Below are 576716 nucleotides of genomic sequence, written 5' to 3'. Positions count from 1 at the left end.
CCGTTTAAATACGGTTAATCCACATGGACTGAACGAAAATTTCAATTTTGGTTGTTTTTTATGACGTTTCTCTATACTCTGTACAGTAACTTTTTGACCTGTCTCTGGCCTTGGGGTTGTAAGTTGTGCATTTCCAATGATTTTTTCGTGCTTTACAATGAATTGATTTATGTCTATTTGCCCTCTGAAAATATTGATGCATCTGGTTTTCTTTCCCAGATGTATCAGTTGAAATATAGAGAATCAAATATACTTATACCTCTATTCTCTACACTATCCCATCAATCTTCCTCACTTTGTATTTGAGGTGGGGGAATGAAGGATTTAGCTTTATTCATATTCACTGGGGAGTGAACTATCATAGATAATATGAGAAGAGAATTAGAGGTTTGCAATAAAGATCCCCCTTAAATGCAATTGATGTTCGATATGTACAAGATTTCTTCAATCTGATAGATCTATACATATAATAATACTTTATGGTATTATTATTCTAATGCGTAGCCTTTCAGGTATATTATCAGCCAACCTAATAGTATGGGATAAAACGGGAATTTAACCATTATCTTTACAATTTCTGGTATTTTTAAAATTTCATTTGGAATTATTTAATTACATGTTTCTGCCAATGCAGGTATGTGGACTCTCTGATTGGCTGATAGACCTGTCAATCTTGACAGGAGGTATAAGAATCCTGAGAAGGCGGCTGATCCCGCCCTTAGAAAAAGCCGGTAATCACGGCGAAACGCGCGTCAGGGACGTTCATTCTTATAATCTATATGTGGTGACACATCCCAGGATCCACACACCACTCTCTGTCACTTTAATTCTTACCCTGCCGGCTTAATACATAAAGCGGCAGTGACCGCGTGCAGGCTATCTGCACGCGATCTGAATGAGAACGCTGTCGGGGAGATAAGAGGCTCTGCTCTCCACGTGCTCTAGCCAGCAATACAAACTGGCAGCTAACTGCACGACTTCTATAATCAATCATTTCTATCCGGCCGGCTTACTATATGAAGCGGCAGTGATAGCGTGCAGATTATCTGCACGAGGTCTGAGTGAGAGCGCTGCGGGGGAGACAGTGTGTTCTGACCTCCACGTGAAGCAAATGATATACATTGACATCTCACTTTATCTTTAATCTCTGCAATATATAATAGTAATTGCTAGCAGATCACCCGCACACAGCAAGAATGTACACGCTGTGGGATTAAATGAGCACCCTTATATTTACGGGTATGACTTGATAGAACAGCGGTATTAACCGCATAGACCACCCATATTAGATTAGTGCTTGGCTCAGAGATACAAATCCAGCTATATAGCTGTTTTTTTCATGCCAGCTTTAATAGTGAGATTGCAAGGAAATAGCTCATCTTTAATATCGGCATTAATTTATTAATAATGCAGAGTATATAAGAAGTCATTTAGGCTCACTGGTGGAAAATTAACTATCATCTCACATATTTCCACGGCACTTTATATATGTTATTATTTACTTTATGACGGAGAATGTTGGGATACCTGGGACACATAACTTATAATACCCAGCCAATAATTATAGGGACATTGGCTGTGGATAATTTATTTTTGTGTCCTCACAATTGAAATAAGTGATTTGTGGGCTAGCACTGCATATAAATACACAGCAGTGGCCCTATATACATAATTTGATGTATGAATATTTATTCACCAATAATTCACAAAATAAGAGTTTTTTTAATTATATTAATAAAAGTTATATTTTATTCACACACCTTTTCCCTTCTATAAACCCTTCCTAATTTATACTTCATGGTAAAATAGTTGCTAGGAAACCACTGCTAAGGACAAGCAACAAGCAGAAGAGACAAGTTTGGGCTAAAGAACACAAGGAATGGACATTAGACCAGTGGAAATCTGTGCTTTGGTCTGATGAGTCCAAATTTGAGATCTTTGGTTCCAACCTCCGTGTCTTTGTGCGACGCAGAAAAGGTGAACGGATGGACTCTACATGCCTGGTTCCCACCGTGAAGCATGGAGGAGGAGGTGTGATGGTGTGGGGGTGCTTTGCTGGTGACACTGTTGGGGATTTATTCAAAATTGAAGGCATACTGAACCAGCATGGCTACCACAGCATTTCGCAGCGGCATGCTATTCCATCCAGTTTGCGTTTAGTTGGACCATCATTTATTTTTCAACAGGACAATGACCCCAAACACACCTCCAGGCTGTGTAAGGGCTATTTGACCAAGAAGGAGAGTGATGGGGTGCTACGCCAGATGACCTGGCCTCCACAGTCACCAGACCGGAACCCAATCGAGATGGTTTGGGGTGAGCTGGACAGCAGAGTGAAGGCAAAAGGGCCAACAAATGCTAAGCATCTCTGGGAACTCCTTCAAGATTGTTGGAAGACCATTTCTGGTGACTACCTCTTGAAGCTCATCAAGAGAATGCCAAGAGTGTGCAAAGCAGTCATCAAAGCAAAAGGTGACTACTTTGAAGAACCTAGAATATAAGACATATTTTCAGTTGTTTCACACTTTTTTGTTAAGTATATAATTCCATATGTGTTAATTCATAGTTTTGATGCCTTCAGTGTGAATGTACAATTTTCAAAGTCATGAAAATACAGAAAAATCTTTAAATGAAAAGGTGTGTCCAAACTTTTGGTCTGTACTGTATACTCATTACTTAGTTTATTTTTCAATTTTCTTCTTTCTTACTTACATTTTTCACATTTGCTTACCGCCCCCCCCCCCCCACACACACACACACACACACTGCTTATTCATAATAGGTCACTAACATTCATTCATTCACCTTTCACACTTCTGTTTTACGTTTCAGGACATGAGGCTCCTTGTATATTTATTGCGCTGAGCCCAGCCGGCTGTTATTTGACCCTTGTGTTCTAACGTGGAGCGTAGAAGTCGCCATCTTGTTTTGCGCTCCAACGCTGAACGCATACCGCCGTCACTTCTGCCCTATTGATGCGCTCAAGCGAGTCGAGTCACGCGGACCGGATGTGACGTTGACATGTCATGCCTGACGATCCCTCTCCCTGTTACCAGCTAATCGCGGCTTGCTATATCGCACTTTGCACCCTTTTTGGCCGACTCCGGCTTAAATACTAACTCTGCCTTTTTGTTCCTTGTGCCTAGTCAAAGCCCAGAAGGCGAAAAGTGCGTTGTGTGCAGCAGCATGTGTGTGTGGTTTCAGCTCATGCCGGTATGTTAATTTTTTCTGGCGATATGGCACCAGAGAGATCCCGCAGAATCCCACCACTGCCACCACATGTGAAGGATCCACACCTCGCCACCCGCCTGACATCACAGTTACGTCTGACGGATCACATGATATGGATCTGCCCTTTGCACCAACGTGACGTTCCGCACCCCCTTGAGGAAGCATAATGTCAGATTGGTACAGTTCTACACAGACACCCCCTGTCCACACAGGTACAGGAAGGTACCGGGCGTGAGAAGAGGTTGCCCACTCAGTGTCTGACGTGGCACCACACTCGCTCACACCCCTGACAGGCTGAGAGGCCCCTTCCACTAGCCCCAGTGAAACAGAACCTTGTCAGCCTGGTAGAGCTGCTACCAGTTTCTATTAGATATAAGCCCCCCGGTCCGTTAACGGGAATTATCGGGCCAGAAACCAGCCCCGGTATTGTGTTAGTTGGACCGCACAATGGACATGAGGATTCGTGGATCGAGATAAAAGATCAGCCCAAGGTTAAACTATATATTTAATCGCCATCACATCGCCTATATACATAAGGATTATAAATACATAATGGTCAGAGATGCAAACACAATAGTAGTGGTACAAAAGATAAAAACAGATATTAAGAGTGAGTTACCAGTCAGATGGAAAGCCTGGCTTGTGGGGGAGGGCTGCCACATGGGAGGCTTGTGGGTCCCTCTGTGGGGATGGCTTCCCTCACATGATGAGTCATCGCGACCTCCCAGAGAAAAAGCCCTAGGCTAGAACTGCAGGAGCTTTTAAACTCTCTGGGTCACTCCCCCTCCTGCCCCCTGGACTGGACCTAAATCTCCACCCATTGCCTCCCTCAGCTATAAACTCCAAAAACAAAAATGGGTTATACTTCCTTAATGGACGGTCCTAGGGAGCCGGTTCTGGTGTCATCACGATCCAGCCGGGCCTCTGCTACACGAGGAGACTAAAGACAGTGGCCCTACGGGTCTTCAAAAGGCTGTGTCTGGTATCTCCCCATCCCTACGCGCTAGACTGGGCTGGGAGTAAGGCTGACATTCCCCATTCTCTTGGGATCTTGAAAATCTATTTTATAAATAATTAGGACATATAGCATTTCCATAATTTGGTATTGAATTATAGTTGTCTGACACAAAGGGAACGGCATGGCTTGGATCTCCAGGGGGTCTTCCTATTGAAGCCCACCAGCTAGCTGGTCGGGGTGTAATTTCTTGGCTTGGAGCTGCTAAGTGAGATATTTGTCACTCACTCTATCGGGCCCCCTTCCTCCTTCTTGGCTGTAGAAGTGTCCAGTTACAACTGTATGCAGTAGATCTTTATAATCCCCTGCCAAATAGGATACAATGATTGACATGGGATTATATCTACAATATTCTTTACATATTTTGCATGTTTATTGCACCGTTTTATTCTGAGAGCTATAACTTATTTTTCAGCTGATGGAGCTGTATGGTGGTTTGATTCTTGCGGGACAAGATGACGTTTTCAGCGGTACCATTTTTATTTACATTTGTCTTTTTGATTGCGTTTTATTCCATTTTGTGTTCGGCGGTATGATGATAAAGCACTGTTTTTTGCATTTTTTTTTTACACCGTGTTCACTAAATGGGTTAACGAGTGGGACAGTTTTAGAGGTCAGGTCGTTCTGGACGTGGTGATACCAAATATGTTTACTTTTATCGTTTCGTTTTTTTCATAATAATATTTATTTATGGGTATAATATATTTTTATTCTTTAAGATTTTTTCATTTTGTTTTATATTTTTCCAATTTTTTTTTACTTTCTGACACTTTTTTACTTTGTACTACTATGGGACTTTCATTTTTTTGCAGGCTGATTGCTTGTATAGCATAGGGATGCAGCAGCATCTCTAAGCTATGCAGGCTGTAAGCTCTGCACTGACACAAGTTAGATAGATAGTGCTCTGCACATGATCTAACAAACTTGCTGGTGCCTGGTGACCCGGATGTAGTCATGAAGACATCGGGTCACCATGGCAACAAACAAGACCACCACACTGAGACAGCGAGGGGTCTCCGATCCAAGGTAGGAGGGGCTGTCTTACCTCTGCCTGCTCCCGAAATGCTGCGATCGACTTCAAATCGCAGCATTTTGGGGGTTAATGTGCCGGGCTGCTCCTGGCACAGAATACTGGGTGTCAGCTGTCAGAATCAGCTGACACTCGGAGCTGAACGCGCCAGCACAGCATGTGTGTGGGCGCGATCGCCGAGGTGTAATAATACGTACCTGGTCATTAAGGCCCAGGGCACAGGGATGTCTTATTACGCCTCATGCCAGAAAGGAGTTAAAGAAATTTTTGTATGACTGTGACGCTGGATTTCCTGCATTTCCATTGCTGGTGAGCTGGATTTTTCCTATAAAGTCTGTTAGTGCAGTTAATAGTTACCATCCGTTTTCCTCTAGTCAGATAGGTTGAGATCACTTGGACACTAAGTTTGTGTTAAAAAACTCAAAAGAGAATAAAAAAAGTTAGAGAAGACCTCCATGTGTTATACACGTATTTTCCCATCAATATTTTGCCACAAATCAATTTATTGTGGAAAACTCATCATGGCTGGCAAACTGAAATGTTACCAGATTCTGTCATCTGCTCCTCAATGTTTGCTGATCCCTCAGTGCACACGGTGTATAATGCAGTCACAGCACCCGGCACTTACTTCCAGCTGTTAGGAGGTGCTGGGAAGTTTCCTTCAGTTTAATGCTGACTGATATTATAGTGAATGATTCCCAGTGAATAGACCATGCTGGCGATGTGGAGCATTATTCTATTCAGGGGTCGCCCACCCGTCACCTCCAGTGACTCCGCTCAGTAAGCGCTGCAACTGCAAGAACTGGTAATAATCAGTGTGGGGCGTCACATTCCCCCCGCAGCGGCCATTTCATCCATCTGCCACATTCTTACACTGTCTTCTCCACATTTACACCATCTAGTTAGTTAGTTACTTATTTTCTGCCAGAAATGTGAGCTACAATTTTGGTGTAATTTCTGGAGCAGAATATTAGGCCCCTCCCCTCTCATATAAGCCACACCCCTTTTCAGCTAAGCCACGCCTCTTGTCAGACAAGGCACAGAAAGGGTTTAAAACATGTGAAGCAAATCATGAAATACAGATTTTGCTGCAAAGAACTACAGGATTCTGTCATTTAGCTGATAAATCTCTCCCAGTGACTTCTGATTAATATTTAGATTTGTATTGAACATAAACCGCAATCGTATGACCATTAATAGATAACCAGCCTTCTTTATACACGTTCAATTGTTACCATAAGTTATTTTCCCCCAAAATATCTCTGCAGATCCTCTAAATGAATCTATGTAAAATATGAAGAGCTATATATGGAGAGCTATATATGCCCCCACATTATCTGCACAGGGCCACATAATATACAGTATTTGGGGAACATTATAGTAAAATGTATTATAGCACTATAACAGCATCCTGTCCCTTTAAATCTTCAGATACTTCTGTCACCATGGTAACTGCATTTCTGAACAACCAATAGGATTGCTCAGTTTGAATTTGAAAAAAAAAAAAAAAAGAAGAAGTCAGTCTGTTATATCTCATCCGAGTGTGAAGACAGACACCTGCAGTCAGCGCGAGATTCCAGGTATAAGACGTCTATAAGATAACGGAGGAGCCACATCCCATCACACGCACTCACAGACCACAACCAAGACGTCCTGAGAAATCTGCTCAGCACCAACTTATTATTCCCCAACACACAATAGGATGAGATATCAGGGGGTGAGGCCGCACTCGTCACATCTCCCATCTGGATGGATCCGGCGACAAGATCCCGATATTTACCCCCCGCTCTGCTCCTCCATGGGGAACGGCCCCGGCGCACACAGGATGGCCGCAGTGTAGTATTGCTAGTACTCTGCACGATACCCCGTCCTCCATATATACCACATACTAAAGGGGAGCTCCCAACAAGTTATCACCTATCTGCGGGATAAGATCAGAGTCCGACCACTGGGAACCACCAATCGCCAGAACAGGGCCCTGTTATCCTGTTAGGAGGCAGCGGCAGTACCCTCGCCCAACCACCGAGGGTGCCAGAGAACGTTGAGTACAGCTCCTGCAGGCCCCAGAGAGGGTGAATGGAGCGGCGGTGGAGCATGTGCACCTCCTCTACCATCTAACGGGGATAAAAGTTCTGGTGACGGCTGGAGTTCCCAACGGACGGACCCCACTGATCTATAAGTCATCACCTATCCCAGGTATAAGTGATAACTTGTTCCAACTGAAAATCCCCCTGTAATGGAGCCGACATATGTAACAGTCAGTATCCTATACATTTCCCAATGTTGCCCTTCCCCTGCACCAGAATTTATAGTCAAAACCCCTGCTGACTATTCCTGATGTTTTATAGGATTTGGCTACATTGTCAGTGAAGATGTCAGCAGTCACCATGTGCCCCGGATACGTCCCCCCTGAGGAGATACTGAGAAGACTGGCGTATTGTACGAAGCTTCTCCCTTCTCCCCTCTACAAGAAGGAGCGCCTCATGCCAACCAACCCAGAAGCCCAAAGAAGGTATACTGTAAGGAGAGAAGAACGGCCCGCTCCACCCATAAGCATCCAAGCCAGGGAGAAAAGGAAACGGGAAGAAGAAGAACAAATGGCTCTAAGAGAAATGCTGGACTATCTGGATGAAGAGGAAGACAAGAAAGAAGAGCAGAAGGCGGCAAAGAAGATCAAACTGGACATTAAGCTCCCGAGAAGCAGCACAAGAAGAAGCAGGACCAGGCCGCACAACTTCCACCACCAAGTCAGCCAAGTCTTCCCTATGACAAGAAAGAAGAACATCCTGTGGACCGTCCTGCTGGGACCTCTCTGCCGATAACATCAGATGCGGCATTACCGGCCCATAAGTATAAAAACACCAGTAATAATAATAGCAGGAGAATAGTAATATAGTGGTAATAGATCAGTATTAGACTAACAAGAGTCATTATATTAGTGATAATAAGAAAGTCATAAAAGTAGTAATAAAATATCCGTAGTAATAGTACAGTAGTAGGTGGAATAGCAGTGTGATCCGGGGTCCTAGGACTGATCGCCTTTTCTCGGGGTCAAGAAGGAATTTTTCCCCTGTGACACAAATTGGCTGAATGTGTCCTGGGGTTTTTGCCTTCTTCTGGATCAACAGTGTAGGAATAGGGTAGTATTAATGATAATAGAAAAGTTAGAATAATAGTTATAAAATAGCAGTATTAATAATAGTAAGAATATAAAATAGTTATATCTATAAAAAGAACAAAACACTAAATTAAAATAATTATAGTAGTACCTCAATCAGTAGTGTAAAGTGAAATAGTCATAGAAAAGTTAGAATAGTACTATAAGATAGCAGGACGTAAGTAATAAATATAAAATCTATAAAAAGAACAAAACCTAATCTAAAAGTTAGAATAGTTCTGTAATAAAATAGCGGGATATTAATAATAGTATAATATCTATAAAAAGAACAAAACCCTATATATAAAATAATAATAACTATAGTAGTAGTATAATTAGCACTGCAATATTAATTAGATAACTAGTAATAACATAATTAGGTTTGATCCAGGGTCCTAGGACTGATCGCCTTTTCTCGGGGTCAAGAAGGAATTTTTCCCCAGTGACACAAATTGGCTGAATGTGTCCTGGGGTTTTTGCCTTCTTCTGGATCAAAAGCTTTAGACATAGGGATTTTAGTAATACCATTATTAGAGTCACAAGAGTAATAAAAAAAATGATAAAACTAATAAATAAAGTAAATAATAAAAGGTACATTTTTAATAAATCGTAAAAATGGTAGTAATAATAAGATATTTGTGAGGCCGAGTTCCAGTTAGTAAATAAATTAGTGTTAGGTTAGTGTAGGGACCCATCTGAAGAGGTCGCCTTGTCGTTGGCAGATGGGCTCGCACAATTTGCTCAAAATGTGCGCTAAGAACCTCATATTTACAGTACAGACCAAAAGTTTGGACACACCTTCTCATTTAAAGATTTTTCTGTATTTTCATGACTATGAAAATTGTACATTCACTCTGAAGGCATCAAAACTATGAATTAACACATGTGGAATTATATACTTAACAAAAAAGTGTGAAACAACTGAAAATATGTCTTGTATTCAAGGTTCTTCAAAATAGCCACCTTTTGCTTTGATGACTGCTTTGCACACTCTTGGCATTCTCTTGATGAGATTCAACTTTTGGTCTGTACTGTATATCTATAGTAAATCTAGCAGTAATACCATTCAGGAGATATAGATATACATGTATACACTCGTTTTGTGAATAACTTTTTGTGCAGCACCACAGCAGCAGGTATACAGGTATAGGGAGCTCACATCTAATGATAGTGTTACAGTGATATTATAGCTGGGCCTTAACGGGAATCTGTCAGCAGGTTTTTGCTATGTAATCTGACAGCAGCATGATGTAGGGACAGAGACCCTGATTCCAGCGATGTGCCACTTACTGGGTGCAGCAATTGTGATAGAATCACACTTTTCTCTGTAGCAGAGCTCAGATGTTGAGCCCTGTATAACCCCGAACACACCATTGATTGGCAGCTTTCTATGTACACTGTATATTGACAGAAAGCCGCTAACCAGTGATGGCGGTGTGGTTGGACTAGGAGACACGAGACACCTAGTCTAGTAGTGATAATGTCCTGCTGATAAAATACTGATTGTATTAAAACAGCAAAACACACCCAGTAATTGACACATCACTGGAATCAGACTCTCTACCCTTAACCTGCTGAAAGATTAAGAATAACTGGTTCCCGAGAAGCATCGAAAATATACTTCACAGTCAGGATCCAGCACCCGCTCAATAGTGCACATTTTGATCAGGCAGGTGTCGTCAGGGCACCTACGAGATCTGCAGCAGTCGTACAGCTGTATTACACAGTCCCGCTGCTGGAGGAGCTATTCCTGATCCTGGCAGTTTAATCCCTTATACCCTACCGTCAGTAGCAACCACAGCATCTAGATGGTTTGGACAGAAGGAGAGGGAGATACGATTACGGTGCTGATGAGTTTCTATAGAAGTTGGGGTCCTAACAGTGACCCCCATGACTGACATCTTACTGCTCCTATTAGACCTTGACTGAAGAAAGGTCTATTAGGACATCGGTCAAAGTAATGTCACCTGCTCTGCAGCTACTGGAAATACCTAGGTCTGATTACTTTCCCATTTGCAAAATGTGATTTTGCGCTGCACCTACAGCAGCACTGTTTTACCATCATCATCAGTGACAGGACCTCCAGCCTTTCCTGAGATTGATCAGTGGAGGAAGAAGCTTTCAGTTCCTTGTTCCACCATTCAGTTCACCTGTATGTCTCTGCTAGCAGCTGATTGGACTGGTTAGTGCAACCAGCTGTGACATGCCACTGCCGCCTTGCACTGTGTGCAGGCACAGGAGGCTGAAGGAGGAGGGTCCGGCAGAAACTGGGTGTGGTGTTAGTTGTGACTTCATGACTAGTCTCCGAACAGAACACGAAAAGACTAGTCAGGATGTGACCAGGTCCTCCAAAATCAGGAGTGAGGCTGGTCACATGCTGAAGTATAGTATGTAGGCAACGGTGCAGAATGCTGACAGTGAGTACATTACAAGGGGTCAGCATTCTGCAACTTAGACACACACATTGAAAAGTATAAAAGCTCGGACAACCCCTTTAAAGAGGTATTCCTATTTTGTTAACACACACCATACACTTTTTGCACATAATGGTCCTAAGCCCAGAAGTAGCAGAATTCTCTACACTTGTCTCCATTAGTAGCAATGATATCACTCGATACCTCGTAGTCCTCCAGCTGAGAAATTGTCATTTCTCATTACACAAAACTTCATTTATGGACATCTATGGTGATTTCTTTGCCTGTGTGGATTGGATGGGCTGTTACCGACATCTGGTGAGAATTTCATGGCAATAGCACCTTTAGAAATATATTTACTTAGAATAGTAGTGACGTGATGAATACTTATTCCACCGCTGTTTGTTCCGGGAAATAGTCATGGGATAGCCGCCATAAGAAAGCTTGTCCAGCCGTCACTATTCCTCCTGCCCCCGCTATACACATGCACACTCCACAGCCAAGAGGGCATTTATTCTCACCAGAGAGATAGCCGCTGTCAGACGCCTCTGGTGACAACTTCTCTCAGAAGAAAAGGATTGGGCATGCTGATATCCAATATGCCTGATCTTTCCTTCCCAGACATGAAGAAACACCATACATGTTAGGTGGTGAATATGAGCAGGCTTGGTCCACATCCACCCAGTGAGTGTGAGCATTGTTACCGGGAGTTCACACTAATAAATCCCTTGTGCATTTGCAATGTGATCTACGAGCAGAGATTCATGGCTGACCCTATGATTCCCGCTGCAGGTTTAGGCTCTGTGCACACAGCGCCTTTATCAGGCCGGTACGCTCCACAACCCGTCTGAAGAACAACCACCCAATAAATAGATAGAATGACCATATACCCTGCAATGTAATCCGCCTCGCTGTGCACATGGTCAGTCCTTTAACCGTTTCACGTTTATGAAGAGGCCACGCGGTTAGAAGTGACCGCTCCGTTCTCCAGGCGGTTTCTGCTCGGAGTTCTCCCTGTCTCGGTTTCTGCAGCTTCTTCCTGTAGTAAAGCTGAGCGGGTCGCCGGCATCTACAAGACGTGGTGTGCACAGACCCTTATACTTATATCCAGAACACGGAGGACCACGGGAGCATTTTTCTTGCACACGTGAAAATCACGGAGGTGTGAATGAGACCCCACTCGTATCCAAGGTGCGGAGCACCGAACAGTCATCGTTTCTGGGGCGTCACCGGCAGATCTCTTCTAGGAGATCACAGTGGATCCGAGATCTCCAGCATTTCTCCATCTTTATGTCTCACTATATTGTGGCTGATATCAGCGACTCCACCCTTATAAATGTACAGAGGCCACAGGTGCAACACACCAGACCCCCTGACCACAACATCCCGGACCCCCTGACAACCAGGGCACAACACCCCGGACCCCCTGACCACCAGGCGGTCACTATGGGGGCTAATAGACTATGTTACTGGAGGAGAAAAGGATTTCTATAGAATCAGTAGGAAACACCCTGAAGGTTTCTCTTTGCGGCTTTTCTCCAGGATTTTCCTCACTCGTCATTTATCGCTTCTCATTATTGCCAGAATCCCAGTGGGTGAGGACGATCCCGGACAGCGCCCCCAATAGTGAAGTGCACCGAGGAGTTCACAAGATTCCTTTATATGTTGCAGGGGATTAAACGTCCTGCAGATTGAGGGGTTGGGGTCCTCAGACCCCCAACAATCATGCAGCAGACTTTATAGAAACCCCTGAGCAGCAGAAGCAGTGAGCGGCTGCAGGAGCGTGCACACAGTGCGGTGTGAGGACCAGAGACTTTCTATGGAGTCCATACACAATGTGCTGAGCGCTCTGGCAGGGAAATAACCTCTCTATTGGTGGTGGATCATAGGACCGCTGCAGACAATCAGTAGCTATAGATCGGCTGCAGACATCACATTCTATATGTAGGTATGGGCTGAGTGTGGGATGGAAATACTGAACAGCCCCTGCTGATCCCTCCCTAGTCCTCCATGCTGCTGGTCGGGTCCCACCAGGCTCCTTGCCCAGTACTGTTGGCATGTGACTGCTGCAGCCAAGTCAGTGGCCATACCTGCTACCACCACTGCTTGGATGGGACAGGCACGAGCCAACAATGGAAGAAGAGAAGAAACAGGCGGGGACCCGGCCAGCAGGACGGAAGAATGGAGGGGGGGGGATATCAGCAGGAGGGAGGAATGGAGGGGGGGTAATATCAGCAGCACGGAGGAATGGAGGAGGGATATCAGCAGCACGGAGGAATGGAGTGGGGGGGTATCAGCAGCACAGAGGAATGGAGTGGGGGGGTGTATCAGCAGCACGGAGGAATGGAGTGGGAAGGATATCAGCAGCACGGAGGAATAGAGTGGGGGGGATATCAGCAGCACGGAGGAATAGAGTGGGGGGGATATCAGCAGCATGGAGGAATGGAGTGGGGGGGATATCAGCAGCACGGAGGAATGGAGGGGGGATATCAGCAGCATGGAGGAATGGAGGGGGGATATCAGCAGCACGGAGGAATGGAGGGGGGGGATATCAGCAGCACAGAGGAATGGAGGGGGGATATCAGCAGCATGGAGGAATGGAGGGGGGATATCAGCAGCACGGAGGAATGAAGGAGGGGGTATACCAGCAGCACGGAGGAATGGAGGGGGGGATATCAGCAGCACGGAGGAATGGAGGGGGGGATATCAGCAGGGCAGAGGACTGAGGGGAGGGAGATCAGCAGGAGAGAAGGTGCTGGGGTATATCTCATAGCACACTGGGACCGCACTAACATTAACGGCAGAAAATACAGTTGATAAAATATTCAGTTATCAGAAAATAATATAATAACATTTATACCCATCACTGGAGTGGACGTCCATATGTGCCACGGCCACCGGGCCAGGAGGAACAGCAGGAGGGTCCTTCACCTCCTCATGTGTATTACTCAGGGGCTACTCACATCTTATAGGGTCACATTGTAACCCGGAATGTAACGAACAGAATGGCACATAGCAACGCTGCAGCTAATCCCTGGTATATAACGATCACAATGGCACAGAGCGACGCTGCAGCTAATCCCTGGTATATAACGATCACAATGGCACATAGCGACGCTGCAGCTAATCACTAGGACTTGGTTACAATCCGCTTCTTACAGCCAATCCCAGCTGTAGAATACTGGCAGATCAGCAGGTGATCGAGTCTCCCCGGGCACAGTGAGCGGCACAAGTCTCCCGGGCACTGGCAGCGTTACCAGGGCAGGTGCGAGTCTCACCCCATCACCCCAGACACCACACGCTATGGGCATCTCCTCCTGCCAGCGTCCCTGGCACTGCTGCGCCCCCATCTGACCAGTATGTGCGCACATCACACAGGACCCATCACCTGCTGCCAGTCCCGGCTGCCATCGCCTCTGCCAGCAGCAATCAGCAGCCGGAGGCTTCTCAGCTCGGGACATGGGCTGCGGTCACGGGGCTGCTACTTACCTGTGCCCGCAGCAGCGGCCGGTGATGGATGGAGGCAGCGGTCAGGCTCTCCCCGGCGCCCTGATAGGAAGGGCGGCTCACTGACAGGATCTCTCCGCGGAGTGTGGAGGAGACAGGGCGGCTGTCATCTCTGCTGCCCACAATCCACTGCGTTATATCAGACTGGAGACTCAACATTCCAGCCTGGAAAAGTGTGCCGCCACCTAGTGGCCAGCGACTGCACTCAGCAATTGTAATGGAAGCAACAGCAGAGATGCCCCGCCACCTAGTGGCCAGCGACTTCACCTGCACGCTAGTATTGGCTGCAACAGCAGAGGTGCCCCGCCATCTAGCGGCCATGTGCGGTAATGTCGGCAGCGGAACATGGAGGGAAGGAGTGATGTGCTCTGCTGCTTGTCTGCTGGACCTTGTAGTTCTAATGGATGGGGAGGACATTGTCCCCAGGGTGTCCTGCACATTAGTAGATGGCTGCACCAGGTCCTGGGTCACATAGTCCTATTGCTTCCTCTTTGCTTTCCAACTTTCTTAGTTTTTTTATTTGCAGTGTTTGCTGTAGTTTTTATCCTTACTATTTTGGGGTCCATACTGTGAAGATCTGAGATGGTGCATTTCAATAATTACTTAGGCAGGTTAATAATAATAATGATTTTTATTTTTATAACGCCAACATATTCCGCAGCACTTTACAATTAAGCGGGGACATGTACATACAATAAGTTCAATACAAGGTAAGACAGTTTAAACTGTTACATGAGGAGTGAGGTCCCTGCTCCTAAGCTTACCATCTACAAGCAACACTATTTTATTCCTTACATCCATGGTAATACAGCAATTCCAGGTAAATGTCCAAAATACAATTGTCTCAGTCCACAAGATCCCCTCCCCGGGGAGGTAATTCCACTGCATTTGTGCCAAGCGATAATCACTATCCCCCAACTTTTGGTTGGCCCACATATTTCGTATCTCCAGCAAGTATAGTCTGTAGTCACAGTCCACGATTCTCCATATGACACATAAAACGATAGAAGCAAAGGTATCCAGTAGCAACAGTCCTTTAAGAAAATGTATCAAATCCAGACAATGGATCACGGATCCCACAACTGTAGCACATTTATTCAGCTCAGGTGATAACTGATCTCTACGCCATAAGCCATCGATTCATCCATGGTCCAGATCCTCAGACTAGATACTATCCCTTCAACGACATTCCACCAGCTCTAACCATGTGGCTTCTTTTCTCCTTCACTGGGATCAACCCTCTGAATGGACAGAACTGTTCCCACCCTCCCCCCAAAGCTAGTGGAGGTATTTTTCTCAGGTCAAACACATCACCTGGGTCTACATGTGAGACTCCCTGTGGTGACGGCTCCACTGGATATACTTTCAACATTCATACAATGGGCCTATTATAATGCCTCAATAATACTGCCATACAGTGGTCAAATTAATTCCACCAAACAATCCCTAAATACCCACCATATGAAACCTCTAAAGAATAGTAACACATTACTAAAAACGACGATACAATAACTAAATAATGGCACCATACAGTCTATAAGAAAATAATTCCATAAAGTGGTCAAATAATTCTGTCATAAAATAATACCGCACGTACGGTGTGCAAAATGTTACATAGACCAGTGGTCCCCAACCGCCGGTCCACGGACCAGGACCAGGCCGTTGGGGTTTTTCAGCCGGTCCGCGGGGAGAGGGGGCCCCTCCAGCCTCCAGCAGGGCCGCCATCAGGGCATGACTGCCCTGACTCCAGTATGGGGCCCGGCCGGTAGGAGCCCCCTCGGAGCCCCCCTCTTGTGCGTCTCTCTCCTCATGGGGCCCCCGGCCGCATGCTAAGCGCCGGGTCCGGGACATCTTAGCGCTGCGCTGCTGCGGCAGCACCTTCATGATTCCCCTGACTTCCGGTCATGTGACGGCGCCGTCACATGGCCGGAAGTCAGGAGAACCTGGTGTCAGCGATTTGGACGAGCGCCAGGATTCTGCAGGGATCGCATGGGGGTAAGTATAACAAGTTTTATTTTTTTTTAAATACAATTAACTAGGAGTGGGGGGAATGGGAGATGCACATGGGGGGAGGGGAGAGATGAGAGATGCACATGGGGGAGGGGAGAGATGAGAGATCCACATGGGGGGGAGGGGAGAGATGAGAGATGCACATGGGGGAGGGGAGAGATGAGAGATCCACATGGGGGGGAGGGGAGAGATGAGAGATGCACATGGGGGAGGGGAGAGATGTGAGATCCACATGGGGGGAGGGGAGAGATGAGAGATGCACATGGGGGGAGGGGAGAGATGAGAGATGCACATGGGGGGAGGGGAGAGATGAGATATGCACATGGGAGGGAGGGGAGAGATGAGAGATGCACGGGGGGGTGAGAGATGCACGGGGGGTGGATGAGAGATGCACGGGGGGGTGAGAGATGCACGGGGGGGATGAGAGATGCACGGGGGGTGGATGAGAGATGCACGGGGGGGTGAGAGATGCACGGGGGGGATGAGAGATGCACGGAGGGGATGAGAGATGCACGGGGGGGGGATGAGAGATGCACGGGGGGGATGAGAGATGCACGGGGGGTGGATGAGAGATGCACGGGGGGTGAGAGATGCACAGGGGGGATGAGAGATGCACGGAGGGGATGAGAGATGCACGGGGGGTGGATGAGAGATGCACGGAGGGGGATGAGAGATGCACGGAGGGGGATGAGAGATGCACGGGGGTGAGCTGCACATGGGGGGGTGAGAGATGCACATGGGGGGGTTATGTTTACATAACTTTGTTGCCTTATGAAGGGCGGGGGGGGCCCCCAAAAATTTCTTGCACAGGGGCCCACTACAGTCTGTGTCCGCCCCTGGGATGAAGTAAATGCAGCTGAACAGCAGCTGTCAGGACAGCTGCCCTGTCCTGCTGCAGGGCGTGATGGGGCCTCAGTGATGCGGCTCCTGGCACAGCACATTATGTGGGGCTCCTGGCATAGCTCCTGGCGGGGACCTGGTCTACACTATATGATAAGTATGCACTAAACTCCAAATCCCTCCATTACCCCGCCCCCATATGACCAAAGCCCCGCCCACCCCACCCCCTCCTTGCTGGGCCATGGAAAAATGATCTTGCTTCAAGCCGGTCCCTGGTGCAAAAAAGGTTGGGGACCACTGACATAGACTATAAAAATAGAAGCAATTACATTAGTATGAACAGAATTGTACAGTCCACAAAATGATGACACAAAGTTTCAGAATAATAGTATCCATAGTGCCAAAAACTACTACCATATGCTGGCCAAATAATATAGCCACACAGTTCTACGGAAAATAGTGCAATACAGTGCACAAAATAATTCTACCCCACAGTCCATAAATACACGTCAGAAAGTCCCCAAATAATAGTGCTGTACAATACTGAAATACACCGGCCAAATAACTGTGCCATAGTCCTGACATCACATCGTAATGTTTATTGTATTAAAGTTTTAAATATTAGTACAATACAAATCATTACCTAAAAATACTGTTATACCCTGGCCGAATAATTGATAGATTAATGTCCCAAATACTGCACAAACAGCATAAAACCTTCCATATCAGTGTCAGCTCCCATACTCCGGAGGGCCCAATTCCCAACAAAATAAGCAAAATGTTGTGGACCAGGGTCCTCTCTCTGTGGAAAAGCCGCAGCGTATTATAGCAGCAGGAAAGCGGATGGAAGTTTACAAAATGTAATCTGCACGCTGAAAATAAATGTCTCTGCTGATTTCATGCAGAAATTGTTTGCAATGTAGAATTAAAATCTGCATCATGTCAATGTATGTGACACATTTATGTGACGTCCCTTTAGCGTTTCCAAGCGTCTCCTGCCCATTAAACCCTAAAAGACAGACATCGATCAAATGACGTGGATAGCATCCGAGTGCTGCGCATTTTCCTTACAAACTTTCTCTCGAAGGGGCGAGTTTTATCTACAAATCCGATGGAAAATGGATATATCCATGTTTTATCTTTGTGAACATTGTGAACATGACCATAAATTACAGCCCCAATTCCCAAAAAGTTGGGGCCGTGTGTAAAAATGGAAAGAAAACAAGAATGCAATGATTGGGAAATCTCTTATAGCCACATTTTATTCACAACAGAACATAGATCACAGATCAGAGGGTGAACATCAGACATTTTCCATTTCATTTGAAAAACTTACCTAATGTAGAAATTGACGGCAGCAACACAACTCAAAATCAGGTCATGGTCATGTCTACCACTGTGTGGCATCTCCTCTTCTTTGTACAGCAGTCAGGAAACCTCCTGTGGAAAGCTTTAACAAGCCTAGGAGCAGAGACATCATCCGTCCTTACCCAGGAGTTGTCTTCGGGACCGAAACCCTTCCAGGAACCAAGATACTGTAATATCCCTCTATGCCATCTTGAATTCAAAATACGAGAAATTTCATATTCACCGTCCTCCACCACAGGAGGAACTGTGACAGTGGCGTCCCTATTAGAAACGTCAGCCTTTTTCAACAAGGAAACATGAAACACAGGATTAATCTTCCAGGAAGTAGGGACATCCAACCTGACAGCAGATGGGTTAACAACCTGAAGCACTTTAAATGGACCCACAAACTTAGGACCCAGTTTTTTAGAGGAAATCATCAACCGCAAGTTCTTTGAGGACAACCAAACCATGTCACCCACAGTAAACAAAACCTCTTTACGTTTCCTGTTAAAATACTTCTTGGACTTCTTGTTAGCCTCTTGCAGGTTACAACGTACATTAGTCCAAACTCTCTCCAAATCACCGGAAAAATTCTCCTCCTCCGGCACCGCCAACCCCAATTTGGAGAACGAACCAAAAGACGGATGTCTCCCAGTGCAACAAAAAAAAGGAGAACACCCAGCAGAGGAGGATGTATGATTGTTAAGAGCAAATTCTGCGAGAGGCAGAAACTCAGACCACACCTCTTGATTGTCCGCCACAAAACAACGCAAAAACTGTTCAACATCCTGGTTCTTTCTTTCAGTCTGTCCATTAGACTCAGGATGATAACCAGACGAAAATGACAAATGAACTCCCAACCAGTCACAAAAAGCACGCCAAAAGCGAGCCACAAACTGAGGTCCTCTATCAGAAACAATATACGTGGGAACGCCATGGAGCTTGACAATCTCCTTAACAAACGCCTTAGCGAGTGTCTTGGCGCAGGGCAACTTAATGAATGGAACCAAATGACACATCTTACTAAAACGGTCTACGACCACCCAGATGACAGTAAAACCCTCCGGCCCAGGAAGATCAGTAATAAAATCCATAGAGAGATGCGTCCAAGGCGCACTAGGAACCTCCAGAGGGCAAAGCAACCACGCAGCAGGAGTATGTGAAGCCTTTGACCTGGCACACACAGTACACTGACGCACCCACTTGATGACTTCCTTCTGCCATCCAGGCCACCAAAAACTGCCACTGATAAGTCTCTTGGTCTCCGAAACTCCTGGATGACCTGCCAACCGAGACTCATGACACTCCACAAACAAAGCTCTCCTAAAGGCTCTAGGCACAAACAACCTCCCATGGGGAGTGTTAGATGGAGCATCATCTTGAGCATTCAGAATCCCATTCTCCAAATCGGAGTCCAATGCCGCCACCACAACTCCTTTCTGCAAAATGCTCTCCTCCTCCTCGGCACCGACCGTAGGAGAGAAGTTGCGAGATAAAGCATCGGCTTTAACATTCTTAGTACCAGGGATATAGGTAACAGAAAAATGAAACCGAGAAAAAAAAAGTGCCCACCTAGCTTGACGGGCATTCAAGCGCTTGGCAGCATCCAGATAGATCAAATTCTTATGATCTGTGAAAACCTGAATAGGAAATCTAGCGCCTTTCAAAAAATGACGCCAGTGTTCAAACGCAAGTTTAATAGCCAGAAACTCCCGATTTCCAACATCATAATTCAGTTTGGTTTCTGAAATTTTTTTCTTAAAGAAGGCACAAGGATGTACTCCACCCTTGTTCTCCTAAGACAAAACTGCTCCGACCCCCACCGATGAAGCATCGACCTCGACCAAAAAAGGTTTGTTCTCATCAGGCTGTATAAGGATAGGGGCAGAACTGAACCTCTCTTTGAGATACTCAAACGCTTCAATGGCTTCAGTAGTCCACGGGACCGTATTCGCACCTTTCCTGGTGAGATCGGTTAGAGGTTTAACAATTACAGAAAAATTCTTAATGAATTTCCTGTAATAATTGGCAAAACCCAAAAACCTCTGTATAGATTTCAAACCAATAGGCCTAGGCCATTCCTGCACAGCCTGAACCTTCACAGGGTCCATCTCAAAGCCCTCGCTGGAGACAATGTAGCCCAAAAAACTAATTCTCTGCACAGCGAACTCACATGTCTCCAGCTTAGCAAAGAGTGAATTATCACTCAATAACTGCAAAACTTCACGTACACTCTGCCAATGGGACTCCAGACCTGGTGAATAAATCAAAATGTCTTCCAAATACACAACCACATTCTTGTGGAATGGAATTTTTGTGTAAGTAGTTGTATCAGACAAAAGCTCCAACATTTGGTTGTGATACATGTCTGGATCCATAACTACTACTAGTCCGCCTTTATCTGACATCTTAATAATGACATCCTCCATCCGTTTTAGTTCCTGTAATGCCTTCATTTGTTTTTTGTTCAAATTACTTTTTGAGCTGTTATTTTCCACCTGCATATGGAGACTTTTTAGTTCACGTTGAATAGTTTTCTGGAATTTATCCATTGCTCCCGTTCTCGATTGTATAGGATAAAAAAAAAGATTCCGCCCTGAAAAAAACTCTGCTGAATTGATGCTAGGTTGTGGAGAGCGATTTTCCGTTTCCAAATCTTGAAGGTGTAGTAATGCTGATTGTTCCTGAAAATTAAGAGTCTGAAATTCATTGGTTATTTTGTCATGATCTATATTGCTAGGTGCAGATAAAAAAATGTCTTTTTACCGTCAGGTTTCTTACAAATTTATTGACATCTTTCATCTTTTTATTACTTTGAGAAAAAAATCTATGCAAAAAACAAATGAAGGCATTACAGGAACTAAAACGGATGGAGGATGTCATTATTAAGATGTTAGATAAAGGCGGACTAGTAGTAGTTATGGATGCAGACATGTATCACAACCAAATGTTGGAGCTTTTGTCTGATACAACTACTTACACAAAAATTCCATCAAATCCCTCCACAGATTACAAAATAACAACCCATGCTATAATAAACGAAGGTTTTGTTTTAGGGGTTATTACAGCTAAACAAAAAGACTTTCTCATTGTTGAGCATCCCATGCTACCACTTTTATATGGTCTACCCAAGACACACAAGGGCATCAATCCCCCCACAATGAGACCAATCATTTCTAATATTAATTCTGTTACAGAGCATCTTGGTAATTGGATGGATACATTATTTCAACCGCTAGTGCAGAGATCTGCAGGTTTTCTTAAAGATTCAAGAGACGTTCTGGACCAATTAACAAATATCACATGGCCGGAGGGATATACATGGTTAGGGTGTGATGTAGTGTCTTTGTACACAAGTATACCATATGATGTCGCTCTGCAAGCATTGGATTTCCATCTTAATAAGTATAGTAATTATACCTTGGATTTAATTAATTATCTTTTGTCTTGTACACAATATCTTATGACTAATAATTTTTTTATGTACAATCAGGAATTTTATCTCCAATGTAGAGGAGCATCCATGGGATCTAGCTATTCCCCATCGTTGGCAAATATGGTAATGTCCCATTGGGAATATGTTGCATTGTACACCTTCGCCAATCCATGGGCTCGTGATGTTTTCTGGTATGGCAGATACATAGATGATTTGATCTTCATCTGGAGTGGGGATGCGTCTGCCATACCGGAATTCATTAAGTATTTAAATAACAATGAATTCAATCTTTCTTTCACTCACACCTTTGATTCTAAGTGTATATCATTTCTTGATCTAAAATTGGGGATTCTTCACGGCTCCATCACTACTTCCACATTTTCCAGACCCATATCTGGGAATACCATTCTACATGCCAAAAGCGGACATCCGCGCCATACTATAAAAGTTATACCTATGGGGGAACTGACAAGAATCAAACGTAACTGTAACAATGCAAATAAATTGGATGAAGAATTCATCAGGTGTAAAAGTAAATTGAAATCTAGGGGTTATCCGGATTGGTCTTTAACCCCTTAACAACATCTGACGTACTAATACGCGTCTGTGCCCTGGGACCTAAGAGCCAGACCCGTATTAGTACGCCATCGCGATCGCGCGCGCACACAGGCTGTGCGGGCGCGATCGCCGCAGCGTGTCAGCTGATTGTCACAGCTGACACCCGGTACTATGTGCAGGGAGCGGTCCTGCACCGCTCCCAGCACATTAACCCCTGCGATGCTGCGATCGAAGTCGATCGCGGCATTGCGGGGGCAAGGGGAGGTGATCGCCGATACTCACCTCCTCTTCCGGCTTCCAGCGCAGTCTGCAAAGGCTTCCCGGGTGTTGCCATGACGACCCGATGTCGTCATGACAACATCCGGGTCACCAGACAGCAGGAAGATTGTTTGGACATGCCCAGTGCATCTCCAAACAATCTTCACACTGTGCACCGCTGATAGCCTGCATGGCATAGGGATGGTGCTGCATTCCTGTGCCATGCAGGCGATCAGAGAAAAAAAAGTGAAAGTCCCAGAGTGGGACAAAGTAATAAAGTGTATAAACTGTGTGAAAGTGGAAAAAAAAAAAAAAATTGCAAAAATATAAAAAAAAAATAAAAAAAATAATCCACCAAAAATAAAAATATAATGTACCCATCAATAAATATTATTATAAAAAAAAACAAAAAAAAAACAATAAAAGTACACATATTTGGTATCGCCGCGTCCGGAACAACCTGACCTATAAAACTGTCCCACTAGTTAACCCCTTCAGTGAACACGGTAAAAAAACAACAACAAAAAACGAAGCAAAAAACAATGCTTTATCACCATACCGCCAAACAAAAAGTGGAATAACACGCGATCAAAAAGACGCATATAAATAAAAATGGTACCGCTGAAAACGTCATCTCGTCCCGCAAAAAACAAGCCACCATACAGCTCAATCAGCCGAAAAATAAAAAAGTTATAGCTCTCAGAATAAAGCGATGCTAAAAAATATTTTTTTCTATAAAATAGCTTTTATTGTGTATAAGCGCCAAACATAGAAAAATGATACAAATGTGGTACCGCTGTAAACGTACTGACCCGAAGAATAAAGCTACCTCATCAATTTTACCACACGCAGAACAGAATAAAAAAAAAAAACAATTCCTGAATTGTTGGTTTTTGTTTATTCTGCCTCCCAAAAATCGGAATAGAAAGCGATCAAAAAATGTCACGTGCCTGAAAATGGCACCAATAACAACGTCAAGTCATCCCGCAAAAAACAAACCGTCACATGACTGTCTGCCAAAATCTGGAAAAATTATAGCTCTCAAAATATGGCGATGCAAAAACTAGATTTTACAAAAAATGCGTCTTTTAGTGTGTGACAGCTGTCAGTCATAAAAACCCCATATGATTCTGGCATTGCTGTAATCACACCGACCTGAAGAATAAAGTCGTCTAATCACTTATACCGCACAAGGAACGGCGTCAAAAATAAACTCTTGGGTTAGGATTGGGCTAGGGTTAGGGCTGGGTTTGGGGCTAGGGTTGTGCTGGGGCTAGGGTTGTGCTGGGGCTAGGGTTGTGCTAGGGCTAGGGTTGTGCTATGGTTAGGGTTGTGCTAGGGTTAGGGCTGGGGTTGGGATTTTTTTCAAAAGTAAGAAAAAAGATGACGATATGGTGACTAGTGTTGAGCGCAAGTGCTCGCTACTTGAGTTTGCATCGGGTGCTCTGGTATGCATTGAGTATCGTGGGTATTTGAGTGACATGCTCGAGTCTCTGCCCCATATGCTTCGCAGCCAAAAAAACTTTACGGGGATTGCCTGCCATGCACGAGCGATCCCCGCATGTTTTTTTTTGGGTGTCTAATAACCGTGAAACATGCGGAGCAGGGACTCGAGCATGTCACTCGAGCACACGCTGTACATGGTGCATACCTGAGTACCCGATGCAAACTCAAGTAGCGAGCACTTGCGCTCAAGAATAATGACAACTTATTCAATATGATGACCTAATGTAAACAAATTCTGTGCCGTACCTCTGGGTTCAAAATGTTCACTATACACCTTAATAAAATCCTTGAGGGGTATAGTTTCCAAAATGGGGACACTTGTGGGGGAGCTCCACTGTTTAGGCACATCACGGGCTCTCCAAACGCGACATGGTGTCAGCTAACGAATTGAATGGAAAATCGGCTCAAATTGTTAGCGGACGCCATGTTGCGTTTGGAGAGCCCCTGTGTGCCCAAACATTGGAGCTCCCCCACAAGTGACCCCATTTTGGAAACTAGACCCCCCAAGGCACCTATCTAGATGCATAGTGAGCACTTGGAACCCCCAGGTGCTTCACAAATTGATTCGTAAAAATGAAAAAGTGAAAAAAAAACACTTTTTTATTTTTATGAATCAATTTGTGAAGCACCTGGGGTTCCAAGTGCTCACTATGAATCTAGATAGGTGCCTTGGGGGGTCTAGTTTCCAAAATGGGGTCACTTGTGGGGGAGCTCCAATGTTTGGGCACACAGGGACTCTCCAAATGCAACATGATATCCGCTAACAAATTGTCGGCTCAAATTGTTAGCGGACACCATGTTGCGTTTGGAGAGCCCCTGTGTGCCCAAACTTTGGAGCTCCCCCACAAGTGACCCCATTTTGGAAACTAGACCCCCCAAGGCACCTATCTAGATTCATAGTGAGCACTTGGAACCCCAGGTGCTTCACAAATTGATTCATAAAAATGAAAAAGTGTTTTTTTTTTTCACTTTTTCATTTTTACAAATCAATTTGTGAAGCACCTGGGGGTTCCAAGTGCTCACTATGCATCTAGAAAGGTGTCTTGGGGGGTCTAGTTTCCAAAATGGGGTCACTTGTGGGGGAGCTCCAAAGTTTGGGCACAGAGGGGCTCTCCAAACGCAACGTGGTGTCCGCTAACAATTTGAGCCGATTTTCCATTCAATTTGTTAGCGGATACCATGTTGCATTTGGAGAGTCCCTGTGTGCCCAAACATTGGAGCTCCCCCACAAGTGAACCCATTTTGGAAACTAGACCCCCCAAGGCACCTATCTAGATGCATAGTGAGCACTTGGAACCCCCAGGTGCTTCACAAATTGATTCGTAAAAATGAAAAAGTGTTTTTTTTTTCACTTTTTCATTTTTACGAATCAATTTGTGAAGCACCTGGGGGTTCCAAGTGCTCACTATGCATCTAGAAAGGTGCCTTGGGGGGTCTAGTTTCCAAAATGGGGTCACTTGTGGGGGAGCTCCAAAGTTTGGGCACACAGGGGCTCTCCAAACACAACATGGCGTCCGCTAATTATTCAAGCAAATTTTACAATCAAAAAGTCAAATGGCGCTCCTTCCCTTCCGAGCCCTGCCGTGCGCCCAAACAGTGTTTTTTCCCAAAATATTGGGTATCTGCGTGCCCAGGGGAAATTGCACAACAAATTTTGAGGTCCATTTTTTCTTGTTACCCCTGTGAAAATAAAAAAAATTGGGTCTAAAGTAACATTTTTGTGAAAAAAGTTAAATGTTCATTTTTTTCTTCCACATTCAAAAAAATCCTGTGAAGCACCTGAAGGGTTAATAAAGTTCTTGAATGTGGTTTTGAGCACCTTGAGGAGTGCAGTTTTTAGAATGGTGTCACTTTTGGGTATTTTCTGTCATAAAGACCTCTCAAAGTGACTTCAAATGTGATGTGGTCCCTAAAAAAATGGTTTTGTAAATTTTGTTGGAAAAATGAGAAATCACTGGTCAACTTTTAACCCTTATAGCTCCCTAACAAAAAAAAATTTTGGTTCCAAAATTGTGCTGATGTAAAGTAGACATGTGGGAAATGTTATTTATTAACTCTTTTGTGTGACATATCTCTCTGATTTCAGGACTTAAAAATTAAAATTTTGAAAATTGCAAAATTTTCAAAATTTTTGCCAAATTTCCGTTTTTTTCACAAATAAACGCAAGTGATATCGAAGAAATTTTTCCACAATCATGAAGTACAATATGTCACGAAAAAACAGTCTCAGAATCAGGGGGATCCATTGAAGCGTTCCAGAGTAATTACCTCATAAAGTGACAGTGGTCAGAATTGTAAAAATTGGCCTGGTCATTAATGTGCAAACCACCCTCGGGGCTTAAGGGGTTAAAGAGAGCAGAAAAAATTGTGGACAGTAAAAATAGACTGGATCTAATTGATCTGTCTAGGGCAAGGATTAATCGCAATGATATTACAGCATATAAAAATCGAAATGTTATTTCCTTTTGATATAGTTCACAATTTCAACTGATTAAAAATATAATACCGAAACATCTTCCCATTTTATATGAGGATACTGTATTATCTAAAATTCTTGATTCTGGAGTTCTGGTGGTGGCAAAAAAAGCGCAAACAATAGGGGGGCTATTAGCATCTAGTCGCCCAAATAATCTACAAAAACGGCATACCTGGCTTAATTGTAAAGGGTTTTACAAGTGTGGTTACACCAGATGCGGCATTGGTCGCTATGTAAATATCACTAAAAACTTCACTAATGCTGATTCTAGTGAAACCCACAATATAAAAAGCTATCTGAATTGCAGCAGTAATTATGTGGTTTACATCATAAGATGTGCCAGCTGCGATCTGTTATATGTGGGATGCACTATAAGAAAATGAAAACAGCGAGTGGCAGAACATCTTTCTGATATTTTTAATGTCACTAATCATAACATTTCTTGTGCCTCCTGACATTTTATTGAGCAGCATAATAGAGAGACATCCTCATTTCAGGTCTTTGGCATTGAAAAACTTACCTTTGATCCTCGGGGCGGGGATAATAGGAAACGCCCACTCGATCGAGAAGCATTTTGGATGTATCATCTGAACACTTGCCAACCAAATGGACTAAATTTACGGAGGGAACTACTGTTCCATTATAGCGAGTAACTTGTCTATGCATATGTGATTTCTTCTTTGTCATGTGATTGCTTTTACTATGCATATACTCTGCAAATTGGTTTTATATTTTTGTATGCAAATTTATGTATCATGTGACTTCCATTTTGTATGTGATTGGTGAACAATGGTTTATATACCATGGGTATGCCATTTGCAAGCCAGTCTTGACAAAGAACGCATCTTTAGGGTTCGAAACGCGTTGCCCTGGCTACACTATGTGACTATGAAATCTGTTTTTAAAGAGCTTTTTTCACAATAAAGAAACCTATTTTTTGAACTATTCATGAAGCTGGTAATCCTTTCTCCTTATCCTGCATATTTTTGTAGAGATAATTCATTACAGGTCTAGATCCCTCCAGTCCTTTGAGGACTTTTTATCCAAATTTTCCCAGTCCTTTGAGGACCTTTCATCTAAATTTTCCTTCCATGTTGAAGCAGATATCACTACTTTCAAATTCACCACTTTGGTTCCTCTTTACTTCAATATACCCGAGTTTCTATTTCAACTAGGTTTGAGAGAATATGCAGAGTGGGCTCCTCGACTAAGGGTCTAATCTCAGTCATCTACATACTTCATCCCTCACCAGAATACTTAGCTAGACCCCCATATATACATGTATTAATACTACTATTATTTCTTTACTTACTGCAGGGTATTTGCTCATTGTTTTATCCTAAGTTTTGTTTGGTAATGCTTTTATTCTGTGTACATACATTGCACAATACAACTTCTTCTGGCTCGTTGGCTGGGAGGCATTGGACTTGGGGAGCGTCAGTATTGGTGGGTTTATTATTTTCTATGTCTGCAATCCATTAGGCAAATAAAAATTAATTATTGACAAATTGTTTAAAGGGTTATTTTACGAAAACTCTGGAAGAGGTGATATCCATAAATAAAATTTATTCTGCGATACGGGCCTCCCCATCATGTAAATGCCCGGGCCCAGATGGCTTTACGCCGGCATTTTACAAACAGTTTAGAGAGCAACTCTCTCCAATAATGGCTAAAACATTTAATGCAATTGATGGAAATGCTGGATTTGTCCCCCAATCTATAGAGGCACATATTAATGTTCTCCCCAAGCCAGGAAAAGACCCCTCAATAATTGCTCATTTTAGACCAATGTCTTTATTAAATATAGATATTAAATTATTTTCAAAAATCTTGGGCCGATAGGTTAGCTCCTTTACTCCCCTCTTTAGTTAATAATGATCAAGTAGGCTTTGTCAAAGGACGAGAAGCTAGGGACAATACTATTAAGACACTACTCATTATTTCTATAGCAAGAACTGAGTCTACTCCACTAAGTCTTCTATCTATAGGCGCAGAGAAGGCTTTTGATGGAGTTCACTGGGGGTTCATGGAGGAAGCTTTAAGACAGATAGGTTTGGGCCCTTGCTACCTACAGAAAATTATGGCACTATATAAAAGCCCAACAGCAAGAGTGAGAGTAAATAATTATCTTTCTGCTCCATTTGCAATTAACAATGGAACTAGACAAGGGTGCCCCCTATCTCCATTGCTATATGTAGTGGTAATGGAGCATCTGGCCAATGCTCTCAGAAATAATCCCAATATTCATGGATACAAGGTGAGATCTAAGTCTTATAAAGCAGCTCTGTATGCAGATGATTTACTTCTCTATATATCCCAACCACAAATAACATTTCCAATGACTCTAAAAGAATTTGATAGGTTTGGATCAGTCAGTAATTTTAAAGTCTAGAGGCCTTGAACATATCTCTCCCACGGACTGAAGTCTCACAACTTATGACTAAATTTCCATTTAAATGGCAGAAAGAATCATTGAAATATTTAGGGGTCCATATTCCCTCAGATCCTAATAAATTATTTGCGCTTAACCATCAAGCTTTACTGAATAGAACATATAGAGATCTATTGAAATATGGTAAATTGAAGCTATCTTGATTTGGAAGAATGAACGCCATCAAAATTGACATTTTACCTCGTTTCTTGTACATTTTTCAAACAGTCCCGATCTCTCCTCCCCATAGTTTCTTTCGTAGACTAAGATTAGCTATGATTAAATTCATTTGGGGTAAGATTAAACCTCGCATAAACATACAGACACTCTCTCGTCATAAATCAATGGGTGGTGCAAGCCTTCCAAATTTCAAGAGATATTTTCAGGCCTCTGCCTTGCTGAGGATCCTAGATTGGCACTTTTATGCAGACACTAAACAATGGGTGGGGGTGGAACAGGAAGGCTTAGAAGTCCCTCTACCACATCTACCATGGTGTCAAGAAGACTCAGTGACCTTGGTCAAGTGCAAATTAACTAGGGAAACACTTAGAACATGACATTCACTGAGGAAAAAGTGTTTCCAGATAAAACTATTAGTCCACTCACATCAATATTTTATAACCTTTCCTTTCTTCCCGGATATCTACGGGGGTCCTTCCTCGGTCGGAGGGCAGTGGAGGACACCTGATTGTTTCAAATATTGGAAAATGGTATGATACCTTCTTTTGTATCTTTACAAACAAAGTCTCCAAATGTGAAAATCAAATGGTTTGAAAACTTGCAAATACAATCCCTTCTAGTAGCACATAACCCTAATGTAAATTCGCTCCCAAGCTACACCTGCTTTGAGAACATGTTCCTTCAGGAAAATGGACCGACTCACTCTATTTCTGTGATCTGTGAGGGATTGGGTAGAGAGGAGGGAATGGAGAAGCTGGCATATCAGCGAGCATGGGAGAGGGACTTGGGGATTAGTTTGTCCCCTCTTGAATGGGCAAAAGGGTTCCTCTTCACACACACGCTCACTAATGCTGGGAGTGCAAAAGAGAAGAACTATAAAATACTTACACAATGGTATCACTACCCATCTAAATGACATGCAATGTTCCCTACAGTTTCAGAAATGTGTTGGAGATGTGAATGTGAAGTGGGTTCCATGATTCCTATCTGGTGGGAGTGCTCTAGAATGAAACCATTTTGGGAGAAGGTATTCGATAATTACCAACGTATCACAGGTAACAGAGTAACAAGGTCTCCCCAAATAGCTCTCCTGTCAATTCTCCTTTCTTCAATAGGTACTTAAAAGAAAGACCTACTTCGATTTTGCTTTACAACGGCAAGGACGGTAATCCCGCGGTTTTGGAAACTTAAAAACCCACCTAGTATATTGGATTGGTACAATGAAATGGTGAATTTATGTAGAATGGAAGAACTTTCTGCAGAATGTAATGGAGCCAATGATAAATTCAGAAGGGTTTGGAGCGGTTGGATTCTGTTTCAGGATTCACATAATTTTCATACTATGTTTTAATAGTTTCAACAGATTTATGTCATTGTACTCATAATCAGCTACATGGGCATAAGGACCTCCTCCCCCTCCCATCCCTTGTCCCTATGTCTTTTCTCTCTCTTTTTCTTTCTTCTCTTTATATGATTTCTTCAGACATAATATAGAAGTTACCTCAACATAAGAACCTCTTATTGCTGATTATTACATAAACAATATGATGTTCAAGGTATTACAATGTGAATTGATATTGAAAGAGGTGATCTCATTGGAACTGTGGACATTTTCCATATTGTTATGTTTTCTTCAAATTCAATACATTTTTTGATTTGCAAAATGTTTAACAATCAATAATTAATGTTTAATTAATGTTTAATAAAACATATTGAACATAAAGGGTAATTTTAACTTTGGAAACAATTCTCTATCCGATGGGGTAGAAGATAACTGTCCAACTACTGGGACCCCCACTGATCCTGAAAGACAGGGCTCTGAAGTGCCCGGTGTGAATGGAGTCCTGGTCAGTCATGTGCACTGCCGCATCATTAACAGATGACTCCTCCAAGGGAGTGGTAAGGGGCATGAACAACTAAAGCAAAATTTGTTAAACCGTTCATTGCCCCTTGTTTGGGGTGGGGTTATAGTTTATGGGCTGGTAGGGTTTGAGTCACAGTCTGACCCTGATTCAGGGTGTGTGCAGAGCAGGATATCAGTCAAGCAGGAGGGAGTGATTACAGCGACCTCACTGTGTAGTGAGCACTGACTATTCATTACCCCAATGACTGGAAGCAGAAGCTGCAGGGAGAATATAACGTCATTTTCTCCCTGTAGCTGCACTTCCAATTAGACTGCAGCACATGTGTAAATTGTTATTTACCAGCAGGTTCAAATAATAGCAGCAGGTAAATACTATTTTATATAATCGTTTAACCTGTATCTCTGTGTTTTGAGAAGAAAATAAATAATGATTTTTATTATATTAATTATTCCATTTATAATGAAAAAATATAAATGAGCGTGCAAGTAAAGTTCTTTCAATAAAACACAAGTGCCTGAATATTAACTGTAGAGAAATCAAATCATATCTCTTCCCATGTGTACATTCACACCAGTGTATTGTCCGAGTGCTATGGCCTATGGCTGGGCAAAAGAATCGGTATCCCATACTGATCATCTGTTTTGCATCTAATTTATAGACACGTTGGTCTTGTAAACTTTTTTAACTGGTGATTTATAAAACAGATGCCATACAGATGTATAAAAGGACGTACAGATAATATACGGATAATATACAGATGACAATAACGATGAAAAATCATTCTTTTTTAATGGATGAAAATCGGAAGATTTTTTATACACTTGTGTGAACTTAGCCTATGATCCATCCAGCGATTCCAGAACAACATTCAGAAAACATTAATTATTTTCCTGGGACTTTGGGTGTTATCAAAATAACTCTGCTCTGGGAATCTGTATGTAATATAAAAAAACTTTTTCAGATAGTTAACATTAAAATTCTCCAATGTGCCCGGCCAGCAGAATCCTATGGCCCTTAATAATGATTAGGTACAGTGACGTACGGTCCTATATAATGGACACGGACTATTTCTTGAGCACTTTAGAAGACTTCACTTGGCAACCCGTTTTCTTTTGGCTTCCATTGATATTAAAAGTCTGTACACCAGGATTCCCCAGGACGGGGGTCTCCATGCGGTCCAAGACATTCTGATTAACCCAAACACAAATGAACAATTCATTGTATTTATGAGCGAAGCATTACATTTCATACCTACTGCTAATGCTATTAAATTCAATAATAAATGGCATCATCAGCAGTTCGGCACCGCGGTACGATTCTTCGTCACATGGATTTACACCAATATTTTATGACCGTTTTTGAAAATAATTATATTTTAATCTAAAGTCATCCGTTCATCAGATTTATTTGTATTTTTTGCTGTTTTGTGGACGACATTTTTCTGATATGTTCCGGTACAGACTCACAATTTAACCAGTTTATTAATGATTTAAATAATATTAAAAAAATGTATATGAAATTTACTAGCAAGTTTAGTGATATCAGAATAGAATTATTAGAGATTTCAGCCTCTATAATAAACAATGAAATCATTACTAAAAACTACAGAAAACTAGTCTTTCCGGCAATAAGAAAGTGCACATGCTCCACATGTAGAAAATCCAATCCATACAGTCACTTCTTGTGAATGTGATGTATATATAATATTATGGAGAATTTCATGGAACAGGACACATAATTAAAAGAAAGATTCACAAAAAGATGGTACCCAAAAAATGAATCCCAGAAGCTCTGAATGGAGTAAGCTCCAATTGCCTTTTATATTCTAAAGATGAAGAAAGAAGAATAGAAAATCACTTTTGCTTTTCTGTTAAACACCGTCCCTTACCTGCGTCTATAAAATCAGTTATTTATAAAACTATTGGCATATAATTGAAAATTATCCAGATTATAAAGTAGTGACCTGAAACGCAATTGCAATAAAAAAATACATTTTAGTGAGGAGCCGCTTTAGTGATAGGAAAACCACCTGGTTAGAAAAATCCGCACCAAACGGAAATTACAGATGGGGCAATTGCACAATATGTGATTATAATGCGAAAACGAACTACATCAGACTGTGAAACATAACGCATCAGGGTAATGAGTTTATTTCATGCCAATAAACATCATAGTCTATGTCCTGCTCTGTGAATGAGGAGCGTTTTATATAGGAAGAACAATACGTAACCTACAGGTCTAAACAAAAGGAACATTTTAAATCAATTAATACAGGAGCTTTTTCTTCTCATTTAATCGAACATATAAATAAAAACCAAGAAGGGAAAATTAATATATTACAGTTTGCAGGTTTAGAAAAGGTCCCACCACCACTCGGGGGTGGTGACAGACATAAGATCCTATTAAGAAAAGAAGCATAATGGATCCTCCATACTAACACATTAGGACCTCTGGGGTTAAATGCTAAATTTGACATGAGAGTGTTCTTCTAATTCATATTTTGTCCACTTGACCTTCCTCTATCGAATGCAGCAGAATAAGTTTCTACCATGACACTTTGTAGCAGGGCGTATATAAGGCATACACTGATGTCATGATAGACTCGGGCCAGATGAAGCGTTAGTCACAGTGCGAAACGGCCGATACCTTTTCATGTTGCCTGTGTGCACATCCCATCCACCGCTGCACAGAAATAAAGTATATGGGCATTTTACTTCCAGGGTGACTGACACGCTTTTATCTTTTCTTTGAAGATCCTGTATGTGGACTACACCTTTCAGAGTGTCCAGCACTGACCTTGTGATCGTATATCCTGGGAGATCCATTATATACATGACATGGCTGCTCTTCCAGTGCAGCCAAATGATCCATAGTGCTGGCCAATTTCTTTTTACTTTTTTCCTCGCAGTAATAATACCGTAACATTACATCCATAGAGAGATAAAGCCATGAAACTACGTCATCCTGTGGCTACTGCAGGGTATTACATCAATGTGGACAAAACACCACAGTATAAAACCCACTGGAGAATGTAGAGATTTATATACTCTTGTATGTGGATGAAATGTCAGTGTGGCCTCTACACAACACAGGGCTGTGGATAGCGGCAGTAGGAGGCAGAATGTGAAATATAAGGATTAGTTCCTATTTTCATTCATGTACATCACTGCAGATATACACCCATCAGCCATAACATGAACACCACCTGCCTAATATTTTGGGTACTTTGGAGACGTCAGTGATGTTTGCCGTGTAGCAGGGGGCATTCTCCTAATGAAAGGGACCTCTGCCAGTAGGGAACATGGCTGCCATGAAGGGAGATACTCAGTTTTAGATGAGTCCTGGGACGTAATATCAGGTTGGTAAATTCACCTTAGTTTAGTGAACAGGACGGTGAGAGGAGGACACAGAAACATTCACCTCGTGGGCAATATGGGCCTGAAAACACCGGGATTTACTTGTCTTGACCTGTGTTGTGGTGTCATATACTGGAGCACAGAACTATTTCTCTTATACTTATTTATTTGGGAAGTCACTGTTCCTCTTCCATCTGCAATCTTTACGTGTACCCTAATGTCACAATTGATTATTTCTGCTGCTATATTTAGGCGATTTGGTGTCCTCCTTACTATATTCTGTAACACTGCTGTGTTCCTCCATCTCCGGTTGTTATTTTAATATGTCTTTGTGCATATGTTGTTTTTAATCAGATCATGCCCAGCAATTTTGTATATCTAATAAAGATACATTTATTTATTAAACTTTATATTTGTTGGTGCATCGGTCCTTGTTTTTTTTCTAGGTGCTCATAGTTTTTTGGACAGTTAGATGCACAACATTTAGGACCCATCAGTAGAATCTTAAAAAAGGTATGTTACACTGCAAAACAAAACTTTTCTCATACTGGGTTATCTGATTATGTCAAACTTAGACCTTCAGCGGTTGATGACATCATCGCTTACGCTCTGACTGATGATGTCACAATGGCGATGATATCACAATACTATGGAATTGTAAAGTTAAGATTCCACTATCACTTTTCTTACTTTACCTTCAACTGTTGAAGAGTGAGGACGACTTTTGTATACTTAGCAAATTCTTTTTCATTGATATTAACTTATCATGGGAAGTAAAAGGAAGTGTGGTGAGGAGAATAAGAGGAGCGCTAAAAAGAGATGCATGGAAGAGAGTTTTTCTCAGAGAGGAGAAACTTCTCAGGACATTGTACAGGATGTACCTGTTGAGAAGACAGAAGATCCCTGTACAACATCTTTTGGGCATCCTCTACAGAAAAAGACCCTTAAGAAGGGGAAAAGAAGAGGGAACACATCTCCTGAGAAGGCAGATGAAGCCCCAAATAAGAGAGGGAGAATGGTGGAATCTGAGAGTGGAAAGGATGATACCTCTGAAATAAGGTTTAGCGGGTCAGCTAAAACCAGGAGCTCTCACAAACATCAAGAGAGTGGTGAAGATCTAAGTTGTAGAGAACAACTTAAGAGAAAGAGGACATCTGACACTCAGACCACTACAAAGAGAAGACGTGAGAATGACAAAGCCATCTACCAAGCTCCAGAAGGTAAATTCTATAGTCATTAAGTCACAGACCACATCCATGTTTTATATAGTGTTCATTTATTTTACAAAATGTAACCTAATGACATAATCGTATCCCGTACATCTTACCATGTACATCAGAGCTCTCCACCTTCTATACTTGGGGCTCTCCGGCCGGAACATGGTGGTATCCAGCTTTATCATGTTCAAAGTTCATGACTGGGTTAAAATAATTGTCAATTTATTGTAGCATTAAATGCGAGTGCGACAGTAAGATTAATTGTTAGTTCTAATGTTTTTCTTTCTAGGAGTAATTGGTGCACAGACCACAAGCATTTCAGACCCAGTGACTGCCCGTATTTCCCTGGAGAGTTTCACCTTTACCAGGAAGCTTGGAGAGGGCAGCTTTGGCAAGGTGATGCTGGCCACACATAAAACCAGCGGACATCAGCTGGCGATCAAGATGGTCAAGAAGAGGGAATTGGTGGAGAACGCTAGAGACGCCATCCGCTTAGAGAGAGAGGTCCTGGAAATCACTGGAGAGAGCAGATTCTTCACACACGCCTATGGCACCTTCCAGACAGTGGTAAGAGTCTCCTTTCCTTCTAGAAATCCCCCCTTTCCCCCCATCATGTTTAGTTGCTTCCATTAGAGTGCAAATCCAATCTTTGCCAGTGCAAATGAAAAGATCTGCTGTGTGCCCTTGCCGCCATTACTGATGACTATCGTTAGTGGATTTTGGCTGAATCTTGAACTCGTACGCCTCCAGAGTTTGCAGATCATGGGGACATTTTTTCCTGAACATACAGTATAGTTCCCTGAACCATGGTAAATGTTATCAGGATGTAAAAAAGCCACATTATTTACCATCATCTTCCCTCCTTTCACACAGGACTATGCATTTTATGCCATGGAATATCTGAGTGGTGGCGACTTGACTGCATTTATCAATTCCAGAGCCCCCCTGGATGTCTGCACGACCAGGTAAGAGAACAGCAGCTCTGTGACATCTGTGGCCGCTGTCTCCCATCATAGTTATTAGTGGTTCTATAGAAGTATTAATGCTGATAGGATTTTTTTTCTTCCTTCTCAGGTTCCTTGCAGCAGAAATCTTGAGTGGACTAGAGTTTCTCCACAGCCAGGGGATTATTCACCGGTAATAAGTCATTTCTTTTTTATACATAGGAGAAGGTAAAATAGTGAAATGTGCCAGAACTAAGTAATCCGAATAATAGGTGGTGTAACGTCAGACAAAAGTCACTAAAGATGCTCCAAATTTACTGTGATGAAATTTGGTGTGTTTTCAGACAGTCTGGTATACGTCTACACAAGACGGGATTAGTAACTCTGCCCCCCAGTGTTTAGTGAGTGGTCCTGTGCAGCCGCCTCCACAGCAACCCAAGCACTACAACTGATCCACGTCTGATTCACAGAACTATTTTTCTTTCTTTTTTCAGGGATTTAAAACCAGACAACATCCTTCTGGACAGCGATGGACACGCTAAGATCGCTGATTTCGGCCTTGCTGCAATGAATGTATTTGGCTCTCAGAAGATCAGTGACTTTGCCGGCACTCCCGGCTATATGGCTCCTGAGGTGACTATGTGACTACTGATATCTCTTATCTTATTATCCACCTACGATCTTCATTTACTGTGGAGCTTGTGCAATCACAGACCCATCACCACAGCGGCCCTCATTTACTAACGCTGTCTAATTGATGGACTGTGTAAGGGCCCCCATACATATAAGACGTAAGTCAGCCGAACCTGCCAATATCACAGGGTTCAGCCAATGGTCTAATGTGTTTGAGGACCTCTCAAGTCTTCACCCGGGAGGAGAAAAACACGGCACATCGGATTTCCAGTGACCGATCTTTTGTTCTTCGAAGGAGTCCAGCAGCTTCTTTCTCATAGAGAACAAAGGAGCTCTCGCCCGAGCTGTGCATTCCTGTTTATGGGGGAGGTAGCTAACAACGATCTTTTGGCCAACACCTATGTAATGTTTATGGGGGCTTAGGAGTGGAGGAACACTACCGGTAAACCTGGCCACGGTTGTTTTGTCTCCCAGAATGGAAAATATACTAACTTATCATTTTAATCTGATTTTTCCACAGATGCATCGTCAGCAGCCCTTTAATTACACGGTCGACCTGTTCTCTTTTGGGATCACAGTCTTCCAAATGGCCACAGGATCTTACCCGTTTTATACTGGTCGGAATCGACTAAGGATTAAGCGTTCAGTGCAGCATGATAAACCTCGCTATCCGAACACCATGGATTCTAACATCAGGGACATCATAGAGACAGTGAGTAATTAGACACTTATATCTGGAGACACAGAACAGATAGGACTGTCATGAGTTGTGATAACACGCTGAATATTTCATCACCGTTGTGTTGGGTATTTCAGCTTTATCCAATACAAGTGATTGGGACAACGCTGCAGCCCCCGGCACAGCCCCTCCTATATGTACAGCGTTCTTATGTACAGCCTTATTCATATTATAAAGAGGCCGCGGCGCTCACCAAAATCTCTTCAAACAGCTAATCATCATGATCATTGGGCATCGGCCCCCGTCTGATCTACTACAGACGGCCTATCCTGTCCTATCTTAACCTGTCCTATCGTATCCCATCCTGTCCTGTCTTATCCTGTCCTATCCTATACTGTCCTGTCTTGTCCAGTCTTATCCTGTCCTATCTTATCCTGTCCTGTCCTGCCCTATCCTATCCTGTCTTATCCTATAATGTACTTTCCTATCCTATGCTGTACTATCCTATCTTATCTTGTACTATTCTTTCCTATCCTGTACTATCATGTCCTATCCTGTACTGTACTATCCTGTCCTATACTACACTGTCCTATCCTATACTGTCCTGTCCTGCCCTATCCTATCCTGTACTGTCCTATCCTGTCCTATCCTGTACTATCCTGTCCTATCCTGTACTATCCTGTCCTATTTCTTTCTAGCAATGGTTGTTATAATAAATTCATCTTTCTATAAGAAAATGAGAATACATTTGTGACACTGATGTTTTTCTGCGATTATTTATATTATTACTTGTGATATAATAATGGTTCTTATATATTTGCAGCTCTTGTGTAAATCACCAGAGAAGAGACAGGTTGCTTGCAGCAATTTAAAAGGACATCCATTCTTCTCGCCCATAAACTGGGAGGAATTGGAGGCAGGAAGGTTACGTCCACCATTTACAATGACACCTGTAAGTACACAGCATTATTTTATTATAATGTCACCTCCTCGTCTGTGTAATGTGACAATATGTGTAAGAAATACTCAAATAATGAGTAATAATCATACATAGTGTAGGCCAGAATGTGTTTATCCTCCCCTGCTGGTAAACGTGTGGAATTACAGCATGGGGCAGGATGGGCAGGCCTTTACATATTTCTCAAAAGTGTATTTATTGTCCCCAATTCTCCAGAAGGCCACTTATTTAATAACTTGGATCCATTAGGCTGCTTTCACACTGTGCATTTTTTTGGTGAAAGCGCCATAATGCTCTTGCCATTTTTTTTGGAAAACCACAACAAAAGTGTGCATTTTTGTCGATACTGCGGCAAAAGAAACCAATGTGGTTGCAACGTGTGAGCGCAGCCTAGTGGTGCAGTTGTAGCCGATGTGCATACCGCAGATTGCCAGGCACCACCAGTAGTTGACTTGTTCTCAAGCTAAAAGTACCGGAGGATCGTGGTGATTAGGGGTAATCTGCACATGGTTACCACGGCTCATCCACAATCTGTACAGGTGCCCTATGGAGGGGACTGATATAATGAAATACCTAATGAATTAACCAGACTGATTTGTCTTTCTTCTATAGATCCCAGTGATGCAAACTAGCAAACAAATTGAATTGCAGCAAGTGATGTCCCGCACTGAAGCTCGGAAACCACCTATAACCCCGGAGGACCAGCGGCTGTTCTGTGGCTTCTCCTATATCAGCGACAGGTGGAAGAACATTCAAAGCCGCAGCAATAACAGCAATGGAAATGTAAAGCAGTTCCCTCCCCCCAATACCTGACTACTGGGTCAGGGAGGCGTGGACCTGGGTGTGGTCTGAAGAAACAGGCGGGGTCTGTTTGAATCCCACCCATGAGCTTTACCATTGGTCTCTTGTCCAGAGTTCTTCCATCTACTCTGTTACATATCAGAGACCATGACCTCCTGCATTCTCTGTTGCTGCCCCATACCTCATCTGGTGGCATGCTGCTTGGAGATGTAGGACCATCATACTACAGGACGGCACGGTGGCGCAGTGATTAGCGCTGTTGGCGAGCAGCACGGTGGTCCTAGGTGTAAATCTGGGACACCATCTGCAATGAGTTTGTATGTTCTCCCCGTGTCTGTGTGGGTTTCCTCCGGGTACTCCGGTTTCCTCCCACAACTCAAAACATACTGATAGGAGAAAAAAATAAAATTATTAATTATTGAACATCATCATCATGTACCTCGTGTGTTTCTGTATTTATTACCAGTAAGTGATATATAGAAAGGTGGTAACACTGGACATTCTGTCATGACTTTCATATCCTATTACTTATAATGTCTACAGTGACATAAAACATTAATTTCTCAATAAGTAAGTTTTGAGCCTCTAGTAGTCTGCACAGTTACAATGTAACACGTAAACTCACCGGCTCCTTCCTACAGCCTCCCTATACGTTGTTATTGCTTCCTCCTGAGAATGAGGTTGTGTTGTTACTAGAACTCCGGGTTTTCTGTTCCTACGTGTGTTATGGGAATCTTACTTAGCTGTATATGTACAGCGGGTGATGGTTGTGAGTGCATGGAGTGGGCTCAGGAGCTAAGACCGGGTCATATAAGGCGGGAGTGGGTTGGGTACACAGCTGACTCGTGCCTCTAACTGACTAAGGTTGTATTGTTACTAGAACTATGGGTTTATGGTTCTGAGTCAGGGGCGCATCTTCCTGCAGCCTCGAACTCTGAATTATCACTCACTTCCATCTCTCCATGAGGCCAAATAAAAATAATGATAAAAAGTGATCAAAAAGTCATATGTATTCCAAAATGACACCAACAAAAACAGCAGCTCATTTTACAAAAATACAAGCCCTCATACAGTTCTGTTTACAGAAAAATGAAAAAGCTAGGACTCTGACAATATGACGAGCCCCTAAAAAGCTAATAAAAAGTAATTAAAAAAATATATGTGGCGCCCCTGCGGGTTCAGTCACCACAGAGGTACTGCATCTCACCCACAGGTGTGGTATCTCATTCTCAGGTAAGGAGGGAGTACTGCTCGGGACCCAAACACCTGCATCCAACACTACACTACTCCAGACCAGCAGGAGGGGCAAGATGCGTCGCTCTCCTGCTGAGCCCTGTCCCTGGCTGGAGTGGGGGGAACCAAATTAGGGGGAACCATGTAGTGGGTGTGGGTGGAGGAAGCAGCTTAGGGGAGCACTTGAAAGGAGGATATAAAATGAGAAGCCATCTTGTGAAGTCAGGTCAGTCTGAAGGTTCAGTCAGAGGAGAAGAGAGTGTGGAGCAGGAGCTCAGCAGGAGCTCTGCTCAGGAGGAGAGCCTAGTGAGACAGGCCCAGGACAGACTGAAGAGAGGAGTAGAGTGAGAAGAAAGGCTCCAGTAAAGCAGAAAGGATCCCAGGGGCACAGGCAGTGCGGATGCCACCCGTGCACCCGAACCCACCAGGAGTGGAAGGATCAGGTCGCAGAGAGGGGACTGGCCCTTTAACTAGCAGAGTTCTTCAAGTCTCAACTAGACAACCGGAGGGTGCAGCATTTCAGGTGCTGCAGCCAAAAGCCACATCTAACTCATCAAAAAGGTGGCCATAGAGGACCCAGGGGACAGAGAAGACGTCGCCCGACAAGGTCCGCGGTCACTGGCTTGGGGCACTGGGTGTGAGGTGCAGGGAGATGGCCAGAGGGAACACAAAGAACGGGGTCCCGTTAAGTACTCTGGAATTGCCTGGGGGTTTGCTGAACCCCTCCCTGAGTAAACACAGGACAACGTGGGAAGTTACCCTGGCCCTGGTAACTTGAAGTCTAAAAATCGTGAGTAAAACCCTGAAGACTGCACCCCACTGTCTCTGTGAATTTTTACTGCGCCATCATCCCCTGCACCACCCTACACACCTACTTCATCTATAACATTCCTGCAACGCCCTGGAGCTAAGCTCTACCTGTGGAGAGCTAAACCAACTCTGCTGTGCTAACATCAGCTCCAGAGGACCTGCTCCGCAGCAGCGGCTCCCTTTTGCTGGCGTCACAAACTTTATATAAAAACTATGAATCCCCTGTAAATAACCCCTTTTGATTGACCGCCCTGGATCACGGACCGGGTCAATGCCACTGTGACATCCCCTGCATCGACCGGCCCGGCACCGAGTACCCCACGGCCCAGGGGGCACATCATATACACTGCGCAAAAAAAACCAAAAAAACACTTAAACAACAGAATATAACTCCAAGTAAATCAAACTTCTGTGAAATCAAACTGTCCATTTAGGAAGCAACACTGATTGACAATCAATTTCACATGCTGTTGTGCAAATGGAATAGACAATAGATGGAAATTATTGGCAATTATCAAGACACCCTCAATAAAGGAGTGGTTCTGCAGGTAGGGACCACAGACCACATCTCAGTACCAATGGTTTCTGGCTGATGTTTTGGTCACTTTTGAATGTTGGTTGTGCTTTCACACTCGTAGTAGCATGAGACGGACTCTACAACCCTCAGAAGATGCTCAGGTAGTGCAGCTCATCCAGGATGGCACATCAATGCGAGCTGTGGCAAGAAGGTTTGCTCTGTCTGTTAGCGTAGTGTCCAGAGGCTGGAGGCGCTACCAGGAGACAGGCCAGTACATCAGGAGACGAGGAGGGGGCCGTAGGAGGGCAACAACCCAGCACCAGGACCGCTACCCCCGCCTTTGTGCAAGGAGGAACAGGAGGAGCACGGCCAGAGCCCTGCAAAATGACCTCCAACAGGCCACATATGTGCATGTGTCTGCACAAACGGTTAGAAACCGACTCCATGAGGGTGGTATGAGGGCCCGACGTCCACAGATGGGGGTTATGCTGACAGCCCAACACCGTGCAGGACGCTTTGCATTTGCCACAGAACACCAGGATTGGCAAAGTCGCCACTGGCGCCCTGTGCTCTTCACAGATGAAAGCAGGTTCACACTGAGCATATGTGACAGACGTGACAGAGTCTGGAGGCACCATGAAGAGCGATCTACTGCCTGCAACATCCTTCAGCATGACTTTGTACAGAACAAAGTATTCAATGAGAATATTTCATTCATTCAGATCTAGGATGTGTTATTTGAGTGTTCACTTTATTTTTTTGAACAGTGTATATTTTTTTCATGTAAAAAAACTGTAAAAAATAATTAAATATATATATTTTTGTTATCACTATAATTTTATTGACCCAAAAAAAAGTTAACTTGTTGTAAGAGAATGAGAAGTCCTAACAATCTGAACAGCCATGTTAAACCTAGCAGCCATCTTTTGCAAAGTTTGAGTTTTGCAGCTAATGAGATGCATGTTCTGCGGCTCTAGCCACAATGGAGCCATAGAATGATGTCAGCGCCATTAGCAGGTATGGTTAGCATACACAAAGGTTAATTGGAGCAGCTGCAGGTCATTGTGAAAGTAAATAAGTGGCATTATAGGGTAGAAAATAGTGTCATTGTAGTAGTGGTAAAGAAATTAGGACAATACAGTTAGCAATATGTGAGGAATTATGAGGAAACCATCATTAGTTAAGAAGGACATGGGGATTCATGGATTGTAATGGAGTTTGGCAAAAATACTCATAAATATTGTCATGTTGCATTATTTGTTGTTCTAAGACGCATGTTTTCCCTGCAGTATGAGGTTATCATGTACAGCGGGTACGGAAAGTATTCAGACCCCTTTACATTTTTCACTCTTTGTTTCATTGCAGCCATTTGGTAAATTCTAAATAGTTGATTTTTTTCTCATTAAAGTACACTCTGCACCCCATCTTGACTGAAAAAAACATAAATGTAAAAATGTTTGCAAATGTATTTAAAAAGAAAAACTGAAATATCACATGGTCATAAGTATTTAGCCATGAGTCTTCTTGGGAATGATGCAACAAGTTTTTCACACCTGGATTTGGGAATCCTCTGCCATTCTTCCTTGCAGAGCCTCTCCAGTTCCATCAGGTTGGATGGTGAAAATTGGTGAACAGCCATTTTCAGGTCTCTCCAGAGATGCTCAATTGGGTTTAGGTCAGGGCTCTGGCTGGGCCAGTCAAGAATGGTCACAGAGTTGTTCTAAAGCCACTCCTTTGTTATTTTAGCTGTGTGCTTAGGGTCATTGTCTTGTTGGAAGGTGAGCCTTCTGCCAAGTCTGAGGCCCAGAGCACTCTGGAAGAGATTTTCATCCAGGATATCTCTGCACTTGGCCGTATTCATGTTTCCTTCAATTGCAACCAGTCGTCCTGTCCCTGCAGCTGAAAAACACCCCCATAGCATGATGCTGCCACCACCAGGTTTCACTGTAGGGATTGTACTGGGCAGGTGATGAGCAGTGCCTGGTTTTCTCCACACATACCGCTTAGAATTATCACCAAAAAGTTCTATCTTCGTCTCATCAGACCAGAGAATCTTATTTCTCATAGTCTGTGAGTGTCACGCTGTCTCCGTATACTGGAGGTAGGGGGCCTAAGCTGACCCTAAGCTGGGGCCCTGACTAATCCCTCAACCTGGAGGTACTGTTAAAGGTACAGAGGTCCAGGCCGCCAGCGTAACCCCTACCTCCTGAAGATCCCTGCACCACAGTAATCTAGTCCTGAGAAGGACCCCGATCACAACCAAAGGGAACAAGACATAATATGCCCAAACACAATACTTAGACGAACGAGACAGTACAAGGGACAAACCAAAACCACCTTGCATACAAACAACTACTCAACTACAACAGAGGGAAAACCAACGGGAAAGGAGATAAATGATAAAGCGAGGAAAGGGAAAAACACTTCCAAATACACTTATCTCAGCAACTCCAAACACCACGATCCGCTCTGTCAGTCTGAATGAAATGCTTTCACCGACACTTCCCAAACAGACCAGCAGGTATATGAAGGAGTCTCACTACAGAAGTATTGATTGCAGCTGGGCGAGGCTGGACCTCATCTAGCCCAGAGAGAGAGAGAATTAACTCCCTCACTGCCGAGAGACACAAAGCACCAACAAGTCAGCTGCGAGAAGTCAGGCTGTGTACTCGTGACGATCTTCGTGGCAACACACCCGTGACAGTACCCCCCCTTCTACGAGGGGCCTCCGGACCCTCAGGGGCAGGTTTATCCGGGTGAGTCGTGTGGAAGGCCCGAACTAATCGGTCTGCGTTAATATCCGACGCAGGAACCCACATCCTCTCCTCAGGACCATACCCCTTCCAATGAACCAGGTACTGAAGGGACCGGCGATTAAAGCGTGAATCAATGACCCTCGATACCTGGAACTCCAAGTTACCATTGACAACCACTGGAGGGGGAGGTAAAGGTGACGGTACCACCGGCGCCACATACCTCTTAAGCAATGATCTGTGAAACACGTTGTGAATTTTAAACGTAGGGGGAAGATCAAGACGGAATGCCACCGGATTAATAATAGAACTGATTCTGTACGGCCCGATGAACCTGGGACCCAATTTCCAGGAGGGAACCTTAAGTTTAATATTCCTGGTAGACAACCATACCCGATCGTTCACACTTAGGTCCGGACCAGACACTCTCCTCCTATCAGCCATACGTTTGTATCGGTTCCCCATAGTATTCAGATTCTTCAGCACCCCTCTCCATACTGAAGCGAGTGATGAGGAAAATCGTTCCTCCTCAGGAACCCCCGAAGAGCCCCCCCTACTGAAAGTACAAAACTGGGGGTGAAAACCATATGCCCCAAAAAACGGGGACTTACCAGTGGACTCGCTCCGCCTATTATTAAGAGCAAACTCTGCCAGAGGTAAGAAAGAAGCCCAGTCCTCCTGGTTCTCTGACACAAAACACCGGAGATATGTCTCCAAGCTCTGGTTCATACGTTCCGTCTGACCATTGGTCTGAGGATGAAAAGCCGAAGAGAATGACAACTGCATCCCCCGCCGTGCACAAAACGCCTTCCAGAACTTAGACACAAACTGAGACCCCCGATCAGACACCACCTCGGAGGGTACCCCGTGAAGCCTCACAATCTCCCCAATGAACACTTGCGCAAGAGTTTTAGCATTAGGGAGAGCCGGAAGAGCGATAAAATGTGCCATCTTGCTGAACCTGTCCACTACAACGAGTATGACCGTTTTACCCGAAGACGGAGGGAGGTCCGTAATAAAGTCCATAGACAGATGAGTCCAAGGACGCTCCGGGATCTTCAAAGGTAAGAGGGCCCCAGACGGACGGGTATGTGAGGTCTTAGAGCGCGCACAAACCCCACAGGACGCGACAAAAGTTACCACCTCCTTATGTAAGTTAGGCCACCAAAACCGACGCGAGAGGAGATCCACAGTTGCTTTACTCCCCGGGTGTCCTGCAAAAACAGAGTTATGGTGTGCCTCGATCACCTTTTGTCGCAACTGATCTGGAACAAACAGTCTCCCTGGAGGTCCAACAGGGGCGTCCCCCTGAGCCTCCAATACCTCCTCCTCCAGCTCAGAGCATACTGCCGAAACCACCACCCCCTCCTGAAGGATAGGAATCGGGTCGTCCGTATTCCCGGCCCCCGGGAAACTACGAGATAAGGCATCCGCCTTTACATTTTTTGACCCAGGACGATATGTAACGACAAAATTAAACCTGGTAAAAAACAATGACCACCTAGCTTGTCTGGGATTCAGACGTTTCGCGGACTCCAGATATAGCAGGTTCTTGTGATCGGTGATGACGGTGACCGGATGAACTGCCCCCTCCAAAAAATGGCGCCACTCCTCAAAAGCTAACTTAATGGCCAAGAGTTCCCTATTGCCGACATCGTAATTCCTCTCAGCGGACGACAATTTTTTAGAGAAAAAGGCGCACGGATGCCACTTACCAGGGGACGAACCCTGTGACAATACTGCTCCCACCCCTACCTCGGAAGCGTCTACCTCTACAATGAATGGCTGAGACGCATCAGGTTGAATGAGTATGGGCGCCGAGGCAAAACATTTTTTCAAAGAGGAGAATGCTTGACAAGCCTTGTCAGACCACCTAGAAAAATCCGTCCCCTTTTTAGTCATGTCTGTGAGAGGCTTAACCATGGACGAGAAATTATGAATGAACTTCCGGTAATAATTAGCAAACCCCAGGAAACGTTGTAGTGCCTTAAGGTTCTCTGGCCGATCCCACTCAAGAACTGCCCGCACTTTCCCAGGGTCCATACGAAAACCGGACGCTGAAACCAGGAAGCCTAAAAACTGGAGTTCCTGTACGGCGAACACACACTTTTCCCACTTGGCATACAGTTTATTATCCCGCAAGATCTGTAACACCTGCCTAACATGCTCCTGATGAGACACCAGATCCGGCGAGTAAATTAAGATATCATCCAGATATATGACAACAAACTGTCCCACCAGGCGGCGAAAGATGTCATTAACAAAGTGTTGAAACACCGCCGGGGCATTAGTCAGACCGAATGGCATGACAAGGTTCTCATAATGCTCCTCCGGAGTGTTAAACGCCGTCTTCCACTCATCCCCCTCTTTCATCCTAATCAGATTGTACGCCCCCCTGAGATCCAACTTAGAGAACCATTTGGCGCCCACGATCTGATTAAAGAGATCGGGAATAAGTGGGAGCGGATACGGATCTCGGACCGTAATCCGATTAAGTTCACGGAAATCCAGGCAAGGGCGTAGGCCTCCATCTTTCTTCTTAACAAAGAAGAACCCCGCAGCCACCGGTGAAGATGAAGGTCTAATATGCCCCTTAGCCAGACTTTCTGAGATATAATCCTTCATGGCCTGCCTCTCAGGACCAGAAAGGTTATACAACCTAGCTTTAGGTAACTTGGCCTCAGGGAGCAGTTTTACAGAACAGTCATACACGCGATGAGGAGGTAGTTCCTGACACCCTTTCTCCGAGAATACATCCTCAAAGTCCGCCAGAAATGGAGGTAAGACCCAAGGAGTAACCGCACCAATGACCGTGTTCATGCAGTTTTTATTACAGAATTTACTCCATTGGCTTATCTCCCTGGTTTGCCAATTAATAACCGGGTTATGCTTAGCTAACCAAGGAAGGCCCAACACAATAGGAGTGGGAAGTCCCTCCAACACGTAGCAAGACAACAGTTCTTTATGTATTGCCCCCACTTGAAGTTTTACGTCATGCACAGCTTGCAAAAAACTTCCCTGACCGAGAGGCCTGGCATCGATCGAGAATATGGGGATGGGTTTAGCCAACTCACTCAACCGCATACCTTGGACCCGGGCAAACCGAGCATCAACCAGATTAGCCCCGGCCCCACTATCCAGAAGAACAGATATCCTCTCAGTTCTCGTACCCACCACCACCTCCGCCGGTACGAGAAATTGAGACGAACCTAGGGACGAAATACCTACTCCCAGATTGCCGTCCACCACACAACCTGGGATTAACAGTTTTCCGACGACTCTTCACTCTGCAAGGGACGGGATGGACACCCCCCAATAAAATGTCCCTTTCTCCCGCAGAAGAAACACCTTCCTGCCTTATGGCGTACCACCGGTCCCCTCCCCCGAAATGATGTCCCTCCTAATTGCATAGGCTCCTCTGGACTGACCAGGGGAACCACCATATGAGGGGACCTTGTAGGAGGTGGAGTCATCACAGGGGGTAGAATTATCCCGCACCTCTCCCGAAGCCGTCTGTCCACGCGAATAGCAAGGGCCATAGCGGCTTCCAGTGACACGGGAGAGTCATACTGTGCCAACACATCCTGTAATTTGTCGGATAAACCATGACAAAACTGGCTCCTAAGAGCCGGGTCATTCCACTGGGTGTCCGTGGCCCACCTACGGAACTCCGAACAGAATTCCTCCGCCGGACGATCTCCCTGCTGGATCCTACGTAACTTAGACTCAGCAAGGGAGATCCGATCTGGGTCATCATATACGAGTCCCAGAGCAGCGAAAAACCTATCCACTGACTGGAGAGCCGGGGAACCCGGGGGAAGAGAGAACGCCCAGGATTGTGGGTCCCCTTGTAGGAGCGAGATGACAATTCCCACCCTTTGTTCTTCACTCCCCGATGACCGAGGCCGCAGCCGAAAGTACAATTTGCATGCCTCCCGGAAAACAAAAAACTTGTCCCGCCCCCCAGTGAACCTATCAGGGAGAGCTACTTTAGGTTCTGGTCCGGCTTGCTCCTGAGGATGCCAAACCTTGGACCTAACGTCCGCCAGCTCCATGGACAAACTCTGCAATTGCCGAGCTAGACCGGCTACTGGATCCATGGTAGCTGGAGAAAAACTAAGTTGGGTCGGTGAAAATGTCACGCTGTCTCCGTATACTGGAGGTAGGGGGCCTAAGCTGACCCTAAGCTGGGGCCCTGACTAATCCCTCAACCTGGAGGTACTGTTAAAGGTACAGAGGTCCAGGCCGCCAGCGTAACCCCTACCTCCTGAAGATCCCTGCACCACAGTAATCTAGTCCTGAGAAGGACCCCGATCACAACCAAAGGGAACAAGACATAATATGCCCAAACACAATACTTAGACGAATGAGACAGTACAAGGGACAAACCAAAACCACCTTGCATACAAACAACTACTCAACTACAACAGAGGGAAAACCAACGGGAAAGGAGATAAATGATAAAGCGAGGAAAGGGAAAAACACTTCCAAATACACTTATCTCAGCAACTCCAAACACCACGATCCGCTCTGTCAGTCTGAATGAAATGCTTTCACCGACACTTCCCAAACAGACCAGCAGGTATATGAAGGAGTCTCACTACAGAAGTATTGATTGCAGCTGGGCGAGGCTGGACCTCATCTAGCCCAGAGAGAGAGAGAATTAACTCCCTCACTGCCGAGAGACACAAAGCACCAACAAGTCAGCTGCGAGAAGTCAGGCTGTGTACTCGTGACGATCTTCGTGGCAACACACCCGTGACAGTGAGTCCTTCATGTGTTTTTGAGCAAACTCAATGCGGGCTTTCATATGTCTTGCACTGAGGAGAGGCTTTGTGGAACTTTCTCCCATGTCCCTACTGCATCTCTGGAGCTCAGCCACAGTAATCTTGTGGTTCTTCTTTAACTCTCTCGCCAAGGCTCTTCTCCCACGATTGCTCAGTTTGGCTGGATGGCCAGGTCTAGGAAGACTTCTGGTGGTCCCAAACTTCTTCCATTTAAGGATTATGGAGGCCACTGTGCTCTTAGGAACCTTGACTAATGCAGAAATTCTTTTGTATCCTTGGCCAGATCTGTGCCTTGCAACAATTCTGTCTCTGAGCTCCTTGGGCAGCTCCTTTGAGCTCATGATTCTCATTTGGTCTGACATGCACTGTGAGCTGTGAGGTCTTAAATAGACAGGTGTGTGCCTTTCCAAATCAAGTCCTATCAGTTTAATTAAACACAGCTGGACTCCAATGAAGGAGTAGAACCATATCAAGGAGGATCACAAGGAAATGGACAGCATGTGACTTAAATATGAGCAAAGGGTCTGAATACTTATGACCATATGATATTTCAGTTTATCTTTTTTAATAAATTTGCAAAAATTTCTACATTTCTGTTTTTTTTTCAGTCAAGATGGGATGCAGAGTGTACTTTAATGAGAAAAAAAATTAACATTTTAGAATTTACCAAACGGCTGCAATGAAACAAAGAGTGAAAAATTTAAAGGGGTCTGAATACTTTCCGTACCCACTGTATACGCCTTTTGCCGCAATATGTAGTTCCTTTGTTTAAGCCATGTATAAAAAGGCTCTGATATTGTTGTTCGGGGCCAGTCCATCGCCACAACACATCCACACCATGGTCAGACCACCACCAGATATTCCAATGCTGTGTTGCTGATCTGGACACCTGCGAGTGCCAGTGCATTTTCCCTGCCTGCATTCTGAACTGTTCTGCTGCGTACCTCTGAATAAACTTCATTCTCTGCTTTAAAGAAGAAATTGTCCACACTGTTTTCCCAGCTCTTCCAGCTCTTGGTAAGGACTTTCTTACACATGTCAGTTACTCTTTGTAAAGACTAAAATTTAAAACCAAACACAGATTTAATCTTTTTTGCTCCTGCCTGCTACCAAAATAATGATAAATGATGATAAAAAAAACCTTAAAAACCCCAAAATTGTCCCAGAAAAAACAAGTCCTCATGCAGCCCAATCTGTGGGGAAATAAAGGTTATGATTATCAGAATATGGTGACAAATAAGTATTTTTTTAATGCAAGTTCTTCTGCAAAAGCAGCAAAAAATAAGAAAAAAATCTACAGTATATAAATTTGATATTGTCGTGATCATATTGAATAAAGATTCCATGATCAAAATATAGAATTGATTCCATCCAAACTGTAAAGAAAAATATATCAAAAAGTCGCATGTACCACAAAATGACACTTATGTAAACTACAGCTAGTAGCACAAGCAATAAGCCCTCGTACAGTTCAGTTGTCCGAAAATTGCGAAATTATAGCTCTCAGAATTTGATGACCCAAAATCAGAAGATTTTTTTTTATCCATGAGCGTATTAATTGTACAACAGTAAACTATATAAATTTGTTATTGTCATATTTGATCTGTCCAAAACAAACTGTTTACATTCGCCCTGGGATAAAATGCTCTCACTTTTACTAAAGACATTATCACTCCTGGATCACACAAATAGAGGCCAAAACTGTCTGTGACACTATGGGGTTAAGGCTTGTGCGTTCTGCTATTTCGTCCTGTAAAGCAAAAGGGACGGTTCTGTGTCAGGACAGGAGGAGGTTGTGGAGAACATTGACGCTTCAGTCAGGACGTTGCTTATGACAAAATGAAGCCCTTAACGATGAATGATGGATATGGCACATCATGAGCGAGTATAAGACTAACCATGCAAACCATGAGATCGGCGAGAGGTGCTGAAACACCATCACTTCCCTGCACGATCAGCACCGGGAGCTCGGCTTATCTGACAGCTGAGCTCCTGTGGTAACAGCCATAGCCGGTGCTAGAACTGACCCTGGCTGATTAACCTTCCAGATGCCACGATCCATAGTGATCGCGGCATTTATAAGTTGTAACAGGGAGAGGGCTCCCCCTCTCACCACCATCAGCACCCCATCGACACAATCACCAGGAGTTGAAAGTTGTCATGGTACCCGGAGGTCAAACAATGACCTCCTGGTCTGCTAGGTACGGTGGCCTGTTAGACCCAGCCGTAGGCTGCCAGTTTAATATGATAGGTCTTATGCATTGCTATTGGTGTTGAGCGAGTATGTTCTGTTCCGAGTATGCTCGGGCCGAGCTCCGAGTATTTACAGCTGCTCGGTGATATGTTTGAATCGCTCCCGTGTGCATGATTTGCAACTGTTTGACAGCTTTATTACATGTGAGGAATGTGTAAGAAATAGACATTCCTCACATGTATTAAAACTGTCAAACAGTTGCAAATCATGCACACGGGAGCGATTCAAACATATCACCGAGCAGCTGTAAATACTCGGAGCTCGGCCAGAGCATACTCGGCGAAAGGGTTAACAGAACATACTCGCTCAACACTAATTGCTATACATGTGTGTTACAGTGCATGAGACCAGTGACCAGACAAATAAAAGTTAAAGTTCCATAGAGGGACTAAGAAAAAAAGGGAAAAAAAGTTAAGAAAAAAATCATAAAAATGATTTAAAAAAAAATAACCAAAGAACAAAAAATATTACACCAATAAATGTGCATATTTATTTAAAAACAAAAATAAAGAAAAAAAGTACAGATATTTGGAATCGTGGCGGACGGAACAATGTGATGTATGAAACTGTCACTCAATTTAACCCCTAAAGTGAGCACCGTAAAAAAAAAAAAAAAAAAGTGGCAAAAACTTTTGCATTTTGCTGCCAAACAAAAAGGGGAATAAAACGAGATAAAAAAATTGTATATGAAATCCTGAAAAGATTATCTTGTCTGCTAAAAAATATTATAAAATTCTATGAAACACATGTATGTTCAAGACGTTCATCACACTCGTCAATATATTCCTTGAGGGGTATAGACTCCAAATTCGGGTCACATGCAACATGGCGTCTGCAATCTATTGCAGACAAATTTACGCTCTAAAAATCATACAGCGCTACTTCCCTTCCAAGCCCTGCATGTGCCCAAACAGTAGTTTTCTCAAAATTCTTTTTATTTCCACCACATATATTGTATTGTTCTACTCAGGAGAAATTTCGCAACAAACTGTGGTGTCCATTTCCACCTTTTACATTTGCAAAAATTAAAAATGTGGGGCTTAAGAGACATTTTAGTAAAGAAAATGTAAATTTTCATTTTTTTTTTCCAGGTTTTTCCAAGTTGAATTTATTCCTGTGAAGCGCCTAAATAGTTATCAAACTTTCTGAATGCGGTTTTGAATACTTAGAGGGATACAGATTTTAAAATGTGGCATTTTTTGCCAGTTTTCTCACATCTAGACGACTTCAAAAGTGAAGCGGTTCTAAAAATAAAGGTTTTCTAAATTTCAATGAAACAATGAAAAATTGCTGATAAACTTTTAACCTTTTCAATAATTTAGCAAAAAAAAGTCATTTCAAGAATGATGTTGATGTAAAGTAGAAATGTGGTGAATATTATTTATGAATTATTTTGTGTGGTATGACTGTTTTAAAAGCAGAACAAAATTAAAAGTTCGAAAATTGCACATTTTCCACATTTTTGTCAAATTTTAGATATTGTCATACATAAGCACAAATCGTATCGACCTAGATTTACTACTATCCTGAAGTACAATGTGTCACGTAAAATGACCTCAGAATCACTGGAATATGTTGAAGTGTTCCAGAGTTATTACCACAAAAAGTGACGCATGTCAGATTAGAAAATTGAGATTCGATCATTAATATACAAAGTGGCTCGGTCCTTAAAGGGTTAAACAGTATGGGGCTGATTCATTAGGATGTATACGTAGTGGAATAATGGGCCCCAATGAAAATTTGGATCTGGACCAGAAAAGCATGTTGGCCTGATGTATAGGCTTCTGTAGAATTCTACATCCTATAAAGACATACCGTATTTTTTGGACCATAATACGCACTTTTTCCCTCCCAAAATTTGGAAGGAAAATGAGGGGTGCGTCTTATGGTCCGAATGTCTGGGGAGTTGCGGTGGTGGTGGAGTGGGATCGATGGCGGCACACACCATAAAAGCAGCGCACACTCCTCACTCTGCCTCATCGCCTACAGCCAGACACCGGCCCCGAGCATCTCACCTCTTCTGCCACCGCCAGGTTTCTGAGGGAGGGAACGGAGGCTTCTGCTTCTTACGATCCTGCTCCACCACCACCGCAACTCCCCGCTGCTGGAACACTCCGGGTTCACAGCATTCCTCCACTTCCGCCGGCTTCTTGAGGGACCCTACCTCCTGAGGGACCGCCCCCCAGGTAAGATACCTATATACCTATTCAGACTATAAGACGGACCACCATTTTATAAAAACATTTTTTTTCCTATTTTCCACCCCAAAATTTGGGGTGCGTCTTATGGTCCGGTGTGCCTTATAGTCCGAAAAATACGGTATGTGTTTATCTTACCTACATTAGAAAAAAGAAAATATGTAAACCTCATAGAAAACACAGCAGTAAGATCATTTTCTAGGTAAAACTTCTAAATAGTAATCAGAGAGTTACCAAATAACAATCATCACCATATTGCTACTGAACAAGTTCACTATACCAAAATTTATTAACCAGTCATAAACAATTTGAAGGGGAAAAATGGCACCACACAATGACCAGATATTATCACCACACAATGGCCATATATTATCACCACATAGTGTCTGAGTATGACCGCCATCTTGTTACTGAACAAAATCTTCTGCTCTGGGTGCAGAATTATAACGCAAGTGAGTATTTTGACCATATCATCATTTTTATGCAGAGCTTCAACCTCCAAGCTATATAAACTTGAATGCTTATTGGATGAAGCAGATTATGAAAGATTTTAAAAATCGCCTTCAAATATTGAAATTCTACTCTGTAAGCTCTGGCCAAGGTCATTAATAAATATGTTAAAAAGAAAAGAGCCCAATACAGATCAATGTTAACTGTGACCCAATCATAGCCAAGCTTACGCCAGAAATATACTCCAATCAAGGAGTAACATTTATGCTGGAAGTACACGGCACATGTAAGATACATCTAATACATCACGGACACGTGGACAAGTGCTTGTGGCCAGGGACGGTACATCTCCCTGACGGCACACTGGGTAAACATAGTGCAAGCCGGGTGCCCAGTCGGACCTTGGGACGGAACACATCCTCCCCACACCGAGGATTGCGGGCCCTATGTCAGTCAGAGTTGCCCCCACAGTGTACAGCTCCTAAGCATCATCCTCCTCCTCCTCATGTTCAGCCTCCATCTCACATATCAGCACATCAGTTACAAGCTGGAAGCACTGCAGTACTGCCTCAGCCAAGCGGCAACAGGTTGTGCTGAAACTCATAAGTTAGGTGATAAACCTCACACTGCTTGTGAGTTGTGGACAGCTGTGAAAGAGCAGGCAGATCTGTGGCTGACACAGCTGAACCTACATCCAGGCATTGTCGTGTGTGACAATGGCCGTAACCTGGTGGCGGCTCTGAGGCAAGGCGAGATCACACACGTACCATGCCTGGCTCATGTGCTTAACCTTGTGGTTCAGCGGTTTCTTAAATCGTACCCCGAGTTGCCAGATCTGCTCGTCAAAGTAATCCGCCTGTCAGCTCATTTTCGCAAGTCGGCTACAGCTTCCGCCGCCCTTGCTATGCTGCAGCAGCGTTTGCAGCTTCCGGCACACCGACTGGTGTGTGATGTCCCCACACGTTGGAACTCTACCCTCCACATGTTGCAAAGGATTTGTGAGCAGAAGAGAGCAGTTGTGGAGTACCAGCCGCAACAAGGCAGTCGATATTCAGGTCAGACTCCACACATAAGACCTCAGGAGTGGACCTGGACGTCTGACATATGTACCATCCTGACAAACTTTGAGGAGTCCACCAAGATGGTGAGTGGTGATGACGCCATCATTAGCGTCAGCATCCCACTTGTCTGTCTTTTGCAATGCTCTCTGCAGAGAATTAAAGAGGAGACATTGCAGCCAGAGTATGATGAGATGGATCAAGAAGCCGTAAAGGGCGATTACACACAGCCCAGCCTCATCTCATCCCAACGTGCATTGGGGGACAATGAGGGAGAGGAGGAGGAGGAGGAGGAAGAACAGGAGCTGGTAACATGCGCTGTAGACGGTAGCACCTGTACAACTGTCATACCATTGGTTCAGCGTGGGTGGCCTGAGGACAGGGGGGGAGGAGGAGGAGGAGGAGAGCATGGTCAGTCGTCATCTTGGTGAGGACACGGAAGTCTTGCCCGTTACCAGTCTGGCACGCATGGCTGACTTTATGTTACAAGGCCTTAACCGTGACCCTCGCGTTGTCAAAATGTTGGGTGACAGTCATTACTGGTTGGTGACACTTTTAGACCCCCGCTACAAGGAGAACTTTCACTCTCTTATTCCTGAGGTGGAGGGGTCTACAAAAATGTGGCAGTACCAGAAGGCCCTTGCTGCAGAACTGTTAAAAAAATTCCCATCTGAACACGCTAGCAGCAGAGGTCACAGTTCGTTGACCAACCAAGGCGTACAGGCGAGAGAGAAGCAACTGCAATCCAGCAGAGGCAGGGGAACACTGTCAACATTCTGGGACAGTTTTCTGAGACCCGCCCCACTTACAGGCCCTTGCCAACCTTACCAGCATCCTCCGTGAATCCTCTGTGCCTTTTAATTATTGGGTATCCAAGCTGGACACTTGGAATGAACTCGCTCTGTACGCCTTGGAGGTCCTGGCCTGCTCTGCCGCTAGCGTGTTAACGGAGCGTGTTTTTAGTGCCGCTGGGGGAATTATAACTGGTAAGCGCACTCGCCTGTCAACTGACAATGCTGACAAGCTGACCCTTATCAAAATGAACAAGGGCTGAATTGGGCCAGACTTCTCATCACCACCAAATGACAGCAGAGTAACATAAAGTCAAATCCACTGTGTCATTTCGGGAGGTGTATTCCCATGCACCGCTTCACATCCACACATGGGTATACGCTTCCTCATTTCGGCTGTATTTTGTTCTTCTCCTTATCCTCAGCCTCTACCACCACTATACCACCAGGGTGACCGTGGTCCGTGTTGAAGCACTGCAAGTTCCTCCGTCCTAATTTTTGGCAGCTTTTGCTTGGAAGGCATAGGCAAAGACTATGGGAGACCCACTCCCCAATAATGGGAATAATGTTTTGAATATGCTGTACTGCATGTCTCTTGTAAGGGGCATTAAAATAGTCTTGTTAAGCTACTGTGACCTCCACCACTCTTCCAAGATAAATTGATATTGTCTTTTCATTCCACTTTGACCTCCACGTCTCTTCCAAGGGTCTTTAAAACAGTCTTGTTAAGCTACTGTGACCTCCACCACTCTCCCAAGGGGCATTAAAAGCGTCTTGTTAAACCACTCTGACCTCCACGTCTCTTCCAAGGGGCATTAAAACCATCTTGTTAAGCTACCGTGACCTCCACGTCTCTTCCAAGGGGCATTAAAACCGTCTTGTTAAACCACTCTGACCTCCACGTCTCTTCCAAGGGGCATTAAAACCATCTTGTTAAGCTACTGTGACCTCCACGTCTCTTCCAAGGGGCATTAAAACCGTCTTGTTAAACCACTCTGAACTCCACGTCTCTTCCAAGGGGCATTAAAACCGTCTTGTTAAGCTACTGCGACCTCCACCACTTTTCCAAAGGGCATAAAAACCGTCTTTTTAAGCTACTGCGACCTCCACCACTCTTCCAAGGGGCATTGATATTGTCTTTTTATTCCACTGTGACCTCCACGTCTCTTCCAAGGGGCTTTAAAACCGTCTTGTTAAGCAACTGCGACCTCCACCACTCTTCCAAGGGGCATTGATATTGTGTTTTTATTCCATGTCACCTCCACGTCTCTTCCAAGGGGCTTTAAAACCATCTTGTTAAGCTACTGTGACCTCCACCTCTCTTCCAAGGGGCATTAAAAGCATCTTGTTAAACCACTCTGAACTCCACAGTTCTTCCAAGGGGCATTGAAATGTTGTTTTTAATTAACTCTAACCTCCACGACTCTTCCAACGGACATTGCAATTCCTCCTAATTTTAGTCAGCTTTTGCTTTTCAATGCATAGGCGAACACTAAGGGAGACCCACTCCCCAATAATGGGTAGGAGGTTTTTAGTACGCTGTAATCCACGTCTGTTTCAAGGTGCATTGCAGTTCCTCATAATTTTTGGAAAGCCTTCCATTCACTGCTTAGGCCAACAGTGTACAGGAGACCCAGTTGCTATAAATGGAAAAAATGGTTTAGTTAAGGCCCTCTACCTCCATGTCACTTCCAAGGGGCACTGGAGTGCCTCGAAATTTTTGGTAGGCATTGCACTCATTTTATGCCCTATAACTGTGTAGCCGAACCGTTCCTTTTGGTACAGAAACATATCCTACAAGACATGTGTGGTTGACTGGCCTGATATTGATGTGAATGGTCCCTGTTCCTCCTGCTCTTTCTCCTTTGCCACCACCTCATCCATCATTCATCACCTGAAGCTTTGTTTTAACGGGAGTCATAGAACTGGGATAGTAGCAGGAAAACATCCAGCAATCCTCAGAGGAGGTAGGATATGTGCCAAAACCCTGACCACCTCAGGCCTAGCCGCAACTACATACATGCGCTTGCATTCCAAGGAACAGAAAGCTAAGGAGATGGATGGCCTCATGATCATGAATAATTTACTCGTTGTGTAGGAGGCCCACCACTGCTGCTGTCTACCTTCTGAACTTTGTGTTGAAGCCTGATTGACCCAGGACCCGCAATCCTCTATGTCTGGAGGAAGTGTTGCATCCCAGTGTCCAACTGTGTCCCGGCTTCCACAATATTAACCCAGTGTGACGGCATCAGTCAGATGGACCATTCCTGGCCACATTCATATGTCCACGTGTTTGTGGTTAGGCTGTCCTTCAAATAGGGGCAGCTGGGGACCATTTATGGACACCCGGCCACCCCCAGGTGGCTGGGGACTGTGTGTGGGCACCCGGCCGCGGGGTGGCTGGGGATGCCATGACATGGTGGCCGGCGTCTGCCTCCACATGCCTAAAAGGCCCAATTTTAAGTGCAAGCAAGCTAGCAGTATGGTATTGCAGCCTGGGGGTGGTCGGGTGCAGGCTGCATACTTGCGCTTGCATTGCAAGGAATGGGGGAGGTACAATTGAACACTGCCCTGGGACAAGGACTTGCATGGGGATAGTTGCAAGTATGCATCTTCTGATGCGGCAAGGATCACTTCTGATGGGCACACTTTTAGGCAGTGACCTGGGTGTCAGAGATGCTTCCAGGTATCTTCCCCATGATGTTCCCATGTCTTTTCAGCACTGTATGCATGTGTCACACAGCACATGGCAAGATAAGATTGTAAAATGATAAAATGACATTTCCCGGTGAATGCATTTGTCACGGTTGAAAGCAATACAAAAGTGCAAAAACGCATAAAAAATGCTACTTGTGAACATAGCCGAAGGTGTGGAGGAATATTTTTGTTTTTGGTTATTTATTTTACCTTATACACAAGTCTTTACCCTGGAAAGGAAGTTCCTTAACATATTTCACAGGAAAACCGTTTCAGTTTCGTTTTTGAACGTTTTATTGTGTGCCCGTAAAAGTGGCTTAATACCTCTGACCACATTGTTGACAGCAGTGACCTGGGGGTCAGAAATGCTTCCTGGGGCGATGCAATAGGTACTCAAAAGAAAGACCTACTTCAATTTTGCTTAATCGCGCGCTCCGTCCTAAAAATTCCCCGGCCAATGGCCGGAGGACTTCCCCTATAAATGGCACGTCCTCCAATATGGAGGTGCCCGTGCAAGGTTGTTGCTTTGTGATTCTTACTTTGCTTCAGCCCCCAGGTCCTCTGCAAGTCAGTCCTGTCCGCCAGTCTGATCTTCAGTCCAGTCCGCCAGCCTAACTACTCTCCAGCCCGACAGTCTGTCTACAGTCCAGTCTGCCAGTCTGTCTATGGGCTCTGCCCGCCTGCTAACCTGGAAGCACCTGCCTGTTACCTGCTGTGCCTGCCAGCCCGCTTACCTGGAAGCACCTGCCTGTTACCTGCCGTGCCTGCCAGCCTGCTTACCTGGAAGCACCTGCCTGTTACCTGCCGTGCCTGCCAGCCCACTTACCTGGAAGCACCTGCCTGTTACCTGCCGTGCCTGCCTGCCCGCTTACCAGGAAGCACCAGTCAGCTACCTGTTGTGCCGCAAGTTTGCCTACCCGGAACACTCGCCTGACTATCTGCCTGCTTGTCTACCCAGACCACCAGTCAGCCTGCCAGCCGAAGCTCATCTGTTGTACCGGTCAGTTCCTGCCTCCTGACCCGTGGGATTCACCTGCTCTCATACAAGGTCAGTCCCAAAGTGGCACCTGGTCCCTCTGCTCGGTTCCTCCCTGGTTCACGGAGTCGACTGAGCCACCGTGCGACCTTGGTCGGACCGAGTTGATACGAGTTGATACTTGGCACGCCCCACTGGCCCCTCCTTGCACCGCAGCACAGAGGTTCCACCACCCGGATCCGTAACACCATCCAATGATTCCAGAACAACATTCAGAAAACATTAATTATTTTCCTGGGACTTTGGGTGTTATCAAAATAACTCTGCTCTGGGAATCTGTATGTAATATAAAAAAACTTTTTCAGAAAGTTAACACTAAAATTCTCCAATGTGCCTGGCCAGCAGAATCCTATGGCCCTTAATAATGATTAGGTACAGTGACGTACCGTCCTATATAATGGACAGGGACTATTTCTTGAGCACTTTGGAAGACTTCACTTGGCAACCCGTTTTCCTTTTGGCTTCCATTGATACTAAAAGTCTGTACACCAGGATTCCCCAGGACGGGGGTCTCCATGCGGTCCAAGACATTCTGATTAACCCAAATACAAATCAACAATTCATTGTATTTATGAGCGAAGCATTACATTTCATACTTACTGATAATGCTTTTAAATTCAATAATAAATGACATCATCAGCAGTTCGGCACCGCGGTAGGATTCTTCGTCACATGGATTTACACCAATATTTTATGACCGTTTTTGAAAATTATTATATTTTAATCTATAGTCATCCGTTCATCAGATTTATTTGTATTTTTTGCTGTTTTGTGGATGACATTTTTCTGATATGTTCCGGTACAGACTCACAATTTAACCAGTTTGTTAATGATTTAAATAATATTGAAAAAATGTATATGAAATTTACTAGCAAGTTTAGTGATATCAGAATAGAATTATTAGAGATTTCAGCCTCTATAATTACCAATGAAATCATTACTAAAAACTACAGAAACTAGTCTTTCCTGCAATAAGAAAGTGCACATGCTCCACATGTAGAAAATCCAAAATTGAAAATTATCCAGATTATAAAGTAGTGGCCTGAAATGCAATTGCAATAAAAAAATACATTTTAGTGAGGAGCCGCTTTAGTGATAGGAAAACCACCTGGTTAGAAAAATCCGCACCAAACGGAAATTACAGATGGGGCAATTGCACAATATGTGATTATAATGCGAAAACGAACTACATCAGACTGTGAAACATAACGCATCAGGGTAATGAGTTTATTTCATGCTAATAAACATCATAGTCTATGTCCTGCTCTGTGAATGAGGAGCGTTTTATATAGGAAGAACAATACGTAACCTACCGGTCTAAACAAAAGGAACATTTTAAATCAATTAATACAGGAGCTTTTTCTTCTCATTTAATCAAACATATAAATAAAAACCAAGAAGGGAAAATTAATATATTACAGTTTGCAGGTTTAGAAAAGGTCCCACCACCACTCGGGGGTGGTGACAGACATAAGATCCTATTAAGAAAAGAAGCATAATGGATCCTCCATACTAACACATTAGGACCTCTGGGGTTAAATGCTAAATTTGACATGAGAGTGTTCTTCTAATTCATATTTTGTCCACTTGACCTTCCTCTATCGAATGCAGCAGAATAAGTTTCTACAATGACACTTTGTAGCAGGGCGTATATAAGGCATACACTGATGTCATGATAGACTCGGGCCAGATGAAGCGTTAGTCACAGTGCGAAACGGCCGATATCTTTTCATGTTGCCTGTGTGCACATCCCATCCACCGCTGCACAGAAATAAAGTATATGGGCATTTTACTTCCAGGGTGACTGACACGCTTTTCTCTGAAGATCCTGTATGTGGACTACACCTTTCAGAGTGTCCAGCACTGACCTTGTGATCGTATATCCTGGGAGATCCATTATATACATGACATGGCTGCTCTTCCAGTGCAGCCAAGTGATCCATAGTGCTGGCCAATTTCTTTTTACTTGTTTCCTCGCAGTAATAATACCGTAACATTACATCCATAGAGAGATAAAGCCATGAAACTACGTCATCCTGTGGCTACTGCAGGGTATTACATCACTGTGGACAAAACACCACAGTATAAAACCCACTGGAGAATGTAGAGATTTATATACTCTTGTATGTAGATGAAATGTCAGTGTGGCCTCTACACAACACAGGGCTGTGGATAGCGGCAGTAGGAGGCAGAATGTGAAATATAAGGATTATTTCCTATTTTCATTCATGTACATCACTGCAGATATACACCCATCAGCCATAACATGAACACCACCTGCCTAATATTTTGGGTACTTTGAAGACCTCAGTGATGTTTGCCGTGTAGCAGGGGGCATTCTCCTAATGAAAGGGACCTCTGCCAGTAGGGAACATGGCTGCAATGAAGGGAGATACTTGGTTTTAAATGAGTCCTGGGACATAATATCAGGTTGGTAAATTCATCTTAGTTTAGTGAACAGGACGGTGAGGGGAGGACACAGAAACATTCACCTCGTGGGCAATATGGGCCTGAAAACACCGGGATTTACTTGTCTTGACCTGTGTTGTGGTGTCATATACTGGAGCACAGAACTATTTCTCTTATACTTATTTATTTGGAAAGTCACTGTTCCTCTTCCTTCTGCAATCTTTACGTGTACCCTAATGTCACAATTGATTATTTCTGCTGCTATATTTAGGCGATTTGGTGTCCTCCTTACTATATTCTGTAACACTGCTGTGTTCCTCCATCTCCGATTGTTATTTTAATATGTCTTTGTGCATATGTTGTTTTTAATCAGATCATGTCCAGCAATTTTGTATATCTAATAAAGATACATTTATTTATTAAACTTTATATTTGTTGGTGCATCGGTCCTTGTTTTTTTTCTAGGTGCTCATGGTTTTTTGGACAGTTAGATGCACAACATTTAGGACCCATCAGTAGAATCTTAAAAAAGGTATGTTACACTGCAAGACAAAACTTTTCTCATACTGGGTCATCTGATTATGTCAAACTTAGACCTTCAGCGGTTGATGACATCATCGCTTACGCTCTGACTGATGATGTCACAATGGCGATGATATCACAATACTATGGAATTGTAAAGTTAAGATTCCACTGTCACTTTTCTTACTTTACCTTCAACTGTTGAAGAGTGAGGACGACTTTTGCGTACTTAGCAAATTCTTTTTCATTGATATTAACTTATCATGGGAAGAAAAAGGAAGTATGGTGAGGAGAATAAGAGGAGCGCTAAAAAGAGATGCATGGAAGAGAGTTTTTCTCAGAGAGGAGAAACTTCTCAGGACATTATACAGGATGTACCTGTTGAGAAGACAGAAGATCCCTGTACAACATCTTTTGGGCATCCTCTACAGAAAAAGACCCTTAAGAAGGGGAAAAAAAGAGGGAACACATCTCCTGAGAAGGCAGATGAAACCCCAAATAAGAGAGGGAGAATGGTGGAATCTGAGAGTGGAAAGGATGATACCTCTGTAATAAGGTTTAACGGGTCAGCTAAAACAAGGAGTTCTCAAAAACATCATGAGAGTGGTGAAGATCTAAGTTGTAGAGAACAACTTAAGAGAAAGAGGACATCTGACACTGAGACCACTACAAAGAGAAGACGTGAGAATGACAAAGCCATCTACCAAGCTCCAGAAGGTAAAGTCTATAGTCATTAAGTCACAGACCACATCCATGCTTTATATAGTGTTAATTTATTTTACAAAATGTAATCTAATGACATAATCGTATCCCGTACATCTTACCATGTACATCAGAGCTCTCCACCTTCTATACTTGGGGCTCTCCGGCCGGAACATGGTGGTATCCAGCTTCATCATGTTCAAAGTTCATGACTGGGTTAAAATAATTGTCAATTTATTGTAGCATTATATGCGAGTGCGACAGTAAGATTAATTGTTAGTTCTTCTGTTTTTCTTTCTAGGAAAGCGTTTCAGACCCACCAGCGTTTCAGACCCAGTGACTACCCGTATTTCCCTGGAGAGTTTCACCTTTACCAGGAAGCTTGGAGAGGGCAGCTTTGGCAAGGTGATGCTGGCCACACATAAAACCAGCGGACATCAGCTGGCGATCAAGATGGTCAAGAAGAGGGAATTGGTGGAGAACGCTAGACACGCCATCCGCTTAGAGAGAGAGGTCCTGGAAATCACTGGAGAGAGCAGATTCTTCACACACGCCTATGGCACCTTCCAGACAGTGGTAAGAGACTCCTTTCCTTCTAGAAATTCCCCCTTTCCCCCCATCATGTTTAGTTGCTTCCATTAGAGTGCAAATCCAATCTTTGCCAGTGCAAATGAAAAGATCTGCTGTGTGACCTTGCCGCCATTACTGATGACTATCGTTAGTGGATTTTGACTGAATCTTGAACTCATACGCCTCCAGAGTTTGCAGATCATGGGGCCATTTTTTCCTGAACATACAGTATAGTTCCCAGAACCATGGTAAATGTTATCAGGATGGATAAAATCCACATTATTTACCATCATCTTCCCTCCTTTCACACAGGACTATGCATTTTATGCCATGGAATATCTGAGTGGTGGCGACTTGACTGCATTTATCAATTCCAGAGCCCCCCTGGATGTCTGCACGACCAGGTAAGAGAACAGCAGCTTTGTGATATCTGTGGCCGCTGTCTCCCATCATAGTTATTAGTGGTTCTATAGAAGTATTAATGCTTATAGGAATTTTTTTCTTCCTTCTTAGGTTCCTTGCAGCAGAAATCTTGAGTGGACTAGAGTTTCTCCACAGCCAGGGGATTATTCACCGGTAATAAGTCATTTCTTTTTTATACATAGGAGAAGGTTTACTTTGTAAAATAGTGAAATGTGCCAGAACTAAGTAATCCGATCAATAGGTGGTGTAACGTCAGACAAAAGTCACTAAAGATGCTCCAAATTTACTGTGATGAAATTTGCTGTGTTTTCAGACAGTCTGGTATACGTCTACACAAGACGGGATTAGTAACTCTGCCCCCCAGTGTTTAGTGAGTGGTCCTGTGCAGCCGCCTCCACAGCAACCCAAGCACTACAACTGATCCACGTCTGATTCACAGAACTATTTTTCTTTCTTTTTTCAGGGATTTAAAACCAGACAACATCCTTCTGGACAGCGATGGACACGCTAAGATCGCTGATTTCGGCCTTGCTGCAATGAATGTATTTGGCTCTCAGAAGATCAGTGACTTTGCCGGCACTCCCGGCTATATGGCTCCTGAGGTGACTATGTGACTACTGATATCTCTTATCTTATTATCCACCTACGATCTTCATTTACTATGGAGCTTGTGCAATCACAGACCCATCACCACAGCGGCCCTCATTTACTAACGCTGTCTAATTGATGGACTGTGTAAAGGCCCCCATACATATAAGACGTAAGTCAGCCGAACCTGCCAATATCAGAAGTTTCAGTAAACAGTCTAATATGTATGAGGACCTCTCAAGTCTTCACCCGGGAGGAGAAAACCACGGCACATCGGACTTCCAATGACCGATCTTTTGTTCTTCGGAGGAGTCTAGCAGCTTCTTTCTCATCGAGAACAAAGGAGCTCTCGCCCGAGCCGTGCATTCCTGTTTATGGGGGAGGTGGCTAACAACGATCTTTTGGCCAACATCTATCTAATGTATATGGGGGCTTAGGAGTGGAGGAACACTACTGGTAAATCTGGCCACGGTTGCTTTGTCTCCCAGGATGGAAAATGTACTAACTTATCCTTTTAATCTGATTTTTCCACAGATGCATCGTCAGCAGCCCTTTAATTACATGGTCGACCTGTTCTCTTTTGGGATCACAGTCTTCCAAATGGCCACAGGATCTTACCCGTTCTATACTGGTCGGAATCGACTAATGATTAAGCGTTCAGTGCAGCATGATAAACCTCGCTATCCGAACACCATGGATTCTAACATCAGGGACATCATAGAGACAGTGAGTAATTAGACCCTTATATCTGGAGACACAGAACAGATAGGACTGTCATGAGTTCTGATAACACGCTGAACATTTCATCACCATTGTGTTGGGTATTTCAGCTTTATCCAATACAAGTGATTGGGACAACGCTGCAGCCCCCGGCACAGCCCCTCCTATATGTACAGCGTTCTTATGTACAGCCTTATTCATATTATAAAGAGGCCGCGGCACTCACCAAAACCTCTTCAAACAGCTAATCATCATGATCATTGGGCATCGGCCCCCGTCTGATCTACTACAGACGGCCTATCCTATCCTATCTTAACCTGTCCTATCGTATCCCATCCTGTCATGTCTTATCCTGTCCTGTACTATCCTGTCCTGTCTTGTCCAGTCTTATCCTATACTGTCCTGTCCTATCCTATAATGTACTTTCCTATCCTATCCTGTACTATTCTTTCCTATCCTATACTGTACTATCTTGTCCTATCCTGTACTATCCTGTAATATCCTGTCCTATCCTACTTCTCTCTAGCAATAGTTGTTATAATAAATTCATCTTTCTATAAGAAAATGAGAATACATTTGTGACACTGATGTTTTTCTGGGATTATTCATATGACTACTTGTGATATAATAATGGTTCTTATATATTTGCAGCTGTTGTGTAAATCACCAGAGAAGAGACAGGTTGCTTGCAGCAATTTAAAAGGACATCCATTCTTCTTGCCCATAAACTGGGAGGAATTGGAGGCAGGAAGGTTACGTCCACCATTTACAATGACACCTGTAAGTACGCAGCATTATTTTATTATACTGTCACCTCCTCGTCTGTGTAATGTGACAATATGTGTAAGAAATACTCAAATAATGAGTAATAATCATACATAGTGTAGGCCAGAATGTGTTTATCCTCCCCTGCTGGTAAACGTGTGGAATTACAGCATGGGGCAGGATGGGCAGGCCTTTACATATTTCTCAAAAGTGTAATTATTGTCCCCAATTCTCCAGACGGCCACTTAGTTAAAAACTTGGATCCATTAGGCTGCGTTCACACTGTCCATTTTTTTGGTAAAAGCGCCATAATGCTCTTGCCATTTTTTTGGGAAAACCACAACAAAAGCATGCATTTTTGTCGATACTGTGGCAAAAGAAACCAATGTGGTTGTAACGTGTAATCGCAGCCTAGTGGTGCAGTTGTAGCCGATGTGCATACCGCAGATTGCCAGGCACCACCAGTAGTTGACTTGTTCTCAAGCTAAAAGTACCGGAGGATCGTGGTGATTAGGGGTAATCTGCACATGGTTACCACGGCTCATCCACAATCTGTACAGGTGCCCTAAGGAGGGGACTAATATAATGAAATACCTAATGAATTAACCAGACTGATTTGTCTTTCTTCTATAGATCCCAGTGATGGAAACTAGCAAACAAATTGAATTGCAGCAAGTGATGTCCCACACTGAAGCTCGGAAACCACCTATAACCCCGGAGGACCAGCGGCTGTTCTGTGGCTTCTCCTATATCAGCGACAGGTGGAAGAACATTCAAAGCCGCAGCAATAACAGCAATGGAAATGTAAAGCAGTTCCCTCCCCCCAATACCTGACTACTGGGTCAGGGAGGCGTGGACCTGGGTGTGGTCTGAAGAAACAGGCGGGGTCTGTTTGAATCCCACCCCTGAGCTTTACCATTGGTCTCTTGTCCAGAGTTCTTCCATCTACTCTGTTACATATCAGAGACCATGACCTCCTGCATTCTCTGTTGCTGCCCCATGCCTCATCTGGTGGCATGCTGCTTGGAGATGTAGGACCATCATACTACAGGACGGCACGGTGGCGCAGTGATTAGCGCTGTTGGCGAGCAGCACGGTGGTCCTGGGTGTAAATCTGGGACACCATCTGCAATGAGTTTGTATGTTCTCCCCGTGTCTGTGTGGGTTTCCTCCGGGTACTCCGGTTTCCTCCCACAACTCAAAACATACTGATAGGAGAAAAAAATAAAATTATTAATTATTGAACATCATCATCATGTACCTCGTGTATTTCTGTATTTATTACCAGTAAGTGATATATAGAAAGGTGGTAACACTGCACATTGTCATGACTTTCATAGCCTATTACTTATAATGTCTACAGTGACATAAAACATTAATTTCAAATAAGTAAGTTTTGAGCCTCTAGTAGTCTGCACAGTTACAATGTAACACGTAAACTCACCGGCTCCTTCCTACAGCCTCCCTATACGTTGTTATTGCTTCCTCCTGAGAATGAGGTTGTGTTGTTACTAGAACTCCGGGTTTTCTGTTCCTACGTGTGTTATGGGAATCTTACTTAGCTGTATATGTACAGCGGGTGATGGTTGTGAGTGCATGGAGTGGGCTCAGGAGCTGTGACCTGGTCATACAAGTCGGGAGTGGGTTGGGTACACAGCTGACTCGTGCCTCTAACTGACTAAGGTTGTATTGTTACTAGAACTATGGGTTTATGGTTCTGAGTCAGGGGCGCATCTTCCTGCAGCCTCGAACTCTGAATTATCACTCACTTCCATCTCTCCATGAGGCCAAATAAAAATAATGATAAAAAGTGATCAAAAAGTCATATGTATTCCAAATTGACACCAATAGAAACAGCAGCTCATTTTACAAAAATACAAGCCCTCATACAGTTCTGTTTACAGAAAAATGAAAAAGCTAGGACTCTGACAATATGACGAGCCCCTAAAAAGCTAATAAAAAGTAATAAAAAAAATATACACTGCGCAAAAAAACCCAAAACACTTAAACAACAGAATATAACTGCAAGTAAATCAAACTTCTGTGAAATCAAACTGTCCATTTAGGAAGCAACACTGATTGACAATCAATTTCACATGCTGTTGTGCAAATGGAATAGACAATAGATGGAAATTATTGGCAATTATCAAGACACCCTCAATAAAGGAGTGGTTCTGCAGGCGGGGACCACAGACCACATCTCAGTACCAATGCTTTCTGGCTGATGTTTTGGTCACTTTGGAATGCTGGTTGTGTTTTCACACTCGTAGTAGCATGAGACGGACTCTACAACCCACAGAAGAATTACCTTTGGAAGAATTACTTGCGTTATCAAATAAGAGAATCACAGTTATGGGAGCGGCCATCTTGGGTTTGGCGGCTCGGCGTCCTGTGCTCTGAGACACGCCCCCAGAGGCTGGTTGCTAGGCAGCGCCTCTGGTCAGCAGTGTAGTGACCCTAAGAGCTCATTTATCAAATGGTTGTAATAGAAAGGGGGACAATCTATATAAAGGGTCTCCTGTCTATATATACTGTGTGTAGAGCCAGAGAGAAGGCTACAGAGTGACCACAGCATGTATCACCCATATCTGCTAATAAAGATCCACATTTACATCTCGTGGCTAAAAATGGAGCAAGTTAAGAGTTGAAGCAGCGCTCCAGTGGAAATAAGTGAAAAAGGCCGACATTATCCATCCAGATCAGATGGGGGAATAAAGTGCGCATCACTTATTTTCAGTGAAGTGCTGCTTCCATTCTATTTTTTCCTAATTTGAAGGTTTTTGGCCGGTTGCTGATATTTTTTCCATATATCTCTCTATATCTATAGCAAAAAAATGGCAGCCAGCTCTCCAAAAAAAAATATAGACTTTATTAGCCCGGTGTGGCGACGTTTCAGTTGCAGACAACCTTCATCACTGCTTGATCACTGCACCGCAACCGAAACGTCGCCACGCCGGGCTAATAAAGTCCATATTTTTTCAAAGACCTTTTGGAGCGCTGCCTGCCGTTTTTTTGCTCTACTGTCTATACTTATGGATATGTTTGGGGGCCTTGCACCCGATATTTTGAAGATATGGTGATGTTCCAATTTTGACTCTCTCTATATCTATAGATTTATATATAGCGCAACTTTATGTAACTGCACATGATGTTGAGCCCCTCTGTCTATATAACAAACGAATGCTTATATACAGTATATATAGCACTGTCTCTTGCTATATATATAAATATGTATGTGTACACAAATATACCTGTGTAATATATAGTAGTATATATACAGTATAGACCAAAAGTTTGGACACACCTTCTCATTTAAAGATTGTTCTGTATTTTCATGAGTATGAAAATTGTACATTCACACTGAAGGCATCAAAACTATGAATTAACACATGTGGAATTATATACTTAACAAAAAAGTGTGAAAGAACTGAAAATATGTCTTATACTCTAGGTTCTTCAAAGTAGCCACCTTTTGCTTTGATGACTGCTTTGCACACTCTTGGCATTCTCTTGATGAGCTTCAAGAGGTAGTCACCGGAAATGGTGCTGGACTAGCCAAGCATGTGTCCAGACCGAAACCCTGTTGAACATTTGTGGGGCATCCTCAAACAGAAGGTGGAGGAGTGCAAAGTCTCTAACATCCACCAGCTCCGTGATGTCATCATGGAGGAGTGGAAGAGGATTCCAGTGGCAACCTGTGAAGCTCTAGTGACCTGCATGCCCAAGAGAGTTAAGGCACTGCTTGAAAATAATGGTGGCCACGAATCACCTATTTAATTCTCTTCCTCTTGTCGGAACTAATCCTCACCTTTAGCTCTACTCAACTGGCACTTCTGTTTGATTTCTAATTTTTGATCTTCCTGTAATATCTTATTTCCAGATGTTGTTCCACCATAGTTGTATCTCTGATTTGTCTTTACTTTTTTGATTCATGATAAATAAATAATTTAAATCAAAACGAAAATAATGGTGGCCACACAAAGTTTTGACACTATGAGCACAATTTGGCCATTTTCAAGTAGGGGTGTACTCACTTTTGTTGCCAGTGGCTTAGACATTAATGGCTGTGTGAGTTATTTAGAGGGCACACCAAATTTACAAGCTGTACACTGACTATTTTACATTGTATCAAAGTGTCATATCTTCAGTGTTGTCCCATGAAAATATATAATAAAATATTTACAAAAATGTGAGGGGTGTACTCACTTTTGTGATATACTGTATCCCCAAAGATCAACGGCTGTAAGCTATTCTAGTGCCTGATCTGCATTGTCTGGTGATGACTGCTATACATTGACTGGGACTACACACTGGAAATCTGGGAGATGACACATGGGAGCCAGAATGGGAGATGAGACATGGGGGCAGAATGGGAGATGAGACAAGAAGGTCAGAATGGGAGATGAGACATGGAAGCAGAATAGGAGATGACACATAGGGGCAGAGTGGGAGATGGCACATAGTAGGCAGAATGGGAGATGAGACATGGGGGCAGAATGGGAGATGGCACATAGTAGGCTGAATGGGAGATGAGACATGGGGGCAGAATGGGAGATGAGACATGGGGGCAGAATGGGAGATGAGACATGGGGGCAGAATGGGAGATGAGACATGGGGGCAGAATGGGAGATGAGACATGGGGCAAAATGGAGAGGAGACACATGGGAGCTGAATGGAGCAAAAAAATGGGGGCAGAATGTAGAGGAGACAAGGAGGCAGAATGGGAGCTGAGACATGAGGGCAGAATGAGAGCTGACACATGGGGGTCAGAATGGGAGCTAACACATGAGGGGGGGCAGATTGGAAGCTGAGACAGGGGGAAGAATGGGAGATGAGGCATGGAGGTGAGAATGGGAGATGAGACATTGGGGGCAGAATGGGAGCTGAGACATGGAAGCAGAATGGATGATGATACATGGGGGGCAGAATGGGAGATGATACATGGGGGGCAGAATGGGAGATGATACATGGGGGGCAGAATGGGAGATAACACATGGGGCAAAATGGAGAGGAGACACATGGGGGCTGGATGGAGCAAAAAAATGGGGGCAGAATGTAGAGGAGATGTGGAGGCAGAATGAGAGCTGAGACATGGGGGCAGAATGGTAGATAAGACATGGGGGGCAGAATGGTAGATGAGACATGGGGGGCAGAATGGTAGATGAGACATGGGGGGCAGAATGGTAGATGAGACATGGGGGGCAGAATGGTAGATGAGACATGGGGGGCAGAATGGTAGATGAGACATGGGGGGCAGAATGGTAGATGAGACATGGGGGGCAGAATGGTAGATGAGACATGGGGGGCAGAATGGGAGATGACACATGGGGGGCAGAATGGGAGATGACACATGGGGGGCAGAATGGGAGATGACACATGGGGGAAGAATGGGAGATGAGACATGGGAGCCAGAATGGGAGATGAGACATGGGAGGCAGAATGGGAGATGACACATGGGGCAAAATGGGAGATGACACATGGGAGCCAGAATGGGAGATGAGACATGGGGGCAGAATGGGAGATCACACATGGGGGGGGGGGGGGGGGGAATGGAAGCTTAGACAGGGGGGAAGAATGGGAGATGAGACATGAGGGTCACAATGGGAGATGAGACATGGAAGCAGAATGGGAAATGACACATGGGGGCAGAATGGGAGATGAGACATGGGGGGCAGAATGTGAGTCAATTTTGGGGGCAGAATGGGAGATGATACATGGGGCAGATTGGGAGCTGACACATAGGGCAAAATGGAGAAGAGACACATGGGGGTCAGAATGGGAGCTCAGACATGGGGGGGCAGAATGGAAGATTAGACAGGGGGGAAGAATGGGAGATGAGACATTAGGGTCAGAATGGGAGATGAGACATGGAAGCAGAATGGGAAATCACACATGGGGGCAGAATGGAAGATGAGACATGGGGGGCAGAATGGGAGATGATACATGGGGGGCAGAATGGGAGATGATACATGGGGGGCAGAATGGGAGATGACACATGGGAGCCAGAGTGGGAGATGAGACATGGGGGCAGAATGGGAGATGAGACATGAAGGTCAGAATAGGAGCTGACACATGGGGTTCAGAATGGGAGCTAACACATGGGGGGGGCAGAATGGAAGCTTAGACAGGGGGGAAGAATGGGAGCTGACACATGGGGTTCAGAATGGGAGCTCACACATGGGGGGCAGAACGGAAGCTTAGACGGGGGGAAGAATGGGAGATGAGACATGGGGGCAGAATGGGAGATGATACATGGGGGGCAGAATGGGAGATGAGACATGGGGGGTAGAATGGGAGATGATACATGGGGGGAAGAATGGGAGATGACACATGGTTGGCAGAATGGGAAATGAGACATGGGGGCAGAATGGGAGCTGACACATGGGGCAAAATGGAGAGTAGACACATGGGGGCTTGATGGAGCAAAAAACTGGGGGCAGAATGTAGAGGAGACGTGGAGGCAGAATGGGAGCTGAGACATCAGGGCAGAATGGGAGATTAAACATGGGGGGCAGAATGGGAGCTGAAACATTGGGGGCAGAATGGGAGCTGAAACATTGGGGGCAGAATGGGAGCTGAAACATTGGGGGCAGAATGGAAGCTGAGACATGGGGGCAGAATGGGAGCTGAGACATGGGGGCAGAATGGGAGCTGAGACATGGGGGCAGAATGGGAGCTGAGACATGGGGCAGAATGAGAGCTAACACATGGGGGGCAGAATGGAAGCTGAGACATGGGGGGCAGAATGGGAGATGACACATGGTTGCAGAATGGGAGCTGAGACGTGGGGGGGCAGAATGGAAGCTGAGCATTGGGGGCAGAATGGAAGCTGAGAATTGGGTTCAGAATGGGAGCTGAGACATGGGGGCAGAATGGGAGAAGACACATAGGGGGCAGAATGGGAGAAGACACATGGGGGGCAGAATGGGAGAAGACACATGGGGGGCAGAATGGGAGATGACACATGGGGGGCAGAATGGGAGATGACACATGGGGGGCAGAATGGGAGATGACACATGGGGGGCAGAATGGGAGATGACACATGGGGGGCAGAATGGGAGATGACACATGGGGGGCAGAATGGGAGATGACACATGGGGGGCAGAATGGGAGATGACACATGGGGGGCAGAATGGGAGATGACACATGGGGGGCAGAATGGGAGATGACACATGGGGGGCAGAATGGAATATGAGACATGGGGGCAGAATGGAATATGAGACAAGGGGGCAGAATGGAATATGAGACAAGGGGGCAGAATGAAAGCTAACACATGGGGGTAGACAGAATGAGAGCTAACACATGGGGGGCAGAATGAGAGCTAACACATGCACATGGGGGTCAGAATGGAAGCTGAGACATGGGAGGCAGAATAGGAGATGACACATGGTTGCAGAATGGGAGCTGAGACAAGGGGGGCAGAATAGAAGCTGAGAAATGGAGGCAGAATGGGAGAGACATGGGGGGCAGAATGGGAGTTGACACATTGGGGGGCAGAATGGGAGTTGACACATTGGGGGGCAGAATGGGAGTTGACACATTGGGGGGCAGAATGGGAGTTGACACATTGGGGGGCAGAATGGGAGATGAGACCTGGGGGGCAGAATGGAAGGTGAGAATTGGGTTCAGAATGGAAGCTGAGACATGGGGGGCAAAATGGGAGATGAGACATGGGGGGCAGAATGGGAACTGACACATGCGGGGCAGAATGCGAGCTAACACATGGGGGCCAGAATGGAGAAATATGCAGGGAGAATGAAGTCACATGGGGCCAGGATGGGAGAACATATCAGGGCAAGATGAAGACATATGGGGTCCAGAATGGAGTACATATGGAAGCAGGATGTGGGACATTATTACATTATTACTGTAGGGGCTAATAAAAGGATATTATTACAAGTGTGATGTATTTTATTTTTGAGAATGCTGTTTTCAGTGGGGAGGGGGCCCTGTTCCTGTGCAGGGTGGCACTATGTCGCTTTTTTTCTTCATTTGGTGTAGTGTAGAAGTTGGTGAAAAATTAGGGAATGTGCTCTGGAAACTGCTCTAGATAACTATGTGTTACTTTCTGCAGAGACGAGTCCTTGCTGGAAGAAGTGATGGCAGTCTGTGCTGGATGAAGAGGAAAAGCGAAGATGAAGGACTTCAACTAGAGACGTTACCGGTGAGTCAGTGTGTTACCTGTACATTTACACTATGCATTACATACTATACACAGAGCTCCTATATACTGTACTTAAAAAGAGTTTTAGGTAAAATAAGAAATGTTTAATAGGTTAGAGTAGAGTAGGGCCCGGCCAGAAGAATCTCCTTGTCGTGGTGGCAGCTTAAAAAAATCTTTTGGCCAAAACAAAAGCTGCTGGCTATGTAGGTGATCTGGTATTCGATGGAACTGTTAATATGTGATTGGTGAGGACGTGGTGCAGAAAGTGGAGTTTTTCCAAGAGTGAGCGGTGGCACTGTGGAAGGTTCGAGGGGTGGAGCTGGTGTGGAGCCTGGGGTGAAGTCTCAGGGGGGGCCAAAAACTTTGGCTGTATGGGGCCCTAAAATTCCTGGAGGCAGCCCTGCAATGTATTCAGGCAGGTCACATTCTCCTGGCATTCACCAAACCTAGAGCCATCCATCAGATGCAGGGCTGCCACCAGTAATTTGGGGGCCCCATACTGACAAAATTTTTGGGCCCCCTTGAAACTCCAGCCAGGCTCCATCCCAGCTCCACCTCCACCCCAGCTCTGTCTCCATCCCTCAAAAGTTCCACAGTCCCACCGCCCACTCCTGGAAAAACTGTACTTTCTGCACCACATCTTCACCAATCACACATTAACATTTCCCATTGAACAGCAGATCACATATATAGCCAGCAGCTTTTGTTTTTGCCAAAAGATATTTTAAGTCACCACCACGACAAGGAGACTCTTCTGGCCGGGCCATAATCTACGCTAACCTATTAAAAATTTCTTATAATATCCAATATTCTTTTTAGGTATATTTTTATTTATGGGAATGTGTTACATATATTTTTTAAAATGACCAATAATACCACGTATAAGGGACAAATACCATCACACCATGACCAGATCACATAATACCACCACATAGTGACCGAATAATACCACATACAAGGGACAAATACCACCACACTATGACCAGATCACATATTACCACCACATAGTGACCGAATACAATACTGATTATTAATAAAAAAAAGAAAACTAATATTACCATAAGTACCATTATACACAGGAGCTCAGTACAACGTACACAGTGTATAGTGTAAATGTACAGATAACACATTGACTCACCGATGACATTTCTAGTTGAAGTCCTTCATCTTTGCTTTTCCCCTTCATCCAGCGCAGACTGCCATCACTTCTTCCAGCCAGGACTCGTCTCTGCATAAGATAACACAGTTATCAAGAACAGTTTCCAGAGCACATAACCCAATTTTTCCCCAGCTTCTACACTGCACAAGATAAAGAAAATAAAGCAACCTAGTGTCGCCTTGCACAGTAACATGACCCCCCTCACAAGGTCTTCATCCTGTCCCCCATGTCTCCATTCCCCCCCCATGTCTCCATTTTGCCTCCATTCTGCCCCCCATGTCTCAAGCTTGCCCCCATCCTCTCCCCCATGTCTCCATCCCGCTCCCTATGTCTCCATTTTGCCTCCATTCTGCCCCCCATGTCTCTATCCTGGCCCCCATGTCTCCATCATGCCCCCATGTCTCCATTTTGCCTCCATTCTGCCCCCAATGTCTCCATCAAGCCCCGCCCCCTACACCCCCTGTACAGAGAACAGAGGGCCCCCCGGTTCGCTAATCATGTCGGCAGCACTGCCGATATGATTAGTGATGGGCCCTCTGGAGAGCGATCTCCCTGCTCTGCCTGCTGCCGCAGTGGCCTTCTGCCTCCTGTGCGCAGCGCGACACTGCCGGAGCGTGCGCAGGAGGTCAGTCTCAGGGTGATGACGTCATCGCCCTGAGACTGCTTCCTGTGCGCGCTGACGGACCCGGCGTCGCTCTAGGCAGCGGCTGCAGGCCTGCCGCTCATCTCGACGCGTGAGTATGAAAAGCAGGGGCCGGGACAGGGGCCGGGACGGGGGGAGGGATCGGTGGGAGTGACTGGGAGGACCCCTGGCCGAGGCTGGCAGTAAATACTACTGGGCAGTGGGCATGATTATCATCATGCCCATTGCCTAGCATGTCTTGCTTCCAGCCTCTGGTTACTGGTACTATGCCTAGCAGCATGTACTACCACCAGGGGCTGGCAGGACATGCTGGGTGGGCATGATAGTACCAAGGAGGCTGGTGGTGTGGTAGTCAGGGCTGGCGTCAGCTCCCGGGCAAGTGCCGGGGCCCTGAGCAGGCGGGAGGTCCACTTGCCGTCGGGCTCCCAGCCGGGCTATGGGCGGAGGCGAGCAGTGCCAGCGCCCGCCCTTCTCCCCCACTTGCTCAGGGCCCCGGCAGCCGGATACTTACCTCTCCTCGTGCCTCCGCAGATCCGCTGTCTTCCTGCTCTGCGCTCCCTGTGACGTCTCAGGTCAGAGGGTGCAGTGACGACTTTCCACCGCGTCCTCCCCTGAGCCATCACAGGCAGCGCAGAGCGGGAAGACGCCGGCAACGCAGGAGTATAGACCTGAGCAGCGGCAGTAGGTGAGGAGGAGGGAGGTGAATATTTGATTTTTTTTTTTTTTTTATGTATGGAGGCATGGGGCATTATATGGGCGGGGGCGACAGCCTGCATGGGGCATTATATTGGGGGCGGGTGACATCCTGCATGGGGCTTTATATGGGGGGGGTAACAGCATGCATGGGGCATAATATGGGAGGGTAACAGCCTGCATGGGGCATTATATGGGGGGATGACATCCTGCATGGGGCATTATATGGGGAGAGGACATCCTGCATGGGGCATTATATGGGGGGAGGACATCCTGCATGGGGCATTATATGGTGGGGTGACAGCCTGCATGGGGCATTATATGGGGGGGGGTGACAGCATGCATGGGGCATTATATGGGGGGTGACATCCTGCATGGGGCATTATATGGGGGGAAGGGACATCCTACATGAGGCATTATAAGGGGGGGTGACATCCTGCATGGGGCTTATATGGCGGGTTGACATCCTGCATGGGGCATTATATGGGGGGGAGAAGTGACATCCTGCATGGTGCATTATATGGGGGATGGCATTCTGCATGGGGCATTATATAGGGGGGGGAGTGATATCCTGCATGGGGCATTATATGTGGGGGAGTGACATTTTTCATGGTGCATTATATGATGAGTGACATTCTGCATGGGGCATTATATGGAGGGGAAGGGACATCCTACATGGGTCATTATATGGGGGGGGAGGGACATCCTGCATAGGGCATTATATGGGGGGGGGGAGTGACATCCTGCATGGGGCATTATATGGGGGGAAGTGGCATCCTGCAAGGGGCATTATATGGGGGGTGACATCCTGCATGGGACATTATATGGGGGGGGGACAGCCTGCATGGGGCATTATAAGGGGGGGGGAACAGCCTGCATGGGGCATTATAAGGGGGGGACGGGACAGCCTGCATGGAGCTTTATATGGGGGCCAGTATCCTGTATGGAGCCTTATATGGGGGCCAGTATCCTGTATGCAGCATTTTATGGGGGCTAGTATACTGTGTGGAGCGTTATATGGGGCCATTATCCTGAATGGAGCGTTATATGGGGGCCAGTATCCTGTATGGAGCATTTTTGGGGGGCCAGTATCCTGTATGGAGCGTTATATGGGGACCAGTATCCTGTATGGAGGATTTTTTTGGGGGCCAATATCCTGTATGGAGCATTTTTGGGGGGCCAGTACACTGTGTGGAGCGATTCGCCGGTTTCTGAGCTATTGTAGAATTTAAAATAGATATCAGTCATATAATATAAGAAGTGAAATCTTTGCATTGTACTATACTTTTATTTCTCTACAGTATCTGTGCATCATGAATCGTGGTATGTGTTAAAGGGGCCCACTGAGACTCTTTCGCCCGGGGCCCAGAAAAACCTGGATCCGGCCGTTTGTGGTACTATCATGCTAGTAGTACTACCACCAGTGGCTGGCTGGCAGGACATGCCGGGTGGGCATGATAGTACCACAGAGGCTTGCAGGACATACTAGGCATGAATCATGCTTAGTATGTCCTGCCAGCCTCTGTGCACTATCATGCCCAGCATGTCCTGTCCTGCCAGCCACTGGTGGTACCATCATGCATGCCCATTGCCCAGTCACTGGTGGTGTGGTACTATCATGCTAGTACTAACACCAGTGGCTGGCTGGCAGGACATGCCATGTGAGCTTGAATGCTAGTACCACAGAGGCTGGCAGTACATACTGGGCAATGGTCATGATAGTACCACCAGTAGACTGACTAGGCGGTCTCCAGGGCTCCATCTCCCCTTCTCGCTGCTGTTAGGATGGGTTAACATTGCGTTTATGCTGTGCGTTACAACGGATCCGTTGTAAATCAGCGCAGACGCAATGTACCGTAGACTTGCATTGCAAAAATAGGCATGCATTTGAAAGTATGCATTATTTGCAACGCGCAGGAAAACATGGTCGGCGGCTGGAGGCCAGCTGAGCACTTCTCTGACAACTGTGTTCTAGTGTCATTCTGTGCCTGCTCATCTCTGTCAGCAGGCATATTTGTCTGATGGCAAAGATGTAGCAGAGCTGGAGACAGAAGATCCGTGGATTACGTCAGGGCGAGGATTTTGTTATTTATTAACCGGTTCCCGACCGCCCACTGTACATAAACGTCCGCGCTGCCTGGGCTCTGTGCAGCGCGGATGTTTAAAAACGGTGGGTGGTCTCGCAGCGCTCAGGACCCCCAGGGTCCTGCAAGCGCTGCGATTCCGGTGCAAAGCGTTAGCTCTGACAGGGAACATCATCGGGACCTGATTGGATCTGGTCCCAGTGATGTTAACGCTTTGCTCTCTTCTATATGCTGCGATCTATAGTGATCGCGGCATATAGGAGACAGCAGGAGGAGAGGGGGTCGTCTTACTTACCTCCGAAGACCTCCGATTCCTTTCAGGACCTGGGGTTGCTATGGCAGCTGGAGGTCACATGACCGCCTCCAGCTCTGCCATATATGGTGTCCTGTCTGGCTCAGCCTGCAAGCTGAGCCAGACAGGAGACTCTGCCTGAAACAGGGAAGATCTCATGTAATGTAATATATGTCTATTACATTACATGAGATCAGTGATCAGAAAAATAAAAATTAATGTCCCATACAGGGACTAAGTAAAAATGTAAAAAAAAGTAAAAAAAAAAGTTTTTAAACTGTTAAAAAAAAAAATCACAAAATAAATAAAAATAAATAAACAAAATATTAAACCAATAAATCCGTATATTTTTACAAAACCAAAAAAACAACACATATTTGGTATCGCCGCGTCCAAAACAACCCGAGCTATAAAACTGTCACACTAATTAACTCCTTCTGTGCACACCGTAATAAAAATAAATAAAAAACGGAGCAAAAAAATATGCTTTTTCCTCATATCGCCAAACAAAAAGTGGAAAAAAATGCGATCAGAAAGCAAAATAGAAAAAAAAATGGTACCGCTGAAAACGTCATCTTGTTCCGCAAAAAACAAGCCGCCATACAGTTCCATCAGTCGAAAAATAAAAAAGAATAAAGCAATGCTAAAAAATATTTTTTTCTATAAATTTGTTTTATTGTGTAAAAGCGCCAAAACATAAAAAAATATACAGTAAGTGTAGTATCGCTGTAAATGTACTGACCCGAAGAATAACGCTGCCTGATCACTTTTACCACACGCAGAACGGCATAAAAAAAACCTCAAAGAACAATTCCTGAATTGATTTTTGTTAATTTTACCTCCCAAAAAACGGAATAGAAAGCGATCAAAAAATATCACGTACCCAAAAATGGTGCCAATAAAAATGTCAACTCGTCCCGCAAAAAACAAGCCATCACATGACTGTCGGCCGAAATATGGAAAAATTATAGCTCTCAAAATATGGTGATGCAAAAACTAGATTTTGCAAAAAAAAGCGTCTTTTAGTGTGTGACAGCTGTGAGTCATAAAAACCCGATATAAATCTGGTATCTCTGTAATCGCACCGACCCGAAGAATAAAGTAATCTCATCACTTATACCGCACGAGGAGTGGCGTAAAAAATAAATATAACCAATTCTTCACCTGCTACTGATTTGTTTATTATGTCTCCGAAAGATCGCAGTAAGGCTCTGCTCACATTTATCCTGCGCTCTGCGCTGAGCACTTACACCAGAGTTTCCGTGTAAATCTCTGAAATACGTGATTCAGCCAGAACCCATGACGGAAGATTCCCTGTAATGAGGCAGATATAGACCACTGTGGATGCCGTCTAGCCTGGGATCCCACGGTGTCATTTGTTTTAGGCGTGCATAAAAGTGCGGTTGGCCGTTTTGTGCACTTCTGAAAAAAAGGACACCGCTAAACAGAGGCCAGACGGAGTCCAGAGTAACTCTGCTGCCTCATTACAGTGAATGGATCCCGCAGGGGTTTCATCTGAATTATATCACTTGGAAATTTAGATGGAAACCCCGATGTAAGTGCTCAGCCTAGAGCGCCGGATAAATGTTACATAAAATGTTCCCAATAAAAGCTTCAACTCAGTCCTCAAAAAAAGCTAGTCCCCACTCAGGTCTGTCATCTGTTAAAAGTATAAGGGACTTCCAAGTTACTGGTAGCAGAAAGTCTCTGGAAAAGCGAAATGGCCCTTGCCCCCCAAAAGAAATTCAGAAAATTTTGTGCTCCCAAATCCAAATGCCTATTCTACAATAATTTGTTCTCCAATTGTCAAATAGCACTCCGTCCCCCCCCAGATCTCGCCGTATGGCTGAGCGGTACGATACAGCCACATATGGGGTATTGCCACTTTTAGAAGAAATTGTGTGACACATTTCGGCACCATGCCCTGTGTGAAAATGTAAAATCTGAGGGTAAAACATTTTTTTGTGGTAAAAATATAATTATGCTTTTTTCACTGCCCAATTGTATAAAATAAAAAATTAAAAAATACTCACTACTTCCCTAGATGAATTCCTTGAGAGGTGTAGTTTACAAAATGGGGTCACTTGTGGGGGTTTCTGCTGTTTCGGCATGTCAGCGACTCTTCAAATGTGACATGGTGTCAGCCACCTATCCCAGCCAACATAGCGCTCCTTTCTCTTCCGAACCCTGCCGTACACCAAAGCAGTGGTTTTCCCCAACATATGGGGTATCGGCGTACTCAGGAGAAATTGCACAACAAATTTCATGGTGCAATTTATTCTGTTACCCTTATGATAATGCAAAATTAAGGGATGAAAAACGGTTTTGTGGGAAAAATTAGAAAATTTTATTTTTACGGCTCAATATTATAATCTTCTGTGAAGCACCTTGGGGTTCAAGGTGCTCACCACACATCTAGATAAGTTCCCTATGGGGTCTAGTTTCCAAAATGGTGTCACTTGTGGGGGGTTTCCACTGTTTAGGCACATCAGGGGCTCCCCAAATGCAACATGGCGTCCGCTAATTATTCAAACAAATTTTACATTCAAAAAGTCAAATGGCGCTCCTTCCCTTTCAAACCCTGCCGTGCGCCCAAACAGTGGTTTGCCTCCACATATGGGGTATCAGCGTGTTCAGGAGAAATTGCACAACAAATTTCATGGTGCAATTTTTATTATTACCCTTATGATAATGCAAAATTAAGGGATGAAAAACTCTTTTGTGGGAAAAATGTGAAAATTTTATTTTTACAGCTCAATATTATAAATTTCTGTGAAGCACCTTGGGGTTCAAGGTGCTCACCACACATCTAGATAAGTTCCCTAAGGGGTCTAGTTTCCAAAATGGTGTCACTTGTGGGAGGTTTCCACTGTTTAGGCACTTCAGAAGCTCTCCAAACGCAACATGGCGTCCTCTAATTATTCAGACAAATTTTACATTCAAAAAGTCAAATGGCGCTCCTTCCCTTTCAAACCCTGCCGTGCGCCCAAACAGTGGTTTGCCTCCAAATATGGGGTATCAGCGAGTTCAGGAGAAATTGCACAACAAATTTCATAGTGCAATTTTTCCCATTACCCTTATGATAATGCAAAATTAAGGGATGAAAAACGTTTTTGTGGGAAAAATGTGAAAATTTTATTTTTACAGCTCAATATTATAAACTTCTGTGAAGCACCTTGGGGTTCAAGGTGCTCAACACACATCTAGATAAGTTCCCTAAGGGGTCTAGTTTCCAAAATGGTGTCACTTGTGGGGGGTTTCCACTGTTTAGGCACATCAGGAGCTCTCCAAACGCAACATGGCGTCTGCTAATTATTCAGACAAATTTTATATTCAAAAAGTCTAATGGCGCTCCTTCCCTTCCGAACCCTGCAGTGCGCCCAAACAGTGGTTTTCCCTCACATATGGGGTATCAGCACGCTCAAGAGAAATTGCACAAAAAAATTTGGGGTCCATTTTTTCCTGTTACCCCTGTGAAAATAGAAAAAATTGGGTCTAAAGTAACATTTTTGTGAAAAAAGTTAAATATTAATTTTTTTCTTCCACATTCCAAAAATTCCTGTGAAGCACCTGAAGGGTTAATAAAGTTCTTGAATGTGGTTTTGAGCACCTTGAGGGGTGCAGTTTTTAGAATGGTGTCACTTTTTGGTATTTTCTGTCATAAAGACCCCTCAAAGTGACTTCAAATATGATGTGGTCCCTAAAAAAATGTTTTTGTAAATTTTGTTCAAAAAATGAGAAATCGCTGGTCAACTTTTAACCCTTATAGCTCCCTAACAAAAAAAAATGTTGGTTCCAAAATTGTGCTTATGTAAAGTAGACATGTGGGAAATGTTATTTATTAACTATTTTGTGTGACACATCTCTCTGATTTAAGGGCATGAAAATTCAAAGTTGGAAAATTGGAAAATTTTCAACATTTTTGCCAAATTTCCGATTTTTTCACAAATAAACGTAAGTTATATCGAAGAAATTTTACCAGTATCATGAAGTACAATATGTCACGAAAAAATAATCTCAGAATCAGGGGAATACGTTGAAGCGTTCCAGAGTAATTACTTCATAAAGTGACCTTGGTCAGAATTGAAAAAATTGGCCCGGTCACGAAGGCAAAAACAGGCTCTGGTGCGAAGTGGTTAAAGATGGAGTCCCTACATGTGTTTTGTGTTTTATTTTTATTAAAAAAAAATTTCTGTGTTGTGGTTTTTTTTTCTGTTTACTAGAAATTCATGGTGGCCATGTCTAGTTTGGCGTGACGCCATGAATTTCAGGCTTAGTGCCAGCTGATAATACAAAGCTGGTACTGACCCCATTATTACCCAGCGTGCCACCCCCACCAGGGCCGTTGGAAGAGCCGGATAAAGTGCCTGGAAATGGCGCTACGATGAATGCACCAATTCCAGGGGTGGCTGCGGGCTGCCGTTTTCAGCGTGGGGGGCCCAGAATGCTTGGGCCTTACCATGCTGAGAATCCCAGACCCCAGCTGCCTGGTTTTTTACCAGGCTGGCGATCAAAATATGGCGGGAGCCCACGCATTTTTTTTTTTATTATTTTTTTAAATAATTAAAAAAAAACATTGGGCTTTCCTGACTTTTGATCGCCAGGCAGCTAGAAGTGGCAGCCTGTAGCTGTCTGCTTTATCTGCGCTGAGAATCAAAAATTCTGCGGAGCGCTATGTCATTTTTGTTTTATTATTTATTTATTTTCACACTTCTATATATGTGACAGGCCCAACAGCTAATCACAGACGCTGACACAGAAAATGGGCGTCTGTGATTGGCTGCTTGAGTAACCTGAAAGCAGCCCATACATAGTACCATACTAGAATGTATGGGCTGATTGTACATTACTCGAACAGCCAATCACAGACGCCCTTCCTCTTTGACAGCATCTGTGATTGGCTGTTGGGTCTGTGACATATAGAAGTGTGAAAAGAAATCATTTTTAAAAACATGATGTAGCACTCTGCAGAATTTTTGATTCTCACCGCAGGTAAAGCGGCAGCTACGGCCTGCCACCCCCAGCTGCCTGGCTTTACCTTGGCTGGCGATCAAAAGACAGAGAAGCCGAATATTTGTTTTAAACTTATTTCAAATATTTTTTTTTAGAAAAAGGTGTGTGCTCCTGCCATATGTTGATCACCAGCCAGATAAAACAAGGCAGCTGGGGGCTGGGATTCTCAGCATGGTAAGGCCCAAGTGTTCTTGGCCCCCCACGCTGAAAATCGCAGCCCACAGCCACCCTTGAAAATTTCCAGGCTCTTTAGCTGGCTCTTCTAGCGGCCCTGGTGGTGAGTACCCTGGGTAATAATAGGGTTAGTACCAGGCCAGCTTTGTATTATCAGCTGATACTAAGCCCGATATTCATGTTGTCACGCCAAATTAGATATGGCCACCATGAATTTCTAGTAAACAGAAAAAAAACACAGAAATTTTTTTATTATTAAAAATAAAACACAAAACACATTTAGGCTACTTTCATACGCGGCGCAAAAAATCGCTACTACATGCCGACGTTGCGCTTTTCTCAGCGCGCTTTTCCCAAAGCCATGTTAACATGTAGCCTATAGGGAAATCGTGCCGAAAAAATATGCCAAGAATTGGCATATCAATTCTTTTTGCACGGCCGCTTTTGCAGTGAAAGAGCCCGCGCAAAAATCCGTGGCAAAACGCGGCGTCTGAACGCTTTTCAGTAAAAGCCATAGCTTTTGCTGGAAGCCGTTTCCAGCTTTCTTTGGCACTGCTTTTACGCGAGCGCTCTAAAGCGCCGCATAAAAGCAGGAATATGCGGCTATTACTCCGCGTGGGAACGTAGCCTAAGGGACTCTATCTTTAATATAAAAAAAAATCCTCGCTCTGACGTAATCCATGGGTCTTCTGTCTTCAGCTCTGCCACATCTTTGCCATCAGACAAATATGTCTGCTGACAGATGAGCAGGCACAGAATGACACTGGAGCACTGTTACTGTGTAGTGCGGCACTATGTTGCTTTTTTGTCATTTCATGCAGTGTAGAAATCTTGGGAAAAGTGTGGATTGTGCTCTGGAAGTGATCAGTTATAGCTAACTATGTTATTTTCTGCATAGATAAGTCCTGCATAGAAGATGTGATATATCGGTCAGCAGATAAAGAACTTCACCTAGAGACATCACTGGTGAGTATGTGTATTACCTATACACACACACTGACACTATATACAGAGCTTCTGTGTATAATGTCACTGGTGATGACTGTATAACCTGTACACTATATACAGAGCTCCGGTGTATAATGTCACTGGTGATCACTGTATAACCTGTACACTGACCCAATATACTGAGTTTTTTACATTTTTATTATTTTAGCATTATTTGTCACTATGTGGTAGCATTATGTGCTTTGGTCATGACTAGTGTTGAGCGATACCTTCCGATATCGGGAAATATCGGATCGGATTGGATCGGACCGATACCGAAAAAGTATCGGATATCGCCGATTCCAATACCGGAAACCAATGCAAGTCAATGGGACATAAATATCGGAATTAAAATAAACCCTTTCTTTCCTTGTAGGTTAATTCTACATGAAGGAAAACAACTAAGAATAATGTAGAATGTATTGGGGGAGGTGGGGGAGACAATAAAGGCATAGAGGTTTAGCCCAGTCAAATGGAATAGCAGGAATTACTATTTTTTTAAGATGTTCTGAGTTACGGAAATATTAACTATGTTAAGTATTTTTATATTTTGTCAGATATTTATGTTTCACTACTTCCATGCTCTTCACCTTCTTTTTTACTTCTCCCACACTTTCTCCTTCATCATCCTCAGCATCTTTTTCATCCACTTCTTCTTCACCTTCTTCTTCTTCACCTTCTTCGTATTATTCTTTTTTTTACATTCTTCATATTCTACTTCTTCATCTTCTTCATATTCTTCTTCTTCATCATATTCTTATTTGTGACAGGCATTCCTGTAGTTGTTATCTATAAAAGGTTGGACATTACACCTTTCGTTCTGCCCGTCACAAAAGATTCACAACAGGATTTGTCCGCGTTCAGTTTGGCCTGCAGCAGCAGGTCTTTTCCAGGGGCACCACGAGGAGGAACGGACTCACCCCCATACACTGCTTAGTCATATTCTGCTTATAATTTAGATATTATCTTTTGCTCTGAATTTTAATCTTATGCTTAATGTTCTTCCGCTTTTTGTTCTGCAGCTTCTTGTATTTCTGCTTCTTGGTTTTCTGTCTCTTGTTCTTCTGTATCTTGGTACTTGTCTTCTCTTCTTTGTCCTCTTGGTCAACTTCTTCAGGGTCATCTTCTTGGTCTTCTTCAGGGTGGTCGTCTTCCGGGTCCTCGTCTTCGGGGTCCTCGTCTTCTTCGGGTTGGTCTTCGGGGTCCTCGTCTTCGGGGTCCTCGTCTTCTTCGGGGTGGTCTTCAGGGTCCTCGTCTTCTTCGGGGTGGTCTTCAGGGTCCTCGTCTTCTTCGGGGTGGTCTTCAGGGTCCTCGTCTTCAGGGTCCTCGTCTTCTTCGGGGTGGTCTTCAGGGTCCTCGTCTTCAGGGTCGTCGTCTTCGGGGTCCTCGTCTTCTTCGGGTTGGTCTTCAGGGTCCTCGTCTTCAGGGTCCTCGTCAGGGAGATCCAGAGTGATTACCAAGAACCATTTCAAAAAGCTTGAACTTGGAAATGTAGCAGAAAGTACAAGAAGGCTGAGGAACTACCGAGGACCAGCTGACGGTACTGGAACCCGGATGGGTAGCAGAAGGTACAAGAGCCAATGGAACTACCGAGGACCAGCTGATGTTACTGGAACTCGGTTACTAAGCAGGAGGTACCTGTGCCAGAAAGCACTACCAAGGACCAGCAGACGTTGGTGGAACTTGGATACCGAGAAGGAGGCACCTAATCCAAAGGCACTGCCGAGAACCAGCTGACAGTACTGGAACCCGGATGGGTAGCGGAAGGTACCCATGTAAAAAAAAGTTCAAGGCCGCGAGCTGGCCGCAGTTACCAAAACCCACAGTCCTACAGGGGGTGCTTGTACTATTGGCACTATGGAACCAGCCTTCATTGCCAGATCCCGCAGCCCACATAGGAGTCACCTAAACTGCAGGCACCATAGAGTCGGCTAACCCGACCGCAACACGACAGGACAACGCATTGGAGGCAAAGTGACGTTGACACTACCCGGAAACAGCTGGCGTGCTGGAACCAGGCTGGGCAGGAGGGAGTACCCGTGCCAAAGACACTGCCGAGAACCAGCTGACGGTACTGGAACCCGGATGGGTAGCAGAAGGTACAAGAGCCAATGGAACTACCGAGGACCAGCTGATGTTACTGGAACTCGGTTACTAAGCAGGAGGTACCTGTGCCAGAAAGCACTACCAAGGACCAGCAGACGTTGGTGGAACTTGGATACCGAGAAGGAGGCACCTAATCCAAAGGCACTGCCGAGAACCAGCTGACGGTACTGGAACCCGGATGGGTAGCGGAAGGTACCCATGTAAAAAAAAAAGTTCAAGGCCGCGAGCCGGCCGCAGTTACCAAAACCCACAGTCCTACAGGGGGTGCTTGTCCTATTGGCACTATGGAACCAGCCTTCATTGCCAGATCCCGCAGCCCACATAGGAGTCACCTAAACTGCAGGCACCATAGAGTCGGCTAACCCGACCGCAACACGACAGGACAACTCATTGGAGGCAAAGTGACGTTGACACTACCCGGAAACAGCTGGCGTGCTGGAACCAGGCTGGGCAGGAGGGAGTACCCGTGCCAAAGACACTGCCGAGAACCAGCTGACGGTACTGGAACCCGGATGGGTAGCAGAAGGTACAAGAGCCAATGGAACTACCGAGGACCAGCTGATGTTACTGGAACTCGGTTACTAAGCAGGAGGTACCTGTGCCAGAAAGCACTACCAAGGACCAGCAGACGTTGGTGGAACTTGGATACCGAGAAGGAGGCACCTAATCCAAAGGCACTGCCGAGAACCAGCTGACGGTACTGGAACCCGGATGGGTAGCGGAAGGTACCCATGTAAAAAAAAAGTTCAAGGCCGCGAGCCGGCCGCAGTTACCAAAACCCACAGTCCTACAGGGGGTGCTTGTCCTATTGGCACTATGGAACCAGCCTTCATTGCCAGATCCCGCAGCCCACATAGGAGTCACCTAAACTGCAGGCACCATAGAGTCGGCTAACCCGACCGCAACACGACAGGACAACTCATTGGAGGCAAAGTGACGTTGACACTACCCGGAAACAGCTGGCGTGCTGGAACCAGGCTGGGCAGGAGGGAGTACCCGTGCCAAAGACACTGCCGAGAACCAGCTGACGGTACTGGAACCCGGATGGGTAGCAGAAGGTACAAGAGCCAATGGAACTGCCGAGAACCAGCTGGCGGTGCTGGAGCCCAGGGTAAATACTAAAAACAGAGGAGCCAGAGGTGTATTTGGAGGAGGTTTTAAATCCGTAGTACAGTGGATGTGGACAAAGCAGGAGAATTTGCCGGACACACAGCTGGGGATCAGCTGACGTTACTGAACCCCAATAACACTGGAGCAAGCGTTGACTGTGCAGACGGCACTTCTGAGCAGCAACTAGCGGTATTGGAGCCCAGGGTAAATACTAAAAACGGGGGAGCCAGAGGTGTATTTGGAGGAGGTTTTAAATCCGTAGTACAGTGGATGTGGACAAAGCAGGAGAATTTGCCGGACACACAGCTGGGGATCAGCTGACGTTACTGAACCCCAATAACACTGGAGCAAGCGTTGACTGTGCAGACGGCACTTCTGAGCAGCAACTAGCGGTATTGGAGCCCAGGGTAAATACTAAAAACGGAGGAGCCAGAGGTGTATTTGGAGGAGGTTTTAAATCCGTAGTACAGTGGATGTGGACAAAGCAGGAGAATTTGCCGGACACACAGCTGGGGATCAGCTGACGTTACTGAACCCCAATAACACCGCAGCAAGTGTTGACTGTGCAGACGGCACTTCCGAGCGCCAACTGGCGGTGTTGGAGCACAGGGATAAGAATGAAAACAGAGAGGAGTCAGAGGTGTAATTGGAGCAAGTTTTAAATAAGTAGCACAGTGAATATGGACAGAGCAGGAGAAATTGCCGTGAACACAGCAGGGGAACAGCTGACGTTACTGAACCCCAATAACACCGCAGCAAGTGTTGACTGTGCAGACGGCACTTCTGAGCGCCAACTGGCGGTGTTGGAGCCCAGGGATAAGAATGAAAACAGAGGAGCCAGAGGTGTAATTGGAGCAACTTTAAAATGTGTAGTACAGTGGATGTGGACAAAGCAGGAGAAATTGCCGTCCGCACAGCAGGGGAACAGCTGACGTTACCGAACCCCAATAACACGGCAGCAAGTGTTGACTGTGCAGACAGCACTTCCGAGCGCCAACTGGCGGTGCTGGAGCCCAGGGATAAGAATGAAAACAGAGGAGCCAGAGGTGTAATTGGAGCAACTTTAAAATGTGTAGTACAGTGGATGTGGACAAAGCAGGAGAAATTGCCGTCCGCACAGCAGGGGAACAGCTGACGTTACCGAACCCCAATAACACGGCAGCAAGTGTTGACTGTGCAGACAGCACTTCCGAGCGCCAACTGGCGGTGTTGGAGCCCAGGGATAAGAATGAAAACAGAGAGGAGCCAGAGGTGTAATTGGAGCAAGTTTTAAATAAGTAGCACAGTGAATATGGACAGAGCAGGAGAAATTGCCGTGAACACAGCAGGGGAACAGCTGACGTTACTGAACCCCAATAACACCGCAGCAAGTGTTGACTGTGCAGACGGCACTTCCGAGCGCCAACTGGCGGTGTTGGAGCCCAGGGATAAGAATGAAAACAGAGAGGAGCCAGAGGTGTAATTGGAGCAAGTTTTAAATAAGTAGCACAGTGAATATGGACAGAGCAGGAGAAATTGCCGTGAACACAGCAGGGGAACAGCTGACGTTACTGAACCCCAATAACACCGCAGCAAGTGTTGACTGTGCAGACGGCACTTCCGAGCGCCAACTGGCGGTGTTGGAGCTCAGGGATTACAGTTCAGGTGGTAGAAACATGAACAGAACAGGAGACCTGGATACTGTTGCCAACCAATTATTTATTCTGGAAGAGGACTGGCAAATTCATGAGAGATCCAGGCCTTGTTTATTTTGAGAAAAGTAAGCCGGTCAACGTTATCGGAGGATAGTCGCATGCGACGGTCTGTTAGTACACCACCTGCGGCACTAAAGACGCGTTCCGATAATACACTAGCAGCAGGGCAAGCTAGCACCTCCAATGCATACTGACTAAGCTCTGGCCATGTATCCAGCTTACAGACCCAAAACTTGAAGGGAGAAGAGCCGTCTGGGAGTACACTAAGAGGGCAAGACATGTAGTCTGTCACCATCTGACGGAAACGTTGCCTCCTGCTGACTGGAGCCGTCTGTGATGGTGTAGACATTTGTGGTGGCAGGGACACAAAACTTTGCCACATTTCGGCCATAGTGGTCTTGCCTTGTGCTGAGGCGCTGCTTCTGCTCCCTCTTTGTGCAGAGCTTCCTCCACTGCCTCGACGCACTGAGCTGCTTTGTAAAGCACTAGCAGCACTGCTCTCGGTTGGAATGGAGAACATGATGGAATGCACCAGTGCGTCTTGGTACTCCCGCATTTTACGCTCCCGGTTCAACGGTGTTATGAGGCTTTGTAAGTTGTCCCGGTAGCGAGGATCTAGGAGGGTGGACACCCAATAATCAGCCGTGTTGAGAATGTGGGCGATGCGGCGGTCGTTTCTCAGGCACTGCAGCATGAAATCAACCATGTGCTGCAGACTGCCAACTGGCCAAGAAACGCTGTCCCCTGCTTGAGGCGTGATCTCTGCCTGCTCTGCATCACCCCACCCTCGCTCTAGATACTGACTACTAGAGCATTGTGTACCTCCCTCCTCTGGACAGATGTCTTCCTCATCCATTGACTCCTCCTCATCCTCCTCACAAAGTGTCCCCTGCCTAGGCCTTTGTGAGGAACCACGTTGCGCAGACTGTAGAGAAGCAGATGGCATTTGTGACTCCTCATCCTCCACCTCTTCCAAAACCTCGTCCCTTAGTGCTTGCAGTGTTTTTTCAAGCAGGCAGATAAGGGGGATAGTCATGCTGACTAGTGCATCATCTGCACTCGCCATCCGCGTGGAATAATCGAAGGCACGCAAAACGTGGCAAATGTCCTTCATAGAGGCCCACTCAGTGGTGGTGAAGTGTGAACGGCGCGCACTGCGACTTGTTTGCGCCTGCTGCAGCTGGTACTCCATTACTGCTGCCTGCTGCTCACACAACCTCTCCAACATATGTAACATTGAATTCCACCTGGTGGGTAGGTCACATATGATGCGATGTTCCGGAAGACGTAATCGGCGCTGCAGAGCTGCAATGCGTGATCTTGCATTGCTGGAACGCCGCAAGTGAGCGCACTCTATGCGGACCTTGTGAAGCAGTGCATCAAGATCCGGATAGTCCCTCAAAAAACTCTGCACGACCAAGTTGAGCACATGTGCCAGACATGGGATGTGAGTGAGGTTGCCTAGGCCCAGAGCTGCCACCAGATTTCGGCTATTGTCACACACTACCATGCCTGGCTGGAGATTCGCTGGCACAAACCACACGTCGCTCTGCTGCTTGATGGCATTCCAGAGCTCCTGCGCTGTGTGGCTTCGATTCCCCAAAGAAATTAATTTTAATACGGCCTGTTGACGTTTGGCCACGGCTGTGCTCATATCGGTCAGGTAACCGTTCACGGGTCGATGTGGAGGTAGACCGTGACGGCTCCTGCAGCGCTGATTCAGAGGAACTGGAGTATGAGGAGGAGTCAATGTGTACAGACTGGATTCCTGCAATCCTTGGAGTTGGCAGAACACGTACAGCGCCACTCTCAAGATCTGTACCCGGCTCCACAACATTTACCCAATGGGCAGTGAGGGAAAGGTATCGTCCCTGTCCATGCTTACTGGTCCACGCATCAGTGGTCAGGTGGACCTTGCTACTGACGGCGTTTTGTAGCGCATGTTTAATTTTTCCCTCCACATGATGTTGCAGGGCAGGGACGGCTTGCCTGCTGAAATAAAAGCGGCTGGGCACGTTGTATTGTGGGACTGCCAATGCCATAAAGTTACGGAATGTGTCAGTCTCCACCAGCCTGAATGATAGCATTTCAAGGGCCAGTAGTTTAGCAATGCCAGCATTCAGAGCCTGTGCTCGGGGGTGGTTTGCCGAGTATGGGCGCCTTTTCTCCCATGCCTGTGCTAACGATGGCTGTAGACTGGCCTGGGAGTGTGAGGATGACTGGGAAAGTGGTGCTGTGGGTGGAATTACACTGTGTCTCTGTACAACAGTGCCAGAGATTCTTCCATGGCGATCCTGTGAGGAAGCCGAACCAGCTGTGTGTGAGCTGGAGGAAGAGGCTACAACACGAGCTGAAGAGGTGGTAGGTGGCGCTGTAGGTTGGCCTAGGTCTTCAGTGTGTTTTTGTAACTCCACCACGTGCTTGGTCCGCACATGTTTCCACATATTTGTGGTATTGAGGTTGCTGACACTTTTCCCTCTTTTCACCTTCTGATTACACAGCTTGCATTTGACAAAGCAAATGTCATCTGCAACTGTGTCAAAAAAGGACCAGGCACTGCAAGTCTTGGGAGCGCCCGCTTTGGATTTTGGAAGAGCCATGCTCCTAATGGGTGCCGAAGTGGAGGCTACAGGCAACCAAGTCTGCCCCCTCCCTCTCCCTCCTTTTTGGGCCGTTCGGGGAATCTCTTCCTCAGAGCTGCTCCCACCACCTTCCTGTCCCTCACGCCATGATGGGTCAAGGACCTCATCATCTACACCACCCTCTTCAAACAACTGCTTCTCCTGGGTAGTCTCGACAGCACAGTACGCACCAGAAAGTGGCACCTGAGTCTCATCATCAGATGCGTACTGAGGTGTGCTGCTGACCATAGGCACTGGCCCACCCGCCTCTTCAGATTCAGAGAGACAAAACGGTTGCGCATCACTGCATACTACCTCTTCTTCAAATTCTAGAATTCTGCTTGGCTGGCCCCCTCTTTCCAAGCCAAGAGATTCAGAGAACAGAAGTAGAGATGGCTCCTGTCCAGGGCTCTCTGACTGCCTGGGCAATTTGGCAGGTGGTGAAGAGACAGATGGGTGCTCTTCAGTGCTCAGGACCTGAGAGGATCTGGAACTAATTGAAGTCGATGCGTTAGCTGCCATCCATCCGACAACGGCTTCAATTTGGTCCTCGCGCAGCAGTGGGGTACGGCTAGCTACTACAAAGCTGCGCATAAAGGACTGTTCCCTGGTAAAATTGGGGGATGCTGAGTCACTGGTGCCCGCAGCAGGCACAGAATCCCCACGTCCTCTCCCTGCAGGCACAGAATCCTCACGTCCTCTCCCTGCAGAAACTCCACGCCCACGACCACATGCCTTACTCCCTGCCTTCTTCATCTTGGTAGACTGATAAAGATAGGCAGAAAAGTACTAAGGGCTTAGTGTGCTTATTCCTGAACAGCTGCTAACAGGTATAAGAAACACTAATTTTATAAAGTGTGGACTAGACTTTAATATGAGCTAATGTGGCCTACACAACTGTAAAGTGGAGTGTTTGGTGAACTTTATTTAGGTTTTTTTTTGTCACAAAAAGACACTGGATGTGCCTAAAGATGTAATAACGATAGTATCACAAACTTTTTGTAGCTATTACAATGTAGGAAGGTAACCTACAATGCAATAGATGAGGCTGCAAAAAATAGGCTAATACTAATCTGGCTGGGGCTGCAGGGCCCAATGCTGCAGAAAGGCTCCTCTATCTACTCCTATATAGTGTGTTTGGAATCAATTTAGCTGAATACGGATGGAACCACCACACTAATAGGAGATATCAGGAAAAATTATAAATTGGCAATAAAGGACAATGTATGAGGCAGTGACACACACTGAGTGCACTACAACCAGACGGGGTTGAAGCACACACTACAGGGTGAGCTGCACTCACACACCAGACCTTGCAGACAGCGGTGAACAGTACAGATGCAGAGCACTGTGCACTAGCGCTGCAAGACCAAAAAAATTTCTCTATCTACTCCTATATAGTGTGTTTGGAACCAATTTAGCTGAATACGGATGGAACCACCACACTAATAGGAGATATCAGGAAAAATTATGAATTGGCAAAAAAGGACAATGTATGAGGCAGTGACACACACTGAGTGCACTACAACCAGACGTGGCTGAAGCACACACTACAGGGTGAGCTGCACTCACACACCAGACCTTGCAGACAGCGGTGAACAGTACAGATGCAGAGCACTGTGCACTAGTGCTGCAAGACGGAAAAAAATTTCTCTATCTACTCCTATATAGTGTGTTTGGAACCAATTTAGCTGAATACAGATGGAACCACCACACTAATAGGAGATATCAGGAAAAAATATGAATTGGCAAAAAAGGACAATGTATGAGGCAGTGACACACACTGAGTGCACTACAACCAGATGTGGCTGAAGCACACACTACAGGGTGAGCTGCACTCACACACACAGACCTTGCAGACAGCGGTGAACAGCACAGGGAACTGTGCACTAGCGCTGCAAGGCACAGTGATTTAGAAAGTAGCTTGGGTAAAGCAGTATAGAGCAAATAGGTAGCTAAAACTGTCCCTCAGAACAACAGCGTCCTATCCCTAACTGAATTCACAGCAGAGTGAGCTCAAAATGGCGGCGGCGGCTTTTATAGTGCATCATGACATCATTTCAGCAGCCAATCACAGCCATGCCATTAGTTAAGATGCCTACATGCCTAACAGGATGTGCCCACACTTCTTAGGATCCTCATTGGCTGAATAAAATGAAAATGGCTCATTGCATTATGGGAACTTCCGATTCCGGTATACGATATTGCAAAAGTATTGGAATTAAGTATCGGAATTCCGATACCGCGAATATCGGCCGATACCCGATATTTCAGTATCGGAATGCTCAACACTAGTCATGACATGACGATATTTGTCCCTTGTATGTGGCATTATTCAGTCACTATGTGGTGGTAATATATGGTCTCATGGTGTGTCAGTATTTATACCTTGTATCTGGTAGCATTTGATCACTATATAGTGGTATTATGTGCTTTGGTCATGGTGTGGCGGTATTTGTGCCTTGTATGTGGCATTATTTGGGCACTATGTGGTGGTAATATGTGATCTGGTCACGGTGTGATGGTATTTCTGCCTTCTATCTGGTAATATTGATCTTGGTAGAGTGGATTGTGGTTGGTCATTTGTTTTACCTGATATCAATAAGGGGAAACCTCTTTATTTCCAATAGATATTAAATACTTGGATGTTTAACTCCTCCCTGCCCTGTGACTATTACACAGCAGCAGAGATGCAGTTACAGAGGTTCACCAGAGAAAGCAAGTTGGCATTTGGTGAGATTTTCACCTCTGAAGTTGACGCGCCCCCTGGGCCGCGTGGGGAACCCAGAACTGGGCCTTTCGTGGGACGCTGGGGGTTGTAGTCACCGTGGCGGTGACCCGGTCCCGTGGCTCAGGGTGGTCAAACCAGTGGCAGTCTATTTGTAAGGTTTTAGGTTAATTGTCCGACTACGCCACCCGTGGATTGCGGTCAGGGTGTACCGCCGCTGTGAGGCAGACCGCTGAGGCTGGTGTTGTATGCACAGCAGAGAATGGGATGACTCCCCACGGGAGGAGTATAGCCTCAGGGCAATGAGTGTGGATGATGGGAGTGATGGTGCACGAGCGTAACAGGAACGACTCAGAGTCTTTGCAGTGCAGTTCAGGGTCTTTACTGATGATAATAAGGCAGACCCTCCCGGGAGTACTGGCTAGCATAAGAGGCCTGGTCAGTCTGTGAGCAAGCAGGAGCTCCCGTGGCCAGGTGGAGTTGTAGGCCTCCCCGTCTGTCTGCACTCTTCCTGGCTACCTTGCTATAAGCGGGTGATAGTAGCCCACGTCCCTGAGTGTACCGTTTAGTGCTCACCCGTATGGCTGGTGACTTGGGGCCTTCTGTTAGCCTCCGCTCCTCGATGGCGGTGCTGGTCCCTTGCTTGTGACTGAGCCTCCGGGCTTCTATGGCCAGAGGACCTGGAATCCCCTGTCAGCTGGGTTCTGCTGTTGGACTTAGAGATCCTTACAGCCTCGGACTCCGGTGTCCGGTACTTAGATTCTTCTGCCAGGGCGAGCTCTGCTCAGCTCCAGCCCCTGGTCTTCAGCTCCTGCTCCTACAGAGCTCCTTGCTGTTACTTTCTCTGTGTCTGCTTGTTCTCCCTAACCCCGCCCCAGACCCAGTTTATAAGGGCAGATTCCTCCCCTCCCAGGACTGGGCCGGAGGTGTTGCATGTTTAAGGGCTCCTGACCAGGAAACCTCCCACTTGCTCTCAGACGTAATATTTCTATTACTGTGGTAACCAGACCCCTGGGGTCCACATATTTATACGACAAAACCAGGAGTGGGTGAGAAATGCATAAAACATTACCTCTGATTGCTCCACTCCTGGTTTTGTCTTATAAATACAGAGGTAAAAATGTCACCAAATACTCAAAGTGCCACAATCTTCTGACAGTGCGGATTCCACCAATAAATAAGTGATCACCTTCCCAACCTGTGTATCGCTGATAACTTGTTTTCACCAATAATAACCCTTTAATGCAAACTACAGTAATTGTACATCGCAGTTCTTGTGAGCGCACAGTGATGTGCAGGAGCCGACAATATAATGGGTATAACGGCTAACAGGTATTTGCAAATAGCTGAAAGGTGGGTGGGCCCGCGTGGGCCCCTGGAGTCAATGTCCCTGGTGGGCCCCAGACACCCCAGTCCGGTGCTGTATGTACAGTAGTATTCAAAATAATAGCAGTCCAATATGACTAACCAGATTGATCACTGTTTTTGGTATAAATTATATTAAACATTAACAGCAAAATTCAAGGGGCGGCAATATGTGTGGGTTGCCCCTCCTGCCAAGTCCACAATTCGAAAATCATACAGTTACGTCCATATATATTTGGACAGAGACAATATTTTTCTAATTTTGGTTCTAGATATTACCACAATGAATTTTAAACAAAACAATTCAGATGCAGTTGAAGTTCAGACTTTCAGCTTTCATTTGAGGGTATCCACATTAAAATTGGATGAAGGGTTTAGGAGTTTCAGCTCCTTAACATGTGCCACCCTGTTTTTAAAGGGACCAAAAGTAATTGGACAGATTAAATAATTGTAAATAAAATGTTCATTTCTAGTACTTGGTTGAAAACCTTTTGTTGGCAATGACTGCCTGAAGTCTTGAACTCATGGACATCACCAGACGCTGTGTTTCCTCCTTTTTGATGCTCTGCCTGGCCTTCACTGCGGTGGTTTTCAGTTGCTGTTTGTTTGTGGGCCTTTCTGTCTGAAGTTTAGTCTTTAACAAGTGAAATGCATGCTTAATTGGGTTGAGATCAGGTGACTGACTTGGCCATTCAAGAATATTCCACTTCTTTGCTTTAATAAACTCCTGGGTTGCTTTGGCTTTATGTTTTGGGTCATTGTCCATCTGTAGTATGAAACGACGACCAATCAGTTTGGCTGCATTTGGGTGGATCTGAGCACACAGTATGGCTCTGAATACATCACAATTCATTCGTCTGCTTCTGTCCTGTGTCACATCATCAATAAACACTAGTGACCCAGTGCCACTGGCAGCCATGCATGCCCAAGCCATCACACTGCCTCCGCCGTGTTTTACAGATGATGTGGTATGCTTTGGATCATGAGCTGTACCACGCCTTCGCCATACTTTTCTCTTTCAATCATTCTGGTAGAGGTTGATCTTGGTTTCATCTGTCCAAAGAATGTTCTTCCAGAACTGTGCTGGCTTTTTTAGATGTTTTTTTTAGCAAAGTCCAGTCTAGCCTTTTTATTCTTGATTCTTATGAGTGGCTTGCACCGTGCAGTGAACCCTCTGTATTTACTTTCATGCAGTCTTCTCTTTATGCTAGATTTGAATATTGATACGCCTACCTCCTGGAGAGTGTTGTTCACTTGGTTGGCTGTTGTGAAGGGGGTTCTCTTCACCATGGAGACTATTCTGCGATCATCCACCACTGTTGTCTTCCGTGGGCGCCCAGGTCTTTTTGCATTGATGAGTTCACCAGTGCTTTCTTTCTTTCTCAGGATGTACCAAACTGTAGATTTTGCCACTCCTAATATTGTAGCAATTTCTCGGATGGGTTTTTTCTGTTTTTGTAGCTTAAGGATGGCTTGTTTCACCTGCATGGAGAGCTCTTTTGACCGCATGTTTACTTCACATCAAAACCTTCCAAATGCAAGCACCACAGCTCAAATCAACTCCAAGCCTTTTATCTGCTTAATTGAGAATGACATAACGAAGGGATTGCTCACACCTGTCCATGAAATAGCCTTGGAGTCAATTGTCCAATTACTTTTGGTCTCTTTAAAAACAGGGTGGCACATGTTAAGGAGCTGAAACTCCTAAACCCTTCATCCAATTTTAATGAGGATACCCTCAAATGAAAGCTGAAAGTCTGAACTTCAACTGCATCTGAATTTTTTTTTTAAATTCATTGTGGTAATGTCTAGAACCAAAATTAGAAAAATGTTGTCTCTGTCCAAATATATATGGACCTACAGTAACTGTATATACCAACTATAGGGATTTAAAACTTAACTTTTACTATCAAGAATAAAAGATTTGGCAATCCTCAATACATAATTGACAATACACATAACAAATATGTTAAAAAGTAGAAAATGTGCCCATGTCCCTGTATAGGATCATACTCTGACAATAGTCAAAAAAGTGGCAACAAGGCATCAGTGAATACCTATATAAATATATAACATGTTACAACAAAACCAGACAATAAAGTCCAGAAATTGTATACAGTAGGGCCAATGGATATAAGGAAAGATCTCACCAATTTCGCTGGTCTCCAAATTCCTCCAACAGGTCCTCATCCATAAAGGCCCAAATCATGGAGTCCAAGGGGTTGATTATCCCTTTCAGTCCCTATAAACTTGACTGACCCTCAAAAGTATTCTGCGCTCCAGTGCACCGGAAGTGACGTGCATACGTGTCGCTAATGGTGCACCCCATCTACTTGGCACGCAGGGTGCGTTCCAGCGTACTGGAAGTGACGTGCCGGCGTACCGGAAACGAAGTTTGCAGCTCCCCCGGAAATATAGTAGGGAAACTGTGGAGCGCATACAGCATAGTTTGCGGCTCCCCCGGAAATCCTGTGGAGCGCATACAGCGTTCCATAATAGCATAGTGGCGCATACATCCCGGAACCTACCGGCGGTCCACAAACATGAGATATAATATTAAATCTGGTTATAGGGGCGTGCCCTCTGTTTATTGCAGGGTCACAGATATGGGTGGTTTTGTAATCCTATTTGCCCAAATAAGGTGAGAATGTATTGGATAGGTCCACTTGATTAGTTTATTTTTGAATCTACCAATTACGACACATCTACATAACTAAGGGGTGGGGCACCACTCTCCAGGTGTCCACACTCCCTGATTTAGACATGCTATAAATTGCTGGCAGCCTCTATGGAATCTGCCATTGCCTAAAATTACAACCCAGATAGAGGGTTCCCAGCCCAGTTCCCAGCCCTATATTCTACAGTTTTTTGTCCCAATCCCCTGATGACTCAAGATTTTTGAAGAAACGCGTAGGGAGGCGCATAGGGTCAGTTCAGGGCTGTCCAGGTTTTCAGGGTCACCTCTTGACTGCCCTTGTAAGGGCGGGAGTCTTGGGGTTTGAGGGTCAGTCAAGATTATGGGGACTGACTGGGATAATCAACCCCTTGAACTCCATGATTTGGGCCTTTATGGATGAGGACCTGTTGGAGGAATTTGGAGACCAGCGAATTTGGTGAGATCTTTCCTTATATCCATTGGCCCTACTGTATACAATTTCTGGACTTTATTGTCTGGTTTTGTTGTAACATGTTATATATTTATATAGGTATTCACTGATGCCTTGTTGCCACCTTTTTGACTATTGTCAGAGTATGATCCTAAACAGGGACATGGACATATTTTCTAGTTTTTAACATATTTGTTATGTGTATTGTCAATTTTGTATTGAGGATTGCCAAATCTTTTATTCTTAATAGTAAAAGTTAAGTTTTAAATCCACTATAGTTGCTATATATGATTTATAAATTATATTACCACATGTCAAGCAATTTACCAGTTGGTGCAGTAGATTCTAAGAAAACCAACAGACTCGCATTCATGATCTGCATGTTTTTGAGTCTGTGTATTTGAATAATTAATTGTTAGGGGGTGTGTTCAAAATAATAGCAGTGTGGAGTTCAATAGTGAGGTCAATCATTCTGTGAAGACACAGGTATGAATCAGGTGGCCCTTATTTAAGGATGAAGCCAGCACATGTTGTACATGCATTTCTCCTTGTAAGCCTGAGAAATATGGGTCATTCGAGACATTGTTCAGAAGAACAGCGTACTTTGATTAAAAAGTTGTTTGGAAAGGGTAAAACTTATATAGAAGTGCAGACTATGATAGGCTGTTCAGCTAAAATGATCTCCAATGCTTTAAAATGGAAAGCAAAACCAGAGAGACATGGAAAAAAAACAGAAGACTACCATTCGAATGGATCGAAGAATATCCAGAATGGAAAAGGTTCAGCCAATGATCAGCTCCAGGATGATCAAAGACCGTCTCAAGTTACCTGTGAGTACTGTGACAGTTAGAAGATGCCTGTGTGAAGCTAATATCTTAGCAAGAAGTCCCCGCAAAGTCCCACTGTTAAAAAAAGACATGTACTGAAGCGGATACAATTTGTCAAAGAACACATCAACTAGCCTAAAGAGAAGTGGAGAAACATTTTGTGGACTGATGAAAGTAAAATTGTTCTTTTTGGGTCCAAGGGGCTCAGACAGTTCGTCAGACGACCCCTAAACTCTGCATTCAAGCCACATTACACTCTGAAGACAGTGAAGCATGGTGGAGCAAGCATCATGATATGGGCACGTTTCTCTTACTATGGTGCCGGACCTATTTACCGCATACCAGGGATTATGGACCAGTTTGCATATATTAAAATACTTGAAGAGGTCATGTTGCCTTACGCTGAAGAGGATATGCCCTTGAAATGGGTGTTTCAACAAGACAACGACCCTAAACACACCAGTAAACGATCAAAATCTTGGTTCCAGTCCAACAAAATAGAGGTTATGGAGTGACCAGCCCAATCCCCGGTGTTACTTATCCGGGTGGTGAAACCTCTGTGCTGCGGTGCAAGGGGGGACCAGAGAGGCGTAACTAGGTATCAACTCGGACCGACCAAGGTCGTACGGCGGTTCAATCGACTCCGTGACCAGGGAAGGACCGAGCAGAGGGACCAGGTGCTACTCTGGGTACCAACCTTGTATGAGAGCAGGTGACTCCCACGGGTCAGAAGGCAGGGACCGACCAGTACAGCAGATGAGCACGGCAGGCAGGCTGACGGGTGATCCGGGCAGACGGACAGGCAGGCGCGACAGGTAACAAGCAGGAGCCTCCAGGTAGGCTGACAGGTAGGCACGGCAGGTAACAAGCAGGAGCCTCCAGGTAGGCTGACAGGTGGGCACTGGCATGCACGGCTGGCATGCAGACAGGTAGGCACGGCAGGTAAAAGGCAGATGCTTCCAGGCAAGCAGGCGGGTTGAGCCCATAGACAAACTGGCGGACTGGACCGTAGGCAGACTGTTTGGCTGGAGAGTAGACAAGCTGGCGGACAGGACTGGTAGTCAGGCTGGCAGACAGCACTGGTAGTCAAGCTGGCGGACAGGACTGGTAGTCAGGCTGGCGGGCAGGCAGGACTTGTAGTCAGGCTAGCAGCGGGACCTGAGGGCTGAAGCAGAGTTTAACACACAAAGCTACAACCTTGCACGGGCACCTCCATATTGGAGGAGGTGCCTTTTATAGGGGAAGTCCTCCGGCCATTGGCCGGGGACTTTTTAGGACGGCGCGCGCGGCCCCTTTAAGAGGGAGGGAGCATGTGCGCGCCCTAAGTACAGAGCCGGGGAAGCTGCGTACACCAGCAGCAGCTGCAGGGAGGCCAGAAGACGCCGGAGCAGGACCGCGGCGGTAAGGGGGACGGAGTCTCTGCCGGGCAGGAGGCAGAGACGCCGATGCTACACCCCTATCTTAATCCGATAGAACACTTGTGGGGTGACATCAAAAATGCTGTTTCTGAGGCAAAGCCAATAGATGCCAAAAAATTGTGGGGTGTAGTCAAAGCATGAAACTACTTGCATTTTGCACTTAGTGCATAGCCTTTATGAGTCTAGAAGTACTACTATATGTCAAATGGACCAGAATGTGTATGAGACCCTCCTTTATTCTAATGTCAGTTCTTTCTTCCTTCATAAATTACACTGAAATTACCTATTTGTTAATAAAAAATAAAATTTTGGTTTAAGTCATTATACAGGAAAAAAATGATTCTTAAAGAAGTTGTCCAGTACTTTAGATTACCCCCCCCCCCATGTATCCCCACGGGGCCCCTAAGGATTTTTGTAATTAGCTTACGTTGCAGCCAAGGATAGCGCCGCTCACAGGCATCACGTGACCCCGCGCTGACGTCACGACAAGTGAGGCGTGACAGCTGGATTGTGGGCGCCATCACCCCCCGCATCACACCCAGCATTCACCGCGTGCGTTCCCAATGAATGGGGAGAGGGACAGCGCGAGGTGGATGCTGGGTGTGATGCAGGGGGTAACCCCACCTACAGCCTGGCATTCACCGTGGAATGTGGAAGAGAGAGACCCGCGGCTGCTGCCAGCACTTGTCGTGACATCAGCGGATATCAGAGCCGGCTGCAGCCGGGGGTCACGTGATGCCTGTGAGCGGCCAGTGATAGCGCCCCTCACAGGCATTATCTGCAACGTAAGGTAATTACAAAAATCCTTAGGGGCCCAGGGGGGATACATTGTGGGGGTAATCTAAAGTACTGGACAACCCCTTTAACATTTTTGTTCCTGTAAAATGCAATTTCTCATTGATTGGGAATGTTTTATTGTCAGTCCTTAAAGTGGAGAAAAAGTGTCACACCATTGTTCTCAGCAGCGATCTGGGAGTCAGAGATGCCTCCAGGGGTCTTCCCCATGCTGTTCTCCTTCCATTCAGCACTTTTTCCATCCATTTGAACATTTTCACTGCCGCCCAGACCTCCTTGTAGGGTCTTCCAGAAAAATGCTCGGATTTCTCATTGACTTCCATTATACTTGTTACTTGAAATGAGCACACGAGCATTAGGAATTGTTCAGTTCGAGTAACAAGCATCTGAGCAGTTTAGTGCTCACTCATCTATAGTCTTAATATGTGCTGTTATCTACCACTATATGGTCACCAAATAGTGGTAATATCGGTTAGTGACCCACTCTGATGTTTCGCCTCCCCTGTGCTTGAAGTCTTAGCTACGATCTTGGTGGATTGTGACTGCTGGGACCCCCAGGATGCACAGCACAGAATCCAACTTGTTCTTGTGCCTGAATCTGAAATAGAGCGCTACTAAGGTAAAAGTATCTGAGCTCTTGTAAAATCAGTGGATCAGGGCATGTTTCCCCCTAGCTTGGTTGCCACTTTTTGTGCACACAATGTCTATTTCAGGTGCTTTCCTCCTGGTTCCCTTATGAAAAGCACTCAATAAAAATTAAATTGAACATACACTGCAATGTAAAAACAACTTGCTGTGCAAACTGTATGTTTCAGTCTTGTCTAATCTTCTGTTTGGTGTCCAAACCATTGGACAGATATAACATGTATAGCATTGATATGCCATAAATGTCAGTAATATTCAATTAAATTCAAAAGGACATTAATCAATTTTAATTTTTTTTTTTAATTAAGAATTACATGGAAGGTTGAAAAGATGTTCTTGGGGGCCTTTGACTTTTGCAGATATTTCTTGCTGGTCAGACGGCCGCAGGTACAGTAGATGGTACAACTCTTTCCATGCAGGTACAGCATTGATGGTGGATGTGCTGTACTTTCTTCAGGGCACTAGATGTGAGGGTTTTCTGCCCTTGAGATGTTTCTGGTGCCCTGGTGACAGTGGGCAAAAATGCAGCTTTGTCTGATAGTGCGAGCAGCCCTGGATAATCCACGCCGGCAGGATGATATCATCCGGCGGAAGATAGAACCTATAAAAAAGATGTAAAACCGAAGTAAGTAATGGGACTCCATATTAGAGGACACTACTGTGGTGTCTCTGTGGGAGGCCGGTAGAGGAATCTTCTCCATACAGAGGTGCGGGATCATTGTCAGCCATCATACATGTGACAATCTCACCACTGACAGATGACATCTGCTCCACATGACTTATCTCACTGACATCATACAACATGGAGATTATCCTCACACTTACCTCGCCTACTACTTTCCCCCTCTTCCACTTTATCTGTTCTTTGCTGTTTTCTCTGATTTATTGCAGATTTCTTTCTCTCCTGAACTGGAGGTTCTAATAAAAAGTCAGAAAAAGATGTTGATTATAAACTCCTCAAAGATTAATTTTATATGTTTATAGAGTTACTCAAACTGGTTAATATGCACTTGTAGCTTTTCTGTGTGCGGCCGTGTGGTGTCTCCCTTATTAACATGACATTACTTGCAGCAAGCCAAAGTGTTTTTATATAATCCGTCAGATAACACTTAAGCGTAAGTTTAAGGGTATGTGCACACGATGCAGAAATGAAGCAGAAAATTTCTGCATCATTTCTGCATCTCCCTGGCAGAAAAAACGCATGCAGATTGTGCATGCGTTTTTCCTGCGGAATACATGCGGATCCACATGCAGATTCACATACGTTTCCGCATGCAGATTGTCAAGCGCTTTCCAGGCGATTTTAGCATCACCTGGAAAGTGCTTGACAACTAGGTCACACTATATAAATCCATGCAAACAGCATGGATTTATATAGTGTGACCCGAGAGAGTGTATATACTTACCTCCGATGGCCCGCGCTGTCCTGCTTTACAAAGTTCCCGGCTGCCGGCAACTTTGAATTGAAAGACCTGCCGACGTCAGCGTCACGTGACCCGTCACATGACTCTGACGTCAGCGCAGGTCCTACAACTCACTGCAAGTGCCGGGAACCAAGCGGGAGTGGTGCGCGGGCCGACAGAAGGTAAGAATACATTTATTTTTTATTTTTTTCTTTTTTTACAGCTTTTTTAATGGTACCTGGGTGTGGATGAGACTCTCCTCTCCTCCGCACCCGGGTACCATCCGCACATTAGAACGCGCCAATAGCGCAAGTACAAATGCAGTCTTGCGGAATTGGCGCGTTCTAATGCAAGTCAATGGCGGCGAAATCGCCGCGTTTCCGCAAGATTAATTGACATGCTGCGGATTTTTGACCGCAGCGTTCACGCTGCGGAAAAATCTGCATCATGGGCACAGCACATGCGGATTTCCTTTGGGTAACATTGCTGCCCTTCTACCATGCGTTTTTCATGCGTTTCCGCAACTGCAAAAACGCTGCGGAAACGCATGAAATACGCATCGTGTGAACTCAGCCTCAAGAAGACTCATCACCAGGTCTTAAGTGTCCAGAATTCACTCTTACTTTATTCCCCTGCTCCCCTGAGGACTCTGTTTTTGGTTTTTATTAAAATCCCCCTTAGGCTATGTGCCCACGATGCAGCAATGCTCCAGATTTTTTCCTGAGCGTTTCTGCATCTCCCTGGCACAAAAAACGCATGCGGATTGTACATGCGGATTGTACATGCGGATTGTACATGCATTTTTCCTGCCAGGGACATGCGGATATGAAGCGTTTTGATCATGCGATTTCGCATGCGGGTTGTCAAGCGCTTTCCAAGCGATTTTAGTATCACTTGGAAAGTGCTTGACAACCTGGTCACACTATATTAATCCATGCAACTGGCATGGATTTATATAGTGTGACCGAAAGAATGGTAAAAAATAAATATACTTGCCTTCTGATGGGCCCCGGAGTCCTTGTCTTGGCTTGCCAGCAGCTCGCGGTAGATTTAAGGACCTGCCAACATCATTGGTCGCATGACCCGTCACATGACTAAATGACGTCAGCGCAGGTCCTTTAGTCTACCGCGATCTGCCGGCAAGCCGAGACAAGGAACCGGAGGCCATCAGAAGGTAAGTATAATATTTATTTTTTATTTTATTCTTTTTTTTACAGGTTCTATGGTGGGGGGGATCTGGAGGAGAGTCTCCTCTTCTCCAGACCCGAGTACCATCCGCACATTGAAACACATGGATTCCGCATGTACAGATGCAGTGATGCGGATACCATGCATTCCAATGCAAGTCAATGGCGGTGAAAACGCAGCACTTCTGCAAAATAATTGGTAGTGCTGCGGATTTTTCCGCAATGATAATCCGCAGCGGAAATTTCCGCAGCATGTGCACAGCAGATGCGGATTATCATTGGGGAACATGGCAGACCTTCTACCAAGCGTTTTTTAAGCGTTTCTGCGGCGGAATTGCCGCTGCGGAAACGATTAAAAACGCATAGTGAGCACATCGCCTTACAGTTCCACAGACAGGGGCCTTTTTATTTAGTGGTCATTTTTATGGTCTTTACCACACTATAATACTGAAGAAGAGGCTGAAGACGCCCCCCCCCCCAGATAATCCTGTAAGCACCACCCCCTTGTAAAGAACATAAAAATTAGCACTACATAAAACTGCCAATAACTCTGGAACCGTATGGTGGATTTTACCAAAACAAAAAATTGAATACTGAGGGGCAGCGGGAATAAAGTAAGTCATTATCTGAGCCTTCATGTGCAGATTCACATTACACTTTTGTATCATAGTCTATAATGGGATGGTCTATAAATCTGTACATACCTGACAATGAGGGCGAGGATGACTCACACTTTTTAGCAGTGACACACTGATTGTTACCATCATCAGTTTTGGAAGGGGGAGATTCTTTCTGCCTGTTTGGTAGAAGAAAGTCAAGTAAATTACAAGTGAAAACAATACAAAAAGGAAGAACACCTGTCTGTAAGGCCATTTGGGACATCATGAAGGGGATACTCTGCTCAGGACCCCATTCTACCAGCAAGAATGGAGTCTAACTAGTAATATTGGCCTATAAAGAGCTGGGAATGAATGGCTGGTTGCAATGATCAACTGATATTGCTGTGTAATCACAAGCCAGATGAACAGCAATCAGTTATCATGGGGTGGTGGATGCTGGATTTAGATTTGTGTTACTCGTGTCTGAGCATATATCAGAGCTAAATCTCATAATAATAATAATAATCTACTCACCAGTCTGGGTGTTTTTTGCTGTTCTCAGGGGTACACTCTGGAGGTGACATAGGTTCTTCAATGGTCACCATCTTGGTACTGGTGGTATATAGCTAAAAAACACAAAGAAATATAAAATATAAATAGATATATTTTTAAACTTTTTTTCTAATTATAGGTTTTATTCATTTTATTGACCTACATGCTTTAGACATACTTACTTTGGAAAACCTTTGAGAAGATGATTCAAAGTTTTTGATTTCTGGACAGTCATTGTCCTCACTTGTGTCCCCATCATCTGAATTCCTAAATTTATAGCGCACAGAGCGATCTGAAAAGTAAAAGTGTTATGAGAAATTATTAGTATAAGAGCCGGTCAGACAGTCACCATGTTATTACTCATTATGATGGGAACTGATTGTCACACATAATGAAAGAAAAGGCACTCAGGAGTTTTCTGCTGATAACGTCTCATTTTACTTACTGCTAAAGTAGCGGGTGTCCTCATCTGATTTTAGATCAGGAACGAACAGAGGCTTCTGACTTAGAAGGTTGTTAAAGTTTAAGGCACACAGAAATGGATGAATTTTGATCTCGTGTGCCCCTCCTGGAAAAGGAAGACAAGAAAGAAATCGATACAGTTATTGTCAGAAAAACTACTCCGTATCTATACAGTTTATGTTAATCTGAACTGGAGATTTAAAAGAGCCAACATGAAGGAAATGTACTGAACATTAGAGCATGAAGAATGGGGAATGGACACGTTGGTAGAGACCTTCAGTGCTCATCCTCATGGACACCTTCATTTGTCCAGAGGTGTAATAAGTCATTATTAATACTATTATCATATTACCTGTCCCAAGTCTTTGTTCTGGATTTTTTCTGAGTAGCTGAGTGATGATGCCCCGAGCATTTGGTGGAGGAAAGTAATTACATCTCCAAACAATGTCATCTGTGATATAAAAAGAAAATATTACTGGAAATAAAACCTCTTCATTTATTTACATAAAAAAGCATTTTCCTTAAAAAAGCTAGAAGGTAAACCAAGGAACCAATCAAACCAAATAACAGCGACATGACAAGCAGTCAGATTATTTTACTTACCACTGAGGATACTACGTAATTTCTCCTTTTGGGAAGCCCTATAAAATGGTGTATATCCAAAGAGAAATTCATATAGGATGATGCCTACTGACCACCAGTCAACAGGTCTTCCATAGCCTTTCTGTAGGATAACTTCTGGGGCCATGTAACTAGACGTGCCAGCAGTCTGGAAAACAACAGAAGAATGAGATGATGATCAATACATACGACAAATAACATCAGTGGAAATGTGATGAGAAATGATCAGAGAAGGAGAAAGAGATGAGATATGTAAAGTAGAAGATCCTGTAAGTAAAGCCGACCTCTTTATCACAGAACTCTTTGGTGATGTCCTTAGTTGGAGCCTTATAGATGTTTGATGTTGGTCTCATGAGGCCAAGTTTTGAAACTCCAAAATCGGTCACTTTAATATGTCCTGTTGATGTTATCAGGATGCTGTAAAAGAAAAGATGGTGTCAGCCCCAAGTAATAACCCATAGACTGTATAACAAACTAACTTTCATCCCCTTTATTATACCTCAAGGGTCACTTACTTTACAGGCTTCAGGTCTCTGTGCACCACACCATAGCTGTGCAGATATTCCACAGCAAGGACTGTTTCTGCAATGTACAGACGGGCCAAGGTGATAGGTAAAGGACCCCTGTGCTGTAGAAGATTGCCACAGTCTCCTCCTACAGGAAAAAGCAAATATGACAGGTGAGGGTCTGTTACAGAGTAAATTACACATGATGAGTGTGAATGTGAAACAAGCGGAGATATTGGGACAGGATGGTATATATAGAGATACACTGTGTAATGTAGAGCGTATACTGCAGAGGAACCCTGTACATAGAGACAGAGCCAGGCCTCATCTACAAGCCTCTAATTTATTTCTCTGTGAAAGTTCTCATCTATAAAAACTGTTCAAATACAGAGAAATCTTCCTTTCCTCCATAGCAGATATTGCCGCCATGCTCAGTGAGGACACACAAGGCATCTTAGTAACATTATAGTAAATGCGGTGTGGACATGTAACCGTCCATGTGGACATGTTCAGGTTATATATAAGGTGCTAGGATTAGGCAGACGTGGGCTGGATATAAATACAATGGATGTGTCCTACCTGGTGCATACTCCATGACCATACACAGATGAAGTTTAGTAGGAAAGGAGCAGAACATGGAGGCCACAAAGGGACAATCAGCGAATGTAGAGATGTCCCTCTCCTGAAAGGCCCATTTAAGGGTCTTTGGCTTTTTCAGGTTCTGCTTGTCCATTTTCTTCATAGCACATATCTTGTTTGTGTCTGTATGGCGAACTAGGTGGACGGATCTGAGGAGGAAGAAAATCCATGATTTATTATGAATTCTTACTAACAGTCCATCCATAGACCTGATCAAGTGATCTCCTGTACTAATGGTTAATACTAGATGTGCGGCCATCACTAGAAATCCATAAAATAACACTCCATAAATGATCACCTATGGAAAGTCCTCATCCACGTCACATCGTAACTGACCTGAAGAGAGACAATTAGATGTGGACAGTGATGTGGAACCATAATTTCTCTATGGTAGCATTGCACAGGCAGGACGTAGAGACATAGGCATCGTCATAAGGAGCCCTGAGAAATAAATATTATACCAAAGTAAAGCTCACCCAAATCCTCCACAGCTGATCAGTTTGATAGGATTAAAGTCGTCCTTACAAGGATTTCTCCCCTGGTTCACTGATCTGATCAAGGCCTGAAAAGGAATAAGAAATGACATCAAGACAACGAAGCTGCAGGAGGATAAAAGCTCCAGATGCAGGAACATCTCCCGTCTATATTATATCCCCCCTGATTACACTGCAACCGAAGTAGAGGACGTGATAAAAGCCGGACCCCCCACAGACACTATTATATTATAAGGGGATATTCCCCATACTCATAAATCATTGTACTGCAGGGGAGGATAAGGGACATCACACGGAGGAGACAGAATAATAACACCACTGTCACACATAATAGGTCTGATCTACATAAGAGCAGAGATATCCCATTGTCATATGGGGTATAATATGGGATGTGTAATTCCCACCCGTCATCTGATGATATACAGACGTCCCATGATACTTACACTGGCAGATTCCTGGATGATTTCTGGTGGCTCAGATGTTCCACCATCAGTATTTGCCGGCACAGTTATTCCTATAATAATGATAAAATAATGAAGAGACGACATGTATTAGTCTATATCACCACTTATATAACACATCCATATAATAATGGAAATGATAAGACCCCTGTACATGGAATCTACTAGATATAAGGATGTTCTGCACACACTGTATATATTTATGGCATATCTATATATATATATACTGTACTATGAATGTGTCATTGCTCAGGATCTGACCGAATCCTCAACAATTACATGATTGGGGACCAATGAGCCTCTTTGTACATTTGTGACCCCCTCCATTATAGTCCATGGGGGCTCATGAGCCGCCAGCGGCCTCATACATTGGATGAAGAGTAAATCTCCATGTTCTCTGCCTTTCTCTATAACTTGATATTTGTATGTAGAATATTAGATGACCGGCTTACCTTCCATCAGATCAGGGTTCGGCCCCGGCTGACTGATATCAGGGTCAGCAATATTTCCGTTTTGCCCCTCTTTGGAGTCGCCTTCAGATGTTTCCTGATGGATATAATATATACAATTAATATAACATTTCACAAATACTACATTACCACATAAAATAGACAGGAAGGACTAAACATTGGATTTCCTGGATAATTTCAGTATTGGACGAACTGTACAACGCCGCTCCCCCCAGTAAATCCACATTAATATACAACCCCTGGCAAAAATTATGGAATCACCGGGCTCGGAGGATGTTCATTTAGTTGTTTAATGTTGAAAAAAAAGCAGATCACAGACATTGCACAAAACTAAAGTCATTTCCAATGGCAACTTTAGGGCTTTAAGAAACACTAAAAGAAATCAATATTAAAAATGTGGTACTCAGTAAGGGTAATTTTTTTAGACCATGCAGAGGGAAAAAAATTATGGAATCACTAAATTCTGAAGAAAAAATTATGGAATCACCCTGTAAATTTTCATTTCCAAAACTAACACCTGCATCAAATTAGATCTGCTAGTTAGTCTGCATCTAAAAAGGAGTGATCACACCTTGGAGAGCTGTTGCACCAAGTGGACTGACATGACTCATGGCTCCAACACGAGAGATGTCAATTGAAACAAATTAGAGGATTATCAAACTCTTAAAAGAAGGTAAATCATCACACAATGTTGCAAAAGATGTTGGTTTTTCACAGTCAGCTGTGTCTAAAATATGGACCAAATAGAAACAACATGGGAAGGTTGTTAAAGGCAAATATACTGGTAGACCAAGGAAGACATCAAAGCGTCAAGACCGGAAACTTAATCCAACATGTCTTCAAAACAGGAAATGCACAACAAAACAATTGAGGAATGAATTGGAGGAAACTGGAGTCAATGTCTGTGACCGAACTGTAAGAAACCGCCTGAAGGAAATGGGATTTACATGCAGAAAAGCTAAACATAAGCCATCATTAACACCTAAACACAAAAAGAAACAAGGTTACAATGGGCTAAGGAAAAGCAATTGTGGACTGTGGATGACTGGATGAAAGTCATATTCAGTGATGAATCGCGAATCTGCATTGGGCAAGGTGATGATGCTGGAACTTTTGTTTGGTGCCGTTCCAATGAGATTTATAAAGATGACTGCATGAAGAGAACATGCAAATTTCCACAGTCATTGATGATATGAGGCTGCATATCAGGTAAAGGCATTGGGGAGATGGCTGTCATTACATCTTCAATAAATGCCCAAGTTTACATTGATATTTTGGACAGTCTTCTTATCCCATCAATTGAAACGATGTTTGGGGATGATGACATCATTTTTCAAGATAATAATGCATCCTGCCATAGAGCAAAAACTGTGAAAACATTCCTTGAAAGAAGACACATAAGGTCAATGTCATGGCCTGCAAATAGTCTGGATCTGAATCCAATTGAAAATCTTTGGTGGAAGTTGAAGAAAATGGTGCATGACAAAGCTCCAACCTGCAAAGCTGATCTGGCAACAGCAATCAGAGAAAGTTGGAGCCAGATTGATGAAGAGTACTGTTTGTCACTCATTAAGTCCATGCCTCAGAGACTGCAAGCTGTTATTAAAGCCAGAGGTGGTGCAACAAAATACTAGTGATGTATTGGAGTGTTCTTTTGTGTGTTTGTTTTTCATGATTCCATAATTTTTCCTCAGAATTGAGTGATTCCATATTTGTTTCAATTGACATCTCTCGTGTTGGAGCCATGAGTCATGTCAGTCCACTTGGTGCAACAGCTCTCCAAGGTGTGATCACTCCTTTTTAGATGCAGACTAACTAGCAGATCTAATTTGATGCAGGTGTTAGTATTGGAAATGAAAATTTACAGGGTGATTCCATAATTTTTTTTTCAGAATTTAGTGATTCCATAATTTTTTTCCCTCTACTTGGTATGAAAAAAATTACCCTTACTGAGTACCACATTTTTAATCTTGATTTCTTTTAGTGTATCTTAAAGCCCTAAGTTGCCATTTGAAATGACTTTAGTTTTGTGCCATGTCTGTGATCTGCTTTTTTTTCAACAACATTAAACAACTGAATGAACATCAGACTGTCCTCACAGATGATGGAGCCGCAGAGACAGGCGGTCATAAAATGTCCTGTGTCTGCCTGGAGCGGACAGGGAGGCCTCTACCACCATAAATCTGAGCTTCCGCTATATGACGGTAATCTGGAGAAGATCAGACAACAAGGACATGAGATATAGAAGACGATGGCTCCTTACCAGGCGCTCCAGGGAGTAGGCCGGATACTCCAGTACAAGCAGGACATTCTGGGCCAGTTGTTTAATAAAGGCCAATTCTCCACTATGGGATTTTTCTTCAGCCTATAGAGATGGAAATAAACAAGAAAGGAAAATCATGAGAGAAAGTGCAGAATGGAGGACGCCATTTATATCGCCGTGTTACTCCTGATATCGCCACTACAAATGCTACATGACAGCTGACGAGGGATCCGGTCATTTGTAAACCTCTTAAGGGAACCTGTCATGTAAAGTAATGCTATTAACCTGCAGATATGGAGTTGATATACAGGTTATTAGCATTCTGACACTGTGCTGCCATATTAGCACCGGCTGTCAGTCAGTGCCGGGTGCGGTTACAGCCGCCGCTCACTATGCAGAGAACGGTGACTGAAAGCCTGCCGGCGCCACCGATATGACTGAAAGAGTGAGGCTGCCAGGGGTGATACAGTTTATTTCAGTGTGGCGGCTCCATGGTTTCAGAACGCTGTTAACCTGCAGATTAAGGTGCAGATTAATAGCATTATTTTAGGCGACAGGTTCCCTTTATATCTCCACGTCCACCCTCCACACCTAGGGCATGTAAGTAAGACACATGACTGCTTACGACTTGTGTAAATCGGCCTGTGACAATTAAAAATCACATCTCCCCAAACCATCTATTTATCCAGTACCGCCTTTTAAATCCTCCTTCCTCTCCTCCATTTCTTACAGCGTAAAAAAACAAGTCTTCACTGGGCCCCATCAACAGAAAAATAAGAAATGTTACGGGTCTCAGAATTTAGCGACACAAAGCAAAAAAATGTTTTCGCAATATTCTGAATTTTCTTTGCATATTCGGTATCGCCTTAATCGAACTGACGTGGAAAATCATTTTTCCAGGTCATTTTTACTGCATAACAAACACCGTAAAAACAAAACCCCCAAAAAACTACTGTATATTTTATGGTAAAAAGAATGGAGCCACTCAAAGCTACAACTCTTCTCACAAGCCCCAACAGAAAAATAAGAAAGTTATGGCTCTTAAAAGAAAGTGATGAAAAAATGACAGCAAAAAAATGTCAAATTTCCTGGTCCTTACAAGGTTAACCAATCCCATTCACCCCACGGTAACAACCTTCCTGTCCCTATTTCAATTAACCATTTAGATACCTCAATTTCCCTTGTCATGTAGCCTGTATGCCCTATTTTTGGTCCCCAGCTATTCTTATCTTAGTATTTGGAACAGGTTAAACTTAAACTTGTAATCCCTTATCATATTCTATTATTATTATTATTATTATAAGATTTGTGCAGATTGCCTGCTATTTACCTGCTGTACGAGTGTCCAGATGTTTTGCTGTAAATGCTCAAGATATTCTGAGCTAATACGACCTTTGTGGTATTTGGTCAGGCAGTCTCTCACAAGCTTCATAACCAGCCGGTAAGTGAAGCTGAGGACGCCATCGGGTAGTGGTAGCACAATGTCAGGGGCGTAGGTGGTAAGAATCCCCTGGAGCAGTGCTAACACCTGAAGTGTGTCTGAATGAATTTCAGACATTTCAAGTAAATCCAAAGTAAATCCAAGCGCAATCAGTATATGATTAGCTATGTAGCTTCTCACTGACAGCAATGACACCGGAATGTCAAAGTGACTATGTGGGTGTAAACACTTCTGTAAGTAGTGATGGTTAATTATGATGTCATGATGGAATCTAGTGTTCTCATCTTTTTTTTTTTTTAAACAAACTTTATTTAATGAGACAAAATAGATAAACAAATCAGGTTATAATCCTAGAATCTCCATGACATTTACCAACACAGACCACATCTTTATAAATAAGTGTGAAATTTATCCAATCATTTTTTTTTCACAATTTTAACAGATTGAATTTTTAGCTCCGCATGCAAAGCAACAAAAAAATACTTTTCCAAAATCCTTATATGAATAGATGTAAAAATAAGTGAATCCATTAGACTTTAAGTAATCCTGTTGTCCCCCTATGTTCCTCCGTATGATACCAGGATGTGTGTCAGAATACTTTCATCAGCTGTGACATATCAGATTGTGTATTGCTATATTCATTAAAAGATCTCAGTTTGTGAAAAAACGCTGTCGTCGACTTTTCTTTTTGTCTTTCTGACTCAAGTTTGTCATAAACTAATAAGGTTTTCAGAGTTTTGATTATTTCAGATAATTGAGGAGTCTCTTTCTTCAACCAATATCTAAGTGGACATTTTTTAACCACCAAAAGAACGACATGTATTATCTGTATAGACAGAACTCTGTCCCCATCCTCCCGATGTTCTGTTACAATATGATGAAATAAACATGCCCGAGGAGACTGTGGTACTTTAATTTTCCAAACATTATCTAAATAGAGAAGGGTCTCTTCCCACACCATTTGGGTGGAAGGGCATCGCCTGATGCTATCAAACAAATTGGTTTTAAGTTACATTTTGGGCATTTTCATAAATAATGTGATGAAGCATCTTTGTAGGAAAAATTGAAAGCATAAATGGCATTATGAATCAGTTTGTACTGCATTTCTCTCCATTGTTCATTGCTATTTTTACTTTATCCAAGCCCGTCAAAAGTTTACCATCTATCTAAGTGTCATTTAGCGCTAGACTCCAATGGATAAATGAATCAGGTACCGCAGTGTGCAGAATTTGTCTCCTAATCCTTTGGTATATTGTGGATAGGGAATTTACCCATGAGCTAGACCACATCAATATGTCAAAATCACCCCTCCTTTCCACCTTCCCGAAATTTCTCACCATAGAGCTGTAGAAAGTAACTGTTTGGTGGTACTGTAGACATTGATGATCTCCCATATCATACATCCCTGAGAATTCCTGCCAGGTGAGCAGCCTTCCTTCATTAACATTTAATAAATCCCTTTCTGGTTCCATTACTTACAAAGCTTGTTCTGTTTACCCTGAATAAATCTAGGATTTTCCCATAAGGGCACTAATTTAGATAGGTGAAAAGGTTGTGTGTATAATTTTCTTAAAACTTTCTACACACCCCCGGGCATGGGGAGCAGTGAATATTCCGCCAGCTGACATCGGCGTGTGGGGGGCCATAAACAGTGCCAGCAGGAGACCCTTCCCCATAACAATGCGGCATGACATTTTTTTCTTCACATTTTTTTCTATTTTCCTCCTCTAAAACCTTATGGTCTGTAAAATACGGTATATTAAAAACTGTGGATTAAGACATAGATTTCAAAAAACAAATCACATATATACATTGCTCATTTAACCCCTTTACTATCTTGGGATTTTTTGTTTTTGCATTTTCATTTTTTGATCCCCTTCTACCCAGAGCCATAACTTTTTTTTTTTTAGTCAATATGGCCGTGTGAGGGCTTGTTTCTCGCGGACGAGTTGTACTTTTGAACGACACCATTAATTTTACCATATTGTGTACTGGAAAACGGGAAAAAAATTCCAAGTGTGGTGAAATTGCAAAAAAAGTGCAATTCGACAATTGTTTTTTTTTAACATATTCACTAAATGCTAAAAGTGACCTGCTATTATGATTCTCCGTGTCATTACGAGTTTGTAGACACCAAACATGTATAGGTTTTTTTTTAGTTAAGTGGTGAAAAAAAATTCCAAAGTTTATAAAAAAGAAAATAAAGGAGCCATTTTCCAAGACCCATGGAATCTCCTTTTTTGGGATCTGGGGCAGGGTGAGGGCTTATTTCTTGCGCACTGAGCTGACGTATTTATTGATGCCATTTTGGGGTAGATACGATGTTTTTATCACCCGTTATTTCATTTTATTGCAATGTTGCAGCAACCAAAATTCTACATTTTTGTTTTTTTTCCTTATTACCGATCTGATTAATTCTTTTTATATTTTGACAGATCGGGTGATTCTGAACTCGCCGATTAGAGATGAGCGGTGTTCGACTCGAACTGTTCGCCAATCTCAAATTCGAGCTGTTTTGGGCGGTGTTCGAGCCGTTCGGCGAACACGAACGATTTGAAAAAAATTCGGCTGTTCGAGGTTATGTTCGATAACTGTTCGTGCACCAAAATCATAACTGGATTTTTTCTCAGTAATGATGAAAATTAATGTTAATACGCAGTTTGAGTGTACAGCGGGGCGGGGGGAGGGGCAGGGGATGGATCTCTGCAGGAATAATGAAGATCTCCATTTTTTTTTTGCTTTCCCGCATTTACAGTGGGGAGGTGCAATCTGTCAGCCTATCAGCAGCGCACACACGGAGCGAAGTGCTTTTTTTCACACAAGCAAGGGCATGTGTCATTGGCAGTGTATGTCACATGTCCTTGCCCTATAAGACCCAGCCATTTTCCCCGTCGCCACCATTTTCTCACTGCTGCAGCTGCGTGTTAGACGGCACCGCTGTTGCTGTGTGCGCTATACCTTTTTAATTTCAAGCCAATTTTCGCACAAATCTACAGATAGCTTGGGAGTAGGGAATAGTTGTGATTGCAGTCCTTTTAAGGACTAGGTTACAGCATTTCCTACGACTTTTATCAGGCAGGTCTGTGCTCTTAAATAGATAGGTTGGGAGTAAAGACTAATTGTAATTGCAGTCCTTTTAAGGACTAAGTTACATCAGTTCCTATCAGTTTTTGCCAGGCAGGTCTGTGCCAGTGCTGTGCAAGTTTTTTTCACAGCATTTGGCTAAATCTAGCAAAGCTAATCCTTTTTGGCCTATTGCAGAGTGTGTTAGTCAGTGGAGTAGCCTATCTGTGTTGCAAGCAACACCACCTGTGTATAGAATACGAATTTTTTTACTGCACCTAGTGAAGTAAAACCTTTTGGGCATAGCATCATTCTATTAGTCCATCTATACTGACCTCCATCAGGTTGCAAATTGAATATAATTTTTTTCTGCATCTAGCTCTGAAAAAATATTTGGGCTTCTAGCAGTGTGTGGGACTTGGTCTATTAGTCCATCTATACTGACCTCCATAAGGTTGCAAATTGAATATAATTTTTTTCTGCATCTAGCTCTGAAAAAATATTTGGGCTTCTAGCAGTGAGTGGGACTTGTTCTATTAGTCCATCTATACTGACCTCCATCAGGTTGCAAATTAAAAATATTTTTTTTCTGCATCTAGCTCTGAAAAAATATTTGGGCTTCTAGCAGTGTGTGGGACTTGGTCTATTAGTCCATCTATACTGACCTCCATCAGGTTGCAAATTGAATATAATTTTTTTCTGCATCTAGCTCTGAAAAAATATTTGGGCTTCTAGCAGTGTGTGGGACTTGTTCTATTAGTCCATCTATACTGACCTCCATCAGGTTGCAAATTAAAAATAATTTTTATCTGCATCTAGCTCTGAAAAAATATTTGGGCTTCTAGCAGTGTGTGGGACTTGGTCTATTAGTCCATCTATACTGACCTCCATCAGGTTGCAAATTAAAAATAATTTTTATCTGCATCTAGCTCTGAAAAAATATTTGGGCTTCTAGCAGTGTGTGGGACTTGGTCTATTAGTCCATCTATACTGACCTCCACCTGCTTGCAAATTGAATATAATTTTTTTCTGCATCTAGCTCTGAAAAAATATTTGGGCTTCTAGCAGTGTGTGGGACTTGTTCTATTAGTCCATCTATACTGACCTCCACCAAGTTGCAAATTGAATGTAATTTTTTTCTGCATCTAGCTCTGAAAAAATATTTGGGCTTCTAGCAGTGTGTGGGACTTGGTCTATTAGTCCATCTATACTGACCTCCATCAGGTTGCAAATTGAATATAATTTTTTTCTGCATCTAGCTCTGAAAAAATATTTGGGCTTCTAGCAGTGTGTGGGACTTAATCTATTAGCCCATCTATACTGACCTCCATCAGGTTGCAAATTGAATATAATTTTTTTCTGCATCTAACCCAGCCAATAGTTTTGGCCTAATACCACAGTTTGGCCACTCAGCTCTGCTCGGTTCCCATCCATTGTTTTTTTGTGCAAACAACTCCAGAGTTGTGAATTAGTTAACCACCAAAATGAGTGGAAAAAGGCCTGCTGCTGGTGGAAAGGGGAATAGGCGTGTTGGGAAGGGGAAAAAAGGTTGTGTCCCTGGGGTAGGTCTTAAAGCAACAGTAACATCTGCAGAAGAAAGACCATCTTCCAGCCAAACTAAAATGTCTACTTCTTTTAGCGGACAATGTGATAAGATCCCTTTCTTACGGCCACACCAATCGCTACAAATTCCAGATGAGGCACAAAAACAGCAGGTGCTTCAACAGATATCAAGTGCTCCTTTAAGTGGGCTCTCCTTCACATCAACTTCAACATCACAAATACTCCAGTCTTCAGAGGTGTCACCCCAATTGCACTTGCTTCCGCACAGCTCCCAAATCTCCAGCTGCCCGTCTGAGTATGAGGTAGGACAGATGGTTGAGTCTGCAGAGCTGTTTACTCATACTATAGCCTGGGAATCAGAGGTCGGCTCCAGCGCTTCTGTGAATCCAGACGAGGAAATGATCTGCACTGATGCCCAGAATCTTTATGAGTCGGATCCAGGACCAAACGCAGAAGGTTCTGACCATAATGTAGACCCTCATTCCCCAACTGTAACTCCTGTTGTTGGAGACAATGAGGAAGACGATGATAAGACTCAAATACCTGATTGGAGCGACAACTTTAGTATTTTGTCAGGGCAGGAACAGCTTGGCTCTTAGGACGACGGGTGTGATAACACACAGGGTGATGATGATGAGGTTGGAGATCCCACTTACTGTCAACCCACAGTCAGCCAAGAGATGAGGTCAGCAGAGGAGGTGGAGGAGAATGCTAGTGACGACGAGGTCAGGTTGCGCCTTCCTGGACAGAGACGTAGTACTGGAAGCACGTCAACAACTGCATCCTCAAAAACAACTCTGCCTCTCACCACAAGTCGTGGTGGCTCTTCAGGTCGCATGGGTGCTAAGCCTTGCATAGCCTGGGCATTTTTTCAGATCGATAAAGATGACCCAACTCGTGTTATCTGTAACATTTGTCAGCAAAAGCTAAGTAGAGGCCAAAAAATACATAGTTTGAGTACTTCATGCCTGAACCGGCACATGGACATGAAGCATAAGTTGCAGTGGGAAGCTCACTGCTACAATGCGGCCGAGCCGGCCGGGCCAACCACCGTCTGCCACATCTTGTGCATCCGCGGCCTCTTCATCCTCTGTGACTGGGGGAACAGCAGTCACACCTGTTTTGGGACGCAGACCTGCCACCTCTTTACCCGCAACAGCCAGCGTGATTAGCAGGTCATCATTTTCTTTGGAGGTGGTAACACCAGCTGGTGTTGAGCGCTGTCCGACATCGACACCTTTGGATCAAGGCAACCTAACATATCCACCTGCATTTTCATCACAGACCGGAAGTTTGCCGGGGACACCCTTATCAACCCCGTCTAAGCACAACAGCCAGCCCTCGGTCCCTCAGGTGTGGACAAGTAAAAGACCATTTCCTCCTAGCAATGAGAAAGCTAGGAGGTTGAATTTCACCATCTGCAAGCTCTTGGCTACAGAAATGCTGCCTTTCCGCCTGGTGGACACAGAGGATTTTCGAGACCTTATGTCCGTCGCAGTGCCCCAGTACCAGATGCCAAGTCGGCACTACTTCTCAAAGAAAGGTGTGCCTGCGCTCCACCAGCATGTCGCACACAACATCACCGCTTCTTTGAGAAACTCTGTGTGTGACAGGGTGCATTTCACCACAGACACTTGGACAAGTAGGCATGGACAGGGGCGTTACATGTCGCTGACTGGGCACTGGGTAACTATGGTGACAGCAGTACAAGGGGCTGCTGTCCATGTCTTGTCATCCATACGAGTTGTGCGTCAATCCTCTTTATGTCAAGGTTCCTCCACTGCTTCTGCCTCCTCAACCTCCTCTCGGTCCTCCACCTGCACCCAAAACCTGTCTGGTCATGCCACAAGCTTTCTAACTGCGCAGAAGGGATCCTTCACACCTCCTTACTATGCTGGCAGTAGGGCTCAACGTCATCAGGCGGTTTTTACTTTGAAATGTCTGGGAAATGTGAGTCACACAGCTGAGGAGTTGTGGTCAGCTCTGGAGAACCAATTTCATGAATGGTTGTCTCCACTGGACCTGAAACCAGGGAAGGCCGTGTGCGACAATGCTGCAAACCTGGGTGCGGCCCTTCGCCGGGGCAATGTCACACACGTGCCTTGTATGGCTCACGTGTTGAACCTGGTTGTCCAGCAATTTTTAGCCCACTATCCCGGATTAGATGGCCTTCTGCAGAGGGCATGGTCGCTGTGTGCTCACTTCAGCCGTTCGCATCCCGCAGCTCAGCGACTTACATCTCTACAGAAGTCGTTGGGCCTGCCACTTCACCGGCTAAAATGCGATGTGCCTACCCGGTGGAATTCAACTCTGCACATGTTGCAGCGACTGTGGCAGCACCGACAAGCCCTGGTGCAATACGTTCTGACGTATAGCCTGGGCCAACGAGATCCAGAGGTGGGGCAAATCACGCTGGAGGAGTGGTCTCAGATCAGGGACCTATGCACCCTTCTGCACAGTTTTGAAATGGCGACGAAGATGTTTAGTGCTGACGATGCCATTATCAGCATGACTATTCCGGTGATTTACATGCTGGAGCACATGTTAAACAGAATTCGGAGTCAGGTGGTGGCACAAGAGGAGGTGGAGGAAGTAGAGGAGGAGGAGTTGTATGCGGAAGGGCTAACATCTGCAAGGTCCAGACGGTCGGCAGCACCAAGGTGTCAGGCATGTGAGGGTGGGGGAGATGGTTTTACCAGGGCGCATGGTAGCAGCCAAGCTAGTGAGGAAGGTGCAGGAGCCCAGGAAGAAGTGGAGGACGAACTGATGGAAGACTCATCAGATGAGGGAGACCCTGATCACATTTCTGTTGTGCGAGGTTGGGGGGAGAGGACAGAGGAAGGAAGCATGATTGTTACCTCGTCACCAACACAACAGGGACTTGGTGCTCCTGGATGTGCAAGACACATGAGTGCCTTCTTGCTGCACTACCTGCAACATGACCCTCGAATTGTGAGAATTAGAAATAATCCTGACTACTGGGTTGCCACACTGTTAGATCCCTGGTACAAAAGTAAATTTGCAGAAATTATTCCTGCCATAGAAAGGGATGCACGCATGCAGGAGTATCAGCAGAGACTGTTGCAGAATCTTACATGTGCTTTTCCAAAAAACACCAGTGGTGCACGTAGTGAATCTCACAGTTCCAATTTGCCAACCGTGGGACCGTCGAGTGTTCAGCACGCAAACCGTAACAGAAACACAGTATCTGCTGGTAACATCAATTTTGCGGAATCATTTCACCACTTTTTTATCCCATCTTTTGCAAGGCCACAGTAGACAAGAAGTCTGACACATAGTCAATGCCTAGAGACGATGGTACAGGAGTATCTCCAAGTAACCATTGAAGCCATGAATGTGTCACTGGACCCTTGCTCTTTTTGGGCTTCCAATCTGGATAAATGGCCGGAGCTAGCCACTTACGCCTTGGAGATCTTGTCATGCCCAGCAGCCAGCGTTCTGTCTGAACGTGTGTTCAGCGCTGTTGGTGGTGTGCTGACAGATAAGCGCACACGGCTCTCCACTGATAATGTAGACAGACTCGCGTTCATAAAGATGAACAAATCATGGATCCGAAACGACTTTTCTACCCCTGTGTCATCCTGGGGAGAGTAAAAGCTTGATGATTGGTTAAAATCACCTCACCAACCGTTTTAAGCTTTCAAATTACTAATCATGTTTATCTGTATCTTGGCTGGAAAATAATTTGGGCTTTGTAGCAGTGTGCAGTACTGATTCTATTAGGCCATCTATACTAAGCTCCACCAGATTTAAAATTACTAATCATGTTTATCTGTATCTTGGCTGGAAAATAATTTGGGCTTTGTAGCAGTGTGCAGTACTGATTCTATTAGGCCATCTATACTAAGCTCCACCAGATTTAAAATTACTAATCATCTTTATCTGTATCTTGGTGGGAAAATAATTTGGGCTTTGTAGCAGTGTGCAGTACTGATTCTATTAGGCCATCTATACTAAGCTCCACCAGATTTAAAATTACTAATCATGTTTATCTGTATCTTGGCTGGAAAATAATTTGTGCTTTGTACAGTGTGCAGTACTGATTCTATTAGGCAATCTATACTAAGCTCCACCAGATTTAAAATTAATAATAATTTTTAGCTGCATGTAGCCCGGAAAATAATTTTGGGGCTCCGAGATGCGCAAGACACATAAGTGCCTTCTTGCTGCACTACCTGCAACATGACCCTCAGATTGTCAGAATTCGAAGTAATCCTGACTACTGGGTTGCCACACTCTTAGATCCCCCACACTCTTCGATCAACCTTTTCATTTTAATAAAGACCAAAAAAATGGTAATTTTTGAAATTATAAGCATTAGCAGGTTATTAGTGTAGCGCTGGCGTCCCTGCCCTCTGCTAGGCAGGGACGCTGCTCCCCTCACCGCTCTGCTCCGTGCCTGGCGTCCTCTCCCCGCTCTGCTGTCAGCGCGCGCTCCTTCCCGGCGTCCTCCTCCCGCTCTGCTCTCAGCGCGCGCTCCTTCCCGGCTCCTGTGCTTAGGGCGCGCGAGCGCGCGCTCCCCTCCTCTTAAAGGGGCCGCGCGCGCCGTCCTAAGGAGTCCCCGGCCAATGGCCGGAGGACTTCATCATATATAAGGCACCTCCTCCAAAATGGAGGTGCCCGAGCAATGTTGTTTGCACCTGTGTCTCACCTGTGCTTCAGCCCTCAGGTCCCGTTGCCAGTTTCCTGCCAGTTTCCTGCCAGTTTCCTGCCAGTTACCTGCCAGTTACCTGCCTGATCCCTGCCTGAATACTTGTTACCTGTCTGCTTGCCTGAGGTCCGACGGTCTGCCTTACTACTCCGGTCAGTCTGTCTATGGACCAGCTTGCCCGCTCACCTGGGAGCGCTTCTCCGTTATCTGCCTGCTTGCCAGCCCGGAGGCTCCGTTGTCACGTGCTGTGACCACCAGCTATCTCAGAGACTCTTGCCCGCTCACCTGGGAGCGCATCTCCGTTACCTGCCTGCTTGCCAGCCCGGAGGTTCCGCCGTCACGTGCCGTGACCACCTGCTATTCCAGAGACTCTCGCTTGCTCACCTGGGAGCACACATCTACCATCTGCCTGCTAGCCTACCCGGAGGCTCTGCCATCACAGGTCGTACCTACCCCTTACCCAGAGACTGCCCTGATCACTTGCCGTAACTCCCTGTCCGTTCACCCAGAGACTGCCACCCGCTCCCTTACAAGGGCCGCCCCCTTGTATAGTAGCTCAGAGGTTCCGCCTCCCGGACCCGTTACAGTTTGCTCGGGCCATGGAACCCGGTGGCACCCAAGCTCCCTCGCTCACGGACCTGTGTCATGAACTGTCCCGTCAAAGGTCCCAACAGGAGTCCATCCTGGGTCACCTGCGGAATGTCAATACTCGCCTGGACACTCTGACTGCACCACCTGCAGCCACTGCCAGTACCATGACTCGCAACCCGGCAGCTCCGCTACCCACTAATACCATGGTAACCTATCCCGGTCCCCGGCTGTCTGCACCTCCTCGCTTCGGAGGCGACTCCGTCCAGGCTCGGGGCTTCATAAATCAGTGCACCCTGCACTTTGAACTTTTGTCCCATCAGTTTAATTCCGACCGGGCCAAAATTGCCTTTATCATGTCCCATCTCACCGGGGAGGCCCTGGCCTGGCTGAATCCTCTATGGGAGAGAGGAGACCCCCTGGTGTCCAACTTGCCTGCTTTTCTCACGGCTTTCCGGAAAGTCTTCGACGAACCCGGACGGAAGACCTCATCTGCATCATCGTTGCTACGCCTCCGTCAGGGGAGTCTCACCGTGGGCCAATATGCCATACGGTTCCGTACCCTTGCCTCGGAGCTGGCCTGGGATAACGACGCTCTGGTTTCCGTCTTCTGGGAGGGTCTGTCCGGCCGTATTAAAGATGAACTTGCCGGTCGGGACATTCCTACCACTCTCGATGACTTAATAACTCTTGCCACCCGGATTGACCTACGGTTCCAGGAGCGTGCCAAAGAGGTCACCCGTGAGAGAAGGATTCCACGTTTAGCTCCTACTTTCCAGAAACCCGTCATTCCCTCCATCTCTCCCCAGGTACACTCTCCTGAGCCTATGCAGGTCGACCAGACCAAGATGGTCAAAACCCGTCAGGACTCACGCCGTGCCGAGGGGAGCTGCTTCTACTGTGGCTGTAAGGAGCACCGGATCCGTGCCTGCCCGGAGAGGTCGGGAAACGCCTGTGTCTAGGTTCGCTCAGAGAGGTCCACCTAGACAAGAATAAATCCTCTCCATCCCTGCTGTTGTCAGTTTCGATCATCTACGGGGAGAACCGTTATTTCGAACTAGCCCAACTTGACTCTGGAGCAGCCGGGAACCTTATTTCACAGTCCCTGGTTGAGAAATACCGCATCCCCACCAAACCTCTGGCTGTACCCTTGTCTGTCGCTGCCGTGGATGGGGGCCTCTTACCTCGCCCCATTCAACTCATCACCGAATCCATTACCCTGCAGGTGGGAATGCTGCATTCTGAAAGTATCTCCTTTCATGTTCTGCCTGGACTCTCTCACGCCCTCTTGCTAGGTCTGCCCTGGCTCCAGAGACATGCACCCGTGCTAGACTGGCAAACCGGAGAGGTCCTTCGCTGGGGACAAGACTGTCATAAAACCTGCCTGGTTCCCGTCCATCCCGTCCGTCCCTCTCCTACCCCAGCTAATCTACCTGGACTTCCGATTCCTTATTGGTCTTATGCAGATGTCTTTAATAAAAAGGAGGCAGAGACATTACCACCACATACACCATACGACTGTCCCATCGATCTGCTACCCGGTACTACTCCTCCCCGTGGGCGTATCTATCCTTTATCCGCTGCTGAGACCCGGTCAATGTCCGAATATATTGAGGAGAATCTGGCCAGAGGATTCATCCGGAAATCTACCTCCCCGGCGGGAGCAGGCTTCTTTTTCGTCAAAAAGAAGGACGGCTCTCTCCGTCCCTGTATAGACTATAGAGGCCTAAACCTGATCACGGTGAAGAATAAGTATCCCCTTCCGCTCATTCCAGAATTATTTGATCGTCTGAGGGGGGCTAGGATCTTCACCAAACTGGACCTTCGTGGGGCGTACAACCTGGTTCGTATTCGTCAGGGGGATGAATGGAAGACGGCATTCAACACCCGGGACGGCCACTATGAATACCTGGTAATGCCCTTTGGTCTCTGTAACGCTCCTGCCGTCTTTCAAGAGTTGGTCAATGACATCTTCCGGGACCTTCTCTACTCCTGCGTAGTGGTGTACCTGGACGACATCTTGGTCTTCTCTCCGGATCTCCAGACTCACCAGAGGGACGTTCGTCAGGTCCTGCTCAGGCTAAGGCAGAACCATCTCTACGCTAAATTTGAGAAGTGCCTCTTTGAGCAGACCTCGCTTCCGTTTCTGGGCTACATTATCTCTCAGACCGGCCTACAAATGGATCCTGAGAAACTGTCTGCCATCGAGAAATGGCCCCGACCGGAGGGGTTGAAGGCCATTCAGCGATTCCTGGGCTTCGCCAACTACTACCGCCTCTTCATACCACACTTCTCTTCCCGGACGGCCCCAATTTCTGCGCTCACCCGTAAAGGTACTAATCCCAAAGAGTGGCCACCCGAAGCAGAGGAGGCCTTTCTTTCCCTTAAACAGGCCTTCTCTTCCGCCCCGGTGCTGCATCGCCCAGATGGCAACAAGCAGTTCTTCCTGGAAGTTGACGCCTCCTCCTCTGGAGCCGGAGCGGTACTTACTCAAAAATCATCTTCCGGGAGGATGGTAACTTGTGGCTTCTTCTCTAAACTCTTCTCCTCCTCTGAGCGCAACTATTCCATAGGAGACCGAGAGTTATTGGCCATCAAACTGGCATTGGAGGAGTGGCGTTACCTGCTCGAGGGGGCTCTTCACCCGGTAATAATTTACACTGACCACAAGAACTTGGCTTACCTCCAGCATGCCCAGAGACTTAACCCGCGCCAAGCCCGGTGGTCCTTGTTTTTTGCTCGTTTTGATTTTGTCCTTCATTTTCGCCCGGCTGACAAAAACGTCAAGGCGGACGCCTTGTCTCGATCCTTTCTGGTGTCTGATCTCGAGGAGGATCCGAAACATATCATCGATCCCGCCAGAGTAATGCAGGTGGCTCCCGTGAGTCTAAATCGTCTTCCTCCTGGTAAGACGTTCGTACCAGTACCTGATCGGGAGAAGATCCTACACTGGGGTCATTCGTCTAAACTAGCTGGCCACGCCGGTCAGAAAAAGACCCTCCAGCTTATTACCCGGCACTACTGGTGGCCTAACCTGCACAAGGATGTAATAGACTTTGTTTCTGCCTGTGTGTCCTGCGCCCGCAACAAAGTTCCGAGACATCTGCCAGCCGGTCGCCTCCTTCCGCTCCCAGTACCTGCTGCCCCCTGGCAGCATATTGCAATGGACTTCATAACTGACCTCCCACTCTCTGCCGGTTGTACGGTCATTTGGGTGGTCGCTGACCGCTTCTCCAAGATGGCTCATTTCGTTCCCCTGCCAGGCCTCCCGTCTGCACCCGAGCTAGCTAGAGACTTTATTCGTCACATCTTCCGTCTTCATGGCCTGCCCCTCCACATCGTGTCGGATCGTGGGGTACAGTTCACCTCACGCTTCTGGAGAGCCACTTGTAAACTACTAGACGTCACCCTGGACTTCTCTTCCGCTTACCACCCACAGTCCAATGGTCAAGTGGAGCGGATCAATCAGAACCTGACCAGTTACCTCCGGCACTTCGTTAATGCCCACCATTCTGACTGGGTGGATCTCCTACCATGGGCCGAGTTCTCTTACAATAATCACGAGAGCGAATCCTCCTCCAAATCCCCGTTTTTTGTAGTCTTTGGTCAGCATCCTCGGATTCCTTTTCCTGTCTCCACCTCGGTGGACAACCCGGCTGCGGAATCTCTCGTTAGCAAATTTTCCTCCATTTGGGAGAGTACCCGATCCGCACTCCTTCAGTCGTCCGAACGGATGAAAAGACACGCTGACAAAAAACGCCTGGATCCTCCACAATTCCGTCCTGGGGATAAAGTCTGGCTCTCGTCCAAATATGTCCGGCTCAAGATCCCTTCCTATAAGTTAGGGCCTCGGTTCATCGGTCCACTGGAGGTCATCAGTCAGATCAACCCGGTGGCCTATAAATTGAAACTCCCGGTCAACTTACGGATCCCTAACTCCTTCCATGTATCTCTCCTCAAACCTGTGGTACTTAACTCTTTTTCCAAGTCTACAGGTACGCCTCCTGCTCCGGTTTCTGCTGAGGACGAGTTTGAGGTAGAGAACATTCTTGCCACCAAAAGGGTAAGAGGAAAGACCTTTTTTCTGGTAGATTGGAAGGGGTTTGGTCCTGAGGAGAGAACGTGGGAGCCCCGGGAGAACATCCATGCCCCTCTCATCCTAGCTAAATTTCTGTCTGGCCTAAAAAAGGGGGGGCCTAAAGGGGGGGGTACTGTAGCGCTGGCGTCCCTGCCCTCTGCTAGGCAGGGACGCTGCTCCCCTCCCCGCTCTGCTGTCAGCGCGCGCTCCTTCCCGGCGTCCTCCTCCCGCTCTGCTCTCAGCGCGCGCTCCTTCCCGGCTCCTGTGCTTAGGGCGCGCGCGCGCTCCCCTCCTCTTAAAGGGGCCGCGCGCGCCGTCCTAAGGAGTCCCCGGCCAATGGCCGGAGGACTTCATCATATATAAGGCACCTCCTCCAAAATGGAGGTGCCCGAGCAATGTTGTTTGCACCTGTGTCTCACCTGTGCTTCAGCCCTCAGGTCCCGTTGCCAGTTTCCTGCCAGTTTCCTGCCAGTTTCCTGCCAGTTACCTGCCAGTTACCTGCCTGATCCCTGCCTGAATACTTGTTACCTGTCTGCTTGCCTGAGGTCCGACGGTCTGCCTTACTACTCCGGTCAGTCTGTCTATGGACCAGCTTGCCCGCTCACCTGGGAGCGCTTCTCCGTTATCTGCCTGCTTGCCAGCCCGGAGGCTCCGTTGTCACGTGCTGTGACCACCAGCTATCTCAGAGACTCTTGCCCGCTCACCTGGGAGCGCATCTCCGTTACCTGCCTGCTTGCCAGCCCGGAGGTTCCGCCGTCACGTGCCGTGACCACCTGCTATTCCAGAGACTCTCGCTTGCTCACCTGGGAGCACACATCTACCATCTGCCTGCTAGCCTACCCGGAGGCTCTGCCATCACAGGTCGTACCTACCCCTTACCCAGAGACTGCCCTGATCACTTGCCGTAACTCCCTGTCCGTTCACCCAGAGACTGCCACCCGCTCCCTTACAAGGGCCGCCCCCTTGTATAGTAGCTCAGAGGTTCCGCCTCCCGGACCCGTTACAATTAGAAACTAAAATCAAACAGTTTTCAACTCAGAACTTTATTCTAGGTGATGTTACATTTGCACATAGGACCCCTTGTTCGAAAGGAGCTTCTGAACTCTCGTCCATTGAATTTGTCAGGTTTTGGATGGTTTCTGCTTCAATTGTTTTGCATGATGACAGAATACCCTCCCAGAGCTGTTGCTTAGATGTGAACTGCCTCCCGCCATCATAGACACTCCTTTTGATGATGCTCCAGAGGTTCTGAATGGGGTAGAGTTCAGGGGAGCATGGGGGTCACACCATAAGTTTGTCCCCTTTTATGCCCATATCAGCCAGAGATGCAGATGTGTTATGTGCAGCATGAGATGGTGCATTATCATGCATGAAAATGATCTTGCTGTGGAATACACGGTTCTTCTTCTTGAACCATGGCAGGAAGTGCTGTTTGAGAAACTCCACATACATTATGGAGTTCATCTTTACCCTTTCAGGGATCCTAAAGGGGCCAACAATCTCTCTCCCCATGATTCCAGCCCAAAACATTACTCCACCTCCTCCTTGTTGGCGCTGTAGCCGTGTTTGCGTGGGGTGTCCATCAACCAGCCATCCTCCACTCCATCCATCTGGACCATCGAGCGTTGCACGGCACTCATCCGTGAACAAAACAGTTTTGAAATCAGTCTTCATGTATTGTTTGGCCCACTGGAGCCGTTTCTGCTTGTGTGCAGTGGATAGAGGAGGTCGACAGGATGGCGTACGCACAGCTGCAAACCTCTGAAGGACCCTGCATCTTGTTGTTCGGGGGACGTTGGAGGCACCAGCAGCTTCAAAAACTTGTCTGCTGCTATGACAAGGCTTTTTTGCCGCTGCTCTTTTAACCTGACGTAATTGCCTGTAGGAAAGAGTCCTCAATTTGGCCTTATCAGCACGCACACGTGTGTACTGTGAATCAGCTACATACTTCTTGAATTGCCAAAACACTTCATCCTGATCATCGCACAATGTTGATTGTAGTCATGCCTTGACCTAAACGCTCCACAATTTGTTGCTTCTCAGCAGCTGACACATCCTTTTTCTTTCCCATTTTGGCAGAAAATGTAGGTTGCTTAATAATGTGGGACAGCCTTAAGTAGTCTTGCCTTTCATTGGACACACCTGCCAAACTGATTAGCACAGGTGTCTGCAATTGCTTACAGTGATATAAAGAGCCCTGACACACATCACCATCAATGAGTTTAACTGACAAACAAACAAATTCTTCCCTTATCACTCCTAAACACTTTTTGCATAATAATTTGGAACACAGTGTACATGTGCTTTTCCACAAAACACCAGTGGATCACGTAGTGAATCTTGCAGTTCTAACTTGCCAACCGTGGTCTGTATGGACTTGTTCAATAAAGGGCCCAAAATTAAGATAACATAGATGGGAGAGGTCTCTATGAATAGGAATTCCTAAGTATTTGATACCCTGTGAGGGCCAGGCAAAGGGAAAGTTGGACTGGATGGAATCCTGTATGGATTTGGGGAGGGAGACATCGAGGGCCTCAGACTTCGCTGCATTGATTTTAAAATTTAACCATGTAACAAAGTGATCTATTTCAGCTATAACAGCAGGGATGGATATATGTGATTGAGTGATATATACTAGGACATCATCAGCAAATAGAGAGCACTTGTACTCGGTGCCTCCCACCTCAATCCACCTAATATTGGGGTTATGGCGAATTGATGAAAGCAGGTGCTCCGTCACTAGGATGTATAAGAGAGGGGACAGAGGACATCCCTGCCTTGTCCCATTGGTGATTATGAAAGGTGATGAAAATGTTCTGACGCGCCCCCTGGGCCTTGGGACACCCAGAGCCGGACCCTTTTTGGTGGATGCTGGTGGTTGTAGTCTCCGTGGCGGCGACCCGGTTCCGTGGCTCAGGGCGGTCAAACCAGTGGCGGAACTATTTATGTGGTTTTGATGTTTAAATGTCCGACTACGCCACCCGTGGATTGCGGTCAGAGTGAACCGCTGCTGCAGGGCAGACCGCTGAGGCTGGTGTTGTGGGTGTAGCAGAGCGTAGCATAACTCCCCACGGGAGGAGTATAGCCTCAGGGCAGTGTAAGCGGAGGATTGGGGTGATGGTGCAGGGCAGCAGAAGTAACGACACGGAGTCAGTGATGCTGTTCAGGGCCCTTACTCACAGTTCTTATTATCCAGACCACTTCTGCAGGTAACGGTTGCCCACGTCGTACTGTGCTCACCAGGTGAGGGGCTCAGACAACTCCCAGATAACTTTGGAGCGCTTCACAGGACCCCCTTTGTGTGTCCTTTGTCTGGCCTTTCTTACCAACCCTTCTGTCCGGCTGCCTCGGGCCTCCTCTTGGTAAACTTGGCGCCAGTTACCCTGACCCTATGTGGTGCCTTCCTAGCGGGTGTAGCGAGGGGCTGCGCCACATAAAATGTCACAGCCTCCGGTTTCTAGCTGAGGGTCGTTTCCCGCCTCCACTAGTTTCGGGGACCGGTCTCCCCCTTTTGGCCTGACCCCTCCACGCAGGTGGATTCCGGGAGTGTGGTGGCGACTCGCCCGTCCGCACCCCTGGGATCCCTTCGTTCCTCTTTCCTGGAGCCTTCTCCGCTCCTCTTCCTTCCTTCTCCCTCTTCCAGGCCTGGGCCTCTGTTACTAGGCCCGCCTCCGGAGCAGAGCTCATGCAGAGCCCCTGCTCCCTGTCACTTCTGCTCAGACTTCTCTGCACTGAACTAAGATGGTGCCCACCTTTTATACTCCCTTCTCAATGCACCCAGGAACTGCTTCCTCCCTGCTCCTGCACTACAGGGTTTCCCTTCCACAGTGTTCCCTCCCCCCACTCCAGCCAGGGACAGGGACTGTCGTGCCCATCTCAGGGGCATATTGGTCACCCTGCCCCACGGCAATGTGGTGTAATGCATGCAGGTGTCGGGTCCTGATCCACACTCCACACTTACCTGAGAGTGAGATATCACTCCTCTGGGTGAGGTGCAATACCTCTGTAGCAACCGAGCTCTCAGGGTGCTACAGTTCCATTTATCTTCAGCCTAGGTGACGTATTGCGATACAGGGCCGTGATTTTGGCTATAAAAGGGTCCCCTAGACCCCTACCCCAAGCTTTTTAAGAGAATAATATATGGCGTGCCAGGAGACTCTATGGAATGCTTTCTCAGCATCCAACGAGAGTATCTAATTACAAATTTTTAACTGCATCTAGCCCAGGAAATACTTTGTGCCTAGTAGCAGTGTCTGCTAGTCAGCGGATTATCCCGGCTGTTAAGCAAGCTACACCACCTGTAGTTTGGACACTTAATTTTTTCAAAGGAAATGCTTCGGGACCACGGGATACTCAGTGAAGAGCATCAGGAGGCACCCCAAGGCATAGGGGCTGGGACTGGCAGTAGGATGCCTTGCGGTGGACAGCCGAGCTCGATCCTTATAAAAGCTTTTTAACTGCAGCAGCTTTAGTGGACGCTACTGGAGCTGGAATTACGCGGCTGCTGGCATGAGACTTGCCCTCCAATAGATCCTTGTAAAAGGATTTAAAGTGTATTCATTCAAATTAGAGAGACAATTTAAATTAAAAAGCTTAGAGCTGCCTCCACCACAGGGGGGCTCGCTCGACCCACCAGCGGACAGGCACCAGTATTGGGAGAGGGGGGCTGGCCGTCAGGGTTCACCGTGGCTCTGGCACAAACCCGGCGACACGGAGGTGGCACGGGCAGGAATGGACTGGCCGTGTCGGCTTCTCACTTTTTGGATTTTAGAAGGGCATGACATGCCTATATCTGCGTCTCCCCCTCCTTTTACTCCTCCACCTCTTTTCTTTTCGCATGACTATATGTACTTGTCACTTTTCCATGTGTTAGTTGTGTCTTCTGAGCAGTTTGTCAGCTTTTGGACACCTTTGAAGGTGTTTTCTATGTGTTTCTATGTGTTTTTGTTTGCCTGCCATTGGTTTTAACGGTGTTCGAAGGTGTTCGACGAACCGAACCGAACTCGAACACTACGGGGGTGGCTCAACACTAGTAATAACTCCTAAAACAAAACCTTCATTTATTATAGCATGGGTTGTTATTTTGTAATCTGTGGAGGGATTTGATGGATTTTTTGTGTAAGTGGTTGTATCATACAAAAGCTCCAACATTTGGTTGTGATACATGTCTGCATCCATAACTACTACTAGTCCGCCTTTATCAGACATCTTAATAATGACATCCTCCATCCGTTTTAGTTCCTGTAATGCCTTCATTTGTTTTTTGCATAGATTTTTTTCTCAAAGTAATAAAAAGATGAAAGATGTCAATAAATTTGTAAGAAACCTGACGGTAAAAAGACATTTTTTTATCTGCACCTAACAATATAGATCATGACAAAATAACCAATGAATTTCGGACTCTTAATTTTTAGGAACAATCAGCATTACTACACCTTCAAGATTTGGAAAAGTAAAAACCCCCTCCACAACCTAGCATCAATTCAGCAGAGTTTTTTTCAGGGCGGAATCCTTTTTTTTATCCTATACAATCGAGAACGGGAGCAATGGATAAATTCCAGGAAACTGTTCAGCGTGAACTAAAAAATCTCCATATGCAGGTGGAAAATAACAGCTCAAAAAGTAATTTGAACAAAAAACAAATGAAGGCATTACAGGAACTAAAACGGATGGAGGATGTCATTATTAAGATGTCAGATAAAGGCGGACTAGTAGGAGTTATGGATGCAGACATGTATCACAACCAAATGTTGGAGCTTTTGTCTGATACAACTACTTACACAAAAATTCCATTCCACAAGAATGTGATTGTGTATTTGGATGACATTTTGATTTATTCACCAGATCTGGAGTCCCATTGGCAGAGTGTACGTGAAGTTTTGCAGTTATTGAGTGATAATTCACTTTTTGCTAAGCTGGAGAAATGTGAGTTCGCTGTGCAGAAAATTAGGTTTTTGGGCTACATTGTCTCCAGCGAGGGCTTTGAGATGGACCCTGTGAAGGTTCAGGCTGTGCAGGAATGGCCTAGGCCTATTGGTTTGAAATCTATACAGAGGTTTTGGGGTTTTGCTAATTATTACAGGAAATTCATTAAGAATTTTTCTGTAATTGTTAAACCTCTAACCGATCTCATCAGGAAAGGTGCGAATACGACCCAGTGGACTACTGAAGCCATTGAAGCTGTGTATCTCAAGGAGAGGTTCAGTTCTGCCCCTATCCTTATACAGCCTGATGAGACCAAACCTTTTTTGGTCGAGGTCGATGCTTCATCAGTGGGGGTCGGAGCAGTTTTGTCTCAGGAGAACAAGGGTGGAGTACATCCTTGTGCCTTCTTTTAGAAAAAAATTTCGGAAACCGAACTGAATTATGATGTTGGAAATCGGGAGTTGCTGGCTATTAAACTTGCGTTTGAACACTGGCATCATTTTTTGGAAAGCGCTAGATTTCCTATTCAGGTTTTCACAGATCATAAGAATTTGATCTATCTGGATGCTGCCAAGCGCTTGAATGCCCGTCAAGCTAGGTGGGCACTTTTTTTTTCTCGGTTTCCTTTTTCTGTTACCTATATCCCTGGTACTAAGAATGTTAAAGCCGATGCTTTATCTCGCAACTTCTCTCCTACGGTCGGTGCCGAAGAGGAGGAGAGCATTTTGCAGAAAGGAGTTGTGGTGGCGGCATTGGACTCCGATTTGGAGAATGGGATTCTGAATGCTCAAGATGATGCTCCATCTAACACTCCACATGGGAGGTTGTTTGTGCCTAGAGCCTTTAGGAGAGCTTTGTTTGTGGAGTGTCATGAGTCTCGGTTGGCAGGTCATCCAGGAGTTTCGGAGACCAAGAGACTTATCAGTCGCAGTTTTTGGTGGCCTGGATGGCAGAAGGAAGTCATCAAGTGGGTGCGTCAGTGTACTGTGTGTGACAGGTCAAAGGCTTCACATACTCCTGCTGCGGGGTTGCTTTGCCCTCTGGAGGTTCCTAGTGCGCCTTGGACGCATCTCTCTATGGATTTTATTACTGATCTTCCTGTGTCTGAGGGTTTTACTGTCATCTGGGAGGTCGTGGACCGTTTTAGTAAGATGTGTCATTTGGTTCCATTCATTAAGTTGCCCTGCGCCAAGACACTCGCTAAGGCGTTTGTTAAGGAGATTGTCAAGCTCCATGGCGTTCCCACGGATATTGTTTCTGATAGAGGACCTCAGTTTGTGGCTCTCTTTTGGCATGCTTTTTGTGACTGGTTGGGAGTTCATTTGTCATTTTCGTCTGGTTATCATCCTGAGTCTAATGGACAGACTGAAAGAAAGAACCAGGATGTTGAACAGTTTTTGCGTTGTTTTGTGGCGGACAATCAAGAGGTGTGGTCTGAGTTTCTGCCTCTCGCAGAATTTGCTCTTAACAATCATACATCTTCCTCTGCTGGGTGTTCTCCTTTTTTTTGTTTCACTGGGAGACATCCGTCTTTTGGTTCGTTCTCCAAATTGGGGTCGGCGGTGCCGGAGGAGGAGAATTTTTCTGGTGATTTGAAGAGAGTTTGGACTAATGTACGTTGTAACCTGCAAGAGGCTAACAATAAGTCCAAGAAGTATTTTGACAGGAAACGTAAAGAGGTTTTGTTTACTGTGGGTGACATGGTTTGGTTGTCCTCAAAGAACTTGCGGTTGATGATTCCCTCTAAAAAACTGGGTCCTAAGTTTGTGGGTCCATTTAAAGTGCTTCAGGTTGTTAACCCATCTGCTGTCAGGTTGGATGTCCCTACTTCCTGGAAGATTAATCCTGTGTTTCATGTTTCCTTGTTGAAAAAGGCTGACCTTTCTAATAGGGACGCCATTGTCACAGTTCCTTCTGTGGTGGAGGACGGTGAATATGAAATTTCTCGTATTTTGAATTCAAGATGGCATAGAGGGATATTACAGTATCTTGTCTCCTGGAAGGGTTTCGGTCCCGAAGACAACTCCTGGGTAAGGACGGATGATGTCTCCTAGGCTTGTTAAAGCTTTCCACAGGAGGTTTCCTGACTGCTGTACAAAGACGAGGAGATGCCACACAGTGGTAGGCATGACCATGGCCTTATTTTGAGTTGTGTTGCTGCCGTCAATTTCTACATTAGGTTTTTCAAATGAAATGGAAAATGTCTGATGTTCACCCTCTGATCTGTGATCTATGTTCTGTTGTGAATAAAATGTGGCTATAAGAGATTTCCCAATCATTGCATTCTTGTTTTCTTTCCATTTTTACACACGGCCCCAACTTTTTGGGAATTGGGGCTGTAATTTATGGTCATGTTCACAATGTCCACAAAGATAAAACATGGATATATCCATTTTCCATCGGATTTGCAGATAAAACTCGCCCCTTCAAGTGAAAGTTTGTAAGGAAAATGCACAGCACTCGGATGCTATCCACGTCATTTGAGCAATGTCTGTCTTTTAGGGTTTAATGGGCAGGAGACGCTTGGAAACGCTAAAGGGACGTCACATAAATGTGTCACATACATTGACATGATGCAGCTTTTAATTCTACATTGCAAACAATTTCTGCATGAAATCAGCAGAGACATTTATTTTCAGCGTGCAGATTACATGTTGTAAACTTCCATCCGCTTTCCTGCTGCTATAATACGCTGCGGCTTTTCCACAGAGAGAGGACCCTGGTCCACAACATTTTGCTTATTTTGTTGGGAATTGGGCCCTCCGGAGTATGGGAGCTGACACTGATCTGGGGGGTTTTATGCTGTTTGTGCAGTATTTGGAACATTAATCTATCAATTATTCGGCCAGGGTATAACAGTATTTTTAGGTAATGATTTGTATTGTACTAATATTTCAAACTTTAATACAATAAACTTTACGATGTGATGTCAGGACTATGGCACAGTTATTTGGCCGGTGTATTTCAGTATTGTACAGCACTATTATTTGGGGACTTTCTGACGTGTATTTATGGACTGTGGGGTAGAATTATTTTGTGCACTGTATTGCACTATTTTCCATAGAACTGTGTAAGCTATATTATTTGGCCAGCATATGGTAGTAGTTTTTGGCACTATGGATACTATTATTCCTAAACTTTGTGTCATCATTTTGTGGACTGTACAATTCTGTTCATACTAATGTAATTACTTCTATTTTTATAGTCTATGTAACATTTTGAACACCGTACGTGCGGTATTATTTTATGACAGAATTATTTGACCACTTTATGGAATTATTTTCTTATGGACTGTATGGCGCCATTATTTAGTTATTGTATCGTCGTTTTTAGTAATTATGTGTTACTATTCTTTAGAGGTTTCATATGGTGGGTATTTAGGGATTGTTTGGTGGAATTAATTTGACCACTGTATGGCAGTATTATTGAGGCATTATATTAGGCCCATTGTGTGAATGTTGAAAGTATATCCAGCGGAGCCGTCACCACAGGGATTCTCACATGTAGACCCAGGTGATGTGTTTGACCTGAGAAAAATACCTCCACTAGCTTTGGGGGGGAGGGTGAGAGTAGTTCTGTCCATTCAGAGGGCTGATCCCAGTGAAGGAGAAAAGAAGCCACATGGTTAGAGCTGGTGGAATGTCATTGAAGGGATAGTATCTAGTCTGAGGATCTGGACCATGGATGAATCGATGGCTTATGGCGTAGAGATCAGCTACCACCTGAGCTGAATAAATGTGTTACAGTTGTGGGATCCGTGATCCATTGTCTGGATTTGATACATTTTCTTAAAGGACTGTTGCTACTGGATACCTTTGCTTCTATCGTTTTATGTGTCACATGGAGGATCGTGGACTGTGACTACAGACTATACTTGCTGGAGATACGAAATATGTGGGCCAACCAAAAGTTGGGGGATAGTGAGTATCGCTTGGCACAAATGCAGTGGAATTACCTCCCCGGGGAGGGGATCTTGTGGACTGAGACAATTGTATTTTGGACATTTACCTGGAATTGCTGTATTACCATGGATGTAAGGAATAAAATAGTGTTGCTTGCAGATGGTAAGCTTAGGAGCAGGGACCTCACTCCTCATGTAACAGTTTAAACTGTCTTACCTTGTATTGAACTTATTGTATGTACATGTCCCCGCTTAATTGTAAAGTGCTGCGGAATATGTTGGCGCTATATAAATAAAAATCATTATTATTATTAACCTGCCTAAGTAATTATTGAAATGCACCATCCCAGATCTTCACAGTATGGACCCAAAAATAGTAAGGATAAAAACTACAGCAAACACTGCAAATAAAAAAATAAGAAAGTTGGAAAGCAAAGAGGAAGCAATAGGACTATGTGACCCAGGACCTGGTGCAGCCATCTACTAATGTGCAGGACACCCTGGGGACAATGTCCTCCCCATCCATTAGAACTACAAGGTCCAGCAGACAAGCAACAGAGCACATCACTCCTTCCCTCCATGTCCCGCTGCCGACATTACCGCACATGGCCGCTAGATGGCAGGGCACCTCTGCTGTTGCAGCCAATACTAGCGTGAAGTCGCTGGCCACTAGGTGGCGGGGCATCTCTGCTGTTGCTTCCATTACAATTGCTGGGTGCAGTCGCTGGCCACTAGGTGGCGGGGCATCTCTGCTGTTGCTTCCATTACAATTGCTGGGTGCAGTCACTGGCCACTAGGTGGCGGCAGACTTTTCCAGGCTGGAATGTTGCTCTCCTCTGCTCTTGCTGTCATCACGGAGTCTCCAGTCTGATATAACTCTGTGGATTGTGGGCAACAGAGATCACAGCCGCCCTGTCTCCTCCACACTCCGCAGAGAGATCCTGTCAGTGAGCCACCCCTCCTGTCAGGGCGCCGGGGAGAGCCTGACCGCTGCCTCCATCCATCACCGGCCACTGCTGCGGGCACAGGTAAGTAGCAGCCCCGTGCCCGCAGCCCATGTCCCGGGCTGAGAAGCCTCCGGCTGCTGATTGCTGCTGGCAGAGGCGATGGCAGCCGGGACTGGCAGCAGGTGATGGGTCCTGTGTGAAGTGGGCACATACTGGTCAGATGGGGGCGCAGCAGTGCCAGGGATGCTGGCAGGAGGAGATGCCCATAGTGTGTTGTGTCTGGGGTGATGGGCTGAGACTGGCACCTGCCCTGGTAACGCTGCCAGTGCCGGGAGACTTGTGCTGCTCACTGTGCCCGGGGAGACTCGATCACCTGCTGATCTGCCAGTATTCTACAGCTGGGATTGGCTGTAAGAAGCGGATTGTAACCAAGTCCTAGTGATTAGCTGCAGCGTCGCTATGTGCCATTGTGATCGTTATATACCAGGGTTTAGCTGCAGCGTCGCTCTGTGCCATTGTGATCGTTATATACCAGGGATTAGCTGCAGCGTCGCTCTGTGCCATTATGATCGTTATATACCAGGGATTAGCTGCAGCGTCGCTCTGTGCCATTCTGATCGTTATATACCAGGGATTAGCTGCAGCGTCGCTCTGTGCCATTGTGATCGTTATATTCCGGGTTAAAATGTGACCCTATAAGATGTGAGTAGCCCCTGAGTAATAGACACGAGGAGGTGAAGGCCCCTCCTGCAGTTCCTCCTGGCCCGGTGGCCGTGGCACATATGGACGTCCACTCCAGTGATGGGTATAAATGTTATTATATTATTTTCTGATAACTGAATATTTTATCAGCGGTATTTTCTGCCGTTAATGTTAGTGCGGTTCCAGTGTGCTATGAGATATACCCCAGCACCTTCTCTCCTGCTGATATCCCTCCCCTCAGTCCTCCGCCCTGCTGATAAGCCCCCCCTCCATTCCTCCGTGCTGCTGATATCCCCCCCTCCATTCCTCCGTGCTGCTGATATCCCCCCCTCCATTCCTCCTTTCTGCTGGTATCCCCCCCTCCATTCCTCCGTGCTGCTGATATCCCCCCCTCCATTCCTCCGTGCTGCTGATATCCCCCCCCTCCATTCCTCCGTGCTGCTGATATCCCCCCCCTCCATTCCTCCGTGCTGCTTATATCCCCCCCTCCATTCCTCCGTGCTGCTGATATCCCCCCTCCATTCCTCCGTGCTGCTGATATCCCCCCCCTCCATTCCTCCGTGCTGCTGATATCCCCCCCTCCATTCCTCCGTGCTGCTGATATCCCCCACCTCCATTCCTCCGTGCTGCTGATATCCCCCCTCCATTCCTCCCTCCTGCTGATATCCCCCCCCTCCATTCCTCCGTCCTACTGGCCGGGTCCCCGCCGGTTTCTTCTCTTCTTTCATTGTTGGCTCGTGCCTGTCCCATCCAAGCAGTGGTGGTAGCAGGTATGGCCACTGACTTGGCTGCAGCAGTCACATGGCAACAGAACTGGGAAAGGAGCCTGGAGGGACTCGACCAGCAGCATGGAGGAGTAGGGGGGGATCAACAGGGGCTGTTCAGTATTTCCATCCCACACTCAGCCCATACCTACATATAGAATGTGATGTCTGCAGCCGATCTATAGCTACTGATTGTCTGCAGCGGTCCTATGATCCACCACCAATAGAGAGGTTATTTCCCTGCCAGAGCGCTCAGCACATTGTGTATGGACTCCATAGAAAGTCTCTGGTCCTCACACCGCACTGTGTGCACGCTCCTGCAGCCGCTCACTGCTTCTGCTGCTCAGGGGTTTCTATAAAGTCTGTTGCATGATTGTTGGGGGTCTGAGGACCCCAACCCCTCAATCTGCAGGACGTTTAATCCCCTACAACATATAAAGGAATCTTGTGAACTCCTCGGTGCACTTCACTATTGGGGGCGCTGTCCGGGATCGTCCTCACCCACTGGGATTCTGGCAATAATGAGAAGCGATAAATGACGGGTGAGGAAAATCCTGGAGAAAAGCCGCAAAGAGAAACCTTCAGGGTGTTTCCTACTGATTCTATAGAAATCCTTTTCTCCTCCAGTAACATAGTCCATTAGCCCCCATAATGACCGCCTGGTGGTCAGGGGGTCCGGGGTGTTGTGCCCTGGTGGTCAGGGGGTCCGGGGTGTTGTGGTCAGGGGGTCTGGTGTGTTGCACCTGTGGCCTCTGTACATTTATAAGGGTGGAGTCGCTGATATCAGCCACAATATAGTGAGACATAAAGATGGAGAAATGCTGGAGATCTCCGGATCCACTGTGATCTCCTAGAAGAGATCTGCCGGTGACGCCCCAGAAACGATGACTGTTCGGAGCTCCGCACCTTGGATACGAGTGGGGTCTCATTCACACCTCCGTGATCTTCACGTGTGCAAGAAAAATGCTCCCGTGGTCCTCAGTGTTCTGGATATAAGTATAAGGGTCTGTGTGCACCACGTCTTGTAGATGCCGGCGACCCGCTCAGCTTTACTACAGGAAGAAGCTGCAGAAACCGAGACAGGGAGAACTCCGAGCTGAAACCGCCTGGAGAAAGGAGCGGTCACTTCTAACCGTGTGGCCTCTTCATAAACGTGAAACGGTTAAAGGACTGACCATGTGCACAGCGAGGCGGATTACATTGCAGGGTATATGGTCATTCTATCTATTTATTGGGTGGTTGTTCTTCAGACGGGTTGTGGAGCGTACCGGCCTGATAAAGGCGCTGTGTGCACAGAGCCTAAACCTGCAGTGGGAATCATAGGGTCAGCCATAAATCTCTGCTCGTAGATCACATTGCAAATGCACAAGGGATTTATTAGTGTGAACTCCCGGTAACAATGCTCACACTCACTGGGTGGATGTGGACCAAGCCTGCTCATATTCACCACCTAACATGTATGGTGTTTCTTCATGTCTGGGAAGGAAAGATCAGGCATATTGGATATCAGCATGCCCAATCCTTTTCTTCTGAGAGAAGCTGTCACCAGAGGCGTCTGACAGCGGCTATCTCTCTGGTGAGAATAAATGCCCTCTTGGCTGTGGAGTGTGCATGTGTATAGCGGGGGCAGGAGGAATAGTGACGGCTGGACAAGCTTTCTTATGGCGGCTATCCCATGACTATTTCCCTGAACAAACAGCGGTGGAATAAGTATTCATCACGTCACTACTATTCTAAGTAAATATATTTCTAAAGGTGCTATTGCCATGAAATTCTCACCAGATGTCGGTAACAGCCCATCCAATCCACACAGGCAAAGAAATCACCATAGATGTCCATAAATGAAGTTTTGTGTAATGAGAAATGACAATTTCTCAGCTGGAGGACTACGAGGTATCGAGTGATATCATTGCTACTAATGGAGACAAGTGTAGAGAATTCTGCTACTTCTGGGCTTAGGACCATTATGTGCAAAAAGTGTATGGTGTGTGTTAACAAAATAGGAATACCTCTTTAAAGGGGTTGTCCGAGCTTTTATACTTTTCAATGTGTGTGTCTAAGTTGCAGAATGCTGACCCCTTGTAATATACTCACTGTCAGCATTCTGCACCGTTGCCTACATACTATACTTCAGCATGTGACCAGCCTCACTCCTGGTTTTGGAGGACCTGGTCACATCCTGACTAGTCTTTTCGTGTTCTGTTCGGAGACTAGTCATGAAGTCACAACTAACACCACACCCAGTTTCTGCCAGACCCTCCTCCTTCAGCCTCCTGTGCCTGCACACAGTGCAAGGCAGCAGTGGCATGTCACAGCTGGTTGCACTAACCAGTCCAATCAGCTGCTAGCAGAGACATACAGGTGAACTGAATGGTGGAACAAGGAACTGAAAGCTTCTTCCTCCACTGATCAATCTCAGGAAAGGCTGGAGGTCCTGTCACTGATGATGATGGTAAAACAGTGCTGCTGTAGGTGCAGCGCAAAATCACATTTTGCAAATGGGAAAGTAATCAGACCTAGGTATTTCTAATAGCTGCAGAGCAGGTGACATTACTTTGACCGATGTCCTAATAGACCTTTCTTCAGTCAAGGTCTAATAGGAGCAGTAAGATGTCAGTCATGGGGGTCACTGTTAGGACCCCAACTTCTATAGAAACTCATCAGCACCGTAATCGTATCTCCCTCTCCTTTTGTCCAAACCATCTAGATGCTGTGGTTGCTACTGACGGTGGGGTATAAGGGGTTAAACTGCCAGGATCAGGAATAGCTCCTCCAGCAGCGGGACTGTGTAATACAGCTGTACGACTGCTGCAGATCTCGTAGGTGCCCTGACGACACCTGCCTGATGAAAATGTGCACTATTGAGCGGGTGCTGGATCCTGACTGTGAAGTATATTTTCGATGCTTCTCGGGAACCAGTTATTCTTAATCTTTCAGCAGGTTAAGGGTAGAGAGTCTGATTCCAGTGATGTGTCAATTACTGGGTGTGTTTTGCTGTTTTAATACAATCAGTATTTTATCAGCAGTTATCACTACAAGACTAGGTGTCTCGTGTCTCCTAGTCCAACCACACCGCCATCACTGGTTAGCGGCTTTCTGTCAATATACAGTGTACGTAGAAAGCTGCCAATCAATGGTGTGTTCGGGGTTATACAGGGCTCAACATCTGAGCTCTGCTACAGAGAAAAGTGTGATTCTATCACAATTGCTGCACCCAGTAAGTGGTACATCCCTGGAATCAGGGTCTCTGTCCCTACATCATGCTGCTGTCAGATTACATAGCAAAAACCTGCTGACAGATTCCCGTTAAGGCCCAGCTATAATATCACTGTAACACTATCATTAGATGTGAGCTCCCTATACCTGTATACCTGCTGCTGTGGTGCTGCACAAAAAGTTATTCACAAAACGAGCGTATACATGTATATCTATATCCCCTGAATGGTATTACTGCTAGATTTACTATAGATATACAGTACAGACCAAAAGTTGAATCTCATATAGAGAATGCCAAGAGTGTGCAAAGCAGTCATCAAAGCAAAAGGTGGCTACTTTGAAGAACGTAGAATATAAGAAATATTTTCAGTTGTTTCATACTTTTTTGTTAAGTATATAATTCCACGTGTTAATTCATAGTTTTGATGCCTTCAGAGTGAATGTACAATTTTCATAGTCATGAAAATACAGAAAAATCTTTAAATGAGGTGTGTCCAAAGTTTTGGTCTGTACTGTAAATATGTGGTTCTTAGCGCACATTTTGAGCAAATTGTGCGAGCCCATCTGCCAACAACAAGGCGACCTCTTCAGATGGGTCCCTACACTAACCTAACACTAATTTATTTACTAACTGGAACTCGGCCTCACAAATATCTTATTATTACTACCATTTTTACGATTTATTAAAAATGTACCTTTCATTATTTACTTTATTTATTAGTTTTATAATTTTTTTATTACTCTTGTGACTCTAATAATGGTATTACTAAAATCCCTATGTCTAAAGCTGCTATTCCACCTACTACTGTACTATTACTACGAATATTTTATTACTACTTTTATGACTTTCTTATTATCACTAATATAATTACTCTTGTTAGTCTAATACTGATCTATTACCACTATATTACTATTCTCCTGCTATTGTTATTACTGGTGTTTTTATACTAACGGGCCGGTAATGCCGCATCTGATGTTATCGGCAGAGAGGTCCCAGCAGGACGGTCCACAGGATGTACTTCTTTCTTGTCATAGGGAAGACTTGGCTGACTTGGTGGTGGAAGTTGTGCGGCCTGGTCCTGCTTCTTCTTGTGCTGCTTCTCGGGAGCTTAATGTCCAGTTTGATCTTCTTTGCCGCCTTCTGCTCTTCTTTCTTGTCTTCCTCTTCATCCAGATAGTCCAGCATTTCTCTTAGAGCCATTTGTTCTTCTTCCCGTTTCCTTTTCTCCCTGGCTTGGATGCTTATGGGTGGAGCGGGCCGTTCTTCTCTCCTTACAGTATACCTTCTTTGGGCTTCTGGGTTGGTTGGCATGAGGCGCTCCTTCTTGTAGAGGGGAGAAGGGAGAAGCTTCGTACAATACGCCAGTCTTCTCAGTATCTCCTCAGGGGGGACGTATCCGGGGCACATGGTGACTGCTGACATCTTCACTGACAATGTATCCAAATCCTATAAAACATCAGGAATAGTCAGCAGGGGTTTTGACTATAAATTCTGGTGCAGGGGAAGGGCAACATTGGGAAATGTATAGGATACTGACTGTTACATATGTTGGCTTCATTACAGGGGGATTTTCAGTTGGAACAAGTTATCACTTATACCTGGGATAGGTGATGACTTATAGATCAGTGGGGTCCGTCCGCTGGGAACTCCAGCCGTCACCAGAACTTTTATCCCCGTTAGATGGTAGAGGAGGTGCACATGCTCCACCGCCGCTCCATTCACCCTCTCTGGGGCCTGCAGGAGCTGTACTCAACGTTCTCTGGCACCCTCGGTGGTTGGGCGAGGGTACTGCTGCTGCCTCCTAACAGGATAACAGGGCCCTGTTCTGGCGATTGGTGGTTCCCAGTGGTCGGACTCTGATCTTATCCCGCAGATAGGTGATAACTTGTTGGGAGCTCCCCTTTAGTATGTGGTATATATGGAGGACGGGGTATCGTGCAGAGTACTAGCAATACTACACTGCGGCCATCCTGTGTGCGCCGGGGCCGTTCCCCATGGAGGAGCAGAGCGGGGGGTAAATATCGGGATCTTGTCGCCGGATCCATCCAGATGGGAGATGTGACGAGTGCGGCCTCACCCCCTGATATCTCATCCTATTGTGTGTTGGGGAATAATAAGTTGGTGCTGAGCAGATTTCTCAGGACGTCTTGGTTGTGGTCTGTGAGTGCGTGTGATGGGATGTGGCTCCTCCGTTATCTTATAGACGTCTTATACCTGGAATCTCGCGCTGACTGCAGGTGTCTGTCTTCACACTCGGATGAGATATAACAGACTGACTTCTTTTTTTTTTTTTTTTTTCCAAATTCAAACTGAGCAATCCTATTGGTTGTTCAGAAATGCAGTTACCATGGTGACAGAAGTATCTGAAGATTTAAAGGGACAGGATGCTGTTATAGTGCTATAATACATTTTACTATAATGTTCCCCAAATACTGTATATTATGTGGCCCTGTGCAGATAATGTGGGGGCATATATAGCTCTCCATATATAGCTCTTCATATTTTACATAGATTCATTTAGAGGATCTGCAGAGATATTTTGGGGGAAAATAACTTATGGTAACAATTGAACGTGTATAAAGAAGGCTGGTTATCTATTAATGGTCATACGATTGCGGTTTATGTTCAATACAAATCTAAATATTAATCAGAAGTCACTGGGAGAGATTTATCAGCTAAATGACAGAATCCTGTAGTTCTGTGCAGCAAAATCTGTATTTCATGATTTGCTTCACATGTTTTAAACCCTTTCTGTGCCTTGTCTGACAAGAGGCGTGGCTTAGCTGAAAAGGGGTGTGGCTTATGTGAGAGGGGAGGGGCCTAACATTCTACTCCAGAAATTACACCAAAATTGTAGCTCACATTTCTGGCAGAAAATAAGTAACTAACTAACTAGATGGTGTAAATGTGGAGAAGACAGTGTAAGAATGTGGCAGATGGATGAAATGGCCGCTGCGGGAGGAATGTGACGCCCCACACTGATTATTACCAGTTCTTGCAGCTGCAGCGCTTACTGAGCGGAGTCACTGGAGGTGACGGGTGGGCGACCCCTGAATAGAATAATGCTCCACATCGCCAGCATGGTCTATTCACTGGGAATCATTCACTATAATATCAGTCAGCATTAAACTGAAGGAAACTTCCCAGCACCTCCTAACAGCTGGAAGTAAGTGCCGGGTGCTGTGACTGCATTATACACCGTGTGCACTGAGGGATCAGCAAACATTGAGGAGCAGATGACAGAATCTGGTAACATTTCAGTTTGCCAGCCATGATGAGTTTTCCACAATAAATTGATTTGTGGCAAAATATTGATGGGAAAATACGTGTATAACACATGGAGCTCTTCTCTAACTTTTTTTATTCTCTTTTGAGTTTTTTAACACAAACTTAGTGTCCAAGTGATCTCAACCTATCTGACTAGAGGAAAACGGATGGTAACTATTAACTGCACTAACAGACTTTATAGGTAAAATCCAGCTCACCAGCAATGGAAATGCTGGAAATCCAGCGTCACAGTCATACAAAAATTTCTTTAACCCCTTTCTGGCATGAGGCGTAATAAGACATCCCTGTGCCCTGGGCCTTAATGACCAGGTACGTATTATTACGCCTCGGCGATCGCGCCCGCACACATGCTGTGCTGGCGCGTTCATCTCCGAGTGTCAGCTGATTCTGACAGCTGACACCCAGTATTCTGTGCCAGTAGCAGCCCGGCACATTAACCCCCAAAATGCTGCGATTTGAAGTCGATTGCAGCATTTCGGGAGCAGGCAGAGGTAAGACAGCCCCTCCTACCTTGGATCGGAGACCCCTCGCTGTCTCAGTGTGGTGGTCTTGTTTGTTGCCATGGTGACCCGATGTCTTCATGACTACATCCGGGTCACCAGGCACCAGCAAGTTTGTTAGATCATGTGCAGAGCACTATCTGTCTAACTTGTGTCAGTGCAGAGCTTACAGCCTGCTTAGCTTAGAGATGCTGCTGCATCCCTATGCTATACAAGCAATCAGCCTGCAAAAAAATGAAAGTCCCATAGTAGTACAAAGTAAAAAAGTGTCAGAAAGTAAAAAAAAAATTGGAAAAATATAAAACAAAATGAAAAAATCTTAAAGAATAAAAATATATTATACGAAACGATAAAAGTAAACATATTTGGTATCACGATGTCCAGAACGACCTAACCTATAAAACTGTCCCACTCGTTAACCCATTTAGTGAAGACGGTGTAAAAAAAAATGCAAAAAACAGTGCTTTATCATCATACCGCCGAACACAAAATGGAATAAAACGCAATCAAAAAGACAAATGTAAATAAAAATGGTACCGCTGAAAACGTCATCTTGTCCCGCAAGAATCAAACCACCATACAGCTCCATCAGCTGAAAAATAAGTTATAGCTCTCAGAATAAAACGATGCAATAAAAATGCAAAATATGTAAAGAATATTGTAGATATAATCCCATGTCAATCATTGTATCCTATTTGGCAGGGGATTATAAAGATCTACTGCATACAGTTGTAACTGGACTCTTCTACAGCCAAGAAGGAGGAAGGGGGCCCGAGAGAGTGAGTTACAAATATCTCACTTAGCAGCTCCAAGCCAAGAAATTACACCCCCACCAGCTAGCTGGTGGGCTTCAACAGGAAGACCCCCTGGAGATCCAAGCCATGCCGTTCCCTTTGTGTCAGACAACTATAATTCAATACCAAATTATGGAAATGCTATATGTCCTAGTTATTTATAAAATAGATTTTCAAGATCCCAAGAGAATGGGGAATGTCAGCCTTACTCCCAGCCCAGTCTAGCGCGTAGGGATGGGGAGATACCAGACACAGCCTTTTGAAGACCCGTAGGGCCACTGTCTTTAGTCTCCTCGTGTAGCAGGGGCCTGGCTGGATCGTGATGACACCAGAACCGGCTCCCTAGGACCGTCCATTAAGGAAGTATAACCCATTTTTGTTTTTGGAGTTTATAGCTGAGGGAGGCCATGGGTGGAGATTTAGGTCCAGTCCAGGGGGCAGGAGGGGGAGTGACCCAGAGAGTTTAAAAGCTCCTGCAGTTCTAGCCTAGGGCTTTTTCTCTGGGAAGTCGCGATAACTCATCATGTGAGGGAAGTCATCCCCACAGAGGGACCCACAAGCCTCCCATGTGGCAGCCCTCCCCCACAAGCCAGGCTTTCCATCTGACTGGTAACTCACTCTTAATATCTGTTTTTATCTTTTGTACCACTACTATTGTGTTTGCATCTCTGACCATTATGTATTTATAATCCTTATGTATATAGGCGATGTGATGGCGATTAAATATATAGTTTAACCTTGGGCTGATCTTTTATCTCGATCCACGAATCCTCATGTCCATTGTACGGTCCAACTAACACGATACCGGGGCTGGTTTCTGGCCCGATAATTCCCGTTAACGGACCGGGGGGCTTATATGTAATAGAAACTGGTAGCAGCTCTACCAGGCTGACAAGGTTCTGTTTCACTGGGGCTAGTGGAAGGGGCCTCTCAGCCTGTCAGGGGTGTGAGCGAGTGTGGTGCCACGTCAGACACTGAGTGGGCAACCTCTTCTCATGCCCGGTACCTTCCTGTACCTGTGTGGACAGGGGGTGTCTGTGTAGAACTGAACCAATCTGACATTACGCGTCCTCGAGGGGGTGCGGAACGTCACGTTGGTGCAAAGGGCAGTTCCATATCATGTGATCCGTCAGACGTAACTGTGATGTCAGGCGGGTGGCGAGGTGTGGATCCTTCACATGTGGTGGCAGTGGTGGGATTCTGCGGGATCTCTCTGGTGCCATATCGCCAGAAAAAATTAACATACCGGCATGAGCTGAAACCACACACACATGCTACTGCACCCAACGCACTTTTCGCCATCTGGGCTTTGACTAGGGACAAGGAACAAAAAGGCAGAGTTGGTATTTAAGCCGGAGTCAGCCAAAAAGGGTGCAAAGTGCGATATAGCAAGCCGCGATTAGCTGGTAACAGAGAGAGGGATCGTCATGCATGACATGTCAACGTCACATCCGGTCCGCGTGACTCGACTCGCTTGAGCGCATCAATAGGGCAGAAGTGACGGCGGTATGCGTTCAGCGTTGGAGCGCAAAACAAGATGGCGACTTCTACGCTCCACGTTAGAACACAAGGGTCAAATAACAGCCGGCTGGGCTCAGCGCAATAAATATACAAGGAGCCTCATGTCCTGAAACGTAAAACATAAGTGTGAAAGGTGAATGAATGAATGTTAGTGACCTATTATGAATAAACAGTGGGGGGGGGGTAAGCAGATGTGAAAAATGTAAGTAAGAAAGAAGAAAATTGAAACATAAACTAAGTAATGAGTATACAGTACAGACCAAAAGTTTGGACACACCTTCTCATTTAAAGATTTTTCTGTATTTTCATGACTTTGAAAATTGTACATTCACACTGAAGGCATCAAAACTATGAATTAACACATGTGGAATTATATACTTAACAAAAAAGTGTGAAACAACTGAAAATATGTCTTATATTCTAGGTTCTTCAAAGTAGCCACCTTTTGCTTTGATGACTGCTTTGCACACTCTTGGCATTCTCTTGATGAGCTTCAAGAGGTAGTCACCGGAAATGGTCTTCCAACAATCTTGAAGGAGTTCCCAGAGATGCTTAGCACTTGGCCCTTTTGCCGTCACTCTGCGGTCCAGCTCACCCCAAACCATCTCGATTGGGTTCAGGTCTGGTGACTGTGGAGGCCAGGTTATCTGGCGTAGCACCCCATCACTCTCCATCTTGGTCAAATAGCCCTTACACAGCCTGGAGGTGTGTTTGGGGTCATTCTCCTGTTGAAAAATAAATGATGGTCCAACTAAACGAAACCGGATGGAATAGCATGCGCTTCAAGATGCTGTGGTAGCCATGCTGGTTCAAAATGCCTTCAATTTTGAATAAATCCCCAACAATTTGACCAGCAAAGCACCCCCACACCATCACACCTCCTCATCCATGCTTCACTGTGGGAACCAGGTATGTAGAGTCCATCCGTTCACCTTTTCTGCGTCGCACAAAGACACGGTGGTTGGAACCAAAGATCTCAAATTTGGACTCATCAGACCAAAGCACAGATTTCCACTGGTCTAATGTTCATTCCTTGTGTTCTTTAGCCCAAACTTGTCTCTTCTGCGTGTTGCCTGTCCTTAGCAGCGGTTTCCTAGCAGCTATTTTACCATGAAGGCCTACTGCACAAAGTCTCCACTTAACAGTTGTTGTAGAGATGTGTCTGCTGCTAGAACTCTGTGTGGCATTGACCTGGTCTCTAATCTGAGCTGCTGTTACCATGGTATTTCTGAGGCTGGTGACTCGGATAAACTTATCCTCAGAAGCAGAGGTGACTCTTGGTCTTCCTTTCTTGGGGCGGTCCTCATGTGAGCCAGTTTCTTTGTAGCGCTTGATGGTTTTTGCAACTGCACTTGGGGACACTTTCAGAGTTTGCCCAATTTTTCAGACTGACTGACCTTCATTTCTTAAATCAATGATGGCCACTCGTTTTTCTTTACTTAGCTGCTTTTTTCTTGCCATAATACAAATTCTAACAGTCTATTCAGTAGGACTATCAGCTGTGTATCCACCAGACTTCTGCACAACACAACTGATGGTCCCAACCCCATTTATAAGGCAAGAAATCCCACTTATTAAACCTGACAGGGCACACCTGTGAAGTGAAAACCATTTCCGGTGACTACCTCTTGAAGCTCATCAAGAGAATGCCAAGAGTGTGCAAAGCAGTCATCAAAGCAAAAGGTGGCTACTTTGAAGAACCTAGAATATAAGACATATTTTCAGTTGTTTCACACTTTTTTGTTAAGTATATAATTCCACATGTGTTAATTCATAGTTTTGATGCCTTCAGTGTGAATGTACAATTTTCATAGTCATGAAAATACAGAAAAATCTTTAAATGAGAAGGTGTGTCCAAACTTTTGGTCTGTACTTTATATGATTGTGAACTAAAAGTAAACGACACAAAGTGAATAACAATTGATCATACTTTCCATACACTAATGAAAGTGCTACAGTGCATATATGAACAATAAAAAATGTGTATGTAATTTATTTAGAACAATAATAAATATATAAGGATTGAGAGGAGCCACTAATTTTAAAAACCTCTATATCAAAAAAGCTATTGTATTAATATACAGCAGCCTGTCACTGGTATTTATTCAGATAAGTATGATGAACATAACTCCGGAATGTGAAGACCAATTCCTCGTTGGCGAAATATCATCAATTCAGATGCATTTTTATTGTGTAAAAGCACCAAAACATAAAAAACTATATAAATGTAGTATAGCAGTAAATATACTGACCCGAAGAATAAAGCGACCTTATCAATTTTACCACACGTGGAACAGCATAAAAAAAGTAAAAACAATTCCTGAATTGTTGGTTTTTGTTTGTTCTGCCTCCCAAAAATAGGAGTAGAAAGCGATCAAAAAATGTCACGTGCCTGAAAATGCTACCAATAAAACCGTCAACTTGTCCCGCAAAAAACAAGCCCTTACATGACTCTCTCGGCCGAAATATGGAAAAATTATAGCTATCAAAATATGGGGATGCAAAAACTAGTCTTTGCAAAAAAAAGCGTCTTTTATGAATATGAATATGAATCTGGTATCGTTGTAATCGCACCAACCCGAAGAATAAAGTCGTCTAATCACTTATACCACACGAGGAACAGCGTAAAAAATAAGCTCTAGCATTAGAGTTACGGTTAGACCACGGCCTCATTATCAGTATTCGGTCAGTATTTTTTCTCAGGAGTGGGAACCAAAACCAGGAGTGGGTGATAAATGCAGAGTTGGTGACTTGTTTCTATTATACCTTTTCTCTGATTGTTCTTCTCCTGGTTTTGTCTCCCACTCCTGAGAAAAAATACTGACCAGATACTGATAATGGGGCCCTGGCCTTAGGGTTGTTTTAGGGTTAGGGTTGTGTTGAGGTTGGGATTTTTTCAAAAGTAAAGAAAAAAAAATGATGACGATATGGTGACTAGTCTTGAGCGCAAGTGCTCGCTACTTGAGTATGCGTCGGGTGCCAGGTATGCACTGAGTATCGCAGGTGCTCAAGTGACATGCTCGAGTCTCTGCCCCATATGTTTCACGGCTGTTATACAGCCAAAAGAAAAAAACTCACGGGGATTGCCTGCTATGCATCGGCAATCCCTGCATGGTTTTTTTGTTGTTTTTTTGAGTGTCTAAAAACCGTGAAACATGCGAGGCGGGGACTCGAGCATGTCACTCGAGCCCCCGCGATACTTGTTTCATACCTGAGTACCTGATGCAAACTCAAGTAGCGAGCACTTGCGCTTAAGACTAATGACAACATATTCAATATGATGACATAATGTTATCAAACTCTGTGTTCTGTGTCGTACCTCTGGGTTCAAAATGTTCACTATATCCTGTGACAAAGTCACTGGCAAAGTACTGGAGGGAAGATGTGTAGCACTGAGATTAGGAGCTCCAGTAATTAAATATAGGAAAAAGGTTCCAGCACACAAAGGGGTTACTCAGCCATCTTTAGTTCTAAGGTGGTTAAACACCTGTAGAAAGGAAGGGGGTCAGAGGATAAAATCCCAGCCTTTTAGAGCATTTGTGTGTAGGGTGGGTTTGGAGGTGAAAGCTCTGAGCTGTTTTGTCATGTGAAGGAAAGACAAACCTTGAGTTGTTTGTTCCTGAAGCGGGCGGTTACTCGTAGCAACAAGGACTGTGCCATACTTTATGTTTTGTTTTTCCTGTTAGGCCAGGAAGGTCGTGTTTGTTTTTGCTATCTGTGCTGTGGTTTATGCAGCATTCTTAATAAACCCAGCAGAAGATTTAAAGAGACAATGTTCCTGTGTACCGCTATATGCAACCAAGTGAGCCGATCTACAACAACCCCTTGATAAAATCCTTGGGGGGGGTCTAGTTTCCAAAATGGGGTCACTTGTGGGGGATGTCCACTGTTTAGGTGCATCAGGGGCTCTCCAAATGCAACATGGCGTCCGCTCTCGATTCCTGCAAATTTTGCGTTCAAAAAGTCACACAGTGCTCCTTCCCTTCTGAACCCTGCCGTGCGCGCAAACAGTGGTTTTTCCCCACATATCAGGTATCGGCGTACTCAGGAGAAATTGCACAACAAGTTTTGGGGTCCATTTTCTCCTCTTACCCTTGTGAAAATAAAAAATTTGGGGCTAAAAGATCATTTTTGTGAAAAATGTTAAATGTTCATTTTTTTCTTCCACATTCCAAAAATTCCTGTGAAGCACCTGAAGGGTTAATAAACTTCTTGAATGCTGTTTTGAGCACCTTGAGGGGTGCAGTATTTAGAATGCTGTCACTGTTGGGTATTTCTGTCATATAGTCACTTCCACCTCCTATCCATGATCTGTCACAAACTCTCGCAACCCTTCTAACCTTATTCCCATCCGCCCAGCCCCCGCCTCCCCAGTCCCACTCACAGGAGCTCTATGCAATGCTCGCTCCGTGTGCAACAAACTTTCCTACATCCATGATCTTTTCATTACTAACAAACTCTCCTTCATCGGCATCACCGATACCTGGCTCACCACCTCTGACACGGTGTCCCCAGCTGCACTTTCGTACGGTGGATTCCATCTTTCTCACACACCCCGCTCCAATTTCAAGTATGGTGGACGAGTAGGTTTTCTCCTGTCAGGCAACTGCTCCTTCACCCATATCCCACTGCCACCCTCCATTACTCTCCCCTCCTTTGAAGTACACTGTGTGCTCATCTACTCCCCCCTCCAACTGGCCGTTGTTTACTTGCCCCCCAGGACTAGCCACCACCTTCTTTGACCACTTCAACACCTGGCTGCTTAATTTCCTTTCCGATGACATCCCCACTATCATCATGGGTGACTTCAACATCCCCATTGACACTTCTCACTCATCTGTCTCGAAGTTTCAGCCTTGCTCAATGGTCTTCAGCCCCCACTCACAAAGATGGCCACACACTGGACCTCATCTTCACCCTCCTCTGTTCCCTATCTAACCTCTCAAGCTCACCTCTCCCTCTTTCTGACCACAACTTACATTCTCTTACCTCTCCTCTCCAGGTACACAAGCCACACTCCACAAACTTGTACACCCTCACAGAAATCTCAAACACCTTGACCTACACTCAATCTCTGAATCCCTTCTCCCTCTCACAGGCATAAGTTCATTACACAATGCAAATGCTGCTGCCACTTTATATAACACCTCAATAGCTGCAGCTCTCAAATCGGTCGCCCCCTCACACGTATCACAGCTCGCCCATTCAACCGGCAACCCTGGCACACCAACCTGACTAAAGAACTGCGAAGGGCCTCCAGGGTTGCTGAGTGGAAATGGAAAAGGTCCCACTCCAACGAGCACTTCATTGCATTCTAACAGTCCCTCACTACCTTCAAGTCCACACTTACTGCAGCAAAACAAACATACTTCTCATCTCTCATATCATCCCTGTCTCACAACCCTAAACAGCTATTCAAAACTTTCAGTTCTCTCCTCCGTCCCCCAGCGCCTCCTTCATCTCCTCTGATCTCAGCCGAAGACTTTGCCACATTCTTCAAGCTGAAGGTTGACACTATCAGACAAATCTTTTGACTAAAGTTCCCACAGCCCCTCCTCACACCTACTCAACCATCCTCCTCCAAAACCAGCTTCTCCACCATTACAGACAATCAACTCTCCTCTTTACTCTCCAAATCACACCTCACCACCTGCAAACTTGACCCAGTCCCGTCCCACCTCATCCCTAACCTTAACAATATTCTCATCCCAACCCTAACCCACCTTTTCAACCTGTCACTAACAACTGGTGTCTTCCCCCTCATGCTTCAAACATGCCTCGATCACACCCATCCTCAAAAAGTCATCCCTTGACCCCATCCTCTCTGTCTAGCTATCGCCGCATATCACTTCTCCCCTATGGCTCAAAACTACTGGAACAACACGTCCATTCTGAACTGTCCTCCCACCTCTCCTCTTTGACCGCCTCCAATCTGGCTTCTGACCGCACCACTCCACTGAAACTTCCCTGACTACAGTCACCAACGACCTACTAACTGCCAAATCCAAGCAACACTACTCTGTCCTCCTCCTCCTGGACCTGTCATCTGCCTTTGACACAGTCGACCATTCCCTCTTACTACAGACTCTCATCTCTTGGCATCACGGACTTGGCCCTATCTTGGATCTCTTCATACCTAACTGACCGGACATTCAGTGTCTGCCACTCACACACCACCTCCTCATCTCGCCCCCTATCTGTCAGTGTCCCCCAAGGTTCAGTCCTAGGACCCCTGCTCTTCTCCATCTACACCTTCGGCCTGGGACAGCTCATAGGGTCCCATGGCTTTCAGTATCACCTCTATGCTGATGACACACAGATCTACCTCTCTGGATCCGATTTCTCCTCCCTACTAACCAAAATCCCACAATGTCTGTCCGCTATTTTATCCTTCTTCTCTGACAGGTTTCTAAAACTTAACATAGACAAAACTGAATTCATCATTTTTCCACCGTCTCACTCAAACCCCCCCAATTGACCTATCCATCAAAGTCAATGGCTGCCCAATCTCCCTAGTCCCGTAAGCCCGCTGCCTCAGGGTAACCCTGGACTCTAACCTCTCCTTTAAACCACATATCCAAGCCCTTTCCACTTCCTTCCGACTCCAACTCAAAAAATATCTCCCGGATCCGCACATTCCTCAACCACGAATCTGCAAAAACACTAGTGCACGCCCTCATCATCTCCTGCCTTGACTACTGCAACCTCTTGCTCTGTGGCCTCCCTTCTACCACTCGCACACCTCCAATCTATGCTAAACTCTGCTGCCCGACTAATCCACGTGTCCCCCGCCTCTCCTCTCTGTCAATCCCTTCACTGGCTCCCCATTGCCCAGAGACTCCAGTGTAGGGCCAGCAATGGCAGCCCTGGGAGCAGCAGTACAGTATATCACTATAACCATAGTGAGCATCCAGGAGATGTGTGGCTGGCATGGCCGTGCTGTTTCTGTGGCAGAAGCCACATGATATAAAGACAAAGTAGCACTCTGTAGTGCTAAAGCATGGAAACATGAAATACATGGAATTTGAATGTCATTACTGCTTTAGATAATAAGAAAAAATGGAGATGTTTAGCACATAATTTGGCCAATTCTTGCAAACCCAGCAGCCAACGACAAGGCACTTTCCGGTTTGCTGGGAACTGATCTAATGTGAATCCTCTGCTAGGCTAAAGCCTGCATTTATGGGTAGCTAGGATCCTGCTGCAAATAAATCCACCACAGGCTGGAGGGTGGAGCGCTCGGTCAGAGAGACAATATACAAATAGCAAAAAACTGTCACTTCCAAATCAGAAAACTGGTGTGTACAAGGCCACTCTGGAGCGGGGCTGCGCCCACTAGTCGGGTTCTGCCCGGGAGTATGTATAATGCATATATCATCGCCGTCCCCGGGTCAGAAACCAGCGACTCCGCACAGTGCACAGTCTCTGCGCTGGAGGATTTATAAGTCTGCAGTTACACACTGACCCCACAACCCCTTACAGCAAGCCAACCATTTGCTTTGTGTGTAATACCAGGGTGAATCCAAGGTTATGGAATGATTTGTACTCACAGAACTATAATAAAACAATATATTTGTCACTTAGTTGATTTTCTTATAGAATGATCAGACTCGCAGAATTGCAAGAAATCAGTTCTGCAGTTTTGTAGGAAAGACTTTGCCCATAAATCCAAAAGACTTTGCTAAAACATCTGAAAAGAATTCTGCCACCATCCCTTTCTTTTAGGAAGGATAATGGCCGTTCTCTTTCTTCCCTTTCAGAAGGCGTTTAATGTGTCCAGCGACTGCTCTGCACTTATACCGCTGGCAAACACCGCAATGAGGAGCGACGTCCAGGAAAGTCAGGCGCGCGGCTTACTACGTCTGGGGAGGCGCAAAGAAGCGCTGGAGAGCGCAGAACTGCTGGGAATGGAATTGGAGACATTATAGGAAAACATTATTTCTCCAACTTGAGAAGAAAAAGTTGCTTTATTATGTTTAAAAGTAAAAATGGATGAAGCTTACTATTATGCTCTAGTTAAAAAAAAAAGGTATGGAAAAGTTGTCATATTTGCATTGGTCCAGGATCTCCTTCTGCCAGTGACACCTATGTGGGAATGGAGCTGCCAACACCTGGGACCAGCGCTGATATAGTGTTGTGGGAAAACGCTGCAAAGTCAGAATGCTTTAAAAAATAAGTGTTGTGTAGGGGGGGCATGTCCGGCAGCCATTGGGTGCGTATGTGTCCAAGGGGGCTCCGAGCTACACAGAGGGCTCATCCCGGCATGGAGGGCCATCAGTGTGACTCCTCTTGGTTACAAGAAGCTTATGGGCCCATTTTCAGATGAGTTTGGCTGTGCTCCATTAGCATGGCCTACGCGATGCTCAGAGTTGCGGCCTCACTTGAGCTGAGGTGGGAGACCAGAGGACCTTGTCTGCCATTGTCCTGTTACGAATGGGCCCCAGACTGTGAGACCCGACTCAGAAACACATGGCCCCTTAGCAGCGCTTCACTAATTGGTACTGTCCGTTACCACAAGATGGCGTAGTTGGCCCAGACCAAGGGTGCAGTTGTAGGTAGACATTGTTCCCCCTGATACCATCACCTATTTACCAGCGCTCAGAGGGAGAGCGAGAGGAGACTGAGGAGCAGGGCACAGATACGCCCTCACAGACATTATCGGGCGCACTTACAGTCTGATGTCAGCCATACCAGTGCAAGTGGCAGTATCTTTCATTAGTCAGCACATGTAATATGCAGGTACTGTTATGTCTGACCTTATTCTGAGCATAGTACTCTGCTGCCCTCATGTGGTGAATGTGAAAACTGAAACATCTCTGCACATATAAATAAAAATGATTATTGTATCATAGCACCAACATATTCTGTAGCACTTTCCAATTAAGTAAGGACCTGTACAGACAATAAAAACAATACAATGTAACACATTTTATCCGTTACAGGAGGAGTGAGGGCCCTGCTCGCAAGCTTACAATTTATATACTGAACTCTCTCAGTATCTTAAGCTGTGCAAAGCCCCCCGCTCTCATTGTCTGATGCCGGTGAAATCTGCAGCATTAACTCTGGCTTTGTGGGGTCCGTCCTTTTCAGGCTCATTATAGCTCATTTGTTAATTCTACTTTGGCTACATGAATCCAGTTCTCTATGAATTTGTCTGTCGCCCCTCCCCCATCAGATCCTCTTGTTTGTGTTTCTGGAGTAGATCATTAGTGATCCAGTCTCCTTGGGAAACTGTGCGATCTCCTTTTGCGTTGGATTCTATCCTTCTCTTCCTGCCCCTCTTGGAGTTGTACACCCCCGGTAGCACACCGGACCCTTACCTTATTCTGTGACAGAGACCACCTACTACACGGCTCATTAGAAGGGGAGATGTAGTGTCCGTCCTTTGCTCGGCTTCACCTGCATCCGGCTATTGCTAACCCGGGCTGTGGAGTCAGTAAGCCAAACCTCCGACTCCTCCATTTCCAGGCCTCCGGCTCCCTCATACACGGCTCATGTGTAAGTGATAAATTTACTGTAGCACAGATTCATCTCAGCTAAAAGTCTAGACCCTTAGATCAGGAATAGGACAGACATTTATAGGACATTTCATAACTTTACCAAATTCTTGTGAAAAAAATATTCCCCACAAACTACTGTACCCAATTTATTATATATTTTAGGAGTCTGAGTTGATCCATTTTATACGGACTCCACCAAAATGGGCTTCATCTCACAACAGAACAGCAGATAAGCTGCAACTTGTTAGGGTGCTTTCACCTTGCATTCTGTGTCCCCATCGGGGCATACTTCCGAAGTTCCCCAAAAAACAGGGTCCAGGCGTATTCACTGACTGGACATAGTAGACTGGGTCTGGGTGTCTGTCTCCGGGAGGCGTATACTGGACGTTCGCTCAGTTTGCATCATTGCAGTCTATGGCCCCTTTGGCGCATACTCCTGGACCTTGTTTTGTGGGGGTATTTCAGACATATTTCCAAGTATCCACGGCTCTTTTTAGGGAATGTACTGATCTCCACCTATGGCCGGGATAGTTTCTCGGCTATGTACATTGCAGAGGGCATATCACATCCCTCCATCCCTTGCCCCTTGGGTCTGCACCTTACACCTTCATTGCAAAATTCTTCAACTGTAGGGACAGAGACTTTCTTCTTTACTTGTCTTGAAAAGACCATATGTAGTTTGAGAATACTCGCTCAGTTCTGTCAAATTCCTGAAGGAACTCAATCTTATATACTCCATGTTCTCTCTGTCTCGCCTGAAGGTCATTGCTGACAACCAGTCTGACTTCTTTGAAATCCCACTGGAGGCGTTTTCACGTTATCTGTCTTCAGGTGGGCTTACTATTCAGTCTTTTGCACATATGCCCGGGGAGTTTCTATCCTAGTCATGCGCACCCTAAATTGTACCCTTTACAACATTGACATTTATATAAAGAGGGTATGTGTGTATTCTTGTACTGTACGGAACTTGGGTGTCCTATTACCCATCTGGATATTTATATACCCCCTCCATTTATACCAGTCGTCATGCACAAAGCTGTTGCTTTCATGCTACTATATAGTTCCCCACTAGTAATCTGGCTCCAGTATTTGACTGTACTCGTGGTATAAATAGGGAGCGGTCCCGGCTGTTGAGCCCTGACACTGATGTGGACTCCTCTGTAATATTGCAGTGTATGGGGACTGTGTCTGGTGCTCTTCCATCTCCTCGTCTAGGACACACTCCTGTTATCCTTTCACTCATGACTGCCTCTCCCACATAGAATAAGAAAGCACAGCAGCACTCTATAAGGGCCAAGACATATGCAAACACTAAGAAAATAAGATCTAAACTGCACTATTGCTAAATAAAATGTACTTAGAAAAAATCAAGGTTCTTAGCTCCTAAATTGGCCAATTCATGTGTGCCCATCAACCACGGCAAGGTGACCTCTGCATGATGGGTAACTATTTTCCTAAACATGCCTCTCTTGGGCTATAAGCCTACAATTTTAAGTGGGCAGTTAGAAAGCAAAACTAATTAAAAGCACCCTTGGGTTGATGGGTGGAGTGCAGAGTCAGAAAAGGAGGCAGTCAAAACCTCCATGGTAAACTGCAATAGAACAAAAAACCTGACCTCCACCTCTTGGCCCTTACAGAGTGCTGCTGTTCTTTCTTATTTTATGTTATGCAGTCATTGCAGCGTGCACCTGTTCACACTATATGGAGGTTGTTAGGGAGCCGGGTGGTGGAACCTCTGTGCTGCGGTGCAAGGAGGGACCAGAGGGGGTGTAACTAGGTATCAACTCGGACTGACCAAGGTCGCACGGCGGCTCAATCGACTCCGTGAACCAGGGAAGGACCGAGCAGAGGGACCAGGTGCTACTCTGGGCCAGTCCTTGTATGAGAGCAGGTGACTCCCACGGGTCAGAAGTCAGGGACTGACCGGTACAGCAGATGAGCACGGCAGGCAGACTGACGGGTGATCCGGGTAGACGGACTGGCGGACACCACAGGTAGGCTGGATGGTAGGCACGGCAGGTAACTGGTACGTTCTCCGGGTAGGCAGGCAAGCCTGGCCCATAGACAGACTGGCGGGTTTGGACCGTAGGCAGACCGTCGGGCTGGAGAGTGTACTTGGCTGGCGGACTGGACAGGTAGTCAGGCTGGCGGACTGGACAGGTAGTCAGGCTGGCGGACTGGACTGGTAGTCAGGCTGGCGGACTGGACTGGTAGTTAGGCTGGCGGACTGGACTGGTAGTCAGGCTGGCAGCGGGACCTGAGGGCTGAAGCAGAGTTTAGAACACAGAGCTACAACCTTGCACGGGCACCTCCATTTTGGAGGAGGTGCCTTTTATATAAGAAGTCCTCTGGCCACTGGCCAGGGACTCTTTAGGACGGCGCGCGCGGCCCCTTTAAGAGGGAGGGAGCACGCGCCCTAAGCACAGTGCCCGGGATGCTGCGCGTGCCAGCAGCAGCAGGAGAGCTAGAAGACGCCGGGAGCACGGCGGTAAGAGGGATGGCATCTCTGCCTGTCAGGGGGCAGAGACGCCGATGCTACAGTACCCCCCCTTTATGCCCCCTCTTTTTTAAGCCTGAAAGAAATTTTTTAAGGAGAAGCGGGGCTTGGATGTTCTCCCTGGGTTCCCAAGTTCTCTCCTCTGGGCCAAACCCCTTCCAATCCACCAGAAAAAAGGTTTTTACTCTTACCCTCTTGGTGGCCAGAATGTTCTCTACCTCATAGACATCCTCAGCGAAGACCGGAGCTGGGGAGGTACCTGGATTGTCGGAAAAAGAATTAAGAACAACTGGTTTGAGGAGAGATACGTGGAAGGAGTTGGGAACCCGAAGGGGGCCGGGAGTTTTAACTTTGTAGGCCACTGGATTGATTTGCTTGAGGACTTCAAATGGACTGATGAACCGTGGACCCAACTTATAGGAGGGTATTTCGAGACGAACATGTTTGGAGGAGAGCCAAACCTTGTCTCCCGGGCGCAATTGAGGCGGATCCAGACGTTTCTTGTCGGCATGTCTCTTCATCCGCTTGTAGGATTGAAGAAGTGCGGATCTAGTGTCCTCCAAAATGGTGGAAAATTCGCTGACCAGAGAATCTGCGGCAGGGTTGTCCACTGAAGCGGAGACGGGAAACGGAATCCGGGAATGTTGACCGTAGACCACAAAGAAAGGGACTTGGAAGAAGATTCGCTGTCATGGTTGTTATAGGAGAACTCGGCCCATGGTAGGAGCTCTACCCAATCGGTATGGTGAGCGTTGACTAAGTGCCGGAGGAAGCTGGTAAGGATCTGGTTGATACGTTCCACTTGGCCATTGGACTGTGGATGATAAGCAGAGGAGAAATACAGGGAGACATCCAGCTGCTTACACGTAGCTCTCCAGAAGCGCAAAGTAAACTGGACCCCGCGATGAGACACGATGTGGAGGGGTAGGCCGTGGAGACGAAAGATGTGATGGATGAAGTCCTTAGCCAGCACAGATGCAGACGGGAGACCAGACAGAGGGATAAAGTGGGCCATTTTAGAAAAGCGGTCAGCGACCACCCAAATGAGAGTACAACCGGCAGAAACAGGGAGATCAGTAATAAAGTCCATAGCAATGTGTTGCCACGGGGCAGCAGGTACGGGAAGAGGCAGGAGACGGCCAGCTAGAAGACGTATGGGGACCTTTTTGCGGGCACAGGATGAACAGGCCGTGACGAAGTCTACAACATCCTTGCGCAGGGAAGGCCACCAGTAATGCCAGGTAATGAGCAGGAAGGTCTTCCTCTGGCCAGCATGGCCGGCTAGTTTAGATGAATGACCCCAGTGAAGAACCTTCTTACGATCCGGAACCGCTACAAATGTCTTACCGGGTGGGAGACGAGACTGGCTCCCTTGGACCTCATTCATCACTTTGGAGGGATCAATGATATGCATAGGCTCCTCCTCTTGATCGGAAGACAGGAAGGATCTCGACAAAGCGTCGGCTGTAACGTTCTTGTCCGCAGGGCGGTAATGTAGGGTAAAGTTAAAAAGAACAAAGACCACCGGGCCTGACGCGGATTGAGTCTTTGGGCATTTTATAGATATGCCAGGTTTTTGTGGTCAGTGTAGATGACCACCGGGTGCAGAGCCCCCTCTAGCAGGTAACACCACTCCTCCAGCGCCAATTTGATGGCTAGCAGTTCTCGATCTCCAATGGAATAGTTGCGCTCGGACGAGGAGAAGAGCTTGGAGAAGAAGCCGCAGGTTACCATTCTCCCGAACGGAGATTCCTGGGTGAGCACCGCTCCGGAAAAGGAAGCATCAACCTCCAGAAAGAACTGTTTGTTGCAATCCGGACGGTGCAGCATCGGGGCAGAGGAGAAGGCTTATTTTAAGGAGAGGAAGGCCTCCTCCGCTTCTGACGTCCATTCCTTAGGATTTGCTCCCTTACGGGTGAGCGCAGAGATGGGTGCTGTCCGGGAAGAGAAATGTGGGATGAAGAGGCTTTAATAGTTAGCGAAGCTCAGCAATCGCTGAATCGCCTTCAACCCCTCCGGTTGGGGCCACTTTAAGACGGCAGAGACCTTCTTGGGGTCCATCCGTAGACCAGTCTTAGAGATAATATAGCCCAGGAACGGAAGGGAGGTCTGCTTGAAGAGGCATTTCTCAACTTTTGCGTATAGGTGATTCTGCTTGAGCCTAAGCAGGACCTGACGAACATTCCTCCGATGTGTGGGAAGATCCGGAGAGAAAACCAAGATGTCGTCCAGGTACACCACCACGCATGAATATAAGAGGTCACGGAAGATGTCGTTAACTAGTTCTTGGAAGACGGCTGGAGCATTACAGAGGCCGAAAGGCATCACATGGCATTCATAGTGGCCGTCCCAGGTATTAAATGCTATCTTCCACTTGTCTCCTTGGGGGATCCGGACCAAGTTATACGCCCCACGAAGATCGAGCTTGGTGAAGATCTTCGCGCTTTAAGGCGGTCGGACAGCTCAGAGATCAGCGGCAGGGGGTATTTATTTTTTATAGTAATCTGGTTGAGTCCTCTATAATCGATACAGGGGCGTAGTGAACCGTCTTTCTTTTTTTACGAAGAAGAATCCAGCTCCAGCCGGGGAGGTATATTTCTGGATGAATCCCCTAGCCAGATTTTCTTCGATGTACTCCGACATGGCCCAGGTTTCGGCCAACGACAAGGGGTATATACGCCCACGGGGTGGAGTGGCACCGGGTACCAGGTCGATAGGGCAATCATATGGCCTATGAGGTGGCAGGGTCTCTGCCTCCTTCTTGTTGAAGACATCTGCATAGGACCAGTAAGGTGCCGGTAGACCAGGTAAATTAGCCGGAGTAGATGGAGGTCGAGCCGGGCGAATCGGAACCAGGCAGGTCTCATGGCAATCCTGCCCCCAACGGAGCACCTCACCGGATTGCCAATTCAGAACGGGTTCTTGTCTCTGTAGCCAGGGCAGACCTAGCAAAAGGGAGTGAGAGAGTCTGGATAGCACATGGAAGGAGATCCTCTCCGAGTGCAGCATTCCCACCTGAAGGGTTACAGGCTCTGTGACGAGCAAGATGGTCACCGGAAGGAGTCTTCCATCCACGGAAGTGACTGCCAATGGTTCAGCCAGAGGTTTGGTAGGAATCTGATACTTCTCTACAAGGGACTGAGAAATGAGATTCCCAGCGGCTCCGGAATCCAGGTGGGCGGTTTCAAAGAAGCGGTTCTCTCCATAGGAAATAGAAATGGATAAAGTCAAGAACGGAGAGGATTTACTTTTGCCTAGGACAACCTCTCCGAGCGGTCCTAGACACTGTAGTTTCCTGGCTTCACCTGACAGGAACGGATCAAATGCTCCTTACTACCACAGTAGAAACAGCTCCCCTCGGCTCGGCGTGTTTCTTGGCGAGACTTGACCATCTTGGTCTGGTCGATCTGCATGGGTTCAGGCGAGCGTGCCCGGGGAATTGCTGGTTGGGAATCAGGTTTCTGGAAAACAGGAGCAAGACGAGAAAATCTTCTCTCCCGGGTAGTCTCCTTAGCACGTTCCAGGATACGGATGTCAGTCCGGGTAGCTAGTGACACCAGGTCAACCAAGGTGGTAGGAATGTCCCGGCCGGCCAGCTCGTCCTTGATCCGTCCGGAAAGACCCTCCCAGAAGGTGGACACTAGGGCCTCGTTGTTCCAGGCAAGCTCAGAAGCGAGGGTACGGAACTGTATGGCATACTGGCCCACGGTGAGACTCCCTTGGCGGAGACGGAGCAATGAGGAGGCAGTAGAAGTTCTTCGTCCGGGCTCATCGAAGACCCTCCGGAAGGCAGTGAGGAAAGCCGGAAGATCGGACACCAGAGGATCCCCTCTCTCCCATATAGGGTTTAGCCATGCCAATGCTTCCCCGGTGAGGTGAGACATAATGAACGCCACCTTGGCCCGGTCGGAGGGAAACTGATGTGCACTGGTTCAGAAAACCCCGTCATAAGACGGGGTCACCCCCAAAACGAGGAGGCGCAGAGAGCCGGGGTCCAGAGCTGGATGCCATGGCACTGGTAGGCAGAGGCGCCACCGGAGCGGGTGTCGCTCGGCTCGAGGCGGACACAGGTGGGACGGACAGCGTGTCCAGGCGAGAGTTGACAGACCGCAGGTAGGTCAGGATGGTTTCCTGTTGGGATCTCTGACAAGAAACCTCCTGGTACAGGTCAGCAAGCGAAGGAGCCTGGGGGTCACTGGGTTCCATGGCCCGTGCAAACTGTTACGGATCCGGGTGGTGGAACCTCTGTGCTGTGGTGCAAGGAGGGACCAGAGGGGCGTAACTAGGTATCAACTCGGACTGACCAAGGTCGCACGGTTGCTCAATCGACTCCGTGAACCAGGGAAGGACCGAGCAGAGGGACCAGGTGCTACTCTGGGCCAGTCCTTGTATGAGAGCAGGTGACTCCCATGGGTCAGAAGGCAGGGACTGACCGGTACAGCAGATAAGCACGGCAGGCAGACTGACGGGTGATCCGGGTAGACGGACTGGAGGACACCACAGGTAACTGGCAGGAGCCTCTGGGTAGGCTGGCTGGTAGGCACAGCAGGTAACTGGTACGTTCTCCGGGTAGGCAGGCAAGCCTGGCCCATAGACAGACTGGCGGGTTTGGACCGTAGGCAGACCGTCGGGCTTTAGAGTTTACTTGGCTGGCGGACTGGACGTCAGGCTGGCGGACTGGACTGGTAGTCAGGCTGGCGGACTGAACTGGTAGTCAGGCTGGCGGACTGGACTGGTAGTCAGGCTGGCGGACTGGACTGGTAGTCAGGCTGACGGACTGGACTGGTAGTCAGGCTGGCGGACTGGACTGGTAGTCAGGCTAGCAGCGGGACCTGAGGGCTGAAGCAGAGTTTAGAACACAGAGCTACAACCTTGCACAGGCACCTCCATTTTGGAGGAGGTTCCTTTTATATGATAAGACCTCCAGCCATTGGCCGGGGACTCCTTAGGACAGCGCGTGCGGCCCCTTTAAGAGGGAGGGAGCACGCGCCCTAAGCACAGTGCCCGGGAAGCTGCACGCACCGGCAGCAGCAGCAGGAGAGCCGGAAGGTGCCGGGCCGGTAAGGGGGACGGCGTCTCTGCCTATCAGGGGGCAGAGACGCCGATGCTACAGAGGTTCTGGTCAGGTTTTTGTTTTCTTGCCTCTCCCACATAGATCTTGCCCTGGTGCCGGACTCTGCCTTGGCTGCAGTCATTTTCTATTATTACCTCTGTCACTCCATCCCAGATCTTACTCCTCTCCCTGTTCCCCTCTTGGGAGGGTCCATTTCCAAGGCCACTGTGACATATAAATCCATCTTGTGTCTCTCTCCTTCTCCTATTTTATTTTAAAATAACAATGAGGACCGTATAATACAACAGGTATGGGATACTTTTGAAGCATTTGCTCATGATATCCTGGCTCCTGCTGTGAGGGATGTGGAGATGACTGAGGTATCACACAGGAGCTCCAGTACCTGTGGAGCATAAGTCCCAGTGGCCGGCAGCCTTACTTGTTACACTCCCTCTGCTTAGAGATGATGAGTAACATGGTCCTTTTATGTATGACAGGAATACTAAATGGGGACAAATGTGGTAAACTACTTACCTATATGGCAAATCGTTACTGTGACCCCATGGTAATCAGGGCACTTAGGGGCGAGGAGAGGAGAACTAGAGGGGACCCTAAACATGTTCTGTCGGAGTTTGATAATTTTTACCAATCTTTATTCCTCATACAGGCCTGTTTATTACTTCAGTTTGATGTAAAAATTCTAGATAAAGTATTGGAAATTCCTCTGCGTTCATATATTCGGCAAATTATTCATTGTGACCAAACTGACATTGTGCCAGGAAAGTCGACAACACTCAACCTCCAGCGTTTTTATTTATTTTTCTCTAAGGAGGACACGTTATGGTCTCACTTGATGAGGTGAGGGGGTGGCTTTATCGGACCCTAGACTGTATTATTGGGCGTATTATTATCCTTTTGAGCATTATTGGTTTGTTCAGCTTTCCTGTATATGTAGGTGGAACAGGGATGACTTCCTGAGATCCCTTGTGGCCATTGTTTGACCCTATGACCCAGAGATTAAACACCTTTTGCACATACTTTTTTGCTCCTCCAAGAGCATACATGGAAAGCTCTGGCCCGCAGGGTGATTTATATTTGGCTTGCGGCACCAAAACCGCCACACCTATGTGGGGCCCATTACCCTGTATGGAGGACTATGTGGGGCACATTATACTGTATACTGATTGGCTCACGACTTTGTCCAAGTTTTTCATTTTGGCCCTCTGTGTGTTTGAGTTTGACATCGCTGTTCTAGAGGGCCCCTTCAATACATAACTGATTTTCATGCAGGCTATATCAATCTAGACCATAGTATGGAAACTTTTCTGTGCTCCTTTTTCTCACAATCATACCCCTCTCTGGCATAGCAGCACTCTTATTGAATTATTAGATTTGGAGTGAGGGCCTTTATGGGAAAGGGCAGGCTCGGTTTACCTGGGTCAGGTCTATGTGGCTGGTGACCCATTTCATGTTCTGAAGTGAAATCTTCTTTACCCTTCCATTTCCTACAGCTTAGACAAACTAATTCCTAGCTATTCCGAGAGAGCGGCTCAACTCTGTATCCTACATTGCACATATTACACCACAGCCAGGATGAGTAGGGTCCAGCCCCAGTTCCTGGATGTATGCCTCATGTGCCGCAAGGGCCGGGGGACGTTCCTCCACCTTCTGTGACACTGTCCAGAGATTTGGGCTTACTGGCCAAGTTGGTTAGATTCCTACATGACAGTATGGAGAAGCCTGTCGCAGAGGACCCTGTAACCTGCCTTTTGGTTCTTGACCTTGAGGAGTGCCCGGGTCACTCCTAACTGCCTGCACTCTTTTGGGGCTGGTGGAAGGGTGAGAGCGTCGATCCTCATATCTGGTGGCAGAGTTTGTGGTATGGTGGTGTGTTCATCATTTTTTTCCTTCTTACTGTTCCTGGGTCTCACCCCCGGCCCATTCTCTGTTTCCGGGCCCCCAATGGGAGCAGTTTATTTTTATTATTTTATTATTAAAATTGTTTGATCCCAGGCCTTCATAATGTACAATCTCATGGCAGTGCACTTGGTATACGTGATATTTTCTTTGCACATCGGTCCCTCCTAGTTGTACACTGCATGTTCGGTTGACTTGTTGTAACGGGTCTGGGAGGCGGAACCTCTGAGCTACTATACAAGGGGGCAGTCCTTGTAAGGGAGCGGGTGGCGACCAGGGAAGACGGGCAGGAGGTCACAGCAGGTGACCGGGACAGTCTCTGAGTGAACGGGCTGGAGGTCACGGCAAGTGACCGGGGCAGTCTCTGGATGAACGGGCTGATGGTCACGGCAAGTGACCGGGGCAGTCTCTGAATGAACGGGCAGATGGTCACGGCAAGTGACCGGGGCAGTCTCTGGATGAACGGGCAGATGGTCACGGCAAGTGACCGGGGCAGTCTCTAGGTAAAGGGTTGGTACGACCTGTGGCGGCTGATGATAGACGTGAGCTCCCAGGTGAGAGTCTCTGGATGAACGGGTGGTCACAGCACGTGACGGCGGAGCCTCCAGGAAGACCAACAGACAGGCGGCAGATGAGCGCTCCCAGGTGAGCGGGCAGAAGTCTCTGGACAGGCAGGTGGTCACAGCACGTGACGGCAGAGCCTCCAGGTAGGCTAGCAGACAGGCAGCAGATGAGCGCTCCCAGGTGAGCGAGCAGGAGTCACTGGACAGGCAGGTGGTCACAGCACGTGACGGCGGAGCCTCCAGGTAGACTAGCAGGCAGGTAGCAGGTGTATGCTCCCAGGTGAGCGGGCAAGCTGGTCCATAGACAGACTGACAGGAGTTGGAAGGCAGACCGTCGGACCTCGGGCAAGCAGGCAGGTGGCTGATGTGCGCTCCCAGGTGAGTGGGCAGACTGGTCCTTAGACAGACTGACAGGAGTAGTAAGGCAGACCGTCGGACCTCAGACTAGCAGGCAGGTAGCGGATAATCTGGCAGGTAACTGGCAACGGGACCTGAGGGCTGAAGCAGAGTAGTAAACAGTGCAACAACATTGCTCGGGCACCTCCATTTTGGAGGAGGTGCCTTATATATGGTGAAGTCCTCCGGCCATTGGCCGGGGACTCCTTAGGACGGCGCGCGCGGCCCCTTTAAGAGGGAGGGAGAGCGCGCGCGCCCTAAGCACAGTGGACGGGAAGGAGCGCGTGCTGCCAGCAGAGCGGGAGGAGGACGCCGGGCACGGAGCAGGGAGGTGAGGGGAACAGCGTCCCTGCCTAGCAGAGGGCAGGGACGCCGGCGCTACAGTACCCCCCCTTTAGGCCCCCCTTTTTTAGGCCAGACAGAAATTTAGCTAGGATAAGAGGGGCATGGATGTTCTCCCGGGGCTCCCACGTTCTCTCCTCAGGACCAAACCCCCTCCAATCTACTAGAAAAAAGGTCTTTCCTCTTACCCTTTTGGTGGCAAGAATGTTCTCTACCTCAAACTCGTCCTCAGCAGAAACCGGAGCAGGAGGCGTACCTGTAGACTTGGAAAAAGAGTTAAGTACCACAGGTTTGAGGAGAGATACATGGAAGGAGTTAGGGATCCGTAAGTTGGCCGGGAGTTTTAATTTATAGGCCACCGGGTTGATCTGACTGATGATCTCCAGAGGACCGATGAACCGAGGCCCTAACTTGTAAGAAGGTATCTTGAGTCGGACATATTTAGACGAGAGCCAGACTTTATCTCCAGGACGAAATTGTGGAGGATCCAGGCGTTTTTTGTCAGCGTGTCTTTTCATCCGTTCGGACGACTGGAGGAGTGCGGATCGGGTACTCTCCCAAATGGAGGAAAATTTGCTAACGAGAGATTCCGCAGCCGGGTTGTCCACAGAGGTGGAGACAGGAAAAGGAATCCGAGGATGCTGACCGAAGACTACAAAAAACGGGGATTTGGAGGAGGATTCGCTCTCGTGATTGTTATAGGAGAACTCGGCCCATGGTAGGAGATCCACCCAGTCAGAATGATGGGCATTAACGAAGTGCCGGAGGTAACTGGTCAGGTTCTGATTGATCCGCTCCACTTGACCATTGGACTGTGGGTGGTAAGCGGAAGAGAAGTCCAGGGTGACGTCTAGCAGTTTACAAGTGGCTCTCCAGAAACGTGAGGTGAACTGTACCCCACGATCCGACACGATGTGGAGGGGCAGGCCATGAAGACGGAAGATGTGGCGGATAAAGTCTTTAGCCAGCTCGGGTGCAGACGGAAGGCCAGGCAGGGGAATAAAGTGAGCCATCTTGGAAAAGCGGTCAGCGACCACCCAAATGACCGTACAACCGGAAGAGACGGGGAGATCAGTTATGAAGTCCATAGCAATATGCTGCCAGGGGGCAGCAGGCACAGGAAGCGGAAGAAGGCGTCCGGCTGGCAGGTGTCTCGGGACTTTGTTGCGGGCGCAGGACACACAGGCAGAAACAAAGTCTATTACGTCCTTGTGCAGGGTAGGCCACCAGTAGTGCCGGGCAATAAGCTGGAGGGTCTTTTTCTGACCGGCGTGGCCAGCTAGTTTAGACGAGTGACCCCAGTGTAGGATCTTCTCCCGATCAGGTACTGATACGAACTACTTACCGGGAGGGAGACGATTTAGGCTCACGGGAGCCACCTGCATTACTCTGGCGGGATCGATGATATGTTTAGGTTCTTCCTTGAGATCGGACACCAGAAAGGATCGGGACAAGGCATCTGCTTTGACGTTTTTGTCAGCCGGGCGAAAATGAAGAACAAAATCAAAGCGAGCAAAAAACAAGGACCACCGGGCTTGGCGCGGGTTAAGTCTCTGGGCATGCTGGAGGTAAGCCAAGTTCTTGTGGTCAGTGTAAATTATTACCGGGTGAAGAGCCCCCTCGAGTAGGTAACGCCACTCCTCCAATGCCAGTTTAATGGCCAATAACTCTCGGTCTCCTATGGAATAGTTGCGCTCAGAAGAGGAGAAGAGTTTGGAGAAGAAGCCACAAGTTACCATTCTCCCGGAAGATGATTTTTGAGTAAGTACCGCTCCGGCTCCAGAGGAGGAGGCGTCAACTTCCAGGAAGAACTGCTTGTTGCCGTCCGGGCGATGCAGCACCAGGGCGGAAGAGAAGGCCTGTTTTAGGGAAAGAAAGGCCTCCTCTGCTTCGGGCGGCCACTCTTTGGGATTAGTACCCTTACGGGTGAGTGCGGAAATTGGGGCAGTCCGGGAAGAGAAGTGTGGTATGAAGAGGCGGTAGTAGTTGGCGAAGCCCAGGAATCGCTGAATGGCCTTCAACCCTTCCGGTCGAGGCCATTTCTCGATGGCAGACAGTTTCTCTGGATCCATTCGTAGGCCGGTCTGAGAAATAATGTAGCCCAAAAACGGAAGCGAGGACTGCTCAAAGAGGCACTTCTCGTATTTAGCGAAGAGGTGATTCTGCCTGAGCCTGAGCAGGACCTGACGAACGTCCCTCCGGTGAGTCTGGAGATCCGGAGAGAAGACCAAGATGTCGTCCAGGTACACCACTACGCAGGAGTAGAGAAGGTCCCGGAAGATGTCATTGACCAACTCTTGAAAGACGGCAGGAGCGTTACAGAGACCAAAGGGCATTACCAGATATTCATAGTGGCCGTCCCGGGTGTTGAATGCCGTCTTCCATTCATCCCCCTGACGGATACGAACCAGGTTGTACGCCCCACGGAGGTCCAGTTTGGTGAAGATTCTAGCCCCCCTCAGACGATAACTCCGGAATGAGCGGAAGGGGGTACTTATTCTTCACCGTGATCTGGTTAAGGCCTCTATACTCTATACAGGGACGGAGAGAGCCGTCCTTCTTTTTGACGAAAAAGAAGCCTGCTCCCGCCGGGGAGGTAGATTTCCGGATGAATCCCCTGGCCAGATTCTCCTCAATATATTCGGACATCGACCGGGTTTCAGCAGCGGATAAAGGATAAATACGCCCACGGGGAGGAGTAGTACCAGGTAACAGGTCGATAGGGCAGTCGTATGGTCTATGAGGAGGTAGTGTCTCTGCTTCCTTTTTATTAAAGACATCAGCATAAGACCAATAAGGAATCGGAAGTCCAGGTAGATTAGCTGGGGTAGGAGAAGGACGGACGGGATGGACGGGAACCAGACAGGTCTTATGGCAGTCCTGTCCCCAGCGAAGGACTTCTCCGGTCTGCCAGTCAAGCACGGGTGCATGTCTCTGGAGCCAAGGTAGGCCTAGCAAGAGGGCGTGAGAGAGTCCAGGCAGAACATGAAAGGAGATACTCTCAGAATGCAGCATTCCCACCTGCAGAGTAATGGATTCGGTGATGAGTTGGATGGGGCGTGGTAAGAGGCCCCCATCCACGGCAGCAACAGACAAGGGTACAGCCAGAGGTTTGGTGGGGATGCGGTATTTCTCTACCAGGGACTGTGAAATAAGATTCCCGGCTGCTCCAGAGTCAAGTTGGGCTAGTTCGAAATAACGGTTCTCCCCGCAGACGATTGAGACTGACAGCAGCAGAGATGGAGAGGATTTATTCTTGTCTAGGTTGACCTCTCTGAGCGAACCTAGACACAGGCGTTTCCCGACCTCTCCGGGCAGGCACGGATCCGGTGCTCCTTACTGCCACAGTAGAAGCAGCTCCCCTCGGCACGGCGTAAGTCCTGACGGGTTTTGACCATCTTGGTCTGGTCGACCTGCATAGACTCAGGAGAGTGTACCTGGGTAGAGACGGAGGGAGTGACGGGTTTCTGAAAAGTAGGAGCTAGACATGGTAACCTCCTCTCACGGGTGACCTCTTTGGCACGCTCCTGGAACCGTAGGTCAATCCGGGTGGCAAGAGTTATTAGGTCATCGAGAGTGGTAGGAATGTCCCGACCGGCAAGTTCATCTTTAATACGGCCGGACAGACCCTCCCAGAAGACGGATACCAGAGCGTCGTTATCCCAGGCCAGCTCCGAGGCAAGGGTACGGAACCGTATGGCATATTGGCCCACGGTGAGACTTCCCTGACGGAGGCGAAGCAGTGATGATGCGGATGAGGTCTTCCGTCCGGGTTCGTCGAAGACTTTCCGGAAAGCCGTGAGAAAAGCAGGCAAGTTGGACACCAGGGGGTCTCCTCTCTCCCATAGAGGATTTAGCCAGGCCAGGGCCTCCCCGGTGAGATGGGACATGATGAATGCAATTTTGGCCCGGTCGGAGTTAAACTGGTGGGACAATAGTTCAAAGTGCAGGGTGCACTGATTTATGAAGCCCCGAGCCTGGGCGGAGTCGCCTCCGAAGCGAGGAGGTGCAGAAAGCCGGGGTCCGGGGTAGGATACCATGGTATTAGTGGGCAGCGGAGCTGCCGGATTACGAGACATGGCACTGGCGGAGGTTGCTGGTGGAGCAGTCAGAGTGTCCAGGCGAGTATTGACATTCCGCAGGTGACCCAGGATGGACTCCTGTTGGGACCTTTGACGGGACAGTTCATGACACAGGTCCGAGAGCGAGGGAGCTTGGGTGCCACCGGGTTCCATGGCCCGAGCAAACTGTAACGGGTCTGGGAGGCGGAACCTCTGAGCTACTATACAAGGGGGCAGTCCTTGTAAGGGAGCGGGTGGCGACCAGGGAAGACGGGCAGGAGGTCACAGCAGGTGACCGGGACAGTCTCTGAGTGAACGGGCTGGAGGTCACGGCAAGTGACCGGGGCAGTCTCTGGATGAACGGGCTGATGGTCACGGCAAGTGACCGGGGCAGTCTCTGAATGAACGGGCAGATGGTCACGGCAAGTGACCGGGGCAGTCTCTGGATGAACGGGCAGATGGTCACGGCAAGTGACCGGGGCAGTCTCTAGGTAAAGCGTTGGTACGACCTGTGGCGGCTGATGATAGACGTGAGCTCCCAGGTGAGCAGGCGAGAGTCTCTGGATGAACGGGTGGTCACAGCACGTGACGGCGGAGCCTCCAGGAAGACCAACAGACAGGCGGCAGATGAGCGCTCCCAGGTGAGCGGGCAGAAGTCTCTGGACAGGCGGGTGGTCACAGCACGTGACGGCAGAGCCTCCAGGTAGGCTAGCAGACAGGCAGCAGATGAGCGCTCCCAGGTGAGCGAGCAGGAGTCACTGGACAGGCAGGTGGTCACAGCACGTGACGGCGGAGCCTCCAGGTAGACTAGCAGGCAGGTAGCAGGTGTGTGCTCCCAGGTGAGCGGGCAAGCTGGTCCATAGACAGACTGACAGGAGTTGGAAGGCAGACCGTCGGACCTCGGGCAAGCAGGCAGGTGGCTGATGTGCGCTCCCAGGTGAGCGGGCAGACTGGTCCTTAGACAGACTGACAGGAGTAGTAGTTATTGAACCCATAATATTTATTTATTATGAAAAAAAAAAATAAACCAATAAAAGTACACATATTTGGCATCGCCGCGTGCGGAACAACCTGACCTATAAAACTGTCCCACTAGTTAACCCCTTTAGTGAACACAGTAAAAAAAAAAAAAAAAACGAAGCAAAAAACAATGCTTTATCATCATACCGCCAAACAAAAAATGGAATAACACGCGATCAAAAAGACGAATGTAAATAAAAATGGTACCGCTAAAAACGTCATCTTGTCCCGCAAAAAAACAAGCCACCACACAGCAACATTGTCTGAAAAAAAAAAAAGTTATAGCTCTCAGAATAAAGCGACACTAAAAAATATTTTTTATAGAAAATCGTTTTTATTGTGGAAAAGCGGCAAAACATAAAAAAAACTATATAAAAAATGCACTGACCCAAAGAATAACGCTGCATTATCAATTTTACCACACGCGGAATGGCATAAAAAAAACGCAAAAAAACAAGTCCTGAATTGTTGCTTTTTGTTTATTCTGCCTCCCAAAAATCAGAATAGAAAAAAAATGTCACGTGCCCGAAAATGGTACCAATAAAAAAACTCAACTTGTCCTGCAAAAAACAAGCCATCACATGACTCTGTCGGCCAAAATATGGAAAAATTATAGCTCTCAAAATATGGTGATGCAAACACTAGTCTGTGCAAAAAAAAGCGTCTTTTAGTGTGTGACCGCTGTCAGTCATAAAAACCCGATATGAATCTGGTATTGCTGTAATCGCACCAACCTGAAGAATAAAGTAGTCTAATCACTTATACCACGCGAGGAATGGTGTAAAAAAATAAACTCTAGGGTTACGGATGTGCTAGGGTTAGGGTTGGGGTTGTATTAGGGTTGGGGTTGTATTAGGGTTGGCTTTTTTTCAAAAGTAAAGAAAAAAAAAAAAGATAATATGGCGACCAGTGTTGAGCGCAAGTGCTCGCTACTTGAGTTTGCATCGGGTACTTGGGTATGCACTGAGTATCGCGGGTGCTCGAGTGACATGCTCGAGTCTCCGCCCCATATGCTTTGCGGCCAAAAAAAAACGTTGCTGGGATCGCCTGCCGTGCACGAGCGATCCCCGCATGTTTTTTTTGGGTGTCTAATAACCGTGAAACATGCGGGGCGGGAACTCGAGCATGTCATTCGAGCACCCGCGATACTTGGTGCATACCCGAGTACCCGATGCAAACTCAAGTAGCGAGCACTTGCGCTCGAGACTAATGACAACTTATTTAATATGTTGACCTAATCTTATCAAATTCTGTCGTACCCCTTGATAAAATTCTTGAGGGGTCTAGTTTCCAAAATGGGGTCACTTGTGGGTGGTTTCCACTATTTCGGCACATCAGGGGCTCCCGAAATGCGACATGGCGTCCGCTCTTGATTCCAGGCAATTTTGCGTTCAAAAAGTCACACAGTGCTCCTTCCCTTCTGAACCCTGACGTGCGCCCAAACAGTGTATTTTGTATTGGCGCACTCAGGAGAAATTACACAACAGTTTTTAGGTTCCATTTTCTCCTCTTACCCTTGTGGAACTAAAAATTATTGGGGCAAAAAGATAATTTTTGTGGAAAAAGTTAGATTTTTTTTATTTTCACGGCTTCATGTTCTAAACTTCTGTGAAGCACCTGGGGGTTAAGGGTGCTTACCACACATCTAGATCTAGTTCCCTCAGGGGTCTAGTTTCCAAAATGGTGTCACTTGTGGGGGTTTTCCACTGTTTAGGCACATCATGGGCACATCCGCTAATTATTCAAGCAAATTTTACATTCAAAAAGTCAAATGGCGCTCCTTCCCTTCCGAACCCTGCCGTGCGCCCAAACAGTGGTTTTCCCACACATATGGGGTATCGGCTTACTCAGGAGAGAATGCATAACAAGTTAGATGGTGCAATTTCTCCTGTTACCCTTATGAAAATGCAAAACTGGGGGCTGAAAAACATTTTCGTGGGAAAAATGTGAAAATGTTATTTTCATTGCTCCATGTTATAAACTTCTGTGAAGCACCTGGGGGTTCAAGATGCTCACCACACATCTAGATAAGTTCCCTGAGGGGTCTAGTTTCCAAAATGGTATCACCTATGGGGGGTTTCAACTGTTTAGGCACATCAGGGGCTCTCCAAATGCAACATGGCGTCCGCTAATTATTCAAGCAAATTTTACGTTCAAAAAGTCAAATGGCGCTCCTTCCCTTCTGAGCCCTGCTGTGCGCCCAGTGTTTTTTCCCAACGTATGGGGTATCGGCGTACTCAGGGGAAATTGCACAACAAATTTTGGGGTCCATTTTTTCCTGTTACCCCTAAAAAATTGGGGTCTAAAGTAACATTTTTGTGAAAAAAGTTAAATGTTCATTTTTTTCTTCCCCATTCCAAAAATTCCTGTGAAGCACGTGAAGGGTTAATAAACTTTTTGAATGTGGTTTTGAGCACCTTGAGGGGTGCAGTTTTTAGAATGGTGTCATTTTTGGGTATTTTCTGTCATAAAGGCCCCTCAAAATCACTTCAAATGTGATGTGGTCCCTAAAAAAAAAATGGTTTTGTAAATTTTGTTGGAAAACTGAGAAATCGCTAATCAACTTTTAACCCTTATAGCGCACTAATAAAAAAAAAAATTTGGTTCCAAAATTATGCTGACGTAAAGTAGACATGTGGGAAATGTTATTTATTAACTATTTTGTGTAACATCCCTCTGATTTAACGGAATAAAAATTCAAATTTTGAAAATTGTGAAATTTCCAAAATTTTCGCCCAATTTCCAATTTTTTCACAAATAAACGCAAGTGATATTGAAGAAATGTTACCACTATCATGAAGTACAATATGTCACGAAAAAACAGTCTCTCATAATCAGCGGGATCCGTTGAAGCGTTTCAGAGTAATTACCTCCTAAAGTGACAGTGGTCAGAATTGTAAACATTGGCCTGGTCATTAACGTGTAAACCACCCTGGGGGTAAAGGGGTTAATAATAGCCATTTCAAAACTGTGCAGAAGGGTGCAGAGGTCCTTAATCTGTTCCCACTCCGTAAACGTGATACGCCCCACGTCCGTACTGCGTTGGCACAGGCTATACGACATGACATACTGCGTCAGGGCTCGTTGCTGCTGCCACAGTCGCTGCAACATGTGCAGAGTGGAATTCCACCGCGTTGGCACATCACTATCAACCTGTTAACTGTCATGGAGAAAGACCTCTGTATCAATGCAAGTCGATGACATGAGGGGTGCGAACGGCGGAGGTGAGCACACAGCTTCCCGACTTTCTGAAGCAGCTCATCCAGGCCGGGATAGTGGCGGAGAAATTGCTGTACCACCAGGTTGAGGACGTGAGCCATCCAAAGCACGTGTGTGGGTTCGCCTTGGCGTAGAGCCGCAAACAGGTTCGCACCGTTATCGTCCATGGCCTTCCCTGGCTCCAGGTTCAGTGGAGACAGCTATTGCTGAAACTGAGCCTGGAGAGCTGTCCACAACTCTTCAGCTGTATGACTGCGATCTTCAAGGCATATTAATTTGAAGACTGCCTGGTTGCTGTGCTGCGCAGTATGGAGGTGGTGTGAATTTGCTCTGCACTGTTGGAACGCGTGTCTCGTTAAGGCAGAGGTTGATTGCCAAGTGAAGCACAGTGGATGGTCCATGCAATTTAGCAAATGGAGTTAGGGATTTAGTCAGGATTGATGGCTAATTATCTGCCTGTATTTTTCAGCATTAAGGACTCCATCATACAATTCCATCAGGGAGGCGTCTGATTGCCTCCAACATTATTCTGCAGCAGCAAAACGACCACAAATATACAGCCAATGTCATTAAGAACTGTAAATGGCATAAAGAAGAAAAAGGAGTCCTGGAAGTGATGATATGTCCCCACAGAGCCCTGATCTCAACATCAAGTTTGTCTGGGATTACATGAAGAGACAGAAGGTTTTGCGAAAGCCTACATAGGATCTGTGGTTAGATCTCCAAGATGTTCGGAACAATCTCCCTGTCGAGTTCCTTCAAAACTGTGTAAGTGCATCCAGAAGAATTGATGCTTTGATGATGTATTGTGTTCATTCACTTTGTATTTTGTTAATTGATAAAAATAGACACTTCTACATTTTAAACCATTTTCACTGTGCAGCATTTCTCCACACCTGCCTGTCTAGTGGATTGGAGGGGTTTCGGTCCTGAGGAAAGGTCTTGGGAGCCTGCCGACAACATCGTTCTCCCCCCTCTTCCCCCCTGTGATTTTTGAGCAGTTTCTCCGTCGGGTTGGCCTAAAGAACAGTGGGGCGTCAGGGGGGTGCTGTCACAGCAGTAACTCACGTGCCTCCTCAGCGTCGTCCTACTCTCCATCGTCAGCGTTCGGCGTCTCCTCCCATCAGGGCGGCTCGCTGAGGTTTGCCTCTTGCAGCTCTCCTCTGCACAGCTGCAACAGCATGGTGTTTTCCATTTGGCCTTAGGGGGCGTGGCCGGTCTCTGCAGGAATTTAACCCTGCTTTGTCCTGCAGAGATCAGGAGTGGTACCTGGCGACTACCTGCGGCCAAGACTATCCTCGCCACCAGAGGCTCTAGTGAAAACCAGTTAGTTGCTTAGTCACGCCACTCCAGGGTAAGCCCGGCCCCAGGAGCAGTGGGTCCACACCCAGCCGTGTTACAGGAAGTTTCATCAGTTTTTATTTTAAGTACATTAAGACAACTTTTTCTGTTGAACAACTTCCTTTGTGGAGAAGCTGTCACTTGACATAAATGTGTCATTTTTTCCGTTCTCATGAATCTGCGTCATTTTGTTTTTCTTTCCTGTGCCCCTTCGTTTCTAAAATATGGCACTGTACGCCTTGTGTAAAGTAGTCTTTTTAGCCAACTCGGAGTGGTCTTTAACCCCTTACTGGCCAGCGGCATTAGCCCCGCCCATCGGTGACCTGTCACGTGATCGTGGGTTACCGATGCGTGGGCATTGCAACCCGGGGTCTGCAGGAGACCCCTGTGGTTGTCATGTCTTGCTTGCTATGAGCGCCACCTAGTGGTTGGCGCTCATAGCACATGAGCATTTCTGCTACATAGAGGCAATTTGCTCATCGCCTTTCTGAAGCCGAGCCGATCAGGTAACTGCAGCTTCTGGTCTCCTGTGGAGACTATTGAAGAGGCAGAAAGTGGAAAAAATGTTTTTAAAAATATGAAAAAGGTAAAACAATATATAAAAGTTTAAATCGCCCCCTTTCGCCCCATTCAAAATAAAATAATAATAAAGAAAAAACACATATTTGGTATTGCTGCGTTCAGAATCGCCCATTCTATCAATATAAAAAAAAGAATTAATCCGATCGGTAAACGGCGTAACGAGAAAATTCTAAACGCCAGAATTATGTTTTTTGGTCGTCACAACATTGAAATAAAATGAAATAACGGACGATCAGCTCGACACGCAAAAAATAAGCCCTCAGAGTTGGGGCAAGATGGAAGTGTGGCACCACAGCTTGTCTAATTCATGGTGAACTGTGGCTTCCCTTACACCCGAAATCTTACTCCAGTCTGTGACTGGAGTAAGATTTGTGGCAAGGTGCACGCACCACTTGTCAGAAGCGCATAATTCATGCGCCACTTAATGAATCTGGACCGTCTGACTCCAGCACGCTCCCTCATCAAGAGCAGCTTGAATATGGCCAGTCTTAATGAATCCGTGTCCTAAGTGCTTTATTAGTTAAAGAATAACCGTTGTTTTAATTTTTGTTTTGTAAATTAATATTACACATGAAAATAAGTAATTTTATAATCTTATCAGAGAAGTCGTCTTTTTCCTGCTGGATTGATCTTTCAGTCTCAATTCGCGGTAACATCTGTAAAATCTGTATTCAGTGAAGACAAACTTTCCTATTAGTGAGATAGATGACAGTTAGTGCTATTAATACTCTTTAAAGAAGGAAGGGGAGGAGCTAGCGGAAGGGGGAGGAGCTAGCGGAAGGCACAGACCTTCTGCTGCAAGTTCTCCTGAAACCACAGTTACTTCTCCATGGAAGATTGCAGCTGGTGTTTATACATAGAATCCTAGAACATTAGAATTGGAGGAACCTCCAGGGTCCTAGTGTCCAACCCCTGCTCAATGCAGGATTCACTAAACCATCTCAGACAAATGTCTGTCCAGCCTCTGTTTGAAGACTTCCATTGAAGGAGAATTCACCACCTCTCGTGGCAGCCTGTTCCATTGAAAAACGCACCAAATCTGCAGCGTGTGCACACAGCCTTGTTGTTCTTTTGGTCACAGGCAGGTCTTTGCACAGTCCTGAATGATAAGTACAGCACATACACGCTAAGGCTATGTGCCCACGTAGCAGATTTGATGCAGAGCGTTTTTGCCTCTCTCTGGCGGAAGAAAACGCATGCAGATTTACATGCAGATTTACATGCATTTTTTCTGCCAGACAGAAGTGTTTTTTCAGCATTTTTTCAGCGTTTTCGCATGCGTTTTTTCAAGCACTTTTCCAAGTGATTTTAAGCATCACTTGGAAAAGTGCTTGACAAGTTGGTCACACAATATAAATCCATGCAACCGGCATGGATTTATATTGTGTGACCAACTTAGATGCTTTAAATGCTGCATCTATAGTAAAAAAAAAAAAGAATTAAAAAGTTAAAAATAAAAAACAAACCTGTATACTCACCTCTCCAGTCTCCTCCCGGCGGCGTTCTCTCTCTTCAGCGTCCCGCAGTATACTGGCAGGACCTGCGGTGACGTCATTTAGTCAGCTGATGGTCACGCGACCATCACCTGACCTCTGACGTCAGCAGTCGCGTGACCATCAGCTGACTAGATGACGTCACCGCAGGTCCTGCAAGTACACCGCTGGACGGCGAGGAGAGAGGATCGCCGCCGGGAGCAGACCGGAGAGGTGAGTATACAGGGTTTTTTATTTTTAACTTATTTATTTCTTTTTTTCACCGCTTGGTAGCCGGGATGAAGAGGAGTTGTAGTCTCTTCTTCATCCTGGGTACCACACGCACCCCGATTACGCTGCAAATTCTCGGCCATTGAATTTAATTGAAACGCAGCAAATCCACATATACCTGCGGAGTTGCTGCTTTTCAATGGCCGCGAATTTGCGGCGTAATCGCGGTAGAAATGGTCATGCTGCGTTTTGCAACGCAATGTGAATTTGGCTCTCTAATTAGCGCATCATGTGCACAGCACATCCCAATTCACATTGCTTTGCATGGCAGACGGTTTTACAAGCGTTTTCATGGGCACATAGCCTAAGAGCGGGGAGCGGCTCTAGTGTCACCTGCTGGGATGGCACAATCACTGTCACCAGGATACAGGGGACATTATCAGAAAGGAGGAGATGACGTCTCTTCCCTCTCGCCTATCAGAGAATAGATTACTGGATACGGGGGGCCTTATCCTCCTCTATTACACATCACTCAGTTCCTAAAGGGAATGATTTGACCATAATACAATATATTTGAGTGGGGCCAGTGCTCCAGTTTTATGTTCATAATGTTGAATGGAGATTGATCAGTTCCAGTGTGTCTGAACAGGGTCCGAGCCCACATCTCCTGAGCTCAGGCTTTACACTGAGCATCACTGTCATGGACGTCAGATTAGAAGGGCATGGAGCACGATGTGGATGGTTGCCTCCGTATCCGCCATTACCTGGACTGCTAGCTTTACCTGGACACTCTGGATCAGCTCCTCCGTCTTGTCGAGACCTCTAAGGGCCTGTTCACACAAGCAGATAAAATATCATTCAGAGTTTCATCCAGAAAAGTGGGAGAATTCTTTTCTCACTTGTCGTCCATGTGCAGTCCAGATCTAATCTGGCTTTTTAACCATTTACAGTTTCCAGGGCTACAGGATTGCAATGTATCTGTAAAAAGCAGATTTTTTTCTGTACCCATAGACTTGAATGGGTGAATCTTGTCTGACGGATGAAACGAGGACATGCTGCCATTTTCTTTCTTTAGTTTTTGCTCACACACAGATTCGATCAGTGACAAAAAAAAAAAAATGACTCCTCTGCACTTTCCCATTGAATAGCATTGGTCTGAGTGCCGTCCATTTGTTCCACAGACAACTTTCATACTGAAAATACATTCGTGTGAACGAGTCCTAAGAAAGACATTGTAATTGGTTATTAGATGTTGACTGAAGTCTGGCTCTGAAAATGCAGGGCTCTTAAAGACGTTCTCTAATACTTTAATGCAGATGATTTATGCATAAAATAGGTCGTCTATATCAGATCGTTGTAGGTCCGACTCTTGGCTCCCCACCAATAAGTTGTTTATAGCTCTGGCAACGGCCGGATGTAACTTGTGCACAGAGCGCACCCCAGTGGCCACTGCCTGGTGCTGCAGATCACCTCCGGTACTCCTCAATAGCTGGTCTGCACCCAGCAGCGGCCGCAGTGTACGGAGCGGTTTTGTTCCACTTTGAACATTGCCTGCATCTTGCCAGAGGTGATGACGGCTGATCATCGGGGGGCCGATGGTTGGACCCCCACCTATCTTATATTAATGACCTATCCAGTGGAGTATAAAAGTGTTTGATAACTCCTTTTAAAATCTTGTTTCCATACCATTGTCTTATACAGCGTGTATCTGTGTTCTTGCTGTAACCAGATCGGCCTGACCTCTGATGGTTCTTCTAGGCCTCTATTACAGCTCTTACAGCCCCAGCATGCATCATTTGTGCTGGAGAGGAATATGAAGACGCAGGAGCAAATAGAAGAACAATTAAGAAAGCTTGGATAATTAGAAGAGCAAAAAATGCTCATAGTGGAGGTGAGCCTATTATTATTATTATTTTATTTTTTTTAACTTTCATTTTTATATTTTTAGGACATTTGTTTCCTCTCTTCAGAAAATAACAGTAGATAAGATTGATTAAAGCTTCTGGAAAGGTGTTAAATAACGTCTGATCAGGTGGCTGGTTTGTAATGGTTGTCCCATCTTACCAATCCCTCTCTCCTGCGGTGAATGTGACATTGTGGGATGAATATATATATATGTATATGTGTATGTGTGAAAAGTTGTTTGCCCCTTCCTGATTTCTCATTCTTTTGCATGCTTGTCATACTTAAATATTTCAGATCTCAAAACAAATTTTAATATTAGACAAAGATAACACAAGTAAACACAAAATGCAGTTTTTAAATGAAGATCCTAATTATTAAGGGAAAAAGAAATCCAAACCTACAGGGCCCTGTGTGAAAAAGTGATTGCCCTCTAAACCTAATAACTGGTTGAAGCACCCTCGGCAACAACAACTACAATCAAGTGTTTGGGATAATTGGCAATGAGTCTTTTACAACACTCTGGAGGAATCTTTGCCCACTCATCTTTGCAAAATTGTTGTAATTTAGCCACATTGGAGGGTTTCTGAGCATGAACCGCTTTCTTAAGGTCAGGACTTTGACTAAGGCTGTGTGCCCACGATGCGTTTTTGGTGCGTATTTTGGTTCATATTTGCAGCGCGTAAACGCTCCAGAAACGCATTGCATACCTTATCCCACGACTTCCTATGACATTCTGCAAGTTCTGTGCACATGGTCCCTATTTTTTCTGCGCAGATTTTACTCGCAGAAAAAATACAGACATGACCAATTCTTGTGCGTTTCTGCATGCGTATTTGCCTATACAATGCATTGGAAAAACGCATGGCAAATACGCATGCAAATACTCAGGAAAATTTCTGCTTCATTTCTGCATCGTGGGTTACTAAGACTAAGTCACTGCAAAGTCTTAATTTTGTTTTCCTTAAGCCATTCAGAGGTGGACTTACTGCTGTGTTTTGGATCATTGTCCTGCTGCATAACCCAAGTGCACTTCAGCTTGAGGTCATGAACAGATGGCCGGACATTGTCTTTCAGGATTTTTTGTTTAACCAGCAGAATTTATGGTTCCATTTACCACAGCAAGTCTTCCAGGTCCTGAAGCAGCAAAACATTCCCAGACCATCACAATACCGCCACCATATTTTACTGTTGGTATGATGTTCCTTTTTTGAAATGCAGTGATACTTCTACGCCAGATGTAATGGGACATACACCTTCCAAAAAGTTCAACTTTTGTCTTGTCAATCCACAGAGTATTCTCCCCAAAGTCTTGGCAATCATCAAGATTTTTTCTGCCAAAACTGAGATGAGCCTTTATGTTCTTATTGCTCAGCAGTGGTTTTCGTCTTGGAACTCTGCTATGCGTGTCATTTTTGCCCAGTCTCTTTCTTATGGTGGAGTCATGAACACTGACCTTAACTGAGGCAAGTGAGACCTGCAGTTCTCTGGATGTTGTTGTGGGGTCTTTTGTGACCTCTTGGATGAGTCTTTGCTGCTCTCTTGGGGTAATTTTGATCAGCCGGCCACGCCTAGGAAAGTTCACCAAACCACAGTTAATTTATGTTTTAAGGAGGGTGGGGGATCACTTTTTCAATCAGGGCCCTGTAGGTTTGGATTTCCTTTTCCCTTAATAATAAAAACCTTCCTTTTAAAAACTCCATTTTGTGTTTCCTTGTGTTATCTTTGTCTAATATTTAAATTTGTTTTGTGATCTGAAACATTTAAGTGTGACAAATATGCAAGGAAAGGGGCAAACACTTTTTCACACCAGTGTATGTATGTGTATGTATGTGTGTGTGTGTGTGTGTGTGTGTGTGTGTATATGTACATACATGTCCAAAAGTAGGTGGACATAAGGTTATGAAGGTTATGGAACAGTCACAGGAGATAAGTGTCTCGAAATTCTTATGAATCAAGTTGTTCCCCAGCTACAGCAACAGCCTAATTCAAATGACCTTTATTTCCAACAAGATGGGGGACCCTCCACATTATTCAAGAGTGGTCCGCGAGTATCTTGATGAACCATTTCCTAATAAATGGATTGGCTGAAGAGGCCCATTTGATTGGCCGGCACTTTCACTAGACTTGACCCCAGTGGATTTTTTCTTTTGGGGAGTACTCATGGACAAAGTTTATAGTCGAAAACCAAAAAGTGTCAGTGATTTGAAAAATTACATGAGATGCATTTCAAGAAATTAATACCCAAAGAGACTTGTGCAAAAAAGTTTGTTGAAACTTAAGAGGCGACTTCAAAGCTGTGCAACTTGTAATGGAAAACAGTTTCCGCACCTGCGTTGATAAAATTTAAGGGCTTTTGTATTATTGTTCAGAATAAAATTTAATTGTCAATGTTATGCTTGTGTTAGTAAATATCATTTTATATATAAATCAAAATAAATGTTATTATTTTCTGGCCACCTACTTTTGGACCACCCTGTATATGTGTGTGTGTATATACATGCATACATACATACATACATACATACATGTTTAATAGCCCATATGGCAACGTTTCAGTCCAAAATTGTGGCCCTTTCTCAAGCATAGGTAAGGTGCAAGTGCAGAGTGTTTAAGGCGATCTAATTACAATAGTAATCAGCAGCAATTACATGAAAAGTGCATAATATACATAATCTTTCAGATAAATAATATTACAAGACATGATGGTGCATAATCAGTGTAAATGACTTAGTGCAAAACAACAATGTAAACAGGCTTATAGCCATAACACTCATATCTATACATAATTGATCATATGCAGCAGCTGTGTATACAAATAGGGAAACATGGCTCACCCCAATTTGCATTTGCATATAGCGCCAAAATCTCGGCGTTCCTGTAGCTCAGGGTTCCCCATCTCCAGTCCTCAAGGCCCACCAACAGGTCATGTTTTCAGGATTTCCTTAGTATTACACAGGTGATAATTGCATCACCTGCACAGACAATAATTCCATCACCTGTGTAATACTAAGGAAATCCTGAAAACATGACCTGTTGGTGGGCCTTGAGGACTGGAGTTGGGGAACCCTGCTGTAGCTAATACCACGCATGTCAGAACAGGAGGTAAGGACTTCCGCATCTGTGCACTAGAAGACCAGGTATACTGGCGCCATCTTGGAAAAGGGCATATTGCCCACAACATCTGTTGCTATTAAAAGCCAAGAGCAGTCCACTCCCTTGACATGCTCCTTCTTCTCGGACTGGCTGTTTCTTACAGCGGAGAGCTTCACACTGCTGTGATGTATTGTCCCAGAGGGGAGCAGCTGCTGTCACACTGAATTACAAGTGCTCTAATGATAACAGAAGTGCGCAGGGCATCTCATCTTTATAGAGGGCAGGGACAGTACAACTTATTTATTTTATTTATCTCCGGAGTACCCCTTTAAGTTACTTCAGTGGCGCTTGCCCTCGCCCCATCCAGCTGTTGGGGGGAAATGGCTGAAAAATGCCAAGAGGCATGACCTTTTGGTGCGATTTTTGAGCTGTGAAAAATCTTGCAACATTTTTATTGTAGCGTTTTGGTGCAAACTGTTATGAATCGGCCCCCTGGAGTTTTTTACTGGCTGCAGATTCCTTACACATAGGGTATGTGCAGAAGCATTTCTTTATAAGAGTTTCTTAATATAATAATTTTGTACTACCTATTGTGAATGTTGATGAATTGGGTCCCTAACCAGATCTAAATGGCATAACCCTTTCAACTTCTATTACACTAAGCCCACCTCCATATGTCATCTGAGTTTTAAATATTACAACATTTGATGTTGGTAGAAGATGCAGCTCGGGGGTCGGTACTGTTGCTCTGCCTCAGCCCACGCCTTGATTTGGGATATCCTTGCATTTCATCACACAAAACTGCTTCATTAGAGACCCACGTTCAGGTTCCAGGGCAAATATTCTGTGGAAAATCAATTTGAGAATTATTAAAGGGAGTCTTTCAGCAGGTGTTTGCTATGTTTTTGTAGTGCAGCATGATGTAGGAGCAGAGATCCTGATTCCAGTGATGTCACTTAGTGGTCTGCTTGGTGTAGTTTTGATAAAATCGTTATATTTTTTTCTTTGCTGCCGGTCTAGCAGTTGCCTGAATGCTGAGTCTATATGACTCCACCCACACCATTGATTGGCAGCTTTTGTGTACATTGTGCATAGGCAGAAAGCTGCCAACCAGTGGTTGGATTACACGGCGCAAATGAACCACGTGGCGTGAGACGCCTAGTCATCTAGTAATGATCTCCAGCTGATAAACCGTTGAATTTATTTTTTTTTTTACTATTGAAACAACCAGCATTAGCCAGTAAGTGACACATCACTGGAATTGGGATCTCTGCCTCTACATTATGCTGCTGTCAGATTAAATGGATGGCTAAAATCTACTGACACATTCCCTTAAGTTACATGAGGAACAATTGAAACTGATATTAATTGGATAGGTAATAATTGTACATTTTTCAGTAATAAGTCATTTTAGAAATAAATTGCAATTAAAGTTCACTGTTACATGTGGTGGTGGTTTTTCTTTTTCTTCACAGTGGCCCAAATTTACCATTTAGCCTCTCCTGCTTCTCCTCCTAATTACATGTATAATCCAATCAAGACGTTAAAAACCAACACAATAGGAACCCTGAACATGTTGGGTGAGTTGCTATATAGCATGCACATTTATGTAACTGCTGTCCAGAATGTTGGGGCGTTTTTTTCCATGTCTAAGTGAAATGCATCATTTTTATAAAGTTGTATGATCAACAGGCAGTATTGTATCAATAGGAGAAGAGCGGATTATGTGATTTTGTGGGTAATTATTCAGTATAACTCTTAATATATTGCTCTAAGCATAGAAAGAGCAGAGGTTTAGGAGTCCAGTGGGGACGGTCCTACTTACTGAATGACCACTATCTGTCTGCACCGCTCTAGGGCCGGCTCTAATTGAGCCTTTCACTGGACTTGTATGCATAGAAAGAACAGGGGTTCAGAGCAATATATTAAGTTATATAAAGTAAGGAAATATTTTTTTATATAGTATATATCAATTGGCTCCGCTACATTTCTATAAAAATCACCAGATCGGACGGCATTTTCTACTTGACGGGTTCCCTTTTGAAAAGGGAACTGTGCTTTCGAAATGCTTTGTCTATTCAATAAAAATGTCCTTGCAATGTGGAGAAATGCAAGTAGCTGAGTACAGGCACCAGTCAATTTTTGTGCCAATTTTTAGGTCTCACCCCTGGGTATAATTCCATTTTGGTGTGATTGTAACATACACAAAATTTCGTAACATTGTTAGTTTTGTGATGATTGAGTTACCAGTAAACAATGTTGCAATTATTTGTAATGTCTTGCAGCAAAGTAAATGTACAACTTTACAGTAGTTTCACTTTTTTTTTTTAACTAAACACCCTTTATTTGCTTCAGGATAGTCATGTCATGGTGATGCTTTTCCACACACTGGATAATAAACTATTTCTAGTCTTCTTGAGTGCTCAGTGATGAATTGAATGTGCTCATGAGTGCAATGGACAGTGGCGTACCGCCAATGGCGGCAGACCACGCGACTGCTATGGGGCCCGTGAGCCCAGGGGGCCCGTGAGCCTAGAGGGCCCCATAGCAGTCCAGGGGCGGACATACCGCCGCCGGTGCAGCTGTGCTGGGTCCCCACCATGGAGCTGCACTAAGGGGCCCGCAAGGTGCAGCTGCTCCCTGCACGCGGCGCGCAGGGAGCGATCCCTGCAGCTCCGCTGCTGTCAGGAGAAGAATAGCAGCGGAGTTGCAGGGATCGTCCTCTGCTTCCTTCCTGACCCAGGCGCGTGCAGCTTCATGACGTCATCATCCAGCGCGTGCCTGGGTCAGGAAGAAAGCTGCCGGCAGCCAGGAGAATGCTGCAGGGGAGCGAGCTGAGCTGCTGAGGTAAGTATTTTATTTTTTTTTTTTTTTACTGAAACACTGGGGAGGGGAGGTGGGGGGACAGAGCAATATGGAGGCGCTGGGACAGAGCAATATGGAGGCGCTGGGACAGAGCAATATGGAGGCGCTGGGACAGAGCAATATGGAGGCGCTGGGACAGAGCAATAGGGAGGCGCTGGGACAGAGCAATAGGGAGGCGCTGGGACAGAGCAATAGGGAGGCGCTGGGACAGAGCAATATGGAGGCGCTGGGACAGAGCAATATGGTGGCGCTGGGACAGAGCAATATGGAGGCGCTGGGACAGAGCAATAGGGTGGCGCTGGGACAGAGCAATATGGTGGCGCTGGAACGCGTGTGCCCCTAGTAACCCGATGTTTATCATGGTTACCAGCCTGATCGCTGCTCCCGCTGGTCACACACAGAAAAATGGTCCAGGACACTTTGCAGCGATCAGCGACCTCACAGCAGGGGCCTGATCACTGCAAAGTGTCACACATAGCGACATCGCTGGTGAGATCACTGTTGCGTCACCAAAACTGTGACACAGCGGCGATCTCGCTAGCGATCTCGCTATGTGAGATGGGGGCTTTAGGCTGCATTCTCACATTTGTGTGAAATGTCCTTGTGCTGCCAGATTTTTTTATCGGATGGTCCACTGACTCGTACAGTTTTATAGATCCATTCACACATCCATGAAAATCACGGATCTGAGAATGAGATCTGTGAGGGTCAGGGAATGTCCTGTTCTGATCCGATATTGAGGATTAGAATAGGACATGCTTAATGCGTCGGTAAAACAGGGCAGCACACCGACACTGCACACAGATACAGGAATGTAGCCTTATTATGTATAGCACAGTCCCTTAGTATATAGTGTACTCACTTATTATGTATAGCGCCATCCTTAGTTATATAGTTTCCTCTTTTATTATGTTTAACACCCTCCCTTATTATGTACCATCATCTTTAGCTGTAGGGGCTCACAGTTGGGGGATGATCATACTGTGTTAGGGTCAGCATACTTTTCCCTGGAAGTTGAGGTGGGGTACAGTAGGGTCATTATGCTGTGCATGTGGAGGAATTCACCATGGGGGTATCATACTGTGTTTGGGGGGCCCTTTTATTGGCATCACACTTTATGGGGCAATGAAAGAGATCTAGGACTCGAGCAGGAGGAAAATTACTATGTAAAGGATGGAAAGTTGTGAGATCTGATCTTTGGTGACCCCGACAATTATTTATTATTATTATTTTTTTTTTTTTGGGGTGGGGGGGTTCCAATCAGAGCTTCTGCTATGGGGCCCCATGATTCCTATGTACGCCCCTGGCAATGGAGCGTTCAGCGGCATCATTCATGATTTTCCATCCAGCGACTTGAGGATGCATCAATGTAACTTGCATTAGTGTGCCATAGACAAGGATCTTGATGAAGAAAATCTTGGTTTATTTTCAGTGCAACAAACAGGTTTTTTTGTGTTGGACGACATGAAGTGTTGAAGCTTCTTGTGTGACACAAGGTCTTCGGCAGGCTGCACGCGAGTTGAGCAGACATCGTTGCCTTCCTTCTGCAGAGCCAGAACCATCTCACTGAAATAGCTGTGTATCAATTAAAATTTAACTTTTAATCAAATACTTATAAAATAAGGTGCAAGTGCTCACAGACTAACATATACACAATAAAAGAGTGATCCACTCATACACTCCTTTTCTCCAGTTATCACACCCAACAACATCAGGTGTTCACATGACCTTTCACATGTATAACTGGTTACCCCACCTATACTCAAAGCAGGAAAATTTACCCAGAAAGGTCCTGCTCAGACACAATAATGGTCATGCAACGAACAGCATCTAATGGTACACTTCAGTGACCATCTTATTTTAATACTAACTAGATAAGGATCAATGTAAAAGATATGTTGAAAGATGCTTGTTGGATAGGAGAAAATATAAAGGTAACATATTTATTTAACCCATAAAGCAGCAATTTGTAGTGTTAGAGTCTTCCCAAAATAAATAACCCTCTTTCATGGTTATGATACTTAAATTGTACACATACACCAAGGGCCAGGGACAGGACTCGCTTAATTTCTAACCCTATACCACATATCCCCAGTTTAAATAGACCTGGGAAAGAGAAAGGGAATCTAAATGGAATGTGCTCCAAAGAGTGCTTGTCACACCCAGGTGTGCGGCAATGGGCCCAAACAAAAGCGCTCAGGTCCATAGCTCTAGAACAACCCCTATTGCCAGGGAGATAGGCAGTCCCTGCGGACATATGCATTCCCCCGTAACCTATGCGGGGCACCTTGTGGGACCCTTATGTAAACTCTATAAAGGAGCTCCACATGCCCTTTCTCAGCATGTACAGAGTCAAAAATTACATTAATCTTGTTTTTATGCTTGACCGAACTAGCAGAAGCAATACCTCTGATTAGACAATAAATCCATTAAATGAAGAGAGGTGATGGTCACTGGTATTTTAATGTCACCACAAGAACATGAGATGAAAGAGGAAGAAGGGGAAAATATATTAAACACATAACCCAATAATAATTGAGTAGCCAGTTCCTTTTGGTAGTGCGAGACATAAAGGACCTGAGCACATACAAACAGGAGGAAAGAAGGAAAAAGGACCAATGGGCAATATCCCTCTTTTTGTCCCTAACTAACTTAATCCCTACCTACGTGGAGGTTGGCACCCTACCATCCTACGCCAGTGGCGCCCCCAACTCATTAATAATCATAATTAAGCCCAATAGCTATACCGCCAGAACCATCTCAACCTTTTCTGCAGTTAGAACCTAACGGTTAGAAAAAGCCAGACCCACCATAATCTCAGTGAGGTACCACAGGTGTCTGTGGAAAGTTTTTATTGCTGCCTCAGCAACAGGTTGGTTGATTCCTTTGTATGCTACAAGTTCTTGGAGTAATGTCAAGTCATTTCACGGAGATGTGGCTGGGATCTGACAGCGGTACCAGCCTTCAAGTATAAGCAGGCAGTAAAAGTGCAAAATTGACGGAGACTTTTTAACTCTGTCAAAATTAAATGAAATTGGTGACGAATCATGAAGATATACGCTCTGAATATCACTTTGGCCATCCATCAAGCATGATGGTAGGCGCCTGGAGTGTTGATGTGTATGTCTGGGTTTGCCAGTGAACCAAGGAACAGGAGTGCCAGTGTTAACAATTCCTTGTAATCATCTCTTGGATGGCATTGTGCCAGCTGGTTGGTGTAAAATTCAACTAGACACTCCTTTTTAAGTGGTCCTAGCTCAGTTGAAACTCCATTCAAGCCGAAAACCTTTGTTTTATCCAGTTGATTCCAGGCAACTTTATAACTTTATATTTGGACCTGTTGGCACCAGACACAATTTAACAAACATGTGAAACACATTTTAAAGAAGGCACCACCTAGTACTCGGGATGAGCCTGCAGCATGTGATGAATTGCCAATTTACCAGAAACCAGAAAGAAACATGCTATGGATACAGGGATCACCAAAAATAGAAAATATTTTATTGAACCATTCAGCAAACAATTAAAAACACTTAGTCAAAAATTACATGAAAACTGTGTTAACCTAAAATAAGCCTAAATAGCCCATGCATCTCAAACCGCCAACCATGAAGAGTCTAAAAGATTGATAATAGTAGAACAGTACAGCACTGAGGACATTTTCATGTGTTGTCAACAATCTATGCCTAGAAATATATGAAAGACTCGATGGTCAAGGTGTAAACATTTAGAACATAGTATGATTAATTATAGACTATCCATACAAATTGTGGATAGTATATGTTGACAAAAGTACCAACAGAAATAAATTGGCCGCCTAAACTTGTCAAAGTAATAGATGAACTAAAATAATACCTACTCTGCCAATTAGTAAAGCGATGATAAAAATGACATGCACAGTAAGCATCAAATAAGTGCCATAAAAGAACTAACAGAACTGTTGGAGATAATTGCAAGACACATAATTGTGTCAAAAGGAAAATATCGCAAACCTTTGAATGCCATGATATAGCAAGATCCTCGATTAGAAAATGGTTGGAAGAGAGCTGCAGGGCAGAGATGCCCAACGCGTGTCGCCAAACAAACTGTGGCTTCCTCACGGGTCTGTATCAGCTGAATGAATTTGTTTAAATGAACAGACCATCAAAGAAAGATAAATGGCTGTTCGACTTTACCGAGAGCAACCATACAATTGCGCATGCTCCAGACCGCAACATATTCACATATCAAAAGGAAATGTGCTACCGCACATGTGCACATTGACCAATTTGCGTTCCAGTCACTTATTGACATTCACGCATGCGCGTGAGGTAAATGGCATCAATTTATATGGTGCATCTTGTTAGAGGCGCGTACCGCGCACGCAAAGTAGAGCGAACAGTCTGATCTTGTGCATCGCACCCAGAAGGGGAGCGTACGGATGCGCAACTTTAATCTAGTTATACACATCGCATTTTTTTGTACATTTTTGTATGAAAAGATGGCGTAATACCAGATTTACCCAAAAGACCATCAGATCTCAATATGTTACAAGATGCGTTATATTTCTATGCAAGTAACCAGAAAAAAAATTGTAAGCAATGGTTAGAATAAAAGTGTGCTTGCAAGAACACAAGGCAAAATATTTGAGTCCCTAAATGCATAAATATTACAGTAAAGGTAATTGAAGAAGGCAATTATAGATAATTGAAAAATATCACTATCTCAGGACAATGGTAATCGGTATCCCTATTAGATGAAGCATGCCAATCACAATAGAATTCTAAAACACACGAGCTGAGTGTTACCATCTCCAGAACCAATTCCAATTACACTCCCCAAATTAGCTAAGATAATATAGGTATCAAGGATCCAAACTGATGTATTATAAAGTTAGCAACCCATGCAAATATAATCTGGACCTAAATATAGGAAAATACTTATGCCAATATAATGTATAATCATTTTTATACCATATACCCTTAAAAGGATATCAGTCTAATGTTTATAAGTATATTGAATGATTTCCATCAGCGATGTCAAACTCAAACAGAGGGCCAAAATAAAAAATACTTGGAGAAAGTTGCAGGCCAGCCAGTATACAGTATAATGGGCCCCACACAATCATCCATACAGTATAATGGCCCCACAGGGGTGGTGGTTCTGGTGTCACGGGCCATGTATAGTCACCCTGCAAGCCAGATTTGGCCCACAGGCCAGAGTTTGACACGTATGATTTACATAAACACACAGAAGAATACAATTTGAGATCAAATAAATAAGAGGACGAAGTCCAAATAAGCCCAGTTGGGGTAGTGACGTGTGAGGACTTAAAGAGATTGCAGTAAAGGTGGTTGAAGTCCTTTCTTTTTCTTCACTCTGAATCATCTTTCGAGATTATCTGGATGAGGTTTCCGGGATCTTGTCCTCCGTCATGTTTTTGTCACACAACACGTCACTACCCCAACTGGGCTTATGTGGACTTCGTCCTCTTATTTATTTGATCTCAAATTGTATTCTTCTGTGTTTACGTAAATCATACGTGTCAAACTCTGGCCTGTGGGCCAAATCTGGCTTGCAGGGTGATTTTATATTTGTCCCGCTACACCAGAACCACCACCCCTATGTCATTATACCGTATGGAGGACTGTGGGCCCATTATACTGTACTGGTTGGCCGGCAACATTCTCCAAGTTTTTTTTATTTTGGCCCGGTGTTTGAGTTTGACATCACTGATGTAAATCCTTCAATATACTTATAAACATTTCCATGATATCCTTTTAAGGGTATATGGCATAAAAATGATTATACATTATCTATATTCGCAGAGTTTTTTTTCCCATATTTCAGGTCCGGATTATATTTGCATGTGTTGCCAACTTTATAATAGCTCAGTTTGGATCCTTAACACCTCTAGATTACCTTAGCTGATTTGTAGAGTGTAATGGTTCTGGAGACTAACACCTTGTGTGTTTTAGAATTCTATTATGATTATCATACTTCAACTAATAGTGATACCGATTACCTTTGTCCCGAGATGGCGGTATTTTTCAATTACCTTTTACTGTAATAGATTCATGCATATTTATGTTGTCGCCGTTGTCTCTGCAGTTGCTACTACTACAGCAAAGTTCAGCCGATGCTGTTGACTGCCGAACTTGCTCAGTTTCCATTTTTCTTCACTTCTCTGCCTATAATTCTCTCCTAAATCTTCTTTCCTCGACCTTGGCCAGCTTTTTGTCTAATGTTCCCATGCTTCCACGACTACCTTTTTCTCTTTGAGGAAGCAAGAAGTCACATTCTTCCTTAAGTTTCATGGCATCAGCGTGAGCGGCATCAAGTTTCTTAACAAATTCCTTCTCCTTGGGTTCTTGTGTTTTGGTTCTCTGTTTAGCATCCTTCTTGACTCTTCTATTGGCCAAAAAGACCCTTCACCTTACAGATCACGTGATATTTTTGCCTTGTTGAGATTTTTGCTTTTACCCAGAACCAAAGTACTTTGTTAGCTGTGACAGTAGCACTGGTACATGTTGGTTGCGATTGTGTACAGAGCAGGAAATAAAACCTGGCCAACACCTGCCGATTCGCATGCTTGCCCTCCGCTCCATTCACTTCAGGTGTTGGCTGGACAGCTATCTGTTACACAGGGATTCACTCATCCATAGTTTTAATCACCTTAATATCGTTCATCAACGCTTGCAAATTACTATTATAAATTATAGTAAGTGAATTTCAGGCAAATATATATTTAGACAGTAAGACACATGGGAGTGGTATAGGCTGCTGCGGGAATATTTAGGGATTAGAGTTACCTAAAACAGTGAATAACACTGAATGTTGTCTGTAATCTGGCAAGTTTACTTTGAATCCATCAATAGTTTGGTTACCAAGAATGCCACGTCACTGAAACAAATAGAGCTAAAAGAATAGCCTTCCAAATATCCTAATGCAGGAGGGTGGAAAGGACCATGTCACAGTAGGAATACCTTTATAAAATAGATATTTTATTGATAAGAATAAAAATAGGACAAAGATACATGAAAAACAGGTGTCTCTCATGTGAGGGAGTAGCCTGACCCAAAGTCCAATGATTAGAGCAAAAACATACAGATAAAAAGTATGTGTATGTAAAATATATATTATATAACATAATGTAGAATTAAAATAAATTAAATAAATGTATTTTATATATTGCAAAACTCTTGTTCATTGAGTAATGGCGCAAAAAATATTCACAAAATAGTAATCCTAGAGGGTTCATATCTGTGATCTAAATGGGGGTTGTGCGCTAACAATGTGATCGTTCTGTCCCCATATAGTGTGCACATGAACAATCGTTCTTCCTCACGCAGTTTAGATTGATGTTCTTGTTCTGTAAAAGGCTGATTTCCACAGGCCATTGAACTTGTTTTATCTATTCGTGCTCGATTTCAGCAGAATTCTCTCCGTCTAAATACGGCTTTAGCGCAGATTGTTTTCAGTGAATCAGAGGATGAGGCCAATCTATCTATATATACCGGTAATTTCATGGAGTTTATTCATGTCTTTTCAGGATTAGCGAAGCGTGTTGGAGCTCGGCTACTACTGGCATCTACTTCAGAGGTCTATGGAGGTAATTGTGACATTACATTTGTGTATTTTAGAATATTGCTAAAGAGGGTAAAGGCCCCGTCACACATAACGAGATCGCTAGCGAGATCGTTATTACGTCACGGTTTTGGGATCGCTGGAGAGTCGTTTCGTGATCGCTGGGGAGATGTCAAACATGCAGAACTTCCCAACGATTTCGGCCGCCCCAGCGATCTAACTAACGATGTCGGCGGTCGTTGGGACGCTTTCACACAGCAGCTATTTCAACGATCCACACCTTGATAGGGACTGTACTGTGTCACAAAGACGTGCATAAAATTACTTTTCGTAAAATTACGTACATTTTTGACCACTTTTTTGCGCACGCTTTTTAAAATGCTCCATGTGCCCCTGGGTCTGCCAGCAAAGTGAATGTGAAATTCACTTTGCCGTACAAACACTGCGTAAATATACGCTGCACTTTTATGGGAGAAAGCGCGGGCGTAAAAAGAATCAACATGTCAATTCTTTACACACCTGCGGCCGCACTTTCTCCCATAGGAACCCATTATCCCCACTGGAATTACGCATTAAACCACTTTATTTTTTTTATTTTAATGCTTACGGTTTTGGGGTTCCTCCACTTCAGGGGCGCGGAAAAGTCCAATTTATGCACGCCTACGTGTCTCAGTTCTGAATCGCTAACGAGGTCGTTGATAAGGTGTCAAATACAGCGATGCACACTGCCCAGCGGGAGCGCGACGACCCAGGGATGGTCCAGGAAGCTTTGTAACGATCAGCGATCTCACAGCAGGGGCCTGATCGTTGCTACCTGTCAGACATAACGAGATCGCTACCAAGATCGCTATTGTGTCACAAAAACCGTGATGTATCAACGATCTCGCTAGCGATCTCGTTATGTGTGACGGGGCCTTTACACTTGAAATCGCTTTCAACATTGTTCCTGCGTCTCATTATCTTTACCACCATTATCTCAGGTGTCAAGCTGCAGAGCAAAAGATAAAATGTCCAGACTGTGATAAATGATGTCATGTCGGCTCTTGTAATCTTTGGCCTTTTTATTGTTTGTTGTTTTGATATAATGGTTCCTTGTAAAGCCCATAGTCTGTATTCTACTTATTTTTTTATTACATTCACTTTATGCTTTTTCCTCAATCTCCTCCTATGTTAATCATCAGATCCAGAAGTACACCCTCAAAATGAAGACTACTGGGGACATGTGAATCCTATTGGCCCCGAGCTTGTTATGATGAGGGAAAGCGAGTAGCAGAGACCATGTGCTATTCTTATATGAAACAGGTTGGTCGTGTTACTAATATTCAGTGTAATCTGGAAGACGTCTTACAACCTACAATAACACCCCTCCCCCCCACCCCAAATTTTTGACCCATGTCATGAATCAAAATCGCTCATACAAGTCTGTGGGTCCGTGGAAATTATGGATAGCATTAGTCGGTTATACAGTAATGTCTAAAAAAAAAAAAATCGTTTGTCTCCCAAGCAAATATATAAAACTGGAGGATATCATGGTCCGAATAATGGGGTCTGACAAAAACTCTTAATAAGGCCTTGCAGACGCCCTTATTCTGACCTCTATATCTTTAAGCCCTATGTATTTCCTGTGCTCTAATTACATTAGGGAGACTTTATTTGCTGAGGGATTGGTTTTTTTTGCTGATGGTGTGATTTGCCCAAGTTTCAAAACTATTGCACGTTGTGTAATTTGCGCAGTTTTAAGTCCCTTGATAAGTAGCTAATCTTGTATGTGATGGAGTAATTGATTTTTCCACTACCCATGTAATAGAGTGCTTTTTTGTATTAAATCTACTATCTTTACAGCATGCTCCATCTGAAATGGGTCAATTTAGTCTTACAATATTAAAATGTCTGTGGCACACAAGCAATATAAATGTTCTGTACATTAAGAATGGTAGAAATGGTAAAAAAAACCAAAACCCCAAAATACACCGTTGGAGAATTAAATGAGGGTCCCATCTTGATAACGATCAGCTAAGCCGCTAGGGCCCTATGCAAGACCTGGCAAGACAGAGGGCAATAAAAGCTGCAATCCTTCATTTGGGTGCTACAGTTGAAATGAACATACATACTGCAATTACCCCCTCCCTCCCCTAAGTTTTAAAGCTGATTGCTCAAGGTTGCTTCACTCTGTAATTGCTTAAAAAAGTGGGAAATGTTTCAGTTACTATGTTATAGGTGTTCTATATAGACTGGGTCAACGTAGGGAACCACTCAGATAGCCTTCTAGTGGTGCTGTGACTTCTTAGCATCTACTACTCATCTGCTTTTTTTCCTACGAGGCTGTGACTTAACACTTTAAAAACCAAAAAGGTATTTGACATATTACTTTTCACTTCAAATTCTTTTGGAGCGCTTTGATAAAAGTATTTCAGATTTCTTGGAAATTCTGCTATCTTTTTGTGAAAACCACAAAGTTCAGTCTTTGAAGTTGGGTTTCTGCCATAACTTTAAATGACAATGAGTTCTGGGGTGGCCAGTCCACTCTTCTGCTGCCAGCCTCATCTTGATATAATAATGGCTTGATCTTCACAGCAGTGGGCTTGAAGTTGTTATATTATTGCTAATTATGTTTTATTTCCAACCAAAAATTTCAAAGGGTGTTTCATTATGTAAAATAGAATGTGTTTATACGAGTCACAAATTACAGAATCAATTAACCATGCCAGAGCAATTCACTATAGACCTGAGGTCTTCGACAAATGGTTTTGTGAATGTGTGTCCTTGCTATAGGAAATGCTGCATTGATAACATTATGTCATATAATACATGCTGTGCCCTCTCAAGGAAAGCTAATCACAACTTATTGGAAACATTTACATGGGTTTTCTTTTTATAAATGGGTACAATTTCAAACTGCACATAGAAGCAAGCAGCTCGTCAACATTCATAAGAACAGAGGGCTTCTTAATTCCATAGGCTACCGGCTACCTCTGCAAACTAACAAAGGGCAGTATTCTATCAGAGGTGGCTAGGTTCCTGGGCAAGTAGTGCAGCTCTTGTATGCTTTATGCTATAGAGCTTGCAAGCGCTGCTCTGAAGCTAGCCAGATGGCTGGATCCAGCCAGGCTCATTGTCCCTGCACTTACACAATGCTGCAGAGGCAAAGCTGGCTCTGCTGTCAACAGTGGACAGTTTGGGCCAACTGTGCGGCCATGTTGCTGGTCAGTTTCGTCGTTCATTCAGGAACGCCCCCTGGCAAGTAAGAAGCCAGTAGGCTGGTTAGTGGTACCTTCCAAAACTCGTAATGAAAACAACCTTGTAAAGCGATACAAGCTATGGTAGAAAAATACATGCTTATTTGTGTAGAATGTCTTTACAAACAAAAGTCTAATTTTTACTGGAAGAAAATGTGGTCTCTAAACTGCTTTTCTTGTTGGCAGGAAGGTGTGGAGGTCAGAGTGGCTTGGATATTTAATACATTTGGGCCACGTATGCACATGAATGATGGAAGAGTTGTCAGTAACTTTGTAGTACAAGCACTACAAGGAGAGCCTTTAACTGTAAGTACGAAATGGCAAACCGTTCTGGTCTAAATACCCTCTAATAGGTTTCTTCTAATTGAAGGATGGTATAAACATCCTGCCTGTTCCTCACCTCCGCGCATGCTGTTTTCTGCACCAAATCTTTTAGTTGGATTAAAAGGAAATTGGTCTCTATACCGTACATGATAGAATGAATGAAAAATGAATCAACTTTATGAAAGAACTTTTTAATAAGCTAAGTGAAGTTGCATCACTAACAAAAAAAATTGGCCAAGGTTTTCATGCCATGTTTTATGGAAGGAATCTGAAACTTTTAGGCATTACGATTTCTCTACTCATTGTTTTGTGTCCAGAAGCATGACATAGCGGTTTTCTAATGATATTTGCATCATGATTGTACACCTATTATGAGTCGTCCTCGTCAATCCTTAACCTCCTCCTCATCCATCCTAGTCCTCCTCGACATCGTTGTTGCCCTCCTAGTCCGCCCTTGAGGGAGTCCTTGTGTCCTCCAGGCCTCATCCTTTTCTGGCCCGCGGCCTCCGGGCCTCCTCCTTTTCTGGCCCGCAGCCTCGTCCTTTTCTGGCCCGCGGCCTTGTCCTCTCTGGCCCACGTTCTCGTCCTCTCTGGCCCTCATCCTCTCTGGCCCGCGTCCTCTATGGCCCGCGTCCTCGTCCTTTTTGACCCGCGTCCTTGTCCTCTCTTGCCTGCGTCCTCTCTGGCCCGCGTCCTCTCTGGCCCGCATCCTCTCTGGCCTGCATCCTCTCTGGCCTGCGTCCTCGTCCTCTCTGGCCCGCGTACTCGTCCTTTTTGGCCCGCGTCCTCGTCCTCTCTGGCGCGCGTCCTCTCTGGCGCGCGTCCTCTCTGGCCCGCGTCCTCGTCCTTTTTGGCCCGCGTCCTCGTCCTTTTTGGCCCACGTCCTCGTCCTTTTTGGCCCGCGTCCTCGTCCTCTCTGGCCCGCGTTCTCTTTGGCCCACGTCCTCTCTGGCGCGCTTCCTCTCTGGCCTCCGCGTCCTCGTCCTCTCTGGCCCGCGTCCTCTCTGGCCTGCTTCCTCGTCCTCTCTGGCCCGCGTCCTCGTCCTTTTTGGCTTGCGTCCTCGTCCTTTTTGGCTTGCGTCCTCGTCCTTTTTGGCCCGCGTCCTCGTCCTTTTTGGCCCGCGTCCTCGTCCTTTTTGGCCCGAGTCCTCGTCCTTTTTGGCCCGCTTCCTCGTCCTTTTTGGCCCGCGTCCTCGTCCTCTTTCGCCTGCGTCCTCCACACCTTGTCCTTTTGGCCCGCGTCCTCGTCCATTTTGGCCCGCGTCCTCGTCCTCTCTTGCCTGCGTCCTCTCTGGCCCGCGTCCTCTCTGGCCCGCATCCTCTCTGGCCCGTGTCCTCTCTGGCCTGCGTCCTCGTCCTCTCTGACCCGCGTCCTCGTCCTTTTTGGCCCGCATCCTCGTCCTTTTTGGCCCGCGTCCTCGTCCTTTTTGGCCCGCGTCCTCATCCTCTCTGGCCCGCGTCCTATTTGGCCCGCGTCCTCTCTGGCGCGCGTCCTCTCTGGCCCGCGTCCTTTCTGGCCTGCGTCCTCGTCCTCTCTGGCCCTCGCCCGCGTCCTTTTTGGCCCGCATCCTCTTGCTTTTTGGCCCGCGTCCTCGTCCTTTTTGGACCGCGTCCTCGTCCTCTCTGGCCCGCGTCCTCTCTGGCCCGCGTCCTCTCTGGCCTCCGTCCTCGTCCTCTCTGGCCCGCGTCCTCTCTGGCCTGCGTCCTCGTCCTCTCTGGCCCGCGTCTTCTCTGGCCCGCGTCCTCGTCCTTTTTGGCTTGCGTCCTCGTCCTTTTTGGCCCGCGTCCTCGTCCTTTTTGGCCCGCATCCTCGTCCTTTTTGGCCCGCGTCCTCGTCCTTTTTGGCCCTCGTCCTCATCCTTTTTGGCCCGCTTCTTCGTCCTTTTGGGCCCGCGCCCTCGTCCTCTTTGGCCCGTGCCCTCGTCCTTTTTGGCCCGCGTCCTCGTCCTTTTTGGCCCGCATCCTCGTCCTCTCTGGCCCGCGTCCTATTTGGCCCGCGTCCTCTCTGGCCCGCGTCCTCTCTGGCCTACGTCCTCTCTGGCCTGCGTCCTCGTCCTCTCTGGCCCTCGCCCGCGTCCTCGTCCTTTTTGGCCCGCATCCTCGTCCTTTTTGGCCCGCGTCCTCGTCCTTTTTGGACCGCGTCCTCGTCCTCTCTGGCCCGCGTCCTCTTTGGCCCACGTCCTCTCTGGCCCGCGTCCTCTCTGGCCTCCGTCCTCGTCCTCTCTGGCCCGCGTCCTCTATGGCCCGCGTCCTCGTCCTTTTTGGCTTGCGTCCTCGTCCTTTTTGGCCCGCGTCCTCGTCCTTTTTGGCCCGCGTCCTCGTCCTTTTTGGCCCGAGTCCTCGTCCTTTTTGGCCCGCTTCCTCGTCCTTTTTGGCCCGCGTCCTCGTCCTCTTTCGCCTGCGTCCTCCACACCTTGTCCTTTTGGCCCGCGTCCTCGTCCTTTTTGGCCCGCGTCCTCGTCCTCTCTTGCCTGCGTCCTCTCTGGCCCGCGTCCTCTCTGGCCCGCGTCCTCTCTGGCCCGCATCCTCTCTGGCCCGCGTCCTCTCTGACCCGCGTCCTCTCTGGCCCGCGTCCTCTCTGGCCTGCGTCCTCGTCCTCTCTGGCCCGTGTCCTCGTCCTTTTTGGCCCGCATCCTCGTCCTTTTTGGCCCGCGTCCTCGTCCTTTTTGGCCTGCGTCCTCATCCTCTCTGGCCCGCGTCCTATTTGGCCCGCGTCCTCTCTGGCGCGCGTCCTCTCTGGCCCACGTCCTCTCTGGCCTGCGTCCTCGTCCTCTCTGGCCCTCGCCCGCGTCCTCGTCCTTTTTGGCCCGCATCCTCTTCCTTTTTGGCCCGCGTCCTCGTCCTTTTTGGACCGCGTCCTCGTCCTCTCTGGCCCGCGTCCTCTTTGGCCCACGTCCTCTCTGGCCCGCGTCCTCTCTGGCCTCCGTCCTCGTCCTCTCTGGCCCGCGTCCTGTCTGGCCTGCGTCCTCGTCCTCTCTGGCCCGCGTCCTCTCTGGCCCGCGTCCTCGTCCTTTTTGGCTTTCGTCCTCGTCCTTTTTGGCCCGCGTCCTCGTCCTTTTTGGCCCGCATCCTCGTCCTTTTTGGCCCGCGTCCTCATCCTTTTTGGCCCGCTTCTTCGTCCTTTTTGGCCCGCGCCCTCGTCCTCTTTGGCCCGTGCCCTCGTCCTTTTTGGCCCGCATCCTCGTCCTCTCTGGCCCGCGTCCTATTTGGCCCGTGTCCTCTCTGGCCCGCGTCCTCTCTGGCCCTCGCCCGCGTCCTCGTCCTTTTTGGCCCGCATCCTCGTCCTTTTTGGCCCGCGTCCTCGTCCTTTTTGGACCGCGTCCTCGTCCTCTCTGGCCCGCGTCCTCTTTGGCCCACGTCCTCTCTGGCCCGCGTCCTCTCTGGCCTCCGTCCTCGTCCTCTCTGGCCCGCGTCCTCTATGGCCCGCGTCCTCGTCCTTTTTGGCTTGCGTCCTCGTCCTTTTTGGCCCGCGTCCTCGTCCTTTTTGGCCCGCGTCCTCGTCCTTTTTGGCCCGAGTCCTCGTCCTTTTTGGCCCGCTTCCTCGTCCTTTTTGGCCCGCGTCCTCGTCCTCTTTCGCCTGCGTCCTCCACACCTTGTCCTTTTGGCCCGCGTCCTCGTCCTTTTTGGCCCGTGTCCTCGTCCTCTCTTGCCTGCGTCCTCTCTGGCCCACGTCCTCTCTGGCCCGCATCCTCTCTGGCCCGCATCCTCTCTGGCCCGCATCCTCTCTGGCCTGCGTCCTCGTCCTCTCTGGCCCGCGTCCTCGTCCTTTTTGGCCCGCATCCTCGTCCTTTTTGGCCCGCGTCCTCATCCTTTTTGGCCCGCGTCCTCATCCTCTCTGGCCCGCGTCCTATTTGGCCCGCATCCTCTCTGGCGCGCGTCCTCTCTGGCCCGTGTCCTCTCTGGCCTGCTTCCTCGTCCTCTCTGGCCCTCGCCCGCGTCCTCGTCCTTTTTGGCCCGCATCCTCGTCCTTTTTGGCCCGCGTCCTCGTCCTTTTTGGCCCGCGTCCTCATCCTCTCTGGCCCGCGTCCTATTTGGCCCGCGTCCTCTCTGGCGCGCGTCCTCTCTGGCCCGCGTCCTCTCTGGCCTGCGTCCTCGTCCTCTCTGGCCCTCGCCCGCGTCCTCGTCCTTTTTGGCCCGCATCCTCTTCCTTTTTGGCCCGCGTCCTCGTCCTTTTTGGACCGCGTCCTCGTCCTCTCTGGCCCGCGTCCTCTTTGGCCCACGTCCTCTCTGGCCCGCGTCCTCTCTGGCCTCCGTCCTCATCCTCTCTGGCCCGCGTCCTCTCTGGCCTGCGTCCTCGTCCTCTCTGGCCCGCGTCCTCTCTGCCCCGCGTCCTCGTCCTTTTTGGCTTGCGTCCTCGTCCTTTTTGGCCCGCGCCCTCGTCCTTTTTGGCCCGCATCCTCGTCCTTTTTGGCCCGCGTCCTCGTCCTTTTTGGTCCGCGTCCTCATCCTTTTTGGCCCGCTTCTTCGTCCTTTTTGGCCCGCGCCCTCGTCCTCTTTGGCCCGTGCCCTCGTCCTTTTTGGCCCGCGTCCTCGTCCTTTTTGGCCCGCATCCTCGTCCTCTCTGGCCCGCGTCCTATTTGGCCCGCGTCCTCTCTGGCCCGCGTCCTCTCTGGCCCGCGTCCTCTCTGGCCTGCGTCCTCGTCCTCTCTGGCCCTCGCCCGCGTCCTCGTCCTTTTTGGCCCGCATCCTCGTCCTTTTTGGCCCGCGTCCTCGTCCTTTTTGGACCGCGTCCTCGTCCTCTCTGGCCCGCGTCCTCTTTGGCCCACGTCCTCTCTGGCCCGCGTCCTCTCTGGCCTCCGTCCTCGTCCTCTCTGGCCCGCGTCCTCTATGGCCCGCGTCCTCGTCCTTTTTGGCCCGCGTCCTCGTCCTTTTTGGCCCGCGTCCTCATCCTTTTTGGCCCGCGTCTTCGTCCTTTTTGGCCCGCGCCCTCGTCCTCTTTGGCCCGTGCCCTCGTCCTTTTTGGCCCGCGTCCTCGTCCTTATTGGCCTACGTCCTCGTCCTTTATGGCCCGCTTCCTCATCCTTTTTGGCCCGCGTCCTCGTCCTTTTTCACCTGCGTCCTCCATACCTTGTCCTTTTGGCCCGCGTCCTTGTCCTCTGGCCCGCGTCCTCCATACCTCGTCCTTTTGGACCGCGTCCTCCATACCTCGTCCCTTTTGGCCCGCGTCCTCCATACCTCGTCCTCTGGCCCACGTCCTCGTCCTCTGGCTGGCGTCCTCCTTACCTCGTTCTTTTGGCCCGCGTCCTCAATACCAGGTCCCCTGTCCCGGGTCCTTCATACCTCGTCCTTTTGGCCCGCGTCCTCCATTCCTCGTCCTCTGGCCCGCGTCCTCCATACCTGGTCCTCTTTGGCCCGCGTCCTCCATACCTGGTCCTTTTTGGCCCGCGTTCTTTTCTGGCCCGCGTACTTCATACCTCGTCCTTTTTGGTCCGCGTCCTCGTACTCTGGCCCGCATCCTCGTACTTTGGCCCGCGTCCTCCATACCTGGTCCTTTGGCCCGTGTCCTCCATACCTGGTTCTTTTGGCCCATGTCCCCCGTACCTGGTCTTTTTGGCCCGCGTCCTCCATACCTGGTCCTTTGGCCCGCATCCTCCATACCTGGTCCTTTTGGCCCGCGTCCTCCTCACCTTGTCCTTTTGGCCCGCGTCCTCCATACCTCGTCCCTTTTGGACCGCGTCCTTCATACCTCGTCCTCTGGCCCGCGTCCTCGTCCTCTGGCCCGTGTCCTCCTTACCTCGTTCTTTTGGCCCGCGTCCTCCATACCTGGTTCCCTGGCCCGCGTCCTTCTTACCTGATCCCCTAGCCGGCGTCCTTTTGGCCCCCATCCTCCATACCTCGTTCTCTGGCCCGCAACCTCGTCCTCTGCCCCGCGTCCTCCTTACCTCGTTCTTTTGGCCCGCGTCCTCCATACCTGGTCCCCTGTCCCGCGTCCTCCATACCTCGTCCTTTTACCCGCGTCCTCCATACCTCGTCCTTTGGCCCGTGTCCTCGTCCTCTGGCCCGCGTCCTCTGGCCCGCGTCCTCCATACCTGGTCCTTTTTGGCCCGCGTCCTTTTCTGGCCCGCGTCCTTTTCTGGCCCGCGTCCTCGTCCGCTTTTGCCCGCGTCCTCCATACCTCGTCTTCTGGCCCGCGTCCTCCATACCTCGTCCCTTTTGGTCCTCGTCCTCCGGGCCCGCGTCCTTTTCTGGCCAGCGCCCTTTACAGGCCCGCGTCCTTCATACCTTGTCCTTTTTGGCCCGCGTCCTCGTCCTCTGGCCCGCGTCCTCCATACCTGGTCCTCTGGCCCGCGTCCTCCATACCTCATCCCTTTTGGTCCTCGTCCTCCGGGCCCGCGTCCTTTTCTGGCCAGCGCCCTTTACAGGCCCGCGCCCTTCATACCTTGTCCTTTTTGGCCCGCGTCCTCGTCCTCTGGCCCGCGTCCTCCATACCTGGTCCTCTGGCCCGCGTCCTCCATACCTGGTCCTTTTGGCCCGCGTCCTCCATACCTGGTCCTTTTGGCTCGCGTCCTCCATACCTGGTCCTTTTGGCCCGCGTCCGCCATACCTGGTCCTCTGGCCCGCGTCCTCCATACCTGGTCCTTTTGGCACGCGTCCTCCACACCTCGTCCTTTTGGCCCGCGTCCTCCACACCTCGTCGCTTTTGGTCCTCGTCCTCTGGCCTGCGTCCTCCATACCTCGTACTCTGGCCCGCGTCCTCGTCCTTTTGGCCCGCGTCCTCCATACCTCATCCTCTGGCCCACGTCCTCGTCCTCTGGCCAGCGTCCTCCTTACCTCATTCTTTTGGCCCGCGTCCTCTATACCTGGTCTCCTGGCACGCGTCCTCCATACCTGGTCCCCAGGACAGCGTCCTTTTGGCCCGCGTCCTCCATACCTCGTTCTCTGGCCCGCATCCTCATCCTCTGGCCAGCATCCTCCTTACCTCGTTCTTTTGGCCCACGTCCTCCAAACCAGGTCCCATGTCCCGCGTCCTCCATTCCTCGTCCTCTGGCCCGTGTCCTCCATACCTGGTCCTCTTTGGACCACGTCCTCCATACCTGGTCCTTTTTGGCCCGCGTTCTTTTCTGGCTCGCGTCCTTCATACCTCGTCCTTTTTGGACCGCGTCCTCGTCCTCTGGCCCGCATCCTTGTACTTTGGCCCGCGTCCTCCATACCTGGTTCTTTGGCCCGTGTCCTCCATACCTGGTCCTTTTGGCCCGTGTCCCCCATACCTGATCCCTTTGGCCCGCGTCCTCCATACCTGGTCCTTTTGGTCCCCGCGTCCTCCCTACCTGGTCCTTTGGCCCGCGTCCTCCACACCTTGTCCTTTTGGCCCGCGTCCTCCACACCTTGTCCTTTTGACCCGCGTCCTCCATACCTCGTCTCTTTTGAACCGCGTCCTTCATACCTCATCCTCTGGCCCGCGTCCTCGTCCTCTGGACCGTGTCCTCCTTACCTCGTTCTTTTGGCCCGCGTCCTCCATACCTGGTCCCCTGGCCCGCGTCCTCCATACCTGGTCCCCTAGCCCGCGTCCTTTTGGCCCGCATCCTCCATACCTCGTCCTCTGGCCCGCGTCCTCCATACCTCGTCCTTTTTGCCCGCGTCCTCAATACCTGGTCCTTTTTGGCCCGCGTCCTCGTCCTCTGGCCCGCGTCCTCCATACCTGGTCCTTTTTGGCCCGCGTCCTCCATACCTGGTCCTTTTTGGCCCGCGTCCTTTCCTGGCCCGCGTCCTTCATACCTTGTCCTTTTGGGCCCGTGTCCTCGTTCCTTGGCCCGCGTCCTCCATACCTGGTTTTCTGGCCCGCGTCCTCCATGCCTGGTCCTTTTAGGCCCGCGTCCTCCATACCTGGTCCTTTTGGCCCGCGTCCTCCATACCTGGTCCTTTTGGCCCGCATCCTCCATACCTGGTCCTTTTGGCCCGCGTCCTCCATACCTGGTCCTCTGGCCCGCGTCCTCCATACCTGGTCCTTTTGGCCCGAGTCCTCCACACCTCATCCTTTTGGCCCATGTCCTCCACACCTCGTCCCTTTTGGCCCGCGTCCTCGTCGTGTGGCCCGCGTCCTCCATACCTCGTCCTCTGGCCCGCGTCCGCATAACCTCGTTCTTTTAGCCCGGGTCCTCCAGACCTGGCCCACGTCCTCCATACCTCTTCCTTTTGGCCCGCGTCCTCCATACCTTGTCCTCTGGCCCTCGTCCTCGTACTCTGACCCGCGTCCTCGTCCTCTGACCCGCGTCCTCCATACCTGGTCCTTTTTGGCCCGCGTCCTCCATACCTGGTCCTTTTTGGCCCGCGTCCTACATACCTGGTCCTTTTTGGCCCGCGTCCTACATACCTGGTCCTTTTTGGCCCGCGTCCTCCATACCTGGTCCTTTTTGGCCCGCGTCCTCAATACCTGGTCTTTTTTGGCCCGCGTCCTCCATAACTGGTCCTTTTTGGCCCGCATCCTCCATACCTGGTTCTTTTTGGCCCGCGTCCTCCATACCTGGTCCTTTTGGCCTGTGTCCTCCACACCTCGTCCCTTTTGGCCCGAGTCCTCGTCGTCTGGCCCGCGTCCTCCTTACCTCGTTCTTTTAGCCCGGGTCCTCCAGACCTGGTCCCCTGGCCCGCGTCCTCCATACCTCGTCTATTTTGAACCGCGTCCTTCATACCTCGTCCTCTGGCCCGCGTCCTCGTCCTCGGGACCGTGTCCTCCTTACCTCGTTCTTTTGGCCTGCGTTCTCCATACCTGGTCCCCTGGCCCGCGTCCTCCATACCTGGTCCCCTAGCCCGCGTCCTTTTGGCCCGCATCCTCCATACCTCGTTCTCTGTCCCGCAACCTCGTCCTCTGGCCCGCGTCCTCCTTACCTCGTTCTTTTGGCCTGCGTCCTTCATACCTGGTCCCCTGTCCCGCGTTCTCCATACCTCGTCCTTTTTGCCCGCGTCCTCCATACCTGGTCCTTTTTGGCCCGTGTCCTCGTCCTCTGGCCCGCGTCCTCCATACCTCGCCCTTTTTGGCCCGCGTCCTCCATACCTGGTCCTTTTTGGCCCGCGTTCTTTTCTGGCCCGCGTCCTTCATACCTTGTCCTTTTGGGCCCGCGTCCTCGTTCTTTGGCACGCGTCCTCCATACCTGGTTTTCTGGCCCGCGTCCTCCATACCTGGTCCTTTTAGGCCCGCGTCCTCCATACCTGGTCCTTTTGGCCCGCGTCCTCCATACCTTGTCCTTTTGGCCCGCGTCCTCCACACCTCATCCTTTTAGCCCGTGTCCTCCACACCTCGTCCCTTTTGGCCCGCGTCCTCGTCGTCTGGCCCGCGTCCTCCATACCTCGTCCTCTGGCCCGCGTCCTCATAACCTCGTTCTTTTATCCCGGGTCCTCCAGACCTGGTCCCCTGGCCCACGTCCTCCATACCTCTTCCTTTTGGCCCGCGTCCTCCATACCTTGTCCTCTGGCCCTCGTCCTCGTACTCTGACCCGCGTCCTCGTCCTCTGACCTGCGTCCTCCATACCTGGTCCTTTTTGGCCCGCGTCCTCCATACCTGGTCCTTTTTGGCCCGCGTCCTTTTCTGGCCCGCGTCCTCCATACCTTGTCCTTTTGGGCCCGCATCCTCGTTCTTTGGCCCGCGTCCTCCATACCTGGTTTTCTGGCCCGTGTCCTCCATACCTGGTCCTTTTGGCCCGCGTCCTCCATACCTGGTCCTTTTGGCCCGCGTCCTCCATACCTGGTCCTCTGGCCCGCGTCCTCCATACCTGGTCCTTTTGGCCCGCGTCCTCCACACCTCATCCTTTTGGCCCATGTCCTCCACACCTCGTCCCTTTTGGCCGCGTCCTCGTCGTCTGGCCCGCATCCTCCATACCTCGTCCTCTGGCCCGCGTCCTCATAACCTCGTTCTTTTAGCCCGGGTCCTCCAGACCTGGTCCCCTGGCCCACGTCCTCCATACCTTGTCCTCTGGCCCTCGTCCTCGTACTCTGACCCGCTTCCTCGTCCTCTGACCCACGTCCTCCACACCTGGTCCTTTTTGGCCGGCGTCCTCCATACATGGTCCTTTTTGGCCCGCGTCCTCCATACCTAGTCCTTTTTGGCCCGCGTCCTCCATACCTGGTCCTTTTTGGCCCGCGTCCTCCATACCTGGTCCTTTTTGGCCCGCGTCCTACATACCTGGTCCTTTTTGGCCCGCGTCCTCCATACCTGGTCTTTTTTGGCCCGCGTCCTCCATAACTGGTCCTTTTTGGCCCGCATCCTCCATACCTGGTTCTTTTTGGCCCGCGTCTTCCATACCTGGTCCTTTTGGCCTGTGTCCTCCACACCTCGTCCCTTTTGGCCCGAGTCCTCGTCGTCTGGCCCGCGTCCTCCATACCTCGTTCTTTTAGCCCGGGTCCTCCAGACCTGGTCCCCTGGCCCGCGTCCTCCATACCTCGTCTATTTTGAACCGCGTCCTTCATACCTCGTCCTCTGGCCCGTGTCCTCGTCCTCTGGACCGTGTCCTCCTTACCTCGTTCTTTTGGCCTGCGTCCTCCATACCTGGTCCCCTGGCCCGCGTCCTCCATACCTGGTCCCCTAGCCCGCGTCCTTTTGGCCCGCATCCTCCATACCTCGTTCTCTGTCCCGCAACCTCGTCCTCTGGCCCGCGTCCTCCTTACCTCGTTCTTTCAGCCCTCGTCCTTCATACCTGGTCCCCTGTCCCGCGACCTCCATACCTCGTCCTTTTTGCCCGCGTCCTCCATACCTGGTCCTTTTTGGCCCGCGTCCTCGTCCTCTGGCCCGCGTCCTCCATACCTGGCCCTTTTTGGCCCGCGTCCTCCATACCTGGTCCTTTTTGGCCCGCGTTCTTTTCTGGCCCGCGTCCTCCATACCTGGTCCTTTTTGGCCCGCATCCTCCATACCTGGTTCTTTTTGGCCCGCGTCCTCCATACCTGGTGGTTTTTTGCCCGCGTCCTACATACCTGGTCCTTTTTGGCCCGCGTCCTCCATACCTGGTCATTTTTGGCCCGCATCCTCCATACCTGGTCCTTTTTGGCCCGCGTTCTTTTCTGGCCCGCGTCCTTCATACCTTGTCCTTTTGGGCCCGCGTCCTCGTTCTTTGGCACGCGTCCTCCATACCTGGTTTTCTGGCCCGCGTCCTCCATACCTGGTCCTTTTAGGCCCGCGTCCTCCATACCTGGTCCTTTTGGCCCGCGCCCTCCATACCTGGTCCTTTTGGCCCGCGTCCTCCATACCTGGTCCTTTTGGCCCGCGTCCTCCATACCTGGTCCTCTGGCCCGCGTCCTCCATACCTGGTCCTTTTGGCCCGCGTCCTCCACACCTCATCCTTTTGACCCGTGTCCTCCACACTTCGTCCCTTTTGGCCCGCGTCCTCGTCGTCTGGCCCGCGTCCTCCATACCTCGTCCTCTGGCCCGCGTCCTCATAACCTCGTTCTTTTATCCCGGGTCCTCCAGACCTGGTCCCCTGGCCCACGTCCTCCATACCTCTTCCTTTTGGCCCGCGTCCTCCATACCTTGTCCTCTGGCCCGAGTCCTCGTACTCTGACCCGCGTACTCGTCCTCTGACCCGCGTCCTCCATACCTGGTCCTTTTTGGCCCGCGTCCTCCATACCTGGTCCTTTTTGGCCCGCGTCCTTTTCTGGCCCGCGTCCTTCATACCTTGTCCTTTTGGGCCCGCGTCCTCGTTCTTTGGCCCGCGTCCTCCATACCTGGTTTTCTGGCCCGTGTCCTCCATACCTGGTCCTTTTGGCCCGCGTCCTCCATACCTGGTCCTCTGGCCCGCGTCCTCCATACCTGGTCCTTTTGGCCCGCGTCCTCCACACCTCATCCTTTTGGCCCGTGTCCTCCACACCTCGTCCCTTTTGGCCGCGTCCTCGTCATCTGGCCCGCGTCCTCCATACCTCGTCCTCTGGTCCGCGTCCTCATAACCTCGTTCTTTTAGCCCGGGTCCTCCAGACCTGGTCCCCTGGCCCACGTCCTCCATACCTCTTCCTTTTGGCCCGCGTCCTCCATACCTTGTCCTCTGGCCCTCGTCCTCGTACTCTGACCCGCTTCCTCGTCCTCTGACCCGCGTCCTCCATACCTGGTCCTTTTTGGCCAGCGTCCTCCATACATGGTCCTTTTTGGCCCGCGTCCTCCATACCTAGTTCTTTTTGGCCCGCGTCCTCCATACCTGGTCCTTTTTGGCCCGCGTCCTCCATACCTGGTCCTTTTTGGCCCGCGTCCTACATACCTGGTCCTTTTTGGCCCGCGTCCTCCATACCTGGTCCTTTTTGGCCCGCGTCCTCCATACCTGGTCCTTTTTGGCCCGCATCCTCCATACCTGGTTCTTTTTGGCCCGCGTCCTCCATACCTGGTCCTTTTTGGCCCACGTCCTACATACCTGGTCCTTTTTGGCCCGCGTCCTCCATACCTGGTCATTTTTGGCCCGCATCCTCCATACCTGGTTCTTTTTGGCCCGCGTCCTCCATACCTGGTCCTTTTGGCCTGTGTCCTCCATACCTCGTCCCTTTTGGCCCGCGTCCTCGTCGTCTGGCCCGCGTCCTCCATACCTCGTCCTCTGGCCCGCGTCCTCCTTACCTTGTTCTTTTAGCCCGGGTCCTCCAGACCTGGTCCCCTGGCCCACGTCCTCCATACCTCGTCCTTTTTGCCCGCATCCTCCATACCTCGTCCTTTTTGGCCCGCGTCATTTTCTGGCCCGCGTCCTTCATACCTCGTCCTTTTTGGCCAGCGTCCTCATCCTCTGACCCTCGTCATCGTTCTTTGGCCCGCGTCCCCCATACCTGGTTTTCTGGCCCGCGTCCTCATACCTGGTCCTTTTGGCCCGCGTCTTCCATACCTGGTCCTTTTTTGGCCCGCGTCCTCCATAGCTGGTCCTTTTTGGCTCGTGTCCTCCATACCTGGTCCTTTTTGGCTCGCGTCCTCCATACCTTGTCCTTTTTGGCCCGCGTCATTTTCTGGCCCGCGTCCTTCATACCTCGTCCATTTTGGCCCGCGTCCTCATCCTCTGACCCGCGTCATCGTTCTTTGGCCCGCGTCCCCCATACCTGGTTTTCTGGCCCGCGTCCTCATACCTGGTCCTTTTGGCCCGCGTCCTCCATACCTGGTCCTTTTTTGGCCCGCGTCCTCCATACTTGGTCCTTTTTTGGCCCACGTCCTCCATACCTGGTCCTTTTTGGACCGCGTCCTCCATACCTGTTTTTTTTGGCCCGCGTCCTCCATACCTGGTCCTTTTTCGACCGCATCCTCCATACCTGGTCCTTTTTGGCCCGATTCCTCCATACCTGGTCCTTTTTGGCCCGCGTCCTCCATACCTGGTCCTTTTTGGCCCGAGTCCTCCATACCTCGTCCTTTTTGGCCTGCGTCCTCCATACCTCATCCTTTTTGGCCCGCGTCCTCCATACCTGGTCCTTTTTGGCCCGCGTCCTCCATACCAGGTCCTTTTTGGCCCGCGTCCTTTTCTGCCCCGCGTCCTTCATACCTCGTCTTTTGTGGCCCGCGTACTCGTCCTCTGTTCCGCGTCCTCGTACTTTGGGCAGCATCCTCCATACCTGGTCCCCTAGCCCGCGTCCTCCATACCTGGTCCCCTAGCCCGTGTCCTTTTGGCCCGCGTCCTCCATACCTCGTTCTCTGGCCGGCAACCTCGTCCTCTGGCCCGCGTCCTCCTTACCTCGTTCTTTTGGCCCGCGTACTCCATACCTCGTCCTCTGGCCCGCGTCATCGTCCTCTGGCCTATGTCCTCCTTACCTCATTCTTTTGGCCCGCGTCCTCCATACCTGGTCTCCTAGCCTGCGTCCTCCATACCTGGTCCCCTAGCCCGCGTCCTTTTAGCCCGCGTCCTCCATACCTCGTTCTCTGGCCCGCAACCTCGTCCTCTGGCCCGCGTCCTCCTTACCTCGTCCTTTGGCCCGCGTCCTCATCCTGTGGACCGCGTCCTCGTTCTTTGGCTCGAGTCCCCCATACCTGGTCCTTTTTTGGCCCACGTCCTCCATACCTGGTCCTTTTTGGACCGCGTCCTCCATACCTGTTTTTTTTTGGCCCGCGTCCTCCATACCTGGTCCTTTTTGGCCCGAGTCCTCCATACCTCGTCCTTTTTGGCCCGTGTCCTCCATACCTCGTCCTTTTAGGCCCGCGTCCTCCATACCTGGTTCTTTTTGGCCCGCGTCCTCCATACCTGGTCCTTTTTGGACTGCGTCCTCCTTACCTGGTCCTTTTCGGCCCATGTCCTCCATACCTCGTCCTTTGGCCCCCGTCCTCGTCCTCTGGCCCGCGTCCTCATCCTCTGGCCCGCGTCCTCCATACCTTGGCCTTTTTGGCCCGCGTCCTCCATACCTGGTCCTATATGGCCCGCATCCTTTTCTGGCCCGCGTCCATCATACCTCGTCCTTTTGGGCCCACATCCTCGTCCTCTAGTCCGCGTCCTCGTTCTTTGGCCCGTGTCCTCCATACCTGGTTTTCTAGCCCGCGTCCTCCATACCTGGTCCTTTAGGTCCGCGTCCTCCATACCTGGTCCTTTTGGCCCGCGTCCTCCATACCTGGTCCTTTTTGGCCCGTGTCCTTCATACCTGGTCCTTTTTGGTCCGCGTCCTCCATACCTGGTCCTTTTTGGCCCGCGTCCTCCATACCTGCTCCTTTTTGACCCGCATCCTCCATACCTGGTCCTTTTTTGGCCCGCGTCCTCCATAGCTGGTCCTTTTTGGCTCGCGTCCTCCATACCTTGTCCTTTTTGGCCCGCGTCATTTTCTGGCCCGCGTCCTTCATACCTCGTCCATTTTGGCCCGCGTCCTCATCCTCTGACCCGCGTCATCGTTCTTTGGCCCGCGTCCCCCATACCTGGTTTTCTGGCCCGCGTCCTCATACCTGGTCCTTTTGGCCCGCGTCCTCCATACCTGGTCCTTTTTTGGCCCGCGTCCTCCATACTTGGTCCTTTTTTGGCCCACGTCCTCCATACCTGGTCCTTTTTGGACCGCGTCCTCCATACCTGTTTTTTTTTGGCCCGCGTCCTCCATACCTGGTCCTTTTTCGACCGCATCCTCCATACCTGGTCCTTTTTGGCCCGCGTCCTCCATACCTGGTCCTTTTTGGCCCGAGTCCTCCATACCTCATCCTTTTTGGCCCGCGTCCTCCATACCTCATCCTTTTTGGCCCGCGTCCTCCATACCTGGTCCTTTTTGGCCCGCGTCCTCCATACCAGGTCCTTTTTGGCCCGCGTCATTTTCTGCCCCGCGTCCTTCATACCTCGTCTTTTGTGGCCCGCGTACTCGTCCTCTGGTCCGCGTCCTCGTACTTTGGGCCGCATCCTCCATACCTGGTCCCCTAGCCCGCGTCCTCCATACCTGCTCCCCTAGCCCGTGTCCTTTTAGCCCACGTCCTCCATACCTCGTTCTCTGGCCGGCAACCTCGTCCTCTGGCCCGCGTCCTCCTTTCCTCGTTCTTTTGGCCCGCGTACTCCATACCTCGTCCTCTGGCCTACGTCCTCGTCCTCTGGCCCGTGTCCTCCTTACCTCATTCTTTTGGCCCGCGTCCTCCATACCTGGTCTCCTAGCCTGCTTCCTCCATACCTGGTCCCCTAGCCCGCGTCCTTTTAGCCCGCGTCCTCCATACCTCGTTCTCTGGCCCGCAACCTCGTCCTCTGGCCCGCGTCCTCCTTACCTCGTCCTTTGGCCCGCGTCCTCATCCTGTGGACCACGTCCTCGTTCTTTGGCTCGAGTCCCCCATACCTGGTCCTTTTTTGGCCCACGTCCTCCATACCTGGTCCTTTTTGGACCGCGTCCTCCATACCTGTTTTTTTTTGGCCCGCGTCCTCCATACCTGGTCCTTTTTGGCCCGAGTCCTCCATACCTCGTCCTTTTTGGCCCGCGTCCTCCATACCTCGTCCTTTTAGGCCCGCGTCCTCCATACCTGGTTCTTTTTGGCCCGCGTCCTCCATACCTGGTCCTTTTTGGACTGCGTCCTCCTTACCTGGTCCTTTTCGGCCCATGTCCTCCATACCTCGTCCTTTGGACCCCGTCCTCGTCCTCTGGCCCGCGTCCTCATCCTCTGGCCCGCATCCTCCATACCTTGGCCTTTTTGGCCCGCGTCCTCCATACCTGGTCCTATATGGCCCGCGTCCTTTTCTGGCCCGCGTCCATCATACCTCGTCCTTTTGGGCCCACATCCTCGTCCTCTGGTCCGCGTCCTCGTTCTTTGGCCCGCGTCCTCCATACCTGGTTTTCTAGCCCGCGTCCTCCATACCTGGTCCTTTAGGTCCGCGTCCTCCATACCTGGTCCTTTTGGCCCGCGTCCTCCATACCTGGTCCTTTTTGGCCCGTGTCCTTCATACCTGGTCCTTTTTGGCCCGCGTCCTCCATACCTGGTCCTTTTTGGCCCGCGTCCTCCATACCTGCTCCTTTTTGGCCCGCGTCCTCCATACCTGGTCCTTTTTTGGCCCGCTTCCTCCATACCTGTTTTTTTTTTGGCCCGCGTCCTCCATACTTGTTTTTTTTTTGGCCCGCGTCCTCCATACCTGGTCCTTTTTGGCCCGCGTCCTCCATACCTGTTTTTTTTTTGGCTGCGTCCTCCATACCTGGTCCTTTTTGGCCCGCGTCCTCCATACCTGGTCCTTTTTTGGCCCACGTCCTCCATACCTGGTCCTTTTTGGACCGCGTCCTCCATACCTGGTCCTTTTTGGCCCGCGTCCTCCATACCTCCTCCATTTAGGCCCGCGTCCTCCATACCTCCTCCTTTTAGGCCCGCGTCCTCCATACCTGGTTCTTTTTGGCCCGCGTCCTCCATACCTGGTCGTTTTTGGACTGCGTCCTCCTTACCTGGTCCTTTTCGGCCCGTGTCCTCCATACCTTGTCATTTGGCCCGCGTCCTCGTCCTCTGGCCCGCGTCCTCATCCTCTGGCCCGCGTCCTCCATACCTGGTCCTTTTTGGCCCGCGTCCTCCATACCTGGTCCTTTTTGGCCCGCGTCCTCAATACCTGGTCTTTTTTGGCCCGCGTCCTCCATACCTGGTCCTTTTTGGCCCGCATCCTCCATACCTGGTTCTTTTTGGCCCGCGTCCTCCATACCTGGTCCTTTTGGCCTGTGTCCTCCACACCTCGTCCCTTTTGGCCCGCGTCCTCGTCGTCTGGCCCGCGTCCTCCATACCTCGTCCTCTGGCCGGCGTCCTCCTTACCTCGTTCTTTTAGCCCGGGTCCTCCAGACCTGATCCCCTGGCCCACGTCCTCCATACCTCTTCCTTTTGGCCCGCGTCCTCCATACCTTGTCCTCTGGCCCGAGTCCTCGTACTCTGACCCGCGTCCTCGTCCTCTGGCCCGCGTCCTCCATTCCTGGTCCTTTTTGGCCCGCATCCTCCATACCTGGTCCTTTTTGGCCCGTGTCCTCCATACCTGGTCCTTTTTGGCCCGCGTCCTCCTTACCTGGTCCTTTTCGGCCCGTGTCCTCCATACCTTGTCCTTTGGCCCGCGCTCTCGTCCTCTGGCCCGCGTCCTCATCCTCTGGCCCGCGTCCTCCATACCTGGTCCTTTTTGGCCCGCGTCCTCCATACCTGGTCCTTTTTGGCCCGCGTCCTCAATACCTGGTCCTTTTTGGCCCGCGTCCTCCATACCTGGTCCTTTTTGGCCCGCATCCTCCATACCTGGTTCTTTTTGGCCCGCGTCCTCCATACCTGGTCCTTTTGGCCTGTGTCCTCCACACCTCGTCCCTTTTGGCCCGCGTCCTCGTCATCTGGCCCGCGTCCTCCATACCTCGTCCTCTGGCCCGCGTCCTCCTTACCTCGTTCTTTTAGCCCGGGTCCTCCAGACCTGGTCCCCTGGCCCGCGTCCTCCATACCTTGTCCTTTTGGCCCGCGTCCTCCACACCTTGTCCTTTTGGCCCGCGTCCTCCACACCTCGTCCGTTTTGGTCCTCGTCCTCTGGCCCGCGTCTTCCATACCTCGTCCTCTGGCCTGCGTCCTCTTCCTTTTGGCTCGCGTCCTCTATACCTCGTCCCTTTCGGCCCGCGTCCTCCTTACCTCGTCCTCTGGCCCGTGTCCTCGTCCTCTGGCTCGCGTCCTCCTTACCTCGTTCTTTTGGCCCGCGTCCTCCATACCTTTTCCCTTTTGGCGCGCGTTCTCAATACCTCGTCCTCTGGCCCGCGTCCTCGTCCTCTGGCCCGCGTCCTCCTTTCCTCGTCCCTTTTGGCCCGCGTCCTCCATACCTCGTCCTCTGGCCCGCGTCCTCGTCCTCTGGCCCGCGTCCTCCTTACCTCATTCTTTGGGCCCGCGTCGTCCATACCTGGTCCCCTAGCCCGCGTCCTCCATGCCTGGTCCCCTAGCCCGCGTCGTTTTGGCCCGCGTCCTCCATACCTCGTTCTCTGGCCCGCAACGTCGTCCTCTAGCCCGCGTCCTCCTTACCTCGTTCTTTTGGCCTGCGTCCTCCATACCTGGTCCCCTGTCCTGCATCCTCCATACCTCGTCCTTTATGCACGCGTCCTCCATACCTCGTCCTTTGGCCCGTGTCCTCGTCCTCTGGCCCGCGTCCTCCATACCTCGTCCTTTTTGGCTCGCGTCCTCCATACCTTGTCCTTTTTGGCCCGCGTCATTTTCTGGCCCGCGTCCTTCATACCTCGTCCTTTTTGGCCCGCGTCCTCATCCTCTGACCCGCGTCATCGTTCTTTGGCCCGCGTCCCCCATACCTGGTTTTCTGGCCCGCGTCCTCATACCTGGTCCTTTTGGCCCGCGTCCTCCATACCTGGTCCTTTTTTGGCCCGCTTCCTCCATACTTGGTCCTTTTTTGGCCCACGTCCTCCATACCTGGTCCTTTTTGGACCGCGTCCTCCATACCTGTTTTTTTTTGGCCCGCGTCCTCCATACCTGGTCCTTTTTCGACAGCATCCTCCATATCTGGTCCTTTTTGGCCCGCGTCCTCCATACCTGGTCCTTTTTGGCCCGCGTCCTCCATACCTGGTCCTTTTTGGCCCGAGTCCTCCATACCTCGTCCTTTTTGGCCCGCGTCCTCCATACCTCATCATTTTTGGCCCGCGTCCTCCATACCTGGTCCTTTTTGGCCCGCGTCCTCCATACCTGGTCCTTTTTGGCTCGCGTCCTTTTCTGCCCCGCGTCCTTCATACCTCGTCTTTTGTGACCCGCGTACTCGTCCTCTGGTCCGCGTCCTCATACTTTGGCCCGCATCCTCCATACCTGGTCCCCTAGCCCGCGTCCTCCATACCTGGTCCCCTAGCCCGTGTCCTTTTGGCCCGCGTCCTCCATACCTCGTTCTCTGGCCGGCAACCTCGTCCTCTGGCCCGCATCCTCCTTACCTCGTTCTTTTGGCCCGCGTACTCCATACCTCGTCCTCAGGCCCGCGTCCTCGTCCTCTGGCCCGCGTCCTCCTTACCTCATTCTTTTGGCCCGCGTCCTCCATACCTGGTCTCCTAGCCCGCGTCCTCCATACCTGGTCCCCTAGCCCGCGTCCTTTTAGCCCGCGTCCTCCATACCTCGTTCTCTGGCCCGCAACCTCGTCCTCTGGCCTGCGTCCTCCTTACCTCGTCCTTTAGCCCGCGTCCTCATCCTGTGGACCGCGTCCTCGTTCTTTGGCTCGCGTCCCCCATACCTGGTCCTTTTTTGGCCCACGTCCTCCATACCTGGTCCTTTTTGGACCGCATCCTCCATACCTGTTTTTTTTTGGCCCGCGTCCTCCATACCTGGTCCTTTTTGCCCCGAGTCCTCCATACCTCGTCCTTTTAGGCCCGCGTCCTCCATACCTGGTTCTTTTTGGCCCGCGTCCTCCATACCTGGTCCTTTTTGGACTGCGTCCTCCTTACCTGGTCCTTTTCGGCCCGTGTCCTCCATACCTCGTCCTTTGGCCCGCGTCCTCTGGCCCGCGTCCTCATCCTCTGGCCCGCGTCCTCCATACCTGGTCCTTTTTGGCCCTTGTCCTCCATACCTGGTCCTATATGGCCCGCGTCCTTTTCTGGCCCGCGTCCATCATACCTCGTCCTTTTGGGCCCACATCCTCGTCCTCTGGTCCGCGTCCTCGTTCTTTCGCCCGCGTCCTCCATATCTGGTTTTCTAGCCCGCGTCCTCCATACCTGGTCCTTTAGGTCCGCGTCCTCCATACCTGGTCCTTTATGGCCCACGTCCTCCTAACCTGGTCCTTTTTGGCCTGCGTCCTCCATAACTCATCCTTTTTGGCCCGCATCCTACATACCTGGTCCTTTTTGGCCCGCGTCCTCCATACCTGATACTTTTTGGCCCGCGTCCTCCATACCTAGTCCCCTGTCCCGCGTCCTTCGTATCTCGTCCTTTTGGCCCGCGTCCATTCCTCGTCCTGTGGCCCGCGTCCTCCATACCTGTTCCTTTTAGGCCCGCGTCCTCCATACCTGGTCCTTTCTGGCCCGCATCCTTTTCTGGCCCGCGTCCTCGTACTTTGGCCCACGTCCTCCATACCTGGTCCTTTGGCCTGCGTCCTCCATACCTGGTCCTTTTGGCCCGCGTCCCCCATACCTGGTCCTTTTGGCCCGCGTCCTCCATACCTGGTCCTTTTGGCCCGCGTCCTCCATACCTGGTCCTTTGGCCCGCGTCCTCCATACCTTGTCCTTTTGGCCCGCTTCCTCCACACCTTGTCCTTTTGGCCCGCGTCCTCCACACCTCGTTCCTTTTGGTCCTCGTCCTCTGGCCCGCGTCCTCCATACCTCGTCCTCTGGCCTGCGTCCTCTTCCTTTTGGCTCGCGTCCTCTATACCTCGTCCCTTTCGGCCCGCGTCCTCCTTACCTCGTCCTCTGGCCCGTGTCCTCGTCCTCTGGCTCGCGTCGTCCTTACCTCGTTCTTTTGGCCCGCGTCCTCCATACCTTTTCCCTTTTGGCGCGCGTCCTCAATACCTCGTCCTCTGGCCCGCGTCCTCGTCCTCTGGCCCGCATCCTCCTTTCCTCGTCCCTTTTGGCCCACGTCCTCCATACCTCGTCCTCTGGCCCGCGTCCTCTGGCCCGCGTCCTCCTTACCTCATTCTTTGGGCCCGCGTCGTCCATACCTGGTCCCCTAGCCCGCGTCCTCCATGCCTGGTCCCCTAGCCTGCGTCGTTTTGGCCCGCGTCCTCCATACCTCGTTCTCTGGCCCGCAACGTCGTCCTCTAGCCCGCGTCCTCCTTACCTCGTTCTTTTGGCCCGCGTCCTCCATACCTGGTCCCCTGTCCTGCGTCCTCCATACCTCGTCCTTTGGCCCGTGTCCTCGTCCTCTGGCCCGCGTCCTCCATACCTCGTCCTTTTTGGCCCGCGTCCTCCATACCTGGTCCTTTTTGGCCCGAGTCCTCCATACCTCGTCCTTTTAGGCCCGCGTCCTCCATACCTGGTTCTTTTTGGCCCGCGTCCTCCATACCTGGTCCTTTTTGGACTGCGTCCTCCTTACCTGGTCCTTTTCGGCCCGTGTCCTCCATACCTCGTCCTTTGGCTCGCGTCCTCTGGCCCGCGTCCTCATCCTCTGGCCCGGGTCCTCCATACCTGGTCCTTTTTGGCCCGCGTCCTCCATACCTGGTCCTATATGGCCCGCGTCCTTTTCTGGCCCGCGTCCATCATACCTCGTCCTTTTGGGCCCACATCCTCGTCCTCTGGTCCGCGTCATCGTTCTTTGGCCCGCGTCCTCCATACCTGGTTTTCTAGCCCGCGTCCTCCATACCTGGTCCTTTAGGTCCGCGTCCTCCATACCTGGTCCTTTAGGTCCGCGTCCTCCGTACCTGGTCCTTTTTTGCCCGCGTCCTCCATACCTGGTCCTTTTTGGCCCGAGTCCTCCATACCTCGTCCTTTTTGGCCTGCGTCCTCCATACCTCATCCTTTTTGGCCCGCGTCCTCCATACCTGGTCCTTTTTGGCCTGCGTCCTCCATACCAGGTCCTTTTTGGCCCGCGTCATTCATACCTCGTCTTTTGTGGCCCGCGTACTCGTCCTCTGGTCCGCGTCCTCGTACTTTGGGCCGCATCCTCCATACCTGGTCCCCTAGCCCGCGTCCTCCATACCTGGTCTCCTAGCCCGTGTCCTTTTGGCCCGCGTCCTCCATACCTCGTTCTCTGGCCGGCAACCTCGTCCTCTGGCCCGCGTGCTCCTTACCTCGTTCTTTTGGCCCGCGTACTCCATACCTCGTCCTCTGGCCCGCGTCCTCGTCCTCTGGCCCGTGTCCTCCTTACCTCATTCTTTTGGCCCGCGTCCTCCATACCTGGTCTCCTAGCCTGCGTCCTCCATACCTGGTCCCCTAGCCCGCGTCCTTTTAGCCCGCGTCCTCCATACCTCGTTCTCTGGCCCGCAACCTCGTCCTCTGGCCCGCGTCCTCCTTACCTCGTCCTTTGGCCCGCGTCCTCATCCTGTGGACCGCGTCCTCGTTCTTTGGCTCGAGTCCCCCATACCTGGTCCTTTTTTGGCCCACGTCCTCCATACCTGGTCCTTTTTGGACCGCGTCCTCCATACCTGTTTTTTTTTGGCCCGCGTCCTCCATACCTGGTCCTTTTTGGCCCGAGTCCTCCATACCTCGTCCTTTTTGGCCCGCGTCCTCCATACCGCGTCCTTTTAGGCCCGCGTCCTCCATACCTGGTTCTTTTTGGCCCGCGTCCTCCATACCTGGTCCTTTTTGGACTGCGTCCTCCTTACCTGGTCCTTTTCGGCCCATGTCCTCCATACCTCGTCCTTTGGCCCCCGTCCTCGTCCTCTGGCCCGCGTCCTCATCCTCTGGCCCGCGTCCTCCATACCTTGGCCTTTTTTGCCCGCGTCCTCCATAAATGGTCCTATATGGCCCGCGTCCTTTTCTGGCCCGCGTCCATCATACCTCGTCCTTTTGGGCCCACATCCTCGTCCTCTGGTCCGCGTCCTCGTTCTTTGGCCCGCGTCCTCCATACCTGGTTTTCTAGCCCGCGTCCTCCATACCTGGTCCTTTAGGTCCGCGTTCTCCATACCTGGTCCTTCTGGCCCGCGTCCTCCATACCTGGTCCTTTTTGGCCCGTGTCCTTCATACCTGGTCCTTTTTGGCCCGCGTCCTCCATACCTGGTCCTTTTTGGCCCGCGTCCTCCATACCTGCTCCTTTTTGGCCCGCGTCCTCCATACCTGGTCCTTTTTTGGCTCGCGTCCTCCATACCTGTTTTTTTTTGGGCCCGCGTCCTCCATACCTGTTTTTTTTTTGGCCCGCGTCCTCCATACCTGGTCCTTTTTGGCCCGCGTCCTCCATACCTGTTTTTTTTTTGGCCGCGTCCTCCATACCTGGTCCTTTTTGGCCCACGTCCTCCATACCTGGTCCTTTTTTGGCCCACGTCCTCCATACCTGGTCCTTTTAGGACCGCGTCCTCCATACCTGGTCCTTTTTGGCCCGAGTCCTCCATACCTCGTCCTTTTTGGCCCACGTCCTCCATACCTCCTCCTTTTAGGCCCGCGTCCTCCATACCTGGTTCTTTTTGGCCCGCGTCCTCCATACCTGGTCCTTTTTGGACTGCGTCCTCCTTACCTGGTCCTTTTCGGCCCGTGTCCTCCATACCTTGTCCTTTGGCCCGCGTCCTCGTCCTCTGGCCCGCGTCCTCATCCTCTGGCCCGCGTCCTCCATACCTGGTCCTTTTTGGCCCGCGTCCTCAATACCTGGTCTTTTTTGGCCCGCGTCCTCCATACCTGGTCCTTTTTGGCCCGCGTCCTCCATACCTGGTTCTTTTTGGCCCGCGTCCTCTATACCTGGTCCTTTTGGCCTGTGTCCTCCACACCTCGTCCCTTTTGGCCCGCGTCCTCGTCGTCTGGCCCGCGTCCTCCATACCTCGTCCTCTGGCCCGCGTCCTCCTTACCTCGTTCTTTTAGCCCGGGTCCTCCAGACATGGTCCCCTGGCCCACGTCCTCCATACCTCTTCCTTTTGGCCCGCGTCCTCCATACCTTGTCCTCTCGCCCGAGTCCTCGTACTCTGACCCGCGTCCTCGTCCTCTGGCCCGCGTCCTCCATTCCTGGTCCTTTTTGGCCCGCGTCCTCCATACCTTTTCCTTTTTGGCCCGCATCCTCCATACCTGGTCCTTTTTGGCCCGTGTCCTCCATACCTGGTCCTTTTTGGCCCGCATCCTCCATACCTGGTCCTTTTTGGCCCGCGTCCTCCATACCTGGTCCTTTTTGGCCCGAGTCCTCCATACCTCGTCCTTTTTGGCCTGCGTCCTCCATAACTCATCCTTTTTGGCCCGCGTCCTCCATACCTGGTCCTTTTTAGCCCGCGTCCTCCTAACCTGGTCCTTTATGGCCCACGTCCTCCTAACCTGGTCCTTTTTGGCTCGCGTCCTCCATACCTGGTACTTTTTGGCCCGCGTCCTCCATACCTAGTCCCCTGTCCCGCGTCCTTCGTATCTCGTCCTTTTGGCCCGCGTCCTCCATTCCTCGTCCTGTGGCCCGCGTCCTCCATACCTGTTCCTTTTAGGCCCGCGTCCTCCATACCTGGTCCTTTCTGGCCCGCATCCTTTTCTGGCCCGCGTCCTCGTACTTTGGCCCACGTCCTCCATACCTGGTCCTTTGGCCTGCGTCCTCCATACCTGGTCCTTTTGGCCCGCGTCCCCCATACCTGGTCCTTTTGGCCCGCGTCCTCCATACTTGGTCCTTTTGGCCCGCGTCCTCCATACCTGGTCCTTTGGCCCGCGTCCTCCATACCTTGTCCTTTTGGCCCGCGTCCTCCACACCTTGTCCTTTTGGCCCGCGTCCTCCACACCTCGTCCCTTTCGGTCCTCGTCCTCTGGCCCGCGTCCTCCATACCTCGTCCTCTGGCCTGCGTCCTCTTCCTTTTGGCTCGCGTCCTCTATACCTCGTCCCTTTCGGCCCGCGTCCTCCTTACCTCGTCCTCTGGCCCGTATCCTCGTCCTCTGGCTCGCGTCCTCCTTACCTCGTTCTTTTGGCCCGCGTCCTCCATACCTTTTCCCTTTTGGCGCGCGTCCTCAATACCTCGTCCTCTGGCCCGCGTCCTCGTCCTCTGGCCCGCGTCCTCCTTTCCTCGTCCCTTTTGGCCCGCGTCCTCCATACCTCGTCCTCTGGCCCGCGTCCTCGTCCTCTGGCCCGCGTCCTCCTTACCTCATTCTTTGGGCCGGCGTCATCCATACCTGGCCCCTAGCCCGCGTACTCCATGCCTGGTCCCCTAGCCCGCGTCGTTTTGGCCCGCGTCCTCCATACCTCGTTCTCTGGCCCGCAACGTCGTCCTCTAGCCCGCGTCCTGCTTACCTAGTTCTTTTGGCCCGCGTCCTCCATACCTGGTCCCCTGTCCTGCGTCCTCCATACCTCGTCCTTTTTGCACGCGTCCTCCATACCTCGTCCTTTGGCCCGTGTCCTCGTCCTCTGGCCCGCGTCCTCCATACCTTGTCCTTTTTGGCTCGCGTCCTCCATACCTTGTCCTTTTTGGCCCGCGTCCTTCATACCTCGTCCTTTTTGGCCCGCGTCCTCATCCTCTGACCCGCGTCATCGTTCTTTGGCCCGCGTCCCCCATACCTGGTTTTCTGGCCCGCGTCCTCATACCTGGTCCTTTTGGCCCGCGTCCTCCATACCTGGTCCTTTTTTGGCCCGCGTCCCCCATACTTGGTCCTTTTTTGGCCCACGTCCTCCATACCTGGTCCTTTTTGGACCGCGTCCTCCATACCTCTTTTTTTTGGCCCGCGTCCTCCATACCTGGTCCTTTTTCGATAGCATCCTCCATATCTGGTCCTTTTTGGCCCGAGTCCTCCATACCTGGTCCTTTTTGGCCCGCGTCCTCCATACCTCGTCCTTTTTGGCCCGCGTCCTCCATACCTGGTCCTTTTTGGCCCGCGTCCTCCATACCTGGTCCTTTTTGGCCCGCGTCCTCCATACCTCGTCCTTTTTGGCCCGCGTCCTCCATACCTGGTCCTTTTTGGCCCGCGTCCTCCATACCTGGTCCTTTTTGGCCCGCGTCCTCCATACCTTTTCCTTTTTGGCCCGCATCCTCCATACCTGGTCCTTTTTGGCCCGTGTCCTCCATACCTGGTCCTTTTTGGCCCGCATCCTCCATACCTGGTCCTTTTTGGCCCGCGTCCTCCATACCTGGTCCTTTTTGGCCCGAGTCCTCCATACCTCGTCCTTTTTGGCCTGCGTCCTCCATAACTCATCCTTTTTGGCCCGCGTCCTCCATACCTGGTCCTTTTTAGCCCGCGTCCTCCTAACCTGGTCCTTTATGGCCCACGTCCTCCTAACCTGGTCCTTTTTGGCTCGCGTCCTCCATACCTGGTACTTTTTGGCCCGCGTCCTCCATACCTAGTCCCCTGTCCCGCGTCCTTCGTATCTCGTCCTTTTGGCCCGCGTCCTCCATTCCTCGTCCTGTGGCCCGCGTCCTCCATACCTGTTCCTTTTAGGCCCGCGTCCTCCATACCTGGTCCTTTCTGGCCCGCATCCTTTTCTGGCCCGCGTCCTCGTACTTTGGCCCACGTCCTCCATACCTGGTCCTTTGGCCTGCGTCCTCCATACCTGGTCCTTTTGGCCCGCGTCCCCCATACCTGGTCCTTTTGGCCCGCGTCCTCCATACTTGGTCCTTTTGGCCCGCGTCCTCCATACCTGGTCCTTTGGCCCGCGTCCTCCATACCTTGTCCTTTTGGCCCGCGTCCTCCACACCTTGTCCTTTTGGCCCGCGTCCTCCACACCTCGTCCCTTTCGGTCCTCGTCCTCTGGCCCGCGTCCTCCATACCTCGTCCTCTGGCCTGCGTCCTCTTCCTTTTGGCTCGCGTCCTCTATACCTCGTCCCTTTCGGCCCGCGTCCTCCTTACCTCGTCCTCTGGCCCGTATCCTCGTCCTCTGGCTCGCGTCCTCCTTACCTCGTTCTTTTGGCCCGCGTCCTCCATACCTTTTCCCTTTTGGCGCGCGTCCTCAATACCTCGTCCTCTGGCCCGCGTCCTCGTCCTCTGGCCCGCGTCCTCCTTTCCTCGTCCCTTTTGGCCCGCGTCCTCCATACCTCGTCCTCTGGCCCGCGTCCTCGTCCTCTGGCCCGCGTCCTCCTTACCTCATTCTTTGGGCCGGCGTCATCCATACCTGGTCCCCTAGCCCGCGTACTCCATGCCTGGTCCCCTAGCCCGCGTCGTTTTGGCCCGCGTCCTCCATACCTCGTTCTCTGGCCCGCAACGTCGTCCTCTAGCCCGCGTCCTGCTTACCTAGTTCTTTTGGCCCGCGTCCTCCATACCTGGTCCCCTGTCCTGCGTCCTCCATACCTCGTCCTTTTTGCACGCGTCCTCCATACCTCGTCCTTTGGCCCGTGTCCTCGTCCTCTGGCCCGCGTCCTCCATACCTTGTCCTTTTTGGCTCGCGTCCTCCATACCTTGTCCTTTTTGGCCCGCGTCCTTCATACCTCGTCCTTTTTGGCCCGCGTCCTCATCCTCTGACCCGCGTCATCGTTCTTTGGCCCGCGTCCCCCATACCTGGTTTTCTGGCCCGCGTCCTCATACCTGGTCCTTTTGGCCCGCGTCCTCCATACCTGGTCCTTTTTTGGCCCGCGTCCCCCATACTTGGTCCTTTTTTGGCCCACGTCCTCCATACCTGGTCCTTTTTGGACCGCGTCCTCCATACCTCTTTTTTTTGGCCCGCGTCCTCCATACCTGGTCCTTTTTCGATAGCATCCTCCATATCTGGTCCTTTTTGGCCCGAGTCCTCCATACCTGGTCCTTTTTGGCCCGCGTCCTCCATACCTCGTCCTTTTTGGCCCGCGTCCTCCATACCTGGTCCTTTTTGGCCCGCGTCCTCCATACCTGGTCCTTTTTGGCCCGAGTCCTCCATACCTCGTCCTTTTTGGCCTGCGTCCTCCATACCTCATCCTTTTTGGCCCGCGTCCTCCATACCTGGTCCTTTTTGGCCCGCGTCCTCCATACCTGGTCCTTTTTGGCCCGCGTCCTTTTCTGCCCCGCGTCCTTCATACCTCGTCTTTTGTGACCCGCGTACTCGTCCTCTGGTCCGCGTCCTCATACTTTGGCCCGCATCCTCCATACCTGGTCCCCTAGCCCGCGTCCTCCATACCTGGTCCCCTAGCCCGTGTCCTTTTGGCCCGCGTCCTCCATACCTCGTTCTCTGGCCGGCAACCTCGTCCTCTGGCCCGCGTCCTCCTTACCTCGTTCTTTTGGCCCACGTACTCCATACCTCGTCCTCAGGCCCGCGTCCTCGTCCTCTGGCCCGCGTCCTCCTTACCTCATTCTTTTGGCCCGCGTCCTCCATACCTGGTCTCCTAGCCTACGTCCTCCATACCTGGTCCTTTTTGGCCCGCGTCCTCCATACCTGTTTTTTTTTTGGCTGCGTCCTCCATACCTGGTCCTTTTTGGCCCGCGTCCTCCATACCTGGTCCTTTTTTGGCCACGTCCTCCATACCTAGTCCTTTTTGGACCGCGTCCTCCATACCTGTTTTTTTTGGCCCTCGTCCTCCATACCTGGCCCTTTTTGGCCCGAGTCCTCCAAACCTCGTCCTTTTTGGCCCGCGTCCTCCATACCTCGTCCTTTTAGGCCCGCGTCCTCCATACCTGGTCCTTTTCGGCCCGTGTCCTCCATACCTCGTCCTCTGGCCCGCGTCCTCCATACCTGGTCCTTTTTGGCCCGCGTCCTCCATACCTGGTCCTTTTGGGCCCGCGTCCTTTTCTGGCCCGCGTCCATCATACCTCGTCCTTTTGGGCCCGCATCCTCGTCCTCTGGTCCGCGTCCTCGTTCTTTCGCCCGCGTCCTCCATACCTGGTTTTCTAGCCCGCGTCCTCCATACCTGGTCCTTTAGGTCCGCGTCCTCCATACCTGGTCCTTTTGGCCCGCGTCCTCCATACCTGGTCCTTTTTGGCCCGCGTCCTTCATACCTGGTCCTTTTTGGCCCGCGTCCTCCATACATGGTCCTTTTTGGCCCGCGTCCTCCATACCTGCTCCTTTTTGGCCCGCGTCCTCCATACCTGGTCCTTTTTTGGCCCGCGTCCTCCATACCTGTTTTTTTTTTGGCCCGCGTCCTCCATACCTGGTCCTTTTTGGCCCGCGTCCTCCATACCTGTTTTTTTTTTGGCCGCGTCCTCCATACCTGGTCCTTTTTGGCCCGCGTCCTCCATACCTGGTCCTTTTTTGGCCCGAGTCCTCCATACCTGTTTTTTTTTTGGCCCGTGTCCTCCATACCTGTTTTTTTTTTGGCCCGCGTCCTCCATACCTGGTCCTTTTTGGCCCGCGTCCTCCATACCTGTTTTTTTTTGGGCCGTGTCCTCCATACCTGGTTCTTTTTGGCCCGCGTCCTCCATACCTGGTCCTTTTTTGGCCCACGTCCTCCATACCTGGTCCTTTTTGGACCGCGTCCGCCATACCTGTTTTTTTTGGCTCTCGTCCTCCATACCTGACCCTTTTTGGCCCGAGTCCTCCATACCTCGTCCTTTTTGGCCCGCGTCCTCCATACCTCGTCCTTTTAGGCCCGCGTCCTCCATACCTGGTCCTTTTCGGCCCGTGTCCTCCATACCTCGTCCTTTGGCCCGCGTCCTCGTCCTCTGGCCCGCGTCCTCCATACCTGGTCCTTTTTGGCCCGCGTCCTCCATACCTGGTCCTATATGGCCCGCGTCCTTTTCTGGCCCGCGTCCATCATACCTCGTCCTTTTGGGCCCGCATCCTCGTCCTCTGGTCCGCGTCCTCGTTCTTTGGCCCGCGTCCTCCATACCTGGTTTTCTAGCCCGCGTCCTCCATACCTGGCCCTTTAGGTCCGCTTCCTCCATACCTGGTCCTTTTGGCCCGCGTCCTCCATACCTGGTCCTTTTTGGCCCGTGTCCTTCATACCTGCTCCTTTTTGGCCCGCGTCCTCCATACCTGCTCCTTTTTGGCCCGCGTCCTCCATACCTGCTCCTTTTTTGGCCCGCGTCCTCTATACCTGTTTTTTTTTTTGGCCTGCGTCCTCCATACCTGGTCCTTTTTGGCCCGCGTCCTCCATTCCTGTTTTTTTTTGGGCCGCGTCCTCCATACCTGGTGCTTTTTGGCCCGCGTCCTCCATACCTGGTCCTTTTTGAAACGAGTCCTCCATACCTCGTCCTTTTTGACCCGCGTCCTCCATACCTTGTCCTCTGGCTTGCGTCCTCGTCCTTTTGGCCCGCGTCCTCCATACCTCGTCCCTTTTGGCCCGTGTCCTTCATACCTCGTCTTCTGGCCCGCCTCCTCCTTACCTCTTTCTTTTGGCCCGCGTCCTCCTTACCTGGTCCCCTGGCCCACGTCCTCCATACCTGGTCCCCTAGCCCGCGTCCTTTTGGCCCGTGTCCTCCATACCTCGTTCTCTGGCCCGCAACCTCGTCCTCTAGCCCGCGTCCTCCTTACCTCGTTCTTTTGGCCCGCGTCCTCCATACCTGGTCCCCTGTCTCGCGTCCTCCATACCTCGTCCTTTTTAGCCCTCGTCCTCCATACCTCGTCCTCTGGCCAGCGTCCTCGTCCTTTTGGCCCGCTTCCTCCATACCTCGTCCCTTTTGGCCCGTGTCCTCCATACCTCGACCTCTGGCCCGCGTCCTCGTCTTCTGGCCGGCGTCCTCCTTACCTCATTCTTTTGGCCCTCGTCCTCCATACCTGGTCCCCTGGCCCACGTCCTCCATACCTGGTCCCCTAGCCCGCATCCTTTAGGCCCGTGTCCTCCATACCTTGTTCTCTGGCCCGCAACCTCGTACTCTGGCCCGCGTCCTCCATACCTCGTTCTCTGGCCCGCAACCTCGTCCTCTGGCCCGCGTGCTCCTTACCTCGTTCTTTTGGCCCGCGTCCTCCATACCTGGTCCCCTGTCTCGCGTCCTCCATACCTCGTCCTTTTTGCCGGCGTCCTCCATACCTCGTCCTTTGGCCCGCGTCCTCGTCCTTTGGCCCACGTCCTCATCCTGTGGCCCGCGTCCTCCATACCTGGTCCTTTTTGGCCCAAGTCCTTTATACCTGGTCCTTTATGGCCCACGTCCTTTTCTGGCCCGCGTCCATCATACCTCGTCCTTTTAGGCCCGCCTCCTCGTCCTCTGGTCCGCGTCCTCGTTCTTTGGCCCGCGTCCTCCATAACTGGTCCTTTTTTGGCCCGCGTCCTCCATACCTGGTCCTTTTTGGCCCGCGTCCTCCATTCCTGTTTTTTTTAGGCCCGCGTCCTCCATACCTGGTCCTTTTTGGCCCGCGTCCTCCATACCTGGTCCTTTTTGGCCCGCGTCCTCCATACCTCGTCCTCTGGCCTGCGTCCTCGTCCTTTTGGCCCGCGTCCTCCATACCTCGTCCCTTTTGGCCCGCGTCCTCCATACCTCGACCTCTGGCCCACGTCCTCGTCCTCTGGCCCGCGTCCTCCTTACCTCGTTCTTTTGGCCCGCGTCCTCCATACCTGGTCCCCTGGCCCGCGTCCTCCATATCTGGTTATCTAGCCCGCGTCCTTTTGGCCCGTGTCCTCCATACCTCGTTCTCTGGCCCGCAACCTCGTACTCTGGCCCGCATCCTCCATACCTCGTTCTCTGGCCCGCAACCTCCTCCTCTGGCCCGCGTCCTCCTTACCTCGTTCTTTTGTCCCTCGTCCTCCATACCTGGTCCCCTGTCTCGCATACTCCATACCTCGTCCTTTTTGCCCGCGTCCTCCATACCTCGTCCTTTGGCCCGCGTCCTCGTCCTCTGGCCCGCGTCCTCATGCTCTGGCCCGTGTCCTCCATACCTGGTCCTTTTTGGCCCGCATCCTCCATACCTGGTCCTTTATGGCCCGCGTCCTCCATACCTCGCCCTCTGGCCTGCGTCCTCGTCCTTTTGGCCCGCGTCGTCCATACCTCGTCCCTTTTGGCCCGCATCCTCCATACCTCGACCTCTGGCCCGCGTTCTCGTCCTCTGGCCTGCTTCCTCCTTACCTAGTTCTTTTGGCCCGCGTCCTCCATACCTGGTCCCCTAGCCCGCGTCCTTTTGGCCAGTGTCCTCCATACCTCGTTCTCTGGCCCGCAAGCTCGTACTCTGGCCCCCGTCCTCCTTACCTCGTTCTTTTGGCCCGCGTCCTCCATACCTGGTCCCCTGTCCCGTGTCCTCCATACCTCGTCCTCTGGCCTGCGTCCTTGTCCTTTTGGCCCGCGTCGTCCATACCTCGTCCCTTTTGGCCCGCATCCTCCATACCTCGACCTCTGGCCCGCGTTCTCGTCCTCTGGCCTGCTTCCTCCTTACCTAGTTCTTTTGGCCCGCGTCCTCCATACCTGGTCCCCTAGCCCGCGTCCTTTTGGCCAGTGTCCTCCATACCTCGTTCTCTGACCCGCAAGCTCGTACTCTGGCCCGCTTCCTCCATACCTCGTTCTCTGGCCCGCAACCTCGTCCTCTGGCCCCCGTCCTCCTTACCTCGTTCTTTTGGCCCGCGTCCTCCATACCTGGTCCCCTGTCCCGCGTCCTCCATACCTCGTCCTCTGGCCTGCGTCCTTGTCCTCTTGGCCCGCGTCGTCCATACCTCGTCCCTTTTGGCCAGCGTCCTCGTCCTCTGGCCTGCTTCCTCCTTACCTAGTTCTTTTGGCCCGCGTCCTCCATACCTGGTCCCCTAGCCCGCGTCCTTTTGGCCCGTGTCCTCCATACCTCGTTCTCTGGCCCGCAAGCTCGAACTCTGGCCCGCGTCCTCCATACCTCGTTCTCTGGCCCGCAACCTCGTCCTCTGGCCCCCGTCCTCCTTACCTCGTTCTTTTGGCCCGCGTCCTCCATACCTGGTCCCCTGTCCCGCGTCCTCCATACCTCGTCCTTTTTGCCCGCGTCCTCCATACCTCGTCCTTTGGCCCGCGTCCTCGTCCTCTGGCCCGCTTCCTCATCCTCTGGCCCGCGTCGTCCATACCTGGTCCTTTTTGGCCCGCGTCCTCCATACCAGGTTCTTTATGGCCCGCGTCCTTTTCTGGCCCGCGTCCATCATACCTCATCCTTTTTGGCCCGCGTCCTTGTCCTCTGGTCCGCGTCCTCGTTCTTTGGCCCGCGTCCTCCATACCTGGTTTTCTAGCCCGCGTCCTTCATACCTGGTCATTTAGGTCCGCATCCTCCATACCTGGTCCTTTTGGCCCGCGTCCTCCATACCTGGTCCTTTTTGGCCCGCGTCCTACATACCTGGTCCTTTTTGGCCCGCGTCCTCCATACCTGCTCCTTTTTGGCCCGCGTCCTCAATACCTGGTCCTTTTTTGGCCCGCGTCCTCCATACCTGGTCCTTTTTGGCCCGCGTCCTCCATACCTGTTTTTTTTTTTGGCCCGCGTCCTCCATACCTAGTCCTTTTTGGCCCGCGTCCTCAATACCTGGTCCTTTTTGACCCGCGTCCTCCATACCTCGTCCTCTGGCCTGCGTCCTCGTCCTCTGGCCTACGTCCTCGTCCTCTGGCCCGCGTCCTCTTTACCTCGTTCTTTTGGCCCGCGTCCTCCATACCTGGTCCCCTGTCCCGCGTCCTCCATACCTCGTCCTTTTTGCGCGCGGCCTCCATACCTCGTCCTTTGGCCCGTGGCCTCGTCCTCTGGTCCGCGTTCTCCATATCTGGTCCTTTTTGGCCCGCGTCCTCCATACCTGGTCCTTTTTGGCCCGCGTCCTCCATACCTCGTCCTTTTTGGCCCGAGTCCTCCATACCTCGTCCTTTTTGGCCCGCGTCCTCCATACCTGGTCCTTTTTGGCCCTCGTCCTCCATACCTGGTCCTTTTTGGCCCGCGTCCTCCATACCTGGTCCTTTTTGGCCCTCGTCCTCCATACCTAGTCCCTTTTGGCCCGCGTACTCCATACCTCGACCTCTGGCCCACGTCCTCGTCCTCTGGCCTGCTTCCTCCTTACCTAGTTCTTTTGGCCCGCGTCCTCCATACCTGGTCCCCTAGCCCGCGTCCTTTTGGCCCGTGTCCTCCATACCTCGTTCTCTGGCCCGCAACCTCGTACTCTGGCCCGCAACCTCGTCCTCTGGCCCGCGTCCTCCTTACCTCGTTCTTTTGGCCCGCGTCCTCCATACCTGGTCCCCTGTCCCGCGTCCTCCATACCTCGTCCTTTTTGCCCGCGTCCTCCATACCTCGTCCTTTGGCCCGCGTCCTCGTCCTCTGGCCCGCTTCCTCATTCTCTGGCCAGCGTCGTCCATACCTTGTCCTTTTTGGCCCGCGTCCTTCATACCTGGTCCTTTTTGGCCCACGTCCTCCATACCTAGTTCTTTTTGGCCCGCGTCCTCCATACCTGCTCCTTTTTGGCCCGCGTCTTCCATACCTGGTCCTTTTTTGGCCCGCGTCCTCCATACCTGGTCCTTCTTGGCCCGTGTCCTCCATACCTGTTTTTTTTTTGGCCCGCGTCCTCCATACCTGGTCCTTTTTGGCCCGCGTCCTCCATACCTGGTCCGTTTTGTCCCACGTCCTCCATGCCTCGTCCCTTTTGGCCCGCGTCCTCCATACCTCGACCTCTGGCCCGCGTCCTCGTCCTCTGGCCAGCTTCTTCCTTACCTCGTTCTTTTGGCCCGCGTCCTCCATACCTGGTCCCCTGGCCCGGGTCCTCCATACCTGGTCCCCTAGCCCGAATCCTTTTGGCCCGTGTCCTCCATACCTCGTTCTCTGGCCCGCAACCTCGTACTCTGGCCCACGTCCTCCATACCTCGTTCTCTGGCCCGCAACCTCGTCCTCTGGCCCGCGTCCTCCTTACCTCGTTCTTTTGGCCCGCGTCCTCCATACCTGGTCCCCTGTCCCGCGTCCTCCATACCTCGTCCGTTTTGCCCGCGTCCTCCATACCTCGTCCTTTGGCCCGCGTCCTCGTCCTCTGGCCCGCGTCCTCATGCTCTGGCCTGTGTCCTCCATACCTGGTCCTTTTTGGCCCGCATCCTCCATACCTGGTCCTTTATGGCCCGCGTCCTCCATACCTCGTCCTCTGGCCTGCGTCCTCGTCCTTTTGGCCCGCGTCGTCCATACCTCGTCCCTTTTGGCCCGCGTCCTCCATACCTCGACCTCTGGCCCGCGTTCTCGTCCTCTGGCCTGCTTCCTCCTTACCTAATTCTTTTGGCCCGCGTCCTCCATACCTGGTCCCCTAGCCCGCGTCCTTTTGGCCCGTGTCCTCCATACCTCGTTCTCTGGCCCGCAAGCTCGTACTCTGGCCCGCTTCCTCCATACCTCGTTCTCTGGCCCGCAACCTCGTCCTCTGGCCCCCGTGCTCCTTACATCGTTCTTTTGGCCCGCGTCCTCCATACCTGGTCCCCTGTCCCGCGTCCTCCATACCTCGTCCTCTGGCCTGCGTCCTTGTCCTTTTGGCCCGCGTCGTCCATACCTCGTCCCTTTTGGCCCCCGTCCTCGTCCTCTGGCCTGCTTCCTCCTTACCTAGTTCTTTTGGCCTGCGTCCTCCATACCTGGTCCCCTAGCCCGCGTCCTTTTGGCCCGTGTCCTCCATACCTCGTTCTCTGGCCCGCAAGCTCGTACTCTGGCCCGCGTCCTCCATACCTCGTTCTCTGGCCCGCAACCTCGTCCTCTGGCCCCCGTCCTCCTTACCTCGTTCTTTTGGCCCGCGTCCTCCATACCTGGTCCCCTGTCCCGCGTCCTCCATACCTCGTCCTTTTTGCCCGCGTCCTCCATACCTCGTCCTTTGGCCCGCGTCCTCGTCCTCTGGCTCGCTTCCTCATCCTCTGGCCCGCGTCGTCCATACCTGGTCCTTTTTGGCCCGCGTCCTCCATACCGGGTTCTTTATGGCCCGCGTCCTTTTCTGGCCCGCGTCCATCATACCTCATCCTTTTTGGCCCGCGTCCTTGTCCTCTGGTCCGCGTCCTCGTTCTTTGGCCCGCGTCCTCCATACCTGGTTTTCTAGCCCGCGTCCTCCATACCTGGTCCTTTAGGTCCGCGTCCTCCATACCTGGTCCTTTTTGGCCCACGTCCTACATATCTGGTCCTTTTTGGCCCGCGTCCTAAATACCTGCTCCTTTTTGGCCCGCGTCCTCCATACCTGGTCCTTTTTTGGCCCGCGTCCTCCATACCTGGTCCTTTTTGGCCCGCGTCCTCCATACCTGGTCCTTTTTGACCCGCGTCCTCCATACCTCGTCCTCTGGCCTGCGTCCTCGTCCTCTGGCCTACGTCCTCGTCCTCTGGCCCGCGTCCTCTTTACCTCGTTCTTTTGGCCCGCGTCCTCCATACCTGGTCCCCTGTCCCGCGTCCTCCATACCTCGTCCTTTTTGTGCGCGGCCTCCATACCTCGTCCTTTGGCCCGTGGCCTCGTCTTCTGGTCTGCGTTCTCCATATCTGGTCCTTTTTGGCCCGCGTCCTCCATACCTGGTCCTTTTTGGCCCGCGTCCTCTATACCTCGTCCTTTTTGGCCCGAGTCCTCCATACCTCGTCCTTTTTGGCCCGCGTCCTCCACACCTGGTCCTTTTTGGCCCTCGTCCTCCATACCTTGTCCTTTTTGGCCCGCGTCCTCCATACCTGGTCCTTTTTGGCCCTCGTCCTCCATACCTCGTCCCTTTTGGCCCACGTCCTCCATACCTCGACCTCTGGCCCGCGTCCTCTGGCCTGCTTCCTCCTTACCTAGTTCTTTTGGCCCGCGTCCTCCATACCTGGTCCCCAAGCCCGCGTCCTTTTGGCCCGTGCCCTCCATACCTCGTTCTCTGGCCCGCAACCTCGTACTCTGGCCCGCGTCCTCCATACCTCGTTCTCTGGCCCGCAACCTCGTCCTCTGGCCCGCGTCCTCCTTACCTCGTTCTTTTGGCCCGCGTCCTCCATACCTGGTCCCCTGTCCCACGTCCTCCATACCTCGTCCTTTTTGCCCGCGTCCTCCATACCTCGTCCTTTGGCCCGCGTCCTCGTCCTCTGGCCCGCTTCCTCATCCTCTGGCCAGCGTCGTCCATACCTTGTCCTTTTAGGCCCGCGTCCTTCATACCTGGTCCTTTTTGGCCCACGTCCTCCATACCTGGTCCTTTTTGGCCTGCGTCCTCCATACCTGCTCCTTTTTGGCCCGCGTCTTCCATACCTGGTCCTTTTTTGGCCCACGTCCTCCATACCTAGTCCTTCTTGGCCCGTGTCCTCCATACCTGGTCCGTTTTGTCCCACGTCCTCCATACCTCGTCCCTTTTGGCCCGCGTCCTCTATACCTCGACCTCTGGCCCGCGTCCTCGTCCTCTGGCCAGCTTCCTCCTTACCTCGTTCTTTTGGCCCGCGTCCTCCATACCTGGTCCCCTGGCCCGGGTCCTCCATACCTGGTCCCCTAGCCCGAATCCTTTTGGCCCGTGTCCTCCATACCTCGTTCTCTGGCCCGCAACCTCGTCCTCTGGCCCGCGTCCTCCTTACCTCGTTCTTTTGGCCCGCGTCCTCCATACCTGGTCCCCTGTCCCGCGTCCTCCATACCTTGTCCGTTTTGCCCGCGTCCTCCATACCTCGTATTTTGGCCCGCCTCCTCATCCTCTGGCCCGCGTACTCATCCTCTGGCCCGCGTCCTCCATACCTTGTCCTTTTTGGCCCGCATCCTCCATACCTGGTCCTTTTTTGGCCCGCGTCCTCCATACCTGTTTTTTTTTTTGGCCCGCGTCCTCCATACCTGGTCCTTTTTGGCCCGCGTCCTCCATACCTGGTCCTTTTTGGCCCGCGTCCTCCATACCTCGTCCTCTGACCTACGTCCTCATCCTTTTGGCCCTCGTCCTCCATACCTCGTCCCTTTTGGCCCGCGTCCTCCATACCTCGACCTCTGGCCCGCGTCCTCGTCCTCTGGCCGGCGTCCTCCTTACCTCGTTCTTTTGGCCCGCGTCCTCCATAACTGGTCCCCTGGCCCGCATCCTCCATACCTGGTCCCCTAGCCCGCGTCCTTTTGGCCCGTGTCCTCCATATCTCGTTCTCTGGCCCCCAACCTCGTACTCTGGCCCGCGTCCTCCATACCTCGTTCTCTGGACCGCAACTTCGTCCTCTGGCCCGCGTCCTCCTTACCTCGTTCTTTTGGCCCGCGTCCTCCATACCTGGTCCCGCGTCCTCCATACCACGTCCTTTTTGCCCGCGTCCTCCATACCTCGTCCTTTGGCCCGCGTCCTCGTCCTCTGGCCCGCTTCCTCATCCTCTGGCCAGCGTCGTCCATACCTTGTCCTTTTTGGCCCGTGTCCTTCATACCTGGTCCTTTTTGGCCCATGTCCTCCATACCTGGTCCTTTTTGGCCCGCGTCCTCCATACCTGCTCCTTTTTGGCCCGCGTCTTCCATACCTGGTCCTTTTTTGGCCCGCGTCCTCCATACCTGGTCCTTCTTGGCCCGTGTCCTCCATACCTGTTTTTTTTTGGCCCGCGTCCTCCATACCTGGTCCTTTTTGGCCTGCGTCCTCCATACCTGGTCCGTTTTGTCCCACGTCCTCCATACCTCGTCCCTTTTGGCCCGCGTCCTCCATACCTCGACCTCTGGCCCGCGTCCTTGTCCTCTGGCCTGCGTCCTCCTTACCTCGTTCTTTTGGCCCGCGTCCTCCATACCTGGTCCCCTGGCCCGGGTCCTCCATACCTGGTCCCCTAGCCCGAATCCTTTTGGCCCACGTCCTCCATACCTTGTCCTTTTTGGCCCGCGTCCTCCATACCTGGTCCTTTTTTGGTCCGCGTCCTCCATACCTGGTCCTTTTTGGCCCGCGTCCTCCATACCTGTTTTTTTTTTGGCCCGCGTCCTCCATACCTGGTCCTTTTTGGCCCGCGTCCTCCATACCTGGTCCTTTTTGGCCCGCGTCCTCCATACCTCGTCCTCTGACCTACGTCCTCATCCTTTTGGCCCTCGTCCTCCATACCTCGTCCCTTTTGGCCCGCGTCCTCCATACCTCGACCTCTGGCCCGCGTCCTCGTCCTCTGGCCCGTGTCCTCCTTACCTCGTTCTTTTGGCCCGCGTCCTCCATAACTGTTCCCCTGGCCCGCGTCCTCCATACCTGGTCCCCTAGCCCACGTCCTTTTGGCCCGTGTCCTCCATATCTCGTTCTCTGGCCCCCAACCTCGTACTCTGGCCCGCGTCCTCCATACCTCGTTCTCTGGCCCGCAACCTCGTCCTCTGGCCCGCGTCCTCCTTACCTCATTCTTTTGGCCCACGTCCTGCATACCTGGTCCCCTGCCCCGCGTCCTCCATACCTCGTCCTTTTAGCCCGCATCCTCCATACCTCGTCCTCTGGCCCGCGTCCTCGTCCTCTGGCCCGCATCCTCATCCTCTGGCCCGCGTACTCCATACCTTGTCCTTTTTGGCCCGCATCCTCCATACCTGGTCCTTTATGGCCCGCGTCCTTTTCTGGCCCGCGTCCTCCATACCTCGTCCTTTTAGCCCGCATCCTCCATACCTCGTCCTCTGGCCCGCGTCCTTGTCCTCTGGCCCGCATCCTCATCCTCTGGCCCGCGTACTCCATACCTGGTCCTTTTTGGCCCGCGTCCTCCATACCTGGTCCCCTAGCCCGCGTCCTTTTGGCCCGTGTCCTCCATACCTCGTTCTCTGGCCCGCAACCTCGTATTCTGGCCCGCGTCCTCCTTACCTTGTTCTTTTGGCCCGTGTCCTCCATACCTGGTCCCCTGTCCCGCGTCCTCCATATCTCATCCTTTTTGCCCGCATCCTCCATACCTCGTCCTTTGGCCCGCGTCCTCGTCCTCTGGCCCGCGTCCTTGTCCTCTGGCCCGCATCCTCCATACCTGGTCCTTTTTGGCCCGCGTCCTCCATAACTGGTCCTTTTTGGCCAGCGTCCTATTCTGGCCTGCATCCTTTTCTGGCCCGCGTCCTTCATACCTCGTCCTTTTGGGCCTGCGTCCTCGTCCTCTGGACCGCGTCCTCGTGCTTTGGCCCGCGTCCCCCATACCTGGTTTTCTGGCCCGCGTCCTCCATACCTGGTCCTTTTGGCCCACGTCCTCCATACCTCTTTCTCTGGCTCGCAACCTCGTCCTCTGGCCCGCGTGCTCCTTACCTCATTCTTTTGCCCCGCGTCCTCCATACCTGGTCCCCTGTCCCATGTCCTCCATACCTCGTCCTTTGGCCCGCGTCCTCGTCCTCTTGCCAGCGTCCTCGTCCTCTGGCCCGCATCCTCCATACCTGGTCCTTTTTGGCCCGCGTCCTCCATACCTGGTCCTTTTTGGCCTGCGTCCTTTTCTGGCTCGCGTCCTTTTCTGGCCCACGTCCTTCATACCTCGTCCTTTTGGGCCCGAGTCCTCGTCCTCTGGCCCGAGTCCTCGTGCTTTGGCCCGCGTCCCCCATACCTGGTTTTCTGGCCCGCGTCCTCCATACCTGGTCCTTTTTTGGCCTACGTCCTCCATACCTGGTCCTTTTATGCCCGAGTCCTCCATACCTCGTCCTTTATGGCCCGCGTGCTCCATACCTCGTCCTTTTTGGCCCGCGTCCTCCATACCTTGTCCTTTTTGGCCCGCGTCCTCCATACCTAGTCCCCTGTCCCGCGTCCTTCATACCTCGTCCTTTTGGCCCGCGTCCTCCATTCCTCGTCCTCTGGCCCGCGTCCTCCATACCTGGTCCTTTTTGGCCCGCGTCCTCCATACCTGGTCCTTTTTGGCCCACGTCCTTTTCCGGCCCGCGCCATTCATACCTCGTCCTTTTGGGCCCGCGTCCTCGTTCTTTGGTCCGCATCCTCCATACCTGGTTTTCTGGCCCGCGTCCTCCATACCTGATCCTTTTGGCCCGCGTCCTCCATACCTAGTCCTTTTTGGCCCGCGTCATCCATACCTAGTCCTTTTTGGCCCGCGTCCTCCTTACCTGCTACTTTTTGGCCTGCGTCCTCCATACCTGGTCCTTATTGGCCTGCGTCCTCCATACATGGTCCTTATTGGCCTGCGTCCTCCATACCTGGTCCTTATTGGCCCGCGTCCTCCATACCTGGTCCTTTTTGGCCCGCGTCCTCCATAGCTCGTCCTCTTTGACCCGCGTCCTCCATACCTGGTCCTTTTTGGCCCGCGTTCTCCATACCTGGTCTCCTGGCCCGCGTCCTCCATACCTGGTCCCCTGGCCCGCGTGCTTTTGTCCCGCGTCCTCAATACCTCGTTCTCTGACCCGTGTCCTCGTCCTCTGGCCCGCGTCCTCCTTACCTCGTTCTTTTGGCCCGCGTCCTCCATACCTGGTCCCCTGACCCGCGTCCTACATACCTCGTGCTTTCGGCCCGCTTCCTCCATACCTCATCCTCTGGCCCGCGTCCTATGGCCTGCGTCCTCCATACCTGGTCCTTATTGGCCTGCGTCCTCCATACCTGGTCCTTTTTCGCCCACGTCCTTCATACCTGGTCCTTTTTGGCCCGCTTCCTCCATACGTGGTCCTTTTGGCCCGCATTCTCCATACCTGGTCCTTTCGCCCGCGTCCTCCATACCTGGTCCTTTTGGCCCGCGTCCTCCATACCTGGTCCTTAGGCCCGCGTCCTCCACACCTTGTCCTTTTGGCCCACGTCCTCCACACCTCGTCCCTTTTGGTCCTCGTCCTCTGGCCCGCGTCCTCCATACCTCGTCCTCTGGCCTGCGTCCTCGTCCTTTTGGCCCGAGCCCTCCATACCTCGTCCCTTTTCGCCCGCGTCCTCCATACCTCGTCCTCTGGCCCGCATCCTCGTCCTCTGGTCCGCGTCCTCCTTACCTCGTTATTTTGGCCCGCTTCCTCAATACCTGGTCCCCTGGCCCGCTTCCTCCATACCTGGTCCCCTAGCCCGCGTCCTTTTGGCCCGCATCCTCCATACCTCGTTCTCTGGCCCGCAACCTCGTCCTCTGGCCTGCGCCCTCTTTTCCTCGTTCTTTTGGCCCGCGTCCTCCATGCCTGGTCCTTTTTGGCCCGTGTCCTGCATACCTGGTCCTTTTTGGCCCGCGTCCTTTTCTGGCCCTCGTCCTTTTCTGGCCCGCGTCCTTCATACGTCGTCCTTTGTGGCCCGCGACCTCGTCCTCTGGCCCGCGTCCTCCATACCTGGTCCTTTGGTCCGTGTCCTCCATACCTGGTCCTTTTTCCCCACGTCCCCCATACCTGGTCCTTTTGGCCCGCGTCCTCCATACCTGGTCCTTTGGCCCGCGTCCTCTATACCTGGTCCTTTTGGCCCGCGTCCTCCACACCTTGTCCTTTTGGCCCGCGTCCTCCACACCTCGTCCCTTTTGGTCCTCGACCTCTGGCCCGCGTCCTCCATACCTCGTCCTCTGGCCTGCGTCCTCGTCCTTTTGACGCGCGCATCCTCCATACCTCTTCCTCTGACATGCGTCCTCGTCCTCTGGCCCGCATCCTCTTTACCTCGTTCTTTTGGCCCGCGTCCTCCATACCTGGTCCCCTGTCCCGCGGCCTCCATACCTCGTCCTTTTTGCGCACGTCCTCCATACCTCGTCCTTTGGCCCGCGGCCTCGTCATCTGGTCCGCGTTCTCCGTATCTGGTCCTTTTTGGCTCGCGTACTCCATACCTCGTCCTTTTTGGCCCGAGTCCTCCACACCTCGTCCTTTTGGGCCCGAGTCCTCCATACTTCATCCTTTTTGGCCCGCGTACTCCATACCTGGTCCTTTTTGGCCCTCGTCCTCCATACCTGGTCCTTTTTGGCCCGCGACCTCCATACCTGGTCCTTTTTGGCCCGCGTCCTCCATACCTGGTCCTTTTTGGCCCGCGTCCTCCATACCTGGTCCTTTTTGGCCCTCGTCCTCCTTACATGGTCCTTTTTGGCCCGCGTCCTCCATACCTGGTGCCTTTTGGCCCGCGTCCTCCATACTTGGTCCTTTTTGGCCCGCGTCCTCCATACCTGGTCCTTTTCGGTCCGCGTCCTCCATACCTGGTCCTTTTTGGCCCGAGTCTTCCTTACATGGTCCTTTTTGGCCCGCGTCCTCCACACCTGGTGCTTTTTGGCCCGCGTCCTCCATACCTGGTCCTTTTTGGCCCGCGTCCTCCATACCTGGTCCTTTTCGGTCCGCGTCCTCCATGCCTGGTCCTTTTTGGCCCGCGTACTCCATACCTCGTCCTTTTTGGCCCACGTCCTCCATACCTGGTCCTTTTTGGCCCGCGTCCTCCATACCTGGTCCTTTTTGGCCCGCGTCCTCCATACCTGGTACTTTTTGGCCCACGTCCTACATATCTGGTCCTTTTTGGCCCGAGTCCTCCTTACATGTTCCTTTTTGGCCCGCGTCCTCCATACCTGGTCCTTTTTGGCCCGCGTCCTCCATACCTGGTCCTTTTTGGCCCGCGTCCCCCATACCTGGTCCTTTTGGCCCGCGTCCTCCATACCTGGTCCTTTTTGGCCCTCGTCCTCCATACCTGGTCCTTTTTGGCTTGAGTCCTCCTTACATGGTCCTTTTTGGCCCGCGTCCTCCATACCTGGTGCTTTTTGGCCCGCGTCCTCCATGCCTGGTCCTTTTTGGCCCGCATCCTCCATACCTGGTCCTTTTCGATCCGCGTCCTCCATATCTGGTCCTTTTTGGCCCGAGTCTTCCTTACATGGTCCTTTTTGGCCCGCATCCTCCATACCTGGTGCTTTTTAGCCCGCGTCCTACATACCTGGTCCTTTTTGGCCCGCGTCCTCCATACCTGATCCTTTTCGGTCCGCGTCCTCCATACCTGGTCCTTTTCGGTCCGCGCCCTCCATACCTGGTCCTTTTTGGCCCGCGTACTCCATACCTCGTCCTTTTTGGCCCGCGTACTCCATACCTCGTCCTTTTTGGCCCACGTCCTCCATACCTGGTCCTTTTTGGCCCGCGTCCTCCATACCTGGTCCTTTTGGGCCCGCGTCCTCCATACCTGGTACTTTTTGGCCCACGTCCTACATATCTGGTTCTTTTTGGCCCGAGTCCTCCTTACATGTTCCTTTTTGGCCCGCGTCCTCCATACCTGGTCCTTTTTGGCCCGCGTCCTCCATACCTGGTCCTTTTGGCCCGCGTCCCCCATACCTGGTCCTTTTGGCCCGCGTCCTCCATACCTGGTCCTTTTGGCCCGCGTCCTCCATACCTGGTCATTTTGGCCCGCGTCCTCCACACCTCGTCCCTTTTGGTCCTCGTCCTCTGGCCCGCGTCCTCCATACCTCGTCCTCTGGCCTGCATCCTCGTCCTTTTGACCTGCGTCATCCATACCTCGTCCCTTTTGGCGCGCGTCCTCCATACCTCGTCCTCTGGCCCACGTCCTCGTCCTCTGGCCCGCGTCCTCTTTACCTCGTTCTTTTGGCCCGCGTCCTCGTCCTCTGGCCCGTGGCCTCGTCCTCTGGTCCGCGTTGTAGATATCTGGTCCTTTTTGGCCCGCGTCCTCCATACCTGGTCCTTTTTGGCCTGCGTTCTCCATACCTCGTCCTTTTTGGCCCGAATCCTCCATACCTCGTCCTTTTTGGCCCGCGTCCTCCATACCTCGTCCTTTTTGGCCCGCGTCCTCCATACCTGGTCCTTTTTGGCCCTCGTCCTCCATACCTGGTCCTTTTTCGCCCGCGTCCTCCATACCTGGTCCTTTTCGGTCCGCGTCCTCCATACCTGGTCCTTTTTGGCCCGCGTACTCCATACCTCGTCCTTTTTGGCCCACGTCCTCCATACCTGGTCCTTTTTGGCCCGCGTCCTCCATACCTGGTCCTTTTCGGCCCGCGTCCTCCATACCTGGTCCTTTTCGGTCCGCGTCCTCCATACCTGGTCCTTTTTGGCCCGCGTACTCCATACCTCGTCCTTTTTGGCCCACGTCCTCCATACCTGGTCCTTTTTGGCCCGCGTTCTCCATACCTGGTCCTTTTTGGCCCGCGTCCTCCATACCTGGTACTTTTGGGCCCACGTCCTCCATACCTGGTTCTTTTTGGCCCTAGTCCTCCATACCTGGTTCTTTTTGGCCCGCGTCCTCCATACCTGGTCCTTTTTGGCCCGCGTCCTCCATACCTGGTCCTTTTTGGCCCGCGTCCTCCATACCTGGTCCTTTTTGGCCCGCGTCCTCCATACCTGGTCCTTTTTGGCCCGCGTCCTCCATACCTGGTCCTTTCTGGCCCGCGTCCTCCATACCTGGTCCTTTTTGGCCCGAGTCCTCCTTACATGTTCCTTTTTGGCCCGAGTCCTCCACACCTGGTCCTGGCCCGCGTCCTCCATACTTGGTCCTTTTTGGCTCGCGTCCTCCATATCTGGTCCTTTTTGGCCCGAGTCTTCCTTACATGGTCCTTTTTGGCCCGCGTCCTCCATACCTGGTGCTTTTTAGCCCGCGTCCTACATACCTGGTCCTTTTTGGCCCGCGTCCTCCATACCTGGTCCTTTTCGGTCCGCGTCCTCCATACCTGGTCCTTTTCGGTCCGCGCCCTCCATACCTGGTCCTTTTTGGCCCGCGTACTCCATACCTCGTCCTTTTTGGCCCGCGTACTCCATACCTCGTCCTTTTTGGCCCACGTCCTCCATACCTGGTCCTTTTTGGCCCGCGTCCTCCATACCTGGTCCTTTTGGGCCCGCGTCCTCCATACCTGGTACTTTTTGGCCCACGTCCTACATATCTGGTCCTTTTTGGCCCGAGTCCTCCTTACATGTTCCTTTTTGGCCCGCGTCCTCCATACCTGGTCCTTTTTGGCCCGCGTCCTCTATACCTGGTCCTTTTGGCCCGCGTCCCCCATACCTGGTCCTTTTGGCCCGCGTCCTCCATACCTGGTCCTTTTGGCCCGCGTCCTCCATACCTGGTCATTTTGGCCCGCGTCCTCCACACCTCGTCCCTTTTGGTCCTCGTGCTCTGGCCCGCGTCCTCCATACCTCGTCCTCTGGCCTGCGTCCTCGTCCTTTTGACCTGCGTCATCCATACCTCGTCCCTTTTGGCGCGCGTCCTCCATACCTCGTCCTCTGGCCCACGTCCTCGTCCTCTGGCCCGCGTCCTCTTTACCTCGTTCTTTTGGCCCGCGTCCTCGTCCTCTGGCGCGTGGCCTCGTCCTCTGGTCCGCGTTGTAGATATCTGGTCCTTTTTGGCCCGCGTCCTCCATACCTGGTCCTTTTTGGCCTGCGTTCTCCATACCTCGTCCTTTTTGGCCCGAATCCTCCATACCTCGTCCTTTTTGGCCCGCGTCCTCCATACCTCGTCCTTTTTGGCCCGCGTCCTCCATACCTGGTCCTTTTTGGCCCTCGTCCTCCATACCTGGTCCTTTTTCGCCCGCGTCCTCCATACCTGATCCTTTTTGGCCCGCGTCCTCCATACCTGGTCCTTTTTGGCCCGAGTCCTCCTTACATGGTCCTTTTTGGCCCGCATCCTACATGCCTGGTCCTTTTTGGCCCGCGTCCTCCATACCTGGTCCTTTTCGGTCCGCGTCCTCCATACCTGGTACTTTTTGGCCCGCGTACTCCATACCTCGTCCTTTTTGGCCCACGTCCTCCATACCTGGTCCTTTTTGGCCCTCGTCCTCCTTACATGGTCCTTTTTGGCCCGCGTCCTCCATACCTGGTGCCTTTTGGCCCGCGTCCTCCATACTTGGTCCTTTTTGGCCCGCGTCCTCCATACCTGGTCCTTTTCGGTCCGCGTCCTCCATACCTGGTCCTTTTTGGCCCGCGTCCTCCATACCTGGTCCTTTTTGGCCCGCGTCCTCCATACCTGGTCCTTTTTGGCCCTCGTCCTCCTTACATGGTCCTTTTTGGCCCGCGTCCTCCATACCTGGTGCTTTTTAGCCCGCGTCCTACATACCTGGTCCTTTTTGGCCCGCGTCCTCCATACCTGGTCCTTTTCGGTCCGCGTCCTCCATACCTGGTCCTTTTTGGCCCGCGTACTCCATACCTCGTCCTTTTTGGCCCACGTCCTCCATACCTGGTCCTTTTTGGCCCGCGTCCTCCATACCTGGTCCTTTTGGGCCCGCGTCCTCCATACCTGGTACTTTTTGGCCCACGTCCTACATATCTAGTCCTTTTTGGCCCGAGTCCTCCTTACATGTTCCTTTTTGGCCCGCGTCCTCCATACCTGGTCCTTTTTGGCCCGCGTCCTCCATACCTGGTCCTTTTTGGCCCGCGTCCCCCATACCTGGTCCTTTTGGCCCGCGTCCTCCATACCTGGTCCTTTTGGCCCGCGTCCTCCATACCTGGTCCTTTTGGCCCGCGTCCTCCACACCTCGTCCCTTTTGGTCCTCGTCCTCTGGCCCGCGTCCTCCATACCTCGTCCTCTGGCCTGCGTCCTCGTCCTTTTGACCTGCGTCATCCATACCTCGTCCCTTTTGGCGCGCATCCTCCATACCTCGTCCTCTGGCCCGCGTCCTCGTCCTCTGGCCCGCGTCCTCTTTACCTCGTTCTTTTGGCCCGCGTCCTCGTCCTCTGGCCCGCGGCCTCGTCCTCTGGTCCGCGTTGTAGATATCTGGTCCTTTTTGGCCCGCGTCCTCCATACCTGGTCCTTTTTGGCCCGCGTTCTCCATACCTCGTCCTTTTTGGCCCGAATCCTCCATACCTCGCCCTTTTTGGCCCGCGTCCTCCATACCTGGTCCTTTTTGGCCCGCGTCCTCCATACCTGGGCCTTTTTGGCCCTCGTCCTCCATACCTGGTCCTTTTTCGCCCGCGTCCTCCATACCTGATCCTTTTTGGCCCGCGTCCTCCATACCTGGTCCTTTTTGGCCCGAGTCCTCCTTACATGGTCCTTTTTGGCCCGCGTCCTACATGCCTGGTCCTTTTTGGCCCGCGTCCTCCATACCTGGTCCTTTTCGGTCCGTGTCCTCCATACCTGGTCCTTTTTGGCCCGCGTACTCCATACCTCGTCCTTTTTGGCCCACGTCCTCCATACCTGGTCCTTTTTGGCCCGCGTCCTCCATACCTGGTCCTTTTCGGCCCGCGTCCTCCATACCTGGTCCTTTTCGGTCCGCGTCCTCCATACCTGGTCCTTTTTGGCCCACGTACTCCATACCTCGTCCTTTTTGGCCCACGTCCTCCATACCTGGTCCTTTTTGGCCCGCGTTCTCCATACCTGGTCCTTTTTGGCCCGCGTCCTCCATACCTGGTACTTTTGGGCCCACGTCCTCCATACCTGGTTCTTTTTGGCCCTAGTCCTCCATACCTGGTTCTTTTTGGCCCTAGTCCTCCATACCTGGTCCTTTTTGGCCCGCGTCCTCCATACCTGGTCCTTTTTGGCCCGCGTCCTCCATACCTGGTCCTTTTTGGCCCGCGTCCTCCATACCTGGTCCTTTTTGGCCCGCGTCCTCCATACCTGGTCCTTTCTGGCCCGCGTCCTCCATACCTGGTCCTTTTTGGCCCGAGTCCTCCTTACATGTTCCTTTTTGGCCCGAGTCCTCCACACCTGGTCCTGGCCCGCGTCCTCCATACTTGGTCCTTTTTGGCTCGCGTCCTCCATACCTGGTCCTTTTTGGCACGCGTCCTCCATACCTGGTCCTTTTGGGCCCGCGTCCTCCATACCTGGTCCTTTTGGGCCCGCGTCCTCCATACCTTGTCCTTTTGGGCCCGCGTCCTCCATACCTGGTCCTTTTTGGCCCGCGTCCTCCATACCTCGTCCTTTTTGGCCCGCGTCCTCCATACCTCGTCCTTTTTGGCCCGCGTCCTCCATACCTCGTTCTTTTTGGCCCGCGTCCTGCATACGTCGTCCCTTTGGGCCCGCGTCCTCCATACCTCGTCCTTTTGGTCCCGCGTTCTCCATACCTCGTCCTTTTGGGCCCGCATCCTCCATACCTCGTCCTTTTGGGTCCTTGTCCTTGTCCTCTGGCCCACGTCCTCCATACCTCGTCCTTTTGCGTCCGCGTCATCGTCCTCTGGCCCGTGTCCTCGTCCTCTGGCCCGCTTCCTCCTTACCTCGTTCTTTTGGTCCGCGTCCTCCATACCTGGTCCCCTGGCCCGCGTCCTCCATACCTTGTCCTTTTGGCCCACATCCTCCATACCTCATCCTCTGGCCCGCGTCCCCGTGCTCTGGCCCGCGTCCTCCATACCTGGTCCTTTTTGTTCCGCGTCCTCCATACCTAGTCCTTTTTGACCCATGTCCTCCATACCTTGTCCTTTTTGGCCCGAGTCCTCCTTACATGTTCCTTTTTGGCCCGCGTCCTCCATACCTGGTCCTGGCCCGCATCCTCCATACCTGGTCCTTTTTGGCTCGCGTCCTCCATACCTGGTCCTTTTTGGCCCGCGTCCTCCATACCTGGTCCTTTTGGGCCCGCATCCTTCATACCTGGTCCTTTTGGGCCCACGTCCTCCATACCTGGTCCTTTAGGGCCCGCGTACTCCATACCTGGTCCTTTTGGGCCCGCGTCCTCCATACCTGGTCCTTTTGGGCCCGCGTCCTCCATACCTGGTCCTTTTGGGCCCGCGTCCTCCATACCTCGTACTTTTTGGCCCGCGTCCTCCATACCTCGTCCCTTTTTGGCCCGCGTCCTCCATACCTCGTCCTTATTGGCCCGCGTCCTCCATACCTTGTCCTTTTTGGCCCGCGTCCTCCATACCTGGTCCTTTTGGGCCCGCGTCCTTTTCTGGCCCGCGTCCATCATACCTCGTCCTTTTGGGCCCGCATCCTCGTCCTCTGGTCCGCGTCCTCGTTCTTTCGCCCGCGTCCTCCATACCTGGTTTTCTAGCCCGCGTCCTCCATACCTGGTCCTTTAGGTCCGCGTCCTCCATACCTGGTCCTTTTGGCCCGCGTCCTCCATACCTGGTCCTTTTTGGCCCGCGTCCTTCATACCTGGTCCTTTTTGGCCCGCGTCCTCCATACATGGTCCTTTTTGGCCCGCGTCCTCCATTCCTGCTCCTTTTTGGCCCGCGTCCTCCATACCTGGTCCTTTTTTGGCCCGCGTCCTCCATACCTGGTCCTTTTTGGCCCGCGTCCTCCATACATGGTCCTTTTTGGCCCGCGTCCTCCATACCTGCTCCTTTTTGGCCCGCGTCCTCCATACCTGGTCCTTTTTTGGCCCACGTCCTCCATACCTGGTCCTTTTTGGACCGCGTCCGCCATACCTGTTTTTTTTGGCTCTCGTCCTCCATACCTGGCCCTTTTTGGCCCGAGTCCTCCATACCTCGTCCTTTTTGGCCCGAGTCCTCCATACCTCGTCCTTTTAGGCCCGCGTCCTCCATACCTGGTCCTTTTCGGCCCGTGTCCTCCATACCTCGTCCTTTGGCCTGCGTCCTCGTCCTCTGGCCCGCGTCCTCCATACCTGGTCCTTTTTGGCCCGCGTCCTCCATACCTGGTCCTATATGGCCCGCGTCCTTTTCTGGCCCGCGTCCATCATACCTCGTCCTTTTGGGCCCGCATCCTCGTCCTCTGGTCCGCGTCCTCGTTCTTTGGCCCGCGTCCTCCATACCTGGTTTTCTAGCCCGCGTCCTCCATACCTGGCCCTTTAGGTCCGTGTCCTCCATACCTGGTCCTTTTGGCCCGCGTCCTCCATACCTGGTCCTTTTTGGCCCGTGTCCTTCATACCTGCTCCTTTTTGGCCCGCGTCCTCCATACCTGGTCCTTTTTTGGCCCGCGTCCTCCATACCTGTTTTTTTTTTGGCCCGCGTCCTCCATACCTGGTCCTTTTTGGCCCGCGTCCTCCATACCTGTTTTTTTTTGGGCCGCGTCCTCCATACCTGGTGCTTTTTGGCCCGCGTCCTCCATACCTGGTCCTTTTTGAAACGAGTCCTCCATACCTCGTCCTTTTTGACCCGCGTCCTCCATACCTGGTCCTTTTTGGCCCTCGTCCTCCATACCTGGTCCTTTTTCGCCCGCGTCCTCCATACCTGATCCTTTTTGGCCCGCGTCCTCCATACCTGGTCCTTTTTGGCCCGAGTCCTCCTTACATGGTCCTTTTTGGCCCGCGTCCTACATGCCTGGTCCTTTTTGGCCCGCGTCCTCCATACCTGGTCCTTTTCGGTCCGCGTCCTCCATACCTGGTACTTTTTGGCCCGCGTACTCCATACCTCGTCCTTTTTGGCCCACGTCCTCCATACCTGGTCCTTTTTGGCCCTCGTCCTCCTTACATGGTCCTTTTTGGCCCGCGTCCTCCATACCTGGTGCCTTTTGGCCCGCGTCCTCCATACTTGGTCCTTTTTGGCCCGCGTCCTCCATACCTGGTCCTTTTCGGTCCGCGTCCTCCATACCTGGTCCTTTTTGGCCCGCGTCCTCCATACCTGGTCCTTTTTGGCCCGCGTCCTCCATACCTGGTCCTTTTTGGCCCTCGTCCTCCTTACATGGTCCTTTTTGGCCCGCGTCCTCCATACCTGGTGCTTTTTAGCCCGCGTCCTACATACCTGGTCCTTTTTGGCCCGCGTCCTCCATACCTGGTCCTTTTCGGTCCGCGTCCTCCATACCTGGTCCTTTTTGGCCCGCGTACTCCATACCTCGTCCTTTTTGGCCCACGTCCTCCATACCTGGTCCTTTTTGGCCCGCGTCCCCCATACCTGGTCCTTTTGGCCCGCGTCCTCCATACCTGGTCCTTTTGGCCCGCGTCCTCCATACCTGGTCCTTTTGGCCCGCGTCCTCCACACCTCGTCCCTTTTGGTCCTCGTCCTCTGGCCCGCGTCCTCCATACCTCGTCCTCTGGCCTGCGTCCTCGTCCTTTTGACCTGCGTCATCCATACCTCGTCCCTTTTGGCGCGCATCCTCCATACCTCGTCCTCTGGCCCGCGTCCTCGTCCTCTGGCCCGCGTCCTCTTTACCTCGTTCTTTTGGCCCGCGTCCTCGTCCTCTGGCCCGCGGCCTCGTCCTCTGGTCCGCGTTGTAGATATCTGGTCCTTTTTGGCCCGCGTCCTCCATACCTGGTCCTTTTTGGCCCGCGTTCTCCATACCTCGTCCTTTTTGGCCCGAATCCTCCATACCTCGCCCTTTTTGGCCCGCGTCCTCCATACCTGGTCCTTTTTGGCCCGCGTCCTCCATACCTGGGCCTTTTTGGCCCTCGTCCTCCATACCTGGTCCTTTTTCGCCCGCGTCCTCCATACCTGATCCTTTTTGGCCCGCGTCCTCCATACCTGGTCCTTTTTGGCCCGAGTCCTCCTTACATGGTCCTTTTTGGCCCGCGTCCTACATGCCTGGTCCTTTTTGGCCCGCGTCCTCCATACCTGGTCCTTTTCGGTCCGTGTCCTCCATACCTGGTCCTTTTTGGCCCGCGTACTCCATACCTCGTCCTTTTTGGCCCACGTCCTCCATACCTGGTCCTTTTTGGCCCGCGTCCTCCATACCTGGTCCTTTTCGGCCCGCGTCCTCCATACCTGGTCCTTTTCGGTCCGCGTCCTCCATACCTGGTCCTTTTTGGCCCACGTACTCCATACCTCGTCCTTTTTGGCCCACGTCCTCCATACCTGGTCCTTTTTGGCCCGCGTTCTCCATACCTGGTCCTTTTTGGCCCGCGTCCTCCATACCTGGTACTTTTGGGCCCACGTCCTCCATACCTGGTTCTTTTTGGCCCTAGTCCTCCATACCTGGTTCTTTTTGGCCCTAGTCCTCCATACCTGGTCCTTTTTGGCCCGCGTCCTCCATACCTGGTCCTTTTTGGCCCGCGTCCTCCATACCTGGTCCTTTTTGGCCCGCGTCCTCCATACCTGGTCCTTTTTGGCCCGCGTCCTCCATACCTGGTCCTTTCTGGCCCGCGTCCTCCATACCTGGTCCTTTTTGGCCCGAGTCCTCCTTACATGTTCCTTTTTGGCCCGAGTCCTCCACACCTGGTCCTGGCCCGCGTCCTCCATACTTGGTCCTTTTTGGCTCGCGTCCTCCATACCTGGTCCTTTTTGGCACGCGTCCTCCATACCTGGTCCTTTTGGGCCCGCGTCCTCCATACCTGGTCCTTTTGGGCCCGCGTCCTCCATACCTTGTCCTTTTGGGCCCGCGTCCTCCATACCTGGTCCTTTTTGGCCCGCGTCCTCCATACCTCGTCCTTTTTGGCCCGCGTCCTCCATACCTCGTCCTTTTTGGCCCGCGTCCTCCATACCTCGTTCTTTTTGGCCCGCGTCCTGCATACGTCGTCCCTTTGGGCCCGCGTCCTCCATACCTCGTCCTTTTGGTCCCGCGTTCTCCATACCTCGTCCTTTTGGGCCCGCATCCTCCATACCTCGTCCTTTTGGGTCCTTGTCCTTGTCCTCTGGCCCACGTCCTCCATACCTCGTCCTTTTGCGTCCGCGTCATCGTCCTCTGGCCCGTGTCCTCGTCCTCTGGCCCGCTTCCTCCTTACCTCGTTCTTTTGGTCCGCGTCCTCCATACCTGGTCCCCTGGCCCGCGTCCTCCATACCTTGTCCTTTTGGCCCACATCCTCCATACCTCATCCTCTGGCCCGCGTCCCCGTGCTCTGGCCCGCGTCCTCCATACCTGGTCCTTTTTGTTCCGCGTCCTCCATACCTAGTCCTTTTTGACCCATGTCCTCCATACCTTGTCCTTTTTGGCCCGAGTCCTCCTTACATGTTCCTTTTTGGCCCGCGTCCTCCATACCTGGTCCTGGCCCGCATCCTCCATACCTGGTCCTTTTTGGCTCGCGTCCTCCATACCTGGTCCTTTTTGGCCCGCGTCCTCCATACCTGGTCCTTTTGGGCCCGCATCCTTCATACCTGGTCCTTTTGGGCCCACGTCCTCCATACCTGGTCCTTTTGGGCCCGCGTACTCCATACCTGGTCCTTTTGGGCCCGCGTCCTCCATACCTGGTCCTTTTGGGCCCGCGTCCTCCATACCTGGTCCTTTTGGGCCCGCGTCCTCCATACCTCGTACTTTTTGGCCCGCGTCCTCCATACCTCGTCCCTTTTTGGCCCGCGTCCTCCATACCTCGTCCTTATTGGCCCGCGTCCTCCATACCTTGTCCTTTTTGGCCCGCGTCCTCCATACCTGGTCCTTTTGGGCCCGCGTCCTTTTCTGGCCCGCGTCCATCATACCTCGTCCTTTTGGGCCCGCATCCTCGTCCTCTGGTCCGCGTCCTCGTTCTTTCGCCCGCGTCCTCCATACCTGGTTTTCTAGCCCGCGTCCTCCATACCTGGTCCTTTAGGTCCGCGTCCTCCATACCTGGTCCTTTTGGCCCGCGTCCTCCATACCTGGTCCTTTTTGGCCCGCGTCCTTCATACCTGGTCCTTTTTGGCCCGCGTCCTCCATACATGGTCCTTTTTGGCCCGCGTCCTCCATACCTGCTCCTTTTTGGCCCGCGTCCTCCATACCTGGTCCTTTTTTGGCCCGCGTCCTCCATACCTGGTCCTTTTTGGCCCGCGTCCTCCATACATGGTCCTTTTTGGCCCGCGTCCTCCATACCTGCTCCTTTTTGGCCCGCGTCCTCCATACCTGGTCCTTTTTTGGCCCACGTCCTCCATACCTGGTCCTTTTTGGACCGCGTCCGCCATACCTGTTTTTTTTGGCTCTCGTCCTCCATACCTGGCCCTTTTTGGCCCGAGTCCTCCATACCTCGTCCTTTTTGGCCCGCGTCCTCCATACCTCGTCCTTTTAGGCCCGCGTCCTCCATACCTGGTCCTTTTCGGCCCGTGTCCTCCATACCTCGTCCTTTGGCCTGCGTCCTCGTCCTCTGGCCCGCGTCCTCCATACCTGGTCCTTTTTGGCCCGCGTCCTCCATACCTGGTCCTATATGGCCCGCGTCCTTTTCTGGCCCGCGTCCATCATACCTCGTCCTTTTGGGCCCGCATCCTCGTCCTCTGGTCCGCGTCCTCGTTCTTTGGCCCGCGTCCTCCATACCTGGTTTTCTAGCCCGCGTCCTCCATACCTGGCCCTTTAGGTCCGTGTCCTCCATACCTGGTCCTTTTGGCCCGCGTCCTCCATACCTGGTCCTTTTTGGCCCGTGTCCTTCATACCTGCTCCTTTTTGGCCCGCGTCCTCCATACCTGGTCCTTTTTTGGCCCGCGTCCTCCATACCTGTTTTTTTTTTGGCCCGCGTCCTCCATACCTGGTCCTTTTAGGCCCGCGTCCTCCATACCTGTTTTTTTTTGGGCCGCGTCCTCCATACCTGGTGCTTTTTGGCCCGCGTCCTCCATACCTGGTCCTTTTTGAAACGAGTCCTCCATACCTCGTCCTTTTTGACCCGCGTCCTCCATACCTTGTCCTCTGGCCTGCGTCCTCGTCCTTTTGGCCCGCGTCCTCCATACCTCGTCCCTTTTGGCCCGTGTCCTCCATACCTCGTCTTCTGGCCCGCCTCCTCCTTACCTCTTTCTTTTGGCCCGCGTCCTCCATACCTGGTCCCCTGGCCCACGTCCTCCATACCTGGTCCCCTAGCCCGCGTCCTTTTGGCCCGTGTCCTCCATACCTCGTTCTCTGGCACGCAACCTCGTACTCTGGCCCGCGTCTTCCATACCTCGTTCTCTGGCCCGCAACCTCGTCCTCTAGCCCGCGTCCTCCTTACCTCGTTCTTTTGGCCCGCGTCCTCCATACCTGGTCCCCTGTCTCGCGTCCTCCATACCTCGTCCTTTTTAGCCCGCGTCCTCCATACCTCGTCCTCTGGCCAGCGTCCTCGTCCTTTTGGCCCGCTTCCTCCATACCTCGTCCCTTTTGGCCCGCGTCCTCCATACCTCGACCTCTGGCCCGCGTCCTCGTCTTCTGGCCGGCGTCCTCCTTACCTCATTCTTTTGGCCCTCGTCCTCCATACCTGGTCCCCTGGCCCACGTCCTCCATACCTGGTCACCTAGCCCGCATCCTTTAGGCCCGTGTCCTCCATACCTCGTTCTCTGGCCCGCAACCTCGTACTCTGGCCCGCGTCCTCCATACCTCGTTCTCTGGCCCGCAACCTCGTCCTCTGGCCCGCGTGCTCCTTACCTCGTTCTTTTGGCCCGCGTCCTCCATACCTGGTCCCCTGTCTCGCGTCCTCCATACCTCGTCCTTTTTGCCGGCGTCCTCCATACCTCGTCCTTTGGCCCGCGTCCTCGTCCTTTGGCCCGCGTCCTCGTCCACTGGCCCGTGTCCTCCATACCTGGTCCTCTGGCCAGCGTCCTCCATACTTGGTCCTCTGGCCCGCGTCCTCCATACCTTGTCCTCTGGCCCGCGTCCTCCATACCTCGTCCTTTTGGCCCGCGTCCTCGTCCTCTGGCCCGCGTCCTCGTTCTTTTGGGCCGCGTCCTCCATACCTGGTCCTTTTTGGCCCACGTCCTCCATACCTGGTCCTTTTTGGCCCGCGTTCTCCATACCTGGTCCTCTGGCCCGCGTCCTCCATACCTGGTCCCCTAGCCCGCGTCCTTTGGCCCGCATCCTCCATTCCTGGTCATTTTTGGCCCGCGTCCTCCATACCTGGTCCTTTTTGGCCCGCGTCCTCCATACATGGTCCTTTTGGCCCGCGTCCTCCATACCTGGTCCTTTTGGCCCGCGTCCTCCATACTTGGTACTCTGGCCCGCGTCCTCCATACCTGGTCCTTTTGGCCTGCGTCCTCCACACCACGTCCCTTTTGGCCCACGTCCTCGTCCTCTGACCCGCGTCCTCCATACCTCGTCCTCTGGCCCGCGTCCTCTACCTCTGACCCGCGTCCTCCATACCTGGTCCTTTTTGGCCCGCGTCCTCCATACCTGGTCCTTTTTGGCCCGCGTCCTCCATACCTGGTCCTTTTTGGCCCGCGTCCTTCATACTTGTTCCTTTTTGGCCCGAGTCCTCCATACCTGGTCATTTTTGGCCCGCGTCCTCCATACCTGGTCCTTTTTGGCCCACGTCCTCCATACCTAGTCCTTTTTGGCCCACGTCCTCCATACCTGGTCCTTTTAGGCCCGCGTCCTCCATACCTGGTCCTTTTGGTCCGCATCCTCGTCCTCTGGCCCGCGTCCTCGACCTCTGGCCTGCGTCCTCGTCCTCTGGCCCGCGTCCTCGACCTCTGGCCTGCGTCCTCATCCTCTTGCCCGTGTCCTCCATACCTGGTCCTCTGGCAAGCGTCCTCCATACCTGGTCCTTTTTGGCCCGCGTCCTTCATACTTGTTCCTTTTTGGCCCGAGTCCTCCATACCTGGTCATTTTTGGCCCGCGTCCTCCATACCTGGTCCTTTTTGGCCCACGTCCTCCATACCTGGTCCTTTTTGGCCCACGTCCTCCATACCTGGTCCCCTGGCCCGCGTCCTCCATACCTCGTCCTTTTGGCCCGCATCCTCCATACCTCATCCTCTGGCCCGCGTCCTCGTCCTCTGGCCCGCGTCCTCCATACCTGGTCTTTTTTGGTCCGCGTCATCCATACCTAGTCCTTTTTGGCCCACGTCCTCCATACCTGGTCCTTTTAGGCCCGCGTCCTCCATACCTGGTCCTTTTGGTCCGCATCCTCGTCCTCTGGCCCGCGTCCTCGACCTCTGGCCTGCGTCCTCGTCCTCTGGCCCGTGTCCTCCATACCTGGTCCTCTGGCCAGCATCCTTCATACCTGGTCTTCTAGCCCGCGTCCTCCATACCTGGTCCTCTGGCCCGCGTCCTCCATAACTCGTCCTTTTGGCCTGCGTCCTCCATACCTGGTCCTTTGGCCCGCGACCTCTATACCTCGTCCTTTTGGCCTGCGTCCTCCATACCTCGTCCTCTGGCCCGCATCCTCCACCTCTGGCCCTCGTCCTCCATACCTGGTCATTTTTGGCCCGCGTCCTCCATACCTGGTCCTTTTTGGCCCACGTCCTCCATACCTGGTCCTTTTGGCGCGCGTCCTCCATACCTGGTCCTCTGGCCCGCGTCCTCCATACCTGGTCCTTTTGGCCTGTGTCCCCCACACCTCGTCCCTTTTGGCCAGCGTCCTCGTCCTCTGGCCCGCATCCTCCATACCTCGTCCTCTGGCCCGCGTCCTCGTCCTCTGGCCCGCGTCCTTGTACTCTGACACGCGTCCTCCATACCTGGTCCTTTTTGGCCCGCGTCCTCCATACCTGGTCCTTTTTGGCCCGCGTCCTCCATACTTGGTCCTTTTTAGCCCGAGTCCTCCATACCTGGTCATTTTTGGCCCGCGTCCTCCATACCTGGTCCTTTTTGGCCCGCGTCCTCCATACCTGGTCATTTTTGGCCCGCGTCCTCCATACCTGGTCCTTTTTGGCCCACGTCCTCCATCCCTGGTCCCCTGGCCCGCGTCCTCCATACCTCGTCCTTTTGGCCCGCATCCTCCATACCTCATCCTCTGGCCCGCGTCCTCGTCCTCTGGCCCGCGTTCTCCATACCTGGTCTTTTTTGGTCCGCGTCCTCCATACCTAGTCCTTTTTGGCCCACGTCCTCCATACCTGGTCCTTTTAGGCCCGCGTCCTCCATACCTGGTCCTTTTGGTCCGCATCCTCGTCCTCTGGCCCGCGTCCTCGACCTCTGGCCTGCGTCCTCGTCCTCTGGCCCGCGTCCTCGACCTCTGGCCTGCGTCCTCATCCTCTGGCCCGTGTCCTCCATACCTGGTCCTCTGGCAAGCATCCTCCATACCTGGTCTTCTGGCCCGCGTCCTCCATACCTGGTCCTCTGGCCCGCGTCCTCCATAACTCGTCCTTTTGGCCTGCGTCCTCCATACCTGGTCCTTTGGCCCGCGTCCTCCATACCTCGTCCTTTTGGCCTGCGTCCTCCATACCTCGTCCTCTGGCCCGCATCCTCAACCTCTGGCCCTCGTCCTCCATACCTGGTCATTTTTGGCCCGCGTCCTCCATACCTGGTCCTTTTTGGCCCACGTCCTCCATACCTGGTCCTTTTGGCCCGCGTCCTCCATACCTGGTCCTCTGGCCCGCGTCCTCCATACCTGGTCCTTTTGGCCTGCGTCCCCCACACCTCGTCCCTTTTGGCCAACGTCCTCGTCCTCTGGCCCGCATACTCCATACCTCGTCCTCTGGCCCGCGTCCTCGTCCTCTGGCCCGCGTCCTTGTACTCTGACACGCGTCCTCCATACCTGGTCCTTTTTGGCCCGCGTCCTCCATACCTGGTCCTTTTTGGCCCGCGTCCTCCATACCTGGTCCTTTTTCTCCCGCGTCCTCCATACTTGGTCCTTTTTAGCCCGAGTCCTCCATACCTGGTCATTTTTGGCCCGCGTCCTCCATACCTGGTCCTTTTTGGCCCACGTCCTCCATACCTGGTCCTTTGTTGGCCTGCGTCCTCCTTACCTGGTCCTTTTCGGCCCGCGTCCTCCATACCTGGTCCTTTTTGGCCCACGTCCTCCATCCCTGGTCCCCTGGCCCGCGTCCTCCATACCTCGTCCTTTTGGCCCGCATCCTCCATACCTCATCCTCTGGCCCGCGTCCTCGTCCTCTGGCCCGCGTCCTCCATACCTGGTCTTTTTTGGTCCGCGTCCTCCATACCTGGTCTTTTTTGGTCCGCGTCCTCCATACCTAGTCCTTTTTGGCCCACGTCCTCCATACCTGGTCCTTTTAGGCCCGCGTCCTCCATACCTGGTCCTTTTGGTCCGCATCCTCGTCCTCTGGCCCGTGTCCTCCATACCTGGTCCTCTGGCCAGCATCCTCCATACCTGGTCTTCTGGCCCGCATCCTCCATACCTGGTCCTCTGGCCCGCGTCCTCCATAACTCGTCCTTTTGGCCTGCGTCCTCCATACCTGGTCCTTTGGCCCGCGTCCTCCATACCTCGTCCTTTTGGCCTGCGTCCTCCATACCTCGTCCTCTGGCCCGCATCCTCAACCTCTGGCCCTCGTCCTCCATACCTGGTCATTTTTGGCCCGCGTCCTCCATACCTGGTCCTTTTTGGCCCACGTCCTCCATACCTGGTCCTTTTGGCCCGCGTCCTCCATACCTGGTCCTCTGGCCCGCGTCCTCCATACCTGGTCCTTTTGGCCTGCGTCCCCCACACCTCGTCCCTTTTGGCCAGCGTCCTCGTCTTCTGGCCCGCATACTCCATACCTCGTCCTCTGGCCCGCGTCCTTCATATCTGGTCCTTTGGCCCGCGTCCTCCATACCTGGTCCTTTTGGCCCGCGTCCCCCATACCTGGTCCTTTTGGCCCGCGTCCTCCATACCTGGTCCTTTTGGCCTGCGTCCTCCATACCTGATCCTTTTGGCCCGCGTCCTCCATACCTGGTCCTTTTGGCCCACGTCCTCCATACCTGGACCTTTTGGCCCGCGTCCTCCACACCTTGTCCTTTTGGCCCGCGTCCTCCACACCTCGTCCCTTTTGGTCCTCGTCCTCTGGCCCGCGTCCTCCATACCTCGTCCTCTGGACTGCGTCCTCGTCCTTTTGGCCCGCGTCCTCCATACCTCGTCCTCTGGCCTGCGTCCTCGTCCTTTTGGCCCGCGTCCTCCATACCTCTTTCTTTTGGCCCGCATCCTCCATACCTGGTCCTTTATGGCCCGCGTCCTCCATACTTAGTCCGCTATCCCGCGTCCTTCATACCTCGTCCTTTTGGCCCGCGTCCTCCATTGCTCGTCCTCTGGCCCGCGTCTCCCATACCTCGTCCTTTTTGGCCCGCATCCTCCATACCTGATCCTTTTTGGCCCGCGTCCTTTTTCTGGCCCTCGTCCTTTTCTGGCCCGAGTCCTTCATACCTCGTCCTTTGTGGCCCGTGACCTCGTCCTCTGGCCCGCGTCCTCATACTTTGGCCCGCGTCCTCCATACCTGGTCCTCTGGACTGCATCCTCGTCTTTTTGGCCCGCGTCCTCCATACCTCGTCCTCTGGCCTGCGTCCTCGTCCTTTTGGCCCGCGTCCTCCATACCTCGTTCTTTTGGCCCGCATCCTCCATACCTGGTCCTTTTTGGCCCGCGTCCTCCATACTTAGTCCGCTATCCCGCGTCCTTCATACCTCGTCCTCTTGGCCCGCGTCCTCCATTGCTCGTCCTCTGGCCCGCGTCTTCCATACCTTGTTCTTTTTGGCCCGCATCCTCCATACCTGATCCTTTTTGGTCCGCGTCCTTTTCTGGCCCGAGTCCTTCATACCTCGTCCTTTGTGGCCTGCGACCTCGTCCTCTGGCCCGCATCCTCATACTTTGGCCCGCGTCCTCCATACCTGGTCCTTTGGCCCGTGTCCTCCATACCTGGTCCTTTTAGCCCACGTCCCCCATACCTGGTCCTTTTGGCCCGCGTCCTCCATACCTGGTCCTTTTGGCCCTCGTCCTCCATACCTGGTCGTTTGGCCCACGTCCTCTATACCTGGACCTTTTGGCCCGTGTCCTCCACACCTTGTCCTTTTGACCCGCGTTCTCCACACCTCATCCCTTTTGGTCCTCGTCCTCTGGCCCGCGTCCTCCATACCTCGTCCTTTGGACTTCGACCTCGTCGCTTTTGGCCCGCGTCCTTCATACCTCGTCCTCTGGCCCGCGTCCTCGTCCTCTGGCCCGCGTCCTCCTTACCTCGTCCTTTTGGCCAACGTCCTCCATACCTGGCCCTCTGGCCCGCGTCCTCCATACCTCGTCCTTTTGGCCTGCGTCCTCCATACCTTGTTCTCTGGCCCGCGTCCTCATCCTCTGGCCCGCGTCCTCCATACCTGGTCATTTTTGGCCCGCGTCCTCCATACCTGGTCCTTTTTGGCTCACGTCCTCCATACCTGGTCCTTTTTGGCCCGCGTCCTCCATAACTGGTCCTTTTGGTCTGCATTCTCCATACCTGGTCCTTTTGGTCTGCATTCTCCATACCTGGTCCTTTTGGCCCGCGTCCTCCATACCTGGTCCTCTGGCCCGCGTCCTCGTTCTCTGGCCCGCGTCCTCGTCCACTGGCCCGCGTCCTCGTCCATTGGCCCGTGTCCTCCATACCTGGTCCTCTGGCCAGCGTCCTCCATTCCTGGTCCTCTGGCCCGCGTCCTCCATACCTCGTCCTTTTGGCCCGCGTCCTCGTCCTCTGGCCCGCGTCCTCGTTCTTTTGGGCCGCGTTCTCCATACCTGGTCCTTTTTGGCCCACGTCCTCCATACCTGGTCCTTTTTGGCCCGCGTTCTCCATACCTGGTCCCCTGGCCCGCGTCCTCCATACCTGGTCCCCTAGCCCGCGTCCTCTGGCCCGTGTCTTCCATACCTGTTCCTCTGGCCAGCATCCTCCATACCTGGACTTCTGGCCCGCGTCCTCCATACCTGGTCCTCTGGCCCGCGTCCTCCTTACCTCGTCCTTTTGGCCAACGTCCTCCATACCTGGTCCTCTGGCCCGCGTCCTCCATACCTCGTCCTTTTGGCCTGCGTCCTCCATACCTCGTCCTCTGGCCCGCATCCTCGTCCTCTGGCCCGCGTCCTCCATACCTGGTCATTTTTGGCCCGTGTCCTCCATACCTGGTCCTTTTTGGCTCACGTCCTCCATACCTGTTCCTTTTTGGCCCGCGTCCTCCATAACTGGTCCTTTTGGTCTGCATTCTCCATACCTGGTCCTTTTGGTCTGCATTCTCCATACCAGGTCCTTGTGGCCCGCGTCCTCCATACCTGGTCCTCTGGCCCGCGTCCTCGTCCTCTGGCCCGTGTCCTTCATACCTGGTCCTCTGGCCCGCGTCCTTCATACCTTGTCCTCTGGCCCGCGTCCTCCATACCTCGTCCTTTTGGCCCGCGTCCTCGTCCTCTGGCCCGCGTCCTCGTTCTTTTGGGCCACGTCCTCCATACCTGGTCCTTTTTGGCCCGCGTCCTCCATACCTGGTCCTTTTTGACCCGCGTTCTCCATACCTGGTCCCCTGGCCCACGTCCTCCATACCTGGTCCCCTAGCCCGTGTCCTTTGGCCCGCGTCCTCCATACCTCGTCCTCTGTCCCGCGTCCTCCATACCTGGTCCTTTTTGGCCCGCGTCCTCCATACCTGGTCCTTTTTGGCCCGCGTCCTCCATACCTGGTCCTTTTGGCCCGCGTCCTCCATACCTGGTCCTTTTGGCCCGCGTCATCCATACCTGGTCCTCTGGCCCGCGTCCTCCATACCTGGTCCTTTTGGCCTGCGTCCTCCACACCTCGTCCCTTTTGGCCCGCGTCCTCTGGCCCGCGTCCTCCATACCTCGTCCTCTGGCCCGCGTCCTCATCCTCTGACCCGCGTCCTCCATACCTGGTCCTTTTTGGCCCGCGTCCTCCATACCTGGTCCTTTTTGGCCCGCGTCCTCCATACTTGGTCCTTTTTGGCCCACGTCCTCCATACCTGGTCATTTTTGGCCCGCGTCCTCCATACCTGGTCCTTTTTGGCCCGCGTCCTCCATACTTGGTCCCCTGGCCCGCGTCCTCCATACCTCGTCATTTTGGCCCGCATCCTCCATACCTCATCCTCTGGCCCGCGTCCTCGTCCTCTGGCCCGCGTCCTCCATACCTGGTCTTTTTTGGTCCGCGTCCTCCATACCTAGTCCTTTTTGGCCCACGTCCTCCATACCTGGTCCTTTTTGGCCCGCGTCCTCCATACCTGGTCCCTTTGGTCCGCATCCTCGTCCTCTGGCCCGCGTCCTCGTCCTCTGGCCTGCGTCCTCGTCCTCTGGCCCGTGTCCTCCATACCTGGTCCTCTGGCCAGCATCCTCCATACCTGGTCTTCTGACCCGCGTCCTCCATACCTGGTCCTCTGGCCCGCGTCCTCCATACCTCGTCCTTTTGGCCCGCGTCCTCCATACCTGGTCCTTTGGCCCGCGTCCTCCATACCTCGTCCTTTTGGCCTGCGTCCTCCATACCTCGTCCTCTGGCCCGCATCCTCGACCTCTGGCCCTCGTCCTCCATACCTGGTCATTTTTGGCCCGCGTCCTCCATACCTGGTCCTTTTTGGCCCGCGTCCTCCATACCTGGTCCTTTTGGCCCGCGTCCTCCATACCTGGTCCTCTGGCCCGTGTCCTCCATACCTGGTCCTTTTTTGGCCTGGGTCCTCCATACCTGGTTCTTTTTGGCCCGCGTCCTCCATACCTATTTTTTTTTTGGCCCGCGTACTCCATACCTGGCCCGTTTTGCCCCGCGTCCTCCATACCTGGCCCTTTTTGCCCCGCGTCCTCGATACCTGGTCCTTTTTGGCTCGCGTCCTCCTTACCTGGTCCTTTTCGGCCCGCGTCCTCCATACCTGGTCCTTTTTGGCCCGCGTCCTCCATACCTATTCCCCTGTCCCGCGTCCTTCATACCTCTTCCTCTGACCTGCGTCCTCCATACCTGGTCCTTTTAGGCCCGCGTCCTCCATACCTGGTCCTTTTTGGCCCATGTCCTTTTCTGGCCCGCGTCCTTTTCTGGCCCGCGTCCTTCATACCTGGTCCTTTGGCCCGCGTCCTCCATACTTGGTCCTTTTGGCCCGCGTCCCCCATACCTGGTCCTTTTGGCCCGCGTCCTCCATACCTGGTCCTTTTGGCCCGCGTCCTCCATACCTGGTCGTTTGGCCCACGTCCTCCATACCTGGACCTTTTGGCCCGCGTCCTCCACACCTTGTCCTTTTGGCCCGCGTCCTCCACACCTCGTCCCTTTTGGTCCTCGTCCTCTGGCCCGCGTCCTCCGTACCTCGTCCTCTGGACTACGTCCTCGTCCTTTTGGCCCGCGTCCTCCATACCTCGTCCTCTGGCCTGCGTCCTCGTCCTTTTGGCCCGCGTCCTCCATACCTCGTTCTTTTGGCCCGCATCCTCCATACCTGGTCCTTTTTGGCCCGCGTCCTCTATACTTAGTCCCCTGTCCCGCGTCCTTCATACCTCGTCGCTTTTGGCCCGCGTCCTTCATACCTCGTCCTCTGGCCCGCGTCCTCGTCCTCTGGCCCGCGTCCTCCTTACCTCGTTCTTTTGGCCCGCGTCCTCCATACCTGGTCCTTTTTGGCCCGCGTCCTCCATACCTAGTCCCCTATCCCGCGTCCTTCATACCTCGTCCTTTTGGCCCGCATCCTCCATTGCTCGTCCTCTGGCCCGCGTCTTCCATACCTCGTCCTTTTTGGCCCGCATCCTCCATACCTGATCCTTTTTGGCGCGCGTCCTTTTCTAGCCCTCGTCCTTTTCTGGCCTTCGTCCTCCATACCTGGTCCTTTTTGACCCGCGTTCTCCATACCTGGTCCCCTGGCCCACGTCCTCCATACCTGGTCCCCTAGCCCGTGTCCTTTGGCCCGCGTCCTCCATACCTCGTCCTCTGTCCCGCGTCCTCCATACCTGGTCCTTTTTGGCCCGCGTCCTCCATACCTGGTCCTTTTTGGCCCGCGTCCTCCATACCTGGTCCTTTTGGCCCGCGTCCTCCATACCTGGTCCTTTTGGCCCGCGTCATCCATACCTGGTCCTCTGGCCCGCGTCCTCCATACCTGGTCCTTTTGGCCTGCGTCCTCCACACCTCGTCCCTTTTGGCCCGCGTCCTCTGGCCCGCGTCCTCCATACCTCGTCCTCTGGCCCGCGTCCTCATCCTCTGACCCGCGTCCTCCATACCTGGTCCTTTTTGGCCCGCGTCCTCCATACCTGGTCCTTTTTGGCCCGCGTCCTCCATACTTGGTCCTTTTTGGCCCACGTCCTCCATACCTGGTCATTTTTGGCCCGCGTCCTCCATACCTGGTCCTTTTTGGCCCGCGTCCTCCATACTTGGTCCCCTGGCCCGCGTCCTCCATACCTCGTCATTTTGGCCCGCATCCTCCATACCTCATCCTCTGGCCCGCGTCCTCGTCCTCTGGCCCGCGTCCTCCATACCTGGTCTTTTTTGGTCCGCGTCCTCCATACCTAGTCCTTTTTGGCCCACGTCCTCCATACCTGGTCCTTTTTGGCCCGCGTCCTCCATACCTGGTCCCTTTGGTCCGCATCCTCGTCCTCTGGCCCGCGTCCTCGTCCTCTGGCCTGCGTCCTCGTCCTCTGGCCCGTGTCCTCCATACCTGGTCCTCTGGCCAGCATCCTCCATACCTGGTCTTCTGACCCGCGTCCTCCATACCTGGTCCTCTGGCCCGCGTCCTCCATACCTCGTCCTTTTGGCCCGCGTCCTCCATACCTGGTCCTTTGGCCCGCGTCCTCCATACCTCGTCCTTTTGGCCTGCGTCCTCCATACCTCGTCCTCTGGCCCGCATCCTCGACCTCTGGCCCTCGTCCTCCATACCTGGTCATTTTTGGCCCGCGTCCTCCATACCTGGTCCTTTTTGGCCCGCGTCCTCCATACCTGGTCCTTTTGGCCCGCGTCCTCCATACCTGGTCCTCTGGCCCGTGTCCTCCATACCTGGTCCTTTTTTGGCCTGGGTCCTCCATACCTGGTTCTTTTTGGCCCGCGTCCTCCATACCTATTTTTTTTTTGGCCCGCGTACTCCATACCTGGCCCGTTTTGCCCCGCGTCCTCCATACCTGGCCCTTTTTGCCCCGCGTCCTCGATACCTGGTCCTTTTTGGCTCGCGTCCTCCTTACCTGGTCCTTTTCGGCCCGCGTCCTCCATACCTGGTCCTTTTTGGCCCGCGTCCTCCATACCTATTCCCCTGTCCCGCGTCCTTCATACCTCTTCCTCTGACCTGCGTCCTCCATACCTGGTCCTTTTAGGCCCGCGTCCTCCATACCTGGTCCTTTTTGGCCCATGTCCTTTTCTGGCCCGCGTCCTTTTCTGGCCCGCGTCCTTCATACCTGGTCCTTTGGCCCGCGTCCTCCATACTTGGTCCTTTTGGCCCGCGTCCCCCATACCTGGTCCTTTTGGCCCGCGTCCTCCATACCTGGTCCTTTTGGCCCGCGTCCTCCATACCTGGTCGTTTGGCCCACGTCCTCCATACCTGGACCTTTTGGCCCGCGTCCTCCACACCTTGTCCTTTTGGCCCGCGTCCTCCACACCTCGTCCCTTTTGGTCCTCGTCCTCTGGCCCGCGTCCTCCGTACCTCGTCCTCTGGACTACGTCCTCGTCCTTTTGGCCCGCGTCCTCCATACCTCGTCCTCTGGCCTGCGTCCTCGTCCTTTTGGCCCGCGTCCTCCATACCTCGTTCTTTTGGCCCGCATCCTCCATACCTGGTCCTTTTTGGCCCGCGTCCTCTATACTTAGTCCCCTGTCCCGCGTCCTTCATACCTCGTCGCTTTTGGCCCGCGTCCTTCATACCTCGTCCTCTGGCCCGCGTCCTCGTCCTCTGGCCCGCGTCCTCCTTACCTCGTTCTTTTGGCCCGCGTCCTCCATACCTGGTCCTTTTTGGCCCGCGTCCTCCATACCTAGTCCCCTATCCCGCGTCCTTCATACCTCGTCCTTTTGGCCCGCATCCTCCATTGCTCGTCCTCTGGCCCGCGTCTTCCATACCTCGTCCTTTTTGGCCCGCATCCTCCATACCTGATCCTTTTTGGCGCGCGTCCTTTTCTAGCCCTCGTCCTTTTCTGGCCTTCGTCCTTCATACCTTGTCCTTTGTGGCCCGCGACCTCGTCCTCTGGCCCGCGTCCTCATACTTTGGCCCGCGTCCTCCATGCCTGGTCCTTTGGCCCGTGTCCTCCATACCTGGTCCTTTTAGCCCACGTCCCCCATACCTGGTCCTTTTGGCCCGCGTCCTCCATACCTGGTCCTTTTGGCCCGCGTCCTCCATACCTGGTCCTTTTGGCCCGCGTCCTCCATACCTGGTCCTCTGGCCTGTGTCCTCCATACCTGGTCATTTTGGCCTGCGTCCTCCACACCTCGTCCTTTTGGCCCGTGTCCTCCACACCTCGTCCCTTTTGGCCCGCGTCCTCGTCCTCTGGCCCGCGTCCTCCATACCTCGTCCTCTGGCCCGTGTCCTTGTCCTCTGGCTCACGTCCTCCTTACCTCGTTCTTTTAGCCCGTGTCTTCCAGACCTGGTCCCCTGGCCCATGTCCTCCATACCTCTTCCTTTTGGCCCGAGTCCTCCGTACCTCGTCCTCTGGCCCGCGTCCTCGTACTCTGACCCGCATCCTTGTCCTCTGGCCCGCGTCCTCCATACCTTGTCCTTTTTGGCCCGCGTCCTCCATACCTGGTCCTTTTGGCCCGCGTCCCCCATACCTGGTCCTTTTGGCCCGCGTCCCCCATACCTGGTCCTTTTGGCCCGCGTCCTCCATACCTGGTCCTTTTGGCCCGCGTCCTCCATACCTGGTCGTTTGGCCCACGTCCTCCATACCTGGACCTTTTGGCCCGCGTCCTCCACACCTTGTCCTTTTGGCCCGCGTCCTCCACACCTCGTCCCTTTTGGTCCTCGTCCTCTGGCCCGCGTCCTCCATACCTCGTCCTCTGGACTGCGTCCTCGTCCTTTTGGCCCGCGTCCTCCATACCTCTTTCTTTTGGCCCGCATCCTCCATACCTGGTCCTTTATGGCTCGCGTCTTCCATACCTCGTCCTTTTTGGCCCGCATCCTCCATACCTGATCCTTTTTGGCCCGCGTCCTTTTTCTGGCCCTCGTCCTTTTCTGGTCCGAGTCCTTCATACCTCGTCCTTTGTGGCCCGCGACCTCGTCCTCTGGCCCGCGTCCTCATACTTTGGCCCACGTCCTCCATACCTGGTCCTCTGGACTGCGTCCTCGTCCTTTTGGCCCGTGTCCTCCATACCTCGTCCTCTGGCCTGCGTCCTCGTCCTTTTGGCCCGCGTCCTCCATACCTCGTTCTTTTGGCCCGCATCCTCCATACCTGGTCCTTTTTGGCCCGCGTCCTCCATACTTAGTCCGCTATCCCGCGTCCTTCATACCTTGTCCTTTTGGCCCGCGTCCTCCATTGCTCGTCCTCTGGCCCGCGTCTTCCATACCTAGTCCTTTTTGGCCCGCATCCTCCATACCTGATCCTTTTTGGCCCACGTCCTCCATACCTATTCCCCTGTCCCGCGTCCTTCATACCTCGTCCTCTGGCCTGCGTCCTCCATACCTGGTCCTTTTAGGCCCGCGTCCTCCATACCTGGTCCTTTTTGGCCCATGTCCTTTTCTGGCCCGCGTCCTTCATACCTGGTCCTTTGGCCCGCGTCCTCCATACCTGGTCCTTTTGGCCCACGTCCCCCATACCTGGTCCTTTTGGCCCGCGTCCTCCATACCTGGTCCTTTTGGCCCGCGTCCTCCATACCTGGTCGTTTGGCCCACGTCCTCCATACCTGGACCTTTTGGCCCGCGTCCTCCACACCTTGTCCTTTTGGCCCGCGTCCTCCATTGCTCGTCCTCTGGCCCGCGTCTTCCATACCTAGTCCTTTTTGGCCCGCATCCTCCATACCTGATCCTTTTTGGCCCACGTCCTCCATACCTATTCCCCTGTCCCGCGTCCTTCATACCTCGTCCTCTGGCCTGCGTCCTCCATACCTGGTCCTTTTAGGCCCGCGTCCTCCATACCTGGTCCTTTTTGGCCCATGTCCTTTTCTGGCCCGCGTCCTTCATACCTGGTCCTTTGGCCCGCGTCCTCCATACCTGGTCCTTTTGGCCCACGTCCCCCATACCTGGTCCTTTTGGCCCGCGTCCTCCATACCTGGTCCTTTTGGCCCGCGTCCTCCATACCTGGTCGTTTGGCCCACGTCCTCCATACCTGGACCTTTTGGCCCGCGTCCTCCACACCTTGTCCTTTTGGCCCGCGTCCTCCACACCTCGTCCCTTTTGGTCCTCGTCCTCTGGCCCGCGTCCTCCATACCTCGTCCTCTGGACTACGTCCTCGTCCTTTTGGCCCGCGTCCTCCATACCTCGTCCTCTGGCCTGCGTCCTCGTCCTTTTGGCCCGCGTCCTCCATACCTCGTTCTTTTGGCCCGCATCCTCCATACCTGGTCCTTTTTGGCCCGTGTCCTCTATACTTAGTCCCCTGTCCCGCGTCCTTCATACCTCGTCGCTTTTGGCCCGCGTCCTTCATACCTCGTCCTCTGGCCCGCGTCCTCATCCTCTGGCCCGCGTCCTCCTTACCTCGTTCTTTTGGCCCGCGTCCTCCATACCTGGTCCTTTTTGGCCCGCGTCCTCCATACCTAGTCCCCTATCCCGCGTCCTTCATACCTCGTTCTTTTGGCCCGCGTCCTCCATTTCTCATCCTCTGGCCCGCGTCTTCCATACCTCGTCCTTTTTGGCCCGCATCCTCCATACCTGATCCTTTTTGGCGCGCGTCCTTTTCTGGCCCGAGTCCTTCGTACCTCGTCCTTTGTGGCCCGCGACCTCGTCCTCTGGCCCGCGTCCTCATACTTTGGCCCGCGTCCTCCATACCTGGTCCTTTGGCCCGTGTCCTCCATACCTGGTCCTTTTAGCCCACGTCCCCCATACCTGGTCCTTTTGGCCCGCGTCCTCCATACCTGGTCCTTTTGGCCCGCGTCCTCCATACCTGGTCCTTTTGGCCCACGTCCTCCATACCTGGTCGTTTGGCCCACGTCCTCTATACCTGGACCTTTTGGCCCGCGTCCTCCACACCTTGTCCCTTTTGGTCCTCGTCCTCTGGCCCGCGTCCTCCATACCTCGTCCTCTGGACTGCGTCCTCGTCTTTTTGGCCCGCGTCCTCCATACTTTGTCCTCTGGCCTGCGTCCTCGTCCTTTTGGCCCCCGTCCTCCATATCTCGTCGCTTTTTGCCCGCGTCCTTCATACCTCGTCCTCTGGCCCGCGTCCTCGTCCTCTGGCCCGCGTCCTCCTTACCTCGTCCTTTTGGCCAACGTCCTCCATACCTGGTCCTCTGGCCCGCGTCCTCCATACCTGGTCCTTTTGGCCCGCGTCCTCCATACCTGGTCCTCTGGCCTGTGTCCTCCATACCTGGTCATTTTGGCCTGCGTCCTCCACACCTCGTCCTTTTGGCCCGTGTCCTCCACACCTCGTCCCTTTTGGCCCGCGTCCTCGTCCTCTGGCCCGCGTCCTCCATACCTCGTCCTCTGGCCCGTGTCCTTGTCCTCTGGCTCACGTCCTCCTTACCTCGTTCTTTTAGCCCGTGTCTTCCAGACCTGGTCCCCTGGCCCACGTCCTCCATACCTCTTCCTTTTGGCCCGAGTCCTCCGTACCTCGTCCTCTGGCCCGCGTCCTCGTACTCTGACCCGCATCCTTGTCCTCTGGCCCGCGTCCTCCATACCTTGTCCTTTTTGGCCCGCGTCCTCCATACCTGGTCCTTTTGGCCCGCGTCCCCCATACCTGGTCCTTTTGGCCCGCGTCCTCCATACCTGGTCCTTTTGGCCCGCGTCCTCCATACCTGGTCCTTTTGGCCCACGTCCTCCATACCTGGTCGTTTGGCCCACGTCCTCCATACCTGGACCTTTTGGCCCGCGTCCTCTACACCTTGTCCTTTTGGCCCGCATCCTCCACACCTCGTCCCTTTTGGTCCTCGTCCTCTGGCCCGCGTCCTCCATACCTCGTCCTCTGGACTGCGTCCTCGTCCTTTTGGCCCGCGTCCTCCATACCTCGTCCTCTGGCCTGCGTCCTCGTCCTTTTGGCCTGCGTCCTCCATACCTCTTTCTTTTGGCCCGCATCCTCCATACCTGGTCCTTTATGGCCCGCGTCCTCCATACTTAGTCCGCTATGCCGCGTCCTTCATACCTCGTCCTTTTGGCCCGCGTCCTCCATTGCTTGTCCTCTGGCCCGCGTCTTCCATACCTCGTCCTTTTTGGCCCGCATCCTCCATACCTGATCCTTTTTGGCCCGAGTCTTTTTTCTGGCCCTCGTCCTTTTCTGGCCCGAGTCCTTCATACCTCGTCCTTTGTGGCCCGCGACCTCGTCCTCTGGCCCGCGTCCTCATACTTTGGCCCGCGTCCTCCATACCTGGTCCTCTGGACTGCGTCCTCGTCCTTTTGGCCCGCGTCCTCCATACCTCGTCCTCTGGCCTGCGTCCTCGTCCTTTTGGCCCGCGTCCTCCATACCTCGTTCTTTTGGCCCGCATCCTCCATACCTGGTCCTTTTTGGCCCGCGTCCTCCATACTTAGTCCGCTATCCCGCGTCCTTCATACCTCGTCCTTTTGGCCCGCGTCCTCCAATGCTCGTCCTCTGGCCCGAGTCTTCCATACCTCGTCCTTTTTGGCCTGCATCCTCCATACCTGATCCTTTTTGGCCCGCGTCCTTTTCTGGCCCTCGTCCTTTTCTGGCCCTCGTCCTTCATACCTCGTCCTTTGCGCCCGCGACCTCGTCCTCTGGCCCGCGTCCTCATTCTTTGGCCCGCGTCCTCCAAAAGCTGGTCCTTTGGCCCGTGTCCTCTATACCTGGTCCTTTTAGCCCACGTCCCCCATACCTGGTCCTTTTGGCCCGCGTCCTCCATACCTGGTCCTTTTGGCCCGCGTCCTCCATACCTGGTCCTTTTGGCCCACGTCCTCCACACCTGGTCGTTTGGCCCACGTCCTCTATACCTGGACCTTTTGGCCCGCGTCCTCCACACCTTGTCCTTTTGGCCCGCATCCTCCACACCTCGTCCCTTTTGGTCCTCGTCCTTTTGGCCCGCATCCTCCACACCTCGTCCCTTTTGGTCCTCGTCCTCTGGCCCGCGTCCTACATACCTCGTCCTCTGGACTGCGTCCTCGTCTTTTTGGCCCACGTCCTCCATACCTTGTCCTCTGGCCTGCGTCCTCGTCCTTTTGGCCCGCGTCCTCCATACCTCGTCGCTTTTTGCCCGCGTCCTTCATACCTCGTCCTCTGGCCCGCGTCCTCGTCCTCTGGCCCGCGTCCTCGTCCTCTGGGCCGCGTCCTCCTTACCTCGTCCTTTTGGCCAACGTCCTCCATACCTGGTCCTCTGGCCCGCGTCCTCCATACCTCGTCCTTTTGGCCTGCGTCCTCCATACCTCGTCCTCTGGCCCGCGTCCTCGTCCTCTGGCCCGCGTCCTCCATACCTGGTCATTTTTGGCCCGCGTCCTCCATACCTGGTCCTTTTTGGCCCACGTCCTCCATACCTGGTCCTTTTTGGCCCGCGTCCTCCATAACTGGTCCTTTTGGTCTGCATTCTCCATACCTGGTCCTTTTGTCCCGCGTCCTCCATACCTGGTCCTCTGGCCCGCGTCCTCGTCCTCTGGCCCGCGTCCTCGTCCACTGGCCCGCGTCCTCGTCCACTGGCCCGTGTCCTCCATACCTGGTCCTCTGGCCAGCGTCCTCCATTCCTCGTCCTCTGGCCCGCGTCCTCGTTCTTTTGGGCCGCGTCCTCCATACCTGGTACTTTTTGGCCCACATCCTCCATACCTGGTCCTTTTTGGCCCACGTCCCCCATACCTGGTCCTTTTTGGCCCGCGTTCTCCATACCTGGTCCCCTGGCCCGCGTCCTCCATACCTGGTCCCCTAGCCCGCGTCCTCCATACCTGGTCCCCTGGCCCGCGTCCTCCATACCTGGTCCCCTAGCCCGCGTCCTCTGGCCCGTGTCTTCCATACCTGTTCCTCTGGCCAGCATCCTCCATACCTGGTCTTCTGGCCCGTGTCCTCCATACCTGGTCCTCTGGCCCGCGTCCTTCTTACCTCGTCCTTTTGGCCAACGTCCTCCATACCTGGTCCTCTGGCCCGCGTCCTCCATACCTCGTCCTTTTGGCCTGCGTCCTCCATACCTCGTCCTCTGGCCCGCGTCCTCGTCCTCTGGCCCGCGTCCTCCATACCTGGTCATTTTTGGCCCGCGTCCTCCATACCTGGTCCTTTTTGGCTCACGTCCTCCATACCTGGTCCTTTTTGGCCCGCGTCCTCCATACCTGGTCCTCTGGCCCGCGTCCTCGTCCTCTGGCCCGCGTCCTCGTCCACTGGTCCGTGTCCTTCATACCTGGTCCTCTGGCCCGCGTCCTCCATACCTTGTCCTCTGGCCCGCGTCCTCCATACCTCGTCCTTTTGGCCCGCGTCCTCGTCCTCTGGCCCGAGTCCTCGTTCTTTTGGGCCGCGTCCTCCATACCTGGTCCTTTTTGGCCCACGTCCTCCATACCTGGTCATTTTTGGCCCGCGTTCTCCATACCTGGTCCCCTGGCCCGCGTCCTCCATACCTCGTCCCCTAGCCCGTGTCCTTTGGCCCGCGTCCTCCATACCTCGTCCTCTGTCCCGCGTCCTCCATACCTGGTCCTTTTTGGCCCGCGTCCTCCATACCTGGTCCTTTTTGGCCCGCGTCCTCCATACCTGGTCCTTTTGGCCCGCGTCCTCCATACCTGGTCCTTTTGGCCCGCGTCCTCCATACCTGGTCCTCTGGCCCGCGTCCTCCATACCTGGTCCTTTTGGCCTGCGTCCTCCACACCTCGTCCCTTTTGGCCCGCGTCCTCGTCCTCTGGCACGCGTCCTCCATACCTCGTCCTCTGGCCCGCGTCCTCGTCCTCTGACCCGCGTCCTCGTCCTCTGGCCCGCGTCCTCCATACCTGGTCCTTTTTGGCCCGCGTCCTCCATACCTGGTCCTTTTTGGCCCACGTCCTCCTTACCTGGTCCTTTTTGGCCCGCGTCCTCCATACTTGGTCCTTTCTGGCCCGAGTCCTCCATACCTGGTCATTTTTGGCCCGCGTCCTCCATACCTGGTCCTTTTTGGCCCGCGTCCTCCATACCTGGTCCCCTGGCCCGCGTCCTCCATACCTCGTCCTTTTGGCCCGCATCCTCCATACCTCATCCTCTGGCCCGCGTCCTCGTCCTCTGGCCCGCGTCCTCCATACCTGGTCTTTTTTGGTCCGCGTCCTCCATACCTAGTCCTTTTTGGCCCACGTCCTCCATACCTGGTCCTTTTTGGCCCGCGTCCTCCATACCTGGTCCCCTGGCCCGCGTCCTCCATACCTCGTCCTTTTGGCCCGCATCCTCCATACCTCATCCTCTGGCCCGCGTCCTCGTCCTCTGGCCCGCGTCCTCCATACCTGGTCTTTTTTGGTCCGCGTCCTCCATACCTAGTCCTTTTTGGCCCGCGTCCTCCATACCTGGTCCTTTTGGTCCGCATCCTCGTCCTCTGGCCCGCGTCCTCGTCCTCGGGCCTGCGTCCTCGTCCTCTGGCCCGTGTCCTCCATACCTGGTCCTCTGGCCAGCATCCTCCATACCTGGTCTTCTGGCCCGCGTCCTCCATACCTGGTCCTCTGGCCCGCATCCTCCATACCTCGTCCTTTTGGCCCGCGTCCTCCATACCTGGTCCTTTGGCCCGCGTCCTCCATACCTCGTCCTTTTGGCCTGCGTCCTCCATACCTCGTCCTCTGGCCCGCATCCTCGACCTCTGGCCCTCGTCCTCCATACCTGGTCATTTTTGGCCCGCGTCCTCCATACCTGGTCCTTTTTGGCCCGCGTCCTCCATACCTGGTCCTTTTGGCCCGCGTCCTCCATACCTGCTCCTCTGGCCCGTGTCCTCCATACCTGGTCCTTTTATGGCCTGCGTCCTCCATACCTGGTTCTTTTTGGCCCGCGTCCTCCATACCTATTTTTTTTTTGGCCCGCGTCCTCCATACCTCGTCCGTTTTGCCCCGCGTCCTCCATACCTGGCCCTTTTTGCCCCGCGTCCTCGATACCTGGTCCTTTTTGGCCCGCGTCCTCCTTACCTGGTCCTTTTCGGCCCGCATCCTCCATACCTGGTCCTTTTTGGCCCGCGTCCTCCATACCTATTCCCCTGTCCCGCGTCCTTCATACCTCGTCCTCTGGCCTGCGTCTTCCATACCTGGTCCTTTTAGGCCCGCGTCCTCCATACCTGGTCCTTTTTGGCCCATGTCCTTTTCTGGCCCGCGTCCTTTTCTGGCCCGCGTCCTTCATACCTGGTCCTTTGGCCCGCGTCCTCCATACCTGGTCCTTTTGGCCCGCGTCCCCCATACCTGGTCCTTTTGGCCCACGTCCTCCATACCTGGTCCTTTTGGCCCGCGTCCTCCATACCTGGTCGTTTGGCCCACGTCCTCCATACCTGGACCTTTTGGCCCGCGTCCTCCACACCTCGTCCCTTTTGGTCCTCGTCCTCTGGCCCGCGTCCTCCATACCTCGTCCTCTGGACTGCGTCCTCGTCCTTTTGGCCCGCGTCCTCCATATCTCGTCCTCTGGCCTGCGTCCTCGTCCTTTTGGCCCGCGTCCTCCATACCTCGTTCTTTTGGCCCGCATCCTCCATACCTGGTCCTTTTTGGCCCACGTCCTCTATACTTACTCCCCTGTCCCACGTCCTTCATACCTCGTCGCTTTTGGCCCGCGTCCTTCATACCTCGTCCTCTGGCCCGCGTCCTCGTCCTCTGGCCCGCGTCCTTTTCTGGCCCGCGTCCTTCATACCTGGTCCTTTGGCCCGCGTCCTCCATACCTGGTCCTTTTGGCCCGCGTCCCCCATACCTGGTCCTTTTGGCCCACGTCCTCCATACCTGGTCCTTTTTGGCCCGCGTCCTCCTTACCTGGTCCTTTTCGGCCCGCATCCTCCATACCTGGTCCTTTTTGGCCCGCGTCCTCCATACCTATTCCCCTGTCCCGCGTCCTTCATACCTCGTCCTCTGGCCTGCGTCTTCCATACCTGGTCCTTTTAGGCCCGCGTCCTCCATACCTGGTCCTTTTTGGCCCATGTCCTTTTCTGGCCCGCGTCCTTTTCTGGCCCGCGTCCTTCATACCTGGTCCTTTGGCCCGCGTCCTCCATACCTGGTCCTTTTGGCCCGCGTCCCCCATACCTGGTCCTTTTGGCCCACGTCCTCCATACCTGGTCCTTTTGGCCCGCGTCCTCCATACCTGGTCGTTTGGCCCACGTCCTCCATACCTGGACCTTTTGGCCCGCGTCCTCCACACCTCGTCCCTTTTGGTCCTCGTCCTCTGGCCCGCGTCCTCCATACCTCGTCCTCTGGACTGCGTCCTCGTCCTTTTGGCCCGCGTCCTCCATATCTCGTCCTCTGGCCTGCGTCCTCGTCCTTTTGGCCCGCGTCCTCCATACCTCGTTCTTTTGGCCCGCATCCTCCATACCTGGTCCTTTTTGGCCCACGTCCTCTATACTTACTCCCCTGTCCCACGTCCTTCATACCTCGTCGCTTTTGGCCCGCGTCCTTCATACCTCGTCCTCTGGCCCGCGTCCTCGTCCTCTGGCCCGCGTCCTCTTTACCTCGTTCTTTTGGCCCGCGTCCTCCATACCTGGTCCTTTTTGGCCCGCATCCTCCATACCTAGTCCCCTATCCCGCGTCCTTCATACCTCGTCCTTTTGGCCCGCGTCCTCCATTGCTCGTCCTCTGGCCCGCGTCTTCCATACCTCGTCCTTTTTGGCCCGCATCCTCCATACCTGATCCTTTTTGGCGCGCGTCCTTTTCTGGCCCTCGTCCTTTTCTGGCCCTCGTCCTTCATACCTTGTCCTTTGTGGCCCGCGACCTCGTCCTCTGGCCCGCGTCCTCCATGCCTGGTCCTTTGGCCCGTGTCCTCCATACCTGGTCCTTTTAGCCCACGTCCCCCATACCTGGTCCTTTTGGCCCGCGTCCTCCATACCTGGTCCTTTTGGCCCGCGTCCTCCATACCTGGTCCTTTTGGCCCGCATCCTCCATACCTGGTCCTCTGGCCTGTGTCCTCCATACCTGGTCATTTTGGCCTGCGTCCTCCACACCTCGTCCTTTTGGCCCGTGTCCTCCACACCTCGTCCCTTTTGGCCCGCGTCCTCGTCCTCTGGCCCGCGTCCTCCATACCTCGTCCTCTGGCCCGTGTCCTTGTCCTCTGGCTCACGTCCTCCTTACCTCGTTCTTTTAGCCCGTGACTTCCAGACCTGGTCTCTTGGCCCGAGTCCTCCGTACCTCGTCCTCTGGCCCGCGTCCTCGTACTCTGACCCGCATCCTAGTCCTCTGGCCCGCATCCTCCATACCTGGTCCTTTTTGGCCCGCGTCCTCCATACCTGGTCCTTTTTGGCCCACTTCCTCCATACATGGTCCTTTTTGGCCCGCGTCCTCCATACCTGGTCCTTTGTGGCGCGAGTCCTCCATACCTGGTCATTTTTGGCCCGCGTCCTCCATACCTGGTCCTTTTTGGCTCACGTCCTCCATACCTGGTCCCTTTTGGCCCGAGTCCTCCATACCTGGTCATTTTTGGCCCGCGTCCTCCATACCTGGTCCTTTTTGGCCCGCGTCCTCCATACCTGGTCCTTTTTGGCCCGAGTCCTCCATACCTCGTCCTTTTTGGCCCACGTCCTCCATACCTCGTCCTTTTTGGCCCGCGTCCTCCATACCTCGTCCTTTTTGGCCCGCGTCCTCCATACCTGGTCCTTTTTGGCCCGCGTCCTCCTTACCTGGTCCTTTTCGGCCCGCATCCTCCATATCTGGTCCTTTTTTGGACCGCATCCTCCATACCAAGTCCCCTGTCCCGCGTCCTTCATCCCTCGTCCTTTTGGCCCGCGTCCTCCATTCCTCGTCCTCTGGCCCGCGTCCTCCATACCTGGTCATTTTGGCCCGCGTCCTCCATACCTGTTACTTTTTGGCCCTCGTCCTTTTCTGGCCCTCGTCCTTTTCTGGCCCGCGTCCTTTTCTGGCACGCGTCCTTTCTGGCCCGCGTCCTTCATACCTCGTCCTTTGTGGCCCTCCCATACTTTGGGAATGCTTTTCTGCAAAGGGGACAGGATGACTGCACCGTATTAAAGGGAGAATGGATGTGGAGTAATGTATCGCGAGATTTTGGCCAATAACCTCCTTCTGACAGTAAGAGCATTGAAGATGGGTCGTAGCTGGGTCTTCCAGCTTGGCAATGATCTGAAAGACACAGTCAGGGCAACTAATGTTAAGAAGCATTTCAAAGTCCTGGAGTGGCCTAGCCAGTCTCCAGATCTTAACCCAATAGAAAATCTTTGGAAAGAGCTGAAACTCAATGTTGCCCAACAACTGCCCCGAAACCTGAAAGATCTGGAGATCTGTATGGATTAGTGGGCTAAAATCCCTGCTGCAGTGTGTGCAAACCTGGTCAAGAACTTCAGGAAACGTTTGACCTCTGTAATTGTAAACAAAGGTTTCTGTACCAAATATTTAAGTTTTAAGTTGTATCAAATACTTAATTTGCATTTTTATTACATGAAATATATAAAAATCATACGATATGATTGTTTGCTTTTTTTTTTTTCTGAGATTCTGTGTCTGAGGTGTATCTACGATAACAATTACAAACCCCTCCATTCTTTGTAGGTGGTAAAACTTGAAAAATCGGCAGTGTTTCAAATACTTATTTTCCCCACTGTGTGTGTTTTTGTTTTATCAAACTCTGAATTTTTTTCGTTATGCAGTGTACTTTATTTGATAACGGAAATTGTCATTCAAAACTGCAATAAAACCATCATATAGCTATGTTACTGGAAAAATAATTAATAAAATTGTGGATCTTTAAAGGCAAGGAGGGAAAAATTTCTGCACCTTCAAGGTGTTAGCGAAATTCTTTCTGAAAGTATGTGTAATTTAATGAACTTCTGAATGTTTTTGTAGTTGTTCATTTTTACAGGCAAGAGTTGTTCAAACTGCATCACAAAGTTTTATCATCTATTAAGCCATTTTTCTTACATTTTACCGTAAATAAGGTTTTTGTTTTTCCTTCTGTAGGTATATGGATCAGGATCACAGACTAGGGCGTTTCAATATGTCAGGTTAGTGTGTAATAGTGTGTGTGTGTGTGTATATATATATAATCTGAGAGAGAGAGAGAATACATACATCTGTATTATACAAAATTTCATTTCTGCCACCATAGTTGGGTCATTTCACTTAGTAAAGAATTAGCAAAATTCTGCTGACAGGTTTTGCAGGCATTGTCATGTTGGCGCTGTTACAGATTAAAATGATACTTGCAGTGAAGAATTAAATTTTGTGGTTCTTGATTTTAAATATCGCGCCGGCGCATTCAATATAGTGGTCTTCAAAAATGAAACCAACAACATGCCGTCCACTGTGTACCGAGGACCAATGCGGGAGCGTGCACAAGAGGCAGTCATCACCACTGCACATAGGAGCGCAGCGCACACAGGATTGCTCCCAACATATTTGGTATTACTAGTATTAAAATAAATTCAACCCCACTGTGCCGCCAATGTATCAAAATATAATCTAAATATTAATTTTCTGTCTGCCTACCTAGTGGGATAGAGCATATATATACATAGTGATACAGAACTTATCAGACTGTAAACAGCATGGTAAAGGCAGTTGGTGAGGATATATAGCTAGGCATCTATTTTTTAAATAGCAAATCTTTCTAGAGGTTGATGATGATGAAAAGCTTGATAGGCGATACATTGGTTGATATATAGTTAGATATTCACTAGGTTGATCTATCCATCCAATAAATGTATGGCTCGAAAATGTATTGATCAATATACAGTGGGTACGGAAAGTATTCAGACCCCTTTAAATTTTTCACTCTTTCATTGCAGCCATTTGGTAAATTCTAAAGTTCATTTTCTTTTCTCATTAAGGTACATGCTGCACCCCATCTTGACTGAAAAAATCCAGTAATATAGAGATTTTTTAAAGAAAAACTGAAATATCAACTGGTCATAAGTATTCAGACCCTTTGCTCAGACACTCATATTTAAGTCACATGCTGTCCATTTCCTATTTCCTTGTGATCCTCCTTGGGATGGTTCTACTCCTTCATTGGAGTCCAGCTGTGTTTAATTAATAGGACTTGATTTGGAAAGGCACACACCTGTCTGTCAGACCAAATGAGAATCATGAGCTCAAAGGAACTGCCCAAGGAGCTCAGAGACAGAATTGTGGCAAGACACAGATCTGGCCAAGGTTACAAAAGAATTTCTACATTACACAAGGTTCCTAAGAGCACAGTGGCCTCCATAATCCTTAAATGGAACAAGTTTGGGACCACCAAAAGTCTTCCTAGACCTGGCCGTCCAGCCAAACTGAGCAATCGTGGGAGAAGAGCCTTGGTGAGAGAGGTAAAGAAGAACCCCAAGATCACTGTGGCGGACCTCCAGAGATGCAGTAGGGAGATGGGAGAAAGTTCCAAAAAGTCAACTATCACTGCAGCCCTCCACCAGTTGGGCCTTTATGGCAGAGTGTACCGACCGAAGCCTCTCCTCAATGCACCAGAGGAAGATAGTTTGCTATCGAAACGCTTTGTGGAAAGGGCTCATTAAATTTTATTTTTTAGCCCCAATCTGTCATCTCCAGTGTTAATCTTTTTAGCGCTCCATAGACCGCTTTTTATTCAATCCACTATATCGCCTTAATGCAAGACATATGAAAACCTGCATAGAATTTGCTCAAAAACACACTCCCAGACTATGAGAAATAAGATTCTCTGGTCTGATGAGACTAAGATAGAACTTTTTGGTGATAATTCTAAGCGGTATGTGTGGAGAAAACCAGACACTGCTCATCCTCTGCCCAATAGTGAAACCTGGTGGTGGCACCATCATGCTATGGGGGTGTTTTTCAGCTGCAGGGACAGGACGACTGGTTGCAATTGAAGGAAACATGAATGCGGCCAAGTACAGAGATATCCTGGATGAAAACCTCTTCCAGAGGGCTCTGGACCTCAGACTTGGGGAAAGGTTCACCTTCCAACAAGACAATGACCCTAAGCACACAGCTAAAATAACAAAGGAGTGGCTTCAGAGCAACTCTGTGACCATTCTTGACTGGCCCAGCCAGAGCCCTGACCTAAACCCAATTGAGCATCTCTGGAGAGACCGGAAAATGGCTGTTCACCAACGTTCACCATCCAACCTGACGGAACTGGGAAGGATCTGCAAGGAAGAATGGCAGAGGATTCCCAAATCCAGGTGTGAAAAACTTGGGTGCTGCTACTCAATACTGAGCAAAGGGTCTGAATACTTATGATCATGTGATATTTCAGTTTTTCTTTTTTAATTTGCAAAAATGTCTACATTTTGTTTTTTCAGCCAAGATGGGGTGCAGAGTGTACTTTAATGAGAAAAAAATGAACTTTTTAGAATTTACCAAATGGCTGCAATGAAACAGAGTCAAAAATTTTAAAGGGGTCTGAATACTTTACATACCCACTGTATCTACCAATGAATGTATCGCCTATCTACATCTTCACTAACTGCCTTTACCATGTTATTTACAGTCTGGTTCGTTCTAGATCCCCCCTCTTTAGCACATATGCGATTTGCACTTAGTCGCATGCTGACTAGCTGCTCTCCCCATTTCTCTCAAAGCTCAGTGAAAAACAGACTAGTTGTTGCATGACCGTAAGTATGAAAATCACATGAGTGAAGTGGCCATGAGATGACTGATGAAACCTGCCAGCGAGCAGAGCTGAATCCTGACGGTATATTAAATGCTATTTGGATTGGACTGGCATGCCACAGGGCTTCAGTTTATAATTAAAGGACTCGTCCGGTTTGTGATGAAAGTCTGCAGTCACTCTGTGACTTCAGGCTTCTGAAATATCACAGCGCATGCACTGCACACTTTTTTAAAATTCTCCCTTGCCGGTGGCAAGAGTGGACGGTCATGTAAGTGCAAGTATGTGATTTGTATACTTCTGGCCATATTCCGACTAGACGTGTCTGGCCTCGCTCAATTCATTTTCATCGAGTAAGGCCACACGTCTAGTCGGCATGTGACTGCATGTATGCAAATCGCTGGCATGAGAGAATCCTGACAGTGTGCAGTGCGCGTTGTGAGAATTCTGAAGTCTGCCGTCACATAGAATGACTGCAGACTCATTACAAACTTGGACAACCCCTTTAATGTTCCTAACATAAATAAAAATATGAGAATTAGTCAGTATTACAAAAAAACATTTATATCCAGGTACCGGAAAGATGATGTTGTCTCTGGGAGTCGTTCTCTTTATTTTCTTCATCTTGTCCAGACTCCACACAATGCCCTTAAAAATAGCAGTGTCATTATAATGCTCCTGAATAAAAAATATCTGCTCTAAGCTGAGCCCCTGAATAAATAATTGCCCCTTACTATATTCCCTGCACAAAATATATCTTTATACTGCCTCCGCACACATCCCCATACTGAGTCTGCATCCATGCCCCCTCAAATTTCTCCTGTTTCCCCCTCCCCATATTGTGTCCGCACCCATCCCTCGTTCCCCAAACTGTGTAATTTAATCCTATTACATCTTCCCCCATCCAAACTTTTGGGGGTCGGAGCAGATGTAAAAGGATTTAAGGACCCATTTTAGGGGTGGGGGCAGATGTAATATTTGGGCTGCAAACTGTCTTTAAATCCTGTTTCACTGCCCCCGTACAATTAAACACAGGGAGCCGGCGCTGCACCTTCAGTGAGCTGGCTGTCAGCTTGACAGCTGGCTCAGAGAAGAACAGACTCCCAATTCGGGGGAGAGTGGCAAAAATGCAACCGCCGAAGGAGACTCCTCGAACCGCCGCATTAGGAAGCCAGTCTGCGCCCCACTGCAGGCTGCAAAGCGCCATTGCCATTTTGTTTTGTTTTGTTTATTTTTTTAAAGACCACTATACTGACTGCGCAGGTGCGATATTTAAATTAGGAGGCAGGTGACCTGCCATTTAAGGACAGAATGTTTTATGCGCATGAAATTACCCTTGGGGAAGTAGTAAAACTGCTGTCATGTAGTCGTCCATATTCATGCTCTCTGTATATGCTCTCACCACCATCACTGATTGGCAGCTTTCTGCCTATGCACACTGGTGTGGGCGGGATTATGTAGAGCTCTGCATTCTGAGAATCTGTAGATCTGCAGCAGATAAAACAGGGATTCTATCAAAATGACGTCATTCTGCTTTCAGATGCAAAAACCTGGTGACAGATTCCATGTAAAGGAGGTTTTCAACTAATAAATGAGAAAATTGCTGAAAAGATATTTTGTAAAGTGGGAAATTAAAGTGGGAAATTAAAGTCATCTATAGATAATACATGCTGTTCAGTTTCACTCCGCGTGGCATTCCTTGGGAGTTGTGGCAGAGCGTAATGTTCAATCACTGCTGCCTTATAAATGATGTATCTATGGGTCCATTCATACTGGATGGCGTGAAGTGTGGGTATAAATATAGGTTTTATTGCCCTCTAGTGACCAATCTATGTATATATATACAATATCTTAGTAACTACAATTTGTCCATATTGTAATCGCGTAACAAAGCCTGAAGCCTCTTTTTTTTTTTTTTTCCCCCCAGAATTAATAGTCTTGCATTTAATAAGTACATACTGTCCCCTTTTGTACTGCAGCAGTAAGAATTAGGTACTTGGTTCCATCTTATCCTGTGAATAGATAACTTGCTAAGTGATCCGGCTCTCCTCTTTTGGGGTTCGACCGCTGGGAATACTACTTCTCCATTTATTGTTTTGGGACTCCTGGAGATGGCAGTGCTATAGACACTGTATAGGGCAGTGGTCCTCAACCTTTCTTATCTGGAGAGCCACATCCAGATGCACCTTGGGGTAGTGACATCTGCTCCTGCTCTCCCCCAAAGTAGCGTCACCCAAATCCCAAATTACTATTATAATGGCAGCCAAACTTTCCCATAGAAATTAAACGGAGGCCGTATGCTTGCATCCAGTGGTTGTCACCTTACCCCGATTCAGTATGCTCGCATCAAGCACTCCCACCACACTATCACATCCAGCTGAAAGAATCTCCTGTGACTGGCAGGATGTTCCTACCTCCAGATAAATTAAATATATTAATCTCTAAGACCACAAGGCTATATGTTATATATACATATATGGTATATGTGCCTACAGATTTGCGCTACGGTGCAGGGCTAGTCACAGGTCTGGAGACCTGCTCTTTATAGCTTTTTACTGGACCTGGTGCTAATGCATCAAGCTGGCAGACAACCACGATCCACACATCATGGGCCTGCGAGTCACAGGTTGGGGATCTCTGGTATAGGGCATTCTGTAGCTCTCTGGATTGGTTGGGAAAAAATTGATCCTCTAAATAGGTTGACCAGGCTTTTAAGAAAAAAAAAATTTGTTCCATTTTACCACATTTTTGCGTATTACTTGTTGCAGATTTGAGCAAAGAAACTTGACAATATATCATAGTACTGTGCTAGTGAGTGGGGTGTTATACATTCTGTAAAAAGCCCCATTCCTGTCTGAGAGTTCTTGTAAGGGCAGAGACAAACTGCCATATAACTGGTGCGATGGTCACATCACAGTGCCCGGCTGGCCTGGCGCCTCTCCTGACCTGAGCATGACAGCCTGATGGATTTCTGTGCAGTTGTCAAGCTCAGGTCAGGAGAGCAGACAACCAGTACAAGGTTTATGATGCAATCCTCGCACGAGTTATATGGCCGACTGTCTCTGCCCTTACTTTTTGGATGAAAAAAAAATAATAATAATTTATGACCTTTTAAAAAACTTTACTGCATTGTATTACTGTAGGGAGGGTCCCTTTTTTCCATGATGTCACCAGATTTCAGGAGACTAGTACATTCCGCTCTGATGACCTAAAATGGACCCCAGAGCTGTCTGTGCACCCAGAGTAAAACCTAAAGGGGTTGGGCACTACTGTACATGTTCCTCTCATGTGAGTGAACTGCCATAGATGAAACTTTACTAAATACATGGATTCTCAAATCCTTCTGTAGCCTGAGCTGCTCTACTGCTCACATGCTGCCTGGCTGAGAATCCTCTGACTTGTGATGTCACCTCTGACTCTCCCTGTCATCTTGTCTTTGGATTCTGGTGACATCACAATGGTGTGACTTCCATGCTCACTCACTGATCGTGTGTGTGTGTGACGCACCCCTGGGCCTGTGTCGCACAGCGTTGCGCATGCAGGAGCTTACCCGGATCCGGATCAGATGGGGGTAGTAGTCTCGTGGCGGTGACCCGGTCCGTGCCCAGGGAGTCAGACTAAGTGGCGTTGTATTAGCGGTAGATGTTGGACGACTACGCCACCCGTTGAATGCAGCGAAGGAGCTGCCGCTGCAGGGCAGACCGCTGAGGCCGGTGGTAGGATTGTGCAGCGTGGTAGTATCACCCCCAGCGGGAGGGGTATGGCCTCAGGGCAGCCGACGTGGATGATGGGGGTAGCAGGAATCACTCAGAGACGATGCGGTGTAGTTCAGGGTCTTTACTGGTGATAAAGATAGACCCTCCCGGAGTACTGGCTAGCGATCGGGGCCTGGTCAGTCCTTGAGCAGATGGGATCTCCCCTGGCCAGGCGGAGTTGTAGGCCTCCCAAACTGACTGTACTCTTCTGGCTACCTTGCTAGAGGCGGGTATAAGTAGCCCACGTCCCTGAGTGTACCGTGTGGTGCTCACCCGTATGGCCGGTGACTCGGGGCCTTCTAGTGGCGTCCGCTCCACGACGGCGGTGCTGGTCCCACGCGTGTGACCGTGCCTTCGGGTTTCTTGGCCAGAGGACCTGAAATCCCCTGCCGGGCGGTTTCTGCTGCTGGGTAAAGATTAGTCCCCACAGCCTCGGACTCCGGGTCCGGTGATAGCTGCTCAGTCAGGGCGAGCTCTGCAGCTGCCAGCCCCTGACTCCTTATAGCACTGCTCCCACAGAGCTCCTGATGTTCTTCTCCTATATCTGCTGCTCTTCTCTGTCTCTACTTCTTCTCTACTCACTAACCCTGCCTCAGCCCTAGGTTTATATAGGGGAAGTTCTTCCCCTCCCAGGACTGGGCAGGAGGTGTGGCATGCATAGGATCCCTGACCAAGAGACCTCCCACCTGCTCTCAGACATAACATCGCTGTTACTGTGGAAACCAGACCCCTGGGGTGCCACATTCCCCCCTAGTGAAATTTAGTACTCCGGGACTAAACATATTTTTAGAAAAACATAACAAGGTATAAACAATAATAATACAATAAGAAAAACACATAAAGATGGTTACGGCGTGTCCGCAACCGGGTGCAATTTTGAAGAAAAGCAAGGTGTCCATTTCACCAAAACAGGGAGACGTAACCAGGTAGGGGTCTGTCCTGCCCCGAGTCCTTAACAGTCTTTAGTCCATTCCTAGGTTACGCTCCAACCAATTGTACAAGGATTCCCGGTAAACCCACCAAGGACTCCTAAAAATAACTAGAAACACATAATTATTTACAAGTAACAGACAGGTGACCTCAATAAAACAATTTAAACACTTCAAATCCTCCAACGTGCGGGTAACTGGCCTCTAGTGGCCCTAGTGGACCTACGGAGCTGACTGTCTGGCCCTGAACTACAGGGTGTAGGAGCTGTCAAGGGTAAACTGGGCAGCTGTTTACGGGCTCTTTGGCTCACTAGGGGTACGGCAGGCTCACTATGAGCAGAGGGTTGATCCTCCTGTTCTGCTTGTGTGGAGTCTGCTGCCTCCTGGACCGGCTGCTCTTCCAGCTCTACCTGTTGCTCCGTAGGCACTTGGGATGCTGGTTGGAGGAACGTGAGGACGGGTACCACAACTGCACCATTGACTTGAGTCCAGGACCGAGGGAAGTCTCCGAGCACAGTACTAACCATATCTTCCCTTTCCTCTACGGGTCGAGGGTCTTCTTGCTCTCCTTCTGGGTTCCGTAGCTGTTCGGGACACTTCTTCAGGTGATCCCGGGATACAATGGCTGTGGTTTCCCCTCCGTCTTTACTGATGGTACAAACCTTTGGGTTGTCGTGGCTTGAGGGCAGTACGGTGTACGGGTCCTTCTCCCACTGGTCGTCCAACTTGTGGAGCCGTCTCTTCCTCTTCAAGACCTGCTCTCCGGGTACCAGGGGAACAGCGGGAGCATACTGGTTGTAAGTTTTCTCTTGTCTTTCCCTAGCGAGACAGAGACTTCGCTCCACGCTCTCCTGTACTTTCCGGTACTGCTGCTGCCTCTCTGTGTCCCAGTCTGCTTCCGATGAAGTGTCCTCGGGTGTCAGGACTCCCATCTCCAGGTCAACAGGTAGCTTACCAGGCCTTGCCCTCATTAGGTAAGCCGGGGTACAGTTGGTGGAACCTACAGGGATGTAGTTGTATAGGTCCACCAGGTCGGGCAGCTTCTCAGGCCACAGACTGCGTTCTTCCAGGGGCAACGTTTTCAGAAGATCCATTTCCACCTGGTTCATTTTCTCACAAAGTCCATTAGTTTGCGGATGATAGGGTGTCGTCCTTATCTTCCGGCAGCCATACAGATTGCAGAATTCCTGGAAGACCTCCGCTTCAAAGGCAGGTCCCTGGTCCGTCAGCACTTGGTCCGGGTACCCGTGTGGACGGCAGAAGTGCTGCTGGAAGGCTCTAGCTGCTGTTTGAGCTGTTAAGTCCTTAACGGGGACGACAACCAAGAACCGGGAGTAATGATCCACAATGGTTAACGCGTAGACGTAGCCACTTCTGCTTGGGGTCAGTTTTACATGATCCAAGGCTACCAGTTCCAACGGCTGCTTGGTGACGATGGACTGAAGGGGGGTCTTCTGGCTGGCACGGTCCTTCCTTCTTAGGTTGCACGGGCCACAGTCTCTGCACCACCTCTCGATGGTCCCCCTCATGCCTACCCAGTGGAACCGCCCGCGCAGCAGGAACTCCAGCTTCTTCCATCCGAAATGTCCAGCCCCGTCGTGGTATGCCTCCATCACCATGGCTGCGTCTCTTCGTGGCACCACTACTTGCCAGATTAGTTCATGCGTCCGGGAGTTAACCATTCTGCGGCACAACTTCCCCTTGTAAAGGAACAGTCGACTCTTCTCAGCCCACAGTTGTTTGGCTTCCTCCGGAGCGTCTGGGTCAAGGCGAGCCTCTGGCCGAGTCAGCATCTCCTTCACCAGTCGGACGGCAGGGTCACTGTCTTGCGTTTCCTCCCAGTTGTAGTGAGGCAAGGGGTTAAACGTAGCGGCTTGCTTACTCCTTACCCGATGGGAATACTGGATAGTCCCATGACGGTGGAACGCGGGGAGTTCGACTTCTTCCAGTCCCTCTGGATCTTCTCCTACGTCCGGTAGGTTTGGCATCCTGGACAGGGCGTCCGCGTTGGTATTGGAGCGTCCTGCCCGGTATTTGATTGTGAACTCGTAGTTGGACAGACGGGCCATCCATCTCTGCTCTAGGGCACCGAATCTTGCCGTGTCCAGGTGTGTCAACGCGTTGTTATCCGTGTACACGGTGAACCGGGAAGAAGCGAGGTAGTGCTTAAAGTGTTCGGTGACTGCCCACACCACTGCCAGGAACTCTAGCTTAAATGAGCTGTAATTCTCAGGGTTTCTTTCGGTGGGTCGCAGTTTTCGACTGGCGTAAGCGGTTACTCGTTCTTTCCCCTGCTGGATCTGGGACAGTACGGCTCCTAGCCCGATGTTACTTGCGTCGGTGTAGAGGATAAAGGTCTGGCTGTAATCAGGGTAAGCCAGGATTTCATCCCCCGTGAGGGCCATCTTCAGCTGGCGGAAGGACTCTTCTTCTAACTTCTCCCATTTGAAGGGCGGCTTCTGGTTCTTGGCCTTCCGGGACTGGCCTATCAGGAGGTCCTGCATAGGAGCTGCCTTTTTGGTGAAACCGGGGATGAATCTGCGGTAATAGCCTACCAACCCGAGGAACTGCCGCACTTCCTTTACACTGGAGGGACTTGGCCATTCCTTAATTGCGGTGATCTTATCAGGGTCGGGAGCCACTCCGTCAGCGCTCACCACGTGTCCCAGGTACTGCACCTTTGGTTTTAGGAGGTGACACTTGGAGGGTTTTACCTTTAGGCCGTAGTTTGCCAGAGCTTCGAACACTTCCGCCAGGTGTTTCAGGTGGTCCTCATAAGTCTTGGAATATACGATGACATCGTCCAGGTTCAACAGGACCGTCTCGAAGTTTCTGTGGCCCAGACAGCACTCCATTAATCGTTGAAAGGTTCCTGGTGCGTGTTAGAGTTCGAACGGCATGCAGGTAAACTCGCTAAGTCCCATCGGGGTGGTGAATGCGGTCTTCTCCCGGTCCGCCTCTGCTACAGGAACCTGCCAGTACCCGCTAGTGAGATCCAAGGTAGAGAAGAAGTTAGCAGATCTTAAAGCAGCCAAAGACTCCTCTATCCTTGGTAAGGGGTACGCATCCTTGTGTGTGATACGGTTGATTTTCCGGTAATCTACACACATCCTCATGGTGTTGTCTTTCTTTTTGACTAAGACTAGTGGAGCTGCCCAGGGGCTACAGCTATCCCTGATCACCCCAGCCTCCTTCATGTCCCTAAGCATCCCCTTGGCGTGTTGGTAGTGTGCAGGGGGTACGGGTCGATACCTCTCTTTTATGGGAAGATGGTCTCCCGTGGGGATGTGGTGTTCTACCCCCTTGACTCGCCCGAAGTCTAACGGGTGTTTACTAAACACTCTCTCGTACTCTTGAACCACCCGATAGACTCCCTGTCTCTGGTGTGAGGGAGTGGAGTCAGTACCCAAATGTAGTTGCTGACACCAGTCCTCCATTGTTTCCTTAGAGCCGTTACTTTCCTCCGGGGAAGATGGAGGCAAGGGTTCTACGGACTGTATGGAATTTTGATTGATGGTATACAATTTGGCTAGCGTGGCATACCGGGGCAGGTACACTTCCCTCTTCCCGATATTTATTATGCGAACGGGCACCCTCCCATGGCGTACATTGACCACCCCCCGTGCTGTCAAAATGGTGGGCCTACTGTCTGAGTAAACTGGTTCTACCACTGCCTGGTAATCTCTACCTCTCAGACCAATAGCTGCCCGGCACCAAATCATCATTTCACTTTTTGGGGGCATGGCAATAGGGAAAGGGTCACACATTCTTACGCTACCAATCTCACCACCGGAGAGTTCTATCTGTTGCCGTCGCATCAGTGCCCGGATCTCTTTCTGGAGCACTCGCTGCTGGCCGGAGCTGGCGTTCTTGGCAACCTGCTGTAAAAGGAAAATCACCTCTGCAAGACAATTTTCAATTACATTAGTTCCTAGAGTTATCTTTGGGTGACTCTCGTGCTTGTCAATGTCTACAATGATCAGTCCCTGTGCCGCCAGTTCAACTCTACCGATTTTAATGGTCACCTCTTTAAATCCAATCTGTGGCACGGGCTGACCATTGCTGGCGATGATACTCAAATCGTCGTCAGGGTAGCGGGTGATATCCGAGTCATTCCAGTACTGCTTGAAGAGCACGTACGGGATAGTGGTAACCTGTGACCCGGTGTCCAGTAGGGCACTCATAGGGATGCCATCCAGTACCACAGGCAAGACTGGACGTCCTCCCACATATTTGTCGCGCCAGTTCGATGGGCCTGATGATCTTTTTCCTGGGGTTTGGCCCTCTACCCCAGGTTGTGCCAGTTTAAAGGACAGTACCTTGCCATATGTCCGGGTTGATTGCAGCGGCGGCAGATGGGTTGTCCGTCCTCGTTGTATCGGTCGCTGGGTCTTCCTCTGGCCGGTGGGGTCCTCCTTGGTCGACGCCACGGGATGTCCTCCGGTCCGGATGCCAGCTGGATCTTCCCTGGAGTGGAAACCTGTAAAGACTGCACAGTTCGGGTTAGCGCGGCAACGCTTTTAGCTAGCTCTTGGACCTGATGGTGCAGGTCTGGAGCCGGGTCATTGTTCAAAGCCTGCGCATCCGCTCCCACAGGCCCTGCCGACAAGGGCGCCGCCTCCTGGTGGTAAGTGGTAGTGGGGCGTCTGTGGGTCACAACGCCACCTGGTGCCGGTTCTCGGAGCACCCGGATGGCTCTGTCCTTGAACTGTGCAAATCCCAGATGAGGGTCCTGTAAGGCCATTGCCCGCAACTGGGTTCGGTGGGCATTGCAATATAAACCCTCTATAAATTGTTCAGTCAACAGCCTGTCCTCGTCTCCCACGCCGTCAGGGTCGGTCTGCTTAATGGCTCTCAGGGCCTCTTGTAGGTTCAGGGCATAGTCCCTTATACTCTCGTGTGCTCGCTGCTTGCACCCGTAGAATCTAAGCTTGATCTCGGCTGAGGTGCGGGTATCAAAGGTGTCCCTCAGCCGGGTTAGTATCCCTGCAACAGTCCTTCCCCCAGGTGGCCAGGACTTTACCTCCCTTTGGGCTGCCCCGGTTAATTGGGCCACCAGGATGCTCACTTTTTGCTCTTCTGTGAGGGGATACACCTGGAAGAGGCTATCCAGCTTTTCTCTAAAGTCATGCAGGGTATGTGACTCCCCTGAGTACTGGGGTAGCCAGGCCGCTCCCGGGATATAGGGCATGGTGAAAGGCATGACTGCAGCAGCGGTGGCGCTGGCGGGGGTTGAGGCAGTGAAGCTCTCCTCCGTATCCGACATCTTCCTCCCCCCTAGTGGACCGTGGCCTACCTTGCGATGATCCTCTTCCGTAGGCCGCGGCTCCGCAGTGGATCGTCAGGGTTGAGGACCTTCCGTCGCGCTCCTGTGACGTCGGCGTCTGCTGGGCTCCTTCCAGGACCTTACGCAACGTCCGGACGTGAGGCGGGGCTTCAGTTCTCGCGCGCTTTCGGAGTCCACGCCCCTCTTCTTCCCGCGCGGCGTCTTCAAGATGGCGTCCAACGGCGGGAAAACTCCACGGATGGCGGGAAGAAGGCAGAAGATGGCGCCGGATGGCGGGAAACCTCCACGGATGGCGGGAATCTTCACCACTAGTAAGTTTGAACAGTCTTTTTCAGGCACGCAGTACCCGGTGGTTGCGGGCACGAAATCCTGCCGACTACGCCAAAAGTTGACGCACCCCTGGGCCTGTGTCGCACAGCGTTGCGCATGCAGGAGCTTACCCGGATCAGGATCAGATGGGGGTAGTAGTCTCGTGGCGGTGACCCGGTCCGTGCCCAGGGAGTCAGACTAAGTGGCGTTGTATTAGCGGTAGATATTGGACGACTACGCCACCCGTTGAATGCAGCGAAGGAGCTGCCGCTGCAGGGCAGACCGCTGAGGCCGGTGGTAGGATTGTGCAGCGTGGTAGTATCACCCCCAACGGGAGGGGTATGGCCTCAGGGCAGCCGACGTGGATGATGGGGGTAGCAGGAATCACTCAGAGACGATGCGGTGTAGTTCAGGGTCTTTACTGGTGATAAAGATAGACCCTCCCGGAGTACTGGCTAGCGATCAGGGCCTGGTCAGTCCTTGAGCAGATGGGATCTCCCCTGGCCAGGCGGAGTTGTAGGCCTCCCAAACTGACTGTACTCTTCTGGCTACCTTGCTAGAGGCGGGTATAAGTAGCCCACGTCCCTGAGTGTACCGTGTGGTGCTCACCCGTATGGCCGGTGACTCGGGGCCTTCTAGTGGCGTCCGCTCCACGACGGCGGTGCTGGTCCCACGCGTGTGACCTTGCCTTCGGGTTTCTTGGCCAGAGGACCTGAAATCCCCTGCCGGGCGGTTTCTGCTGCTGGGTAAAGATTAGTCCCCACAGCCTCGGACTCCGGTGATAGCTTCTCAGTCAGGGCGAGCTCTGCAGCTGCCAGCCCCTGACTCCTTATAGCACTGCTCCCACAGAGCTCCTGATGTTCTTCTCCTATATCTGCTGCTCTTCTCTGTCTCTACTTCTTCTCTACTCACTAACCCTGCCTCAGCCCTAGGTTTATATAGGGGAAGTTCTTCCCCTCCCAGGACTGGGCAGGAGGTGTGGCATGCATAGGATCCCTGACCAAGAGACCTCCCACCTGCTCTCAGACATAACATCGCTGTTACTGTGGAAACCAGACCCCTGGGGTGCCACATGTGTAGATAATATTTCCATATAGTGCCCTTTGAATAAGTATAAGTATGCCCCGTGAACTTTCCACATTTCTTCATATTACACACATGTGTTTAGTATATCACGTAAAATACAAAGTTTCAAGTATTTGTGATGTATAAAGGGAATGATGCATGGTTTTCTAATTATTTCATTCAAGTTTCACATTCTTACCTGATAAAGCACTACTCCAGCATTTTTTTTAATTTAATCTCTGGAGTGGTGCTTAACCCCTTCACGACATTTGCAGTATATACTCTTCATGGAAGGGAAAGACTTCCCGACCAATGGAGTATAGATTCGTCAAGGCGATCGCGCGCACACAGGAGCTGTGTGTGTGTGTGTGTGTGTGTGTGTGTGTGTGTGTGTGTGTGTGGTGTGTGTGTGTGTGTGTGTGTGTGCGCGATCGCCGCCGGGTGTTCAGCAAACATCATAGTTGACGCCCGACTCACTGCCAGAAATGGTGCCCTCACCACTCCCGGCAGTTTAACCCCCTAAATGCTTCAATTGATCGCAGCATTTAGAAGGTAGGGAGGGAGCTCCCTCTCCCCTACGATCGGTGCCCCCGCGATGTCATTATAAGAGCTCGATCTTTGCCATGGTGACCTGAGGTTGTCATGACTACATCTGGATCACCAGGTTAGAGTTTAAGGGGTGCACAGAGCATGGTGTAAGGGGCTTGTGTCAGTGCAGCACTAACAGTTGTAAAGCATTGTAGTGCTGGTAAATTTGATTGCTTTAGGCTGTGTGCCCACGTAGCGTTTTACAAGCGTTTTTGATGCGGAATTTCCGCAGCGGAAACGCTTGTAAAATGCTTGGTAACCCGCACCCCATGATCCCCAATGGGTTTCCGCAACTTCTATGCACATGCTGCGGATTTTTCCGCAGCGTTTATGCCGCGTTCAAAAATCCGCAGCATGTCATTTAATTTTGCGTTTCCGCAAGCGGAATTGCCTTTGTCCAATGCATAAAAAACGCAAGGCAATTCCGCATGTGGAAAACGCGTGATAAACGCGCGAAAAAAGCGCGATAAACGCGTGCGGAATTCCGCATGCGTTTTTCCGGGAGAGGACTTGCATTTATGCAGCAGAAATTTTCTGCTTCATAAATGCAACGTGGGCACATAGCCTTATACCAGCGATCAGACTACTGAAGGTGAACGTCCCATATAGGGACTAAGTAAATAAAAGTGTAATTACAATATATATTAACCATAAAGAAGTATTTGTTTAAAAAATCAACAATAAAAGTACACCCATTTGGTATTGTCGCATCCGGAATGACCTGACCTATAAAAATGTCAAACTAATTAACCCGTTCAGTGAACAGCTTTAAAAAATTAATACAAAAGGAGGCAAAAAACAATACTTTTTCATCGTACCACCAAACAAAAAGTGGACTAAAACGCGATCAGAAATATGAATGTAAATAAAAAATTGTATCACTGAAAACATCATCTTGCACCCCCCCCAAAAAAAAAACAAGCCACCATACAGCTCCATCAATGCCAAAATAATTTATAACTCTCAGAATACAGCGATCGCTGTAATCGCACCAACCTGAAGAATAGTCGTCTAATCACTTATACCGCACAAGGAACGGCGTAAAAAATAAATCTAAATCTTCACCAGCTGTTGATTTGTTCATTCTGTCACCCAAAGATCGCAGTAAGGCTCAGCGCACATTTATCCTGTACTCTACGCTGAGCGCTTACACCAGGGTTTCCATGTAAATCTCTGAAATACGTGACTCAGACGGAAACCTAGAGGGAAGATTCCCTATAGTGAGACAGATGGAGACACTGTGGACACCGTCTGGCCTATGATCCGGTGGTGTCCGTCTTTTTAGGCTTGCATGAAAGCACAGTCGACCACAGGTTTGTACACTTCTGAAAAGGACACTGCTGAACAGAGGCTAGACTGAGTTCAGAGTAACTCTGCTGCCCCATTATAGTGAGTGGACCAGTCGGCTGTGTCATCTGCATTACTTCATTCGAAATATGGGGGGCTTCCATGTTACTGGCAGTACAAAGGCTCTGGAAAAGTACTATGGCTCCTCGCCACCCCCCCCCAAAAAACAGAAACTCAGCGAATCTGAACTCCCAAATACAGATGATCCCCCTTCTGAGCCCCACAGTGTGCCTAAACCACATTTAACGTCCACATGTTTGGCATTTCTGTAGCGATGAGAGCCCATTTAATTTACGGGTACGTGTCTCCAGTAGAACGTGCCGGGCACTTCATTAGTAGATTTGCAAGTTTCACTCCAACATCCACTGCTGCTTGTTAATGTAAAACACCCATGGAGTCAAAATCGTCACTACACCTGCAGATAAATTCCCAGAGGGGTATAATTTCCAAAATGGGGTCACTTGAGGGGGTATTCTGCTCGTCTAGCACGTAGGGGCTCTGTATCTGGAGTCTACAAACTATTCTAGGAAAATCTGTGCTCCAGGAGGTAAATAGCGTTCCTTACCTCCCGAATCTCACCGTACACTAAGCAGTACTGTACAGCCACATATGGGATATTTTTACATTCAGCAGAAATTGTGACAAATTTTGGTGCCATTTTTACCCTTTTCCCTGTATAAAAATGTAAAATCTGGGGCAAAAGCAAAATATTTGTGGTAAACAAATGTAATTTATTTTTTTTCATCACTGCCCAATGGTGTAAAATTCTGACACACTTGTGGTGTCAATATGATCACCGCACCCCTAGATTAATTCATTGAGAGGTGTAATTTTGTAATATGGGGTCACTTGTGGGGGTTCTGCTGTTCTGGCACCTCAGTGGCTCTCCCAGTGGGTCATGGCACCTTCAAACCATAACAGTGAAATCTGCCCAAAAAACAAAGATCCATTTTTTTCCCTTTAGCCCTTAGACAAATTAAAAATTTGGAACTAAAACAACATTTTAGTGGCAAAAAAAGCGATTAATCTTCACCGCCCATTGGTATAAAATTCTTTGTGGCACATGTGGTGTCAACATCCTCACTGCACCCCTAGATGAATTCATTGAGGGATCTAGTTTTATAAAATGATGCTACTTATGGGAGGTTTCTGCTGTTCTGGCACCTCAGGGGCTCTGCCAATGTGACATGGCACCCTCAAACCATTCCAGCAAAATTTTAACTCCAGTATGGCGCTTCTTCCCTCCTGAGCATTGCACTGTGCCTCAAAAGTCATTTTCAACCACATATGGGGAATCTGTGTACTCAGGAGAAATTGCACAACAAATTTTGGTGCCATTTTCTCCAGGTATCCTTGTGAAAATGAGAAAATTTGAGGCTACAACACTTTTGTGGGAAAAAAGTATGTGTGTATTTAATTTCCAAAAAAATAACAGTGAAGAAGCCGGAGGGTGAATACATGACCGGAGGACTTGCGTTTAAAGCTCCACTACAGCGGTGAATAAAAACAAAAAATGCTGACACGTTCAGTATTTGGTCAGTATTTTATATCCGTATTTGTAAGCCAAAATCAGGAGTGGAACAATCAGAGGAAAAGTATAATAGAAACACGTCACCACTTCTGCATTTATCACACACTCCTGGTTTTGGCTTACAAACACTGAGGTAAAATATGAATTAAATACTGAACGTGACCTTTTAAAGAGGTTTTTGTCACCTACCCACAGTTTACTGGGGGTCTAACTGTTTGATCCCGGCATTGATCATCAGAACGGGGCACTTTTACCCTCCCTAGAATGGAGTACACATGTGACTGCTGTAGCGCCCCGAGGGTTCGGCCGCTACAGGGGTATTGCACCTCAACCAGAGGTGTGATATTCCACTCCCAGGTAAGGATGGAGTGTGGACCAGGGCTCAGTTAGCTGCATACACCACACACTCCCCATTTCCAGGGGACAGCTCGACGGTGCTCCCATTTTATTGCAGGCACAACTGACCATGTCCCTGGCTGGAGTGGGGAGGGGGGAGAGAACCCAGTGGTGTAGGAGCAGAAGGGGACGGTTTCTGGAGCATAGGAAGGAGCTCATTGGGTGCAGGTCACCTGAGCTCAGACACAGAGAAGTAGATAAAAGGTGGGAGCCATCTTAAGTGAGGAGTAGAAGTTGAGTAGTGGAGTGGAGAAAGAGAGAGGTAGTTCAGCCAGAGAGAGCTGGCAGGGAGCTGTGGCTCAGCTTGAGCTCAGCTCCACGAGGCAGGCCTAGAGAGAAGGCCGGGGCCAGAGAGGAGAAGAGGAGAAGGAGAAGGAAGGAAGGAGAAGAGACAGAGGAGTGGAAGGGCTCCAGAAACAAGAAGGCAGAAGGGACCCTAGGAGAGCAGAACGGACAGCAACCGGAGCACTAAGGGTCAGGCTGTGGAAGGGTACCGGATTCCCAAGTTGGTGGAGGTAAATCATCCCTCAGCCAAGAACCGGAGGTCATGATCATTTATTGGTGCGACCCCCCGCCAAACCTGCTAGGAAGGCACCATATAGGATAGCGGGAAGTGTAGGCCAACGCTTACCCGACACGGTCCGCTGTAGCTGGACAGAAGTGTGGTCACTGGTGGGGCACGAGAGGCCAGAGAAAGGACAGAAGGGGGTCCTGTGCCATACTCCTGAATTGCCTGGGGGTTGACCGAGCCCCTCACCTGGTGGACGCAGCACGGCTTGGGCAGTCGTTGCTGACAGAAGTGATTTGGATATCAACTGTGAGTAAAAGACCCTGGACTGCACCATTGGACTCTGTGTGATTTATGCTGCACCTGCACCATCACCCCCAGCATCCACCTACATTGCCCTTAGGCTACACTCTTCCCGTGGGGAGTTATCCTATCCCTGTGCTGCACACCAACACCAGCCTCAGCGGTCTGCCTTGCAGCGGCGGTTATCTCTGACCGCAATCCACGTGTGGCATAGTCAGACATTCAAAACATCTATAAATAGACTGCCACAGCATTGGTCTGACCACCCTGAGCCACAGGACCGGGTTGCCACTACTACCCCCATCAGCACCGTACACTAGAAGGCCCGGTTCCAGGTACCCCACGGCCCAGGGGGCGAGTCACTGCCACTCCATTCGTTCCCTAGAGGACTGTACTCTGCTTTCTCTGGCTGACTGGTGGGGAATGCATAAAGTGGCAGTTGAGCATGCCCACTAGTGCTGCATTCTAAGGCAAGGGTCACATGACAGTTTTTATCTCATCCGAGAAAATCTGTTCAATTATGCTATTCACACTCTGATCGCCCGCTGATCAAACTCTGATCAGAGTGTGATCCAATTTTCTCGAAGGTGAAGAAAAAACGTTTCTCCACCTCTTCCATTCAGTTGGTCTGTGAAAATCAGACTGCACTCTGATGGCATCTGAGTGCTGTCTGATGCTTTTCACAGACACAAACTCGTCCGAGTTATTTGGACTCCTATGAAGCTCTGTCTCCTTGAGAGACCATGATATTCTCTAATTTCTGCAATATCGCAGTATTTTGGTAATTAGTGAATTTCATGGTCTGCTATGGAGACTGAGCTACCACAGTATTGTAGTATATAATATAAGCAATCAAACGATCGTAGGTTCACATTCCCTTAAATGATTAAAAAAAATAAAGTTCGTCGGGTTTGTTTTTTGTTTTTGTACACCTCATGAATCTGAGCCTGGCTTTACAATTGCGATTAGATGACTGTGTGTGACTGGTCAAACACCTCCACCAGTCAACCTTTCCCAGCACAGCACCAGGTAATTGTCAGATCTTCTGCCCGGATATCTTTTTAGCCTTCTGATCGACTTGCATTGCAAGGTATTGATGCACCCCCGGGGCCGTGGGATACTCGGCAGCCGGGCCTCCGGTAGCTGGGGGATATCACGGTGGCTGGCCTGGTCCGTGACCCAGGGCGGTCAGTAAAAGGGGGAATATATAGGGGATTTGGAAAGTTCGTGGCGCCACCTGTGGATTGCGGCTAGAGGGAGCCGCCGCTGCGAAGCAGTCCTCTGAGGCAGATGGTAGAGCAGCTTGTGATGGAATGGCGCCCCACAGGTGGAGCGGGCCTCAGGGCAGCGTGGCGTGTAATGGATGTTGGTGCAAGGGAGAGACGGCAGGACGGTCCCGGAGGAAAGACAGACACTCACACGGGGGTAAGCTTCAGTACCTTTACTGGTGATGCTGCAGGCACGGTCCAGGGTACTCCAGGTGAAGGGCACACTTTTGGACTCTCCCCAGTGAGCGGGTATAGGGCCTCCTGATCCGTTGCTTTACTCTCTAAGCTTCCGACCTGCCTGGAGCTAGGCCTAGCTTGGTTACTGTCTCTCTCTGCACCTGCTGACCTGGTGGTAGGGCCTTCTCTTTGGAGATCACTCTCCCTGGACGCTGGGGCCTCCGTGTCTCCTAGCCCTGGTACTGTAGTCAGCATTCGGTGATCCTGGGACCTGTAGTCCTCCAGGGGTTCCGGTGGTTCCTACTGACTATAAATGTCCCTGTAGGCGCGGACCCGGTGTCCGGTATATATATTGGGGTGAGCCTGGTATGCTCCTCTGCCCCCTCACTACTTCTTCCTACTCCTCTCGCCTTCGGCCCACTCAAGGCCCTCACTAGGCTTTCACACGTGCTGTAGGCCTTGGCTCGCCTAAGCATAGCAGCCAGCGTGCTCCTGTCTGAGCGTCAGCACGCTCTCTGCTCAACTCTGAGCTGTGTTTCTCTCTGTCTCTGAACACTCACTGCACACTAACTGAGCTGCCTGGCTCCACCCTCCCTTTATATATCGCTAACGGCTCCCTCTGCTGGTCTGAGGTGGTAGGGTGGAGGTGTGTGAATGTGTGGGGGCCTCTTGTGGAGAAGTCCATCCATGCACCCTTCTGGGTTCTGTGGCACCAATGCGTAGCAGGGCGCCACAGTATGCAGCGTCTTTCTGGTGGAAAATGCCAGAAGAATGTACATATTACTACTTCTAATTGCTAGCGGTTTTTGAAAGATTGAGCATTTTTAAGAACCTCAAAAGCCTTAACATATAGAAATGAAATAAAAATTCTATTCTTTTGAGCATTTTTGAGAAACTAATGTAATGCCAAACTATCCTCTTTTCTAGTAATTGTAATCAAATTAATGGAGTAACACATGGAGATAAATATAATTGTTTGGCTGTGTGCCCACGATGCGTTTTCGGTGCGTATTTTGGTGCGTATTTGCAGCGCGTAAACGCTCCAGAAACGCATTGCATACCTTATCCCATGACTTCCTATGACATTCTGCAAGTTCTGTGCACATGGTCCGTATTTTTTCTGCGCAGATTTTACTCGCAGAAAAAATACGGACATGACCAATTCTTGTGCGTTTCTGCATGCAGATTTGCCTATACAATGCATTGGAAAAACGCATGTCAAATACGCATCAAATGCGCGTCAAAAATGCATGTAAAAAACGCATGCGTTTTTCTGCCAAGGAGATACAGAAATAGTCAGGAGAATTTCTGCTTCATTTCTGCATCGTGGGCACTAAGCCTTTAACCCCTTCACACCCCTCCCCTCCCCAGCCTGTTTTCACCTTCATGACCAGGCCAGTTTTTACAATTCTGACCAGTGGCACTTTATGTGGTAATAACTCTAAAACGCTTCAACGGGTCTCAGTTATTGTGAGATTGTTTTTTGTTTTGTTTTTTCGTGACCTTGTATTTCATGATGGTGGTAAAATTTGTTCGCTATTTGTGAAAATATCGGAAATTGCAAAATTTTCACACTTTTAATTTTTATGCCCTTAAACACACAATTGTTAATATGGAACATTTTTCACATGTCTACTTTACTTTAAATCAGCATGATTATTGAAACATTTGGGGGAGAGGGTTGTTTTGTTTTTTCAGGGACCACATCATATTTGAAGTGACTTTGGGAGGCATATATGATAGAAAATACACAAGTGACTCCATTTTAAAAACTGCACCCCTCAAGGTGTTCAATGCCTCATTCAAGAAGTTTATTAACCTTTAGGTGCTGCACAAGAATTAAAGAAATGTGGAAGGAAAAAAATTTACATTTTCCCACAAAAATGTTCATTTAGCCCCAAATTTTGTGGTGAAAACTGTTTTGGGAGCGGGGCTTGGTTAGGAAGGAGCGCCAATTTGACTTTTGGAACGCAAAATTGGCTGGAATAGATGGCGGACGCCATGTCGCATTTGCATAGCTGCTGATGTGTCTAAACAGTGGAAACCCCCCATAAGTGACCCCAAGTTGGTAACTATACCCCTCAAGGATTTTATCTAGATGTGTAGTGAGAACCTTAATCCCGTTGGTACTTCACCAAATTTTATAACGCTGAGCCATGAAATTTCTGCAAGGTTTCTGCATCTCGTGGCAGCAAAAACATTGCTTTTTTGTGTTTGTTGTTTTTTTAAGAGTTTTTGTACAGCAATGAATGCTTTTTGGAGCTAAATAGAGATATTTGAAAAAAGAAACGTGGGACATGGCTTTAACCCTTGGATTACCGTGGGGTGAGTATATTGGGTTAATTTAAATGATTAAAGAATGTGTCTGTTTTATTTCAAATAAACACACACTGAGAATAAAACACTTTAAGTCTTTACTTACAGGTTTAGTAATGAGGGTGTCTGGCTGACACCTCTTCCTTACTAAAGCGAGGGCTTGGTGTCAGCAACACCTAATCCTATTACCCCTTAATCCCATTACCCCTAATGCCACAGTTTTGTCAGTACATGCGGATCCACCACATGTAATGACATTTCAATCGGTCAAAATCTACAGCTACAGAAATTGACATGCTGCGGGTGAGTTTATGAAATAAAATGAATTAAATTAAAAAAATGCTGTGGGCTCCCGCGTCCTTTTTGTAACCAGCAGAGGGAAAGCCAACTACTGAGGGCTGATATTACTAGCCAGGGAAGGATCCATTAGCTGAAAATATTCCCTGGGTATTAACAACAGCCCACAGCTGTTTGATTAGCATTTACTGGCTAGATTACAGGAGTCCCCCTGAAAAGAATTGACACATATGGTCCCACTATAAAAACTAACCAGCAAAGGCTAAACAGACAGCTTTGAGATGATATTAATAGCCAGGGAAGCGGCCATGGATACTGGCCCCTCCAAAGCTAATAATATTGGCCCTTAGCTGTCCCAGAAATTGTGCATCCATAAGATGCACCAAATCTGTCTCTTAGCCTCGCTCTTCCCACTTGCCCTGGTGCGGTGGCAAGTGGGGTAATAGAGTTGGGGTTCATGTCAGCTTTGTATCGGCACCTGACATGAAGCCAAGGTTAGTAATGGAGAGGTGTCTAAAAGACACCCCCATTACTAACCCCATAGTAAAGATTTTTAAATAAACACACGGCCTGAAAAAAATCCTTTATTTGAAATAAAAGTCCACACTGTTTTAATCATTTATTTAAGAATAAAAAACACAGTATACTCGCCTAACGCCTAATCTGCTGAAGCCATTGTCATCTGTTTTTCATTATTTTTTTTTTACAATCATATCTCTCACCTGTCCGCTGTGATGACATAATCCAGAGTGTCCCATGAAGATCTGGGTCAGTTCTAGAGCAGTCACATCAGCAATCACTGATGCACATGTTCTAAAGGATAGCAGGCTATACACTGATACAGGAGTGGAATCACTCCTGTGTTCGTGTATAGCGCTGAGCTGCCGGGACAGAGGTCACATGAGTTCATCTGCTGATGAGCTCCGGTGATCTTACTTACTGCACCACTGCTGTGTGAGAAAATTCTGTGTCGTAAGTAAGGTCACTGGAGCTCATCAGCTGATGAACTAATGTGACCTCTGTCCTGGCAGATCAGCGCTAAACACTGCCGGGAGCGATTACGCTCCTGTCAGTGTATAGAGTGCTGCCGGGTGATCCGATCGCCATGGGACACTCGAGATTACGGCGAATAGGTGAGTATAATATTATTTTAATATCAATTTTATTTTAACTTTTTTTTTTTTTTACTTTGAGCACAGGCGTCTGCTGATGAGACCACTTCTCCCATCAGCGGCGCCTGCTCTCTTGTAGGCTGATGGGAGGAGTAGTCTCTCATCAGCTGACGCATGTGACTCGCGGTCAATTCTTTGTGTGCTTTAGCCATCTTTTTGACCCATTGACTTAAATGGAGTCAATCAAATACACAGCAAATCCGCAAATATTTTTATACCTGCGTTTTTGCTGCAGATTTGACTGACTGAATTCAACTCAATGGGTGAAAAAAGCGGCAAAAACCCACAAAGAATTGACATGCTGCAGATTTAAGTGCAATGCAAATCCTGCCAGGAAAATTCCTGATCATGTGCACAGCACTTCAGGATTGTCATTGCATTAGCGGCAGAAGAATTCACTAGCGTTTTGGCCCATTTCTGTGTGGGAAAAACACTGCAAAAATGCAGTGTGAACATAGCCTAAAGCCAGGGCAGCATGGAACCACATTGGTATGATAGGGAGGCAACACATTGAATTGAATGGCACGTGACTTGCTGAAGGGTAAAACTATTCTACAATATCATTATTTTGTACATGATTGTCCATTTCACCTGGAAAAGTAATTGGAGTTTAAAGAACCGTAAGCCAATCCTAAATTCATCTCCGCATTGAGGTTATTAATTACAATTTGCAATTAAAGCTGTAATCTGCTGTTGTCTTCTCCACAGGGAATCATAGAATCATAGAATGGTAGAGTTGGAAGGGACCTCCTGGGTCATCTGGTCCAACCCCCTGCTCAAAGCAGGATTCACTAGATCATCTCAGACAGATGTCTGTCCAGCCTCTGTTTGAAGACGTCCATTGAAGGGGAACTCACCACCTCTCGTGGCCGCCTGTTCCACTCATTGATCACCCTAACTGTCAAAAAGTTTTTTCTAATATCTAATCTGTGTCTCCTCCCATTTAATTTCATCCCATTGCTTCTAGTCTTTCCTTGTGCAAATGAGAATACAGATGATCCTTCTGACGCACCCCTGGGCCTGTGTCGCACAGCGTTGCGCATGCAGGAGCTTACCCGGAGCCGGATCTGTTGAGGGTTGTAGTCTCGTGGCGGTGACCCGGTCCGTGCCCAGGGAGTCAGACTAAGTGGCGTTGTATTAGCGGTAGATGTTGGACGACTACGCCACCCGTTGAATGCAGCGAAGGAGCTGCCGCTGCAGGGCAGACCGCTGAGGCCGGTGGTAGGATTGTGCAGCGTGGTAGTATCACCCCCAACGGGAGGGGTATGGCCTCAGGGCAGCCGACGTGGATGATGGGGGTATCAGGAATCACTCAGAGACGATGCGGTGTAGTTCAGGGTCTTTACTGGTGATAAAGATAGACCCTCCCGGAGTACTGGCTAGCGATCGGGGCCTGGTCAGTCCTTGAGCAGATGGGATCTCCCCTGGCCAGGCGGAGTTGTAGGCCTCCCAAACTGACTGTACTCTTCTGGCTACCTTGCTAGAGGCGGGTATAAGTAGCCCACGTCCCTGAGTGTACCGTGTGGTGCTCACCCGTATGGCCGGTGACTCGGGGCCTTCTAGTGGCGTCCGCTCCACGACGGCGGTGCTGGTCCCACGCGTGTGACCGTGCCTTCGGGTTTCTTGGCCAGAGGACCTGAAATCCCCTGCCGGGCGGTTTCTGCTGCTGGGTAAAGATTAGTCCCCACAGCCTCGGACTCCGGGTCCGGTGATAGCTTCTCAGTCAGGGCGAGCTCTGCAGCTGCCAGCCCCTGACTCCTTATAGCACTGCTCCCACAGAGCTCCTGATGTTCTTCTCCTATATCTGCTGCTCTTCTCTGTCTCTACTTCTTCTCTACTCACTAACCCTGCCTCAGCCCTAGGTTTATATAGGGGAAGTTCTTCCCCTCCCAGGACTGGGCAGGAGGTGTGGCATGCATAGGATCCCTGACCAAGAGACCTCCCACCTGCTCTCAGACGTAATATCTCTATCACTGTGGCAACCAGACCCCTGGGGTGTCACATTCCCCCCTAGTGAACTTTAGTACTCCGGGACTAAACATATTTTTAGAAAAAACATAACAAGGTATAAACAATAATAATACAATAAGAAAAACACATAAAGATGGTTACGGCGTGTCCGCAACCGGGTGCAGTTTTGAAGAAAACAAAGGTGTCCATTTCACCAAAACAGGGAGACGTAACCAGGTAGGGGTCTGTCCTGCCCCGAGTCCTTATCAGTCTTTTAGTCCATCCTGGGTTACGCTCCAACTAATTGTACAAGGATTCCCGGTAAATCCACCAAGGACTCCTAAAAATAACTAGAAACACATAATTATTTACAAGCAACAAGAAAAACAGGTAACCATAAATAAAACAACTTATACACTTCAAATCCTCCATCGTGCGGGTAACTGGCCTCTAGTGGCCCTAGTGGACCTACGGAGCTGACTGTCTAGCCCCGAACTACAGGGTGTAGGAACTGTCAAGGGTAAACTGGGCAGCTGTCCACGGGCCCTTTGGCTCACTAGAGGCATGGCAGGTTCACTATAAGCAGAGGGTTGATTCTCCTGGTCTGCTGGTGTGGGGTCTTCTGCCTCCTGGACCGGCTGTTCTTCCAGCTCTAGCTGTTGCTCCGTAGGTGCTTGGGATGCTGGTTGGAGGAAGGTGAGTACGGGTACCACAACTGCGCCATTGACTTGAGTCCAAGACCGAGGGAAGTCTCCGAGCACAGTACTAACCATATCTTCCCTTTCCTCTACGGGTCGAGGGTCTTCTTGTTCCTCTTCAGGGTTCCGTAGCTGTTCGGGACACTTCTTCAGGTGATCCCGGGATACAATGGTTGTGGTTTCCCCTCCGTCTTTACTGATGGTACAGACCTTTGGGTTGTCGTGGCTTGAGGGCAGTACGATGTACGGGTCCTTCTCCCACTGGTCGTCCAACTTGTGGAGCCGCCTTTTCCTCTTCAAGACCTGCTCTCCGGGTACCAGGGGAACAGCGGGAGCACACTGGTTGTAAGTTTTCTCTTGTCTTTCCCTAGCTTGACAGAGACTTCGCTCCACGCTCTCCTGTGCTTTCCGGTACTGCTGCTGCCTCTCTGTGTCCCAGTCTGCTTCTGGTAAAGTGTCCTCGGGTGTCAGGACTCCCATCTCCAGGTCAACAGGTAGCTTCCCAGGTCTTGCCCTCATCAGGTAAGCCGGGGTACAGTTGGTGGAACCTACCGGGATGTGGTTATATAGGTCCACTAGGTCGGGCAGCCTCTCAGGCCACAGACTGCGTTCTTCCAGGGGCAATGTTTTCAGAAGATCTATCACCACCTGGTTCATTTTCTCACAAAGTCCATTAGTTTGCGGATGATAGGGTGTCGTCCTTATCTTCCGGCAGCCATACAGAGTGCAGAATTCTTGGAAGACCTCCGCTTCAAAGGCAGGTCCCTGGTCTGTCAACACTTGGTCCGGGTACCCGTGTGGACGGCAGAAATGCTGCTGGAAGGCTCTAGCTGCTGTTCGAGCTGTTAAGTCCTTGACGGGGACGACAACCAAGAACCGGGAGTAGTGATCCACGATGGTTAGTGCGTAGACGTAGCCACTTCTGCTTGGGGTCAGTTTTACATGATCCAAGGCTACCAGTTCCAACGGCTGCCGGGTGACGATGGACTGCAGGGGAGTCTTCTGGCTGGCACGGTCCTTCCTCCTCAGGTTGCACGGGCCACAGTCTCTGCACCACCTCTCGATGGTTCCCCTCATGCCTACCCAATGGAACCGCCCGCGCAGCAGGAACTCCAGCTTCTTCCATCCGAAGTGTCCAGCCCCGTCGTGGTATGCCTCCATCACCACGGCTGCGTCTCTCCGTGGCACCACTACTTGCCAGATTAGTTCATGCGTCCGGGAGTTAACCATTCGGCGGCACAACTTCCCCTTATAAAGGAACAGTCGACTCTTCTCAGCCCACAGTTGCTTGGCTTCCTCCGGAGCGTCTGGGTCAAGGTGAGCCTCTGGCCGAGTCAGCATCTCCTTCACCAGTCGGACGGCAGGGTCACTGTCTTGCGTTTCCGCCCAGTTGTAGTGAGGCAAGGGATTAAACGTAGCAGCTTGCTTACTCCTTACCCGGTGGGAATACTGGATAGTCCCATGACGGTGGAACGCGGGGAGTTCGACTTCTTCCAGTCCCTCTGGATCTTCTCCTACGTCCGGTAGGTTTGGCATCCTGGACAGGGCGTCCGCGTTGGTATTGGAGCGTCCTGCCCAGTATTTGATTGTGAACTCGTAGTTGGACAGACGGGCCATCCATCTCTGCTCTAGGGCACCGAGTCTTGCTGTGTCCAGGTGTGTCAACGGGTTGTTATCCGTGTACACGACGAACCGGGAAGAAGCGAGGTAGTGCTTAAAGCGTTCGGTGACTGCCCACACCACTGCCAGGAACTCTAGCTTAAATGAGCTGTAATTCTCAGGGTTTCTTTCGGTGGGTCGCAGTTTTCGGCTGGCGTAAGCGATTACTCGCTCTTTCCCCTGCTGGATCTGGGACAGCACGGCTCCTAGCCCGATGTTACTTGCGTCGGTGTAGAGGATAAAGGGCTGGCTGTAATCCGGGTACGTCAGGATTTCATCCCCCGTGAGGGCCATCTTCAGCTGGCGGAAGGACTCTTCTTCCAACTTCTCCCATCTGAAGGGCGGCTTCTGGTTCTTGGCCTTCCGGGACTGGCCTATCAGGAGGTCCTGCATAGGAGCTGCCTTTTTGGTGAAACCGGGGATGAACCTGCGGTAGTAGCCTACCAACCCGAGGAACTGCCGCACTTCCTTTACACTGGAGGGACTTGGCCATTCCTTAATTGCGGTGATCTTATCAGGGTCGGGAGCCACTCCGTCAGCGCTCACCACGTGTCCCAGGTACTGCACCTTTGGTTTCAGGAGATGACACTTGGAGGGTTTCACCTTTAGGCCGTAGCTTGCCAGAGCTTCGAACACTTCCGCCAGGTGTTTCAGGTGGTCCTCATAAGTCTTAGAATATACGATGACATCGTCCAGGTACAACAGGACCGTCTCGAAGTTTCTGTGGCCCAGACAGCACTCCATTAATCGTTGGAAGGTTCCTGGTGCGTTGCAGAGTCCGAACGGCATACAGGTAAACTCGCTAAGTCCCATCGGGGTGGTGAATGCGGTCTTCTCCCGGTCCGCCTCTGCTACAGGAACCTGCCAGTACCCACTAGTGAGATCCAAGGTAGAGAAGAAGTTAGCAGATCTTAAAGCAGCCAAAGACTCCTCTATCCTTGGTAAGGGGTACGCATCCTTGTGTGTGATACGGTTGATTTTCCGGTAATCTACACACATCCTCATGGTGTTGTCTTTCTTTTTGACTAAGACTAGTGGAGCTGCCCAGGGGCTACAGCTATCCCTGATCACCCCAGCCTCCTTCATGTCTCTAAGCATCCCCTTGGCGTGTTGGTAGTGTGCAGGGGGTACGGGTCGATACCTCTCTTTTATGGGAGGATGGTCTCCCGTGGGGATGTGGTGTTCTACCCCCTTGACTCGCCCGAAGTCTAACGGGTGTTTACTAAACACTCTCTCGTACTCTTGAACCACCCGATAGACTCCCTGTTTCTGGTGTGAGGGAGTGGAGTCAGTACCCAAATGTAGTTGCTGACACCAGTCCTCCATTGTTTTCTTAGAGCCGTTACCTTCCTCCGGGTGAGATGGAGGCAAGGGTTCCACAGATTGTATAGCATTTTGGTTAATGGTATATAATTTGGCTAGCGTGGCATACCGGGGCAGGTACACTTCCCTCTTCCCGATATTTATTATGCGAACGGGCACCCTCCCATGGCGTACATTGACCACCCCCCGTGCTGTCAAAATGGTGGGCCTACTGTCTGAGTAAACTGGTTCTACCATTGCCTGGTAATCTCTACCTCTCAGACCAATAGCTGCCCGGCACCAAATCATCATTTCACTTTTTGGGGGCATGGCAATAGGGAAAGGGTCACACATTCGCACGCTACCAATCTCACCACCGGAGAGTTCTAGCTGTTGCCGTCGCATCAGTGCCCGGATCTCTTTCTGGAGCACTCGCTGCTGGCCGGAGCTGGCGTTCTTGGCAACCTGCTGTAAAAGGAAAATCACCTCTGCAAGACAATTTTCAATTACATTAGTTCCTAGAGTTATCTTTGGGTGACTCTCGTGTTTGTCAATGTCTACAATGATCAGTCCCTGTGCTGCCAGTTCGACTCTACCGATTTTAATGGTCACCTCTTTAAATCCAATCTGTGGCACGGGCTGACCATTGCTGGCGATGATACTCAAGTCGTCGTCAGGGTAGCGGGTGATATCCGAGTCATTCCAGTACTGCTTGAAGAGCACGTACGGGATGGTGGTGACCTGTGACCCGGTGTCCAGTAGGGCACTCATAGGAATGCCATCCAGTACCACGGGTAAGACTGGACGTCCTCCCACATATTTGTCGCGCCAGTTCGATGGGCCTGGTGATCTTTTTCCTGGGGGTTGGCCCTCTACCCCAGGTTGTGCCAGTTTAAAGGACAGTACCTTGCCATATGTCCGGGTTGATTGCAGCGGCGGCAGATGGGTCGTCCGTCCTCGTTGTATCGGTCGCTGGGTCTCCCTCTGGCCGGTGGGGTCCTCCTTGGTCGACGCCACGGGATGTCCTCCGGTCCGGATGCCAGCTGGATCTTCCCTGGAGTGGAAACCTGTAAAGACTGCACAGTTCGGGTTAGCGCAGCAACGCTTTTAGCTAGCTCTTGGACCTGATGGTGCAGGTCTGGAGCCGGGTCATTGTTCAAAGCCTGCGCATCAGCTCCCACAGGCCCTGCCGACAAGGGTGCCGCCTCCTGGTGGTAAGTGGTAGTGGGGCGTCGGTGGGTCACAACGCCACCTGGTGCCGGTTCTCGGAGCACCCGGATGGCTCTGTCCTTGAACTGTGCAAATCCCAGATGAGGGTCCTGTAAGGCCATTGCCCGCAACTGGGTTCGGTGGGCATTGCAATATAAACCCTCTATAAATTGTTCAGTCAACAGCCTGTCCTCGTCTCCCACGCCGTCAGGGTCGGTCTGCTTAATGGCTCTCAGGGCCTCTTGTAGGTTCAGGGCATAGTCCCTTATACTCTCGTGTGCTCGCTGCTTGCACCCGTAGAATCTAAGCTTGATCTCGGCTGAGGTGCGGGTATCAAAGGTGTCCCTCAGCCGGGTTAGTATCCCTGCGACAGTCCTCCCCCCAGGTGGCCAGGACTTTACCTCCCTTCGGGCTGCCCCAGTTAATTGGGCCACCAGGATGCTCACTTTTTGCTCTTCTGTGAGGGGGTACACCTGGAAGAGGCTATCCAGCTTTTCTCTAAAGTCATGCAGGGTATGTGACTCCCCTGAGTACTGGGGTAGCCAGGCCGCTCCCGGGATATAGGGCATGGTGAAAGGCATGACTGCAGCAGCGGTGGCGCTGGCGGGGGTTGAGGCAGTGAAGCTCTCCTCCGTATCCGACATCCTCCTCCCCCCTAGTGGACCGTGGCCTACCTTGCGATGATCCTCTTCCGTAGGCCGCGGCTCCGCAGTAGATCGTCAGGGTTGAGGACCTTCCGTCGCGCTCCTGTGACGTCGGCGTCTGCTGGGCTCCTTCCAGGACCTTACGCGACGTCCGGACGTGAGGCGGGGCTTCAGTTCTCGCGCGCTTTCGGAGTCCACGCCCCTCTTCTTCCCGCGCGACGTCTTCAAGATGGCGTCCAACGGCGGGAAAACTCCACGGAAGGCGGGAAGAAAGCTGAAAATGGCGCCGGATGGCGGGAATCTTCACCGATGGCGGGAAGAAGGCTGAAGATGGCGCCGGATGGCGGGAATCTTCACCACAGGTAAGTTTGAACAGTCTTTTTCAGGCACGCAGTACCCGGTGGTTGCGGGCACGGAATCCTGCCGACTACGCCAAAAGTTGACGCACCTGTGTTGACGCACCTGGGCCTGTGTCGCACAGCGTTGCGCATGCAGGAGCTTACCCGGAGCCGGATCTGTTGAGGGTTGTAGTCTCGTGGCGGTGACCCGTTCCGTGCCCAGGGAGTCAGACTAAGTGGCGTTGTATTAGCGGTAGATGTTGGACGACTACGCCACCCGTTGAATGCAGCGAAGGAGCTGCCGCTGCAGGGCAGACCGCTGAGGCCGGTGGTAGGATTGTGCAGCGTGGTAGTATCACCCCCAACGGGAGGGGTATGGCCTCAGGGCAGCCGACGTGGATGATGGGGGTATCAGGAATCACTCAGAGACGATGCGGTGTAGTTCAGGGTCTTTACTGGTGATAAAGATAGACCCTCCCGGAGTACTGGCTAGCGATCGGGGCCTGGTCAGTCCTTGAGCAGATGGGATCTCCCCTGGCCAGGCGGAGTTGTAGGCCTCCCAAACTGACTGTACTCTTCTGGCTACCTTGCTAGAGGCGGGTATAAGTAGCCCACGTCCCTGAGTGTACCGTGTGGTACTCACCCGTATGGCCGGTGACTCGGGGCCTTCTAGTGGCGTCCGCTCCACGACGGCGGTGCTGGTCCCACGCGTGTGACCGTGCCTTCGGGTTTCTTGGCCAGAGGACCTGAAATCCCCTGCCGGGCGGTTTCTGCTGCTGGGTAAAGATTAGTCCCCACAGCCTCGGACTCCGGGTCCGGTGATAGCTTCTCAGTCAGGGCGAGCTCTGCAGCTGCCAGCCCCTGACTCCTTATAGCACTGCTCCCACAGAGCTCCTGATGTTCTTCTCCTATATCTGCTGCTCTTCTCTGTCTCTACTTCTTCTCTACTCACTAACCCTGCCTCAGCCCTAGGTTTATATAGGGGAAGTTCTTCCCCTCCCAGGACTGGGCAGGAGGTGTGGCATGCATAGGATCCCTGACCAAGAGACCTCCCACCTGCTCTCAGACGTAATATCTCTATCACTGTGGCAACCAGACCCCTGGGGTGTCACATTTCTACAATGTGACAGCCCTTGACATATTTGTAGACAGCTATTAAGTCTCCTCTCAGTCTTCTTTTTTGCAAGCTAAACATTCCCAAATCCTGCAACCGTTCCTCATAGGACATGGTTTGCAGACCAGTCACCATTCTGGTCGCTCTTCTCTGAACTTGCTCCAGTTTGTCTATGTCTTTTTTAAAATGTGGTGCCCAAAACTGTACACAGTATTCCAGATGAGGTCTGACCAAAGAGGAGTAAAGACCGATAATGACTTCACGTGATCTAGACTGTATGCTTCTGGAAACCCAGAAGAGCACACCATCCTGGAATTTGCCAGATTAATTAAGCAACTTGTTGGTGAGTTCTCGCTCCCCTGAGAAATCCTGCCAATAGTTTATTAGATGTGTAATCACAAGGTGGATAATTGTGTACTGTGCGTGAATTGCTGATAAAGGTCTGTGATTAGTATTGATACCAAATTTTTTTTCTTACAAGTGTTTTATTGATTTTATATCTTCACCCAATGGCAATGCACTCTTGTTGGCTTGTAAAATTGCCTTATCCCAGTCTATAAATGTCTACTGACATAACATGTAAATGGTATTTTTTTAGGCATGTTCTGCTACATCACTGTCTAAATGAAAATGTATTCTTCCAATTGTCACTATTTGTCCTTGCAGCTCGTATCTTCCTATTGAAAGGGAACCTGTCCCCATGAAAATGCTCTGAAATCTATTGGCATTGTGTTATGGTCAAGGAGCATCTGAGCAGATTGCTGTATACTGGACATTTGATACAGTATAAAGTAAATCCATTGGGGTTTTCCCTCGAACAAAAGTTCATTTTAATCAAGAGTTTTTGGAATAATAATTTCCACAATTGGATGTATTTAAATAAAATGTTCCTGTGTGGAGATGATCTTATAAATGTGCCCCTGCTGTGTACTGTGTAATGGCTCCTGGGCAGGGGAGGAAGCACAAGATTATACAGACATTACAGCACGGGATCACAGATGATTCTTTCTCTGAGGTAAAACATTTCACTGCCTGTTTTTAAACAATGTTTTACTTCAGAGAATCATTTGCAATCTCGTGTTGTAATGTCCACATACTTTTTTTTTCCCCAGCCAGGTGCTGCGGTATGATCAGACCATGCTCCTGCAAGGTCAGACACAGCAAGGGACAATTTATAAGATTATCTCCGCGCAGGAACATTTTATTTTAATACATTGAATTGTTATTATTCCAAGATGATTAAAATGAACACTTGCTCTTGAGAAAAACCCTTTAAATTCTTGCTTGTTCTTGGATTAGAGGGACGGGGGCTGGTCTGATCCGTGATTGACGGCCTTCATGGTCAAATTATATAAGACATACTGGCAATGAATGATTTACTCCACCCACTGGACCACTGTATTTTCTTTTCTCTTTTTATCACACAATTTTGATAATGAACAGAGTATTTTTTTTTACAAAAATATTTTGGTTATGCTGCAACTCCGAACTTTTACAGCAAAAATAGTCTCTCCAGTAAAAAATAAATAAGTAAAAAAAAGTAGTCTCCATTCTTGATATTTAAATGGAAACTGCTCTTCCATATCCATTTGGCGTCTGGAAAATAGAGCAGGTGCCCTCACTGTGACCACGCTGCTGCTGGACCTCATTTGTGACTTGTCCTTCTCATGCATTATACTTACATGTGTTATTGCTCATTCAGACGATGATTTTTCTCATACCCAAAAAAACTGAACAATTTTTCATCTGTGTTCTGGTCCGTGTCCGTTTTACCATCAGCTTCATCAGTTTTTTGTTTTCTCATATGCAAAAGCAAAATAAAAACTTGGTGTCTCGGGCTTCTATAAGCAAACGGACAGCACATGTGATATGTTTTCTTTTTTCTTTAATGGACCCATAGACTTGGCGAGTTTGACCTGTGAACTTGATCAAAATCGGACAAGACTTTGGGTAATTTTGCAGTGGTCTGCCCCAAAATACAAACATGTGAACTGCGCCGTAGACTATAAAATATGTACAAGTTCTATCAGTGTTTTTCGTGTTTAAATTGGCGTCTTAATGAGGCTTTGGTAGGAGAACATCATAGGCCAGGCATATTTTTATTTTTTACCCATGGCAAACATTGGACACTACGATACTGCACTTAACATTCTATGACTTATAAAGATGAGCAAAAAGATTTTCACTACCTTGTTCCAAGGTACTTTTTGTACTTTGCGGCTGCCATCCCAAGGAAGAGGAAACTTCCTGGGCCATCACTTGAATGCCAACATAATGGGCACTTCTTGCGATTACATAGACCCTGCCATATAATGGTAAAATGCTCTTCATGACATTGCTGGGGTCCACTAATCGCAAGATGCCGGCATTCGAGTGTCAACCGAGGAAGATCGTGCTGCGCTGGTTAAGATGCCATGGAGCGCCAAAGTCAATAATCTTTTTTTTTTTTTTTAATGGTTCAAAGAAGGAAAAAAAAACACAAACCACTATTAAGTATATGTTCTTCCATTATAGTGGTGGAGAAATACAGTTTCTTTCAGAAGCTCAAGATGATCCACAAAGGCGAAAACCAGATATCAGGAAAGCCAAGCTTCTACTTGGATGGGAACCTGTGGTATGTATACTGGAGTTTAATCATAGCATCACTGCCTCAGTAGAGGTAAAAAAATATATATCTGTATGTGTGTTATATATAGTGTTGAGCGATACCTTCCGATATCAGGAAATATCGTATCGGATTGGATCGGACCGATACCCAAAAAATATCGGATATCGCCGATTCCGATACCGGAAACCAATGCAAGTCAATGGGACACAAATATCGGAATGAAAATAAACCCTTTCTTTCCTTGTAGGTTAATTCTACATGAAGTAAAACAACTAAGAATAATGTAGAATGTATTACGCGAAAAGCCGGCAATTCATCAGCAGCATACACCGGTACCCGACAATTTACAACAGAAAGAATAGAGCTTCACACATAGGTTAGATAGATAGAAACATGTCAGTCACATATATATGAAGTACAGTGACAGTGTTGCTTACTGTACTTGTCATTTAGTGTAAAGGATTTATTTAAAAATATAATAGTGTTTTCATGCACCGTCTCTTTAAAAAAGCCGGCCGGCAATTCAGCATCTGTACCCGACAATTTAGAATATAAGGAATAGAGAATCATACATAGATTAGATAGATAGAAACATGTCAGTCACATATATAAGAAGTACAGTGACAGTGTTGATTACTGTACTTGTCATTTAGTGTTAAAATAAAGGATTTATTTTAAAAAAAATTGGCGTGGGGTTCCCCTTAATTTTAGTCTCTAGCGGAGGTTAAGCAGACGGCTGGGGCAGATGTTTGAAGCCTGGGAAGGGGGTAATACCCACGGAGCTTCCCAGGCTACTAATATCAGCCCCCAGCTGAATACCTAGCCTTTACTAGCTATTAAAATGGGGGACCCCCTCAAAAAAATGACGTGGGGTCCCCCCTAATTTAATAGCTAGCAAAGGCTAGGCAGACAGCTGGGGGCTGATATTAATAGCCCAGGAAGGGTGCCATGAATATTGGCCCCCTCCCAGGCTAGAAACACCAGCCGTCAGCCGCCCCAGAAATGGCGCATCCATAGGATGCGCCAACTCTGGCACTTAGCCTCGCTCTTCCCACTGCCTTGTAGCGGTGGCAGTGGGGTAATAGGGTTGGGGTTGATGTCAGCTTATAATGCCAGCTGACATCAAGCCCAGGTTAGTAATGGAGAGGCGTCTATAAGACACCCCCATTACTAACCCCATAGTCAAAGTTAAAAAAAAAACACAAACACCCAGAATAAAGTCCTTTAATTGAAATAAACACACAATTCTTTATTGTTCTAAATTAAACCATACTTACCATCACGCCCATTCCAGCTGAAGCCAACGATCTCCTGCAATAAAAGAAAAATAATAAAGCAACCTCATCCTTACCTTTCCATGGTTCCCAGGACAGCTCCAGCTCAGCTACATCGAGATGACAGGCTGGACCGCAGCAGAACGCTGCCACCCAGCCTGTCATCCCGCAGACACTGAGAAGCGCAGGCATGCTTGCGCTCCTTAGTGTCTCTCTGTGACGGCATCCAGATGAGCCGAGTTCATGTCCAATGAACTCAGCTCACCTCATGCACGTCACTGACAGCGTGGGAAAATTCTCACGCTGAAGCGCTGAGTGCAGGAGAATTTTCCCACGCTGTCAGTGACGTGCATGAGGTGAGCCGAGTTCATTGGACATGACCTCGGCTCATCTTTATGCCGTCACAGAGAGACACTGAGGAGCGCAAGCATGCCTGCGCTTCTCAGTGTCCGCGGGATGACAGGCTGGATGGCAGCGTTCTGCTGCGGTCCAGCCTGTCATCTCGATGTAGCAGAGCTGAAGCTGTCGTGGGAACCATGGAAAGGTAAGGATGATGTTGCTTTATTATTTTTCTTTTATTGCAGGAGATCGTTGGCTTCAGCTGGAATGGGCGTGATGGTAAGTATGGTTTAATTTAGAACAATAAAGAATTGTGTGTTTATTTCAATTAAAGGACTTTATTCTGGGTGTTGTGTTTTTTTTAAATACTTTACTAGAAATTCATGGTGGTCATGTCTAATATTGGCGTGACCCCATGAATTTCGGGCTTAGGGCCAGCTGATAATGCCAAGCTGGCCTTAACCCCTTTATTACCCAGTGAGCCACCGCACCAGGGCCCTGGATGAGTTGGGTACAGCGCCAGAAGATGGCACTTCTATGAACGCGCCATTTTCCGGGGCGGCTGCGGACTGCAATTTGCAGCGGGTGGGGCCCAGAAAGCTTGGGCCTCCCTGCGCTGCAGATTCCAGCCCCCAGCTGCCTAGTTGTACCTGGCTGGACACAAAAATAGGGCGAAGCCCCACGTATTTTTTTTTTAAATTATTTCATGAATTTCCTGAAATAATTAAAAAAAAATTGACGTGGGGCTTCGCACTATATTTGTGTCCAGCCAGGTACAGCAGGCAGGAACGGGCTGCGCCCAACCACCAGCTGCCTATTTGTACCCGGCCGGACACAACAATATAGGGAAGACCTTTCTTTCTTTATTATTTCATGAATTTCATGAAATAATTTTAAAAAAAAATACGTGGGGCTTCTCCCTATTTTTGTGTCCAGCCAGGTACAACTAGGCAGCTGGGGGCTGGAATCTGCAGTGCAGGGAGGCCCAAGCTTTCTGCCCCCCCCCCCCCCCCGGTGCAAATTGCAGTCCGCAGCCACCCCGGAAAATGGCGCATTCATAGAAGCTGGATGCTGTACCTGGCTGGCATACAAAAATATGGCAAAGCCCACGTCAAAATTTTTGGGAAAAATCAATTAAAAAATAAATAATAATTTAGGGACTGCATCTTTATTAACTCCTCAAATGTCATTTAGTGTTAAAATAAAGGATTTATTTAAAAAAAATTGGCGTGGGGCTCCCCATAATTTTAGGCTCTAGCGGAGGTTAAGCAGACGGCTGGGGCAGATGTTTGAAGCCTGGGAAGTGGGTAATACCCACGGAGCTTCCCAGACTACTAATATCAGCCCCCAGCTGAATACCTAGCCTTTACTAGCTATTAAAATGGGGGACCCCCCCCAAAAAAATGACGTGGGGTCCCCCCTATTTAATAGCTAGCAAAGGCTAGGCAGACAGCTGGGGGCTGATATTAATAGCCCAGGAAGGGTGCCATGAATATTGGCCCCCTCCCAGGCTAGAAACACCAGCCGTCAGCCGCCCCAGAAATGGCGCATCCATAGGATGCGCCAACTCTGGCACTTAGCCTCGCTCTTCCACGCTGCCCTGGTGCGGTGGCAGTGGGGTAATAGGGTTGGGGTTCATGTCAGCGCCAGCTGCCATGAAGCCCAGGTTAGTAATGATGGGCGTCTATAAGACACCCCCATTACTAACCTACAAAGTGTTAAAAAGAAAAAACACACTACACCCAGAAAAAAATTATTTATTTGAAATAAAACACACAATTTTATTTAATTCTTAGTTTACTAAAAAAAAAATAGTTACCTGTCCACGTTCCTGCGCTGATCTCCCATGCACAGCTGTCACATCTGGAGATGGTGACAGCTGTGCATGGCTGCTGTAAGCTCACACTGCGGGAGCCACTGACTGAGGTCACCGGAGTGCATTCAGGCAGCGCAGCTCCGGAGACCTCCTTTACCGCACTGCTGTACCGTGGGAATTTCTCACGATACAGCAGGGCCATAAAGGAGCTAACCGGAGCAGCGCTGCCTGAACTCCGGCGAACCCGCTTATGCAATGACGGGGCTGCTTTACGGCCCCATCATTCTAGCGGCGGCAGCGGTTCAGAGCGGTCACATTCTATGTGGCTGCTCTAAACTGGAGATCTTCGTGGGACACTCGTGGACTACTACGGAGGGGTAAGGATAAGGTTGTGGTTTATTATTTTATATTTTATTACAGGAGATCGATGGCTTCGGGGAATTAGGTGTCTAGGTGAGTATAGGTGTAGTTTTTTATTTTTTACTTTATTTTAGGTGGCGATCGGCGGGGACAGGTAATGTATGAACTAATTTATTGTAGGTAACTACTGGCCACCAATGAAATGTATTTAAAATTTATTGGGGACACAGTAGGGAAATTTATATAGCAGGATCAGGCTGATGGGAACTACTGCTCCCATCGAGCTGATCCTGCTGGCACGAGTGGACAGGGGACAGACATAGGCCGATGGGAGTAGTAGTGTCACATTGGCCTATGTCTGCCTGCATGCACACACCCGCAGACATCGCACAGACACCGCACACACTCGCAGACATCTCACAGACACCGCAGACACTCACAGACATCGCACAGACACCGCACACACTCGCAGACATCTCACAGACACCGCACACACTCGCAGACATCTCACAGACACCGCACACACTCGCAGACATCGCACAGACACCGCACACACTCGCAGACATCGCACAGACACCGCACACACTCGCAGACATCGCACAGACACCGCAGACATCGCACAGACACCGCGCACACCCGCACACATCGCACAGACACCGCACACACCCGCAGACATCGCACAGACACCCCGCACACACTCGCAGACACACGCACAGACACCCACACACACCAATCATGACGGGCTGATCGTCTGGGAGGTGAGGCTGACCTGTGCGGCCGTGGGAAAGTTCATGTGAGTTCATGCAATGCAGTCAAGCATGAACTCACGTGAACCCTCTGAGGGCACCGCTGCTATTTCAAATGAACAGCTGATCAGCATCACCTGATACCTCAGCTGTTCATTTGAAATAACCGGCGGGAAAGCGCAGCACAGAACGGGAAAGCCGACGGTGAAGTCTTTTCACTGCCGGCTTCCCCGCCCGGGTCCTTCGCTCCCCGCTCCTTGGTGCTGCGGGGTGGGAGGCTGCGGGGAAGCAGTATGGGGCTGTGTGATTGTTTAAAAGCCGGCGGCTTTTTACCGCCCGCCGGCTATTAAACAATCAGGAGAATTCTCCCACGCTGGGATGGCATTCTGATGACAGGCTGGATCTCAGCTGAGCGCTGCCATCCAGCTTGTCATACTTCAGAGACACTGCAGAGCGCAGGCATTATGGGAACTTCCGATTCCGGTATTCGATATTGTAAAAGTATCGGAATTAAGTATCGGAATTCCGATACCGCGAATATCGGCCGATACTCGATATTTCAGTATCGGAATGCTCAACACTAGTTATATATTATATCATTTCATATATATACTATTAATCTATTTTTTTTTTTAGATTGTTCTTGTTGACTTTGGTGTAAGTTCAGAAAGCTACGGTAACATGGTTTTTCTTGCTATTCTCTCTTCTCAGGTTCCACTAGAGGAAGGCTTGAATAAAACAATTCACTACTTTAGTAAAGAACTTGAATACCAAGCAAATAACCAATATATACCCAAGCCAAAACCGGAGAGAATAAATAAAGGTAGAATGCGACATAACTGAACACTCCGTGAAGAAGAGGGGCTATCTTGATGGTTTACAGGATGTAATTTTTGTTCTCCCTTTCCCCTTGTTTCTTTTACAAGAAAATAGAGACTTCTGAGGGGCTATCATGAAGAATAAAACTGGAATTTCCCTATGAAGCTTGCTTTAAAGGAATGGATGTGCCTAATAACATTTGAGAACTGCAAACATTGCCTTGCACTTTTTAAAGATGTCTTTCTATGTACAGTAGAGTAGGAAATACATGGAAATCTCCACATTTTATATATCTTGCCGTGACTGTTTTTGACAACTGTCTGAGGACAGGTCAGCCCTATTGCTGGTGGTGGGGCCAGCTAAGAATCACCATTTAGTCCTTTCAGACTCTGCCGAATACAACGGGTTTAAATTACTAGTTTCTTTTTGAAGCTGAAGCAGACATGGAAATAAAAATGCCAATTTATTTATATATGTTTAAAGAATATGGTAGGTCCATTAATATGGTATGTACTCTATGCATTACATTGGGGCAGTCTTGTATGGGTCCACTCTTTCATACTGCCAATTTAGATATACTCCTGAAGAGTGGGAAAACATGTGGGAAAGCTTTGTCTTTTTTTGTTACTTAAACCTTATCTTTGTTCTCCTCAATGTTCACAAAGCTGTACATTTCAATTTGAAAGCAGCTCTGATAAATAAGAATATTTTGAGTCACTATTGTGTTGTTAAGTGTATTCTTGGATAAAGAAAATAAAGTATTATCAGTTTATGGTGGTTGAATATGCTATTTTAATAAAATAAGAACAATAGTCAACTGGTGCTTTTCTTGTCTATATAAATTGACATTGCTCTTTGAGTAACTGAAAACTATTTTCTTAAAGGAACTGTCTGGTAACTTTATATTGATGACATATCCAATAGCTCCAATATCCAATAGGTAAGTCATCAATATAAAATAGGTAGGGGCTTGACACCCCACCAATTAACTGTTTACATCTTGTCCCCACAGGTGATAATTGTGTGGAGTGAAACATTGCATTTCATACACAGTGGGATGCTGCCAACCTACTTCTATTTATTTGAATAGCAGCGGATGTGAAGTATCCGGTCGCAGTCAATCACTATTTGGTTGGCGGAGCTCTGCTGTTCTGCTTCGAAACTACTCCCTTCCACCCACCGACACACAAAACTGATCGATAGCTGTCAGGTCAATCTGATATTGATGACCTATCCGAAGGATAGATCACTAATAATAAAGTACTGGACAACCCCTTTAAGCCCTTTACACCTAATGATGGACATAGCACGTCATGAGCGGGTGTCACTTCTGGCACCATGACATGCTATGTCCGTCATGACTTTAAACAGTCACTGCATGTAAAAACGCAGTGACAGTTCAGTGCCGACAGCTGTCACTGATGGCTGGGTGGCACGGGAAGAGGTGCGGGGACCTATGCCATCAGCCCCCGGACTCAGGGTGCTGTGATCAGTCAGTCAATCTGACTGACTGATCACAGCATAAGCGCGCATCGGTTTTGGAAAAACAAGTTGGGCTTTAATGATTTTTCTTTCTAAGAAAACGATTCCATCTTGCCACCCTTTCCCACAGGCCAGACATATGAAGAATACTGGAGATTGTTGTCATAATTCAGTAGACAACCAGTATTTTCCAAAATTTCTTGCAGCTCCTTTAATGTTGCAGTTCTCCTCTTGACAGCGTTCCAGACCAATTTTCTTCTAGTATTTTTATTAATATTTGAGGCACGTTCAGTTCTAGGTAATGTAACTGTTGTGACAATTTAAGCCACATCTTGATTACTGTCTTCATCAAGGTTCTAATATCTTGGAATTTATTTATTTTTATACCCACCTTCTGACTGGTAACTTTCAACAATGAGATCCCTTTGCTGTCTTGCAAGCGGTTTACAGACCATGGCCTTTTCTGTTAAATGCAAGTAAGAAAATGTCAGGAAAATCCTACTAGATTATATGCGGTTAATCAGAATGACTAAACATAGTCAGCCGTGTACGGACTACTATTTAACATGAGTTTAAATGTGATTTGCTAATTTTTAACACAATCACATCCCCAGTTGTAAGAGGGTGTTCACACTTATACAACCACATTAATTTAGTTTTATTTCGCCCTCAATATTATTTCAGTTTGTTTCTGAATGAATTTGTGCAGATTATGGGCAACATTAAAGTTGGAAAAAGTTCTGAAATTAATTATTTCTTCTTGGTATAATTTTTTTTTCATGACAAAGCCCAGGCATTTTAACAGGGGTATGTAGACTTATTTCTTCTGTAACTAATACTCTACAAGATGCCATATTTTTTGTGCAATTTTGGCTGATGGGACAACAGATTTGAAATGGTTAAAGTGGCGAAAATGTTATGTAGTTTTCTAAAACAGTAAGTTTGTGATGAAGGTTTATAACGGTGCCGGATAAATAAAGGGGAAAAACTATTGAGTCCACTAGATTAACCCCTTAAGGACCGAGCCACTTTGTAGGTTAATGACCTGGCCTCATTTTTTAAATGTGATCAGTGTCACGTTATGAGGTATTGCAGTGGGAAAAAAATTCCAAGTGCGTTGAAATTGCAAAAAAAGTGCAATTCCACAATTGTTTTGGAGTTTATTACCATATTAATTTTACAGTAAAAGTGACCTGGCAATTTGGAATGAGTGAACCCGAAAGGTAAAGTTCGGGGTCCGTACCGAGCCCCAAACACTGACATTTTACTATACGTTCAGTTTCCTGTTCGGGTTCGCCAGTCTAATAAAGCTTGTTGAAAGTATTAGCATGGCTGTGATTGGCCAGCGCAGCACGTGACCCGGCCTGTATAATGGCCTCATTACGAGTGTCGCAATTATGCCCTCATTAGTGTAGGGATAGGATGCAGCTGGAGTGATGGACAGATTCTGACTGTGCACTCTGCAAACTAGCCACTGTGTGTACTGTGCCTTTAAGCCGCCATGTATACTCTCCCCTCCCCCACACCCCTGTCTGTGAGAGTACTGTGCCTTTTTAAGTCTCTGTGTTTTCTAGCAGTCTTGGAAATAAACAATTGGCATCAGCTGTCTTGTTGCCATTTCTAGGCCCAAGAAATAATTTCTCAGGACCGCTCTGTGTTTTCTAGTAGTCTTGGAAATAAATAATTGGCATCAGCCATCTCATCATTCAAAGGCCAAATAAATAATTTTTTGAAGTCTGTGTGTGTGTGTTTTCTAGTTGTCTGGGAAATACATAATTGGCATTAGCCAGCTCGTTGCCATTTATAGGCCATAGAAATAATTTTTCAGGACCACTGTGTGCTTTCTCGTAGTGTTGCAAATAAATCTATTCTTCTGCCATCTCTTTACGAGTAGTGTTTAGAAAAACCAGTTCCAAAAAATGAGAGCATCAAATGGGGGACGTGGCCGTGGTGTCACAAAAAGCTTTTACATCCAGGTACTTAATAGATGACGTCTCTGGAGTCATCCTCTTCCTTTTCTTCTTAATTTTGTCGAGACGCCATGATGACTTTTCTCATCCACAGCTCGTCTCGGCAGCCTTCCATCTTCTCAGGTCTTCTGCAGCACATACACAATGCCCTTATTATATAGCTCCTGAATAAAAATATCTGTCCTATGCTGAGCCCCTGAATAAATAATTGCCCCTCACTATATTCTCTGCACAAAATATGGCCCACACACTGTGCCTCTTATGGTACATGCTCCCCACACTGCCCTCTCCTTTCCATACTGGGCCCCCTCTTCACACTGTCCTCTCCTTTCCATACTGGGCCCCCTCTTCACACTGTCCTCTCACTGTCCCCTGTATAGGACAGTCTCTATACTGTGCCCACTCATCACACTCCCTCTCCTTGGTATACTGTCCCCTCCTGGCTGTGCCCTTACAATGTCCCCCCATGCTACCCCTCCACATACACACTATTCAGTCTTTATTCAGTGCCCACTCACATTTTTCTCCCCCCATACTGTCTCCTCGCACTATTCCCTCACACATCTCCCCTTCCCATCTCATACATTTACCCTCTCTTTTTCCATACGGCCTCCCCACACATCTCCCCCACTCACCATACTGTGTTTGCACCGATCCCCCCCTCCCCCATACATGCCCCCCATTTCACCCCTTGATCCTCATATTGTGTCTTCAAATGTCTCCCGCCACTCATATTATGTCTGCAGCGGTCCCATCCTTGCTCCCCAAACTTGTGTCCTCAAATCATCCCCACCCCTGTTACACTAAATGTCCTACACACAGTAAATCTCCCCTAGCCTCGTTACACTAAATTTCCCCCTTCACACAGTAAATCTTACCCAGCTCCATTACACTAAATCATTCCCAAACAGTATATACCCCCTGACATGCAGTAAATATCCCCAACACAGATAGTATACCCCCCGACATGCAGTAAATATCCCCAACACACATAGTATACCCCCCTCCCACACAGTAAATATCCCCCAGCCCCTCATTACATTTAATCTTCGGTGTCTTCAGCTCAACTGCTGTGGAGCATTTTCCACCAATGTTCTTCACATTTCTCAGCACCGGTGAATGACGCTAGCAGCATGATCACATGGTCTGATCGCGCTGCTGGCATCGGTCTGACCCAGTGGTGAGAACTTCAATTGTTCACTGGGAGCCAGCGGGTTGCATGTTCTGTGCGGCCACCGGGGAAGATTAGACCACCGCATTAGGCTGCCCGACTGCGCCCCCTTGCCAGCTGCGCTTGGGGCACATGCCCTGGCTACCTTCCCCTAGATATGCCTCTGGTTTGGGGGACAACTACCATAACGCACAGGAGCTGTGGACTGAGATCAAACAGCAGCTAGATAATATAATATTGTCACTCAAATTGAATAATTTTTTTTTTGTTCATTGAAATCATATTTGTCAAATTGTGTTTGCAGATAACAGGAGGTGCTGGTTTTGTTGGGTCTCATCTCACAGACAAGCTTATGATGGATGGCCATGAGGCTACAGTAGTAGACAACTTTTTTACTGGTAGGAAAAGAAATGTGGAGCACTGGATTGGCCATGAGAACTTTGAGCTCATTAATCACGATGTTGTGGAACCACTTTACATTGAAGGTAAACACTTCATTCTTTTCTGGGGGATTCCAGCTTCTTCAGTCTCTTTATTGATCATGTAGACTTTTTTTATTTTTTCCATCCATCTGAAGGACCAGCCTAAAAAATTAAGTGCTACAGTCAAAAGTATTTTGTAATAGGTTTACTGAAGGTAGACCCTATACGGCCAAAAGTAGATGACCAATATTCCTAATTTTTCTAGTTAGTATTTCGACTACATCTATTGCAAACAGATGCGAAAAGTCAAGCACACAGCCATGCCATTTTCAAATATAAGTAGTAATAGAAAGTTCTTACGTTTTAAAGAATTGTGAATATGAAGCTTGAAATTGGTCTCCATGGTCAAACAGCTTCTTTAAGCCTAAGATCACAATGCCAAGCATCGGCAGTAGGGGTGTAAAACACATCCACCACTGAGCTGTGGAGCAGTGGAAATATTCTCTGCAGTTATAGGGAATCTGTCACCAGCTTATGCCACCGCAACATGATGTAGAGGCAGGGACCTTGTTTCCAGCAATGTTTAACTTGCTGGGGTGTTTGCTGTAGTTTTGATAAAATTGTGGTTTTAGCTGCTGCAGATCTACCAATATTTTTTTTTTTTTTTTTTTTTAAATGCTGAGCTCTGTATAACACGGTCCATGCCACTGACAGCTTTCTGTACTGCTGCCAATCAGTGCTGTGAGCGGAGTTATACAGAGCTAATCAATATGGAGGACTACCTGGAAGAAGGCTTGCTAGTTCTTAACTGACTTGCTGTTTAAAACAGGGTGTGTGTGTGTGTGTGTGTGTGTGTGTGTGTGGTGTGTGTGTGCGGTGTGTGTGTGTGTGGTGTGTGTGTGTGGTGTGTGTGTACAGTACAGACCAAAAGTTTGGACACACCTTCTCATTTAAAGATTTTTCTGTATTTTCATGACTATGAAAATTGTACATTCACACTGAAAGCATCAAAACTATGAATTAACACATGTGGAATTATATACTTAACAAAAAAGTGTGAAACAACTGAAAATATGTCTTATATTCTAGGTTCTTCAAAGTAGCCACCTTTTGCTTTGATGACTGCTTTGCACACTCTTGGCATTCTCTTGATGAGCTTCAAGAGGTAGTCACCGGAAATGGTCTTCCAACAATCTTGAAGGAGTTCCCAGAGATGCTTAGCACTTGTTGGCCCTTTTGCCTTCACTCTGTGGTCCAGCTCACCCTAAACCATCTCAATTGGGTTCAGGTCTGGTGACTGTGGAGGCCAGGTCATCTGGCGTAGCACCCCATCACTCTCCTTCTTGGTCAAATAGCCCTTACACAGCCTGGAGGTGTGTTTGGGGTCATTGTCCTGTTGAAAAATAAATGAAGGTCCAACTAAACGAAAAATGGATGGAATAGCATGCCGCTGCAAGATGCTGTGGTAGCCATGCTTGCTCAGTATGCCTTCAATTTTGAATAAATCCCCAACAGTGTCACCAGCAAAGCACCATCACACCTCCTCCTCCATGCTTCACGGTGGGAACCAGGCATGTAGAGTCCATCCGTTCACCTTTTCTGCGTCGCACAAAGACATGGTGGTTGGAACCAAAGATCTCAAATTTGGACTCATCAGACCAAAGCACAGATTTCCACTGGTCTAATGTCCATTCCTTGTGTTCTTTAGGCCAAACAAGTCTCTTCTGCTTGTTGCCCGTCCTTAGCAGTGGTTTCCTAGCAGCTATTTTACCATGAAGGCCTGCTGCACAAAGTCTCCTCTTAACAGTTGTTGTAGAGATGTGTCTGCTGCTAGAACTCTGTGTGGCATTGACCTGGTCTCTAATCTGAGATGCTGTTAACCTGCAATTTCTGAGGCTGGTGACTCGGATAAACTTATCCTCAGAAGCAGAGGTGACTCTTGGTCTTCCTTTCCTGGGGCGGTCCTCAAGTGAGACAGTTTCTTTGTAGCGTTTGATGGTTTTTCCAACTGCACTTGGGGACACTTTCAAAGTTTGCCCAATTTTTCAGACTGACTGACCTTCATTTCTTAAAATAATGATGGCCACTCGTTTTTCTTTACTTTGAATTTGTATTATGGCAAGAAAAAAGCAGCTAACAGTCTATTCAGAAGGACTATCACCTGACTAATGCACAACACAACTGATGGTCCCAACCCCATTTATAAGGCAAGAAATCCCACTTATTAAACCTGACAGGGCACATCTGTGAAGTTTAAACCATTTCCAGTGACTACCTCTTGAAGCTCATCAAGAGAATGCCAAGAGTGTGCAAAGCAGTCATCAAAGCAAAAGGTGGCTACTTTGAAGAACCTAGAATATAAGACATATTTTCAGTTGTTTCACACTTTTTTGTTAAGTATATAATTCCACATGTGTTAATTCATAGTTTTGATGACTTCAGTGTGAATGTACAATTTTCAAAGTCATGAAAATACAGAAAAATCTTTAAATGAGAAGGTGTGTCCAAACTTTTGGTCTGTACTGTGTGTGTATATATATATATATATATGAATATATATATATATATATATACACAGTGCCTACAAGTAGTATTCAACCCCCTGCAGATTTAGCTGGTTGACACATGCGGAATTAACTTGGCATTGTGACATTTGTACTGTAGATCAGCCTGGAAGTGGGAAATGCACTGCAGCAAATTTTTTTTTTTTTTAAAACGTTAAAAGTTAATTCAGAGTGTCATTTATTATTCAACCCCTCAAACCACAAGAATTCTGTTTGGTCCCCCTAAAGTATTAAGAAGTAGTTCAGGCACCAAGAATAATGAGCTTCACATGTGTGGATTAAAGATCTCTTTTGCCAGCCTTTTCTGACTATTTAAGACCCTCCCCAAACTTGTGAACAGCACTCAGACTTGGTCAACATGGGAAAGACAAAGGAGCATTCCAAGGCCATCAGAGACAAGATCGTGGAGGGTCACAAGGCTGGCAAGGGGTACAAAACCCTTTCCAAGGAGTTGGGCCTACCTGTCTCCACTGTTGGGAGCATCATCCGTAAGTGGAAGGCTTATGGAACTACTGTTAGCCTTCCACGGCCTGGACAGCCTTTGAAAGTGTCCTCCCGTGCCGAGGCCAGGCTTGTCCGAAGAGTCAAGGCTAACCCAAGGACAACAAGGAAGGAGCTCCGGGAAGATCTCATGGTAGTGGGGACATTGGTTTCAGTCAATACCATAAGTAACGTACTCCACCGCAATGGTCTCCGTTCCAGACGAGCCCGTAAGGTACCTTTACTTTCAAAGCGTCATGTCAAGGCTCGTCTACAGTTTGCTCATGATCACTTGGAGGACTCTGAGACAGACTGGTTCAAGGTTCTATGGTCTGATGAGACCAAGATCGAGATCTTTGGTGCCAACCACACACGTGATGTTTGGAGACTGGATGGCACTGCATACGACCCCAAGAATACCATCCCTACAGTCAAGCATGGTGGTGGCAGCATCATGCTGTGGGGCTGTTTCTCTGCCAAGGGGCCTGGCCATCTGGTCCGCATCCATGGGAAGATGGATAGCACGGCCTACCTGGAGATTTTGGCCAAGAACCTCCGCTCCTCCATCAAGGATCTTAAGATGGGTCGTAATTTCATCTTCCAACAAGACAACGACCCAAAGCACACAGCCAAGAAAACCAAGGCCTGGTTCAAGAGGGAAAAAGTCAAGGTGTTGGAGTGGCCTAGTCAGTCTCCTGACCTTAACCCAATTGAAAACTTGTGGAAGGAGCTCAAGAATAAAGTCCACATGAGACACCCAAAGAACCTAGATAACTTGGAGAAGATCTGCATGGAGGAGTGGGCCAAGATAACTCCACAGACCTGTGCCGGCCTGATCAGGTCTTATAAAAGACGATTATTAGCTGTAATTGCAAACAAGGGTTATTCCACAAAATAATAAACATAGGGGTTGAATAATAATTGACCCACACTTTTATGCTTAAAAATTAATAAAATTCAACTGAGCAACATAACTTTTTGGTTTGTAAGATTTATGCTTCTGTTCATAAAACCTACTCTCGTTTGCAGTTTGAAGGCTCTAACTTATTTGCATCTTATCAAACCAGCTAAATCTGCAGGGGGTTGAATACTACTTGTAGGCACTGTATATACACACTAGATGGTGGCCCGATTCAAACTCATCGGGTTTTCTAGAATATGTATGCGGTACACCGGGCGCAATCAGCACAGCGGTGTTTAAATTTGGCGCCAATATCGCTGACTGGTCGTGGCCGGGGGGCGCGACCAATCAGCACAGCGGTGTTTAAATTTGGCGCCAATATCGCTGATTGGCGAACCGTATTACTGAGGACCGGACCAATCAGCGACGCGGGATTTCCTGGACAGACAGACGGGATAAGACGATTATATATATTAGATATACACATATACATACACACACACACACATATACGTACACTGGTGTGAAAAAGTGTTTGCCCCTTTCCTTGCATATTTGTCACACTTAAATGTTTCATATCACAAAACAAATTTAAATATTAGACAAAGATAACACAAGGAAACACAGAATGCAGTTTTTAAAAGGAAGGTTTTTATTATTAAGGGAAAAGGAAATCCAAACCTACAGGGCCCTGATTGAAAAAGTGATCCCCCTCCCTCCTTAAAACATAAATTAACTGTGGTTTGGTGAACTTTCCTAGGCGTGGCCGGCTGATCAAAATTACCCCAAGAGCGCAGCAAAGACTCATCCAAGAGGTCACAAAAGACCCCACAACAACATCCAGAGAACTGCAGGTCTCACTTGCCTCAGTTAAGGTCAGTGTTCATGACTCCACCATAAGAAAGAGACTGGGCAAAAATGACACGCATAGCAGAGTTCCAAGACGAAAACCACTGCTGAGCAATAAGAACATAAAGGCTCATCTCAGTTTTGGCACAAAAAATCTTGATGATCGCCAAGACTTTGGGGAGAATACTCTGTGGATTGACAAGACAAAAGTTGAACTTTTTGGAAGGTGTATGTCTCATTACATCTGGCGTAGAACTATCACTGCATTTCAAAAAAGGAACATCATACCAACAGTAAAATATGGTGGCGGTATTGTGATGGTCTGGGACTGTTTTGCTGCTTCAGGACCTGGAAGACTTACTGTGGTAAATGGAACCATGAATTCTGCTGGTTAAACAAAAAATCCTGAAAGAGAATGTCCGGCCATCTGTTCATGACCTCAAGCTGAAGTGCACTTGGGTTATGCAGCAGGACAATGATCCAAAACACAGCAGTAAGTCCACCTCTGAATGGCTTAAGGAAAACAAAATTAAGACTTTGCAGTGGCTTAGGCTTAGTGCCCACGATGCAGAAATGAAGCAGAAATTGTATTTTCATGCGTATTTGCCATGCGTTTTTCCAATGCATTGTATAGGCAAATACGTATGCAGAAATGCACAAAAATTGGTCATGTCCGTATTTTTTCTGCGAGTAAAATCTGCGCAGAAAAAATACGGACCATGTGCACAGAACTTGCAGAATGTCATAGGAAGTCATGGGATAAGGTATGCAATGCGTTTCTGGAGCGTTTACGCGCTGCAAATATGCACCAAAATATGCACCAAAAACGCATCGTGGGCACACAGCCTTAGTCAAAGTCCTGACCTTAAGAAAGCGGTTCATGCTCAGAAACCCTCCAATGTGGCTGAATTACAACAATTTTGCAAAGATGAGTGGGCAAAAATTCCTCCAGAGTGTTGTAACAGACTCATTGTCAATTATCCCAAACACTTGTAGTTGTTGTTGTTGCTGAGGGTGCTTCAACCAGTTATTAGGTTTAGAGGGCAATCACTTTTTCACACAGGGCCCTGTAGGTTTGGATTTCTTTTTCCCTTAATAATTAGGATCTTCATTTAAAAACTGCATTTTGTGTTTCCTTGTGTTATCTTTGTCTAATATTAAAATTTGTTTTGAGATCTGAAATATTTAAGTATGACAAGCATGCAAAAGAATGAGAAATCAGGAAGGGGCAAACAACTTTTCACACATACACATATACATATATATATATTCATCCCACAATGTCACATTCACCGCAGGAGAGAGGGATTGGTAAGATGGAACAACCATTACAAACCAGCCACCTGATCAGACGTTATTGAACACCTTTCCAGAAGCTTTAATCAATCTTATCTACTGTTATTTTCTGAAGAGAGGAAACAAATGTCCTAAAAATAAAAAAATATAAAAATGAAAGTTAAAAATAATAATAATAGGCTCACCTCCACTATGAGCATTTTTTGCTCTACTAATAATCCAAGCTTTCCTAATTGTTCTTCTATTTGCTCCTGCGTCTTCATATTCCTCTCCAGCACAAATGATGCATGCTGGGGCTGTAAGAGCTGTAATAGAGGCCTAGAAGAACCATCAGAGGTCAGGCCGATCTGGTTACAGCAAGAACACAGATACACGCTGTATAAGACAATGGGATGGAAACAAGATTTTAAAAGGAGTTATCAAACACTTTTATACTCCACTGGATAGGTCATTAATATAAGATAGGTGGGGGTCCAACCATCGGCCCCCCGATGATCAGCTGTCACCACCTCTGGCAAGATGCAGGCAATGTTCAAAGTGGAACAAAACCGCTCCGTACACTGCGGCCGCTGCCGGGTGCAGACCAGCTATTGAGGAGTACCGGAGGTGATCTGCAGCACCAGGCAGTGGCCACTGGGGTGCGCTCTGTGCACAAGTTACATCCGGCCGTTGCCAGAGCTATAAACAACTTATTGGTGGGGAGCCAAGAGTCGGACCTACAACGATCTGATATAGACCACCTATTTTATGCATAAATCATCTGCATTAAAGTATTAGAGAATGTCTTTAAGAGCCCTGCATTTTCAGAGCCAAACTTCAGTCAACATCTAATAACAAATTACAATGTCTTTCTTAGGACTCGTTCACACGAATGTATTTTCAGTAGGAAAGTTGTCTGTGGAACAAATGGACAGCACTCAGACCAATGCTATTCAATGGGAAAGTGCAGATGAGTCTTTTTTTTTTTTGTCACTGATCGAATCTGTGTGTGAGCAAAAAATAAAGAAAGAAAATGGCAGCATGTCCTCGTTTCATCCGTCAGACAAGATTCACCCATTCAAGTCTATGGGTACAGAAAAAAATCTGCTTTATACAGATACATTGCAATCCTGTAGCCCTGGAAACTGTAAATGGTTAAAAAGCCAGATTAGATCTGGACTGCACATGGACGACAAGTGAGAAAAGAATTCTCCCACTTTTCTGGATGAAACTCTGAATGATATTTTATCTGCTTGTGTGAACAGGCCCTTAGAGGTCTCGACAAGACGGAGGAGCTGATCCAGAGTGTCCAGGTAAAGCTAGCAGTCCAGGTAATGGCGGATACGGAGGCAACCATCCACATCGTGCTCCATGCCCTTCTAATCTGACGTCCGTGACAGTGATGCTCAGTGTAAAGCCTGAGCTCAGGAGATGTGGGCTCGGACCCTGTTCAGACACACTGGAACTGATCAATCTCCATTCAACATTATGAACATAAAACTGGAGCACTGGCCCCACTCAAATATATTGTATTATGGTCAAATCATTCCCTTTAGGAACTGAGTGATGTGTAATAGAGGAGGATAAGGCCCCCCGTATACAGCAATCTATTCTCTGATAGGCGAGAGGGAAGAGACGTCATCTCCTCCTTTCTGATAATGTCCCCTGTATCCTGGTGACAGTGATTGTGCCATCCCAGCAGGTGACACTAGAGCCGCTCCCCGCTCTTAGGCTATGTGCCCATGAAAACGCTTGTAAAACCGTCTGCCATGCAAAGCAATGTGAATTCGGATGTGCTGTGCACATGATGCGCTAATTAGAGAGCCAAATTCACATTGCGTTGCAAAACGCAGCATGACCATTTCTACCGCGATTACGCCGCAAATTCGCAGCCATTGAAAAGCAGCAACCCCGCAGGTATATGTGGATTTGCTGCGTTTCAATTGAATTCAATGGCCGAGAATTTGCAGCGTAATCGGGGTGCGTGTGGTACCCAGGATGAAGAAGAGACTACAACTCCTCTTCATCCCGGCTACCAAGCGGTGAAAAAAAGAAATAAATAAGTTAAAAATAAAAAACCCTGTATACTCACCTCTCCGGTCTGCTCCCGGCGGCGATCCTCTCTCCTCGCCGTCCAGCGGTGTACTTGCAGGACCTGCGGTGAGGTCATCTAGTCAGCTGATGGTCACGCGACTGCTGACGTCAGAGGTCAGGTGATGGTCGCGTGACCATCAGCTGACTAAATGATGTCACCGCAGGTCCTGCCAGTATACCGCGGGACGCTGAAGAGAGAGAACGCCGCCGGGAGGAGACTGGAGAGGTGAGTATACAGGTTTTTTTTTATTTTTAACTTTTTAATTCTTTTTTTTTTTTACTATAGATGCAGCATTTAAAGCATCTAAGTTGGTCACACAATATAAATCCATGCCGGTTGCATGGATTTATATTGTGTGACCAACTTGTCAAGCACTTTTCCAAGTTATGCTCAAAATCACTTGGAAAAGTGCTTGAAAAAACGCATGCGAAAACGCTGAAAAAATGCTGAAAAAACACTTCTGTCTGGCAGAAAAAATGCATGTAAATCTGCATGTAAATCTGCATGTAAATCTGCCAGAGAGAGGCAAAAACACTCTGCATCAAATCTGCTACGTGGGCACATAGCCTTAGCGTGTATGTGCTGTACTTATCATTCAGGACTGTGCAAAGACCTGCCTGTGACCAAAAGAACAACAAGGCTGTGTGCACACGCTGCAGATTTGGTGCGTTCTTCAATGGAGCAGGCTGCCACGAGAGGTGGTGAATTCTCCTTGAATGGAAGTCTTCAAACAGAGGCTGGACAGACATTTGTCTGAGATGGTTTAGTGAATCCTGCATTGAGCAGGGGTTGGACACTAGGACCCTGGAGGTTCCTCCAATTCTAATGTTCTAGGATTCTATGTATAAACACCAGCTGCAATCTTCCATGGAGAAGTAACTGTGGTTTCAGGAGAACTTGCAGCAGAAGGTCTGTGCCTTCCGCTAGCTCCTCCCCTTCCGCTAGCTCCTCCCCTTCCTTCTTTAAAGAGTATTAATAGCACTAACTGTCATCTATCTCACTAATAGGAAAGTTTGTCTTCACTGAATACAGATTTTACAGATGTTACCGCGAATTGAGACTGAAAGATCAATCCAGCAGGAAAAAGAAGACTTCTCTGATAAGATTATAAAATTACTTATTATCATGTGTAATATTAATTTACAAAACAAAAATTAAAACAACGGTTATTCTTTAACTAATAAAGCACTTAGGACAGGGATTCATTAAGACTGGCCATATTCAAGCTGCTCTTGATGAGGGAGCGTGCTGGAGTCAGACGGTTCAGATTCATTAAGTGGCGCATGAATTATGCACTTCTGACAAGTGGTGCGTGCACCTTGCCACAAATCTTACTCCAGTCACGGACTGGAGTAAGATTTCTGGTGTAAGGGAAGCCACAGTTCGCCATGAATTAGACAAGCTGTGGTGCCACACTTCCATCTTGCCCCAACTCTACCCATTTTGGTGAAGCTGGGCAAAACTGACGTGAAAACACCAAAAGTCACAACATTTTTGATCAACTCAACAATGCACAAAAATTGTGACTTTTCAAAGTGATTTACACCAGAATTCTAGCATAATTGCATTGATCAATCAGGACTATAGTGTCCTAAGTTTTTATACTTCATTAAGACATCATCCTCCTCCCAAGAGGTGGTCCTAGGTACTGACCCTCGCAGTGCTCGGTCACTTCTGCGGCAGGACGGCTCGTGCGGCTTCTCGGTACAGATGAGATCCTCTATATACCTTGCCCTAATGAAGCCGGCACAGGACCACGTCCACAGCTGCCCCCTGTGTGTGGAGGCCGTCCACTTCTATTACAGGGTCCTAGTACGGAGGGATCAGCTCGGGATACAGTGGGGTGGTCTGCTCTGGCAATGTCATGTATACATTGCTGGGGGGCTCCCAGTGATGTCTGAGCACATAAGCTGAATCTATGGCAGTTATGTGATGGATCCTCGCAGTCAGTGATGGAGGAAAAGCCTCATGGAAGATTCAGCCGGACAAATCCACAACTGTGGACTGAATGGAGGCAGAGAAATCAGTGGCTGCAAACAAGACATTTCTTCTTGTAGATTCCCCGGATGATTGGGAATAGTTGCTTGAAGATGTAAGACCCCAGTCAGGTGGTCGCTGTTATTAACTCCTTTTGCCTAAAAAAAATACAAATAAAATCTGCAGTCACTTTTGATAATTTTTTGTCACAGCTTCGAGCCTTAGTCTTTCTTCTCTAATTCTATCCAGTAATGGAGATTACAATGATAGCATACACGGTGCCATCTACAGCCCACAATACATTTATATGGAAAGGAGTTATAGAACATCAGAAAATGTCTGTTTTGTCACAGAAACAATCACATTAAATCGGATCTGTCACTTGTCATAAATCTGTAACATTTATTTGGTGTAAATGCCGCTGTTCTTCTGAATCTGGGATTGGTTTTATTCCCTTTTCCATCGGCCACTCCACTCCTCTTACTTATATATTAATCTTCTCCCTTTAGCTAAGTGGTAGTGATACAAAACTCCTCTACATGGGAGGCTTTTTAACCCCTTAATGACCGGAGCATTTTCCATTTTTGCATTTTCATTGTTTGCTCCCCTTCTTCCCAGACCCATAGCCTTTTTATTTTTAGGTCAATATTGCCATGTGAGGGCTTATTTTTTGCGGGACAAGTTGTACTTTTAAACGCCATCACTGGTTTTACCATATCATGTACTGGAGAACGGGGAAAAAAATTCCAAGCGCGGTGAAATTGCAACAAAAAATGCAATTCCACGGTTGTTGTTTTTTTTTTACCACGTTCACTGAATGCTATAACTGACCTGCAATTATGATTCTCCAGGTCATTACGAGTTTGTAGACACCAAACATGTATAGGTTCTTTTTTATTTAAGTGGTGAAAAAAAAATCCAAAGTTTGCTAAAATGGCGCCATTTTCCGAGACCCATAGAGTCTCCATTTTTCGGGATCTGGGGCCAAGTGAGGGCTTATTTTTTGTGTGTCGAGCTGATCGCCCGTTATTTCATTTTATTTCAATGTTGTGACGACCAAAAAACATAATTCTGGCGTTTAGAATTTTCTCGTTACGCCGTTTACCAATCGGATTAATTCTTTTTTTTATATTGATAGAATGGGCGATTCTGAACGCAGCAATACCAAATATGTGTTTTTTCTTTATTATTATTTTATTTTGAATGGGGCGAAAGGGGGCGATTTAAACTTTTATATATTGTTTTACCTTTTTCATATTTTTAAAAACATTTTTTCCCACTTTCTGCCTCTTCAATAGTCTCCACAGGAGACCAGAAGCTGCAGATACCTGATCGGCTCGGCTTCAGAAAGGCGATGAGCAGATTGCCTCTATGTAGCAGAAATGCTCATGTGCTATGAGCGCCAACCACTCGGTGGCGCTAATAGCAAGCAAGACATGACAACCACAGGGGTCTGCTGCAGACCCCGGGTTGCCATGCCCACGCATCGGTAACCCGCGATCACGTGACAGGTCACCGATGGGCGGGGCTAATGTCGCTGGGCAGTAAGGGGTTAAAGACCACTCCGAGTTGGCTAAAAAGACTACTTTACACAAGGCGTAAAGTGCCATATTTTAGAAACTAAGGGGCACAGGAAAGAAAAACAAAATGACGCAGATTCATGAGAATGGAAAAAATTACACATTTATGTCAAGTGACAGCTTCTCTACAAAGGAAGTTGTTCAACAGAAAAAGTTGTCTTAATGTACTTAAAATAAAAACTGATGAAACTTCCTGTAACACGGCTGGGTGTGGACCCACTGCTCCTGGGGCCGGGCTGACCCTGGAGTGGCGTGACTAAGCAACTAACTGGTTTTCACTAGAGCCTCTGGTGGCGAGGATAGTCTTGGCCGCAGGTAGTCGCCAGGTACCACTCCTGATCTCTGCAGGACAAAGCAGGGTTAAATTCCTGCAGAGACCGGCCACGCCCCCTAAGGCCAAATGGAAAACACCATGCTGTTGCAGCTGTGCAGAGGAGAGCTGCAAGAGGCAAACCTCAGCGAGCCGCCCTGATGGGAGGAGACGCCGAACGCTGACGATGGAGAGTAGGACGACGCTGAGGAGGCACGTGAGTTACTGCTGTGGCAGCACCCCCCTGACGCCCCACTGTTCTTTAGGCCAACCCGACGGAGAAACTGCTCAAAAATCACAGGGGGGAAGAGGGGGGAGAACAATGTTGTCGGCAGGCTCCCAAGACCTTTCCTCAGGACCGAAACCCCTCCAATCCACTAGACAGGCAGGTGTGGAGAAATGCTGCACAGTGAAAATGGTTTAAAAAGTAGAAGTGTCTATTTTTATCAATTAACAAAATACAAAGTGAATGAACACAATACATCATCAAAGCATCAATTCTTCTGGATGCACTTACACAGTTTTGAAGGAACTCGACAGGGAGATTGTTCCGAACATCTTGGAGATCTAACCACAGATCCTATGTAGGCTTTCGCAAAACCTTCTGTCTCTTCATGTAATCCCAGACAAACTTGATGTTGAGATCAGGGCTCTGTGGGGACAGATCATCACTTCCAGGACTCCTTTTTCTTCTTTTTGCCATTTACAGTTCTTAATGACATTGGCTGTATATTTGTGGTCGTTTTGCTGCTGCAGAATAATGTTGGAGGCAATCAGACGCCTCCCTGATGGAATTGTATGATGGAGTCCTTAATGCTGAAAAATACAGGCAGATAATTAGCCATCAATCCTGACTAAATCCCTAACTCCATTTGCTAAATTGCATGGACCATCCACTGTGCTTCACTTGGCAATCAACCTCTGCCTTAACGAGACATGCGTTCCCACAGTGCAGAGCAAATTCACACCACCTCCATACTGCGCAGCACAGCAACCAGGCAGTCTTCAAATTAATATGCCTTGAAGATCGCAGTCATACAGCTGAAGAGTTGTGGACAGCTCTCCAGGCTCAGTTTCAGCAATATCTGTCTCCGCTGAACCTGGAGCCAGTGAAGGCCATGGACGATAACGGTGCGAACCTGTTTGCGGCTCTACGCCAAGGCGAACCCACACACGTGCTTTGCATGGCTCACGTCCTCAACCTGGTGGTACAGCGATTTCTCCGCCACTATCCCGGCCTGGATGAGCTGCTTCAGAAAGTCCGGAAGCTGTGTGCTCACTTCCGCCGTTCGCACCCCTCATGTCATCGACTTGCATTGATACAGAGGTCTTTCTCCATGACAGTTAACAGGTTGATAGTGATGTGCCAACGCGGTGGAATTCCACTCTGCACATGTTGCAGCGACTGTGGCAGCAGCAAAGAGCCCTGACGCAGTATGTCATGTCGTATAGCCTGTGCCAACGCAGTACGGACGTGGGGCGTATCACGTTTACGGAGTGGGAACAGATTAAGGACCTCTGCACCCTTCTGCACAGTTTTGAAATGGCTATTATTAACCCCTTTACCCCCGAGGGTGGTTTGCACGTTAATGACCAGGCCAATGTTTACAATTCTGACCACTGTCACTTTAGGAGGTAATTACTCTGAAACGCTTCAACGGATCCCGCTGATTATGAGAATGTTTTTTCGTGACATATTGTACTTCATGATAGTGGTAAAATTTCTTCAATACCACTTGCGTTTATTTGTGAAAAAATTGGAAATTTGGCGAAAATTTTGAAAATTTCACAATTTTCAAAATTTGAATTTTTATTCTGTTAAATCAGAGAGATATGTTACACAAAATAGTTAATAAATAACATTTCCCACATGTCTACTTTACATCAGCATAATTTTGGAACCAACATTTTTTTTTATTAGTGCGCTATAAGGGTTAAAATTTGATCAGCGATTTTTTTTAGTTCCACAAGGGTAAGAGGAGAAAATGGAACCTAAAAACTGTTGTGCAATTTCTCCTGAGTGCGCCAATACCCCATATGTGGGGAAAATACACTGTTTGGGCGCACGTCAGGGTTCAGAAGGGAAGGAGCACTGTGTGACTTTTTGAACGCAAAATTGCCTGAAATCAAGAGCGGACGCCATGTCGCATTTCTGGAGCCCCTGATGTACCGAAATAGTGGAAACCCCCCACAAGTGACCCCATTTTGGAAACTAGACCCCTCAAGAATTTATCAAAGGGTATAGTGTACATTTTGAACCCAAAGGTACGACAGAATTTGATAACATTAGGTCAACATATTAAATAAGTTGTCATTAGTTTTGAGCGCAAGTGCTCGCTACTTGAGTTTGCATCGGGTACTTGGGTATGCACCAAGTATCGCGGGTGCTCGAATGACACGCTCGAGTCCCCGCCCCACATGTTTCACGGTTGTTAGACACCCAAAAAAAACATGCGGGGATCGCTCGTGCATGGCAGGCGATCCCAGCAACGTTTTTTTTTTGGCCGCGAAGCATATGGGGCGGAGACTCGAGCATGTCACTCGAGCACCCGCGATACTCAGTGCATACCCGAGTACCCGATGCAAACTCAAGTAGCGAGCACTTGCGCTCAACACTGGTCGCCATATTATCATTTTTTTTCTTTACTTTTGAAAAAAAGCCAACCCTAATACAACCCCAACCCTAATACAACCCCAACCCTAACCCTAGCACATCCGTAACCCTAAAGTTTATTTTTTTACACCATTCCTCGCGTGGTATAAGTGATTAGACGACTTTATTCTTCGGGTTGGTGTGATTACAGCAATACCAGATTCATATCGGGTTTTTATGACTGACAGCGGTCACACACTAAAAGGCGCTTTTTTTGCAAAGACTAGTGTTTGCATCACCATATTTTGAGAGCTATAATTTTTCCATATTTTGGCCGACAGAGTCATGTGATGGCTTGTTTTTTGCAGGACAAGTTGCGTTTTTTTATTGGTACCATTTTCGGGCACAAGACATTTTTTTTCTATTCGGAATTTTGGGAGGCAGAATAAACAAAAAGCAACAATTCAGGAATTGTTTTTTTGCGTTTTTTTTATGCCATTCCGCGTGTGGTAAAATTGATAATGCAGCGTTATTCTTCAGGTCAGTGCAATTTTTATATAGTTTTTTTATGTTTTGCCGCTTTTACACAATAAAAACGATTTTCTAGAAAAAATATTTTTGTGTCACTTTACACTGTGTTCCAAATTATTATGCAAATAATATTTTCTCAGATTTTCCCAAATTACCTATATGAATTGCAGTCATTGTAATTTTCCAGTCAAATAACTATTAGAGTACAATTGAAAGGTTTTTGTACAAACTGCCTATGATAACAGTATATTTTTAAAAAAATAAAAAACTCAAACTGCACTCAAAATGCATGTTCCAAATTATTATGCACAGTAGAGTTTTCAACCTTTTCATTTTAATAAAGAACAAAAAAATGGTCATTTTTGAAATTATAAGCATTAGCAGGTTATTACACACTAAAATCAAACAGTTTTCAACTCAAAACTTTATTCTAGGTGATGTTACATTTGCACATAGGACCGCTTGTTCGAAAGGAGCTTCTGAACTCTCTCATTCATTGAATTTGTCAGGTTTTCGATGGTTTCTGCTTCAATTGTTTTGCACGATGACAGAATACCCTCCCAGAGCTGTTGCTTAGATGTGAACTGCCTCCCGCCATCATAGACACTCCTTTTGATGATGCTCCAGAGGTTCTCAATGGGGTTGAGGTCAGGGGAGCATGGGGGCCACATCTGCATCTCTGGCTGCTATAGGCATAAAAGGGGACAAACTTATGGTGTGGCACCCATGCTCCCCTGACCTCAACCCCATTGAGCACCTCTGGAGCATCATCAAAAGGAGTGTCTATGATGGCGGGAGGCAGTTCACATCTAAGCAACAGCTCAGCCATCATCAGCATCACTATTCCGGTCATACACATGCCGGAGCAGAATTTGAATAGTGTGCAGCACGAGGTGGTTGTCCCAGAAGAAGAGGAGGATGCGGAAGGGATAAGAAAGTCTCAAAGTTCCAGACTATCGTCACACAGGCGGATGCCAAGTGACGGTGGATTCCGGCGATCGAGGGGTTTGGTGACACCAGACATACTGTTAGTGAAGGTGCAAGAGCCGAGGAACAAATGGAGGAGGAGGAGGAAGAGGTGATGGGCGAGTAGCTGTCAGAGGATGAAGAGGATAATCATCCCCTCTCTGTTGAACGTGGTTTGCAGGAGGGGACTGAGGAAAAAAGCATTAGTGTTACGCAGCCAGCAACAGAGCCTGGCTTTGGACCACCTGGAAGAGCCTGACATACAAGTGCCTTCTTGATGCACTATATGCAACATGATTCCCGTATAGTTAGGATTCGAAATAATACTGACTACTGGTTTGCCACTCTTGTTAGATCCACGTTATAAGACTAAATTTTGCCTGATGCTTCCCGCCCTGGAAAGGGACCTGCTAATGTTGGAGTTTCGAAACAAGCTTTTAAGCAACCTTAATAGAGCTTTTCCCCAAGATAGGAGTGAGGCACACAGTGTGCGTCGCAGCTGTAGTCTTTCAACCTCCAGCACGTCAGTTTGTCAACGCCAAAACATTAGCAGCAGCAGCGTAAGTTGCAGAAGCAATTTCTGAGTCCTTTCACACATTTTTAGACCAGCTCATGCACCAGCACAACAGAGTACAAGTTTGACACATGGTAAATGACTGGAGAGGATGGTGGAGGAGTATCTAGAGCTCAATATGAATACCATCAGGGAGGATTTTAACCCTTTTACATTTTGGTCTTCAAAAATGGATCAATGGCCTGAGCTCGCCTGTCACGCCTTGGAGGTTTTATCATGCCAGACAGCCAGCATTCCCTCAAAACGTGTCTTCAGCGCTGCTGGTCGTCTCCCGACGGATAAGCGCAGCCGGCTGTCCCATGAAAGTGTGGACCGCCTAACTTTCATCAAGATGAACAAGTCATGGATCTCCAAGGACTTTTGCACCATAACTGCAGACGGTACAGAGTAGGCGATATTGTAGTTTTTAGTGTGCTGCATTGATCTTGCGGAATTGCGTCTGTGATGTGGGTTGTGTGCCTGCTCGTGCTGCTGCTGCAGGTTTTAGGCCCTAATTTTTGGAAATGTGGGGAATCCTGATTAGATCTCCATCTACTGGGTTGGCTGTAGGGGAAGAGGTGTCCTTCCTAATTCTACAATTTCTACTGTAGTGAAATTGATGCCACTTCGGTGGTTTTAGGCCCTAATTTAGGGAAATGTGAACACTCCTGATTGGATCTCGATGTGCTGGGTTGGCTGTATTCGAAGAGGTTTTGGTCTCCTTTACAATAGTTATACTCTAGTGAAATAAATTTTTTGGTGCAGATATTTTTCTCCACAAAAGGGGTACACAGACCTGATAAACTCAAAATTGGTATATAAAGCAGGCTACATCTCCGCTTAAAATTCTTTGGGACAGATATTGCTCTCCATACGGGGGGGGGGGGGTTGAGTAAGAGTAGCTCCGTGACCCTCGACTGTACTGTGCGGTCGGGGCAAGAAGAGGAGGAGGGTGACTCTGAAGGTGAGGAATGGAAAAGCATATGGGATGATGAGGTTGTTCATCCAACTTGGTGTGAACCCAGAGGTACGCAGCTGAGTAGCTCATCTGAGGAGGTGGAGGAGGAAGAAGAGAAGGTTACGTTGCGTCCTATGGCGCAGACACAAAGTAATGCAAACACGAGGAGCACTGCATCCTTCGCAACAACCGTGGCAGTGACCGGCAGCGGTCGCTGGTCTGCAGCTCGCAGGGGCGGCAAAGGTTGCCTAGTCTGGGCTTTTTTTTTTTGAGACCGCAAAGGATGAGCCAGATCGCGTTATCTGCAAAGTTTGCGATAAAAAACTCAGTAGAGGGAAAAAGTGCTAATGATTTGACTACTACATGCATGAACCTTCACATGCGCACACAAAATGTGTTACGCTGCTAATCTTACCGTGCTAAAATGCGGACCTCAACAACTATCAGCTGCCTCATCAACCGCATCAGCTGCTTCTTCCTCCTCCTCTGTTACCGTGCCAAGTATTGTCATGCAGGTCTCCCACCACAGAACTTCTAGTTCTGTACCCGCTCCAGTCAGGCTGAAAGAGAGCCTGTCAGCTGTATCAGAAGCAGACATGCCTGCTGTGTTTGTTTCACTGAGCACACCATGTTTCTCAATCCACCGTTACATCTGTGCTTGCACCTCACTCACGGTCCAGCAGTTTGTCCGTTTCACCATACTCCGCCCTCTATCAGCACCACAGCCAGCCCTCAGTCCTGCATTTGTGGTCACGTAAAAGATTGTTTCCTCCCACACATGACAAAGCTAAGAGGTCGAACTCCACCATCTCCAAACTGTTGGCCACGCAAATGGTGGTGTCAGTCCCTAATTTTTTGAACTGTGAACACTGCTGTATGGCTGCTTTTTTACTGAGGAGGTAACCGGAGAACCTGAAGGAAACCCCCACAAACACGGGGAGAACATACAAACTACTTGCAGATGTTGTCGTCTATCATCATGGAGTTAGCTCGTTATGTAGGAGACCGACCACCACTGCTGTCTACCTTGTGAACATTGTGTTGAAGCTTTCAAGGTGTTATGGGTTTACCGTCACAGAGAGGAGCCAGAAGCGTCTGATTCCTCCCACTCCTGCAGTCATTAGAAGCGTTTCGCCTTCATATTAATCGGTGCAGGGGTTTATCTGCTCAGTTGTGAGCTCTTGGAAGCTTACCGTGATTTAGGCTCTCAGCAGATTTGTTCCATACATCTCCCATACTGTGATAACGCTGTACCCCAACACATCAGACTGTCGCCTACCATGGAAACCTTGAAAAAGAAGCTGAAGATCCACTTCTTCTGACAAGCGTACAATATGTGGTAACCCTCACTCCAGCGTACTTTTGCACAACCAGCTGTACCCTGACCTACTGTATCCTCAACCATCCCTTGCAGATTGTTTGTGCGCCCTCGCAGGCAGGGTCCTCTCTCCTCTTGTACCAGTCGGTGACCCCTTTTCACATGCAAAGCACCACGGAATAAATGTCGCTGCAATAGTAATAATAAATATAGTATTTGTACTCTGGCATCAATTGACCCACTTTCCTGGTGTCTACACCCTTAATTTGATGTGTTTTGACAGCTTTTGGGCCAGAGTGAAGGTGTTGCATATGCTTTTTTTTTTGTCATCCCCCCCATTGAACAGTATGGTGTTCGGAAATGTTCGGCGAATGTCTAAATATTCTATGAACATTTCCGAACCGAACATTGAAATGTACAACTAGGAGGGACCGATGTGCAAAGAAAATATCACGTATACCAAGTGCACTGCCATGAGATTGTACATTATGAAGGCCTGGGATCAAACAATTTTAATAATAAAAAAATAAAAATAAACTGCTCCCACTGGGGGCCCGGAAACAGAGAATGGGCCGGGGGTGAGACCCAGGAACAGTAAGAAGGAAAAAAATGACGAACACTCCACCATACCACAAACTCTGCCACCAGATATGAGGATCGACGCTCTCAGCCTTCCACCAGCCCCAAAAGAGTGCAGGCAGTTAGGAGTGACCCGGGCACTCCTCAAGGTCAAGAACCAAAAGGCAGGTTACAGGGTCCTCTGCGACAGGCTTCTCCATACTGTCATGTAGGAATCTAACCAACTTGGCCAGTAAGCTCAAATCTCTGGACAGTGTCACAGAAGGTGGAGGAACGTCCCCCGGCCCTTGCGGCACATGAGGCATACATCCAGGAACTGGGGCTGGACCCTACTCATCCTGGCTGTGGTGTAATATGTGCAACGTAGGATACAGAGTTGAGCCGCTCTCTCGGAATAGCTAGGAATTCGTTTGTCTAAGCTGTAGGAAATGGAAGGGTAAAGAAGATTTCACTTCAGAACATGAAATGGGTCACCAGCCACATAGACCTGACCCAGGTAAACCGAGCCTGCCCTTTCCCATAAAGGCCCTCACTCCAAATCTAATAATTCAATAAGAGTGCTGCTATGCCAGAGAGGGGTATGATTGTGAGAAAAAGGAGCACAGAAAAGTTTCCATACCATGGTCTAGATTGATATAGCCTGCATGAAAATCAGTTATGTATTGAAGGGGCCCTCTAGAACAGCGATGTCAAACTCAAACACACAGAGGGCCAAAATGAAAAACTTGGACAAAGTCATGAGCCAATCAGTATACAGTATAATGTGCCCCACATAGTCCTCCATACAGGGTAATGGGCCCCACATAGGGGTGGAGGTTCTGGTGCCGCAAGCCACATATAAATCACCCTGCGGGCCAGAGCTTTCCATGTATGCTCTTGGAGGAGCAGAAAAGTATGTGCAAAGGGTGTTTAATCTCTGGGTCATAGGGTCAAACAATGGCCACAAGGCATCTCAGGAAGTCATCCCTGTTCCACCTACATATACAGGAAAGCTGAACAAACCAATAATGCGCAAAAGGATAATAATACGCCCAATAATTCAGTCTAGGGTCCGATAAAGCCACCCCCTCACCCGAGCATATTACAGGACCGGGCGATGGATCCCAGTTCTGTGACCCTGCAAAATGAATGAGGAAAAGATGGAGTTACGCTTATTGAAGGTATTGAAGTTCACATATATTGGGGATATAACCTGTTGTGAGCTGCGACCGACAGGAGTAACTTCTCTTATCTCCTTATCTTAGCTTTTATAATCAACAAAAGAGCGAAGCTGTGTAGCGAATTCACCTAAATATGTAGATACTTGGACTCCTAGATAAGAGAACTTTGAAACCCATATCAAAGATAGGAGGGAGGCTTGTCTGGAGGTGACTTTCAGGTCTACAGGGAAGACAAAAGACTTATCCCAGTTGATTTTTAGACTTGAGAAGAGGCCGCACTCATCAATCACATTCAGCGCTGCTGGTACTGACACGTTAGCACCTTGCAGGTACAGGAAAGTGCTGTCTGCGTAGAGACTAAGTTTGCTGTGTGTTGGGGCCTGGATAAACCCCTGAATCTCTGGGGTGGAGCGGATAAGGGCGGCCAGTGGCTCCACTACAGTCACAGCATTGGGGACAGCGGACATCCCTGCTGCGCGCCCTGGATCAGGGGGAAGCATATACGCACCACAGTGTCCGTGTATAGGAGCTTCTCCCATTTAGTAATCACTGGCCGAAAGCCCATCCAACGCTTGGTCGCCCAAAGAACAGACCATTCAATAGAGCTGAAGGCTTTATTGGCATCAAGTGAGACCATAACGTGTCCTCCTTAGAGAAAAATAAATAAAAACGCTGGAGGTTGAGGGTTGTCGACTTTCCTGGCACAATGTCACTTTGGTCACAATGAATAATTTGCCGAATATATGAACGCAGAGGAATTTCCAATACTTTATCTAGAATTTTTACATCAAACTGAAGTAATAAACAGGCCTGTATGAGGAATAAAGATTGGTAAAAATTATCAAACTCCGACAGAACATGTTTAGGGTCCCCTCTAGTTCTCCTCTCCTCGCCCCTAAGTGCCCTGATTACCATGGGGTCACAGTAACGATTTGCCATATAGGTAAGTAGTTTACCACATTTGTCCCCATTTAGTATTCCTGTCATACATAAAAGGACCATGTTGCTCATCATCTCTAAGCAGAGGGAGTGTAACAAGTAAGGCTGCCGGCCACTGGGACTAATGCTCCACAGGTACTGGAGCTCCTGTGTGATACCTCAGTCATCTCCACATCCCTCACAGCAGGAGCCAGGATATCATGAGCAAATGCTTCAAAAGTATCCCATACCTGTTGTATTATACGGTCCTCATTGTTATTTTATAATAAAAAAAAAAAAGGAGAAGGAGAGAGACACAAGATGGATTTATATGTCACAGTGGCCTTGGAAATGGACCCTCCCAAGAGGGGAACAGGGAGAGGAGTAAGATCTGGGATGGAGTGACAGAGGTAATAATAGAAAATGACTGCAGCCAAGGCAGAGTCCGGCACCAGGGCAAGATCTATGTGGGAGAGGCAAGAAAACAAAAACCTGACCAGAACCTCTGTAGCATCGGCGTCTCTGCCCCCTGAGACGCCGTCCCCCTTACCGCCGCGCTCCCGGCCCGGCACCTTCTGGCTCTCCTGCTGCGGCTGCCGGCGCGTGCAGCTTCCCGGGCACTGTGCTTAGGGCACGCTCCCTCCCTCTTAAAAGGGGCCGCACGCGCCGTCCTAAGGACTCCCCGGCCAAGGGCCGGAGGTCTTATCATATAAAAGGAACCTCCTCCAAAATGGAGGTGCCTTTGCAAGGTTGTAGCTCGGTGTTCTAAACTCTGCTTCAGCCCTCAGGTCCCGCTGCTAGCCTGACTACCAGTCCAGTCCGCCAGCCTGACTACCAGTGCAGTCCGCCACCCTGACTACCAGTCCAGTCCTCCAGCCTGACTACCAGTCCAGTCCTCCAGCCTGACTACCAGTCCAGTCCGCAAGCCTACCTGTCCAGTCCGCCAGCCAAGTACACTCCCCAGCCCGACGGTCTGCCTACGGTCCAAACGCGCCAGTCTGTCTATGGGCCAGGCTTGCCTGCCTACCCGGAGAACGTACCAGTTACCCGCCGTGCCTACCAGCCAGCCTACCTGGATGCTCCTGCCAGTTACCTGTGGTGTCCGCCAGTCCGTCTACCCGGATCACCCATCAGTCTGCCTGCCGTGCTCATCTGCTGTACCGGTCAGTCCCTGCCTTCTGACCCATGGGAGCCACCAGCTCTCATACAAGGACTGGCCCAGAGTAGCACCTGGTCCCTCTGCTCGGTCCTTCCCTGGTTCACGGAGTCGATTGAGCCGCCGTGCGACCTTGGTCAGTCCAAGTTGATACCTAGTTACGCCTCTCTGGTCCCTCCTCGCACCGCAGCACAGAGGTTCCACCACCCGGATCCGTAACAGTTTGCACGGGCCATGGAACCCGGTGACCCCCAGGCTCCTTCGCTTGCTGACCTGTACCAGGAGGTTTCTCGTTAGAGATCCCAACAGGAAACCATCCTGACCTACCTGCGGTCTGTCAACTCTCGCCTGGACACGCTGTCTGTCCCACCTGTGTCCGCCTCGAGCCGAGCGACACCCGCTCCGGCGGCGCCTCTGCCTACCAGTGCCACGGCATTCAGCTCTGGACCCAGGCTCTCTGCGCCTCCTCATTTTGGGGGTGACCCCGTCTTATGTCGGGATTTTCTGAACCAGTGCACATCAGTTTCCCTCCGACAGGGCCAAGGTGGCGTTCATTATGTCTCACCTCACCGGGGAAGAATTGGCATGGCTAAACCCTCTATGGGAAAGAGGGGATCCCCTGGTGTCCAATCTTCCGGCTTTCCTCACTGCCTTCCGGAGGGTCTTCGATGAGCCCAGACGAAGAACTTCTACTGCCTCCTCATTGCTCCGTCTCCGCCAAGGGAGTCTCACCGTGGGCCAGTATGCCATACAGTTCCGTACCCTCGCTTCTGAGCTTGCCTGGAACAACGAGGTCCTAGTGTCCACCTTCTGGGAGGGTCTTTCCAGACGGATCAAGGACCAGCTGGCTGGCCGGGACATTCCTACCACCTTGGTTGACCGGGTGTCACTAGCTACCCGGATTGACATCCGTTTCCCGGAACGTGCTAAGGAGACTACCCGGGAGAGAAGATTTCCTCGTCTTGCTCCTGTTTTCCAGAAACCTGCCTCCCAACCAGCAACTCCCCGGGCACGCTCGCCTGAACCCATGCAGATCGACCAGACCAAGATGGTCAAGTCTCACCAAGAAACACGCCGAGCCGAGGGGAGCTGTTTCTACTGTGGTAGTAAGGAGCATCTGATCCGTTCCTGTCAGGTGAAGCCAGGAAACTACAGTGTCTAGGACCGCTCGGAGAGGTCGTCCTAGGCAAGAGTAAATCCTCTCCGTTCTTGACTTTATCCATTTCTATTTCCTGTGGAGAGAACCGCTTCTTTGAAACCGCCCACCTGGATTCTGGAGCCGCTGGGAATCTCATTTCTCAGTCCCTTGTAGAGAAGTATCAGATTCCTACCAAACCTCTGGATGAACCATTGGCAGTCGCTTCCGTGGATGGAAGACTCCTTCCGGTGACCATCTTGCTCGTCACAGAGCCTGTAACCCTTCAGGTGGGAATGCTGCACTCGGAGAGGATCTCCTTCCATGTGCTATCCGGACTCTTTCACTCCCTTTTGCTAGGTCTACCCTGGCTACAGAGACATGAACCCGTTCTGAATTGGCAATCCGGTGAGGTGCTCCGTTGGGGGCAGGATTGCCATGAGACCTGCCTGGTTCCGATTCGCCCGGCTCGACCTCCGTCTACTCCGGCTAATTTACCTGGTCTACCGGCACCTTACTGGTCCTATGCAGATGTCTTCGACAAGAAGGAGGCAGAGACCCTGCCACCTCATAGGCCATATGATTGCCCTATCGACCTGGTACTCGGTGCCACTCCACCCCGTGGGCGTATCTACCCCTTGTCGTTGGCCGAAACCCGGGCCATGTCGGAGTACATCGAAGAAAATCTGGCTAGGGGATTCATCCAGAAATCTACCTCCCCGGCTGGAGCTGGATTCTTCTTCGTAAAAAAGAAAGACGGTTCACTACGCCCCTGTATCGATTATAGAGGACTCAACCAGATTACTATCAAAAATAAATACCCCCTGCCGCTCATCTCTGAGCTGTTCGACCGCCTTAAAGGCGCAAAGATCTTCACTAAGCTCGTTCTTCGTGGAGCGTATAACTTGGTCTGGATCCGCCAAGGAGACGAGTGGAAGACGGCATTCAATACCCGGGACGGCCACTATGAATACCATGTGATGCCCTTCGGCCTCTGTAATGCCACAGCTGTCTTCAAAGAACTAGTTAACGACATCTTCCTTGACCTCTTATATTCATGCGTGGTGGTGTACCTGGACGACATCTTGGTCTTCTCTCCGGATCTTCCCACACACCGGAGGAATGTTCGTCAGGTCCTGCTTAGGCTCAGGCAGAATCACCTATACGCAAAATTTGAGAAATGCCTCTTCAAGCAGACCTCTCTTCCGTTCCTGGGCTATATTATCTCTAAGACTGGTCTACGGATGAACCCCGAGAAGGTCTCTGCCGTCTTAAAGTGGCCCCAACCGGAGGGGTTGAAGGCGATTCAGCGATTGCTGAGCTTCGCTAACTATTAAAGCCTCTTCATCCCACATTTCTCTTCCCGGACAGCACCCATCTCTGCGCTCACCCGTAAGGGAGCAAATCCTAAGGAATGGACGTCCGAAGAGGAGGAGGCCTTCCTCTCATTAAAACAAGCTTTCTCCTCTGCCCCGATGCTGCACCGTCCGGATTGCAACAAACAGTTCTTTCTGGAGGTTGATGCTTCCTCTTCCGGAGCGGTGCTCACCCAGGAATCTCCGTCCGGGAGAATGGTAACCTGCGGCTTCTTCTCCAAGCTCTTCTCCTCGTCCGAGCGCAACTGTTCCATTGGAGATCGAGAACTGCTAGCCATAAAATTGGCGCTGGAGGAGTGGTGTTGGTCATCTGCACTGACCACAAAAACCTGGCATATCTACAAAATGCCCAAAGACTCAATCTGTGTCAGGCCCGGTGGTCTTTGTTCTTTGCCCGTTTCAACTTTACCCTACATTACCGCCCTACGGACAAGAACGTTAAAGCCGACGCTTTGTCGAGATCCTTCCTGTCTTCCGATCAAGAGGAGGAGCCTATGCATATCATCGATCCCTCCAAAGTGATGAATGAGGTCCAAGGGAGCCAGTCTCGTCTCCCACCCGGTAAGACATTTGTAGCGGTTCTGGATCGTAAGAAGGTTCTTCAATGGGATCATTCATCTAAACTAGCCAGCCATGCTGGCCAGAGGAAGACATTCCTGCTCATTACCCGGCATTACTGGTGGCCTTCCCTGCGCAAGGATGTTGTAGACTTCGTCATGGCCTGTTCATCCTGTGGCCGCTAAAAGGTCCCCATACGTCTTCCAGCTGGCCGTCTCCTGCCTCTTCCCATACCTGCTGCCCCGTGGCAACACAATGCTATCGACTTTATTACTGATCTCCCTGTTTCTGCCGGTTGTACTCTCATTTGGGTGGTCGCTGACCGCTTTTCTAAAATGGCCCACTTTATCCCTCTGTCTGGTCTCCCGTCTGCTTCTGTGCTGGCTAAGGAATTCATCCATCACATCTTTCGTCTCCACGGCCTACCCCTCCACATCGTGTCTCATTGCGGGGTCCAGTTTACTTTGCGCTTCTGGAGAGCTACGTGTAAGCTGCTGGATGTCTCCCTGTATTTCTCCTCTGCTTATCATCCACAGTCCAATGGCCAAGTGGAACGTATCAACCAAATCCTTACCAGCTTCCTCCGGCACTTCGTCAACGCTCACCATACCGATTGGGTAGAGCTCCTACCATGGGCCGAGTTCTCCTATAACAACCATGACAGTGAATCTTCTTCCAAGTCCCCATTCTTTGTGGTCTACTGTCAACATCCCCGGATTCCGTTTCCCATCTCCGCTTCAGTGGACAACCCTGCCGCAGAGTCTCTGGTCAGCGAATTTTCCACCATTTTGGAGGACACTAGATCCGCACTTCTTCAATCCTACAAGCGGATGAAGAGACATGCCGACAAGAGACGTCTGGATCCGCCTCCATTCCGCCCGGGAGACAAGGTTTGGCTCTCCTTCAAACATGTTCATTTCAAAATACCCTCCTATAAGTTGGGTCCACGGTTCATCGGTCCATTTGAAGTCCTCAAGCAAATCAATCCAGTAGCCTACAAGTTAAAACTCCCGGCCCCCTTCAGGTTCCCAACTCCTTCCACGTATTTCTCCTCAAACCAGGTGTTCTTAATTCTTTTTCCGACAATCCAGGTACCTCCCCAGCTCCGGTCTCCGCTGAGGACGTCTATGAGGTAGAGAACATTCTGGCCACCAAGAGGGTAAGAGGAAAAACCTTTTTTCTGGTGGATTGGAAGGGGTTTGGCCCAGAGGAGAGAACTTGGGAACCCAGGGAGAACATCCACGCCCCGCTTCACCTTAAAAAATTTCTTTCAGCCTTAAAAAAGAGGGGGCATAAAGGGGGTGGGTACTGTAGCATTGGCGTCTCTGCCCCGACAGGAAGAGACGACGTCCCTCTTACCGCCGTGCTCCCGCCGTCTTCCAGCTCTCCTGCTGCTGCTGGCACGCGCAGCTTCCCGGGCACTGTGCTTAGGGCGCGCGCGCTCCCTCCCTCTTAAAGGGGCCACGCGCGCCGTCCTAAAGAGTCCCCGGCCAGTGGCCAGAGGACTTCTCATGTAAAAGGCACTTCCTCCAAAATAGAGGTGCCCGTGCAAGGTTGTAGCTCTGTTTTCTAAACTCTGCTTCAGCCCTCAGTTCCCGCTGCTAGCCTGACTACCAGTCCAGTCCGCCAGCCTGACTACCAGTCCAGTCCGCCAGCCTGACTACCAGTCCAGTCCGCCAGCCTGACTACCAGTCCAGTCCGCCAGCTTGACTACCAGTCCAGTCCGCCAGCCCGACGGTCTGCCTACGGTCCAAACCCGCCAGTCTATCTATGGGCCAGGCTTGCCTGCCTACCCGGTGAACGTACCAGTTACCTGCCGTGCCTACCAGCTAGCCTACCTGGATGCTCCTGCCAGTTACCTGTGGTGTCCGCCAGTCCGTCTACCCGGATCACCCGTCAGTCTGCCTGCCGAGCTCATCTGCTGTACCGGTCAGTCCCTGCCTTCTGACCCATGGGAGTCACCAGCTCTCATACAAGGACTGGCCCAGAGTAGCACCTGGTCCCTCTGCTCGGTCCTTCCCTGGTTCACGGAGTCGATTGAGCCGCCGTGCGACCTTGGTCAGTCCGAGTTGATACCTAGTTACGCCCCTCTGGTCCCTCCTTGCACCGCAGCACAGAGGTTCCACCACCCGGATCCCTAACAGCCTCCATATAGTGTGAACAGGTGCACGATGCAATGACTGCATAACATAAAATAAGAAAGCACATCAGCACTCTGTAAGGGCCAAGAGGTGGTGGTCAGGTTTTTTGTTTTCTTGTAGTTTACCTTGGAGGTTTGGACTGCCTCCTTTTCTGACTCTGCACTCCACCCATCAACCCAAGGGTGCTTTTAATTAGTGTTGCTTTCTAACTGCCCACTTAAAATTGTAGGCTTATAGCCCAAGAGAGGCATGTTTCGGAAAATAGTTACCCATCATGCGGAGGTCACCTTGCCGTGGTTGATGGGCACACATGAATTGGCCAATTTATGCGCTAAGAACCTTGATTTTTTTTTAAGTACATTTTATTTAGCAATAGTGCAGTTTAGATCTTATTTTCTTAGTGTTTGCATACGTCTTGGCCCTTACAAAGTGCTGCTGTGCTTTCTTATTCTATGTGGGAGAGGCAGTCATGAGTGAAAGGATAACAGGAGTGTGTCCTAGACGAGGAGATGGAAGAGCACCAGACCCAGTCCCCATACACTGCAATATTACAGAGGAGTCCACATCAGTGTCAGGGCTCAACAGCCGGGACCGCTCCCTATTTATACCACGAGTACAGTTAAAATACTGGAGCCAGATTACTAGTGGGGAACTATATAGTAGCATGAAAGCAACAGCTTTGTGCATGACGACTGGTATAAATGGAGGGGGTATATAAATATCCAGATGGGTAAAAGGACACACAAGTTACGTACAGTACAAGAATACACACATACCTTCTTTATATAAATTTCAATGTTGTAAAGGGTACAATTTAGGGTGTGCATGACTAGGATAGAAACTCCCCGGGCATATGTACAAAAGACTGAATAGTAAGCCCACCTGAAGACAGATAACGTGAAAACGCCTCCAGTGGGATTTCAAAGAAGTCAGACTGGTTGTCAGCAATGACCTTCAGGCGAGACAGAGAGAACATGGAGTATATAAGGTTGAGTTCCTTCAGGAATTTGACAGAACTGAGCGAGTATTCTCAAACTACATATGGTCTTTTCGAGACAAGCAAAGAAGAAAGTCTCTGTCCCTACAGTTGAAGAATTTTGCAATGAAGGTGTAAGGTGCAGACCCAAGGGGCAAGGAATGGAGGGATGTGATATGCCCTCTGCAATGTACATAGCCGAGAAACTATCCCGGCCATAGGTGGAGATCAGTACATTCCCTAAAAAGAGCCGTGGATACTTGGAAATATGTCTGAAATACCCCCACAAAACAAGGTCCAGGAGTATGCGCCAAAGGGGCCATAGACTGCAATGATGCAAACTGAGCGAACGTCCAGTATACACCTCCCGGAGACAGACACCCAGACCCAGTCTACTATGTCCAGTCAGTGAATACGCCTGGACCCTGTTTTTTGGGGAACTTCGGAAGTATGCCCCGATGGGGACACAGAATGCAAGGTGAAAGCACCCTAACAAGTTGCAGCTTATCTGCTGTTCTGTTGTGAGATGAAGCCCATTTTGGTGGAGTCCGTATAAAATGGATCAACTCAGACTCCTAAAATATATAATAAATTGGGTACAGTAGTTTGTGGGGAATATTTTTTTCACAAGAATTTGGTAAAGTTATGAAATGTCCTATAAATGTCTGTCCTATTCCTGATCTAAGGGTCTAGACTTTTAGCTGAGATGAATCTGTGCTGCAGTAAATTTATCACTTACACATGAGCCGTGTATGAGGGAGTCGGAGGCCTGGAAATGGAGGAGTCGGAGGTTTGGCTTACTGACTCCACAGCCCGGGTTAGCAATAGCCGGATGCAGGTGAAGCCGAGCAAAGGACGGACGCTACATCTCCCCTTCTAATGAGCCGTGTAGTAGAGGGTCTCTGTCACAGAATAAGGTAAGGGTCCGGTGTGCTACCGGGGGTGTACAACTCCAAGAGGGGCAGGAAGAGAAGGATAGAATCCAACGCAAAAGGAGATTGCACAGTTTCCCAAGGAGACCGGATCACTAATGATCTACTCCAGAAACACAAACAAGAGGATCTGATGGGGGAGGGGTGACAGACAAATTCATAGAGAACTGTATTCATGTAGCCAAAGTAGAATTAGCAAATGAGCTATAATGAGCCTGAAAAGGATGGACCCCACAAAGCCAGAGTTAATGCTGCAGATTTCACCTGCATCAGACAATGAGAGCGGGGGGCTTTGCACAGCTTAAGATACTGAGAGAGTTCAGTATATAAATTGTAAGCTTGCGAGCAGGGCCCTCACTCCTCCTGTAACGGATAAAATGTGTTACATTGTATTGTTTTTATTGTCTGTACAGGTCCTTACTTAATTGGAAAGCGCTGCAGAATATGTTGGCGTTATGATACAATAATCATTTTTATTTATATGTGCAGAGATGTTTCAGTTTTCACATTCACCACATGAGGGCAGCAGAGTACTATGCTCAGAATAAGGTCAGACATAACAGTACCTGTATATTACATGTGCTGACTAATGAGAGATACTGCCACTTGCACTGGTATGGCTGACATCAGACTGTAAGTGCGCCCGATAATGTCTGTGAGGGCGTATCTGTGCCCTGCTCCTCAGTCTCCTCTCGCTCTCCCTCTGAGCGCTGGTAAATAGGTGATGGTATCAGGGGGAACAATGTCTACCTACAACTGCACCCTTGGTCTGGGCCAACTACGCCATCTTGTGGTAAGGGACAGTACCAATTAGTGAAGCGCTGCTAAGGGGCCATGTGTTTCTGAGTCGGGTCTCACAGTCTGGGGCCCATTCGTAACAGGACAATGGCAGACAAGGTCCTCTGGTCTCCCACCTCAGCTCAAGTGAGGCCGCAACTCTGAGCATCGCGTAGGCCATGCTAATGGAGCACAGCCAAACTCATCTGAAAATGGGCCCATAAGCTTCTTGTAACCAAGAGGAGTCACACTGATGGCCCTCCATGCCGGGATGAGCCCTCTGTGTAGCTCGGAGCCCCCTTGGACACATACGCACCCAATGGCTGCCGGACATGCCCCCCCTACACAACACTTATTTTTTAAAGCATTCTGACTTTGCAGCGTTTTCCCACAACACTATATCAGCGCTGGTCCCAGGTGTTGGCAGCTCCATTCCCACATAGGTGTCACTGGCAGAAGGAGATCCTGGACCAATGCAAATATGACAACTTTTCCATAGTATTATGCTCTAGTTAAAAAAAAGGTAAGTTTCATCCATTTTTACTATTAAACATAATAAAGCAACTTTTTCTTCTCAAGTTGGACAAATAATGTTTCCTATAATGTCTCCAATTCCATTCCCAGCAGTTCTGCTCTCCAGCGCTTCTTTGCGCCTCCCCAGACGTAGTAAGCCGCGCGCCTGACTTTCCTGGACGTCGCTCCTCATTGCGGTGTTTGCCAGCGGTATAAGTGCAGAGCAGTCGCTGGACACATTAAACGCCTTCTGAAAGGGAAGAAAGAGAACGGCCATTATCCTTCCTAAAAGAAAGGGATGGTGGCAGAATTCTTTTCAGATGTTTTAGCAAAGTCTTTTGGTTTATGGGCAAAGTCTTTCCTACAAAACTGCAGAACTGCATATTGATTTTATCAAGGGGTTGTTGTAGATCGGCTCACTTGGTTGCATATAGCGGTACACAGGAACATTGTCTCTTAAATCTTCTGCTGGGTTTATTAAGAATGCTGCATAAACCACAGCAAAAACAAACATGACCTTCCTGGCCTAACAGGAAAAACAAAACATAACGTATGGCACAGTCCTTGTTGCTACGAGTAACCGCCCGCTTCAGGAACAAACAACTCAAGGTTTGTCTTTCCTTCACATGACAAAACAGCTCAGAGCTTTCACCTCCAAACCCACCCTACACACAAATGCTCTAAAAGGCTGGGATTTTATCCTCTGACCTCCTTCCTTTCTACAGGTGTTTAACCACCTTAGAACTAAAGATGGCTGAGTAACCCCTTCGTGTGCTGGAACCTTTTTCCTATATTTAATTACTGGAGCTCCTAATCTCAGTGCTACACATCTTCCCTCCAGTACTTTGCCAGTGACTTTGTCACAGGATATAGTGAACATTTTGAACCCAGAGGTACGACACAGAACACAGAGTTTGATAACATTATGTCATCATATTGAATATGTTGTCATTAGTCTTAAGCGCAAGTGCTCGCTACTTGAGTTTGCATCAGGTACTCAGGTATGAAACAAGTATTGCGGGGGCTCGAGTGACATGCTCGAGTTCCCGCCTCGCATGTTTCACGGTTTTTAGACACTCAAAAAAACAACAAAAAAAAACATGCAGGGATTGCCGATGCATAGCAGGCAATCCCCATGTGTTTTTTTCTTTTGGCTGTATAACAGCCGTGAAACATATGGGGCAGAGACTCGAGCATGTCACTTGAGCACCTGCGATACTCAGTGCATACCCGGCACCCGATGCATACTCAAGTAGCGAGCACTTGCGCTCAAGACTAGTCACCATATCGTAATCATTTTTTTTTCTTTACTTTTGAAAAAATCCCAACGTCAACACAACCCTAACCCTAAAACAACCCTAAGGCCAGGGCCCCATTATCAGTATCTGGTCAGTATTTTTTCTCAGGAGTGGGAGACAAAACCAGGAGAGGAACAATCAGAGAAAAGGTAGAATAGAAACAAGTCACCAACTCTGCATTTATCACCCACTCCTGGTTTTGGTTCCCACTCCTGAGAAAAAATACTAACCGAATACTGATAATGAGGCCGTGGTCTAACCGTAACTCTAATGCTAGAGCTTATTTTTTACGCTGTTCCTCGTGTGGTATAAGTGATTAGACGACTTTATTCTTCGGGTTGGTGCGATTACAACGATACCAGATTCATATTCATAAAAGACGCTTTTTTTGCTTACTTTAGTTTATACAGTACAGACCAAAAGTTTGGACACACCTTCTCATTTAAAGATTTTTCTGTATTTTCATGACTATGAAAATTGTACATTCACACTGAAATCATCAAAACTATGAATTAACACATGTGGAATTATATACTTAACAAAAAAGTGTGAAACAACTGAAAATATGTCTTATATTCTTGGTTCTTCAAAGTAGCCACCTTTTGCTTTGATGACTGCTTTGCACACTCTTGGCATTCTCTTGATGAGCTTCAAGAGGTAGTCACTGGAAATGGTTTTCACTTCACAGGTGTGCACTGTCAGGATTAATAAGTGGGATTTCTTGCCTTATAAATGGGGTTGGGACCATCAGTTGTGTTGTGCAGAAGTCTGGTGGATACACAGCTGATAGTCCTACTGAATAGAGTGTTAGAATTTGTATTATGGCAAGAAAAAAGCAGCTAAGTAAAGAAAAACGAGTGGCCATCATTGCTTTAAGAAATGAAGGTCAGTCAGTCGGAAAAATTGGGAAAACTTTGAAAGTGTCCCCAAGTGCAGTTGCAAAAACCATCAAGCGCTACAAAGAAACTGTCTCACATGAGGACCGCCCCAGGAAAGGAAGACCAAGAGTCACCTCTGCTTCTGAGGATAAGTTTATCCGAGTCACCAGCCTCAGAAATCCCATGTTAACAGCAGCTCAGATTAGAGACCAGGTCAATGCCACACAGAGTTCTAGCAGCAGACACATCTCTACAACAACTGTTAAGAGGAGACTTTGTACAGCAGGCCTTCATGGTAAAATAGCTGATAGGAAACCACTGCTAAGGACAGGCAACAAGCAGAAGAGACAAGTTGGGGCTAAAGAACACAAGGAATGGACATTAGACCAGTGGAAATTTATGTTTTGGCTTGATGAGTCCAAACTTGAGATCTTTGGTTCCAACTACCATGTCTTTGTGCGACGCAGAAAAGGTGAACGAATGGACTCTACATGCCTGGTTCCCACCGTGAAGCATGGAGGAGGAGGTGTGATGGTGTGGGGGTGCTTTGCTGGTGACACTGTTGGGGATATATTCAAAATTGAAGGCATTTTGAACCAGCATGGCTACCAGAGCATCTTGCAGCGGCATGCTATTCCATCCGGTTTCGTTTAGTTGGACCATCATTTATTTTTCAACAGGAGAATGACCCCAAACACCTCCAGGCTGTATAAGAGCTATTTGACAAAGAAGGAGAGTGATTGGATGCTACGCCAGATGACCTGGCCTCCACAGTCACCAGACCTGAACCCAATCGAGATGGTTTGGGGTGAGCTGGACCGCAGAGTGACGGCAAAAGGGCCAACAAGTGCTAAACATCTCTGGGAACTCCTTCAAGATTGTTGGAAGACCATTTCTGGTGACTACCTCTTGAAGCTCATCAAGAAAAAGCGAAGAGTGTGCAAAGCAGTCATCAAAGCAAAAGGTGGCTACTTTGAAGAGCCTAGAATATAAGACATATTTTCAGTTGTTTCACACTTTACTTTTTTGTTAAGTGTATAATTCCACATGTGTTAATTCATAGTTTTGATGTCTTCAGTGTGAATGTACAATTTTCAAAGTCATGAAAATACAGAAAAATCTTTAAATGAGAAGGTGTGTCCAAACTTTTGGTCTGTACTGTATACTCATTACTTAGAAAAAGAAACTATTTTCTTCTTTCTTACTTACATTTTTCACATTTGCTTCCTCCCCCCCACACTGTTTATTCATAATCGGTCACTAACATTCATTCATTCACCTTTCACACTTCTGTTTTACGTTTCAGGACATGAGGCTCCTTGTATATTTATTGCGCTGAGCCCAGCCGGCTGTTATTTGACCCTTGTGTTCTAACGTGGAGTGCAGAAGTCGCCATCTTGTTTTGCACTCCAAAGCTGAACGCATACCGCCGTCACTTCTGCCCTATTGATGCGCTCAAGCGAGTCGAGTCACGCGGACCGGAGGTGACGTTGACATGTCATGCATGACGATCCCTCTCTCTGTTACCAGCTAATCGCGGCTTGTTATATCGCACTTTGCACCCTTTTTGGCTGACTCCGGCTTAAATACCAACTCTGCCTTTTTGTTCCATGTCCCTAGTCAAAGCCCAGATGGCGAAACGTGCGTTGGGAGCAGCAGCATGTGTGTGTGGTTTCAGCTCATGCCGGTATGTTAATTTTTTCTGGCGATATGGCACCAGAGAGATCCCGCAGAATCCCACCACTGCCACCACATGTGAAGGATCCACACCACGCCACCCGCCTGACATCACAGTTACGTCTGACGGATCACATGATATGGATCGGCCCTTTGCACCAACGTGACGTTCCGCACCCCCTCGAGGATGCGTAATGTCAGATTGGTACAGTTCTACACAGACACCCCCTGTCCACACAGGTACAGGAAGGTACAGGGCGTGAGAAGAGGTTGCCCACTCAGTGTCTGACGTGGCACCACACTCGCTCACACCCCTGACAGGCTGAGAGGCCCCTTCCACTAGCCCCAGTGAAACAGAACCTTGTCAGCCTGGTAGAGCTGCTACCAGTTTCTATTAGATATAAGCCCCCCGGTCCGTTAACGGGAATTATCAGGCCAGAAACCAGCCCCGGTATTGTGTTAGTTAGACAGTACAATGGACATGAGGATTCGTGGATCGAGATAAAAGATCAGACCAAAGTTAAACTATATATTTAATTGCCATCACATCGCCTATATACATAAGGATTATAAATACATAATGGTCAGAGATGCAAACACAATAGTAGTGGTACAAAAGATAAAAACATAAATTAAGAATGAGTTACCAGTCAGATGGAAAGCCTGGCTTGCGGGGGAGGGCTGCCACATGGGAGGCTTGTGGGTCCCTCTGTGGGGATTCCCTCACATGATGTGTCGTTGCGACCTCCCAGAGAAAAAGCCCTAGGCTAGAACTGCAGGGGCTTTTAAACTCTCTGGGTCACTCCCCCTCCTGCCCCCTGGACTGGACCTAAATCTCCACCCATGGCCTCCCTCAGCTATAAACTCCAAAAACGAAAATGGGTTATACTTCCTTAATGGACGGTCCTAGGGAGCCGGTTCTGGTGTCATCACGATCCAGCAGGGCCCCTGCTACACGTGGAGACTAAAGACAGTGGCCCTACGGGTCTTGAAAAGGCTGTGTCTGGTATCTCCCCATTCCTACGCACTAGACTGGGCTGGGAGTAAGGCTGACATTCCCCATTCTCTTGGGATCTTGAAATTCTATTTTATAAATAAATAGGACATATAGCATTTCCATAATTTGGTATTGAATTATAGTTGTCTGACACAAAGGGAACGGCATGGCTTGGATCTCCAGGGGGTCTTCCTATTGAAGCCCAGCAGCTAGCTGGTGGGGGTGTAATTTCTTGGCTTGGAGCTGCTAAGTGAGATATTTGTCACTCAATCTCTCGGGCCCCCTTCCTCCTTCTTGGCTGTAGAAGTGTCCAGTTACAACTGTATGCAGTAGATCTTTATAATCCCCTGCCAAATAGGATACAATGATTGACATGGGATTATATCTACAATATTCTTTACATATTTTGTATTTTTATTGCATCGTTTTATTCTTAGAGCTATAACTTATTTTTCAGCTGATGGAGCTGTATGGCGGTTTTATTTTTGCGGGACAAGATGCCGTTTTCAGCGGTACCATTTTTATTTACATTTGTCTTTTTGATTGCGTTTTATTCCATTTTGTGTTCGGCGGTATGATGATAAAGCACTGTTTTTTGCATTTTTTTTTTACACCGTGTTTACTAAATGGGTTAACGAGTGGGACAGTTTTAGAGGTCAGGTCGTTCTGGACGTGGTGATACCAAATATGTTTTCTTTTATTGTTTTGTTTTTTTCATAATAATATTTATTTATGGGTATAATATATTTTTATTCTTTAAGATTTTTTCATTTTGTTTTATATTTTTCCATTTTTTTTTTTACTTTCTGACACTTTTTTACTTTGTACTACTATGGGACTTTCATTTTTTTGCAGGCTGATTGCTTGTATAGCATAGGGATGCAGCAGCATCTCTAAGCTATGCAGGCTGTAAGCTCTGCACTGACACAAGTTAGATAGATAGTGCTCTGCACATGATCTAACAAACTTGCTGGTGCCTGGTGACCCGGATGTAATCACGAAGACATCGGGTCACCATGGCAACAAACAAGACCACCCCACTGAGACAGCGAGGGGTCTCCGATCCAAGGTAGGAGGGGCTGTCTTACCTCAGCCTGCTCCCGAAATGCTGCGATCGACTTCAAATCGCAGCATTTTGGGGGTTAATGTGCCGGGCTGCTACTGGCACAGAATACTGGGTGTCAGCTGTCAGAATCAGCTGACACTCGGAGCTGAACGCGCCAGCACAGCATGTGTGCGGGCGCAATCGCCGAGGTGTAATAATACGTACCTGGTCATTAAGGCCCAGGGCACAGGGATGTCTTATTACGCCTCATGCCAGAAAGGGGTTAAAGAAATTTTTGTATGACTGTGACGCTGGATTTCCTGCATTTCCATTGCTGGTGAGCTGGATTTTTCCTATAAAGTCTGTTAGTGCAGTTAATAGTTACCATCCGTTTTCCTCTAGTCAGATAGGTTCAGATCACTTGGACACTAAGTTTGTGTTAAAAAACTCAAAAGAGAATAAAAAAAGTTAGAGAAGACCTCCATGTGTTATACACGTATTTTCCCATCAATATTTTGCCACAAATCAATTTATTGTGGAAAACTCATCATGGCTGGCAAACTGAAATGTTACCAGATTCTGTCATCTGCTCCTCAATGTTTGCTGATCCCTCAGTGCACACGGTGTATAATGCAGTCACAGCACCCGGCACTTACTTCCAGCTGTTAGGAGGTGCTGGGAAGTTTCCTTCAGTTTAATGCTGACTGATATTATAGTGAATGATTCCCAGTGAATAGACCATGCTGGCGATGTGGAGCATTATTCTATTCAGGGGTCGCCCACCCGTCACCTCCAGTGACTCCGCTCAGTAAGCGCTGCAACTGCAAGAACTGGTAATAATCAGTGTGGGGCGTCACATTCCCCCCGCAGCGGCCATTTCATCCATCTGCCACATTCTTACACTGTCTTCTCCACATTTACACCATCTAGTTAGTTAGTTACTTATTTTCTGCCAGAAATGTGAGCTACAATTTTGGTGTAATTTCTGGAGTAGAATGTTAGGCCCCTCCCCTCTCATATAAGCCACACCCCTTTTCAGCTAAGCCACGCCTCTTGTCAGACAAGGCACAGAAAGGGTTTAAAACATGTGAAGCAAATCATGAAATACAGATTTTGCTGCACAGAACTACAGGATTCTGTCATTTAGCTGATAAATCTCTCCCAGTGACTTCTGATTAATATTTAGATTTGTATTGAACATAAACCGCAATCGTATGACCATTAATAGATAACCAGCCTTCTTTATACACGTTCAATTGTTACCATAAGTTATTTTCCCCCAAAATATCTCTGCAGATCCTCTAAATGAATCTATGTAAAATATGAAGAGCTATATATGGAGAGCTATATATGCCCCCACATTATCTGCACAGGGCCACATAATATACAGTATTTGGGGAACATTATAGTAAAATGTATTATAGCACTATAACAGCATCCTGTCCCTTTAAATCTTCAGATACTTCTGTCACCATGGTAACTGCATTTCTGAACAACCAATAGGATTGCTCAGTTTGAATTTGAAAAAAAAAAAAGAAGTCAGTCTGTTATATCTCATCCGAGTGTGAAGACAGACACCTGCAGTCAGCGCGAGATTCCAGGTATAAGACGTCTATAAGATAACGGAGGAGCCACATCCCATCACACGCACTCACAGACCACAACCAAGACGTCCTGAGAAATCTGCTCAGCACCAACTTATTATTCCCCAACACACAATAGGATGAGATATCAGGGGGTGAGGCCGCACTCGTCACATCTCCCATCTGGATGGATCCGGCGACAAGATCCCGATATTTACCCCCCGCTCTGCTCCTCCATGGGGAACGGCCCCGGCGCACACAGGATGGCCGCAGTGTAGTATTGCTAGTACTCTGCACGATACCCCGTCCTCCATATATACCACATACTAAAGGGGAGCTCCCAACAAGTTATCACCTATCTGCGGGATAAGATCAGAATCCGACCACTGGGAACCACCAATCGCCAGAACAGGGCCCTGTTATCCTGTTAGGAGGCAGCGGCAGTACCCTCGCCCAACCACCGAGGGTGCCAGAGAACGTTGAGTACAGCTCCTGCAGGCCCCAGAGAGGGTGAATGGAGCGGCGGTGGAGCATGTGCACCTCCTCTACCATCTAACGGGGATAAAAGTTCTGGTGACAGCTGGAGTTCCCAGCGGACGGACCCCACTGATCTATAAGTCATCACCTATCCCAGGTATAAGTGATAACTTGTTCCAGCTGAAAATCCCCCTGTAATGGAGCCGACATATGTAACAGTCAGTATCCTGTACATTTCCCAATGTTGCCCTTCCCCTGCACCAGAATTTATAGTCAAAACCCCTGCTGACTATTCCTGATGTTTTATAGGATTTGGCTACATTGTCAGTGAAGATGTCAGCAGTCACCATGTGCCCCGGATACGTCCCCCCTGAGGAGATACTGAGAAGACTGGCGTATTGTACGAAGCTTCTCCCTTCTCCCCTCTACAAGAAGGAGCGCCTCATGCCAACCAACCCAGAAGCCCAAAGAGGGTATACTGTAAGGAGAGAAGAACGGCCCGCTCCACCCATAAGCATCCAAGCCAGGGAGAAAAGGAAACGGGAAGAAGAAGAACAAATGGCTCTAAGAGAAATGCTGGACTATCTGGATGAAGAGGAAGACAAGAAAGAAGAGCAGAAGGCGGCAAAGAAGATCAAACTGGACATTAAGCTCCCGAGAAGCAGCACAAGAAGAAGCAGGACCAGGCCGCACAACTTCCACCACCAAGTCAGCCAAGTCTTCCCTATGACAAGAAAGAAGAACATCCTGTGGACCGTCCTGCTGGGACCTCTCTGCCGATAACATCAGATGCGGCATTACCGGCCCGTAAGTATAAAAACACTAGTAATAATAATAGCAGGAGAATAGTAATATAGTGGTAATAGATCAGTATTAGACTAACAAGAGTCATTATATTAGTGATAATAAGAAAGTCATAAAAGTAGTAATAAAATATCCGTAGTAATAGTACAGTAGTAGGTGGAATAGCAGTGTGATCCGGGGTCCTAGGACTGATCGCCTTTTCTCGGGGTCAAGAAGGAATTTTTCCCCTGTGACACAAATTGGCTGAATGTGTCCTGGGGTTTTTGCCTTCTTCTGGATCAACAGTGTAGGAATAGGGTAGTATTAATGATAATAGAAAAGTTAGAATAATAGTTATAAAATAGCAGTATTAATAATAGTAAGAATATAAAATAGTTATATCTATAAAAAGAACAAAACACTAAATTAAAATAATTATAGTAGTAGCTCAATCAGTAGTGTAAAGTGAAATAGTCATAGAAAAGTTAGAATAGTACTATAAGATAGCAGGACGTAAGTAATAAATATAAAATCTATAAAAAGAACAAAACCTGATCTAAAAGTTAGAATAGTTCTGTAATAAAATAGCGGGATATTAATAATAGTATAATATCTATAAAAACAACAAAACCCTATATATAAAATAATAATAACTATAGTAGTAGTATAATTAGCACTGCAATATTAATTAGATAACTAGTAATAACATAATTAGGTTTGATCCAGGGTCCTAGGACTGATCGCCTTTTCTCGGGGTCAAGAAGGAATTTTTCCCCAGTGACACAAATTGGCTGAATGTGTCCTGGGGTTTTTGCCTTCTTCTGGATCAAAAGCTTTAGACATAGGGATTTTAGTAATACCATTATTAGAGTCACAAGAGTAAAAAAAAAATGATAAAACTAATAAATAAAGTAAATAATAAAAGGTACATTTTTAATAAATCGTAAAAATGGTAGTAATAAAAAGATATTTGTGAGGCCGAGTTCCAGTTAGTAAATAAATTAGTGTTAGGTTAGTGTAGGGACCCATCTGAAGAGGTCGCCTTGTCGTTGGCAGATGGGCTCGCACAATTTGCTCAAAATGTGCGCTAAGAACCTCATAGTTACAGTACAGACCAAAAGTTTGGACACACCTTCTCATTTATAGATTTTTCTATATACTTAACAAAAAAGTGTGAAACAACTGAAAATATGTCTTATATTCTAGGTTCTTCAAAGTAGCCACCTTTTGCTTTGATGACTGCTTTGCACACTCTTGGCATTCTCTTGATGAGCTTCAACTTTTGGTCTGTACTGTACATCTATAGTAAATCTAGCAGTAATACCATTCAGGGGATATAGATATACATGTATATACTCGTTTTGTGAATAACTTTTTGTGCAGCACCACAGCAGCAGGTATACAGGTATAGGGAGCTCACATCTAATGATAGTGTTACAGTGATATTATAGCTGGGCCTTAACGGGAATCTGTCAGCAGGTTTTTGCTATGTAATCTGACAGCAGCATGATGTAGGGACAGAGACCCTGATTCCAGCGATGTGCCACTTACTGGGTGCAGCAATTGTGATAGAATCACACTTTTCTCTGTAGCAGAGCTCAGATGTTGAGCCCTGTATAACCCCGAACACACCATTGATTGGCAGCTTTCTATGTACACTGTATATTGACAGAAAGCCGCTAACCAGTGATGGCGGTGTGGTTGGACTAGGAGACACGAGACACCTAGTCTTGTAGTGATAACGTCCTGCTGATAAAATACTGATTGTATTAAAACAGCAAAACACACCCAGTAATTGACACATCACTGGAATCAGACTCTCTACCCTTAACCTGCTGAAAGATTAAGAATAACTGGTTCCCGAGAAGCATCGAAAATATACTTCACAGTCAGGATCCAGCACCCGCTCAATAGTGCACATTTTCATCAGGCAGGTGTCGTCAGGGCACCTACGAGATCTGCAGCAGTCGTACAGCTGTATTACACAGTCCCGCTGCTGGAGGAGCTATTCCTGATCCTGGCAGTTTAACCCCTTATACCCCACCGTCAGTAGCAAATACAGCATCTAGATGGTTTGGACAAAAGGAGAGGGAGATACGATTACGGTGCTGATGAGTTTCTATAGAAGTTGGGGTCCTAACAGTGACCCCCATGACTGACATCTTACAGCTCCTATTAGACCTTGACTGAAGAAAGGTCTATTAGGACATCGGTCAAAGTAATGTCACCTGCTCTGCAGCTATTAGAAATACCTAGGTCTGATTACTTTCCCATTTGCAAAATGTGATTTTGCGCTGCACCTACAGTAGGACTGTTTTACCATCATCATCAGTGACAGGACCTCCAGCCTTTCCTGAGATTGATCAGTGGAGGAAGAAGCTTTCAGTTCCTTGTTCCACCATTCAGTTCACCTGTATGTCTCTGCTAGCAGCTGATTGGACTGGTTAGTGCAACCAGCTGTGACATGCCACTGCTGCCTTGCACTGTGTGCAGGCACAGGAGGCTGAAGGAGGAGGGTCTGGCAGAAACTGGGTGTGGTGTTAGTTGTGACTTCATGACTAGTCTCCGAACAGAACACGAAAAGACTAGTCAGGATGTGACCAGGTCCTCCAAAATCAGAAGTGAGGCTGGTCACATGCTGAAGTATAGTATGTAGGCAACGGTGCAGAATGCCGACAGTGAGTATATTACAAGGGTTCAGCATTCTGCAACTTATACACACACATTGAAAAGTATAAAAGCTCAGACAACCCCTTTAAAGAGGTATTCCTATTTTGTTAACACACACCATACACTTTTTGCACATAATGGTCCTAAGCCCAGAAGTAGCAGAATTCTCTACACTTGTCTCCATTAGAAAACACTTCGGCCAGCATAATAGAGATCACGAGTATGGAGTGCGGAAGAACCACAACTCACACCCCACAGTCTTGATAAAGCAAACCTGCGAAAAGCGCGTCGAGGCCCGCAGGTCCCACTTTGGTTTGCTCCTGCCGTGTTCCCTGACCCCCTTCTCTAGCGCCCCTTGGTGGCCTTTTTGGTGAGTGCATCCTGTATTATGGTCTTTATCTATTCTGCCCCCATTTGGGGGAAATATGGGACACATACCCACCATTATTTAATGCTTGACATCCTCCTATAGATGCCTCTCCTATCTTGCCACTTTGTGCACATGTTGCCTTGGGTCGCTCCTTCCCCCCTTCCCTTATTTTCTCTTATACCATTCTACCATATTGGCTAGCTGCGGTTAGCTGCTATGTGCCCCCGTGGTTCTGTACTGTCTCCCTCTTGTATTTATTCATTATATTGATAATATTGTGTATTTATACTTCTATTAATAAAGTCTCTTTTTATATGCTGTACACTCAGTTTTTCTTTGTGTTTTTATACTTGTCTCCATTAGTAGCAATGATATCACTCGATGCCTCGTAGTCCTCCAGCTGAGAAATTGTCATTTCTCATTACACAAAACTTCATTTATGGACATCTATGGTGATTTCTTTGCCTGTGTGGATTGGATGGGCTGTTACCGACATCTGGTGAGAATTTCATGGCAATAGCACCTTTAGAAATATATTTACTTAGAATAGTAGTGACGTGATGAATACTTATTCCACTGCAGTTTGTTCAGGGAAATAGTCATGGGATAGCCGCCATAAGAAAGCTTGTCCAGCCGTCACTATTCCTCCTGCCCCCACTATACACATGCACACTCCACAGCCAAGAGGGCATTTATTCTCACCAGAGAGATAGCCGCTGTCAGACGCCTCTGGTGACAGCTTCTCTCAGAAGAAAAGGATTGGGCATGCTGATATCCAATATGCCTGATCTTTCCTTCCCAGACATGAAGAAACACCATACATGTTAGGTGGTGAATATGAGCAGGCTTGGTCCACATCCACCCAGTGAGTGTGAGCATTGTTACCGGGAGTTCACACTAATAAATCCCTTGTGCATTTGCAATGTGATCTACGAGCAGAGATTCATGGCTGACCCTATGATTCCCGCTGCAGGTTTAGGCTCTGTGCACACAGCGCCTTTATCAGGCCGGTACGCTCCACAACCCGTCTGAAGAACAACCACCCAATAAATAGATAGAATGACCATATACCCTGCAATGTAATCCGCCTCGCTGTGCACATGGTCAGTCCTTTAACCGTTTCACGTTTATGAAGAGGCCACACGGTTAGAAGTGACCGCTCCGTTCTCCAGGCGGTTTCTGCTCAGAGTTCTCCCTGTCTCGGTTTCTGCAGCTTCTTCCTGTAGTAAAGCTGAGCGGGTCGCCGGCATCTACAAGACGTGGTGTGCACAGACCCTTATACTTATATCCAGAACACGGAGGACCACGGGAGCATTTTTCTTGCACACGTGAAGATCACGGAGGTGTGAATGAGACCCCACTCGTATCCAAGGTGCGGAGCTCCGAACAGTCATCGTTTCTGGGGCGTCACCGGCAGATCTCTTCTAGGAGATCACAGTGGATCCAGAGATCTCCAGCATTTCTCCATCTTTATGTCTCACTATATTGTGGCTGATATCAGCGACTCCACCCTTATAAATGTAGAGAGGCCACAGGTGCAACACACCAGACCCCCTGACCACAACACCCCGGACCCCCTGACCACCAGGGCACAACACCCCGGACCCCCTGACAACCAGGGCACAACACCCCGGCCCCCCTGACCACCAGGCGGTCACTATGGGGGCTAATGGACTATGTTACTGGAGGAGAAAAGGATTTCTATAGAATCAGTAGGAAACACCCTGAAGGTTTCTCTTTGCGGCTTTTCTCCAGGATTTTCCTCACCCGTCATTTATCGCTTCTCATTATTGCCAGAATCCCAGTGGGTGAGGACGATCCCGGACAGCGCCCCCAATAGTGAAGTGCACCGAGGAGTTCACAAGATTCCTTTATATGTTGCAGGGGATTAAACCTCCTGCAGATTGAGGGGTCGGGGTCCTCAGACCCCCAACAATCATGCAACAGACTTTATAAAAACCTCTGAGCAGCAGAAGCAGTGAGCGGCTGCAGGAGCGTGCACACAGTGCGGTGTGAGGACCAGAGACTTTCTATGGAGTCCATACACAATGTGCTGAGCGCTCTGGCAGGGAAATAACCTCTCTATTGGTGGTGGATCATAGGACCGCTGCAGACAATCAGTAGCTATAGATCGGCTGCAGACATCACATTCTATATGTAGGTATGGGCTGAGTGTGGGATGGAAATACTGAACAGCCCCTGCTGATCCCCCCCAGTCCTCCATGCTGCTGGTCGGGTCCCACCAGGCTCCTTTCCCAGTACTGTTGGCATGTGACTGCTGCAGCCAAGTCAGTGGCCATACCTGCTACTGTGGCACCCCAGGGGTCTGGTTACCACAGTAATAGAGATATTATGTCTGAGAGCAAGTGGGAGGTTTCTCTGGTCAGGAGCCCTAAGCATGCAACACGGCCCACCCAGACCTGGGAGGGGAGGAATTTGCCCTTATAAACTGGGTCTGGGGCGGGATTAGTGAGTGAAGTCCCATACAGAGACGCAGTCAGGTCTGGAGGACAGCAGACACAGGGAAAGTGACAACAGGAGCTCTGTAGGAGCAGGAGTGAGTGCCAGAGGCTGGAAGCTAGATAGCTCGCCTTGGCTGAAGACACTAAACCCGGACACGGAGTCCGAGGCTGTGGGGACATCCAGGTCCAGCAGCAGAATCCAACCGGCAGGGGATTCCATGTCCTCTGGCCTTAGAAACCCGAAGGCACGGTCACAAGCAAGGGACCAGCACCGCCATCGTGAAGCGGAGGCTGACGGAAGGCCCCAAGTCACCGGCCATACGGGTGAGCACCACACGATATACTCAGGGACGTGGGCTACTTCTACCCGCATAGAGCAAGGTAGCCAGGAAAGAGTGCAGATAGTCGGGGAGGCCTACAACTCCACCTGGCCAGGGGAGATCCTGCTTGCTCACAGAATGACCAGGCCCCAACTGCTAACCAGTACTCCCGGGAGGGTCTGCTTTATACCACCAGTAAAGACCCTGAACTGCACCACACGTCTCTGTGTTTCATCGCCGCACCAGCACCATTACTACCGGGACGCTCACACCATCACTCCCATCATCCACATTAGCTTCCCTGAGGCAATACTTCTCCCGTGGGGAGTTATTCCATACTCGGCTGCGCAAATTACATCAGCCTCAGCGGTCTGCAGTGCAGCGGCGGTCCCCACTGACTGCAATCGACGGGTGGCGTAGTCGGACAATTACAATACCAATAGACTGCCACTGGTTTGACCGCCCTGGGCACGGACCGGGTCGCCGCCACACGGAGACTACAACCCCCAGCATCTTACAGAAGGCCCGGCTCCGGGTATCCCCCTGCACAGCACAGGCCCAGGGGGCGCGTCAACTTTGGCGTAGTCGGCAGGATTTCGTGCCTGCAACCACCGGGTACTGCGTGCCTGAAAAAGACTTTTGTACTTACCTGTGGTGAAGTTTCCCGCCATCCGGAGCCGATCCCCTCCATCAGACGCCATCTTGGACCGTTTCCCGCCGTCTTCTGCCTTCTTCCCGCCATCCGCAGCTGCTTCCCGCCTTCGAACGCCATCTTCGGGACGCCGTGCGGGAAGAAGAGGGATGTGGACGCCGAAAGCGCGCGAGATCCGAAGCTCCGCCCCACGCTCCGACGCTGCGTAAGGTCCTGGAAGGGAGGAAGAGCGACGCTGACGTCATCGGAGCGCGACGCCAGGTCCTCAACCCCGACGATCGACTGCGGAGCCGCGGCCTACGGAAGAAGAGCATCGCAAGGTAGGCCACGGTCCACTAGGGGGGAAGGAGGATGTCGAACACCGAGGGGAGCTCCACCGCCACACCGGCCGCCAGCGCAACCGCTGCAGCGGTCATGCCCTTCACCATGCCCTATATCCCGGGGGCAACCTGGCTACTCCAGTACTCAGGGGAGTCACATACTCTAAGTGACTTTACGGAAAGACTTGATAGCCTCTTCCAGGTATACCCCCTCACAGAAGAGCAAAAAGTGAGCATTCTAGTGGCCCAGTTAATCGGGGCAGCCCAAAGGGAGGTAAAGTCCTGGTCACCTGGAAAGAAGAGGACTGTCAGAGAAATACTAGCCCGGCTGAAAGACACATTTGATACCCGAACCTCAGCCGAAATAAAGCTCAGATTTTACGGGTGCAAACAGCGGGCACATGAAAGTATAAGAGACTATGCTCTAAACTTACAAGAGGCCCTGAGAGCCATTAAGCAGGCAGACCTTGACAGCGTGGGAAATGAAGACAGGCTGTTGACCGAACAATTTATTGAGGCTCTACTGTGCAATGCCCACCGAACCCAGTTGCGGGCAATGGCCTTACAGGACCCTGACCTGGACTTTGCACAGTTCAAGGACAGAGCCATCCGGGTGCTCCGAGAACCGGCACCAGGTGGCGCTGTGACCCACAGGCGCCCTGCTATCACTTATCACCAGGACGCGGCGCCCTTGTCAGCAGGGCCTGTGGGAGCTGATGCGCAGGCTTTGAACAGTGACCCGGCTACAGACCTGCACCATCAGGTCCAAGAGCTGACTAAGAGCGTTGCCGCGCTAACCAGAACTGTGCACTCTTTACAGGTCTCTTCTCCAGGAAAGATCCAGCTGGCATCCGGACCAGAGGACGTCCCGTGGCGCCGACTGAGGAGGACCCCACCGGCCAGAGGAAGACCCAGCGACAGATACAACGAGGACGGACGACCCATCTGCCGCCGCTGCAATCAACCCGGACATATGGCAAGGTACTGTCATTTAAACGGGCACAACCTGGGGTAGAGGGCCAACCCCCAGGCATAAGATCATCAGGCCCATCGAACTGGCGTGACAAATACATAGGGGGACGTCCGGTCTTGCCTGTGGTACTGGATGGCATTCCTATGAGTGACCTACTAGACACCGGGTCACAGGTCACCACCATCCCGTACGTGCTCTTCAAGCGGTACTGGAATGACTCGGACATAACCCGCTACCCAGATGACGACCTGAGCATTATAGCCAGCAATGGTCAGCCCGTGCCCCAGATAGGATTTAAAGAGGTGACCATCAAGGTCGGTAAGGTTGAACTGCCGGCACAAGGACTGATCATTGTGGACATTGACAGTCGCGAGAGTCACCCAAAAATAACCCTAGGTACTAACGTAATTGAAAACTGTCTTGCAGAGGTGATTCTTATTTTGCAACAGGTTGCCAAGAACGCCAGTTCCAGCCAGCAGCGTGTGCTCCAAAAAGAGATCCGGGCACTGATGAAGCGGCAACAAGTGGAACTATCTGGTGGTGAGATAGGTAGAGTGAGAATGTGTGACCCGTTCCCTATTGCCATGCCCCCGAAAAGTGAGATGATGATTTGGTGCCGGGCAGCTATTGGTCTAAGAGGTAGAGACTACCAAGCAATGGTAGAACCTGTCTACTCAGACAGTAGGCCCACCATTTTGATAGCACGGGGGGTGGTCGATGTACGCCATGGGAGGGTGCCCGTCCGCATCATAAATATCGGGGGGAGAGAAGTATACCTGCCCCGGTATGCCACGCTAGCCAAATTGTTCACCATCAACCAGAACTCTGTACAGGCCGTGGAACCCTTGCCTCCATCTCAACCAGAGGAAGGTAACGGCTCTAAGAAAACAATGGAGGACTGGTGTCAGCAACTGCATTTGGGTACTGACTCCACTCCCTCACACCAAAAACAGGGAGTCTATCGGGTGGTTCAAGAGTACGAGAGAGTGTTTAGTAAACAACCGCTGGACTTCGGGCGAGTAAAGGGGGTAGAACATCACATCCCCATGGGAGACCATCCTCCCATAAAGGAGAGATACCGACCCGTACCCCCTGCACACTATCAACACGCCAAGGGGATGCTAAAAGACATGAAGGAGGCTGGGGTAATTAGGGACAGCTGTAGCCCCTGGGCAGCTCCACTAGTCTTAGTGAAAAAGAAAGACAACACCATGAGAATGTGTGTAGACTACAGGAAGGTCAACCGTATCACACACAAAGATGCATACCCGTTACCAAGGATAGAAGAGTCCTTAGCTGCATTAAAATCTGCTAACTTCTTCTCTACTTTGGATCTCACTAGCGGGTACTGGCAGGTTCCTGTAGCAGAGGCGGACCGGGAGAAGACCGCATTCACCACCCCGATGGGACTCAGCGAATTTAACTGTATGCCGTTCGGGCTCTGCAACGCACCAGGAACCTTCCAACGGTTGATGGAGTGCTGTCTGGGACACCGGAACTTCGAGACGGTCCTGTTATACCTGGACGATGTCATCGTCTATTCCAAGACCTATGAGGACCATCTGGAACACCTGGCAGAAGTGTTTGAAGCCCTGGCAAACTGTAGCCTAAAGGTAAAAGCCTCAAAGTGTCATCTACTGAAGCCAAAGGTACAGTACCTGGGACACATGGTGAGTGCTGACGGAGTAGCCACCGACCCTGACAAGATCACCGTGATCAAGGACTGGCCAAGACCATCCAGCATAAAGGAAGTGTGGCAGTGCCTCGGGTTGGTAGGCTACTACCGAAGATTCATTCCCGGTTTTACCAAGAAGGCAGCTCCTATGCAGGACCTCCTTATAGGCCAGTCCAGGAAGGCCAAAAACTAGAAGCCACCCTTCAAATGGGAAAAGCTGGAAGAGGAGTCCTTCCGCCAGCTGAAGATGGCCCTCACGGGAGATGAAATCCTGGCGTACCCTGATTACAGCCAGCCCTTTATCCTCCACACGGACGCAAGCAACATCGGGCTAGGAGCCGTACTGTCCCAGATCCAGCAGGGGAGAGAACGGGTAATTTCTTATGCCAGCCGAAAACTGCGACCCACGGAAAGAAACCCTGAGAATTACAGCTCGTTCAAGCTAGAGTTCCTGGCAGTGGTGTGGGCAGTAACCGAACGTTTCAAGCATTACCTTGCCTCTTCCAGGTTCACCGTGTACACGGACAACAACCCGTTGACACACCTGGACACTGCAAGACTGGGTGCCCTGGAGCAGAGATGGATGGCCCGACTGTCCAATAATGAGTTCACGATCAAATACCGGGCAGGACGCTCCAATACCAACGCGGACGCCCTGTCCAGGATGCCAAACCTACCGGACGAAGGGGAGGATCCAGAAGAATTGGAAGAGATCAAACTCCCTGCGTTTCACCGTCATGGGATTACCCAGTATTCCCACCGTGTGAGGGGCCAGCGATCCGCTAAGTTCAACCCCTTACCCCACTACAACTGGGCGGAGACGCAGTCCGTCTGGTAAAGGAGATGCTGACCCAGGCTGACGCCCGCCTGGACCCAGATGCTCCGGAAGAGACCAAGCAACTGTGGACGGAGAAGAGCAGACTGTTTCTCTACAAGGAAAAGTTGTGCCGCAGAATGGTCAATCCCCGGACACATGAACTGATCTGGCAGGTTGTGGTACCGAGACGGGACGCAGCTATGGTGCTGGAGGCCTACCACAATGGGGCAGGGCACTTCGGATGAAAGAAGCTGGAGTTCCTGCTGCGTGAACGGTTCTACTGGATAGGCATGAGAGGAGCCATTGAGAGGTGGTGTAGAGACTGTGGCCCGTGCAACCTAAGAAGAAGGGACCGTGTCAGCCAGAGGACTCCCCTGCAGCCCATCATCACCAGGCAGCCGCTGGAACTGGTCGCTCTGGACCATGTTAAACTGGCTCCAAGCAGAAGCGGGTATGTCTACGCCCTAACCATCGTGGATCACTACTCCCGGTTCCTGGTGGTGGTCCCCGTCAAGGACTTGACGGCTCAGACAGCAGCCAGAGCCTTCCAGCTGCACTTCTGCCGCCCACACGGGTACCCGGACCAAGTGCTGACGGACCAAGGACCAGCCTTTGAAGCGGAGGTCTTCCAGGAGTTCTGCAACCTGTATGGCTGCAAGAAGATAAGAACAACACCCTATCACCCCCAAACCAATGGACTCTGCGAGAAGATGAACCAGGTGGTGATAGATCTGCTAAAAACATTGCCCCTGGAAGAACGCAGTCTGTGGCCTGAGAAACTGCCCGATCTGGTGGACCTGTATAACCACATCCCAGTAGGTTCCATCAACTGTACCCCGGCTTACCTAATGCGAGCAAGACCTGGTAAGCTGCCTGTTGACCTGGATATGGGAGTCCTGATACCCGAGGACTCCTCGCCAGAGGCAGACTGGGATACAGAACGGCAGCAGCAGTACCGGAAAGTACAGGAGAGCGTCGAGCGAAGTCTCTGTCAATCAAGAGAAAGGCAGGAGAGGACTTATAACCAACATGCTCCCGCTGTTCCTCTGGTACCTGGAGAGCAGGTCTTGAAAAGGAAAAGGCGGCTCCATAAGGTGGACGATCAGTGGGAAAAGGACCCGTACACCGTACTGCCCTCAAGCCACAATAATCCAAAGGTGTACGTCATCAGCAAGGATGGAGGAGAGACCACAGCCACTGTCTCCAAAGACCACCTGAAAAAGTGCCCCGAGAAGTTGCAAAGCACGGATGAAGATCAGGAAGACCCTCAACCCGTAGAGGAAAAGGAGGAAATGATCAGCACCATACTCGGAGACTTTCCCCGGTCCTGGACACAAGTCAACAACGCTATCGTGGTGCCCGTCCTCACCTTTCTCCAACCAGCCCCTCAAGTGCCTACAGAAGACCAGGTAGAGCTGGAAGAGCAGCCGGCCCAGGAGGCAGAAGAATCCATACCAGCAGCACAGGAGAATCAACCCTCTGCTAGTAGTGAGCCTGCCGTGCCCCTAGTGAGCCAAAGAGTGCGAAGACAGCTGCCCAGCTTACCCATAACACCTCCTACACCCTGTAGTGCAGGACCAGTTAGTGAGCTCCGTAGGTCCACAAGAGTCACTAGAGGTCAGATGCCCGCTCGCTGGAAAATATAAGTAATGCACTGTGAATTTATCTGTTCAACTGTTTATGGTTTATGTTTGTTGCCTGTTATTAATTTTTATTATGTTTCTCAGTTACCCTGCAGATTTCTTTGGACTAACAGGTTATGCACACAGGATAACCGGAACAGTCTTGTAGATAGTTGCACCTTGGTGCCTCTTGTGAAGACGGTCGCGGAAGAGAAAACCTGTCTGACGTGGCCTACTTGCGGCCCAAAGTAGCTAGCTCCAGCCTTGCAGCCACGCCCAAGGCCAACGCAAGGGGTTTGCTTTGGACAGGTCCCCTACTTCGCTTAAAGCTTCACCTTGGGTGACATGGACACCCTCTAGTTTCACAAACTTCACCTTGGGTGATATGGACACCCGGTTGCGGACACGCCGTGACCTTTAAAGAACTAAAGCTACTTGTAAATATGTTATTGTATTATTGTTATACCCTGCATTTATGTTTCTTTAAAAAAAATGTGTTTAGTCCCGGAGTACTAAAATTTACTAGGGGGGAATGTGGCACCCCAGGGGTCTGGTTACCACAGTAATAGAGATATTATGTCTGAGAGCAAGGTTTTTCTGGTCAGGAGCCCTAAGCATGCAACAAGGCCCACCCAGACCTGGGAGGGGAGGAATCTGCCCTTATAAACTGGGTCTGGGGCGGGATTAGTGAGTGAAGTCCCAGACAGAGACGCAGTCAGGTCTGGAGGACAGCAGACACAGGGAAAGTGACAACAGGAGCTCTGTAGGAGCAGGAGTGAGTGCCAGAGGCTGGAAGCTAGATAGCTCGCCTTGGCTGAAGACACTAAACCCGGACACGGAGTCCGAGGCTGTGGGGACATCCAGGTCCAGCAGCAGAATCCAACCGGCAGGGGATTCCATGTCCTCTGGCTTTAGAAACCCGAAGGCACGGTCACAAGCAAGGGACCAGCACCGCCATCATGAAGCGGAGGCTGACGGAAGGCCCCAAGTCACCGGCCATACGGGTGAGCACCACACGGTATACTCAGGGACGTGGGCTACTTCTACCCACATAGAGCAAGGTAGCCAGGAAAGAGTGCAGATAGTCGGGGAGGCCTACAACTCCACCTGGCCAGGGGAGATCCTGCTTGCTCACAGACTGACCAGGCCCCAACTGCTAACCAGTACTCCCGAGGGGGTCTGCTTTATACCACCAGTAAAGACCCTGAACTGCACCACACGTCTCTGTGTTTCATCGCCGCACCAGCACCATTACTACCGGGACGCTCACACCATCACTCCCATCATCCACATTAGCTGCCCTGAGGCAATACTTGTTGTGATCTGCTACAGGGACTAAGGAAAGACAGGAGAACTGTCCCTACAATAGAACTAAACTAGATCCCTACGATGTAACGGGGAACCTGATCCTGCGATCAGACCCGCTAAAGTCCTCGGCTAGTCTGAACGAAGACCTATAGATGTGAGGGAGGGATCCCTACAAGAACTAGGGACTGGGATAAGTTGGACACCTCCTAGCAGAAATAGTAGCAGTCAAAGACAAACACACAACAAAAAGCATAGAGGTCAGAAGACCTAGCAAAACTAACAGAGAACGGCAACAGAGCACCAAGCTAGCTCAAGAGTAGTAAATACAATGAAGTCCAGCAAGACCAGGAGGGCGGAGCCGGATTAAATAGGCAAAAATGGTCATGTGACCAGCAAACTAAAAAAAACCTAACAGGAGAGTTCTAACAGTACCCCCTCTTCTAAGAGGATCCTCCGGATCCCCTAGGCCCAGGCTTACCAGGAAACCTCCTGTGAAACGCTCTGACAAGTCTGGAAGCAGAAACATCATCCGCCCTCACCCATGAGTTATCCTCAGGTCCGAAACCCTTCCAAGCGACGAGATACTGCAAACTCCCTCTATACCGTCTAGAATTTAGGATGCGGGAAATTTCATATTCCCCGTCCTTCACCACCGGAGGAACAGTGGCAGAGGCGTCACCATCAGACACATCAGCTTTTTTCAACAGAGAAACATGAAACACCGGGTTAATCTTCCAGGACGAAGGAACCTCCAACCTAACAGCAGATTGGTTAACTATCTGAAGCACCTTAAAGGGCCCTACGAACTTGGGACCCAATTTTCTAGAAGGAATCCTCAATCGCAGATTCTTAGAGGACAACCAAACCATGTCACCAACAGCAAACAAAACCTCTTGCCGTTTCCTATCAAAGTACCTCTTAGATTTTTTGTTAGCCTCCTGAAGATTACCACGCACATCCGTCCAAACTCTCTCCAAATCACCGGAAAAACTCTCCTCCTCAGGCACAGCCGAAACCAATTTGGAGAATGACCCAAAAGACGGATGTCTCCCAGAACAACAAAAAAAAGGCGAACACCCAGCAGAAGAGGATGTATGGTTGTTAAGAGCAAATTCAGCAAGTGGCAGAAACTCAGACCACCCCTCTTGATTGTCTGCCACAAAACAACGCAAGAACTGCTCAACATCCTGGTTCTTCCTTTATGTCTGGCCATTAGACTCAGGATGATATCCAGATGAAAACGACAAATGAACTCCCAACCTGTCACAAAAGGCACGCCAAAAACGAGCCACGAACTGAGGTCCCCTATCAGAAACAATGTCAGTAGGAACACCATGTAGTCTGACAATTTCCTTGACAAAGGCCTTAGCGAGTGTCTTAGCGCAAGGCAGTTTGATGAAGGGAACCAAGTGACACATCTTGCTAAAACGGTCCACGACCACCCAGATGACCGTGAAACCTTCAGAGGGCGGAAGGTCAGTAATAAAGTCCATAGCCAGATGTGTCCAAGGTGCACTAGGAACCTCCAGAGGGCAAAGCAACCCCGCAGCAGGAGCATGCGAAGACTTGGATCTAGCACACACAGTACATTGGCGCACCCACTTAATGACTTCCTTCTGCCATCCAGGCCACCAAAAACTGCGACCCACAAGTCTCTTGGTCTCAGAAATTCCTGGATGACCTGCCAACCGAGACTCATGACACTCAACAAACAAATCTCTCCTAAAGGTCCTAGGCACAAACAACCTTCCATGGGGAGTGTTAGATGGGGCATTCTCCTGAGCTTTAAGAATCTCATCCTCCAAAACGGAGTCCAAAGCAGCAATCACAACACCTTCTTGTAAAATGCTCTCCTCTTCCTCCTCAACACCGACCATGGGAGAAAAGCTGCGAGACAAAGCATCCGCTTTAACATTCTTGGTACCCGGGATGTAATTAACGGAAAAATTAAACCGCGAGAAAAAAAGTGCCCACCTAGCCTGACGGGCATTCAAGCGCTTGGCAGCATCAAGATAGATCAGATTTTTATGATCAGTGAAAACCTGAATGGGAAATTCAGCACCTTCCAAGAGGTGACGCCAGTGTTCAAATGCGAGTTTAATCGCCAGCAATTCCCGATTACCAATATCGTAATTAAGTTCAGTCTCAGAAATTTTTTTTGAAAAAAAGGCACAGGGATGTACTCCATCCTTGTTTTCCTGAGACAACACCGCACCAACCCCCACTGAAGAAGCATCAACCTCAACCAAAAACGGCTTAGTCACATCAGGCTGCATAAGGATGGGAGCAGAGGTGAACCTCTCCTTTAGAAACACAAAAGCTTCAATGGCCTCAGAAGTCCACTGAACCGCATTAGCACCTTTCCTGGTGAGATCGGTCAGCGGTTTGACAATAATAGAACATTTTTTTATGAATTTTCTGTAATAATTGGCGAAACCCAAAAACCTCTGTATCGATTTCAAACCAATAGGCCTAGGCCATTCCTGCACAGCTTGAACTTTAATCGGGTCCATCTCAAAACCTTCACTGGAGATAATGTAGCCCAAAAAACTAATTCTCTGTACAGCGAACTCACATTTCTCCAGCTTAGCAAAAAGCGAATTGTCCATTAATAACTGTAATACCTCATGTACGCTCCGCCAATGAGACTCCAGATCAGGCGAATAAATCAGAATGTCATCCAAATACACAACCACATTTTTGCCGATTAAAGGTCTAAGGATGTCATTAATAAGATTCTGAAAAAATGCTGGAGCATTGGTAAGACCAAAAGGCATAACCAGATTCTCAAAATGACCCACAGGAGTGTTAAAAGCAGTCTTCCATTCATCACCCTCCTTCATGCGCAACAAATTGTATGCCCCCCGGAGATCAATTTTAGAGAACCACTTGGCCCCCACTAACTGGTTAAATAAATCAGGAATCAATGGCAGTGGGTAAGGATTGCGTACAGTAATTTTATTAATCTCACGAAAGTCCAGACAAGGACGTAAACCGCCATCGTTTTTTTTTCCAAAAAAAAATCCAACAGCCACAGGAGACTTGGAAGGCCTAATGTGACCGGCGGCCAAGCTTGTCTGTATGTATTCCTCCAAAGCCTTTCTCTCAGGAATAGTAAGATTAAATAAACGACTTTTAGGAAGAGTCGCTCCAGGGACAAATTCAATGGTACAATCATAGTCTCTATGGGGAGGCAAAATTTGTGACTCCTCCTCAGAAAAAACTCTCCAAAAATCCTGAATAGGTACAGGCAATTCCCCTTTATCCACAGCAGCAATACGTCCGTTACAACACTTGTCATAACACTTAGAGCTACAGGACTTAATTTCATTGGTAGACCAATCTAGTACAGGATTGTGCAATTTTAACCAGGGTAACCCCAATATTACTGGAGAAGGCAAATTATCCAATACCACCAAATCCAAATTTTCTTGGTGAATACCATTAATAGTGAGGGGAAATTCACAGACCTTATGAGTAACACTCTTCAAGGGAGAGCCATCAACAGAAACCACAGCAATAGGGGATGACAAAGTTTTAGGTTCTAATCTAAGTTTTTCCAAGAATCCCCCATCAATCACATTCAGAGTAGAACCACAATCCACAAATACCCCAAATTCAATTAATTCATCCTGAGCAGCAGTAGTGGCAGATAGAAATACTCCCTTAGAATTTAAACAGGCAATACGGGCATAACTGACCATTTTTTTTTCTTTCTTCATACGAAGCACACAGTTCTTAATAAAATGACCAGAATTTCCGCAATAGAAGCACAAGCCTTCAGAAAGCCTGCGATCTTTTTCCTGAGAGCGGGGTGGCATCGCCCCAATCTCCATCGGCTCTCCATTGTCAGCACAGACCCTCTCAAGACTCGGAGCTGACATAGCAGAGGATTTGCTCTCATTAACCCTTGCACGCAGTCTCCTGTCCACCCGTATAGCTAATTGCATAGCCTCCTGCAAGTTTCCAGGTGTGGGATAAGCAATCAGTAAATCCTTAACCCTTTCACCTAGCCCTGCAAGAAACAAGCTTTTCAAAGCTGAATCGTTCCACCCCACCTGGGCAGACCACCGACGGAAGTGAGAACAATATTTTTCCACATTACCTGATCCCTGCCTCAAACGTCTCAATTCAGACTCAGCAGATGAGACACGATCAGGATCATCATACAACAAACCCAAAGCAGAAAAAAAACTATCCACTGATCTAAAGCACGGATCACTAGGTTGGAGAGAGAAGGCCCATCCCTGAGGATCTTTGCGCAAAAGTGACATTATGAACCCTATGCGCTGTGATTCATCACCAGAGGATCCAGGTCTCAAACGAAAATACAATAAATAATCATTTTTAAAAGAAAAAAAATCTTGTTCGCCAAAAAATAAATCAGGCAGACGTACCTTTGGTTCCACAAAATGTGCTCCAGAACAGCTACTCACGTGTTGTTGGAGCTTGGCCACCTCCAGAGAGAGTCCCTGCAAGCGTTGAGCCAAATCTTGAACCGAGACCATGATGGAAAACTGGAGGTCTTTCATTAGAGAAAATTTTTTTTTTTTTCTTTTAGGGCTGGACTTACTGTTATGATCTGCTACAGGGACTAAGGAAAGACAGGAGAACTGTCCCTACAATAGAACTAAACTAGATCCCTACGATGTAACGGGGAACCTGATCATGCGATCAGACCCGCTAAAGTCCTCGGCTAGACTGAACGAAGACCTATAGATGTGAGGGAGGGATCCCTACAAGAACTAGGGACTGGGATAAGTTGGACACCTCCTAGCAGAAATAGTAGCAGTCAAAGACAAACACACAACAAAAAGCATAGAGGTCAGAAGACCTAGCAAAACTAACAGAGAACGGCAACAGAGCACCAAGCTAGCTCAAGAGTAGTAAATACAATGAAGTCCAGCAAGACCAGGAGGGCGGAGCCGGATTAAATAGGCAAAAATGGTCATGTGACCAGCAAACTAAAAAAAACCTAACAGGAGAGTTCTAACAATACTTCTCCCGTGGGGAGTTATTCCATACTCGGCTGCGCAAATTACATCAGCCTCAGCGGTCTGCAGCGCAGCGGCGGTCCCCACTGACCGCAATCCACGGGTGGGGTAGTCGGACAATTACAATACCAATAGACTGCCACTGGTTTGACCGCCATGGGCACGGACCGGGTCGCCGCCACACGGAGACTACAACCCCCAGCATCTTACAGAAGGCCCGGCTCCGGGTATCCCCCTGAACAGCACAGGCCCAGGGGGCGCGTCACTACCACCACTGCTTGGATGGGACAGGCACGAGCCAACAATGAAAGAAGAGAAGAAACCGGCGGGGACCCGGCCAGCAGGACGGAGGAATGGAGGGGGGGGGGACATCAGCAGGAGGGAGGAGTGGAAGGGGGGGGATATCAGCAGCACGGAGGAATGGAGGGGGGGGTAATATCAGCAGCATAGAGAAATGGAGGGGGGGTAATATCAGCAGCACAGAAGAATGGAGGGGGGGTAATATCAGCAGCACAGAGGAATGGAGGGGGGGGATAACAGCAGCACAGAGGAATGGAGGGGGTGGTAATATCAGCAGCACAGAGGAATGGAGGGGGGGGATATCAGCAGCACGGAGGAATGGAGGGGGTGGATATCAGCAGAACGGAGGAATGGAGGGGGTGGTATATCAGCAGCACAGAGGAATGGAGGGGGTGGTAATAGCAGCACAGAGGAATGGAGTGTGGGGATATCAGCAGCACGGAGGAATGGAGTGGGGGGAATATCAGCAGCACGGAGGAATGGAGTGGGGGGGATATCAGCAGCACGGAGGAATGGAGTGGGGGGGATATCAGCAGCACGGAGGAATTGAGTGGGGGGGATATCAGCAGCACGGAGGAATGAAGTGGGTGAGATAGCAGCACGGAGGAATGGAGTGGAGGGAGATAGCAGCACGGAGGAATGGAGAGGGGGGATATCAGCAGCACAGAGGAATGGAGGGGGGGATATCAGCAGCACAGAGGAATGGAGGGGGATATCAGTAACACGAAGGAATGAAGGGGGGAGATATCAGTAGCACGGAGGAATGGAGGGGGGGATATCAACAGCAGCACGGAGGAATGGAGGGGGGATATCAACAGCAGCACGGAGGAATGGAGGGGGATATCAACAGCAGCACGGAGGAATGGAGGGGGGGATATCAACAGCAGCACGGAGGAATGGAGGGGGGATATCAACAGCAGCACGGAGGAATGGAGTGGGGGGGATATCAGCAGCACGGAGGAATGGAGTGGAGGGGATCTCAGCAGCACAGAAGAATGGAGTTGGGGGGATATCAGCAGCACGGAGGAATGGAGTGGGGGGGATAGCAGCACGGAGGAATGGAGTGGGGGGATATCAGCAGCACGGAGGAATGGAGTGGGGGGATATCTGCAGCACGGAGGAATGGAGTGGGGGGGATATCTGCAGCACGGAGGAATGGAGTGGGGGGGATATCCGCAGCATGGAGGAATGGAGTGGGGGGGATATCAGCAGGAGGGAGGAATGGAGGGGGGTAATATCAGCAGCACGGAGGAATGGAGGGGGGATATCAGCAGCACGGAGGAATGGAGAGGGGGGGGGATCAGCAGCACGGAGGAATAGAGTGGGGGGATATCAGCAGCACGGAGGAATGGAGTGGGGGGGATATCAGCAGCACGGAGGAATGGAGTGGGGGGGATATCAGCAGCACAGAAGGATGGAGTGGGGGGGATATCAGCAGCACGGAGGAATGGAGTGGGGGGGATATCAGCAGCACGGAGGAATGGAGTGGGGGGGATATCAGCAGCACGGAGGAATGGAGTGGGGGGATATCAGCAGCACGGAGGAATGGAGTGGGGGGGGATAGCAGCAGCACGGAGGAATGGAGTGGGGGAGATAGCAGCAGCACGGAGGAATGGAGTGGGGATATCAGCAGCACAGAGGAATGGAGGGGGGATATCAGCAGCACAGAGGAATGGAGGGGGGATATCAGTAGCACGGAGGAATGGAGGGGGGGATATCAGTAGCACGGAGGAATGGAGGGGGGGATATCAGTAGCAAGGAGGAATGGAGGGGGGATATCAGTAGCACGGAGGAATGGAGGGAGGGATATCAACAGCACGGAGGAATGGAGGGGGGGATATCAGCAGCAGCACGGAGGAATGGAGGGGGGGGATATCAGTGTGGCACCCCGAGGGCTCGGTTGCTACAGAGGTATTGCATCTCATCCAGATGTGCGATATCTCACTCTCAGGTAAGGATGGAGTGTGGATCAGGACCCCGACACCTGCATGCAATACACCACATTTCCGGGGGGCAGGGCGACCGATATGCTCCAGGCAGAGCACGACAGTCCCTGTCCCTGGCTGGAGTGGGGGGAGGGAACACCGAGGAAGGGGGAACCCTGTAGTGCAGGAGCAGGGAGGAAGTAGTTCCTGGGTGCACCTAGAGGGAGGTATAAAAGGTGGGCACCATCTTAGATCAGGGTTGAGTCTGAGGAGAAGTGACCGGGAGCAGAGGCTCTGCATGGGCTCTGCTCCAGAGGCGGGCCTAGTAACTTAGGCCCAAGCCTGGAGGGGAAGAGAAAGGAAGAGGAGCAGTGAAGGCTCCAGGAACAAGGAACGAAGGGACCCCAGGGGTGTGGACCGGCTGGTAGCCACCACACGCCCGAATCTACCTGCGTGGAGGGGTCAGGCCAAAGGGGGAGACTGGTCCCCGAAACTAGTGGAGGCGGGGAACTACCCTCAGCTAGAAACCGAAGGCTGTGACATTTTATGTGGCGCAGCCTCTTGCCATACCCGTTAGGAAGGCACCACATAGGGTCAGGGAAACGAAGGCCAACGTTTACCTGCCAAGGCCCGAAGCAGCCGGACAGAAGCGTGGTCACTGGTGGGGTATGACAGGCCAGAGGAAGGACACACAAAGGGGGTCCTGTGAAGCGCTCCAAAGTTATCTGGGAGTTGGCCGACCCCTTACCTGGTGAGCACAGTGCGACGCGGGACGTTATGACCAACTGAAGTAACTTGGATAAAGAACTGTGAGTAAAGATCCTGAACTGCATTACAGAGACTCTGAATCATTACTCCCGTGCACCATCACTCCCAACATCCCTGATTGCTGCCCTGAGGCTGTACTCCACCCGTGGGGAGTTATACTACACTCTGCTGTGCCCACAACACCAGCCTCAGCGGTCTGCACTGCAGCGGCGGTTCACTCCGACCGCAATCCACGCGTGGCGTAGTCGGACATTCAGAATGAATAGGCTATCCCCTCTGGTTTGACCGCCCTGGGCACGGACGGGGTCGCCGCCACGGATACTACAACCCACAGCACCTCACAGAGGCCCGGCTCCGGGTATTCCCCTACACACACGGCCCAGGGGGTGCGTCATCAGCAGCACGGAGGAATGGAGGGGGGGGATATCAGCAGCACGGAGGAATGGAGGGGGGGGGGATATCAGCAGCACGGAGGAATGGAGGGGGGGGATATCAGCAGCACGGAGGAATGGAGGGGGGGATATCAGCAGCACGGAGGAATGGAGGGGGGGATATCAGCAGCACGGAGGAATGGAGGGGGGATATCAGCAGCACGGAGGAATGGAGGGGTGGGATATCAGCAGCACGGAGGAATGGGAGGGGATATCAGCAGCACGGAGGAATGGAGGGGGGGATATCAGCAGCACAGAGGAATGGAGGGGGGGGATATCAGCAGCACGGAGGAATGGAGGGGGGGGGATATGAGCAGCACAGAGGAATGGAGGGGGGGATATCAGCAGCACGGAGGAATGGAGGGGGGGATATCAGCAGCACGGAGGAATGGAGGAGGGGATATCAGCAGCACGGAGGAATGGAGGGGGGTGATATCAGCAGGAGAGAAGGTACTGGGGTATATCTCATAGCACACTGGGACCGCACTAACATTAACGGCAGAAAATACCATTGATAAAATATTCAGTTATCAGAAAATAATAAAATAACATTTATACCCATCACTGGAGTGGACGTCCATATGTGCCACGGCCACCGGGCCACCGGGCCAGGAGGAACAGCAGGAGGGTCCTTCACCTCCTCGTGTCTATTACTCACTGGCTACTCACATCTTATAGGGTCACATTGTAACCTGGAATATAACGATCACAATGGCACATAGCAACGCTGCAGCTAATCCCTGGTATATAACGATCACAATGGCAAAGAGCGACGCTGCTGCTAATCCCTGGTATATAACGATCACAATGGCACAGAGCTACGCTGCTGCTAATCCCTGGTATATAACGATCACAATGGCACAGAGCAACGCTGCAGCTAATCCCTGGTATATAACGATCACAATGGCACATGGCGACACTGCAGCTAATCCCTGGTATATAACGATCACAATGGCACATAGCGATGCTGCAGCTAATCCCTGGTATATAACGATCATAATGGCACATAGCGACGCTGCAGCTAATCACTAGGACTTGGTTACAATCCGCTTCTTACAGGCAATCCCAGCTGTAGAATACTGGCAGATCAGCAGGTGATCGAGTCTCCCCGGGCACAGTGAGCGGCACAAGTCTCCCGGGCACTGGCAGCGTTACCAGGGCAGGTGCCAGTCTCACCCCATCACCCCAGACACCACACACTATGGGCATCTCCTCCTGCCAGCGTCCCTGGCACTGCTGTGCCCCCATCTGACCAGTATGTGCCCACATCACACAGGACCCATCACCTGCTGCCAGTCCCGGCTGCCATCGCTTCTGCCAGCAGCAATCAGCAGCCGGAGGCTTCTCAGCCCGGGACATGGGCTGCGGGCACGGGGCTGCTACTTACCTGTGCCCGCAGCAGCGGCCGGTGATGGATGGAGGCAGCGGTCAGGCTCTCCCCGGCGCCCTGACAGGAGGGGCGGCTCACTGACAGGATCTCTCCGCGGAGTGTGGAGGAGACAGGGCGGCTGTGATCTCTGCTGCCCACAATCCACAGCGTTATATCAGACTGGAGACTCCGTGATGACAGCAAGAGCAGAGGAGAGCAACATTCCAGCCTGGAAAAGTCTGCCGCCACCTAGTGGCCAGCGACTGCACCCAGCAATTGTAATGGAAGCAACAGCAGAGATGCCCCGCCACCTAGTGGCCAGCGACTTCACCTGCACGCTAGTATTGGCTGCAACAGCAGAGGTGCCCCGCCATCTAGCGGCCATGTGCGGTAATGTCGGCACTGGACTTGCAGCGGAACATGGAGGGAAGGAGTGATGTGCTCTGCTGCTTGTCTGCTGGACCTTGTAGTTCTAATGGATGGGGAGCACATTGTCCCCAGGGTGTCCTGCACATTAGTAGATGGCTGCACCAGGTCCTGGGTCACATAGTCCTATTGCTTCCTCTTTGCTTTCCAACTTTCTTATTTTTTTTATTTGCAGTGTTTGCTGTAGGTTTTATCCTTACTATTTTGGGGTCCATACTGTGAAGATCTGAGATGGTGCATTTCAATAATTACTTAGGCAGGTTAATAATAATAATGATTTTTATTTATATAGCGCCAACATATTCCGCAGCACGTTACAATTAAGCAGGGACATGTACATACAATAAGTTCAATACAAGGTAAGACAGTTTAAACTGTTACATGAGGAGTGAGGTCCCTGCTCCTAAGCTTACCATCTACAAGCAACACTATTTTATTCCTTACATCCATGGTAATACAGCAATTCCAGGTAAATGTCCAAAATACAATTGTCTCCGTTAACAAGATCCCATCCCCGGGGAGGTAATTCCACTGCCTTTGTGCCAAGCGATACTCACTATCCCCCAACTTTTGGTTGGCCCACATATTTCGTATCTCCAGCAAGTATAGTCTGTAGTCACAGTCCACGATCCTCCATATGACACATAAAACGATAGAAGCAAAGGTATCCAGTAGCAACAGTCCTTTAAGAAAATGTATCAAATCCAGACAATGGATCACGGATCCCACAACTGTAGCACATTTATTCAGCTCAGGTGGTAGCTGATCTCTACGCCATAAGCCATCGATTCATCCATGGTCCAGATCCTCAGACTAGATACTATCCCTTCAACGACATTCCACCAACTCTAACCATGTGGCTTCATTTCTCCTTCACTGGGATCAGCCCTCTGAATGGACAGAACTGCTCTCACCCTCCCCCCCAAAGCTAGTGGAGGTATTTTTCTCAGGTCAAACACATCACCTGGGTCTACATGTGAGACTCCCTGTGGTGACGGCTCCGCTGGATGTACTTTCAACATTCACACAATGGGCCTATTATAATGCCTCAATAATACTGCCATACAGTGGTCAAATTAATTCCACCAAACAATCCCTAAATACCCACCATATGAAACCTCTAAAGAATAGTAACACATTACTAAAAACGACGATACAATAACTAAATAATGGCACCATACAGTCCATAAGAAAATAATTCCATAAAGAGGTCAAATAATTCTGTCATAAAATAATACCGTACGGTGTTCAAAATGTTACATAGACTATAAAAATAGAAGCAATTACATTAGTATGAACAGAATTGTACAGTCCACAAAATGATAACACAAAGTTTCAGAATAATAGTATCCATAGTGCCAAAAACTACTACCATATGCTGGCCAAATAATATAGCCACACAGTTCTATGGAAAATAGTGCAATACAGTGCACAAAATAATTCTACCCCACAGTCCATAAATACACGTCAGAAAGTCCCCAAATAATAGAGCTGTACAATACTGAAATACACCGGCCAAATAACACAACTCAAAATCAGGTCATGGTCATGTCTACCACTGTGTGGCATCTCCTCGTCTTTGTACAGCAGTCAGGAAACCTCCTGTGGAAAGCTTTAACAAGCCTAGGAGCAGAGACATCATCCGTCCTTACCCAGGAGTTGTCTTCGGGACCGAAACCCTTCCAGGAGACAAGATACTGTAATATCCCTCTATGCCATCTTGAATTCAAAATACGAGAAATTTCATATTCACCGTCCTCCACCACAGGAGGAACTGTGACAGTGGCGTCCCTATTAGAAACGTCAGCCTTTTTCAACAAGGAAACATGAAACACAGGATTAATCTTCCAGGAAGTAGGGACATCCAACCTGACAGCAGATGGGTTAACAACCTGAAGCACTTTAAATGAACCCACAAACTTAGGACACAGTTTTTTAGAGGGAATCATCAACCGCAAGTTCTTTGGGGACAACCAAACCATGTCACCCACAGTAAACAAAACCTCTTTACGTTTCCTGTCAAAATACTTCTTGGACTTCTTGTTAGCCTCTTGCAGGTTACAATGTACATTAGTCCAAACTCTCTCCAAATCACCGGAAAAATTCTCCTCCTCCGGCACCGCCGACCCCAATTTGGAGAACGAACCAAAAGACGGATGTCTCCCAGTGCAACAAAAAAAAGGAGAACACCCAGCAGAGGAGGATGTATGATTGTTAAGAGCAAATTCTGCGAGAGGCAGAAACTCAGACCACCCCTCTTGATTGTCCGCCACAAAACAACGCAAAAACTGTTCAACATCCTGGTTCTTTCTTTCAGTCTGTCCATTAGACTCAGGATGATAACCAGATGAAAATGACAAATGAACTCCCAACCAGTCACAAAAAGCATGCCAAAAGAGATCCAAAAACTGAGGTCCTCTATCAGAAACAATATCCATGGGAAAGCCATGGAGCTTGACAATCTCCTTAACAAACGCCTTAGCGAGTGTCTTGGCGCAGGGCAACTTAATGAATGGAACCAAATGACACATCTTACTAAAACGGTCTACGACCACCCAGATGACAGTAAAACCCTCAGACACAGGAAGATCAGTAATAAAATCCATAATGAGATGCGTCCAAGGCGCACTAGGAACCTCCAGAGGACAAAGCAACCCCGCAGCAGGAGTATGTGAAGCCTTTGACCTGGCACACACAGTACACTGACGCACCCACTTGATGACTTCCTTCTGCCATCCAGGCCACCAAAAACTGCGACTGATAAGTCTCTTGGTCTCCGAAACTCCTGGATGACCTGCCAACTGAGACTCATGACACTCCACAAACAAAGCTATCCTAAAGGCTCTAGGCACAAACAACCTCCCATGGGGAGTGTTAGATGGAGCATCATCTTGAGCATTCAGAATCCCATTCTCCAAATCGGAGTCCAATGCCGCCACCACAACTCCTTTCTGCAAAATGCTCTCCTCCTCCTCGGCACCGATCGTAGGAGAGAAGCTGCGAGATAAAGCATCGGCTTTAACATTCTTAGTACCAGGGATATAGGTAACAGAAAAATGAAACTGAGAAAATAAAAGTGCCCACCTAGCTTGACGGGCATTCAAGCGCTTGGCAGCATCCAGATAGATCAGATTCTTATGATCTGTGAAAACCTGAATAGGAAATCTAGCGCCTTCCAAAAAATGACGCCAGTGTTCAAACGCAAGTTTAATAGCCAGCAACTCCCGATTTCCAAAATCATAATTCAGTTCGGTTTCCGAAATTTTTTTCGAAAAGAAGGCACAAGGATGTACTCCACCCTTGTTCTCCTGAGACAAAACTGCTCCGACCCCCACTGATGAAGCATCGACCTCGACCAAAAAAGGTTTGGTCTCATCAGGCTGTATAAGGATAGGGGCAGAACTGAACCTCTCTTTGAGATACTCAAACGCTTCAATGGCTTCAGTAGTCCACTGGATCGTATTCGCACCTTTCCTGGTGAGATCAGTTAGAGGTTTAACAATTACAGAAAAATTCTTAATGAATTTCCTGTAATAATTGGCAAAACCCAAAAACCTCTGTATAGATTTCAAACCAATAGGCCTAGGCCATTCCTGCACAGCCTGAACCTTCACAGGGTCCATCTCAAAGCCCTCGCTGGAGACAATGTAGCCCAAAAAACTAATTCTCTGCACAGCGAACTCACATTTCTCCAGCTTAGCAAAGAGTGAATTATCACTCAATAACTGCAAAACTTCACGTACACTCTGCCAATGGGACTCTGGATCTGGTGAATAAATCAAAATGTCATCCAAATACACAACCACATTCTTGTGGAATGGAATTTTTATGTAAGTAGTTGTATCAGATAAAAGCTCCAACATTTGGTTGTGATACATGTCTAAATCCATAACTACAACTAGTCCGCCTTTATCTGACATCTTAATAATGACATCCTCCATCCGTTTTAGTTCCTGTAATGCCTTCATTTGTTTTTTGTTCAAATTACTTTTTGAGCTGTTATTTTCCACCTGCATATGGAGATTTTTTAGTTCACGTTGAATAGTTTCCTGGAATTTATCCATTGCTCCCGTTCTCGATTGTATAGGATAAAAAAAAGGATTCCGCCCTGAAAAAAACTCTGCTGAATTGATGCTAGGTTGTGGAGAGCGATTTTCCTTTTCCAAATCTTGAAGGTGTAGTAATGCTGATTGTTCCTGAAAATTAAGAGTCCGAAATTCATTGGTTATTTTGTCATGATCTATATTGTTAGGTGCAGATAAAAAAATGTCTTTTTACCGTCAGGTTTCTTACAAATTTATTGACATCTTTCATCTTTTTATTACTTTGAGAAAAAAATCTATGCAAAAAACAAATGAAGGCATTACAGGAACTAAAACGGATGGAGGATGTCATTATTAAGATGTCAGATAAAGGCGGACTAGTAGTAGTTATGGATGCAGACATGTATCACAACCAAATGTTGGAGCTTTTGTCTGATACAACTACTTACACAAAAATTCCATCAAATCCCTCCACAGATTGTAAAATAACAACCCATGCTATAATAAACAAAGGTTTTGTTTTAGGGGTTATTACTAGTGTTGAGCCACCCCCGTAATGTTCGAGTTCAGTTCGGTTCGTCGAACACCCGTGTGTTCGTCGAACACCTTCGAACACCGTTAAAACCAATGGCAGGCAAACAAAAACACATAGAAACACATAGAAAACACATTCAAAGGTGTCCAAAAGCTGACAAACTGCTCAGAAGACATAACTAACACATGGAAAAGTGACAAGTACATATAGTCATGCGAAAAGAAAAGAGGTGGAGGAGTAAAAGGAGGGGGAGACACAGATATAGGCATGTCATGCCCTTCTAAAATCCAAAAAGTGAGAAGCCAACACGGCCAGTCCGTTCCTGCCAGTGCCACCTCCGTGTCGCCGGGTTTGTGCCAGAGCCACAGTGGACCCTGACGGCCAGCCCCCCTCTCCCAATACTGGTGCCTGTCCGCTGGTGGGTCGAGCGAGCTCCCCTGTGGTGGAGGCAGCTCTAAGCTTTTTAATTTAAATTGTCCCTCTAATTTGAATGAATACACTTTAAATCCATTTACAAGGATCTATTGGAGGGCAAGTCTCATGCCAGCAGCCGCGTAATTCCAGCTCCAGTAGCGTCCACTAAAGCTGCTGCAGTTAAAAAGCTTTTATAAGGATCGAGCTCGGCTGTCCACCGCAAGGCATCCTACTGCCAGTCCCAGCCCCTATGCCTTGGGGTGCCTCCTGATGCTCTTCACTGAGTAGCCGGTGGTCCCGAAGCATTTCCTTTGAAAAAATAAAGTGTCCAAACTACAGGTGGTGTAGCTTGCTTAACAGCCGGGATAATCCGCTGACTAGCAGACACAGCTACTAGGCACAAAGTATTTCCTGGGCTAGATGCAGTTAAAAATTTTTAATTAGATACTCTCGTTGGATGCTGAGAAAGCATTCCATAGAGTCTCCTGGCACGCCATATATGATTCTCTTAAAAAGTTTGGGGTAGGGGTCTAGGGGACCCTTTTATAGCCAAAATCACGGCCCTGTATCGCAATACGTCACCTAGGCTGAAGATAAATGGAACTGTAGCACCCTGAGGGCTCGGTTGCTACAGAGGTATTGCACCTCACCCAGAGGTGTGATATCTCACTCTCAGGTAAGGATGGAGTGTGGATCAGGACCCGACACCTGCATGCATTACACCACATTGCCGTGGGGCAGGGCGACCAATATGCCCCTGAGATGGGCACGACAGTCCCTGTCCCTGGCTGGAGTGGGGGGAGGGAACACTGAGGAAGGGGAACCCTGTAGTGCAGGAGCAGGGAGGAAGCAGTTCCTGGGTGCATTGAGAAGGGAGTATAAAAGGTGGGCACCATCTTAGTTCAGTGCAGAGAAGTCTGAGCAGAAGTGACAGGGAGCAGGGGCTCTGTATAAGCTCTGCTCCGGAGGCGGGCCTAGTAACAGAGGCCCAGGCCTGGAAGAGGGAGAAGGAAGGAAGAGGAGCGGAGAAGGCTCCAGGAAAGAGGAACGAAGGGATCCCAGGGGTGCGGACGGGCGAGTCGCCACCGCACGCCCGAATCCACCTGCGTGGAGGGGTCAGGCCAAAGGGGGATACCAGTCCCCGAAACTAGTGGAGGCGGGAAACGACCCTCAGCTAGAAACCGGAGGCTGTGACATTTTATGTGGCGCAGCCCCTCGCTACACCCGCTAGGAAGGCACCACATAGGGTCAGGGAAACTGGCGCCAAGTTTACCAAGAGGAGGCCCGAGGCAGCCGGACAGAAGGGTTGGTAAGAAAGGCCAGACACAAAGGGGGTCCTGTGAAGCGCTCCAAAGTTATCTGGGAGTTGTCTGAGCCCCTCACCTGGTGAGCACAGTACGACATGGGCAGCCGTTACCTGCAGAAGTGGTCTGGATAATAAGAACTGTGAGTAAGGGCCCTGGACTGCATCACTGACTCCGTGTCGTTACTGCTGCTGCCCTGCACCATCACCCCCATCCTCCACATACACTGCCCTGAGGCTATACTCCTCCCGTGGGGAGTTATGCTACGCTCTGCTGCACCCACAACACCAGCCTCAGCGGTCTGCCCTGCAGCGGCGGTTCACTCTGACCGCAATCCAAAGGTGGCGTAGTCGAACGTTTAAACATCAGAACCACATAAATAGTTCCGCCACTGGTTTGACCGCCCTGAGCCACGGAACCTGGTTGCCGCCACGGAGACTACAACCACCAGCATCCACCAAAAAGGGTCTAGCTCCGGGTGTCCCAAGGCCCAGGGGGCGCGTCAGAACATTTTCATCACCTTTCATAATCACCAATGGGACAAGGCAGGGATGTCCTCTGTCCACTCTCTTATACATCCTAGTGACGGAGCCCGGTCAAATTTTAAAATCAATACAGCGAACTCTGAGGCCCTCGATGTCTCCCTCCCCAAATCCATACAGGATTCCATCCAGTCCAACTTTCCCTTTGCCTGTCCCTCACAGGGTATCAAATACTTAGGAATTCCTATTCATAGAGACCTCTCCCGTCTATGTTATCTTAAATTTGGGCCCTTTATTGAACAACTCCATACAGACCACGGTTGGCAAGTTAGAACTGTAAGATTCACTACGTGAACCACTGGTGTTTTGTGGAAAAGCACATGTACACTGTGTTCCAAATTATTATGCAAAAAGTGTTTAGGAGTGATAAGGGAAGAATTTGTTTGTTTGTCAGTTAAACTCATTGATGGTGATGTGTGTCAGGGCTCTTTATATCACTGTAAGCAATTGCAGACACCTGTGCTAATTAGTTTGGCAGGTGTGTCCAATGAAAGGCAAGACTACTTAAGAAGGCTGTCCCACATTATTAAGCAGCCTACATTTTCTGCCAAAATGGGAAAGAAAAAGGATGTGTCGGCTGCTGAGAAGCAACAAATTGTGGAGTGTTTAGGTCAAGGCATGACTACAATCAACATTGTGCGATGATCAGGATGAAGTGTTTTGGCAATCAAGAAGTATGTAGCTGATTCACAGTACACACGTGTGCGTGCTGATAAGGGCAAATTGAGGACTCTTTCCTACAGGCAATTACGTCAGGTTAAAAGAGCAGCGGCAAAAAAGCCTTGTCATAGCAGCAGACAAGTTCTTGAAGCTGCTGGTGCCTCCAACGTCACCCGAACAACAAGATGCAGGGTCCTTCAGAGGTTTGCAGCTGTGCGTACGCCATCCTGTCGACCTCCTCTATCCACTGCACACAAGCAGAAATGGCTCCAGTGGGCCAAACAATACATGAAGACTGATTTCAAAACTGTTTTGTTCACGGATGAGTGCCGTGCAACGCTCGATGGTCCAGATGGATGGAGTGGAGGATGGCTGGTTGATGGATACCCCACGCAAACATGGCTACAGCGCCAACAAGGAGCAGGTGGAGTAATGTTTTGGGCTGGAATCATGGGGAGAGAGATTGTCGGCCCCTTTAGGATCCCTGAAGGGGTAAAGATGAACTCCATAATGTATGTGGAGTTTCTCAAACAGCACTTCCTGCCATGGTTCAAGAAGAAGAACCGTGTATTCCACAGCAAGATCATTTTCATGCATGATAATGCACCGTCTCATGCTGCACATAACACATCTGCATCTCTGGCTGATATGGGAATAAAAGGGGACAAACTTATGGTGTGACCCCCATGCTCCCCTGACCTCTACCCCATTCAGAACCTCTGGAGCATCATCAAAAGGAGTGTCTATGATGGCAGGAGGCAGTTCACACCTAAGCAACAGTTCTGGGAGGGTATTCTGTCCTCATGCAAAAAAACTGAAGCAGAAACCATCCAAAACCTGACAAATTCAATGGATGAGAGAGTTCAGAAGCTCCTTTCGAACAAGGGGTCCTATGTGCAAATGTAACATCACCTAGAATAAAGTTCTGAGTTGAAATCTGTTTGATTTCAGTTTCTAATAACCTGCTAATGCTTATAATTTCAAAAATGACCATTTTTTTGGTCTTTATTAAAATGAAAAGGTTGATCGAAGAGTGTGGGGGATCTAAGAGTGTGGCAACCCAGTAGTCAGGATTACTTCAAATTCTGACAATCTGAGGGTCATGTTGCAGGTAGTGCAGCAAGAAGGCACTTATGTGTCTTGCGCATCTCGGAGCCCCAAAATTATTTTCCGGGCTACATGCAGCTAAAAATTATTATTAATTTTAAATCTGGTGGACCTTAGTATAGATGGCCTAATAGAATCAGTACTGCACACTGCTACAAAGCCCAAATTATTTTCCAGCCAAGATACAGATAAACATGATTAGTAATTTTAAATCTGGTGGAGCTTAGTATAGATGGCCTAATAGAATCAGTACTGCACACTGCTACAAAGCCCAAATTATTTTCCAGCCAAGATACAGATAAACATGATTAGTAATTTTAAATCTGGTGGAGCTTAGTATAGATGGCATAATAGAATCAGTACTGCACACTGCTACAAAGCCCAAATTATTTTCCAGCCAAGATACAGATAAACATGATTAGTAATTTTAAATCTGGTGGAGCTTAGTATAGATGGCCTAATAGAATCAGTACTGCACACTGCTACAAAGCCCAAATTATTTTCCAACCAAGATACTGATAAACATGATTAGTAATTTGAAAGCTTAAAACGGTTGGTGAGGTGATTTTAACCAATCATCAAGCTTTTACTCTCCCCAGGATGACACAGGGGTAGAAAATTCGTTTCGGATCCATGATTTGTTCATCTTTATGAACGTGAGTCTGTCTACATTATCAGTGGAGAGCCGTGTGCGCTTATCTGTCAGCACACCACCAGCAGCGTTGAACACACGTTCAGACAGAACGCTGGCTGCGGGGCATGACAAGATCTCCAAGGCGTAAGTGGCTAGCTCCGGCCATTTATCCAGATTGGAAGCCCAAAAAGAGCAAGGGTCCAGTGACACATTCATGGCTTCAATGGTTACTTGGAGATACTCCTGTACCATCATCTCTAGGCGTTGACTATGTGTCAGACTTCTTGTCTCCTGTGGCCTTGCAAAGGATGGGCTAAAAAAGTGGTGAAATGATTCCGCAAAATTGATGTTACCAGCAGATACTGTGTTTCTGTTACGGTTTGAGTGCTGAACACTCAACGGTCCCACGGTTGGCAAGTTGGAACTGTGAGATTCACTACGTGCACCACTGGTGTTTTGTGGAAAAGCACATGTAAGATTCTGCAACAGTCTCTGCTGATACTCCTGCATGCGTGCATCCCTTTCTATGGCAGGAATAATTTCTGCAAATTTACTTTTGTACCGGGGATCTAACAGTGTGGCAACCCAGTAGTCAGGATTATTTCTAATTCTCCCAATTGGAGGGTCATGTTGCAGGTAGTGCAGCAAGAAGGCACTCATGTGTCTTGCGCATCCAGGAGCACCAAGTCCCTGTTGTGTTGGTGGCGAGGTAACAATCATGCTTCCTTCCTCTGTTCTCTCCCCCCAACCTCGCACAACAGAAATGTGATCAAGGTCTCCCTTATCTGATGAGTCTTCCATCAGTTCGTCCTCCACTCCTTCCTGGGCTCCTGCACCTTCCTCACTAGTTTGGCTGCTACCATGCGCCCTGGTAAAACCATCTCCCCCACCCTCACATGCCTGCCGCCTTGGTGCTGCCGACCGTCTGGACCTTGCAGATGTTAGCCCTTCCGCATACAACTCCTCCTCCTCTACTTCCTCCACCTCCTCTTGTGCCACCACCTGACTCCGAATTCTGTTTAACATGTGCTCCAGCATGTAAATCACCGGAATAGTCATGCTGATAATGGCATCGTCAGCACTAAACATCTTCGTCGCCATTTCAAAACTGTGCAGAAGGATGCATAGGTCCCTGATCTGAGACCACTCCTCCAGCTTGATTTGCCCCACCTCTGGATCTCGTTGGCCCAGGCTATACGTCAGAGCGTATTGCACCAGGGCTTGTCGGTGCTGCCACAGTCGCTGCAACATGTGCACAGTTGAATTCCACCGGGTAGGCACATTGCATTTTAGCCGGTGAAGTGGCAGGCCCAACGACTTCTGTAGAGATGTAAGTCGCTGAGCTGCGGGATGCGAACGGCTGAAGTGAGCACACAGCGACCGTGCCCTCTGCAGAAGGCCATCTAGTCCGGGATAGTGGGCTAAAAATTGCTGGACAACCAGGTTCAACACGTGAGCCATACAAGGCACGTGTGTGACATTGCCCCGGCGAAGGGCCGCACCCAGGTTTGCAGCATTGTCGCACACGGCCTTCCCTGGTTTCAGGTCCAGTGGAGACAACCATTCATGAAATTGGTTCTCCAGAGCTGACCACAACTCCTCAGCTGTGTGACTCACATTTCCCAGACATTTCAAAGTAAAAACCGCCTGATGACGTTGAACCCTACTGCCAGCATAGTAAGGAGGTGTGCAGGATCCCTTCTGCGCAGTTAGAAAGCTTGTGGCATGACCAGACAGGCTTTGGGTGCAGGTGGAAGACCGAGAGGAGGTTGAGGAGGCAGAAGCAGTGGAGTAACTTTGACATAAAGAGGATTGACGCACAACTCGTGGGGATGGCAAGACTTGGACAGCAGCCCCTTGTCTTGCTGTCACCATAGTTACCCAGTGCCCAGTCAGCGACATGTAATGCCCCTGTCCATGCCTACTCGTCCAAGTGTCTGTGGTGAAATGCACCCTGTCACACACAGAGTTTCTCAAAGAACCGGTTGATGTTTTGTGCGACATGCTGGTGGAGCGCAGGCACACCTTTCTTTGAGAAGTAGTGCCGACTGGGCATCTGGTACTGGGGCACTGCGACGGACATAAGGTCTCGAAAATCCTCTGTGTCCACCAGGCGGAAAGGCAGCATTTCTGTAGCCAAGAGCTTGCAGATGGTGAAATTCAACCTCTTAGCTTTCTCATGGCTAGGAGGAAATGGTCTTTTACTTGTCCACATCTGAGGGACCGAGGGCTGGCTGTTGTGCTTAGACGGGGTTGATAAGGGAGTCCCCGGCAAACTGCCGGTCTGTGAGGAAGATGCAGGCGGACATGTTAGGTTGCCTTGATCCAAAGGTGGTGCTATCGATGTAGGACAGCGCTCCACACCAGCTGGTGTTACCACCTCCAAAGAAAATGATGACCTGCCAATCACGCTGGCTGTTGCGGGTAAAGAGGTGGCAGGTCTGCATCCCAAAACAGGTGTGACTGCTGTCCCCCCAGTCACAGAGGATGAAGAGGCCGCGGATGCGCAAGATGTGGCAGACGGTGGTTGGCCCGGCCGGCTAGGCCGCATTGTAGCACGGTGAGCTTCCCACAGCAACTTATGCTTCATGTCCATGTGCCGGTTCATGCATGAAGTACTCAAACTATGTATTTTTTGGCCTCTACTTAGCTTTTGCTGACAAATGTTACAGATAACACGAGTTGGGTTATCTTTATCGATCTGAAAAAATGCCCAGGCTATGCAAGGCTTAGCACCCATGCGACCTGAAGAGCCACCACGACTTGTGGTCAGAGGCAGAGTTGTGTTTGAGGATGCAGTTGTTGACGTGCTTCCAGTACTACGTCTCTGTCCAGGAAGGCGCAACCTGACCTCGTCGTCACTAGCATTCTCCTCCACCTCCTCTGCTGACCTCATCTCTTGGCTGACTGTCGGTTGACAGTAAGTGGGATCTCCAACCTCATCATCATCACCCTGTGTGTTATCACACCCGTCGTCCTCAGAGCCAACCTGTTCCTGCCCTGACAAAAAACTAAAGTTGTCGCTCCAATCAGGTATTTGAGTCTCATCATCGTCTTCCTCATTGTCTCTACCAACAGGAGTTACAGTTTGGGAATGAGAGTCTACATTATGGTCAGAACCCTCTGCGTCTGGTCCTGGATCCGACTCAAAGATTCTGGGCATCAGTGCAGATCATTTCCTCGTCTGGATTCACAGAAGCGCTGGAGCCGACCTCTGATTCCCAGGCTATAGTATGAGTAAACAGCTCTGCAGACTCAACCATCTGTTCTACCTCATACTCAGACGGGCAGCTGGAGATTTGGGAGCTGTGCGGAAGCAAGTGCGATTGGGGTACACCTCTGAGGACTGGAGTATTTGTGATGTTGAAGTTGATGTGGAAGAGAGCCCACTTAAAAGAGCACTTGATATCCGTTGAAGCACCTGCTGTTTTTGTGCCTCATCTGGAATTTGTAGCGATTGGCGTGGCCGTAAGAAAGGGATCTTATCACATTGTCCGCTAAAAGAAGTAGACATTTTAGTTTGGCTGGAAGATGGTCTTTCTTCTGCAGATGTTACTGTTGCTTTAACACCTACCCCAGGGACACAACCTTTTTTCCCCTTCCCAACACGCCTATTCCCCTTTCCACCAGCAGCAGGCCTTTTTCCACTCATTTTGGTGGTTAACTAATTCACAACTCTGGAGTTGTTTGCACAAAAAAACAATGGATGGGAACCGAGCAGAGCTGAGTGGCCAAACTGTGGTATTAGGCCAAAACTATTGGCTGGGTTAGATGCAGAAAAAAATTATATTCAATTTGCAACCTGATGGAGGTCAGTATAGATGGACTAATAGACCAAGTCCCACACACTGCTAGAAGGCCAAATATTTTTTCAGAGCTAGATGCAGAAAAAAATTATATTCAATTTGCAACCTGATGGAGGTCAGTATAGATGGACTAATAGAACAAGTCCCACACACTGCTAGAAGCCCAAATATTTTTTCAGAGCTAGATGCAGAAAAAAAATATTTTTAATTTGCAACCTGATGGAGGTCAGTATAGATGGACTAATAGAACAAGTACCACACACTGCTAGAAGCCCAAATATTTTTTCAGAGCTAGATGCAGAAAAAAATTATATTCAATTTGCAACCTGATGGAGGTCAGTATAGATGGACTAATAGAACAAGTCCCACACACTGCTAGAAGCCCAAATATTTTTTCAGAGCTAGATGCAGATAAAAATTATTTTTAATTTGCAACCTGATGGAGGTCAGTATAGATGGACTAATAGAACAAGTCCCACACACTGCTAGAAGCCCAAATATTTTTTCAGAGCTAGATGCAGAAAAAAAATTATATTCAATTTGCAACCTGGTGGAGGTCAGTATAGATGGACTAATAGAACAAGCCCCACACACTGCTAGAAGCCCAAATATTTTTTCAGAGCTAGATACAGAAAAAAATTATATTCAATTTGCAACCTGGTGGAAGTCAGTATAGATGGACTAATAGACCAAGTCCCACACACTGCTAGAAGCCCAAATATTTTTTCAGAGCTAGATGCAGATAAAAATTATATTCAATTTGCAACCTGATGGAGGTCAGTATAGATGGACTAATAGAACAAGTCCCACACACTGCTAGAAGCCCAAATATTTTTTCAGAGCTAGATGCAGATAAAAATTATATTCAATTTGCAACCTGATGGAGGTCAGTATAGATGGACTAATAGACCAAGTCCCACACACTGCTAGAAGCCCAAATATTTTTTCAGAGCTAGATGCAGATAAAAATTATATTCAATTTGCAACCTGATGGAGGTCAGTATAGATGGACTAATAGAACAAGTCCCACACACTGCTAGAAGCCCAAATATTTTTTCAAAGCTAGATGCAGATAAAAATTATTTTTAATTTGCAACCTGATGGAGGTCAGTATAGATGGACTAATAGAACAAGTCCCACACACTGCTAAAAGCCCAAATATTTTTTCAGAGCTAGATGCCGATAAAAATTATTTTTAATTTGCAACCTGATGGAGGTCAGTATAGATGGACTAATAGAACAAGTCCCACACACTGCTAGAAGCCCAAATAATTTTTCAGAGCCAGATGCAGAAAAAAAATATTTTTAATTTGCAACCTGATGGAGGTCAGTATAGATGGACTAATAGAATGATGCTATGCCCAAAAGATTTTACTTCACTAGGTGCAGTAAAAAAATTGGTATTCTATACACAGGTGGTATATCTTGCAACACAGATAGGCTACTCCACTGACTAACACACTCTGCAATAGGCCAAAAAGGATTTGCTTTGCTAGATTTAGCCAAATGCTGTGAAAAAAACTTGCACAGCACTGGCACAGACCTGCCTGGCAAAAACTGATAGGAACGGATGTAACTTAGTCCTGAAAAGGACTGCAATTACAATTAGTCTTTACTCCCAACCTATCTATTTAAGAGCACAGACCTGCCTGATAAAAGTCGTAGGAAATGCTGTAACCTAGTCCTTAAAAGGACTGCAATCACAACTCTTCCCTACTCCCAAGCTATCTGTAGATTTGTGCGAAAATTGGCTTGAAATTAACAAGGTATAGCGCACACAGCAACAGCGGTGCAGTCTAACACGCAGCTGCAGCAGTGAGAAAATGGTGGCGACGGGGAAAATGGCTTGGTCTTATAGGGCAAGGACATGTGACATACACTGCCAATGACACATGCCCTTGCTTGTGTGAAAAAAAGCACTTTGCTGCGTGTGAGCGCTGCTGATAGGCTGACAGATTGCACCTCAACACTGTAAATGCGGGAAAGAGAAAAAAAAATGGAGATCTTCATTATTCTTGCAGAGATCCATCCCCTGCCCCTCCCCCCGCCCCGCTGTACACTCAAACTGCGTATTAACATTAATTTTCAGCATTACTGAGAAAAAATCCAGTTATGATTTTGGTGCACGAACAGTTATCGAACATAACCTCGAACAGCCGAATTTTTTTCAAATCGTTCGTGTTCGCCGAACGGCTCGAACACCGCCCAAAACAGCTCGAATTTGAGATTGGCGAACAGTTCGAGTCGAACAACGCTCATCTCTAATCGGCGAGTTCAGAATCACCCGATCTGTCAAAATATAAAAAGAATTAATCAGATCGGTAATGAGGAAAAAAAACAAAAATGTAGAATTTTGGTTGCTGCAACATTGCAATAAAATGAAATAACGGGTGATAAAAACATCGTATCTACCCCAAAATGGCATCAATAAAAATGTCAGCTCAGCGCGCAAGAAATAAGCCCTCACCCGACCCCAGATCCCAAAAAAGGAGATTCCATGGGTCTTGGAAAATGGCTCCTTTATTTTCTTTTTTACAAACTTTGGAATTTTTTTTCACCACTTAAATAAAAAAGAACCTATACATGTTTGGTGTCTACAAACTCGTAATGACACGGAGAATCATAATAGCAGGTCACTTTTAGCATTTAGTGAATATGTTAAAAAAAACAATTGTCGAGGTGCACTTTTTTTGCAATTTCTCCACACTTGGAATTTTTTTCCCGTTTTCCAGTACACAATATGGTAAAATCAATGGTGTCGTTCAAAAGTACAACTCGTCCGCGAGAAACAAGCCCTCACACGGCCATATTGACTAAAAAAAAAAAGTTATGGCTCTGGGTAGAAGGGGATCAAAAAATGAAAATGCAAAAACTAAAAATCCCAAGATGGTAAAGGGGTTAAATGAGCAATGTATATATGTGATTTGTTTTTTGAAATCTATGTCTTAATCCACAGTTTTTAATATACCGTATTTTACAGACTATAAGGTTTTAGAGGAGGAAAATCGAAAAAAAATGTGAAGAAAAAAATGTCATGCCGCATTGTTATGGGGAAGGGTCTCCTGCTGGCACTGTTTATGGCCCCCACACGCCGATGTCAGCTGGCGGAATATTCACTGCTCCCCATGCCCGGGGGTGTGTAGAAAGTTTTAAGAAAATTATACACACAACCTTTCACCTATCTAAATTAGTGCCCTTATGGGAAAATCCTAGATTTATTCAGGGTAAACAGAACAAGCTTTGTAAGCAATGGAACCAGAAAGGGATTTATTAAATGTTAATGAAGGAAGGCTGCTCACCTGGCAGGAATTCTCAGGGATGTATGATATGGGAGATCATCAATGTCTACAGTACCACCAAACAGTTACTTTCTACAGCTCTATGGTGAGAGATTTCGGGAAGGTGGAAAGGAGGGGTGATTTTGACATATTGATGTGGTCTAGCTCATGGGTAAATTCCCTATCCACAATATACCAAAGGATTAGGAGACAAATTCTGCACACTGCGGTACCTGATTCATTTATCCATTGGAGTATAGCGCTAAATGACACTTAGATAGATGGTAAACTTTTGACGGGCTTGGATAAAGTAAAAATAGCAATGAACAATGGAGAGAAATGCAGTACAAACTGATTCATAATGCCATTTATGCTTTCAATTTTTCCTACAAAGATGCTTCATCACATTATTTATGAAAATGCCCAAAATGTAACCTAAAACCAATTTGTTTGATAGCATCAGGCGATGCCCTTCCACCCAAATGGTGTGGGAAGAGACCCTTCTCTATTTAGATAATGTTTGGAAAATTAAAGTACCACAGTCTCCTCGGGCATGTTTATTTCATCATATTGTAACAGAACATCGGGAGGATGGGGACAGAGTTCTGTCTATACAGATAATACATGTCGTTCTTTTGGTGGTTAAAAAATGTCCACTTAGATATTGGTTGAAGAAAGAGACTCCTCAATTATCTGAAATAATGAAAACTCTGAAAACCTTATTAGTTTATGACAAACTTGAGTCAGAAAGACAAAAAGAAAAGTCGACGACAGCGTTTTTTCACAAACTGAGATCTTTTAATGAATATAGCAATACACAATCTGATATGTCACAGCTGATGAAAGTATTCTGACACACATCCTGGTATCATACGGAGGAACATAGGGGGCAACAGGATTACTTAAAGTCTAATGGATTCACTTATTTTTTCCATCTATTCATATAAGGATTTTAGACAAGTATTTTTTTGCAGTTTTGCATGCGGAGCTAAAAATTGAATCTGTTAAAATTGTGAAAAAAAATGATTGGATGGATTTCACACTTATTTCTAAAGATGTGGTCTGTGTTGGTAAATGTCATGGAGATTCTAGGATTATAACCTGATTTGTTTGTCTATTTTGTCTCATTAAATAAAGTTTGTTTAAAAAAAAAAAAAAGATGAGAACACTAGATTCCATCATGACATCATAATTAACCATCACTACTTACAGAAGTGTTTACACCCATATAGTCACTTTGACATTCCGGTGTCATTGCTGTCAGTGAGAAGCTGCATAGCTAATCATATACTGATTGCGCTTGGATTTACTTTGGATTTACTTGAAATGTCTGAAATTCATTCAGACAGACTTCAGGTGTTAGCACTGCTCCAGGGGATTCTTACCACCTACGCCCCTGACATTGTGCTACCACTACCCGATGGCGTCCTCAGCTTCACTTACCGGCTGGTTATGAAGCTTGTGAGAGACTGCCTGACCAAATACCACAAAGGTCGTATTAGCTCAGAATATCTTGAGCATTTACAGCAAAACATCTGGACACTCGTACAGCAGGTAAATAGCAGGCAATCTGCACAAATCTTATAATAATAATAATAATAGAATATGATAAGGGATTACAAGTTTAAGTTTAACCTGTTCCAAATACTAAGATAAGAATAGCTGGGGACCAAAAATAGGGCATACAGGCTACATGACAAGGGAAATTGAGGTATCTAAAGGGTTAATAAATAGGGACAGGAAGGTTGTTACCGTGGGGTGAATGGGATTGGTTAACCTTGTAAGGACCAGGAAATTTGATATTTTTTTGCTGTCATTTTTTCATCACTTTCTTTTAAGAGCCATAACTTTCTTATTTTTCTGTTGGGGTTTGTGAGAAGAGTTGTAGCTTTGAGTGGCTCCATTCTTTTTACCATAAAATATACAGTAGTTTTTGGGGGGTTTTGTTTTTACAGCGTTTGTTATGCAGTAAAAATGACCTGGAAAAATGATTTTCCACGTCAGTTCGATTAAGGCGATACCGAATATGCAAAGAAAATTCAGAATATTGCAAAAACATTTTTTTGCTTTGTGTCGCTATATTCTGAGACCCGTAACATTTCTTATTTTTCTGTTGATGGGGCCCAGTGAAGACTTGGTTTTTACGCTGTAAGATATGGAGGAGAGGAAGGAGGATTTAAAAGGCGGTACTTGATAAATAGAGGGTTTGGGGAGATGTGATTTTTAATTGTCACAGGCCGATATACACAAGTCGTAAGCAGTCATGTGTCTTACTTACATGCCCTAGGTGTGGAGGGTGGACGTGGAGATATAAAGGGAACCTGTCGCCTAAAATAATGCTATTAATATGCACCTTAATCTGCAGGTTAATAGCGTTCTGACACCATGGAGCCGCCACACTGAAATAAACTGTATGCCCCCTGGCAGCCTCACTCTTTCAGTCATATCGGTGGCGCCGGCAGGCTTTCAGTCACCGTTCTCTGCATAGTGAGCGGCGGCTGTGACCGCACCCGGCACTGACTGACAGCCGGTGCTAATATGGCAGCACAGTGTCAGAATGCTAATAACCTGTATATCAACTCCATATCTGCAGGTTAATAGCATTACTTTACATGACAGGTTCCCTTTAGAGGTTTACAAATGACCGGATCCCTCGTCAGCTGTCATGTAGCATTTGTAGTGCCGATATCAGGAGTAACACGGCGATATAAATGGCGTCCTCCATTCTGCACTTTCTCTCATGATTTTCCTTTCTTGTTTATTTCCATCTCTATAGGCTGAAGAAAAATCCCATAGTGGAGAATTGGCCTTTATTAAACAACTGGCCCAGAATGTCCTGCTTGTACTGGAGTATCCGGCCTACTCCCTGGAGCGCCTGGTAAGGAGCCATCGTCTTCTATATCTCATGTCCTTGTTGTCTGATCTTCTCCAGATTACCGTCATATAGCAGAAGCTCAGATTTATGGTGGTAGAGGCCTCCCTGTCCGCTCCAGGCAGACACAGGACATTTTTGGCCGCCTGTCTCTGCGGCTTCATCATCTGTGAGGACAGTCTGTACTCAGCGGTGCGGAGTTAGTATTTCCGCTTCTGTCTCTCTCGATGATCACAATCTTCCTTCTTATAAATGCTGTAGTCCTGATAGAAGATATTGGAGATCAGTTGTAGATACAAGTCCCTTATACAAACCCTGGCAAAAATTATGGAATCACCGGGCTCGGAGGATGTTCATTCAGTTGTTTAATGTTGTTGAAAAAAAGCAGATCACAGACATGGCACAAAACTAAAGTCATTTCAAATGGCAACTTTAGGGCTATAAGATACACTAAAAGAAATCAAGATTAAAAATGTGGTACTCAGTAAGGGTAATTTTTTTCATACCAAGTAGAGGGAAAAAAATTATGGAATCACTAAATTCTGAAGAAAAAATTATGGAATCACCCTGTAAATTTTCATTTCCAATACTAACACCTGCATCAAATTAGATCTGCTAGTTAGTCTGCATATAAAAAGGAGTGATCACACCTTGGAGAGCTGTTGCACCAAGTGGACTGATATGACTCATGGCTCCAACACGAGAGATGTCAATTGAAACAAATATGGAATCACTCAATTCTGAGGAAAAATTATGGAATCATGGAAAACAAACACACAAAAGAACACTCCAATACATCACTAGTATTTTGTTGCACCACCTCTGGCTTTAATAACAGCTTGCAGTCTCTGAGGCATGGACTTAATGAGTGACAAACAGTACTCTTCATCAATCTGGCTCCAACTTTCTCTGATTGCTGTTGCCTTATCAGCTTTGCATGTTGGAGCTTTGTCATGCACCATTTTCTTCAACTTCCACCAAAGATTTTCAATTGGATTCAGATCCGGACTATTTGCAGGCCATGACATTGACCTTATGTGTCTTCTTTCAAGGAATGTTTTCACAGTTTTTGCTCTATGGCAGGATGCATTATCATCTTGAAAAATGATGTCATCATCCCCAAACATCGTTTCAATTGATGGGATAAGACTGTCCAAAATATCAATGTAAACTTGGGCATTTATTGAAGATGTAATGACAGCCATCTCCCCAATGCCTTTACCTGACATGCAGCCTCATATCATCAATGACTGTGGAAATTTCCATGTTCTTTTCATGCAGTCATCTTTATAAATCTCATTGGAACGGCACCAAACAAAAGTTCCAGCATCATCACCTTGCCCAATGCAGATTCGCGATTCATCACTGAATATGACTTTCATCCAGTCATCCACAGTCCACAATTGCTTTTCCTTAGCCCATTGTAACCTTGTTTCTTTTTGTGTTTAGGTGTTAATGATGGCTTATGTTTAGCTTTTCTGTATGTAAATCCCATTTCCTTTCGGCGGTTTCTTACAGTTCGGTCACAGACATTGACTCCAGTTTCCTCCAATTCATTCCTCATTTGTTTTGTTGTGCATTTCCTGTTTTGAAGACATATTGCATTAAGTTTCCGGTCTTGACGCTTTGATGTCTTCCTTGGTCTACCAGTATATTTGCCTTTAACAACCTTCCCATGTTGTTTCTATTTGGTCCATATTTTAGACACAGCTGACTGTGAAAAACCAACATCTTTTGCAACATTGTGTGATGATTTACCTTCTTTTAAGAGTTTGATAATCCTCTAATTTGTTTCAATTGACATCTCTCTTGTTGGAGCCATGAGTCATGTCAGTCCACTTGATGCAACAGCTCTCCAAGGTGTGATCACTCCTTTTTAGATGCAGACTAACTAGCAGATCTAATTTGATGCAGGTGTTAGTTTTGGAAATTAAAATTTACAGGGTGATTCCATAATTTTTTCTTCAGAATTTAGTTATAACATAAATTTTTTCCCTCTGCTTGGTCTAAAAAAAATTACCCTTACTGAGTACCACATTTTTAATATTGATTTATTTTAGTGTTTCTTAAAGCCCTAAAGTTGCCATTGGAAATTACTTTAGTTTTGTGCCATGTCTGTGATCTGCTTTTTTTTCAACATTAAACAACTAAATGAACATCCTCCGAGCCCGGTGATTCCATAATTTTTGCCAGGGGTTGTATATTAATGTGGATTTACTGGGGGGAGCGGCGTTGTACAGTTCGTCCAATACTGAAATTATCCAGGAAATCCAATGTTTAGTCCTTCCTGTCTATTGTATGTGGTAATGTAGTATTTGTGAAATGTTATATTAATTGTATATATTATATCCATCAGGAAACATCTGAAGGCGACTCCAAAGAGGGGCAAAATGGAAATATTGCTGACCCTGATATCAGTCAGCCGGGGCCGAACCCTGATCTGATGGAAGGTAAGCCGGTCATCTAATATTCTACATACAAATATCAAGTTATAGAGAACGGCAGAGAACATGGAGATTTACTCTTCATCCAATGTATGAGGCCGCTGGCGGCTCATGAGCCCCCATGGACTATAATGGAGGGGGTCACAAATGTACAAAGAGGCTCATTGGTCCCCAATCATGTAATTGTTCAGGATTCGGTCAGATCCTGCGCAATGACACGTTCATAGTACAGTATATATATATATAGATATGCCATAAATATATACAGTGTGTGCAGAATATCCTTATATCTAGTATATTCCATGTACAGGGGTCTTATCATTTCCATTATTATATGGATGTGTTATATAAGTGGTGATATAGACTAATACATGTCGTCTCTTTTTTATTTTATCATTATTATAGGAATAACTGTGCCGGCAAATACTGATGGTGGAACATCTGAGCCACCAGAAATCATCCAGGAATCAGCCAGTGTAAGTATCATGGGACGTCTGTATATCATCAGATGACGGGTGGGAATTACACATCCCATATGACAATGGGATATCTCTGCTCTTATGTAGATCAGACCTATTATGTGTGACGGTGGTGTTATTATTCTGTCTCCTCCGTGTGATGTCCCTTATCCTCCCCTGCAGTACAATGATTTATGTGTATGGGGAATATCCCCTTATAATATAATAGTGTCTGTGGGGGGTCCGGCTTTTATCACGTCCTCTACTTCGGTTGCAGTGTAATCAGGGGGGATATAATATAGACGGAAGATGTTCCTGCATCTGGAGCTTTTATCCTCCTGCAGCTTCGTTGTCTTGATGTCATTTCTTATTCCTTTTTAGGCCTTGATCGGATCAGTGAACCCGGGGAGAAATCCTTCTAAGGACGACTTTAATCCTATCAAACTAATCAGCTGTGGAGGATTTGGGTGAGCTTTACTTTGGTATAATATTTATTTCTCAGGGCTCCTTATGACGATGCCTATGTCTCTACGTCTTGCCCCTGCAATGCTACCATAGAGAAATTATGGTTCCACATCACTGTCCACATCTAATTGTCTCTCTTCAGGTCAGTTAGGATGTGACGTAGATGAGGACTTTCCATAGGTGATCATTTATGGAGTGTTATTTTATGGATTTCTAGTGATGGCCGCACATCTAGTATTAACCATTAGTACAGGAGATCACTTGATCAGGTCTATGGATGGACTGTTAGTAAGAATTCATAATAAATCATGGATTTTCTTCCTCCTCAGATCCGTCCACCTAGTTCGCCATACAGACACAAACAAGATATGTGCTATGAAGAAAATGGACAAGCAGAACCTGAAAAAGCCAAAGACCCTTAAATGGGCCTTTCAGGAGAGGGACATCTCTACATTCGCTGATTGTCCCTTTGTGGCCTCCATGTTCTGTTCCTTTCCTACTAAACTTCATCTGTGTATGGTCATGGAGTATGCACCAGGTAGGACACATCCATTGTATTTATATCCAGCCCACGTCTGCCTAATCCTAGCACCTTATATATAACCTGAACATGTCCACATGGACGGTTACATGTCCACACCGCATTTACTATAATGTTACTAAGATGCCTTGTGTGTCCTCACTGAGCATGGCGGCAATATCTGCTATGGAGGAAAGGAAGATTTCTCTGTATTTGAACAGTTTTTATAGATGAGAACTTTCACAGAGAAATAAATTAGAGGCTTGTAGATGAGGCCTGGCTCTGTCTCTATGTACAGGGTTCCTCTGCAGTATACGCTCTACATTACACAGTGTATCTCTATATATACCATCCTGTCCCAATATCTCCGCTTGTTTCACATTCACACTCATCATGTGTAATTTACTCTGTAACAGACCCTCACCTGTCATATTTGCTTTTTCCTGTAGGAGGAGACTGTGGCAATCTTCTACAGCACAGGGGTCCTTTACCTATCACCTTGGCCCGTCTGTACATTGCAGAAACAGTCCTTGCTGTGGAATATCTGCACAGCTATGGTGTGGTGCACAGAGACCTGAAGCCTGTAAAGTAAGTGACCCTTGAGGTATAATAAAGGGGATGAAAGTTAGTTTGTTATACAGTCTATGGGTTATTACTTGGGTCTGACACAATCTTTTCTTTTACAGCATCCTGATAACATCAACAGGACATATTAAAGTGACCGATTTTGGAGTTTCAAAACTTGGCCTCATGAGACCAACATCAAACATCTATAAGGCTCCAACTAAGGACATCACCAAAGAGTTCTGTGATAAAGAGGTCGGCTTTACTTACAGGATCTTCTACTTTACATATCTCATCTCTTTCTCCTTCTCTGATCATTTCTCATCACATTTCCACTGATGTTATTTGTCGTATGTATTGATCATCATCTCATTCTTCTGTTGTTTTCCAGACTGCTGGCACGTCTAGTTACATGGCCCCAGAAGTTATCCTACAGAAAGGCTATGGAAGACCTGTTGACTGGTGGTCAGTAGGCATCATCCTATATGAATTTCTCTTTGGATATACACCATTTTATAGGGCTTCCCAAAAGGAGAAATTACGTAGTATCCTCAGTGGTAAGTAAAATAATCTGACTGCTTGTCATGTCGCTGTTATTTGGTTTGATTGGTTCCTTGGTTTAGCTTCTAGCTTTTTTTAAGGAAAATGCTTTTTTATGTAAATAAATGAAGAGGTTTTATTTCCAGTAATATTTTCTTTTTATATCACAGATGACATTGTTTGGAGATGTAATTACTTTCCTCCACCAAATGCTCGGGGCATCATCACTCAGCTACTCAGAAAAAATCCAGAACAAAGACTTGGGACAGGTAATATGATAATAGTATTAATAATGACTTATTACACCTCGGGACAAATGAAGGTGTCCATGAGGATGAGCACTGAAGGTCTCTACCAACGTGTCCATTCCCCATTCTTCATGCTCTAATGTTTAGTACATTTCCTTCATGTTGGCTCTTTTAAATCTCCAGTTCAGATTACCATAAACTGTATAGATACGGAGTAGTTTCTCTGACAATAACTATCGATTTCTTTCTTGTCTTCCTTTTCCAGGAGGGGCACACGAGATCAAAATTCATCCATTTCTGCGTGCCTTAAACTTTAACAACCTTCTAAGTCAGAAGCCTCTGTTCGTTCCTGATCTAAAATCAGATGAGGACACCAGCTACTTTAGCAGTAAGTAAAATGAGACGTTATCAGCAGAAAACTGCTGAGTGCCTTTTCTTTCATTATGTGTGACAATCAGTTCCTATCATAATGAGTAATAACATGGTGACTGTCTGACCGGCTCTTAAACTAATAATTTCTCATAACACTTTTACTTTTCAGATCGCTCTGTGCGTTATAAATTTAGGAATTCAGATGATGGGGACACAAGTGAGGACAATGACTGTCCAGAAATCAAAAACTTTGAATCATCTTCTCAAAGGTTTTCCAAAGTAAGTATGTCTAAAGCATGTAGGTCAATAAAATGAATAAAACCTATAATTAGAAAAAAAGTTTAAAAATATATCTATTTATATGTCTTTGTGTTTTTTAGCTATATACCACCAGTACCAAGATGGTGACCATTGAAGAACCTATGTCACCTCCAGAGTGTACCCCTGAGAACAGCGAAAAACACCCAGACTGGTGAGTAGATTATTATTATTATGAGATTTAGCTCTGATATATGCTCAGACACGAGTAACACAAATCTAAATCCAGCATCCACCATCCCATGATAACTGATTACTGTGGATCTGGCTTGTGATTACACAGCAATATCAGTTAATCATTGCAACCAGCCATTCATTCCCAGCTCTTTATAGGCCAATATTACTAGTTAGACTCCATTCTTGCTGGTAGAATGGGGTCCTGAGCAGAGTATCCCCTTCTTGATGTCCCAAATGGCCTTACAGACAAGTGTTCTTCATTTTTGTATTGTTTTCACTTGTAATTTACTTGACTTTCTTCTACCAAACAGGCAGAAAGAATCTCCCCCTTCCAAAACTGATGATGGTGACAATCAGTGCGTCACTGCTAAAAAGTGTGAGTCATCCTCGCCCTCATTGTCAGGTATGTACAGATTTATAGACCATCCCATTATAGGCTATGATACAAAAGTGTAATGTGAATCTGCACATGAAGGCTCAGATAATGACTTACTTTATTCCTGCTGCCCCTGAGTATTCAATTTTTTGTTTTAGTAAAATCCACCATACGGTTCCAGAGTTATTGGCAGTTTTATTTAGTGCTAATTTTTATGTTCTTTACAAGGGGGTGGTGCTTACAGGATTATCTGGGGGGGGGGGAGCGTCTTCAGCCTCTTCTTCAGTATTATAGTGTGGTAAAGACCATAAAAATGACCACTAAATAAAAAGGCCCCTGTCTGTGGAACTGTAAGGCGATGTGCTCACTATGTGTTTTTAATCGTTTCCGCAGCGGCAATTCCGCCGCAGAAACGCTTAAAAAACGCTTGGTAGAAGGTCTGCCATGTTCCCCAATGATAATCCGCATCTGCTGTGCACATGCTGCGGAAATTTCCGCTGCGGATTATCATTGCGGAAAAATCCGCAGCACTACCAATTATTTTGCATTAGTGCTGCGTTTTCAGCGCCATTGACTTGCATTGGAACGCATGGAATCCGCATCACTGCATCTGTACATGCGGAATCCATTTGTTTCAATGTGCGGATGGTACTCGGGTCTGGAGAAGAGGAGACTCTCCTCCAGACCCCCCCTACCATAGAACCTGTAAAAAAAGAATAAAATAAAAAATAAATATTATACTTACCTTCTGATGGCCTCCGGTTCCTTGTCTCGGCTTGCCGGCAGATCGCGGTAGACTAAAGGACCTGCGCTGACGTCATTTAGTCATGTGACGGGTCATGCGACCAATGATGTTGGCAGGTCCTTAAATCTACCGCGAGCTGCCGGCAAGCCAAGACAAGGACTCCGGGGGCCATCAGAAGGCAAGTATATTTATTTTTTATTTTTTACCATTCTTTCGATCAAAACGCTTCGCATCCGCATGTCCCTGGCAGGAAAAACGCATGTACAATCCGCGTGTACAATCCGCGTGCGTTTTTTGTGCCAGGGAGATGCAGAAACGCTCAAAAAAAAATCCGGAGCATTTCTGCATCGTGGGCACATAGCCTAAGGGGGATTTTAATAAAAACCAAAAACAGAGTCCTCAGGGGAGCAGGGGGAATAAAGTAAGAGTGAATTCTGGACACTTAAGACCTGGTGATGAGTCTTCTTTAAACTTACGCTTAAGTGTTATCTGACGGATTATATAAAAACACTTTGGCTTGCTGCAAGTAATGTCATGTTAATAAGGGAGACACCACACGGCCGCACACAGAAAAGCTACAAGTGCATATTAACCAGTTTGAGTAACTCTATAAACATATAAAATTAATCTTTGAGGAGTTTATAATCAACATCTTTTTCTGACTTTTTATTAGAACCTCCAGTTCAGGAGAGAAAGAAATCTGCACTAAATCTGAGAAAACAGCAAAGAACAGATAAAGTGGAAGAGGGGGGAAGTAGTAGGCGAGGTAAGTGTGACGATAATCTCCATGTTGTATGATGTCAGTGAGATAAGTCATGTGGAGCAGATGTCATCTGTCAGTGGTGGGATTGTCACATGTATGATGGCTGACAATGATCCCGCACCTCTGTATGGAGAAGATTCCTCTACCGGCCTCCCACAGAGACACCACAGTAGTGTCCTCTAATATGGAGTCCCATTACTTACTTCGGTTTTGCATCTTTTTTATAGGTTCTATCTTCCGCCGGATGATATCATCCTGCCGGCGTGGATTATCCAGGGCTGCTCGCACTATCAGACAAAGCTGCATTTTTGCCCACTGTCACCAGGGCACCAGAAACATCTCAAGGGCAGAAAACCCTCACATCTAGTGCCCTGAAGAAAGTACAGCACATCCACCATCAATGCTGTACCTGCATGGAAAGAGTTGTACCATCTACTGTACCTGTGGCCGTCTGACCAGCAAGAAATATCTGCAAAAGTCAAAGGCCTCCAAGAACATCTTTTCAACCTTCCATGTAATTCTTAATTAAAAAAAAAAAATTAAAATTGATTAATGTCCTTTTGAATTTAATTGAATATTACTGACATTTATGGCATATCAATGCTATACATGTTATATCTGTCCAACGGTTTGGACACCAAACAGAAGATTAGACAAGACTGAAACATACAGCTTGCACAGCAAGTTGTTTTTACATTGCAGTGTATGTTCAATTTAATTTTTATTGAGTGCTTTTCATAAGGGAACCAGGAGGAAACCACCTGAAATAGACATTGTGTGCACAAAAAGTGGCAACCAAGCTAGGTGGAAACATGCCCTGATCCACTGATTTTACAAGAGCTCAGATACTTTTACCTTAGTAGCGCTCTATTTCAGATTCAGACACAAGAACAAGTTGGATTCTGTGCTGTGCATCCTGGGGGTCCCAGCAGTCACAATCCACCAAAATCGTAGCTAAGACTTCAAGCACAGGGGAGGCGAAACATCCGAGTGGGTCACTAACCGATATTACCACTATTTGGTGACCATATAGTGGTAGATAACAGCATATAGATGAGTGAGCACTAAACTGCTCAGATGCTTGTTACTCGAACCGAACAATTCCTAATGCTCGTGTGCTCATTTCAAGTAACAAGTATAATGGAAGTCAATGAGAAATCCGAGCATTTTTCTGGAAGACCCTACAAGGAGGTCTGGGTGGCAGTGAAAATGTACAAATGGATGGAAAAAGTGCTGAATGGAAGGAGAACAGCATGGGGAAGACCCCTGGAGACATCTCTGACTCCCAGATCGCTGCTGAGAGCAATGGTGTGACACTTTTTCTCCACTTTAAGGACTGACCATAAAACATTCCCAATCAATGAGAAATTGCATTTTACAGGAACAAAAATGTTAAAGGGGTTGCCCAGTACTTTAGATTACCCCCACAATGTATCCCCCCTGGGCCCCTAAGGATTTTTGTAATTACCTTACGTTGCAGATAATGCCTGTGAGTGGCGCTATCACTGGCCGCTCACAGGCATCACGTGACCCCCGGCTGCAGCCGGCTCTGATATCTGCTGATGTCACGACAAGTGCTGGCAGCAGCCGGGGGTCTCTCTCTTCCACATTCCACGGTGAATGCCAGGCTGTAGGTGGGGTTACCCCCTGCGTCACACCCGGCATCCACCTCGCGCTCTCCCTCTCCCCATTCATTGGGAACGCACGCGGTGAATGCTGGGTGTGACGCGGGGGGTGATGGCGCCCACAATCCAGCTGTCACGCTTCACTTGTCGTGACGTCAGCGCGGGGTCACGTGATGCCTGTGAGCGGCGCTATCCTTGGCTGCAACGTCAGCTAATTACAAAAATCCTTAGGGGCCCCGTGGGGATACATTGGGGGGGGGGGGGGGGTGGTAATCTAAAGTACTGGACAACTTCTTTAAGAATCATTTTTTTCCTGTATAATGACTTAAACCAAAATTTTATTTTTATTAACAAATAGGTAATTTCAGTGTAATTTATGAAGGAAGAAAGAACTGCCAAAAATTAGGGATTCTGATACATCCTGTATTAGAATAAAGGAGGGTCTCATACACATTCTGGTCAATTTGACATATAGTAATACTTCTAGACTCATAAAGGCTATGCACTAAGTGCAAAATGCAAGTAGTTTCATGCTTTGACTACACCCCACAATTTTTTGGCATCTGTTGGCTTTGCCTCAGAAACAGCATTTTTGATGTCACCCCACAAGTGTTCTATCGGATTAAGATAGGGGTGTAGCATCGGCGTCTCTGCCTCCTGCCCGGCAGAGACTCCGTCCCCCTTACCGCCGCGGTCCTGCTCCGGCGTCTTCTGGCCTCCCTGCAGCTGCTGCTGGTGCACGCAGCTTCCCCGGCTCTGTACTTGGGGCGCGCACACGCTCGCTCCCTCTTAAAGGGGCCGCGCGCGCCGTCCTAAAAAGTCCCCGGCCAATGGCCGGAGGACTTCCCTATAAAAGGCACCTCCTCCAATATGGAGGTGCCCGTGCAAGGTTGTAGCTTTGTGTGTTAAACTCTGCTTCAGCCCTCAGGTCCCGCTGCTAGCCTGACTACAAGTCCTGCCTGCCCGCGCCAGCCTGACTACCAGTCCTGTCCGCCAGCTTGACTACCAGTCCTGTCCGCCAGCCTGACTACCAGTCCAGTCCGCCAGCCTGACTACCAGTCCAGTCCGCCAGCCTGACTACCAGTCCTGTCCGCCAGCCTGACTACCAGTCCTGTCCGCCAGCTTGTCTACTCTCCAGCCCGACAGTCTGCCTACGGTCCAGTCCGCCAGTTTGTCTATGGGCTCAACCCGCCTGCTTGCCTGGAAGCATCTGCCTGTTACCTGCCGTGCCTACCTGTCTGCATGCCAGCCGTGCATGCCAGTGCCCACCTGTCAGCCTACCTGGAGGCTCCTGCTTGTTACCTGTCGTGCCTACCTGTCAGCCTACCTGGAGGCTCCTGCTTGTTACCTGTCGCGCCTGCCTGTCCGTCTGCCCGGATCACCCGTCAGCCTGCCTGCCGTGCTCATCTGCTGTACCGGTCGGTCCCTGCCTTCTGACCCGTGGGAGTCACCTGCTCTCATACAAGGTTGGTACCCAGAGTAGCACCTGGTCCCTCTGCTCGGTCCTTCCCTGGTCACGGAGTCGATTGAACCGCCGTACGACCTTGGTCGGTCCGAGATGATACCTAGTTACGCCTCTCTGGTCCCCCCTTGCACCGCAGCACAGAGGTTCCACCACCCGGATCCGTAACACCGGGGATTGGGCTGGTCACTCCATAACCTCTATTTTGTTGGACTGGAACCAAGATTTTGATAGTTTACTGGTGTGTTTAGGGTCGTTGTCTTGTTGAAACACCCATTTCAAGGGCATATCCTCTTCAGCGTAAGGCAACATGACCTCTTCAAGTATTTTAATATATGCAAACTGGTCCATAATCCCTGGTATGCGGTAAATAGGTCTGGCACCATAGTAAGAGAAACGTGCCCATATCATGATGCTTGCTCCACCATGCTTCACTGTCTTCAGAGTGTACTGTGGCTTGAATGCAGAGTTTAGGGGTCGTCTGACGAACTGTCTGTGCCCATTGGACCCAAAAAGAACAATTTTACTTTCATCAGTCCACAAAATGTTTCTCCACTTCTCTTTAGGCTAGTTGAGGAGTTCTTGGACAAATTGTATCCGCTTCAGTACATGTCTTTTTTTAACAGTGGGACTTTGCGGGGACTTCATGCTAAGAGATTAGCTTCACACAGGCATCTTCTAACTGTCACAGTACTCACAGGTAACTTGAGACGGTCTTTGATCATCCTGGAGCTGATCATTGGCTGAACCTTTTCCATTCTGGATATTCTTCGATCCATTCGAATGGTAGTCTTCTGTTTTTTTTCCACGTCTCTCTGGTTTTGCTTTCCATTTTAAAGCATTGGAGATCATTTTAGCTGAACAGCCTATCATAGTCTGCACTTCTATATAATTTTTACCCTTTCCAAACAACTTTTTAATCAAAGTACGCTGTTCTTCTGAACAATGTCTCAAATGACCCAGATTTCTCAGGCTTTCAAGGAGAAATGCATGTACAACATGTGCTGGCTTCATCCTTAAATAAGGGCCACCTGATTCATACCTGTGTCTTCACAGAATGATTGACCTCACTATTGAACTCCACACTGCTATTATTTTGAACACACCCCCTAACAATTAATTATTCAAATACACCGACTCAAAAACATGCAGATCATGAATGCGGAGTCTGTTGGTTTTCTTAGAATCTACTGCACCAACTGGTAAATTGTTTGACATGTGGTAATATAATTTATAAATCATATATAGCAACTATAGTGGATTTAAAACTTAACTTTTACTATTAAGAATAAAAGATTTGGCAATCCTCAATACAAAATTGACAATACACATAACAAATATGTTAAAAACTATAAAATATGTCCATGTCCCTGTTTAGGATCATACTCTGACAATAGTCAAAAAGGTGGCAACAAGGCATCAGTGAATACCTATATAAATATATAACATGTTACAACTAAACCAGACAATAAAGTCCAGAAATTGTATACAGTAGGGCCAATGGATATAAGGAAAGATCTCACCAAATTCGCTGGTCTCCAAATTCCTCCAACAGGTCCTCATCCATAAAGGCCCAAATCATGAAGTCCAAGGGGTTGATTATCCCTGTCAGTCTCCATAATCTTGACTGACCCTCAAACCCCAAGACTCCCGCCCTTACAAGGGCAGTCAAGAGGTGACCCTGAAAACCTGGACAGCCCTGAACTGACCCTATGCGCCACCCGACGCGTTTCTTCAAAAATCTTGAGTCATCAGGGGATTGGCACAAAAAACTGTAGAATATAGGGCTGGGAACTGGGCTGGGAACCCTCTATCTGGGTTGTAATTTTAGGCAATGGCAGATTCCATAGAGGCTGCCAGCAATTTATAGCATGTCTAAATCAGGGAGTGTGGACACCTGGAGAGTGGTGCCCCACCCCTTAGTTATGTAGATGTGTCGTAATTGGTAGATTCAAAAATAAACTAATCAAGTGGACCTATCCAAGACATTCTCACCTTATTTGGGCAAATAGGATTACAAAACCACCCATATCTGTGACCCTGCAATAAACAGAGGGCACGCCCCTATAACCAGATTTAATATTATATCTCATGTTTGTGGACCGCCGGTTGGTTCCGGGATGTATGCGCCACTATGCTATTATGGAACGCTGTATGCTCTCCACAGGATTTCCGGGGGAGCCGCAAACTATGCTGTATGCGCTCCACAGTTTCCCTACTATATTTCCGGGGGAGCCGCAAACTTCGTTTCCGGTACGCCGGCACGTCACTTCCGGTACGCTGGAACGCACCCTGCGTGCCAAGTAGGTGGGGCGCACCATTAGCGACACGTATGCACGTCACTTCCGGTGCACTGGAGCGCAGAATACGTTTGAGGGTCAGTCAACATTATAGGGACTGAAAGGGATAATCAACACCTTGGACTCCATGATTTGGGCCTTTATGGATGAGGACCTGTTGGAGGAATTTGGAGACCAGCGAATTTTGTGAGATCTTTCCTTATATCCATTGGCCCTACTGTATACAATTTCTGGACTTTATTGTTTGGTTTTGTTGTAACATGTTATATATTTATATAGGTATTCACTGATGCCTTGTTGCCACTTTTTTGACTATTGTCAGAGTATGATCCTATACAGGGACATGGGCACATTTTCTACTTTTTAACATATTTGTTATGTGTATTGTCAATTTTGTATAGAGGATTGCCAAATCTTTTATTCTTGATAGTAAAAGTTAAGTTTTAAATCCCTATAGTTGGTATATACAGTTACTGTAGGTCCATATATATTTGGACAGAGACAACATTTTTCTAATTTTGTTTCTAGACATTACCACAATGAATTTAAAAAAAAAATTCAGATGCAGTTGAAGTTCAGACTTTCAGCTTTCATTTGAGGGTATCCTCATTAAAATTGGATGAAGGGTTTAGGAGTTTCAGCTCCTTAACATGTGCCACCCTGTTTTTAAAGGGACCAAAAGTAATTGGACAATTGACTCCAAGGCTATTTCATGGACAGGTGTGAGCAATCCCTTCGTTATGTCATTCTCAATTAAGCAGATAAAAGGCTTGGAGTTGATTTGAGCTGTGGTGCTTGCATTTGGAAGGTTTTGATGTGAAGTAAACATGCGGTCAAAGGAGCTCTCCATGCAGGTGAAACAAGCCATCCTTAAGCTGCAAAAACAGAGAAAACCCATCCGAGAAATTGCTACAATATTAGGAGTGGCAAAATCTACAGTTTGGTACATCCTGAGAAAGAAAGAAAGCACTGGTGAACTCATCAATGCAAAAAGACCTGGGCGCCCACGGAAGACAACAGTGGTGGATGATAACAGAATAATCTCCATGGTGAAGAGAAACCCCTTCACAACAGCCAACCAAGTGAACAACACTCTCCAGGAGGTAGGCGTATCAATATTCAAATCTAGCATAAAGAGAAGACTGCATGAAAGTAAATACAGAGGGTTCACTGCACGGTGCAAGCCACTCATAAGAATCAAGCATAAAAAAGCTAGACTGGACTTTGCTAAAAAAAAACATCTAAAAAAGCCAGCACAGTTCTGGAAGAACATTCTGTGGACAGATGAAACCAAGATCAACCTCTACCAGAATGATTGAAAGAGAAAAGCATGGCGAAGGCGTGGTACAGCTCATGATCCAAAGCATACCACATCATCTGTAAAACACGGCGGAGGCAGTGTGATGGCTTGGGCATGCATGGCTGCCAGTGGCACTGGGTGACTAGTGTTTATTGATGATGTGACACAGGACAGAAGCAGACGAATGAATTGTGATGTATTCAGAGCCATACTGTGTGCTCAGATCCACCCAAATGCAGCCAAACTGATTGGTCGTCGTTTCATACTACAGATGGACAATGACCCAAAACATAAAGCCAAAGCAACCCAGGAGTTTATTAAAGCAAAGAAGTGGAATATTCTTGAATGGCCAAGTCAGTCACCTGATCTCAACCCAATTAAGCATGCATTTCACTTGTTAAAGACTAAACTTCAGACAGAAAGGCCCACAAACAAACAGCAACTGAAAACCACCGCAGTGAAGGCCAGGCATCAAAAAGGAGGAAACACAGCGTCTGGTGATGTCCATGAGTTCAAGACTTCAGGCAGTCATTGCCAACAAAGGGTTTTCAACCAAGTACTAGAAATGAACATTTTATTTACAATTATTTAATCTGTCCAATTACTTTTGGTCCCTTTAAAAACAGGGTGGCACATGTTGAGGAGCTGAAACTCCTAAACCCTTCATCCAATTTTAATGTGGATACCCTCAAATGAAAGCTGAAAGTCTGAACTTCAACTGCATCTGAATTGTTTTGTTTAAAATTCATTGTGGTAATATCTAGAACCAAAATTAGAAAAATATTGTCTCTGTCCAAATATATATGGACCTAACTGTATGATTTTCGAATTGTGGACTTGGCAGGAGGGGCAACCCACACATATTGCCGCCCCTTGAATTTTGCTGTTAATGTTTAATATAATTTATACCAAAAACAGTGATCAATCTGGTTAGTCATATTGGACTGCTATTATTTTGAATACTACTGTACATACAGCGCCGGACTGGGGTGTCTGGGGCCCACCAGGGACATTGACTCCAGGGGCCCACCCACCTTTCAGCTATTTGCAAATACCTGTTAGCCGTTATACCCATTATATTGTCGGCTCCTGCATATCACTGTGCGCTCACAAGAACTGCGATGTACAATTACTGTAGTTTGCATTAAAGGGTTTTTATTGGTGAAAACAAGTTATCAGCGATGCACAGGTTGGGAAGGTGATCACTTATTTATTGGTGGAATCCGCACTGTCAGAAGATTGTGGCACTTTGAATATTTGGTGAGATTTTTACCTCTGTATTTATAAGACAAAACCAGGAGTGGAGCAATCTGAGGTAATGTTTTATGCATTTCTCACCCACTCCTGGTTTTGTCTTATAAATATGTGGCACCCCAGGGGTCTGGTTACCACAGTAATAGAAATATTACGTCTGAGAGCAAGTGGGAGGTTTCCTGGTCAGGAGCCCTTAAACATGCAACACCTCCTGTCCAGTCCTGGGAGGGGAGGAATCTGCCCTTATAAACTGGGTCTGGGGCGGGGTTAGGGAGAACAAGCAGACACAGGGAAAGTAACAGCAAGGAGCTCTGTAGGAGCAGGAGCTGAAGACCAGGGGCTGGAGCTGAGCAGAGCTCGCCCTGGCAGAAGAATCTAAGTACCGGACACCGGAGTCCGAGGCTGTAAGGATCTCTAAGTCCATCAGCAGAACCCAGCCGGCAGGGGATTCCAGGTCCTCTGGCCATAGAAGCCCGGAGGCTCAGTCACAAGCAAGGGACCAGCACCGCCATCGAGGAGCGGAGGCTAACAGAAGGCCCCAAGTCACCAGCCATACGGGTGAGCACTACACGGTACACTCAGGGACGTGGGCTACTATCACCCGCTTATAGCAAGGTAGCCAGGAAGAGTGCAGACAGACGGGGAGGCCTACAACTCCACCTGGCCACGGGAGCTCCTGCTTGCTCACAGACTGACCAGGCCTCTTATGCTAGCCAGTACTCCCGGGAGGGTCTGCCTTATTATCATCAGTAAAGACCCTGAACTGCACTGCAAAGACTCTGAGTCGTTCCTGTTACGCTCGTGCACCATCACTCCCATCATCCACACTCATTGCCCTGAGGCTATACTCCTCCCATTCTCTGCTGCGCATACAACACCAGCCTCAGCGGTCTGCCTCGCAGCGGCGGTATACCCTGACCGCAATCCACGGGTGGCGTAGTCGGACAATTAACCTAAAACCTTACAAATAGACTGCCACTGGTTTGACCACCCTGAGCCACGGGACCGGGTCACCGCCACGGTGACTACAACCCCCAGCGTCCCACGAAAGGCCCAGTTCCGGATTCCCCACGCGGCCCAGGGGGCGCGTCAACTTTGGCGTAGTCGGCAGGATTTCGTGCCCGCAACCACCGGGTACTGCGCGCCTTCAAAAGACTGTCATACCTGCCGTGGTGAAGGTTTCCGCCCTCTTCAGCCGTTTTCCCGCCATCTGCAACTGTTTTCCCGCCATCGGGCGCCATCTTCGGGACGCCACGCGGGAAGAAGAGGGGCGTGGATGCCGAAAGCGCGCGAGACCTGAAGCTCCGCCCTACGCTGCGCAAGGTCCTGGAAGGGAGAGAGAGCGACGCTGACGTCACCAGGACGCGACGCAAGGTCCTTGTCCGGAGCAGCACCAGCGGAGCCGCGGCCTACAGAAGAGGATCGTCGGAAGGTAGGCCACACTTAACTAGGGGGGAGGAAGATGACGGACACGGAGGGACCCTCTACCACCAGCGCGGCCGCTGCCGCAGTAATGCCGTTCACAATGCCATACATCCCCGGAGCGGCCTGGCTGCCCCAATACTCAGGGGAGTCGCATATCCTAAGCGACTATAAAGAGAGACTGTACAGCCTATTTAAGGTATACCCCCTGACGGAGGGCCAGAAAGTGAGCATATTGATAGGCCAGCTAACCGGCGCAGCCCAACGCGAAGTAAAGTCCTGGTCAGTCCGGGACAAGGAGACCGTAAAGGAGATCTTAGCCCGGCTGAAGGACACTTTTGATACCCGCACCTCAGCCGAGATCAAAATGAGATTTTATGGGTGCAAGCAGCGGGCCCAAGACAGTATAAGAGACTATGCTTTGAGTCTGCATGAGGCCCTGGGAGCCATTAAACAGGCAGACCCTGACAGTGTGCGGAATGCAGATGAACTATTAACTGAGCAATTCATTGAGGGTCTGCTGTCCAACGCCCACCGAACCCAGTTACGTGCAATGGCCTTGCAGAACCCTGGTTTAGACTTTGCAAAGTTCAAAGACAGGGCCATCCGGGTGCTCAGAGAACCGGCACCGGGTAGCGCTGTAACCCACCGGCACCCTGCTATTACCTATCACCAGGAGGCGGCGCCCTTGTCTGCAGAGCCTATAGGAGCTGGTGCGCAGGCTTTGGACAACAACCCGGCTACAGACCTGCACCATCAGGTCCAAGAGCTAACTAAAAGCGCAGCCGCGCTAACTAGAACTGTGCAGTCTTTACAGGTCTCTCCTCCAGGAAAGATCCAGCCGGCATCCGGACCGGAGGATGTCCCGTGGCGCCGACAGAGGAGGATCTCATCGTCCAGAGGAAGACCCAGCGACAGATACAACGAGGACGGACAACCCATCTGCCGTCGCTGCAATCAACCCGGACATATGGCAAGGTACTGTCATTTAAACGGGCACAACCTGGGGCAGAGGGCCAACCCCCAGGCATAAGATCATCAGGCCCCTCGAACTGGCGTGATAAATATGTAGGGGGACGTCCAGTCTTGCCTGTGGTACTGGATGGCATTCCAATGAGTGCCCTACTAGACACCGGGTCACAGGTAACTACCATCCCTTATGTGCTCTTTAAGCGGTACTGGAATGACTCGGACATAACCCGCTACCCAGATGACGACCTGAGTATCATCGCCAGCAATGGTCAGCCCGTGCCGCAGGTGGGATTCAAAGAGGTGACCATTAAAATCGGTAAAGTCGAACTGGCGGCACAAGGACTGATCATTGTGGACATTGACCTTCGTGAGAGTCACCCTAAAATAACCTTGGGTACTAACGTGATTGAAAATTGTCTTGCAGAGATAATTCTCATTTTACAGCAGGTTGCCATGAAAGCCAGTTCCAGCCAGCAGCGTGTCCTCCAAAAAGAGATCTGGGCACTGATGAAACGGCAACAAGTGGAACTATCTGATGGTGAGATAGGTAGCGTGAGAATGTGCGACCCGTTCCCTATTACCATGCCCCCGAAAAGTGAGATGATGATCTGGTGCCGAGCAGCTATTGGTCTAAGAGGTAGAGACTACCAAGCAATGGTAGAGCCCGTCTACTCAGACAGTAGGCCCACCATTTTGACAGCACAGGGAGTAGTCGATGTACGCCATGGGAGGGTACCTGTCCGCATCGTAAATATCGGGGAGAGAGAAGTATACCTGCCCCGGTATGCCACGCTAGCCAAATTGTTCACCAAAAATCAAAATTCTGTAAAGGCCGTGGAACCCTTGCCTCCATCTCAACCAAAGGAAGGTAACGGCTCTAAGAAATAAATGGAGGACAGGTGTCAGCAACTGCATTTGGGTACTGACTCCACTCCCTCACACCAAAAACAGGGAGTCTACCGGGTGGTTCAGGAGTACGAAAGAGTCTTTAGTAAACACCCGCTAGACTTCGGGTGAGTAAAGGGGGTAGAACATCACATCCCCACGGGAGACCATCCACCCATAAAGGAAAGATACCGACCTGTACCCCCTGCACACTATCAGCATGCAAAGGGGATGTTGAAGGACATGAAGGAGGCTGGGGTAATCAGGGACAGCTGTAGCCCCTGGGCAGCTCCACTAGTTCTAGTGAAAAAGAAGGACAACACAATGAGAATGTGTGTAGACTACAGAAAGGTCAACCGTATCACACACAAAGATGCGTACCCGCTACCTAGAATAGAAGAATCTTTAGCTGCATTAAAATCTGCTAACTTCTTCTCCACTTTGGATCTTACTAGCGGGTACTGGCAGGTTCCTGTAGCAGAGGCAGACAAGGAGAAGATCGCATTCACCACCCCGATGGGTCTCAGCGAATTCAACTGTATGCCGTTCGGGCTCTGCAACGCACCAGGAACCTTCCAGCGGTTGATGGAATGCTGTCTGGGACACCGGAATTTCGAGACTGTCCTGTTATACCTGGACGATGTCATCGTTTATTCCAAAACCTACGAGGACCATCTGAAACACTTGGCAGAAGTGTTTGACGCCCTGGCAAGCTAAGGCCTAAAGGTGAAACCCTCCAAGTGTCACCTGCTGAAACAAAAGGTGCAGTACCTGGGACACGTGGTGAGTGCTGACGGAGTGGCTCCCGACCCCGATAAGATCACCGTGATTAAAGACTGGCCAAGACCCTCCAGCATAAAGGAAGTGCGGCAGTTTCTCGGGTTGGTAGGCTACTACCGAAGATTCATTCCCGGTTTCACCAAAATGGCAGCTCCTATGCAGGACCTCCTGATAGGTCAATCCAGGAAGGCCAAAAACCAGAAGCCGCCCTTCAGGTGGGAAAAGCTGGAAGAGGAGTCCTTCCGCCAGCTGAAGATGGCCCTCACGGGGGATGAAATCCTGGCATACCCTGACTACGGCCAGCCCTTTATCCTCCACACGGACGCGAGCAACATCGGGCTAGGAGCCGTACTGTCCCAGATCCAGCAGGGGAAAGAACGGGTAATCGCTTACGCCAGCCGAAAACTACAGCCCACAGAGAGAAACCCTGAGAATTATAGCTCATTCAAGCTAGAGTTCCTGGCAGTGGTGTGGGCAGTGACCGAACGTTTCAAGCATTACCTTGCCTCTTCAAAGTTCACCGTGTACACGGATAACAACCCGTTGACACACCTGGACACTGCAAGACTTGGTGCCCTGGAGCAGAGATGGATGGCCCGCCTGTCCAACTATGAATTCACCATCAAATACCGGGCGGGACGCTCAAATGCCAACGCGGATGCCCTGTCCAGAATGCCAAAGTTACCGGACGTAGGGGAAGATCCAGAAGAACTGGAAGAAGTCGAACTCCCTGCGTTCCACCGTCATGGGATTACCCTGTATTCCCACCGTGTAAGGGACAAGCGCTCTGCTACGTTCAATCCCTTACCCCACTATAGCTGGGCGGAGACACAAGACAGTGATCCCGCAGTCCGTCTGGTGAAGGAAATGCTGACACAGGCTGATGCCCGTCTTGACCCAGATGCTCCGGAGGAGACCAAGCAACTGTGGAAGGAGAAAAGTAAACTGTTTCTTTACAAGGAGAAGCTGTGCCGGAGAATGGTCAACTCTAGAACACATGAGCTGACCTGGCAGGTAGTGGTCCCAAGACGAGACGCGGCTATGGTTCTGGAGGCATACCACGACAGAGCAGGACACTTCGGATGGAAGAAGCTGGAGTTCTTGTTGCGTGGACGGTTCTACTGGGTAGGCATGAGAGGAGCCACGAGAGGTGGTGCAGAGACTGTGGCCCGTGCAGCCTAAGGAGAAGAGACCATGCCAGCCAGAAGACTCCCCTGCAGCCCATCATCACCAGGCAGCCACTAGAACTGGTAGCCCTGGACCATGTGAAACTGGCTCCAAGCAAATCTGGGTACGTCTACGCCCTCACCATCGTAGATCACTACTCCCGGTTCCTGGTGGTGGTCCCTGTCAAGGACTTAACGGCTCAAACAGCAGCTAGAGCCTTCCAGCAGCACTTCTGCCGTCCACACGGGTATCCGGAGCAAGTGTTAACTGACCAAGGGCCAGCCTTCGAAGCGGAGGTCTTCCAAGAGTTCTGCAATCTGTATGGCTGCAGGAAGATAAGAACAACGCCCTATCACCCTCAGACCAACGGACTATGTGAGAAAATGAACCAGGTGGTGATAGACTTGCTAAAAACGTTGCCCCTGGAAGAATGCGGTCTGTGGCCTGAAAAACTGCCTGATCTGGTGGACTTGTATAACCACATCCCCGTAGGTTCTACCAACTGTACCCCGGCTTACCTAATGAGAGCAAGACCTGGTAAGCTGCCTATTGACCTGGATATGGGAGTCCTGACACCTGAGGACACCTCGCCAGAGGCAGACTGGGATACAGAACGGCAGCAGCAGTATCAGAAAGTACAGGAGAGCGTCGAGCAAAGTCTGTCTCAAGCAAGAGAAAGGCAAGAGAAGACTTATGACCAGCATGCTCCCGCTGTTCCCCTGGTACCTGGAGAGCAGGTCTTGAAGAGAAAGAGGCGGCTCCACAAGTTGGACAACCAGTGGGAGAAGGACCCGTACACAGTACTGCCCTCAAGCCATGATAATCCAAAAGTCTGCATAATCAGTAAGGATGGAGGAGAAACCACAGCCATTGTTTCCAGAGACCACCTGAAAAAGTGTCCCGAGCAGCTGCAAAGAGCTGACGAAGATCAAGAGAACCCTCAACCCGCAGAGGAAAGAGAAGAAATGATCAGTACCGTACTCGGAGACTTTCCCCGGTCCTGGACTCAAATCAACAACGCAGTCGTGGTACTAGTCCTCACCTTTCTCCAGCCAGCCCCTCAAGGGCCTACAGAAGAACAGGGAGTGTCAGAAGAGCAGCCGGCCCAGGAGGCAGAAGAATCCATACCAGCAGCCCAGGAGAATCAACCCTCTGCTAGTAGTGAGCCTGCCGCGCCCCTAGTAAGCCAAAGAGTACGCAGAAAGCTGCCAGGCCTACCCGCAACACCTTCTACACCCTGTAGTGCAGAACCAGATAGTGGGTTACGTAGGTCCACCAGGAGCACTAGAGGACAGATGCCCGCTCGCTGGAGAATCTAAACTGTAATGTGAATTTACCTGTAAACTGCAAATGTTGAAAATGGTTTATGTTTGCTGCCTGTTTATTAATTATGTTTCTCTAGTTACCCTTCAGGTTTATTTGGACTGACAGGTTATGGACGCTGAATAACCGGAACTACATTGTAGATAGTTACACTTGGTGCTTCTTGCGAAAACGAAGAAAAACCTGTCTGGCGTGGCCTCCATGTGGCCCAAAGTAGTTAGCTTTGCCTTGCAGCCACGCCCAGGGCCAACGTTCGGGGTTTGCTTTGGACAGGTCCCCTACTCTATTCTAAAAAACTTCACCTTGGGTGATATGGACACCCGGTTACGGAAATGCCGTGACCATCAATACAAAATGTACTTTTCCTGTTATTGTTTTACCCTGTATTTGTGTTTTCTTAAAAATGTGTTTAGTACCGGAGTACTAAAATTTACTAGGGGGGAATGTGGCACCCCAGGGGTCTGGTTACCACAGTAATAGAAATATTACGTCTGAGAGCAAGTGGGAGGTTTCCTGGTCAGGAGCCCTTAAACATGCAACACCTCCTGTCCAGTCCTGGGAGGGGAGGAATCTGCCCTTATAAACTGGGTCTGGGGCGGGGTTAGGGAGAACAAGCAGACACAGGGAAAGTAACAGCAAGGAGCTCTGTAGGAGCAGGAGCTGAAGACCAGGGGCTGGAGCTGAGCAGAGCTCGCCCTGGCAGAAGAATCTAAGTACCGGACACCGGAGTCCGAGGCTGTAAGGATCTCTAAGTCCAACAGCAGAACCCAGCTGACAGGGGATTCCAGGTCCTCTGGCCATAGAAGCCCGGAGGCTCAGTCACAAGCAAGGGACCAGCACCGCCATCGAGGAGCGGAGGCTAACAGAAGGCCCCAAGTCACCAGCCATATGGGTGAGCACTACACGGTACACTCAGGGACGTGGGCTACTATCACCCGCTTATAGCAAGGTAGCCAGGAAGAGTGCAGACAGACGGGGAGGCCTACAACTCCACCTGGCCACGGGAGCTCCTGCTTGCTCACAGACTGACCAGGCCTCTTATGCTAGCCAGTACTCCCGGGAGGGTCTGCCTTATTATCATCAGTAAAGACCCTGAACTGCACTGCAAAGACTCTGAGTCGTTCCTGTTACGCTCGTGCACCATCACTCCCATCATCCACACTCATTGACCTGAGGCTATACTCCTCCCGTGGGGAGTCATCCCATTCTCTGCTGCTCATACAACACCAGCCTCAGCGGTCTGCCTCGCAGCAGCGGTACACCCTGACCGCAATCCACGGGTGGCGTAGTCGGACAATTAACCTAAAACCTTACAAATAGACTGCCACTGGTTTGACCACCCTGAGCCACGGGACCGGGTCGCCGCCACGGTGACTACAACTCCCAGCATCCCACGAAAGGCCCAGTTCCGGGTTCCCCACTCGGCCCAGGGGGCGCGTCAACTTCAGAGGTGAAAATCTCACCAAATGCCAACTTGCTTTCTCTGGTGAACCTCTGTAACTGCATCTCTGCTGCTGTGTAATAGTCACAGGGCAGGGAGGAGTTAAACATCCAAGTATTTAATATCTATTGGAAATAAAGAGGTTTCCCCTTATTGATATCAGGTAAAACAAATGACCAACCACAATCCACTCTACCAAGATCAATATCAGGGCAATGAAAAACAAAAAAAGGGCTTTCGGTAAACTTAAACAAGAAGGCAGCGAGGAAGCGCTAATATCTTATAGGGAAAAAAACTAAATCTGTAAGAAACAAATAAGAATAGCAAAAGAGGAGACAGAGAGACTAATTGCGAAGGAAAGTAAAACGAATCCCAAACTGTTCTTTAACTATATAAACAGTAAAAGGATTAAAACTGATGGAGTTGGCCCATTGAAAAATAACCTGGGTAAAATCATAGAGGGCGATGAGGGTAAAGCAAACCTACTCAATAGCTTCTTCTCCACTGTTTTCACAAAAGAAAACAATTTATCGAAGGAAATGCAGAGTGATAAAGTAAACCCTCCGCTAAATATCACCCACCTAACCCAGGAGGAAGTTCAGAAACGCCTAAATAATATCAAAATAGACAAGTCACCAGGCCCAGATGACATACACCCCCGGGTACTAAAAGAATTAAGTAATGTGATAGACAGACCGCTGTATCTTATATTCAAGCACTCTTTATGGACAGGGACTGTCCCACTAGACTGGCGCCAAGCAAATGTGGTACCAATATTCAAAAAGGGGTCTAAAAGTGACCCTGGGAACTATAGACCAGTCAGCTTAACGTCTGTTGTGGGTAAATTGTTTGAAGGATTTCTTAGAGATGCTATTGTAGAATATCTTAATAATAATAACTGTCTAACTCCATATCAACATGGATTCATGAGGGATCGCTCCTGCCAAACAAACTTTATGGCCTTCTACGAGGAGGTGAGCTCACAGCTGGACCGGGGAGAGTCAGTGGATGTTGTAGACCTTGACTTCTCCAAAGCGTTTGATACCGTGCCACACAAAAGGTTGGTATATAAAATGAGAATGCTTGGTCTGGGGGATAATGTGTGCAAGTGGGTAAATAGCTGGCTGAGTGATAGAAAGCAGAGGGTGGGTATCAATGGAGTAAGCTCAGGGGGTGTCAGGGTTACTAGCGGGGTGCCTCAAGGGTCTGTCTTGGGCCCTATATTATTTAATATATTTATTAATGACCTAGTGGAAGGGTTGCATAGTAAAATAGCAATATTTGCAGATGATACTAAACTTTGTAAAGTAGTTAATACAGATGAGGATAGGGCACAGCTACAGGAGGATTTAGATAAATTGGGGAGTTAGGCCAAAAAATGGCAAATGGGGTTCAATGCCGATAAATGTAAGGTCATGCACATGGGAAAGAAAAACAGCAGTCACCCACACATATTAAATGGGAAACCGTTGGGGAAATCTGACATGGAGAAGGACCTGGGCGTCTTGGTTAATAGCAAATTAAATTGGAGTGCCCTGTGTCAGGCAGTAGCTGCGAAGGCAAATAGAGTCATGGCATGCATCAGAAGAGGAATAGGGGCATATGATGAGAACATTGTTCTTCCTCTGTATAAAGCGCTGGTAAGGACGCACTTAGAATATTGTGCACAGTTCTGGGCTCCGGTGCTCAGGAAAGACATATTGGAGCTAGAGAGGGTACAAAGGAGGGCGACTAAGGTAATAAAGGGAATGGAGGGACTAGAATACCCAGAGAGGTTGTCAAAATTAGGCCTATTTACATTGGAAAAGAGAAGGCTTAGGGGAGACCCCATAAACATGTATAAATACATCAGGGGGCAGTACAGAGATCTTTCCCATGACCTGTTTATACCAAGGATGGTGACAAAGACGAGGGGGCACACTATGCGTCTGGAGGAAAGGAGGTTCCTGCACCAGCATAGAAGGGGATTCTTTACGGTCAGAGCCGTGAGACTCTGGAACTCTCTGGGAGAGGAAGTGGTGATGTCCAACTCACTTAATGAGTTCAAGAGAGGCCTGGACGCCTTTCTTGAGAACAATAAAATTACATCTTATGCTTAGTTAATTAATCCAGGGATTTAATCTGACTGCCAGATTAGTGTCGGGAAGTGAATTTTTCCTCAATGATGTAAACTGGCCTATACCGCATAGTTTTTTGTTGCCTTCCCCTGGATCAACGCTGCGGAATAGCTGCAGTGCACAAGAAATAGGCTGAACTGGATGGAAGCTTGTCTTTTTTCGGCCTTATAAACTATGTAACTATGTAATATTACCAGATAGAAGGAAGAAATACCACCACACCGTGACCAGATCACATATTACCACCACATAGTGCCCAAATAATGCCACATACAAGGCACAAATACCGCCACACCATGACCAAAGCACATAATACCACCACATAGTGATCAAATGCTACTAGATACAAGGTATAAATACTGACACACCATGAGACCACATATTACCACCACATAGTGACTGAATAATGCCACATACAAGGGACAAATATCGTCATGTCATGACCAAAGCACATAATGCTACCACATAGTGACAAATAATGCTAAAATAATAAAAATGTAAAAAAGCTCTGTATATTGGGTCAGTGTACAGGTTATACAGTGATCACCAGTGACATTATACACAGGAGCTCTGTATATAGTGTACAGGTTATACAGTCATCACCAGTGACATTATACACAGAAGCTCTGTATATAGTGTCAGTGTGTGTGTATAGGTAATACACATACTCACCAGTGATGTCTCTAGGTGAAGTTCTTTATCTGCCGCAGACCGATATATCACATCTTCTATGCAGGACTTATCTATGCAGAAAATAACATAGTTAGCTATAACTGATCACTTCCAGAGCACAATCCACACTTTTCCCAAGATTTCTACACTGCATGAAATGACAAAAAAGCAACATAGTGCCGCACTACACAGTAACAGTGCTCCAGTGTCATTCTGTGCCTGCTCATTTGTCAGCAGACATATTTGTCTGATGGCAAAGATGTAGCAGAGCTGAAGACAGAAGACCCATGGATTACGTCAGAGCGAGGATTTTTTTTTTATATTAAAGATAGAGTCCCTTAGGCTACGTTCCCACGCAGAGTAATAGCCGCATATTCCTGCTTTTATGCGGCGTTTTAGAGCGCTCGCGTAAAAGCAGTGCCAAAGAAAGCTGGAAACGGCTTCCAGCAAAAGCTATGGCTTTTACTTAAAAGCGTTCAGACGCCGCGTTTTGTCAGGTATTTTTGCGCGGGCGCTTTCACTGCAAAAGCGGCCGTGCAAAAAGAATTGACATGCCAATTCTTGGCGTTTTTTTCGGCACGATTTCCCCATAGGCTACATGTTAACATGGCCTTGGGAAAAGCACGCTGAGAAAAGCGCAACGTCGGCATGCAGTAGCGATTTTTTGCGCCGCGTATGAACGTAGCCTAAATGTGTTTTGTGTTTTATTTTTAATAAAAAAAAAATTTCTGTGTTTTTTTTCTGTTTACTAGAAATTCATGGTGGCCATGTCTAATTTGGCGTGACAACATGAATTCCGGGCTTAGTATCAGCTGATAATACAAAGCTGGCCTGGCACTAACCCTATTATTACCCAGGGTACTCACCATCAGGGCCGCTAGAAGAGCCAGCTAAAGCGCCTGGAAATTTTCAAGGGTGGCTGCGGGCTGCGATTTTCAGCGTGGGGGGCCAAGAACACTTGGGCCTTACCATGCTGAGAATCCCAGCCCCCAGCTGCCTTGTTTTATCTGGCTGGCGATCAACATATGGCAGGAGCACACACCTTTTTCTAAAAAAAAATATTTAAAATAAGTTTAAAACAAATATTCGGCTTCTCTGTCTTTTGATCGCCAGCCAAGGTAAAGCCAGGCAGCTGGGGGTGGCAGGCCGTAGCTGTCCGCTTTACCTGCGGTGAGAATCAAAAATTCTGCAGAGTGCTACATCATGTTTTTAAAAATGATTTCTTTTCACACTTCTATATGTCACAGACCCAACAGCCAATCACAGATGCTGTCAAAGAGGATGGGCGTCTGTGATTGGCTGTTCGAGTAATGTACAATCAGCCCATACATTCTAGTATGGTACTATGTATGGGCTGCTTTCAGGTTACTCAAGCAGCCAATCACAGACGCCCATTTTCTGTGTCAGCGTCTGTGATTAGCTGTTGGGCCTGTCACACATATAGAAGTGTGAAAATAAATAAATAATAAAACAAAAATGACATAGCGCTCCGCAGAATTTTTGATTCTCAGCGCAGATAAAGCAGACAGCTACAGGCTGCCACTTCTAGCTGCCTGGCGATCAAAAGTCAGGAAAGCCCAATGTTTTTTTTAAATTATTTAAAAAAATAATTTAAAAAAAAATGCGTGGGCTCCCGCCATATTTTGATCGCCAGCCTGGTAAAAAAAACAGGCAGCTGGGGTGTGGGATTCTCAGCATGGTAAGGCCCAGCATTCTGGGCCCCCCACGCTGAAAACGGCAGCCCGCAGCCACCCCTGTAATTGGCGCATACATCGTAGCGCCATTTCCAGGCACTTTATCTGGCTCTTACAACGGCCCTGGTGGGGGTGGCACGCTGGGTGATAATGGGGTCAGTACCAGCCTTGTATTATCAGCTGGCACTAAGCCTGAAATTCATGGCGTCACGCCAACCTAGACATGGCCACCATGAATTTCTAGTAAACAGAAAAAAAAAACACAAACACAGAAAAAATTTTTTAATAAAAATAAAACACAAAACACATGTAGGGACTCCATCTTTAATAAATAACAAAATCCTCGCCCTGACGTAATCCACGGATCTTCTGTCTCCAGCTCTGCTACATCTTTGCCATCAGACAAATATGCCTGCTGACAGAGATGAGCAGGCACAGAATGACACTAGAACACAGTTGTCAGAGAAGTGCTCAGCTGGCCTCCAGCCGCCGACCATGTTTTCCTGCGCGTTGCAAATAATGCATACTTTCAAATGCATGCCTATTTTTGCAATGCAAGTCTACGGTACATTGCGTCTGCGCTGATTTACAACGGATCCGTTTTAACGCACAGCATAAACGCAATGTTAACCCATCCTAACAGCAGCGAGAAGGGGAGACGGAGCCCTGGAGACCGCCTAGTCAGTCTACTGGTGGTACTATCATGCCCATTGCCCAGTATGTACTGCCAGCCTCTGTGGTACTAGCATTCAAGCTCACATGGCATGTCCTGCCAGCCAGCCACTGGTGTTAGTACTAGCATGATAGTACCACACCACCAGTGACTGGGCAATGGGCATGCATGATGGTACCACCAGTGGCTGGCAGGACAGGACATGCTGGGCATGATAGTACACAGAGGCTGGCAGGACATACTAAGCATGATTCATGCCTAGTATGTCCTGCAAGCCTCTGTGGTACTATCATGCCCACCCGGCATGTCCTGCCAGCCAGCCACTGGCGGTAGTAGTACTAGCATGATAGTACCACAAAGGGCCGGATCCAGGTTTTTCTGGGCCCCGGGCGAAAGAGTCTCAGTGGGCCCCTTTAACACATACCACGATTCATGATGCACAGATACTGCAGAGAGATAAAAGTATAGTACAATGCAAAGATTTCACTTCTTATATTATATGAGTGATATCTATTTTAAATTCTACAATAGCTCAGAAACCGGCGAATCGCTCCACACAGTGTACTGGCCCCCAAAAAATGCTCCATACAGGATATTGGCCCCCAAATAACGCTCCATACAGGATACTGGCCCCCAAAAAAATCCTCCATACAGGATACTGGTCCCCATATAACGCTCCATACAGGATACTGGCCCCCCAAAAATGCTCCATACAGGATACTGGCCCCCATATAACGCTCCATTCAGGATAATGGCCCCATATAACGCTCCACACAGTATACTAGCCCCCATAAAATGCTCCATACAGGATACTGGCCCCCCCATATAAGGCTCCATACAGGATACTGGCCCCCATATAAAGCTCCATGCAAGCTGTTCCCCCCACATAATGCCCTATGCAGGCTGTCCCATCCCCCCCTTATAATGCCCCATGCAGGCTGTTCCCCCCCCATATAATGTCCCATGCAGGATGTCACCCCCCATATAATGCCCCTTGCAGGATGCCACTTCCCCCCATATAATGCCCCATGCAGGATGCCACTTCCCCCCATATAATGCCCCATGCAGGATGTCACTCCCCCCCCCATATAATGCCCTATGCAGGATGTCCCTTCCCCCCCCCATATAATAACCCATGTAGGATGTCCCTTCCCCTCCATATAATGCCCCATGCAGAATGTCACTCATCATATAATGCACCATGAAAGATGTCACTCCCCCACATATAATGCCCCATGCAGGATATCACTCCCCCCCATATAATGCCCCATGCAGGATGCCATCCCCCATATAATGCCCCATGCAGGATGTCACTTCTCCCCCCCATATAATGCCCCATGCAGGATGTCACCCCCCCTTATAATGCCTCATGTAGGATGTCCCTTCCCCCCATATAATGCCCCATGCAGGATGTCACCCCCCATATAATGCCCCATGCATGCTGTCACCCCCACCCCATATAATGCCACATGCAGGCTGTCACCCCACCATATAATGCCCCATGAAGGGTGTCATCCCCCCATATAATGCCCCATGCAGGCTGTTACCCCCCCATATTATGCCCCATGCATGCTGTTACCCCCCCATATAAAGCCCCATGCAGGATGTCACCCGCCCCCAATATAATGCCCCATGCAGGCTGTCACCCCCGCCCATATAATGCCCCATGCCTCCATACATAAAAAAAAAAAAAAATCAAATATTCACCTCCCTCCTCCTCACCTGCTGCCGCTGCTCAGGTCTATACTCCTGCGTTGCCGGCGTCTTCCCGCTCTGCGCTGCCTGTGATGGCTCAGGGGAGGACGCAGTGGAAAGTCGTCACCGCACCCTCTGACCTGAGACGTCACAGGGAGCGCAGACCAGGAAGACAGCGGATCTGCGAAGGCACGGGGAGAGGTAAGTATCCGGCTGCCGGGGCCCTGAGCAAGCGGGGGAGAAGGGCGGGCGCTGGCACTGCTCTCCTCCGCCCATAGCCCGGCGGGGAGCCCGACGGCAAGTGGGCCTCCCGCCTGCTCAGGGCCCCGGCACTTGCCCGGGAGCTGACGCCAGCCCTGACTACCACACCACCAGCCTCCTTGGTACTATCATGCCCACCCAGCATGTCCTGCCAGCCCCTGGTGGTAGTACATGCTGCTAGGCATAGTACCAGTAACCAGAGGCTGGAAGCAAGACATGCTAGGCAATGGGCATGATGATAATCATGCCCACTGCCCAGTAGTATTTACTGCCAGCCTCGGCCAGGGGTCCTCCCAGTCACTCCCACCAATCCCTCCCCCCGTCCCGGCCCCTGCTTTTCATACTCACGCGTCGAGATGAGCGGCAGGCCTGCAGCCGCTGCCGGGAGCGACGCCGGGTCCGTCAGCGCGCACAGGAAGCAGTCCCAGGGCGATGACGTCATCACCCTGAGACTGACCTCCTGCGCACGCTCCGGCAGTGTCGCGCTGCGCACGGGAGGCAGAAGGCCACTGCGGCAGCAGGCAGAGCAGGGAGATCGCTCTCCAGAGGGCCCATCACTAATCATATCGGCAGTGCTCCGACATGATTAGCGAACCGGGGGGCCCTCTGTTCTCTGTACAGGGGGTGTAGGGGGCGGGGCTTGATGGAGACATTAGGGACAGAATGGAGGCAAAATGGAGACATGGGGGCATGATGGAGACATGGGGGCCAGGATAGAGACATGGGGGGGCAGAATGGAAACATTAGGGACAGAATGGAGACATTGGGGGCAGAATGGAGGCAAAATGGAGACATGGGGGCCAGGATAGAGACATAGGAAGCGGGATGGAGACATGGGGGGCAGAATGGAGACATGGGGGGCAGAATGGAGACATGGGGGGCAGGATGGAGACATGGGGGGCAGGATGAAGACATGGGGGACAGGATGAAGACATGGGGGACAGGATGAAGACATTGTGGCCAGGATAGAGACATGGGGGGCAGAATGGAGACATAGGGAGCGGGATGGAGACATGGGGGAGAGGATGGGGGGCAAGCTTGAGACATGGGGGGCAGAATGGAGGCAAAATGGAGACATGGGGGGGGAATGGAGACATGGGGCACAGGATGAAGACCTTGTGAGGGGGGTCCTGTTACTGTGCAAGGCGACACTAGGTTGCTTTATTTTCTTTATCTTGTGCAGTGTAGAAGCTGGGGAAAAATTGGGGAATGTGCTCTGGAAACTGTTCTTGATAACTGTGTTATGTTATGCAGAGACGAGTCCTGGCTGGAAGAAGTGATGGCAGTCTGCGCTGGATGAAGAGGAAAAGCAAAGATGAAGGACTTCAACTAGAAATGTCACCGGTGAGTCAATGTGTTATCTGTACATTTACACTATACACTGTGTACGTTGTACAGAGCTCCTGTGTATAATGGTACTTATGGTAATATTAGTTTTCTTTTTTTTATTAATAATCAGTATTGTAGTATTCGGTCACTATGTGGTGGTAATATGTGATCTGGTCATAGTGTGGTGGTATTTGACCCTTGTATGTGGTATTATTCGGTCACTATGTGGTGGTATTATGTGATCTGGTCATGGTGTGATGGTATTTGTCCCTTATACGTGGTATTATTGGTCATTTTAAAAAATATATGTAACACATTCCCATAAATAAAAATATACCTAAAAAGAATATTGGATATTATAAGAAATTTTTAATAGGTTAGCGTAGAGTATGGCCCGGCCAGAAGAGTCTCCTTGCCGTGGTGGTGACTTAAAATATCTTTTGGCAAAAACAAAAGCTGCTGGCTATATATGTGATCTGCTGTTCAATGGGAAATGTTAATGTGTGATTGGTGAAGATGTGGTGCAGAAAGTAGAGTTTTTCCAGGAGTGGGCGGTGGGACTGTGGAACGTTTGAGGGATGGAGACAGAGCTGGGGTGGAGGTGGAGCTGGGATGGAGCCTGGCTGGAGTTTCAAGGGGGCCCAAAAATTTTGTCAGTATGGGGCCCCCAAATTACTGGTGGCAGCCCTGCATCTGATGGATGGCTCTAGGTTTGGTGAATGCCAGGAGAATGTGACCTGCCTGAATACATTGCAGGGCTGCCTCCAGGAATTTTAGGGCCCCATACAGCCAAAGTTTTTGGGCCCCCCTGAGACTTCACCCCAGGCTCCACACCAGCTGCACCCCTCGAACCTTCCACAGTGCCACCGCTCACTCTTGGAAAAACTCCACTTTCTGCACCACGTCCTCACCAATCACATATTAACAGTTCCATCGAATACCAGATCACCTACATAGCCAGCAGCTTTTGTTTTGGCCAAAAGATTTTTTTAAGCTGCCACCACGACAAGGAGATTCTTCTGGCCGGGCCCTACTCTACTCTAACCTATTAAACATTTCTTATTTTACCTAAAACTCTTTTTAAGTACAGTATATAGGAGCTCTGTGTATAGTATGTAATGCATAGTGTAAATGTACAGGTAACACACTGACTCACCGGTAACGTCTCTAGTTGAAGTCCTTCATCTTCGCTTTTCCTCTTCATCCAGCACAGACTGCCATCACTTCTTCCAGCAAGGACTCGTCTCTGCAGAAAATAACACATAGTTATCTAGAGCAGTTTCCAGAGCACATTCCCTAATTTTTCACCAACTTCTACACTACACCAAATGAAGAAAAAAAGCGACATAGTGCCACCCTGCACAGGAACAGGGCCCCCTCCCCACTGAAAACAGCATTCTCAAAAATAAAATACATCACACTTGTAATAATATCCTTTTATTAGCCCCTACAGTAATAATGTAATAATGTCCCACATCCTGCTTCCATATGTACTCCATTCTGGACCCCATATGTCTTCATCTTGCCCTGATATGTTCTCCCATCCTGGCCCCATGTGACTTCATTCTCCCTGCATATTTCTCCATTCTGGCCCCCATGTGTTAGCTCGCATTCTGCCCTGCATGTGTCAGTTCCCATTTTGCCCCCCATGTCTCAGCTTCCATTCTGAACCCAATTCTCAGCTCCCATTCTGCAACAATGTATCATCTCCCATTCTGCCCCCCATTTCTCAGCTTCCATTCTGCCCCCCAATGTGTCAGCTCCCATTCTGCCCCCCAATGTGTCAGCTCCCATTCTGCCCCCCAATGTGTCAGCTCCCATTCTGCCCCCAATGTGTCAGCTCCCATTCTGCCCCCCATGTCTCATCTCCCATTTTGCCCCCCGTGTCTCAGCTTCCATTCTGCCCCCCATGTGTCATTTACCATTCTGCCCCCATGTCTCAGCTTCCATTCTGCCTTCATTTCTCAGCTTCCATTCTGCCCCCCATGTCTCAGCTCCCATTCTGCAACCATGTGTCATCTCCTATTCTGCCTCCCATGTCTCAGCTTCCATTCTGCCTACCCCCATGTGTTAGCTCTCATTCTGCCTACCCCCATGTGTTAGCTCTCATTCTGCCCCCCTTGTCTCATATTCCATTCTGTCCCCCATGTGTCATCTCCCATTCTGTCCCCCATGTGTCATCTCCCATTCTGTCCCCCATGTGTCATCTCCCATTCTGTCCCCCATGTGTCATCTCCCATTCTGCCCCCCATGTGTCATCTCCCATTCTGCCCCCCATGTGTCATCTCCCATTCTGCCCCCCATGTGTCATCTCCCATTCTGCCCCCCATGTGTCATCTCCCATTCTGCCCCCCATGTGTCATCTCCCATTCTGCCCCCCATGTCATCTCCCATTCTGCCCCCCATGTGTCATCTCCCATTCTGCCCCCCATGTGTCATCTCCCATTCTGCCCCCCATGTCTCAGCTTCCATTTTGAACCCAATTCTCAGCTTCCATTCTGCCCCCATTTCTCAGCTCCCATTCTGCCCCCCATTTCTCAGCTCCCATTCTGCCCCCCATGTGTCAGCTCCCATTCTGCCCCCCATATGTCAGCTCCCATTCTGCCCCCCATATGTCAGCTCCCATTCTGCCCCCCATATGTCAGCTCCCATTCTGCCCCCCATATGTCAGCTCCCATTCTGCCCCCCATATGTCAGCTCCCATTCTGCCCCCCATGTGTCAGCTCCCATTCTTCCCCCCATATGTCAGCTCCCATTCTGCCCCCCATGTGTCAGCTCCCATTCTGCCCCCCATGTCTTATCTCCCATTCTGCCTCCATGTCTCCTCTACATTCTGCCCCCATTTTTTTGCTCCATCCAGCCTCCATGTGTCTCCTCTCCATTTTGCCCCATGTGTTATCTCCCATTCTGCCCCCCATGTATCATCATCCATTCTGCTTCCATGCCTCATCTCCCATTCTTCCCCCTGTCTCAGCTTCCATTCTGCCCCCCCCCCATGTGTTAGCTCCCATTCTGACCCCCATGTGTTAGCTCCCATTCTGACCTTCTTGTCTCATCTCCCATTCTGCCCCCATGTCTCATCTCCCATTCTGGCTCCCATGTCTCATCTCCCAGATTTCCAGTGTGTAGTCCCAGTCAATGTATAGCAGTCATCACCAGACAATGCAGATCAGGCACTAGAATAGCTTACAGCCGTTGATCTTTGGGGATACAGTATATCACAAAAGTGAGTACACCCCTCACATTTTTGTAAATATTTTATTATATATTTTCATGGGACAACACTGAAGATATGACACTTTGATACAATGTAAAATAGTCAGTGTACAGCTTGTAAATTTGGTGTGCCCTCTAAATAACTCACACAACCATTAATGTCTAAGCCACTGGCAACAAAAGTGAGTACACCCCTACTTGAAAATGGCCAAATTGTGCTCATAGTGTCAAAACTTTGTGTGGCCACCATTATTTTCGTTTTGATTTAAATTATTTATTTATCATGAATCAAAAAAGTAAAGACAAATCAGAGATACAACAATGGTGGAACAACATCTGGAAATAAGATATTACAGGAAGATCAAAAATTAGAAATCAAACAGAAGTGCCAGTTGAGTAGAGCTAAAGGTGAGGATTAGTTCCGACAAGAGGAAGAGAATTAAATAGATGATTCGTGGCCACCATTATTTTCAAGCAGTGCCTTAACTCTCTTGGGCATGCAGGTCACTAGAGCTTCACAGGTTACCACTGGAATCCTCTTCCACTCCTCCATGATGACATCACGGAGCTGGTGGATGTTAGAGACTTTGCACTCCTCCACCTTCTGTTTGAGGATGCCCCACAAATGTTCAACAGGGTTTCGGTCTGGACACATGCTTGGCTAGTCCAGCACCTTTACCGTCAGTTTCTTTAGCAAGGCAGTGGTCATCTTGGAAGTATGTTTGGGGTCATTATCATGTTGGAATACTGCGCTTTGGCCCAGCTTCCGAAGTGAGGGAATCATGCTCTGCTTCAGGATGTCACAGTACATTTTGGCATTCATGGTTCCCTTAATGAACTGTAGCTCACCACAGCCGGCAGCACTCATGTATCCCCAACCATGACACTCCCACCAGCAGGCTTGACTGTAGGGAAGACACACTTGTCTTTGTACTCCTCACCTGCTCGCTACCTAACACACTTTACACAATATGAACCAAATAACTTTATTTTGGTTTCATCAGACCACAGGACATGGTGCCAGTAATTCATGTCCTTAGTATGCTTGTCTTCAGCAAAGTGTTTGCGGGCTTTCTTGTGCAGCATCTTTAGAAGAGGCTTTCTTCTGTGACAACAGCCATGCAATAAAAATTTGATTGCAAAGTATGGTCTGAGTACTGACAGGCTGACCCCCCACGCCTTTAACCTCCGAAGCAATGCTGGCAGCACTTTTACACCTCTTTTGAAAAGACAGCCTCTGGATATGACGGTGAGCACGTGTACTCAACTTCTTTGTTCGACCATGGCGAGGCCAGTTCTGAGTGGAACCTATCTTGTTAAACCACTGTATGGTCTTGGCCAGCATGTTGAAGCTCAGTTTCACAGTGTTGGTGTTATGATCTGCTACAAGAACTAAGGAAAGATAGGAAAACTGTCCCTACAATAGGACTAAGCTGATTCCCTACGATGCAGCGGGCAACCTGTTCCTTGTGAACAGACCCGCCTTCATCCTCAGCTAGTCTGAACACAGGGAGGGGTCCCTAAAAGTACTAAGGACTGGGACAAAATTGGACACCTCCTAGCAGAAGTTGTAGCGGAGCAAAAAGACAAACAGACAGAAATACTTAGAGGTCCAAGGACCAAGCAAACTATAGAGATAGGTACAAAGCACCTGGCTAGATTAAGAGTCAAAGTAACACTGAAGTCCAGCAAAGCCAGAAGGGCGGAGCTTGAATAAATAGGCAGCAGGTCACGTGACCACAAAATAGAAAAAAAACTAACAGGAGGGTTCTAACAGTACCCCCTCTTCTATGAGGATCCTCCGGATCCTCCAGGCCCAGGCCTATCAGGAAACCTCCTGTGAAACGCTCTGATAAGTCTAGGAGCAGAGACATCATCTGCCCTTACCCAGGAGTTATCCTTAGGACCGAAACCTTTCCAAGCGACGAGATACTGCAATCTCCCTCTATGCCCTCTGGAATTCAGGATACGAGAAATTTCATATTCACCGTCTTCCACCACCGGAGGAACTGTGACAGTGGCGTCCCTATCCCATACATCAGCTTTTTTCAACAAGGAAACATGAAACACCGGATTAATCTTCCAGGAGGAGGGAACCTCCAACCTAACAGCAGACTGGTTAACCACCTGAAGCACTTTAAATGGTCCCACAAACTTCGGACCCAATTTCTTAGAAGGAATCCTCAACCGCAGATTCTTTGAGGACAACCAAACCATGTCACCAACCGTAAACAAAACCTCTTGACGTTTCCTGTTAAAATACTTCTTAGACTTTTTGTTAGCCTCTTGAAGGTTACAACGTACATCAGTCCAAACTCTCTCCAAATCACCGGAAAAATTCTCCTCCTCCGGCACAGCCGACACCAATTTGGAGAACGAACCACCGACGGATGTCTCCCAGTACAACAAAAAAACAGAGAACACCCAGCAGAAGAGGATGTATGGTTGTTAAGAGCAAATTCAGCAAGTGGCAGAAACTCAGACCACACCTCTTGATTGTCTGCGACAAAACAACGCAAAAACTGCTCAACATCCTGGTTCTTTCTTTCTGTCTGTCCATTAGACTCAGGATGATACCCAGATGAAAATGACAAATGGACTCCCAACCTGTCACAAAAATCACGCCAAAAATGAGCCACAAACTGAGGTCCCCTATCAGAAACAATGTCGGTGGGAACGCCATGGAGTCTGACAATTTCCTTGACAAAAGCCTTAGCGAGTGTCTTAGCACAGGGTAGTTTAATGAAAAGAACCAAGTGACACATCTTGCTAAAACGGTCCACGACCACCCAGATGTCAGTGAAACCCTCGGACACAGGAAGGTCAGTAATAAAATCCATTGCAAGATGCGTCCAAGGTGCACTAGGGACCTCCAGAGGGCAAAGCAACCCCGCAGCAGGAGCGTGTGAAGCCTTTGATCTGGCACACACAGTACATTGACACACCCATTTAATGATTTCCTTCTGCCACCCAGGCCACCAAAAATTGCGACCTACCAGTCTCTTAGTCTCCGAAATTCCTGGATGACCTGCCAACCGAGACTCATGGTACTCCACAAACAACTCTCTCCTAAAGGTTCTAGGTACAAACAACCTCCCATGGGGAGTGTTAGATGGGGCATCCTCCTGGGCTTTCAGAATCCCATCTTCCAAAACGGAGTCCAATGCTGCTATCACAACTCCTTCCTGTAAAATGCTCTCCTCCTCCTCGGTACCAACCATGGGAGAAAAGCTGCAAGATAAAGCATCAGCTTTAACATTCTTAGTACCCGGGATGTAAGTAACAGAAAAATTAAACTGTGAAAAAAAAAGAGCCCACCTAGCCTGACAGGCATTCAAGCGCTTGGCAGCATCTAGATAGATCAGATTCTTATGATCAGTGAAAACCTGAATGGAAAATTTAGCACCTTCCAAGAAATGACGCCAATGTTCAAATGCGAGTTTGATAGCCAGCAATTCCCGATTACCAACATCGTAATTAAGTTCGGTTTCAGAAAATTTTTTAGAACAAAAAGCACAGGGATGTACTCCATCCTTGTTCTCCTGAGACAAAACCGCACCGACCCCCACCGAAGAAGCATCAACCTCGACCAAAAAAGGCTTGGTCTCATCAGGCTGCATAAGGATGGGGGCAGAACTGAACCTCTCATTGAGATACACAAAAGCTTCAATGGCCTCAGTAGTCCACTGGACCGTATTCGCACCTTTCCTGGTGAGATCGGTCAGCGGCATAACAATTATAGAAAAATTCTTAATGAATTTTCTGTAATAATTGGCGAAACCCAAAAATCTCTGTATCGATTTTAAACCAATAGGCCTAGGCCATTCTTGCACAGCCTGAACCTTCACCGGGTCCATCTCAAAGCCCTCGCTGGAGATAATGTAGCCCATAAAACGAATTCTCTGCACAGCGAACTCGCATTTCTCCAGCTTAGCAAAAAGTGAATTGTCACTTAATAACTGCAATAACTCACGTACACTCTGCCAATGAGACTCCAGATCTGGCGAATAAATCAAAATGTCATCCAAATACACCACCACATTCTTACCAATGAAAGGTCTCAGGATGTCATTAATAAGATTCTGAAAAAACGCTGGTGCAATGGTAAGACCAAAAGGCATAACCAGATTCTCAAAATGACCCACCGGGGTGTTAAAAGCAGTCTTCCATTCATCACCCTCCTTCATTCGCAACAAATTGTATGCCCCCCGGAGATCAATTTTAGAGAACCACTTGGCCCCCACTAACTGGTTAAACAAGTCAGGAATTAACGGCAGTGGGTAGGAATTCCGTACGGTAATTTTATTAATTTCGCGAAAGTCCAGACATGGACGTAAACCGCCGTCCTTTTTTTTTACAAAAAATAATCCAACAGCCACAGGTGACTTAGAAGGTCTAATGTGACCAGCAGCCAAGTTCGTCTGTATGTATTCCTCCAAGGCCTATCTTTCAGGGATAGTAAGATTAAATAAGCGACTCTTGGGAAGAGTAGCTCCAGGAACAAACTCAATGGTGCAATCATAGTCCCTATGAGGAGGTAGAATTTGTGACTCCTCCTCTGAAAAAAACTTCCAAAAATCCTGAATAGATACAGGTAATTCCCCTCTTTCCACAGCAGCAATGCGACCGTTACAACATTTATCATAACACTTAGGACTCCAAGACTTAATCTCATTAGTAGACCAGTCCAGTAAAGGATTGTGCAGTTTTAACCAAGGCAAACCTAAAACTACTGGAGAAGGTAAATTATTTAATACCACTAAATCCAAATTCTCTTGGTCAATACCATTAATAGTGAGGGGAAATTCAAAAACCTTGTGAGTAACACATTTCAAAGGAGTGTTATCAACAGCAACCACAGAAATAGGAGATGACAAAGGTTTGGGTTCCAATTTAAGTTTTTCCAAAAATCCCTTATCAATCACATTCAGTGTAGAACCACAATCCACAAATACTTGAAATTCAATCAATTCCTCCTGCAATGAGGTACTCCCTGAAAGAAATACTCCCTTAGTGTTTAAACAAGCAATACGGCGTAACTGACCTTTTTTTTTGTTTAACAGAAGCTCACAGTTCTTAACAAAATGGTCAGATTTACCACAATAAAAACACAATCCCTTGGAAAACCTGCGGTCTTTTTCCTGAGAGCGGAGTGGCATCGCCCCAATCTCCATCGGTTCTCCGTCGTCCGAGCAGACCCCCTGATGACTAGGAGCTGCCATAGCAGGAGTTTTCTCCTCATTAACCCTGGCACGCAGTCTCCTGTCCACCTGAATAGCTAATTTCATGGCTTCTTGCAAGTTTCCAGGTGCAGGGAAAGCAATCAGCAGATCCTTAACCCTTTCACTTAAACCAGCAAGAAACAAACATTTTAACGCCGAATCATTCCATCTCACTTCAGAAGACCACCTTCTGAAGTGTGTACAATAATTTTCAACATCACCTGACCCCTGCTTTAAACGTCTCAGTTGTGTCTCAGCAGACCTATAGATATAAGGGAGGGGTCCCTAAAAGTACTAAGGACTGGGACAAAATTGGACACCTCCTAGCAGAAGTTGTAGCGGAGCAAAAAGACAAACAGACAGAAATACTTAGAGGTCCAAGGACCAAGCAAACTATAGAGATAGGTACAAAGCACCTGGCTAGATTAAGAGTCAAAGTAACACTGAAGTCCAGCAAAGCCAGAAGGGCGGAGCTTGAATAAATAGGCAGCAGGTCACGTGACCACAAAATAGAAAAAAAACTAACAGGAGGGTTCTAACAGTACCCCCTCTTCTATGAGGATCCTCCGGATCCTCCAGGCCCAGGCCTATCAGGAAACCTCCTGTGAAACGCTCTGATAAGTCTAGGAACAGAGACATCATCTGCCCTTACCCAGGAGTTATCCTAAGGAACGAAATCTTTCCAAGCGACGAGATACTGCAATCTCCCTCTATGCCCTCTGGAATTCAGGATACGAGAAATTCATATTCACCGTCTTCCACCACCGGAGGAACTGTGACAGTGGCATCCCTATCCGATACATCAGCTTTTTTCAACAAGGAAACATGAAACACCGGATTAATCTTCCAGGAGGAGGGAACCTCCAACCTAACAGCAGACTGGTTAACCACCTGAAGCACCTTAAATGGTCCCACAAACTTCGGACCCAATTTTTTAGAAGGAATCCTCAACCGCAGATTCTTTGAGGACAACCAAACCATGTCACCAACCGTAAACAAAACCTCTTGACGTTTCCTGTTAAAATACTTCTTAAACTTTTTGTTAGCCTCTTGAAGGTTACAACGTACATCAGTCCAAACTCTCTCCAAATCACCGGAAAAATTCTCCTCCTCCGGCACAGCAGACACCAATTTGGAGAACGAACCAAACGACGGATGTCTCCCAGTACAACAAAAAACGGAGAACACCCAGCAGAGGAAGATGTATGGTTGTTAAGAGCAAATTCAGCAAGTGGCAGAAACTCAGACCACACCTCTTGATTGTCTGCCACAAAACAACGCAAAAACTGCTCAACATCCTGGTTCTTTCTTTCTGTCTGTCCATTAGACTCAGGATGATAGACGTTGTAGTGGAGCAAAAAGACAAACACAGAAATACTTAGAGGTCCAAGGACCAAGCAAACTATAGAGAGAGGTACAAAGCAACTGGCTAGATTAAGAGTCAAAGTAACACTGAAGTCCAGCAAAGCCAGAAGGGCGGAGCTTAAATAGGCAGCAGGTCACGTGACCATAAAATAGGAAAAAAACTAACAGGAGGGTTCTAACAGTTGGCAATATTCTTATAGCCTAGGCCAGGGGTCATCAAACTTTTTAAACAGGGGGCCAGTTCACGGTCCCTCAGACCATTGGAGGGCCGGAATATAGTTTTTTAAAAAAACTATGAACAAATTACTATGCACACTGCACATATCTTATTTTGTAGTAAAAAAAAACAATACAGGAACAAATACAATATTTAAAATGAAGAACAAGTAAAGTTAAATCAACCGGTATTTCAATAGGTAGGTAACTGTACCCAATAGGAAGCATAGGTCCTCAATAGGCAGTTAAATATCCCCAATAGGCAGCATAGGTCCTCAATAGGCAGTTAAATATCCCCAATAGGCAGGTAAATGTCCCCAATAGGCAGCATACGTCCCCAATAGGCAGGTAAATGTTCCCAATAGGCAGCATAGGTCCCCAATAGGCAGGTAAATGTCCCCAATAGGCAGGTAAATGACCCAATAGGCAGCATAGGTTCCTAATAGGCAAGTAAATGTCCACAATAGGCAGGTAAATGTTCCCAATAGGCAGCATAGGTCCCCAATAGGCAGGTAAATGTCCCAAATAGGCAGGTAAATGTCCCAAATAGGCAGCATAGTTCCCCAATAGGCAGGTAAATGTACCCAATAGGCAGCATAGGTTCCTAATAGGCAAGTAAATGTCCCCAATAGGCAGGTAAATGTACCCAATAGGCAGCATAGGTTCCTAATAGGCAAGTAAATGTCCCAAATAGGCAGGTAAATATCCCCAATAGGCAGCATAGTTCCCCAATAGGCAGGTAAATATCCCCAATAGGCAGCATAGGTTCCTAATAGGCAAGTAAATGTCCCCAATAGGCAGGTAAATGTTCCCAATAGGCAGCATAGGTCCCCAATAGGCAGGTAAATGTCCCAAATAGGCAGCATAGGTCCCCAATAGGCAGGTAAATATCCCGAATAGGCAAGTAAATATCCCCAATAGGCAGGCTGTTTCCCCCTTATAATGCCCTATGCAGGCTGTTCCCTCCTTATTATGCCCCATGCAGGATTTCCCTTTCTCCCACCATATAATGCCCCATACAAGATATCACTCCCCTGTCTTTATAATGCCCCATTCAGGATGTCACCCCCCCCATATAATGCCCCATTCAGGATGTCACCCCCCCCCCCCATATAATGACCCATGCAGGATATCACTCCCCTGTCTTTATAATGCCCCATTCAGGATGTCACCCCCCCATATAATGCCCCATTCAGGATGTCACCCCCCCCATATAATGACCCATGCAGGATATCACTCCCCCATATAATGCCCCATTCAGGAAGTCACCCCCCCATATAATGCCACATGCAGGATGTCACCCCTAATATTATGTCCCATGCCTCCATACATTAAAAAAAAATATAAAAATCCAATACTCACCTCCCTCCTTGCCTGCTGCCGCTGCTCAGGTCCGGACTCCAGCGTCGCGGCGTCGTCGTCCCTCTCTGCGCTGCCTGTGATGGCTCAGGGGAGGGCGCGGTGTAAAGACGTCACCGCACCCTCTGACCTGAGACGTCACAGGGAGCGCAGACCAGGAAGACAGTGGATCTGCGAAGGCACGGGGAGAGGTAAGTATCGGGCTACCGGGGCTCTGAGAAAGCGGGGAAGAAGGGTGGGCGCTGGCACAGCTCCCCTCTGCCCACAGCCCGGCGGGCCGGATAAAAATCCTCCACGGGCCGCATGTGGCCCGCGGGCCGTAGTTTGAGGACCCCTGGCCTAGGCCATCTTTACATAGAGCAACAATTCTTTTTTTCAGATCCTCAGAGAGTTTTTTTTGCCATGAGGTGCCATGTTGAATTTCTAGTGAGCAGTGTGAGAGCGATAACACCAAATTTAATGCTCCTGCTCCAAATTCACATCTATGACTTTGTAACGTTAATGAGCCACATGAAATCGGTGAAGGAAAGTACCTAATTGAGCACAATTTGGCCATTTTCACTTAGGGGTGTACTCCCTTTTGTTGTAAGTGGTTTAGACATTAATGGCTGTGTGTTGAGTTACTTAGAGAGCACACCAAATGTACACAGTTATACAAGATGTTCACTGACTACTTTTGTGACTTTAATGCGCTTTAACAATATTATTTGTTATATCTCCAATCTATATAGGATACCACCGATACCACCACCTGCCTTGATACCACCACCTGGCTTGATACCACCGATACCACCACCTGCCTTGATACCAACGATACCACCACCTGCCTTGATACCACCGATACCACCACCTGCCTTGATACCACCACCTGGCTTGATACCACCGATACCACCACCTGCCTTGATACCACCACCTTCTTTGATACCACCACCTGCTTTGATACCACCGATGCCACCACCTGCCTTGATACCACCGATACCACCACCTGCCTTGATAACACCGATACCACCACCTGCCTTGATACCACCGATACCACCACCTGCCTTGATACCACTGATACCACCACATGCCTTGATACCACCACCGATACCACCGCCTGCCTTGATACCACCGATACCACCTCCTGCCTTGATAGATACCACCACCTGCCTTGATAGATACCACCACCTGCCTTGATAGATACCACTTTTTTATTTTTTTACTGGCAATTTTGGATGACAGCCCAATAAACTTTGTTTTTGATTTCTACCTTTCATTACTCCTGAATTTCTTTTTATTTACGGCACCCTGTTTACATGCTGCTCTCCAGACTAGGTTGTGCTCCCTGTACTTTTTTTTGTAGACTCAGAACCAGAGCTAGCACTGCCTGGCTCAATTGTCCAGCACTTGCTTCTACCCGCCCAATACTCACTCATTGGCTGTTAGTAATCCGCCCCAGCACTGACCTCATTCATTCCAGCATTGGAACTGACTGAGCAGTGATCCTGTGCTTTTATCTGTGGCAGTGCAGCACCGATCACTTCATCTCACACCCCATCCACAATGATGTCAGTATCATCCCATGTCCCCTACATTACCCAGGGGCGTAATGATTGCGGTCTCATAAAGTGCAACTGGACCCATATGACTACTTCAGTCGGATGTGCACCTCAGGACTGAAGTGTGTTGCGGTGCAGAGAATCGGAGTCCCTGGACTACAATACACGCTGCCGGCCAATCAGAGGGCAGCAGCTGATGTTGATGTGCCAGGGATTGGCGTTTCATGGCAGTGACGTTAGCCCACACACATGGTCTAGCCTATGCTTGGGTGACACGAAGTTTGGTCACAACATAGGTCAAGCTGCCAAACTTCGTTCTATGCCGCTGCTGCATGGTAGCGTGATGCAGGTGAGTAGGGTCACATTGCGACTCCTGCGGTGACAAGCTTTAGTCTGAATACCAGCCGAAGAAGTTTTACAATAGATCCTGCCGATTTTCTCGAGTCCGTATATTCTACACTAATATATATGAGGACAAATCTATGCAGTTTTTGTTTTACATATAAAAATGTAACCATATAACTAGAGATTCATATAGATATTTATTTATAGTGAAATACAGCAAGAAAATGGCAGCACTCCATCTGCGAGATAGTAAAAACACTGATCTTTATTCACCCGTGTAGGTGCGACATTTCAGCTCTTTATACTGTGAGCCTTTCTCAAGCCATGAACATTCACAGTGCATAAACAAGGTATATATAAGATCTACTCCATAATCAGTGATTAATCACTGTACATCAGGAAATCATACTGCAATAATATTCATCTCCTCATATAACAATAATTCATTTTTATTCTGTACCACTTCACATGTATTTGCATATAGTGATAAAAAGCCTTAATTGCATCAGAATGATAATGTGCCAACACTTGTGTTATAATTAAAAACTGCTCACCCAACTGCTGAAGTATAAGTAATATACATAGTATGGCGTCCCAGGGACGGCCTTGCATGTGCTCTAGGCTCAGCTGTGATGTCAGGGACCCCAGCTACTCACTGCACCAGGGGTGGACATATGTCTGATGCAGCTGGAGGGGGCCCGCCGATACCAGCGACTATTTCAGCTTGATGTGCATCATCGTACACACATTCAGCTGAAATGTATTACGGTGCAGGGGACCCGCCGAGTCCCTGTGCTGCAATACATGCCGGCAGCCAATCAGTGCGTGACTGGAGACACAGGTCCTCTGTTGTTGTATTATGTTTTGCATATACACATACATTCATATACAGTTAGGTCCATATATATTTGGACAGAGACATTTTTCTAATTTTGGTTCTAGATATTACCACAATGAATTTTAAACAAAACAATTCAGATGCAGTTGAAGTTCAGACTTTCAGCTTTCATTTGAGGGTATCCACATTAAAATTGGATGAAGGGTTTAGGAGTTTCAGCTCCTTAACATGTGCCACCCTGTTTTTAAAGGGACCAAAAGTAATTGGACTGATTAAATAATTGCAAATAAAATGTTCATTTCTAGCAATTGGTTGAAAACCCTTTGTTGGCAATGACTGCCTGAAGTCTTGAACTCATGGACATCACCAGACGCTGTGTTTCCTCCTTTTTGATGCTCTGCCTGGCCTTCACTGCGGTGGTTTTCAGTTGCTGTTTGTTTGTGGGCCTTTCTGTCTGAAGTTTAGTCTTTAACAAGTGAAATGCAATTGGGTTGAGATCAGGTGACTGACTTGGCCATTCAAGAATATTCCACTTCTTTGCTTTAATAAACTCCTGGGTTGCTTTGGCTTTATGTTTTGGGTCATTGTCCATCTGTAGTATGAAACGACGACCAATCAGTTTGGCTGCATTTGGGTGGATCTGAGCACACAGTATGGCTCTGAATACATCACAATTCATTCGGCTGCTTCTGTCCTGTGTCACATCATCAATAAACACTAGTGACCCAGTGCCACTGGCAGCCATGTATGCCCAAGCCATCACACTGCCTCCGCCGTGTTTTATAGATGATGTGGTATGCTTTGGATCATGAGCTGTACCACGCCTTCGCCATACTTTTCTCTTTCCATCATTCTGGTAGAGGTTGATCTTGGTTTCATCTGTCCAAAGAATGTTCTTCCAGAACTGTGCTGGCTGTTTTAGATGTTTTTTAGCAAAGTCCAGTCTAGCCTTTTTATTCTTGATTCTTATGAGTGGCTTGCACCGTGCAGTGAACCCTCTGTATTTACTTTCATGCAGTCTTCTCTTTATGGTAGATTTGGATATTGATACGCCTACCTCCTGGAGAGTGTTGTTCACTTGGTTGGCTGTTGTGAAGGGGTTTCTCTTCACCATGGAGATTATTCTGCAATCATCCACCACTGTTGTCTTCCGTGGGCGCCCAGGTCTTTTTGCATTGATGAGTTCACCAGTGCTTTCTTTCTTTCTCAGGATGTACCAAACTGTAGATTTTGCCACTCCTAATATTGTAGCAATTTCTCGGATGGGTTTTTTCTGTTTTTGCAGCTTAAGCATGGCTTGTTTCACCTGCATGGAGAGCTCCTTTGACCGCATGTTTACTTCACAGAAAAACCTTCCAAATGCAAGCACCACAGCTCAAATCAACTCCAAGCCTTTTATCTGCTTAATTGAGAATGACATAAAGGGATTGCTCACACCTGTCCATGAAATAGCCTTGGAGTCAATTGTCCAATTACTTTTGGTCCCTTTAAAAACAGGGTGGTACATGTTAAAGAGCTGAAACTCCTAAACCCTTCATCCAATTTTAATGTGGATACCCTTAAATGAAAGCTGAAAGTCTGAACTTCAACTGCATCTGAATTGTTTTGTTTAAAATTTACTGTGGTAATGTCTAGAACCAAAATTAGAAAAATGTTGTCTCTGTCCAAATATATATGGACCTAACTGTATATACCACCGTCCAAGGGCGGACACTAAAAGGTTGGGGCCCCTGTTTAAGAAATGTGTCTGGGCCCCCATCCTTTTGTGGTGACAAAGCTATATACACATAATATAATTTTATATAGTGTCCTCTCTTGTCCTTTACATGTCAAATTCTCAATATTTTGGTGCCCTGTCCTTATTTCATTGCGTTCACTCTTGTTAGAAATAAATTAAAATGACGGCTGATGGAGCATGGGAAAGCTTTTTTTCTAATGGAGGCGGATGATGGACTGGTCTCCTGGTCAGATGCTGCTTCATCAGCAGTCATTATATATCTAACAAGTGAGAACCATGTGATAAAGAGAGGGCACAGTGATTATCAAAACTAACAAGAATATGCTATGTAAGGGACGGTGCTATACATAATAAGATGCAGGGATTGCCTAACAAACAGGCAATCCCTGCATGTGTTGCAGCTGTGTAACAGCCGCGACACATGCAGCCGTAGCGACTCGAACATAGTTGTTGAGCACTCCGAAAATTCTCGGTCAGTATCTGAGCGTGCTCGGTGAAAGGGTTAACTGAGCGAGCTCGCTCATCACTAGTTACGACCACTAACAGCTGACTAACAGTCACTATGTGTGTGGCCATTTGCTAATATTACTACACTTACTACATATTAGGATAGGAACTTAGAGATGGGAATACTCCTTTAATGACTGTGCTATACATAATAAGGGAGTACACTATACAATAAGGGACGGTGCTGTATATAGTAAGGCTACATTTCTGTATCAGTGTGCTGCTCAATTTTCTTTTTCTCTCGAACAGCACACAGACCCACTGAGTAAGTCCTATTCTGATCTTCAAAATCAGATCAGAAACAGGACATGCCCCGAGTCTCGCAGACCTCATTCTCGGATCCATGATTTTTACTGATAAGTGAATGGATCTATGAAACCCTGAGTCCATGTGCCAACCAATAAAAAAATCTGGCAGCTCAGACATTTCACACAAATGTGAGAAGTGGCCTAAGGAATTTTACAAAGAACAGTATTACTCCAAGTCATACACATCAGAATATATACTTACATCTCGTCTGATTAGAGCCATTTTCTGTTGTTTCTTCTCAATCTGGTCAGACCTTCGACATCTTCCACCCACGACGCGTCTTGTCACACTGATCACCGCAGCCCTGAAAATAATAAGGTCACATATATCATATGTATATATATATATACACACACACACACACACACACAAACGTCTCCATCACATTGCTCCTTAAAAATATAAACTGATAAGTAATCTAGCTCTGTGCCCCCCACCCCACATTAACTATAATTTTCGAAGCCCAATAAATAAATATTAGTCAGTGTCTAACATTCCCCCAACTAATTTCAAGGCTATGTGCACATGTTGCATCAAATACGCATCATTTTACTGTACCAGCAAATTGAATGAGAATCCTGAAGTCATGCACACGCTGCCTATTTTTTCCTTACAGATTTGCAGCAGATTCAAATCTGCATAATGTCAATTCTTGCAGCATATTTCACCCATTCCAATGAGTGGAGAAAAATCTGCAACAAAATCGCCTTTTAAAAGCACAGCAAAAAAGCGTATTTTATGCAACGTTTTTCCTGCCAACACATTAGGATTTGCAGTAGAATTTTCTGCTGGAAATCCTGAATGTGTGCACATAGTCTTAGTCCCTGCCCTGCATCCATCCCCCCATTCATTATACATACTGTTCAAAATAATAGCAGTTTAATATGACTAACCAGATTAATCACTGTTTTTGATATAAATTATATTACCACATATCAAACAATTTACCAGTTGGTGCAATAGATTCTAAGAAAACCAACAGACTCAGCATTCATGATCTGCATGTTTTTGAGTCTGTGTATTTGAATAATTGAAAGGGGGTGTGTTCAAAATAATAGCAGTGTGGAGTTCAATTAGTGAGGTCAATCATTCTGTGAAGAAAAGGTGTGAATCAGTTGGCCCTTATTTAAGGATGAAGCCAGCACTTGTTGTACATGCATTTCTCCTTGAAAGCCTGAGAAGAAATATGGGTTGTTCTAGACATTGTTCAGAAGAACAGAGTACTTTGATTAAAAAGTTGATTGGAGAGGGTAAAACTTCTAAAGAAGTGCAGACAATGATAGGCTGTTCAGCTAAAATGATCTCCAATGGTTTAAAATGGATCGAAGAATAGCCATAATGGCAAAGGTACAGCCAATGATCAGCTCCAGGATGATCAAAGACAGTCTCAAGTTATCTGTGAGTAGACACAAAAGACAATTTTCAAAGTCATGAAAATACATAAAAATCTTTAAATGAGAAAGTGTGTCCAAACTTTTGGTCTGTACTGTATATGTGATCCGTGTGACGGAGAAAACAGAGTTTTAAATACCTGGCCTGTAGGTAACTAGTTTGAACAGCAAACTGGTGTGAATTGCTTCACTGACACACTGAAGGAAATTTTTAATGGAGTCCAGAAATGGCAGTGTTTTCTGACAACGTATATGTGATCCGTGTGACGGAGAAAACAAAGTTTTAAATACCTGGCCTGTAGGTAACTAGTTTGAACAGCAAACTGGTGTCAAAAACTTTGCTGACACAGTGAAAAAAAATTGGAATGGAGGCCAAAAATGGCAGTATTTTCTGAATACGTATATGTGATCCATGTGACGGAGAAAACACGGTTTTAACTAGCTGGATTTCTAGCGCTGTAATATGGAAAGGACCTGACTGTATTCTGCAGTGCCAACAAGCAAATGGCGCAGAAAAAAATGGTGTTCTCTGGATTGCTTTTTAAGCAAATAATGAGGATTTAAAAAAAAAAGTATTCCTGGCCCCTGAGACCTGGGCCTTTGTATAGAAATATCTAACAGCAGCAGAAGGCAGAATTGGAATGGAGCCTCTTGTGCTATATGCACTGCAGTCTGCTATATACACTGCCTGCCAGCCTATGTACACTGCCTGCCTGATATCTCTGCATATGGATTAGTCAGTGCTCAAAATGACTGTTTGTTAAGATGGATAAGTGTAATGTACGGTTTTTCTCCCTACACTACCTAATACACAAGCAAATCTCTCCCTGAAGCAGCAGCACCTCTCCCTACTCTGCCTGACTCCGGAGTGACTGTGACGAGCACAGCGGCGCCAGGTCTGATATAGACCTGATGACGCTGTGCGGCCATCCAACCACTGTAATGCCACAACCACCATGGCTGCGGCATTACAATGAGTGGCAGGCAATCCCTGCATGTTGATTGGCGCTCTAAAGAGCGCCAAACATGCAGGGAGGGGACCCGAGCAACCCCGGGAATACTTGGCGAGCGCCGAGCATCTCGACCAGTGAGATGCTCGGGCGAGCACCAAGCATTAGCGAGCATGCTCACTCATCACTAATAAAAAACAGACTCGACAATACAACCTCAATGTAATCACATTGTTCAGCTCCTGCACCTCCTCCTTCTCATCCTCCTCCTGTTCGGCCTCCATTTCCAAAATGATCAGTCACAAGCTGGAAGCACTGCAGCACTTCCTTGGCCAAGCGGCAACAGGCTGTGCCAAAGAGAATATGCTTATGCTTAGGTGACAAACCACACACCGCTGCAGAGTTGTTGAAAGCTGTAACACAGCAGGCAGATCTGTGGCTTTCACCGCTGAACATACAGCCAGACATGGTCGTGTGTGACAATGTCCGGAACCTGGTGGTGGAGAAATGACAACCGGAGTGGATAAGGTTTCCCTGTATTCCAGTCCTTTCATCTGACCTAAAGAATATGGATGTGGTGAAATACAACTCTCTCCTAGAAGCAGCCCTGGCTAAGAAAAGTATGTGTGAAGGTTTCCGGACACTCTATGGCTGCTTTTTTTACTGTGGATTGGACGTGCTTATGCACGTTATTTCTCAAAACGCATTGCAGATCAGGCCATTGCCCAACTCTGTAGTCATGAAATTCAAGCCACAAAGAAAGATCTTTGTATGTTGAAGCACCACCCAGAAGTGGTAGCTGATGTTGGACGGGCTGCCATTGCTTATGCAACAAGCTGCATTAGAGGACTTCCTGGGAGAAATGACAGCTGGAGTAGATACGGTTTCCCTCTATACCAGTCCTTTCACAGAGCTAAAGAATATGGCTGTGGTGAAATACAACTCTCACCGTGAAGCAGTGTGAGACTGAAGAACATTGGGCCCACCAGAGGATTTGATTCTCTGAGGGTCCACCTTTCTCTCTCGCTCAAGAGCCCCATAGCAGCTGTAAGGTTTGCACTATGAACTATTCAGAAGGAGAAGCCAGGGCCCACCGGAGGAGTCTCTGGTTCTCTGGTGGGCATGTCCAACCCTTCTGAGAAGCAGCCCTGGCTAATAAAAGTCTGTGTGAAGGTTCCCAGACACTCTATGGCTGCTTTTTTTTTTTTACTGTGGACTGGCTCCAGCAATCTATAAGATTGCAATCTATAAGATCCCTTCACTGGCTCCCAATTGCCCAGCATAACCAGTTCAAACTACTAACACTGACCTACAAAGCCATCCACAACCTTTCTCCTCCGTACATCTCTGAACTACACTGTGTTCCAAATAATTATGCAAATAATATTTTCTCAGATTTTCCCAAATTACCTACAGTACAGACCAAAAGTTTGGACACACCTTCTCAGTTAAAGATTTTTCTGTATGCTCATGACTATGAAAATTGTACATTCACACTGAAGGCATCAAAACTATGAATTAACACAAGTGGAATTATATACTTAACAAAAAAGTGTGAAACAACTGAAAATATGTCTTATATTCTAGGTTCCTCAAAGTAGCCACCTTTTGCTTTGATGACTGCTTTGCACACTCTTGGCATTCTCTTGATGAGCTTCAAGAGGTAGTCACCGGAAATGGTTTTCACTTCACAGGTGTGCCCTGTCAGGTTTAATAAGTGGGATTTCTTGCCTTATAAATGGGGTTGGGACCATCAGTTGTGTTGTGCAGAAGTCAGGTGGATACACAGCTGATAGTCCTACTGAATAGACTGTTAGAATTTGTATTATTGCAAGAAAAAGCAGCTAAGTAAAGAAAAACGAGTGGCCATCATTACTTTAAGAAATGAAGGTCAGTCAGTCCGAAAAAATTGGGCAAACTTTGAAAGTGTTCCCAAGTGCAGTTGCAAAAACCATCAAGCGCTACAAAGAAACTGGCTCACATGAGGACCTCCCCAGGAAAGGAAGACCAAGAGTCACCTCTGCTTCTGAGGATAAGTTTATCCAAGTCACCAGTCTCAGAAATCGCAGGTTAACAGCAGTTCAGATTAGAGACCAGGTCAATGCCACACAGAGTTCTAGCAGCAGACACATCTCTACAACAACTGTTAAGACGAGACTTTGTGCAGCAGGCCTTCATGGTAAAATAGCTGCTATGAAACCACTGCTAAGGACAAGCAACAAGCAGAAGAGACTTGTTTGGGCTAAAGAACACAAGGAATGGACATTAGACCAGTGGAAATCTGTGCTTTGGTCTGATGAGTCCAAATTTGAGATCTTTGGTTCCAACCATCGTGTCTTTGTGCGACGAAGAAAAGGTGAACGGATGGATTCTACATGCCTGGTTCCCACCGTGAAGCATGGAGGAGGAGGTGTGATGGTGTGGGGGGGCTTTGCTGGTGACACTGTTGGGGATTTATTCAAAATTGAAGGCATACTGAGCCAGCATGGCTACCACAGCATCTTGCAGCGGCATGCTATTCCATCCGGTTTGCTTTTAGTTGGACCATCATTTATTTTTCAACAGGACAATGACCCCAAACACACCTCCAGGCTGTGTAAGGGCTATTTGACCAAGAAGGAGAGTGATGGGGTGCTACGCCAGATGACCTGGCCTCCACAGTCACCAGACCTGAACCCAATCGAGATGGTTTGGGGTGAGCTGGACCGCAGAGTGAAGGCAAAAGGGCCAACAAGTGCTAAGCATCTCTGGGAACTCCTTCAAGATTGTTGGAAGACCATTTCCGGTGACTACCTCTTGAAGCTCATCAAGAGAATGCCAAGAGTGTGCAAAGCAGTCATCAAAGCAAAAGGTGGCTACTTTGAAGAACCTAGAATATAAGACATATTTTCAGTTGTTTCACACTTTTTTGTTAAGTATATAATTCCACATGTGTTAATTCATAGTTTTGATGCCTTCAGTGTGAATGTACAATTTTCATAGTTATGAAAATACAGAAAAATCTTTAAATGAGAAGGTGTGTCCAAACTTTTGGTCTGTACTGTATATGAATTGCAGTCATTGTAATTTTCCAGTCAAATAACTATTAGAGTACAATTGAAAGGTTTTTGTACAAACTGCCTATGATAACAGTATATTTTTTAAAAAATAAAACACTCGAACTGCACTCAAAATGCATGTTCCAAATTATTATGCACAGCAGAATTTTAAACCTTTTCATTTTAATAAAGAACAAAAAAATGGTCATTTTTGAAATTATAAGCATTAGCAGGTTATTACAAACTAAAATCAAACAGTTTTCAACTCAAAACTTTATTCTAGGTGATGTAACATTTTCACATAGGACCCCTTGTTCGAAAGGAGCTTCCGAACTCTCTCATTCATTGAATTTGGCAGGTTTTGGATGGTTTCTGCTTCAATTGTTTTGCATGAGGACAGAATACCCTCCCAGAGCTGTTGCTTAGATGTGAACTGCCTCCCGCCATCATAGACACTCCTTTTGATGATGCTCCAGAGGTTCTCAATGGGGTTGAGGTCAGGGGAGCATGGGGGCCACACCATAAGTTTGTCCCCTTTTATGCCCACAGCAGCCAGAGATGCAGATGTGTTATGTGCAGCATGAGACGGGGCATTATCATGCATGAAAATGATCTTGCTGCGGAATGCACGGTTCTTCTTCTTGAACCATGGCAGGAAGTACTGTTTGAGAAACTCAACATACATTATGGAGTTCATCTTTATCCCTTCAGGGATCCTAAAAGGGCCGACAATCTCTCTCCCCATGATTCCAGTCCAAAACATTACTCCACCTCCTCCTTGTTGGCGCCGTAGCCGTGTTTGCATGGGGTGTCCATCAACCAGCCATCCTCCACTCCATCCATCTGGACCATCGAGATCATTTCATGCATGATATTGCCCCGTCTCATGCTGCACATAACACATCTGCATCTCTGGCTGCTATGGGCATAAAAGGGGACAAACTCATGGTGTGGCCCCCATGCTCCCCTGACCTCAACCCCATTGAGAACCTCTGGAGTATCATCAAAAGGAGTGTCTATGATGGTGGGAGGCAGTTCACATCTAAGCAACAGCTCTGGGAGGGTATTCTGTCCTCATGCAAAACAATTGAAGCAGAAACCATCCAAAACCTGACAAATTCAATGAATGAGAGAGTTCAGAAGCTCCTTTCACCTAGAATAAAGTTTTGAGTTGAAAACTGTTTGATTTCAGTTTGTAATAACCTGCTAATGCTTATAATTTAAAAAATGACCATTTTTTTTGTTCTTTATTAAAATGAAAAGGTTGAAAACTCTGCTATGCATAATAATTTGGAACATGCATTTTGAGTGCAGTTTGAGTGTTTTATTTTTTTTTAAAAATATACTGTTATCATAGGCAGTTTGTACAAAAACCTTTCAATTGTACTCTAATAGTTATTTGACTGGAAAATTACAATGACTGCAATTCATATAGGTAATTTGGGAAAATCTGAGAAAATATTATTTGCATAATAATTTGGAACACAGTGTAATCTCTCCTGATATATTCCCTTACGTAATCTCCGGTCTAACATACTGAAGAAACTTGCCACTCAGTATCTTCAGCTCCTTTATGAAAAACAAATGTATTTGGCCAGCTACTCATTCTACCAAATAAAATTCCTGAGAAGGAAATTGTGGATGGCTTCGCTACTGGTACTGGGGGCAGTGCTAATACCATGGCGTCGTGCCATAATTCACTGAAAATATTTCAGGCTGGTTGGAGCCAAGCTGATTCCTGCAGAAAAGTACCACCAGCAAGCTAAGGAGATAGTGGCCTCTATCATAGGCGCATTATAATGAAGGCAATCTGGGCTACCGCCCGGGGTCCGGAGCTCCGGAGGGGCCCTTGGCCAGATCGCCCTCATTATAATGTGTGCGCAGCTGATGTGGCGCACATATCCCAGTGGGTAGGGGCGAGCTGGACGGCGAGGAAATGGGAGGCGTGCCACTCCCCCAGCAGCTGCGCAGGGCCCCTGCTTCTTCTTTCGGCCGGGCCAGCACTGCACCTGTAAACTTTCTTGTGTGCTGGACCGGCCGCGTCATAGCTAGGAGACACGGCCCTGTGACGTCAGGCAGTGCGCCTTGCACTGCTGCACCGGAGAGGAGTTGGATGACAGGAGCCGAGCAGAGGGATGGTGAGTGACGTGTGTGTTTGTGCGCATGTATGATTGTGTTTATGTACATAGGCTACAACACATATTAATGAAATGAATCTTCATTTATTAAAAAAAAATAATGATAACAGGCAATGGAAGAAAAAGTGCACAGTGCAAATCGCTATGTGAATAAAGGACGCGCAGCCGTGGAGACATAACTCATGGTAATATCAATAGAACAATATCTACTATATAATTGTCTTATCCCGTCTGTCTGTCTGTCTGTCTGTCTATCTGTCCAGGAAATCCCGCGTTGCTCATTGGTCCGGCAGCCAATCAGCGCCGCGGGATTTCAGAAAAAAAATGGCAGCCGTTAGCGGCTCATCTGCGGGACGGAGCTCAGCGGCGTTGGAGCCGGGAGATGAGCGCCGCGAGGCGCTCATCTCCCGGCCGGTACCAGCAGAAGGACCCCGACCGTCGGACCCATCTGCGGGACGGAGATGCAGCCGGGAGATGAGCGGCGGGAGGCGCTCATGTCCCGGCCGGTACCAGCGGAAGGACCGCCGGCGTCGCTGACATCCATGCGGAAGGGAGGACCGGGGAGCGGCGCTGCGGGTCGGGATACTTCTGCTGCGAGCGCCCGCTCATGTCCCGGGTTCTCGCAGCGGAAGTAGCCGCACAGGCAGCGCCGCTCCCCGGTCCTCACCAAGACGATTCGATGATTGGTCACGGTCTTCGGACCCGACCAATCACTGATCTTAGCGCAAAAGTTAAATACCGCTGTGCTGATTGGTCGCGGACGCTGCCCGCGACCAATCACCGATTTGGGCGCCACATTTAAATAGCGGCCGCGACCAATCACCGATCTTGCCGCCACATTTAAACACTGCTGTGCTAATTGGTCGCGGACGCCAGCCGCGACCAATCAGCGAGCTTGGCGCCAAATTTAAACAACGCTCTGCTGATTGATCGCGGTCGCTGGCTGAGATCAATCAGCAGCATTGGCGCAAAATTTAAACAACGCTCTGATGATTGGTCGCGGCCGTCAGCCGCGACTAATCAGCGATTTTGGCGCCAAATTTAAACACCGCTCTGCATCGCTCTGCTGATTGGTCGTGGCCGGCGACCGTGACCAATCAGCAGTATTGTCGCCAAATTTAAACACCTCTTTGCTGATTGGTCGCGGTCGCGACTAATCAGCGATTTTGGTGCCAAATTTAAACACGCTTTCCATTCCTCACTAACACGGTTCGCAGATTGGTCGCGGCCGCCGCCCGCGACCATTCACCGATATTGCCGCCAAATTTAAACACCGCTTTGCTGATTGGTCGCGGTTGCCTAACGCGATCAATCAGCGATTTGGGCGCCAAATTTAAACGCCGCTCTGCTAATTGTGCCCCGTCGGCCGCATACCTATTCTAGAATACCCGATGCGTTCGAATCGGGCCACCATCTAGTATACATATATGTGTTTATCCCCTTCATATCATGAAAATTATGACCATGCTAATACACAATAATGCAGCACATGTATACATATACCTGCATGTCACCCCTATCAAAAATATTGTTATATTATTATTACCATGAGTTATGTCTCCAGGGCTGCGCATCCTTTATTCACATTTGTAGTGTGCACTTTTCTTCCATTGCCTGTTTATTATTATTACTAGATGGTGGCCCGATTCAAACGCATCGGGTATTCTAGAATAGGTATGCGGCCGACGGGGAGCAATTAGCAGAGCGGCGTTTAAATTTGGCGCCCAAATCGCTGATTGGTCGCGTTAGGCAACCGCGACCAATCAGCAAAGCGGTGTTTAAATTTGGCGACAATATCGGTGATTGGTCGCAGGCGGCGGCCGCGACCAATCGGCGAAAAGTGTTAGTGAGGAATGGAGAGCGTGTTTAAATTTGGCACCAAAATCGCTGATTAGTCGCGACCAATCAGCAAAGAGGTGTTTAAATTTGGCGACAATACTGCTGACTGGTCGCGGCCGGCGACCAATCAGCAGAGCGTTGTTTAAATTTTGCGCCAATACTGCTGATTGATCTCGGCCAGCGACCGCGATCAGTCAGCAGAGCGTTGTTTAAATTTGGCGCCAAGCTCGCTGATTGGTCGCGCTCTCCGCACGCGACCAATCAGCGAATCGTATTGGTGAGGAGCGGGGAGCGGAATCGTATTAGTGAGGACCGGGGAGCGCCGCTGCCTGTGCGGCTACTTCCACTGCGAGGACCCGGGACATGAGCGACTGCTCGCAGCAGAAGTATCCCGACCCGCAGCGCCGCTCCCCGGTCTTCCCTTCACACCCTAGCCGCTGATCTCCCCACAGTATCCGCATGGTGTTACAAAGGTCCAGACATTTGTGTTAAAAATCGCTGATATTGGCTCCACATTTAAACACCGCTGTGCTGATTGGTCGCCGACGCTGGGCGCGACCAATCAACGATTTTGGCGCCACATTTAAATAGCGTCCGCGACCAATCAGTACAGCGGTGTTTAAATGTGGAGCCAAGATCGGTGATTGGTCGCGGCCGATATTTAAATTTGGCGCCCAAATCGGTGATTGGTCGCGGGCAGCGCCAGCGACCAATCAGCGATTTTTAACACAAATGTCCGGACCTTTGTAACACCATGCTGATACTGTGGGGACATCAGCGGCTAGGGTGAGAAGGGAGGACCGGGGAGCGGCTCTGCGGGTCAGGATACTTCTGCTGCGAGCGCCCGCTCATGTCCCTGGTTCTCGCAGCGGAACTATCCGCACAGGCAGCGCCGCTCCCTGGTCCTCCCTTCACACCCTAGCCGCTGATGTCCCCACAGTATCCGCATGGTGTTACAAAGGTCCGGACATTTGTGTTAAAAATCGCTGATTGGTCGCTGGCGCTGCCCGCGACCAATCACCGATTTGGGCGCCAAATTTAAATATCGGACGCGACTGACTCGCCCCCTGGGCCTGCGCTGTGCAGGGGATACCCGGAGCCGGATCGCTGGGGGTTGTAGTCTCCGTGTGGCGGTGACCCGGTCCGTGCCCAGGGTGGTCAAACCAGTGGCAGTCTATTGGTGTTATAATAAGTGTCCGACTACGCCACCCGTGGATTGCGATTGCGGTCAGTGGGGACCGCCGCTGCAAGGCAGACCGCTGGGGCTGATGGTATACGCAGCTTAGGTAGTGTGACTCCCCACGGGAAGAGTGCAGCCCCAGGGCAGTTAGTGTGCGAGATGATGGGAGTGATGGTGCGAGCGTCCCAGTACTAATGGTGCTGGTGCGGCGATGAAACACAGAGACGTGCGGTTGCAGTTTCCAATGCTTTACTCACAGTTGTTATTCGTGTCAATGCTGCAGGCGATGACTGCCCAAGCCGTGCTGCGTCCACCAGGTGAGGGACTCGGTCAACTCCCAGGCAATTCCAGAGTGTGGCACAGAACTCCCTTCTCTTCCCTTCTCTGGCCGTCCCCACCAGTGACCCACCTTTGTCCAGCTTCCTCGGGCCTTCTGTTGGCGAAACCTCTCTCCGGTTTCCCTGACCCTATGTGGTATGCTTTCCTGGTGGATGTAGTGAGGGGTCGCACCAAGATGTGGTCACAACCTCCGGTTTTGGCTGAGGATTAGTCGCCTCCACCAATTTGGGTTCCGGTACCCTGCTCTGCCAACCCTTCACCCGTTATCTCGTGGGTTCTTAAGGTTCCTACTTCACTCGTGTCTCTGGGCCTTTCTCTGTGTTCCTGTTCCTTGCTTACTGTCCTTTCTGTTCCTTCTCCTTTCTCTCTCTCTCAGGCTCCAGCCTCCGGACAAGGCCAGCCTGCGGAGCAGAGCCCATGCAGAGGCTCTGCTTCCTGTCTTCCCCTCTGACTCAACTCACTACTGTCCTAAGATGGTGCCCACCTTATATACCTCCTTCTAACACCCGAGCCCAGGTGACTAGCAACCAATGGGCCCCTACCTATGCCCAGAGACCCACCCCTATCTGCTCCTACACCACTGGGTGCACTCCCCCCCCCCCCACTCCAGCCAGGGACAGATGCTGTCGTGCCTGCACTTCTGTCTAGTGGGAGCACCGTTGAGCTGTCCCTCGGAAATGGGGTGTATGTGGTGCATGCAGCCTACCGAGTCCTGGTCCACACTCCATCCTTACCCGGGAGTGGAATACCACACCTCTGGTTTGAGGTGCAATACCCCTGTAGCAGCCGAGCCCTCGGGGTGCTACACGACCAATCACCGATCTTGGCTCCAGATTTAAACACCGCTGTGCTGATTGGTCGCGGCCGATATTTAAATTTGGCGCCCAAATCGGTAATTGGTCGCGGGCAGCTCCAGCGACCAATCAGCAATTTTTAACACAAATGTCCGGATCTTTGTAAAACCATGCGGATACTGTGGGGACATCAGTGGCTAGGGTGTGAAGAGAGGACCGGGGAGCGGCGCTGACATCTAATTGGTCGCGGCCGCTATTTAAATGTGCCGCACAAATCAGTGATTGGTCGCGGTCTTGGCCCGCGACCAATCACTGATCTTGCGGCTAAAGTTAACCACTACTGTGCTGATTGGTCGCGGCCGATATTTAAATTTGGCGCCCAAATCGGTGATTGGTCGCGCGCAGCGTCCGCGACCAATCAGCACAGCGGTATTTAACTTTTGCGCTACGAAGAACGCGACCAATCATCGAATCGTCTTGGTGAGGACCAGGAAGCGGCGCTGCCTGTTCGGCTACTTCCGCTGCGAGAACCCGGGACATGAGCGGGTGCTCGCAGCAGAAGTATCCCGACCCGCAGTGCCGCTCACCGTTCCTCTCTTCTGCATGGAGGTCAGCGACGCCGGCGGTCCTTCCGCTGCTACCGGCCGGGACATGAGCGCCTCGCGCCGCTCATCTCCCGGCTGCATCTCCGTCCCGCAGATGGGTCCGGCGGTCGGGGTCCTTCTGCTGGTACCGGCCGGGAGATGAGCGCCTCGCAGCGCTCATCTCCCGGCTGCAACGCCGCTGAGCTCTGTCCCGCTAACGGCCGCCATCTTTTTTCTGAAATCCTGCGGCGCTGATTGGCCGCTGCCGGACCAATGAGCGACGCGGGATTTCCTGGACAGACAGACAGACGGGATAAGACAATTATATAGTAGATTATTATTTATTATTATGATCTGCCTGTATTTTTCAGCATTAAGGACTCCATCATACAATTCCATCAGGGAGGCGTCTGATTGCCTCCAACATTATTCTGCAGCAGCAAAACGACCACAAATATACAGCCAATGTCATTAAGAACTGTAAATGGCATAAAGAAGAAAAAGGAGTCCTGGAAGTGATGATATGTCCCCACAGAGCCCTGATCTCAACATCAAGTTTGTCTGGGATTACATGAAGAGACAGAAGGTTTTGCCAAAGCCTACATAGGATCTGTGGTTAGATCTCCAAGATGTTAGGAACAATCTCCCTGTCGAGTTCCTTCAAAACTGTGTAAGTGCATCCAGAAGAATTGATGCTTTGACGATGTATTGTGTTCATTCACTTTGTATTTTGTTAATTGATAAAAATAGACACTTCTACATTTTAAACCATTTTCACTGTGCAGCATTTCTCCACACCTGTCTGTCTAGTTGATTGGAGGGGTTTCGGTCCTGAGGAACGGTCTTGGGAGCCTGCCGACAACATCGTTCTCCCCCCTCTTCCCCCCTGCGATTTTTGAGCAGTTTCTCCGTCGGGTTGGCCTAAAGAACAGTGGGGCGTCAGGGGGGTGCTGTCACAGCAGTAACTCACGTTCCTCCTCAGCGTCGTCCTACTCTCCATTGTCAGCGTTCGGCGTCTCCCCCCATCAGGGCGGCTCGCTGAGGTTTGCCTCTTGCAGCTCTCCTCTGCACAGCTGCAACAGCATGGTGTTTTCCATTTGGCCTTAGGGGGCGTGGCCGGTCTCTGCAGGAATTTAACCCTGCTTTGTCCTGCAGAGATCAGGAGTGGTACCTGGCGACTACCTGCGGCCAAGACTATCCTCGCCACCAGAGGCTCTAGTGAAAACCAGTTAGTTGCTTAGTCACGCCACTCCAGGGTAAGCCCGGCCCCAGGAGCAGTGGGTCCACACCCAGCCGTGTTACAGGAAGTTTCATCAGTTTTTATTTTAAGTACATTAAGACAACTTTTTCTGTTGAACAACTTCCTTTGTAGAGAAGCTGTCACTTGACATAAATGTGTAATTTTTTCCGTTCTTATGAATCTGCGTCATTTAGTTTTTCTTTCCTGTGCCCCTTCGTTTCTAAAAGATGGCACTTTACGCCTTGTGTAAAGTAGTCTTTTTAGCCAACTCGGAGTGGTCTTTAACCCCTTACTGGCCAGGGGCGTATTAGTACACCCCAGGCCATCACCCTTGGTTCAGCACTGGCTCTGGCGCTGAGCCCGCACTGAACCAGGCACATGTCAGCTGATTCTTACAGCTGACATGTGGCTGCAACAGCCGTTGGTGGAATTGCGATGCACCCGCAGCTGTTAACCACTTAAATGCCGCTGTCAATCTCTGACAGCGGCATTAGCCCCGCCCATCGGTGACCTGTCACGTGATCGCGGGTTACCGATGCGTGGGCATGGCAACCCGGGGTCTGCAGCAGACCCTTGTGGTTGTCATGTCTTGCTTGCTATGAGCGCCACCTAGTGGTTGGCGCTCATAGCACATGAGCATTTCTGCTACATAGAGGCAATCTGCTCATCGCCTTTCTGAAGCCGAGCCGATCAGGTAACTGCAGCTTCTGGTCTCCTGTGGAGACTATTGAAGAGGCAGAAAGTGGAAAAAAATGTTTTAAAAATATGAAAAAGATAAAACAATATATAAAAGTTTAAATCGCCCCCTTTCGCCCCATTCAAAATAAAATAATAATAAAGTAAAAACACATATTTGGTATTGCTGCGTTCAGAATCGCCCATTCTATCAATATAAAAAAAAGAATTAATCCGATCAGTAAGCGGCGTAACGAGAAAATTCTAGACGCCAGAATTATGTTTTTTGGTCGTCACAACATTGAAATAAAATGAAATAACGGGCGATCAGCTCGACACGCAAAAAATAAGCCCTCACTTGGCCCCAGATCCCGAAAAATGGAGACTCTACGGGTCTCGGAAAATGGCGCCATTTTTAGCAAACTTTGGATTTTTTTTTCACCACTTAAATAAAAAAGAACCTATACATGTTTGGTGTCTACAAACTCGTAATGACCTGGAGAATCATAATTGCAGGTCAGTTACAGCATTCAGTGAACGTGGTAAAAAAAACAACAACCGTGGAATTGCATTTTTTTTGCAATTTCACCGCGCTTGGAATTTTTTTCCCCGTTCTCCAGTACATGATATGGTAAAACCAGTGATGGCGTTTAAAAGTACAACTTGTCCCGCAAAAAATAAGCCCTCACATGGCAATATTGACCTAAAAATAAAAAGGCTATGGGTCTGGGAAGAAGGGGAGCAAAAAATGAAAATGCAAAAATGGAAAATGCTCCGGTCATTAAGGGGTTTAAAAGCCTCCCATGTAGAGGAGTTTTGTATCACTACCACTTAGCTAAAGGGAGAAGATTAATATATAAGTAAGAGGAGTGGAGTGGCCGATGGAAAAGGGAATAAAACCAATCCCAGATTCAGAAGAACAGCGGCATTTACACCAAATAAATGTTACAGATTTATGACAAGTGACAGATCCTATTTAATGTCATAGAATCATAGAATGGTAAAGTTGGAAGGGACCTCCTGGGTCATCTGGTCCAACCCCCTGCTCAAAGCAGGATTCACTAGATCATCTCAGACAAATGTCTGTCCAGCCTCTGTTTGAAGACGTCCATTGAAGGGGAACTCACCACCTCTCGTGGCAGCCTGTTCCACTCATTAATCACCCTAACTGTCAAAAAGTTTTTTCTAATATCTAATCTGTGTCTCCTCCCATTTAGTTTCATCCCATTGCTTCTAGTCTTTCCTTGTGCAAATGAGAATAAAGATGATCCTTCTACAATGTGACAGCCCTTGACATATTTGTAGACAGCTATTAAGTCTCCTCTCAGTCTTCTTTTTTGCAAGCTAAACATTCCCAAATCCTGCAACCGTTCCTCATAGGACATGGTTTGCAGACCAGTCACCATTCTGGTCGCTCTTCTCTGAACTTGCTCCAGTTTGTCTATGTCTTTTTTAAAATGTGGTGCCCAAAACTGTACACAGTATTCCAGATGAGGTCTGACCAAAGAGGAGTAAAGACCGATAATGACTTCACGTGATCTAGACTGTATGCTTCTGTTAATACATCCCAGAATTGTATTTGCCTTTTTTGCTGCTGCATCACACTGTTGACTCATGTTCAGTCTATGATCTATTAGTATACCTAAGTCTTTTTCACATGTACTGTTGCTTAGCTCTATTCCTCCCATTCTGTATATGCTTTTTTCATTTTTATTGCCCAGATGTAGTACTTTGCATTTTTCCCTGTGATTGTTTCTGTGACAAAACAGACATTTTCTGCTGTTCTATAACTCCTTTCCATATAAATGTATTGTGGGCTGTAGATGGTACCGTGTATGCTATCATTGTAATCTCCATTACTGGATAGAATTAGAGGAGAAAGACTAAGGCTCGAAGCTGTGACAAAAAATTATCAAAAGTGACTGCAGATTTTATTTGTATTTTTTTTAGGCAAAAGGAGTTAATAACAGCGACCACCTGACTGGGGTCTTACATCTTCAAGCAACTATTCCCAATCATCCGGGGAATCTACAAGAAGAAATGTCTTGTTTGCAGCCACTGATTTCTCTGCCTCCATTCAGTCCACAGTTGTGGATTTGTCCGGCTGAATCTTCCATGAGGCTTTTCCTCTCCATCACTGACTGCGAGGATCCATCACATAACTGCCATAGATTCAGCTTATGTGCTCAGACATCACTGGGAGCCCCCCAGCAATGTATACATGACATTGCCAGAACAGACCACCCCACTGTATCCCGAGCTGATCACTCCGTACTAGGACCCTGTAATAGAAGTGGACGGCCCCCACACACAGGGGGCAGCTGTGGACGTGGTCCTGTGCCGGCTTCATTAGGGCAAGGTATATAGAGGATCTCATCTGTACCGAGAAGCCGGACGAGCAGTCCTGCAGCAGAAGTGACCGAACACTGCGAGGGTCAGTACCTAGGACCACCTCTTGGGAGGAGGAGGATGTTTTAATGAAGTATAAAAACTTAGGACACTATAGTCCTGATTGATCAATGCAATTATGCCAGAATTCTGGTGTAAATCACTTTGAAAAGTCACAATTTTTGTTCATTGTTGAGTTGATCAAAAATGTTGTGACGTTTGGTGTTTTCACGTCAGTTTTGCCCAGCTTCACCAAAATGGGCAGAGTTGGGGCAGGATGGAAGTGTGGCACCACAGCTTGTCTAATTCATAGCGAACTGTGGCTTCCCTTACACCAGAAATCTTACTCCAGTCCGTGACTGGAGTAAGATTTGTGGCAAGGTGCACGCACCACTTGTCAGAAGCGCATAATTCATGCGCCACTTAATGAATCTGGACCGTCTGACTCCAGCACGCTCCCTCATCAAGAGCAGCTTGAATATGGCCAGTCTTAATGAATCCCTGTCCTAAGTGCTTTATTAGTTAAAGAATAACCGTTGTTTTAATTTTTGTTTTGTAAATTAATATTACACATGAAAATAAGTAATTTTATAATCTTATCAGAGAAGTCTTCTTTTTCCTGCTGGATTGATCTTTCAGTCTCAATTCGCGGTAACATCTGTAAAATCTGTATTCAGTGAAGACAAACTTTCCTATTAGTGAGATAGATGACAGTTAGTGCTATTAATACTCTTTAAAGAAGGAAGGGGAGGAGCTAGCGGAAGGGGGAGGAGCTAGCGGAAGGCACAGACCTTCTGCTGCAAGTTCTCCTGAAACCACAGTTACTTCTCCATGGAAGATTGCAGCTGGTGTTTATAAATAGAATCCTAGAACATTAGAATTGGAGGAACCTCCAGGGTCCTAGTGTCCAACCCCTGCTCAATGCAGGATTCACTAAACCATCTCAGACAAATGTCTGTCCAGCCTCTGTTTGAAGACTTCCATTGAAGGAGAATTCACCACCTCTCGTGGCAGCCTGTTCCATTGAAGAACGCACCAAATCTGCAGCGTGTGCACACAGCCTTGTTGTTCTTTTGGTCACAGGCAGGTCTTTGCACAGTCCTGAATGATAAGTACAGCACATACACGCTAAGGCTATGTGCCCACGTAGCAGATTTGATGCAGAGCGTTTTTGCCTCTCTCTGGCAGATTTACATGCAGATTTACATGCAGATTTACATGCATTTTTTCTGCCAGAGAGAAGTGTTTTTTCAGCGTTTTTTCAAGCACTTTTTCAAGTGATTTTGAGCATAACTTGGAAAAGTGCTTGACAAGTTGGTCACACAATATAAATCCATGCAACCGGCATGGATTTATATTGTGTGACCAACTTAGATGCTTTAAATGCTGCATCTATAGTAAAAAAGTTAAAAGTAAAAACAAACCTGTATACTCACCTCTCCAGTCTCCTCCCGGCGGCGTTCTCTCTCTTCAGCGTCGCGCGGTGTACTGGCAGGATCTGCGGTGACGTCATCTGATGGTCACGCGACCATCACCTGACCTCTGACGTCAGCGGTCGCGTGACCATCAGCTGACTAGATGACGTCACCGCAGGTCCTGCAAGTACACCGCTGGACGGCGAGGAGAGAGGACGCCGCCGGGAGCAGACCGGAGAGGTGAGTATACAGGGATTTTTTATTTTTAACTTATTTATTTCTTTTTTTCACCTCTTGGTAGCCGGGATGAAGAGGAGTTGTAGTCTCTTCTTCATCCTGGGTACCACACGCACCCCGATTACGCTGCAAATTCTCGGCCATTGAATTTAATTGAAAAGCAGCAAATCCACATATACCTGCGGGGTTGCTGCTTTCCAATGGCCGCGAATTTGCGGCGTAATCGCGGTAGAAATGGTCATGCTGCGTTCTGCAACGCAATGCGAATTCGGCGCGCTAATTAGCGCATCATGTGCACAGCACATCCGAATTCACATTGCTTTGCATGGCAGACGGTTTTACAAGCGTTTTCATGGGCACATAGCCTAAGAGCGGGGAGCGGCTCTAGTGTCACCTGCTGGGATGGCACAATCACTGTCACCAGGATACAGGGGACATTATCAGAAAGGAGGAGATGACGTCTCTTCCCTCTCGCCTATCAGAGAATAGATTGCTGTATACGGGGGGCCTTATCCTCCTCTATTACACATCACTCAGTTCCTAAAGGGAATGATTTGAGCATAATACAATATATTTGAGTGGGGCCAGTGCTCCAGTTTTACGTTCATAATGTTGAATGGAGATTGATCAGTTCCAGTGTGTCTGAACAGGGTCCGAGCCCACATCTCCTGAGCTCAGGCTTTACACTGAGCATCACTGTCACGGACGTCAGATTAGAAGGGCATGGAGCACGATGTGGATGGTTGCCTCCGTATCCGCCATTACCTGGACTGCTAGCTTTACCTGGACACTCTGGATCAGCTCCTCCGTCTTGTCGAGACCTCTAAGGGCCGGTTCACACAAGCAGATAAAATATCATTCAGAGTTTCATCCAGAAAAGTGGGAGAATTCTTGTCTCACTTGTCATCCATGTGCAGTCCAGATCTAATCTGGCTTTTTAACCATTTACAGTTTCCAGGGCTACAGGATTGCAATGTATCTGTATAAAGCAGATTTTTTTCTGTACCCATGGACTTGAATGGGTGAATCTTGTCTGACGGATGAAACGAGGACATGCTGCCATTTTCTTTCTTTATTTTTTGCTCACACACAGATTCGATCAGTGACAAAAAAAAAATGACTCCTCTGCACTTTCCCATTGAATAGCATTGGTCTGAGTGCTGTCCATTTGTTCCACAGACAACTTTCCTACTGAAAATACATTCGTGTGAACGAGTCCTAAGAAAGACATTGTAATTGGTTATTAGATGTTGACTGAAGTTTGGCTCTGAAAATGCAGGGCTCTTAAAGACGTTCTCTAATACTTTAATGCAGATGATTTATGCATAAAATAGGTCGTCTATATCAGATGGTTGTAGGTCCGACTCTTGGCTCCCCACCAATAAGTTGTTTATAGCTCTGGCAACGGCCGGATGTAACTTGTGCACAGAGCGCACCCCAGTGGCCACTGCCTGGTGCTGCAGATCACCTTCGGTACTCCTCAATAGAGGGTCTGCACCCGGCAGCGGCCGCAGTGTACGGAGCGGTTTTGTCAGAGGTGATGGCGGCTGATCATCGGGGGGCCGATGGTTGGACCCCCACCTATCTTATATTAATGACCTATCCAGTGGAGTATAAAAGTGTTTGATAACTCCTTTTAAAATCTTGTTTCCATCCTATTGTCTTATACAGCGTGTATCTGTGTTCTTGCTGTAACCAGATCGGCCTGACCTCTGATGGTTCTTCTAGGCCTCTATTACAGCTCTTACAGCCCCAGCATGCATCATTTGTGCTGGAGAGGAATATGAAGATGCAGGAGCAAATAGAAGAACAATTAGGAAAGCTTGGATTATTAGAAGAGCAAAAAATGCTCATAGTGGAGGTGAGCCTATTATTATTATTTTATTTTTTTTTAACTTTCATTTTTATATTTTTTTATTTTTAGGACATTTGTTTCCTCTCTTCAGGAAATAACAGTAGATAAGATTGATTAAAGCTTCTGGAAAGGTGTTCAATAACGTCTGATCAGGTGGCTGGTTTGTAATGGTTGTCCCATCTTACCAATCCCTCTCTCCTGCGGTGAATGTGACATTGTGGGATGAATATATATATATGTATATGTGTATGTGTGAAAAGTTGTTTGCCCCTTCCTGATTTCTCATTCTTTTGCATGTTTGTCATACTTAAATATTTCAGATCTCAAAACAAATTTTAATATTAGACAAAGATAACACAAGTAAACACAAAATGCAGTTTTTAAATGAAGATCCTAATTATTAAGGGAAAAAGAAATCCAAACCTACAGGGCCCTGTGTGAAAAAGTGATTGCCCTCTAAACCTAATAACTGGTTGAAGCACCCTCAGCAACAACAACTACAATCAAGTGTTTGGGATAATTGGCAATGAATCTTTTACAACACTCTGGAGGAATTTTTGCCCACTCATCTTTGCAAAATTGTTGTAATTTAGCCACATTGGAGGGTTTCCGAGCATGAACCGCTTTCTTAAGGTCAGGACTTTGACTAAACCACTGCAAAGTCTTAATTTTGTTTTCCTTAAGCCACTCAGAGGTGGACTTACTGCTGTGTTTTGGATCATTGTCCTGCTGCATAACCCAAGTGCACTTCAGCTTGAGGTCATGAACAGATGGCCGGACATTCTCTTTCAGGATTTTTTGGTTAACCAGCAGAATTCATGGTTCCATTTACCACAGCAAGTCTTCCAGGTCCTGAAGCAGCATAACAGTCCCAGACAATCACGCTACTGCCACCATATTTTACGGTTGGTATGATGTTCCTTTTTTGAAATGCAGTGTTACTTCTACGCCAGATGTAATGGGACATACACCTTCCAAAAAGTTCAACTTTTGTCTTGTCAGTCCACAGATTATTCTCCCAAAAGTCTTGGCGATCATCAAGATGTTTTCTGCCAAAACTGACATGAGCCTTTGTTCTTATTGCTCAGCAGTGGTTTTCATCTTGGAACTCTGCTATGCGTGTCATTTTTGTCCAGTCTCTTTCTTATGGTGTAGTCATGAACACTGTCCTTAACTGAGGCAAGTGAGACCTGCAGTTCTCTGGATGTTGTTGTGGGGTCTTTTGTGACCTCTTGGATGAGTCGTTGCTGCGCTCTTGGGTTAATTTTGATCAGCCGGCCACGCCTAGGAAAGTTCACCATTGTTCCATATTTTCGCCTATTGTGGATAATGACTCCCACTGTGGTTCGCTGGAGTCCCAAATCTTTAGAAATGGCTTTAGAACTTTTTCCAGACTGATAGATCTCAATTACTTTGTTTCTCATTTGGTCCTGAATTTCTTTGGATCGCAGCATGATCTCTAGCTTTAGAGGATCTTTTGTTCTATTTCACTTTGTCAGGCATGTCCTATTTAAGTGATTTCTTGATTGAGAACACATGTGGCAGTAAACAGGGCTGTGTGGGGCTACGGAAATTAAACTCAGCTTCCCAAAGATGTGACAAATCACAGTTAATTTATGTTTTAAGGAGGGAGGGGCATCACTTTTTTCACACAGGGCCCTGTAGGTTTGGGTTTCCTTTTCCCTTAATCATAAAAACCTTCCTTTTAAAAACTGCATTTTGTGTATACTTGTGCTATCTTTGTCTAATAGGAGTCTGCTGCTGACATTGGTATTGGGGTAATGTCCCCTAATTCTGTTAATATCCTCCATCCTGGTATGTATGGTCCCTCCTTCCTGGTATATGTGGCCCCCATCCCATCTTGGTATACGTGGTCCTCATCCCCATCCTGGAATGCATGGCACCCATTGATCCCCCATCCTGGTATTCATGGCACCCCTTTGATCTACCATCCTGGTAAGCATGGCACCCCCTGATCCCATTCCTAGTTTTCATGGCATACTTGCCTAAGGTAGCTTCCCGGTTTCATAGACTTCAGGAAGTAATATTACCCTCTTTTTGACCGAACCCTAGTAATCAGAGAGAAACAGATTTCCATGCTTTAGATGTGAGAAGGTGTGTGGTTAGGTACCTTGCTGTCACTCAGCCCTTTAGGAGAGATAGTTCCCTGTTTATCTCCTATCAGGGGGTTAGGAAGGGGCTTAAGGTCTCTAGATCCACCATGGCTAGATGGATTAGGGAGGCCATTACGCTAGCCTATGTATCCAGCGGAGAGGAAGCACCGCGTGGCCTGAAAGCTCACTCTACCGGGGCGGTGGCAACCTCATGGGCAGAGAGGTCTGGCGTCTCGATGGAGGACATATGTAAGGCTGCTACCTGGTCTTCTCCATCTACCTTCTATAAGCACTATAGACTAGATCTGGGTGCTTCGTCTGACCTCACATTTGGGAGAAGGGGGCTCAAAGCGGTGGTCCCTCCCTAGAATCTTCATCTCTGCAATTCTCTCGCGGTGCTGTCATGGTCGACCGATAAAGAGATTAGTTACTTACCGGTAACGGGATTTCTCGGAGACCATGACAGCACCCTTATATTACCTCCCTTCACCCCTTTTTGGGAGCACTTCTTATCTGTTTTCATTCTTTATTCTCACACATTGATGTTGTAAGAAAATGTATATACTGTTTGTTTCATGATTATGTTGCTATGTCTACTAACCGGACGGTCCTCTCAATGCTCTGCAATCCAAACTGAGGCGAGAGGGAGGGCCGCCCCCTTTTAAGCCTGTAGGTTTCCTGTCCTTGGTGGGCGGATTCCCTCTCTCGTGGTGCTGTCATGGTCTCCGAGAAATCCCGTTACCGGTAAGTAACTAATCTCTTTTACATAGATTCATTTAGAGGATCTGCAGAGATATTTTGGGGAAAAATAACTTATGGTAACAATTGAACGTGTATAAAGAAGGCTGGTTATCTATTAATGGTCATACGATTGCGGTTTATGTTCAATACAAATCTAAATATTAATCAGAAGTCACTGGGAGAGATTTATCAGCTAAATGACAGAATCCTGTAGTTCTGTGCAGCAAAATCTGTATTTCATGATTTGCTTCACATGTTTTAAACCCTTTCTGTGCCTTGTCTGACAAGAGGCGTGGCTTAGCTGAAAAGGGGTGTGGCTTATATGAGAGGGGAGGGGCCTAACATTCTACTCCAGAAATTACACCAAAATTGTAGCTCACATTTCTGGCAGAAAATAAGTAACTAACTAACTAGATGGTGTAAATGTGGACAAGACAGTGTAAGAATGTGGCAGATGGATGAAATGGCCGCTGCGGGAGGAATGTGACGCCCCACACTGATTATTACCAGTTCTTGCAGCTGCAGCGCTTACTGAGCGGAGTCACTGGAGGTGACGGGTGGGCGACCCCTGAATAGAATAATGCTCCACATCGCCAGCATGGTCTATTCACTGGGAATCATTCACTATAATATCAGTCAGCATTAAACTGAAGGAAACTTCCCAGCACCTCCTAACAGCTGGAAGTAAGTGCCGGGTGCTGTGACTGCATTATACACCGTGTGCACTGAGGGATCAGCAAACATTGAGGAGCAGATGACAGAATCTGGTAACATTTCAGTTTGCCAGCCATGATGAGTTTTCCACAATAAATTGATTTGTGGCAAAATATTGATGGGAAAATACGTGTATAACACATGGAGGTCTTCTCTAACTTTTTTTATTCTCTTTTGAGTTTTTTAACACAAACTTAGTGTCCAAGTGATCTGAACCTATCTGACTAGAGGAAAACGGATGGTAACTATTAACTGCACTAACAGACTTTATAGGAAAAATCCAGCTCACCAGCAATGGAAATGCTGGAAATCCAGCGTCACAGTCATACAAAAATTTCTTTAACCCCTTTCTGGCATGAGGCGTAACAAGACATCCCTGTGCCCTGGGCCTTAATGACCAGGTACGTATTATTACACCTCGGCGATCGCGCCCGCACACATGCTGTGCTGGCGCATTCATCTCCGAGTGTCAGCTGATTCTGACAGCTGACACCCAGTATTCTGGGCCAGGAGCAGCCCGGCACATTAACCCCCAAAATGCTGCGATTTGAAGTCGATCGCAGCATTTCGGGAGCAGGCAGAGGTAAGACAGCCCTCCTACCTTGGATCGGAGACCCCTCGCTGTCTCAGTGGGGTGGTCTTGTTTGTTGCCATGGTGACCCGATGTCTTCATGACTACTTCCGGGTCACCAGGCACCAGTAAGTTTGTTAGATCATGTGCAGAGCACTATCTATCTAACTTGTGTCAGTGCAGAGCTTACAGCCTGCATAGCTTAGAGATGCTGCTGCATCCCTATGCTATACAAGCAATCAGCCTGCAAAAAAATGAAAGTCCCATAGTAGTACAAAGTAAAAAAGTGTCAGAAAGTAAAAAAAAAATTGGAAAAATATAAAACAAAATGAAAAAATCTTAAAGAATAAAAATATATTATACCCAGAAATAAATATTATTATGAAAAAAACAAAACGATAAAAGTAAACATATTTGGCATCACCACGTCCAGAACGACCTGACCTATAAAACTGTCCCACTCGTTAACCCATTTAGTGAACACGGTGTAAAAAAAAAATGCAAATAACAGTGCTTTATCATCATACCGCCGAACACAAAATGGAATAAAACGCAATCAAAAAGACAAATGTAAATAAAAATGGTACCGCTGAAAACGTCATCTTGTCCCGCAAAAATCAAACCGCCATACAGCTCCATCAGCCGAAAAATAAGTTATAGCTCTCAGAATAAAACGATGCAATAAAAATACAAAATATGTAAAGAATACTGTAGATATAATCCCATGTCAATCATTGTATCCTATTTGGCAGGGGATTATAAAGATCTACTGCATACAGTTGTAACTGGACACTTCTACAGCCAAGAAGGAGGAAGGGGGCCCGAGAGATTGAGTGACAAATATCTCACTTAGCAGCTCCAAGCCAAGAAATTATACCCCCACCAGCTAGCTGGTGGGCTTCAATAGGAAGACCCCCTAGAGATCCAAGCCATGCCGTTCCCTTTGTGTCAGACAACTATAATTCAATACCAAATTATGGAAATGCTATATGTCCTAGTTATTTATAAAATAGATTTTCAAGATCCCAAGAGAATGGGGAATGTCAGCCTTACTCCCAGCCCAGTCTAGCGCGTAGGGATGGGGAGATACCAGACACAGCCTTTTGAAGACCCGTAGGGCCACTGTCTTTAGTCTCCTCGTGTAGCAGGGGCCCGGCTGGATCGTGATGACACCAGAACCGGCTCCCTAGGACCGTCCATTAAGGAAGTATAACCCATTTTTGTTTTTGGAGTTTATAGCTGAGGGAGGCCATGGGTGGAGATTTAGGTCCAGTCCAGGGGGCAGGAGGGGGAGTGACCCAGAGAGTTTAAAAGCTCCTGCAGTTCTAGCCTAGGGCTTTTTCTCTGGGAGGTCGCGACGACACATCATGTGAGGGAAGTCATCCCCACAGAGGCCTCCCATGTGGCAGCCCTCCCCCACAAGCCAAGCTTTCCATCTGACTGGTAACTCACTCTTAATATCTGTTTTTATCTTTTGTACCACTACTATTGTGTTTGCATCTCTGACCATTATGTATTTATAATCCTTATGTATATAGGCGATGTGATGGCGATTAAATATATAGTTTAACCTTGGGCTGATCTTTTATCTCGATCCACGAATCCTCATGTCCATTGTACGGTCCAACTAACACAATACCGGGGCTGGTTTCTGGCCCGATAATTCCCGTTAACGGACCGGGGGGCTTATATCTAATAGAAACTGGTAGCAGCTCTACCAGGCTGACAAGGTTCTGTTTCACTGGGGCTAGTGGAAGGGGCCTCTCAGCCTGTCAGGGGTGTGAGCGAGTGTGGTGCTACGTCAGACACTGAGTGGGCAACCTCTACTCACGCCCGGTACCTTCCTGTACCTGTGTGGACAGGGGGTGTCTGTGTAGAACTGTACCAATCTGACATTACCTCGAGGGGGTGCGGAACATCAAGTTGGTGCAAAGGGCAGATCCATATCATGTGATCTGTCAGAGGTAACTGTGAAGTCAGGCGGGTGGCGAGGTGTGGATCCTTCACATGTGGTGGCAGTGGTGGGATTCTGCGGGATCTCTCTGGTGCCATATCGCCAGAAAAAATTAACATACCGGCATGAGCTGAAACCACACACACATGCTCCTGCACCCAACGCACGTTTCGCCATCTGGGCTTTGACTAGGGACAAGGAACAAAAAGGCAGTGTTGGTATTTAAGCCGGAGTCAGCCAAAAAGAGTCCAAAGTGCGAGATAGCAAGCCGCGATTAGCTGGTAACAGAGAGAGGGATCGTCATGCATGACATGTCAACGTCACATCCGGTCCGCGTGACTCGACTCGCTTGAGCGCATCAATAGGGCAGAAGTGACGGCGGTATGCGTTCAGCGTTGGAGCGCAAAACAAGATGGCGACTTCTGCGCTCCACGTTAGAACACAAGGGTCAAATAACAGCCGGCTGGGCTCAGCGCAATAAATATACAAGGAGCCTCATGTCCTGAAACGTAAAACAGAAGTGTGAAAGGTGAATGAATGAATGTTAGTGACCTATTATGAATAAACAGTGTGGGGGGGGGGAGCAAATGTGAAAAATGGAAGTAAGAAAGAAGAAAATAGTTTCTTTTTCTAAGTAATGAGTATACAGTACAGACCAAAAGTTTGGACACACCTTCTCATTTAAAGATTTTTCAAAGGTGTCTACTTTGAAGAACCTAGAATATAAGACATATTTTCAGTTGTTTCACACTTTTTTGTTAAGTATATAATTCCACATGTGTTAATTCATAGTTTTGATGCCTTCAGAGTGAATGTACAATTTTCATAGTCATGAAAATACAGAAAAATCTTTAAATGAGGTGTGTCCAAACTTTTGGTCTGTACTGTATATGATTGTGAACTAAAAGTAAATGACACAAAGTGAATAACAATTGATCATACTTTCCATACACTAATGAAAGTGCTACAGTGCATATATGAACAATAAAAAATGTGTATATAATTTATTTAAAACAATAATAAATATATAAGGATTGAGAGGAACCACTAATTTTAAAAACCTCTATATCAAAAGAGCTATTGTATTAATATACAGCAGCCTGTCACTGGTATTTATTCAGATAAGTATGATGAACATAACTCCGGAATGTGAAGACCAATTCCTCGTTGGCGAAATATCATCAATTCAGATGCATTTTTATTGTGTAAAAGCGCCAAAACATAAAAAAACTATATAAATGTAGTATAGCAGTAAATGTACTGACCCGAAGAATAAAGCGACCTTATCAATTTTACCACACGTGGAGCAGCATAAAAAAAGTAAAAACAATTCCTGAATTGTTGGTTTTTGTTTGTTCTGCCTCCCAAAAATACGAGTAGAAAGCGATCAAAAAATGTCACGTGCCTGAAAATGATACCAATAAAACCGTCAACTTGTCCCGCAAAAAACAAGCCCTTACATGACTCTCTCGGCCGAAATATGGAAAAATTATAGCTATCAAAATATGGGGATGCAAAAACTAGTCTGTGCAAAAAAAGCGTCTTTTATGAATATGAATATGAATCTGGTATCGTTGTAATCGCACCAAACCGAAGAATAAAGTCGTCTAATCACTTATACCACACGAGGAACAGCGTAAAAAATAAGCTCTAGCATTAGAGTTACGGTTAGACCACGGCCTCATTATCAGTATTCGCTCAGTATTTTTTCTCAGGAGTGGGAACCAAAACCAGGAGTGGGTGATAAATGCAGAGTTGGTGACTTGTTTCTATTCTACCTTTTCTCTGATTGTTCCTCTCCTGGTTTTGTCTCCCACTCCTGAGAAAAAATACTGACCAGATACTGATAATGGGGCCCTGGCCTTAGGGTTGTTTTAGGGTTAGGGTTGTATTGAGGTTGGGATTTTTTCAAAAGTAAAGAAAAAAAAAAATGATGACGATATGGTGACTAGTCTTGAGCGCAAGTGCTCGCCACTTGAGTATGCGTCGGGTGCCGGGTATGCACTGAGTATCGCAGGTGCTCAAGTGACATGCTCGAGTCTCTGCCCCATATGTTTCACGGCTGTTATACAGCCAAAAGAAAAAAACACATGGGGATTGCCTGCTATGCATCGGCAATCCCTGCATGTTTTTTGTTGTTGTTTTTTTGAGTGTCTAAAAACCGTGAAACATGCGAGGCGGGGACTCGAGCATGTCACTCGAGCCCCCGCGATACTTGTTTCATACCTGAGTACCTGATGCAAACTCAAGTAGCGAGCACTTGCGCTTAAGACTAATGACAACATATTCAATATGATGACATAATGTTATCAAACTCTGTGTTCTGTGTCGTACCTCTGGGTTCAAAATGTTCACTATACCCTGTGACAAAGTCACTGGCAAAGTACTGGAGGGAAGATGTGTAGCACTGAGATTAGGAGCTCCAGTAATTAAATATAGGAAAAAGGTTCCAGCATACGAAGGGGTTACTCAGCCATCTTTAGTTCTAAGGTGGTTAAACACCTGTAGAAAGGAAGGAGGTCAGAGGATAAAATCCCAGCCTTTTAGAGGATTTGTGTGTAGGGTGGGTTTGGAGGTGAAGGCTCTGAGCTGTTTTGTCATGTGAAGGAAAGACAAACCTTGAGTTGTTTCTTCCTGAAGCGGGCGGTTACTCGTAGCAACAAGGACTGTGCCATACGTTATGTTTTGTTTTTCCTGTTAGGCCAGGAAGGTCGTGTTTGTTTTTGCTATCTGTGCTGTGGTTTATGCAGCATTCTTAATAAACCCAGCAGAAGATTTAAAGAGACAGTGTTCCTGTGTACCGCTATATGCAACCAAGTGAGCCGATCTACAACAACCCCTTGATAAAATCCTTGGGGGGTCTAGTTTCCAAAATGGAGTCACTTGTGGGGGATGTCCACTGTTTAGGTGCATCAGGGGCTCTCCAAATGCGACATGGCGTCCGCTCTCGATTCCAGCCAATTTTGCGGTCTAAAAGTCACACAGTGCTCCTTCCCTTCTGAACCCTGCAGTGCGCGCAAACAGTGGTTTTTCCCCACATATCAGGTATCGGCGTACTCAGGAGAAATTGCACAACAAGTTTTGGGGTCCATTTTCTCCTCTTACCCTTGTGAAAATAAAAAATTTGGGGCTGAAAGATCATTTTTGTGAAAAATGTTAAATGTTCATTTTTTTCTTCCACATTCCAAAAATTCCTGTGAAGCACCTGAAGGGTTAATAAACTTCTTGAATGCTGTTTTGAGCACCTTGAGGGGTGCAGTTTTTAGAATGCTGTCACTGTTGGGTATTTCTGTCATATAGTCACTTCCACCTCCTATCCACGATCTGTCACAAACTCTCGCAACCCTTCTAACCTTACTCCCATCCGCCCAGCCCCCGCCTCCCCAGTCCCACTAACAGGAGCTCTATGCAATGCTCGCTCCGTGTGCAACAAACTTTCCTACATCCATGATCTTTTCATTACTAACAAACTCTCTTTCATCGGCATCACCGATACCTGGCTCACCACCTCTGACACGGCGTCCCCAGCTGCACTTTCGTACGGTGGATTCCATCTTTCTCACACACCCCGCTCCAATTTCAAGCATGGTGGAGGAGTAGGTTTTCTCCTGTCAGGCAACTGTCCCTTCACCCATATCCCACTGCCACCCTCCATTACTCTCCCCTCCTTTGAAGTACACTGTGTGCTCATCTACTCCCCCCTCCAACTGGCCGTCGTTTACTTGCCCTCCAGGACTAGACACCACCTTCTTTGACCACTTCAACACCTGGCTGCTTAATTTCCTTTCCGATGACATCCCCACTATCATCATGGGTGACTTCAACATCCCCATTGACACTTCCCACTCATCTGTCTCGAAGCTTCTATTCCTCACTTCCTCCTTCAGCCTTGCTCAATGGTCTTCAGCCCCCACTCACAAAGATGGCCACAAACTGGACCTCATCTTCACCCTCCTCTGTTCCCTATCTAACCTCTCAAGCTCACCTCTCCCTCTTTCTGACCACAACTTACATTCTCTTACCTCTCCTCTCCAGGTACACAAGCCACACTCCACAAACTTGCACACCCTCACAGAAATCTCAAACACCTTGACCTACAATCAATCTCTGAATCCCTTCTCCCTCTCACAGGCATAAGTTCATTGCACAATGCAAATGCTGCTGCCACTTTATATAACACCTCAATAGCTGTAGCTCTCAAATCGGTCGCCCCCTCACACTTATCACAGCTCGCCCATTCAACCGGCAACCCTGGCTCACCAACCTGACTAAAGAACTGCGAAGGGCCTCCAGGGTTGCTGAGTGGAAATGGAAAAGGTCCCACTCCAACGAGCACTTCATTGCATTCTAACAGTCCCTCACTACCTTCAAGTCCACACTTACTGCAGCAAAACAAACATACTTCTCATCTCTCATATCATCCCTGTCTCACAACCCTAAACAGCTATTCAAAACTTTCAGTTCTCTCCTCCGTCCCCCAGCGTCTCCTTCATCTCCTCTCATCTCAGCCGAAGACTTTGCCACATTCTTCAAGCAGAAGGTTGACACTATCAGACAAATCTTTTGACTAAAGTCCCCACAGCCCCTCCTCACACCTACTCAACCATCCTCCTCCAAAACCAGCTTCTCCACCATTACAGACAATCAACTCTCCTCTTTATTCTCCAAATCACACCTCACCACCTGCAAACTTGACCCAGTCCCGTCCCACCTTATCCCTAACCTTAACACTATTCTCATCCCAACCCTAACCCACCTTTTCAACCTGTCACTAACAACTGGTGTCTTCCCCCTCATGCTTCAAACATGCCTCGATCACACCCATCCTCAAAAAGCCATCCCTTGACCCATCCTCTCTGTCTAGCTATCGCCGCATATCACTTCTCCCCTATGGCTCAAAACTACTGGAACAACACGTCCATTCTGAACTGTCCTCCCACCTCTCCTCTTTGACCGCTTCCAATCTGGCTTCCGACCGCACCACTCCACTGAAACTTCCCTGACTAAAGTCACCAACGACCTACTAACTGCCAAATCCAAGCAACACTACTCTGTCCTCCTCCTCCTGGACCTGTCATCTGCCTTTGACACAGTCGACCATTCCCTCTTACTGCAGACTCTCATCTCTTGGCATCACGGACTTGGCCCTATCTTGGATCTCTTCATACCTAACTGACCGGACATTCAGTGTCTGCCACTCACACACCACCTCCTCATCTCGCCCCCTATCTGTCAGTGTCCCCCAAGGTTCAGTCCTAGGACCCCTGCTCTTCTCCATCTAAACCTTCGGCCTGGGACAGCTCATAGGGTCCCATGGCTTTCAGTATCACCTCTATGCTGATGACACACAGATCTACCTCTCTGGATACGATTTCTCCTCCCTACTAACCAAAATCCCACAATGTCTGTCCGCTATTTTATCCTTCTTCTCTGACAGGTTTCTAAAACTTAACATAGACAAAACTGAATTCATCATTTTTCCACCGTCTCACTCAACCCCCCCCCCAACTGACCTATCCATCAAAGTCAATGGCTGCCCAATCTCCCTAGTCCCACAAGCCCGCTGCCTCAGGGTAACCCTGGACTCTAACCTCTCCTTTAAACCACATATCCAAGCCCTTTCCACTTCCTTCCGACTCCAACTCAAAAAATATCTCCCGGATCCGCACATTCCTCAACCACGAATCTGCAAAAACACTAGTGCACGCCCTCATCATCTCCTGCCTTGACTACTGCAACCTCTTGCTCTGTGGCCTCCCTTCTACCACTCGCACACCTCCAATCTATCCTAAACTCTGCTGCCCGACTAATCCACGTGTCCCCCACCTCTCCTCTCTGTCAATCCCTTCACTGGCTCCCCATTGCCCAGAGACTCCAGTGTAGGGCCAGCAATGGCAGCCCTGGGAGCAGCAGTACAGTATATCACTATAACCATAGTGAGCATCCAGGAGATGTGTGGCTGGCATGGCCGTGCTGTTTCTGTGGCAGAAGCCACATGATATAAAGACAAAGTAGCACTCTGTAGTGCTAAAGCATGGAAACATGAAATACATGGAATTTGAATGTCATTACTGCTTTAGATAATAAGAAAAAATGGAGATGTTTAGCACATAATTTGGCCAATTCATGCAAACCCAGCAGCCAACGACAAGGCACTTTCCGGTTTGCTGGGAACTGATCTAATGTGAATCCTCTGCTAGGCTAAAGCCTGCATTTATGGGTAGCTAGGATCCTGCTGCAATTAAATCCGCCACAGGCTGGAGGGTGGAGTGCTCGGTCAGAGAGACAATGTACAAATAGCAAAAAACTGACTGTCACTTCCGAATCAAAAAACTGGTGTGTACAAGTCCACTCTGGAGCGGGGCTGCGCCCACTAGTCGGGTTCTGCCCGGGAGTATGTATAATGCATATATCACCGCCGTCCCCGGGTCAGAAACCAGCGACTCCGCACAGTGCACAGTCTCTGCGCTGGAGGATTTATAAGTCTGCAGTTACACAGTGACCCGACAACCCCTTACAGCAAGCCAACCATTTGCTTTGTGTGTAATACCAGGGTGAACCCAAGGTTATGTAATGATTTGTACTCACAGAACTATAATAAAACAATATATTTGTCACTTAGTTGATTTTCTTATAGAATGATCAGACTCGCAGAATTGCAAGAAATCAGTTCTGCAGTTTTGTAGGAAAGACTTTGCCCATAAATCCAAAAAACTTTGCTAAAACAGCTGAAAAGAATTCTGCCACCATCCCTTTCTTTTAGGAAGGATAATGGCCGTTCTCTTTCTTCCCTTTCAGAAGGCGTTTAATGTGTCCAGCGACTGCTCTGCACTTATACCGCTGGCAAACACCGCAATGAGGAGCGACGTCCAGGAAAGTCAGGCGCGCGGCTTACTACGTCTGGGGAGGCGCAAAGAAGCGCTGGAGAGCGCAGAACTGCTGGGAATGGAATTGGAGACATTATAGGAAAACATTATTTGTCCAACTTGAGAAGAAAAAGTTGCTTTATTATGTTTAAAAGTAAAAATGGATGAAGCTTACTATTATGCTCTAGTTAAAAAAAAAGGTATGGAAAAGTTGTCATATTTGCATTGGTCCAGGATCTCCTTCTGCCAGTGACACCTATGTGGGAATGGAGCTGCCAACACCTGGGACCAGCGCTGATATAGTGTTGTGGGAAAACGCTGCAAAGTCAGAATGCTTTAAAAAATAAGTGTTGTGTAGGGGGGGCATGTCCGGCAGCCATTGGGTGCGTATGTGTCCAAGGGGGCTCCGAGCTGCACAGAGAGCTCATCCCGGCATGGAGGGCCATCAGTGTGACTCCTCTTGTTTACAAGAAGCTTATGGGCCCATTTTCAGATGAGTTTGGCTGTGCTCCATTAGCATGGCCTACGCGATGCTCAGAGTTGCGGCCTCACTTGAGCTGAGGTGGGAGACCAGAGGACCTTGTCTGCCATTGTCCTGTTACGAATGGGCCCCAGACTGTGAGACCTGACTCAGAAACACATGGCCCCTTAGCAGCGCTTCACTAATTGGTACTGTCCCTTACCACAAGATGGCGTAGTTGGCCCAGACCAAGGGTGCAGTTCTAGGTAGACATTGTTCCCCCTGATACCATCACCTATTTACCAGCGCTCAGAGGGAGAGCGAGAGGAGACTGAGGAACAGGGCACAGATACGCCCTCACAGACATTATCGGGCGCACTTACAGTCTGATGTCAGCCATACCAGTGCAAGTGGCAGTATCTCTCATTAGTCAGCACATGTAATATGCAGGTACTGTTATGTCTGACCTTATTCTGAGTATCTTAAGCTGTGCAAAGCCCCCGCTCTCATTGTCTGATGCCGGTGAAATCTGCAACATTATCTCTGGCTTTGTGGGGTCCGTCCTTTTCAGGCTCATTATAGCTCATTTGCTAATTCTACTTTGGCTACATGAATCCAGTTCTCTATGAATTTGTCTGTCACCCCTCCCCCATCAGATCCTCTTGTTTGTGTGTCTGGAGTAGATCATTAGTGATCCAGTCTCCTTGGGAAACTGTGCGATCTCCTTTTCCGTTGGATTCTATCCTTCTCTTCCTGCCCCTCTTGGAGTTGTACACCCCCGGTAGCACACCGGACCCTTACCTTATTCTGTGACAGAGACCACCTACTACACGGCTCATTAGAAGGGGAGATGTAGTGTCCGTCCTTTGCTCGGCTTCACCTGCATCCGGCTATTGCTAACCCGGGCTGTGGAGTCAGTAAGCCAAACCTCCGACTCCTCCATTTCCAGGCCTCCGACTCCCTCATACACGGCTCATGTGTAAGTGATAAATTTACTGTAGCACAGATTCATCTCAGCTAAAAGTCTAGACCCTTAGATCAGGAATAGGAAGGACATTTATAGGACATTTCATAACTTTACCAAATTCTTGTGAAAAAAATATTCCCCACAAACTACTGTACCCAATTTATTATATATTTTAGGAGTCTGAGTTGATCCATTTTATACGGACTCCACCAAAATGGGCTTCATCTCACAACAGAACAGCAGATAAGCTGCAACTTGTTAGGGTGCTTTCACCTTGCATTCTGTGTCCCCATCGGGGCATACTTCCGAAGTTCCCCAAAAAACAGGGTCCAGGCGTATTCACTGACTGGACATAGTAGACTGGGTCTGGGTGTCTGTCTCCGGGAGGCGTATACTGGACGTTCGCTCAGTTTGCATCATTACAGTCTATGGCCCCTTTGGCGCATACTCCTGGACCTTGTTTTGTGGGGGTATTTCAGACATATTCCCAAATATCCACGGCTCTTTTTAGGGAATGTACTGATCTCCACCTATGGCCGGGATAGTTTCTCGGCTATGTACATTGCAGAGGGCCTATCACATCCCTCCATCCCTTGCCCCTTGGGTCTGCACCTTACACCTTCATTGCAAAATTCTTCAACTGTAGGGACAGAGACTTTCTTCTTTACTTGTCTTGAAAAGACCATATGTAGTTTGAGAATACTCGCTCAGTTCTGTCAAATTCCTGAAGGAACTCAACCTTATATACTCCATGTTCTCTCTGTCTCGCCTGAAGGTCATTGCTGACAACCAGTCTGACTTCTTTGAAATCCCACTGGAGGCGTTTTCACGTTATCTGTCTTCAGGTGGGCTTACTATTCAGTCTTTTGTACATATGCCCGGGGAGTTTCTATCCTAGTCATGCGCACCCTAAATTGTACCCTTTACAACATTTAAATTTATATAAAGAGGGTATGTGTGTATTCTTGTACTGTACGGAACTTGTGTGTCCTATTACCCATCTGGATATTTATATACCCCCTCCATTTATACCAGTCGTCATGCACAAAGCTGTTGCTTTCATGCTACTATATAGTTCCCCACTAGTAATCTGGCTCCAGTATTTTAACTGTACTCGTGGTATAAATAGGGAGCGGTCCCGGCTGTTGAGCCCTGACACTGATGTGGACTCCTCTGTAATATTGCAGTGTATGGGGACTGGGTCTGGTGCTCTTCCATCTCCTCGTCTAGGACACACACCTGTTATCCTTTCACTCATGACTGCCTCTCCCACATAGAATAAGAAAGCACAGCAGCACTCTGTAAGGGCCAAGACATATGCAAACACTAAGAAAATAAGATCTAAACTGCACTATTGCTAAATAAAATGTCCTTAGAAAAAATCAAGGTTCTTAGCGCATATATTGGCCAATTCATGTGTGCCCATCAACCACGGCAAGGTGACCTCCGCATGATGGGTAACTATTTTCCTAAACATGCCTCTCTTGGGCTATAAGCCTACAATTTTAAGTGGGCAGTTAGAAAGCAACACTAATTAAAAGCACCCTTGGGTTGATGGGTGGAGTGCAGAGTCAGAAAAGGAGACAGTCAAAACCTCCATGGTAAACTGCAAGAAAACAAAAAACCTGACCACCACCTCTTGGCCCTTACAGAGTGCTGCTGTTCTTTCTTATTTTATGTTATGCAGTCATTGCAGCGTGCACCTGTTCACACTATATGGAGGTTGTTAGGGATCCGGGTGGTGGAACCTCTGTGCTGCGGTGCAAGGAGGGACCAGAGAGGGTGTAACTAGGTATCAACTCGGACTGACCAAGGTTGCACGGCGGCTCAATCGACTCCATGAACCAGGGAAGGACCGAGCAGAGGGACCAGGTGCTACTCTGGGCCAGTCCTTGTATAAGAGCAGGTGACTCCCACGGGTCAGAAGGCAGGGACTGACCGGTACAGCAGATGAGCACGGCAGGAGACTGACGGGTGATCCGGGTAGACGGACTGGCGGACACCACAGGTAACTGGCAGGAGCATCCAGTTAGGCTGGCTGGTACGCACGGCAGGTAACTGGTACGTTCTCCGGGTAGGCAGGTAAGCCTGGACCATAGACAGACTGGCGGGTTTGGACCGTAGGCAGACCCTCGGGCTGGAGAGCGTACTTGGCTGGCGGACTGGACTGGTAGGCTGGCGGACTGGACTGGTAGGCTGGCGGACTGGACAGGCTGGCGGACTGGACAGGTAGTCAGGCTGGCGGACTGGAGAGGTAGTCAGGCTGGCGGACTGGACAGGTAGTCAGGCTGGCGGACTGGACTGGTAGTCAGGCTGGCGGACTGGACTGGTAGTCAGGCTGGCGGACTGGACTGGTAGTCAGGCTGGCGGACTGGACTTGTAGTCAGGCTGGTGGACTGGACTGGTAGTCAGGCTAGCAGCGGGACCTGAGGGCTGAAGCAGAGTTTAGAACACAGAGCTAAAATCTTGCACGGGCACCTCCATTTTGGAGGAGGTGCCTTTTTATATGACAAGTCCTCTGGCAACTGGCCGGGGACTCTTTAGGACGGCGCGTGCGCCCTAAGCACAGTGCCCGGGAAGCTGCGCGTGCCAGCAGCAGCAGGAGAGCTGGAAGACGCCGGGAGCACGGCGGTAAGAGGGACGGCGTCTCTGCCTGTCAGGGGGCAGAGACGCCGATGCTACAGTACCCCCCCCACCTTTATGCCCCCTCTTTTTTAAGCCTGAAAGAAATTTTTTAAGGTGAAGCAGGGTGTGGATGTTCTCCCTGGGTTCCCAAATTCTCTCCTCTGGGCCAAACCCCTTCCAATCCACCAGAAAAAAGGTTTTTCCTCTTACCCTCTTGGTGGCCAGAATGTTCTCTACCTCATAGACTTCCTCAGTGGAGCCCGGAGCTGGGGAAGTACCTGGATTGTCGGAAAAAGAATTAAGAACAACTGGTTTGAGGAGAGATACGTGGATGGAGTTGGGAACCCGAAGGGGGCCGGGAGTTTTAACTTGTAGGCCACTGGATTGATTTGCTTGAGGACTTCAAATGGACCGATGAACCGTGGACCCAACTTATAGGAGGGTATTTTGAGACAAACATGTTTGGAGGAGAGCCAAACCTTGTCTCCAGGGCGGAATGGAGGCTGATCCAGACATCTCTTGTCGGCATGTCTCTTCATCTGCTTGTAGGATTGAAGAACTGCGGATCTAGTGTCCTCCAAAATGGTGGAAAATTCGCTGATCAGAGACTCTGCGGCAGGGTTGTCCACTGAAGCGGAGACGGGAAACGGAATCCGGGGATGTTGACCGTAGACCACAAAGAATGGGGACTTGGAAGAAAATTCGCTGTCATGGTTGTTATAGGAGAACTCGGCCCATGGTAGGAACTCTACCCAATCGGTATGGTGAGCGTTGACAAAGTGCCGGGGGAAGCTGGTAAGGATCTGGTTGATACGTTCCACTTGGCCATTGGACTGTGGATGATAAGCAGAGGAGAAATACAGGGAGACATCCAGCAGCTTACACGTAGCTCTCCAGAAGCGCAAAGTAAACTGGACCCCGCGTTCAGACACGATGTGGAGGGGTAGGCCGTGGAGACGAAAGATGTGATGGATGAAGTCCTTATTCCCCCCCGAGGAAGCGGTTTAACACACCAAGCAAAACGTGCGTTGGGGATTTTCTCTTGTGGGGCTGCTATTTAGCAATGGGTAAGCGTGCAATACCATGATTTGAACAAAGATTATAGGGGTTTATGTGCTGACACGATTATTATATACTTTTTTGTATTAACAATGCATGTCTTTATAGACTTTTCCTGTATGCAGCACTTAGACAACTATCCCACTAGGGGTTAAATACTGTGGCACTTTTTTTCTCCATTGTTATTTCTATTCTTTATGATTGTTCGATCTTAATATATTTATATATGCAGCCCCACTTTTTATGCCGGGTTGTTCCTTGTTGTATGTCCCATGTCTTTAAGTGTTCAATAAAATATTTGTCTACTAATTATTGCCAAAAAAACTCCTGTGTTTTGTGGTAGCATGCATATTTGTCTTATGGAGTGGCATAAACTTCCACTTTTCCAATTTTTGGGACCTCACTTGGGGTAGAGTGGTTTTTTACAATGTACCTTATGAATATATGGTTAAATGTCTTATCGGGTGGGAGACGAGACTGGCTCCCTTGGACCTCATTCATCACTTTGGAGGGATCGATGATATGCATAGGCTCCTCCTCTTGATCGGAAGACAGGAAGGATCTCGACAAAGCGTCGGCTTTAACGTTCTTGTCCGCAGGGCGGTAATGTAGGGTAAAGTTAAAAAGAACAAAGACCACCGGGCCTGACGCGGATTGAGTCTTTGGGCATTTTGTAGATATGCCAGTTTTTTGTGGTCAGTGTAGATGACCACCGGGTGCAGAGCCCCCTCTAGCAGGTAACACCACTCCTCCAGCGCCAATTTGATGGCTAGCAGTTTTCGATCTCCAATGGAATAGTTGCGCTCGGACGAGGAGAAGAGCTTGGAGAAGAAGCCGCAGGTTACCATTCTCCCGGACGGAGATTCCTGGGTGAGCACCGCTCCGGAAGAGGAAGCATCAACCTCCAGAAAGAACTGTTTGTTGCAATCCGGACAGTGCAGCATCGGGGCAGAGGAGAAGGCTTGTTTTAATGAGAGGAAGGCCTCCTCCGCTTCGGACGTCCATTCCTTAGGATTTGCTCCCTTACGGGTGAGCGCAGAGATGGGTGCAGTCCGGGAAGAGAAATGTGGGATGAAGAGGCTTTCATAGTTAGCGAAGCTCAGCAATCGCTGAATCGCCTTCAACCCCTCTGGTTGGGGCCACTTTAAGACGGCAGAGACCTTCTCGGGATCCATCCGTAGACCAGTCTTAGAGATAATATAGCCCAGGAATGGAAGAGAGGTATGCTTGAAGAGGCATTTCTCAAATTTTGCGCTTAGGTGATTCTGCCTGAGCCTAAGCAGGACCTGACGAACATTCCTCCGGTGTGTGGGAAGATCCGGAGAGAAGACCAAGATGTCGTCCAGGTACACCACCACGCATGAATATAAGAGGTCACGGAAGATGTCGTTAACTAGTTCTTGGAAGACGGCTGGAGCATTACAGAGGCCGAAGGGCATCACATGGTATTCATAGTGGCCGTCCCAGGTATTGAATGCCGTCTTCCACTCGTCTCCTTGGCGGATCCGGACCACGAAGATCGAGCTTGGTGAAGATCTTCGCGCCTTTAAGGCGGTGGAACAGCTCAGAGATGAGCGGCAGGGGCTATTTATTTTTGATAGTAATCTGGTTGAGTTCTCTATAATCGATACAGGGGCGTAGTGAACCGTCTTTCTTTTTAACGAAGAAGAATCCAGCTCCAGCCGGGGAGGTAGATTTCTGGATGAATCCCCTAGCCAGATTTTCTTCGATGTACTCCGACATGGCCCGGGTTTCGGCCAACGACAATGGGTAGATACGCCCACGGGGTGGAGTGGCACCGGGTACCAGGTCGATAGGGCAATCATATGGCCTATGAGGTGGAAGGGTCTCTGCCTCCTTCTTGTCGAAGACATCTGCATAGGACCAGTAAGGTGCCGGTAGACCAGGTAAATTAGCCGGAGTAGACGGAGGTCAAGCCGGGCGAATCGGAACCAGGCAGGTCTCATGGCAATCCTGCCCCCAACGGAGCACCTCACCGGATTGCCAATTCAGAACGGGTTCATGTCTCTGTAGCCAGGGTAGACCTAGCAAAAGGGAGTGAGAGACTCTGGATAGCACATGGAAGGAGATCCTCTCCGAGTGCAGCATTCCCACCTGAAGGGTTACAGGCTCTGTGACGAGCTAGATGGTGACCGGAAGGAGTCTTCCATCCACGGAAGTGACTGCCAATGGTTCAGCCAGAGGTTTGGTAGGAATCTGATACTTCTCTACAAGGGACTGATAAATGAGATTCCCAGCGGCTCCGGAGTCCAGGTGGGCAGTTTCAAAGAAGCGGTTCTCTCCACAGGAAATAGAAACAGAAAAAGTCAAGAACGGAGAGGATTTACTCTTGCCTAGGACGACCTCTCCGAGCGGTCCTAGACACTGTAGTTTCCTGGCTTCACCTGACAGGAACAGATCAGATGCTCCTTACTACCACAGTAGAAACAGCTCCCCTCGGCTCGGCGTGTTTCTTGGCGAGACTTGGCCATCTTGGTCTGGTCGATCTGCATGGGCTCAGGCGAGCGTGCCCGGGGAGTTGCTGGTTGGGAGGCAGGTTTTTGGAAAACAGGAGCAAGACGAGGAAATCTTCTCTCCCGGGTAGTCTCCTTAGCACGTTCCAGGAAACGCATGTCAATCCGGGTAGCTAGTGACACCAGGTCAACCAAGGTGGTAGGAATGTCCCGGCCAGCCAGCTCGTCCTTGATCCGTCCGGAAAGACCCTCCCAGAAGGTGGACACTAGGGCCTCGTTGTTCCAGTCAAGCTCAGAAGGGAGGGTACGGAACTGTATGGCATACTGGCCCACGGTGAGACTCCCTTGGCGGAGACGGAGCAATGAGGAGGCAGTAGAAGTTCTTTGTCCGGGCTCATCGAAGACCCTCCGGAAGGCAGTGAGGAAAGCCGGAAGATCGGACACCAGGGGATCCCCTCTCTCCCATAGAGGGTTTAGCCATGCCAATGCTTCCCCGGTGAGGTGAGACATAATGAACGCCACCTTGGCCCGGTCGGAGGGAAACTGATGTGCACTGGTTCAGAAAACCCCGACGTAAGACGGGGTTACCCCCAAAACGAGGAGGCGCAGAGAGCCGGGGTCCAGAGCTAGATGCCGTGGCACTGGTAGGCAGAGGCGCCGCCGGAGCGGGTGTCGCTCGGCTCGAGGCGGACACAGGTGGGACGATCAGCGTGTCCAGGCGAGAGTTGACAGACCGCAGGTAGGTCAGGATGGTTTCCTGTTGGGATCTCTGACGAGAAACTTCCTGGTACAGGTCAGCAAGCGAAGGAGCCTGGGGGTCACCGGGTTCCATGGCCCGTGCAAACTGTTACGGATCCGGGTGGTGGAACCTCTGTGCTGCGGTGCAAGGAGGGACCAGAGGGGCGTAACTAGGTATCAACTCACACTGACCAAGGTCGCACGGCGGCTCAATCGATTCCGTGAACCAGGGAAGGACCGAGCAGAGGGACTAGGTGCTACTCTGGGCCAGTCCTTGTATGAGAGCAGGTGACTCCCATGGGTCAGAAGGCAGGGACTGACCGGTACAGCAGATGAGCACGGCAGGCAGGCTGACTGGTGATCCGGGTAGACGGACTGGCGGACACCACAGGTAACTGGCAGGAGCCTCCGGGTAGGCTGGCTGGTAGGCACGGCAGGTAACTGGTACGTTCTCCGGGTAGGCAGGCAAGCCTGGACCATAGACAGACTGGCGGGTTTGGACTGTAGGCAGACCGTCGGGCTGGAGAGTGTACTTGGCTGGCGGACTGGACTGGTAGTCAGGCTGGCGGACTGGACTGGTAGTCAGGCTGGCGGACTGGACTGGTAGTCAGGCTGGCGGACTGGACTGTTTGTCAGGCTAGCAGCGGGACCTGAGGGCTGAAGCAGAGTTTAGAACACCGAGCTACAACCTTGCACAGGCACCTCCATTTTGGAGGAGGTTCCTTTTATATGCTAAGACCTCCGGCCATTGGCAGGGGAGTCCTTAGGACGGCGCGTGCGGCCCCTTTTAAGAGGGAGGGAGCGCGCGCCCTAAGCACAGTGCCTGGGAAGCTGCACGCGCCGGCAGCAGCAGCAGGAGAGCCGGAAGGTGCCGGGCCGGGAGCGCGGCGGTAAGGGGGACGTCGTCTCTGCCTATCAGGGGGCAGAGACGCCGATGCTACAGAGGTTCTGGTCAGGTTTTTGCTTTCTTGCCTCTCCCACATAGATCTTGCCCTGGTGCCGGACTCTGCCTTGGTTGCAGTCATTTTCTATTATTACCTCTGTCACTCCATCCCAGATCTTACTCCTCTCCCTGTTCCCCTCTTGGGAGGGTCCATTTCCAAGGCCACTGTGACATATAAATCCATCTTGTGTCTCTCTCCTTCTCCTTTTATTTATTTTAAAATACAATGAGGACCGTATAATACAACAGGTATGGGATACTTTTGAAGCATTTGCTCATGATATCCTGGCTCCTGCTGTGAGGGATGTGAAGATGACTGAGGTATCACACAGGAGCTCCAGTACCTGTGGAGCATAATTCCCAGTGGCCGGCAGCCTTACTTGTTACACTCCCTCTGCTTAGAGATGATGAGCAACATGGTCCTTTCATGTATGACAGGAATACTAAATGGGGACAAATGTGGTAAACTACTTACCTATATGGCAAATCGTTACTGTGACCCCATGATAATCAGGGCACTTAGGGGCGAGGAGAGGAGAACTAGAGGGGACCCTAAACATGTTCTTTCGGAGTTTGATAATTTTTACCAATCTTTATTCCTTATACAGGCCTGTTTATTACTTCAGTTTGATGTAAAAATTCTAGATAAAGTATTGGAAATTCCTCTGCGTTCATATATTCGGCAAATTATTCATTGTGACCAAACTGACATTGTGCCAGGAAAGTCGACAACCCTCAACCTCCAGCGTTTTTATTTATTTTTCTCTAAGGAGGACACGTTATGGTCTCACTTGATGCCAATAAAGCCCTCAGCTCTATTGAATGGTCTGTTCTTTGGGCGACCAAGCGTTGGATGGGCTTTCGGCCAGTGATTACTAAATGGGAGAAGCTCCTATACGCGGACACTGTGGTGCGTATATGCTTCCCCCTGATCCAGGGCGCGCAGCAGGGATGTCCGCTGTCCCCAATGCTGTGACTGTAGTTGAGCCACTGGCCGCCCTTATCCGCTCCACCCCAGAGATTGAGGGGTTTATCCAGGCCCCAACACACAGCAAACTTAGTCTCTACGCAGACAGCACTTTCCTGTACCTGCAAGGTGCTAACGTGTCAGTACCAGCAGCGCTGAATGTGATTGATGAGTGCGGCCTCTTCTCAGGTCTAAAAATCAACTCGGATAAGTCTTTTGTCTTCCCTGTAGACCTGAAAGTCCCCTCCAGACAAGCCTCCCTCCTATCTTTGATATGGGTTTCAAAGTTCTCTTATCTAGGAGTCCAAGTATCTACATATTTAGGTGAATTCGCTACACAGCTTTGCTCTTTTGTTGATTATAAAAGCTAAGATAAGGAGATAAGAGAAGTTACTCCTGTCGGTCGCGGCTCACATCAGGTTATATCCCCAATATATGTGAACTTCAATACCTTCAATAAGCGTAACTCCATCTTTTCCTCATTCATTTTGCAGCGTCACAGAACTGGGATCCATAGCCCAGTCCTGTAATATGCTCGGGTGAAGGGGTGGCTTTATCGGACCCTAGACTGTATTATTGGGCGTATTATTATCCTTCTGCGCATTATTGGTTTGTTCAGCTTTCCTGTATATGTAGGTGGAACAGGGATGACTTCCTGAGATCCCTTGTGGCCATTGTTTGACCCTATGACCCAGAGATTAAACACCCTTTGCACATACTTTTTTGCTCCTCCAAGAGCATACATGAAAAGCTCTGGCCCGCAGGGTGATTTATATTTGGCTTGCGGCACCAGAACCGCCACCCCTATGTGGGGTCCATTACCCTGTATGGAGGACTATGTGGGGCACATTATACTGAATACTGATTGGCTCACGACTTTGTCCAAGTTTTTCATTTTGGCCCTCTGTGTGTTTGAGTTTGACATCCCTGTTCTAGAGGGCCCCTTCAATACATAACTGATTTTCATGCAGGCTATATCAATCTAGACCATGGTATGGAAACTTTTCTGTGCTCCTTTTTCTCACAATCATACCCCTCTCTGGCATAGCAGCACTCTTATTGAATTATTAGATTTGGAGTGAGGGCCTTTATGGGAAAGGGCAGCCTAGGTTTACCTGGGTCAGGTCTATGTGGCTGGTGACCCATTTCATGTTCTGAAGTGAAATCTTCTTTACCCTTCCATTTCCTACAGCTTAGACAAACTAATTCCTAGCTATTCCGAGAGAGCGGCTCAACTCTGTATCCTACATTGCACATATTACACCACAGCCAGGATGAGTAGGGTCCAGCCCCAGCTCCTGGATGTATGCCTCATGTGCCGCAAGGGCCGGGGGACGTTCCTCCACCTTCTGTGACACTGTCCAGAGATTTGAGCTTACTGCCCAAGTTGGTTAGATTCCTACATGACAGTATGGAGAAGCCTGTCGCAGAGGACCCTGTAACCTGCCTTTTGGTTCTTGACCTTGAGGAGTGCCCGGGTCACTCCAAACTGCCTGCACTCTTTTGGGGCTGGTGGAAGGGTGAGAGCGTCGATCCTCATATCTGGTGGCAGAGTTTGTGGTATGGTGGAGTGTTCGTCATTTTTTTCCTTCTTACTGTTCCTGGGTCTCACCCCCGGCCCATTCTCTGTTTCCGGGCCCCCAGTGGGAGCAGTTTATTTTTATTTTTTTATTATTAAAACTGTTTGATCCCAGGCCTTTATAATGTACAATCTCATGGCAGTGCACTTGGTATACGTGATATTTTCTTTGCACATCGGTCCCTCCTAGTTGTACATTTCAATGTTCGGTTCGGAAATGTTCATAGAATATTTAGACATTCGCCGAACATTTCCGAACACCATACTGTTCAATTGGGGGGACGGGACCAAAAAAAAAGCATATGCAACACCTTCACTCTGGCCCAAAAGCTGTCAAAACACATCAAATTAAGGGTGTAGACACCAGGAAAGTGGGTCAACTGATGCCAGAGTACAAATACTATATTTATTATTACTGTTGCAGCGACATTTATTCCGTGGTGCAAGGGATGGTTGAGGATACAGTAGGTCAGGGTACAGCTGGTTATGCAAAAGTACTCTGGAGTGAGGGTTACCACATATTGTACGCTTGTCAGAAGAAGTGGATCTTCAGCTTCTTTTTCAAGGTTTCCATGGTAGGCGACAGTCTGATGTGTTGGGGTACAGCGTTATCACAGTAGGGGAGATGCATGGAACAAATCTGCTGAGAGCCTAAATCACAGTAAGCTTCCAAGAGCTCACAACTGAGCAGATAAACCCCTGCACCGATTAATATGAAGGCGAAAGGCTTCTAATGACTGCAGGAGTGGGAGGAATCAGACGTTCTGGCTCCTCTCTGTGACAGTAAACCCATAACACCTTGCAAGCTTCAACACAATGTTCACAAGGTAGACAGCAGTGGTGGTCGGTCTCCTACACAACGAGCTAACTCCATGATGATAGACGACAACATCTGCAAGTAGTTTGTATGTTCTCCCCGTTTTTTTGGGGGTTTCCTTCAGGTTCCCTGGTTACCTCCTCAGTAAAAAAGCAGCCATACAGCAGTGTTCACAGTTCAAAAAATTAGGGACTGACACCTCCATTTGCGTGGCCAACAGTTTGGAGATGGTGGAGTTCGACCTCTTAGCTTTGTTATGTGTGGGAGGAAACAATCTTTTACGTGACCACAAATGCGGGACTGAGGGCTGGCTGTGGTGCTGATAGAGGGCGGAGTATGGTGAAACGGACAAACTGCTGGACCGTGAGTGAGGTGCAAGCACAGATGTAACGGTGGATTGAGAAACGTGGTGTGCTCAGTGAAACAAACACAGCAGGCATGTCTGCTTCTGATACAGCTGACAGGCTGTCATTCAGCCTGACTGGAGCGGGTGCAGAACTAGAAGTTCTGCGGTGGGAGACCTGCGTGACAATACTTGGCATGGTATCAGAGGAGGAGGAAGAAGCCGCTGATGCGGTTGATGGGGCAGCTGATGGTTGTTGAGGTCCGCATTTTAGCGCGGTAAGATTACCAGCGTAACACATGTTGTGTGCGCATGTCAAGGTTCATGCATGTAGTAGTCAAATTATTAGCACTTTTTCCCTCTACTGAGTTTTTTATCGCAAACTTTGCAGATAACGCGATCTGGCTCATCCTTTGCGGTCTCAAAAAAAAAAAAAAAAAGCCCAGACTAGGCAACCTTTGCCGCCCCTGCGAGCTGCAGACCAGCGACCGCTGCCGGTCACTGCCTCGGTTGTTGCGAAGGATGCAGTGCTCCTCGTGTTTGCATTACTTTGTGTCTGCGCCATAGGACGCAACGTAACCTTCTCGTCTTCCTCCTCCACCTCCTCAGATGAGCTACTCAGCTGCGTACCTCTGGGTTCACACCAAGTTGGATGGACAACCTCATCATCCCATGTGCTATCCCATTCCTCACCTTCAGAGTCACCCTCCTCCTCTTCTTGCCCCGACCGCACAGTAGTCGAGGGTCACGGAGCTACTCTTACTCAACTCCCCCCCCTGTATGGAGATCAATATCTGTCCCAAACAATTCTAAGTGGAGATGTAGCCTGCTTTATATTCCAATTTTGAGTTTATCAGGTCTGTGTACCCCTTTTGTGGAGAAAAATATCTGCACCAAAAAATTTATTTCACTAGAGTATAACTATTGTAAAGGAGACCAAAACCTCTTCAAATACAGCCAACCCAGCACATCGAGATCCAATCAGGAGTGTTCACATTTCCCTAAATTAGGGCCTAAAACCACCGAAGTGGCATCAATTTCACTACAGTAGAAATTGTAGAATTAGAAAGGACACCTCTTCCCCTACAGCCAACCCAGTAGATGGAGATCTAATCAGGATTCCCCACATTTCCAAAAACTAGGGCCTAAAACCTGCAGCAGGCACACAACCCACATCACAGACGCAATTCCGCAAGATCAATGCAGCACACTAAAAACTACAATATCGCCTACTCTGTACAGTCTGCAGTTATGGTGCAAAAGTCCTTGGAGATCCATGACTTGTTCATCTTGATGAAAGTTAGGCGGTCAACACTTTCATGGGACAGCCGGCTGCGCTTATCCGTCGGGACACGACCAGCAGCGCTGAAGACACGTTCTGAGGGAATGCTGGCTGTCGGGCATGATAAAACCTCCAAGGCGTGACAGGCGAGCTCAGGCCATTGATCCATTTTTGAAGACCAAAATGTAAAAAGGTTAAAATCTTCCCTGATGGTATTCATATTGAGCTCTAGATACTCCTCCACCATCCTCTCCAGTCGTTTACCATGTGTCAAACTTGTACTCTGTTGTGCTGGTGCATGAGCTGGTCTAAAAATGTGTGAAAGGACTCAGAAATTGCTTCTGCCACTTACGCTGCTGCTGCTAATGTTTTGGCGTTGACAAACTGACGTGCTGGAGGTTGAAAGACTACAGCTGCGACGCACACTGTGTGCCTCACTCCTATCTTGGGGAAAAGCTCTAATAAGGTTGCTTAAAAGCTTGTTTCGAAACTCCAACATTAGCAGGTCCCTTTCCAGGGCGGGAAGCATCTGGCAAAATTTAGTCTTATAACGTGGATCTAACAAGAGTGGCAACCCAGTAGTCAGCATTATTTCGAATCCTAACTATACGGGAATCATGTTGCATATAGTGCATCAAGAAGGCACTTGTATGTCAGGCTCTTCCAGGTGGTCCAAAGCCAGGCTCTGTTGCTGGCTGCGTAACACTGATGCTTTTTTCCTCAGTCCCCTCCTGCAAACCACGTTCAACAGAGAGGGGATGATTATCCTCTTCATCCTCTGACAGCTACTCGCCCATCACCTCTTCCTCCTCCTCCTCCATTTGTTCCTCGGCTCTTGCACCTTCACTAACAGTATGTCTGGTGTCACCAAACCCCTCGATCGCCGGAATCCACCGTCACTTGGCATTCGCCTGTGTGACAATAGTCTGGAACTTTGAGACATTCTTATCCCTTCCGCATCCTCCTCTTCTTCTGGGACAACCACCTCCTGCTGCACACTATTCAAATTCTGCTCCAGCATGTGTATGACCGGAATAGTGATGCTGATGATGGCATCGTCAGCGCTAACTATTTTAACCCCTTTCCGACCTTGTCAGTAATAGTACGTTGCTGTGCCCTGGGACTTATGGACCAGCTACGTATTATTACGCGCGCTGCGATCGCGCCCGCACACAAGCGGGGCGATCGCCGCCGGGTGTCAGCTGATTGTCACAGCTGACACCCGGTGCTATGTGCACAGCTGACACCCGGCACATTGCGGTGGCAAGGGGGGAGGTGATCGGTATACTCGCCTCTCCTGCCGGCGTCCAGCGATGTCTGCGGCGGCTTCCGGATGTTGCCATGACGATCCGATGTCATCATGACAACATCCAGGTCACCAGGAGGCAGGACGTTCCTTTGGTCATGCGCAGTGCGCGACCAAAGTAATGTCTCCCCGGTGTGCAGCGCTGACAGGCTGCATGACAAAGAGAGCTGCTGCTCTCTATGCCATGCAGCCGATCAGGCTGCAAAAAGTGAAAGTCCCATAGTGGGACAATGTGTAAAAGTAAAAAAAAAAGTAGAAAAGTGAAAAAAAAAAAAAAAAAATTGTAAAAATATATAAAAGAAAAAAATAATCCCCAAAAAATAAAAATATATTGAACCCATAATATTTATTTATTATGAAAAAAAAAATAAACCAATAAAAGAACACATATTTGGCATCGCCGCGTCCGGAATGACCTGACCTATAAAACTGTCCCACTAGTTAACCCCTTTAGTGAACATAGTAAAAAAAAAAAAAACGAAGCAAAAAACAATGCTTTGTCATCATACCGCCAAACAAAAAATGGAATAAGACGCAATCAAAAAGACGAATGTAAATAAAAATGGTACCGCTAAAAAAGTCATCTTGTCCCGCAAAAACACAAGCCACCACACAGCAACATTGTCCGAAAAATAAAAAAGTTATAGCTCTCCGAATACACTGTGTTCCAAATTATTATGCAAATAATATTTTCTCAGATTTTCCCAAATTGCCTATATGAATTGCAGTCATTGTAATTTTCCAGTCAAATAACTATTAGAGTACAATTGAAAGGTTTTTGTACAATCTGCCTATGATAACAGTATATTTTTAAAAAAATAAAACACTCAAACTGGACTCAAAATGCATGTTCCAAATTATTATGCACAGCAGAGTTTTCAACCTTTTCATTTTAATAAAGAACAAAAAAATGGTCATTTTTGAAATTATAAGCATTAGCAGGTTATTACAAACTGAAATCAAACAGTTTTCAACTCAAAACTTTATTCTAGGTGATGTTACATTTGCACATAGGACCCCTTGTTCGAAAGGAGCTTCTGAACTCTCTCATTCATTGAATTTGTAAGGTTTTGGATGGTTTCTGCTTCAATTGTTTTGCATGAGGACAGAATACACTCCCAGAGCTGTTGCTTAGATGTGAACTGCCTCCCGCCATCATAGACACTCCTTTTGATGATGCTCCAGAGGTTCTCAATGGGGTTGAGGTCAGGGGAGCATGGGGGCCACACCATAAGTTTGTCCCCTTTTATGCCCATAGCAGCCAGAGATGCAGATGTGTTATGTGCAGCATGAGACGGGGGCTCCCGAAATGCGACATAGCGTCCGCTCTTGATTCCAGGCAATTTTGCGTTCAAAAAGTCACACAGTGCCCCTTCCCTTCTGAACCCTGACTTGAGCCCAAACAGTGTATTTTCCCCACATATGGGGTATTGGTGCACTCAGGAGAAATTGCACAACAGTTTTTAGGTTCCACTTTCTCCTCTTACCCTTGTGGAACTAAAAAAAATCGCTGATCAACTTTTAACCCTTATAGCGCACTAATAAAAAAAAATGTTGGTTCCAAAATTGTGCTGATGTAAAGTAGACATGTGGGAAATGTTATTTATGAACTATTTTGTGAAATTTTCAACATTTTCGCCAAATTTCCAATATTTTCACAAATGAACGCAAGTGATATTGAAGAAATTTTACCACTATCATGAAGTACAATATGTCACGAAAAAACATTCTCATAATCAGCGGGATCCGTTGAAGCGTTTCAGAGTAATTACCTCCTAAAGTGACAGTGGTCAGAATTGTAAACATTGGCCTGGTCATTAACGTGCAAACCACCCTGGGGGGTAAAGGGGTTAATAATAGCCATTTCAAAACTGTGCAGAAGGGTGCAGAGGTCCTTAATCTGTTCCCACTCCGTAAACGTGATACCCCCCACGTCCGTACTGCGTTGGCACAGGCTATACGACATGACATACTGCGTCAGGGCTCGTTGCTGCTGCCACAGTCGCTGCAACATGTGCAGAGTGGAATTCCACCGCGTTGGCTCATCACTATCAACCTGTTAACTGTCATGGAGAAAGACCTCTGTATCAATGCAAGTCGATGACATGAGGGGTGCGAACGGCGGAAGTGAGCACACAGCTTCCGGACTTTCTGAAGCAGCTCATCCAGGCCGGGATAGTGGCGGAGAAATCGCTGTACCACCAGGTTGAGGACGTGAGCCATCCAAAGCACGTGTGTGGGTTCGCCTTGGCGTAGAGCCGCAAACAGGTTCGCACCGTTATCGTCCATGGCCTTCCCTGGCTCCAGGTTCAGCGGAGACGGCTATTGCTGAAACTGAGCCTGGAGAGCTGTCCACAACTCTTCAGCTGTATGACTGCGATCTTCAAGGCATATTAATTTGAAGACTGCCTGATTGCTGTGCTGCGCAGTATGGAGGTGGTGTGAATTTGCTCTGCACTGTTGGAACGCGTGTCTCGTTAAGGCAGAGGTTGATTGCCAAGTGAAGCACAGTGGATGGTCCATGCAATTTAGCAAATGGAGTTAGGGATTTAGTCAGGATTGATGGCTAATTATCTGCCTGTATTTTTCAGCATTAAGGACTCCATCATACAATTCCATCAGGGAGGCGTCTGATTGCCTCCAACATTATTCTGCAGCAGTAAAACGACCACAAATATACAGCCAATGTCATTAAGAACTGTAAATGGCAAAAAGAATAAAAAGGAGTCCTGGAAGTGATGATATGTCCCCACAGAGCCCTGATCTCAACATCAAGTTTGTCTGGGATTACATGAAGAGACAGAAGGTTTTGTGAAAGCCTACATAGGATCTGTGGTTAGATCTCCAAGATGTTCGGAACAATCTCCCTGTCGAGTTCCTTCAAAACTGTGTAAGTGCATCCAGAAGAATTGATGCTTTGATGATGTATTGTGTTCATTCACTTTGTATTTTGTTAATTGATAAAAATAGACACTTCTACATTTTAAACCCCAGGAGCAGTGGGTCCACACCCAGCCGTGTTACAGGAAGTTTCATCAGTTTTTATTTTAAGTACATTAAGACAACTTTTTCTGTTGAACAACTTCCTTTGTAGAGAAGCTGTCACTTGACATAAATGTGTAATTTTTTCCGTTCTCATGAATCTGCTTCATTTTGTTTTTCTTTCCTGTGCCCCTTCGTTTAGAAAATATGGCACTTTACGCCTTGTGTAAAGTAGTCTTTTTAGCCAACTCGGAGTGGTCTTTAACCCCTTACTGGCCAGCGGCATTAGCCCCGCCCATCGGTGACCTATCACGTGATCGCGGGTTACCGATGCGTGGGCATGGCAACCCGGGGTCTGCAGCAGACCCCTGTGGTTGTCATGTCTTGCTTGCTAGGAGCGCCACCTAGTGGTTGGCGCTCATAGCACATGAGCATTTCTGCTACATAGAGGCAATCTGCTCATCGCTTTTCTGATGCCGAGCCGATCAGGTAACTGCAGCTTCTGGTCTCCTGTGGAGACTATTGAAGAGGCAGAAAGTGGAAAAAAAATGTTTTTAAAAATATGAAAAAGGTAAAACAATATATAAAAGTTTAAATCGCCCCCTTTCGCCCCATTTTTGATTCAGATCTTTCTTTCACTCCTCACATCAAATCACTCGCTCGTTCATGTCATCTACACCTCAAAAACATCTCAAGAATCAGGACTTTTCTCACCTTTGACTCGGCAAAAACTCTTACTGTCGCTCTTATTCATTCTCGTCTTGACTATTGCAACGCTCTACTAATCGGTCTCCCTCTTACTAAACTCTCCCCTCTCCAATCCGTCCTGAACGCAGCAGCCAGGATCATATTCCTCGCCAACCGCTACTCAGATGCCTCTTCCCTGTGCCAGTCATTGCATTGGTTGCCCATCCAATATAGAGTTCGTTTTAAACTTATCACGCTTACCCACAAAGCGCTCCATGCTTCAGTACCCCCCTACATCTCCTCCCTTGTCTCAGTCTACCACCCTACACGTGCCCTCCGTTCTGCAAATGACTTGAAACTAAAATCCTCCATAATCCGAACTTCCCACTCCCGTCTCCAAGATTTCTCGCGTGCTGCGCCAATTCTCTGGAATGCACTACCCAGGACAGTTCGATTAATTCCCAATACCCACAGTTTCAAGCGAACCCTAAAAACACATTTCTTTAGACTGGCGTATCACCTAAACACACTCTGTCCATCCCAGCTTTCCCCCATATTAAAATCTTCTTCAACTTCGGGTTCAAACCAACCATGCACATAAAAGCCTCTGTCAGGACTGCACACATACTGGCTGGCGACCAGTCCATGTATTATTATTTATCCTATTCAGTATATCAAGGCTGCATTATAAAATATATGTACTTTTTACCTTTTGTGTCTCCCCCACTTCCTCATAGACTGTAAGCTCGCGAGCAGGGCCCTCACTCCGTTCGATATGAGATATGCTTATTCTGTATTGTCTGTATAAGTCCCCCCTAAAATTTGTAAAGTGCTGCGGAATATGTTGGCGCTATAAAAATAAATTATTATTATTATTATTATTATTCAAAATAAAATAATAATAAAGAAAAAACACATATTTGGTATTGCTGCGTTCAGAATTGCCCATTCTATCAATATAAAAAAAAGAATTAATCCGATCGGTAAACGGCGTAACGAGAAAATTCTAGACGCCAGAATTATGTTTTTTGGTCGTCACATTGAAATAAAATGAAATAACGGGCGATCAGCTCGACACGCAAAAAATAAGCCCTCACTTGGCCCCAGATCCCGAAAAATGGAGACTCTACGGGTCTCGGAAAATGGCGCCATTTTTAGCAAACTTTGGATTTTTTTTTCACCACTTAAATAAAAAAGAACCTATACATGTTTGGTGTCTACAAACTCGTAATGACCTGGAGAATCATAATTGCAGGTCAGTTATAGCATTCAGTGAACGTGGTAAAAAAAACAACAACCGTGGAATTGCATTTTTTGTTGCAATTTCACCGCGCTTGGAATTTTTTTCCCCGTTCTCCAGTACATGATATGGTAAAACCAGTGATGGCGTTTAAAAGTACAACTTGTCCCGCAAAAAATAAGCCCTCACATGGCAATATTGACCTAAAAATAAAAAGGCTATGGGTCTGGGAAGAAGGGGAGCAAGAAATGAAAATGCAAAAATGGAAAATGCTCCGGTGATTAAGGGGTTAAAAAGCCTCCCATGTAGAGGAGTTTTGTATCACTACCACTTAGCTAAAGGGAGAAGATTAATATATAAGTAAGAGGAGTGGAGTGGCCGATGGAAAAGGGAATAAAACCAATCCCAGATTCAGAAGAACAGCGGCATTTACACCAAATAAATGTTACAGATTTATGACAAGTGACAGATCCTATTTAATGTGATTGTTTCTGTGACAAAACAGACATTTTCTGATGTTCTATAACTCCTTTCCATATAAATGTATTGTGGGCTGTAGATGGCACCGTGTATGCTATCATTGTAATCTCCATTACTGGATAGAATTAGAGGAGAAAGACTAAGGCCAGAAGCTGTGACAAAAAATTATCAAAAGTGACTGCAGATTTTATTTGTATTTTTTTTAGGCAAAAGGAGTTAATAACAGCGACCACCTGACTGGGGTCTTACATCTTCAAGCAACTATTCCCAATCATCCGGGGAATCTACAAGAAGAAATGTCTTGTTTGCAGCCACTGATTTCTCTGCCTCCGTTCAGTCCACAGTTGTGGATTTGTCCGGCTGAATCTTCCATGAGGCTTTTCCTCCATCACTGACTGCGAGGATCCATCACATAACTGCCATAGATTCAGCTTATGTGCTCAGACATCACTGGGAGCCCCCCAGCAATGTATACATGACATTGCCAGAACAGACCACCCCACTGTATCCAGAGCTGATCCCTCCGTACTAGGACCCTGTAATAGAAGTGGACGGCCCCCACACACAGGGAGCAGCTGTGGACGTGGTCCTGTGCCGGCTTCATTAGGGCAAGGTATATAGAGGATCTCATCTGTACCGAGAAGCCGGACGAGCAGTCCTGCAGCAGAAGTGACCGAACACTGCGAGGGTCAGTACCTAGGACCACCTCTTGGGAGGAGGAGGATGTTTTAATGAAGTATAAAAACTTAGGACACTATAGTCCTGATTGATCAATGCAATTATGCCAGAATTCTGGTGTAAATCACTTTGAAAAGTCACAATTTTTGTGCATTGTTGAGTTGATCAAAAATGTTGTGACTTTTGGTGTTTTCACGTCAGTTTTGCCCAGCTTCACCAAAATGGGCAGAGTTGGGGCAAGATGGAAGTGTGGCACCACAGCTTGTCAAATTCATAGCGAACTGTGGCTTCCCTTACACCCGAAATCTTACTTCAGTCCGTGACTGGAGTAAGATTTGTGGCAAGGTGCACGCACCACTTGTCAGAAGCGCATAATTCATGCGCCACTTAATGAATCTGGACCGTCTGACTCCAGCACGCTCCCTCATCAAGAGCAGCTTGAATATGGCCAGTCTTAATGAATCCCTGTCCTAAGTGCTTTATTAGTTAAAGAATAACCGTTGTTTTAATTTTTGTTTTGTAAATTAATATTACACATGAAAATAAGTAATTTTATAATCTTATCAGAGAAGTCTTCTTTTTCCTGCTGGATTGATCTTTCAGTCTCAATTCGCGGTAACATCTGTAAAATCTGTATTCAGTGAAGACAAACTTTCCTATTAGTGAGATAGATGACAGTTAGTGCTATTAATACTCTTTAAAGAAGGAAGGGGAGGAGCTAGCGGAAGGCACAGACCTTCTGCTGCAAGTTCTCCTGAAACCACAGTTACTTCTCCATGGAAGATTGCAGCTGGTGTTTATACATAGAATCCTAGAACATTAGAATTGGAGGAACCTCCAGGGTCCTAGTGTCCAACCCCTGCTCAATGCAGGATTCACTAAACCATCTCAGACAAATGTCTGTCCAGCCTCTGTTTGAAGACTTCCATTGAAGGAGAATTCACCACCTCTCGTGGCAGCCTGTTCCATTGAGGAACGCACCAAATCTGCAGCGTGTGCACACAGCCTTGTTGTTCTTTTGGTCACAGGCAGGTCTTTGCACAGTCCTGAATGATAAGTACAGCACATACACGCTAAGGCTATGTGCCCACGTAGCAGATTTGATGCAGAGCGTTTTTGCCTCTCTCTGGCAGATTTACATGCAGATTTACATGCAGATTTACATGCATTTTTTCTACCAGAGAGAAGTGTTTTTTCAGCATTTTTTCAGCGTTTTTTCAAGCACTTTTCCAAGTGATTTTGAGCATAACTTGGAAAAGTGCTTGACAAGTTGGTCACACAATATAAATCCATACAACCGGCATGGATTTATATTGTGTGACCAACTTAGATGCTTTAAATGCTGCATCTATAGTAAAAAAAAAAAAAAGAATTAAAAAGTTAAAAAAAAAAAAAACCTGTATACTCACCTCTCCAGTCTCCTCCCGGCGGCGTTCTCTCTCTTCAGCGTCCCGCGGTATACTGGCAGGATCTGCGGTGACGTCATTTAGTCAGTTGATGGTCACGCGACCATCACCTGACCTCTGACGTCAGCGGTCACGTGACCATCAGCTGACTAGATGACCTCACCGCAAGACCTGCAAGTACACCGCTGGACGGCGAGGAGATAGGATCGCCGCCGGGAGCAGACCGGAGAGGTGAGTATACAGGGTTTTTTATTTTTAACTTATTTATTTCTTTTTTTCACCGCTTGGTAGCCGGGATGAAGAGGAGTTGTAGTCTCTTCTTCATCCTGGGTACCACACGCACCCCGATTACGCTGCAAATTCTCGGCCATTGAATTTAATTGAAACGCAGAAAAATCCACATATACCTGCGGGGTTGCTGCTTTTCAATGGCCGCGAATTTGCGGCGTAATCGCGGTAGAAATGGTCATGCTGCGTTTTGCAACGCAATGTGAATTCGGCGCGCTAATTAGCGCATCATGTGCACAGCACATCCCAATTCACATTGCTTTGCATGGCAGACGGTTTTACAAGCGTTTTCATGGGCACATAGCCTAAGAGCGGGGAGCGGCTCTAGTGTCACCTGCTGGGATGGCACAATCACTGTCACCAGGATACAGGGGACATTATCAGAAAGGAGATGACGTCTCTTCCCTCTCGCCTATCAGAGAATAAATTGCTGTATACGGGGGGCCTTATCCTCCTCTATTACACAGCACTCAGTTCCTAAAGGGAATGATTTGACCATAATACAATATATTTGAGTGGGGCCAGTGCTCCAGTTTTATGTTCATAATGTTGAATGGAGATTGATCAGTTCCAGTGTGTCTGAACAGGGTCCGAGCCCACATCTCCTGAGCTCAGGCTTTACACTGAGCATCGCTGTCACGGACGTCAGATTAGAAGGGCATGGAGCACGATGTGGATGGTTGCCTCCGTATCCGCCATTACCTGGACTGCTAGCTTTACCTGGACACTCTGGATCAGCTCCTCCGTCTTGTCGAGACCTCTAAGGGCCTGTTCACACAAGCAGATAAAATATCATTCTTTTCTCACTTGTCATCCATGTGCAGTCCAGATCTAATCTGGCTTTTTAACCCTTTACAGTTTCCAGGGCTACAGGATTGCAATGTATCTGTATAAAGCAGATTTTTTTCTGTACCCATAGACTTGAATGGGTGAATCTTGTCTGACGGATGAAACGAGGACATGCTGCCATTTTCTTTCTTTATTTTTTGCTCACACACAGATTCGATCAGTGACAAAAAAAAAAATTCCTCCTCTGCACTTTCCCATTGAATAGCATTGGTCTGAGTGCTGTCCATTTGTTCCACAGACAACTTTCCTACTGAAAATACATTCGTGTGAACGAGTCCTAAGAAAGACATTGTAATTGGTTATTAGATGTTGACTGAAGTTTGGCTCTGAAAATGCAGGGCTCTTAAAGACGTTCTCTAATACTTTAATGCAGATGATTTATGCATAAAATAGGTCGTCTATATCAGATCGTTGTAGGTCCGACTCTTGCCTCCCCACCAATAAGTTGTTTATAGCTCTGGCAACGGCCGGATGTAACTTGTGCACAGAGCGCACCCCAGTGGCCACTGCCTGGTGCTGCAGATCACCTCCGGTACTCCTCAATAGCTGGTCTGCACCCGGCAGCGGCCGCAGTGTACGGAGCAGTTTTGTTCCACTTTGAACATTGCCTGCATCTTGCCAGAGGTGATGGCGGCTGATCATCGGGGGGCCGATGGTTGGACCCCCACCTATCTTATATTAATGACCTATCCAGTGGAGTATAAAAGTGTTTGATAACTCCTTTTAAAATCTTGTTTCCATACCATTGTCTTATACAGCGTGTATCTGTGTTCTTGCTGTAACCAGATCGGCCTGACCTCTGATGGTTCTTCTAGGCCTCTATTACAGCTCTTACAGCCCCAGCATGCATCATTTGTGCTGGAGAGGAATATGAAGATGCAGGAGCAAATAGAAGAACAATTAGGAAAGCTTGGATTATTAGAAGAGCAAAAAATGCTCATAGTGGAGGTGAGCCTATTATTATTATTATTTTATTTTTTTTTAACTTTCATTTTTATATTTTTTTATTTTTAGGACATTTGTTTCCTCTCTTCAGGAAATAACAGTAGATAAGATTGATTAAAGCTTCTGGAAAGGTGTTCAATAACGTCTGATCAGGTGGCTGGTTTGTAATGGTTGTCCCATCTTACCAATCCCTCTCTCCTGCGGTGAATGTGACATTGTGGGATGAATATATATATATGTATATGTGTATGTGTGAAAAGTTATTTGCCCCTTCCTGATTTCTCATTCTTTTGCATGCTTGTCATACTTAAATATTTCAGATCTCAAAACAAATTTTAATATTAGACAAAGATAACACAAGTAAACACAAAATGCAGTTTTTAAATGAAGATCCTAATTATTAAGGGAAAAAGAAATCCAAACCTACAGGGCGCTGTGTGAAAAAGTGATTGCCCTCTAAACCTAATAACTGGTTGAAGCACCCTCAGCAACAACAACTACAATCAAGTGTTTGGGATAATTGGCAATGAGTCTTTTACAACACTCTGGAGGAATTTTTGCCCACTCATCTTTGCAAAATTGTTGTAATTTAGCCACATTGGAGGGTTTCCGAGCATGAGGTCAGGACTTTGACTAAACCACTGCAAAGTCTTAATTTTGTTTTCCTTAAGCCATTCAGAGGTGGACTTACTCCTGTGTTTTGGATCATTGTCCTGCTGCATAACCCAAGTGCACTTCAGCTTGAGGTCATGAACAGATGGCCGGACATTCTCTTTCAGGATTTTTTGGTTAACCAGCAGAATTCATGGTTCCATTTACCACAGCAAGTCTTCCAGGTCCTGAAGCAGCATAACAGTCCCAGACAATCACGCTACTGCCACCATATTTTACGGTTGGTATGATGTTCCTTTTTTGAAATGCAGTGTTACTTCTACGCCAGATGTAATGGGACATACACCTTCCAAAAAGTTCAACTTTTGTCTTGTCAGTCCACAGAGTATTCTCCCAAAAGTCTTGGCGATCATCAAGATGTTTTCTGCCAAAACTGACATGAGCCTTTGTTCTTATTGCTCAGCAGTGGTTTTCATCTTGGAACTCTGCTATGCGTGTCATTTTTGCCCAGTCTCTTTCTTATGGTGTAGTCATGAACACTGTCCTTAACTGAGGCAAGTGAGACCTGCAGTTCTCTGGATGTTGTTGTGGGGTCTTTTGTGACCTCTTGGATGAGTCGTTGCTGTGCTCTTGGGGTAATTTTGATCAGCCGGCCACGCCTAGGAAAGTTCACCATTGTTCCATATTTTCGCCTATTGTGGATAATGACTCCCACTGTGGTTCGCTGGAGTCCCAAATCTTTAGAAATGGCTTTAGAACTTTTTCCAGACTGATAGATCTCAATTACTTTGTTTCTCATTTGGTCCTGAATTTCTTTGGATCGCAGCATGATCTCTAGCTTTAGAGGATCTTTTGTTCTACTTCACTTTGTCAGGCATGTCCTATTTAAGTGATTTCTTGATTGAGAACACGTGTGGCAGTAAACAGGGCTGTGTGGGGCTACGGAAATTGAACTCAGCTTCCCAAAGATGTGACAAATCACAGTTAATTTATGTTTTAAGGAGGGAGGGGCATCACTTTTTTCACACAGGGCCCTGTAGGTTTGGGTTTCCTTTTCCCTTAATCATAAAAACCTTCCTTTTAAAAACTGCATTTTGTGTATACTTGTGCTATCTTTGTCTAATAGGAGTCTGCTGCTGACATTGGTATTGGGGTAATGTCCCCTAATTCTGTTAATATCCTCCATCCTGGTATGTATGGTCCCTCCTTCCTGGTATATGTGGCCCCCATCCCATCTTGGTATACGTGGCCCTCATCCCCATCCTGGAATGCATGGCACCCATTGATCCCCCATCCTGGTATTCATGGCACCCCTTTGATCTACCATCCTGGTATGCATGGCACCCCCTGATCCCCATCCTAGTTTTCATGGCACCCCTTGATCCCCCATCCTGGTATGCATGGCACCCCTTGATCCCCCATCCTGGTATGCATGGCATCCCTTGATCACCCATCCTGGTATGCATGACACCCCTTGATCCCCCATTCTGGTATGTATGGCACCCCTTGATCACACATCCTGGATATATACAGTAACAGACCAAAAGTTTGGACACACCTTCTCATTTAAAGATTTTTCTGTATTTTCAATGACTATGAAAATTGTACATTCACACTGAAGGCATCAAAACTATGAATTAACACATGTGGAATTATATACTTAACAAAAAAGTGTGAAACAACTGAAAATATGTCTTATATTATAGGTTCTTCAAAGTAGCCACCTTTTGCTTTGATGACTGCTTTGCACACTCTTGGCATTCTCTTGATGAGCTTCAAGAGGTAGTCACCGGAAATGGTTTTCACTTCACAGGTGTGCCCTGTCAGGTTTAATAAGTGGGATTTCTTGCCTTATAAATGGGGTTGGGACCATCAGTTGTGTTGTGCAGAAGTCTGGTGGATACACAGCTGATAGTCCTACTGAATAGAATTTGTACTATGGCAAGAAAAAAAGCAGAAAAACACGTCCCCAGCATGAGACACCCATTCAGGGCCAGCGTAAGGGCAGGCAGACTAGGCATCTGCCTGGGGCCTCCAGCCCGTGGCGTGCCGCTATAGGGCCCGTGAGTTCGTCCCCCCGCATCGCGCATTGAACTGTATCGGTAGCGGGGGAATGACTGTGCCTGCAGAGTGGAGCTGCTGAGACGCTCTGCAGAGCATGGAGCAGCTGGAGAACGAGGAGAGGTGAGTATTGTATGTATTTGTTTTTTATACGTGGTGACCATAATACTGCAGAACTGGGGGGCTGCATTATACTCTATGGTTGGAGCCGAATTATACTTTATCGAGGACTATGGGTTGCATTATATTATATGTACTATATGTTTGGCTGCATTATACTATAGGGAGGCTGCATTATACTCTATTAAGGACTGAGGAGAATGCATTATACTATATGAAGGACTATGGGGAGTGCATTATACACTATGAAGGACTATGGAGAGTGCATTATACTAAAGGGAGGGCTATGGGGAGTGCATTATACTATAGGGAGGGCTATGGGGCAGTGTATTATACTATATGGAGTGCTGTGGGGCAGTGTATTATACTATACACAGGGCTATGGGAAGTGTATTATACTATATGGAGGACTATGGGGAATGTATTATACTATATTGAGGAATATGGGCCACATCATACAATATGGAGGGCTGTGGGCCACATTATACTATATGGAGGACTATTGGGAGTGCATTATACTATATGGAGGACTATGGGCCGTATATTATACTATATGGAGGTCTTTGGGGAGTGCATTATACTATTTAGAGGGGGTATGGGGAGTGTATTATACTATATGGAGGACTATGAAGTGCATTTTACTATATGGAGGGCTATGGGGAGTGCATTATACTATATGGAGGGCTATGGGGAGTGCATTATACTATATGGAGGGCTATGGGTAGTGTATTATACTATATGGCGGACTATGAGGTTCATTATACTATATGGAGGACTATGAGGTGCATTATACTATGTGGAGGGCTACGGGGATTGTATTATACTATTTGGAGGAATATGGGTCACATTATACAATATGGAGCTCTGTGGGGCACATTATACAATATTGAAGACTTTGGGGAGTGCGTTATACTATAGGGAGTATATTATACTATATGGAGGGCTATGAGGTGCATTATACTATATGGAGGGCTATGAGGTGCATTATACTACACTGTGTTCCAAATTATTATGCAAATAATATTTTCTCAGATTTTCCCAAATTGCCTATATGAATGGCAGTCATTGTAATTTTCCAGTCAAATAACTATTAGAGTACAATTGAAAGGTTTTTGTACAATCTGCCTATGATAACAGTATATTTTTAAAAAAATAAAACACTCAAACTGCACTCGAAATGCATGTTCCAAATTATTATGCACAGCAGAGTTTTCAACCTTTTCATTTTAATAAAGAACAAAAAAATGGTCATTTTTGAAATTATAAGCATTAGCAGGTTATTACAAACTGAAATCAAACAGTTTTCAACTCAAAACTTTATTCTAGGTGATGTTACATTTGCACATAGGACCCCTTGCTCAAAAGGAGCTTCTGAACTCTCTCATTCATTGAATTTGTCAGGTTTTGGATGGTTTCTGCTTCAATTGTTTTGCATGAGGACAGAATACCCTCCCAGAACTATTGCTTAGATGTGAACTGCCTCCCGCCATCATAGACACTCCTTTTGATGATGCTCCAGAGGTTTTCAATGGGGTTGAGGTCAGGGGAGCATGGGGGCCACACCATAAGTTTGTCCCGTTTTATGCCCACAGCAGCCAGAGATGCAGATGTGTTATGTGCAGCATGAGACGGGGCATTATCATGCATGAAATGATCTCGATGGTCCAGATGGATGGAATGGAGGATGGCTGGTTGATGGACACCCCATGCAAACACGGCTACGGCGCCAACAAGGAGGAGACGGAGTAATGTTTTGTGCTGGAATCATGGGGAGAGAGATTGTCGGCCCTTTTAGGATCCCTGAAGGGGTAAAGATGAACTCCATAATGTATGTTGAGTTTCTCAAACAGTACTTCCTGCCATGGTTCAAGAAGAAGAACCGTGCATTCCGCAGCAAGATCATTTTCATGCATGATAATGCCCGTCTCATGCTGCACATAACACATCTGCATCTCTGGCTGCTGTGGGTATAAAACGGGACAAACTTATTCAATGAATGAGAGAGTTCAGAAGCTCCTTTCGAACAAGGGGTCCTATGTGTAAATATTACATCACCTAGAATAAAGTTTTGAGTTGAAAACTGTTTGAGTTCAGTTTGTAATAACCTGCTAATGCTTATAATTTCAAAAATGACCATTTTTTTGTTCTTTATTAAAATGAAAAGGTTGAAAACTCTGCTGTGCATAATAATTTGGAACATGCATTTTGAGTGCAGTTTGAGTGTTTTATTTTTTTCAAAATATACTGTTATCATAGGCAGTTTGTACAAAAACCTTTCAATTGTACTCTAATAGTTATTTGACTGGAAAATTACAATGACTGCAATTCATATAGGTAATTTGGGAAAATCTGAGAAAATATTATTTGCATAATAATTTGGAACACAGTGTATATGGAGGACTATGAGGTGCATTATACTATATGGAGAACTATGAGGTGCATTATACTATATAGAGAGCTATGGGGAGTGTATTATACTATTTGGAGGAATATGGGCCACATTATACAATATGGAGGGCTGTGGGGCACATTATACAATATGGAGGACTATGGGGAGTATATTATACTATATAGAGGGTTATGGGGAGTGCATTATACTATATGGAGGGCTATCGGGAGTGTATTATACTATTTGGAGGACTATGGGCCTCATTATACAATATGGGGGGCTGTGGGGCACATTATACAATATGGAGGGCTATGGGGAGTGCATTATACTATATGGAGGGCTATCGGGAGTGTATTATACTATATGGAGGACTATGGACCTCATTATACAATATGGGGGGCTGTGGGGCACATTATAAAATATGGAGGACTATGGCATGTATTATACTAAACACGCAAAATGCTGCCTATTCATCGAGTAATTGGATTGTTTATGCCAGAACAAAAATCCTTGTTCTCAGCAGCACATCGGCCGGTGTAACCTGCAGATGTGCTGCTGATAACATGATGCTGTATGGGGACAGATTGATCTATTAGTGATTGTTCTGTATCCATCATTCTTCCTCAGCTGGTGTAAAGAGGTCGGGAAACAAGCGTCGAACGGCTTCAGTATTGTGGATTGCGCTCGTTTAGCGGCCTGATCTCAGCACATGTAAATACAAGCTAAATGTTTGTGTGGTGCTGTATGTCAGCATTTGGGACCCCACTTTAAACTTTTCCCCAGGGCCCCACTTTATCTAAAATCGGCCCTGCACCCATTTAAATGGTTCCCGTCCGCTGCACAGACTGGGAGAGAGAGGGGAGACTATTTTTGGCTTATGTAGTGGCGCTCAGTTTTGTGGACATCGGAGGGAAAGTTTTCTTTTAATTTATGAAATTCAATTCATGTGCTAAATTTAAAAAAATAATATTAGTAACAATTCAACTTTATTTTAATCCTTAGGTTTAGGGTGAGGATCTTTTGGCAGAAAGAACAGAGGAAGGACAAACGGACACAAAAACCACTCAGACATTGGCCTCTTACATAATGCCGTCTGACGCCGAGTTCAGAGTCAAATGGTTTCAGAAAGCGACCACTTTCCTAATGAGCAGCGAGTAAAGATGATCAGCTCTCCGCCATCACTGACTGTCTGCCAACTGGAGCTTGTCCATCTCTAATCATTCCTGCTCAATGGGGGCCACAATATTTTTACTTCACAGTAATCCCTGACATCTTTTCGGAGTATATTGTATACATAGTGATCTTTATACGGCTGGAGCACTTAGCCAATCATATGGCATGCAGGTAGCGTTGTGCGAGATCCAGTATGCCGTCCTGCTTCTATCATTAGAGGGTCCTGCTAGAGAACAGCGGCCACACTATTATACTGTGTCCAGAGTTACAGGAGTCTGTCAGATGTGGACTGCTACGTTGCAAAAAATACTTAATAAGTTATTTTTTTTCAAACTGGATTGATATGCAAAATATTTTTAATAAAATCATTTTCTTATACTTGCAGGGTTTCTGTTTATTCAGTAATGTTGTAGCTGTTTTCTCTCACTCTGTGGATGATTGTAAATGAATACAGTTTCCTACATAATCATTGCAGCAGATCAGTTAAAAACGGGTGCCGTATGTGTTGTACCCAGGGCCGGCATCACCACCCGGGCAAGAGCCTGGGCCCTGAGCGAGCAGGGGGCCCACTCACCCTCTGGGACACCAGCGCGCTATGGGGCCCATGAGTCGGCGGGGCCTGATGCCAGCGAATGGGCACTTGCACTGGGCCTTCCCCAGTGCTTTAAACTGTTTGCAATACTTACCTCTCCCTGTTCCTCTGCTGCTCCTCTGTCTTCTGCGTCTTCTTACTCTGTGACATCTCAGGGCAGAGGGCGCGATGACGTCACTACAGAGCGCCCTCTGCTGAGCAGTCCCAGTGCAGAGAGTCGGAAGACGCTGATGAGACAGGCCTGCTTCCAGCAAGGAGCGGTGAGTATTTGATTTTTTTTTTATGTAAGGAGTATTATATGGAGCTCATTATGTATGGAGTATTATATGGGGCTCATTATATATTGAACAATATATGGGGCCCATTATGTATGGAGTATTATATAGGGCCCATTATCTATGGAGCATTATATGGGGCCTATTCTTTATGGAGCAATATATTGGGCCCACTATTTATGGAGCAATATAAAGGGCCCATACTGTGTGGAGCAATATATGGGGCCCATACTGTATGGAGCAATATTTGGGCTCCATTATTCTGTATGGAGCATTATATGGTACCCATTATGTATGGAGCAATATATGGGGCTCATTTTACTTTATGGAGCAATATATGGGGTCCATTATACTGAATGGAGCAATATATGGGGATCATACTGTATGGAGCATTATATGCGGTCCATTATTCTGTATGGAGCAATATATGGTGCCCATAGTACTGGATGCAGGACCATGTGCTGCCCATAATACTATATGGAGGACCATGTGGTGTCCATAATACTGTATGGAGGACCATGTGGTGTCCATAATACTGTATAGAGGACCATGTGGTGTCCATAATACTGTATGGAGGACCATGTGGTGTCCACAATACTGTATAGAGGACCATGTGGTGTCCATAATACTGTATGGAGGACCATGTGGTGCCCATAATACTGTGTGGAGGACCATGTGGTGCCCATAATACTGTATATGGAGGACCATGTGGTGCCCATAATACTGTATATGGAGGACCATGTGGTGCCCATAATACTGTATATGGAGGACCATGTGGTGCCCATAATACTGTATATGGAGGACCACGTGGTGCCCATAATACTGTATATGGAGGACCACGTGGTGCCCATAATACTGTATATGGAGGACTACGTGGGGCCCATAATACTGTATATGGAGGACTACGTGGGCCCATAATACTGTATAGAGGACTATATTGTCTGCACTGTGCGCTGGGAGGATTCGCCGGTTTCTGAGCTGTTGTAGACTTTACAATAGATATCACTCATGTAATGTGAGAAGTCAGTGAAATCTTTAGCATTGTACTATACCTATATTTCTGTGCATCATGAATCGTGGTAGGTGTGAAAGGGGCCCACTGAGACTTTTGCCCGGGGCCCATGAAATCCTGGAGCCGGCCCTGGTTGTGGCATCTATTTCTTTTTGTACTGTATGCATGAGTTTTAATGGCGAATTTCTTTCAAAAAACAGTGGGATAAACAGTCATCTGAACTTGTCCCTTAACTTACATTGGTCTGTGAGGTGATCTGAAAGAAGAAAATCCAATGCTGACTTCTAGAACATTTGGGGTAACTTTCCCGCATTGGTCTCTACATAATCTGTGAATTCAGGGAACTGCTAGATCTGCAGCAGATAAGAGGGATTATATCAAAATGCTATCATGCAGACCAGCAAGTGACACATCGCTGAGATAAGGTCCTCTGCCCCGACTTGTTGCTTTTAGATTACATAGCAAAAACCTGATGACAGTTTCCCTGTAATAAAATATCAGAGCTTCTCACATGGGAAATACAGCGGGTGGCAGATACTGGCCTGGAATCCTGCAAATACACAGTACTGCCGTCGCCTATACAGTGCATTGTGAAAGGATTTGGCCCCCTTAAACTTTTCTACCTTTTGCCACATTTCTGGCTTCAAACATCTACTATATAATTGTCTTATCCCGTCTGTCTGTCTGTCTGTCTGTCTGTCCGTCCTGGAAATCCCGCGTCGCTCATTGGTCCGGCAGCGGCCAATCAGCGCCGCGGGATTTCTGAAAAAAGATGGCGGCCGTTAGCGGCTCATCTGGCAGACGGAGGTCAGCGGCGATGCAGCGGGGAGATGAGCGGCGCTAGCAGCACAACTACCCCGACCGGCGCCGCTGACCTCCATGCGGCTAACGTCGGAAGATCAGCGGCTCGGCCCGCTGATCTCCCGACAGCAAGTGTGAACGGAGGACCGAGGAGCGGCGCCGCCGGTCGGGATGCTTCTGCTGCGAGCAGCCGCTCATCTCCCGGCTTCTCGCAGCAGAAGGAGCCGCACAAGCAGCGCCGCTCCCGGGCCTACACTAATACGACGCTGATTGGTCGCGGTGGCCGGCCGCGACCAATCAGCGAGATGGGCGGCAAATTTAAACGCCGCTGTGCTGATTGTTCGCAGTCGGCCACCGCGACCAATCAGCGAGATGGGCTGCAAATTTAAACGCCGCTCTGCTGATTGGTCGCGGTGGCCGACCGCGACCAATCAGCGAGATGGGTGGCAAATTTAAACGCCGCTCTGCTGATTGATCGCGGCCGGCCACCGCGACCAATGAGCGAGATGGGCGGCAAATTTAAACGCCGCTGTGCTGATTAATCGCAGCCGGCCACCGCGACCAATCAGCGATATCGGCGGCAAATTTAAACGCCGCTCTGCTCATTGGTCGCGGTGGCCGGCCGCGACCAATCAGCGAGATGGGCGGCAAATGTAAACACCGCTGTGCTGATTCGTCGTGGCCGACAGCCGCGACCAATCAGCGAGATTGGCGCCAAACTTAAACAACGCTCTGCGGATTGGTCGCGGCCGCCGGCGACTGCTACCAATCAGCGATTTTGGCGCCAAATTTAAACACCGCTCTGCTCATTGGTCCCGGCCGCCGGCCGGCCAAGACCAATCAGCGAGATTGCCGGAAAATTTAAACAACGCTCTGCTGATTGGTCTATTTTATCGCCAAATTTAAACAAGCTCTCCCGTCCTCACTAACACAGTTCGCTGATTGGTCGCGGCCGCCACCCATGACCAATCACCGATATTGCCGCCAAATTTAAACACCGTTTTGCTGATTAGTCGCGGTTGCCGGCCGCGACCAATCAGCGATTTTGGCGCCAAATTTAAACAACGTTCTGCTGATTGCGCCCGGTCGGCCGCATACATATTCTAGAATACCCGATGCGTTAGAATCGGGCCACCATCTAGTAAAGATATAAAATTCTATTTTTCTGGGGAAGAATCAACAACAAGTGGGACACAATCGTGAAGTGGAACGAAATTTATTTGCTATTTTAAACTTTTTTAACAAATTGAAAAGTGGGGCGTGCAATATTGTTCGGCCCCCTTGAGTTAATACTTTTATAGTGCCACCTTTTGCTGCGATTTCAGCTGCAAGTCGCTTGGGGTATGTCTCTATCAGTTTTGCACATCGAGAGGCTGAAATTCTTGCCCATTCTTCCTTGCAAAACAGCTCGAGCTCATTGAGGTTGGATGGAGGGCGTTTGTGAACAGCAGTTTTCAGCTCTTTCCACTGATTCTCGATTGGATTCAGGTCTGGACTTTGACTTGGCCATTCTAACACCTGGATACGTTTATTTTCTAACCATTCCATTGTAGAGTTTGCTTTATGTTTGGGATCATTGTCTTGTTGGAAGATAAATCTTCTTCCCAGTCTCAGGTCTTTTGCAGACTCCAACAGGTTTTCTTCCAGAATGGTCCTGTATTTGGCTCCATCCATCTTCCCATCAATTTTAACCATCTTCTCTGTCCCTGCTGAAGATAAGCAGGCCCAAACCATGATGCTGCCACCACCATGTTCGACAGTGGGGATGGTGTTTTGAGGGTGATGAGCTGTGTTGCTTTTACGCCAAACAGATCATTTTGCATTGTGACCAAAAAGTTCGATTTTGGTTTAATCTGACCAGAGCACCTTATTCTACATGTTTGGTGTGTCTCCCAGGTGGCTTGTGGCAAACTTCAAACGAGACTGTTTATGGATATCTTTGAGAAATGGCTTTCTTCTTGCCATTCTTCCATAAAGCCCAGATTTGTGCAGTGTACAACTGATTGTTGTCCTATGGACAGACTATCCCACCTCAGCTCTAGATCTCTGCAGTTCATCCAGAGTGATCATGGGCCTTTTGGCTGCATCTCTGATCAGTCTTCTCCTTGTTCGAGATGAAAGTTTAGAGCAGTGTTTCCCATACTCCAGTCCTCACAGACCCCACAGGTCATGTTTTCAGGATTTCCATAGTATTGCACAGGTGAGAGAATTCCTGATGCCTTGATGATACTTCCATCACCTATGCAATACTAAGGGAATACTGAAAACATGACCTGTGGGGGTCCGTGAGGACTGGAGTTTGGGAAAAACTGGTTTAGAGGGACGGCCGGGTCTTGGTAGATTTGCATTGGTCTGATACTCCTTCCATTTCAATATTATCGCTTGCACAGTGCTCCTTGAGATGTTTAAAACTTGGGAAATCTTTTTGTATCCAAATCCGGCTTTGAACTTCGCCACAACAGTATCTCAGACCTGCCTGGTGTGTTCCTTGGTCTTCATGATGCTCTCTGCACTTGAAACAGAACCCTGAGACTATCACACAGCAGGTGCATTTATACAGAGACTTGATTACACACAGGTGGATTCTCGTTATCGTTACCAGTCATTTAGGACAACATTGGATCATTCAGAGATCCTCACTGAACTTCTGGAGTGAGTTTGCTGAACTGAAAGTAAAGGGGCCGAATAATATTGCTCGTCCCACTTTTCATTTCTTATTTTTTTTAAAAAGTTTAAAATATCCAATAGATTTCATTCCCACTTGTTGATTCTTCCCAAAAAAATTTGAATTTTATATCTTTATGTTTGAAGCCAGAAATGTGGCAAAAGGTAGAAAAGTTCAAGGGGGCCAAATCCTTTCACAATGCGCTGTATGTACCACTCGCCGACCTCCCTCTGTGAGAAGCTGATGGTTATTAATTATGGAATACAATGTTTTATTATAGCGGTGAGCAGAGTCGGACTGGGGTGCCCAGGGCCCACCAGGGGAACTGACTCTAGGGGCCCACACTACAGCCCACCATAAACGGTTTTATTACTTGTTATGCTTTTCTATAATGCACTATAGTTACATGATTGGCCACGCTGTGAAGCACTGAGCGGCAGGACTTTGTTCGAACAGTCATTCCGTACTGCCAGAGTCCCTTTAATGGTAACTTGTCACCTTGAAAAACGCTATTTATCTGCAGATATAGGGGTAATCTGCAGGTAAATAGGGTTTAAAGCCTGGTTAGACAGCTTAATGGAAAAGCGTTGGCTACACAGAGAAAATTACGTTTTATTCTCCCTGCCGCAACTCGCTTCCTGTTATAAGGTCGGTGCAAGGAGGGAGACATTACAGTCACCGCGAACTACAAAGTGAGGGTGCTGCAATAACGTCCGACACCTTGATTGTGACACTTCCATGGAGCCCAGCCTCAGGCTGAGCTTCATTGAACGACTAACATGGCAGCAGCATCTGGCAACTAGTGCTGAGCGAGCATGGTCAGATAAGGTGTGATCCCAGCATGCTCGGGTGTTATCCAGGTATCTTGTAATGTTCTGCTGATATGCTCGAGTCCCCAGGGTAGCATGTTTTGCAGGCAGACGCAACACATGCAGGAATTGCCTGTTTGTTAGGTAATCACTGCATGTGTTGCTTCTGTCTACCGCCGCAAAACATGTTACCGCAGGGACTCGAGCATATTAGCAGAGCACTACAAGATACTCAGATAACACCCGAACATGCTGAGATAACACCTTGTCCGACCACGCTCACTCAGCACTACTGGCAACCCACCAGCAACCTGCAACTGCGTCACAGGGGGCTGAAGGGAGCAGGTGACTGCATGCACCGGCCATCGTGCTATCTAAATGCCGCTGTCAGTGATTGACAAGGGCACTTAAATACTCAGAACAGCAGCAATCAAGGCGAACTCTGATCACTGCTGTTACAGGCAGACGCCGGCTATGTAACACAGCCGACATCCGCCTGGTATGGAGCAGGCTCAGCTCCTGAACCCGCTCCATACAAGTACAACCCTATGGTTATGACAAGGTTAGCAAATTTCACTTGTCTGTTCCTAAATGTGGAAAGACAAATGGAATTCCCTAACACATGTGAGCAAGTCCTAATAGATTTAGTAAAGGTGCCCCAAGCATATGAATGTTATTACACACCACAATGGACTCTTACATACACGCATCTTACAAAAATACAAATTATTCCAGATACGTAGACACATACAAACACACAGACGCGCACAAACACATTAGTACAAGAATACATCATCTGAACCACCATCATTTGTAATGTCAGGTCAGCCCCATATATCTTTGTATCGCATAAACCTACAACTCCCAGTATGTAATTAACAATAGAGATACTGGGAGTTGTTATCAGTCATCATCAGACTGTGGACCATACAGGAACCACAGTACTGATGAGACACAGGCAGGATCACAAATGAACATTTACATCCAGGTATCTTACCTCTTGTCCAGTCTCCATGATGACTTTTCTCATCCACAGCTCGTCTCTGCAGACTTCCATCTTCTCCGGTCTTCTGCAGCACATCCCGACACGATGCCCTTAAAGATAGCAGTGTCATTATAATGCTCCCGAATAAAAATATCTACACTGAGCCCCTGAATAAACCTAACTCTTACAATGCTCCCTGCACAAAACATGACATACACTCTACCCCTCTTATGGTACCTGCTCTCCACACTGCCCCCTCCTTACCATACTGGGCCCCCTCTTCACATTGTCCTCTCACACGGTGTCCCCCCTATACTGCCCAGTCTCTATACTGTGCCCCTTCATCACACTCCCCCCTCCTCAGCATACTGTTCCCTCCTTGCTGTGCCCTCACACTGTTCCCCCCATACTGCCGCATCTCTATACCTTCCCCCACACTACCTAGTCTCTGTGCTGTGTCACCTCACACTTTTCTCCCTCCATACTGTCTCCTCACACTATTCCCCCACTCTCCATACTGTCTTATACATCCCTTCCCCATTCTGTTCCCGCACCCATTCCCACCCCTCCCCTAGTTCACCATACTGTTTCTTCACACATCTCCCCATTCTGTCTCCTAGAATTTCTCTCCCATCTCTCTCCAAATATAATAAATCTTCGGAAGAGCACACAGACATGCAGAAGCACGCTTACACACACGAAAACAAGCGCACACGGACACATACTAAGGGCTCTTTCACACGTCAGTACATGCGGTGACCGTTTCCACACGTACCAGAGACACTGACACACGTAGACCCATTCACATGAATGCGTATGTGCACATGTCAGTGTGTTTCCACTTTACACAGACCATGTGGTGTCCGTGGGCAAAACACGCTGACATGTCTGTTTTTTACCTGATGTCCAGACCGCAAAATGTCCCGCACACTGATGACAGTTAGCACCCGGTGCTTGGGAAGAGCGCTGAGCGCTGCCCTCATCATAGATCCCTGCCGGCTCTGCGATCAGCACCCCAGGGTCAATGATGAGAGTAATAGTCTATACCCGCTGTGTCCAACTGTAAAAAGAGTAAAATAAAAAAATCCTTATACTAACCTCTACTAAGTGTCACCCGCTGTAATCCGTGCGAGCGCTCACGCCGAGGAGAATGTCTCCTGCAGCGAGTGGGCTCCGGAGCTGCGCTCAACAAGCGGTGCCCTGTGATTCACTAAGCGCAGCTCTGGAGCAAGCTCGCTGCAGAAGTCATTCTCCTTGGCGTGAGCGCTCGCACGGATTACAGCAGGTGACACTTAGGAGAGGTGAGTATAAGGATTTTTTTATTTTATTCTTATTTTTACAGTTGGACACGGACACAGTGGGAGTAGACTACTACTCTCATCATTGACCCCGCTGCTGCTGATCACAGCGCCTGCAGGGATCTATGATGAGGGCAGCGCTCAGCACCCGGCTCTTGGGAACAGCGCTAACTGTACACTGATTCCCAAGCGCCAGTATGTGTCACTTGGATGACACACAGGTGGACACGGATATCTCCAGTCCCGTAAATATCAGGACATGTGAAAGAGCCCTAATATACACACGCAGATACACATACTCACAGAAATGGGGACAAGTACACACACAGGCAAGCACACACAGAAATGCACAGACACACTCAGACAATCACACACAAAAATGCAGACACGCAGGGAAGCACACACACACGTGTGAAGACACATATACACACAGGCATACACAATGTACACATACAGGCATATACACACATACGCACACGCACACAGGCATATACACACACACACACACATACAGGCATATATACACACAGGCATATACACACACACACGCACGCACAGGCATATACACAAACGCACAGGCATATACACACACTGTACACACACACAGGCATATACACACACTGTACACACACACAGGCATATACACACACTGTACACACACACAGGCATATACACACAGGCATATACACACACTGTACACACACAGGCATATACACACACACAAGCATATACGCACACTGTACACACACAGGCATATACACAAACGCACAGGCATATACACACAATGTACACACACACAGGCATATACACACACTGTACACACACAGGCATATACACACACTGTACACACAGAGGCATATACACACACTGTACACACACACTGTACACACACAGGCATATACACACACTGTACACACACAGGCATATACACACAGGCATATACACACACTGTACACACACAGGCATATACACACAAGCATATACACACACTGTACACACACACAGGCATATACACACACTGTACACACACACAGGCATATACACACACAGGCATATACACACACTGTACACACAGGCATATACACACTGTACACACACAGGCATATACACACACTGTACACACACAGGCATATACACACACAGGCATATACACACACTGTACACACACACAGGCATATACACACACAGGCATATACACACTGTACACACACAGGCATATACACACACTGTACACACACACTGTACACACACAGGCATATACACACACTGTACACACAGGCATATACACACACTGTACACACGCAGGCATATACACACACAGGCATATACACACACTGTACACACACACATGCAGGCAGCATATACATAAAAATCCATACAAACACACAAATATTACAGTACCTTGGCTTGTCTCCAGCCCATACAGTGTACAGACGCGCCCCTAATGCGGGAGACTGCAGTGCAGGGCGCGCTGTGACGTCACTTTTAGCAGACGTACGGCCCTGTCTGCTGAGTGTGACGCTGCAGTGCAGCCCCTGCCCTGCTCTCCTGCTCCCAGGCCCCTCCCGCTACTGTACTGGGCATCGCGTCGGTGAAAGTGCTTGCGTGCGCCCTTAAAGGGTCCACGACCACTTTTTTTTTTTTTTTTTTTTTATTCTCCTGTTCCCTCTGCAAGGGGCCCGGGGCCCACCGGGAAATTTCCCGGCGCCCCGCCAGGCCAGACCGAGCCTGACTACAATGATAAATAAGTGCTACAGCTCATAAGTCTAATAGATGAGATACAAGGGCGGCAGTAGAAGCATTTACCTCACTGCCCACTAATGAATGAAACCAAATATTGCCGAATAAGGCTCATTTGGATATGAAAAGATATCTATTGTGATCCAAATAGTTTTCTATATATAGAGACTGGAGAGACGGCTGAACACCGGGATGACCAGTGTAGTTGTACATAGAAGCAGTTTTCTCTTGCTACGTATAGCATAATCCCTTTTATCCAATTTCCTGATAAATAAGCCCTCATAATAAAGTGAATAGTGTATACCGAGTAGGATTATATTGAGGACTCACTATTGGTGGTGATTTATTCTGAAGAATAATATATTAGACAAATAAGCCCTCGATACACAACTGCCATAACAGAAGCACAAGCACTTTAATAGTTATGGCTCATAGAACCCAGCGCTGAATTATCAGAAACATCCAGTACTGTGTGATTTTAAGTGTGTGTTATCTTTTCCGTTATTATATCTAATAATCAAAATAAAAGTTATGTTTTATATTTCGGTCTTTATTAAGGGATCTCTATTTGCCTTTGGCAATTTGTGTGTACATGAAGTAAACCCTAAGCCGACCTTTGAACAGAGTTTTTGTGTGTCTGATCCACACAATGTTACTCCACATTATGAGCTAAAGAGGAGTTAAAAATGAGCAATTGCTGCCTATTTGCTTCTGTGCTGATCTGACACATGGGCCCATCAGGTAAAGTGATGGAAGGAAGTTTTCTCTCCTCATGTTGAAAAATGACATTTTCTGCCACCTATTGATGAGAGAAAAAAAGTGATGAAGATTTACAAACTTCTAACATTAGTCAGTGAAAAACATACAGAACAAGGATGCAAATGTATCTTTTTTTTGACAATCCAATCATTTGAATGGGCCAGTTTTATCTGCAAATCAGATTACAATCAAACATGTCTCAAATTTCTTTTGTGAACCATCAGCATCAGAAAAGGTCCATAGACTATAATTATTACGTTTTTATAAGCAAAGAAAAGGAACACAATGCAAACTCTAAAATCAGACATTTAAATGGATGAGTTTGGTGGGCAAACGGTCTGACTGGAGCACCGGGACACTGGACGATTATCCAGTGGGCCAGGGTCCTTGGCAGGACCCTGAGCAGGACGTAGAGGGGGCCCACTGGTTTCAACTGAATGTGCGTCCGAGGACATTTCATTAATGATCAGTATTGTAATATTCGGTCACTATGTTGTAATATCTGGTCCAGTCATGGTGTGGTATTTATCCCTGTATGTGTTATTATTTGGTCACTATGTGGTGTGGACATGGTGTGGTGGTATTTCTCCCTTGTATGTGGAATTATTTGGTCACTATATGTTTGTAATATCTGGTCTGGTCATGGTGTGGCGATATTTCTCCCTTTTACAGTATGTGGTATTGTTCGGTCACTATGTGGTGATCATATGTGGTCTGCTCACGGTGTGACGGTAGTTCTCCCTTCTATGTGGAATAATTTGGTCGCTATATGCTGGTAAAATCTGGTCTGGTCATGGTGTGGCGATATTTGTCCCTTATACAATATGTGGTATTATTCGGTCACTATGTGGTGGTAATATGTGGTCTGGTCACGGTGTGGCTGTATTTCTCCCTTCTACGTGGGATTATTCGGTCGCTTTATGCTGGTAATATGTGGTCTGGTCACAGTGTCGCGTTAGTTCTCCCTTGAATGTGGTATTATTGGTCTTGAAAAAGTGGATTGTGTTGTGTATAGCAGTCAATTGTTCTCTCAGATATTAATTAGGAGAATAATCTTTATTTAGATTTGTGATTAAATACTTGGAACAAGATGCACTTACATCAAATCTACTGTGAAAACAAGTAATCACCTCTCCAAAGGATAAGTGATAAGGTATTGATTGGTGGGGGTCTGACTGTTGGGACCCGCACCGATTGGTAGAATGTGGAGCTTTTATCCCCACTAGACTGGAGCAGCATGTGCGACTTCAGCACTGATCCATTCATTCCCTCAATGGCTGCGAGCGCTGCTCTTGTTTTTTTCTGGAAGCCCCAAAGAGAATGAATGGATCTGCAGTCAGACATCCCACCTGCCGCTGCATTTTAAAATGGGGATAAAAGTGTCCTGTCAGGGATAAAACTTCCCAATTCTGATCAGTGCGGTTTCCAATGGTCGGACCCAAACGATCATTAAGTTATCACCAATCCTGAGGAGCCCATGGATCGGTGATAACTTGTTTTCACCAAAGAAGCCCTTTAATGCAAACTACCGTAATTGTACATCCCAGTTGTGCTGTGCGCACAGTAGATGTGCAGGAGCCGCCTGTGTTTTACAGTCGAGGTTCCACTATAACGGGGATAAAGGCTAACAGGTATCTGCATCTAGCTGTAGGGTGGGCCCCAGTCTCCCCAGTCCGACGCTGATTGTAGTGCTTTTCAATTGTCATACAATAGGGCTTCTTGTAGCATGCATTCTTACCTGTAGCAGCTAATCAAAACCATAAAATGTACTGATTTTTATCAATTGTATATAAAGCGGAAATCATACTGCTCCTGTTATTCAGCCCTTGTATTTTGATCAACAGTTACTAATACAATATGATGTACCACACAGCCCGGCACCTAGAATGACATCCCCACAAAGCCTCACTACACAGTATTATGTCCACACAGAACGATATGCTCACACAGCCCCCTCACACAGTATTGTCCCCACAAAGTTCCCTTAAACAGTATTCTGCACCCTGTGACAGAGTCACTGGTGTTATATGCAAGAGGAGGTATGTGTCACTCCAGCTGCTAGCTTGTGAGAACTGAAACCTACAAACTTTCCTCCAGCATGTTATATGTTGGGGTTAATTCCTAAAGGGTGTGGTTTTATGTGAATGGCAAAGAGGGTGGGAGGTCATTCACCCTATGTCCCCTCAGGGTGTAGCTGAGCAAGCTTAAATGCTCAGTCACTGTTTTTTTTCTGTAGTGTGTGGTCTGGAGAGTGAATTTTCCAGGCTGTGTTTGCCAGAGAGCAACACCGAAGGACTGGTGTTTGGGGCACTTCACTGTGCTGCTTTGAGTGGGCAAAGCCTCGCTAATGGACTCTGCTATACTTTATCTTTTGTTTTCCCGTTAACCCAGAGAGGGCCTGTTTATTTTTGTGGAACGCTGCTGGAGTTTATGCCATACAATAAACCAGCAGGAAGTTAACCCGAACCGTGTGTCCTGTGTCTGCCTCTGGAAAGCCTAGCAAGTCGCTTTACCACAATTGGTGGAGAATACGGGCAAGATTCTAGGAACACTTGTACCTGCCATAGAGAACGGTGGATGTCCTGGGTGAAGGCCGTCAGCCAGCCACAGATGTCCGGAAACATGGAGGAGCTTATTAAGCATTTAGTCCAGAGCCAAGCGCAGCAACACCAGCAGCACCTACAGCAATTACAGCAGCACCGGGAGCTACAGCAGCAACAAGCTCAACAGGAGACGACCAAACTTGCTGCAACAGTTGTAGCCAAAGGCGCAGCAGCAGCACCAGCGGGAGCAGCAAAAGAAGATACAGTTTCTGGCGGATGCCATCCAGGGTAGAGCAACCGCACCACCCCCTGGGCCGACTGATGACTCACACGTCAGGAAGGCGGTAAGATGGGCCATGCAGAAGATGACCCCTGGGATGATGTAGAAGCCTTTCTGACAGTCTTTGAGAGGGTGGCTGATCGGGATTGACTTCCACCAGAACACTGGGCAGAGGTTCTGGCACCATATTTGTCTGAGACATGGTTATGACTAAGGATATTTTTTTCGAAACGCGTAATCCCTTGGATCCACAATTTTAACAGCATGATTTTAAAGGAATTCTAATAAACATGAAGTTTTAATACACATTCAGATTCTCATTTGGATGTTTGTTGCTGGATCCCTGTTTTTTGTTGTTGGACTCTGGGAGTCTGGTGACCTTAATCAGAGCTACCCTTCCCCACCAGTTGGTCCCTACCAAATCCGTGGGAGTTCGGTAAATCTATCAGGATGCCAAGCACTACCCCGTGGCCACAGTGACAGTGGGAAAAGAGTGTGGTGCCCATTCCCATGAGGTCGGGGTGGTAAAGGACCTGATATATCCCGTATTACTAGGATGTGATTTTTCTTCGTTTTGGGACTTGTGGGGAAAGGGAACCGGACTATGTAGCATGGGCCAAAGCTTGGTCCCTAGGTAAGAGCCCCCGATGAAGTCTCAAGTGGATGAGTTCCCACTGTGCATCCTTGCTGGCAATGAGGGTGAGATGGTGACCGACGAGGCCGAGCTTCCTGAATTAGATGTGTCCAGAGAGAACTTTGGGACTGCTCAAGTTCGGGACCTGACCTTAAAGGGGGCGTTTGACCAGGTTACTGTATGTAATGGGGTTGCTCAAGAGCCGGGGGCCGACACCAGGTTCCCCCACTTTGCAGTTCAGGGGGAGTTGTTCTATCGGGTGGCCAAACTAAGGGGCGGTGAGATAGTGGAACAGCTGTTAGTGCCGGGGCCCTACCGACGGAGGGTATTAGATATGACCCATTCACATGTTCTGGGGGGACGCCTAGGGGTCGAGAAAACTCAGGAGAGGATGTTGAGAAGGTTTTATTGGCCAGGGTGTTACCGAGAAATTATAAACTATTGTAGGTCCTGCCCCACCTGCGAGTTAACCACTCCGTCTTCCCACTTCCGTAGCCCACTAATCCCACTACCTGTGATAGAGGTCCCCTTTGAGAGGATTGCAATGGACCTAGTGGGGCCCTTAGTCAAATCAGTCCGGGGCCACCAATACATTCTGGTGGTCATGGACTATGTGACCTGGTATCCAGAAGCGGTACCGCTAAGGAACTCATCGACTAAGTACATAGCCAGAGAACTTGTCAATATATTCACCAGGACCGGTCTGCCGAAGGAAATACTAACCGATCAAGGGACCCTATTCATGAGCAAGGTAATGAAGGAGCTGTGTAAGGTCCTACAGATTAACCAGTCCATTAGACTCAGGATGATAACCAGACGAAAATGACAAATGAACTCCCAACCAGTCACAAAAAGCACGCCAAAAGCGAGCCACAAACTGAGGTCCTCTATCACAAACAATATCCGTGGGAACGCCATGGAGCTTGACAATCTCCTTAACAAACGCCTTAGCGAGTGTCTTGGCGCAGGGCAACTTAATGAATGGAACCAAATGACACATCTTACTAAAACGGTCTACGACCACCCAGATGACAGTAAAACCCTCAGACACAGGAAGATCAGTAATAAAATCCATAGAGAGATGCGTCCAAGGCGCACTAGGAACCTCCAGAGGGCAAAGCAACCCCGCAGCAGGAGTATGTGAAGCCTTTGACCTGGCACACACAGTACACTGACGCACCCACTTGATGACTTCCTTCTGCCATCCAGGCCACCAAAAACTGCGACTGATAAGTCTCTTGGTCTCCGAAACTCCTGGATGACCTGCCAACCGAGACTCATGACACTCCACAAACAAATCTTTCCTAAAGGCTCTAGGCACGAACAACCTCCCATGGGGAGTGTTAGATGGAGCATCATCTTGAGCATTCAGAATCCCATTCTCCAAATCAGAGTCCAATGCCGCCACCACAACTCCTTTCTGCAAAATGCTCTCCTGCTCCTCGGCACCGACCGTAGGAGAGAAGTTGCGAGATAAAGCATCGGCTTTAACATTCTTAGTACCAGGGATATAGGTAACAGAAAAATGAAACCGAAAAAAAAAAAGTGCCCACCTAGCTTGACAGGCATTCAAGCGCTTGGCAGCATCCAGATAGATCAAATTCTTATGATCTGTGAAAACCTGAATAGGAAATCTAGCGCCTTCCAAAAAATGATGCCAGTGTTCAAACGCAAGTTTGATAGCCAGAAACTCCCGATTTCCAACATCATAATTCAGTTCAGTTTCCGAATTTTTTTTCGAAAAGAAGGCACAAGGATGTACTCCATCCACCCTTGTTCTCCTGAGACAAAACTGCTCCGACCCCCACTGATGAAGCATCGACCTCGACCAAAAAAGGTTTGGTCTCATCAGGCTGTATAAGGATAGGGGCAGAACTGAACCTCTCTTTGAGATACTCAAACGCTTCAATGGCTTCAGTAGTCCACTGGGTCGTATTCGCACCTTTCCTGGTGAGATCGGTTAGAGGTTTAACAATTACAGAAAAATTCTTAATGAATTTCCTGTAATAATTGGCAAAACCCAAAAACCTCTGTATAGATTTCAAACCAATAGGCCTAGGCCATTCCTGCACAGCCTGAACCTTCACAGGGTCCATCTCAAAGCCCTCGCTGGAGACAATGTAGCCCAAAAAACTAATTTTCTGCACAGGGAACTCACATTTCTCCAGCTTAGCAAAAAGTGAATTATCACTCAATAACTGCAAAACTTCATGTACACTCTGCCAATGGGACTAAATCAAAATGTCATCCAAATAAACAACCACATTCTTACCAATCAAAGATCTTAGGATGTCGTTAATAAGATTCTGAAAAAATGCAGGTGCATTGGTAAGACCAAAAGGCATAACCAGATTCTCAAAATGACCTACCGGAGTGTTAAAAGCAGTTTTCCATTCATCACCCTCCTTCACATGTAACAAATTGTATGCCCCTCGGAGATCAATTTTTGAGAACCACTTGGCCCCCACTAACTGGTTAAACAAATCAGGAATTAACGGCAATGGGTAGGAATTGCATATGGTACTCTTATTAATTTCACGAAAATCCAGACATAGACGCAAACCGCCGTCCTTTTTTTTAACAAAGAAGAATCCGACTGCCACAGGCGACTTAGAAGGTCTAATGTGACCAGCAGCCAGGCTAGTCTGTATGTACTCCTCCAATGCCTTTCTTTCAGGGATAGTCTGATTAAACAAGCGACTTTTGGGAAGAGTAGCACCTGGAACAAACTCAATGGTGCAATCATAATCCCTATGAGGAGGTAAAACTTGCGACTCCTCCTCCGAAAAAACCCTACAAAAATCTTGAATAGGTACAGGTAATTCCCCTTTTTCCACAGCCGCAATGCGACCATTACAACATTTATCATAGCACTTCGGACTCCAAGACTTAATCTTGGAGTCCGAAGTTATGATCTGCAACATAAACTAAGGAAAGAATGGGAAAAGCTGTCCCTACAGTAAGACTAAGCTGAATCCCTACAATGTAGCGGGCAGCCTGTTCCTTGTGAACAGACCCGCCTTCATCCTCGGCTAGTCTGAACGGAGACATATAGAATAAAGGGAGGGGTCCCTAAAAGAACTAAGGACTGGGACAAAAATGGGACACCTCCTAACAGAAGTTGTTGCAGAGCAAAAAGACAAACTGACAAAAAGTACTAGAGGCCCCAGAGGACCAACCAAACTAGACAGATAGGCACCGAAGCACCTGGCTAGAGAGACAGGCAAAAAACACTGAAGTCCAGCAAAGCCAGAAGGGCGGAGCTGGAATATATAGGCAGCTGGTCACGTGACCGCAAAACACAAGATAGCAAAAACTAACAGGAGGGTTCTAACAATTGCAGCTGTTGCCTATTTGAAGGTTATAGACTCTAACAATGAAGCCCATGTTGGATTTCTATTTGGAAAGGCTAAACTGGCTCCTAAACCTGAACACACCATACCCAGACTTGAGCTCTGTGGAGCTGTACTAGCCATCGAGATTGCAGACTTCATACAGAATGAACTAGCTATTCAGGTGGATGACACAAGATTCTACACAGACAGCAAGGTTGTTCTGGGCTACATATACAACCAGACAAAACGCTTCTATGTCTATGTCAGTAACCGCGTTGAAAGGATCAGGAAATCCTCTAAACCTGAGCAATGGAAGTATGTTCCATCACATCTTAACCCTGCTGACATTGCTACTAGGCCAGTGTCTGTTGGTGCCCTCGCAAACTCTTCTTGGTTAAAAGGACCGGGGTTCCTTTGCGGCCAGTGTGAAGAGACTGCTGTTGAAGGCAGCTTCAGTCTTCAGGATCCGGACGTTGACCCAGAGATCCGTCCTGATGTCAGCACCCCAATTACCAAAGAGAAGGTTGGCTTGGGCTGACAGCAATTTGAACACTTCTCCAGATGAACAAGGTTTGTTTGCGCCAACACATCTGGAACTTGAACTTGGAACTTTCAAGAAACTTTTGGACTGCTAAAAACACTCATCTGATTGCAACCAGGAACTGTAACCACTGGATTACAATTGGGTTGGAGACAGTTTGGCCTAGTGCGGCTTCTCCAATCTGAAGATGGGCATCCTTTGGATTGCTTCAGGAACTGTTATAGACATTCGTCTACCTTGTTTGTTATATGTTATTGTTGCATTGCATGCATTGTTTGTCTTTCAGGTTGAGGTATCCCTCAGTACTTCAGGAAAACACCCCCACCTCAAGACTGTTAATATAGTGAAATCCAGGGATTTCAGACGGGGAGTGTGCTGTCCAGCTTTTTATTTGAAAATACTTTCAGACATTTGGGGCATTACCTAATGTTACATGATTATTGTATTGTTGTACTTTGCTGCCATCTACTGGCCGTAGTTATAATACTGTATGTTATAACATATATTATTCTTGTGTTTTACCCACAAACCCCTTCGGTCTGTAACTCCTCCTATCTCCTGCTCAGCACTTCCTTCTTCTTCTTCACATCCATCTTGACTACTCATGCTGCAGGACTGGAGAAAGGATTCTCTTGTTACCACTTTACCTGGCGCTTCTAATACCTACAATTCCTACCCTTTCCTCATCCTTCCCTTTCCCTCATCTCACCTCATCAAGAACTGTAAATAAATCTGTTGAATTCATCACTGCATCATCATTCCGGATTACCACGTGCAGTTCATGAGGAACAGGAGCGCAGGTCAGTGAGTTAGTAGAGAAGTAACCTGGCACTCAGAAGACTCATGGGTTCTTTTATAGTTTTTAATAAAGTAGTGCAGAAAAATAAACAACAGACGTTTCGGTCACATTAGACCTTCATCGGTGTACTACAAAAATAAAAATGGCAGTAAGTATCATATAGACATGTATAAATAATACAGATGTTACCAAACATGATCAAATCAAACCAATTAGTCATGAAAAAGTGCTTAAAGGGAGTACAACATGGGAAAAAAAGGATGGGAAGGGGAGGAGGATTAGGAGAGGGAATGGTGGCAGATCCTGAAATCTTATAAAAAGGAACCTACCAGTTAGCAGAAGTGGATATGTGACACCCCAGGGATCTGGTTGCCACAGTGATAGAGATGTTATGTCTGAGAGCAGGTGGGAGGTCCTTTGGTCAGGGATCCTGTGCATGCCACACCTCCTGCCCAGTCTTGGGAGGGGAAGAACTTCCCCTATATAAACCCGGGGCTGAAGCAGGGTGAGGAGTCAAGGAGAGTAGAGACAAGAAACAGTCATAGGAAGAAACAGCAGGAGCTCAGTGGGAGCAATACTACTACGAGTCAGGGGCTGGCAGCTGCAGAGCTCGCCCTGACTGAGAAGCTTTCTTACCGGACCCGGCGTCCGAGGCTGTGGGGACTAACTCTTACCCAGCAGCAGAAGCCGACTGGCAGGGGATTTCAGGTCCTCAGGCCCAGAAACCCGAAGGCACGGTCACACGTGTGGGACCAGCACCGCCATCGTGGAGCGGAAGCCAATAGAAGGCCCCGAGTCACCGGCCATACGGGTGAGCACCACACGGTACACTCAGGGACGTGGGCTACTTATATCCGCTTCTAGCAAGGTAGCCAGAAGAGTACAGTCAGTTTGGGAGGCCTACAACTCCGCCTGGCCAGGGGAGATCCCATCTGCTCAAGGACTGACCTGGCCCCGTTCGCTAGCAAGTACTCCGGGAGGGTCTATCGTTGTTACCAGTAAAGACCCTGAATTACACCGCACCGTCTCTGAGTGGTTCCTGCTACCCCCATCTTCCACGTCGGCTGCCCTGAGGCCATACCCCTCCCGTTGGGGGTTATACTATCACGCTGCACAATTCTACACCGGCCTCAGCGGTCTGCCCTGCAGCGGCAGCTCCATAGCTGCAAATCAACGGGTGGCGTAGTCGACACTCAAATAACATCTATCAAGACTGCCACACACTGAGTCTGACTCCCTGGGCACGGACCGGGTCCCCGCCACTCGGAGACTACAACCCTCATCTGATCCGGTTCCAGGTAAGCCCCCGTGCGCGAGACGCTGCGCGACACAGCAGGCCCAGGGGCGCGTCAACTTTGGCGTAGTCGGCAGGATTTCGTGCCCGCAACCACCGGGTACTGCGTGCCTGAAAAGCAAAGACTGTTCAAACTTACCAGTGGTGAGGTTTCCCGCCATCCGGCGCCATCTTCTGCCTTCTTCCCGCCATCCGCGAAGTTTTCCCGCCATCCGGCGCCATCTTCGGCCTTCTTCCCGCCATCCGTGGAGTTTTCCCGCCATTGGACGCCATCTTGAGGACGCCGCGCGGGAAGAAGAGGGGCGTGGACTTCGAAAGCGCGCGAGAACTGAAGCCCCGCCTCACGTCCGGACGTTGCGTAAGGTCCTGGAAGGAGCCCAGCAGACGCCGACGTCACCGGAGCGCGACGGAAGGTCCTCAACCCTGACGATCTACTGCGGAGCCGCGGCCTACGGAACAGGATCATCGCAAGGTAGGCCACGGTCCACTAGGGGGGAGGAAGATGTCGGATACGGAGGAGAGCTTCACTGCCTCAACCCCCGCCAGCGCCACCGCTGCTGCAGTTATGCCCTTCACCATGCCCTATATCCCGGGAGCAGCTTGGCTACCCCAGTACTCAGGGGAGTCACATACCCTGCATGACTTTAGAGAAAAGCTGGATAGCCTCTTCCAGGTGTACCCCCTCACAGAAGAGCAAAAAGTGAGCATCCTGGTGGCCCAACTAACCGGGGCAGCTAAAAGGGAAGTAAAATCCTGGCCACCTGGGAAGAAGACTGTCGCAGGGATACTAACCCGGCTGAAGGATACCTTTGATACCCGCACCTCAGCCGAGATTAAGCTTAGATTCTACGGGTGCAAGCAGCGAGCGCATGAGAGTATAAGGGACTATGCACTAAACCTACAAGAGGCCCTGAGGGCCATTAAGCAGACCGACCCTGATGGAGTGGGAAACGAGGACAGGCTGTTGACTGAACAATTTATAGAGGGACTGTATTGTAATGCCCACCGAACCCAGTTGCGGGCGATGGCCTTACAGGATCCCCATCTGGGCTTTGCACAGTTCAAGGACAGAGCCATCCGGGTGCTCCGAGAACCGGCACCGGGTGGCGTTATGACCCACAGGCGCCCAGCTATTACTTACCACCAGGAGGCGGCGCCCTTGTCGGCAGGGCCTGTGGGAGCTGATGCGCAGGCTTTGGACAATGACCCGGCTCCAGACCTACACCATCAGGTCCAAGAGCTAGCTAAGAGCGTTGCTGCGCTAACCCGAACTGTGCAGTCTTTACAGGTTTCCACCCCAGGGAAGATCCAGCTGGCATCCGGACCGGAGGACATCCCGTGGCGTCGACCAAGGAGGACCCCACCGGCCAGAGGAAGACCCAGCGACCGATACAACGAGGACGGACAACCCATCTGCCGCCGCTGCAATCAACCCGGACATATGGCAAGGTACTGTTCTTTAAACGGGCACAACCTGGGGTAGAGGGCCAACCCCCAGGAAAAAGATCACCAGGCCCATCGAACTGGCGCGACAGATATGTGGGAGGACGTCCAGTCTTGCCTGTGGTACTGGATGGCATTCCCATGAGTGCCCTACTGGACACTGGGTCACAGGTCACCACCATCCCGTACGTGCTCTTTAAGCAGTACTGGAATGACTCGGATATTACCCGCTACCCTGACGACGACTTGAGTATCATCGCCAGCAATGGCCAGCCCGTGCCACAGATCGGATTTAAAGAGGTGACCATCAAAATCGGTAGAGTCGAACTGGCAGCACAGGGAGTGATCATTGTAGATATTGACAAACATGAGAGTCACCCAAAAATAACTCTAGGAACTAATGTAATTGAAAATTGTCTTGCAGAGGTGATTTTCCTTTTACAGCAGGTTGCCAAGAACGCCAGCTCCGGCGAGCAGCGGGTGCTCCAGAAAGAGATCCGGGCACTGATGCGACGGCAACAGGTGGAACTCTCCGGCGGTGAGATTGGTAGCGTAAGAATGTGTGACCCTTTTCCTATTGCCATGCCCCCAAAAAGTGAAATGATGATTTGGTGCCGGGCAGCTATTGGTCTGAGAGGTAGGGATTACCAGGCAATGGTAGAACCAGTTTACTCAGACAGTAGGCCCACCATTTTGACAGCACGGGGGGTGGTTGATGTACGCCATGGGAGGGTGCCCGTTCGCATAATAAATATCGGGGAGAGGGAAGTGTACCTGCCCCGGTATGCCACGCTAGCCAAGTTATATACCATTAACCAAAATTCTATACAATCTGTGGAACCCTTGCCTCCATCTCACCCGGAGGAAGGTAACGGCTCTAAGAAAAACATGGAGGACTGGTGTCAGCAACTACATCTGGGTACTGACTCCACTCCCTCACACCAGAAACAAGGAGTCTATCGGGTGGTTCAGGAGTACGAGAGAGTGTTCAGTAAACACCCGTTAGACTTCGGGCGAGTCAAGGGGGTAGAACACCACATCCCCACGGGAGACCATCCTCCTATAAAAGAGAGGTATCGACCCGTACCCCCTGCCCACTACCAACACGCCAAGGGGATGCGTAGAGACATGAAGGAGGCTGGGGTGATCAGGGATAGCTGTAGCCCCTGGGCAGCTCCACTAGTCTTAGTCAGAAAAAAAGACAACACCATGAGGATGTGTGTAGATTACCGGAAAATCAACCGTATCACACACAAGGATGCGTACCCCTTACCAAGGATAGAGGAGTCATTGGCTGCTTTAAGATCTGCTAACTTCTTCTCTACCTTGGATCTCACTAGCGGGTACTGGCAGGTTCCTGTAGCAGAGGCGGACCGGGAGAAGACTGCATTCACCACCCCGATGGGACTTAGCGAGTTCACCTGCATGCCGTTCGGACTCTGCAACGCACCAGGAACCTTCCAACGACTAATGGAGTGTTGTCTGGGCCACAGAAACTTCGAGACGGTCCTGTTGTACCTGGACGATGTCATCGTATATTCCAAGACGTATGAGGACCACCTGAAACACCTGGCGGAAGTGTTCGAAGCTCTGGCGAGTTACGGCCTAAAGGTGAAACCCTCCAAGTGTCACCTCCTGAAACCAAAGGTGCAGTACCTGGGACACGTGGTGAGCGCTGACGGAGTGGCTCCCGACCCTGATAAGATCACCGCAATTAAGGAATGGCCAAGCCCCTCCAGCGTAAAAGAAGTGCGGCAGTTCCTCGGGTTGGTAGGCTACTACCGAAGGTTTATTCCCGGTTTCACCAAAAAGGCAGCACCTATGCAGGACCTCCTGATAGGCCAGTCCCGGAAGGCCAAGAACCAGAAGCCGCCCTTCAAATGGGAGGAGCTGGAAGAAGAGTCCTTCCGCCAGCTGAAGATGGCCCTCACGGGGGACGAAATCCTGGCGTACCCGGATTATAGCCAGCCCTTTATCCTCTACACCGACGCCAGTAACATCGGGCTAGGAGCCGTACTGTCCCAGATCCAGCAGGGGAAGGAACGAGTAATCGCCTACGCCAGCCGAAAACTGCGTCCCACCGAAAGGAACCCCGAGAATTACAGCTCATTTAAGCTAGAGTTCCTGGCCGTAGTATGGGCAGTCACCGAGCGCTTTAAGCATTACCTCGCTTCTTCCCGGTTCACCGTGTACACGGATAACAACCCGTTGACACACCTGGACACGGCAAGACTCGGTGCCCTGGAGCAGAGGTGGATGGCCCGTCTGTCCAACTACGAGTTCACAATCAAATACCGGGCCGGACGCTCCAATACCAACGCGGATGCCCTGTCCAGGATGCCCAACCTGCCGGACGAAGGAGAAGATCCGGAGGGACTGGAAGAAGTTGAACTCCCTGCGTTCCACCGTCATGGGACTATCCAGTATTCCCACCGGGTAAGGAGTAAGCAGGCTGCTACGTTGAACCCCTTACCTCACTACAACTGGGCGGAAACGCAAGACAGCGACCCTGCCGTCCGACTGGTGAAGGAGATGCTGACTCGCCCGGAGGCTTGCCTTGAACCAGACGCTCCGGAGGAAGCCAAACAACTATGGGCAGAGAAGAGTCGACTGTTCCTTTACAAGGGGAAGTTGTGCCGCAGAATGGTTAACTCCCGGACGCATGAACTACTCTGGCAAGTAGTGGTGCCACGAAGAGACGCAGCCATGGTGATGGCGGCATACCACGATGGAGCTGGACACTTCGGGTGGAAGAAGCTGGAGTTCCTGCTGCGCGAGCGATTCCACTGGGTAGGCATGAGGGGAACCATTGAGAAGTGGTGCAGAGACTGTGGCCCGTGCAACCTGAGAAGGAAGGACCGTGCCAGCCAGAAGACTCCCCTGCAGTCCATCGTCACCCGGCAACCGTTGGAACTGGTAGCCTTGGATCATGTAAAACTGACCCCAAGCAGAAGTGGCTACGTCTACGCGTTAACCATCGTGGATCATTACTCCCGGTTCTTGGTTGTCGTCCCCGTCAAGGACTTAACGGCTCAAACAGCAGCTAGAGCCTTCCAGCAGCACTTTTGCCGTCCACACGGGTACCCGGACCAAGTGCTGACGGACCAGGGACCTGCCTTTGAAGCGGAGGTCTTCCAGGAATTCTGCAATCTGTATGGCTGCCGGAAGATAAGGACGACACCCTACCATCCGCAAACTAATGGACTTTGTGAGAAAATGAACCAGGTGGTAATGGATCTTTTAAAAACGTTGCCCCTGGAAGAACGCAGTCTGTGGCCTGAGAAGTTGCCCGATCTGGTGGACCTATACAACCACATCCCGGTAGGTTCCACCAACTGTACCCCGGCTTACCTAATGAGGGCAAGACCTGGTAAGTTACCTGTTGACCTGGAAATGGGAGTCCTGACACCCGAGGACACTTCACCAGAAACAAACTGGGACACAGAGAGGCAGCAGCAGTACCGGAGAATACAGGAGAGCGTGGAGCGAAGTCTCTGTCAGGCTAGGGAAAGACAAGAGAAAACTTACAACCAGTATGCTCCCGCTGTTCCCCTGGTACCCGGAGAGCAGGTCTTGAAGAGGAAGAGACGGCTCCACAAGTTGGACGACCAGTGGGAAAAGGACCCGTACACCGTACTGCCCTCAAGCCACAAGAACCCGAAGGTTTGTACCATCAGTAAAGACGGAGGGGAAACCACAGCTATTGTATCCCGGGACCACCTGAAGAAGTGTCCCGAACAACTGAGGAACCCTGAAGAGGGACAAGAAGACCATCGACCCGTAGAGGAAAGGGAAGATATGGTTAGTACTGTGCTCGGGGACTTCCCTCGGTCTTGGACTCAAGTCAATGGTGCAGTTGTGGTACCCGTACTCACCTTCCTCCAACCAGCATCCCAAGCACCTACGGAGCAACAGGTAGAGCTGGAAGAACAGCCGGTCCAGGAGGCAGAAGACCCCACACCCGCAGACCAGGAGGATCAACCCTCTGCTTGCAGTGAGCCTGCCATATCCCTAGTGAGCCAAAGAGCCGGTAGACAGCTGCCCAGTTTACCCTTGACAGCTCCTACACCCTGTAGTTCAGGGCTAGGCAGTCAGCTCCGTAGGTCCACTAGGACAACTAGAGGCCAGTTACCCGCACGGTGGAGGATTTGAAGTGTATAAATTGTTTTATTTATGTTTACCTGTGTATTGTTGCTTGTGTATAATTTTGTGTTTCTAGTTATTTGTAGGAGTCCTTGGCGGATTTACCGGGAATCCTTGTACGTAGTTGGAGCGTAACCCAGGACGGACTAAAGACTGTTAAGGACTCGGGGTAGGACAAACCCCTACCTGGTTACGTCTCCCTGTTTTGGTGAAATGGACACCTTGCTTTTCTTCAAAGACTGCACCCGGTTACGGACATGCCGTAACCATCTTTATATGTTTTTCTTATTGTATTATTATTGTTTTTATCTTGTTATGTTTTTCTAAAATATGTTTAGTCCCGGAGTACTAAATTTCACTAGGGGGGAATGTGACACCCCAGGGGTCTGGTTGCCACAGTGATAGAGATGTTATGTCTGAGAGCAGGTGGGAGGTCCTTTGGTCAGGGATCCTGTGCATGCCACACCTCCTGCCCAGTCTTGGGAGGGGAAGAACTTCCCCTATATAAACCCGGGGCTGAAGCAGGGTGAGGAGTCAAGGAGAGTAGAGACAAGAAACAGTCATAGGAAGAAACAGCAGGAGCTCAGTGGGAGCAATACTACTACGAGTCAGGGGCTGGCAGCTGCAGAGCTCGCCCTGACTGAGAAGCTTTCTTACCGGACCCGGCGTCCGAGGCTGTGGGGACTAACTCTTACCCAGCAGCAGAAGCCGACCGGCAGGGGATTTCAGGTCCTCAGGCCCAGAAACCCGAAGGCACGGTCACACGTGTGGGACCAGCACCGCCATCGTGGAGCGGAAGCCAATACAAGGCCCCGAGTCACCGGCCATACGGGTGAGCACCACACGGTACACCCAGGGACGTGGGCTACTTATATCCGCTTCTAGCAAGGTAGCCAGAAGAGTACAGTCAGTTTGGGAGGCCTACAACTCCGCCTGGCCAGGGGAGATCCCATCTGCTCAAGGACTGACCAGGCCCCGTTCGCTAGCAAGTACTCCGGGAGGGTCTATCGTTGTTACCAGTAAAGACCCTGAATTACACCGCACCGTCTCTGAGTGGTTCCTGCTACCCCCATCTTCCACGTCGGCTGCCCTGAGGCCATACCCCTCCCGTTGGGGGTTATACTATCACGCTGCACAATTCTACACCGGCCTCAGCGGTCTGCCCTGCAGCGGCAGCTCCATAGCTGCAAATCAACGGGTGGCGTAGTCGACACTCAAATAACATCTATCAAGACTGCCACACACTGAGTCTGACTCCCTGGGCACGGACCGGGTCCCCGCCACTCGGAGACTACAACCCTCATCTGATCCGGTTCCGGGTAAGCCCCCGTGCGCGAGACGCTGCGCGACACAGCAGGCCCAGGGGCGCGTCAGGTATATTAAAGCAGTAGCCTATTAGGTTCTGTAAGCTGTGGGGATAAAAATAAAGGCATAAATGCCATGGTCCAAGGCTATTACTAGTATGAAGAGTGAGGGGATTGTCCCTATGAAGTTACCTGTAGATGTATGGTAGCCGGTCACGGTGTCCACCGTTTGTCAGGAGGTGCTATGAGGGACTGAGGACCTTATGGGTCTTAAGTAGGTAGTGGAGAGGGTTAAAAGTCACTCTCTGGGCTGATCATTGGTAGCAGTGGGATTAGAGCGCGCATATAACAATCAGAAGGACCTGAGGAGCGGAAGTAGCGTCATTTGACGTTCTTTAAGGTCCTACAACGAGAAGGGCCGGTCACGTGACCGGAAGTGACGCGCGATTGCGTTCCACGCTATGTTGTATGCGTTCCACTGCATAAGAGTAGCGCTGGAGACAGTTTGGTAGGATGGAGGGATGTGATAGGATCAGGATAGGAGTCCAGGAGGGTAGGGGATCAGGAGGGAGGAACACCAATCAGGATGGGATCTAAAGAAAATGAGAAAAAGGGTATAAATAACATGATCATAGTATGCATCATTAAACCAGCATAGAATAATATAGATCATATCAGCAAGGCATCGCATATTTCAAGACATCAGAGAATCAGAGTAATGATTACAATAACAGGGTATCCCATATAGGTCAATATGATAATGACAACTGAGTTAGTAGTCCCTTGGATAAACGGTATCATATGTAGAAAATCAAAGGTCCCTGTTAAATGCCATAGTTAAGCCCATGTTCAATATGATTGCATGAGCTAATTGATAACTAAGTGAATGAGCTAAGATCATATTCTTTATTGAGTCCTTTAGGGGATAGTGATTGTAGCTCATGGATCCAAAAAGACTCCCTGCGTTTTAACAAACGGATTCGGTCTCCTCCCCGTCTGGGAGGGGGGACATGTTCAATCACCTGGAATTTGAGTTGTGACACCAGATGACCGTCTGTCACAAAATGTAAGGGAACTGGTAAGAGTAAATTTTTACAACATATTGTTGATTTACGCTTAGAGATCCTATCTTTGATACACTGAGTAGTCTCCCCCACATAAATCAGGCCACAAGGGCATTTTGAAAAGTAAACCACGTAAGAAGAGTTGCATGTGAAATAATCCCTAATTTTATACTGTTTGCCTGATTGTGGGTGATAGATAGTATCTCCTCGGATAATGTTATTGCATTGGTGACATTGTAAACATGGAAAAGTCCAATGTTTCGGTGTGGATAGGAATCTCTGTCTTGGTTGAGTGTTAGTGGTACCGATGTCTGAGTGGACGAGTTGGTCACAGAGGTTGGTGGATCTTTTATAACATGGTAAGAACGGGACCTTAAATTCTGGAACTGTTGGATAAGCTGTTTTCAATATGTTCCAGTGTTGCCTGATCTTTTTATGTAATATTGAAACCATAGGATGGTAAGTATGGACGAATGGTATGCGTTTGTTAGAAGTAAGACGAGTGCTTGTAGTGGGCTCTAAGGCTCGAGATGACAGAGGTTATCCACCAGCCATGTTAAGAATTTTTTCCCTCATCTCAGTGATCCTGACATCCTGTGTAGAGGGGTTACTAACAATGCGTTGAACCCGGTGGAATTGGGATCTGGGTACTGAGGTAAAGATGGATTTCGGGTGAAGGCTCGTGTAGTGTAGAAGACTATTTCTGTCTGTGGGTTTCACATACAAGTCAGTAGAGAGGAAGCCCAGCTCATCTTTGATGATGGTGGTATCAAGGAAATGAATAGATTGTCTACTGGAAGACATGGTGAAACCAAGACCATCCCAGGATGAGTTCAGAATTTCAAAAAATTGTGTCAAAGTCTCCATGGGCCCTGTCCAAATGCAGAAAATGTCATCTATGTATCACTTCCATAACCTAGAGTGGGTCTTGAATAGTGGATTTGTGTATACTACCTCTTCCTCAAATCTTGACATGTAGCAGTTAGCATACGGGGGGGCTACATTAGACCCCATTGCGGTACCCTGTTTCTGTAGGTAAAAAGTGTCTTGGAATAAGAAGAAATTTTTAGATAGGACCAAGGTTAAAAGATCTAGGCAGAGGCGGTTGATCTCTGGTGGTGTATGGGAAATAGCCAGTAGGTTTTTTACACAAGTGATCCCTTTCTCATGTGGGATGGAGGTATATAGGTTATTGACATCAAATGTGACTAATAAGGATTCTGGGTGGATCTGTGCGATTTCTTTAATAATAGTGTTTAACCAAAGGGGTCAATATTTTTTCCAAGAAAATCGCTAAAGATGATAGAATGGAATTAGTGTCAGCGACTATCGGACAGCCCGGGGGGTTTTCGAGATTCTTGTGAATTTTCGGTAAGGTATAAAACACTGGAGTAATTGGGAAGGTATTGGTTAAGAATTCACGGGTTTTGTTGTCATTTGTTCCCTTAAGGCAATGATGTTCCAGGGTTTTGGAGATAGCCTCCTTAATAGTGGAGGTGGGGTCGTGTGTAAGTCTCTCATAAACTGAGTTGTCGTCTAGTTGTCTATGAATCTCATTCAGATAGGTGGATTTGTCCATTACTACTATCGCCCCGCCCTTGTCCGCTGATTTGATGATAATGGAAGAATCAGATTGGAGTGTTTTTAGTGCTTGTCTGTCCAAAGAGGACAGATTCTGTTGGTAATGTAACCGGCCTAAATCAATATCTGATCGTAATTTTTGGAAAGATTGTTTAATAAAATCGATGAAAGTTTCTGCAGCATGGTAGTTCTGGGGGGGTCGATAAGTACTTTTATTCTTTAATCCTAGGCTAGCCGCTGTGATGCTGACTGGATTAATGATAGGTGTAGTGGTATTGGGAATAACCTCCTGAGAAAAGTGAGCCTTGAGTCTAATAGATCTGAAAAACCTTTGTAAATCCATCTCTAAACCAAAAGTATTACACTTGTAAGACGGGCAGAAAGACAGGCCTTTCTGTAACACCGATAGTTCCGCTATGCTGAGGGATCGTGACGAAATGTTCACAACTAATGGGGTCATACCTGGGAGCGTGTAACCCTGACGAAGCTCCTGTCGCCAACTGTTGGTACCGCCTCTCCTCGTCCTCCTCTTTTTCGGTTGTACTTCTTCCGAAAACCTAAATAATGAGTAGAGGTGGATGGGTGATTTGGTCTGTCCAATTCCGAGCCAGAAGAGGAAAGGTCGGTGGAGGAGTGACCCGGTTGTCCCAGACCACGTCGTGTGCTGGAGAAGTCGCGCCATTTGTATACTCGATCCTTCTGGTAGTCCTCTGCGTCACGGATGAATTTCAGTCGTTTCCTTTTTTCAGTATCCCGTCGGTGTTGTTCCAGGTTCTGATTTACCTTGGTCTTTAGAGAATTCAATTCTTCTATGGAGATCGTGGATGCTAGTTGAGTTTCAATGCTAGAAATCTGTTCTTTGGATGCCATGATTTCCTTCTGTAAGAATTCAATCGTTAAAGTCATGAGATCAAACGAGCATTTGTTTAAAATAAGTTCAAACTTTATGCAATAGTCCTCTTGGTCATAGAAAAGTGTAGGGCGTAATGGGACTCTAAGTCCCCTTGGAATACGTTGGACTCTGACGTATTTAGAGAGTGTGGCACAATGTAGTTCAAGATTAGTACAGTGGCGTAACTCCTTTTCCCAATCTCTACCTCTCGTCTCCTTCGGCGGTTCCTCCCTCCTGATCCCCTACCCTCCTGGACTCCTATCCTGATCCTATTACATCCCTCCATCCTACCAAACTGTCTCCAGCGCTACTCTTATGCAGTGGAACGCATACAACATAGCGTGGAACGCACTCGTGCGTCACTTCCGGTCACCTGACCGGCCCTTCTCGTTGTAGGACCTTAAAGAACGTCAAATGACGCTACTTCCGCTTCTCAGGTCCTTCTGATTGTTATATGCGCGCTCTAATCCCACTACTACCAATGATCAGCCCAGAGAGTGACCTTTAACCCTCTCCACTACCTACTTAAGACCCATAAGGTCCTCAGTCCCTCATAGCACCTCCTGACAAACGGTGGACACCGTGTCCGGCTACCACACATCTACAGGTAACTTCATAGGGACAATCCCCTCACTCTCCATACTAGTAATAGCCTTGGTCCATGGCATTTATGCCTTTATTTTTATCCCCACAGCTTACAGAACCTAATAGGCTACTGCTTTAATATACCCACTTCTGCTAACTGGTAGGTTCCTTTCTATAAGATTTCAGGATCTGCCACCATTCCCTCTCCTAATCCTCCTCCCCTTCCCATCCTTTTTTTCCCATGTTGTACTCCCTTTAAGCACTTTTTCATGACTAATTGGTTTGATTTGATCATGTTTGGTCACATCTGTATTATTTATACATGTCTATATGATACTTACTGCCATTTTTATTTTTGTAGTACACCGATGAAGGTCTAATGTGACCGAAACGTCTGTTGTTTATTTTTCTGCACTACTTTATTAAAAACTATAAAAGAACCCATGAGTCTTCTGAGTGCCAGGTTACTTCTCTACATGACTACGGGCTTGTAACCCTACCTGGGCACCACCATCACCTCAGGAGTGCGGTAGTTTTCATCTATTCAGGTCAGTGAGTTGACGCTATATGCCACTGCTTATACAGAGATCCGTGTCACATCCCTCAGACACATCTCGCCCCACGTACATCGGTGGCAGAATATACTCCATACAGTATTATGGGCACCACATGGTCCTCCATACAGTATTATGGACACCACATGGTCCTCCATACAGTATTATGGACACCATATATTGCTTCATACAGAATAATGGACCGCACATAATGCGCCATACAGTATAATGAGCCCCATATATTGCTCCATTCAGTATAATGGACTCCATATGTTGCTCCATAAAGTAAAATGAGCCTCATATATTGCTCCATACAGTATGGGCCCCATATATTGCTCCATACAGTATGGGCCCTATATATTGCTCCATAAATAGTGGGCCCAATATATTGCTCGATAAAGAATAGGCCCCATATAATGCTCCATAGATAATGGGCCCTATATAATACTCCATATATAATGAGCCCCATATAATACTCCTTACATAAAAAAAAAAAAAAATCAAATACTCACCGCTCTTTGCTGGAAGCAGGCCTGTCTCATCAGCGTCTTCCGACTCTCTGCACTGGGACTGATCAGCAGAGGGCGCTCTGTAGTGACGTCATCGCGCCCTCTGCCCTGAGATGTCACAGAGTAAGAAGACGCAGAAGACAGAGGAGCAGCAGAGGAACAGGGAGAGGTAAGTATTGCAAACAGTTTAAAGCACTGGGAAAGGCCCAGTGCAAGTGCCCATTCGCTGGCATCAGGCCCCGCCGACTCATGGGCCCCATAGCGCGCTGGTGTCCCAGAGGGTGAGTGGGCCCCCTGCTCGCTCAGGGCCCAGGCACTTGCCCGGGTGGTGATGCCGGTCCTGGGTACAACACATACGGCACCCGTTTTTAACTGATCCGCTGCAATGATTATGTAGGAAACTGTATTCATTTACAATCATCCACAGCGTGAGAGCAAACAGCTACAACATTACTGAATAAACAGAAACCCTGCAAGTATAAGAAAATGATTTTATTAAAAATATTTTGCATATCAATCCAGTTTGAAAAAAAATAACTTATTAAGCATTTTTTGCAACGTAGCAGTCCACATCTGACAGACTCCTGTAACTCTGGACACAGTATAATAGTGTGGCCGCTGTTCTCTAGCAGGACCCTCTAATGATAGAAGCAGGACGGCATACTGGATCTCGCACAACGCTACCTGCATGCCATCTGATTTGCTACTGTAAGTGCTCCAGCCGTATAAAGATCACTATGTATAAAATATACTCCGAAAAGATGTCAGGGATTACTGTGAAGTAAAAATATTGTGGCCCCCATTGAGCAGGAATGATTAGAGATGGACAAGCTCCAGTTGGCAGACAGTCAGTGATGGCGGAGAGCTGATCATCTTTACTCGCTGCTCATTAGGAAAGTGGTCGCTTTCTGAAACCATTTGACTCTGAACTCGGCGTCAGACGGCATTATGTAAGAGGCCAATGTCTGAGTGGTTTTTGTGTCCGTTTGTCCTTCCTCTGTTCTTTCTGCCAAAAGATCCTCACCCATAACCTAAGGACTAAAATAAAGTTGAATTGTTACTAATATTATTTTTTTAAATTTAGCAAATGAATTGAATTTCATAAATTAAAAGAAAACTTTCCCTCCGATGTCCACAAAACTGAGCGCCACTACATAAGCCACAAATAGTCTCCCCTCTCTCTCCCAGTCTGTGCAGCGTACGGGAACCATTTAAATGGGTGCAGGGCCGATTTTAGATAAAGTGGGGCCCTGGGGAAAAGTTTAAAGTGGGGTCCCAAATGCTGACATACAGCACCACACAAACATTTAGCTTGTATTTACATGCGCTGAGTTCAGGCCGCTAAACGAGCGCAATCCACAATACTGAAGCCGTTCGACGCTTGTTTCCCGACCTCTTTACACCAGCTGAGGAAGAATGATGGATACAGAACAATCACTAATAGATCAATCTGTCCCCATACAGCATCATGTTATCAGCAGCACATCTGCAGGTTACACCGGCCGATGTGCTGCTGAGAACAAGGATTTTTGTTCTGGCATAAACAATCCAATTACTCGATGAATAGGCAGCATTTTGCTTGTTTAGTATAATACATGCCATAGTCCTCCATATTTTATAATGTGCCCCACAGCCCCCCATATTGTATAATGAGGCCTATAGTCCTCCATATAGTATAATACACTCCCGATAGCCCTCCATATAGTATAATGCACTCCCCATAGCCCTCCATATTGTATAATGTGCCCCACAGCTTTCCATATTGTATAATGTGGCCCATATTCCTCCAAATAGTATAATATATTCCCCATAGCCTTCTATATAGTATAATGCACCTCATAGTTCTCCATATAGTATAATGCACCTAATAGCCCTCCATATAGTATAATGCACGCCCCATAGTCTTTCATATTGTACAATGTGCCCCACAGCACTCCATATTATATAATGTGGCCCATATTACTCAATATAGTATAATATATTCCCCATAGCCTTCTATATAGTATAATGCACCTCATAGTCCTCCATATAGTATAATACACTGCCCCATAGCCCTCCATATAGTATAATACACTGCTCCATAGCCCTCCATATAGTATCATACACTGCCCCATAGCCCTCCATATAGTATCATACACTGCCCCATAGCCCTCCATATAGTATCATACACTGCCCCATAGCCCTCCATATAGTATCATACACTGCCCCATAGCCCTCCATATAGTATCATACACTGCCCCATAGCCCTCCATATAGTATCATACACTGCCCCATAGCCCTCCATATAGTATCATACACTGCCTCATAGCCCTCCATATAGTATAATACACTGCCTCATAGCCCTCCATATAGTATAATACACTGCCCCATAGCCCTCCATATAGTATAATACACTGCCTCATAGCCCTCCATATAGTATAATACACTCCCTATAGTATAATACACTCCCTATAGTATAATGCACTCCCAAAAGTCTTCAATATTGTATAATGTGCCCCACAGAGCTCCATATTGTATAATATGGCTCATATTCCTCCAAATAGTATAATACACTCCCCATAGCCCTCCACATAGTATAATGCACCTCATAGTACTCCATATAGTATAATACACTCCTCATAGCCCTCCATATAGTATAATGCACTCCCCATAGTCCTCCATAAAGTATAATACACTCCCCATAGCCCTCCATATAGTATAATATACTCCCCGTAGTCCTCCATATAGTATAATGCACTCCCCATAGTCCTCCATATTGTATAATGTGCCCCCCAGCCCTCCATATTGTATAATGTGGCCCATATTCCTCAATAGAGTATAATACATTCCCCATAGTCTTCCATATAGTATAATACACTCCCCATAGCCCTCTATATAGTATAATACCCTGCCCCATAGCCCTCCATATAGTACACCGCGTGCAGAATTATTAGGCAAATGCGTATTTTGATCACTTTGATACTTTTTATACATGTTGTCCTACTTCAAGCTGCATAGGCTTGGGAGCCAACTACCAATTAAGTAAATCTGGTGATGTGCATCTCTGTAATGAGGAGTGGTGTTGACTAATGACATCAACGCCCTATATAAGGTGTGCTTAATTATTAGGCGACTTCCTTTCCTTTGGCAAAATGGGTCAGAAGAGAGATTTGACGGGCTCTGAAAAGTCCAAAATTGTGAGATGTCTTGCAGATGGATGCAGCAGTCTTGAAATTTCCAAACTTTTGAAGCGTGATCACCGAACAATCAAGCGTTTCATGGCAAATAGTCAACAGGGTCGCAAGAAGCGTGTTGGCCAAAAAAGGCGCAAAATAACTGCCCATGAATTGAGGAAAATCAAGCGTGAAGCTGCCAAGATGCCATTCGCCACCAGTTTTGCCATATTTCAGAGCTGCAACGTTACTGGAGTATCAAAAAGCACAAGGTGTGCGATACTCAGGGACATGGCCAAGGTAAGGAAGGCTGAAAAACGACCACCTATGAACAAGAAACATAAAATAAAACGTCAATAATGGGTCAAGAAATATCTTAAGACTGATTTTTCAAAGGTGTTATGGACTGATGAAATGAGCGTGACTCTTGATGGGCCAGATGGATGGGCCAGAGGCTGGATCAGTAAAGGGCAGAGAGCTCCACTCCGGCGCCAGCAAGGTGGAGGTGGGGTACTGGTATGTGCTGGTATCATCAAAGATGAACTTGTGGGACCTTTTAGGGTTGAGGATGGAGTGAAGCTCAACTCCCAGACCTATTGCCAGTTTCTGGAAGACAACTTCTTCAAGCAGTGGTAAGGAAGAAGTCGGTATCGTTCAAGAAAAACATGATTTTCATGCAGGACAATGCTCCATCACATGCATCCAACTACTCCACAGCGTGGCTGGCCCGTAAAGGTCTAAAAGAAGAAAAAATAATGACATGGCCCCCTTGTTCACCTGATCTGAACCCCATAGAGAACCTGTGGTCCATCATAAAATGTGAGATCTACAGGGAGGAAAAACAGTACACCTCTCGGAACAGTGTCTGGGAGGCTGTGGTGACTGCTGCACGCAATGTTGATCAAAAACAGATCAAGCAACTGACAGAATCTATGGATGGAAGGCTGTTGAGTGTCATCATAAAGAAAGGTGGCTATATTGATCACTAATTTTTTGTTTTTTGTTTTTGCGTGTCAGAAATGTTTATTTCTAAATTTTGAGCACGGATATTGGTTTATCTGGTGAAAATAAACAAGTGAGATGGGATTATATTTGGTTTTTATTAAGTTGCCTAATAATTCTGCACAGTAATAGTTACCTGCACAAATAGATATCCTCCTAAGATAGCCACATCTAAAAAAAACCCACTCCAACTTCCAAAAATATTAAGTTTGGATATTTATGAGTCTTTTCGGTTGATTGAGAACTTAGTTGTTGATCAATAATAAAAATAATCCTTTAATATACAACTTGCCTAATATTTCTGCACACAGTGTATAATACACTGCCCCATAGCCCTCCATATAGTATAATACACTGCCCCATAGGCCTCCATATAGTATAATGCATGCCCCATAGTCTTTCATATTGTACAATGTGCCCCACAGCCCTTCATATTGTATAATGTGGCCCATATTACTCAATATAGTATAATATATTCCCCATAGCCTTCTATATAGTATAATGCACCTCATAGTCCTCCATATAGTATAATACACTGCCCCATAGCCCTCCATATAGTATAATACACTACCTATAGTATAATGCACTGCCCATAGTCCTCCATATTGTATAATGTGCCCCCCAGCCCTCCATTTTGTATAATGTGGCCCATATTCCTCAATATAGTATAATACATTCCCCATAGTCCTCCATATAGTATAATACACTCCCCATAGCCCTCTATATAGTATAGTACACTGCCCCATAGCCCTCCATATAGTATAATACACTGCCCCATAGCCCTCCATATAGTATGATGCACTCCCTATAGCCCTGCCTATAGTATAATGTACTCCCCATAGTCCTCCATATTGTATAATGTGCCACACAGCGCTCCATATTGTATAATGTGGCCCATATTCCTCCAAATAGTATAATGCACTCCCCATAGCCCTCCATATAGTACAATGCACTCCCCATAGTCCTCCATATTAGTATAATGCACCTCATAGTCCTCCATATGTGTGACGCTCGCAGCCCTGCCCTGGGAAAAGATGGTGGGGGTACTCGGAACCGGGTCAGATGTTAGGGGGGATGCAGTCGTGGACCGGACCCGTTCCGTGCCCAGGGCCGTCACATTGAAAAGGATGTAAGGGCTTTCAGGGTTGAGTGGTATTATCGACTACGCCACCTGCGGTGTCTGGTGATGCGCCACCAGCGCTGCTAGCAGTCCTCTGAGGCCGGGAGTTGTGGCAGCTTGCGATGATATAACTCCCCACAGGCGGAGCTGTGTCTCAGGGCAGAAGTAACAGGAGGATGGGGAGAGTAGTCCTGGGTCACTCGGGTGCGGTGTGGTGCAGCGCAGAAATAAAGGAACCATAGGCCATAAGGATAGTCTTTCAGGTCTTTTACTCACAGTTCTTTTAGCTCAGCCGCAAGGCTTCTACCTGCTCCTCACGGATGACTGCGGCCACCAGGGATGAGGGCTCAGCGCACCCAAGTCCTTCAGGTGCCTGGATCAGGACCCTCAGAGTGTTCCTAACTCTCCCCTTTTTGGACCTCTCCTGTCCGTGTGTAGACTAAAGGCTGGGTATCCCTCTGGACTTTCCACAGATTTGGGGCACGGCGGCAATTGCTGTTGCGTCCGTCCCGCGACGGGATCCACTGTAGCCCACCGGGCTTCTCTGACGGAGACCTAAAGTGACAAAGTCAGATATCGGGGGCCGGTACCCCTCTTGCAGCAGGAGTCCTTCTGGCTGGGCCAGTATAGCGAGGACAGGTGGCGTATACCGCTCCGTCTGCATCCTCCTGGGATCCTTTTGCTATGGAGCTACACTATAGCTCCCGACCTTCTTAAGCAAGGGAACTTGACCGGGGTAGAGACTCTGTTAACTCGTACCCGCTCCTCGTGTCAAGGTCAGAGCACGAGGACTGTGCATCTTCAGCACACTGCAGGCTCCTACACAAGGCCACTGTCAGCTGCAAAGACCACAATCAAAGAACAGGAGCCAAGAACCAAGAATCAAGAACCTTGTGCTTAAGATGGCTGGCTATTATATATGAAACTATGTGTGCAAACTGAAAGTGTGTTCTACACCCTTCACCCACTACATGGTTCCCCTAACTTTTGGTTCCCCCCACTCGTGATCCTGCTGAGGCAGCGCTATGGTGCATACTTGCCTCCCATAGGTCAGTAGTGTGTAGTGTTGGATGCAAGACAGGGTCCTGACCAGTGCACCTTCCTTACCTGGGTGAGGAGACACTACACCTGCTGACAGGCTGCAGTATCCCCTCTTGTGGCGACCGAACCCTCAGGGGCGCCACACATATAGTATAATACACTCACCATAGCCCTCCATATAGTATAATATACTCCCTATAGCCCTCAGTATAGTATAATGCACTCCCCATAGCCCTCCCTATAGTATAATGCACTCCCCATAGCCCTCCCTATAATATAATGCACTCCCCATAGCCCTCCATATAGTATAATGCACTCCCCATAGTCCTTCATATAGTATAATGCACTCCCCATAGTCCTTCATATAGTATAATGCATTCTCCTTAGTCCTTAATAGAGTATAATGCAGCCTCCCTATAGTTTAATGCAGCCAAACATATAGTACATATAATATAATGCAACCCATAGTCCACGATAAAGTATAATTCTGCCCCCCCATAGAGTATAATTCAGCCACTCCATACAGTATAATGCAGCCCCCCAGTTCTGCAGTATTATGGTCACCACGTAAAAAAAAACAAATACATACAATACTCATCCTCGTTCTCCAGCTGCTCCATGCTCTGCAGAGCGTCTCAGCAGCTCCACTCTGCAGGCACAGTCATTCCCCCGCTGCCGATACAGTTCAATGCGCGATGCGGGGGGACGAACTCACAGGCCCTATAGCGGCACGCCACGGGCTGGGGGCCCCAGGCAGATGTCTAGTCTGCCTGCCCTTATGCCGGCCCTGAATGGGTGTCCCATGCTGGGGACCACGTCCCGTGTCCTTACGTGAAACAGCCTCAGCAGAGGAATCTAACATTCTATTTGGATCTATAATGTAGGTAACTTGGCAGACAGTGGGGAGATTAAAAGAAATGCAAGTGCAAAGTGAACACATGTTTCAATTGGCACTTGGAAAATTATATATATACACACACACATACACACACACGTGTGCGTGTGTGTGCGCGCGTGTGTGTGCACGTGTGTGTGCGCGTATGTGTGCGGTGTGTGTGTGTGTGTGGTGTGTGTGGTGTGTGTGTGTGGTGTGTGTGTACAGTACAGACCAAAAGTTTGGACACACCTTCTCATTTAAAGATTTTTCTGTATTTTCATGACTATGAAAATTGTACATTTACACTGAAAGCATCAAAACTATGAATTAACACATGTGGAATTATATACTTAACAAAAAAGTGTGAAACAACTGAAAATATGTCTTATATTCTAGGTTCTTCAAAGTAGCCACCTTTCGCTTTGATGACTGCTTTGCACACTCTTGGCATTCTCTTGATGAGCTTCAAGAGGTAGTCACCGGAAATGGTCTTCCAACAATCTTGAAGGAGTTCCCAGAGATGCTTAGCACTTGTTGGCCCTTTTGCCTTCACTCTGCGGTCCAGCTCACTCCAAACAATCTCAATTGGGTTCAGGTCTGGTGACTGTGGAGGCCAGGTCATCTGGCGTAGCACCCCATCACTCTCCCTCTTGGTCAAATAGCCCTTACACAGCCTGGAAGTGTGTTTGGGGTCATTGTCCTGTTGAAAAATAAATGATGGTCCAACTAAACGAAAACCGGATGGAATAGCATGCCGCTTCAAGATGCTGTGGTAGCCATGCTGGCTCAGTATGCCTTCAATTTTGAATAAATCCCCAACAGTGTCACCAGCAAAGCCCCCCACACCATCACACCTCCTCCTCCATGCTTCACGGTGGGAACCAGGCATGTAGAGTCCATCCGTTCACCTTTTCTGCGTCGCACAAAGACACGGTGGTTGGAACCAAAGATCTCAAATTTGGACTCATCAGACCAAAGCACAGATTTCCACTGGTCTAATGTCCATTCCTTGTGTTCTTTAGGCCAAACAAGTCTCTTCTGCTTGTCGCCTGTCCTTAGCAGTGGTTTCCTATTAGCTATTTTACCATGAAGGCCTACTGCACAAAGTCTCCTCTTAACAGTTGTTGTAGAGATGTGTCTGCTGCTAGAACTCTGTGTGGCATTGATCTGCTCTCTAATCTGAGCTGCTGTTAACCTGAAATTTCTGAAGCTGGTGACTCGGATAAACTTATCCTCAGAAGCAGAGGTGACTCTTGGTCTTCCTTTCCTGGGGCGGTCCTCATGTGAGACAGTTTCTTTGTAGCGTTTGATGGTTTTTCCAACTGCACTTGGGGACATTTTCAAAGTTTGCCCAATTTTTCAGACTGACTGACCTTCATTTCTTAAAATAATGATGGCCACTCGTTTTTCTTTACTTTGAATTTGTATTATGGCAAGAAAAAAGCAGCTAACAGTCTATTCAGTAGGACTATCAGCTGTGTATCCACCTGACTTCTGCACAACACAACTGATGGTCCCAACCCCATTTATAAGGCAAGAAATCCCACTTATTAAACCTGACAGGGCACATCTGTGAAGTTTAAACCATTTCCAGTGACTACCTCTTGAAGCTCATCAAGAGAATGCCAAGAGTGTGCAAAGCAGTCATCAAAGCAAAAGGTGGCTACTTTGAAGAACCTAGAATATAAGACAGATTTTCAGTTGTTTCACACTTTTCTGTTAAGTATATAATTCCACATGTGTTAATTCATAGTTTTGATGACTTCAGTGTGAATGTACAATTTTCAAAGTTATGAAAATACAGAACAATCTTTAAATGAGAAGGTGTGTCCAAACTTTTGGTCTGTACTGTATATATATATATATACACTAGATGGTGGCCCGATTCAAACGCATTGGGTTTTCTAGAATATGTATGCGGTACACCGGGCGCAATCAGCACAGCGGTGTTTAAATTTGGCGCCAATATCGCTGACTGGTCGTGGCCGGGGGGCGCGACCAATCAGCACAGCGGTGTTTAAATTTGGCGCCAATATCGCTGACTGGTCGTGGCCGGGGGGCGCGACCAATCAGCACAGCGGTGTTTAAATTTGGCGCCAATATCGCTGATTGGCGAACCGTATTACTGAGGACCGGGCAGCGGCGCCGTCCCTCCCTTCACACTTGCCGTCAGGAGATCAGCGGCCCAAGCCGCTGATCTCCCGACGGTAGCCGCATGGGGGTCAGCGGTGCCACAGGTTGGGGTACTTATGCTGCTAGCAGCCGAGAGATGAGTGGCTAGCGCCGCTCATCTCCCGCTGCATCGCCGCTGATCTCCCGACGGTAGCCGCATGGAGGTCAGCGGCGCCGCCCGTCGGGGTACTTGTGCTGCCAGCAGACAGGAGATGAGCGGCTAGCGCTGCTCATCTCCCGGCTGCATCGCCGCTGACCTCCGTCCGGCAGATGAGCCGCTAACGGCCGCCATCTTTTTCTGAAAACCCGCGTCGCTGATTGGCCGCGGCCGGACCAATCAGCGACGCGGGATTTCCTGGACAGACAGACGGGATAAGACGATTATATATATTAGATATACACATATGCATATATATATATATATATATATATATATATATATATATATATATATACACACACACACACACACACATATACGTACACTGGTGTGAAAAAGTGTTTGCCCCTTTCCTTGCATATTTGTCACACTTAAATGTTTCAGATCACAAAACAAATTTAAATATTAGACAAAGATAACACAAGGAAACACTTAATGCAGTTTTTAAAAGGAAGGTTTTTATTATTAAGGGAAAAGGAAATCCAAACCTACAGGGCCCTGAGTGAAAAAGTGATCCCCCTCCCTCCTTAAAACATAAATTAACTGTGGTTTTGTGAACTTTCCTAGGCGTGGCCGGCTGATCAAAATTACCCCAAGAGCGCAGCAAAGACTCATTCAAGAGGTCACAAAAGACCCCACAACAACATCCAGAGAACTGCAGGTCTCACTTGCCTCCGTTAAGGTCAGTGTTCATGACTCCACCATAAGAAAGAGACTGGGCAAAAATGACACTCATAGCAGAGTTCCAAGACGAAAACCACTGCTGAGGAATAAGAACATAAAGGCTCATCTCAGTTTTGGCAGAAAAAATCTTGATGATCGCCAAGACTTTGGGGAGAATACTGTGTGGATTGACAAGACAAAAGTTGAACTTTTTGGAAGGTGTATGTCCCATTACATCTGGCGTAGAAGTATGACTGCATTTCAAAAAAGGAACATCATACCAACAGTAAAATATGGTGGCGGTATTGTGATGGTCTGGGACTGTTTTGCTGCTTCAGGACCTGGAAGACTTACTGTGGTAAATGGAACCATGAATTCTGCTGGTTAAACAAAAAATCCTGAAAGAGAATGTCCGGCAATCTGTTCATGACCTCAAGCTGAAGTGCACTTGGGTTATGCAGCAGGACAATGATCCAAAACACAGCAGTAAGTCCACCTCTGAATGGCTTAAGGAAAACAAAATTAAGACTTTGCAGTGGCTTAAGCTTAGTGCCCACGATGCAGAAATGAAGCAGAAATTTTCCTTAGTATTTGCATGCGTATTTGCCATGCGTTTTTCCAATGCATTGTAAAGGCAAATACGCATGCAGAAACGCACAAGAATTGGTCATGTCCGTATTTTTTCTGCGAGTAAAATCTGCGCAGAAAAAATACGGACCATGTGCACAGAACTTGCAGAATGTCATAGGAAGTCATGGGATAAGGTATGCAATGCGTTTCTGTAGCGTTTACGCGCTGCAAATATGCACCAAAATACGCACCAAAAACGCATCGTGGGCACACAGCCTTAGTCAAAGTCCTGACCTTAAGAAAGCGGTTCATGCTCGGAAACCCTCCAATGTGGCTAAATTACAACAATTTTGCAAAGATGAGTGGGCAAAAATTCCTCCAGAGTGTTGTAAAAGACTCATTGCCAATTATCCCAAACACTTGATTGCAGTTGTTGTTGCTGAGGGTGCTTCAACCAGTTATTAGGTTTAGAGGGCAATCACTTTTTCACACAGGGCCCTGTAGGTTTGGATTTTTTTTTCCCTTAATAATTAGGATCTTCATTTAAAAACTGCATTTTGTGTTTACTTGTGTTATCTTTGTCTAATATTAAAATTTGTTTTGAGATCTGAAATATTTAAGTGTGACAAACATGCAAAAGAATGAGAAATCAGGAAGGGGAAAACAACTTTTCACATATACATATACATATATATATATTCATCCCACAATGTCACATTCACCGCAGGAGAGAGGGATTGGTAAGATAGGACAACCATTACAAACCAGCCACCTGATCAGACGTTATTGAACACCTTTCCAGAAGCTTTAATCAATCTTATCTACTGTTATTTTCTGAAGAGAGGAAACAAATGTCCTAAAAATAAAAAAATATAAAAATGAAAGTTAAAAAAAAAATAAAATAATAATAATAGGCTCACCTCCACTATGAGCATTTTTTGCTCTTCTAATAATCCAAGCTTTCCTAATTGTTCTTCTATTTGCTCCTGCGTCTTCATATTCCTCTCCAGCACAAATGATGCATGCTGGGGCTGTAAGAGCTGTAATAGAGACCTAGAAGAACCATCAGAGGTCAGGCCGATCTGGTTACACAAAGAACACAGATACACGCTGTATAAGACAATGGTATGGAAACAAGATTTTAAAAGGAGTTATCAAACACTTTTATACTCCACTGGATAGGTCATTAATATAAGATAGGTGGGGGTCCAACCATCGGCCCCCCGATGATCAGCTGTCATCACCTCTGGCAAGATGCAGGCAATGTTCAAAGTGGAACAAAACCGCTCCGTACACTGCGGCCGCTGCCGGGTGCAGACCAGCTATTGAGGAGTACCGGAGGTGATCTGCAGCACCAGGCAGTGGCCACTGGGGTGCGCTCTGTGCACAAGTTACATCCGGCCGTTGCCAGAGCTATAAACAACTTATTGGTGGGGAGCCAAGAGTCGGACCTACAACCATCTGATATAGACGACCTATTTTATGCATAAATCATCTGCATTAAAGTATTAGAGAACGTCTTTAAGAGCCCTGCATTTTCAGAGCCAAACTTCAGTCAACATCTAATAACCAATTACAATGTCTTTCTTAGGACTCGTTCACACGAATGTATTTTCAGTAGGAAAGTTGTCTGTGGAACAAATGGACAGCACTCAGACCAATGCTATTCAATGGGAAAGTGCAGATGAGTCTTTTTTTTTTTTGTCACTGATCGAATCTGTGTGTGAGCAAAAAATAAAGAAAGAAAATGGCAGCATGTCCTCGTTTCATCCGTCAGACAAGATTCACCCATTCAAGTCTATGGGTACAGAAAAAAATCTGCTTTATACAGATACATTGCAATCCTGTAGCCCTGGAAACTGTAAAGGGTTAAAAAGCCAGATTAGATCTGGACTGCACATGGATGACAAGTGAGAAAAGAATTCTCCCACTTTTCTGGATGAAACTCTGAATGATATTTTATCTGCTTGTGTGAACAGGCCCTTAGAGGTCTCGACAAGACGGAGGAGCTGATCCAGAGTGTCCAGGTAAAGCTAGCAGTCCAGGTAATGGCGGATACGGAGGCAACCATCCACATCGTGCTCCATGCCCTTCTCATCTGACGTCCGTGACAGTGATGCTCAGTGTAAAGCCTGAGCTCAGGAGATGTGGGCTCGGACCCTGTTCAGACACACTGGAACTGATCAATCTCCATTCAACATTATGAACATAAAACTGGAGCACTGGCCCCACTCAAATATATTGTATTATGGTCAAATCATTCCCTTTAGGAACTGAGTGATGTGTAATAGAGGAGGATAAGGCCCCCCGTATACAGCAATCTATTCTCTGATAGGCGAGAGGGAAGAGACGTCATCTCCTCCTTTCTGATAATGTCCCCTGTATCCTGGTGACAGTGATTGTGCCATCCCAGCAGGTGACACTAGAGCCGCTCCCCGCTCTTAGGCTATGTGCCCATGAAAACGCTTGTAAAACCGTCTGCCATGCAAAGCAATGTGAATTCGGATGTGCTGTGCACATGATGCGCTAATTAGCGCGCCGAATTCACATTGCGTTGCAAAACGCAGCATGACCATTTCTACCGCGATTACGCCGCAAATTCGCGGCCATTGAAAAGCAGCAACCCCGCAGGTATATGTGGATTTGCTGCGTTTCAATTAAATTTAATGGCCGAGAATTTGCAGCGTAATCGGGGTGCGTGTGGTACCCAGGATGAAGAAGAGACTACAACTCCTCTTCATCCCGGCTACCAAGAGGTGAAAAAAAGAAATAAATAAGTTAAAAATAAAAAACCCTGTATACTCACCTCTCCGGTCTGCTCCCGGCGGCGATCCTCTCTCCTCGCCGTCCAGCGGTGTACTTGCAGGACCTGCGGTGACGTCATCTAGTCAGCTGATGGTCACGCGACCGCTGACGTCAGAGGTCAGGTGATGGTCGCGTGACCATCAGATGACGTCACCGCAGATCCTGCCAGTACACCGCGCGACGCTGAAGAGAGAGAACGCCGCCGGGAGGAGACTGGAGAGGTGAGTATACAGGTTTGTTTTTACTTTTAACTTTTTTACTATAGATGCAGCATTTAAAGCATCTAAGTTGGTCACACAATATAAATCCATGCCGGTTGCATGGATTTATATTGTGTGACCAACTTGTCAAGCACTTTTCCAAGTGATGCTCAAAATCACTTGGAAAAGTGCTTGAAAAAACGCTGAAAAAATGCTGGAAAAACACTTCTGTCTGGCAGAAAAAATGCATGTAAATCTGCATGTAAATCTGCATGTAAATCTGCATGTAAATCTGCATGTAAATCTGCATGCGTTTTCTTCTGCCAGAGAGAGGCAAAAACGCTCTGCATCAAATCTGCTACGTGGGCACATAGCCTTAGCGTGTATGTGCTGTATTTATCATTCAGGACTGTGCAAAGACCTGCCTGTGACCAAAAGAACAACAAGGCTGTGTGCACACGCTGCAGATTTGGTGCGTTCTACAATGGAACAGGCTGCCACGAGAGGTGGTGAATTCTCCTTCAATGGAAGTCTTCAAACAGAGGCTGGACAGACATTTGTCTGAGATGGTTTAGTGAATCCTGCATTGAGCAGGGGTTGGACACTAGGACCCTGGAGGTTCCTCCAATTCTAATGTTCTAGGATTCTATGTATAAACACCAGCTGCAATCTTCCATGGAGAAGTAACTGTGGTTTCAGGAGAACTTGCAGCAGAAGGTCTGTGCCTTCCGCTAGCTCCTCCCCCTTCTGCTAGCTCCTCCCCTTCCTTCTTTAAAGAGTATTAATAGCACTAACTGTCATCTATCTCACTAATAGGAAAGTTTGTCTTCACTGAATACAGATTTTACAGATGTTACCGCGAATTGAGACTGAAAGATCAATCCAGCAGGAAAAAGACGACTTCTCTGATAAGATTATAAAATTACTTATTATCATGTGTAATATTAATTTACAAAACAAAAATTAAAACAATGGTTATTCTTTAACTAATAAAGCACTTAGGACAGGGATTCATTAAGACTGGCCATATTCAAGCTGCTCTTGATGAGGGAGCGTGCTGGAGTCAGACGGTCCAGATTCATTAAGTGGCGCATGAATTATGCGCTTCTGACAAGTGGTGCGTGCACCTTGCCACAAATCTAGCTCCAGTCATGGACTGGAGTAAGATTTCTGGTGTAAGGGAAGCCACAGTTCGCTATGAATTAGACAAGCTGTGGTGCCACACTTCCATCCTGCCCCAACTCTGCCCATTTTGGTGAAGCTGGGCAAAACTGACGTGAAAACACCAAAAGTCACAACATTTTTGATCAACTCAACAATGCACAAAAATTGTGACTTTTCAAAGTGATTTACACCAGAATTCTGGCATAATTGCATTGATCAATCAGGACTATAGTGTCCTAAGTTTTTATACTTCATTAAGACATCATCCTCCTCCCAAGAGGTGGTCCTAGGTACTGACCCTCGCAGTGTTCGGTCACTTCTGCTGCAGGACGGCTCGTCCGGCTTCTCGGTACAGATGAGATCCTCTATATACCTTGCCCTAATGAAGCCGGCACAGGACCACGTCCACAGCTGCCCCCTGTGTGTGGGGGCCGTCCACTTCTATTACAGGGTCCTAGTACGGAGTGATCAGCTCTGGATACAGTGGGGTGGTCTGTTCTGGCAATGTCATGTATACATTGCTGGGGGGCTCCCAGTGATGTCTGAGCACATAAGCTGAATCTATGGCAGTTATGTGATGGATCCTCGCAGTCAGTGATGGAGAGGAAAAGCCTCATGGAAGATTCAGCCGGACAAATCCACAACTGTTAACTGAATGGAGGCAGAGAAATCAGTGGCTGCAAACAAGACATTTCTTCTTGTAGATTCCCCGGATGATTGGGAATAGTTGCTTGAAGATGTAAGACCCCAGTCAGGTGGTCGCTGTTATTAACTCCTTTTTTCTAAAAAAAATACAAATAAAATCTGCAGTCACTTTTGATAATTTTTTGTCACAGCTTCGAGCCTTAGTCTTTCTTCTCTAATTCTATCCAGTAATGGAGATTACAATGATAGCATACACGGTGCCATCTACAGCCCACAATACATTTATATGGAAAGGAGTTATAGAATATCAGAAAATGTCTGTTTTGTCACAGAAACAATCACATTAAATAGGATCTGTCACTTGTCATAAATCTGTGACATTTATTTGGTGTAAATGCCGCTGTTCTTCTGAATCTGGGATTGGTTTTATTCCCTTTTCCATCGGCCACTCCACTCCTCTTACTTATATATTAATCTTCTCCCTTTAGCTAAGTGGTAGTGATACAAAACTCCTCTACATGGGAGGCTTTTTAACCCCTTAATGACCGGAGCATTTTCCATTTTTGCATTTTCATTTCTTGCTCCCCTTCTTCCCAGACCCATAGCCTTTTTATTTTTAGGTCAATATTGCCATGTGAGGGCTTATTTTTTGCGGGACAAATTGTACTTTTAAACGCCATCACTGGTTTTACCATATCGTGTACTGGAGAACGGGGAAAAAAATTCCAAGCGCGGTGAAATTGCAACAAAAAATGCAATTCCACGGTTGTTTTTTTTTTACCAGGTTCACTGAATGCTATAACTGACCTGCAATTATGATTCTCCAGGTCATTACGAGTTTGTAGACACCAAACATGTATAGGTTCTTTTTTATTTAAGTGGTGAAAAAAAAATCCAAAGTTTGCTAAAAATGGCGCCATTTTCCGAGACCCGTAGAGTCTCCATTTTTCGGGATCTGGGGCCAAGTGAGGGCTTATTTTTTGCGTGTCGAGCTGATCGCCCGTTATTTCATTTTATTTCAATGTTGTGACGACCAAAAAACATAATTCTGGCGTCTAGAATTTTCTCGTTACGCCGTTTACCGATCGGATTAATTCTTTTTTTTATATTGATAGAATGGGCGATTCTGAACGCAGCAATACCAAATATGTGTTTTTTCTTTATTATTATTTTATTTTGAATGGGGCGAAAGGGGGCGATTTAAACTTTTATATATTGTTTTACCTTTTTCATATTTTTAAAAACATTTTTTTCCACTTTCTGCATGCTTCAATAGTCTCCACAGGAGACCAGAAGCTGCAGTTACCTGATCGGCTCGGCTTCAGAAAGGCGATGAGCAGATTGCCTCTATGTAGCAGAAATGCTCATGTGCTATGAGCGCCAACCACTCGGTGACGCTAATAGCAAGCAAGACATGACAACCACAGGGGTCTGCTGCAGACCCCGGGTTGCCATGCCCACGCATCGGTAACCCGCGATCACGTGACAGGTCACCGATGGGCGGGGCTAATGCCGCTGTCGGAGATTGATAGCGGCATTTAAGTGGTTAACAGCTGCGGGTGGATCGCAATTCCACCAACGGCTGTTGCAGCCACATGTCAGCTGTAAGAATCAGCTGACATGTGCCTGGTTCAGTGCGGGCTCAGCGCCGGAGCCAGTGCGGAACCGGGAGTGATGGCCTGGGGTGTACTAATACGCCCCTGGCCAGTAAGGGGTTAAAGACCACTCCGAGTTGGCTAAAAAGACTACTTTACACAAGGCGTAAAGTGCCATATTTTAGAAACTAAGGGGCACAGGAAAGAAAAACAAAATGAAGCAGATTCATGAGAACGGAAAAAATTACACATTTATGTCAAGTGACAGCTTCTCTACAAAGGAAGTTGTTCAACAGAAAAAGTTGTCTTAATGTACTTAAAATAAAAACTGATGAAACTTCCTGTAACACGGCTGGGTGTGGACCCACTGCTCCTGGGGCCGGGCTGACCCTGGAGTGGCGTGACTAAGCAACTAACTGGTTTTCACTAGAGCCTCTGGTGGCGAGGATAGTCTTGGCCGCAGGTAGTCGCCAGGTACCACTCCTGATCTCTGCAGGACAAAGCAGGGTTAAATTCCTGCAGAGACCGGCCACGCCCCCTAAGGCCAAATGGAAAACACCATGCTGTTGCAGCTGTGCAGAGGAGAGCTGCAAGAGGCAAACCTCAGCGAGCCGCCCTGATGGGAGGAGACGCCGAACGCTGACGATGGAGAGTAGGACGACGCTGAGGAGGCACGTGAGTTACTGCTGTGGCAGCACCCCCCTGACGCCCCACTGTTCTTTAGGCCAACCCGACGGAGAAACTGCTCAAAAATCACAGGGGGGAAGAGGGGGGAGAACGATGTTGTCGGCAGGCTCCCAAGACCGTTCCTCAGGACCGAAACCCCTCCAATCAACTAGACCGGTAGGTGTGGAGAAATGCTGCACAGTGAAAATGGTTTAAAAAGTAGAAGTGTCTATTTTTATCAATTAACAAAATACAAAGAGAATGAACACAATACATCATCAAAGCATCAATTCTTCTGGATGCACTTACACAGTTTTGAAGGAACTCGACAGGGAGATTGTTCCGAACATCTTGGAGATCTAACCACAGATCCTATGTAGGCTTTCACAAAACCTTCTGTCTCTTCATGTAATCCCAGACAAACTTGATGTTGAGATCAGGGCTCTGTGGGGACATATCATCACTTCCAGGACTCCTTTTTCTTCTTTTTGCCATTTACAGTTCTTAATGACATTGGCTGTATATTTGTGGTCGTTTTGCTGCTGCAGAATAATGTTGGAGGCAATCAGACGCCTCCCTGATGGAATTGTATGATGGAGTCCTTAATGCTGAAAAATACAGGCAGATAATTAGCCATCAATCCTGACTAAATCCCTAACTCCATTTGCTAAATTGCAAGGACAATCCACTGTGCTTCACTTGGCAATCAACCTCTGCCTTAACGAGACACGCGTTCCCACAGTGCAGAGCAAATTCACACCACCTCCATACTGCGCAGCACAGCAATCAGGCAGTCTTCAAATTAATATGCCTTGAAGATCGCAGTCATACAGCTGAAGAGTTGTGGACAGCTCTCCAGGCTCAGTTTCAGCAATAGCTGTCTCCGCTGAACCTGGAGCCAGGGAAGGCCATGTACGATAACGGTGCGAACCTGTTTGCGGCTCTACGCCAAGGCGAACCCACACACGTGCTTTGGATGGCTCACGTCCTCAACCTGGTGGTACAGCGATTTCTCCGCCACTATCCCGGCCTGGATGAGCTGCTTCAGAAAGTCCGGAAGCTGTGTGCTCACCTCCGCCGTTCGCACCCCTCATGTCATCGACTTGCATTGATACAGAGGTCTTTCTCCATGACAGTTAACAGGTTGATAGTGATGTGCCAACACGGTGGAATTCCACTCTGCACATGTTGCAGCAACTGTGGCAGCAGCAACGAGCCCTGACGCAGTATGTCATGTCGTATAGCCTGTGCCAACGCAGTACGGACGTGGGGCGTATCACGTTTACGGAGTGGGAACAGATTAAGGACCTCTGCACCTTCTGCACAGTTTTGAAATGGCTATTATTAACCCCTTTACCCCCGAGGGTGGTTTGCACGTTAATGACCAGGCCAATGTTTACAATTCTGACCACTGTCACTTTAGGAGGTAATTACTCTGAAACGCTTCAACAGATCCCGCTGATTATGAGAGACTGTTTTTTCGTGACATATTGTACTTCATGATAGTGGTAAAATTTCTTCAATATCACTTGCGTTTATTTGTGGAAAAAATTGAAAATTTGGCGAAAATTGTGAAAATTTCACAATTTTCAAAATTTTAATTTTTATTCCGGTAAATCAGAGAGATATGTTACACAAAATAGTTAATAAATAACATTTCCCACATGTCTACTTTACATCAGCACAATTTTGGAACCCAATTTTTTTTTTATTAGTGCGCTATAAGGGTTAAAAGTTGATCAGCGATTTCTCATTTTTCCAACAAAATTTACAAAACCATTTTTTTTTTAGGGGCCTTTATGACAGAAAATACCCAAAAATGACACCATTCTAAAAACTGCACCCCTCAAGGTGCTCAAAACCACATTCAAAAAGTTTATTAACCCTTCACGTGTGACGCGCCCCCTGGGCCATATTCTTTAGGGGGAATATCCGGAGCCGGATCAGATGGGAGTTGTAGTCTTCCGAGTGGCTGTGACCCGGTCCGTGCCCAGGGTGTCAAACTCAGTTGTATGTGGCAGTCCTACAGATGTTACTAAGTTCTTAATGTCGACTACGCCACCCGTTGTGTTGCGGTCACTGTGGCCGCCGCTGCAGCAGGGTCCGCTGAGGCTGGTGGTGTAGGTGCAGCTTTGGTGATATAACCCCCAACGGGTGGGGTATAGCCTCAGGGGGATCAGGTGCAGAGGATGGGAGTTGCGGTGATGCAGTGTAGACGGCAATCAGAGACAGAGTCGGGTTATGCAGTTTAGGATGTTTACTCACTGCTGATGTTCTGGTCACTCCAGCTTCGAGTGACCTCCCGAGCCGTGCTGCGTCCACCAGGTTCTGGATCCAGCCAACCCCCAAATAAGTCCGGAGCGTGACCCTGAGCTCTCCTTCTGTCCTTTCTCTGGCCGTCCCCACTATTGATCCACCCAGGTCCAGCTCCCTCGGGCCTTCTGTTGGGAGACCCTTGGCCTTGGGTTCCCTGACCCTCCACGTGGTATGCCTTCGTGGTGGATGTGGTGGGTGGCCGTGGCAAACGCTGCCCACGGCCTCCGGTCTCTGGCTGGGGTGTGTTTTTGCCCCCACCAGCTTGGGTTCCGGTACCCTGTGCCGACTCTTCACCCGGGGATTTAATTTGGGTTCTTAGAGTCCTCTTCTTCTGTTTCCCCCTCTGGGTCTCTCTTTCTCCTCTCTCACTCTGGGTCTCTCTTCTCCTCAGCTCGCTGACTTTCTCTCTGCAACTGACCCTGTTCTTAGTTGGTGCCCACCTTATATACACCCTCTATGTGTGAGCTCAGGTGACCAGCACCCAATGAGCTCCTATCTTTACCCAGGCTGCTCCCCCTATCTGCCCCTACACTACTTGGGATGTACCACCCCCCTCCCACTCCAGCCAGGAACAGACTCGGTCGTACCTGCACATTTCTAAGTGGGAGTACCGTCGGTCTGCTCCTCGGAAATGGGATGTGTGTAGTGCATGCAGCCTACCGAGCTCAGTTCCACACTCCTTCCTTACCCGGGAGTGGAATATCACACCTCTGGGTTGAGGTGCAATACCCCTGTAGCAGCCGAATCCTCAGGGTGCTACATTCCCCCCTGGTAAATCACAGCACGTCCTCGGGCTGTAAGACAAAAACATCACAAAACATACAAAATTTTTCATAAACATATAAAACATATAAAACATTATATAAATTAGCAGCATTAAACATTCTCGTCGTCTCTTGTTCCTCCTCCGGTCACTGGGCAACTGTTGACCGGGCAAAGTGCGACAGTTCCTTCTGGAAAACTGGTTTTCCTATAAAACCGGTAGGGGGCGCTTTAGGAAGCGCAACTATTTACAGGGGACAGTGTGGCCGCTCTCAGTCCTCGGCCAGGCATTGGGGAGGAATGACCGCTCTCAGTCCTCGGTCAGTGGGATTAAGGGTAAAACGGGTAACAGTTCACATCAGCTGGTCCCAACGGGGACTATATTTGCAGTAACAGTTTCTTTGTACCCCGGTCGGGTAACTATTTACAGCACCTGCTCCGCTGTACTTAACGACGTCTTT

The 576716-nt window shown here is 48.1% G+C and overlaps 1 long non-coding RNA gene and 1 pseudogene across 4 annotated transcripts; one reads left to right on the top strand and one right to left on the bottom strand.

The window, feature by feature from the left end:
- Positions 1-114416: 114416 nt before the first annotated feature.
- LOC141213275 (uncharacterized) lies at positions 114417-532912 on the bottom strand. Of its 4 annotated transcripts, none has more exons than XR_012282790.1 (3): positions 532747-532912; positions 530060-530157; positions 114417-114519 (listed from the first exon to the last, which is right to left on the bottom strand). It is a non-coding gene; the product is annotated as an uncharacterized lncRNA (long non-coding RNA). The 4 variants fall into 4 exon arrangements; XR_012282789.1 differs by lacking the exon at positions 114417-114519 and adding an exon at positions 339605-339741; XR_012282787.1 differs by lacking the exon at positions 114417-114519 and adding an exon at positions 358182-358315.
- Positions 188920-322504, top strand: LOC141213274 (UDP-glucuronic acid decarboxylase 1-like; annotated as a pseudogene).
- Positions 532913-576716: the final 43804 nt, after the last annotated feature.

The sequence above is a fragment of the Phyllobates terribilis genome, unplaced genomic scaffold (genome assembly GCF_046119375.1).
Source record: "Phyllobates terribilis strain yellow unplaced genomic scaffold, ASM4611937v1 Scaffold_191__1_contigs__length_3620865, whole genome shotgun sequence".
Classification (NCBI taxonomy): Eukaryota; Metazoa; Chordata; class Amphibia; order Anura; family Dendrobatidae; genus Phyllobates; species Phyllobates terribilis.
The sequence above is the reverse complement of the archived record's forward strand: the minus strand, read 5'-3'. Positions and strand labels throughout refer to the sequence as shown.